This window comes from Neoarius graeffei, chromosome 25 (assembly GCF_027579695.1).
Source record: "Neoarius graeffei isolate fNeoGra1 chromosome 25, fNeoGra1.pri, whole genome shotgun sequence".
NCBI classification, from domain to species: Eukaryota; Metazoa; Chordata; class Actinopteri; order Siluriformes; family Ariidae; genus Neoarius; species Neoarius graeffei.
Window position 1 is genome coordinate 40,235,072 of NC_083593.1, and position 470,290 is coordinate 40,705,361.

The window sequence follows — 470,290 nt, forward strand, 5'->3', positions numbered from 1 at the left end:
GAAATCTCTGTATGCAAGAGACAAGGCTGAAAACTGACTTTGGATGCTTGTGATCTTCAGGCCCTCAGGTGACACTGCATTAAAAGCAGACACGTGTCTGTAGGGGAAATCACTGTATGGGCTCAGGAGCACTTCAGAAAACCATCATCTGTGAAAACAGTTCATTACTGCATCCGTAAATGCAAGTTAAAACCGTATATAAACAACATCCAGAAACACTGCCACCTTCTCTGGGCCCGAGCTCTTTTACGATGGACTGAGGTGAAGTGGAAAATTGTTCCAAGGTCTGATGAATCAAGAGTAGAAATTATTTTTGGAAATCATGGACATCACGTCCTCCAGGCTAAAGAGGAGAGGGACCATCCGGCTTATCATCAGTGCACAGTTCAAAAGCCAGCATCTGTGATGGTATGAGGGTGCATTAGTGCACATGACATGGGTAGCTTGTACATCTGGGAAGGCGTCATTAATGCTGAATAATATGATGATGATCATCATCTTCCTGCTTGGTCGAAGATGACCATGACTTCAGTTGGGTGGGTGGCGGTTGTGGGTCTGGAGGATATTCAGAGCAATATGCTGCCATCCAGATGATGTCTTTTACAGGGAGGATCTTCTTTCTTTCAGCAAGACAGTGCCAAACTGCTTTGTGCACATATTAAAACTGCATGGCTCCATATAAGAGTCTGAGTGCTAAACTGGCCTGCCTGCAGTCCAGACCTGTCTCCCATTTAAAACATTTGGCACATTGTGAAGCGCAAACTATGACGAAGGAGACCCCGAACTGTTGAGCAACTGAAATTGTACAACCCCGATTCCAAAAAAGTTGGGACAAAGTACAAATTGTAAATAAAAATGGAATGCAATGATGTGGAAGTTTCAAAATTCCATATTTTATTCAGAATAGAACATAGATGACATATCAAATGTTTAAACTGAGAAAATGTATCATTTAAAGAGAAAAATTAGGTGATTTTAAATTTCATGACAACAACACATCTCAAAAAAGTTGGGACAAGGCCATGTTTACCACTATGAGACATCCCCTTTTCTCTTTACAACAGTCTGTAAACGTCTGGGGACTGAGGAGACAAGTTGCTCAAGTTTAGGGATAGGAATGTTAACCCATTCTTGTCTAATGTAGGATTCTAGTTGCTCTACTGTCTTAGGTCTTTTTTGTCGTATCTTCTGTTTTATGATGCGCCAAATGTTTTCTATGGGTGGAAGATCTGGACTGCAGGCTGGCCAGTTCAGTACCCGGACCCTTCTTCTACGCAGCCATGATGCTGTAATTGATGCAGTATGTGGTTTGGCATTGTCATGTTGGAAAATGCAAGGTCTTCCCTGAAAGAGACGTCGTCTGGATGGGAGCATATGTTGCTCTAGAACCTGGATATACCTTTCAGCATTGATGGTGTCTTTCCAGATGTGTAAGCTACCCATGCCACACGCACTAATGCACCCCCATACCATCAGAGATGCAGGCTTCTGAACTGAGTGCTGATAACAACTTGGGTCGTCCTTCTCCTCTTTAGTCCAAATGACACAGCATCCCTGATTTCCATAAAGAACTTCAAATTTTGATTCGTCTGACCACAGAACAGTTTTCCACTTTGCCACAGTCCATTTTAAATGAGCCTTGGCCCAGAGAAGACGTCTGCGCTTCTGGATCATGTTTAGATACGGCTTCTTCTTTGAACTACAGAGTTTTAGCTGGCAACGGCGGATGGCACGGTGAATTGTGTTCACAAATAATGTTCTCTGGAAATATTCCTGAGCCCATTTTGTGATTTCCAATACAGAAGCATGCCTGTATGTGACGCAGTGCCGTCTAAGAGCCCGACGATCACGGGCACCCAGTATGGTTTTCCGGCCTTGACCCTTACGCACAGAGATTCTTCCAGATTCTCTGAATCTTTTGATGATATTATGCACTGTATATGATGATATGTTCAAACTCTTTGCAATTTTACACTGTCGAACTCCTTTCTGATATTGCTCCACTATTTGTCGGCGCAGAATTAGGGGGATTGGTGATCCTCTTCCCATCTTTACTTCTGAGAGCCGCTGCCACTCCAAGATGCTCTTTTTATACCCAGTCATGTTAATGACTTATTGCCAATTGACCTAATGAGTTGCAATTTGGTCCTCCAGCTGTTCCTTTTTTGTACCTTTAACTTTTCCAGCCTCTTATTGCCCCTGTCCCAACTTTTTTGAGATGTGTTGCTGTCATGAAATTTCAAATGAGCCAATATTTGGCATGAAATTTCAAAATGTCTCACTTTCGACATTTAATATGTTGTCTATGTTCTATTGTGAATACAATATCAGTTTTTGAGATTTGTAAATTATTACATTCCGTTTTTATTTACAATTTGTACTTTGTCCCAACTTTTTGGAATCGGGGTTGTATATCAGGTAAGAATGGGACAACATTTCTCTTTCAAAACTACAGCAATTGGTTGTCTCAGTTCCCAAATGTTTAGAGTATTGTTAAAAGTAGAGGTGATGAAACACAGTGGTAAACATGTCCCTGTTCCAGCTTTTTTGAAATGTGTTGCTGATATCAAATTCAAAATGAGCATATATTTTTCAAAAAACAATAACATTTCTGTTTCAGCATTTGATATGTTGTCTTTGTACTATTTCCAATGAAATATAGGGTTTCCATGATTTTCTTATTATCACATTCTGTTTTTATTTACAATTAACACAGTGTCCCAACTTTTTCGGAATTGGGGTTATAATAATAATATACTTGTTTTCAGCGCTCACATAGACATTGATCCTGTTCTGTCTCACTTATTATTAGCTCACCGGCTGTAGGATTTAGATTTCAATGGATTTTGATTCTGATTGTTTTGTTTGGAAGAATCAGTCTGCACAAAAGTTACTCCCTGGTTTTGTGACTTCTCATTAACAAGTTGCTAATTAGGCCGGTTAACGAACTTTCAGGAAAATCGCTACTCCTCCCTCAGTTTTGACTGGATTTTTATTCTGATTGTTTTGTTTTGAAGATCTAATTGTTCTCATGAAGAACAACTTAGCTAATTATAAACGAATCTGGTTTCTCATGGTACGGTCGTGTGAGCTACTGCGTTACTGATACTCTGGTTACCTCACCCAATCAAAAAAACATAAATTCAGACACGCGGTGCTTTGTTTAACACTGATTTGTCTGAATGTGTGTGAATCAATCAGTGGCTGTTGCTATGACACTTGTGGCTCAGTGTGATTTAATTGGTCAATCATGGTTTATTATCATACTGAAGAGAAAGTCAGTGTTTTCTAACGACCTCCAGAAGACTAACCCGTTTCTTCGTGAAGTAGCCGCTATGAAAGTGCTGCATTCTGCACACACACACACTACAAGTGCGGTCACATTTTCGGTCTCACATGGTGGAAAAGCCAACATAAAAGATCACATTAAGATGGACAAACATCAGTGGTGACCACAAGCGGGAAGTTGAGCACCGTTCCTGCGACTTCAGCAAGTAAACACCAGGGACAGTGAAGTGAAACAGGAAAGGACCTGAGCCTATACCATCTGGTCTTCTTCTTCAAGATATCTTTCTTTAAGGTTATTTAGTGGTTTGTTGTTAGCAAGGAGCAATAGTAGTTTAATATTTTGATGTTTTAGAGCCATTCCACCGAATCGGTGCCATTTCTGTCCCTAGAAAATTATATGTATAAATGCACATTAAAAATGTACTTTAAAATACATTTCCTTGTTACGCAGAATGTCCTGCACATTGATCTGATTTCAAATTTAAGATATATAATTGTAAGGATTAATAAAAACTACCTAAAACACTGAAAAATAGCATGTGTTACCTGTCCCCGCACTCTAACTTTATACTTAACTATGAAATATTATGATTAAAATCCTTCAGAAACAGTATTTCTTTTGCACTGTTGTGTGACTCCATATCCTATCCATGGTTTAAATATATTTTTTTCATAAGAAATCCACAATATCTTAGTTAAAATACACATTTTAGTCGTGTCCCTGGGTTTTCACTCAGTCCTGTTACCCAAACATTTCCATAAATCACATGCTCAACAGGAAGTTACATCAGTTGTGTCTTGTGAAGGCCATGGGAAGACCAAAAGTTAGTTCTCTCATTTACTTTTCTGTATATTTGATGATTTTTTAACTTTGACTGATAAGGTCAATGTCAACATACTGTCCTGTTACTTAAATTATTTCTTAGATGATATTTGTTTAGGGGCGGCACGGTGGTGTAGTGGTTAGCGCTGTCGCCTCACAGCAAGAAGGTCCTGGGTTCGAACCCCGGGTCCGGCGAGGGCCTTTCTGTGTGGAGTTTGCATGTTCTCCCCGTGTCCGCGTGGGTTTCCTCCGGGTGCTCCGGTTTCCCCCACAGTCCAAAGACATGCAGGTTAGGTTAACTGGTGACTCTAAATTGACCGTAGGTGTGAATGTGAGTGTGAATGGTTGTCTGTGTCTATGTGTCAGCCCTGTGATGACCTGGCGACTTGTCCAGGGTGTACCCCGCCTTTCGCCCGTAGTTAGCTGGGATAGGCTCCAGCTTGCCTGCGACCCTGTAGAAGGATAAAGCGGCTAGAGATAATGTGATGTGAATGTGATGTGATATTTGTTTATTTTAAAAATGCAGATTTTTGGTAAATCACTAGAATGTGCTAAGTGTGGTCATGCTATTAGCGATGACGCCATGTGGCTTAATTCCATGTATTAGCTAATCCTAGGCTAAAAACTCAGTCCTGTTATTTTCAGTCCTGTTACTCATATAAAGAGTATGCAGCCATCTTTGACTTCCAAACCTTGTAAAAAAAATAAAATAACGTAGCCTGAGGTTGACCAATACACATTTTGAATAGTTAAACATGTGTGTTATTATAATCAGTGTTGAAAAGATATAACAAATTAAGTTTAATTTGGGAGTGGTACAACAAGCAAATGGCACCCATTCAGTGAAATGTCCCTTTAATCTTTACAAACTTGATATTTTTAAGTTAATTCTATGATTAAGTTAATTCTGTGAAACTGAGAGTAGCAGTAAAACTCGCTGTGACCAGCTGGTGACACTGCATTGTGAGAATGTAAGTTAAAGTTATTTTTGTGGTATAAAAATTGTGAAAAAACTGTTTTATTTATTTATAGCCTATTCTATGAATAAGAGTAATATCAATTATCATCAATAAATGTTATATTAGAGTAGACCAGTGCAATCCTTGTGTTTTGTGTTTAGTGTTATTACATAGTTTTCAAATAAGTTATGTTTTTGTGGATGATGAAGGGTGCTGTCACTAGGTGTGCTCAGCACTGAAATGATGGTCCCCCATCTTTCTGGAAATGCCAATAGTGCATGCATACATGCGTCCATGTGCACGTGCATGAACGCATGGTACACTGAAGGATCTCGGTTTTGGGGTTTGAAAATGAAATGTGCTCACCTGAGTATTAGATGCTATTTAACTGCATGATGCTGTGTAAAATGCAACGACTCCCTACCTGGAACAGCCATACTCCCAGAATAGTGCTAGGAGTAGACGCCTTGGTAAACTCCTTCAAGTGTTGCCAGGCAAAACAAACCTTGCCCGGTAGCACTTATGATCAGTATGAAGGAAGATATCTAAAAAAAAGAAATAGGTACCCTAGGGGGACATGTGGCTACTGTTTATAAATTGTTTTCTGATACCATGTCCATACAGTAAATATAGCATATACGTATATTTACTCTATGAGGCAGTAGCCACAAAAATGAAGCGCAATCCAAAAATGAACAATTTAAAAATCACAGAAGTAAAATATACTAAGTGTCTGTAATTTATATTATTCTACTCTTACCTCTTACAGTTTTCGAAACTGAAACCTCCGAACCGAGGCTGACGTACACAAGCTGTTGCCATGACCCAAATTCTTATTTCTTGAAAATGGTTCAGTGCTAGAGCTCAGTGGAATGCACTTTCCCTCTGTAATAAGCATAAACATGTCTGAAAGTGATTTCTTTAGTCTAGTCTGTTATTTTGAATGGTGAACCGAATTGTATACACTCACCGGCCATTTTAATCGGAACACGTGTACGTGCATGCGCAGTGTGCGATCGTTACACGTTTACATTCTTACAGCACGATGACATCGTGGTTAGCGCCTCTATATGAAGCAGTAGCCACAACAAAAACGATTTTGACCTTTTTTGGTGACCTTGACCGGATGACCCTCAAAATGTTGGAGGTTCTATTTGAGACCAATGGCCACCTATCCTGAAAGTTTCATGAAGATTGATCCAGCCGTTTTCCCGAAATATCGTTAACAAAATCTGTGATTGGTTGAAGAAAGCAACTGGACTTGCTTGACGATTCTTGAAAACGTTTCACTCCTCCGAAAGGCATCCTCAGTTCTGTCTGACTACTAGGGAGTATCCAATACAGATTACTATGTACCTGAACGACTGAGTTTCTTCACAGATATGTTTCTACGCACTTTGGGATGAGATCCCTTCGACTGGTGCGGGAGTATTGGATACTCCCTAGTAGTCAGACAGAACTGAGGATGCCTTTCGGAGGAGAGGCGAAACGTTTTCAAGAATTGTCAAGCAGGTCCAGTTGCTTTCTTCAACCAATCACAGATTACTATGTACCTGGACGACTGAGTTTCTTCACAGATATCGTTAACAAAAAAAACAAAGAAACCCGACCGAAAACAATACCTCGCCCCGCTTACTCCGTAGCAGATGAGACAACTAGCTTATCTGAAGTGCTAACTTCACTAAACCAAGCAAAGCAGATTATAAAGCATTTAATCTCACAATAAAAATTTTAGAAAAAAAGAACACTCGCTCCTGGCGCAGCATCCAATCACAGTTCCACACTCACTCACAACCCTCTGGTCCCGCACACTCAGCACATGTACAGAGAGAGAGAATGAGAATGAGAACACTGTGACATCATAATAGGGACAAACGTTGTGTGTGGGGGGGCTGTGATGTCACAATGGAACTTGTAGGCTAGAAAAGGAGACAGCAGGTTCCACTGTGTCCCTCGTGTAGCGTTTGTGCAAATAAAACGTGGAGGAAAGAGAGAGGGCCAAACTGGACTTGCAGGAGAGAAACGAAACCCACAAGAGAAAACTCCCTCAGCTCCAGGCCTTTCTGAAGCTCTGTGAGGAATGGGAGAATACTGCAGATCTGGAGAGAGTGAGGTTGATGGGAGACCAAGAACAACTGGAGAAATGTGTTGAACAGTTGGAGGCCAGTGTAGCATTTGAGCGAAAAAAGCTTGCGGAGGAAAAAAAGAGGGCCAAGCTGGATTTGCAGGTGAGAAACAAAACCCATTGGAGAAAACTCACTGAGCTCCAGGCTTTTCTCAAGCTCTGTGAGGAACGGGAGAATACTGCAGAGCTGGAGAGAGTGAGATTGATGAGAGACCAAGAGCAACTGGAGAAATATGTTGAACAGTTGGAGACCAGTGTAGCGTTTGAGCGAAAAAAGCTGGTGAAGGAAAGAAAGAGGGTCAAGAGACTGATGAGAGACCGAGAGCAACTGGAGAAATGTGTTGAACAGCTGGAGGCCAGTGTAGCGTTTGAGCGAAAAAAGCTTGTGGAGGAAAGAAAGAGGGCCAAGCTGGACTTGCAGGAGAGAAATGAAACCCAGTGGAGAAGACTCATTGAGCTCCAAGCTTTTCTGAAGCTCTGTGAGGAATGGGAGAATACTGCAGAGCTGGAGAGAGTGAGATTGATGAGAAACCAAGAGCAACTGGAGAAACGTGTTGTACAGCTGGAGGCCACTTTGACTTCAGAGCGAAAGCGCCATGATCTGGAAAAAAAAAAGATCAAGCTGCAGACCATTTTGGATCAAAAGTAAGAGCACCAAGAGCAGGAAAAATAGAAGATCGAGCTAGACAATGAGGCCATGACCACCACTTAGCCACATGGAGCGATGAATGCATGATGGTATAACATCCATTTTTCTGAAGCCAATTTACAGGGTGTTTGGAGTGGTGTTATTGTGTGTGACCCACACCATGTTCCAACTGTGCCACTTTGCCAGGATGACATTCCTTTTAGCTTCAGTGAAATTGTACAGCATTGGGCGGCATGGTGGTGTAGTGGTTAGCACTGTTGCCTTACAGCAAGAAGTTCCAGGTTCAAACCCCATGGCCAATAGGGGCCTTTCTGTGTGGAATTTGCATGTTCTCTCCGTGTCTGCATGGGTTTCTTTCAGGTATTGTTTTCCCCCACAGTTCAAAGACATGCAGATTAGGTAAAATACCCAGCCACTGGGGTTGTATGAGGCAGTGCATGCTGGTCCCATGCCTGGATAGATAGAAGGCCCAGTGTAAGATTAACATGAGCTAAACTGGTTATTAACCTTCTGAAATTAAAGTCTCCCATTCTGATGACTCATAAATGATAAGTATACAGTGGAGTGCTGTTATAACACGAAAACCATTCTAACACGGTCAGCTCATGGCTTCCAAAATTTAAATTTAACTTTATACAGCTGCATTCGAGAACTCAACAGACTCAGACTCAGAAGAAGAGTTCCCTGAAAACGTGTTAAGATGATTTGAATGCAGCGGTACTTCTGTGGTGAATGTCATGCATCTACAAAACATGCTTCATTTCGTCCGGCTCCAGGCCCACACGAGATTTCAACAAACGAAAGTTACAGACTCAGTAAAACCAAGGACTAAAATGTGCTGTGTTATATGTTATACCTGAACTGTGCTCGTTGCACGATAATCATTGTTCTATTCTTTGAACACTTATTGTTTACTTATTACAGTACATGCAGTTAATTATTACACGATTGTCCATATTCTCACTGCTATTATAATTTTATACTGTTTTGGAATAAACTCAGTGGTGCTACTATGCTGTATAGAATCATGCTTACAATTGTTCAGAACAAGCCAAAACTTATTTTTAATACCTTGTAATGCAAACATAGGGTGTTGTTATAGGGAAAAAAAACACGAGTTTTGTAAAGAATAAATGTATTTGATATATGCGTATACATGTAAATAAAATGTATTTAAATAACATACATAAGCGGGCAGCACGGTGGTGTAGTGGTTAGCGCTGTTGCCTCACAGCAAGAAGGTCCGGGTTCAAGCCCCGTGACCAGCAAGGGCCTTTCTGTGCGGAGTTTGCATGTTCTCCCCGTGTCCGTGTGGGTTTCCTCCGGGTGCTCCGGTTTCCCCCACAGTCCAAAAACATGCAGGTTAGGTTAACTGGTGACTCTAAATTGACCGTAGGTGTGAATGTGAATGGTTGTCTGTGTCTATGTGTCAGCCCTGTGATGACCTGGCGACCTGTCCAGGGTGTACCCCGCCTTTCGCCCGTAGTCAGCTGGGATAGGCTCCAGCTTGCCTGCGACCCTGTAGAACAGGATAAAGCGGCTAGAGATAATGAGATGAGATGAGAACATACATAATCATCCATTGCTCTGATTTGGGAAGGATGCATGTAATCAGTTTTCGAGATGTATGCTGCTCAGAGTGGAAATGCACGAGAGAGTTCAAAGCATGCAGGGGTGAACATGCACAGATGTGCGCAGATGTGACCGGCAGCAAAATATTTTTTATTACATATTATTTGTTACATTCACAGTCAACAATTAAAGAGTTATCAGCATGGTAAAAACAATCATAGTTATTGCAAATTTCTTCCTCACATATCTGACTGGTTTATCTAATAAATAAAGCTCATAGAATGTTTTTTACTCGAGCCGTGCCAGAATTTCCATTATATCCGTTATAACACGGATTCACTCAGGACAAGGTTAGGTTCTTTGGATCTCAGCTACCATGTTATAACAGCTGTTATACTGTAACTATCTTTGGCAGAATGGCTTAATTCAGGGAGCTTGTCATTATGTAAGTATGAATATAGAACAGCAACATTACTCCCTAAACAACCATCCATCAAAGGTGATGAAACACCATGCGAATAAGCAGAGTAAGAGTTTTCATTGGGTTGATGCAAGCGACTCACCATTCAGTAGAAGAGGTACAGTGGGGCAAAAAAGTATTTAGTCAGCCACCAATTGTGCAAGTTCTCCCACTTAAAAAGATGAGAGAGGCCTGTAATTTTCATCATAGGTACACTTCAACTATGAGAGACAGAATGGGGGGAAAGAATCCAGGAAATCACATTGTAGGATTTTTAATGAATTAATTGGTAAATTCCTCGGTAAAATAAGTATTTGGTCACCTACAAACAAGCAAGATTTCTGGCTCTCACAGACCTGTAACTTCTTCTTTAAGAGGCTCCTCTGTCCCCCACTCGTTACCTGTATTAATGGTACCTGTTTGAACTTATCAGTATAAAAGACACCTGCCCACAACCTCAAACAGTCACACTCCAAACTCCACTATGGCCAAGACCAAAGAGCTGTCAAAGGACACCAGAAACAAAATTGTAGACCTGCACCAGGCTGGGAAGACTGAATCTGCAATAGGTAAGCAGCTTGGTGTGAAGAAATCAACTGTGGGAGCAATTATTAGAAAATGGAAGACATACAAGACCACTGATAATCTCCCTCGATCTGGGGCTCCACGCAAGATCTCACCCCGTGGGGTCAAAATGATCACAAGAACGGTGAGCAAAAATCCCAGAACTACACGGGGGGACCTAGTGAATGACCTGCAGAGAGCTGGGACCAAAGTAACAAAGGCTACCATCAGTAACACACTACGCCGCCAGGGACTCAGATCCTTCAGTGCCAGACGTGTCCCCCTGCTTAAGCCAATACATGTCCAGGCCTGTCTGAAGTTTGCTAGAGAGCATTTGGATGATCCAGAAGAGGATTGGGAGAATGTCATATGGTCAGATGAAACCAAAATAGGACTTTTTGGTAAAAACTCAACTTGTCGTGTTTGGAGGAGAAAGAATGCTGAGTTGCATTCAAAGAACACTATACCTACTGTGAAGCATGGGGGTGGAACCATCATGCTTTGGGGCTGTTTTTCTGCAAAGGGACCAGGACGACTGATCCGTGCAAAGGAAAGAATGAATGGGGCCATATATCGTGAGATTTTGAGTGAAAACCTCCTTCCAACAGCAAGGGCATTGAAGATGAAACGTGGCTGGGTCTTTCAGCATGACAATGATCCCAAACACACCGCCCGGGCAACGAAGGAGTGGCTTCGTAAGAAGCATTTCAAGGTCCTGGAGTGGCCTAGCCAGTCTCCAGATCTCAACCCCATAGAAAATCTTTGGAGGGAGTTGAAAGTCCGTGTTGCTCAGCGACAGCCCCAAAACATCACTGCTCTAGAGGAGATCTGCATGGAGGAATGGGCCAAAATACCAGCAACAGTGTGTGAAAACCTTGTGAAGACTTACAGAAAATGTTTGACCTCTGTCATTGCCAACAAAGGGTATATAACAAAGTATTGAGATGAACTTTTGTTATTGACCAAATACTTATTTTCCACCATAATTTGCAAATAAATTATTTAAAAATCAATGTGATTTTCTCGATTTTTTTTTCTCATTCTGTCTCTCATAGTTGAAGTGTACCTATGATGAAAATTACAGGCCTCTCTCATCTTTTTAAGTGGGAGAACTTGCACAATTGGTGACTGACTAAATACTTTTTTGCCCCACTGTATGTGATTAGAGATGTCTGCCCTTAGATAACCAGGAGGGGATTTTCCCCTTTTTGAGCAAGTGGAAGTACATAGGTCCCTGTGGAAGGTACACAGAGAACAATGGAAGGCCCCTAGGAAAATACACAAAGAGGCGATGCCCCTCAAAGGAGGGGAAGGTGAATAGAGGCGTTGCATCTAGAAAGACCAGCCCCTCGAATGAAGAGACAGTGAATAGAAGTGCTGCTATTGTGTAGACCAGTTAAGAGGCACTGCCTCTAGATAAACCAGCAGAGGTGCGCTGCACCTGTACTGGAGAGTGTGAGAGTGGGATCGCTGCCTTTAAGCTAGTGAAAAGGTGGTACCCCTTGGATAGAGAGAGTGGGTAGAAGTGCTGCTTTAAACAGAGAGGCTCTGTCCTTGAAAGACAAGAGAGGAGAAATAGAACACTTTGAGGAGAACAGAAACATGCCGCTTGAAACAAAGGAAGATTGTGCTTTATATTAATTAATAGTATCCCCACAAAAAAAAATTGTTTATTTGATTTGTCACATAGATCACGTAGCTTGTGACAAGGGAAAAATAAAGGGCAAAGCCCCAATTGATTTTCAACCCCTTTTCCCCTTTTGGGGTAAGTGTGATATCCGTGTCAGGGGTCTATTGACTATGCAGACCTGGCAGCCATGTACAACAAACCTCATATATAAATGTACACAAAACCAGTTTAATGACTAATAAACCCATCAAACATAACACCATCAGAGCTCATGCAGTGTATGGCCATCCTAAAGACACATAGTAATGGTCATAAACATAAAATGTCACATGATGATATCATATTTTTGACCATGCATGATAATCATGAATAGAAAGCCTATATTGGTGGCTCTAAATTGACCGTAGGTGTGAATGTGAGTGTGAATGGTTGTCTGTGTCTATGTGTCAGCCCTGTGATGACCTGGCGACTTGTCCAGGGTGTACCCCGCCTTTCGCCCGTAGTCAGCTGGGATAGGCTCCAGCTTGCCTGCGACCCTGTAGAACAGGATAAAGTGGCTAGAGATAATGAGATGAGATGAGATCTCAATGAACACAAACAATTTCCAAAAGGCTGACAAGACAAAGTTTAATATAACATCTGTTTAACTTATAACATGAAAGTAAGGTTAATAATATAACTGAGATTACACATTTTTCAGTTTTACTCAAATTAGGGTGGTGCAAAAATGAGTACACCCCACAACAAAAACTACTACATCTAGTACTTTGTATGGCCTCGATTTTTAATGACAGCACCAAGTCTTCTAGGCGTGGAATGAACAAGTTGGTGACATTTTGCAACATCAATCTTTTTCCATTCTTCAACAATGACCTCTTTTAGTGACTGGATGCTGGATGGAGAGTGATGCTCCACTTGTCTCTTCAGAATTCCGCATAGGTGTTCGATTGGGTTCAGATCAGGAGACATACTTGGCCACTGAATCACTTTCACCCTGTTCTTCAGAAAACCAACAGTGGCCTTAGATGTGTGTTTAGGATCATGGTTATGTTGGAAAAGTGCACGACGACCAAGGGCACGGAGTGATGGTAGTATCTTCTCTTTCAGTATAGAGCAATACATCTGTGAATTCATGATGCCATCAATGAAATGCAGCTCCCTGACACCAGCAGCACTCATGCAACCCCACATAAGGACACTGCCACCACCATGTTTCACTGTAGGCACCATGCAGTTTTCTTTGTATTCCTCACCTTTGCGACGCCATACAGTTTTGAAGCCATCGGTTCCAAAATCATTTATCTTGGTCTCATCACTCCAGAGTATAGCGTCCCAGTAGTCTTCATCTTTGTCAGCATGAGCCCTGGCAAACTCTAGGTGGGCTTTTTTGTGCCTGGGCTTTAGGAGAGGCTTCTTTTGTGGACGGCATCCATGCATGCCATTCCTCTGCAGCGTACGCCGTATTGTGTCACGGGAAATAGTCACCCCAGTTTGGCTTTCTATTTCTTTAGATAACTGCAGTGAACCTGCATGCCGATTTTCTTCAGCCCTTTTCATCAGAAGATGCTCCTGTCGAGGTGTTAACTTCCGTGGACGACCTGGACGTCTCTGTGAGATGGTTGCAGTTCTATCTTTCTTAAATGTTTGTACCACTTTTGCTACAGTATTCTGACTGATAAGTAAAGCTTTGCTGATCTTCTTGTAGCCGTCACCTTTGTGGTGTAAAGAAATTATTTTCTTTCTCAGGTCTTGTGTCATTTCTCTTCCATGTGGTGCCATTGCTGACAGCATGAAATGGGGAGGGGCTTTCTTGAAGTAACACCCTTTTATAGTCAACTATCTGCTGGACACCTGTGTAATGACTAATTAGACTCACCTGTGATTGTATTCTTGTTAAATTAGACATTTGTAGTCTACAATTTAGCTTCGCTCCAGAGACTTTCAGTGGGGTGTACTCATTTTTGCACCACCCTAATTTGAGTAAAACTGAAAAATGTGTAATCTAAGTTATATTATTAACCTTACTTACACGTTATAAGTTAAACAGATGTTAAATTAAACTTGTCAACATTTTGGAAATTGTGTTCATTGAGATATTGTTTAAAATGTTACTTTTCAAAGGGGGTGTACTCATTTACGCTGAGTACTGTGTAATATATATATATTGCCAAAAGTATTTGCTCACCCATCCAAATTATCGGAATCAGGTGTTCCAATCACTTCCATGGCCACAGGTGTATAAAATCAAGCAGCTAGGCATGCAGACTGTTTTTACAGTTTGGGGCTGCCCCCTTCCTCTTCCAACATGACTGTGCACCAGTACACAAAGCAAGGTCCATAAAGACATGGATGACAGAGTCTGGTGTGGATGAACTTGACTGGCCTGCACAGAGTCCTGACCTCAACCCGACAGAACACGTTTGGGATGAATTAGAGCGGAGACTGAGAGCCAGGCCTTCTCGTCCAACATCAGTGTGTGACCTCACAAATGCGCTTCTGGAAGAATGGTCAAAAATTCCCATAAACACACTCCTAAACCTTGTGGACAGCCTTCCCAGAAGAGTTGAAGCTGTTCTAGCTGCAAAGGGTGGACCGACGTCATATTGAACCCTATGGATTAGGAATGGGATGTCACTTAAGCTCATATGTGAGTCAAGGCAGGTGAGCGAATACTTTTGGCAATATAGTGTGTGTGTGTATATATATATATATATATATATATATGCCCTGCGATGACCTGGTGACTTGTCCAGGGTGTACCCTGCCTCTTGCCCGTAGTCAGCTGGGATAGGCTCCAGCTTGCCTGTGACCCTGTAGAACAGGATAAAGCGGCTAGAGATAATGAGATTATATATATATATATATATATATATATATATATATATATATATATATATGGCAGCACAGTGGTGTAGTGGTTAGCGCTGTTGCCTCACAGCAAGAAGGTCCGGGTTCGAGCCCCGTGGCCGGCGAGGGCCTTTCTGTGCGGAGTTTGCATGTTCTCCCCGTGTCCGCGTGGGTTTCCTCCGGGTGCTCCGGTTTCCCCCACAGTCCAAAGACATGCAGGTTAGGTTAACTGGTGACTCTAAATTGACCGTAGGTGTGAATGTGAGCGTGAATGGTTGTGTATATGTGTCAGCCCTGTGATGACCTGGCAACTTGTCCAGGGTGTACCCCGCCTTTCGCCTGTAGTCAGCTGGGATAGGCTCCAGCTTGCCTGCGACCCTGTAGAACAGGATAAAGCGGCTACAGATAATGAGATGATATATGGCGGCACGGTGGTGTAGTGGTTAGCGCTGTCGCCTCACAGCAAGAAGGTCCGGGTTCGAGCCCCGGGGCCGGCGAGGGCCTTTCTGTGCAGAGTTTGCATGTTGTCCACGTGGGTTTCCTCCGGGTGCTCCGGTTTCCCCCACAGTCCAAAGACATGCAGGTTAGGTTAACTGGTGACTCTAAATTGAGCGTAGGTGTGAATGTGAGTGTGAATGGTTGTCTGTGTCTATGTGTCAGCCCTGTGATGACCTGGCGACTTGTCCAGGGTGTACCCCGCCTTTCGCCCGTAGTCAGCTGGGATAGGCTCCAGCTTGCCTGCGACCCTGTAGAACAGGATAAAGCGGCTAGAGATAATGAGATGAGATGAGATTATTATTATTATTAGTAGTAGTGGTAGTAGTAGAAGAGACCCCAAACCATAGGCGTTAAATCTCGTGTTTCTCGAACACAAAGTTCACTCACGTTAAAGTGGAGTAATGCTAATAAAGAGCAGAGTGAAGTGCACACTCTCGGGCGAGTGAGCGGTTAGTGTGATTGGAACGAGGCCCAGTGCTGCTGGCGTGGATGGAGAACCCGGAAGTACAAAGCAAACAATCTGCCAAACAAAAGCCTCAGGAAGTCGCATGCTTTGCTACGAGGGGAAAAAAAGGGGGAATTCAAGGGTGGGAAGATGGCACACAAGAAAAAGCGGATATGAAATTGGATTCAAGGGATATTAATGAAATCAGAGTGAAATACTGTCGATGATTAATCGCAGGTTTCTTCCTCGGTCCGTGAGTAACACTGTGGCTGTCGCCTTGGTGGGGTTCCTTCTTAGCAGCCGGTGAAATGACATTTTTTCTTGCATGTCTGCTTTCTTTGTTGTGTTTAAGAGAAGTTTAGCTGTCATCAGTTATCGAGGCGTTTACGTGGAGTTGAAAAACTTCAACCCGAGACTGGTTACGTGTTTAAACCCCCTCACATCTGCACTCGTATTGCTAACTCGCTAGCTGGAAGTTTGTTTACTACAATGACTGTGGCGGTGTTTTTCGGCTGTGCTTTTATAGCATTCGGCCCTGCTTTCGCCCTTTTTATTTTCACCATCGCCAGAGATCCACTGCGAGTCATCATCCTGATCGCGGGGTGAGTAGAGTCATGGTGGCGCTAACACCAGCACCAACACTACAGCCGTCCTGGCTCACTGGTCAATCCTCAGGTGGCCCTCATGTGCTGTGGAGGGCATTGTGATGGGAGTTGAACAAACGATCAGAGACCTGCAGGAACAAATCACTAATGGAGCTCTGATATCAGCCTGTTGTGTGATTTTACAGCAGTAAACCCAAAGCTTAACACGGTGTCAGGGTTCAGCATTGCTTTTCCTTCTCAGATAACAGCAGCCTTATTGAGTTTGGGTTTATGGCTTTGCTATTCTCCACTCCAGCCGGTTTTTGTTCACTGATTGATTGTCGTTTTTACTCTTCAGGTGTTGACTAGACATTACAAAAGTCACTGATCAGTGCCTGACCATAAGACCGAACATGAGTCTCAATCAGGACTGTAAAAGCCATTCCTACGTCTATAGTTATTAATGAAACAATCTTTAAATCATTTAAGTCATGGCCTAATACAGTAGTTAGAGAAGCAGCTTTGGGACCAAAAGGTTACTGGTTCGATTCCCTGGACCAGTAAGAATGGCTGAAGAGTCCCCAGGCTGCTCTCTGTCTGGATAAGAGCGTCTGCTAAATGCCTGTCGTCTTCTTTTGGCTGCTCCTGATTAGGGGTCGCCACAGCGGGTCTTTCGTCTCAATTGCTCCCTGTCTTCCGCATCCTTCTCTACCACACCTGCCACTTTCATGTCCTCTCTCACCACATCCATGTATCTCCTCTTTGGCCTTCCTCGTTTTCGTGTGCCTGGCAGCTCCATCCTCAACATTCTCCTTCCAACATGCTCTGCATCTCTTCTCAGGATGCGCCCGTACCTTCTCAGTCTCATCTCTCTTAGCTTCATTCCCAAGCTCTCCACATGTGCTGTCCCTCTGATGTGCTCGTTCCTTATCCTGTCCGACCTCCCATCGCAAACCTTAACATCCTCAACTCTGCCACCTCCGACTTTGCTTCCTGTCTCTTCGTTAAGGGTACGGTCTCCAATCCATACATCACAGCTGGTCTCACTACTGTCTTGTGCATCTTACCTTTCACTTTTGCTGGGAGTTTCCGATCACAAATGACTCCCGAAATCCTTCTCCGACTGCTCCACCCTGCCTGCACTCTCTTTCTCACCTCACTATCGCAGCCCCCATTTTCCTGCACAGTTGACCCCAGGTACTTGAATTCACCAACTTTCTTTGCGTCTACTCCTTGTATCTTCACTACGCTCTCATCCCCGTTCTCACTGATGCACATGTATTCTGTCTGCTAAATGCCTGTAACATAACATCTTGAGGCGTACACTATAATGGCCAAATGTATGTAGACACCAGCCTGTTACACTTATGTGCTTGTTGAACATCCCATTCCAGGTGTCCACAAACTTTTGATCGTACTGTGTATATTTAACAAGATGAAAGATGGATTTTTTTGTTTATGTTTGTGATCTGATACCCGTATGAGGTGGCACCTCACAGTGACTAGATTCTGGGTTTGAACCTGCCGGTCCACCAGAGCCTTTCTGTGTAGAGTTTGCATGTTACTCCTCGTGCCTGCTTCAGTTTCCTCTGGTTTCCCCTCACAGTCCAAAGACGCATGGATTAGGTCAACTGGCTAGTTGTTCATGAGCCTGAATGGCTGTCTGTCTCTCTGTGTCAGCCCGACAATAGACTAGCGACCTGTCCAGTCTGAACCCTGTCTCTTGCCCAATCTCAGCTGGGATTGGCTCCAGCTCACCCTTGATTCTTAGTAGGATGAGCGGTATAGCTAATGGATGGATGGGTACCCATATGAAAGCTTCAGCTCCGCTATCAGATGCTATTGAGATCTTATTATAGATGCTATTATAATCTTATTGTCACTCACCCTGTTTTCTGTAACCTTCTCTTGCCAAACCAATGCTAAGTATTGAATCCGTACATTTGCTTATAGAAAACCCAAAAACTATGAATTGGCCAAGTTAAATAAGTTCTATCTGGATGTAAAACCATCTATGTGTTCCTAATGTTCAAGCCGTTATAAGAAATGGATGCATCAGTAACTCCGTGTGTGGAAGTGTACTTAGTTAGTAACTTGATTCTTCTGCCTAAAAGAGGTTTAATGAATCTTCTCACAAACAAAAACCACACTGTTCCCTCTGATTTTTTGCTCATGTTAATATTAGGGCCATAGATGATCTCTGATTTCTGTCTAAACTACCAAGTAGCTCACTGTAACTTGAGCAATCCACTGTGTCATTCCGTCATTCATAAAGATTGTGTGTGTGTGTTTCAGTGCTTTCTTCTGGCTCCTGTCCCTCCTGTTATCCTCTCTGGTTTGGTTCATTGCTGTGAAAGCGAGCAATGCAGACGATGCCAAGTTACAGAAGGGTCTGCTGGTATTCGGGGTCGTGTTCTCAGTCCTACTTCAGGAAGTTTTCCGATTTGCCTACTACAGGCTACTCAGGTAAGAGCTCTTTCTCCTCAGTGTGCAGCGTGCTTATTCAGTAGTGTGTGAGCACATTACTAAAATCTCTTTCACATGTACTGATATGGGAATACAGTATAAGCACAAGCTGGAGTGTGTAGACACACAGCAATAGTGGAACAAGTGACTGGATTAGGTTAATATGCAAACAGAAGTGGATGTAGAACGGGAAGAAAAGCCTAATCAGTAAAGATGAAAATGTCTGTGGCATTTCCGTGGCAAATATGAATGAGTACATCCCAGTAAAATTGCGCATAGAGGCTACAAGTAACGAGACCGTCAATGACGGCGTAGCTCACTCCGGTTCCGTCTAGTCCAGAAGGAACGATCTAAAGTGGGCCACCTTGCGCAAAAAAACGTTGCAAGCTATATACACCCTAAGAATACCTACCTGTTTGCCAGAAAGAATCCAAAATGGCGAGGAATTGACTGAGAAGAAGCAATTTTTGTTGAACTGCACATTAAGGCTTAATTGGTCCATAACTTCATTAGTAATTGTAATTAAGCAAATCTGAGTAGAAGTTTTATGCACCCTAGGTACCCCTACCTTCATACCAGAAAGAATCAAAATCGGTGGAGAATTGAGGGAGAAGAAGCGATTTGTGTGGAAACTGCTCATTAGGGCTTAATTACTCCATATCTTCATTATTAATTCTGTTATGCAAATTTGGGTAGAAGCTATATACACCCCAGGCAGACCTGCCTTCCTGCCAAAAAGAATAAAATTCGGTGAAGAATTGAGAGAGAAGAAGCGATTTTTGTGAAACATGGCTGACGTCGGACAGACGATGGGCAACACAGGGGCTTCAAAGTTTGGGAGAATAGCAGGATACAAATAATTTACAGCAGGGTGCAAAATGGTAAAATGTCTGCCAGCGGCAGACATAATGCACGCAAAGCGTGCAGGGATAGATAGATAGATAGATAGATAGATAGATAGATAGATAGATAGATAGATAGATATGCATGCAAGTACGAATTTTTCATGGGGCGGGATGGTTTGGAACAGGCCATCTAAAATTGGGATAACATTTACCCGGGATGGGTATTTGAGGCGGGTCGTCTAGCTTAAGCTTGATTAGCGTTGTTACGCACGCCAGTGTTTCCCACAGAAATTTTGGAGACTATGCGGGAGGCGTGGGGGTTGTTTTAAAATTGAGTGATATGTTAAATATTAAGTTATTACTGAAAAACTATTGATTAAAAAAACAGACACTGAGAAATGGTCCTATAAACAACTTTACCAATATAAAAGATTACCAGGACTACAAAAATGCAGAAAAATAGGCTTTACTTATCCAAATGCACCTGTTGGTTCAAAAGTTAAAGTGCACAGAACCTCACAGCACAACATGAAGTTACCTTAAAATATAATATAAATGCCTCAGCTTTCATGTAAGAAAAAAAAATTATTAATACTAGTGCTGTGTGCAGGCAGTCTCTCCTGAAGACTAAATTAAACAATAATTATAAACTAATAAAATAAATGGCTCAGGCTTCATAGAAGAAAAAAACAATTTGAACAGAATCTCACAGTATGATGCTGAAGCTGCCTAAACAATGGAATATAAAATACCATTTTGGCAAAAACGTTGGCATCCATTAATTTCTTGTATTAAGTAAAAAAAAAAAATATGTTGCCAGATACTGCTGACGTTTTACAGCCCAAAATATGTTCAAAACCCGCCAAAATGCACTTAAAACTGCCCAAATTGGGCGGGAAACCGCGCAATCTGGCAACACAGGCGGCAGTAATGGCTGCACTCGTGTCGAGGATGTAAACACAGTTGACGCGGCAACGGACATACATGACATGGTGGATGTAATTTATGTTCACAACTTTTTTTTTTTTTTTTTGCTGTCTGAAATATTTAATATTAAATTTTGTGACTCGACTGACAATAGCCGGCGGCATAACAAGCCATAGCCGGTGATACTTTTGAGACCGCTGGCAACACATGATGGCGTTAGCTCATCGCCTGTTGGCCGGATGAGCTAATAATGAAAAGTTAGTAAGTAAGTAGGTTTTATTTGTAAAGCACATTTACAATAACAATAGTTGCTCAAAGTGCTGTAAATATATATAAGAATAAAATGATAAAAATAAGAAAAGACTAAAAACAGGTATTCGGATAAAGTCCCAGGATTTGAGCATACTCGTGTTTCTTCCCTGCTCTTATTGATCCTGAGCTGTGTAGTCCTGTGGCAAACAAGCCAAGAATGAACATCACTCACGTACATTGTTCTCATGCTGTCAACATTCCAGCTGAGGAAGCAGAGAGTCGACAGGGAGCTTTCATTAATGAACAACTGGGGAATGAGATGATGAGTTGGCCAGTCATCTGCATTTTATGGCTGTCAAAAGTTCATGTAGAGCTGGCATTCTGGGTAAAGCGTCAGAGGTGCATTGGCTTAACATCATTGAGTTTAGTTCAGCGAGTAGCAGCGCAGTTAACTGAACTCCAGTAACATGTCCTTACATGTAGCTTTCAGGCTTTTTCCCATCAGCGTGAATCAGTGTAATGTTGCATGTGATTTGCTTTCAGCATTTCTTCCACTTCCTGTTTTATGCTCGTTAGGTATGCCTAATGTTATAAAGTGGAGTATGTCTCATAATGTTTTCTACAGAAGTAGCAGTAGATATAGCTGTAACTCAGCCTTACAGTTAGTTTGCTACCTGCTACGTCTCTGAATGCCTGATAATATAAGTTCAAAATTGCGTCTTAAGATCATCTAGTAATAGCCTAAGCCGCCATGCATGTATGGGCATGGTGCACTGTAATGAACTAGTGTCCCATCCAGGGTGTATTCCCATCTCATGTCCAGTGCTCCGGATCCTACATGATAAAGTACTTACTGAAGATGAATTAATTATTTCCCTTCATTTTATTCTACACTTTTTTTTTTTTTTAGAGAAATATCTTTTTAGATTTTGTTATTTTCTAATTATGGTCAGTGATATTACTTATTGAATTATCATTTGCCTATTATCCATCCACCCATCCATTATCTGTAACCGCTTATCCTGTGCAGGGTCGCAGGCAAGCTGGAGCCTATCCCAGCTGACTATGGGCGAGAGGCGGGGTACACCCTGGACAAGTCGCTAGGTCATTGCAGGGCTGGCACATAGAGGCCCTGTTTAGGGCAATTCCATGTAAATGTCAACCTCACCATGCAAAAATAAAGCAACATGTAATACATCAAAACCACTCCCAGAGATCTCACCTAGGCCTGTATTTTACAGATGTGAATAAGTTGAACCAATTTGTAACCAACCTAATATGTCACTGTCAGTCTTTCTTTCTTATAATGTAAAACCCAAGCTAAAATCAACTTTGATCATGTAAAATTCTATATTATTGCCACAAGCCACAGAAATGTATGCTAAAATCCACGAAACAGCAAAACAATAGCCATCCTAAATATTATTTAAGAACTTTGATAGTTTTAGCTGATATTTAGAGAGTTTTTCAAAGGGTTATGGTGGTTAAATTGCTGATTTTCTAAACATATGCCATGTCTATTTCAGACGCGTCACATCCATAACGGAATTTCGTCACATCCATAACACTGACTTTTCCTTCCGAAACTCTGCATGAAATACAAAATATTTTAAACAAAGATTTTTTTAATATTCACCTTGGACCCCTCTATCAAATGGATATCTCCATTTCGACATTAGGTTTACGATTTCACAGAGTTTGATAAAAATGTACAGTCACCCAAGAAAAGTGATACTTTTTCTGTCACATCCATAACGCATCTTTTATTGGCATTTTCTGGCATGCCCTAGATGTACTATGGGAATTGTTCTTGTTCTATCACTTCTCCAGTATGGTACAGCCTTAAAATATGCAACACCTGTTTAAATACTGGGAGACAATAAAACATGCACTGGGTCATTTGTTGCCATTTTGAGTTCAAGTGTCACGTCCATAACGCTGGAATTGCTCCTTACATTATTTCGAATCAGCGGATCATCAGATTAACGTTTTTAAAATGATTCACGTACACACAGCAACGCCAATACACGATTCGCATGCACACAGCAACGCCAATACACGATTCGCATGCACACAGCAACGCCAATACACGGATACGCTAATCACATGACTAATTAGACGGCACGTCACATGATCCCAGTGCATATCGGGCATGCGCAAGTCACTCACCACTTGCAAGTGGAAGGATGGCAAGCGAACACCTTCTCCAGCAGATAAACACACCTGGCTGTGATGTTCATGTTCTCACTGAGTTTAAGCACCTGAAGGAGGTTGAAATGTGTAAATAAACGTCAGTGCAGCTCAGCGCTTCCTCCTGCGCTCCAAATTACTCCGCCCTGAACAGCGAGTGCCCTCTGGAGGGTGCGCACTCCGGCCCTGCGCAGCTCACAGAGCGCGCGAGTGAAGCGCACGAGCAGTGATTCGGGACTGAGCCGCTGTGTGTGTGATCCCAACGCCAGCGAATCAGGAAGGTGGATGTCACAGTGACGTTGTCCAATGACGACGCCAGCTAGAGCTCAGCACAGCGTATCCGCGTATTCTCAATGTTTACACAGCACCGGACCAGACACGATCTGGATTGAATACGTGGACCCTGGTGGATTCCCGTTTCCCGGCGTTTCCAGGCGTTTTAATGTAAACGGACAGTGCATCCGCGAAGAAAACTAGACAGATACGGTCTAATGTAAACTTGGCCAGAGACACACAATCATTCTCACACACACATTCACACCTACAGTCAATTTAGAACCACCAATTAGCCTAACCTGCATGTCTTTGGACTGTGGGGGGAGGAAACCCACACAGACACGGGGAGAACATGCAAACTCCATACAGAAAGGCCCCTGTCAGCCACTGGGCTCGAGCGCAGAACCTTCTTGCTGTGAGGCAACAGTGCCAGCCACTATACCACCGTGCCACCCGTTTGGCAATTTCACTATTTTATTTTGGACCGCTTTTTTTTTTTTTTTAACTTCACACTGGAAAACACTTATAGATGCATATGAAATGTATGAAGGATATTATTAGTTCATCCGGCCAACAGGCGATGAGCTTATGCCATCATGTGTTGTCTGTCTGGTGCTGTCCACATTTCACAAAAATCGCTTCTTCTCTCTGTTCTTAACTGATTTTTATTCTTTTTGGCAGGAAGGCAGGTCTGCCTGGGGTGTATGTAGCTTCTACCCATAATTGCAATTAATAATGAAGATATGGAGTAATTAAGCCCTAACGAGCACTTTCCACACACATTGCTTCTTCTCCCTCAATTCTTCACTGATTTTGATTCTTTCTGGTCTGAAGGTAGGGGTGCTCAGGGTGCATATAACTTCTACCCAGATTTGTTTAATTACAATTATGAATGAAGTTCTGGGCTAATTAAGCCTTATTGAGCAGTTCAACAAAAATCGCTTCTTCTCGGTCAATTCCTCACTGTTTTGGATTCTTTCTGGCAACTAGGTCGGTATTCCGTGGGGTGTATGTGTGTGTATATGTTTTTATATAAATATTAAAAAAAAAACTGAGAGAGCGCAAGCTTGGATATAGCTTGTAACATTTATTTCACAAGGTGGTCCACTTTAGATCGTTTCTTCTGGACTAGACAGGGCTGGAGTGAGCTACGCGGTCATTGACTGTCGTTGTTGTTGTTATTATTATTAGATAGTATTTGACTTGAGAGCAGACATATTTGCAATATTTAACAGCAAGGTTAAAAGCATTACACCTCAGTCGCAAAATATCATAAACATGGGTAAGCAGGAGAAAGTTGGACTTTTTGGATACAGACCGTTGAAGCTGGAACAAAAGGAGGAGGGAAAATGGTGAGTTTGACTTCCAACAAAAACAAACCTGAGATTTGCAGCATGTATGACTGACTGTGGGCTTGCAGGGAGTTTCCCTGAGAGGGAGTCAGAAATGAAATAGGGAGTAAATGATCAGGTGTGTGTGTTGCACCCTTAGGAAGGCTAATGAAGGCCTGGTGGCTATTAGCGATGAAGAAACGTCACCCATTTCTGTCCAGCAAATGGCTTATGGTAAGATATGGTGTTTCAACACTCTTATACTAGTGTTTATATGAAGATGAATGAAATGCATTTCACTCATGTTTGTTTTATGAAGTTCAGTTATTGATGATAGAGATGTTCTAACGATATAATATTTTGCTGTATTTCTTCACTCAGATAAACAATTCAAGTCACCAGTTAGATCATGTGCTTAAAGGAGATACGCAGAATCTTTATTTTTAAATGCATTTCTGAGTGGATAGTATCTCCATCCTTGACTCTTGTATGCTGCATAAATGGGAATTAAAAAAATATATATTTGAGAGTTAAAATCGACTGCAAAGTTGGCATTCGAGCTGCCCCGCTGAGCCAGCCAGTGCTGAGTGCGTGACGTCACAGCGGGAACCGGTTGTAAGGCCGAGGCCTTTGACAGCTATAGACCAAAGTCATATAAATAATAATTTATGGTAAAAGTAAGAAATACCGTTACTGACTTGCTCAACTAAAGGCCCGGTCCCACTGCACTTACGGATGCAAAGAGGATGTAAAACGTAAAAAAATCTTTGCCATCCGTTGGAAAACGCTATGCATCCGTTGTGTACTCATTGCATATGTGCTTCATACGCTCTATCCATCGAGCATCCGTCCACTGTGATTTCATCCGCGCAAAAAGTTTTTGAGCTGCACAAAACTTTTAGAACGGATGAACTTTCTGCCGTGTACAATGTAAATCCGCGACATATACGAGCAACAAACGTTCTATGTCCGTTATCATCCGTTAAACGTCTGCTGTATCCTCTCTGCATCCTCTGGGCATCCTCGCAACTCACATCCGCTGCAGCTGAAAACGGAAAGAGGGAGGAAAGATAAGGTACATGAAACGTCTATTCATCGTTAGTAGCACGGAAATAGAAAGGATGTAAGCGTATGCATCTCGTATATAAAGTATTTAAAACGGACAAAGCGTTTATATCTGGGATGTATCTCGTATATTTAGGATGTCTGGAGTATGTCTAGAGTATGTAGAAGGACACCTAGCGGACAATCGATATTTTGTATAAAAAGGGGGAGAAAATCATCTAGTAGTAGAGATGTATCGATGTAGCCGCCAGCACGTCTTTCCGCTTTATGCTGACGGCGTGCGTGCTGCATCCCTTTATATCCACGGAGCAGACGCAATTCATACCCCCCGCATGCGCAGTGAACGGTCTGCATCCGATATACATCCGCGCAACATCCCCTTTGTTTCCGTTAGGCGTACGTGATGCATCCCCTTCATCCGCTATGCATCCGCTCTTTCTGCTATGCGTCCGCTTCTCAGTTATCACCGGTAACCCCTTCGGAGCTGTCATCCACTTCCATCCGCTTTCATCCGCTAGGCTTCCTATGAACATGCGTTTAACATCCCCGCTATATACTACCCACGTCTGTTCTTTTCCGTTCTGTTTTCGCAAATTTTCGCCAATTTTGTCCATTTCTGGAGCGGATGAAAACGGATAGAGCCACCCCCGAAATTTTGCTCGTCCGCTGTGTCCTTTTTGCATACGTTTTGTGTCCATCGGCCAGTGGGACCGGGCCTTAAGACTGATTTGACTTCATTGATTGTTTTAATGAGAGTCAACCCACAGGATAGATGTTATAACTTATGCAACATGCATGTACAGGTACATGCATGCATTTTCACTGATTAAAATGTAAAAGGCTAATTAAATAATCAGATGAACTGAGACAATCACATTCTGAAGCAAATTAAATAATCTTATACCGGTAACTTAAATACACAATACAATTTACATGTATTAATCTAAATGCAGGTAAACAAATGAGAATCGCAGCTTACCCATCTGTGTTCTCGCTTCTTGAAGACCAATCTTGTGGCTGATTGTTTTGAAACAATCTGTCTTTCAGTTGTTTGTTCAGTTCTCTGTTCATTTGCTTCTTCCACATAAGGGCGAGATATTGCTGCTGAGGCAAGCGTATCCAGCGGAGAAATCAGACGGCTGGTCCACTCATTCTCCGTTTTCTCCATACTGAGTACTCTGCCATTACTGCTCGGCTCAGGCAATTACTAAAACCCGGGATGGGATGTCACTGGTTTTAGCAACAACCATGGGGAGGTTACTGCCCGAGCAATAATATGTCCCGTTCCATCCCGGGTTTTAGCAACAACCCTCGGCTCACGCTCCGGGAGAACTGGTGCAACTGAACTTGCTTTCCTTTTCTTATAGTTTTATTTTCCTTTAATTGTTGGTCCTGCACCCTCTTTCAATACGAGCTTATAGCCAACGCTCCTCAACAGATCAGAGGTCTAATACGAGTCTTCAGTAAAATGTGCAGAGCAGAGGAGAAACCACTTTGTAGGCGCCCAACATGCCTGTGAACTTCTCACAAAATGCGTCCAAATCTTTGCAGTTTGAACATTCTTGGGCCATGAATGCAACGTAAATCCACCTTCTGTCGTGTTGCTGAACCCACCAGCAACACATCTACGTGGCATGGCGATAAATTAGCTCAAAATGGAGGATCGGAGTTGCAGTCAGCTCTGTGTTTTAGTATAGCGGAAATGGCGATGAGACCGATAGACTTCCTGCTATGACGTCAAGGTCATTCACTCAGACCGCTACCTATAGGAATCACTTTAATCATAAAAATTACTATATTAGATTTATTGTTAACACTTAAAACTATTCCTGTGCCATTCTTGAGGTCTCAAGGCATTTATAAACAAAAAGTGAGGCCATGGTTCTGCGTATATGCTTTAAGGATGATTTCATCTGCATTGTAAATGTGTGTGTGTGTGTTTGTGTGCGCACGCACAGTGGCAGGGCTCGGCTTCGGGATAATTAGCGGTGCTTTCTCCATGATCAACATCCTGTCTGACTCTTTGGGCCCAGGTACTGTGGGCATCTTTGGAGACTCTCAGTACTATTTTATCACCTCAGGTTAGGCTACACTTCTTTGTTTCTTCTTTTTCTTTTCTTTTTATCATACATCACCTGAATGTCGGCTTCACTCAGTGATGGGCCACCTCAAATAAAACCGAAAACATTGACTGCTTTCTCCTGAATGTGGTGAAATTGATTTATTTTCCAAAAGTAGTGTAATTGTAAACGATGTTAAAAGCCTTTTTTTGGTCCTCTTTCTCACTGAGTCATTATGAAAACAAAGATCTCATGGGCTTGTTCTGTGATTTATTAAAGTGTATGTAATGCCTTATTGTAATGCTTTTAAAATGAATATACATCATTAGTAACGACCAAAATGAATTAATAAAGCAGGGGGGATAATACAAATTATTTATTTTATTATCAAGCGCAAAACTATCGATAAATCGTGGCGTCTGGGTCCCGGAAAAAGGCAGCCTTGCCCCAGGGCTAATCTCGCATGACGTCACACATGGAACCCCGATTATCTGGATCGTTTCCGTTCATCTGACTCCGTGCTTGTTTACGCACTGAAATTGGATATTGTTGTTGGAATCTTAGAAAAATAACAATGGGAAAGCGCTACGTTCTGTTTGGATCTTTTGAATTCATATACAGCAAGACATTCAGTTCACAAATTTCCGAGAAATGACACTAATCTAAAGCGACAGTGGGTGAAGTTTGTGCAAACAAAGTGGGCAGATTTCGTATCGTCTACTAATAATAAATCTGATCCATCAAGTGTTCACCACCACCACCAGAACGACCACATGGGAATTATTGGAGCAAAAAAAGAAACCCATTTATTTAATAAATGACATTTGATCTGACATTTGGACAGTTCGTCGATTCCCCTATTATCGCCCACTTCATATTTTCTTTCAGTAATTACACTGAATAAGTATATGTTTTAAAGATTATATTTCTGCATTTATTGAGGTACATGTAAATATTGTCCCTATATTTTGCAGTGACCAGCTTAGAATAAAAATCCACAAACCAATCTGTGTTTCCAGTTCTCTCTGGCTGGTGTCGCGCTATCGGCGGTGAGTGGGACTGTCGTGAACTGACATCTGTTTCTCGTCATGGGGGCTCAAAAAGATGACCATTTACTCTGGAATATCCTAGATAATCATCTGCCCCTTCATCTGACATATAAGAATCCCAATCACTATCAGAATTCTCTCCAAAACGTGATTCCATATCGAGACTGGTCTAACCACTGTTGCACACACGAACGAAATTGATACCTGGATTATTACACGTGTGACGTCATCCACCCCTTCGGGATCTTCCGCTTCAGTCTTGTCAGGTTCCGTGAAAATCGGCTGGTCTTATTGATTTTCCATCAATTTATGGCCTTTTGGATCAGCTATGGTTCAAAAACACATGGTCAATCAACATAACGATTGTTGCTTTGTATAAGGAAAAAACTGTGGTTTAGGGACATTTACGTTCACTTTAACACAAGTACCAAGAGCCTCGAAGAATCTTTTCAGTCTTTTGGAAATGTAAACTTTGCATGAGCTAATTTGAATGTCAGTTATTTTAAAAGCATAAACATGCAGTATTTTGATAATGTGGGCTTTTAATAATCTATTCTTAAACTATTTGATAACATGCACTTTACGTAAACTACACTATATGGCCGAAAATATGTGGACATGTATACGGAATGAGTCACACCCATATGCTTGTTCCAGGATGTCCCATGTCCTGTTCCACATTTAGTCCCCCTTTGCTGTTATAATAACTTCCACTGTTCTGAGAAGACTTTCCGCTAGATTGTGGAGCGTGGCTGTGGGGATTTTTCCATTCAGCATTGAATCCACAAAAGCATTAATGAGGTTGGGTCCTGATGTTGAGTGCAGTTAGTGTTCCTGTTCATCCCAATAGTGTTCAGAGGGGTTGAGGTCCGGGTGCTCCTAACTTCATGGTTTGGGGAAGAACCACATATGGGTGTGATGGTCAGGTGTCCACATACTTTTGCTCATATGACAGTAACAATGACCAGTTTAATTTGACCAACCCAAGTACGCTTTACAAAGCACTACAGAAAGAGAAGCAAATTGACCGAAAGAAAACATGACAGATCGGAGGTGCAAAAAAGCAAAAACAATTTACATGAGCATACAGATAACACACTAGCTCAAAGCACTGAAAAATCTAGAATCAGGAGGAGGGATAGCAGAGAGAGAGGAAATAAGATTTGAGATGGTTTTTGAATTTGGGAAGAGAGAGATGTACAATCGTGAAGACACCGAGGGAGAGAATTCCATAGCGTAGGGGCTGGAACCCATAGTGGATAATTTAAATTTGGGGGTGGACAACTGACCAGAAGATGAAGATTGGAGACTGTGAATGGGAGAATAGGGTTGAAGCAAGTTCATTAGATCTTGAGGAGGATAGCCATGGAGTGCTTTAAATGTGAACAGAATCCTTTTTATCCTGAATGTGATCTAGAACAGGGAACCAGTGGAGGTTCTGGAGGATAGGGGTGATGTGTGGGTGAGGACTCTGGCTGCAGAGTTTTGAATATATTGAAGCTGAACAATGGACTTGGCTGGAAGACCAACGAATAAAGCATTACAATAATCTAATCGTGATGTAATAAAAGCATGGATGAGTGTTTCAGTATCCTTGGTGCTAAGAGCAGGATAATATTTAAAGTTATTCCACAAAATCGAGTCGTACATGAGCTGATAGCCGACGAGACGTGTAGCACCGAGTTGGCTATAAGCAATGTATGATGAGATTGAATGGAATGATTGTTTTATTCTATCCACATTCACTGGATTTTGAGAAATGGAGCATTTTTATTTTTTGCAAATTCGATAAATAAAAACTTTTTTTATATAAAACATCCAACAAAATCATTTACACTTGGGATGTAGACAAACCGGCGAAATGACAGGAGCAATTTGTGGAAAATGCGATAATTCTTGAAAAATAAAAAGATACATTCTTACCATCAAATACTTTCATTCCATATTTTTTTGCTTTTTTTCTTTTTCCTTTTTTTGTGTGTATTAGTTGGTTTTGGGTTTTTTTTCTTCATCTTTAGGGGTTTTTGGCGGTTGGCAAACCCATTACCGCCGCTGACTGGGCTGGATAGTGGAACAGGAGATTTTTTTTGGGGGGGGACCCATATACTCTTTTACCCCACTTTTTTTTTTTTTTTTTAAATTGGCTGGGGGTTGTTTTCAAGTGGAGTTTATTTTGTCCTTGGTTGGTTCAGCAAAACGCGCCACCATTTTGTTTTTTTCTACTCCTGTTATATGAGCTGATATCCTAGTAGTAGAGTAGATTTTTGACATACTGTACACTATTGAAAAAATGTAAACTTTACATAATGCTATGTTAAATTCATGAATTTTAGATAAACTATTTTGAAAAGCTAAAATGTCGAAGCCAGTTTGAAAACAAACTGACGACATTGTGTATTTCTATCAAGTAAGATAAAACAAGTAAATAACAAAAGCTTGCATTCTGCAAAATGTAGACAGTGTTAACTCTTTATACTTTCAGACTATTACAGTGGATAACACTCGTATAGGACTTTTTATATCAAACTTTATTAAAATGCTGTAGTCAGTTGTATTATTATTATTATTATTATTATTATTATTAGAGTAAGGAAGTGGAGGTTTCAAGTAATGATATAGAGGTTTCTGAATTATGTATGCCTTATGTCACCATGTCCTGGGCAGCTCAGTAGAACCTGTATCTCAGCTTCATATTTTGTGCCTAATTAATTTGTGATTTTTATAATAAAGATGTGAGTTGTTGGTATTAAAGATCACGTGTGGACTTTTTACAGCTCTGATGACTCTGGCTATGACATTGCTGCACACGTTCTGGGGCGTGGTGTTCTTTGAGGGCTGCGAGAAGAGCCGCTGGTGGGTCATTGCTGTGGTAGTGTGTCTCCATCTGCTGGTCTCCAGTCTGGTAAGCAACCAAGCTGTCACATGACGCTCAGCCTCGGGTCCTGTGCTGCTTTGAGCGTACCGCACAGGAAATAAACATAGTGTAGTTTAGGATTTGTTTTAAGAGAGAAAAAGTTTTAATTGAATCATTTGGTTGTTTCTTTTTTTAAAGCTCTCATCATGTGGTGCAGTTTATTTGACCCACACTGTCTGTTGCTGTTTTCTTACACCATGCATATACAGTATGTGTTCAGTTACTGAAAGTTATTTCAACAGGGAGGGTGTAATAGGAATATGAAGTGTGCTTTAGACTTGAGTAGCATCTGTAGCCACTGGGTGGAGATACTGCTCAACTTTCACACAGCCAGCTCAAGTTACTGCTCTTCCTTCATCTAACATTGTCTAAATGCTTTATAACTGCCACCTGAAGTGTAGTGTCGGTTTTATTTTTCTTTCCCACTCAGACCTAAATTATGTAATTAAAGCTAGACGGCATTTCGATTTCATAAAATCGGTGAAATTTAGCTCCCTCTGAAATTTGGTCATTGTGATATATGTTTGTAAAAAAACCGGGGCATTCTGTGGCTGGGAAGTTATTTAATTTGAGGGGATTAGCAAATAATGTGCATGAAATCGCTCGCTTTGCGCAGTCAAGCAGCCAGAGGAAGTCCATGTGCGCATGCACAGGTTTACCTCTTCTTTTGGGTTTTATGGCAGCTGGCGTTCAGTGTTGCATTACTGCCATCTACAGTACAGATTTATCTTGACCGTGCACTGACGGTTACATCATTCTGTCGCTAAACGAACAGCTGATCATACTGAGGTGCTCAGACCGCCAATATTTGTTAGTTTGGGCCTGCGTTTCCTTTCCCTCACAACATAACGTCTTTTCTTCTCGCTTCCCGTTACTGTAGTCGGTCTTTCACGTTTCATTCACACACTCGCGTCTTCCATTTTTCTCTCCTGTTTCAAATTTGTATCTCGCAATGCCTTGCGCAAACGGGGAAAGCCCATCACGTGATGCATGACGTAGTATCTTGAATTGGGTCATGGTGAAGCAGGAAAAAAATAGAGGCGAGTTTGCGGCCCTAAATTCACCTCTATTTTTTCCTGCTTCACCATGACCCGATTCAAGATACTACATCATGCATCACGTGATAGGCTTTCCCACGTGGCCCTAAATTCATTAATTGTTCTGTTAAAAAAAAACAAACAAACAAAAAAAACTAATAAAATTGGAAGTCTGTGATTTGAATTCAGTAGCTTTCGGTCCACTAAACAAAAATAACTGGGTGTCAGGGAAAATTCTTTTTATGACCTAAACTTGAAAAATCTGAATAGCAGTGTCTACCTTTAATGTAACTGATTCAGGATGTGGAGGAAGTGATTAATTCTTTGCAAATCTGTCTTGCACAAAATGTCATCATTTGACTTATTAATTTTAAGTGTACATTTTTAATATTAAAGTCAAATATCTCCGATGTTAAATATACACTGCCTGGCCAAAGCAAATCACCATTTGGATTTAAATAAATAAATACTTAAGAGTCTTTGATTGGATAATTACTGCAGTGATTTAATGTTTCAGCTGGCAACAATTATTTATTTATTGATTTTTAAACCCTAATTGATGCACTGAGTAGCTTCTCATTTCTTAACCATGTTGGAGGATGTATCCTGTGGTCATGGAAAAGATGTTACTGTTTCATCAGGGCCAAATTATTTGCCCTGCGTCAAGGAAAGAAGAAAACTGAAGAGTGCTGAAATTACTGGAATTGGGTTAAAAACTGTCCAACGCATTATTATAACCTGGAAGGATAGTGGTGAACCATCAACTTCGTGGAAAACATGTGGTTGGACAAAGATCCTGACTGACCATGAGCAGAGATCACTGAAATGCTTGAAGTCAAATTGTAAAAAAAAAAAATCGACAGTAGAACTCATGTTTAATAGTGAATTTAAGAGTATTTCCACACTCATGATGTGACAAGAACTCTCAGGATTGGGACTAAACAGCTGTGTGGCCATGAGAAAACCACTTGTTAGTGAGCCTAATCAGGAGAAAAAAGCTTCAGTTTGCTCTGGAGCATAAAGATTGGACTCTGGAGCAATGGATAAAAGTCCTTAATGTCATGGTCATGTCCGGGTATGAAGGGAAGTTCATGAAATGATGCAGCCGTCATGCATAGTAGCCACTGTATAAGCCTCTGGAGGCAGTGTTATGATCTGGGGTTGCTTCAGTTGGTCAGATTTGAAGCTCAGCAATGTTCTGGGGCAATAAAATGAAGTCAGCTGACGACCTGAATGACCAGATTATCACATCAAAGGATTTTATTATCCCCCCCCCCCCCCCCCCCCCCCCCGATGGCATGGGCATATTCCAGGACAACGATGTCAGGATTCATTTGGCTCAAATTGTGAAAGAGTGGTTCAGGAAGCATGAGGAATCATTTTCATGCATGAATTGGCCACCACAGAGTCCTGACCTTAACCCCATTGAAAGTCTTTGGGATGTGCTGGAGAAGACTTTATGTAGTGGTGTGACTCTCACATTGTACATACAAGATCTTGGAGAAAAAAAATAATCCAACTCTTAGTGGAAATAAATGTTGTCTTTGCATAATTATGTCAAAACAATGCCATGGCGAATGTGTGAAGGCAGTCCAAGAAATTTTGTGTGACCTTTAAAGCAGATACGCAGAACCTTTTTTATTTTTAAATACATTTCTGAGTGGATAGTATCTCCATCCTTGACTCTTGTATGCTGCATAAATGGGAATAAAAATTTATATTATTTTTTTGAGAGTTAAAATCGACTGCAAAGTTGGCATTCGAGCTGCCCCGCTGAGCCAACCAGCCCTGAGTGCGTGACGTCACAGCGGGAACCGGTTTTAAGGCTGAGGCCTTTGACAGCTATAGACCAAAGTCATTATAAATAAAAATTTCTGGTGAAAGTAAGAAATACCGTTACCGACTCGCTCAACTAAGACTGATTTGACTTCATTGATTGTGGGTTGACGCTCATTAAAACAAGATAGGTGTTATAACTTATGCAACACACATGTACAGTTGGGTCCATAAATATTTGGACAGAGTCAACATTTTTCTAATTTTGGTTCTGTACATTACCACAATGAATTTTGAACAAAACAGTTCAGATGCAGTTGAAGTTCAGACTTTCAGCTTTAATTCAGTGGGTTGAACAAAATGATTGCATACAAATCTGAGGAACTAAAGCATTTTTTTAAAACACAATCCCTTCATTTCAGGGGCTCAAAAGTAATTGGACAAATTAAATAATTGTAAATAAAATGTTCATTTCTAATACTTGGTTGAAAACCCTTTGTTGGCAATGACTGCCTTAAGTCTTGAACTCATGGACATCACCAGACGCTGTGTTTCCTCCTTTTTAATGCTCTGCCAGGCCTTTACTGCAGCGGTTTTCAGTTGCTGTTTGTTTGTGGGCCTTTCTGTCTGAAGTTTAGTCTTTAACAAGTGAAATGCATGCTCAATTGGGTTGAGATCAGGTGACTGACTTGGCCATTCAAGAATATTCCACTTCTTTGCTTTAATAAACTCCTGGGTTGCTTTGGCTTTCAAATCAAATCAAGTTTATTTGTATAGCGCTTTTAACAATAAACATTGTCGCAAAGCAGCTTTACAGAATTTGAACGACTTAAAACATGAGCTAATTTTATCCCTAATCTATCCCCAATGAGCAAGCCTGTGGCGACGGTGGCAAGGAAAAACTCCCTCAGACGACATGCGGAAGAAACCTCGAGAGGAACGAGACTCAAAAGGGAATCCATCCTCATTTGGGCAACAACAGACAGCCTGACTATAATATTAACAGTTTTAACAGGTATAACCCTCAACTGTCCTCATGGGGCCGTCCTTCACAGGAGCGGTGCGATAAAACTCCGACCAGACACAGGGCACCAGGATGGATCAAGCAGGTCCGAGGGGCAGAAGAGGCCAGCATCTCAATCCCAGGATCAACATGTAACTCGGAGGGACAGATTGGGGGGGGGAGAGAGAGAAAGAAAACACAGGTTGTTAGGTATGCCCTAAAAATGACAAGTATTAAATCTGTGTGGTAGGCTCGCAGAGACGAGAGTCTTTACATCAGGCATAACACACAACAATGGCATGTTAATATGGTAAAAAATATCATGACCTGCTCTGGCTGGATGCTTGATTGGGTGATGGGAGCACACTCCTCAGCAATGATGGGATGCAGATGGGACCCTTAGGGCTGGCCAAGACAATTCAGTTACATTTCACCGGGTCTGGGACATGCGACAGAATGTCTGACAGCCGATTCCCTGCAGGCTACGATAGCCAGTCGAGGTCTCCACCCTCTCCACCAAAAGATTTCCTGTTGACTCCATGTAACTCAGAGGGACAGATTTGGGGTGGGGGGGGGGGGAAAGAAAACACAGGTTGTTAGGTATGCCCAATGTCACTTGAATAAGTAGGAGCAGTATACATATTGCACCGAGTACAAGCAGGGACTCCGGCAACTAACTATGACAGCATAACTAAAAGGGGAGAGCCAGAAGGTAACATGGGCATGAGGGAGCCCCGGGACATAAAGCAGCCAGCCACTACACCGTCAACAAACTCGAGTGAGCAAGCGAGTGGGGACTGACAGCATCCATACATCCCAGTTTACCAAAACACTATGTCTGAGGACCCTCCAGATCTACTCCTTTACCTCATAAACACCATTAACAAAAGGCTTGACTAAACAGATATGTTTTCAGCCTAGACTTAAATGCTGAGACTGTGTCTGATTCCCGAACATTACTTGGAAGGCTGTTCCATAACTGTGGGGCTTTGTAAGAAAAGGCTCTGCCCCCTGATGTAGCCTTCACTATACGAGGTACCAGCAGGTAGCCTGCACCTTTTGATCTAAGTAGGCGTGGCGGGTCATAGAGGAGCAGAAGTTCACTCAGGTACTGTGGTGCGAGACCATTTAGTGCTTTAAAGGTCAATAGTAGTATTTTATAATGAATACGAAATTTGATTGGGAGCCAATGCAGTGTGGATAAGACAGGCGTGATGTGGTCATATTTTCTAGTTCTAGTAAGGACTCTTGCTGCTGCATTTTGAACTAACTGGAGCTTGTTTATGCACTTATTGGAACGTCCAGACAGTAAGGCATTACAATAATCCAACCTGGAGGTAACGAAAGCATGGACTAGTTTTTCTGCATCATGCAATGACATTAAATTTCTTATCTTTGCAATATTTCTGAGATGAAAGAAAGCTATCCGGGTGATGTTATCAATGTGAGTTTCGAATGAAAGACTGGGGTCAATAATCACTCCGAGGTCTTTTACTGCTGCACGTGAAGAAACAGAAAGGCCATCCAGAGTCACTGTGTAATCACAGGCTTTATGTTTTGGGTCATTGTCCATCTGTATTATGAAACGCCGACCAATCAGTTTGGCTGGATTTGAGCACACAGTATGTCTCTGAATACCTCAGAATTCATCCGGCTGCTTCTGTCCTGTGTCACATCATCAATAAAAACTAGTGACCCAGTGCCACTGGCAGCCATGCATGCCCAAGCCATCACACTGCCTCCGCCGTGTTTTACAGATGATGTGGTATGCTTTGGATCATGAGCTGTACCACGCCTTCGCCATGCTTTTTTTCTTTCCATCATTCTGGTAGAGGTTGATCTTGGTTTCATCTGTCCAAAGAATGTTCTTCCAGAACTGTGCTGGCTTTTTTAGATGTTTTTTAGCAAAGTCCAATCTAGCCTTTTTATTCTTGAGGCTTATGAGTGGCTTGCACCGTGCAGTGAACCCTCTGTATTTACTTTCATGCAGTCTTCTCTTTATGGTAGATTTGGATATTGATATGCCTACCTCCTGGAGAGTGTTGTTCACTTGGTTGGCTGTTGTGAAGGGGTTTCTCTTCACCATGGAAATTATTCTGCGATCATCCACTACTGTTGTCTTCTGTGAGTGTCCAGGTCTTTTTGCATTGATGAGTTCACCAGTGCTTTCTTTCTTTCTCAGGATGTACCAAACTGTAGATTTTGCCACTCCTAATATTGTAGCAATTTCTCGGATGGGTTTTTTCTGTTTTCACAGCTTAAGGATGGCTCGTTTCACCTGCATGGAGAGCTCCTTTGACTGCATGTTTTCTTCACAGCAAACTCTTCCAAATGCAAGCACCACACCTCAAATCAACTCCAGGCCTTTTATCTGCTTAATTGAGAATGACATAACGAAGGAATTTCCCACACCTGCTCATGAAATAGCCTTTGAGTCAATTGTCCAATTACTTTTGGTCCCTTTAAAAACAGGGTGGCACATGTTAAAGAGCTGAAACTCCTAAACCCTTCATCCAATTTTAATGTGGATACCCTCAAATGAAAGCTGAAAGTCTGGACTTTGTCCATGTCCATTATATAACAATAACTTGAATATGTTTCAGTAAACAGGTTAAAAAAAACAAAATTTGTGTCGGTGTCCAAATATATATGGACCTAACTGTACATGCATGCATTTTCGCTGATTAAAATGTAAAAGGCTAATTAAATAATCAGATGAACTGAGACAATCACATTCTGAAGCAAATTAAATAATCTTATACCGGTAACTTAAACACAATACAAGTTACATGTATTAATCTAAATGCAGGTAAACAAATGAGAATCGCAGCTTACCCATCTGTGTTCTCGCTTCTTGAAAGCCGATCTTGTGGCTGATTGTTTTGAAACAATCTGACTTTCAGTTGTTTGTTCAGTTCTCTGTTCGTTCGCGTCTTCCACGTAAGGGCGAGATATTACTGCTGAGGCAAGCATATTCAGCGGAGAAATCAGACGGCTGGTCCACTCATTCTCCATTTTCTCCATACTGAGTACTCCACCTTTACTGCTCAGCTCAGGCAATTACTAAAACCCGGGACGGGACATCACCGGTTTTAGCAACAATCACGGGGAGGTAACTGCCCGAGCAATAATATGTCCCGTTCCATCCCGGGTTTTAGCAACAACCCTCAGCTCACACTCCGGGAGAACTGGTGCAACTGAACTTACTTTCTTCCTTTGCTTATAGTTTTCTTTTCCTTTAATTGTTGGTACTGCACCCTCTTTCAATACGGGCTTAGAGCCAACGCTCCTCAACAGATCAGAGGTCTAATACGAGTCTTCAGTAAAATGAGCAGAGGAGAGACCACTTCATAGGCGCCCAGCGTGCCTGTGAATTTCTCACAAAACTCGTCCAAATCTTTGCAGTTTGAACATTCTTGGGCCATGCATGCAACATAAAGCCACCTTCTGTCGTGTTGCTGCACCCGCCAGCAACACATCTACGTGGCATGGCGATAAATTAGCTCAAAATGGAGGATCGGCGTTTTAGTATAGCGGAAATGGCTATGAGACCGATAGACAAGGTTGTTCACTCAGGCCACTACCTATATGAATCACTTTAATCGTAAAAATTATATTAGATTTATTGTTAACACTTAAAACTATTCCTGTGCCATTCTTGAGGTTTCAGGCATTTATAAATTAAAAAGTGAGGCCATGGTTTTGCGTATATGCTTTAACCTTGGTGTTTTCATGATTGTTGAAATGATGAGTGCAGGAAGTTGTCATACAGGGGGAAATAAAGAAGGCAAATCAAAAATTGATTAATAAATGCGTCATGTTTGCCTGAATTGTACTGAATCAGATCACGGAGATTCCCTTTCCTATTTCTGCCTTCAATTAGTTTGACTGATGTTATCATGGTTATCAAAAAAAGCCAACAGCTATAGAACTGAAGATCAGCTGCATCATGAACTTTGCTAATTACTTGGACATTTCAGCCCAGAACCTGGTTGCCTCTTCCAGGAGGTTCAGTAGTGTTAAAGTGCATATCACGGGTAAATTCAGGAGCAAGATCAATGTAATTCTCCTATTTTATATTAAACTTTGGTCAAATATCTGTCACATTTTGCATTTTGTGCAATTTTTTTACCTTGCGCAATACCAGAACAATTCAGTTGAAATCAAGCCATTTGAGGCAAATTGGTCCGGCTCTGAAAAAACTTGGCATTTGGATTTCCCGGCAAACATTGATTTTCGTGACGTCGCGTGCGGGACGCCTCCCTCTGAATCCTACGTCAGCGCTGGTTTGTTTATGAGAAAACAACCTGGTGATTTTCTGCAAATTTCTTCAACGTTATCGCGTAATTATTAAAATGGTTAACAGATGTATCGTAGGAGGGTGTAGCAACACCAATCTTGATGGGATTAGTACTCATCGTTTTCCAAAAGACCGGACAATGAGAGAGAAATGGGAGCGCTTGGTCTACACAGGCTGTGCACTGAAACCGTGTAAGCTCGCGCAGCCTGCTGGCGCTTCCGCAGGTAACGTCACGAATCTGGCTCCAGACTCCCTTGGGATTTTTCCAGACACGTTTTATTTTATTTTTTTCTGCTGTAGACAGATGGCCTTGTGCAAGATTACCCTTCTGGATGAGTGTGTAAAGGGACATACTTTCATATTTAAAAATGAAATTGGTCCGGGATATGCACTTTAAGGGTGCTGATTAATTTTTAAACCATTATTTTGTATTAAGAAGTTTAAAATGGGGCGGCACGGTGGTGTAGTGGTTAGCACTGTCTCCTCACAGCAAGAAGGTCCGGGTTCGAGCCCCGTGGCCGGCGAGGGCCTTTCTGTGCGGAGTTTGCATGTTCTCCCCGTGTCCGCGTGGGTTTCCTCCGGGTGCTCCGGTTTCCCCCACAGTCCAAAGACATGCAGGTTAGGTTAACTGGTGACTCTAAATTGACCGTAGGTGTGAATGTGAGTGTGAATGGTTGTCTGTGTCTGTCAGCCCTGTGATGACCTGGCGACTTGTCCAGGGTGTACCCTGCCTTTCGCCCGTAGTCAGCTGGGATAGGCTCCAGCTTGCCTGCGACCAAGTAGAACAGGATAAAGTGGCTAGAGATAATGAGATGAGAAGTTTAAAATGTTTGGGAGGGGAAAAAGTTTAACTAGTACTTAAAAAAAAATACAGGGACGTTTTATTATTACTTTTTGCTCACCATCATGGAGGATGCCAACAATTCTGGAATGCATGGTTAAAAAAAAAAAAAGTGCAAAAAAACCAACTGATCGACAGATGTTTGAAAAATGGGCTGTGACTGTCAACTGATTCTTACACATAGATTTCTATCTGTTTACTTCCTCGTAAACCCTTGTTAACATCATGACTTTTTCCTTCTTGCTCCCAAAGCACTTAAATGTCTCCTACAACCGTATGATGCTCCACTGGCTGTGCCTATGACTGCGGTGGCTTTGAATATATTTAGCCACATGAATAGAGATGATTAGGAGTTTGTACGATGTGTTGATAAGAAAGGCGCCACAGAGTAGTCTAACCAGATTGAAGATGCATAAACAATTAAGAATTACAGAAAAACATGAGCGGCTCTTCAGTCATCCCATGTAATTGAAGAGGGTCTCGAGTTTCTCCTGGATTGCTAATTGCTGCTTGTTTTTCTCTCATAGTGGTCAGTGAAATGCTTTCGTAATGGCTTTGCTGCTTTATTTTCAGTTTGGGGTTTTATAAAACGTTTGCGAAAGCTACTGTGGCTATTATTCCACATCACTGGTAATTAACGGGTATTGAAAATGAATCTTAAATGGACACAGAGGATGTGTAGCTAATACCAATACACTTGCTGCTTTGCTTTATTTAATTTCTTAATTTAAAACTGCTGCTACTTTAGGCACATTTGATAGTGATTTGACTAAAAATGAATTAAAGAATAAAACGTAGTTTTACCGCCTTGAAGTTAATTAATTTCCAATAACAGTACATCCTGAAGTGTTTTATTCCTCTTAAAGCCTGGTCCCACAATACCGATAACTATAAATAAATCAGTCCCCTGCAGTTTGTGGTTGGTGCTCACACCAGATCAATAACTGTCCCTATAGCCTAGGCCTGGGTTTATCCGTATCAGTGTGATTGCTTCTGGAGTGGTGGTGCGGGACTATGGAGGGACTATGTCTCTCGGCTGGCCTGGGAACGCCTCGGTGTTCTTCCCGAGGAGCTGGCCGAGGTGTCTGGGGAGAGGGAAGTTTGGGCTTTCGTGCTCAGACTGCTGCCTCTGCGACCCGGCCCCGGATAAGCGGAAGGAGGTGAGATGAGAAAAAAATAATAATACAAAGCACAGATCTTTTATTCATGGATGTTTATTTTTAAATTTTATTCTGTGAAATATCAGTAGAAAATTAAAAGTAAACTTATAAATGCAGGTAAGATGTTTTAATTATGAACTTCAGCAGTCCAAACATTTGTTTGTTTTAGACTTAATTTTTTATTATTTTTTTTATCCGTGATGATGCATCATCCGTATGAAATCGGTAACCAATCTGTAATATACTGAAACGTCCGTGACCAATCCATAAATTATTAGCTACTACTGGGGGGGAAACTTCCATGATTATCCCCAAGTTGCATGCATTTATTTCCCTGAGTGTCAGGACCCAAGCGATATTCTCGTCGGGATTATAGCTGTGGTGTGACCGCTCCAGACTGGAACTAAATTCAGGCAGAGGGATAGTCAGAGTTGTAGTTTTTATCCTCCGCTGGCCGAAAGGCCCAAAGGGGGATTACTGTATATCGTGGCGATTTCCATCCATCCCGGGAAGAGTGCTCACCTTCTGAAATCAATTCCTCCTCAAAATTTTTGGAGGAATTTCACGAAACTTTGCAGGATTCTTTGTTATATGTCGGTAGTATGCATATTGTAATTTCGTTAAATTCAGTCACATTTTACCAGAGTGACAGCCCTTGATTAACAAAATTCTAATTTGACAATTTCATGAAGGCGTGTTTTCCTTCTGACATCAACTCCTCTCATAATTTTTGGAGGAATTTCACGAAACTTGGCAAAAGGCATTGTTGTATGTCGGTAGTACACATTATTTTGTTCAATTCGGTCGCGTTTTACCAGAGTTGTGGCCCTTGATTAACAACCTTGTACTTTCACAATTTCATGAAGGTGTGCTTGCCTTCTGACATCAACTCCTCTCACAATTTTTGGAGGAATTTCTCGAAGCTTGGCAAAAGCCCTTGTTATATGATGGTAATACACATATTGTGATTTAATTTCGTTTGTGAAAATTTGACCAGAGTTTTGACCCTTGATTAAATAACTTGTACTTTGACAATTTCATGAGGGTGTACGTTCTTCTGAATCAACTCCTCTCACAATTAGTGGAGGAATTTCACCAAACTTGGCAAAAGGCTTTGTTATATGACAGTTATACACATATTGAAATTTCGTTTAATTTGGACAAATTTTTACCAGAGTTATGCCCTTGATTATTAACAAACTTGTACTTTGGCAGTTTCATCAAGGTGTGCTTGCTTTCTGAAATTAACTTCCACTAATAACTAATTTTTTGTAGGAATTTCATGAAACTTGACAGGATTCTTTGTCGGTAATATGCATATTGCAATTTTGTTCAATTCAGTCGCATTTTACTAGCCTAGTAAACTAGACCCACCCGCCTAGCGGCCAAAAATATTTTTGCCTAGCGAGTGGGTCTAGCCTCGCACCATATAAACAAAAACACCCTGTGCATCAAATCGTGCCCGCCAATCACAACGCAAGGTTTTTGTTTGGATTCTTTGGGCGGGCTTTTGCAGGAGTGACGACAAAGCTGCGCGACGCTGGAGAAAGCACAACAGGAAAGATGGCTACGGGCTAGTGAACAGCGCGCGTTTGACTCCGCTTTGGAATCAGTTTTAGAAGAATTAGACTTGGAGTTTTCGTTGAAACATGAGCAGGGAGAGGCTCTCCGCTCATTCCTTTTCAAGAAGGACGTTTTCGCTGTTTTGCCGACCGGCTATGGCAAAAGTCTGATCTACCAGCTGCTCCGCTCATAGCCAAAAGGATGGGCTAGTTTGTGCAGTACGAAGAATTAATAAACAGCTTTGAAACATTACTTTTTGATTGTTTCTTATTTTCCCGTTATTTTACATTTAAGGGAAATTATTTCACCAAACACCACTAAATAAAAATAAAAACTCTCAAACAGTTTAAGCAAACCCTTGAAAAACACTTGAAAAAAATAAGTGTATGTTAAGTATGTGGTACAGACTCCAAACTTGTGGTCATTATCTCCAAACTTCTTAATATCTAGAACCTGTTAATTAATTAATACACATTTTGAAAAATTATTTATTTCAAGGCCTCCCCCACTGCTTTCTGTCGCTCTGACTACGTCACAGTCACTGTTGCGCTGATTGGTCAGAGCATTGGCCTGTACGCACAGAGACAGTTTGAAAGACAGCGGTTTGTTCCACCCACACCCTTCAGAAATGTCTACGGATCAAGGCCAGACTAAATATCCACATTTAGTCTGGCTTGCCAGGCTAGCATTTTACCAGAGTTATGGCAGAGTTGCCAGTGGGGGGGGGGGTATTGTGCTCTGAGCTCTCTTGTTCAACAATTTACTTTTTTTTTCCCATTTTGTTAATGAATGACATGTTTTTAACCATTTATAGTTACGTTTAATGTTAAAGAATTTCCGTGAGATGAGTTAATTTCTGTTGCTTTTATCACATTACAATGGCTAATGATAAGCTAACAAGAGTGACAACTGCAGCTTGTCATGTAACTAAGAAACCAGAAAGCACAAAGTCCTCTCTGTTCTGAAGACTCTCCCATGACACAAAACTTCCAGGTTGTTAACACTGTTAAAGTGCTGACACTGCAGACTCCTTTCATAAATGCTGAACAAATGTCCGCGGACAGAAAACTTCCCCATGCTCATCGATGATTGATTGATTTTTTTTTTTTTTCTTGAATGACAACGTGTGTTTATTCACTTAATTTGTAAACTGTAGACTGTATGGTGCATTTGTCATACAAGTCCCTGTGTGTGAGTCATATGTGTGCAATTTGCATCAATTTTAAAAAATACTCTATCTTGTAAATAGGATAAAACTGAGGTGAAATAAAAAGAGTAGCTTATAACGGTCATTTAAACCAAAGACCTGTAATTGACTCCCACTAGATTTGTGCCTTGGCCTCAGCAGAGTGCGTTTATTTCCTCATGCAGCCGGGTGAACGTGACCACCTCTTCTGGTCCGCCTCCTACCAGATGTTTATATGTCTGTACTTATCACATAATAGTGATGAGAGGAAATATCCCAAAACATTTTGGATTCTCTCTACTTGTATGGTTTCTTTGCTTTTGCATCTATAAATAAATCGTGATTACCAGGAATGGACATGATGATGTGCTGATAAGAAAGGTGCCATAGGATAGCGACTAGTTGGACCAGAAATATGTTGGTAACTTGGATTTATAGAACAAGTTCACAAGTTTGGGTGTCAAATCTCATCTCATCTCATTATCTCTAGCCGCTTTATCCTTCTACAGGGTCGCAGGCAAGCTGGAGCCTATCCCAGCTGACTACGGGCGAAAGGCGGGGTACACCCTGGACAAGTCGCCAGGTCATCACAGGGCGGGTGTCAAATGATGGCAAAAAATTGTACTTATAAAAAAGATGACTGAAAGTGCATTTATTATTATCATCATCATCATTGAGTATTGCAAATGGATTTTCAATGATGCAGACGGATTGTAGTCATGACCATTACAACATGACTGCGTTTTCTTCATGTTAAGCTCTTAAAGTAACATTGTTAGCCGTGACTGTAAACGGACATGCTATTTTACTGTCTCAGACTTTTTCTTACTCTGCATTTCCCCCTTTGTCTCACTTCCAGTCTCTGATGAACCCGCTGTATGAAGGCAGTCTGCCTCCTGTGTACCTTCTAACGGTGGCCATGGCTGTGTGGGCGTTCTTCTCTTCAGGAGGGTCTCTGAACAGCCTCTCCCAGTTCTGCACGCGTAAGATCTGTACTAATTTTTCAGACCTTCAATCATAATTTAGTTTGATTTCATTTAAGTCATATAGCACGACTGTTTAGGTTATTGATAAAAATCCCCAGACAAGATGTCTGCCATACACGCTGAACAAGACGCGTTTTTTTTTTTTTTTTTAAGATATTTTTTTGGGCTTTTTGCACCTTTATTGGATAGGACAGTGTAGAGACAGGAAATGAGCGGGAGAGAGAGATGGGAAGGGATCGGGAAATGACCTCGGGCCGGAATCGAACCCGGGTCGCCCGCATTCATGGTATGGCGCCTTAACCACCTGAGCCACGACGCCCCCGAACAAGACGCGTTTTGTTGACAAAATATTGCAGTACCATAAGATGGTGGCGAGACGCTAATTTTAACCAAAATGAAATAACATGATAAACATTTATTGCTCTGACTGTCTCAGTTGAGCTGTGCTGTTCCTCTTCTGTATGTTGTGGTCAGAAATATGATGAGCGTCAGGTGTGCATACTTAGTCTGGCTAACGCGACTTCAAAGCTCTACGAGCATTTGGTCTGGCAAAGACATTAAGCCCAACCGTTTCCCAAAGGCGTGGTTGACCCGCCTCCCTGAAATGCCTCACTTTGCTACTGGTCAAAGCCAGAAAAGGCTGTGACGAAGCTTAAACCAATCACATCACTCTTTCCTCTGACGTATGTGACGCGACGGAAACTGCTTGAGTAACAGGAAGAAGATAAATACCTCCAGGGCTGCTCTTTGCTCCGTTTTCAATGAGAACTTCCCGTTGAATGCTTTCAATACAGCATCTACCGCTGTGTCAAAGGCTTGCCGCTGCTCCATGTTCGTAATGTTTCTAGTGAATGAAGCGCTTCCAGCATAGATTCTGTAAACAATCTATGGCTTCCAGTCGCAGTTCTACTACGTCACTGCCTTGAACACGCCTCTACCCAGGGCCGTTGGAGATGCTCAAAGTTGATTGGCTCCCGATTTTTCGGGAGCTTGGAAGAGCTGTAGATAGCTTGCCTTGCCAGACTAAGCTCGCAACAGGCCCTCGTGTTGCGTCACGCTTAGGATGGGCGGGCCCAGGCTAGTGCATACTGCCCCGTGGGTATTTTTTTCTGCTGCAATTTCTGTGTAAAATACTTAAATATTGGCTGGCATTGAGTGAGTGGTATGTTAGATATATTCCATTCAGCTAGCATGATATTGAACAAGACAAAGAGGAGTTCAATATCATGCTAGCTGAATGGAATATATCTGATAGACCATGAAAAAAAGTATTTATTATTCTTCATACACATTCCTTTCAGGTGTTCAACGCGTCTCTTTTTCAAAATTGTCTCAATCTTCCGTATTTAACAAAGCAAACCTGGCAGCCATGTTTGTTTACAAATTGTCACAGTCGCTCGCTAGTGTGGAAGTTTTACATCTCCAGCATTGTTGTCTTGACAACCATGCAATATCGTAAACCGTATTCAGCGCTCATTCTCCATTGGGTAGAGTGACGTAATACATGTAGGATAAGCGATATGCTAACAATATTGCATGCTATCAAACCAAATTAATGAAACCCGCTAGAAAGGAATAGAACACGTTTTTTATTCCATCGAAAAGTGGCCTGTATGTATAATAATGTTTAATATTGCTAGAACATATTGAAATGATTAAATGAGCATTTTTTTTTTTTTTTTTTTAATTAGCTCATGTTTGAATGACTGCAATCGTGTGACTCCGTGCTTGTATCACTGAATGGTGAGCTACTGTGAAAGCACAGAACACGAATGAGCTCTGGAAACTCGGGGACTCCCTTGTACATCCTCACCCCCTTGATCACTCATACAGCATCTTTTAAAACCGTCTCTTTTCATCTCATCTCATTATCTCTAGCCGCTTTATCCTGTTCTACAGGGTCGCAGGCAAGCTGGAGCCTATCCCAGCTGACTACGGGCGAAAGGCGGGGTACACCCTGGACAAGTCGCCAGGTCATCACAGGGCTGACAGACACGTACACGAACAACCATTCACACTCACATTCACACCTACGGTCAATTTAGAGTCACCAGTTAACCTAACCTGCATGTCTTTGGACTGTGGGGGAAACCGGAGCACCCGGAGGAAACCCACGCAGACACGGGGAGAACATGCAAACTCCACACAGAAAGGCCCTCGCCGGCCACGGGGCTCGAACCCGGACCTTCTTGCTGTGAGGCGACAGCGCTAACCACTACACCACCGTGCCGCCCCCGTCTCTTTTCATATTGCTATTAATCAAAGTAGCCAGTGAAAGAGATTAGTAGCTGTCCTTGTCCTGGTCATCACGACATTGAGGCTTTCTTCCAGCACCACCGTCTTGTGCCAGTGTTGCGTTCATCATCCAATATAACCTGCAATATAATACACCTAACCTAAACATACCCTCCTGTCTTTCTAACATTTGATTTTCTTCATAGTGAGGGTTTAGTAATAATGCTCCAGTGTTCCAGCTAGCTTTCCGACAGGGCATGCCACCAATGATTATCACGGGCAATATTCCGCGCATCACTCAAAAAAAGTCAAAGCCCTTCCTGCACCATTCATGGCGCGTTTGGCGGTGCTGATTTCCGTTTCGTAGCCCTCGGCCTCTCGCCTATGTTACATAGCTAGGGTTACAGTGTGGGGCGGTCCTCTGGTAACCGCGAGAGTTTGACTCCCCGCTCGCATCTGTATTGCAGCATGCCTTGCCAGATGGCGGTAGGCACCATTTTTATGATGGTCTTTGGTATGACCCGACCGTGAGTAGAACTCTCATTCTCCCGATCGAGAGGCGGACACGCTAACCACTAGGCCACTTTTTGCGCGCATCACTATAGACAAAGAATCTATCATGCAAAATTAGCCATACTGGGCAATTATGCACGGTAGATTACATTTGTAAAATAAAGTAAGCAAATCTGAAACTTCTTAGTTAACCAGTTTAATGCAATGCTTCATAATGTCATATCCGTGTGCCTTCGAGTTTGGCGCATCTCAAGCACTCACGTCCACGCGCATTTTTGCTCTGAGCAAGCAGCGCGTGCTGCAAGGACTAATTACTGTACACCTGTTCCTGATCGCAGCGCACGCATATAAGGACTCTCACAATGCACAGACTTTGAGAAGTATACACTCTGTACCTTGTGTCTGTTACCAAGCCTTGACTGCTGGTTTGCTTTTCTAGTTTTTGACTTTGTTTTCCTGACCATGCATTGCCTAATCTATGATGATATCCTGTCTGTAGTGTGACCATTGCCTGTTTTTCGACTCTGCCTTTGTGTCACATTTTAGAACTGTTTGCCAGCGTGCTTTTCAGTAAACTCTTTCAGCACTTGCATTCCTCTATCGCCTATTATTCTAGCCACATTCACTGGATATGAGCAATCGCACGCTCTGATTGGCTACTCTACTACTAGGAAATCAGCTCATATACCATGAGTAGAGAAAAACAAAATGGCGGAGCGTGTTGCTGAACCAACCGAGGACGAAATAAAAACTCTACTCGAAAACAAAACCCCCAAAAATACAAAAAAAAGCAACAAAATATGGAATAAAAGTATTTGATGGTAAGAACGTGTTTTGTTTTTTTTTCAAGAATTATTATAGCATTTTTTTTTTACAAATTGCTACTGTCATTTCGCTGGTTTGTTTACAATCTAAGCAGAAATGATTTTCTCTGACGTTTTGTATAAAGTTTTTATTTTATCGAATTTGCAAAAAATAAAAATGCTCAGTTTCTCAAAATCCAGTGAATGTGGAGAGAATAAAACGCTTATTCCACTCAATCTCGTCGTCCATGGCTTATAGCCAACTCGGTGCTACACGCCTCGTCAGCTGTCCGCTCATGTATGACTCGATTTAGTGGAATAACTGTTAATTAACATGACGGTCTAACATTAGTTAATACTACTATTAATAGTGTTAATTGATAATATTAGTCCGAGATATTAATGCTAGATTAGATCTACTCTGTCACATAAAGCCTTGGTCACAACCGGCCGTACGTGCTCCTACGGCCGGTCTACGTGCAAGAAACGCACGGAGGGCGCGCATGTGACGTGCTGATTTTCAAGCAGTAGACTGGCCGCAGACCGGCCGCAGACCGGCCGCAGAGGTTCTTTGTCATGTCAAACAAACTCCACAGGCACTTAGGTTTTTTTCAGGTTGCAAGACAAACTTACGGCCAACGTGCGTCTTTCTCCACGAACAAAAAAAACGCAACGATTTGGGAAACGCCAAAAATCGCACGGCCAAAATATCGTACGTCCGGTTGTGACCGAGGCTTAAATGCTAATGTTAGTGACTAGATTTTCTACTGATCTACAGTTCTGTGCAAAAGTCTTAGGCACATGTAAAGAAATACTGTAGACCAAAAATGGCTTAAAAAAATTATGAAATTAAATGTTTCAACATATTTAAAAAATATATAAACAGCATAATAAATGAAACCGAGTCAATATTTGGTGTGAAATGACCCTTTGCTTTAAAAAAAAAACAAAAAAAACAGTAGTCTCAGGTACAATGAGTGCAGTTTTACAAGGAAATGAGTACCTTGCTTCACTGACTCGTTATTGTAATAAGACAAAATGGTCGACAACATGTCTGTGACCCTGCGCTAATAGTGTGCTGTGATTGGTCAACATGTTACTTTCGTTGCAAGTTGGCAACACTCATTAGGGCACATTTTCTTTCTCTGGCGGAACGTGTGTGCCAGACACTTGGGAAGTTCTGGAAAATTATGAGTAGGGTGCATATAAGTTTGGGTGTGGCGCTGGTATTTGAGGGCAGGGCACAGCGCCATGATAAAATAAACTAGTTGGATCACTATAATCTAGCATGTCTCTCTGTCTGTGAACACGCATCCATTTTAAACAAACCATGCGCATGGCTCTGTCTCCAGGTAAGAAGACCGAAGCAGCGTCTTCGTAAGGCAGCCGAGTCCTGACCTCGCAGCGAGATACGGGCAGTTTGTTGGAAGGCTGCATTCACTGCTTTGATCGAAGTAACCGAAGCAGCTGGAGCAAGAACAGTAGCAGCAGCCGTCTGTTCTGATGATGGCCCTGGGGTTGAACTCGAACCCCCACCAACAGGGCTGCCTTACAGGTTATAGGACTCTCAGATCATGCTCAGTGTAAATAGCTTGACATCTTTACACACATCAGAATCCATGCTTTTAATGAATTCCTTTGATCGCGAAGCAAGCATTTCAGTGTAGTATTTCACATATAGCGCAGTGTTTTTTGTTAAATCGCATCGTTTTTGTGTTACTTTTTCTTATTTTCTCTGGTGAAAGTGTAATGTAAATATTAAAAGTAAGCTTCAGGAGGATTTTTTTTGCTTTTTTTTCTTAAATCAAAGGTAGGAGAAAGGGCCTGGGGCTAGACTGTGTCTTCCTTACAGTCTTGATTTGTCCCATTTAAACTAGACTGGAAATAGTTCACTTCTCTAGAAAAGGTAAACGTGAACATTGAACCTGAAATAAATGACTCTAATGTTATGTCGAGCCAAATATGATGGAGAGAGATAAGATGCAACACTTTTTTCCCCCCCTCCTCTCCAATGTGTATTTTACAAAGTTATTCTTCTCCCTAAAAACACGACCTTTTCACAGTCATACCACTATTAATGCGTTTTGCGTTTGAACTGCAGTACAGCAAACACATTAGGCCATGATCGACTGCATGGTGTTAATGCATCATCAAAAACCTGGCCATGAAAGCTGCCACCTGGTTGTTTGTTGTTGAATGATAATGAATCCAGACTTTAAAGCCAAATCAAAGCCGTTGGTCTGATGCAAGCCGGTCCCAGGCAAATGTCGAGACGTTTCAGCTGCTAATGCGCCCCCTTAATAACACTGCACACACCACAGTGGATCAGCAGTTCAACAATTTCCTTTTCACACATTTTAGCGTTCATTAATTCAGTGAATCCTTTGAGCAGAGAGCCTGATGCTTTTGCTCTGATCAAACGCCACATGGATGGACATTCCTCCGTTTGATGAGTTCTACATTGGGGCAAACGTATGCAATGGGAATGTTCAAAGTATGTCCTCAGAGGCAGTCCACTGGCAAATATGTTGAATCGTCTACTGTGTATATATACTAATTATACAGAATTAGCGTTGTAATTTGTGTCTCTTGCATTAATTCATCAAAATCTGTCTCTACGTGTTCCTCAGCTTTGAGAGTTCGATTAACAAGTCCGTCTGAACCACTGGTCAGCAGGAGTCAGGAACACGCGTCCTACTTAATGTAGCAGAGAATCCACCTGCGTCCTCTTAGGGCCCCCTCCCTCGCATTTTCTCTACTAACAGACTGTTGAGGGCTTCATTTTTAAGATCTCTCAAACTTTTTTCTCTTGTGTAACTGGGTGCAAACATGTTCCTGTAGACAACAAGCAATAACAGCTCTTTCTAGCGTTTGGTTCTACCGCTTCAAACACTGGTGCTGGCTTGTGTTATTTCAGGAAACATTCTGTGATTTTGTGTTTTTCATTTCAATGTAATGTTCACTCTCTGTCATGGATGAACAAGAGCTTTTTTTTTTTTTTAAATGCCCATATGGTTATTTAACCAACATAATGCTGCTTTGCTCTTTGTGAGATTATTTGTTTGAAACTGTTTGACTTTCCACTGGATTTGTTTCGCCGCTCAAAGAACAGGTTCCAGACCAGCACGCTGATAACATGTGTCCATAATCACATCTGTCATGGTTGTAATATAAATCTGTGCCATTTAAAGAAGAGGGTTTTTTTGTTTTGTTTTTTTGTTAGTAGAACTATTCATTAAGGTACGTCGTGAGCCTGAACGGATTTTAGTGATTTTGATTTCTCCAATTTTATTTTGGCACAGCCATTTTGTACCTGGCTAACTGGTACCACATCATACAACAGTACAGCCTTTGTCTCAGGACTCACTGTGTAATTAAGAACAAGCAACCTGATGTTCTGGACTAGTCCAAGGCAGCTTCATCTTTCTGAGGCACAGCTGGATTTTAATAGCTACCTAGAACATATCATCTCTCTGGGCATTTCTCAGTCCTAAATAAAAAGCCACCTTCAGTATGCACCAAGTTCAGCAGAAGAATGTGTTTCTGTTGTGGTTTATTTCACTCTGTTATCCTAAGACTAACATGATAGTTAAGCTTGTTTGAACCTTGTAAATCAACTTTGTCAACTGATTCACTTTGTCATTTCCCTGAGTATTTACATACACAGAAAGAAACAAAAGTGTTTTTTCATCAGCTTTTTTTTTAAAAAATAAAACAGCAGATAGAAACTTCATATAGAATTGCAGCGATACTATTTGTGCCTGGACCATACTAAAAAATTTGTACAATCTGTACCTTTCTTATCAGTGGGGTGGTACCCTTACCTTATCTTTTGTACAATGAATGTCTATCTTTCACCTGGAAACATGAATATAGTGAAAAAGTACTGTGCAAAAGTCGTTGGCATGTGTAAAGAAATGCTGGAGACCAAAAATGGCTTAAAAGTAATGAAATTAAATGTTTCAACATTAAAAAAACTACTATAAACAGTAGTAAGTCATAATAAATGAAACAAAGTCAATGCTTGGTGTGAGATGACCTTTTGCTTTAAAAAAAATTAGTCTTGGGTACAATGAGTGCAGTTTTATAAGGAAATGAGCTGTAGGTTTTACTGAGCATCTTACAGAACCAGCCACAGTTCTTCTGGACACTTTGTCACACTTGCTTTGTAATTTTGCACCAAAACCCAGTAGCCTTCATTACCTCCGCCAAGGAGGTTATGTTTTCGGTAGCGTTGGTTTGTTTGTTGGTTTGTCTGTTGGCAACATTATAGAAAAAGTTATGAACGGATTGCTCTGAAATTTTTTTCCAGAGGTGTGACTGGGCACAAGTAACGATCCATTAAATTTTGGTGGTGATCTGGATCCCGGAATTTTTTAAAGGATTCTTGGCGGAGGTCTGTGCTCTGAGTGCTTTTCTAGTTTTCTTTTTTTTTAATCTGAAAAGTAATCTCTTATGTAATATGCTGCTCAGATACGAACATTTTTTTTTCTGTAACATTTTAATTTTGTGCTGGAAAATGAATGTTTGGAAAATGTGTTTGTACTGACTTGATAATGTAGAAGTCATAAAATAGAAATCTGTAGCAAAGTTTGTATGAAAAAAAATAGGGGGCTTAAAATTTTTGCACAGTACTATACATTCTACAGGTACAAGGGTAAGGTTAAAGGTAACACTCCGGTGACAAGAAAAGGTACAGTTTAGTACCACGTCTTTTCTAGTCGTAAGGGACAGTAAAACTGTCAAAGTCCCCAGCTGTAACGAGAGATCATCAGGATAACCTTTCAGTTATCAGTCTTCCTACACTACAATATTTACCCTGAATAAAACCGCATAAACTTTTTCAGATGCTGTTCTGCTCAACAATCAGAGGTCCACTGATGAACCCGGCTCTCAGAATCCAGGGGTTGGTTACACAAAACACCATAAGTTAAGATTTTCCTTAAAGTCTGAGTTAGGGCTTCTTTAAAATAAAATCAATTACACCAAACACCCTTAAGTTTTCTCCTTGAAGTTACCTTCAAATATTCACTTCTGTATTTAAGATTTTCTCCTTGACTCGACTCATCCGATGCCTTGAGGCGACGGTGAAACCATGACGAAGTTGGAATGCCAAAAATTCTGATCAGTCATTGTGTTTTTCACTTCTTCACAATCAAGATTTGTTTCCATTTCTATGATTTTCTTCAAAGTCACATAAGGATGACCAATTCTCCTTCATGTACCTGGTTCCCAGAGAAGTTGTTTGCCAGCAGGTTCATTACCACAGATGACATGTCCAGCTAATGCCAGTTGTCGCTTTTGTTCGAGATATGATCTCTCCAAGAGATGCCATAAATGAAACGTAGCATATTTGTGTATGTGTCGTCTAACTTCTTTCTACGAGCAGCATTGACTGTCCAGGACTCAGAACCATACAAGAGTATAGTTTCAACACATGCTTGAAATACTTTGGTCTTTGTGGTGTTTTTGATGGGAGCTTTTCAGATTTTTTTTTTTTTTGTAGCAAGTGGAGTGTGCTCCATGCCTGGCCAATTCGGACGTCCATGTCGTTGAATATTGGTGTAGCCACCTAGATACTTGGTCATCAACGCATTCGATTGTGGAGCCATCTGAAGAAGGCAACAGATCGTGTGAAAACGGGTTCAGGTGCATATATTTCGTTTTTGGGGCATCGAAGTACAGACCAATATCTTGACGAGCTTTCTCTACCCTGGTAAGTAGGTCCTGTGCGGCTTTGATTGAGTTCTTAAGAAGTGCTATGTCCTCTGCATAGTCGAGGTCAGACAGAACTTCTGCAGGATGACAACAGCTACGACGACGGTGAAGAGCAAGTCCATCTAGATCGCTGATTGAAGATAGTCAAGACATATGGTAAACAAAAATGGTGCAAGTGGATCACCTTGTAGGACGTCTGTATCTATATTGAAGGTGTCAGTCATTCCATCTGGGGTGATGACTTTAGCAGATGTGTCTTGGTACGTAATTTTGATGGCACTCACAACTTCAGGAGGTATTCCATATGCCTCCAGTATTAGAAACATCTTAAACAAAAAAAACCACCATGATGTTTTCTCCTTATCTTGGTTTTATATTTAAGGACTCCCTTAAAGTTCGTTAAACCATTCCACAAAAGACCTTAACAACCAAATTAAGGAAAACCGCTTAAGGCACCTCTGACTCTATCTTAACCGCAGCATGAGTGATTTATGGCAATAAAGGAAAAGAATTCTAAATAAATTTTGAATCCTATTAGTTAATCCTCACTGCAATTTCCTCCCACATTCCTTGTATTCTGTTTGCTGTTATTTCTGGATAAAATTTTTCCTTTTTTTTTTTTTTAAATGTTCTCTCTCTAAACCCCCCCCCCCCCCCCCCCCCCCCCCCCCCCCCCCAATTCGTCCAGAAATATGACCTTTTCCTGATCTGACCAATTTGGTTTTCTTGTCGTCGTCTTTTTTTTTTCCCTTTAGTAAACTATAGGCCAACTTTTTGAGATGATACCGGTTATCACCTCACCTGTTCTCACAAGCAGGCATGAGTGCAAGCAAACAAACCGTTTCCATGGAAACTGAATTTTACTGCTTTTTAATAAAATCTTTCGATGCAGTCAATCCCTTAATGTTTTCCTTCGCTCAGGAAACCTTTTAAGGGATTCTGTGCATCACCTTTAAGTAAATCCCTCAGCTAAGGAGAAATTAAGCCTTAGATGTCATATTTAAGATGATTTGCAACCAGCCCCTGGGATTTTGCAAACTTTCTTGTGAACAGACGTGACTTCTGATCAAGACAGACAGCAGAGAACAACTGTGCTTGGTTGCCACTGTTAAGTTGTAAATGTGGAACATGTTTCTTAGTTAAAATTTGGATTGAACACATCCTATACCACAGGGTAAAATCAGAATGCCTTGTGATCATCGGAAGGGGCAACTCAACCGCAAAATTGGCCTGATTATCCCAGGCATAACGGACAGTCTCCTTCCCTACACTCCCTTCTCAATTCTCTGTCACCCTGCACTGAACTAACGCTGCATTCAAATGGGCTCAGAAATGGGGAGTCTGAACTCTGAATTAAATCATTTTCCACCTCTATGAGTTTGAGCTGCACGCACGCTTCCATGTTTGTCTTTTGTTCCAGTAATCTAGCCAGCTAACTGTGATGAGGAGAAATTTAACAAGCTAATATGTCTGTACGATGATTTGATTTAAAACAAATGCTAGTAGATACTGTATAACTCGTTTAAAAGTAAATAAGTAATGCAGTCCTTTGTTTACTGTTGATGCTGTGAGCAGCCATGTTGATTTAATGTCACTTGCTGAACTCGGGATTGAGGAGACTGTTTCAACTTCCTGAGTAGGAATTTTGAGTTGAGAAGGCTTTTTCTTTCTCGCTCAAGTCAAAGGTCAGAAACTCCCAGTTATAACTCTTAGTCGAATGCAGCAATAATCACAACCGATGCTCATGAGGATTTTGGACGGACTATGACAAATGATGCTGACATTTTTATGCTGCTTTATCATGTTTAGAATGTAACAAACAGGGGAACGCTTTCATTTTGGATTAATAAACATGCAGTGTAGTGGTCTCATCTCATCATCTCTAGTCGCTTTATCCTTCTACAGGGTTGCAGGCAAGCTGGAGCCTATCCCAGCTGACTTCGGGCGAAAGGCTGGGTACACCCTGGACAAGTCGCCAGGTCATCACAGGGCTGACACATAGACAGAGACAACCATTCTCACACACATTCACACCTACGGTCAATTTAGAGTCACCAGTTAACCTAACCTGCATGTCTTTGGACTGTAGGGAAACCGGAGCACCCGGAGGAAACCCACGCGGACACGGGGAGAACATGCAAACTCCGCACAGAAAGGCCCTCGCCGGCCACGGGGCTCGAACCCGGACCTTCTTGCTGTGAGGTGACAGCGCTAACCACTACACCACGGTGCTGCCCGGTGTAGTGGTGTAAATGAAAAATGTTTGACTCTGGGATTTATTTCAGGGTGAGGCTGATCTATGATGCAAGTACAACCCCGATTCCAAAAAAGTTGGGACAAAGTACAAATTGTAAATAAAAACAGAATGCAATGATGTGGAAGTTTCAAAATTCCATATTTTATTCAGAATAGAACATAGATGACATATCAAATGTTTAAACTGAGAAAATGTGTCATTTAAAGAGAAAAATTAGGTGATTTTAAATTTCATGACAACACCACATCTCAAAAAAGTTGGGACAAGGCCATGTTTACCACTGTGAGACATCCCCTTTTCTCTTTACAACAGTCTGTAAACGTCTGGGGACTGAGGAGACAAGTTGCTCAAGTTTAGGGATAGGAATGTTAACCCGTTCTTGTCTAATGTAGGATTCTAGCTGCTCAACTGTCTTAGGTCTTTTTTGTCGTATCTTCCATTTTATGATGCGCCAAATGTTTTCTATGGGTGAAAGATCTGGACTGCAGGCTGGCCAGTTCAGTACCCGGACCCTTCTTCTACGCAGCCATGATGCTGTAATTGATGCAGTATGTGGTTTGGCATTGTCATGTTGGAAAATGCAAGGTCTTCCCTGAAAGAGACGTCGTCTGGATGGGAGCATATGTTGCTCTCGAACCTGGATATACCTTTCAGCATTGATGGTGTCTTTCCAGATGTGTAAGCTGCCCATGCCACACGCACTAATGCAACCCCATACCATCAGAGATGCAGGCTTCTGAACTGAGCGCTGATAACAACTTGGGTCGTCCTTCTCCTCTTTAGTCCGAATGACACGGCCTCCCTGATTTCCATAAAGAACTTCAAATTTTGATTCGTCTGACCACAGAACAGTTTTCCACTTTGCCACAGTCCATTTTAAATGAGCCTTGGCCCAGAGAAGACGTCTGCGCTTCTGGATCGTGTTTAGATACGGCTTCTTCTTTGAACTATAGAGTTTTAGCTAGCAACGGCGGATTGCACGGTGAATTGTGTTCACAGATAATGTTCTCTGGAAATATTCCTGAGCCCATTTTGTGATTTCCAATACAGAAGCATGCCTGTATGTGATGCAGTGCCGTCTAAGGGCCCGAAAATCACGGGCACCCAGTATGGTTTTCCGGCCTTGACCCTTACGCACAGAGATTCTTCCAGATTCTCTGAATCTTTTGATGATATTATGCACTGTAGATGATGATATGTTCAAACTCTCTGCAATTTTACACTGTCGAACTCCTTTCTGATATTGCTCCACTATTTGTCGGTGCAGAATTAGGGGGATTGGTGATCCTCTTCCCATCTTTACTTCTGAGAGCCGCTGCCACTCCAAGATGCTCTTTTTATACCCAGTCATGTTAACCCTTTGGTGACTGACCCCTTGAAAATGGTTCCTCCAGGAACGATGACGTTTCAGTTGTCAAGACAACGGAAAAACTAAAATACAAAAACAGAAGGATACGTCACAATGCTCTTGTGCACAAAACAAAATGCTCTTGTATTTGTATTTTAGTTTTTCCGTTGTATTGACAACTGAAACGTCATGGTTCCTGGAGGAACCATTTTCAAGGGGTCAGTCACCAAAGGGTTAATGACCTATTGCCAGTTGACCTAATGAGTTGCAATTTGGTCCTCCAGCTGTTCCTTTTTTGTACCTTTAACTTTTCCAGCCTCTTATTGCCCCTGTCCCAACTTTTTTGAGATGTGTTGCGGTCATGAAATTTCAAATGAGCCAATATTTGGCATGAAATTTCAAAATGTCTCACTTTCGACATTTGATATGTTGTCTATGTTCTATTGTGAATACAATATCAATTTTTGAGATTTGTAAATTATTGCATTCTGTTTTTATTTACAATTTGTACTTTTGTCCCAACTTTTTTGGAATCGGGGTTGTAGTTTCCATTAACCTGAATTGAACCTAGCAGTAACACAAAAGTAAATGGTGATTCCTTCTTATGGTCCATAAACAGGGCATAATAAAAACTAAAACATGACCGGCAGTTACTTTCTTCTGTCGTACTAAAGACACTGCTCTTAAATGTCCACCTTTGCCATAGTGTTTTATGAGTTTTTCTATTTATTCAAAATGTGTGGCTTCATCATACATTATCACATGGAATTTTAATTATCATATTGCCATAGTTTTTGAGAGAATATGCAGATATTAATTTCGTACCTGATGACTGGGAGTCACTAGATGGTGTTAATTTGCTTTGCTGCATACCTGAAAGGCAGATTAACCCTAACAAAAGGGGTCAGCGTTCTGCTTGAGCTGTAAATATTTGCAGCTAAAGGTGTGTTTCTTTGACGCATGTGACTGCCCTGGGTCATTCAGGTGTGAATTCCAGCCAAGTCAGACAGTTTGGGGCTTGTTCCAGTTGCCTTCAAATACAATGAGTTAATATTGATGTTAACTTATACAAATGGATTTCAGAAAATTAATGTGTGACCTTTATGTAAACAACCACTGAACATGCTGTGTGTTTTAGCGTGAATATTTAGCCAGTTGAGGGCAAAATAAGGTTTCAGATCAAGCGAACAAGGCAGATTGTCAACATTTTCTGTAAGAAGCACTCGGTTTTAACTTGCAAATCATAAAACGGTCATTGTTCTTTGTTAATGTTAAATTTTGGTCAGATTTATGTTTGCTTGCTGGAATTTCTGTAGAGATCTGATTAGATTTAAATAAACATACCCATATACCTAACATCCATCCATCCATCCATCCATACATTTATAATCTTCCCCAATCTTTTCTGCTCACCCTGTTCGGATTTCTGGTATGTAAAAGGTGGAAACGCAAGAGTGCAATTATGGTATAAATAAATGGATATCATCCTGACTGCTCTGTAGTAATTTGAACACCTTGAGGCCTTGTTAGAAATGATGGAAACATTGCACTGTTTTTACTTCTTTTTTTTTTTTTAAATCTAAGATGTAAATAATTTCCCCTTGACTGAACATGGTAGTGGGCGGCACGGTGGTGTAGTGGTTAGCGCTGTTGCCTCACAGCAAGAAGGTCCTGGGTTCGAGCCCCGGGGCCGGCGAGGGCCTTTCTGTGCGGAGTTTGCATGTTCTCCCCGTGTCCGCGTGGGTTTCCTCCGGGTGCTCCGGTTTCCCCCACAGTCCAAAGACATGCAGGTTAGGTTAACTGGTAACTCTAAATTGACCGTAGGTGTGAATGGTTGTCTGTGTCTATGTGTCAGCCCTGTGATGACCTGGCGACTTGTCCAGGGTGTACCCCGCCTTTCGCCCGTAGTCAGCTGGGATAGGCTCCAGCTTGCCTGCGACCCTGTAGAAGGATAAAGCGGCTAGAGATAATGAGATGAGATGAGATGAACATGGTAGTGGGGTGGGATAGTGCTGTAGTGGTTAGCGCTGTCGCCTCACAGCAAGAAGGTCTGGGTTCGAGCCCAGTGGCTGATGGGGGGGGCCTTTCTGTGTGGAGTTTGCATGTTCTCCCTGTGTCCGCGTGGGTTTCCTCCGGGTGCTCCAGTTTCCCCCACAGTCCAAAGACATGCGGTTATAATTAGTGGCTCTAAATTGACTGTAGGTGTGAATGGTTGGTTGTCTCTGTGTGTCAACCCTGCGATGATCTGGCAACTTGTCCAGGGTGTACCCCGCCTCTCACCTATAGTCAGCTGGGATAGGCTCCAGCTTTCCCACGACCCTGCACAGGTTAAGCGGTTATGAATAATGGATGGATGGATGGATGAACATGTTAGTTCTGGAAACAGAAAGATGATTCATTTGTATCTTTTTATTACTAATTTTTTATGGTATTTTTTTCAGGCATCAAATAAATGCTTTTGGGCAAAGATACACAACCGGTAGTCTATAGAAGACGGTCCTCATAAACATTGCTGTCATGTGTTTAGTGTATTTGCCATGTATAAGAGTCTTTGATTGATTGCAGTGACAAATCGGCAGTTTTGTTCCTGCTTGAGGCTTTATTTTACTTTTTGATGGTAAAGTTGCCAGATCAGTTCACTCAGAAGCATGAACTGTGTGTGAACTGTGTGTGTGTGTGTTATCAGATTGCAGTTGAATAGACATTGTGCATCATTTGCTCCGTGTACAGGGACAAACATCCATCACATCACAGTGATTTACATAGGGACTACTTTGCTCAGTCATCATGTTTAGTTAAACAGATGTGTCCCAGTTTGTCCATTCTCTGCCATGCGGTTGATTCCTCATTGGTTTGGTTTGGTTTGTTTCATGTTTTTGTTCCCCCTCCCAGTGCTTTTATGTCTTGTTTCTCATCAGTGTACGATCTGTCTTGAATTAGATGATAATTTCATCACTTGCATTAGGAACATGAAGTTTTATTTTTATTTGTCTGGATAGATTGACACAAAACATTTGTCATTGATTCATTGAGGAGTTGTGCACATCATAGAGAATGAATTGTATGAACAATCAGATACCAGATAATTGGGTACTTCATTTAAACATGTCACAAACAATGTAGAAAATGGTCATAAATAGGTAATTGATAAGATGGCATGTCAAATTCCAACATGCAGCAATAAAATACTATTTATATACAGGAAAAATGGGAGACATCAGAAAAGTGATCTGTTTTCTCAGTAAGACAACAAGACTATATCTTCTCTCTTTGAATAAAAAAACTCAATCAAGATGCGTCTTTTTTTTTTTTAAAACCCCTTAATGCTACAACTTTTGTTATTCATTTTAATTCCTGTTATTTAGTAGCAACAATAAAAGTATCTGTTACAGGAACATGGAGTGTAAGTCTGCACCCATCCACAGCTCCTTGGAGTTGAAGGGAGGGGTTAAAATACTGTTTTTCTCTTCAACATTCACCATTGTCTTTACTGCAATTCCAGAAATGTTTTTTCAGTGTAAATATGACCGTTTTGTTTGATATCGAAGCACATGTGCAGGTCTACACATCTTCTTTTGTTGCCGGTTTATAGATAACGTTTTGTCTGGAGTTGGCGTTAAATCTGTAGGGAAAAGAAAGGGTTATTTTTTAACAAGGTTGAGTTGTGATCTGTTTTTTTTCTTTCCAGTGTCAAATCTGTGTATTGGAGCATTAGATCATTTCTATCATGAAATTACTAAAGTAAGTCGAGTTCAAATGGTGAGAGAAAATGAGAAATGAAGGTCAGCCAGGTTTCTCAGCACTTAAATATGTGTTACTCACTTGGAGTGCTTTTGCCGCTGTTGATAAGCGTACATGATGAAAAAGAGCAAAGTCATAGCAAACAACGCTCCAAAGGCAATGGCCAAGATATCACCTGCAGGCCAGAAAGCATTTGTTTAGAAACAGGGTCTTGATGATTATACAGAAATACAAAAAAGGATTTGATTATGATTTTAAGACGTTGATTATTGGAGTCATGACCTACCTCTCGACAGTCCGTCTATAAAGAAAAAAACACAAAACGTTACAATTTTATAAACTATAAAATATCATGTGTCAGCTCATTTTTGGAAAATTCAGGCAGCTCTCAGAAAATGTCATACACGTTACGGTCCAACATGACAGCCTGAGAAGTGGTTTTGTCTCAAGCAGAGGTGGACAGTAACGAAGTGCATTTACTTGAGTATTATTTTATTTAATCTTTTTTGGAAACTTTTTTTATGACTTTAACTTCACTGCATTTGAAAGACAAATATTGTACTTTTCACTCCACTACATTTCTATCAAGGTCCTCATTACTTGTTACTACTGTATGAAGCAGCTTTAAAAATGGATGTTTTTTCTTTTATAAAACGTGATTTTCCTCACAGGTGACACTGAGACAGCTGATCAGTAATCACTAGGGTCCCGTCACGTCCATAGACTGTATAAAATCAAGTTCACTGACTTCTCAGCAGCATTATTTGAACACGATCAGTTGATGGCTGAATGGAAGAAGGCGATTCTTCTGTGGAACGCACGCACTCATGGCCCGTGAACCCATGTTTCAGTTCTCTGAAAGGGTTAAAGATTAGTTTTGTTTTAAACGTTTGCTTTGTTTGCCTAAAACTGAGCACGTTACGGCCTACAGAAACTCGCCGTCCAACCTGCGGAAGCATATTGAGGTATATAAACGTTTTATTCCAAGAGAAAGCTTGCAGTGAAGTTGTCTGTGCTTTTAGAGCTAGTGATAACGTTGCAAACGTAGCTATGCAGTCTGGTTAGTCAAATGACTTTCCATGGATTTTCCCACCAAGTTGCTGTAGCCTTGTCCACAGCTAACGTTAACACAGCTAACTTGGACACTGTTAGCATGTAAAAACGGAGTTACGCTAACATGAATAACGTTAACTTATCTGAAGTCCTTTCAGGTATATGTTTTAGCATAAGTTGCCAAATAAACAAAATGTAGAAATCTATGTTAAAAGATGTTTATTCTACACGTTCTACAAGCTAGTCAGTAAATCCAGTTGGTTGCTTCAGAGGCATTAGGTATCGTAAGCGTTTTGGCAATAATACAACACGTTGACAGGAAATGTACTTTTTTAATTTTAGTATTTTTAAAATCAAGCACTTCAGTACTTCTGAGTAAAAATTTGACTGTACAGCTTTCACTTGTATCGGAGTAACATTTGACCAGTGGGATCTGTACTTTGACTTAAGTAATGAAGTTGGGTACTTTGTCCACCTCCTGGTCTCGAGTGTCCGTCCACAGGAATGAAAACAAATGTTCACTGACAGTGTTATGAATTACGCGTCTTAACTCTGCTCAACACGTAATCCGTTTCAATCCCCTCAGCTGAACATTCGCAATGGAGTACATCTACTGGTGTAAGCGACATACTTTCAGTTCAGCACGTACTCACAGAACTTGGCATCAACTCCGCAATGGATAAGCAGTATAGAAAATGAATGGATGAATATCATGGCACATTATGAAACAAATAACAATCATTGCAAAAAAAAAAATTCAGAGAATGAGAGGGCAAAGAAACTGATGCAGCGAGAAGCTTTCTGACAGAAGGAACTTTTTATCAGAGCTAAAAAGTGAGATACTTCCAACCACTAAACCTGGAAAACCTTCCAAGAATTCTTAAAAGAATCCTTCAATAAAGTGGTCAGTGTCATTTAGCCTGAAAATAAGAACAGGTTTATGAATATCATATTGTGTGTCGTGCCTTCTGCTGTCACATGATATACCTGCTAAAGTCTCATCTCATTATCTCTAGCCGCTTTATCCTGTTCTACAGGGTCGCAGGCAAGCTGGAGCCTATCCCAGCTGACTACGGGCGAAAGGCGGGGTACACCCTGGACAAGTCGCCAGGTCATCACAGGGATGACATATAGACACAGACAACCATTCACACTCACATTCACACCTACGGTCAATTTAGAGTCACCAGTTAAACTAACCTGCATGTCTTTGGACTGTGGGGGAAACTGGAGCACCCAGAGGAAACCCACGCGGACACGGGGAGAACATGCAAACTCCGCACAGAAAGGCCGTCGCCGGCCACGGGGCTCGAACCCGGACCTTCTTGCTGTGAGGCGACAGCGCTAACCACTACACCACCATGCCGCCCCCTGCTAAAGTCACGCCGCTAAAATTAAATCCATTATAGTGAAGATTTAAAATGATATTTTCCTGACTGGCCTTCAGCTATTTTGAAGTAGTGGCTCACCTTGAAAAAAGTTTTGACACCCTTGCGCTAGATGAAGAGGTAGCACCATTGCATCAGGTTTGTCGTGCATCACTGGGTAGTACCCAGTGCTAATGGGGAGTGTGTTCAGAAGTTATTACACCCAATTCCTTTTCTTCACTGTGTGTATATATACTGTATTTTGTGATGACACAGAGGTCAGGGTTTCCCAGTTCCAGTCCTGAACTCCTGAAGTACTCTGAACCATGCCCATTGAGGACACTAAGGTCATATCCTCTGGTATTTTGTTTTTTCTTCAGGTTTTGTTTCATCTCATCTCATCTCATTATCTCTAGCCGCTTTATCCTGTTCTACAGGGTCGCAGGCGAGCTGGAGCCTATCCCAGCTGACTACGGGCGAGAGGCGGGGTACACCCTGGACAAGTCACCAGGTCATCACAGGGCTGACACATAGACACAGACAACCATTCACACTCACGGTCAATTTAGAGTCACCAGTTAACCTAACCTGCATGTCTTTGGACTGTGGGGGAAACCGGAGCACCCGGAGGAAACCCACGCGGACACGGGGAGAACATGCAAACTCCACACAGAAAGGCCCTCGCCGGCCACAGGGCTCGAACCCGGACCTTCTTGCTGTGAGGCGACAGCACTAACCACTACACCACCGTGCCGCCCGGTTTCGTTTCATATTAAATGAAAGTAGAGCTGACGAGACAGTTATTCCTGCATTAATCCAGTGTCACATGACATGTAGTTGCTGATGCATCTGACTTCTCAAAACAAGAGCATAGTCATGTTAGTTGGAAATCGCAGAGGTGGAGTGTGTTCCGTTTACAGAACGGACGCCTAAACTAATGCGCGAACGCAACATTGAGTCTCACACAGCTCACACAAACTTCAATACCCACAAATCTGTTGTCCAGAATAGGCTAATAAAATGTAAATAGTATAGGTACCAATAATTTAGTTATAGCCATGGGAAGTCATGGCCTAATGGTTAGAGAAGGAGCTTTGGGACCAAAAGGTTGCAAGTTCAATTCCCTGGACCAGTAGGAATGGCTGACATGCCCTTGAGCAGGACACCTAACCCCCAAATGCTCCCCAGGCTGTTCTGGGGATGTTGTACGTTGCTTTATATAAGAGCGTCTGCTAAATGCCATTAATGTAATGTATAGCCAAGTAATATAGGTTACAGTTCACATCCTCCCCAGTTATGTACTTCTTTGTCATATAGCAACAAGCAACACACACACGGCTCACGTTTTATTAATTTTATTGAAAATAAATGCACTGTTAAACAAACTTATTTGTCAAGTGAGTTATCTTAATGGTGTATGCTGTGTTCACTGGCGCATGCTGTGTTCAGTACTGAGAGTTCACTGATGCAATGGGGTTTTTCTGTTTAAACCTGTAGGGTTGGTTTGCTGGCAGGAACCTTGCTGTCTAACAGGTCACCACTAAGTACTTTCTGTAGGTGGATGATGGATGATGATGTTTTCTTCACAGCTCAAACAAAGATTGAGAAATTTGTGGAAATTATGAAGTCTATTCCTGAGCTAGATGTGTGTGTTGGGTCGGCCATTTTTGACCTCGTGATTTGAAAAATCCTCGCTACGGCTTTGCTTTGAACATTAGTGTGTTTCTTCACCTTTATCAAATCTGTGACATTGAGATAGTGTGCTTAGATTAGAGAAAATGTATGTGCAGTGTGCGTAATTGAATATTGCGTAAATTCTCATGGACCAACATTGGCCAATGTTGGATTGTTTTCAGTTGCATATTGTACATTACATTACAGGCATTTAGCAGATGCTCTTACCCAGAGTGACATACAAGAAGTACAAAAGTCAGGTACAAGAAATGCTGATCTTCTAGACAAGAAAGTTCTAGTGCCAAATGAACAAGTGACAGAATAACACCGAGTGTAATATTCTGCTGAAGTACCAACAATCAGTCAAGAAAAACAAGCCAACCACAGAAACGTATACAGAACAATCCAAAGAGAAAAGACCACACTGTCTACTAAGAGCATTACAGTATAATAACAATACAACTAAGAAACTTACCCTGTGAGCTCGTTTTTGAGGAAGTTGTCCCAGACGACACAGCTACTTTGGGACATATAAAAAGACATTGTTGATGTTTGCATGAATGCATATGCTTCAAATGTCATCCCCCCCCCCAAAAAAAAAGTCATTAAACAGCTTGAGAAGGTGTGTGTATGGTTACAGATAATAGAATGATTTGCCCCTACATAATATGTTATTTCCTATTTTCAAACCAGCCAGTGATTATAATGACGCACTCACCATGTGCAGTATGCAAAATAGGGAAAGAGGCCAAGATTCGTCTTCCATTAATGTTTTGTGGAGCTCTGAAGTTTTCATTTAAGCTCTGGTTCTGTCCTGCTTTCAGTGTCCTCTCCAGAGCAGCAAGCTGTTTAAAAAAAAAAAAAAAAAAAAGAGCATACAGTTGTGGTCAGAAGTTGACATACAGGGACATGAATGTCATCATGGATATAAATGTCATGGCAATATTGGGCTTTCTGTGATTTTTTTTTTTTAGACCTGTTCTGTTTCTGCGGCAAAATGATTGTATAACATGCATCTTTAATAGAAAAAAAATTGGTGCACAAGTTTTAATTTCAAAATCAATACTCGGTCAAAATTATCCATACAGCACAACTAATATTTAGTTAAATGTCCCTTAGCAAGTTTCACCTTGACCAGACGCTTTTGGTAGCCGTCCACAAACTTCTGGCAGAATGCTGGTTGGATATTTGACCACTCTTCTCAGCAGAATTGGTAGAGTTCAATTAAATTTGGATTTCCTGGCATGCACCTGACATTTAATCATAGATCCACATATTTTTGATAGGGTTGAGATCAGGACTTGGTTTAAGCTTAATGTTTAATGTGTAATGTGTAATGCTTGCTTTATCCTTTCCACAACCGCCCTTGATGTCTGATTGGGGCCATTGTCCTGTTGGAACACCCAATTGTGTCCAAGTTTAAGTTGGAGGTTATGCTGAAGAATTCTGAGGTAGTCCTCCTCCTTCATTATTTCATCCACTTTGTGCAATGCGCCAGTTTCACTGGCAGGAAAACAACCCCAGAGCCTGTTGCTACCACCACCATGCTTAACAATGGGTATGGTGTTCCTCGTTGTGGCCAAACAACTCAATCTTTGTCTCATCTGACCATAAAACTTTTCTCCAGAAGGCCTTTTCTTTGTCCATTCTTTGTCCAAGCCGCAAACTTCAGTCGAGTTTGAAGGTATCAATTTTGGAGCAGGGGCTTCTTTCTTGGACAGCAGCCTCTCAGTCCATAGCAATGTAAAATTCACTTGACAATAGGCAGTGTTCTGGCAGCTTTCATTTTATGGCAGGCCTGTTTCTTGGTGGTTCTTGGATTGTTCCTTACCAATTTCCTCTCAGCTGAGGGTGACAGTTTGGGTCTTCTTCCAGCAAAGTGGCTTGGCAAAGTGGTTACATCTCCCAGTAACTTGTACTTGTGTACAGTTGTTTGAACTGATGACCTTGGAATTTGCAGATGTTTAGAAATGGCTCCAAGAGACATTCCTGAGTTGTGTAAATCTATAAACCACTTTCTTAGATCTGCACTGAGCTCTTTGGACTTTCCCATTGTATGGTGTGTTGGTCAATCCAATGAGTGCTGTCAAACAAACCATTTTTTTGTTGGCACAGTGAAACTACCAGCTGTAGTCGGTCATGATCACCAACAAGAAGTTATGAGTCCTTGGCCTTGGCAAGTTGAAAGAACTTTTGGAACTTTCAACACCATGGAAGTAATAATTTAAATGATATTTTGACCCGATGTCAATTTCAGAAGATCCAAAATAAATTAAAAATTGTGTGCCAAATTCTTGGATTTTTTTTTATTAAAAGACGTATGTTGTGCAATCATTCTTCCCCTAGAAAAAGAACAGTTCAAAGAAACCATTGACAGCCCAATGTTACCATGATATTCTTGTACATGAGTGTATGTAAATTTCTGACCACAAACGCATATCGCACTTTCATGATCAGACTAGTTATTACAACACCATCCAAGAAACAATGTTTAAATGCATGTGAGATAAAACTGTAAGGTCATATAGTGTTTATTTTAGATCATTAATAATTAGTGTTAATAGGAAGCGCACAGACCAACTCTCATTATTTTTTGATGCCTGTTTCCTGATCTCTTTCCTGGCATCTTCCCTTATGCCAGAGTTTCTGACCCCTGGTCCTGGAGTACCCAATAGTGTTGTTCAGAAAAAACTAAAAAGTGCAGGACAGGGGGTACTCCAAGACATTCATGACCCTGAATGTACAGTGGATATAAAAAGTATACACGCCCTGTTAAAATGATATATATTTTTTTTTACATCAGAAAAACCTGAGTCCACGATAAATAATTTCAAACCTTTTCCCACCTTTAATGTGACCTATAACCTGTACAATTTAATTGAAAACCAAACAAATCTCTTGGGGGGACATAAAAATTAAAAAACGTACAATAAGCTGGTTGCATAGGTGTGCACACCCTTAAACTAATACTTTGTTGAAGCACCTTTTGATTTAATTACAGCATTCAGTCTTTCTGGGTTCACACCGGCCATCAACTAAAATGACTCTGATTAACCCCAAATAAAGTTCAGACGTTTACTCAGTTGCATCCTCCAGCAAAAGCCAGGGTTCGCAGAGAGCTTACAAAGCATCAAAAGGATCTCATTGTTGAAAGGTATCAGCCAGGAGAAGGGTACAAAAAAATTTCCACGGCATTAAGCCCCGTCTACACGAGCATACATTTGTCCAAAACATTATCATACAAATGTATAATGATGTTCAAGTTTGTATGATCATGTTGTGGATTTCTCTCCACACGATCATACATTTTGTATGTCACATGACAGGCAGTGTAGATCACATGACCCGAATTAACAATCTGATTGGTGGATGACCCAAAATGTTGTAAGATGTTGTGAACATTTGTTGGAAAGTAGAAACACGATTCTAAAAATTTGAACAACATCATACAACGTCATACAAGTATGACGTTGTTCAAGTTTGTTGGAAAAACCGTCCACACGATTATACATTTGTCCATGAACATCATCATACATTTGTATGACGATGTCCATGGACAAATGTATGATCGTGTAGACGGGGCTTTAGATATACCATGGAGCACAGTGAAGACAGTCATCAAGAAGTATGGGACAACAGTGACATTACTGAGAACTGGACATCTCTCCAAAATTGATGAAAAGACAAGACGAAAACTGGTCAGGGAGGCTGCTAAGAGGCCTACAGCAACACTGAAGGAGCTGCAGGAATTTCTGGCAAGTACTGGTTGTGTACTACATGTGACAACAATCTCCCTTATTCTCCATATGTCTGGACTATGAGGTAGGGTCAAAGCAAAACATCCAGGCCCGGCTAAATTTTGCAAAAAAAAACCCATCAACTCTTCCAAAAGCATGTGGGAAAATATGTTATGGTCTGATGAAACCAAGGTTGAACTTTTTGGCCACAATTTGAAAAGGTAAGTTTAGCACAAAAACAACACTGCGCATCACCAAAAGAACATCATACCCACGGTGAAGCATGGTGGTGGCAGCATCATGTTTTGGGGTTGTTTTTCTTCAGCTGGAACAGGGGCTTTAGTCAAGGTGGAGAGAATTATGAACAGTTCTAAATACCAGTCAATTTTGGCCCAAAACCTTCAGGTGTCCGTTAGAAAGCTGAAGATGAAGAGGAATTTCATCTTTCAGCACGACAATGACTCCAAAAAAGTTTTGGAATGGCCCAGCCAGAGCCCAGACCTAAATCCACTTGAAAATCTGTAGGGTGACCTGAAGAGGGCTGTGCACAAGAGATGCCCTCGCAATCTGACAGATTTGGAGCGTTTTTGCAAGGAAGAGTGGGCAAATATTGCAAAGATTAGATGTGGCAGGCTGATCGACTCCAACTCAAAAAGACTGAATGCTGTAATTAAATCAAAAGGTGCTTCAACAAAGTATTAGTTTAAGGGTGTGCACACTTATACAACCAGCTTATTGTACGTTTTTTTATTCCCCCCAACAGATTTGTTTGTTTTTTAATTGAATTGTACAAGTTATAGGTCACATTTAAGGTGGGAAAAGTTTTGAAATTATTTATCATGGTCTCTCTTTTTTTTAACATCAGAAAAACCTATAATTTTAACAGGGTGTGTACACTTTTTATATCCACTGTAAACTCCTGACCACAACTGTATGTAACCCTATACTATTTTTAGCAATTATAACAAAAACTATTTATGTGGTGTTCATCAGGCACCACATAACTCTTGACACACTGTACTATAAACAAAAACAGAGCCTGATACTGTAATTGTGTACAGTGTATACCAGTTGTTACACATGACACACACACTTGAGATCCTCAGGGGGAAAAGGTGACAGAACTGACCTGTTTCCTTGAGACTGTGATTGTGTCATTGAACACAGTCCAGTTCACGGACTGGTAACATGGCGGAGTTGTTAGAGACCCAGTGTATCTGTAAAACTTCTCCAGACTGTTTGGCAGAAGGTAACGGATGTTAAAACTGGGGATCTTGGTGTCCGACTCTGTAAAAACCGCAAGACGTTACGTCAGATGTACCCTGATATTCAAACCAATATAAATATCAGAATGATGGATTTTAAAATCTTTTAATATTGGAACATATGCAGGTGGGAATTTAAAAATATTTACCTTCAGAGCTAACATCTTTAATTACAGACAGGATTTTGTCATAGTTTTCATTCTCATGAAGACCAATCTGTAATGGAAATAATTCACAATAATTTAATTTGGTATTAATGCACCTGATTTTAAACCAATAAAATCATTCCACTGATGCCATTTGTTCTGTCTATAGAATGCCCTCATCTTTGTCTCTTATGTTGCTCACCAACCGAAGGTTACTATTAACAGATTACATTCCATGGCTGTAGATTTTTTTTTTTTTAATCGCATATACTCAAGGGTATGCATTACAATGATTTTTATCACAAGTAAAGGGGTTTTAAACATTCTGCTTCATGTCATGACTAACACCCTTACCTGTGATACAATCACCATAACATGCACCCTCTCATGACTGATTGCATTTATATTAGTGCTATCAAGCGATCAAAATATTTAATCGCGATTAATGTCGCGACAGTCATAGTTAACTTGCGATTAATCGCAATTTAATCGCACATTTTTGTTACATGGAAAACCATCGTAATTCTCTTATCAGCATAAAAAAGTGAATGGGCTTGCTTTGTACCAATGTTTTTTTTATTGCAAAGCATAACACGTCTTGACACAGCCACTGCAAAGTAAAACCTAAGCCGAGCACTGGGACTAGCAAAAGAACCATGAGTGAAGTGATCTACTGCTTGAGTTAGTCTACAACACTAATCAGAGAGACAGGTTACACAGTGACGGTAGGCTTGACATGCTTGATTATAATATAAAGTACACTATTATATTAACTTTAAGTTGTTCGTTGATAAATATTGCATTGAATCTGATCTTTACTGTTTCAGCTCACTTAACACATTTTGTACTTTTACACTTTCTGCCTGTTGATGCGTCGCGCTGTCCAATCAGAGGCGGCCAAATTTGCATATTACAGGAAGGATTTCTGGGATATCATTGAGTTTACAGTTCAGAGGGATCTGGCTTCTTTAGACACTGTCTTCTTAAAACTGAATAAATATTTAAAAAGAGCCAAATGAGCCAGTCTTTTGAAGGGCTCTTTTCAAAGAACGGATCACAAAGATGCGGATCCCATCAAAGAGCCATAAATCCCATCTCTACTAGCGCGCCCTGCCCGCGCTGGTTCTTTGGGGGGAGGGCAGAGGACTCTGGCTGTGTGGGGGCGTGGCATTACAGTCTAGCTGCTATCGTTTTTCTAAGCAAAGTCTCTGTTCCAAGTTCCTGGCAGTTTCAAAAGCTTATGAAAAACCTACATCATGTCACAGAGCGTTAATCTCGCGATAAAAAAATTATCGCCGTTAAAATTGAGTCAAGTTAACGCGTTAATAACGCGACATTTTTGACAGCACTAATTTATATAAATATTTTTTCGAATTAGTCTACAATATTAAGTAAGTTACCACAGGAGGCTTCATTTTCAGAAGGGATTCCAAGATGAGCCCATTTAGGAGGCCAATAATAATTGAGGAGCTCATCATATTAGCAAGAGCGTATTTTGAAATAGACTCTACAAAGGAAAAGGTCAAATCTAGCAGCTTTACAGTTTTTTGTTTGTTGTTTTGTTTTTTAAACTTGTTCTTCCATTATGTGGTAGTGCAGTGGCATTTGGCTACTGATTGGAATGTCAGAAGGTCATGAGTTCAATTCCTAGGACCACCAAACTGCAACTTTTGGGTCCTTGAGCAAAACCCTTAACCCCTAACTGCTCACTTGTATCTTGTCTCTATTATAAGTTGGTTTGAATAGAAGCGTTGGTTAAATTGGGTAAATGCTAAAGGTTCTGTGTACTGACTCTTTAGCATTTTTTTCTAACACAGTGTTCCAAGTAGCACCTTTTGAGGAAGCATATCCAAAGAACCCTTTTTTTTTTTCCTCAGAGTGTATGAATGAAGAACGATTTCTTTTTAGACATTTTAGTCTTACCCCAATGAAGGCTCCTAACACAGCGAGTCCATCTGGTTTGTTTTCAGCCTCTTTCAAGCTGCCATATTTTGAATTATAATGAACCACGTGGAGCTTGAAAGGAGAGAAAAATAAGAAAATCATGATAGTTATGTTGCTGTGCTGTATTGCACTGTATTGTATGTGTAACTCAGTGCGTCCTCAATGTCAATACACTGACTGTAAATGCTGCTTAATTGAGTATAAACAGCCATTGTGCTGCTTTTTTTCCTTAAAGGTCATAGGCAATGGTCGGAGGTGAAACGTAGAATATCAACTTTATTGTCTAGAAGAACGACCCAAAAAGTGAATTCAATCTTCTTAGTGTCTAATTTGCACCCTAAAATTGAATAAAACAGTTAAAATATACCGGTTTGCCCAATTTCCAAAGGTTTGTTTACATCTCATTTATGCGCACTTTCACCGCCAGGGGACCGTCGTCGTGACGTCATTTAAGCCAAACAGACTGGGAGCAGCTCTGTGTTTACTTGCGAACTGAGCACACGTGTACGGACTCTGGTCGTGAGAGGTTGTGTAAAATGTCTGAAAGCGATAGCGATTTTGAAGTAGGAAGTCTCCAAATTGAATATCGAGAGGTGAAACCATATATGTATGAACCTATGAATCGGTGAATGTGGCTCACTGGTTTGACCGTGCAGCCTCGGAATCGGACAGCGACTCGGCCGACTCTGATCGCGGTGACCCCGGACCTCAACAAGACTCGCGCCCAAACGATTTATCCTGGTAGTTATGATAAATTCCTACTTTCGTCGTAATACTAAATAAGAGCCCTTTTGAAGAATAATTAAACTGCCCTCCCTAGTGGATATAGGGAATGGTTACTGGACAGTGTGCCGGTAGGCCACATTAGCCTGCCATCTGCGGCATTATACTATTTATAGCCGACTCTAAGCAAGGAAATATCCCTTTGTCTCATTTCCACAATGATTGTACAGGATCCCTCAGGATTCTTGACTTGTCAATTGCAAACAAAAGTAAAAAATGTTTACCTCCAATCTTCTTTTTGCTTGAGTGTTGCTGGTCCGTTTCTTTGACTGCTTGATTTTGTTTCACGCGCACAATCCACTCTCTCCGCCTCGTCTCCTCTTCCGGAAAAAAAAACAACCCTCTGGCTTCACGTGCACAATCCACTCGCTCCACCTCTTCTCCTTTTTTGGAAAAAGCCAACCCTCTTGCTCCACCTCTTCTCCTTTTTCGGAAAAAGCCAACCCACTCGCTCTGCCTCTTCTCCTTTTTCAGAAAAAGCCAATCCTCTTGTTCTGCCTCTTCTCCTCTTCTGGAAAAAGCCAATCCACTCTCTCCACCTCTTCTCCTCTCTCGGAAAAAGGTAAAAACTTCTTCCTGAACCGGTCCCATTGTTGCAGTTCACTGCACAACAATAAGGCATGTTTTTTTTTTTTTGAAATTCCCGAACGCACGTCTGCAATCAAGCCGAACGGCAATGAAAATACACGGAAGTGGACTCAACTCAAGCGGTTTGTTTGTCTTAAATGACGTCATGCGCCGAGTGGTCATGAAAATAGCCAAACAGAAATTTGCCACGATCCGCGCTAACTTATTTTAATTATTACTTATTAACAATACTTCTTGGGACCAGAAGAAAATTACAGAGGCTTTTTTTACATATAAAGTTTCAAATGTGCGTAAAATTAAAACCATTGCCTATGACCTCTAAAGAACCCTTAGTGTCTTGCAAAAGTATTCCTCCCCCTTGGTGTTTGTGCTGTTTTGTCGCATTACAAACTGGAATTAAAATGGATTGGGGGGGGGGGGGGGGGTTAGCACCATTTGATTTGCACAGCATGCCTACCACTTTAATGGTGAAAATTGTTTTATTGTGACACAAACAATAATTAAGATGAAAAAACAGAAATCTGGAGTGTGCATAGGTATTCACACACCCCAAAGTCAATACTTTGTAGAGCCCCCTTTTGCTGCAATTACAGCTGCGAGTCTCTTGGGGTATGTCTCTATTAGCTTAGCACATCTAGCCACTGGGATTTTTGCCCATTCCTCAAGGGAAAACTGCTCCAACTCCTTCAAGTTAGATGGGTTGCGTTGGTGTACAGCAATCTTCAAGTTATGCCACAGATTCTCAATTGGATTGATGTCTGGGCTTTGATTAGGTCATTCCAAGTCATTTAAATGTTTCCCTTTAAACCACTCCAGTGTAGCTTCAGCAGTATGTTTAGGGTCATTATCCTGCTGGAACATGAACCTTCGTCCCAGTCTCAAACCTCTGACTGACTCAAACAGGTTTTGCTCCAGAATTGCCCTGTATTTAGTGCCATCCATCTTTCCTTCAGTCCTGACCAGCTTTCCTGTCCCTGCAGATGAAAAATATCCACACAGCATGATGCTGCCACCACCATGCTTCACTGTAGGAATAGTGTTCTCAGGGTGTTGGGTTTGCGCCACACATGGCATTTCCCATGATGGCCAAAAAGATAAATTTTGGTCTCGTTTGACCAAAGAATCTTCTTCCATGTGTTTGGGGAGTCTGCTACATGCTGTTGAGCAAACTCAAAACGCGTTTTCTTAGCAATTACTTTTTTTTTTTTTGCCACTCATAAAGCCCCACTCTGTGGAGTGTACGGCTTAAAATGGTCCTATGGAGAGATACTCCCATCTCCGCTGTGGATTTTTTTGCAACTCCTTCAGTGTTATCTTTAGTGTCTTTGTTGCATCTCTGATTAATGCCCTCCTTGCCCGGTCTGAGAGTTTTGGTGGGCGGCCTTATCTTGTCAGGCTTGTAGTGGTGATACATTCTTTCCATTTTGCTATAATGGATTTAATGGTGCTTTACAAAGTTTGGGATATTTTTTTATAACCCAACCCTGAGCCATACTTCTCCACAACTTTGTCTCTGACCAGTTTGGAGTGCTCCCTGGTTTTCATGTTGCTTGCTTAGTAGTGTTGCAGAGTCGGGGTCCTTCCAGAACAGGTTGATTTAGACAGACATCATGTGACAGATCATGTGACACTTTGATCGCACACAGGTGGATCTTAATCAACTAATTATGAGACTTATGAAGTGAATTGGTTGGACCAACTCTTATTTAGGGGTTTCATACAAAAAGGGGTGAATACCTATGCACACTCCAGATTTCTGTTTTTTCATCTTAATTATTGTGTGATAATTAACAATTAATTAACAATTTGCCCCCTTAAAGTGGTAGGCATGTAGTGTAAATTAAATGGTGCTAGCCCTCCAAAAATCCATTTTAATTCCATCTTGTAATGCAACAAAACAGGACAAACACCAAGGAGGATGAATACTTTTGCAAGACACTGTAATTCGTAGAAATATGTTCTACGAGTGGTTATTATAAATAGTGCTGTTCAAACCTCAGCAGGGAAGTGAACATTATCAATGGTGTGCTCTGAACCAGGAACCTCCATGGTCCCCCAATGGAAATGCAGTTGGGCTGCCAAGTAGACCTGTTCAAATCCTTTTACTATGCGCATGGTGTTGGGCAACTGGAGCTGCACTAATGAACAAGACAAAAGCCACACACATTTCTCATTGATATGTACCACAGTAACACACAATTCTTTCAAGTTTGTAAGCTATGAGATAAGCAAACTTACAAGTGTGGCCATTGTTTGTTAGTGTCAGTTCAGGGTCACCACTTAAATCATAACCATCTAGTTTTATAGCAGGCAGCCTGGCATCATAGCTGGCGTCTCTAGTCACAATATCAATAGGAGACTGAGATTTTCCACTGCAGTCTGTGAAATCACTGTGCCATGATCTCTGATCTGTGTGAAAAAAATGGTGATCATTGCCCTTGTGGTGTCACTGAGTTAATTATAAAACTTTTTGGCATGAAAAGCTGAGTGCATTTGTGTCAGAAAGGTCATGGGATGTCTCAAAAATAACAGTGTTGAAGTTAAGTATTAAATTATTAATGCAAAACAAATTGCAAGTGTTAATACTTAATGCATAACTTAAGATGTGTTTAAGCTTCATAAGTTAAAGTTCAAAATCCGTCAGTCTTTATTAAACGGTCAAGATATAAACATTGCTCAAAATGTTGAACTTCCACATGCCTTCATTATACCCAATGCCAATATGTGGCATTGTGAAGCTGTATGCTTTTACACTCGCATCGTGTATAAAATCCTATATGGTCCTACAGTAAAAGTAAATTGCTTGCATGTGATCAATAGTCATAAACTGCTATCGCTACTATTCAATGGAAACTTGCTTTCAAGCCAGTCCTAACTCTGAACATTAACATTAGTTTGAATCACTAGTTATGAATATAAACATGGTTCCAGCAATCTCAGATATCCACCAGTGATGGTGAGAATCAACTTGATCCCTTTTTGTGCACATAACAAATAGACACTTCATGACCTTCCAAGAAAGTCATGAAGTGATGCATGATGCCATACTTGCCCTTTGCACTAGAAAGAGTAATGTTAACCTGGTAAAACCTGGAGGAAGTGTACCATGATGTACACAGCAAGTAGCAACAGTGCAGACTTGCTGGAGCTGTAATACACAATACACATGAGACACTCCTCATAGAGTGGTGCGTTACGATAAGGCCCTTCTGTAGGCCTGTGTTCTGTGTTCAGCCCTTCTGTAGGCCATAGTGATGTCCAGCACCCAGTGGGCCAGTCTCTGCTTAGATAAGAGAATCACTTGTATCTTTTCTAGGGTGACCAGACGTCCCGGTTTTACCGGGACAGTCCCGATTTGGGGTTATGTGTCCCGAGTCCCGACAAAAGTCTGTCGGGACACAGATATGTCCCGGTTTTCGCCACTCGTGACGTTTGCAACTGAGCAGCGTGGGAATCATTAGCGGAGAAATGTCTGCATTTACTATTTTGATGAATTGACAGGAATCGCAAACTTTCCTGGTTACTGCCCCCTGACCCTGTGGCATGGGTGTTTATTTAGCCACATTATTCCAGACAACAGAACGTGTTGCCATGCAACAATAAAATAAACATTAACTGGCGCGAATGTTCTTTGTCTAGCAGCTAGCAGCAGTAATGCCGCAGCAATTATGCCGAAAAGAAAATGTACCTTTTCCAAAGATTTACAGGGCACCTACCCCTTCCTCGGAGAGGTGCAGAACAATGCTTACGAAGCCTACTACACACACTGTAAGTGCTTTGTTCTTGTACTGAGTTGGGTAGCCTATGCTGCAAATGCTGTGCGCTCCTGTGGGGGCTTTCCTTGGGCTGTCGCCCCTCTCCTCCTTTACTGCTGAGAGAGGCCCTTCATACAGGGGCGCAGATACGTTTTTTGAACTGGGGGGGACAAAGCTGCAAACCAACCCCAACCCCGATATGCCTGTCAAACTTGTTGTGGGTAACCATAGCAACCAAGCTCGAGCTCGCAACCTGTGCAGTCTGCGCAGCTCAACCAACCGAATATCAGTCTTTGTTTTGTTTTATGTGAGTTGTTGCAACTATGTATGTACTGCTGTGCACCTCAATAAACCGAATGGTAATTAGTCTTTCGATTTTTCCGTGAGGTTTGCCTTATGCAAAGAAAGACAGCATAGACGTTTTTTCCTCCCTATAAGTGGGGGGGACCGAACGAGGTGAATTTAAATCTGGGTGGGACGAATCCCACCAGTCCCACCCTCTATCTGCGCCCGTGCCTTCATATAATCTTTTTTTATTTACCTTGTTATCCCGAGATGACATAATTAATTCAGGATCTCGAGAAAACAACACAACTAATTCAAGATCTCGAGAAAATAAAACCGTTATCCCGAGATAACGACATAATTAATTCAGGATCTCGAGAAAACAACACAACTAATTCGAGATCTCGAGAAAATAAAACCGTTATTTCATGATCTCAGCTGGATCACTGTATCTCCGTCGGTAGAGACGAAGCCGGGCCAGTCTTCTGCGGAGGTGCCGGACTAATTTTGAAATTATCCCTTATTAAAAGACTTAATGCAATCTCTCCCTGTGTCAACCCCTGATCAAAATATTGCCTTATAAGGTGATCGATTATTCCAGACATTCTAATGACCAAAGTTGCGTCTATACAGAATGAGAAATAGCCCCAAAGTCAGCATATCACAAGTCTCTTGGCGCACCTGAATGAACCATTTCTCAGTTGTTTACTCGAGATCATGAAATAATTGTTTTGTTTTCTCGAGATCATGAAATAATTGTTTTGTTTTGTCGAGATCTCGGAATAACGGTTTTGTTTTCTCGAGATCTTGAATTAGTTGTGTTGTTTTCTCGAGATCCTGAATTAATTATGTTGCTCGGGATAACAAGGTGAATTAAAAAAAGGATTATATCCTCTCTCGGCTTCCGTAGTATATATTCTCAAATCACTTGTCTCTTTTTTGTTTCTGTTTAACATACCATTCTGACAGTTTGGCCATATTGAACAGCTTGTTGCTTTATTCATTCAGTTGTGGGGAATGGTTAGTAAAGTTCTGACCTAGGCTATGTTGAGGTCACATATCTACTTTTTAAGTTCATGCTATAGTGCATACAATTTTAGAGATATAGCCTACATGTGCATATGCATTCTTCTTGGTGTTCTCACAAACAGGTGAAATAAATCAGTTTAAATTTGGCCTATGGACATAGCCTGGCCTATTCTCAGCCATTACAAAATCTGTTGTCTGACCATAATTTAACTGATCTGTATACCACTATGCTACTAGATAACAAAATGCCTGTTTGTTTTATTTCATGTGAGATGCTGATAAATGTGAGCTTCAACAAAATAAGAGCACCTCTCTGAGTATCATGTTTACGTAAAAAAAGGTGTGCGAGCACGCACAAAAGTGTCCCGGTTTCAGACTAGGGAAATCTGGTCACCCTAATCTTTTCTCAATGACAGATGAGCAGTTGGTCTGGGAATCAGACAGCAGGTGTTGGATCTATATAGTACTGTCGAGGATATACAGGGCACATGCTTTGCACACTTGCCTTGATGGAGTGCTGCAAGCTCAATCAACTGATTAATAAAATTGGGCAATATACCTTGGCTTCAGCTATAAGGCCACCACAGTCTTGGCAAGGTGAGTTTATTGGCAGTAATCATTGACAAAATTATGGTTTGCAGAGACACATTTTCCAGATCAGCATCTTGCAATAAGGAGCTGTTTCAAGGGACTCCAGCAAACAGGGGATATGCCACACCAGGTTCTTGGGGAATTAGAGTAGCACCTCTCAGTCCTTGCAGAAATCTATGCCGTGCAATAGAGATAACAGCTAGCAAACAGTGCTGTACGTAATGGCTAATAATGATAACAATGTTATCTAGGGAAACCAACTCAAAGCTAGCAGGTGCCAACAAGTTCTACAGGATTTCACTTAGAAAAAAATGCTTGTGATGTATAAAAAGTACAAGGACTACAGCAGAAGCAAGGAGGCTATTGTCAACTTTGGAGGACAAGCTGCTATGGCCCTGGTCATGCTATTGGTCCCAGTTACTGTATGTTGCATAAGAGGTAAAATTGAAACATCCTTGTATGTACACAGTATTATACTTTTTGATTTTCTAATACCCTGAAGTTAACAAATCACAGGGAGTGAGAGCTTAATGGGACTTAGTGCACATTATCAAGGCATCTGAATGAAGCAATAAGCAGGCTGTTCTGCTTCAGATAAGAAAGTGGTGTAAACTCAGTGTTTCTAAAATTCACTTTACCTAGGCTTGTCAATGCACCAAGCAAGGTAAACACACTTACTTTCTTTATGGCAAAACTTGAACATTTCAGCAGGATCGGAACACCGGTTACAGAGGCAATTGAAATTCCGTATGTGCCGTAAATGTTTACGGAAAATAGTCGAATAAACTTTGGCCAAATGGCACATCTTAAAATTCTCAGTGTTTTCAGAAGTCTGTCTATTACACCTATATACAGTTAGGTCCATATATATTTGGACACTGACACAAATTTTGTTTTTTTTACCTGTTTACTGAAACATATTCAGGTTATAGTTATATAATGGACATGGACATAAAGTCCAGACTTTCAGCTTTCATTTGAGGGTATCCACATTAAAATTGGATGAAGGGTTCAGGAGTTTCAGCTCCTTAACATGTGCCACCCTGTTTTTAAAGGGACCAAAAGTAATTGGACAATTGACTCAAAGGCTATTTCATGGGCAGGTGTGGGCAATTCCTTCGTTATATCATTCTCAATTAAGCAGATAAAAGGCCTGGAGTTGATTTGAGGTGTGGTGCTTGCATTTGGAAGATTTTGCTGTGAAGAAAACATGCGGTCAAAGGAGCTCTCCATGCAGGTGAAACGAGCCATCCTTAAGCTGCGAAAACAGAAAAAACCCATCCGAGAAATTGCTACAATATTGGGAGTGGCAAAATCTACAGTTTGGTACATCCTGAGAAAGAAAGAAAGCACTGGTGAACTCATCAATGCAAAAAGACCTGGACGCCCACAGAAGAAAACAGTGGTGGATGATCGCAGAATAATTTCCATGGTGAAGAGAAACCCCTTCACAACAGCCAACCAAGTGAACAACACTCTCCAGGAGGTAGGCGTATCAATATATCAATATCCAAATCTACCATAAAGAGAAGACTGCATGAAAGTAAATACAGAGGGTTCACTGCACAGTGCAAGCCACTCATAAGCCTCAAGAATAAAAAGGCTAGATTGGACTCTGCTAAAAAAAACCATCTAAAAAAGCCAGCACAGTTCTGGAAGAACATTCTTTGGACAGATGAAACCAAGATCAACCTCTACCAGAATGATGACAAGAAAAAAGTATGGCGAAGGTGTGGTACAGCTCATGATCCAATGCATACCACATCATCTGTAAAACACGGCGGAGGCAGTGTGATGGCTTGGGCATGCATGGCTGCCAGTGGCACTGGGTCACTAGTGTTTATTGATGATGTGACACAGGACAGAAGCAGCCGGATGAATTCTGAAGTATTCAGATATATACTGTGTGCTCAAATCCAGCCAAACTGATTGGTCGGCGTTTCATAATACAGATGGACAATGACCCAAAACATAAAGCCAAAGCAACCCAGGAGTTTATTAAAGCAAAGAAGTGGAATATTCTTGAATGGCCAAGTCAGTCACCTGATCTCAACCCAATTGAGCATGCATTTCACTTGTTAAAGACTAAACTTCAGACAGAAAGGCCCACAAACAAACAGCAACTGAAAACCGCTGCAGTAAAGGCCTGGCAGAGCATTAAAAAGGAGGAAACACAGTGTCTGGTGATGTCCATGAGTTCAAGACTTCAAGCAGTCATTGCCAGCAAAGGGCTTTCAACCAAGTATTAGAAATGAACATTTTATTTACAATTATTTAATTTGTCCAATTACTTTTGAGCCCCTGAAATGAAGGGATTGTGTTTAAAAAATGCTTTAGTTCCTCACATTTTTATGCAATCATTTTGTTCAACCCACTGAATTAAAGCTGAAAGTCTGAACTTCAACTGCATCTGAATTGTTTTGTTCAAAATTCATTGTGGTAATGTACAGAACCAAAATTAGAAAAATGTTGTCTCTGTCCAAATATTTATGGACCTAACTGTATATTAGACCCAGCTTTCTCAGAGAGCATTTTGAATGACTCCAGTTGTTACCTGTTGGGGCACAGCAGCCTACTAAAAGTAACTTGTTTACGGAAAATATCACATACGGAGCCACGGATTTGCATTGCGTCTGGTGAGACTGACATTCAACATGCAGCTTGAATCTTACTACACATTTTAAACTATCAACTGTTAGTAGTCCAACCAACAAGAAATTTAGAGGCTTATGCCAAACAGGCAAAAACTATGAACAGTTCCTATCTGGTCTTATATCTGCATGCAACATGGCATACGGCCAAATGGGAGGCTTTGGGTGGCTGTGGTCACCTGAAAATAGATCAGAAAAAAATCATTATGCTACCCAAGCTAGTCCTATATGAACACTATTAGGACATGTTGTGCTTTTGGTGATAAATATCTAGCATGATCTAATAGGAGCTTAGACATGACATTTTTTGGAGTGGGACCAATAGTGTGATCAGGACCCTATAGCTCCAGATGATGTACTGTACATGTCTTCTGATGTGTACAAGTTGAGAAAAAGAAAGGCAATGATACATGATTTCGTAACTTTCTTGGTTGCATATACACAAGAAGGTATCCAGATGATTCTCACCACCACTGGTGGTTAAGAGACATGAAATAGAACATCGAGTTTGAACAAAGAGCTCCATGAATAAACAACGCCCTCAAGTCTTATCAGAATGAAATATAATCGAGGATCATGGCCAGCCTAGAAGTATTCACTGATAAGTGAAACGCTGCATGAAGCTATTTCCTGATATATTCAAGGAGCTAATGGTTTGGTCTTTTTCAGCTGCCATCACACATGAGTCAGATAATTAATACTCATTAGTCATGGTGACTTGGCTAAAGGTCTTAGGGATTGAAATAAGGATCTTTGTGATACAACCTGCAAGCATATTACACCACTTTGACATATAATACATTACTTATTTACCATGATAGCCCCAGTGATCGGCGTGGGATGAACCTGTAAAGAAATAAGAAAGTCGGTCAAAAATAGGGTAACGTAATTGTTACATAATTATTGACAAATTGGTGATGTAGGTCAGGTTAGTAAAGGTAATGGCTCAAGTACCAGAAGCTCATTGCAGAAAGCAGCTGGTCACCTGCTATTTGGTTACACATTGTCCTTTTGGTTGATTCGCAACACTACTGCTCATGCACTCTAATAACACTCTAATAACAACATACTATAATAAATCTTAAAAAAAAAAAAGATATGAAAGATATTTTAACAGATAAAGTCCTGAGAAACGAAGGCTATTAGACCCATGGGGAAGCCATGGCCTAAAGGTTAAAGAAGCACCTTTGGGCCCAAAAGGTCACTGGTTCAATTCCAAGGACCAGCAGGAATGGCTGAAGCGCCCTTGAGCAAGGCACCTAACCCTCAACTGCTCCCTGGGTGCTACAGCACAGCTGCCCACTGCTCTGGGTGTGTGTGTTCACATCTCCAGATGGGTTAATTGCAGAGAAAGAATTTCACTGTGCTCTAATATACATGTGATGAATAAAGGTCTAAAATTCCTAATTCCAAGCGGGTGGTCGTGAAAGCTTCACATGCTCCGAGTATGAGGTACAGGTGCATTGAAGGAAACATTTTCTCTGTTCTCTCATGTCAGCTCACTTGCATAATCTTTCCTTCGTCCAGCTGGCTGAATGCAGGCATTATGCTCCTGAGCCTGAGCCTTATATGGAGCCCATTTAAAAGAGCTTTGGCAGCTTACTGATGGCCATCATGACTCCAGGCACTATTGTTCGATTACATGGTGGGTCGTGATAAAGTTACAGAGATCAGCTCTTTAGTGTGCAACTTAAGAATCACAGAGGAATAGGAAAAGAATGGGTCACATGGCTAAAAGTTTTCTTTGCTGTTTAGCCTGCAATGGTTTTCTACCAAGGACTGAAAGCTTGAAAGTAGAAAAGATGCCTAATATCGTCAGTTGCTATCAGATAACCTCAGGTGTTATTATTATTATTATTATCTATTATCTATTATTAGTGTGAATGGTTGTCTATGTGTCAGCCCTGTGATGACTTGACACATACCGTAGACACAGACAACCATTCACACTCACATTCACAACTACGGTCAATTTAGAGTCACCAGTTAACCTAACCTGCATGTCTTTGGACTGTGGGGGAAACCGGAGCACCCGGAGGAAACCCACGTGGACACGGGGAGAACATGCAAACTCCACACAGAAAGGCCCTCACCAGCCACGGGGCTCGAACCTGGACCTTCTTGCTGTGAGGCGACAGCGCTAACCACTACACCACTGTGCCGCCCTATTATTATTATTAATTTTTCATTAATAGTGATGGAATAGTGGCCACACAACTACTGTTATGTATTTACCCCTAAATTCCTGGGCTATTTTTCAGTTATTTATCTTAGACTTTCACTCTTATAATTAAAGGTTCTATGTATCCATCTAGGGGTGGAACGGTGGTGTAGTGGTTAGCACTGTCGCCTCGCAGCAAGAAGGTCCTGAGTTCAAGCCCAGTGGCCAGTGGGGGCCTTTCTGTGTGGAGTTTAGATGTTCTCTCCGTATCTGCATGGGTTTCCTCCGGGTGCTCCGGTTTCCCCCACAGTCCAAAGACATGCAGGTTAGGCTAATTGGTGGCTCTGAATTGACCGTAGGTGTGAATGTGAGTGTGAATGGTTGTCTGTGTCTATGTGTCAGCCCTGTGATGACCTGGCGACTTGTCCAGGGTGTACCCCGCCTTTCGCCCATAGTCAGCTGGGATAGGCTTCAGCTTGCCTGCGACCCTGTAGAACAGGATAAAGCGGCTAGAGATAATGAGATGTATCCATCTAGGGGTGGCACGGTGGTGTAGTGGTTAGCACTGTCGCCTCACAGCAAGAAGGTCCTGGGTTCAAGCTCAGTGGCCAGCGAGGGCCTTTCTGTGTGGAGTTTGGATGTTCTCTCCATGTCTACATGGGTTTCCTCCGGGTGCTCCGGTTTCCCCCAAAGACATGCAGGTTAGGCTAATTGGTGGCTCTAAATTGACCGTAGGTGTGAATGTGAGTGTGAATGGTTGTTTGTTTCCATGTGTCAGCGACTTGTCCAGGGTGTACCCCGCCTCTCGCCCATAGTCAGCTGGGATAGTCTCCAGCTTGCCTGCGACCCTGTAGAACAGGTTAAGCAGCCACAGATAATGAATGAATAAATAATCTAATAATTTTAGGTGTGCAGAACATTTTGTGAACTTTTGTTCAACCTGACAGGTTTTATGGCTGCTCTGAACATGTTTCACTGCATCATCTTTAGATGTAGGAATATTCACACTAATATTTCTCTTTCTGTTTTGGTCTTGTCTGGGTGATGATAACACTGAACTGTTAATTCAGAACATTAGAGGTATTTTTTGAAAGGTTACAGCATAAATCTGTTGATCAATTTCTGAATATTTTAATAACACTCACTGTTAGCACTCTGAGGAGTTCTTTAGTGAATCCCTTTGCGAAACCTTTACAGGCTCTAACAGAAGGATTCAGAGAAGGCTCTATTTAGACATTTTGAAGAAGTTTAGAACCTTTACCGATTAGTTATGCACAGAGGTCACAGCACCAGGATCCCCAGTTCCATCCTGAGCTCAGGTTACTGTCTGTGTGGAGTGTTACAGGTTCTTCCTTATCTGTTCTGGTTTCCTTCAGGTTCTCAGGTTTCCTTCCTTTCAAAACATGGCAGGAAGTGGACTGGCTAATCTAAATTGCTCCTATGTGTGAATGAGTGTGTGAATGAACGCGTGTGCTTGGTGCCCTGGGATGGACTGTTATCTCATTCAGGGTGTGTTCCTGACGCACGCCCAGTGTTCTCGGGATAGGCTCCAGATCTACTATGACCTTCACCTAGAAGATGAATGAATGAATTAAACCTTTTTTTGGAAGTGTGATATTCAGTAACTTCTATGAATTATTTATTAACTGCAGTGAAACTGATGTAGGGATATAGATATGAGGATGACTGAGGATCTGTGCACTGGCAGGATCCTGGGAGTTTAAGGGGTTAACCAGCTTATTCTATACTCCGATTACACGTAATGTTTGCTATGTTGAATGATAACTGAAAAATTTGGACCCCTAATCAATAGAAACAAAACAAATAAAGGTTAAATGGACTGAGTACTCCAATGTTGACTGATTTCAGACCACAGTAAATTTCCCTATCAAGCTAAACAGTTGTTTGGGGTTATACCTTTAAACCCGACTTGTATTTTTAGGGATAAAACATCATCATGTTCCCACCAGTGTTTACCAAGCTAAACAATTCAGGAAAGTCAACACCAAATTAATCATCCATCCCTTATCTGTAGCCACTTATCCTGTCCTACAGGGTTGCAGACAAGCTGGAGCCTATCCCAGCTGACTATGGGAGAGAGGCAGGGTACACCCCGGACAAGTCGCCAGGTCATTGCAGGGCTGACACATAGACACAGACAACCATTCACACCTACAGTCAATTTGGAGCCACCAATTAGCCTAACCTGCATGTCTTTGGACTGTGAGGGAAGATTATTTATTCATTCATTATCTGTAGCCGCTTAACCTGTTCTACAGGGTCGCAGGCAAGCTGGAGACTATCCCAGCTGACAATGGGCAAGAGGCGGGGTACACCCTGGACAAGTCGCTGACACATGGAAACAAATAACCATTCACACTCACATTCACACCTACGGTCAATTTAGAGTCACCAGTTAACCTATCCTGCATGTCTCTGGGCTGTGGGGGAAACCGGAGCACCCGGAGGAAACCCACGTGGACACAGGGAGAACATGCAAACTCCACACAGAAAGGCCCTCGCTGGCCGCTGGGTTCGAACCCAGGACCTTCTTGCTGTGAGGAGACAGTGCTAACCACTACACTACTGTGCTGCCCCCAAATTAATCAATGAATTGATTTCACTATTTTTTTTAATTAAAGCCAGCAGAGAGACGTTGTGTGAGTAAACAAGATAACGTAGAGATTTTCACAGAGTAACATTCTCGCTTAGGGGTGACACGGTGGTGTAGTGGTTAGCACTGTCGCCTCACAGCAAGAAGGTTCTGGGTTCGAGCCCAGCAGCCAATGGGGGCCATTCTGTATGGAGTTAGCATGTTCTCCCTGTGTCTGTGTGGGTTTCTTCCAGGTGCTCTGGTTTCCCCTACAGTCCAAAGACATGCAGGTTAGGTTAATTGGTGGCTCTAAATTGACTACGAGTGTGAATGGTTGTTTCTTTCTATGTGCCAGCCCTGCGATGATCTGGCAACTTGTCCAGGGTGTACCCCGCCTCTCATCCATAGTCAGCTGGGACCTGCCTGCGACCCTGTAGAACAGGATAAGCGGTTACAGATAATGGATGGATGGAACATTCTCGCTTAGGTTTGGAATGTGTGTGTGGTATAGTATTTTAATACTGTGTATCAGGTAAGGTACAGGTATAAATAACTGCATTAGTATTTAATCATGCTTTGCACAGACTGTGCTCTTAGCACAGTCTCAGCTGAAAAATAACCATGTGGACAGATGTTTTCCATCAAGCTGCCATGACTGTCCATTTCAGGGTTAAAGAAAAATTAACAGTGAAATCCAGCTCCGTCGTCACACTGCTTCTTAGTTATGACTCAGGGAAAAATCTGTGTGTATTACTCTTCAGGCAAAACTTTTCCTTATAACAACACACACACAGTGAGACTGAATCATCACTTTGTAAAATCCCAGCCACAGAACAATACTAGACTACAAGATGTAAATTGCTCTTCTAAGTCTATCCTTTTATATGGATTATGTGAGCTAACAGCAGATTAATTTTATAGGAGTAGTTAAGAAATCCACTCTGGTGCTAAGATTTCAGCTCAGCTCAGATCATGGATGCAAAAAAGCCTGGTGTGTATGATTTTGAATGACTATTTTTGATTGTGGGCGGCACGGTGGTGTAGTGGTTAGCGCTGTCGCCTCACAGCAAGAAGGTCCGGGTTCGAGCCCCGGGGCTGGCGAGGGCCTTTCTGTGTGGAGTTTGCATGTTCTCCCTGTGTCCGCGTGGGTTTCCTCCGGGTGCTCCGGTTTCCCCCACAGTCCAAAGACATGCAGGTTAGGTTAACTGGTGACTCTAAATTGACCGTAGGTGTGAATGTGAGTGTGAATGGTTGTCTGTGTCTATGTGTCAGCCCTGTGATGACCTGGCGACTTGTCCAGGGTGTACCCTGCCTTTCGCCCGTAGTCAGCTGGGATAGGCTCCATCTCGCCTGCGACCCTGTAGGACAGGATAAAGCGGCTAGAGATAATGAGATGAGATGAGATGAGATTTTTGATTGTGTAGTTCAAATTGTTTGCTCAAATCGCAAATTCAAGTCTTCATGGTTTATTCAAATGAACAAATCCAAACAGTGGGCTGTGGTTTTAAGTGTTTAACGGATTAATTCAGAGGATACTTGGCAGGTACAAAAGAAATGTTTGTTGGTCATTCAGCAAATTCTGGTTCCTGTGAAAACCTCTTAGTTTAGAACCTGCAAGTAAAAGAAAACATTGCGCTCTATTTTTGTACACTGTAAAAAATGTCCGTAGAATCTCATCTCATCTCATTATCTCTAGCCGCTTTATCCTGTTCTACAGGGTCGCAGGCAAGCTGGAGCCTATCCCAGCTGACTACGGGCGAAAGGCGGGGTACACCCTGGACAAGTCGCCAGGTCATCACAGGGCTGACACATAGACACAGACAACCATTCACACTCACATTCACACCTACGGTCAATTTAGAGTCACCAGTTAACCTAACCTGCATGTCTTTGGACTGTGGGGGAAACCGGAGCACCCGGAGGAAACCCACGCGGACACGGGGAGAACATGCAAACTCCACACAGAAAGGCCCTCGCCGGCCCCGGGGCTCGAACCCAGGACCTTCTTGTTGTGAGGCGACAGCGCTAACCACTGCACCACCGTGCCGCCGTCCGTAGAATTAACAGTGAATTTATGTAAAATCATGACATAAAAAAACTGTAAATACAAAAACAATGAAGCAGTGTGTAATTTACATCAATATACTGTAAAACTCCTAACCAAATACCACTGTTAATTTAATAGTAAGAATATGTTGAATTGATCATATTTTTTTGTAGAATTTACAAATCGTTGTAGTTTAAACACAGACAAACTGTAATACTAAAACAGAAATGTGATAGTTAAAATTACATCATTGCCCTGTTAAAAAAATTAAAAAATGTCAGTAGAGGCTCTCCGGCACATTTCGTAAAACTCTAAATCAAATAAAATATCTGTCTAGTAGATCATTGCTTGTAACCATCATTTTGGAGCCACAAAAAACAATCATCGAGAACACTCGCAATTCATTCCTAGATGCTTTTTTATTGTACAATGAATATCCGTAAAATTAACAGTTATGTATTGATTATTGTACATTGAATACCTGTAAAATTTACATTTAGTTATCATTAATTGTACATGGAATCCCAGTGAAATGTACAAGTTATTCTGTAATGTTGTTTACATTTCACTGTATTTTTAACAGGATTATTCTGGCAACCACAGCTGCCAGTATTTTTCCGTAAAAACAACGGATTTTTTTTTTTACAGTGTATGCTCACCGATGCAATGAAGTCTTTTCAAGTGTGCCACATGGATCTTCCAGTCAAATGATCTGTACAATTTCTGTCTAACAACACTAAACTACACTCATTTTCAGAAGAAATGTATTTATAATGACATATTGCACAATTACAATATGACTGTGGCTGCTTCACAGTAATATAATGCATAGTCAGGGTTTTTGATATAGTGTCGAAGGTCATCCGGAAGGACATTCGGATAAAATATGAGAGGATGATTAATGGAAGGAAGATTTATGCTGAACCAGCTCAGTACCAGAGAAACAGCAAGTCGAGTCTCCGTTCACTGTAAAAGCACTAAAAGAGGGCATGATGCCTTTAGCAACAACTTTTTTTTTTTTCCACTTCTTACTCAGCCTTATGAGGGCAGGGAACATCAACATCGGCACGTAGGCCCTGGAGTTTCACCATAACAAAACCACAAGCTGTAACTCACGTCACCAGGAATGTCCTGGATGAGCTGGTAAGACTGATCTCATTCTGAATAAAGACTTCAGAAAAACTCACACTAACGGTAAAAAGCCTACATGGCACAATGTTGAGGAGCAGCAGGATGTAAACCCAACTCCTGTATCATTCATTTAAAGATTTGATTTAAAAAAAAATATATACTTGCTCATAAGTGGAAAAACATATATATACATACATACATACATACATACATATATAAGTACCAGCCAAAAATTTGGACACACCTTCCAAATCAATGGTGTTTCTTTATTTTTATTCATTAAAAGTCACTTCATGTCTTAAAGTAATGATGGACTGTCATTTCTTGACATAATATGGATTACTACAGTTGTTGAATACGGTTATTTACTGTATTTTTTTATTATTTGATCTCAAATGCATTAAAAATGCATTGTTTTAACACTTTTTTTGTTTACCACATAATTTCATTCATGTACCATATATTATTTCATAGTTTTGATGTCTTCAGTATGGTTCTACAGTGTAGAAAACAGTCAAAATACAGAACCCCCCCCCCACAAAACTATGAATGAATGAGTAGGTGTGTCCAAACTTTTGACTGGTACTATATATAACTTTTGACTGGTACACACACTTCCACAATATTTCAGCCACATCATGATACTGAGGAAAGAAACGATCTGAAATATTCATAGGAATAAACCTATATATAAAACAATGGGGTTTTTTTTCATTTAAAACTTCTAGCAATCTAGTAAATCAATTTTAAAAAAATATGTCTTGCACCTCTGAAATGAAACACCATAAAACAGATTCAATGCCATACAATGCTGAGGAGCAGAACGAGATAAGCGCAAATAAAAAATAATGTTACGTTTGATTATTAATATTTCCCTATAAGTGTAATGTATTTGATAGGCTAAATATTCAGCTGCATATAAACGGCTACATGATGGTACTGAAAGCAGGCGAGAAACAAAAGGAAATCTGAACATTACATTTTTAAAAATGCAGTATTTCTTAGTAAATAATACATTTGCATTTTTTTTTCTGGAGATGCAGATTTGACCACACACATGGAGAAAAAAACAAAAAACATTGACTGAAAGAATTGCGTTCACTCAAACAGAAGCCAACTTCTTTCCACTGCTCACTCTGCACTGGCAGTACAAGTCATTCGCAAATAAAATACCCTATAACATTTTTATTACACAGATTGCATAGTGTACTTTGCAGAAAACTTCACGAGCCTTAATATTCCAATAAATGTTTATATATTAACCTATGCTCGGTTTCTTTTGACTGTTTGCTGCACATTTTCATGCACAAGTGTTAACTACAATTTCAAGCAAAAATAACTCATTTGATAACTCAATAATAACTCAATTTACTCACTTTTTTTATGCTCATCCTCATGTTCACTGCTCACATTTTCTTCTTCTTCTTCAGAGGAACTCGTGTCCCCTGACACCTGACTGTGGATGAGGAGGAGGGTGATGAAGAGCTCTAACAGCATCCTGATCTTTGCTTTTCTCTGATTATTAGTAAGTCAGTCTTCATACCCACACACTTTATATACACATCCACAAAGCCTCAGCTTTACTCACTCACAGGTCTGTCACCTGGGGCGGAGCTTTAAAGGCTGCCCTCAGGAAAGCCACCAATCAGGAGCCATCAGCTGGTGCCTGGGACATCGCTCAATCTCTCTCACACGAGCTCATTCTGCTTTAAAGACTGAATACCAACTAATTTAATCTCTGAACCTCCTAAGCTTTTGGCAAAGTTGGCATCCTCCCCGTGCCACCTCACTCTCTCTCTCACCCCCCCACATACACACACGCGCCTTGAGCAAAGTCCAGTCTAATATTATGAACTGAGAAAAAACAGCTTTAGACTCCTGTTTGTTCAAAGTGTTCACAGAATACCATGTGTTTTCTAGCTCTCTGGACAATCTGTCCTTCCCCCTTTCTGCTTGACGCCCTTAAACTTGACCATATTTCTTAAAACTTGTTAAAACAAGACCTAGTACTGTGCAGTCTGTGAGCTTGTTGGGTTCTGCTTGCAGTGGAATCCTTGTAAAAATGACAAAATTAGAGTATTTGTTTCCTTTTACACATAATCGCATAATTTTTAGTTATTAGTATTTGTAACATCTAATAAAGCAGTAATTTTATGAAGGAGTATGGTCAATTTTAAGGGCATCAAGCAGAAAGAGGGAAGGATGTGGGGTTTTAGGGAGGACAGACCCATTCAGAGAGCCAGAAAATACATGGTACTCTGTGAACACTTTGAACAACAGCCATGTTCCTCGGGCACTGCAGCATAGCTGCCCACTGCTCTGGGTACGTGTATGCTTATTGCTCATACAGTTGTGTTCAAAATAATAGCAGTGTGTTTAAAAACGTGAGTAAAGCTCAAAATCCTTATAATAGTTTTTATTTCCATGCATTGGGAACACTGCACATTATATTCTACATCAAAACATGAAGAAAAATGTATGAATATTTTAATTACTTTACAGAAAAAGAAGAAAAATGAACATTGGGCTGTTCAAAAAAATAGCAGTGTCTGCATTTTTCATTACAAAATCCAAATATTTACTGTATAAACTGAAAAAATCTTAAGGATTTAGTATTCCTGTGAATCACTAAACTAATATTTAGTTGTATAACCACGGTTTCTGAGAACTTCTGGCACCTGTGAACAGGTATTCCAGCCCAGGATGATTTGACAACATTCCACATTTCCTCTGCATTTCTTGGTTTTGCCTCAGAAACAGCATTTTTTATGTCACCCCACGAGTTTTCTATCGGATTAAGGTCCGGGGATTGGGCTGGCCACTCCATAACTTTCATTTTGTTGGTCTTGAACCCTGATGCTGCTCGCTTACTGGTGTGTTTGGGGTCGTTGTCTTGTTGAAACACCCATTTCAAGGGCATTTCCTCTTCAGCATAAGGCAACATGACCTCTTCAAGTATTTTGATATATGCAAACTGATCCATGATCCCTGGTATGCGATAAATGGGCCCAACACCACAGTAAGAGAAACATTCCCATATCATGATGCTTGCACCACCATGCTTCACTGTCTTCAGAGTGTACTGTGGCTTGAATTCAGTGTTTGGGGGTCGTCTGAAAAACTGTCTGCGGCTCTTGGACCCAAAAAGAACAATTTTACTTTCATCAGTCCACAAAATGTTTCTCCATTTCTCTTTAGGCCAGTCGATGTGTTCTTTGGCAAATTGTATCCTCTTCAGCACGTCTTTTTTTTAACAGTGGAACTTTGCGGGGGCTTCTTGCCGATAGATTAGCTTCACACAGGCATCTTCTAATTGTCACAGTACTCACAGGTAACTTCAGACCGTCTTTGATCACCCTGGAGCTGATCATTGGCTGAGTCTTTGCCATTCTGGCTATTCTTCGATCCATTCAAATGGTAGTCTTCTGTTTTCTTCCACGTCTCTCTGGTTTTGCTGTCCATTTTAAAGCACTGGAGATCATTTTAGCCGAGCAGCCCATCATTTTCTGCACTTCTTTACAGTATACGTTTTACCTCTCCAATCAACGTTTTAATCAAAGCACGCTGTTCTTCTGAACAATGTCTGGAACGACCCATGTTTCTCAGGTTTTCAGAGAGAAATGGATGTACAACATGTGCTGGCTTCATCCTTAAATTAGGGCCACCTGATTGACATCTGTTTTTTCACAGAATGAATGATCTCACTAATTAAACTCCACACTGCTATTATTTTGAACACGTCCCTTTCACTTAATTATTCGATTACACAGACTCAGGAGCATGCATATCATGAATGTTGGGTCTGTTGGTTTTCTATGACTCTACTACACCTACTGGTAAATTATTTGCCATGTAGTAATATAATTTCCACCAAAAACAGTGACTGATCTGGTTAGTTGTGTTGGACTGCTATTATTTTGAACACAAGTGTATGTGTGTTCATTGATTCAGAGGAGTTAAATGCAGAGGAGGAATTTCGCTGTGCTTGAGTGTACGTGTGACAAAAAAATACAGGCTTCATCATTCGGCATGGTGGTGTAGTGGTTAGCACGGTCGCCTCACAGCAAGAAGGTTCCGGGTTTGAACCCAGCAGCCGATGAGGGCCTTTCTGTGCAGAGCTTGCATGTTCTCCCCGTGTCTGCGTGGGTTTCCCCCACAGTCCAAAGACATGCAGTTAGGTTAACGTGGGGCGGCCTTGGGCTGAAGTGCCCTTGAGCAAGGTACCTAACCCCTCTGACTGCTCCCCGGGCGCTCTAGTGTGGCTGCCTACTGCTTCAGATGGGTTAAATGCAGAGGATGAATTTCACTGTGCTTGAAGTGTGCATGTGACAAATAAAGGTTTCTTCTTCTTCTATAAATAATACATCGTCCCTTCCTTTATTAAGCAAAACATTTTTCACCCGATCCTCTCCATTCTGAATCAAGGAAGAAAATAGCAACCCCAGACATTTTAGACGGCAGGTAAGAGAATACTTTGTCATGTTTTATCATGACAATTTCAGCAACACCACTTCTACAGAATTCATCTTTAGATCCTTGAGCTGCCTGTCTTCTTTGACTCATAGATATTGCTTATTCTGCCCTTAAACTCAGTATGAACATGTCTCCAGGATTATAAAGCCAGCGTGCTTGCAAAAGATGTGTCCCCTCTCATATTAGACTTGCATATATTTGACTTTTTAAACCTATGACTGGTCATTATATCCTTTTTGGATATGCTGAATTATGTACGTTCAAGCTCAGCAAAAATTCCTCCTCTACATTTAACCCATTTGAAGCAGTGAACACATACATACCCAAAGCAGTGGGCAGCTATACAACACCACCCAGGGAGCAGTTAGGGGTTAGGTCCCTTGCTCAAGTGCTGTTCATTCACTCAACTCCCCTCACATTTTTCCTGCTGGTCCCAGGAATCAAACTGGTGACCCTTTGGACCCAAGGCTGCTTCTCCATCCTTCAGGCCATGGGTTCCATGTATAACATGATAAATTTCTGATGTACGTCCTTTAATTTATCCAGCACAATATTTTCAGTGGTACCTGATCCCAAATCCTCTTAGTAGTGAGTGAAGGGAGAAAATGTCACACTAGGTATTTCAGAGGTCATACATGAGCAGTTCAGCCTGTGGGCAGTTTTAGCAGGAACAGTCCTTCCAAAAGAAAAAAAGAAAAGAGAGAAAGAAAAAACACCCTGCGTGCATCCCCTCCCAAATCCGCTGTAGTTCCTTAGAATTGCCCATGAATCCCCCCCATGTTCCTCTTGTGAACACATACTTTACAGCAGGATGCATGACGAAATGTACCCATTAGGTTCTATTGGTAGTGGAAAGACAAAAAAAAAAAAGATTTGGGTACGTTTTTGGTAATGCACAAGTCATCTGCCTCCTTTCGCAGAAACAGTGGGCTGGTTGAGAAACACTGATATGTTACATAATATCATTAAAAGATTGAGAATCTGGAGAAATTTCAGTATGCAAGAGACAAGGCTGAAAACTGACATTGGATGCCTGTGATCTTCAGGCCCTCAGGTGACACTCACTGCATTAAAAAGCAGACACGCGTCTGTAGTGGAAATCACTTATGGGCTCAGGAACACTTCAGAAAACCATCATCTGTGAAAACAGTTCATTATTCCATCCACAAATGCAAGTCAAAACCAGATAAACATCCAGAAACACCATCACCTTCTCTCGGCCTGAGCTCTTTTACAATGGACTGCGAAGTGGAAAACTGTCCTGAAGTCTGATGAACCAAAAGTAGAAATTATTTTTAGAAATCATGGACACCACATCCTCCATGCTAAAGAGTTCAAAAGCCAGCATCTGTGATGGTATGAGGGTGCATTAGTGCACATGACATGGGTAGCTTACACATCTGCTGGGGACTGCAGTTGACTTGTGCCCCTTTTCCACCAAAGCAGTTCCAGGGCTGGTTCGGGGCCAGTGCTTAGTTTGGAACCGGGCTTTCTGTTTCCACTGACAAAGAACTGGCTCGGGGGTGTGTGTTGTTAAGACCAACAATAAGACCGCGACGAGAAGCAGCAGCTGTACAAACGCGAAGTCATCCATTATTATTATTGCTGCTGTTGTTTTTGCTTTGATATTCGCACCAAGGTTTATGCAAACGTAGCGACGTAACTGACGTATACAGTGACATAATGACGTGGCTTCCCTTAGCACCGCGAGCTATGGAAAAGCAAACTGGTTCTCAGCTGGTTTGCAAGTTGAACGAGTTGTGAACCAGCCCTGGAACAGATTTGGTGGAAAAGGGGTATTGCTGACTTTGGGACTACGGTTGTCGTGAACGGTTTTGCGCTCGGGTTTCCGTCGGTGGGGGGTTTTATGGCATCAACGAAGCTGACTTTATGTTAGGACTGTTAATGTTATAGTCATGTTGTCTATTGTTACCCGGATGGGGATGGGTTCCCTTTTGAGTCTGGTTCCTCTCGAGGTTTCTTCATGTCGTCTGAGGGGGGTTTTCCTTGCCACCATCGCCACAGGCGTGCTCATTGGGGATAGATAAGGGATAAAATTAGCTCATATTTTAAGTCATTCAAATTCTGTAAAGGGGCAGCACAGTGGTGTAGTGGTTAGCGCTGTCGCCTCACAGCAAGTAGGTCCGGGTTCGAGCCCCGTGGCCAGTGAGGGCCTTTCTGCGCGGAGTTTGCATGTTCTCCCCGTGTCGGTTTCCTCCGGGTGCTCCGGTTTCCCCCACAGTCCAAAGACATGCAGGTTAGGTTAACTGGTGACTCTAAATTGACCGTAGGTGTGAATGGTTGTCTGTGTGTGTCAGCCCTGTGATGACCTGGCAACTTGTCCAGGGTGTACCCCGCCTTTCGCCCGTAGCCAGCTGGGATAGGCTCCAGCTTGCCTGCGACCCTGTAGAACAGGATAAAGCGGCTAGAGACGAGATGAGAATGAGAAATTCTGTAAAGCTGCTTTGCAACAATGTTTGTTAAAAGCTCTATACAAATAAACTTGACATCGGGGAAGGCATCATAAATGCTGAATGATTTTTAATTTATAAAAACCGCACACACCCACTAGGGTTGGGCGGTATTACGGTAAGAAGGTATCCCGAGGTATCCAAAAGTACCAACGGTATCGGTCTCATTACCGTCATTTTAAAAAAATATATAATATCTAAATAAATATGGAGTACATGAGGTCATAATATAAAATAATAAATTGAAGATCATCCCGAATAACTGTGTGATCGTATTTTCACTAATTCTACCAATTTCCTAAAGAAGTTCTCATCGCGTGCAGGGTTGTTTATGTCGTTACCATGGCAACCCTGCGTGACATTTGGAGTCTGACAGAAAGCTTCGCAAGAGACTGAGACCGGGGGTGTCATGGTTCAGATGGCTAAGGCACCGTACCATAAATCCGCGGACCTGGGTTCGATTCCGACCCGAGGTTATTTCCCGATCCCGTCTCTCTCTCTCCCCCGCTCATTTCCTGTCTCTCTATACTGTCCTATCTAAAAAAAAAAAAAGAGACTGAGACCGCGGTTGAAAGATGGCAAGTCAAGATAACGAGTTACTGGCAAAAAAAAAAAATGCAGTGTGGCAGTATTTTGGTTTCAAACCAAACGAAAAATCTAATATGTCCCCTAAGGCACACCATAGCCTGGGGTACTCCACTTCCACGAGATCTCTCCAATGAGTTGTGTTTTGAGTAGGTTACATGAGTAACAACAAGGTAAAATAATATAACGTATGACATTTGGGATGTGGGTAATAAACGTTTGAAGTGTCATCTACTGAAGAAACGGAAGAAAACATCGTAGCGTAAACTGTTCGGTTTCTGGTGGGAATTAGCAATGCGCTTGCTATCTTTGTTGGGTGTGTTAAACCGTATGGATTTAAGTGGAATAATTGTAAGGAGTTATGTGATCGAGACAACGTTTTAAGCAAGGTAAGGCCATTTGATTATTAATTTCCCCGCCATGGCATGACGTGGGCCCATATGATTTTGCCTTGTGCAGCTATCACGCATTTGAATTAGGTTCGCCTCATTTGCGCTGAAGAATATGGTTTATCGCGCAGTCTAAACGGACTTGGGTGTTGGTTGATTCTTTTTCTTTTTTTTATTTCCCATGCTTGAAAGGGTATGATCCTGCTCATCGTGTACTTTTTTTTGATGGAGTAGGTGAAATAGTGCTGCAAATGGCGTTTCAATGCAGACATGTGTAAACGACAGTTGAATGCTATTTTCAAGATGAAGGAAGAGTTGCGTGATGCTTTGAAATATCTCTTAATCCATTCATCAATGCACAAAATTCGCTTTTCTGCTTAATCCATACCACAATGCACACAATGCGCTATGCTGCTTTTAAATAGTACACTTGAGGCATAGGCGCACGTTACACAGTAGGCCGAAACAAAATATTTTTTTCTCGGTAATACCGTATACCCCGGGAAAACACAGAGATAGTTTAAAGGTATCAAAATTTGGATACCGCCCAACCCTAACACCCACACACATTCAGAGCAATATGCTGCCATCCAGACAAAATCTTTTTCAGGGAAGGCCTTCCTTCTTTCAGCAAGACAACGCCAAACCATTTTCTGTACATATTAAAACTGCATGGCTGAGAGAGAGAGAGAGGCCGGGCGCTAAACTGGCCTGCTTGCAGTCCAGACCAGTCTCCTATTTCAAGTATTTGGCACTTTATGAAGCACAAAATGACAATGGAGACCCCAAACTGTTGGCCAACTGAAATTGTACATCAGGCAAAAATAGGACAACAACATTTCAGTTTCAAAACTACAGGAATTGGTCTCCTTAGTTCCCAAACATTTACAGTGTGTTTATGCAACACAGTAGTAAACATGCCCCGTCCCAACTTCTTTGAAACATTCAAAATTCAAAACATCAAATTCAAAATGAGCATATTTTTCAAAAAACAAAATTTGTTTCAACACAAGATGTTGTCTTTGTACCATTTTCAATGAATTATAGTGCTCTCATGATTTGTAAAATCACCACATTGTTTTTATTTACAATTTACACAGCATCCCAACTTTTTTGGAATTGGGATTATATAAAATTTTCAAACCAAACTGTGTAATTAATTGCCTGTAGCACAAGATGGGCAAGATTATTTAAATTATTTAACTAGATGTAGTGATTTAAATATCCCTAACTGCTCTTAGGCTAAAGAAAAGCAGACATTAAGTAAACAAATTACAATTTTGAAGAACATTGCAATGTCAAAATTAGGCATGATGGATAGCATCTTTCTACGTATTCTCCACAGGGAAAAGTTTCCTCTGTAGAAATTTATCAGCTGATCAAGGACAAACAAGAAGCATGTGTATACATAATATTTCCTTCAGAAACTTGAAAATCAGCAGTAGACTTCCTGTCTACAACAGCGTCTTTATTAAAAAAAGGAAGGAGAAAAACAAATCCCTAAACATACATGGCGGCGGGGGGGGGGGGGGGGGGGGGGGGGGGGGGGGGGGGATAGATAACAGTGTAAATACATTTGCATATGCGTGAGATTTCCATATGTACTGCATTTACTTTCAGAAGAATCAGTGCCACTTTACAGAGGACAAAAATGCCAGAAAATGTGCAGGTGACATGTAAAACTCTAGCAGCATTCAAGCCTGATGGAAAGGAGAGAAACAAACAACAAAACTCCCACAATAACCAGAGTTTCTTCTTTAAAAACAATGCAATTGTCACTTAGAAGATTCACATTCAAAAGGCAAAAAAAGGTGGGTTTTTTTGCAGACGTCACAACAGCGATAATTTAGCGTGATCATGTAAAACTAGATCACAAAGCTCTTCTATGAACAGGGGTTAATACAACTCCAGCTTTAGCAGGTTTCAAATCAAGTTTTGTGGCTCAGCATAGAGAAAAGCAAAATGGAACTTTCCCCCCATGATAAATGATGCCCAATATTTTATAACTTACTTTAAATTCGCTATCATCATTACTACTACTTTAAGTGTACGCTAGAGAATGCAGTAAAGATACGGTTCTGAAATAAGCAGTGTTCCAATAAGGATCCAGCAGTGCATCATGGTTTTTAAAATAAAAATAAAAGGGGGGGGGGGGGGGGGGGAGAGATGAACACATACAACACTGGGTTTAAAGAACTAATCAGAACCGAAAATCTGGTAAACTAGGAAGAAGCATTGTATTCATAAGTTTTTACTATTTCAGTGCTAAAAAGTTCAACAGCTCATCAGTTGCAATCTTAAGTCTTTACCAAAACTCCAAAATTAGGGAAATAAAAGTGATTGCACACATCTGAATATCACTTCAAATTTAAAATGACCCAAGATTCTCAGCATTTATGAGTCACGCATACATAAACTTGTATTGCTGATGAAAAAAAGATACACACCCAATTTCTAGTCATATTGGTCCAGCAACCTTTATATGACTGCCCTTTTTTTCAAAGAACAAAACATTAATATGCGAGTTTACTAGAACGGCTCAAACTGCAACAAAGTGTGCCTTTAAAATTGAACTGAGATAAACGTAGTCAGGAGTCAAAGCACGACTTCATGATTGCCTCACGATCAAACTTGAAGTTAAGGAAGGACTTCGAGGAATGAATGTGCTCGTATTCTGACTGTCCATTCAAGCCACGCATATCACTCGCTGCATCTGGAGTAAGGAAAAGAAAATCATTTTATAAAAAACTCATTTCTCAATAGTGCTAATGAGCTAATAAACACTAATTCTAAATCAGAGGTACTGTACACTCGAAATTAGGCCACATATCTGTAATATAGGACTTCATCCTTTGCTGTGAAATGCGCACATCACTACCACAGTGTCAGAATTCATTCACTCTGGTGCTTTTTGGAGACTTTGACCATGGCAGAGTCGGGCTGCTTTGATTATTCCATAAACTGGTGACATTCCAGGATTTTCATGCCCTGCAATGGGACTGGTCTGAACTGAATGGAAGGCTGTGGTAACTCAACCACTTTACAACTGTGCTGAGCAGAAAAGCATCGTAGAACACATATCCTTGAAGTGAATGAGGTACAGCAGCAGACCACAGCAGCTTCGACTCTTGTCAGTTAAGAACAGAAATCACAGACACTGGACGGCTGAAGATTAGAAAGGGGGGGGGGGGGGGGGGGGGGCTCTTTCATCAGTCAGTGCGTTTACATGCACATAGAGAAAATCAAATTTCTGCCGTTGCTCGACTGAAATCGAAGTTCTAAATGCCATGGAAACACCTTAGCTCGGCTGAAATCGAACCGAACTGGATTTCTCGTAATCAAGCTACGCGACCTAGATTATGCGATTGTAGCCGAGCTACTTAGTGCATGTAAATCCTATCGAGCTACGTAGTCGAGCTACTTACTTCAGCACTGCCCCTTCCGGAAGTGACGAGTGACGATTTCGCGTATAGTTCAAGCACAACGCGATGGTGTACAGAATGTTCAGCAAGTGCTGAGCTGCTTCGTTGTTGTCCATCTTCTCTCTCTCGATGTTGCTGTCCTCGTCGTCGTTCTTCTTGGGAACACAGAACTGATAACTTTGTTTATACTCTTGAATAGCTCTTCTTCATGACGACAACCGGAAGTGTACCAACACGATGGGGCGTGTAGCGCCACCTGTGGCTCGGGTGCACAATATACCTCACACAATAGCTCGATTTCCTTGTGTGCATGTAGGATTGGATTTCTCTGGCACACCTGCTGGGACCCTTAGCTCGATTACCGACAGTAGCTCGATTTGGATGTGCATGTAAACGCACTGACTAAAGCATTTCCATCTACAGAACTGCCGCTCAGAAATTTTTTTGCTCTTCACACCCTTTTGTGTAAACTCTAGACCGTTTTGTGTGAAAATCTCAGGAGAGTTATGAAATACTCAGTCTAGCACCAACAACCTGACCATGATGTACAGGAGTTCCTAAAAAAGTGGCCAGTCAGGGCATACACAACCTGACTGAAGTACACAAGTCTGGACTAAATATTCCCAATTTAGGTGATCAAAGCTTATCCTTATACAGTATAACCGACATCTTGCATTAGATACAGATTTATGGTGCAAAGAAAAAAAATTTCATTAGTACTTTACGCTAGATAACGAATGCACAATTCTCTTGCTGCTTGAATTAAAGGAGAACTGAAGGCAAAATCATCATCAAAATTCTATTTCTCTCATTTTATTAAATATAGGAATGTATTTTTGACAGCTATTTTGTCCCTGCTATAGCGAGTTATGAGTGTTTCAAACATGCTATGTAATATATCAGTCCACATGTCAAAGCAATGGCCGTAAACGAGATTCGTTGAGACCTGTGCGAGACATCATAGGACGGAAGTAAAACGTACAGCGGAAGTCAAAGCGATAAACATCTGCCAACGTTGTCAAAAGACGCGCGCGCCCTCTTTCGAATGCTGATGTAAATCAAGCCAGAAGTTGTGTTTGTTTTGATAGCAATCAGGAAAGTTTGAAAAAAAAGTAGGCAGTAATCGTCATTTAAACGTTTTGGTGCAATATTTCGTTTGGAAAACAGTTTTCAAAATGGTGGCACTGACACTTCACGTTTCGAAGTCTCGCACAAGTCTCGAAAAGGCCGATAAGTATAATGTTTAATTGCAATTAGTTGCCAATACGAGTCACAATATAACGTTACTAAAGCCGAAAACGTAATTGAATAACATGTTAATTAAGAAATAAAGCAAGTTTAAAAAGGACTTCAGTTCTCCTTTAAGGTGAAGCACTCAACTCACCCACTCCTTTCAGAAGAGAATTCTCATATGTTCAGAAATGCTAACATTTACAGTATTTGAAGGAACCAAATGAGCCTTATATTTGCTTTACTGGAGTTAAATACATAAAATATCAGAGCCATTCTGAGTCCCAAGTCTTTAAAAAAAAAAAAAAAAAAGGTGGGTGTGTCCCAATCTTACTAAACAACAAGATTAACGGAGCTGCAGCTTCTTAAGATCAACTGATTAAACTAGTGAGATTAGGTGTGGCCCCTGAGGAGTTAGAAAGAAAAGCTCCAGCCACACATGCATCCTTTGTGGATAAGATCAGCGTCCCCCCCTCGTGCCATAATTGTGGCTTATCTGTTCGGGACTGTTTCCTGTGATTAGTCTACAACCACATTACCCACTTGCTGAAGATTACACAGACTTGTGAAGTATAGATTTTTATCATATGAAAGTTATGGAATGCTGCTACAACTGGTCACGATTATTCACGAGACTAACATAACTCTTCCCAATTAGATAAACTCACTGATTTAGTCAGTCAGGTCAATGTAATGTAAAGTTTCAGGCGCTGTAACACTAGTGAATGTACCTGCATCGAAGTTGTCTTGCAGTCTTCTGGGCTGAAGCTTCTTTTCATCTCTCTGCAGGAAAGTTGTCATACAGTCATCACTGTTTTACATCAATAAAATTATCCCACATGATCAAAAGTTTAGTCATGAATGGATGAGATAAAATGGACCTGCTGCCTACTGACCTCATTCATTCTTTTCTTTACATTGGGGGAATCCTGGTGCTTCTTCCCATTGCATTTCACATTATGGTTCTGCAAAAAACATGACAAGCTTTATTGCAGTTTCTCCTGCTGACATTTTGTTGTAATTCAAAAAAATAAAAAATAAATAATGCTGCTACTTATCTGACTAACTTTGTACAAATGCATAATCATTCAAAATATTGAACTAATTTACATACATAGACAAGAGAAAAGAAATGGGTGTATGGGCCCAAATTTATCACTACAACACCACCGCCATCTTCTGGTTATCTGCTGAAGAACACTCGCACTGAAATTTACATGATCACAAATCAAGGATGTGGATATTCACATTACTATTAACTCACACTAATCAAGTTTTGCAGGGGCGTAGCTGGGGGGGGGGGGGGGGGGGGGGTCCTGGGGTGCCCGTGACCCCCCCCCCTTTGTCAGACCATACTTTTTTTTTTTCCAATAGCTGCATAAGAATATTAGAAAAGTGCCCACTGTAATTTTTCTAACATTTTTTTTAAAACTAGATTGTCACTTCAGCCTCATTAGGGTTTCTATAACCTTGTACGGACTTCCTGTGGTTTGGGCGCAAAAACCCAGTTCTGTGCAAGTGCAACACGATCGCACTAGAAAGCATGGTCAAGCTGCCAGTGTAGCTGCAGTCTTTTTAGTTGCGAATTACAAGTATTTCCTCGTGTTAATAATTCGCCATGTCAAAACAAGCAAAAAACTTTCCTCCTTCTTTCAACGTGAAGAGAGGTAAGCAATTTATTATATAATTTTTTCCATCAAAGTTGCATTTTGTGGCTTCGAAGCCAAGTTTTAGTGTGCCGTTTCTAGAACACATCATCAAGAAAACGTGGAAGAAACCGCAATAACGGAAGAGCCGGTTTCTAAGCTACCTAAAACTAGCAATGGTAATTAGTTTTTGTTACATAATGCACTCAGGCTGCCAGTCAGTGTGTGATCCCCCACCCTTTGAAAAATCCTAGCTACGCCTGCTTTTTGTATTTTTTATTTTTAAAGTGGCTAACAAGTGACTACTAACTCTTCATACCAGTCTCTGTGTGTGTGTGTGTGTGTGTGTGTGTGTGTGTGTGTATAAAAACGCCACAGTTTATACGTCAGTTCATTTCAAAACCCGGGGGGGGGGGGGGGGGGGACCACCTTTTAATAAAACATCAGGACCGTTTCTCTTCTAACACGAACACTGGTAATATGACCACAATCACGCCAAAACACGTACAACTGCTGTCATTAGGGTAGGTACACCATATGATCTTGATCTCCAATCTGTTTTCATTTGGAAATGTTGATTTCCTATTAATTCTGTTGACCTTAAATCTCACACGAAAGGCAGTACTACTAACCAAGACGACCTTTGATGAAAATTTTAAATAAATAGGGAATGTTTAAACTTGTGTGCACCAGTCTGTGCATTTCAGAATACAACATTTTGCCAGGCTGTCGCTCTGCATAAATATGCTGCACTGACATCATGATGACTTGCAACAGGAGCTAGCCTGTCACATTTATTTCATACTGAATACATTTACAATACACTGCAACCCCACTATAACGAACTCCTTGGGGGACGGCCATAGAGTTCATTATACCAAAATGAGCCCACTTGTCACACCACTCACTCACTCTTACGTAAAAACAAGACAAACTGTTTATATTTACGCTTAATTCACTTAACATATTTATGAAGTAAAGGAAATAAGTCACACTCGCTGTTCGCTTGCCGCATCTTTCTTTTCAGACCAACTTGCTGATTGCAGTTATGGACAGATACTCAAAGCTCTTTCTTTAAAAGTTGAAATTTAAACTTTTTTCAGGATACCATATTCTTTAGACAAATTTGCTCCTTTCTCACCACACTTTAGAGCAGGGGTCGGGAACCTATGGCTCGCGAGCCAGATGTGGCTCTTTTGGTGACTGCATCTGGCTCGCGGACAAATCTGACATTTGTTAACAGTTGGTCAAAAATAATTTTGTTAGGCATATATTATCAAAGTTTAAAAAATGACTTCCTGAAATCTAAATGTTAAATTAGCTTTCAAAATATAAAATATGATCACGTATTTGCAATCCATTCCATCTGGGGTTTTTTTCACCGCTGAAGTTCACGGGTGCGTCAGATCAGCCAATCCCAGCAGGCGACACGTCAGACATTAAAAAAAAACGCGATTTTTATTGGACAATAAGGTGCCTACGGGGTCGTGTGAGGTAAAATTACATCCGCTTTATTTAAAATTCCAGCTAGCTACCTGTTGCATGCACAACTAACAAAGACGATGGCGAAGAGAAAAAAGGATGACGAACTGATTGTGAAAACATGGAACGCGCTTCCAGTCACATACCACACACTGCAGCGAGTGAGCGTTGCTGTGTTGACCATGTTCGGATCTACGTATACATGTGAGCAGTCCTTCTCTCATCTAAAACACATCAAGACCAACCTAAGATCGCGTCTAACTGATGAAAGCCTCAACGCCTGCATGAAGCTCAACCTCACCGCATATCAGCCAGATTACAAAGCCATCAGTAAAACGATGCAGTCCCAGAAGTCTCATTAATGGTGAGAAGTGTTTTTTTTCCCCTTCTTGGCTTCAATATAAAAACGTAATTAAAAATAATACATTCGTACACTCTAAAATTGTTTGGTCTTTTTAAAAATACATAGGCCTACATTTAATTGTATTCATTTTTTTAATGGTATGGCTCTCACGGAAATTTTATTTTTTAAAAATGGGCATTTATGGCTCAGTCAGCCAAAAAGGTTCCCGACCCCTGCTTTAGAGGGTCTCAGATATGAAGTTTGTCTTCAACTGAGAGTATCTTATGTTTACAAGTGTCACGTAATGGAGGCAGATGACTGATATAATTTCAAAGAGCGTTTATTTAAAACCTGGCAAGCAAACAGTTCAGCAAAGCAAGACAAAAGCAGGGTCATGGAACTTGAGCGAGGCACAAACAAAAACATCAGAGGTAAATCACAAAGACAAAGCCCAAAATACAAAAGCAAGTCAAAACCAGTCAAGCAATACACAGAACAAAAGGCTTGGTAACATGAGACATTAAGTATAATACGTATACTTCGCAAAGTCTGTGTGTTTAGGGAGTCCGTATGAGTGCGCACTGTGATTGTGCTCTAATCCAGAACAGCTGCATAGTAATTAGTCCGAATGGTACTGCACGCGTCAGCGAGCAGCCATGAAAACAATGCTTACAGAGTCCAGACTTGATCAAAAGTGCTTTTAGCTCGTAAAATAAAAAGCCCTTTTAAAGGGATTTTAAGTCAGCGATTGCCATTTGATAACTGTTAGTGACTGACACCCAAGTGAGGTTCGTTAAGCCTGTTTTATTTCATTAACACATACTGTTAACTTGACTGCAGACTTGACAGATACAGTGGGGTAAAAAAAGTATTTAGTCAGCCACCAATTGTGCAAGTTCTCCCACTTAAAAAGATGAGCAAGGCCTATAATTTTCATCATAGGTACACTTCAACTATGAGAGACAGAATGGGGGGAAAGAATGCAGGAAATCACATTGTAGGATTTTTAATGAATTAATTGGTAAATTCCTCGGTAAAATAAGTATTTGGTCACCTACAAACAAGCAAGATTTCTGGCTCTCACAGACCTGTAACAATTTCTTTAAGAGGCTCCTCTGTCCTCCACTCGTTACCTGTATTAATGGCACCTGTTTGAACTCGTTATCAGAATAAAAAAGACACCGGTCCACAACCTCAAACAGTCACACTCCAAACTCCACTATGGGCAAGACCAAAGAGCTGTCAAAGGATACCAGAAACAAAATTGTAGACCTGCACCAGGCTGGGAAAACTGAATCTGCAATAGGTAAGCAGCTTGGTGTGAAGAAATCAACTGTGGGAGCAATTATTAGAAAATGGAAGACATACAAGACCACTGATAATCTCCCTCGATCTGGGGCTCCACGCAAGATCTCACCCCGTGGGGTCAAAATGATCACAAGAACAGTGAGCAAAAATCCCAAAACCACACGGGGGGACCTAGTGAATGACCTGCAGAGAGCTGGGACCAAAATAACAAAGGCTACCATCAGTAACACACTACGCCGGCAGGGACTCAAACCCTGCAGTGCCAGACGTGTCCCCCTGCTTAAGCCGGTACATGTCCAGGCCCGTCTGAAATTTGCTAGAGAGCATTTGGATGATCCAGAAGAGGATTGGGAGAATGTCATATGGTCAGATGAAACCAAAATAGAACTTTTTGGTAAAAACTCAACTTGTCGTGTTTGGAGGAGAAAGAATGCTGAGTTGCATCCAAAGAACACCATACCTACTGTGAAGCATGGGGGTGGAAACATGCTTTGGGGCTGTTTTTCTGCAAAGGACGACTGATCCATGTAAAGGAAAGGATGAATGGGGCCATGTATCGTGAGATTTTGAGTGAAAACCTCCTTCCATCAGCAAGGGCATTGAAGATGAAACGTGGCTGGGTCTTTCAGCAGGACAGGGATCCCAAAGACACCGCCTGGGCAACGAAGGAGTGGCTTCGTAAGAAGCATTTCAAGGTCCTGGAGTGGCCTAGCCAGTCTCCAGATCTCAACCCCATAGAAAATCTTTGGAGGGAGTTGAAAGTCCGTGTTGCCCAGCGACAGCCCCAAAACATCACTGCTCTAGAGGAGATCTGCATGGAGGAATGGGCCAAAATACCAGCAACAGTGTGTGAAAACCTTGTGAAGACTCACAGAAAACATTTGACCTCTGTCATTGCCAACAAAGGGTATATAACAAAGTATTGAGATGAACTTTTGTTATTGACCAAATACTTATTTTCCACCATAATTTGCAAATAAATTCTTTAAAAATCAGACAAATGTGATTTTCTGGATTTTCTCATTTTGTCTCTCATAGTTGAAGTATACCTATGATGAAAATTACAGGCCTCTCTCATCTTTAAGTGGGAGAACTTGCACAATTGGTGACTGATAGAGATGCACGATAGATATCGGGCCGATAAAATATCGGCCGATTTGAGGGTAAATGACGTCATTTTTTATCGGCCCGATGGTCATATTTTTCCGATAAAACATCCGATAAATTAAATTAATTAGTGAAACATGTTCAGACCGAGTAGCCACTTTTTTTTATTCAGGCTGAGTAGCCAAACAGGCGCAGTGGGGGCGCAGTGATCATTTCACAGGAGGCCCAAGTCTGCCGTCAGTCGCTGCCTGAGTAGGCTAATGAATAAACATGTCTTCACCGGCATGGTCGTTTTTCGCTGTGGCTGAAGATGACAACATCGTCGCTATCTGCAAAACGTGTTCAGCGAGGATTGCGAGAGGAGGAAGAAAGCCATCAAGTTTTAACACGACGAATCTTATAGCTCACCTTAAAAGTCGCCATCGCGGCGAAAAGGTACTGAACGAATATGAGGCAGCAGCTGCAGCCGCTAACAGTGTTAAAATAAAAACAAGAACGACACAGAAGTTTGATGTCCCCATTCAGCAGTCGTTCGAAAAATGTAAGAGCTTTTCAAGAGATAGCGAGAAGTCTAAAGCCATTAACGACAAAGTAATGGAGTTTATAGCACTCGGCGACCAGCCTTTCTCTGTTGTCGAAGACCCATCTTTTCGTAAGCTAATAGCACATTTGGAGCCACGTTACACTCTCCCAAGCCGCCGCTTCTTCTCGGACGTGTCCCTCCCTGCACTTTATGATATTGTTGCAACACATATCCACAGCCTGATCGACAAGGGCGGACTACACGTAAGTTTTACCACAGACATATGGACGTCAGATGTTAGTCCGGTCAGCATGCTAAGCCTGACGGCTCAGTGGCTGGATCAAGACTTTAACTTGCAAAAAGCAACTCTGCATGCCCAGGAGTGCCCTGGGTCACATACAGCAATAATGATATGCCAAGCTTTTGACACAATGCTCATGCACTGGAGTATAACAAAAGACCAAGTGCATGTTGTGCTCAGGGACAATGCACGTTACATGATCAAAGCTATGGAGGAGTGTGGGCTTGCAAGCTTGGGTTGTATGGCACACACTTTACAGCTTGCTGTAAATGAGGCTGTACTGAGCCAAAGAAGCATCACAGATTGTGTCTCGATTGGCAGGAAGATAATAGGACATTTTAAACACTCCCAGCTCGCCACCTCCCGTCTTCAAAACTTGCAGAAACAACTAGGTATGAAAGAGGCAAGGCTTCAACAAGACGTGCCCACTCGTTGGAATTCCACGTTCTATATGATGACAAGTTTGTTGCAGCAGAAGCGAGTACTTGCAGCATATGCTGTAGATTTTGACTTGCCTGCATTTCTGACCCCAAATCAATGGACTTTAATTGAAAACATGCTCACTATTCTTGACCCCTGTGAACAGCTGACAAAAAACATAAGCTCAGCTACAGCCACTGCAGCTGATGTCATCCCCTCCATTGAAGCCTTAAGGCGTCTGTTAAATAGGACTGTTGCAACAGATCATGGAATTAAAACGTCAAAGAGCACACTACTGGAAGCTATAGAGCAGCGTTTCAGTCACATCTACACAGAGTCCCTGTTTTTTCTCGCCACAGTCTTGGACTCAAGGTATAAGGACTGCTATTTTGACCAAGCAACAAAAAGGGAAGCAATAGAAGCATTGAATGATAAAATGAGATGTGCAGCACCAGCAAAAGATGTAGAAGAGCCAAAGGAGAAGAAAACCAAGACAACAACAGATGACAACAACAATGTTTCCCTGCTGACAATGTATGAAGAAATCCTTCAAGAAAACAACACAAAAGAGCTGAACCAAAGCAAAACAGATCAGCAGGTAATTTATTTGTTGTTTAAATAAAGCTTTGGCCATCTCTGATAAAATAGACCATAACATGGTAATGTTAAATATATTTTTTATTCTTTGTTAATCTTCTACTACTTTAGATAAAAGCCTCTCTCTCAGAGCCCACAATTCCTCGATCGGAGAGCCCCATGGACTACTGGAGAAGCAACAAAGCCCGGTTCCCAGAACTTGCCTCACTCGCACGGAAGTACCTGTCAGCGCCTTGCACAAGCATAGACAGTGAACGTTTATTTTCTGCCGCTGCAAATGTTATCGATGAAAAACGAAACCGACTTGGATGTGACAAAGCAGAGATGCTTGTTTGTCAAGAAAAATCTCCCACTGATGCCCTCACCTAGAAAATAGAAAAGACAATGTAGACAATGACAAGTCCAGATTAAGAAATGTTGAGAAGAGACAGGAAATAATTAAAGTTTTATTATTATTATTATTATTATTATTATTTTGAACAAAAGGTTTTTTTTTATGATGCAGTCAAAGCATTAATCATTTTGAGTTTGCACTTTATTTGATTACATTTTAAAAAAAAAAAAAAGAAAAAAGGAAACTTGACTTGAATATTCCTACCGCAAGGGATGCACTTTTTTTTGTTAAAATGGAGTGGTGTCTTGCTACGTTATTGTTATATATAGCAAATGACCACATTTTGTAAGGAAATGAAAATAAACATTTGAAGAGCCAGAAAGTTGTTGTTTGCTGTTGTAGATAGGCCAGAGCAGCTAAAATGTCAGTTTTCCATCCTACACAAACTGTAGATTATATGATTATATTCAATATGAACTTATCGGGTATCGGCCCTGAGAAGCAGGAAATCATCGGTTATCGGTCAATTTTTTTCATATCGTGCATCACTAGTGACTGACTAAATACTTTTTTGCCCCACTGTACCCTGTCCACACTAGGGATTTTGTACCGATATGATACTACTTTCGTACCCCAACACCTGTCCACACTAGCAACTATACCGGTACTGTAGCGGTATAACTGTATCAGTACAAAACCCACAAATGTATGGGTTTCGTACCAGTACAGTATCAGTACTGTAGCGCTTCGCTGTAGTGTGGACAAATGAAGTGGTTCTGTATCGATACAAATATAATGCGCTCACACACCTCAATCGATGTCTTTGCTGAATAAAATAGTGAAGAACGGAGATTCGTTTTCTTTTTCTTTCTCAACTGCCTCGCGCGTTTTATACGATTCGACTGAATAAATGACCACCAGAAATACAGACTGTACATTGACAAAAAGCACACACGTCGTTTCATCTGCCATATTCTCGGAAGGAAGTTACTCGGTAACCACGGAAACATTTCGCGCACGCGCATTTCAACTACCATGAAAGAAAACCGCAAACATTTCTCGCTAGTGTGGACAGATGCACTAAACTGTACCGGTATACTTTGTATTGATACAGTTATACCACTATCGTAGCGGTATATATGTGAACACAGCTTTATTGTTCATCTCTGGTGGGAAGACGACGCATTGTTCAGTGATTTTTTTTTTTTTTTTTGACAACTCCAACTCGCTGCACTAAAGGTGGAGGACATGAACTTGGTTCATTATACGCAAACGTTTGTAGTTAAAAAAAAAAGTTTTTTATAGCAGGGTTGTAGTGTATACACTATATGGTGTAGACATCTGTTTAACATCCCATTCCAGATTTAGTACCCCTTGCCTGTTATAAATCTCCACTTTTCTGGGAAGACTAGATTTCTGCTAGATTCTGGAGTACGGCTGTGGGGATTTCTGTCACAAGAGCATAACTGAAGTCAGGTACTGATGTTTGGCGAGGAGGCCTGGGGTTCAGACGGCGTTCCAGTTCATCCCAAAGGTGTTCAGCAGGGGTTAAGGTCAGGGCCCTAGGTCAGGGCCCTGTGCAGGACACTTGAGCCACACAAACTCCACTTTGTGCAAAGGGCCATGGCCATGCTGGAACATGTTTGAGCCTCTTAGTTCCAGTGAAGTGAAACTAACACTACAGCATACAAAGACAATGGTGTTTTAAAGGAGAACTGAAGGCAAATTTATCATCAAAATTCTATTTCTCATTTTATTAAATATAGGAATGCATTTTTGACAGCTATTTTGTCACTGCTATAGCAAGTTATGAGTGTTTGAAATATGCTATGCAATATATCAGTCCACATGTCAAAGCAATGGCCGTAAACGAGATTTGTCAAAAGACGCGTGCGCCCTCTTTCGAATGCTGATGTAATCAAGCAGGGATGAGAATGGGACATTTAAAAAAAACAAAAAAAAACAAACAAACTCTGAAATGTCTGCCAAGGGCAAAAAATTGAGCATAACGTCCCCTTACGCCGGCCTAACCTGGCCGGTCTAGGGGGCATTTGCCCAATTCACAATCCCCCTTTCCCACATACATACATAAAATATATGAATGTTTTCAAATTCAGTGATGGTTTAAAATGTTTATAAACTAAGATAACAAATCCCTATTTTATTTATATGCGATAATGGAAGTAACCGTCATGATGTACTAGATTCCTCCTGACTCTTTGACAATTTAAGTAAAACGTACCCTTGTGCTTTTTTGTTTTGATGTGCTCCTGGACGTTTCTAGCTCCTCTGTTTCCATAATTGATCATATCTGAGCACAGAATACACAGAACCTTTCCCGGCACGTCCACTTTTCAGACATGTTCCGTCAGGCACGTCGTCACAGTTTGTGTCCCTATCTGCACGGTAACACTACTATCGAGCCATGCCCATCGGAAACAGTTCTTTATCCCGTTCGATTTATCGATTTCCCTGGCATGATCCTCATTTTTGCGGTCCAAAACTTTCGCCATCTTGGCGAAGTAACTTTGAAAACTAACCAAAATAACTAGAACTTAAGAAGTGATCAAAACTGTGTAGCTTGTTTCTCCATGAATTGTAGAAGTGAGATCAGGCTTTCGTCTAAACAGGGGCGCTGCGCCCCCTTACCGAAATGCCGATTGAACCCCAAGTCACACTTAGGCCATGCACTTATATGCTACTGCACAACATGCAATCTTTCTCAAAACGATCTTTTCTCTGTGAAAACATCCCAGCAACACCACGTGACAATGTGTCTGGTCATCAAATACGTTATAATTACTCCAAAAATATTCCAATCATAGTAGATACACCGCCAGACGGTGCAAAAACAATCCGAATTGGCGTTTTCCAGACTGAGGCGCCATGTTGTTGTTTAGCTGTTTACTTGTCACGGCTGCTCTCACGAGATTTGACATGGGTTACATACAAGGTCAGCTGACTTGTAGAGCAAGATTTCTCGAGACTGAATGACCTTTCACCCACCGGCGCGGGAGCTTTTGACAGAAGTAGTTCGCGAGTTGTTTTTCTTGACACTTGGGCATTTAAAGATGTCATCCCGCAGCACGAAACGGAAGAAAGCCAAAGACTGTCCGGGACAGAAGAAGATTACTTCTTTTTCAATGTTGGCAGACAATTTGTTACAATTTCCCTCTCAGATAGCCTCAGAATGTCCCATTGTAGCCTCAATTTTTCAAAGGCTTCGCACGGCGGGCGGGGAGACAACCGGCACCATCCCCCCCCCTTCGCTCCCTCGCCATGGTGAGCGCCATCATACTAAATTTTTCTAGAAAAAACCCTGGAGATGAAACTAGCGCCAAAACGTTGCTGGAAATCGTCGTGAGTTGTCGTTAGCATAAACATTGAAGAAAGCAATGACGATTTCTGTTATCACAGCTGCAACTAATTTGCGTTAATGAGCATTGCCGAAAGATGCTGGCGGTCGGTCGGTCCTGCCTGCTTGGACAAGCCTCGCGCCGACCCCCCGAAATTTTCTCAACGGATTTACACGTTTCACAAATATGACATTTTCAGCGGGAAAAACTCGGAATTCCGCAGATCTGCAGAAAATTCTCATCCCTGAATCAAGCCGGAAGTTGTGTTTGTTTTGATATCCATCAGGAAAGTTTGGGGGAAAAAAAAAAGTAGGCAGTAAGAGTCATTTAAACTCGTTTTTGTGCAATATTTCATTTGGAAAAAACAGCTTTCAAAATGGCAGCACTGATACGCCACGTTTCGAAGTCTCACACAAGTCTTGAAGATCGCGCGGATAAGTGACGCCTGCCGTGGACCAAACAAACTAAATTCAACACGGCTAAAAACCGAATAGGCTGATAAGTATAATATTTCATTGCAATTAGTTGCCTATGAGTCACGATATAAGGTTACTAAAACCAAAAACGGAACTGAATAACATTTTAAGAAATAAAGCAAGCTTAAAAATGACTTCAGTTCTCCTTTAAATCCTATACGAAAGTGTGCTTCTAATTTTGCCATAACAGTTTGGGAAAGAGCCACATATACACCGTCTGGCCAAAAAAAAAAAAGTCACCATTTGGATTTAAATAAGCAAATACATAAGAACCTTAGACTGGATAATTACTGCAGTGGTTAATGTGTTTTAACCAAGGCTTTGAACCAGAATTTTTTTCCTATTGGTTCGTTCCGAACAGAAACTGAATTTTAACGTTTCCGGTTTTGGGTTCCACCATTAAATAGACGTTCCCGAACCGGTTAGAACAAAAAAAAATTTCGTTCCCGGAACAGTTAATTACGTTCCCTGTCAGCGGTTTAACAAACGGCTATAAAATTATGTCTCTGTCTCATCCAGCTTAAGCCAAATGTAGGCTAATTCTATTACAACCTTCATTAAATAAGACAAGAAATAATTCAAAACAATTATTATTTCAAATGTTGGCGATTTGGATTCTCAGTATGTCTTCCCATCTACACAAACAGAAAAAGTGCCAAAAATGAAAGATAATTCGTTTAGTGTGTTACCAAAGGCGAGTCAGGCCCTATAGAGGGCTACCGCATGACGTCACCGCGCCGCGAGATTTTGTTAGGCGCCATATTGGAAGACCAAGTACACATCTATGCAAGTACATACATACATAAAACAAACTACACCTGATTCAATGACAACTGAAAGCCTGCAGCCACGGCGGGCTGCCTTAAAAAGTAACCATTTGTCCTACCTTAAAACTTGTTTTGCATTTTCTGCCTCCTTTTTTGTATTTTCAACCCTCCATTTATTTTCTTTCCTTTTCTGAAAACCCGATTTGTGTCCAGACATTTTGTTTTGCTACCAACGAACTAACTCGTCAGGTCTCGTCTCTCGAGCCCGCGATGATTCCCGTGGGAAGGGCAACAACTGATACATTTTTACAAACAGCCAATAGGGAGGTTGCATCATTCAGGCTCTTCTTTGCTCAGACACTCAGTAATGGAGACGTGATAGTAGTCCACCCTCCCGCTCTCTCCATTCAGTCAGCGAACGTCACACAGGAAGTGAACCCCAGCGGGTCATAGAAACTTGTGCAGGAGAAGAATGGCTTTTTTATTTGTAGGCTACGGAAACTTTGAGGAACGAAATAAAAACCGGTATTAACCGGTTACCATTATTTTTAATAAGCGTTTCTGTTCCGGAACATAAAAAATAATAAAGTTTCTGGTTTCGTTTCTGTTCCATGTGAAATAGAAAAAGTTCCCGGTTTTCGTTTTCGTTCCTTGAACCGGTTCAAAGCCCTGGTTTTAACTGTCAACAATTCTTTTTTTAACCCTAACTGATGCAGTGAGTAGCTTCTCATTTCTTAAATAACCATGTCAGAAGATGTATCCCATGGTCACGGGAAAGATGTTAGTGTTTAGGAGTCAAATTATTGGCCTGCATCAAGGAAAGAAAAATACTAAGGAGATTGCTGAAATTTCTGGAATTGGATTATGAACTGGGCGGCACGGTGGTGTAGTGGTTAGCGCTGTCGCCTCACAGCAAGAAGGTCCAGGTTCGAGCCCCGTGGCCAGCAAGGGCCTTTCTGTGCGGAGTTTGCATGTTCTCCCCGTGTCCGCGTGGGTTTCCTCCGGGTGCTCCGGTTTCCCCCACAGTCCAAAGACATGCAGGTTAGGTTAACTGGTGACTCTAAATTGACCGTAGGTGTGAATGAGAGTCTGAATGGTTGTCTGTGTCTATATGTCAGCCCTGTGATGACCTGGCGACTTGTCCAGGGTGTACCCCGCCTTTCGCCCGTAGTCAGCTGGGATAGGCTCCAGCTTGCCTGCGACCCTGTAGAACAGGATAAAGCGGCTAGAGATAATGAGATGAGCTGGGTTATGAACTGTCCAACACATTTTTAAAACCTGGAAGCATAGTGGTGAACCATCACACAACAAGTATGGTCGCAAACAAAGCTCGACTGTGATCGGAGATTGATTAAACACTTGAAGTTGAATCGTAAACAAATCGTCAGTAGAACTCACAGCTATGTTTAATAGTGAAAGTAAGAGAGTATTTCCACAAGCACACCATAACAAGAACTCACAGGATTGGTACTAAAACAGTTGTGTGGCCATAAGAAAGCCACTTATTAGTGAGGCAAATCAGAAGAAAAAGCTTGAATTTGTTAGGAAGAATAAAAAGACTGGACTCTGGAGCAATGGATAAAGGTCATGTGGTCTGAGGAGTTCAGATTTACTCTACACCAGAGCAATGAGCATGTCAGGGTAAGGCGGGAAGCTCATGAAGCGATGCATCCATCGCAGAAGTACAAGCTTCTGGAGGCAGTGTTATGATCTGGGGTTGCTTCAGTTGGTCAGGTCAAGACTCCAACATTATGCGGCAATAAAATCAAGTCAGCTGACAAACTGAATGTACTGAATGGCCAGATCATCACATCAATGGATTTTTTTTCTTCCCTGATGGAACAGGCATAAAAATCAGGCTTAAATTGTGAAAGAGTGGTTCAGGGAGGGGACGCACAGTGGTGTAGGGGTTAGCACTGTTGCCTCACAGCAAGAAGGTTCTGGGATCGAGCCCAGTGACCAACAAGGGCCTTTCTGTGTGGCGTTTGCATGTTCTCATGGCAGCGTGGGTTCCCCCCCCACAGTCCAAAGACATGCAAGTTAGGTTCATTGGTGGCTCCAAGTTGACTGTAGGTGCGAATGTGAATGGTTGTTTGTTGCTATGCGTCAGCCCTGCAATAACCTGGCGACTTGTCCAGGGTGTACCCCACCTCTCGCCCATAGTCCGCTGGGATAGGCTCTGTACAGGATAAGTGGTTATGAATAATGGATGGATGGTTCAGGGAGCATGAGGAATCATTTTCACACATGAACTGACCATCACAGAGTCCAGACCTTAATCCCAGGAAAAGTCTTCAGGATGTGCTGGAGAAGACTTTACAGAGTGGTTTGACTCCGCAGTGATCAAGACATCTTGGCAAAAAATTTATGCAACTCTGGATGGAAATAAATGTGACATTGCATAAGGTTCCTGAAACAATGCCACAGTGAATGTGTGCTGTAAGGCAGTCCAACAAAATAGTGCGCGATTTTTTTTTTGGGGGGGGGGGGGGGGGGGGGGGGGGGGTCAAGCAGTATAGATGTGATGGTCAAAAGGACCAGAAAGACTTCATATATTGTGCATTCAATTTTATATTTGATATATACACCATAACTGTTTGTTATTGTTCATGGACATAAATGTAGTTCATGAATATAAAATGTGTGCAAACACAAACCTTGACTCTGAGAAAGTCTGCAAGCTCACATTGGCCAGGCTGCCCAAAAGCTTTCTGCTGCTTATGCCTCGTCCAGCCGTCGCCTGGAGACGCCTCCATTGCAATCTGTGAGCGCCTGGGCTTCGATCTGGGGAAAGAAACAGGTTTAAAAAAAAAAAAAAAAAACCCACACACAAAAATTAGACCTACATATTTGTGTTGTCAAGCGATTAAAATATTTAATCGCGATTAATGTTGCAACTGTCATAGTTAACTCGCGATTAATTGCAATTTAATCGCATATTTCTGTCACATGAAAAACCATTGTAATTCTCTTATCAGCATAAAAAAGTGAAATGGGCTTGTTTTGTACTAATTTTTTTTTTTTTATTGCAAAGCATAACACGTCTTGCCACAGCCACTGCAAAGTGAAACCTAAGCCGAGCACCGTGGCTCTTCGTCCCGAGGCTAGCAAGAAAACCATGAGTGAAGTGATCTACTGCTTGAGTTAGTCTACAACTCTAATCAGAGAGACAGATTATACAGTGACGGTAGGCTTGACATGCTTGATTATAATATAAAGTACACTATTATATTAACTTTAAGTTGTTCGTTGATAAATATTGCATTGAATCTGATCTTTACTGTTTCAGCTCACTGAACACATTTTGTACTTTTACACTTTCTGCCCGTTGATGCGTCGCGCTGTCCAATCAGAGGCGGCCAAATTTGCATATTACAGGAAGGATTTCTGGGATAGCATTGAGTTTACAGTTCAGAGGGATCTGGCTTCTTTAGACGCTGTCTTCTTAAAACTGAATAAATATTTAAAAAGAGCCAAATGAGCCAGTCTTTTGAATGGCTCTTTTCAAAGAACGGATCACAAAGATGCGGATCCCATCAAAGAGCCATAAATCCCATCTCTACTAGCGCGCCCTGCCCGCGCTGGTTCTTTGGGGGGGAGGGCAGAGGACTCTGGCTGTGCGGGGCGGGGCATTACAGTCTAGCTGCTATCGTTTTTCTAAGCAAAGTCTCTGTTCCAAGATCCTGGCAGTTTCAAAAGCTTATGAAAAACTTACGTCATGTCACAGAGCGTTAATCTCGCGATAAAAAAAATTATCGCCGTTAAAATTGAGTCAAGTTAACGCGTTAATAACGCGACATTTTTGACAGCACTAATATTTATAATTCAGATAAAAGCTGATAAAAGTAGAGACAGTCTACTTTTCTGAAAATCATACACACATCCAACTACAAAGTGTTCGAGTCCACGGAACATATTCACATCATGAGGGAGTTAGCTTCATGAAGCCTGACTGCAGAATCATGTGGCACTCAGGAAAGCCAGACAGTGTTTGCACACCACTAGTCAGTGTGCGTCTTTGATTTGTTTGTAGAAAGTTATTTGTACAAAAAGTTCTCATTCAAGAAAAGCAAGGCCAGATTTCATTAGGATCCTGTGATCTGAAGAGCAAAACCATACTAAACTACTCACCGAAAAGGTTTGCATGGAGTGTTGCCGTTGGATAAAAAGTCCTCATCGCTGCTTGTTGATTCCAGTTTGTGTTTGGCTATCCATTCTCTGAGCTGCCTGTGAGGAGAGCAGCGTACCAAAATGAATATTCAACATGAAGAAAAAAAAAAAAAAAAATCACTGTACCGTGAACAAAAAATAAAACAGAAGCTACCTCATGAAAGGTATAGCCATAAAAAACTTGTTGGGAGCCAGTCCAAGCTTGGATTTGGGGGTCATGTCGTTTCTATGACATGGCAGTTTGTCAACAGGAAACCATTCAATGTTCTGTTAAAAGTAATTTAAAAAAAAAAAATGCTTATTAAAAATCACCACTCTGTTCTGAACCAATAAGTCATCAATAAGTTACAGAGACTGAAAAGATACTGCACCCTTATTTCTTTTCTGGTTTTGGGGTTAAATTTTGTTTCCTTTGGTACACCAGGGATTATGTATAGTCGAGCGAGCTGATCTGTGATTTTCTGCTCAATGAAAGTGTCTTTGCAGATGCGGTCTCTGATGTCAAAACCAGTCTCCTCTAAAACCTACAGCAAATATACAACCATTAAAGAAATGGTTCGATATAAAATAAAAATTTACATCATTTTCTAATACAGTTATAGAGCCAAAACATGATCTAAATTTGAATGCTTTTTGAAGTAAACTTCCAGTCTTGGCAAAGCGATAGCCTAATGGTTAAAGAAGCAGCTTTGGGATCAAAAGGTTGCCAGTTCGATTCCCTGGAGCAGCGGGAACGGCTGAAGTGCACTTGAGCAAGGCACCTAACCCCCAACTGTTCCCCAGGCTGCTCTGGGTTCGTTGTACATTGCTCTGGATAAGAGCATCTGCTAAATGCCAGTAATGTCTTGAACTGAAGCTGAAAGGCTACTGTTACTAATAAGTAATTAGAGGTGCTTAAATATGTATATTTTAATAGAAAAAAAGATTTAGGTAAGATAGATAAATATTTGTTAGTTACATCACTGATGCGCTTATACAAAATTAACTAGCTGATCGATTTGCATTTAAAATAAGTGAAAAGCTGGAAGTTTAATCATTTTGCTGCACTTTTAGTCAAAGCATCAACTGAGCATTACTAAACTATGTTATACTTTTCTTCCAGGACCAAAGCATTGTGAAGCGCTTCAGTGGTTCATTTACCTCTCGTACAGCACAGTCATGAGGCGCTTCGTCCTCATTGACTTTCCCTTTAGGAAAGCCCCATCCTGATTTGGCCAGGTATCCTTGCACCAGTAATACCTACACAAGTCGCATGCAAAAGTTGACAGAGGAAGCGTTCACACAGACCATTTTCTGATTGCTGAAAAAAGGGATCATTAGTTCTGGCTTTAACCTACTCACATTGTCAAGGGTTTCATCCAGAATAATTGCACCATATGTAGGAACACCCATCTTGTACTCTTTCCATTGATCTAAAACCTTCTGAACATCCTCGCCTTGGGGAAGCAGGAATGGACAGTGATTAAAAAGTAAAAAGAAAAGTTAAAGAAAATGAATCAGGCATTAAGTAGAGATTTGGGATGCAGCCTACATATGGCTTACAGAATCACACTATTCTGTATAATTAGTCTTTGCGCTGAATGACCAGGTGAGCATACCATGAGGTTATAATAAACGACATGGCTTTGGACGAGGTCAATGGGATGACAATCAGTCAAACAATGGCTGTGTATCGAACTTTCCTCTCCAATGTATTAATGGATTTTATGCTGGGAACATGCAAGATATTCACTGACGAATAAAAACAGCCTCAAAAGTACGTCACTATTGTACTACTGATGTTTCTGTAAGGACCGGAGTTGTGTTTGTTCTCAAAGGCATGTCAGTACCAGAGTAGAATATCCAGAGAACACTATCTGTATTGCATGAAAATAAATGCAGTTAGAAAACCAACTCATATCAGTCCTATTTGGGGGTCTTGTAAACAATTCAACTTTTAATTGACTTTAGTTTTCTTCGTAAAACAGAATTTCTTTTCATTTTTAAGTGGCGTTCAGCGCAGTAGGATATCAGCTTTGGCGAAGTCCCTTATCCCACACTGAGGTAGTCCTGGTGTATTCTGTACGTAGAAGTCCAAGTAAAACCAATGGGCAAGTTCAATCTGGAAGCAAACTCGGATGGCATTGTCCCTCTCTTCACTGGGGATGTGGAGGATGAAGCGACTACAGGACAAAAGACATCAACAACGAACAATCAGACCTGGCATAGTTGTGAAACAGTTCTCACATAATACCAGTCAAAAGTTTGGACACCCCTACTCATTCATAGGTTTTTCTGTATTGTAACCAGTTTGTACACTGTAGAACGATACTGAAGACATCAAAACTATGAAACATATGAACCATATCTGGAATTATGTGGTAAATGATGTGTCAAAATACGTTTCATATTTTAGATTCTTCCAAGTAACCACCGTTTACCTTGACACTTTGCACACTATCGGCATTATCTTAACCTGCTTCATGAGGTAGTCACCTGGAATGCTTTTCAATTAACAGGTGCCTCATCAAAAGTTAATTAGTGCAATTTCTTGCCTTCTTAATGTATTTGCGATAAACAGTAAAAACACAGTAAATAGCCCTAGTCCACAACTTTAGTAAGCCATATGTCAAGAATCGCTCAACTAAGTAAACAGAAACGACATCTATCATTACTTCAAGACTTGAAGTGTCTCTTAATGAATAAAAAGAAAAAAAAAAAAAAAAAAACACCAAACTTTTGGCTGGTACTGTATTTCACCAAAACAAACATTTGCTTCAAAACTTTCGTTTTGTCTTGGCATATATCATACACATACCTAATCAATTCAGTTTGTAATCAGATATTGTCTTTCAAAAAGGTCTATAAATATGTCATTAGCACTGGGCTAAACTGGACCTGAAATTCAATTTCGAGGCTCCTCTAGACACATGTCAAAACCAACCAACCACTCTATAGATGTGGTAGAAAAAAAAAAAAAAAAAAGTGTACAAGCAATAGGGATAACCGCACCCTGGAGAGGATTGTGAAACAAAACCCATTCAAAAACGTGGGGGGAGATTCACAAAGAGTGGACTGCAGCTGGAGTCAGTGCTTCAAGAACCACCACGCACAGACGTATGCAAGACACGGGTTTCAGCTGTCGCATTCCTTGTGTCAAGCCACTCTTGAACAAGAGACAGCGTCAGAAGCGTCTCGCCTGGGCTAAAGACAAAAAGGACTGGACTGCTGCTGAGTGGTCCAAAGTTATGTTCTCTGATGAAAGAGAACATAACTTCCATCCAAGATGGCGCCGCAGACGGCTGCCACGGGACTTAGCTCTCTCGTACTTTTTCTTTCTGTCTGTACTATGAAAGCTAAGTCAAACCGGAGTCAAATTCCTCGTGTGCGTAACATACCTGGCAATAAAGGGCTTCTGATTCTGAAAGTAAATTTTGCATTTCCTTTGGAAATCAAGGTCCCAGAGTCTGGAGGAAGAGAGGAGAGGCACAGAATCCATGTTGCTTGAGGTCCAGTGTAAAATTTCCAGTCAGTGATGGTTTGGGGTGCCATGTCATCTGCTGGTGTTGGTCCACTGTGTTTTCTGAGGTCCAAGGTCAACGCAGCCGTCTGCCAGGAAGTTTTAGAGCACTTCATGCTTCCTGCTGCTCACCAACCTTATGGAGATGCAGATTTCATTTTCCAACAGGACTTGGCACCTGCACACAGTGCCAAAGCTACCAGTACCTGGTTTAAGGACCATGGTATCCCTGTTCTTAATTGGCCAGCAAACTCGCCTGACCTTAACCCTATAGAAAATCTACGGGGTATTGTGAAGAGGAAGATGCGATACGCCAGACCCAACAATGCAGAAGAGCTGAAGGCCACTATCAGAGCAACCTGGGCTCTCATAACACCTGAGCAGCGCCACAGACTGATCGACTCCATGCCACGCCACATTGCTGCAGTAATTCGGGCAAAAGGAGCCCCAACTAAGTATTGAGTGCTGTACATGTTCATACTTTTCAGTTGGCCAACACTTCTAAAAATCCTTTTTTTGTATTGGTCTTAAGTAATATTCTAAATTTTCTGAGATACTGAATTTGGGATTTTCATTAGTTGTCAGTTATAATCATCAAAATTAAAAGAAACATTTGAAATATATATCAGTCTGTGTGTAATGAATGAATATAATCTACAAGTTTCACTTTTTGAATGGAATTACTGAAATAAATCAACTTTTCATGATATTCTAATTATATGACCAGCACCTGTACATGATGGAGATCAGTTAAGTGAAGAGACGACAATGAAGCTCGTGTTTAAATAGCACGAGTGACACATGATTTAATTTAAAAAATTTATTTAATTAGCTTTGCCATAGCAAGATAGAATAGAATAACAAGAGTTGCATAGAATATCAAAATGTGATAAAATACATATGGCTCTCAAAATAAACAATCAAAAATATAAGTAAACAAATTGGTGAAACTAAAAATGAAAAACTAAACTTAAATTATCAATTTCTAATAATAAAAACTAACCTAATAAACCTAACTTTATTGTAAGCTCTTAATCAAATCGCAAAATACAAAATATGACTTGATTTCTTTTATTTCTCTAGGTAGAGAATTCCAGATTTTAGCTCCACTAAATAAAAATGTCTTTTGTCCGAAACTTCGGTTCACACAAGGTAACAAAAGGTGATAAGCAGCAGACCTCGTGTTATCATCATGGACACTACTGAAATTAACCAATTTTTCAGTGAGATACTTTGGCGCCAGGCCGTTCTGAACTTTAAATATATAGATATATATATGTACATACATTATGGCTGGGAAACCACTACCAATTGCGCCAATTACAGTGGTCCCATTATACCAAATCTGCATGTCTTTAAAGATTTTTGGCAGGGGGGGGGGCTTTTTTCACCTTTATTGGATAGGACAGTGCAGAGACAGGAAATGAGCAGGAGAGAGAGACGGGGAGGGATCGGGAAATGACCCTGGGCCGGAATCGAACCCAGGTCCCCGGACCCACAGTACGGCGCCCCATCCACCTGAGCCACGACGCCCCCAAATCTGCAGGTCTTTGAAATGTGGGGGAATCCGGAGCATCTGGAGGAAACCCATGCAGACACGGGGAGAACATACAAACCCCACAAAGAAAGGCCCCTGTCGGCCCCGAGATTTGAACCCAGAACGTTCTTGCTGTGAGGCAACAGTGACAACCACTACACCATATAGAAGATGAGCAGCATGAAGTTCAGGACTGTGAAATAGAAATGACAAAATCCGAGGAAACAATTTTAGCAGGGGGTCTGGAGGCGCAGCCCCCCAGGAGCTGTGGGCCTGGGGGCCGCAGGGCCCCAGAAGCTGAACAGATTTTGTATATATTGATAGATTTGAGGCGGCACGGTGGTGTAGTGGTTAGCGCTGTCGCCTCACAGCAAGAAGGTCCTGGGTTCGAGCCCCGGGGCCGGCGAGGGCCTTTCTGTGCGGAGTTTGCATGTTCTCCCCGTGTCCGCGTGGGTTTCCTCCGGGTGCTCCGGTTTCCCCCACAGTCCAAAGACATGCAGGTTAGGTTAACTGGTGACTCTAAATTGACCGTAGGTGTGAATGTGAGTGTGAATGGTTGTCTGTGTCTATGTGTCAGCCCTGTGATGACCTGGCGACTTGTCCAGGGTGTACCCCGCCTTTCGCCCGTAGTCAGCTGGGATAGGCTCCAGCTTGCCTGCGACCCTGTAGAAGGATAAAGCGGCTAGAGATAATGAATGAATGAATGATAGATTTGAAGCATCTCCTGAAAGCAAATATTTTCTCAACCATGCCATTTAATTTGAACTGTTATTATTATGTTGAAATAATACAATATGAACTGATTTACCTTTTAATTGATAAGGGTTCACTTGAAGAATGAAAATATCAATAACATACCTCATTTTGTAAATGCACTTCTATTCTTGTGTCGATTTGTATCAATTAATTGGGTACCATGATGTCTTTTCCAGGGGGGAAATTCTAGACTGACTATTAAATAATAGTCACTAATGTTCTTGTTTTTGAACTGATTCAATACCAAAATGTCTTTCTTGTTCATGTTAGACAAATTCTAGTCAAAAACTATATACAACTATTTACAAGTCAATATTTATATTTATTTCCTTTTCTTTGTTAGCAGTTTCTTCAGCTTAGAAAGCCTACTCTTCTCTTTCTGACTTTCTATATGGCTTTTCCTTGCTCTTTTGGTCTCTCTTTCATTACATATTCATGATAACAATGAACATTATGAACAATAACAAGTTAAAACTACATAAATAATAAATGTGAACAAGATGGTCTACCTGGTAATCTATAGTTCAACAGCTTCAATTTCACCAATTCCACATGTTTTTTTTTCCTTTAACATGGTCAACCAAACGTGTTCTTCCACCAGAACCGTACTTCACATCCTGATGGCACAAGATGCGGTAAGCTTTCCCTGGTTCTTTTATCTTCCGTATGTGCTCATGGAGATATTCACTACCGGCTTTAAACTCCAGCCATCGCCAATTCCATGGATTTTTGATGCCATTTTCCTTGTCAATGTTTTTGACATCGTCGGTCTCACCGCCCTCCCTCTGAATGATGTCCCTCCGTGACGCGGACATACCGTGAAATTCTCCTTTTCAAAACCGTTGATATCGAAAGCGTGTTTAAAGAGCACAATGGTAAAACGAAAAGAACACAAGATTCGCACCATGGTTTGTAAACATGGCACAAATGCCGTAAACTGGTCTGTCATTGTCGCAAAAAGAAAAAAAAAAAAAAGATACCAAAAAAATTACGATGTCGTTACAGAAAGAACAATTTGCAGTAGGCTCTTTCTCAGACTTGCCGGCTCGGTGACACTCGCTGTACGAGACTACTAGCGGTCGGTAGACAACAACCCCTACCCAATTTGTTATTGCAAAATTAGATGATTTACTAAAATTATAATCAGGGATGTGATTTGGGGCTGGTGAAATTATCTGAAAATTTTAACCGGGGGTCTGGGGGCCAAAGGCCCCCAGCTGATCCAGGGCAGCGCCCTGGTGGGGGGACAAGGGGGGCGAAGCCCCCCCAAAGCTCCTGGGTTCTGGGGTTTTCTGACTTAAAAATTGTACTAAAATGGCAAGCAAACACACAAGAAAAAACTTGTCATGATTAACAAATTCAAGCCAATTTAATGGTCAACATGCAACTCTGAGCCCCTACAGTAAATTCAATGATTCTTAACTGACAAAAAGCCAAAACATGAAACCTAAAAATGTCATTCTAAATTAAATCATCTGCATTAAAATTGTATAAGGAAAAACAAAATTTATACTTTCAATTACTGTAGAAGTTGAACATACCTAAATGTGCCTTTTCAAACAAACATGACGCAACATAAGAATTCACCCACAAGTCTTCAGGAACTCTCAAAGAAAAAAGATGCTAGCATCCATGTCCAGTTCCAGCATATCAGTCACTTTTTTTCTGCACTTTCTACTCTAGCAATGTCAACTTCATATACATAACTCTATAGTGTTCACTCACTTAAGGATATTCAGAACTACTGTGTTCACTCACTTAGGTTTCGTTTCTATCCCGGGCTCCAGCCCGACTTTGCACGCTCGTAGCTCGGGCAGGGGAGGTCCCAGCCTCCCCAAACTTGACAGCCAGAGTCCTCTGCCCTCCCCCCAAAGAAACAGCGCTGGCAGGGCGAGCTAGGCCCGCGCCTCGGGACGTAATTCGCCCCGAGGCGAGCCGCGGCGCTCCGCTTAGGTTTCATTTCTATCCCGGGCTCCAGCCCGACTTTGCACGCTCGTAGCTCGGGCAGGGGAGGTCCCAGCTGCCCCAAACTTGACAGCCAGAGACCTCTGCCCTCCCCCCAAAGAACGAAATCGCTGAACAAAATGTCTCACCGTCTTATGTCCAACGTCTGTAGCAACCTCTTTCTCCAACCATTCCCAGCAGAACTTGTTTTTCACCATTCTGTCGATTTCTTTAACTCGATTTGCATCTTTACGCTCGATCACAGAGGCTGCCATCTTCCAACTCTTTGTTTGAAGCGAGCTTTCGTATAGCTATCTAACAAGCGCGTTCATTGGTTGTTACAGAGTGATGGGCCAATCACGTACCTCGTTTGAAACGAGGTACGTGATTGGCCCATCGCTCTGTAACAGATTGGGCGGTTGCCAGATTGGGCGGTTTTAAGTGCATTTCGGCAGGTTTTGAACATATTTTGGGCTGGAAAACGTCAGCAGTATCTGGCAACACTGCTCGTTTCATCTCAATGACGGAAAAAAATGTTTTTTCAAGTTTTGAGATGAAAAAAGCGGAATTCCGCGAATTCGCAGAAAAATCACATTCCTGTTATATTTTTGGCGGCCAAATTCGCGGAATTCCGCGGATTTTTCACAGCCCTGGAAGTTAGCACCCCAAATGATGAGTTTGTGATGAGACAGAGACCGATAGTCAAAGTGAGAACCTTTTTTTCCACAATTTAAACTTCTAAAACTATTTAAAATTTGGTAATGTTTGCTTGCTAGAATAGGCAGGTTAGATTTTAAATATGGAGAAGCATCTTTTGGTGAACTGGAAAGGAGATGAAGTCTTTAAATACAATTTTGTCCCTTTGGAGAGAACTTTACATGTGATATAAAAGTGAAACATTTGAGCACATGAACCTCATTTTGAGAATTATAGCCTAGATAGAAAAAGTGAACATCTGAGCATGTGAAAAGATTTCCCCCAGACACACACAAACAAGTGGCGTATGAAAACTCATTTTTAGGATAGTAGAAATCACTTATCAGTCACTGAACCCCATAAAGAATCACAATATTACAGTATATAAAACGATTCACTAGTTTCTATCCATCACAGTAAACAATATTTCAGCACACAATAGCCAGAACGACTTCCGGTTCACATCAAGGATCATTTTGCAAAGCTCATCCTCTCATCAGGGTCAGATATCAACCTTATCTTGGTGAAGTTTATTTTGTCAGATTGCCAACTGTGATACTTTCATAACAAAAGCACTCACATTACCAAAAGAAGACGTTAAACAGGCGGCTGGCTAGCATGAGCCACTGTGGCCTGTATTGTAGTCATATACAGTCTGGGTTAACTGGATTAATAGCCACTGGAGTAGTGTTTACTGCAGTGTGCATTTTTTTTTTTTAAATTAAGTTTATTATTACTGGTTGCATGTTTTAAAAAAAAAAAAGTTACTTAAACTACGCAGCTACCTGCAGAGGTCGTCCAATACACCGTTGGGAATCTCCCCTCGTTTTGTCTCCATGTTATTGAGGGTAAAATCATACCGAACTAGCAAAACTGCTTAGATGAAAATAAACCGTGCAAAGCAACCGCACCCGCTTAGTTTACACCGCCGCGATAAAGAGACGCTTCTACCATTTCAATTACAAACTAAGTATTTAACAAAATACAGAAAAACCACTTAGTTTACTCGTCTGCATTCATTACGACGTCGCTAGCTAACTAGCATCGGCTAAAAATATTACCTCACTCAATCCTCGGCGGGACTTCAGGAAAACATTTCAGCGAGGGAGGGAAAAGAAGCTATAAGGACCAATAACATGCTGCACTAGACTTAACAGTGAATTATCAGCCAATCGTATCGCTTCTGTGTAATTGACAAGCGGGAACAGCCAATCGAGATGGAGCGATAGGAAGCTGCAAGCACTTTCGGCTGACCGAACACGGAAGTATGTACAAAAAAAAAAAAAAAAGCTGATGTTTCAAATCGCATAGAGAATGCACAGCTGTACATTGTGGTCACAAATATATTACTAGTAAAAGCATAAAAATGTTTTTATTTGATCATAATTGCACAGCAAATGATGCATGGACTATAAATGCATATACATATAAATATAGATGTATATGAATAGAGGAAATACTAGGTTTCTTTTATCTACAAGATTATGTTATTGCCACATAATAGTGTTGATTGTAATTTGGTTTGTTACAGCTCAAAAATAAACAATTTGGTGCCATGGCGGTGTAGTGGTTAGCAGTGTCGCCTCACCGCGAGAAGGTTCTGGGTTTGAGCCCAGTGGCTGACGGGGGCCGTTTTGTGTGGAATTTGCATGTTCTCCTCATGTCTGTGTGGGTTTGCTCCGGGTACTCTGGTTTCCCCAACAGTTCAAAAACATGCAGTTAGGTTAACATGGGGTGGCCTTGGGGTGCGCCACGGTGGTGTAGTGGTTAGCACTGTCGCCTCACAGCAAGAAGATCCTGGGTTCGATCCCAGCGGCTGGTGAGGGCCTTTCCGTGTGGAGTTTGCATGCTCTCCCCGTGTCCGCGTGGGTTTCCTCCGGGTGCTCCGGTTTCTCCCACAGTCCAAAGGTTAGGCTAATTGGTGGCTCTAAATTGACCGTAGGTGTGAATGGTTGTCTATGTGTTAGCCCTGCAATGACCTGGCGACTTGTCCAGGGTGTACCCTGCCTCTCGCCCATAGTCAGCTGGGATAGGCTCCAGCTTGCCTGCGACCCTGTAGGACAGGATAAGCGGCTACAGATGAAGTGCCCTTGAGCAAGGTACCTGACCCCTAACTGCTCCCTGGGTGCTGTAGTATGGCTGCCCACTGCTCTGGGTGTGTGTTCACTGCTTCAGATGGGTTAAATGCAGAGGATGACTCTCACTGTGCTTGAGTGTGCATGTGATAAATAAAGGTTTCTTCTTCTTCTAACAGTACATCAGACAGAGTGCAATACAGGATAATAAGCACTGGACAACGTAAACCTGGCATAAGAGAAGAGGATGGAGAACAGGAAAGACATAAAAACAACATAATGATAGAATTGGTCTGTGGGCTTCCTCTTAACACTGTAATTATTTAATATATAAAATAAACACAATATCACCATCATTTGCATTCTAAACATTATTTTTAGATCATATTGTAATAACTAGTCTAATCATGAAAGTATAGTCTATGTGCCAATCTCCTTGATTAGGAGAGAGTGAGCACTTTTAAATATTACATCATGGTGTGTGATATGAGACGCAATTAAAGATGGGTTTATTTGAGAACTTGCTATATAAAGTATACACAGATCTGTCCTTGTCCAGGGAACTTTCAGCTGTCTGTTTAAACACTCTAATGTCCAATCTGTAAAACTCTGTTTTAAAGAAAAAGCATTAATATTTTAAAACTGATTTTGAATAACAATGTACATCGGAGGCCAAAAGTTTACATACGTCATAAGAGGTCATTTTAACACAATAGCTAAAAGCTGGTAAACTCAGTCAGGATTTTGGCCTCCTTGCTTAGGCACACTTTTTCAGTTCAGGTCACAAAGTTTCCTTGGGATTCAGGTCAGGGCTTTGGGTTGGCCTTGCCACCACTACTTTCATTTTGTTTTCTCTTTAAGCTGTTTTGTTTAGAGGTATATTAAGGATCATTTCCTACTGGAAGAACCAGTTACAACCAAATTTTAACTTTCTGGCTGGTTCTTGTTTGTTTCACTTTAGTAGTTCTAGATAATCTTCCTTTCTTATGATGCCATCTATTTTCTGAAGCACACTGGTTCTTTTTTTTCCCCAGCAAAACTCCCCCACACCGTGACCTTTCACCACATGCTTCACAGTTAGGATGGCATTCTTCAGCTTAAACACCCCCTCACACACACTAGTGGCCAGTTACATTTTTTTTGTTGTTGTTTCACCTGACTAGAGAATTCCTCCAAAAGACCACATACAAACTTCAGTCTGGCTTTTTTAATGCCGGTGATGAAGTAGGGGCTTCTTCTTTGCACGACAGTTTTTCGGTCCATGTCAATACAGGACTTCCAATTAACTCTTAATTATGATAATTGGCCAATCAGAACTTTGTGAAACATGAAATTAAATATCTTTAGCCTATATGTACTCATCATGTTTTCTATGATCATGCTTTCTAGTTGAAGTTGCAACACAATCCATTGGACTCTTCTTGAATGCTGGTAAAACAAAAATACATGCATCTTAATCCAACAACAGATGATCAAATACTTACTCTAGATGGTGCCAAGCTTGAACGTGTTGATGACCTCCGGTACTTAGGCAGCTATATAAGTACAGTTGATACCAGGATAGGAAAGGCATGAGGAGCTCTCAACCCTCTTGCAAAAGTCTGGGTCTCTCCAATCAAAAAAGCAATGAAGATGAGGCTATTCAAGGCATTAGTTGAGATCATTCTCCTCTACGGTTCTGAGTCATGGACACTAACAAAAACTCTCATGAAGAGAATCAATGGCACATACATTCACAAACTGAGAAAAGTCCAAAATGTTTCTTGAAAGGTGCATATCACAATCAAAGCGCTTTATAGGTCAAATCCTTGCCTTTCTGACACCATAAGGTGCCAGCGGCTCGCCTTAGCTGGGCACATGTCAAGACACAATGAACCTGCTAGTAGAGTTCTGCTATGAACCCCAGATGTGCGTAAATGAGTTGGGCGACCAAACATCACTTTGAAGAAAGTCCTTGAGAATGACACTGGGCTGGAGAGAAAAGAACTTCATATGGCTATGTTAGACAGGGTGAGCTGGAGGAAGAACTTCATGTCACCAGCTTCCATCAGTAGATGTATGTATACTGTTGGACTAAACTGTATATCAGAATGACATAGACTGAATCCCAAATAACTCTGTGTGAAATATTGGCTTACACTTTATACAGACACATATTCACATCTAAGACAATTTAGAGTAGCAAATCCACATACTGGTATTTTTGGGAGTAGGGAGGAAACCAGAGAACCTGGAGGAAACACACACAGAAAAGTGAAGAGTGTGTGAAACTCCACACAAACTGACCAGTAAGGGTCAAACCAGGAATTCTGTGATTATGTCAGTGACAATACTTTGTTGCATGCTCCTATGCACCTCATCCAAGCTTATCTTTTTATATAAGAAGCAAATAATGTTAATATGCATTTTTTTTTGCACCAACAGAAACAAACCACATTATTCTGCAAATGCATCCTTGTGCTGTACAGTTCACTTGATACCCTGTGTTTACAAACCTATAGTCTCTGGTGTACCAGTGGGGGCAGTGAATGATTAAGGGTGTGGTCTGGAGTAATTTATATATTTATAATTTAATAACGCGTTCAAGTAGCTAGGACTTATATAACATTTCAGAACGTATAATAATAATAATATTAATAATAATAATCAGTGACTTTATATTACCCAGCTTTAGGAAGGTTTAAAACGTTTCACGCACTTCCCCGAAGTGACGTCACCGTTATTTAGGGTTGCCAGGGTGGTAAAAATGCATTCTTTTTTTTTGAAGAAATTTGCGTTTGGATGTTTTTGTCTTAAAGCAAATAATCAGAATGAAATCTTATCAGTTTCTTATCACATTCCTTATGTTTGTCATAACATAGATTATGACAAACAAAAGGAATGTGTATCTGTGGGGTATAGAACCATTTGTTTTAAGATATATTGCAAATATATTGCAAAAATCGGGGCGGCACGGTGGTGTAGTGGTTAGCGCTGTCGCCTCACAGGAAGAAGGTCCTGGGTTCGAGCCCCGGGGCCGGCGAGGGCCTTTCTGTGTGGAGTTTGCATGTTCTCCCCGTGTCCGCGTGGGTTTCCTCCGGGTGCTCCGGTTTCCCCCACAGTCCAAAGACATGCAGGTTAGGTTAACTAGTGACTCTAAATTGACCGTAGGTGTGAATGTGAGTGTGAATGGTTGTCTGTGTCTATGTGTCAGCCCTGTGATGACCTGGCGACTTGTCCAGGGTGTACCCCGCCTTTCGCCCATAGTCAGCTGGGATAGGCTCCAGCTTGCCTGCGACCCTGTAGAAGGATAAAGCGGCTAGAGATAATGAGATGAGATGAGATGAGATGTATACTTGTAAAACCTTATGTGTGTACATCTTTCATGTTTGTAAAGCTTGAATCTTTCATGTAAGTATCTGAGGACCGTTTTGTAAGGCAGTGCACTGGATTTTGTTGTGTGTCTTACACAATGACAATAAAGCAATCTTGAATCAAGGATTGAGAGGAGAAAATGGGGTAATAGCTGTATACATAGTTTGCACATGACGTCACAGAGTCGGGGATTCCTTAGTGGCGGCCATCTTGTGGGTCAAGCTTACCGTACGGGTCACTGAGCACACATTGTAACGCGCGAGTACAAGTCTTCAAAAGAACCCAAGCAGGCAATTTAAAGCTAGCAATGGTGCACACCTGTTGTATTCACGGCTGTCGTAATAGGTCAGATGATGACGTCAAGCAGAGCTTTTATGGAATTCCCACTGTACGGGAGCACGAAGGCGAGCAAACAAAGAAACTCAGCATACAAAGGAGAAATCTATGGCTTGCAAGAATCAACCGCAAGGATTATCAGCCTTCCAAACACAGCAAAGTCTGCTCCGATCATTTTATAAGTGGTAAGTTGTTTAAATAAACAATCAATTGTGTTTAAGTTTGTTTTTGGAAACCAAAACATCATGTAAACAATCTCTGGAGAATGCCTAACTGGAACCGCTGAGTGTATGTTTACATTGTAATGTACACTTAATATCGCTCGTTTGTCATGTTTCTATTTGACACTTGTTGAGAGCTCTAAAATTCCAATGTTTACATACCTTGGCTGTAATTAGGACACGACTGTCACTTGTTTTTATATGGTGGACTTCACGGACCCAGCCACAGACAAAATAATTGTATGACTCCAGCGACTTGTATGCTTTGAGGTCGTCAAGTGTGTAGGCACTTTTACTATTCACGAAATAGTTCACAATATCAGGGTACGATATGGATGGCAGCCCTGCATAGTCACTTGAAAATGCATCTTTGTCCACTTCGTAGGGGTCAATTCCCCCAATCAAGGCCAGTTTGGCTGCATACCATTGTCGTGAGATGTCGTCTAATGTATCTATATACTTCTGTTTGCTTGATTTTGCCGACATTGATCTTTATTTTAGAAAACTGACTATATAACTTCATAAATTCGTCCGAGATAACGTAGCCGGTAATGGTGATGGTCCCTTTTGTTTGACCCACAAGATGGCGGCTGGAGGGCTCTCCCCGGAATGCCGTGACATCAGTGAAACTATGTATTAACTACAGATACACTACAGCTAGTGCAAATCAGAAATGCATGCACACCACGGTGACACTGAACCCATTTACCATGCAAGGACTGAAAAAGACAAACAAAATATGTTTGCTTTTCCAATGTCTGATTTTTTTTTTTTTTTGAGCTAGTTTCAGGTCTTGATGAGATGTACACTATATAATCCAATGGTTTGTGGACACCTGACCATTACATCTATATGTGGTTCTTCCTCAAACTACTGACACAAAATTGGAAGCACACAATTGTACAGGATGATTTTTTGTATGCTGTGGCATTAAGATATCTTTAATTTCCCACAAGCCAAAGTTTATGAAGACATGATTAGCCAAGTTTGATGGAGAAGAACTCGAATGGCCTGCACAAAGCCCTGACCTCAACCCCACTGAATACCTTTGGGATGAACTGGAACACCGACTGCACCCCAGTCAGGTGCCTGACCTCACTAATGCCTAGATCAGACTACACAATATTTTTGTCTTTCACAATGGTTACCATAAATTCTTCCCATGTGTTGGTCGGGTGACTGGCAACACAACAAGTTTGACGCAGACCAATCATCATTTATGTCCTTGCATGTTGTTGGGGAGGAGGGTCAAGAAATTGTCAATCATTGCTTTCAGAAAGAACGTTAAGGAACACGTTGAAGGGGTTTCCAAACTAGTTGAGAAAATACAAAAATTCTGACATGCTAGACTTTTCATTGGGGTGTCATGGGGTGTCCCAGACTCCACATCAATGTTCTTCAATTATGTCACACTACAAAGCCTGTTTATCATTCCTGATGTTCATATTTATTGTCCAATGCTGAAAATTTGTTGGCCATGACAAAATTATATCAAAATTGGGCTGAATTTGTGTTATGCTCTTGTGGTAAAACCATTAGAAATCCCCACAGCTACACTTCATAATCTGATGGAAAGTCTTCCCAGTAGAGTGGAAGGTATTACATATTAGGCTACATACAGGGTTAGTCAAAATTATGTTAACACTTAAATGGTAAAAACCATTTATTCACAAAACATACATAATATGTGCAAGATGATTTACAGGACGGTCTCAGCCTGTTTGCCATCATGCTCAACACACAAAAACCAGCGAGCAACAGTATTCTTTAAAGCCTGGACACACATTTTGGGGGAAATGTCACCCATGGCGTACGTCTATCTGCAAGAGAAAAATAATCCATTATTGTTAACATCATTTTGACTAACCCTGTATATATCACATATGGGTGTGATGGTCAAGTGTGTACAATCTTTTGCCCATATCATGAGTGTATTTGGGCTGGAAAGTTTGTTCACAGTGGTTAGCACTGTCGCCTCACAGCAAGAAGGTTCTGGGGTCGAGCCCAACACCTGACACGGGCCTTTCTGTGTAGAGTTTGCATGTTCTCCCCGTGTCTGTGTGGGTTTCCTCTGGGCGCTCCAGTTTCTCCCACAGTCCAAAGACATGCAGGTTAGGTTAATTGGTGGCTCTAAATTGAGCGTAGGTGTGAATGTGAGTGTGAATGGTTGTTTGTCTCTATGTCAACCCTGCGATAACCTGGCGACTTGTCCAGGGTGTACCCTGCCTCTCACCCATAGTTGGCTGGGATAGGCTCCAGCCTGCCTGTGACCCTGTAGAACAGGATAAGTGGCTACAGATAATGGATGGATGGATGGATGGAGTGTGATGGTCAAGTGTGTACAAACTTTTGGCCATATGGTGAGTGTATTTGGGCTGGAAAGTTTGTTCACAGTGGTGCAGTTGTTAGTACTGTTGCCTCACAGCAAGAAGGCTCTGGTGTTGAGCCCAACAGCTGACAGGGGCCTGCCTTTCTGTGTGGAGTTTGCATGTTGTCGTTGTGCCTATGTGTGTTTCCTCCCACAGTCCAAAAACATGAAGTTCATTTGCCTACTCTAAATTTCCCATAGGTGTGTGTGTGTGAGAGAGAGAGTGTCTGTCTGTCTTTCTGTGTTATCCCTGCGATGGCTGGCTGGCTGGATGGATGGATGGACTGATTGCCAATGGATACCCGCAATGGATAAGCGGTGTGGAGTTTGCATGTTGTCATTGTGCCTATGTGGGTCAAATGAACCCACAAGTTCCAAAGACATGAAGATCATTTGCCTACTCTAAATTTCCCATAGGTGGGTGTGTGTGTGAGAGAGAGAGAGAGAGAGAGTGTGTGTCTGTCTGTCTTTTTGTGTTATCCCTGCGATGGCTGGCTGCCTGGCTAGCTAGCTGGATGGATGGATGGACTGAGCTGGGATTGATTCCTAATGGATACCTGCAATGGATAAGCGGTGTGGAGTTTGCATGTTGTCATTGTGCCTATGTGGGTCAAATGAATCCACAAGTTCCAAAGACATGAAGATCATTTGACTACTCTAAATTTCCCATAGGTGTGTGTGTGTGTGTGTGAGAGAGAGAGAGAGAGAGAGAGAGAGCGTGTCTGTCTGTCTTTCTGTGTTATCCCTGTGATGGCTGGCTGGCTGGATGGACTGAGCTGGAATTGATTCCCAATGGATACCTGCAATGGATAAGCGGTGTGGAGTTTGCATGTTGTCATTGTGCCTATGTGGGTCAAATGAACCCACAAGTTCCAAAGACATGAAGATCATTTGGCTACTCTAAATTTCCCATAGGTGTGTATGTGAGAGAGAGAGAGAGAGAGAGAGAGTGTGTGTCTGTCTGTCTTTCTGTGTTATCCCTGCGATGGCTGGACTGAGCCGGGACTGATTCCCAATGAATGAGACACCAGCAATGGATAAGCGGTATAGAAAATACGGACTTTCCTCACACTTGGCAACCCGTGCTCTCGCCTTTCTTTGACGCAGCATCTGTGCTGAAGGAGAGAGGAGGAGGAGGAGGAGGTTGAGCTGTTCACTGTGGGCGTCGTATGTAACGAACTTTATTTCACAGTCGAGTAATTGATATATAAAGAGTAAAGAAACATGGCTCAAGCATTAAAAGAAAGATTTGACAAGTTCTTGCACGAGAAAAACGTCATGACGGACGCACTGGCGAAGATCGAGGCCCGGACCGGAGTGAACCGATCTTACATCGCCCTCGGTGAGTTGATGTATTTCCGCAATTTGCAAGGAAAATGACAGAGCGGTGGATGGTTTTTAAGCTGTTGTTGTTAATAGATACACAGATGTAGGGTTGAATAGAGTGCTTTGTTTTTGTTCCAGAGTCATGTGATGTGATGTGATGTAAGTGGAGACATTAGGCAGATGTGTAGCTTTGGCATGATGATGATGATGATGATGATGATTTCTTTGTTCATCTCCTTTATTCCTGTAGCTGTCATTGGGGTTATTTCTGTTTACCTTGTCATCGGTTATGGCGCTTCTCTGCTCTGTAATCTCATCGGATTTGTCTATCCTGCCTATATATCGTAAGTCTGCTTTAAAATTATATAAATATAAATATATATACATATAAACTAACACACTACACACACCCTGAGCTACAGTTTATATTAAAATGAGGCTTTGTTGCTACACTTCCGTGTCTGTACCAGCTCTGATCAACGGAATAACACACACACACACACACACACACACACACACACAATGTGTCCGGGGGCTGCACACTTCCGTACTGCATAGTGTGCTAACGAGTTAAAATGTGCACTATTTTTTATATATACTACCTAGTACAGTAGGGTGCGGTTTTGGAACAAGGCCTTGTTGCCACTTTAGGCCTGGCATTGCATTGCTCAGGCTCTCTGATGCAGCTCAGATATCACACTGAGTGGCACAGTATATACAATACTCTTCAAAAGTCTTAGTCTTATTATAGATTTTTAGATATTTTACCTTATCATATCAGGGCGGCACGGTGGTGTAGTGGTTAGCGCTGTTGCCTCACAGCAAGAAGGTCCGGGTTCGAGCCCCGGGGCCGGCGAGGGCCTTTCTGTGCGGAGTTTGCATGTTCTCCCCGTGTCCGCGTGGGTTTCCTCCGGGTGCTCCGGTTTCCCCCACAGTCCAAAGACATGCAGGTTAGGTTAACTGGTGACTCTAAATTGACCGTAGGTGTGAATGTGAGTGTGAATGGTTGTCTGTGTCTATGTGTCAGCCCTGTGATGACCTGGCGACTTGTCCAGGGTGTACCCCGCCTTTCGTCCGTAGTCAGCTGGGATAGGCTCCAGCTTGCCTGCGACCCTGTAGAACAGGATAAAGCAGCTAGAGATAATGAGATGAGATAAGGGCGGCACGGTGGTGTAGTGGTTAGCACTGTCGCCTCACAGCAAGAAAGTCCTGGGTTCGAGGCTGGCGAGGGCCTTTCTGTGTGGAGTTTGCATGTTCTTCCCGTGTCCGCGTGGGTTTCCTGCACACTCCAAAGACATGCAGGTTAGGCTAATTGGTGGCTCTAAATTGACCGTAGGTGTGAATGTGAGTGTGAATGGTTGTCTGTGTCTATGTGTCAGCCCTGTGATGACCTGGCGACTTGTCCAGGGTGTACTCCACCTCTTGCCCATAGTCAGCTGGGATAGGCTCCAGCTTGCCTGCGACTCTGTAGGACAGGATAAGCGGCTAGAGATAATGGATGGATGGATCACTTCTACATTATAGGGACGTATCTGGGATTTTTCAAAAGGCAGGGGGGGGGGTCACACATTGACTGACAGCCTGAGTACATTATGTAACACAAAATAATTACCATTGCTAGTTTTAGGTAGCTTAGAAACCGGCTCTTCCATTATTGCGGTTTCTTCGACGTTTTCTTGACGTTGTGTTCTAGAAGCGACACAAAGCCACAAAATGCAACTTTGATGGAAAAAAATATAATAAATTGTTTACCTTTCTTCACGTCGAAAGAAGGAGGAAAGTTTTGCTTGTTTTGACATGGCGAATTATTAACACGAGGAATTATTCGTAATTCGCAACTAAAAAGACTGCAGCTACACTTGCAGCTTGACCATGCTTTCTAGTGCGATCGTGTTGCACTTGCACAGAACTGGGTTTTTGCGTCCAAACCACAGGAAGTCCGTACAAGGTTATAGAAACCCTAATGAGGCTGAGGTGACAATCTAGTTTTAAAAAATGTTAGAAAAATTACAGTGGGCACTTTTCTAATTTTCTTATGCAGCTATTGAAAAAATGTATGGTCCAACAAAGGGGGGAGGGGGGTCACGGACACCCCAGGACCCCCCCCCCCCCCCCCCCCCCCCCCAGCTACGCCCTTGCATTATCGAGTCAGTACAAAAACATTTTTCATTTTCTAAACACAAACATTAGTTTTCCATAGAGGTGGACATTTACAGTGGTGCTTGAAAGTTTGTGAACCCTTTAGAATTTTCTATATTTCTGCATAAATATGACCTAAAACATCATCAGATTTTCACACAAGTCCTAAAAGTAGATAAAGAGAACCCAGTTAAACAAATGAGACAAAAATATTATACTTGGTCATTTATTTATTGAGGAAAATGATCCAATATTACATATCTGTGAGTGGCAAAAGTATGTGAACCTCTAGGATTAGCAGTTAATTTGAAGGTGAAATTAGAGTCAGGTGTTTTCAATCAGTGGGATGACAATCAGGTGCGAGTGGGCACCCTGTTTTATTTAAAGAACAGGGATCTATCAAAGTCTGATCTTCACAACACATGTTTGTGGAAGTGTATCATGGCACAAACAAAGGAGATTTCTGAGGACCTCAGAAAAAGCATTGTTGATGCTCATCAGGCTGGAAAAGGTTACAAAACCATCTCTAAAGAGTTTGGACTCCACCAATCCACAGTCAGACAGATTGTATACAAATGGAGGAAATTCAAGACCATTATTACCCTCCCCAGGGGTGGTCGACCAACAAAGATCACTCCAAGAGCAAGGCGTGTACTAGTCGGCGAGGTCACAAAGGACCCCAGGGTAACTTCTAAGCAACTGAAGGCCTCTCTCACATTGGCTAATGTTAATGTTCATGAGTCCACCATCAGGAGAACACTGAACAACAATGGTGTGCATGGCAGGGTTGCAAGGAGAAAGCCACTGCTCTCCAAAAAGAACATTGCTGCTCATCTGCAGTTTGCTAAAGATCACATGGACAAGCCAGAAGGCTATTGGAAAAATGTTTTGTGAACGGATGAGACCAAAATAGAATTTTTTGGTTTAAATGAGAAGCGTTATGTTTGGAGAAAGGAAAACACTGCATTCCAGCATAAGAACCTTATCCCATCTGTGAAACATGGTGGTGGTAGTATCATGGTTTGGGCCTGTTTTGCTGCATCTGGGTCAGGACAACTTGCCATCATTGATGGAACAATGAATTCTGAATTATACCAGCAAATTCTAAAGGAAAATGTCAGGACATCTGTCCATGAACTGAACCTCAAGAGAAGGTGGGTCATGCAGCAAGACAACGACCCTAAGCACACAAGTCTTTCTACCAAAGAATGGTTAAAGAAGAATAAAGTTAATGTTTTGGAATGGCCAAGTCAAAGTCCTGACCTTAATCCAATCGAAATGTTGTGGAAGGACCTGAAGCGAGCAGTTCATGTGAGGAAACCCACCAACATCCCAGAGTTGAAGCAGTTCTATACGGAGGAATGGGCTAAAATTCCTCCAAGCCAGTGTGCAGGACTGATCAACAGTTACCGGAAACGTTTAGTTGCAGTTATTGCTGCACAAGGGGGTCACACCAGATACTGAAAGCAAAGGTTCACATACTTTTGCCACTCACAGATATGTAATATTGGATCATTTTCCTCAATAAATAAATGACCAAGTATAATATTTTTGTCTTGTTTGTTTAACTGGGTTCTCTTTATCTACTTTTAGGACTTGTGTGAAAATCTGATGTTGTTTTAGGTCATATTTATGCAGAAATATAGAAAATTCTAAAGGGTTCACAAACTTTCAAGCACCACTGTACTTGAGTACTGTACTTAATAAAGCATATACGCAGAGCCACGGCCTCACTTTCGTTTATAAATGCCTTGAGACCTCAAGAATGGCACAGGAATAGTTTTAAGTGTTAACAATAAATCTAATATAGTAATTTTTACGATTAAAGTGATTCCTATAGGTAGCGGTCTGAGTGAATGACCTTGACGTCCGTAACGTCACAGCAGGAAGTCTTTTGGTCTCATCGCCATTTCCGCTATACTAAAACACAGAGCTGACTGCAACTCCGATCCTCCATTTTGAGCTAATTTATCGCCATGCCACGTAGATGTGTTGCTGCACCCGCCAGCAACACGACAGAAGGTGGATTTACGTTGCATTCATGGTCCAAGAATGTTCAAACTGCAAAGATTTGGATGCGTTTTTTGAGAAGTTCATGAGCACGTTGGGCGCCTACGAAGTGGTCTCTCCTCTGCTCTGCACATTTTACTGAAGACTTGTACGAAACCTCTGATCTGTTGAGTAGTGTTGGCTGTAAGCCCGTATTGAAAGAGGGTGCAGTACCAACAATTAAAAAAAAAAAGGAAAACTATAAGAAAAGTTATGTATTTTATTTTTAATTTTTTTTAAAAAGCAAAGTTCGGTTGCACCAGTCCTCCCGGAGCGTGAGCCAAAGGTTGTTGCTAAAACCCAGGATGGAACGGGACGTGACCTATCGCTCGGGCAGTGGCCTCCCCACGGTTGTTGCTAAAACCGGTGACCTCCCGTTCCGTCCCGGGTTTTAGTAATTGCCTGAGCCGAGCAGTAATGGCGAAGTACTCCGTATGGACAAAATAGAGAATGAGTGGAGCAGCCATCTTATTTCTAAACTGGATATTGCTGCCATCTTGCCCTTACATGGAAGAAGCGAATGAACAGAGAATTGAACGAAGAACTGAAAGTCAAATTGTTTCAAAACAATCGGCCACAAGATCAGCCTTCAAGAAGCACAGACGGGTAAGCTCCGACTCTCATTTGGATAAAAAAAAAACAAGAAAAACAACACGTTGTTTACCTGCATTTAGATTAATACATGTAAGTTGTGTGTTTAAGTTACCGGTATAAGATTATTTAATTTGCTTCAGAATGTGATTGTTTCAGTTCATCTGATTATTTAATTAGCCTTTTACGTTTTATCAGTGAAAATGCATGCATGTACATGTATGTTGCATAAGTTATAACACCTATCCTGTTTTAATGAGAGTCAACCCACAACCAATGAAGTCAAATCAGTCTTAGTTGAGCAAGTCGGTAATGGTATTTCTTACTTTCACCAGAAATTTTTATCTATATGACTTTGGTCTATAGCTGTAAAAGGCCTCGGCCTTAAAACCGGTTCCCGCAGTGACGTCACGCACTCAGGGCTGGCTGGCTCAGCGGGGCAGCTCGAATGCCAACTTTGCGGTCGATTTTATAAAATGTTATAACGCTCTCAAAAAATATATATATTTTTTTTATTCCCATTTATGCAGCATACAAGAGTCAAGGATGGAGATACTATCTACTCAGAAATTTATTTAAAAATAAAGGTTTTGCGTATCTGCTTTAAGTACACTTTTTGAGTATCTGTACTTTACTTGAATATTTATTTTTCGGAAACTTATGACTTTAACTTCACTACATTTGAAAGGCAAATATCGTACTTTTCACTCCACTACATTTCTATCAAGGTCCTCGTTACTCATTACTATGAAACAGATTAGAAAGTCGATTTTTTTTTTTCTTCTCTTTCTTTTCCATTCTCGTGATTGTTTTTTCGCAGGTGACACTGAGATAGCTTATCAGTAATCACTAGGGTCACATCACGTTCACAGATTGTATAAGATCAATTATTTCTCTGCAGCATTATTTAAACACGATCAGTTGATGGCAGAATGGAAGGAGGCGGTTCTTCTGGAGAATGCACGTACTCGTGGCCATACCTAGAACCCATGTTTCAGTTTTCTGTATGGATTAAAGATTCGTTTCATTTTAAACGTTTGCTTTCTTTGCCTAAAATGAACCACAAAAACTCGCCATCCAACCTGCGGAAGCATATCGAGGTATGTAAATGTTTTATTCCAAGAGAAAGCTTGCAATGAAGTTGTGCTTTTAGAGCTAGCGGTAATGTTGCAATAGCTATGCAGTCTGGTTAGTCACATGGCTTTCTATGGATTTGCCCGCCAAGTTGCCATCGCCTTGTCTATGGCTAACGATAACACACAGCTAGTTAACTTGGACACTGTTAGTTAGCATGTGAAATGGAGTTACACTAACATGAATAATGTTAACTTATCTGAAGTCCTTTCAGAAATATGTTTTAGCATAATCTTGCCGAATAACTAGAATGTAGAAATCTTTCTTTTCTAGTAGCGTTAGCTACCCAATATGATTTCGAGTTTGAAAAGAGTTTGGTAGCATGTCAGGTGGCGCTTCACTGACTAGCCAGCTTAACGTTAAACCACCATGATGGCACAGCATGCGTTCATTTTGTAAATCCAGTCGGTTGCTTCAGAGGCGTTAGGTTTTGTAAGCGTTGTGGCAATAATACAACAATGCATTGACAGAAAATGTACTTTTAATACTTAAGTATTTTTAAAAGCAAGTACTTCAGTACATTAAATTTGACTGTACAACTTTCACTTGTATCAGAGTAACATGTGACCAGTGGGATCTGTACTTTGACTGAAGTAATGAAGTTGGGTAGTTTGTTCACCTCTGGTTTTCCAGCACAGATTTAAATGCTCCAAAAGAAAAATATTGGTATGTCATCTGTATATGAAAGCAGGATATTACATATGAGACACTTTTCAGACGAGAACATAATGAAGTCTGCTGATTTATGTTGCGAAAATAAGAAGGAAGTGTGACGGTGTCCAGAAGAACTGAAGCAACATGCTCAGTAAAACTTCACTCATTTTCTTATAAACCTGCACTAATTGTACCTGAGACTACTATTGTTAATTAAATTCAATGTTCCTACATTTAAAAAGAATACTAGAAAGAGCAGTGAACAGTAATAAATGCAACAAAGTCACTATGTGCTATGATGAGCCTTTGCTTTAGTGCAGTTTTATGCGGAAATGAGCTGTAGGTTTTACTGAGCATTTTGCAGAACCAGCCACAGTTCTTCTGGACATTTTGACTGTCACACTCGCTTCTTAATTTTGCACCAAAACCCAGCAGCCTTCCTTATGATTTTGTCTGAAAAGTGTTTCTTACATAATATGCTGCTTCCTTTACTGACATACAAACTTTTTTTTTTTTTTTTTCCTGTGACGTTTAATTTTGTCCTGGAAAACTAATGTTTGGAATCTAAAATGTTTTATACTGACTCGATAATGCAGAAGTGATAAAATAAAAATCTATAACAAAGTTTATACTAAAAAAAAAATAGGCTGCCTAAGACTTTTGCACAGTACTGGAAATATAGATATATTATATATCATACGTGTGTGTATATATGTATATATTACATGCATGCTTTCATGGATTAAAGTTTTCCGTCGCTACGACGGATTTCCGTCAACTGGGAGCGCTAAAGGTCAATAATGAGAGTGATGCAGATCCGAGGGAAAAAAAAGGGGGGGGGGGGTAGGCCCATAGGTCTGACACCGATGTGATTTAGAACTTCACCAAGCTGCTGTGATTGCCTGTTGTTGAACCCTTTCTTGTGCTATGTTTGAGTTTATGTAAAGGAATAAGTTGTTGCGCTAGATAGGCCTAAATAAATAAATACAGCCTCCGCTACTGTCTAGTCCCGGGGAGGCTCGGCGTAGGCCACTGATGAAACAATTTGGCTGTCCGACTACTGGGGAACTAGGTTACTTGTCTACTACTAATAGTAGTAGTAATAATGATATTTGCCTATTGAAAGGTGATCAGGTGAAAAGTTGAAGCCGCAGCAAGACCTTTGCTATTAAGCCTTTTGTAGGCTTCAGCAGACAGCGTTCTGGAAAGGCTGTGTTTTTCTTTGGTTTGATTAGCCTACGATTTAATCTTTAAGCATTATGGTTTCAGCAGTTCACTTAAACATTGGAGGCTGCAGAGTCGGGCTGCAAGATTTCCCGACACTTGTTTAAAATGACAAACTTCACAGTAAGGAGAAAATAATTCCACAGTATTTAGTGCCTCGTCAGTCTCAAAAATTAATAGTGAAGGACCAACGCGAATTAAGTCCCAAAAAAACATCTCGCAGGCCTATATTTTACATTTTCAAAAAAGTCCGGAATTGGAAGTCGGTCAGTGGAGTGTAATGAAGTGTCTCATTCACTAAGCACAAAAGGTCGGAAAACAGTGGAGAAAACAGCGATTGCTTAAATAGGCTACTAATGGTTTACATTAGTAATTTAATGTATGTGACAAATAAATTAATTGATTAAATAGATAAAGAAGCCAATACTCCGAAGCTCAAAATTCAGGCAAGTGGCTCCGGTGTCGCAAGTGCACAAGAACAGTTATTTGAAAGTTAACCTAATGAATTTGTGCGTGCGCATGTGATTTCATGAAGAACCGGGACAATTGGCATTCGGTGAAAGATTCACACCTCTGACTCATTATATTCGCGCGTGCCCTCTCGCCCACTGCTGCTTCGTTTTCCCGATTTACACGCGTCTGAAGATGGAGTTTTCAGAAATCTCCACTCTGCCCAGAGTTTGCGAAAGTAGCTGTTTTCAGTGACTGAAACCTCCGTATAGGTGTGAATGAGCGGTGCAACCGAATAAATAAATATGCGTCTTTTTTATCCGGCTACATGTAGGCTATCACTGCGCAAAGCCTCTAATGCTGAAATGGCAGTAATATTTGTTAAAATAATAGTAGACTAATTTGCACATTAATTGGTAAAATGGCCCAAGGGATGTGATGGGGGGATGGACGTTTAATAAGGGGGATGATTTGAGATTTTTATTTCAGAAGGGGGATGCCTCCCCCTACATCCCCCCCCCCAACTCGAGTACTGCGTATAAGGCCATATTTCACCGGATATAGGCCCTTTGATTTCCATCACTAGAGCACGTCAAATTACTTTCGGTTTTGCCAGCATGGACGCACTTCTTTTAAATGAAGGCACAGATGTGTCAGACATCGACAAAACGGTAAAGAATAAGTGGAGATGGGCTTGGCTAAATGAAATGGGCGATAATGGCAAGCCATTTAGTTCATGGTGCAAAAAGATGAAAATGGCAGGTGTGTGCTTTTGTGTAGTTTGCCATAAAAAAAGTCTATGGAAGCAATGGCAAAAAACTAGATGCCTTTGGCTTCACTGTGAAGAAGCAGAAAAAGTGAACTTTCACTTTACTTTTCTTGCAAGTTCTTTCTGTTCCACTCTTTTGAAAGCATGGTTCAAGTTCGACTGCACTTGCACTTTTCTCTTAACCACTGTTGTGCATTACTAAAGTATTGTTGAAATAAATTTGCACTTTGCGCTGAAAACTTGATGTTTCATCATTTATAGCCAGTAATGACAATGGTAAAGTCTTGCCTTAGCTTTAGTCATTGTTAAAATTATGTAAATGTACTATAAGTAGGGACCTAGGGGATAATGGACAACACGGCGTTTAAAATTTGACGCATCGCTGATGTGGTAGGGGCCAACGACATGGAGCTTTTTTTTTTTCCAGTCAGATGATTTTTTTTTTTTTTGCTTTAATCCATGTGCTTTATACAATAAGTTCAGCTGTGCAATGAATCATTTTCAATTTGTCTAAAGCAGGGTGAGCAATCTAAAAATCCTGGATGAAAGGTGGTGCAGTGCCGCAGTGGGTAGAATTGCTGTCTGACTGTACTAAGGTCCTTGGTTCGATCATGAACTTGGGTTACTGTCTACGTGGAATGTCATATGTTCTACCTCATGCCCATGTGGGTTTCCTCCTGGTTCTCCTGTTTGCTCCTAGCGCCCAAATATATGGAGTTACAGTAAATGGATTGGCGACTCTAAACTCCTAGGCCTTAAGTGTGTGTGTGTGTGTGTGTGTGTGTGTGTGTGTGTGTGTGTGTGTGTGTGTGTGCATGGTGCGCTCATAGTGTTCCTGGGATATGCTCCACATCCACCACATGCCCAAACAGGATAAGGTTGTTTACTGAAGATGACAAAACAAAATAAATCCTAAATCATCTTAAATGACTTAATTTCCCTGATGTTATTAATTGGGTCTAGAACATGGTAAGAAACTGGTTATAAAAGTTAATCCTCATGATATGAAGTGTAAACCATTGTGAATGAGAACTATAAATACTGTTGTTATATCCTGTTGTATAGCTGTATGACACGACCGGTCCACTTAATCTAGATAAACCAGGCCATTTTTGAAACCTTATTAAAGCTACAGCATGCAATGTAATCAGCAGTTATTGCTTAAATATCTGTTCCCCAATTCAAATTTATTCATCTTCAGTAAGAACTTCCAAGTCAGGGTCTTGGTGGATCTAGAGCCCGTCCCAGAAACACTGTGTGTTTACATGCACATCCAAATCGAGCTACTGTCGGTAATCAAGCTAAGGGTCCCAGCAGGGGTGCCAGAAAAATCCAATCCTACATGCACACAAGGAAATCAAGCTATTGTGTGAGGTACGTTGTGCACCCGAGCCACAGGTGGCGCTACACGCCCCATCGTGTTGGTACACTTCCGGTTGTCGTCATGAAGAAGAGCTATTCAAGAGTGTAAACAAAGTTATCAGTTCCGTGTTCTCCATTGCGCGTTTTTCTCCCGTCCATGAATTTTAATATATTCAACTCCTTAAGCTGAATGAGCATGAACTCTGTCTCCTCATTGCTCCAGAAGTGCACGTTTCTGCTCGCCATTTTCTCTTCTTAGTTTGTTCCTCCTGACCTCTTCTGCTGCTCGCTACTACTGTTGTTATGCCGATCGAGGCTGTCGTGTTTCCCGCTTGTGGTCTCGTCACTCCCGGAAGGGGCAGTGCTGAAGTAAGTAGCTCGACTACGTAGCTCAATAGGGTATACATGCACTAAGTAGCTCGGCAAAAATCGCATAATCTAGGTCGTGTAGCTCGATTACGAGAAATCAAGTTCGGTTCAATTTCAGCCTAGCTAAGGTGTATCCGTGGCATTTAGAACTTCGATTTCAGTCGAGCAACGGCAGAAATTCGATTTTCTCTATGTGCATGTAAACGCACTCACTGAGAACAAGGACATACCCCCTGGATGATCGAATAGCATTTACAGTGTTTTTAAATACTGTATATTAACACTGAAATGTCACCATGCTTTCATTTATTTTATGATGAGGTCCAAGATGTGTAACATATTGTGTCAGATATGATAGAAATGTTTTATTGTTTAACATGGCCTTACAGGGTCACGGCAATCAGGGAGAGAGCAGTGAAAGGGGAGAAAGGCAGAAAGAAAGCAGACCGAGAAAAGAAGAAAGGAAAAAAAAACAATCTGTGTAGTGAGGAACAACCAAAGTTGGGAAAATACCCAGTGGTTTTAAACACCCGTTTGTTTCTGAAAATATTGTTTACAAAAAAGTGCCACGTTGCCTGAATTAACCCTACTCATACTATATATAATATTTATATAGCAATTCATTAGTATTTTCTTGTGAAAAATGGGCCAAGTCAGTATTTTGTCCCCACTATCTACAGTACTGTGCAAAAGTCTTAGGCACATGTAAAGAAATGCTGTAGACCAAAAATGGCTTAAAAATTATGAAATATTTCAGCATTAAAAAATACTATAAACCATAATACTATAAAACGATAAACTATAAAAACAGCTATAAACTATAAAAATACTATAAACCACTATAAACCATACTGTAAGCCATAATAAATGAAACTTAAGTCAATATTTGGTGTGAGACGACTCATTGTTTTTTTTTTTTGTTTGTTTTTTAAATATTAGTCTCAGGTCCAGTTAGTGCAGTTTTATGCGGAAATGAGCTGTAGGTTTTACTGAGCATCTTACAGAACCAGCCACAGTTCTTCTGGACACTTTGCCTGTCACACTCACTTCATTTTGCACCAAAACCCAGCAGCCTTCATTATGTTTTCTTTTTTAATCTGAAAAGTCATCTCTTATGTAATATGCTGCTCAGATACAAACTTTTTTTTCCCCTGTAACATTTAACTTTGTGCTGGAAAACAAGTGTTCGGACTCTAAAATGTTTTTGTCCTGACTCGATAATGTACAAGTCGTAAAACAGAACTCTATAATAAAGTTTGTATGAAAAAAATCGGGTGCCTAGGACTTTTGCAAAGTACTGTAAATACCTTTAATTTCCAAATTAAATTTTCTATGATTAGCTTAATTATTTGGAAATCGCTAGTTGATGATTGCATTGTATGAATGCCAGGTAGTTATTTATGTGCAGACAGTGTAATTATGTGTGATCATATGAAAATGCCTCAGTATATGTGTGTTCATCATGGTACAAAGGAAAAGCTAACCAAAACGATGACATTAATAATTTACATGTGCATATCATCCTGCTATTTCGTAAGAACAGCATAACAGTACAGATGATCTTTAGCGCTCGGTATTGCGGGCTTTACTTCCTCCCTATGCACAGGAAGACTGATCATGTGTTTTTAAAAGTGTGTCAGTTGTTACGCAGACTGAGCAATACCACAGTGCTTAGACACTTGAAGCAACGTTGAGCTTTGCATTTTCTGCGACATTTCTGTGCTAAACCACTGAAGCCTGTTGTGAGTCAATAATTACCCACACGGCGTGCTCCTGGTTACTCCACGTGTACTTCTGACTCATTGCCATCCACCATACTGGAGTTCTGTGTGAAAAGTTCCTGCCTTTGCCTGGTTATCATTTCACACACAATCTGCAATTAACGGATCGAGTCACAGTCATGTAAACAGGCACAGAGATAAATATCTGCTACTAAACTTCAAATTTGTTACACAGAATAGCGCTGGTGCTTTACAGAGAAAGTGTGACAAACTAGCTGAATAAGGCAAAGGCAGTATCTGTCAATTTTGTCAGAAGAGAATATCTGTCACTTTGTTTAATGCAGTAAAAATAGCTTTGCTTTTAGACATCAAACCCCATATCTTTATCTAGCTGCCTGACACACTTGAAGTCATTTCTTTGTTTCACTCTGTAAACATTTGCTTTGGCCTTCGAAGGATATTGTGCATGCTTGTGTACAGTAGTGAGAATGTGTGAAACGTGGTGGTGGTGGTATACACTACCGTTCAAAAGTTTGGGGTCACCCAGACAATTTTGTGTTTTCCATGAAAAGTCACACTTTTATTTCCCACCATAAGTTGTAAAATGAATAGAAAATATAGTCAAGACATTTTTCTGGCCATTTTGAGCATTTAATCGACCCCACAAATGTGATGCTCCAGAAACTCAATCTGCTCAAAGGAAGGTCAGTTTTATAGCTTCTCTAAAGAGCTCAACTGTTTTCAGCTGTGCTAACATGATTGTACAAGGGTTTTCTAATCATCCATTAGCCTTCTGAGGCAATGAGCAAACACATTGTACCATTAGAACACTGGAGTGAGAGTTGCTGGAAATGGGCCTCTATACACCTATGGAGATATTGCACCAAAAACCAGACATTTGCAGCTAGAATAGTCATTTACCACATTAGCAATGTATAGAGTGGATTTCTGATTAGTTTCAAGTGATCTTCATTGAAAAGAACAGTGCTTTTCTTTCAAAAATAAGGACATTTCAAAGTGACCCCAAACTTTTGAACGGTAGTGTATGTGTGTGTAATAACATAGCCCTAATACACAAACTGTTCTATCTGTTTGCAGAATCAAAGCCATTGAAAGCACCGACAAAGACGATGACACAAAATGGCTCACCTACTGGGTCGTGTATGGTGTATTTAGCGTGGCCGAGTTCTTTGCTGACATCTTCCTGTCCTGGTTTCCTTTCTATTACATGGGAAAAGTGAGTGTGTGTGTTTTGATGATAATGTCTTGACCCTATCTCGTAGCGAGGATATTCGCTACGCTCACTCGTGAAATATACTCGCCACTCGAAGATAAATTTTGTATCTTCAAGCCACCGTGTAGTGTTCTTTATATTATACGGACACATCCACAGAAAAAAAAAATGCAACTTAAATCAAAAGGATTTTAATTTTGAACCGGTTTGCCATTTTGACAACCTGCATCAAGTGGAAAACACTGGGAGTGACGTCATCAGAGTGAAATATCAGGAATTATACATGCAGGACACTTTTTCATGGAATAAAAACATTTATTTTTTTCGCGGTCCAAATCCTGCGCTTTGATTGGCTGGCAAGCGGGTCCGTATCCTACAGTACGGACCCCGGTTACAGACCTCTGGCGACTCGCTCGTTCACAACAACAACAAACATGGTAGAATTTTTTTGTCAACATTTTTTTTTTTTTTTATAAGATTTATTTAAGATTATCAAAAATCGTATAAATTTTTGCCAGCATTTCTCAGGAGAGTAGCATTAATTTTACAGCATGGATAGCGATAACGACAGTGTTCACAGCGATAGCGAGTTTTACTACCCTGAGGAAGAAATAAAATAAAACATTTCAGGAGAAAGCTAAAACCTCTAATTTGCTAACACCGAGCAAAAACATGGCTGAATCCTGAATGACTCCTATTTGTATAAATAGGGGACTACATAGGTGGCAAAATGTAGTTTTTTTTCCTGCCATGGAAGTGCACTTGTATACCGAAGAGGAAGCAATTTGCATTACAGCCGTGAATGAGGATTCAAAATAGCATTAATTTTACATCATGGATAGTGATAACGACAGTGTTCACAGCGAAAGCGAGTTTTGCTACCCTGAGGAAGAAGAAATAAAAGAAAACATTTCAGGAGAAAGCTAAAAACCTGTAACTGTTGCTAACGCCGAGCAAAAACATGGCTGAATCCTGAATGACTCAATTTTGTATAAATAGGGGACTACATAGGCAACAAAATGTAGTTTTTTTTCCTGCCATGGAAGTGCACTTGTATACTGAGGAGGAAGCCATTTGCATTACAGCCGTGAATGAGGATTCAAAATGGTGGCTCGGCTCGGTTTTTCCTTTTGAGCGCTCTTGTTTTCTGTTAGAATTTGGTGAAGAAAAAAATAAATATATTATTTACCAGTTTAAGGTCGGTTCATATGGTGAAATACCGTGACCTCGGCCTTGAATACTGACCCCGGCCCAGAGAGCCTCGGTCAGTACTTTCAAGACCTCGGTCACGGTATTTCACGATACGGACCTCCCAGCTGGTAAATAACATGTATGTATTCTATTCCTTTCTAGCAGGTTTCATTCATTTGGTTTGATAGCATGCAATATTATTATCAGATCGCTTATCCTACGTGTATTACGTCACTCTACCCAATGGAGAATGAGCATTGACTATATGGTTTGTCATTGCAAGACAACATGAGCTCACATGTTGGAGCTGATGCGAATATTCAGTGAGAGTTTTCTGCTGCGCATACGCACAAGCATTTCTTTGTTCGCCGGGAAAGAGAAAGATGTGTTGAACGACCGAAAGGCTACCAAAACTTCATTAGATATTCTTCACACACATTTACAAGCAGTGACAAACCGTTACTATTAGAGCTGGGACTTCAGCTCAGCCAGAACTTAGCCAGACACCAAAAAGCAACAGGGCAAAGGATTTTGCAAGGGATTAGTGGCAGGGTGCCAGATAGCGCCATTGTGTGTAGTTGTCAATGCTTATTTTAAAAGTAACTAAGTAAACTACATGGGGAAATGAATACTTAAAGGAGAACTGAAGGCAATTTTTTTTAAATCAAAATTCTATTTATTTAATTTTATTAAATATAGGAATGCATTTTTGATAGCTATTTTGTCACTGCTATAGCAAGTTATGAGTGTTTGAAATATGCTATGTAATATCAGTCCATATGTCAAAGCAATGGCCGTAAACGAGATTTGTTGAGACCTGTGTGAGACATCGTAGGACGGAAGTAAAATGTACAGCGGAACTCAGTGACCGACATCTGCCAACATTGTCAAAAGACGCGCAAGCCCTCTTTTGAATGCTGACGTAATCAAGCCGGAAGTTTTATTTGTTTTGATAGCACATCAGGAAAGTTTGAAAAAAGTAGGCAGTAATCGTCATTTAAACTCGTTTTTTTGTGCAATCTTTCGTTTGGAAAGCAGTTTTCAAAATGGTGGCACTGACACCTGGCTGACACTTCACGTTTTGAAGTCTCGCACAAGTCTCGTGAAGATCGCGCGGATAAGCGACGCCTGCCATGGACCAAACGAACTAAATTCAACATGGCTAAAAACCGAATAGTCCGATGAGTATAATATTTAATTGCAATTAGTTGCCAATACGAGTCACGATATAAGGTTACTAAAACCGAAAACGTAACTGAATAACACGTTAATTAAGAAATAAAGCAAGTTTTAAAAATGACTTCAGTTCTTTTGAAGTATGAGTGAAAAATACTGGGGCGTGCAGCGTGGAAGAAGAGTCTGGAGACAGAAATCTTAGTTTCTCGGTCATTAGTCTGTGCTATGTGCTCTCGATAGCACTGACTTGACTGGTTTATTAGCATTTGCTAACACTACTGATGAACGCTACACCGGCTGGAAGGTGACTTCACTGCAGCGCCGACAGCGTTGATTCATGGGTAAGCTTGCGTTGGCCTTCAAGAATGCTGATATGAAGAGTGTCTATGTATAATAATAATAATCTCATCTCATTATCTCTAGCTGCTTTATCCTTCTACAGGGTCGCAGGCAAGCTGGAGCCTATCCCAGCTGACTACGGGCGAAAGGCGGGGTACACCCTGGACAAGTCGCCAGGTCATCACAGGGAATAATAATAATAATAATTAAAGCCGCTAGCGGCCTTGACAGGCCCTCGCACGTGTGGTTCCGCAACCCAGGACTTTCCACCACCCAACAAAAAGTCATGTCATATATTCATCAAATGTTCAAAGGTGATGTGCATGTTGCAAATGCCATGACTGCTTGACGGATGAGAGATAGACAGACAAAGACTGTAAGTGTGTGTGTGTGTGTGTTTCTGTGGTGTGAAAATGGACATTTTATATATGTACAAAACTATACATGTGTCTCCTTATCTCTATCTCGCGCTGTAATCTTAAGTCATCTTAGCTTTCCTGTGTCTGTTTCCTGTGTGTGTGTGTGTGTGTGTGTGTGTGTGTGTGTGTGTGTGTGTGTGTGTGTGTGTTTCTGTGGTGTGAAAATGGACATTTATATATGTACAAAACTATACGTGTCTCCTTATCTCTATCTTACGCTGTAATCTTAAGTCATCTTAGTTTTCCTGTGTGTGTGTGTGAAAGAGTGTGTGCTCATAGATGTTGCGTGTGCATGTGAGTGCATACTTGAGTGTATGCGTGTATGCATAAATATGCATATGACTGAGTGTGCACAGAATTGTATATGTTGTCAAGTTTATTTGTACAGCGCTTTTAACAATAAACATTGTCGCAAAGCAGCTTTACAGAATTTGAACGACTTAAAACATGAGCTAATTTTATCCCTAATCTATCCCCAATGAGCAAGCCTGTGGCAAGGAAAAACTCCCTCAGACGACATGAGGAAGAAACCTCGAGGGGAACCAAACTCAAAAGGGAACCCAACCTCATTTGGGCAACAACAGACAGCCTGACTATAACATTAACAGTTTTAATATGAAGACAGTTTCGTTGATGTTATAAACTCTTCATTGATGGAAACTTGAGTGCAAAACTGTTCAACTGCAATCCTAAAGTTAGCAAGTCAACTGTAGTCCTCAGCCATAAAACCATTACTGTAAGAGTCCAGAGCATCCTCCAGGTGTGACTTTCAACTGTCCTCATGGGGCCGTCCTCCACAGGAGCGATGCGATAAAACTCCGACCAGACACAGGGCACCAGGATGGATCAAGCAGGTCCGAGGGGCAGAAGAGGTCAGCATCTCGATCCCAGGACCGACATGTAACTCAGAGGGACAGATTGGGGGGGGGGGGGGGGGAACACAGGTTGTTAGGTATGCCCTAAAAATGACACAAGTATTCAGTCTGTGTGGTAGGCTCGCAGAGACGAGAGTCTTGACATTGGGCATAATACACAACAATGGCATGTTAATATGGTTAAAAAATATCATCACCTGCTCTGGCTGAATGCTTGATTGGGTGATGGGAGCACACTCCTCAGCAATGATGGGATGCAGATGGGACCCTTAGGGCTGGCCAAGACAATTCAGTTACATTTCACCGGGTCTGGGACATGCGACAGAATGTCTGACGGCCGATTCCCTGCAGGCTACGATAGCCAGTTGAGGTCTCCACCAAAAGATTTCCTGTTGACTCCATGTAACTCAGAGGGACAGATTTGGGGGAAGGGGGGAGAGAGAGAGAGAAAACACAGGTTGTTAGGTATGCCCAATGTCACCTGAATAAGTAGGAACAGTATACATATTGCACTGAATACAAGCAGGGACTCCAGCAACTAACTATGACAGCATAACTAAAAGGGGAGAGCCAGAAGGTAACACAGGCATGAGGGAACCCCGGGACATAAAGCAGCAGCCGCTACACCGTCAACAAACTCGAGTGAGCAAGCGAGTGGGGACTGACAGCATCCATACATCCCAGTTTACCAAAACACTCTGTCTGAGGACCCTCCAGTATTTTATAATCAATACGAAATTTGATTGGGAGCCAATGCAGTGTGGATAAGACAGGCGTGATGTGGTCATATTTTCTAGTTCTAGTAAGGACTCTTGCTGCTGCATTTTGAACTAACTGGAGCTTGTTTATGCACTTATTGGAACATCCAGACAGTAAGGCATTACAATAATCCAACCTGGAGGTAACGAAAGCATGAACTAGTTTTTCCGCGTCATGTAGTGACATTAAATTTCTTATCTTAGCAATATTTCTGATGTTATATGTGTTATCATCAGACTCACGATATCTAATATTTTGTAAAGTTACAATATGTGATATGTGATTGTAATGCAGTTTAATGAGGTGTAGTGTTTTGTTTTCACCACAGTGGGTTAAAGTCACAAGCCTGAAACTCATGTTGTGACACCACATTTTGTTTAGGACATGCCCAGGTGTGTTATGTTTGTAAAGAGATGAAAAGAGTTCGGAGTTCTCCCCACCGCGACTAGAGAAAGTGTAAGATTGTGATTGTTAATAAAGATGCCATAACGGCTAAAGAGTATCAGAATCATATTACAAGATATCAAAAATCCCTTCGCAATTTAATATCAGTGACATCTTGGCATCACGTATAATGAATTTCACATGAATCTCATGAACCGTCTAGGAGGAGCATGTTAAAATTCACCATGTGTCAAAACACACACATTCAAAACCCTATTCTTTCCTTGGCCAGCTGGTGGCCCTATACCAGACAGGCATATTGGGCGTCTAGATGTCATAATAATCACATTCTCTAATAACTTGAAAGGTTTGAGCCAAATCATTAAATGTATTATGACTTCATGACACATTTCCTGTTTATGTGGCGAGTATTAAAATTCATAATATTGCTATTTCAACATATTACAACATATCAAAAATCCCTTCGCAATTCAACACCAGCAATATCTTTGTATCATGTTTGCCAAGTTTGACATGAATCTGATGAACCGTCTAGGAGGAGTACATTAAAAATGACCATGTGTCCAAACGCATATAAGCCCAATTACCTCACTTCCTGTTGGGCGTGACATCATCACGCCAAAGTTCTACCCTTTCATTTCAATGGGAAATGGAAAAAGGGGTGCTATGAAGTCTCTGGGCCATACGTCTGTGGCTTAGAAGCGGTTACAATGACTGATGTGTGTATCAAATTTCATGAGTTTTCGTGCATGGGAAATGCCTAAAAAAAAGCCAAGCGCGACTGAAAAATAATAATAATAATAATAATAATCCTTCGAAAAACAATAGGGCCTTCGCACCGAACGGTGCTCGGGCCCTAATAATAATAATATCGGCTGGCTTTTTTGTAGATTCAGATTGTGGCAGTGGGGGCGTGGTCAAGCGTCGGTCTGTGACCGGAGGGCGGAGTCAGGGAAGGTAAGTGGCAGAATCACTGCACCTGATGTTAATTAATGTGTTTGTGTGTCTTCCCCAGTGACCGCGCCCTATTTAAGGAGACAGAGCGAGAGCAGAGGGAGCTCTCTCCCCAACCAGACGACTGATGTGTGCGCGTGTGTCTGGGAGAGTGTAATGCTGAAAAGTGTAACAATAAAAAGAGTTTTGTGAACTCAGTGCTGGCCTGCCGTCCTTCTGTGCTCCACCCACCCATACGAACTGTCACAGTGGTGCTGAAACCCGGGAGGAGCACAGAAGGACGGCAGGCCAGCACTGAGTTCACAAAACTCTTTTTATTGTTACACTTTTCAGCATTACACTCTCCCAGACACTCAGACACACGCGCGCACATCAGTCGTCTGGTTGGGGAGAGAGAGCTCCCTCTGCTCTCGCTCTCTCTCCTTAAATAGGGCGCGGTCACTGGGGAAGACACACAAACACATTAATTAACATCAGGTGCAGTGATTCTGCCACTTACCTTCCCTGACTCCGCCCTCCGGTCACAGACCGACGCTTGACCACGCCCCCACTGCCACACAGAGATATTCCATTCAGCTAGCATGATATTGAACTCGTCTTCCACTTGTTCAGTATCATGCTAGCTAAATGGAATACATCTGATATACCACTCAACGCCAGCCAATATTATTTAAATGTCACTCAGATCCGCAGTGTATTTCGTATGAAAAATGCGAGTTTTTCAACACGAAAAGATAAACTTCATATCTTCAAGCCAACATGTGATTTTCTTTTGATTATATAGACACATTCACAAACTAGACAGGGACACTCTAACGAGTGCAAACCCCGCCTTTTCCCTATTAAAATACATTGGGCGAAAATTTTGAAGTTCTGTCATGACCTTGACCTTTGACCTTTGACCTCCAAAATTTAATGGTTTCCTTCCTGGGTGATTGGCAACACATGTACAAAATTTGGTCCAAATCGATCCATTGGTTCTTGAGATATCTTGCAGACACACAGACAGACAGACAGACAGATACACACACACACACACACACACGCACACACACAGACTGACGCAGGTGAAAATAATAACCCCTCCGACTACTGTCGGCGGGGTTAACAAAGTCCCCAAATTTATCAAAACAATTCATAGATATCTTCAAGAGTGAGGATATTGCAAACTAGACAGGGACACTCTAACGAGTGCAAACCCCGCCTTTTCCCTATTAAAATACATTGGGCGAAAATTTCGAAGTTCTGCCATGACCTTGACCTTTGACCTCCAAAATTTAATGGTTTCCTTCCTGGGTGATTGGCAACACGTACAAAATTTGGTCCAAATCGATCCATTGGTTCTTGAGATATCTTGCAGACACACAGACAGACAGACAGACAGATACACACACACACAGACTGACGCAGGTGAAAATAATAACCCCTCCGACTACTGTCGGCGGGGTTAAATATGTTACTCACTGTTCCAGATATAGTTCGTATGGAAAATACAAGTGGCGTGTTTCTCAGTAAAACACTTATCCATATTATATACACGCACCTACCTGGCCTGCCACTGTGCAGTATTTTAGATGCTTTATCAATGGTCACACAGTTGTATTTGTTAAGATAGGAGTAAGGGTTGGGACAACAGGAATGTTTGCTTAATGCTTTGCCTTTAAGATGACTGATTGTCCTCCACTTTTAAAATGCATTAATCAGTCAGTGGTGGAGTGTTGAAATGAGAACATATGGAATGGAAAATCTGGGGGAAGAAAACCAGACTGTTTAACCTGTATTAGTTATAAAACCCCTTGATGTACAATAGGGCTTCTGTCGACAGTGTTTTAAAATATCCCCAGGCAGTATGTGAGCATCTCAGATATTTTCAAGCTCAGGTCCTAATTCGCAAAACGTTTTGTGGGATACTGAAACCATTTCAGTTAATTTTCCTAGTGAGACTTCTGTCTCAGCAAAACATGCCTTGTGCAGTGTAATTAAACCCTGCCCTTAAAGTGTTGTCTCTGAGATCATGTGCTACAGATTAAGTAGTGATGTGGTTTTTTTTTTTTTTTAATCTTGCTGTCTCAGTGTGCTTTCCTAGTGTGGTGCATGGCTCCAACTCCCTCTAACGGCTCCATACAGATCTACACGCGCATCATTCGACCTTTCTTCCTAAAGAACGAGGCCAGGATCGACACTGTGGTGAAGGACATCAAGGACAAAGCATCCGAGGCTGCAGATAAATTTAAAGATGAGGGTAATGACATCACAAGATATGATTTCTAGCAGTGCTGCGTTCTATGTTTTGTTTCCTTTTTAAGAAATTGAATGAGCCATGGTTCCTCATGATTAGGTTCCTCATGAGGGATTATACTTACTTGCCGGCTTCGTTGTTGTGTTGGACGACCTCATGGGGTAATGTTACCTTCCACTTGCGTCACCTGTTTATTAAATGGAAAATTGTTAACCGGTCAGCACGCCATGTCTGAACAAATATGTCACAGCAGTGATTTTATCACTGCACTTCCACTTCCTGATACCAGTCCCTTTTTCTGAATAACTCTCTTCCAAATATGACAAATCAAATCTAGTTGGTGGTCTTAGTAAAACGTCAGGCATATATAAAAACATGATTGTAGGGATATTTAGGAGTGTTCAGCACGAAATCCATATCAGATGCCATTACAAGGTCTGATTTTTGCAGGTCCTGATGGAAATCCTATGTCTGAAATTTGGATGAAAAAACGGCGAGAAAACAGAATCAAAATCTCAAACAATGGCTGTATCCCAAAAACTAGTGTCGGATAAAAGAGCTATTATTATAATTTATTCTAACAGGTAAATGTTATTGGGAAGAAGCATGGAGACGGACTACATAGTCACCAGACAGCTTAATTGTAGATAATTGTGGGGTTTTTAGAATAATGACTACTAATACAAGACCTAAAATAAGAATCCTATTCACCAACAGGCTAATAGTCTGCACTGTAATAGATACACTTTTATATACCGAACACCTCGAAACCTGTACTTTTCATGCCAGTTATCCAATCAGCCAAACTTGTGGCAGGTCAGAAGCTTCAGGCAAAGTTCAAACAAGTAAAAAAAATGTGATCCCAGTGACCAACAGTTTTGCAATCAGAAATGCCTTGTTGATGAGAGAGGTCAGAAAAGAATGGCTGCTGGATGTTTTTATTATTTTTGCACCATTCTCTGCCAGCAGCTTCTGAAATACTTGAATGAGCCCATCTGGTATCAACACTGATGCGACAGTGAAAGTGTCCGAGATCACATTTTTAACCATTTTCTTGTTTGATGTGAACGTTAACTGAAGCTCTTGACTTGAATGTATATTTGTTTATTGTTCTATCCACGTTCACTGAGTGCAATTGTGTGCTCTGATTGGCTACTCTACTACTAGGCTATCGGCTCATATACCGTGAGTAGAGAAAAACAAAATGGCGGAGCGTGTTGCTGAACTAACCGAGGACGAAATAAAAACGACTCGAAAACAAAACCCCAAAAAGTACAAAAAAAGCAACAAAATATGGAATAAAAGTATTTGATGGTAAGAACATATCTTTTTCTTTTTTTCCAAGAATCACATTTTTTCACAAATTGATACTGTCATTTCGCCGGTTTGTTTACATTCTAAGCAGAAATTTTGTCAGACGTTTTGTATAACGTTTTTGTTTATCAAATTTGCAAAAAATAAAAATGCTCTGTTTCTCAAAATCCAGTGAATGTGGGTATAACAAAACAGTTATTCCACTCAATCTCGTCATACATGGCTTATAGCCGACTCGGCGCTACAAACCTCGTCGGCTATCGGCTCATGTACGACTCAGTTTTGTGGAATAACTGTTAATTATTTTTTTCGCAGTCCGGTTTCCATCAAATCCTGCGCTCTGATTGGCTGGCGAGCGGGTCCGTATCCTACGGTACAAACCCCAGTTACAGACCCCGGTTATGGACCTCTGGTGACTCGCTTATTCACAACAACAACAAACATACAGTTAGGTCCATAAATATTTGGACAGAGACAACATTTTTCTAATTTTGGTTCTGTACATTACCACAATGAATTTTGAACAAAACAATTCAGATGCAGTTGAAGTTCAGACTTTCAGCTTTAATTCAGTGGGTTGAACAAAATGACTGCATACAAATGTGAGGAACTAAAGCATTTTTTAAACACAATCCCTTCATTTCAGGGGCTCAAAAGTAATTGGACAAATTAAATAATTGTAAATAAAATGTTCATTTCTAATACTTGGTTGAAAACCCTTTGTTGGCAATGACTGCCTGAAGTCTTGAACTCATGGACATCACCAGACGCTGTGTTTCCTCCTTTTTAATGCTCTGCCAGGCCTTTACTGCAGCGGTTTTCAGTTGCTGTTTGTTTGTGGGCCTTTCTGTCTGAAGTTTAGTCTTTAACAAGTGAAATGCATGCTCAATTGGGTTGCGATCAGGTGACTGACTTGGCCATTCAAGAATATTCCACTTCTTTGCTTTAATAAACTCCTGGGTTGCTTTGACTTTATGTTCTGGGTCATTGTCCATCTGTATTATGAAACGCCGACCAATCAGTTTGGCTGGATTTGAGCACACAGTATGTCTCTGAATACCTCAGAATTCATCCGGCTGCTTCTGTCCTGTGTCACATCAGTAAACACTAGTGACCCAGTGCCACTGGCAGCCATGCATGCCCAAGCCATCACACTGCCTCCGCCGTGTTTTACAGATGATGTGGTATGCTTTGGATCATGAGCTGTACCACGCCTTCGCCATACTTTTTTCTTTCCATCATTCTGGTAGAGGTTGATCTTGGTTTCATCTGTCCAAAGAATGTTCTTCCAGAACTGTGCTGGCTTTTTTAGATGTTTTTTTTTAGCAGAGTCCAATCTAGCCTTTTTATTCTTGAGGCTTATGAGTGGCTTGCACTGTGCAGTGAACCCTCTGTATTTACTTTCATGCAGTCTTCTCTTTATGGTAGATTTGGATATTGATACGCCTACTTCCTGGAGAGTGTTGTTCACTTGGTTGGCTGTTGTGAAGGGGTTTCTCTTCACCATGGAAATTATTCTGCGATCATCCACCACTGTTTTCTTCTGTGGGCGTCCAGGTCTTTTTGCATTGATGAGTTCACCAGTTCGTTCTTTCTTTCTTTCTTTCTTTCTTTCTTTCTTTCTTTCTTTCTCTCTCTCTCTCTCTCTCTCAGGATGTACCAAACTGTAGATTTTGCCACTCACTTATTGTAGCAATTTCTCGGATGGGTTTTTTCTGTTTTCGCAGCTTAAGGATGGCTTGTTTCACCTGCATGGAGAGCTCCTTTGACCGCATGTTTTCTTCACAGCAAAATCTTCCAAATGCAAGCACCACACCTCAAATCAACTCCAGGCCTTTTATCTGCTTAATTGATAATGACATAACGAAGGAATTGCCCACACCTACCCATGAAATAGCCTTTGATTCAATTGTCCAATTACTTTTGGTCCCTTTAAAAACAGGGTGGCACATGTTAAGGAGCTGAAACTCCTAAACCCTTCATCCAATTTTAATGTGGATACCCTCAAATGAAAGCTGAAAGTCTGGACTTTATGTCCATTATATAACTATAACCTGAATGTTTCAGTAAACAGGTAAAAAAAAAAAATTTGTGTCAGTGTCCAAATATATATGGACCTAACTGTAGTAGCATTTTTTTTTGTCAACATTTATCTTTTTTTAATTTTTTTACAAGATTTATTTATAAGATTATCAAAAATCTTATACATTTTTGCCAGCATTTCTCAGGAGAATAGCATTAATTTTACATCATGGATAGTGATAATGACAGTCTTCACAGCGAAAGCGAGTTTTACTACCCTGAGGAAGAAGAAATAAAAGAAAACATTTCAGGAGAAAGCTAAAAACCTGTAACTGTTGCTAACGCCAGGCAAAAACATGGCTGAATCCTGAATGACTCCTATTTGTATAAATAGGGGACTACATAGGCAGCAAAATGTAGTTTTTTTTCCTGCCATGGAAGTGCACTTGTATACCGAGGAGGAAGCAATTTGCATTACAGCCGTGAATGAGGATTCAAAATGGTGGCTCAGATCGGTTTTCCCTTTCGGGCGCTCTCGTTTTCTGTTCGAATTTGGTAAAGAAAAAAATAAATATATTATTTACCAGCTTAAGGTTGGTCCGTATGGTGAAATACCGTGACCTCGGCCTTGAATACTGACCTCGGCCCAGAGGGCCTCGCTCAGTACTTTCAAGACCTCGGTCACGATATTTCATGATACAGACCTCCCAGCTGGTAAATAACATGTATGTATCCCTGTATCCTTATGTTATTTAGTAACTGTTAATTACCCAAGAACAGACTAGTAACTAACTTTTTTTTTTTCCCCAGAGACTCTTAATGATACATTATCTATGTACACCATCCCAAGCACTACACTGTTTTAAGTTTCCTCAAATACTGTTACTGTTTTTTTTTTTTTTTTTTCTTCAGTTTTGAGGTACAAGTTTCATATTGTCATGGAATTTCAGCTGGGTTTAGTTCTGACAAGTCTATTCTAAATTAACCTTAATTATCCCTACAATTAGCATAAATTTACTTCCAAGGATAATTACTTTTCTACCTTTGGTTGATGATGGAATATTAAATTACTTTTCATATTACTGAAGTAAAAGAAGCACAGACTTCATCCCCCCCCCCCAAAAAAACGCACTTATATAGACCATTATAACCCATTGTCCTTATGTGTGCATGAAATATGAATTAATGTGTTTTCAGTTTTACTCTGTCAGTATTTAATAGTAATTGCTTATTATTCTTTTCTTGCAGCCAAGAAAGCAACTGCTAACCTCATCTTTGAGGAGAAAAAGAGCTCCTAAGCAGCTGTAGGGGAGACACCATGCCCATATGCACTATTGGTACACATCCCCAAAGATGATGACAGGCCTGAATAAACGTTGCCTTTATTTTTTTGTGTGCGTCTTTGTAAACAACTGGAATACTCGTACTGGTTTTGCTCACTTGTTCTCTCTGTACGAATAGCGGTGCCTGCAAGAGAGTTCAGTTTAAATGTTTCACGTAATACTGAATGCCAATGATGCTTGGCTGTTGTGCTTCTGTCCCAGTAAATGAAAATCTTATCTCAACATTGTGGTTTTTCCCTGTAGAAATTTAAGAGTGCACTTTGTTTTGTGGCTCGCTGTAGTAATAATTTGGCTGTGTCTCAAACTACATACAAGCTATACGCAAGCATTTTCTGCATGAAAAATGCTAAAAGATTATGCCTTATGCAGCCAGTTATTTACTCATAGAAAATGATTAACCATTCTATGTTACGCCATGGATGGGACACTAGGTCATCAGAAGGCATCTCACACACACCCTCATTCACAACAAACATGCAAAACTCTGTACAGCTGTGAATAACCGGATGCAGCACTGAGTGCATACATTAAAACAAATTAGATAGATAGATAGATAGATAGATAGATAGATAGATAGATAGATAGATAGATAGATAGATAGATATTACATAGTTTGACCACTTGCCTTTTTAAAGAGCATGTGTACATATAACAGAAGCATTTGATTTATTTGTCTATAAGTGTCCACACTTTCTCATTAATAATTGAAAATTATTATTTTTAATAATAATAATAATAATACATTTGCCTTGTGAAACATTTCCTTCCAAAACATTTCTGACATTAGATTACGGTCTAATGTTTTAATACTAACAATGTTATAATATACAGCGGTCCCATAAGTATCAGAGTATCTGAGACTACTGTTTAATTTTTCAGCAAAGGGTCAATACACCAAATATTGACTTTGTTTCAGTTGCAGTATTACTGTTCACTGCTCTTTAGTAGTTTTTTTTTTTTAATGTAGAAACGTTTAAATTCATTATTTTTGAAGGCATCTTTGCTGTACAGCATTACTTTTGCACAATGCTATATATCACAAAAAATCATTATTGGGAACTGTTATAAGAAGTTATGTCACTGAAGCCATGTGATTGCCAGTCTTTGGAGCACAATATGACTAGTATTAAAAAACGATGACAGGAAAGTAGGAGCTGAAGCTTGTTCCTCTGTCTAAATTACAGTCAGTGGGTTGAGTCACTGTGCATATGGTGAGTTGGCATGGTACTTCTTGGGCCCTGAGCATGTGGAGCCTGTTTATTTTTGCTTTTCTGCCCTAAATTATTACAAATACCATGTTGCGACTGGAGAGTGCATTAATTATTATCTCAGCTCATCTCATTATCTCTAGCCACTTTATCCTGTTCTACAGGGTCGCAGGCAAGCTGGAGCCTATCCCAGCTGACTACAGACGAGAGGCAGGGTACACCCTGGACAAGTCGCCAGGTCATCACAGGGCTTAATTATTATTATTATTATTATTATTATTATGAAAATGATAGCTGTTGACATAAGCCAACAGCCAATCAAAAGGGTTACCAAAGTTTGTTAACCCACTTGAAAACGTGCAACACCTTACTTGTGAACCGTACTTTCGATTAGACCTGATAGAACCTTCTGGATAGTTGTTTCTCCATTCATCAGAATTGTTTCCTGCATTGTTCCAACCACAGAGTGAGCTTTCTCCTCTTCACTGAAGATTTTCCTTAATTCCTTGGTGACACCAGGGATACCACCATCTAAACAGCCAATCACATTATTATTATTATTATTATTATTATTATTATTATTATTATTATTATTAGTGTATAATATTGTAAAACAACCTTGAACTACCCAGTTACACCACTTGCAAAAAATATGTTTACCAGCTTGTTTTTGTTGTTGTTGATGTTGTTAAGACATAAAGGGATGGTCTTATTTCCTGTTTTTTTTCACCTTTTAAATCATTATGTGATATAAAATTATCCATGTTGAAAGGATCATGCATACGAATAGTGTTGTGGTTAAAACATCCTGGGCCACCAAAATCCACCACACACTGGAAGACTTCCTTCACTTGTCTCGTGAACCAAAGTCTATATATAATAATAATGTGGTTTTGATTTTAGGATATAGAACTGTAATCCATCTGAAAAATCACCATGCGTGTGTAAGACGTTAGGAATGTGTTATATAGACACAATGTCCATGTTTAGCTGACACTGGAATGGTTTTCGTGCTCGTTTTGAACAGCCATCATGTCCCACCAACGTGCTAGTCTATTCTACAAACGTTAAGACTGCCCATAGCTCAATGACGTCATCACTGTGCGCGGAGTGTTTGCACCACTGAAATCTGGAGAGCTAAAATCTGGAGAGCTCGTAGGCTCGTCAGAGTGAAGCCGGCTGGCCGCCATCTTACCACTCCCATCGCGGAACGGAACTGTCATTTAGATTACTGGGAGCAACACAAGATTGGACAAGTTATTTATGTAGTTGGTGAGAAAAATTAGAAGAAAAATGCCTACATATGCAGCAGTGAACTGTACAAATCGTCAGGTCAAAGGGTGTAGACAGATATTTCACTTGTGTGTGTATATATATATATATATATATATATATATATATATATATATATATGAAAGAGAAAGGTACACTGTATAAGAGAAAAACTGAAATAGTCTCCATAAAAATAATTATAGTAGTAAAAAAAGAGCCATTAAAAAAAAGATCAGCGACTCAGCTGGAAAAGAAAAATTAGGTAACCTTTGGGTACATGTGGCTACTGCTTATAAATAAAATTGTTTTCTGATCCCATGTCCATACAGTAAATATAACCTACAGATACACTACCGTTCAAAAGTTTGGGGTCACCCAGACAATTTTGTGTTTTCCATGAAAAGTCACACTTTTATTTCCCACCATAAGTTGTAAAATGAATAGAAAATATAGTCAAGACATTTTTCTGGCCATTTTGAGCATTTAATCGACCCCACAAATGTGATGCTCCAGAAACTCAATCTGCTCAAAGGAAGGTCAGTTTTATAGCTTCTCTAAAGAGCTCAACTGTTTTCAGCTGTGCTAACATGATTGTACAAGGGTTTTCTAATCATCCATTAGCCTTCTGAGGCAATGAGCAAACACATTGTACCATTAGAACACTGGAGTGAGAGTTGCTGGAAATGGGCCTCTATACACCTATGGAGATATTGCACCAAAAACCAGACATTTGCAGCTAGAATAGTCATTTACCACATTAGCAATGTATAGAGTGGATTTCTGATTAGTTTAAAGTGATCTTCATTGAAAAGAACAGTGCTTTTCTTTCAAAAATAAGGACATTTCAAAGTGACCCCAAACTTTTGAACGGTAGTGTATGCGGAACAGATCCGCTGTGGCAACCCCGAACGAACGGGAGCAGCCGAAAGAAAAAGAAGATTCATACAGATTCTTGTGTAGCTTCAATAATGTAAGATCAACTGTTCAAATCGCGAGATCACGATTCGCCGTTCTGATGATTGTAATACTTATGCGCATGTGCAGTGCGCTATTGTTTTTTTTTTTATTAGATCAAATCAAGTATACAAACAGTATACAAGGAGTATAGAGTAGAGTGGGGGGAAAAGCCCCCCTTAAGGAAAATTCAGTTTTTCTCCAAGTTGAAATGAACCATGTGTTTAGTTTTAATCATAGTTTTTGACAACAGTGACATGAACAATAATGCCACCTAAAGTTTGCCTAAAGTTAATACTTAATTTTTTTTTTACAAAAACAAACATTGTGCTAAGGGGGCCTTTTACTACCCCCCCCCCCCCCCCCCCCCCCCCCCATGGTTTAAGGAAAATAGATAGGGGGAGATTTGGCATATCGACACTTGTGTATGTAATATTTTGTAAAAATAATGAGATTATTCACCAAAAACTCAGTTTTCTTATCTTTAAGGATTACTCCCATTTGAATATTTTAAAAGGACCAGGAGTCAATATTTCTGGAGCTGGACGATATTAAATCATGGAGAGATTTCCACAAACTTTGGACAATTTCACATTTGTAAAACAGGTGCTCTGTCGTTTCCATATCTGTTTTACAAATATAACAGTTTTCTACATCAGATTTAAATTTTATGAATTCATTTAAGGGATAAATGTTATTTATAGTTTTAAAATTAACTTCTTTACATTTTGAGGAAATTGGGAATTTTAAGTATCTTGTTCGAATAGATAATATATCAGAATTGTTATAATCTTTCAGAATGAGTGAGCTTTTTGTTATACTTGGATATAAAGTGTTTACTAAGTACTGCCTTAAAAATTTATTGTTACATTTTTCGTTTACTAAATCCAGATCAAATCTATCTTTACTTTGTGTAAATTTGGAGTTGGTATGTTCCAAATATTATTCTTAATCAAATGGATAAAGGCTCTTGGGATATTCTGTGTGACTTTCTCACTGGAGCAACTCATACTATATTTAGCATTAAAATCATTTAGCTCAAGCATGTTTCCATTTCCATCCAAAATATGCATTACAGACCAAATTTGTTTTGCCATCCAGTCTTCCATAAACATATAGACCTCCTCTGACTCAATATCACCCTATTATATATCACAATGGCACATTATGGGGGCTGAAATCATGTTTGAACATCATTTTCCAATATAACAGAGCCTGTTGGTGAATTTGATAAAGTTTTATGGGCAGTTTGGATATTTCAAAATTGTGATCCGCACTGCGCTATTGTTACAATTCATTCTTGCAACACGATGATAACGCGAGATCAACTGTTCATATCGCGAGATCACGATTCGCCGTTCTGGCGAGTTTAATACTTATGCGCATGCGCTATTGTATTCCTTATGCATATGCGCATGCGCAGTGCGCGATGCTATCGTGGCTACCGCGTCACAAAAACAATAACAGTGAAGGGAAGCGGTATAAAGATATGTAAGGAATGGGGGTAAAGTTGAACAAATAAGAGGAGGTAATGAAAGGGGAAAAAAGTCAGGAGATACTTTTCTTGGGGGCAAATTTGATTGGATACCATGGTTTAACACATAAGCCAAATACACGCGATGGGAGTGGTAAGATGGCGGCCAGCTGGCTTCACTCGTCTTTACAGCTATGAGCGCTCCAGATTTTTACAGTCCACTCGGATACACATACAGAGTCTGAAATGGAAAAAGTGGTTGGTTTAACTCTGTTCCTCGGTCTAATCGGCCGTTTGATTAATCAGCTTATATCAACCGAGATCAGATTCATCAGAAAAAGGAGATTAATGATTAGGGATTTGATTTTAAATGCACACAGCAGGTTACGGCGCCCAAGACGAAGACAAAAACAGGTGAGTTTCTGATGCACCTACACACGTGAGCTCTCAAGCTGCAGGTTTAATATTCATGGGTCATTCTATGAAAACGTGCCATTTTGTGTCCCTCACACAAAATCTACCCATACAAGCTGTATTAACAACAAAAATATTTAAAAATGTAGTCGGTATGACATGGTAAACAAATCTTCATTAAATATTCATACATTGATATATTTTTTTTTAATTTGAAATATTTTGTATTGTACATCTGTTAAATATGGTAAAAATGGCTGTCCCTCGGTAACATTTCTTATATTGCAACAGGCTTTTAGAGAGGATAAAATCAAATTATCTGAAAAAAAAAACTTCATGTATGAAAAGCCTCAGTTGTTAGTTAACGTATGACGCTTTTTTTTATTCTTGACCTTTTTGGAATATTGAAAAAAACACAACATTTTAGTACTGTCCCTATGTGTTACGTCAAATGCGTTACTTTGGATAAACACGCCCCCAGGGACAATGCACTATCCCAGAAGTGACATAAGTTTCAGGATGTGACATCATCTGCCTTTTATCAGGAAGCTGCCAAACAGAGAAGTAATTAAGTGTTCCTCTCTTTTAATGAATTTTTATTGAGTTGTGTTTCGTTTGACTGAAGGGGACGGTCATAGTGTGTCAAAATGCGTTACCATAATATCATGTTTTAAAAAGTTAAACATTTTAAATTAAAATGTACATGTAAACAATCATTTTAGCATGTCTAGGATGCACACCATGTGGCGTCATGGTGTGAACCACATAGCTAGTAATGGCTGCCAAAAGCATATTTCGTCAAACCTGTTACTATTAACCCTTTCCCTGCCATGTCCCTATGTTTGTGTCCCCAAACCAGAATTATTTATACAATACATAATTATTAATCTTTATTTATATTAAGAATAGCATGTTTTGTCCCTAAATATGTTTGTAAGCTTATTATATGTATATAGCAAATTAATACCGATGTGCATAGACCTGATATAGTACCGTCTTCTTCAAATCATTCAAATATATGTCAAAATATGAAATAACCTAATGTAAGCAAGAAAGGTGATTTAATATGCATTTGTATTTTACATGCTTTTGTTAGGATGCCTCTTTCTGCAGCAGAGAAACAGCGCCGATACAGGCAGCGTAGGGATGCTGATCCTGAGAAAAGAAAAAAGCATTTAGAAAAAGAGAGGGAAAGATCGAGGAAGGACAAGGATGCCGGCAAAAGGTTATCTATTAGTGAGCTGAATGAAAGGGAGAAAGTGGCCAAGCGGAAATACTGGAGAGAAGCACAGGCAAAATCGAGAAGAGCCAAAGCACAACTTACAGCTACCTTAGAGCAGTGCATGACCCCTCCCCTAAGTCCAGAGCCAGCTCCAGAGCCCTCAAGGTTAGAGTTCAAGGACAGAGGTTATGGCTTATTACATGAAGTGACTTTAGGTTTGACAGAAAGAGAGAGAAAGTGTGTGTGTGAGAGAGTGAGACCGAGTTGAGCATGTGTGTGAGAATGAGACAGAGAGAGTAAGCGAGAGAAAGATAGATTGTATACATAAATGACAATCAGTATATTATTTTTAATCAGCATTTCATTGTGTTGCAGGCAACGTCGTGTGGGCAGATTAAGGTCAAAGAAGGAGAGAAAAACGCTCCGACTTGAACTTGAGGAAGTAAAGCAAAAGCTGAAAGAAGAAAAACAAAATAAAAACCAAAACACTCGCAATGTAAACAGGGATGATATATCTTTCATAATATACCAGATTTATTCTGAAGTGTCACTTCAAATACTTATTTAATACAAGTTGGTGTTGGTAACGCGATTGACAAAACACGTGCATGTTGATTATTTTAGGGAAATAAATTAATAAATAAGATTTTTCTGACAGGTAAGGGTCTATTTAAACCAAATAAGTCCTTAAACACAATAAAAATAATACTTTGAAAATCTGATATTCAGAATGGAAAATGGCACGTTTTCATAGAATTTATATATTAATATAATCATTATTAAGTCTAACAAATGCAACCTAAATGCGTGACGTTTACAGCGAACAGCCCGTCACGTGAGCTGATCATCTCTCAAGAAGTCTTACAACATTAAAGAAACGTACAGTGGTGCTTGAAAGTTTGTGAACCCTTTAGAGTTTTCTATACTTCTGCATAAATATGACCTAAAACATCATCAGATTTTCACACAAGTCCTAAAAGTAGAATAAAGAGAACCCAGTTAAACAAATGAGACAAAAATATTATACTTGCTCATTTATGTATTGAGGAAAATGATCCAATATTACATATGTGAGTGGCAAAAGTATGTGAACCTCTAGGATTAGCAGTTAATTTGAAGGTGAAATTAGAGTCAGGTGTTTTCGATCAATGGGATGACAATCAGGTGTGAGTGGGCACCCTGTTTTATTTAAAGAACAGGGATCTATCAAAGTCTGATCTTCACAACACATGTTGGTGGAAGTATATCATGTCACGAACAAAGATTTCTGAGGACCTCAGAAAAAGCGTTGTTGATGCTCGTCAGGCTGGAAAAGGTTACAAAACCATCTCTAAAGAGTTTGGACTCCACCAATCCACAGTCAGACAGATTGTGTACAAATGGAGGAAATTCAAGACCATTGTTACCCTCCGCAGGAGTGGTCGACCAACAAAGATCACTCCAAGAGCAAGGTGTGTAATAGTTGGCGAGGTCACAAAGGACCACAGGGTAACTTCTAAGCATCTGAAGGCCTCTCTCACATTGGCTAATGTTCATGAGTCCACCATCAGGAGAACACTGAACAACAATGGTGTGCATGGCAGGGTTGCAAGGAGAAAGCCACTGCTCTCCAAAAAGAATGTTGCTGCTCGTCTGCAGTTTGCTAAAGATAATGTGGACAAGCCAGAAGGCTATTGGAAAAATGTTTTGTGGACCGTTGAGACCAAAATAGAACTTTTTGGTTTAAATGAGAAGCGTTATGTTTGGAGAAAGGAAAACACTGCGTTCCAGCATAAGAACCTTATCCCATCTGTGAAACATGGTGGTAGTAATATCATAGTTTGGGCCTGTTTTGCTGCATCTGGGCCAGGACGGCTTGCTATCATTGATGGAACAATGAATTCTGAATTATACCAGTGAATTCTAAACGAAAATGTCAGGACATCTGTCCATGAACTGAATCTCAAGAGAAGGTGGGTCATGCAGCAAGACAACGACCCTAAGCACACAAGCTGTTCTACCAAAAATGGTTAAAGAATAATAAAGTTAATGTTTTGGAATGGCCAAGTCAAAGTCCTGACCTTTAGTCCAATCGAAATTAGGGCTGTGCCGATAGACGATGCCATCGTCCATCGACGATGGTGGTCATCCATCGCGATGGAGAGCCACCATCGTGATACCACGCCCCCTCCTGTCATAAACATGCATATACGGTATCATCTGGGCCTATTTAACCTAAAAAGTTAGTTTTTTGTTAGTTTAGTTAGTTAGTTTTGTTTAATATATAAATATATTATATAACATGTATATATATAAATACATAATTATATAAATCATTATAAAGTAATATCCTATTACCGCTTGTTCACGTAGGCTATGGTGCAGGGACGTGCTAGTGAACATAACGTGGTTACACAAATACAGTATGCTACTAATAATAAATTTCGACTTCATTTTTTAGCCTACACTATACTTTTAATGTAAAATTTGTCATGTTGTTCAAACAAATGGCCACTATTAACGACTTCAGTCGGGAAATATTGCACCTTATCAAACGGCAGTGAAGCGCAGACTTCGGCAGAAGTCAAATAACTTTAATCTGGTAAACAGGCCCACTTTCAGACTCAAAATGGTCCACTCTAAGCCATAATGTCAAACCAAATGGAAGAATGAAGGTGATTCTGATAAATGTAAAGACAGTAAAAAAAAAATATTAAATCATGATTTTAAAAGCGGCTGCAGTAATTCAAACACTAATAAATTGGAAAAATTAGCGCGTTCAAGTGCGCACTAAAGGCCGAAACGCATCTTCAATTGATATGGTGTAAATAAACAATGAGTAATAGCTTAAGTGTAGTTTCTTCTCATAGTTTGAATACTAGTCTTTCATTGTTAGAGCTGATTAATATCTTGCCGTGATCAGTGAGTGCTCGGGGAGGTTCATTTCCACCTGCGCTTTGCGCAGCTCATTTCTCCGAAGCCAGCTGTGCGCAAACGCAGCGTTGACTGCTCGGCAAACTCCAAACGCTCTGTCTGTACTGGCCCTCTGTTGCGCAAGCGAGTTGGTTATGGCCAGGTTCAAATTGTGCCCAAAACAACTTAACCACAGCCATTTCAATTGCCTGATGGCTGTGACAATAATCGCCCCGTTGTTATGCAGGCGATCTTTTTCTCCTCTATTTTCCATTCGGCAAGTGTCTCGCGCAATGCGTCTTCTAAATTGTCCGCTGAATGTGTCTCTGGCATGAAACTCGTCTGCAGGCATTTGGACTGCATTGCCCACTCTCGGTCCACATAATGTACGGTAGCTGACATATAGGGCATCATGTTGCAGCTGGACCACATATCCGTTATCAAGGCCAAATATTCCACATCACCTAGCGCTTTTTTTTTCCTTTACGTGCCAAAGCCTCGGATGAGTATCTAATACTTTTAATAATAATAATAATAATAATAATATATTTAATAACGTGGTATTAAAATCCCCCCCCCCCCCACGATATCATCGTCCATCACGATGTTTGCACTGTAAACATCGTCGATGCCAATTAAGGGGACATCGCACATCCCTAATCGAAATGTTGTGGAAGGACCTGAAGCGAACAGTTCATGTGAGGAAACCCACCAACATCCCAGAGTTGAAGCTGTTCTGTGCGGAGGAACGGGCTAAAATTCCTCCAAGCCGGTGTGCAGGACTGATCAACAGTTACCGCAAACGTTTAGTTGCAGTTATTGCTGCACAAGGGGGGTCACACCAGATACTGAAAGCAAAGGTTCACATACTTTTGCCACTCACAGACATGTAATATTGGATCATTTCCCTCAGTAAATAAATGACCAAATATAATATTTTTGTCTCATTTGTTTGAGTTCTCTTTATTTACTTTTAGGACTTGTGTGAAATGCTGATGTTTTAGGTCATATTTATGCAGAAATATAGAAAATTCTAAAGGGTTCACAAACTTTCAAGTACCACTGTAACATCTATGATATTAAATATTTTACCTAAGATATCTTAAAGATGTTGGTGCTAATTTGTTGGTTGGTGTAGTATTATTGTTATTCCTGTGAGAAGTTAAGAGTTATCTCCCTCGCTGATGTCATGTGGGGAGTTTAAGGGGGAAGTTTCAATGGTGTTTTTAATATGAGTAAAAAATTGAAATGATCTCAGCTACAGCTGATAACAGTAAGATTTTGCTGTAAGCTCTTAAAAATAAAAGACAAAGAGCTTGTTTTCTCACACATTCTTTTCCAGCTACGTTGAATGTCATATTTATGAGACTCCAGTATAATAGTGGAGACAGCGAGTGCTAGAGTCAAAGATCCAGAATGCAATGCAGTCTCACTGAGTTACGGCAGAGACTTGACTTGCATCGTTAGCAATCTAAGAGATAACGAGCATGAACAGGGTGGCACGGTGGTGTAGTGGTTAGCGCTGTCGCCTCACAGCAAGAAGGTCCTGGGTTCGAGCCCTGGGGCGGGCGAGGGCCTTTCTGTGTGGAGTTTGCATGTTCTCCCCGTGTCCGCGTGGGTTTCCTCCGGGTGCTCCGGTTTCCCCCACAGTCCAAAGACATGCAGGTTAGGTTAACTGGTGACTCTAAATTGACCGTAGGTGTGAGTGTGAGTGTGAATGGTTGTCTGTGTCTATGTGTCAGCCCTGTGATGACCTGGCGACTTGTCCAGGGTGTACCCCGCCTTTCGCCCGTAGTCAGCTGGGATGGGCTCCAGCTTGCCTGTGACCCTGTAGAACAGGATAGAGCGGCTAGAGATAATGAGATGAGAAAACAACAACAAAAAAAAACAACCCTGAATTTTATTATAAAATAAAGTTTGGATGCCATTGAAGAAAAGGTAATCAAAATGATTCGTATGCAAGTCATTCAGGGTGAAATTTTCCTTTAAGGGTGTTTTATTGGGGGCAGCCATTGCCTGAAGGTTAGAAAAGCAGCCTTGGACCCAAAGGGTCGCTGGTTTGATTCCTGAGATCGGCAGGAAAAATGTGAGGGGAATTGAGTGAATGAACAGCACTTTCCCCTCCGTCTGTACCATGGCTGAAGTGCCCTTGAGCAAGGCACCTAACCCCCAACTGCTCCTGGGTGCTGTAGCATAACTGCCCACTACTCTGGGTGTGTTCACTGCTTCAGATGGGTTAAATGCAGAGGAGAAATTTCACTGCGCATGTGTTTGTACATGTGACAAATAAAGGCTTCTTCTTCTTAATTTTTTATTTCAGTGTTGGGCTTATGAGTTAATAGCATGCCTTGGATGATTTGTGTTTCAGATCCAGATGTATTACCAGTTACGTCGCAAGCCGCCATCTGTGTGGGTTCATCAAAGAGCAAACAATTGGTGGACTGTTGTAGTTCCCAACTTTACAGATGAGCAGTGGAGCCAGAATTTCAGAATGTCTGAGGACACATTCATGTACATTTGCCATAGGTTACGAACAGCGATGGAGAAGCGGGACACCAACTTTCGTCTGTGTGTGCCCATAAAAAAACGGGTAGCCATAGCACTTTGGAAGCTGACAACCAACAGTGAGTTAAGACTCGTTTCACATTTGTTTGGCGTTGGTGTTACGACGGTGTGGCGATGTGTTCGGGAATTCTGCACAGCAGTTAATGAAGTACTGCTGCCAGAACTGATACCGTTCCCAAATGATGATAAGCTTATGGAAATGGCCATGAACTTTGAACAGAGATATGGACTTCCACAGTGTGTTGGGGTTGTCGCTGGATCACATATCCCAAATGTCCCCACAGAGTATCATGCAGAGTATTTTAACCACATGGGCTGGCATTCTATCATACTCCAAGGAGTTGTGGATGGAAATGGGCTCTTCTGGCATGTATTTGCAGGAAGTCCTGGCAGTATGCATGATGCGACAGTTCTGCATGTATCAGGGTTATGGGATCTCATAGGACAAGGACTATTTCCAAACCATACTAAAAATATCGCTGGTCGTGATGTTGGCTACTACCTCCTCGGTAATGCTGCGTTTCCATTGCAGAGCTGGCTCATGAAACCTTTCTCAGAAACGGGGCAGTTGACACCAGAACAGAGGACATACAACCAGAAAATCTGCTGTGCAAGTTCCGTGGCTGAAAAGGCATTCACTCGGTTGAAGGGGCGATGGAGATGTCTTCTTAAACGCAATGACAGCCAGATAGACCTCGTGAAAACAATGGTGCTTACCTGTTGTGTCCTCCATAACTTATGTGAAACACACGATGAGCAGTACAGTGAAGAGTGGGACCCTCCTGCTACAGGAGACCAGATTTTAGTAGCACTGCCACCGGAGGAAGATGCTGAAGGTGCAGCTGTAGATGTGCGTGATGCCCTGGTGCATTATCTAAACACAGACAATTGTGCATCACTATTGCTTGAGTAAAGCATATAAACGACAGCTGTCTCTGGCTTTATAATTTGCATAGATATTTGAATAACAAAAAAAAGTAAAGAACTGAAATTCTTAGGGGTGTAATGATACACTCCGGTCATGAGTTTAATCATGGTACTGTGTTCACAATTTAATTCTCAGAAAATTTTGACAAAATTTGAATGAAGAAAAATGATGACTGAAGAGACTTATTTCTGTGTAAAACAATACAAACCAAGGTGCGTTTTTGTATGTATGAAACTAAATAAATTCAAACTTGCTACAAAGGTTTAATATTGTAAATGAAACATACTATAGGTTCACCATACAGTGGTGCTTGAAAGTTTGTGAACCCTTCAGAATTTTCTACATTTCTGCATACATATGGCCTAAAACATCAGATTTTCACACAAGTCCTAAAAGTAGATAAAGAGAACCCAGTTAAACAAATGAGACAAAAATATTATACTTAGTCATTTATTTATTGAGGAAAATGACCCAATATTACATCTGTGAGTGGCAAAAGTATGTGAACCTTTGCTTTCAGTATCTGGTGTGACCCCCTTGTGCAGCAATAACTGCAGCTAAACGTTTCTGGTAACTGTTGATCAGTCCTGCACACCGGCTTGGAGGAATTTTAGCCCATTCCTCCGTACAGAACAGCTTCAGCTCTGGGATGTTGGTGGGTTTCCTCACATGAACTGCTCGCCTCAGGTCCTTCCACAACATTTCGACTGGATTAAGGTCAGGGCTTTGACTTGGCCATTCCAAAACATTCACTTTATTCTTCTTTAACCATTCTTTGGTAGAATGACTTGTGTGCTTAGGGTCGTTGTCTTACTGCATGACCCACCTTCTCTTGAGATTCAGTTCATGGACAGGCGTCCTGACATTTTCCTTTAGAATTTGCTGGTATAATTCAGAATTCATTGTTCCATCAATGATGGCAAGCCGTCCTGGCCCAGATGCAGCCAAACAGGCCCAAGCCATGGTACTACCACCACCATGTTTCACAGATGGGAAAAGGTTCTTATGCTGGAATGCAGTGTTTTCCTTTCTCCAAACATAACGCTTCTCATTTAAACCAAGAAGTTATATTTTGGTCTCATCCGTCCACAAAATATTTTTCAATAACCTTCTGGCTTGATCTTTAGCAAACTGCAGACGAGCAGCAATGTTCTTTTTGGAGAGCAGTGGCTTTCTCCTTGCAACCCTGCCATGCACACCATTGTTGTTCAATGTTCTCCTGATGGTGGACTCATGAACACTAACATTAGGCAATGTGAGAGAGGCCTTCAGTTGCTTAGAAGTTACCCTGGGGTCCTTTGTGACCTCGCCGACTATTACACACCTTGCTTTTGGAGTGATCTTTGTTGGTCGACCACTCCTGGGGAGGGTAACAATGGTCTTGAATTTCTTCCATTTGCACAAAATCTGTCTGACTGTGGATCGGTGGAGTCCAAACTCTTTAGAGATGGTTTTGTAACCTTTTCCAGCCTGACGAGCATCAACAACACTTTTTGAGGTCCTCAGAAATCTCCTTTGTTCGTGCCATGATACACTTCCACAAGCATGTGTTGTGAAGATCAGACTTTGATAGATCCTTGTTCTTTAAATAAAACAGGGTGCCCACTCACACCTGATTGTCATCCCATTGATTGAAAACACCTGACTAATTTCACCTTCAAATTAACCGCTAATCCTAGAGGTTCACATCCTTTTGCCACTCACAGATATGTAATATTGGATCATTTTCCTCAATAAATAAACGACCATGTATAATATTTTCTCTCATTTGTTTAACTGGGTTCTCTTTATCTACTTTTAGGACTTGTGTAAAAATCTGATGGTTTAGGTCATATTTATGCAGAAATATAGAAAATTCTAAAGGGTTCACAAACTTTCAAGCACCACTGTATCTTAAAAATAAATATGTACAGATTCTCCCTCAAAAATTTGATTAAACAGTGTCTTTCCTGAGGACTTGACCGAAACATTATGAGCAGAAATAGAGCTCCAAAGTTGGCTAAAATGGCTGGTTTCTATGGCCTCTTTCTTCGGTACAGAGGGAGAGGCTGTAGAAAGATCATGGAGTCTGGTGTGTTGTTTGAAAGCTACTGAATAGCTCTTTTTGTTCACTATAACATGGCTGCGTGACCATATAATCATATAATTCTTGTTGATCGTTGTAATCTGGAGCTACCAGGCTAATGGTCACTTCACAAGTGCAGATAATGACCAACGTTCTTTGTGGGATAGGTGTATTAGGACCTCTGGTGTTCAAACAGTGCAATTGCATTACATAATTAATAGAATACCACTATTGCACAATTGTCACTCAGAATGCATCATTACACCCAAGAAATTCTATTACGCTAGCCCACGTCTGTGAAGATTCTCGATCATCCAGGTCATCGTAAACCATGGGTGCTAAAGAAGGCAGCTGGACTTGCTTAAAATCCTTGAAGACGTTTCACCTCTCATACGAAAGGCTTCTTCAGTTCTGTCTGACTAGTGGGGGTTTCAGGTATTTATCCTCTAGTGGACCAAAAGCAACCATAAGGAGTGTCGTTGAGGTTGTATGGGTCGTCGACCCTCTCAACCAGAGGGTTAGCTCACGGGTTGCCAACCCTGGTCGATCCTAGAGTACTCATCCTGCACATTAGCATTTTCCTGCTCTAACAGGCATGTGGTGTTGGAGTGTCAGTAGTCTAAAACTGACACTGATTAAAAGTAGTGGATGATGAATACAGAGAGTACATGGAAAAATATAAGCTGGAGTCTTCTAGCCAGGTTACTATTAATCTGCAATATGAAATTGCAAGCTAAAAAAAGTAATGGAAACACATGAATTTCATAACTGAAATATCGCCAAAAAAAGTATGCTCGCATGAGGTGGTTTTTCCTCAGATGATTCAATAAAGCAATATTTTGCCAAGTTAAAATGGAAACACTTTTTTTTTCCACATTTAAGTCACATAATATGGCATGAGTAAATGGAAACGCTACTTTTCTAGGGGAAATTAAAAAAGAGTGCTCTGTAATAGCTATTGTAAGAGGAGAAAACCCAGCTTTAATCACACATCACTAAATGGAAACGGATCATTCGCAATTGTTCTGTCAAAATTGTTAAAACATTGTTTCCATTTTATGCTAAATTAGGATGGAAACCCAGTTTCTGACTGCACACCTATACATCCAAAGCAGCTGAGCCTAAGCGCCCAATACCCTCAATACTAACACCACACCCACTACCCTGAGTCACTCATGGACTGAAAATAATCATTATCATCTCAATCATGTCTGATCAGTGAGTAAACATGTGTTAAAGTAATCTTCATGGTAGCTGTACCTGATAAAGGGCCAATAAATGTATGGTAGCCATAATGAAAAGATACAAATACTTACAGGTGGAACAAAAACACACACTGGAACGCGTGTACTGAAAGATTATTATTATTATAAACATGTAACTGCATTCAACAATTGTCCTGCATAACAACGCAAAGAAAAACCATTTTGGAAATTAAAAAAAAAGTTTTAAGGTGGCGGTTGAGGGCTGTGATTGCTGGCCATGACCGATACAAGCTGCCCTACAACACTGAGCAGTCCTTGGTTAAACTGTGTCAGGGTGTTGATCAACTCTGCCTCGCGAATCCCAGCTGCGTGTTCCAACTCCTGCAGGACCTGAAGTCGTCTTTCTTCAAACTCTTGCTGAACTCGTTGCCTTCTATCTTCACGATCCTCAGCCATAAGGACGATCTCTCTCATAGCGTCGATGTGGTTCGTGTACCCTCGTCTCCTTTTTCCTGGCGAAATACAGAGTATGTAATAAATAAATAGGTTCGAGCCATCACAATGGTGTACGTAGCCAGTACTGTAGCTACGCAAACAGGTAGAGCAAGTCATCAAGGTAGAAGTCATCTGAGGAACACTGACCACTTAAATCCACAGAAGTCAAAAATCATGACCTTAATATTAAGGTATGGGTGAAGACCTCTGATGAGAAATGATGACGACGACTGTAGCGAACCGTTACTATTAGAGCTGGGACTTCAGCTCACCCAAAATTTAGCCAGACACCCCAAAAAAAAAAAACAGGGTAAAGGATTTTGCAAGGGATTAGCAGCAGGCTGCCAGGTAGCGCCGATGTTGATTTTAAAAGTAACGAAGTAAATTACATAGAGAAATGGATACTTAAGTATGAGTGAAAAATACTGTGGCGAGCATGTGAGGAAGAGGAGTCTGAAGACTGAAATCTTAGGCCCTGTCCACACGGCAACGGATTCAGGTGAATCCGATAAAATTTTTTCTCGTTTCGGCGCCATTGCGAAGTCGTCTGGACGAGTAGAACGGATTTGTTTACGATGACGTCACAACCACATGACTAGAACAAGCAGCACTCTCGCGCGCATCATTCGTAACAACAACAGAAGAAGGGGTTTATGCGCATGCGTCCTACTTCTTCTATTGTTCTGGCGTCTCCGATGGGACCGTCTTACAGCGCACGTAGAGGTGTGGCATGTGTATTGCATCATTTTCAGCAAGCGCTGCGTTGCCATATGTACCTGATATTTTACTGATCCATTGCCCATGTGGACGCGATTTTTTTTTACCCGCCAAAAAAAAAAAAATCTCGTTGCCGTTGTCGTGTGGATGTAGCCTTAGTTTCTTGGTCGTTAGCCTGTGCTACTTACTGTCGATAGCACTGACTTGACTGCTTTATTAGCATTCGTGAACACTACTGATGAACACTACACCGGCTGGAAGGTGACTTCACTGCTGCGCTAATGCAGCCGACTCACGATTAAGCTCGTGTTGGTCTTTGAGAAGGCCTAGAGCGATACATTTTTTGTCCCTCCCACTATAAATCAAAATCTGATTGGTTAATTCATCTGTCACTTCCTACATAAACATACACTGCCATGGCCTTCTGTCTCGGCAATGAAGTCCTCACCAATGAGTGAGCCGGCTCTAAACTCTTCTCAGCCTAGAGACAACAACAAAAAAATAATAATAAAAAAACTCATTGGATAACTCTATTTTAATGTTTTCAGGACAGTAACCCTTTCATTTCTGAAGCAAATTTGATAGAAAATGAGGCCAAATTAGATTTAAGAGAATAATTCTAATGAAATTAGGAAAGAATGAAAGCAATTTAAAGAATGAAAGCAATTTAAAGAATGAAAGAAATTAAATACAATATTTGAAATGCTGATCTGTTTGGGCCTTCACTGAAGGCCTCAAAGGCCCCGACTGTTCCCTTCTGGATGATGATGATGATGATGATGATTAGCGGACAGATCGTCACAACTTTACAGAAATAACACCACATGAATATAAGGCTACATCCACACGACAACGGCAACGAGATGTTATTTAAAAATATATCACGTCCACATGGGCAACGGATCAGTAAAATATCAGGTCCATATGGCAACGCAACGCTTGCTGAAAATGATGCAATACACATGCCACACCTCTAGGGGCGCTGTAAGACAGTCCCTTCGGAGACACCAGAACAATAGAAGAAGTAAGGATGCATGCGCATAAACTATTATGCGCGAGACTTCATATTAGCCACAAAGTCGGAAAAATCTGTTCGTAAAATTACATTATAATGACCAAATACAATGAAAAGTCTTTTTCCAGTCTCACCTGTGAAAGGTAATCCCATGTGATCTCGTTTGGACGGCAAACCTGTTGGTACAGTTAAACGCAGCACATGAATGAGGCATCTTTATTCTCCGCTTTGACCTATCCAATATGGCGGCGAGGATGACGCATGATTCTACGCGGAAGGCGGCGTCTTTAATGGTCTGGAATAAATTGAATGCTACATGTTGATGGATTAATTTGTTCTTCTATGCCCTTTTTGAGGAATGTATTGTAGGACTTAAACCAACATCTGAAGAGGTGAGATCGCTCCTTTTTTTCCCTATTTTTGCTGGCGGGATTGACTCTGCCCTAACTCTCTCTCTCTCTTTCTCTCTCTCACTTTGCACCATTACATAATAAATATTCACAGTGAAAATATTTTGTAAGCGCGTTTCATGAACCAAGTTATAGGATTTGTTGACAACTCGCATCGAGTTCGTTACACTTCTACCTGGCGTGAAGCACATGTGGTTGTGACGTCATCGTAAACAGATCCGTTCTACTCATCCAGACGACTTCGCAACGGCGCCGTTGTCAGATCTTTCCACTCTGGAACCCGTTCTCAAAAGATTTCGTTTTGGGGCACCCAAAACGCCGGTGCCGTGTGGACGCCAGGCCGAAACGATAAACAATTTTATCAGATTCACCTGAATCCGTTGCCGTGTGGACAGGGCCTAAATCTCATCAGCGCATCCTTTACCTGTACATGTTGATTTAAATGTAGTATCGAAATAAAGAGGAACAAGAGGAGGGGGGAAAAAAGGAAGCAAGATGGTGGGGTATTGCAGAGAGTGAACGACAAATTTGGAAAAACAACTGTAAGCCATGAAGTGATGTGTTCACGTCATTTCTTGGGAGGAAAACACACGCAGAACTTAGAATTCAGAACTTGCAGTATAACTTTTTAGTAAAAGGTGGGTAATTTCCACAACTGACGTGCTACTTAGCCATGGAACGTCTCATCTCATCATCTCTAGCCGCTTTATCCTTCTACAGGGTCGCAGGCAAGCTGGAGCCTATCCCAGCTGACTACGGGCGAAAGGCGGGGTACACCCTGGACAAGTCGCCAGGTCATCACAGGGCTGACACATAGACACACACAACCATTCACACTCACATTCACACCTACGGTCAATTTAGAGTCACCAGTTAACCTAACCTGCATGTCTTTGGACTGTGGGGGAAACCAGAGCACCCGGAGGAAACCCACGCAGACACGGGGAGAACATGCAAACTCCGCACAGAAAGGCCCTCGCCAGCCCCGGGGCTCGAACCCAGGACCTTCTTGCTGTGAGCTAACCACTACACCACCGTGCGCCATGGAACGTAAAAGAGAGAATTTTATTCAATGCAAAAAAAGTCAACGTTAAAATTGGTTTCATGATCCATCCGTCCAGCTTTATTTATAAAGCATTTTACAACCACAGTGGACCAAAGTGCTGTACAGTAACATAAATAAAAGACATAATACATTTTTATTCATTTCTTTAAAGTCATTAAAGAAGAATAAAAATAACAGCCCTATAATAAAAACAAATCGGATAAAGTAAAGTCGACGTCTCACGTGGTGTTAAAAGCCAAGGAGAAGAGATGGGTTTTAAGAAGAGATTTAAAAACAGTCAGAGAAGAGGCCCGTCTAATGTGCAAAGGCAGATTGTTCCACAGTTTAGGAGCTGCAACAGCGAAAGCACAATCCCCTCGAAGTTTCCACTAATGCCCTTTTTCCACCAAAGCAGTTCCAGGGCTGGTTCAGGGCCAGTGCTTAGTTTGGAACCGGGTTTTGTTTCCACTGACAAAGAACTGGCTCTGGGGCCAGAAAAACCGGTTCCAGGCAAGCACCAACTCTCTGCTGGGCCAGCGGGGTGTGTGTGTGTGTTGTTTTAAGCGACGAGAAGCAGCAGCTGTACAAACACGAAGTCATCCATTATTATTATTGTTGTTGCTGCTTCTTCAGTGTTGTTTTTGCTTCGATATTTGCGCCGAGGTTTACGCAAACGTAGCAACGTAACTGATGTATACAATGACATAACTGACGTATACAGCGACGTAATGACGTGGCTTCCCTTAGCACCACGAGCTATGGAAAAGCAAACTGGTTCTCAGCTGGCTCGCAAGTTGAACGAGTTGTGAACCAGCACCGGCCCTGAACCAGCCCTGGAACTGATTTGGTGGAAAAGGGGTATTAGTTTTAGGCCCTGTTTACATTATTTCGAATCAGCGGATCATCAGATTAACGTTTTTAAAACGATTCGCGTACACACAGCAACGCCAATACACGATTCGCGTGCACACAGCAACGCCAATACATGGATACGCTAATCACATGACTAATTAGACGGCACGTCACATGATCCCAGTGCATATCGGGCATGCACAAGTCACTCACCACTTGCAAGTGGAAGGATGGCAAGCGAACACCTTCTCCAGCAAATAAACACACCTGGCTGTGATGTTCATGTTCTCACTGAGTTTAAGCGCCTGAAGGAGGTTGAAATGTGTAAATAAACCTCAGTGCGGCTCAGCGCTTCCTCCTGCGCTCCAAATCACTCCGCCCTGAACAGCGAGTGCCCTCTGGAGGGTGCGCACTCCGGCCCTGCGCAGCTCACAGAGCGCGCGCGAGTGAAGCGCACGAGCAGTGATTCGGGACTGAGCCGCTGTGTGTGAGATCCCAACGCCAGCGAATCAGGAAGGTGGATGTCACAGTGACGTTGTCCAGTGACGACGTCAGCTAAAGCTCAGCACAGCATATCTGCGTATTCTCAATGTTTACACAGCACCGGACCAGACACGAACTGGATTGAATACGTGGGCTCTGGCGGATTCCCGTTTCCCGGGGTTTCAATGTGAACGGACAGTGCATCCGCGAAGAAAACGAGACAGATATGGTCTAATGTAAACTTGGCCTTAGGCACACTCAGGAGCAGCTGGTCCGTTGACCTGAGAGAGCAGGTGGGAGTATAGTGGTGTAGCAACTCGGAGAGGTAGGGCGGGGCAAGACTATTAAGGGATTTAAAAGCAAATAAAATAATTTTAAAATAAATCAATCAAACTGTATGGGTAACCAGTGAAGTGAGGCTAAAATGGAGGAAATATGTTCAATATTTACGTGTGCCAATTAAAAGACGCGCGGGAGCATTTTGTACCATCTGGAGACGGGCGATGGAAGATCCACTAACCCCCATATAAAGTGCATTACAGTAATCCCTCCGAGTGGTGACAAAGGCATGGATTATGGTCTCAAAGTGCCGCCTGGAAAGAATTAGCTTTATTTTGGCCAGCTGCCTCAACTGGAAAAAGCCCGATTTGACGACTGCCCTGATCTGACTGTCGAGCTTAAGATCAACGTCCACTTTAACCCCTAGGTTAGTGATGGTTGGCTTAATATAATTGGCCAAGGACTCCCAGATCTACGGGGGGGGGGGGGGGGGGGGGGGGGGGGTCCCCAGTGGTGCCACCAAATACCATCACCTCCGTCTTATTTTCATTAAAATTTAAAAAGTTAAGAGCCATCCAGGCCTTTACGTCATCAAGACACTTGAGCAACGGCTTGACGGGGTATGCATCAGTCCTTTTAAGAGGGACATACGGTAGATCTGACCGTCGTCTGCATAACAGTGGAATGAAATGTCGTGCCTCCTAAGAATAGAACTGAACAGGAGCAGATAAAGAGGGTGATAACACTGGCTACAGTTTGCTATTAAAGGAGAACTGAAGGCAAATTTATAATCAAAATTCTATTTCTCTCATTTTATTAAATATAGGAATGTATTTTTATTCGCCATTTTGTCACTGCGATAGCAAATTATGAGTGTTTGAAATATGCTATGTAATCTATCAGCCCATATGTCAAAGCAATGGCCGTAAACGAGATTCGTCGAGACCTGTGCGAGACATCGTAGGACGGAAGTAAAACATACAGCGGAAATCAAAGCGACCAACATCTGCCAACGTTGTCAAAAGATGCGCGCCCTCTTTCGAATGCTGACGTAATCAAGCCAAAAGTTTTGTTTGTTTTGATAGCAATCAGGAAAGTTTGAAAAAAGTAGGCAGTAATCATCATTTAAACTCGTTTTTGTGCAATATTTCGTTTGGAAAACGGTTTTCAAAATGGCAGCGCTGACACTTGACGTTTCAAAGTCTCGCGCAAGTCTCGTGAAGATCGTGCGGATAAGCGACGTCCGCCGTGGACCAAACGAACTAAATTCAACATGGCTAAAAACCGAATAGGCCGATAAGTACAATATTTAATGGCAACTAGTTGCCAATACGAGTCACAATATAAGGTTACTAAAACCGAAAACGTAATTGAATAAACACGTTAATTAAGAAATAAAGCAAGTTTAAAAATGACTTCAGTTCTCCTTTAAATGAATAAGAAGGTTGAGGTGTTTTTTTTCCTATTTCTATGCAAAAAAGGAAAAAAAAGACAAAAATGTGGTTAACGAGCAACCTTGCCAATGACATGAGAACATCAAGGACGTTCTAAGGATTTATTTAATTACTTCATTTCTCTTCTTTCAATCTGTAATCGGGTAACAGGCTGGTACTTTCAAAGAACTCTATCAGTCAGCATCACAGGATTTGAAAGACAGAAAAATGTACGAGGGAAATTATTTTTCTTTATCCTGTGATTTTTAGGAAATTCAGATGATACAACTTCCTGTTGAGCATGTGGAATATTCCATGTACACTATATTGCCAAAAGTATTCGCTCACCTGCCTTGACTCACATATGAGCTTAAGTGACATCCCATTCCTAATCCATAGGGTTCAATATGACGTCGGTCCACCCTTTGCAGCTAGAACAGCTTCAACTGTTTTGGGGTTGGCTGTCCACAAGGTTTAGGAGTGTGTTTATGGGAATTTTTGACCATTCTTCCAGAAGCGCATTTGTGAGGTCACACACTGATGTTGGACGAGAAGGCCTGGCTCTCAGGCCTGGCTCTCAGGCCCACTTTACACGGGGACGGTCTGAAACAAAAACGCAAAAGTCCGTTTTCGTTCTCACCTTTTTCCGCGTCTACACGACCGTTTTCAAGGAGGAAATCTGCGTCTATACGGTGACGCATAAATGTGTGGAATTCAATTGGATGTGCATGCCAGGCGGCTAGGTGGTGCTGTGAAAGACCTCCGCTATGTCTGCACGCATGCGCAACGTCTTCCGTCTTGTCTGATCTGCACATCTGCGCCGCGAAAACTTTGACTACTCTGGCTATGGTAAGAAAGAAAGTAAGTAAAAAAGTAAGAGCATACTATACCCACCTCTGTTCATTAACGGTATATGTGCAGATTCGGTATAGATGTTCGAAGGACTCCTGGACGTTTATTAAAGCTGCCAGAGCAGCTTGAAGGTCCGTTGGATCGATGTAATCAGACATGCTCTTACTTTTTTACTTACTTTCTTACTTCCCGGGCTGGCATGTACAGTATATGACATATGTATGACGTAAACGCGTACCCGACGTGAGCAGATCCGAGCAGAGTTTCGCGTATTGGGTAGTTTAGACGGATATGCAACGGGGGCTGTTTTTAACTTATCCACTCTGGAAGGCGTTTTCAATTTTTTCCGTTTTTCAGCCTCGGAAACGCCGTCCCCGTGTAGACGAAAGGCACTTCCGATAAAATATTTAGTCGTTTTTACCCGACAGCGTCCTCGTGTAAACGGGCCCTCAGTCTCCGCTCTAATTCATCCCAAAGGTGTTCTATCGGGTTGAGGTCAGGACTCTGTGCAGGCCAGTCAAGTTCATCCACACCAGACTCCGTCATCCATGTCTTTATGGACCTTGCTTTGTGCACTGGTGCACAGTCATGTTGGAAGAGGAAGGGGCCCGCTCCAAACTGTAAAAACAGTCTGCATGCCTAGCTGCTTGATTTTATACACCTGTGGCCATGGAAGTGATTGGAACACCTGATTCCGATAATTTGGATGGGTGAGCAAATACTTTTGGCAATATAGTGTACATCACAGGTGTGAATGTGTTCGGGTAACAGGGTTGAATGAATGTTGTCAGATCCTAAAACATACATTATTTTTCACACCCTATAATGGATGACCATATAAAGGACGCTTTAAGCAGGAGATAAATGGGTTCACACACGAATGCAAGAATAATAAGATCGAATTATGTGACTGAGCTACGATTATATTTTAAAGTAAAACGTAGATGTGGGTTGGGGCTGGTAAAAATGCCATAGGGTTTTTAAGTTATTTATCCGAGACATGCACACAAGTTGTTGTGTAGGACACTTTACTTCCGTTTAAAATGTATTTTGCCTTTACGTACACATTTGTGGGACTCCAGAGTGATGCAACAGGAAAGCGTTTGTCCCAGCTTCCAGAGTTTGCTAGTTCAAATCGTGCAGGTTCAGCAATGCCACAACCAACCGAGTTGTTTCCTGTCATTGAGCCAAGAAAGCAAATTTGGCTGGGTGGGAAGGATCACAATCTCTCCCCTGTCGATCACAGTGACACTAGCCAATCATGGATGTCTGTAAGCTCATGTATGCAGAAGGCGGTAGATAGCACTTTCTTCCCCCGGAGCACATCATGCTGCCCTGTTCATGATTCATTGCGCAGCAGTTCAAATAAATAAATAAATAAAATGCACGTGGTTGGCTTTGTGTATCTGATACCCCTTTTCCACCAAATCAGTTCCAGGGCTGGTTCAGGGCCAGTGCTGGTTCACAACTCGTTCAACTTGCGAGCCAGCTGAGAACCAGTTTGCTTTTCCATAGCTCACAGTGCTAAGGGAAGCCACGTCATTACGTCGCTGTATACGTCAGTTACATCGCTATGTTTGCATAAACCTTGGCGCGAATATCGAAGCAAAAACAACGCGGAAGAAGCAGCAGCAACAATAATAATAATGGATGACTTTGCGTTTGTACAGCTGCTGCTTCTCGTCGCTTAAAAATGGTGATCTTTCGCGGTCTTGTTATTGTTGTTGGTCTTAACAACTCTGCCCGCCCGCTGACGTAAGCGGTTCTTTCCTCTGGCCCAGCAGAGTGTTGATGCTAGCCTGGAACCGGTTTTTCTGGCCCCAGAGCCAGTTCTTTGTCAGTGGAAACAGAAAACCCGGTTCCAAACTAAGCACTGGCCCCGAACCAGCCCTGGAACTGCTTTGGTGGAAAAGGGGCATCAGAGGAAGCATGTGTTAGCCTTCACCCTCCCTGGTTGCCATCTGTTGTATGATCAGAGGAGACCTGGCCGGTGGATGGCAACTGACCAGTGAAGATTTCTTCTCCAATGTGGTTGTCTAGATTTCTCTTGACAAGTACAGTATTAAAGTGTTGTTGCTGCTACTTGCAGTATACGTATTTATTCTTTCATCTTCATTAACCGTTTTATCCCGGTCAGGCTTGTGGTGATGCGTTTTTATACAATTACATTATAGAAGTTACATTAATATTGTTAAATTTGGGCTGGGAAACATGACAATATAACAATGTTACCATTATACATTACACAATATACTTGAATATAGCAGAAACTGATTTTTATTATTATTATTCAGATAATTATAAGCTCAGACTGGATGAAGCGGATTCATTACTGTATAAGGCATCTTTAAAGGAACAGTCCACCGTGCTTCCATAATGAAATATGCTCTTATCTGAATTGAGACGAGCTGCTCCGTACCTCTCCGAGCTTTGCGCGACCTCCCAGTCAGTCAGACGCGCTGTCACTCCTGTTAGCAATGTAGCTAGGCTCAGCATGGCCAATGGTATTTTTTGGGGCTGTAGTTAGATGCGACCAAACTCTTCCGCGTTTTTCCTGTTTACATAGGTTTATATGACCAGTGACATGAAACAAGTTCAGTTACACAAATTGAAACGTAGCGATTTTCTATGCTATGGAAAGTCTGCACTATAATGACAGGCGTACTAACACCTTCTGCGTGCTTCGGCAGCGCATTGATATCTGAGCTCCGTATCAATGCGCTGCCGAAGCGCGCAGAAGGTGTTAGTACGCCTGTCATTATAGTGCGGACTTTCCATAGCATAGAAAATCGCTACGTTTCAATTTGTGTAACTGAACTTGTTTCATATCACTGGTCATATAAACCTATGTAAACAGGAAAAACGTGGAAGAGTTTGGTCGCATCTAACTACAGCCCCAAAAAATACCATTGGCCATGCTGAGCCTAGCTACATTGCTAACAGGAGTGACAGCGCGTCTGACTGCGTCTGACTGACTGGGAGGTCGCGCAAAGCTCGGAGAGGTACGGAGCAGCTCGTCTCGATTCAGATAAGAGCATATTTCATTATGGAAGTACGGTGGACTGTTCCTTTAAAACTGTAAAAATTCCATCCATCCATCCGTAGCCGCTTATCCTGTGCAGGGTTGTGGGCAAACTGGAGCCTATCCCAACTGACTATGGGCGAGAGGCGGCGTACACCCTGGATAAGTTGCCAGGTCATCACACAACCATTCACACTCGCATTCACACCTACGGTCAATTTAGAGCCACCAATTAACCTAACCTGCATGTCTTTGGACTGTGCGGGAAACCGGAGGAAACCCACGCAGACACGAGAACATGCAAACTCCACACAAAGTCCCCTGTCGGCCACTGGGCTTGAACCCAGAACCTTCTTGCTGTGAGGCGACAGTGCTAACCACTACACCACTGTGCTACCCAATTGTAAAAATGCTCATTTTTATTTTTCATCAGTAAATACAGTTCTTTCTTCCATTTTAAATGCAACACTACCTCTTTTTGCTTAGAAATTGTTAACAAACCCAAATACTGTGCGTGATACATAGAAATGTCCTCAAATATGGTGGTATATGATATTTTGGTCATAACACCCAACTTTTTTTTTCCTTTTTTTTTTTTTAACTGATTGGTTTAAAAAAAAAAAAGAAAAACCTATAACCTAATTAGTCAGATAGGCATGTGTTTTGCCAACTCTAAAATCCATAAAACTCTGTTCTTAATCAAGTCAAGTTTTTGTACAGCATTTTAACAGTGTCGCAAAGCAGTTGAACAGAAAATTAAAGACTTTAAACATGCACTAATTTTATCCCTAATAAATATATTTATCCCTAATGAGCAAGTCTGTAACGATGCTGACAAGGAAAAACTCCCTCAGACGACATGAGGAAGAAACCTGGAAAGGAACCAGACTCAAAAGGGAACCCATCCTCATTTGGGTGATAACAGATAGCGTGATTATAAACAACTGTGTCTTATGTAGTCACGAAGTACAACTGTGTAACCAGGAAATTCATTATAATTTCAGCATGAAGTCAATTTTGTTGAAGTAACAGAGCTTCTTCTTCTTTCATGTTCTGCCTGATGGCAGGTCCGCTCTGACGGCTTTGGCCGTCAAAGTTTATAGGGAAAAATTACAGTACTGGTTTCCCGTTGCCTTCGACTGGATTATTGTAGACGTTCTCTTTTCAACCACACACACGTTCACACCTATGGACAATTTCGAGTGGCTAAACTCCACACAGAACAGCCCTCGGCAGCCGCTAGGCTCGAACCCAGAACCTTCTTGCTGTGAGGCGACAGTACTACAACCAAACATATACAAATACAAAGTTGATCTCACCTCTGACCTGGGGGACGTGAGGTCGGGGTTCTTCGGCTGTGATGTTACTGGACGCAGGTGAGGACAGTCCTGGAGACAGGGGTAATGTTGCTGGAAGCCCAGGAGAACTGATCCTGGTTCTGCTCCTGTCATCTGTGTTATCAATACGGACTGGAGAATAAAAAGACAGGATGAGTTACAGCTATGAGGTTAAAAGTACAAGTGACACAGTACCATACTTGCCAACCCTCCTGATTTTGGTGGGAGGCTCCCGATTTTAGCTTCCGTCTCCCGATCGTATTTGTTAACAACTGGATAACCTCCCGGTTTGGGGAAATCCCTACCGCCAAGTTAAAAATACTCCCGATTATGTCCAATTAGAATCGTATGAGAAACACTGCTGACGTCAACTGATTTTTAACCAATCAACGAACAGAACAACAGTCGCTTCCGTAATGTAGGATTCACCCAGGCTGTCCGACATTTTTTACAAGCAGTCATTCATCATGGCCACTAAACCAAATAGCAAAAATATGAATGCAAATACCAGGTTGCATGGGAGAATGAATTTCCATGGATAAGCAAATGTTCGACCAGCCAGTTACACATTTATAGGTAAAGATACACTACCGTTCAAAAGTTTGGGGTCACTTTGAAATGTCCTTATTTTTGAAAGAAAAGCACTGTTCTTTTCAATGAAGATCACTTTAAACTAATCAGAAATACACTCTATACATTGCTAATGTGGTAAATTACTATTCTAGCTGCAAATGTCTGGTTTTTGGTGCAATATCTACATACAGTGGTGCTTGAAAGTTTGTGAACCCTTTAGAATTTTCTATATTTCTGCATAAATAGAACCTAAAACATCATCAGGTTTTCACACAAGTCCTAAAAGTAGATAAAGAGAACCCAGTTAAACAAATGAGACAAAAATATTGTACTTGGTCATTTATTTATTGAGGAAAATGATCCAATATTACATATCTGTGAGTGGCAAAAGTATGTGAACCTTTGTTTTCAGTATCTGGTGTGACCTCCTTGTGCAGCAATAACTGCAACTAAATGTTTCCGGTAACTGTTGATCAGTCCTGCACACCAGCTTGGAGGAATTTTAGCCCATTCTTCCGTACAGAACAGCTTCCACTCTGGGATGTTGGTGGGTTTCCTCACATGAACTGCTCGCTTCAGGTCCTTCCACAACATTTCCATTGGATTAAGATCAGGACTTTGACTTGGCCATTCTAAAACATTAACTTTATTATTCTTTAACCATTCTTTGGTAGAATGACTTGTGTGCTTAGGGTCGTTGTCTTGCTGCATGACCCACCTTCTCTTGAGATTCAGTTCATGGACAGATGTCCTGACATTTTCCTTTAGAATTCACTGGTATAATTCAGAATTCATTGTTCCATCAATGATGGCAAGCCATCCTGGCCCAGATGCAGCAAAACAGGCCCAAACCATGATACTACCACCACTATGTTTCACAGATGGGATAAGGTTCTTATGCTGGAACGCAGTGTTTTCTTTTCTCCAAACATAACGCTTCTCATTTAAACCAAAAACTTCTATTTTGGTCTCATCCATCCACAAAACATTTTTCCAATAGCCTTCTGGCTTGTCCACATGATCTTTAGCAAACTGCAGACGAGCAGCAATGTTCTTTTTGGAGAGCAGTGGCTTTCTCCTTGCAACCCTGCCATGCACACCATTGTTGTTCAGTGTTCTCCTGATGGTGGACTCATGAACATTAGCCAATGTGAGAGAGGCCTTCAGTTGCTTAGAAGTTACCCCGGAAATTGTGACCTCGCCGACTATTACACGCCTTGCTCTTGGAGTGATCTTTGTTGGTCGACCACTCCTGGGGAGGGTAACAATGGTCTTGAATTTCCTCCATTTGTCCACAATCTGTCTGACTGTGGATTGGTGGAGTCCAAACTCTTTAGAGATGGTTTTGTAACCTTTTCCAGCCTGATGAGCATCAACAATGCTTTTTCTGAGCTCCTCAGAAATCTCCTTTGTTCGTGCCATGATACACTTCCACAAACATGTGTTGTGAAGATCAGACTTTGATAGATCCCTGTTCTTTAAATAAAACAGGGGGCCCACTCACACCTGATTGTCATCCCATAGATTGAAAAGACCTGACTCTAATTTCACCTTCAAATTAACTGCTAATCCTAGAGGTTCACATACTTTTGCCACTCACAGATATGTAATATTGGATCATTTTCCTCAATAAATAAATGAGCAAGTATAACATTTTTGTCTCATCTGTTTAACTGGGTTCTCTTTATCTACTTTTAGGACTTGTGTGAAAATCTGATGATGTTTCAGGTCATATTTATGCAGAAATACAGAAAATTCTAATGGGTTCACAAACTTTCAAGCACCACTGTAGGTGTATAGAGGCCCATTTCCAGCAACCATCACTCCAGTGTTCTAATGGTACAATGTGTTTGCTCATTGCCTCAGAAGGCTAATGGATGATTAGAAAACCCTTGTACAATCATGTTAGCACAGCTGAAAACAGTTGAGCTCTTTAGAGAAGCTATAAAACTGACCTTCCTTTGAGCAGATTGAGTTTCTGGAGCATCACATTTGTGGGGTCGATTAAATGCTCAAAATGGCCAGAAAAATGTCTTGACTATATTTTCTATTCATTTTACAACTTCTCATCTCATTATCTCTAGTCGCTTTATCCTTCTACAGGGTCGCAGGCAAGCTGGAGCCCATCCCAGCTGACCATGGGCGAAAGGTGGGGTACACCCTGGACAAGTCGCCAGGTCATCACAGGGCTGACACATAGACACAGACAGCCATTCACACTCACATTCACACCTACGGTCAATTTTAGAGTCACCAGTTAACCTAACCTGCATGTCTTTGGACTGTGGGGGAAACCGGAGCACCCGGAGGAAACCCACGCAGACATGGGGAGAACATGCAAACTCCACACAGAAAGGCCCTCGCCAGCCCCGGGGCTCAAACCCAGGACCTTCTTGCTGTGAGGCGACAGCACTAACCGCTACACCACCGTGCCGCCCCATTTTACAACTTATGGTGGTAAATAAAAGTGTGACTTTTCATGGAAAACACAAAATTATCTGGGTGACCCCAAACTTTTGAACGGTAGTGTGGCTTAAATCAGAATATAATTTGAGTGTGAAATTAAACTAGTCTTCCGTACCATTTCAGAAACAAACTGTACAACTTCTAAAGTATTTAGTGAAATTTTGCATGACCGGGAATTTGTTTGGCGAGTGTATTTGAATAGTGTGGTCGTGTCTTAGTGTTATTTTGAATTTAGGTTTGAAAGTTTTAAATGAAAGTTTACAAGTGAATTATCTGGAAAGTGATCGATTTTGAGTTTTGAGGTTTTAAGTGAAAGATTACTAGTGAGTGTATTTTGGTCGTACTAAAATTTTGTATTCGAGTGAATTTCTTTGTGGAGTATATTTTGATAGTATGGTAGTATTTATAGTGCCATTTTTAAATTTTGTTTGAAAACTTTCAAAGTTTGCAAATGAGCAAATTCCTTTGATGCACTGCGATAGGATTTTGATAGGATTTCTAGTGCTTTTTAAAAATTCTGTTGGAAAGTGTTTAGTGAGAGAGATGCATTTTAGTAGGACTATGAAAGTGCAGTATTTATTTAATTGAGTTGTTACTATTTTGGTCAAATCTTATTAAAATTTTATTTATATATGACAGTGTTTCCCAACCTTTCTTGAGCCACGGCACATATTTTACATTCGAAAAATCCCACGGCATACCACCAAACAAAAATGTCACAAAAAAAAGTATATATAATGAAATATAATGATCATCTAGTCTCAATTTACTCACAATTTACTTACTCAGTGTGAAACCTGGGCCTGTTTAGTTGAACACAAAGCTGACATACTCGCAGGAATTGAAGAAAAACACACACGAAGATGTTCCTCAACAGCTCTGATGCCCCTTTTCCACCAAAGCAGTTCCAGGGCTGGTTCAGAGCCAGTGCTTAGTTTGGAACAGGGTTTTCTGTTTCCACTAACAAAGAACTGGCTCTGGGGCCAGAAAAACCGGTTCCAGGCTAGCATCAACTCTCTGCTGGGCCAGAGGAAAGAACCGCTTACATCAGCAGGGGGGCAGAGTTGTTAAGACCAACAACAATAAGACCGCGAAAGATCGCCATTTTTAAGCGACGAGAAGCAGCAGCTGTACAAACGCGAAGTCATCCATTATTTTTTGTTTTGTTTATTTGGCCATAAACGTACAATAAAAACGGTACAAGTGTGGCAGGGATGACACAAAAAAGCATAAAAACTTGTTTCCATTGTGGTCCCTTATCACAGACAAAAAATAACTACACACAATTAAAAAATAAACAAAATATTATTGTTGTTGCTGCTTCTTCTGTGTTGTTTTTGCTTTGATATTCGCGCCAAGGTTTATGCAAACATAGCGACGTAACTGACGTATACAGCGACGTAATGACGTGGCTTCCCTTAGCACCGCGAGCTATGGAAAAGCAAACTGGTTCTCAGCTGGCTCGCAAGTTGAACGAGTTGTGAACCAGCACCGGCCCCGAACCAGCCCTGGAACTTATTTGGTGGAAAAGTGGTCTCAGTCACTCTCCTTTTTTAGTTTTTATAGCAGTCATGCTTGATAAGCCCAGCTTGCATAGACAGGTTGTGGAAAATCACTTTTTTTGCTTTCTTCTGACCTCTACTCATACTAGGGCCTTCATCTGGGTCAGAATTTTCTCCAGGACCCAGTTTGGATTGTGTACTTTTTCTTTTCAAATATTTATTCATCGCTATCACACCCGAAGCGTTACTAATGCCACTGTTTGAATGGCAACAGGTAGATACACAGGTTAATTAGCTACCTGCTGCCATCTAATAGAAGAGTATTTAATTGTTCTGCCCATCACTATACGTCGCTGGCACAGACGAATGAAGACAAATTCTCATCTCATCTCATTATCTCTAGCCGCTTTATCCTGTTCTACAGGGTCGCAGGCAAGCTGGAGCCTATCCCAGCTGACTACGGGCGAAAGGCGGGGTACACCCTGGACAAGTCGCCAGGTTATCACAGGGCTGACACAGACAACCATTCACACTCACATTCACACCTACGGTCAATTTAGAGTCACCAGTTAACCTAACCTGCATGTCTTTGGACTGTGGGGGAAACCGGAGCACCCGGAGGAAACCCACGCAGACACGGGGAGAACATGCAAACTCCGCACAGAAAGGCCCTCGCCGGCCACGGGGCTCGAACCTGGACCTTCTTGCTGTGAGGCGACAGCACCGTGCCGCCCTGAAGACAAATTATTTGCAGTAAGTAAATAATTTTCGGAACAATTGGTGAAATTGGATAATTTCCCACGGGAATCACTGATATATGATATAGTTCTCTGTATGTTTACATGAGCTTACAGAAGGAAAACACATTTGATGCAATCCAATAATACTTTCATTCACTGTGACTATTTTAAGAAATGATAAACATTCTTCTAAGGCATGGACGGCACGGTGGTGTAAATGGTTAGCACGGTCACCTCACAGCAGAGGTGGAAAAACCTGGGTGCAGAAAGTAAAAACCCTGCCACATTTTTGCTCCAGCCAATTCAATGAACCAGCAGATCCTAATTACCACATCCCCTAAGCCAGGTTGATGTGCTAATTGGTGAAATCACCTGTGTTGAGAGCACAGGCAGAAGGAAAACCTAAGCAGGACTTTTACTTTGTCAATCCAGTTTTTCCACCTCTGCCTCACAGCAAGAAGGTTCCGGGTTTGAACCCAGCAGCCAGCGAGGGCCTTTCTGTGTGGAGTTTGCATGTTCTCCCCGTGTCTGCGTGGGTTTCCCCCACAGTCCAAAGACATGCGGTTAGGTTAATATGGGATGGCCTTGGGCTGAGGTGCCCTTAAGCAAGGCACCAAACTCCCAACTGCTCCCCGGGCACTGTTAGCATAGCTGCCCACTGCTCTGGGTATGTGTGCGCGTGCATGTGTGCTTCAGATGGGTTAATTTCAGAAGTGTGTGATGAATAAAGTTCTTTCTTAATGCATCACTTGTGCTATTTTTTTGTGGGTCTCTGAATGTATACAATATTCAGGCATGAGATTTTTCAGCTCAAAATCTGATTTAAGACTTCCCTTTCATTGTTGTTATATTAAAATTCAAGACGAGTATTATTTCAGGGCAGCACGGTGGTGTAGTGGTTAGCACTGTCACCTCACAGTAAGAAGGTCCGGGTTCGAGCTCCGTGGCCGACGAGGGCTTTTCTGTGCGGAGTTTGCATGTTCTCCCCGTGTCCGCATGGGTTTCCTCCACAGTCCAAAGACATGCAGGTTAGGTTAACTGGTGACTCTAAATTGACCGTAGGTGTGAATGTGAGTGTGAATGGTTGTCTGTGTCTATGTGTCAGCCCTGTGATGACTTGGCGGCTTATCCAGGTTGTACCCCGCCTTTCGCCCGTAGTCAGCTGGGATAGGCTCCAGCTTGCCTGCGACCCTGTAGAACAGGATAAAGCGGCTAGAGATAATGAGACGAGATGATTATTATTTCAGGGCAGCACGGTGGTGTAGTGGTTAGCGCTGTCGCCTCACAGCAAGAAGGTCCGGGTTCGAGCCCCGTGGCCGACGAAGGCTTTTCTGTGCGGAGTTTGCATGTTCTCCCCGTGTCCGCATGGGTTTCCTCCACAGTCCAAAGACATGCAGGTTAGGTTAACTGGTGACTCTAAATTGACCGTAGGTGTGAATGTGAGTGTGAATGGTTGTCTGTGTCTATGTGTCAGCCCTGTGATGACCTGGCGACTTGTCCAGGGTGTACCCCGCCTTTCGCCCGTAGTCAGCTGGGATAGGCTCCAGCTTGCCTGCGACCCTGTAGAACAGGATAAAGCGGCTAGAGATGATGAGAGGAGATGAATATCAACAATTCAAAAACTCTTTTTAAAATGGTTTGCAATTCATTGGGATCCACTGTTTTTATCATTTCACCCATGCATCATAAAGTTGGCAAGTATGTGATAGAAATACAGCTATGGAGGGGAAAAAATATAAAGAAAGCACTTTTAATGGTTGCTACTGTTAAAATGGTTTCTTTCTTCTTCTTTTTTCCCCCCCAGAACTGTATTTTCAGATCTAGTGAAGTAATGTTCACAAATACAGACGCACTAAATCACAAACTCGCATTAGGTAAGACCAGTTAAGTCTTATTTTCACCTGATAAGACGTCATCGTCGGTGTCTGCCCTGTCCTCCACACCGTTACAACTCATCACCGACTCCAGCAGCGAGGTGGCCGACTCGGCGGTACCGGTGACGCTCCTGCCGACATTTTCCGCCCTGCGTCCCAGAACCGCGTCCAGCGCGTCGTACCACTGATTTGTTTTCCGGTTCGACCCATTCCTCTTGTTGTACTCCTTCAGTCTTCTGTAATCTTGTTTAAGCTTTTTGATTTTCACTCGACATCGGTCCGGGCTGCGGTTGTAGCCCAGTTCCCACATGCGCTGGGAGATTTTCTGAAACACTTTCTGATTCCTCACAGCCCCCTCCAGCTCCCGCTGCACCTCATCCTCTGACCAGATACCGATCAGCGTCTTCGTCTCCTTGTTGTGCCACGGCTCAGTTTTCTCCATTTTCAATAAAAAACATATTCCGAAATGTTTTCTCTAAAAAAAAAAAAAAATTTAAAAAAAAAATGGCGTCTGTTTTTGTGTTTATGATGTCGCGCTTTATATGATGCGGTCTGGCTGACCAATCAGGAACGAGCAACGCTGTTAACCCCGCCTCCCTCTTTGGAGCCTTCTTGTGGCTCGTGCTAGTTCCGGTACTTCAGGAAATGGAAAAATGTTACACGTGACACGCAAGGGAAGCCCGTTTTCACTTTCTGGAAAATAAATAAATAAATAAATAAATAATTTAAAGAATTGTTAAATGTCGTAACGAGAACGTCATTCATGAGATACTATGTCATAATTGACTAATAATAAATAAATAGTATGTCATCATTAAATTAGATTAGATAGAACTTTATTGATCCCTTTGGGAGGGTTCCCTCAGGGAAATTAAAAATTCTAGACTAACTTCTAGATGGTGGCACGGTGGTGTAGTGGTTAGCAAGAAGGTTCTGGGTTCGAACCCAGCAGCCGGCGAGGGCTTTTCTGTGTGGAGTTTGCATGTTCTCCCCGTGTCCGCGCGGGTTTTCTCCGGGTGCTCCGGTTTCCCCCACAGTCCAAAGACATGCGGTTAGGGTTAATATGGGACGGCCTTGGGCTGAGGTGCCCTTGAGCGAGGCACCTAACTCCTAACTGCTCCCCGGGCGCTGCTAGCATAGCTGCCCACTGCTCTGGGTGTGTGTGTTCACTGCTTCAGATGGGTTAAATGCAGAGAGGAATTTCACAAGTGTCTCATCTCATCTCATTATCTCTAGTCGCTTTATCCTGTTCTACAGGGTCACACCTACGGTCAATTTAGAGTCACCAGTTAACCTAACCTGCATGTCTTTGGACTGTGGGGGAAACCGGAGCACCCGGAGGAAACCTGGGCAGACACGGGGATAACATGCAAACTCCACACAGAAAGGCCCTCGCCGGCCACGGGGCTCGAACCCAAGGCAAGGCAAGGCAAGTTTATTTATATAGCACATTTCTTACACAGTGGCAATTCAATGTGCTTTACAGAAGTAAAAGCAAAACAGTAAACAATAGAAAATAAAAATGAACGATCCACTCTGGCTAAGATGTCTGCCAGTTTTCTGGAAATCCTGTCATACTCCCGCACCAGTCGAAGGGATCTCAGCCCAAAGTGCGTAGAAACATATCTGTGAAGAAACTCAGTTGTCCAGGTACATAGTAATCTGTGGTTGGTTGAAGAGAGCAACTGAACTTGCTTGACGATTCTTGAAAACGTTTCGCCTCTCCTCCGAAAGGTATCCTCAGTTCTGTCTGACTACTAGGGAGTATCCAGTATTTATCCTCTCATGGATCATCATAGAATCCAAATCAGAATGCTGATGGCTGCATTGTGGGCGGCTGATGTCATAGACACCCACCTCTGTTCAATGATGGCAGACATCTTAGCCAGAGTGGATTGTTCATTTTTGTCAACCTGGAACGACCATCATTGAACAGAGGTGGGTGTCTAGGACATCTTATCAGCCACCCACAATGCAGCATTCTGATTCGGATTCTATGATGATCCATGAGAGGATAAATACTGGATACTCCCTAGTAGTCAGACAGAACTGAGGATGCCTTTCGGAGGAGAGGCGAAACGTTTTCAAGAATCGTCAAGCAAGTCCAGTTGCTCTCTTCAACCAACCACAGAATAGAAAATAAAATTACATAAAATAAATGGGGAAGAAAAATAATAAGAATTAAACAATAGTAGAAATAAAATAATAAAATGAAGTAAAAGTTCAGTAAAAAAAAACAGCAGAATAAAATAGAATAAAATTTAAGTAAAGTTTAAAATATGCAGAGACTATAAAAGTTAAGAAAGTTTAAAACATGTAAAGATGACACTATTAATCAGTTAGCAGAAAGCATCTGAAAACAGCTTTGTCTTTAGTCTAGATTTGAAGCTGCCAACAGCAGGAGCATTTCTGATGTCCTCTGGGAGTTGGTTACATAGCTGTACTGCATAGTAGCTAAAAGCTGCTTCACCACACTTTGTTTTAACAACAGGTTTTACCAGTAAATTTTGCTGCTGCGATCTGGTAGATCTGATTGGGTTAGGCCGCTGCAACATATCAGAGAGGTAAATGGGCCCTGGCCTGTACCATTTAGAGATTTGTACACCAGCAGCAATACTTTAAAGTCAATTCTGTAGCTTACTGGAAGCCAGTGAAGGGACCTTAGAATTGGAGTAATGTGCTCTGTTCTTTTTGTTCGTGTGAGAACCCTAGCCGCTGCATTTTGAACCAGCTGAAGTCGTTTGATGGTCTTTTTTGGCAGGCCTGTGAAAAGGCCATTGCAGTAGTCAACCCTACTAGAGATGAAGGCATGTATGTTTTTCCAGATCATTTTTTGACATAAGTCCTCTTAGTTTGGAAATGTTTTTTAGGTGACAAAATGATGTTTTAGTAATTGCTTTCATGTGACTGTCAAAGTTTAGCTTGCTGTCCATGAAAACATCAAGATTTTTAACCATATCTTTTGTTTTAATCCCCTTTGTGTCAAGAATAGTGGTAATCTTGAGTCTTTCATCTTTTTTCCCAAATAGAATTACTTCTGTTTTATCTGTGTTCAGCTGAAGAAAAATTTTTGACATCCAGTTGTTGATTTGGTCGATACACTGGTAGAGACATTCAAGGGGGGCATAATTATTAGGTGATAGAGCAAAATAAATTTGGGCGTCATCTGCATAGCAGTGATACAAAATTGAGTTGTTCTTGATAATTTGTCCAAGTGGGAGCATATAAAGGTTGAATAGTAATGGTCCAAGAATCGACCCCTGGGGGACACCACAGGTCAAGGACATTGATGTTGAGGTACAATTTCCCATGGTAACAAAGAAGCTTCTATCTTTTAAGTATGATTTTAACCAATCGATAACTTTACCAGTCAACCCAACCCAGTGTTCAAGTCGATATAACAGTATGTTGTGATCAACAGTATCAAAAACTGCACTGAGGTCCAGTAACACCAGGACCGATGTTTTGCCTGCATCAGTATTAAGACGTATGTCATTTATAACTTTAATCAGCGCTGTTTCAGTGCTATGATTGGCACAAAATCCTGACTGAAAGTTATCAAAACAGCTGTTTGATATTAAGAAGGCAGTTAATTGATTAAAGACAATTTTTTCAAGGATTTTCCCAATGAATGGTAGATTTGATATTGGCCTGTAGTTGTTTAATACTGAAGCATCCAGATTATTCTTTTTAAGTAGGGGCTTTACAACGGCTTTTTTCAGGGACACAGGAACAATGCCAGTCTCAAGGGATGTATTTATGATCTGAAGCACATCTGTAATTATGAGGTGAAGAACAGACTTAAAAAAGTTGGTGGGCAGAATGTCCAATTCAGATGTTGAGGAACTGAGATTTTGTACAGTTTTTTCAAGAGTCTCGTAATCAATTAAACAAAATTCTGACATTGTGTTGAAGTTGTCTGTCTGTGTCACTGGTTATTGCAGCTTTTCAATTATTTGCAACTGAGATATATTATGAGCAATATTCTGCCATATTTTATCAATTTTACCTTTGAAGAAGGATGCAAACTCATTGCATTTATTAACTGAGAGAAATTCAGGTGCTAATTGTGGTGGGGGATTAGTTAGCTTCTCTACTGTTGAAAATAGCACACAGGCATTGTTCATATTCCTGTTGATGATGCTGGAGAAGAAAGACTGTCTTGCTTTACAAATTTCATAATTATATTTACAAAGCATCTCTTTATAGATTTGATAATGGATGTGAAGTTTAAATTTATGCCATTTTCTTTCAGTCTTTCTACATTCTCTCAAGCATATTAACAGCCAGGTACTGCTTCCATGGTGCTTTCTGCTTGTCATTAATTCTTTTGATTTTGAATGGAGCAATATCATCCATAATTTGGGTCATATTTAAATTAAAAATTTCCAGTAAATCATCTACAGAGTCTGACATTTTGGTTGAGATCCAAGAGAGAGCTTGCTCAAAGAGAACACGTGTTGTCGTTTGTGACTCTCCTACCCATAGTCGTTGAGCTGTTCTGAATGTGAGGAGATATAGAAACATCAGAGAAAACACAGAAATGATCAGATAAGGCCAGGTCAACAACAGTAGTAGAAACAGTAAGACCCTTTGTGATGACGAGGTCAAGAGTATGACCACGAGAGTGGGTCGGCCCCTGTACATGTTGTTCTAGGTTGAAGTTGTCAATAAGTGCAAGTAGTTCTCTGGCATAAGTGTTTTCAGGATTATCTACATGCAAGTTAAAATCCCCAGATATAATAAGACAGTCAAACTCTAAGCAAATGACTGACAACAGTTCACCAAACTCTTCCAGAAAAACTTTGGCTGAATGTCTCGGAGGCCTGTAAATAGTTAATAACAATATGTTAGGAGAGCATGTAACAAGTGCACATAAGTGTTCAAAGGATTTAAAATCAAGTGAGGACTGTTTACATTGAAAAGAGGCTTTGAATATATTTGCAATCCCTTCACCTTTCCCCTGTCGGGTAGCATTCATGAAATTAAAATTTGGGGGAGCTGCTTCAATAAGGGTGGTAGCACTATTTGCTTGATCCAGCCAGGTTTCAGTTAAAAGCAAAAAATCAAGATTGTGTTTGCAGATAAGATCATTAATTAAAAATGACTTGTTTGAAAGTGATCTAACGTTCAGAAGAGCTAGCTTTACAGAAAGTCTAGAAGTAATATCCGCTTGGGCACTCTGATGTTGTTTTGAAACAGGAAGGAGACTAGACTGGTTTACCCCCTGGGTTAAATATGCTCTATGTTCTCTATTTCTTATCAACACAGGAATAGAGAATGGCAGGACCTTCTTGCTGTGAGGCGACAGTGCTAACCACTACACCCGTTGTGCTTTCTCTCTTAGATAAATTAACTATTTACATATACAAATATTTAAAAAAAAGATATGAAAAAAGTCCAGCAGGAGAGGTATTGCACATTGTCCGGTATTGCTTATTGTCAGGCTAGGCTACTGCTCCTTCCCTTCCCATCCTCTGTCCTCCTGTTACCCCTCCTCCCCCCCAGAGAGGAGTCGTACAGTCTGATGGCGTGAGGGACAAAGGAGTTAAGATGGTTCGTCCTGCACTTGGGAAGGAGCATTCTGTCACTGAACAAGCTCCTCTGGTTGCTGATGACGGTGTGCAGAGGGTGACTGGCGGCGTCCATGATGTTGATGTCCAAATCTGTAACTATTAAAGCACGTTCACCTGTATAAAAGCAAGTATATATATATATATATATATATATATATATATATACACACACACATAAAAATAAAAATCGTTGCATTTTTAATCTGCATATTATATAGTAGTCTTGTTCTTAGGATTTTTTAATTTATTTTTAATTCTATGTTGTACAGTGTCTTTTTCTTTTCGCCTGTCTGATAACTTGCTGCTAACAATTTCCCAGTTTGGGATCAATAAAGTAAATCTATCTACCAAAGTGAACGTCTTCCCAAAATTATTACTTTTTTTCATAACAAGTCAGTTATTATAATAAAAAGGTACAAAGCCATAACTATGAGAAACTTTCACATAAGTCAGAATTTTGAGATACTGTCATTATGACATCTCAAAATTAGTATTTTTAATCTGCATATTATATAGTCGTCTTGTGTTTTTATTTAAATTCTATATTATGTTGTACAGAGTCTCTCTTTCCGCATGTCTGATAACTTGCTGCTGTAAACAATTTCCCAGTTTGGGATCAATAAAGTAAATCTATTTATCAAAGTGAACATCTTCCCAAAATGACACTTATGAAAAAGTCAGTAATTATTATAAAAAGGTACAGTCATAACTATGAGAAACTTTCACATAAGTCAGAATTGAGAGATACTATGTCATTATTATGAGAAACCTGCTCATCATGGTGGAGACAGGTTCCATGATTTATTCCTTTTTTTTTTTACCTTATTTTTCAATTTTCTGAACATGAGCAAATTAAAATAGCAAACCGTGACCGTTCAAAACTACAGCTTTCAGAAACGGAGGGGGCTGAGAAGGGGGGGACCTTTCAATGTTGTCAACTGATACCAACAGCCGTGTTACAGGTGAAAACAGTGATTTGAGTTTAATGACTTTATAAACAATTATATAAAACAATTATTTTAAAAAAATCCATGCATTTTCAGTGTAAATTTGATTTGAAATATAGAGCAGATCTATATACAGTGTGTACTGTAACAGCATTTTGACTCGATTGGGCCGTTCACCAGAAATACACTTGGGCTGCATAGAAGATTTTACATTATTGCCTACATTTATGTAGAAAAACAAAGATGGAATTTCATTTAAAAAAAAAAAAAACCATTTCAAGTTCACATAAGTGCCTCTAACTAATCTCCTCACAGATTTTCTTGACATGATGTTGCCATTTCAGTGAGGCTGTTTTTTGTTTGCTTTTTAAAAACAAAACAAAAAAAACCCCTTAGATATTAAAACTTGAATTTGAAAAATGGAAAAGAAAACTGGGATTGAAGGAAGTCTTTTCACAGGAGTACACAAATAGATTAGTTTCCCCTTTCCCCAAATTACATTGTAAATAACATCATTTACATAAATTGTCCTATGGACATTATAAACGTTAAATCAATACAATTGACAAAAAAGCCTGAGTTGGTGGGGAAAGGGAATGGACTAGTTTAAAGAAAAAAAAAAGCCTGAGAAGAAAAATTCCATTCAATTTACTTTTATACAATAATTTACAGTAGTACAATTTTACGAACATGACATTTTCAGATGTTTGCAAAACAGAATCCAGATTATGTTACAGCTGAGAATTAAATAATTCAATCATAACGCAAAAAAACAAATAGACGGCATGGTGGTCACATGGGAAAAAAAAAAAAAAATGTAAACGAGGTACTTTGGAAGGTGAACCCCAAGTCCTTCAGGCTGCTCAGAAGAGAGACCTTTTTACTTTAAGCCCAGTAACAAGACTGTACATTATGCTAGTTTCCTCTGTTCAAACACTTCTGTTTTAAGTCAAGAGCTGCATTACAAATGTGGTAAGTCAATGCCAGGATCCAGTGTCGCAGGTAGCGGTGGAACACAAGCGCTTAGGATTCTTTTATGTCCCCAAAAAAAAGTAGTCACTTTATAAAAATAATTAAAAATGAAACCTTACACTACTGCATCTAAGAAAGGGTGCAGCAGGACTATTAAATACAAAAATATGTCATTTGTGTTCATTCTCCAGTTATTTAAGGTGAGCCCGGAGAACAGGAGTGCACCAAGCCTCAAAGAGAAGCTCAGGTGCGCAGTACAGCGGCCGAAAGTCCCATAAGGCATTTCCTGCGTTCGTGTGGATCTAGGGATGATTAAGCGCTATGTCTTACGACTGCTCCAGACCTGTTCAGGTGTGGTCTTGTGCTCGGAAGAGTACTCAAAAGGCGACCGGTGGCCCATAGGCGACCGGGAGTCGTAGGGCGATCTCTGGTCTCGAGGAGAACGTGGTCCGCTACCTGACGCACGCTGCTCCAATTGCCAGTCTGAGTGATAGCGGTAGTCACGAGAGGCCTTGTGGTGGCTGTAGTCTGAGCTGGAGCGATGCTCCGAGTGAGAACGCTGCTCTGAGTGTACACGCTCCTTATTGTTGCTGTCTGACCAGCTGTCTCGACTAGAACGGTGATCATCTAGCTTCCTATGCTTGCTGTCGCTGTAGTATCTGTGGGAAGACGAGGAAATCAATTTGAAAGGTTCTGAAAACTTTGCAATTAAAAAAGATTCATATGTAATTGATACGCAATGAGATCAAGGGCTATGAGAACAAATTTTCCTGTTTAAATTAGCACAATACTTCACACCCATATTTGAATGTTTAAAATTCCATACTCTAAAATAAATCACGCTTCCCAAAGATCTTGTCTTACACACTGAATCTCAAACAAAATTTTACAGAGCGTATAATGTGTTCTTATATGGTCAACAGAAAGAGTTTTAATTATGAATGTAATGTTAAAAGAAATCTGAAAGCGTCAATTTGCTATAGCAAGATCTACAGGGCTGAGACTCTGTCAGGGTGCGTTGCGTGACTGACCGGCTGTCCTGACGCTCTCTGTAGTGGTCTCGCTCTCGGTGGTCTTTGCCATTGCTGAAGGAGGAATATGGTCTCTTCCTGGAGTCCGAGCTTTTCCTATACGAATCGCTGGAATGGCGCTCTTTGCTCTGCTCGTGGCTACGCGAGCTCGAGTGGTGTCTGTCTGAACTGTAGCTGTCTCTACTGCTTTCGTCCTGCTGAGATTCCTTTAACCGCTCAATGTCTGAGAACACAGGAAAGGAACTGAATGACAATTCAACGCTAAAACTGTTTATTAAGGTATATTTTTAGGGCTTTCAACAGCGATTACTAGCTTAGTTTCTTATATCTTTACGAATTAGAAGTCTTGCCACTCTTATTGCAAGACTTTTTTTTTTTATACTAGCATGCCACTTAAGAGAAAAATAAAAACGATGCCTCAATTAAAAATAAAAGAAATTTGATGAAGTGCTGCCACAATAAAAGACATACCTGTGTGTCTAAAGGCTTGTGTATTTACAGTGCTAGTGTTTTGGTCCGCCGTCTGAAATGAATAATAATATGGAAAATTACTACATTTTATTGTTCTTTACACATGCACAGAACTCATTAAATTACAGTTCACTCATTAGTTGACTACGCCTTCTCATAAAATACTGCTGAAAGTACAAACAAACAAACAAACCTGAGCGTTTTCCTGTCTTTTCTTGATTGCATGCTTATACAGTTTATGCAGTTTTCTTGCATCAAACTCCGTAAATTTGGAAACAAATATCCAAAGATTTCTGTAATGATATGAGAAAGGATTATAAACTCATTCCAACTGAAAACCTCAATTCATGATAAAGTTTGTGTTTTTTTTTTTTAAATAGAAATTATTAAAACAGACTTCATTGTTTAAGTTTTGAGAAAAGCAAACTATACACACCTCCTCCACTGCTTGATGTGTTCGAGGTTGGTGTATTCTTTTAGACAGTCTGTGATGTGGTCTCCAATTTTGATTAGGCACTGCCTTGTATGCTCTAGCTGCTCTCGTTCAGAAAGACCTTTCTCAGGACGATCCAGCTGTTTTAAGGCTGCCTTCACTGGCCGCATGCGTTCCTTACACTGTTAAACACAGGGTTAAAACACTTTACTGACAATGATTAATTAAGAGACGAGCTGGCAAGAACTATACAGTTACCAAAACATGGGTAAAATGTTACTCATTCAAATCACCAGAAATAAAAAAAAAAATCCTGAAAATAAGCGATTGACTCAAGTACAGTGTGAATGATGAATACAGCTCTAATTCAGAACAATCCATTAAATCAATATCACATGCTGACGATTAAAATGTCTGAACTAGGGATGGCGAAAACTTTAAAAAAAAAAAAAAAATCTTGACCGACCACCGAGCCTCATTAGCTGGTTAAAGTCGGTTAACCTACGAGTTTAAAATTCTAGAATTGGAATTATTAGAATCTACTGAGGTTTTTCACCCACGTGACCAAGTCATGTGATGCATCGTTAGGCTGCCATTTTGGACGTCATGGCTCGAATCAGTTTGAATGTGAAGAAGGCGACAAACGGAGAACATACAAGAAAAAGGAGCGAGATGCAGAAAACCCCTTCACTATCCAGCGACGTAGGGCATTTACAGGGCCAGCAGAGGGAGAGGTATTTGCAAAAATTGAGGTCAGCAGGCTTATGCCGCTTTTCCACTACAAACGCGGCTGAGCCGTGCCGTGCCGAGTCGAGCTGAGCGGGGCTGTTGGAGTTGCATTTCGACTACAACCGCGCTGAACCGTGCTGGCTGGAAGTGGGTGGACACATTGGGTGGAGTTAGCGAAAGTGGGTGGACGTCATGTGATGCCGTTAAGCAGCGCAAACAGTGACATCAGTGACAGTGGCGGAACAAGTCAGAGCCGGGCCGGGGGCGGGGCAAATGACCGGGCCCTTTATTAAAGCTTATCATAACATCATTTTAGGCTACAAAATGTCCGCAACTGCGGTGTTTACCAATTTCAACACTACCGGGTGCAACTATGTTATTTAGTACATCAAGCCCTTCAAACGAACATGTAACTCAGAAACAAAAAACATTAGGATACTGTACATGGCTCATAATAAAACATCAATAGCCTATACTGCGCACATTATTTGAAGGGCATACGAATGAGCGCTCAGAGGTTGCAACGGTGACAGGAAGAGTCAGAAATAAAAGGAGGGCGGTGCAAACCTCACTGAATGCACTGTGTTTACCAATTTCAACACTCCGGGGTGCAACTATGTTAGTTTGTACATTAAGTCCTTCAAACGAACATGTAACTCAGAAACAAAAAAACATTAGGCGACATACTGTACATGGCTCATAATAAAACATCAATAGCCTACTGCGCGCATTATTTGAAGGGCATACGACGAGCCTTGCGCTCCGCGAACTTGTCCACGATGCTCTGTGTCACTGATTCAGTGATCTTTTAAGCGGTAGTCTCACGACCCGAATAGTAAACAATAAACATGGAGGACATGGAGTCGTTAGTGTTGCTGGTCTTGGTGCTGTGGCTTGTTGTCACCGACAACGCGGACAGATACTGGCAAGAGCGTATAGATGAGGCGAGGCGCATAAGGCTTCAGAAATTCTCCTAATTCATAATTATTCTTCTTCCGGGTTTGCGGTGTTTACAGATCCCAGCGCGCTCGCGGGGCGTGTGTGGGCATGTGAGGACACGCCTCCTCACCAATCAGTGCACAGGGGAGTGTCTGCTCACGCCCCCAACCTCAGTCGGCACGGTTTGGCTCGCTTCAGCCCCACTCCAAAACGGTGCGAGTTTTAGGGGCTAAGCAGGGCTGAAACGAGCTGAGTCGTGCTGGTTTTTGGTAGTCGAAACGCGAGCCGTGTCAGGCTGAAGTGAGCTGAAGCGAGCTGAAAAAGGGTAGTGGAAAAGGGCCATTAGAGAACGACGTTTACCTGCTTCCACCAGGATTGTTCACTGACGTACGGAAGTACGCGAAGCCCTCGTCTTTACCTGACTTCGGCCCACATGATCTGTATACCTATGTTGTTAAAAACCCATCGCCATACACAGGTATTGATCTGAAAGCGTATAAGAGTTTGGATACCTACAAATATTTTGTGTCAGGCTGGGTAACATGCCTACATCAGCGGGTCGTCCCTGGAGCCGGTGGTCGCCATCTTATTACAGCTAAGGTTTGTTCACATTTTCATTTACTTTCAGTCCTCAGGATAAACAAAATGTTATTAAATGTCATTGAAAACTTCTTAGTCTGTTGAGACATGGCCCGTTATAAATTTGCTGTTACCAGGCAATGACCAAGAACTGTATTATTAGGGTCGGTGTCTGTGTTGTAGCAGTGTACTAGCAACTAGCTGTTAGCACTAGCTAATGTCAACATCATCATAGCTGGTATGTTACTGTAGCAATGTTTACGTTCAGTCATTTGGATGACTGTTAAAACCTTTCAGTCTCAAGTTTTTCCTTTACTGTATTTACTAGTTTACTGTAATTATGATCTGGCAGCTATTTACACCGGATCCAGTGTAAATAGCTGCCGGAGCGCACTCTGGAACCTCAGCCGGAGCACTCCGGGAGCAAGCCGGAGTGCGCTCCGGCAGCTATTTACACTGGATCTGGTGTAAATAGCTGCCGGATCATAATTACAGTAAACTAGTAAATACAGTAAAGGAAAAACTTGAGACTGAAAGGTTTTAACAGTCATCCAAATGACTGAACGTAAACATTGCTACAGTAACATACCAGCTATGATGTTGTTGACATTAGCTAGCTTGACCTTCAAAATGGCGGACACCGGGGCGTCACGTGACCCTGTGACGTCAGGTGAAAAACCTCAATTCTAAATCTAACTGCGAGCATCCGCACATTCAGTCCCAGTCGCTGCCCTCCACTCACATTACCTTTTCTACAGCGCGAAACATTTAGTCAAACGCGGCACTGATGTCGAGGGGTTTGTATTGGAGCGGAGGACAAATGGCTCCAGCTTAGAGACATCGTGAGAAGCGTGAAATCCCCCCTCGACCCCTCCTCTTTGTCCTCCTCCACCCGGGTCTGTGTCTGCGGCCATGTCAGCAAGGGGCACGCACTTTTGTTAAGTTGCAACTTGGCATTAAAAATATCAGTGTGAACATGTTCTCAATAAATTGCTGTCATTTTCTAAGCGGCAAGCTTTAGCTCAGTCACTACCGGTGCTTGCATTGAGTAGCCTATTGAAAACAATCCTATCATACACTTGTCCCATCTTAACTTTTCATTGAAGATAGGCCGTTTTAGAGATACGGCCCCTGGTGTTTACAGTTAACTGCAGTAGGCTGTGTTGATATTGCATACTGCTACGGACTAGGCACTTTTCTTCGAAGTGAGCCACAGAGACCTCATACTGCAATTGTTTTCCAGCTACTGATATTACGGTTACATGGCTGCTAATTGTGCACAGCCATTGGGAATGGGATAGCTGGAGCTGAGCTGATTAGCTGCTAAGCTAATATAGCAACTGTCTGATGCTAATGGCCCTTTTCCACTACCCTTTTTCAGCTCACTTCAGCCCGACACGGCTCGCGTTTCGACTACCTCAGAGCAGCACAACTCAGCTCGCTTCAGCCCTGCTTAGCACCCAAAACTCGCACGGTTTTGGAGTGGGGCTGAAGCGAGCCAAACCGAGCCGAGTGGGGCTAGGGGCGTGAGGAGACACTCCCCTGTGCACTGATTGGTGAGGAGGAGTGTCCTCACATGCCCACACACGCCCCGCGAGCACGCTGGGATCTGTAAACACCGTAAACCCGGAAGAAGAAGAATTACGAATTACGAGAATTTCTGAAGCCTTATGCGCCTCGCCTCATCTATACGCTCTTGCCAGTATCTGTTGGCGTTGTCAGTGACAACAAGCCACAGCACCAAGACCAGCAACACTAACGACTCCATGTCCTCCATGTTTATTGTTTACTATCCGGGTCGTGAGACTACCGCTTAAAAGGTCACTGATGTCACTGTTTGCACCGCCTAACGACATCACGTGACGTCCACCCACTTTCGCTAACTCCACCCAATGTGTCCACCCACTTCCAGCCAGCATGGTTCAGCGCGGTTGTAGTCGAAATGCAACTCCAACAGCCCCGCTCAGCTCGACTCAGCACGGCACGGCTCAGCCCAACTCAGCCGCGTTGGTAGTGGAAAAGCGGCATAAGTAACATCAGTGAGTAACCAGGTTTTAGTTCAGATCTTGTGTATTATTATTATTATTACTACTACTATGCTGACATTAATATTCACCAGCCTAATCAACCATCGACTTCATTCATGCGCTGTGTTCTTGTTTCTTTGATAGTCAAGAATTTCCTTGATGTTATGTAGTAAAATGTAATCCAACACTGAGACTTCTTTCGCCGAGTGGCAGCTGTCTTCAACTGGGGCGGGACATGACTGAATGGGTGTTTCTGATTTGTCAGCTGTCGTCCTTACACCGCATGGCATGCCCCAAGCGTTTACAACACAGAATTCCAGGTTCTCCGCTCCAAAATCGGCAGCTTCAAAATGACTGATTTTTTTTTAACCGACAACCAAAAAAAAATTAACTGGTTGACGTTGATTCGGTCAACCATCGGTCAAACGGTCATCGGTTAACATCCCTAGTCTGAACCAGAGGATGCAGCTCACATTACCAAATCAGCAGGTACAGGTTAAGACCATGGAAAGGGGGAACAAAGAATGAATGAGCTGTGACTTACCACGCTGAAGGTCTTCTGGTCAAGCTCTTCAGATTCCTCAGAGACTGGAACATTCTCTCCAGCAGTGATATGGACATCTGCCTTTTTGCTTTTGTCACGAATTTCAGCTTTTATCTCTGGAGTCTGTTTTTGTACATTTTTATATTAAAAAAACAAAACAAAAAACCACCCTGATTAAAAGTAGCTGACGTAAATAAGCTTTTCATGCTCAAACCACTCTCATTTAACCTTCAACAATTCATTACACCTTTTCACAGAGTTAAAAGAAGATCCCCCCCCTTTATTTACCTTCTCTGTGAAAGACTCCTCCATTTTATGCTCCACAGGCTTGCTTTCCTTTTTCTCTTTGGGTTCCTTTTTGTCTTTGTTGTCCCGACCTTCCTCTTTCTTCTCCCGTTTGACATCTTTCTTTATCTCCCTGTCTTTTATCTCCTTCTCCTCTGGCTCTTTGACGTGGTGTTCTGGCTCTGGTTCCTCCTCCTCGTCCTCCTCTTCTTCTTCCTCTTCCTCCTCTTCATCATCGTCGTCGTCGTCTTCTTCTTCTTCCTTTACCACACGGTCCAAAGCTCGCCCCCTCCTGTTGGGTGGTGGCTTGGTAGGTGGAGAGTCCTGTGAGGGAAGAGGGAAAATGTGACACTTCAGCAACGCTATTAACATTCTATCCTGAAGCAATGTTTGTATCTCACACTGATGATCAATATTAAGCTTTATTTCTGAGCAAACAATGCTTGTTTCCTCGTTGATAAATGCTGCTTATGGTCATTTAGGGCGTATTCACACCTACGTTGTTTGGTCCGGACCAAACTAACCAAATTTCCCTTGGTCTGGACCTTTTGGGTTGGTCTGAATACAAACCACCGAACTCTGGTCCGGACCAAACAAGCGGACCGAGACCGAGCTGCAAGGTCGGACTCGGTCCGGACCAAAGGAACCCTGGTGCGGATCTTTTGGAGGTGTGAAAGCAGACCGAACCTAATCTGACAGTTTTGCTTTTTTGTACCTCGGGAGCTTCCGTCGTTTGTCGAGCATTATGGGAAACAGAGTCTTGACACTCCACCGCAAAGTGCAAACACTGTTTCGGTTGTCAAGGGTCGTTCAGTCACCAGTGGTAGACGAGTACAAAAAATGAGCAGGGGGCAAACGTGGGCCGAGGAAGAAACGCGTACCCTTGTGGATATATGGGTAGATGTCCACATATCTGGGCTTTTGGAGAGAACACACAAAAATGCCGACGTGTTTGCTGTATTCAGTGAGAAAATGAAGGAGAAGGGGTTCACGCGCTCCCCAGAACAATGTCGGCTAAAAGTGAAGAAACTCCATCAGACCTACATTAAAATCAGGGACATTCTTTCAAAAACTGGCGGTACTAGCGACGCAAAAAAGAAATTCATCTATTGCGTGAAGAGCCAGAACTGTCACAACATGTGCGCTCATCAGCGCTATCCTCCGTAGCCACCTTGCCCTTTGTCGTCGTCGATAAATTACTTGTACAACAGCATAGTAATCGCACAATTGTGAAAACAGTAAAAACTGGAAAAAACATATAGCTTTGATGACATTAAAAAGAATAACAGCACGGAAAGCCTCCATGACTACTTTTGAACTTAACGCTTTGTGCGCGTGTCGTCTCTGACCAATAGCTGAACGACCTCAGGGCGCGTGGCTTTGTTGACAGATTTTGGTCCACTTACTAAAATGTACAGTGTGAAAGCGAACCGCACCAAAATGGAAAAAAAAAAAAATAATAATAATTACATTCGGTTCGGACCAAAGCAAGTGAACTATCGAACTATCCTGGTCTGAATACACCCTTAATTAGAAAATCAAACTCTTCCACAAATGAAACAAGATTAAGGTAAACTCAAGCGTTCATCACTGGTAAAATGACCAAGCAGCCTCACAGTGCTTGCCTTCTAGTTCCCAGGTTAACTTCCCTTCAAGCGTAAATAAGCACTTGGCAATAAAAACTTGGTAGACAGACGATAGCAGAAACTCGTTAGGACAAATTGCTAGTCACTTGAGTAGATATATTACAGAAAAAAGGCTATTAAGGTCAATTGGGGGGGGGGGGGGGGGGGAGTAAAGCCTGTTATTAGAAAACTATCAAAGGCAAAACTGCTGCCACAGTATCCATCAGCAATACAGACCTTTTCATCTTCCTTGTCTTCCTCATCTTCTGAGCTTTTCTCGGAAGGAGGAGCAGAGGACAGACTGTTGACCACTTCATCCACTTTTGGTTTCACAGTTTTATTCTTCTTTCCCCGTGGCTTCCTCTTTCGGAAATTAGCCTGTGGCACAAAAAGGTTCCAACAGCAAATCTATTAAATGTAAATCACAAACCATTACAGTCTGAAAGATAGGTGAGAGAAAAGGTCACTGGAACCCTAAGGAGGAAGTGGCTTCCTGCATCCTCAATTAGAAGCCACTTGTAGCATGTAGCCCTCTCAATATAGGAAGTACAATGACGCATATATTCAGTTAAATCTGTACTATACTGCCATGCAAACTCTATGCAAGAAGCTGCTACAAGACTCTCAGGAGCCATGGTGCCGGTGTCCCATTGGCTCCAAAATTGTTGCCTATATCTGAATACAAAAAAACCTATGTTTTTTTCACGACAACCAACAGTGGGGCAGCAACAATCAGTTATGGTAGATGGAGAGAGACTTGATGTGGTTGATCATTTTAAATATCTTGGGGTAACCTTTGACTCTTCTCTTAAATTTTAAGCAACATGTTAAAAAAGTAACACAAAGTTAAAGCTAGTTCATCTAATTTTAAACACATAAGACCTTTCCTACCCATGGAGGCTGCAAAGACCTATATGCATGCAATGATATTTACTCACATTTCCTACTGTTACACTACATGGTCACACACATCAGAGAACATTTTAAAACCAATTAAGTCTCTCTTCAAGAGAACACTTAAAGTTCTTGATAAAAAGCCCATATAGCACCACTACTGTAACATTGTTAAAGGAGTACGCCACCCCCAGGTGAAATTGAGTCAGTCCCTAGAGTTGGATGAGTGAGCCAAAGCGTTTTGTAGCCGACCCAGCCATTGTCCTGATCTAGAAACGCCCCGGTTAGCTTTAGCTTAGCGTAGTCGCTGTAATCCGGCGTGTCCAGTTAGCATTGTCGTTGCAAAAGTGAATCAAATAACTCAAGATTTTTTATAATTACTTCTCATGACCTATACATTCACATCGAGTACACATATCAATGCAAATTAACATGAAGGGATTACTAGACCAATTTATATCTGGAACTATTTTCGGCCACAGCACAGGCAAAGCACCGCTGCAGGTGCAAAGACACCATGCAGCACCTGAAAACCCTGGTTTCCCTGGTAACACTGGTGTATTGACGGAAGTTGTGGTGCTGCGTGGTGTCTTTGCGCCTGCAGCGGTGCTTTGCCTGTGCTGTGGCCGAAAATAGTTCCAGATATAAATTGGTCTAGTAATCCCTTCGTGTTAATTTGCATTGATATGTGTACTCGATGTGAATGTACAGGTCATGAGAAATAATTATAAAAACTCGAGTTATTTGATTCACTTTTGCAACGACAATGCTAGCTGGACACGCCGGATTACAGCGACTACGCTAAGCTAAAGCTAACCGGAGCGTTTCTAGATCAGGACAATGGCTGGGTCGGCTACAAAACGCTTTGGCTCACTCATCCAACTCTAGGGACTGCAGGGACTGACTCAATTTCACCTGGGGGTGGCGTACTCCTTTAAGAAATACCAAATATTGGACTTTGATAGTTACCAGTTGTTTTTAGATGTCTGTCTCATTTTTAAGGTTTTGAATGGACTAGCCCCTCCACCATTACAGGATTTCATAAAGAAAAAATCTTCACGAGTAAACACAAGAGCACTGACAAAAGGGGACTGTGAAGTGAAATGGCGTAGAACTAAATTCAGCCAAATGGTGGTGTCCATTAGAGGAACGCAGTCCTGGAATACACTGCCAGCTCATATCAGACTGTGTGACAACATCAACACCTTCAAAATGACCCTTAAACAGTGGCTGAAGATAAGTCAGACCTGCTCCCATTAATGATCTTAATTTCCAGGTGTATATTGTGAACTTGGTTTTACTTTCTGTACTTTTATATGTATTTTGTGTTTGTCATGTATGAGTATAATGTCTGCATGTTCTGTGATGTTGTATTGTTTGTTTTATTGTTTGGTTTATGATACCTGCCTTAGGACAACGGATGAAATTTAGCAATTATGCTAACTCCGGCATATTTATATTGATGTTTTTTACTGATGTATTGATTAATGTGCAATGTCCTAATCAAATAAATGGAATGAAATCAAAAGAGCAATGTGAAAGGATTTCCTGTATCGACTAACAGAGCAACGCAGCCAACCTTGGTCAGTGATTAATGATAGGAACCAGAATTTCACCTCAATTAACTGAAACCATTTTCTTCAGTAGTTTTCTTTCTGTCCATCTTGGTGCAAGGAGCTACTGGGGCCACTTGCAACACAGAAGAACCAGAATCAATTTAGTCTGTGATGGCAACAAGACAGAATATTGGCTGCACAATGTCAAACAATGATCTCTCTCTCTCTCTCTCTCACACACACACACACAGTAAAACGTCCAATATGATTAAACACCTCCTGACTACATACAGTGTAAAGCTAAGGCACTACCCAAAACACAGGTACCTCCAGATACACAAAAGCATTACAATACGTGCAAGTACTCTACCTTATTAGCCTAGTAAACTAGACCCACCCGCCTAGCGGCCAAAAATATTTTTGCCTAGCGAGTGGGTCTAGCCTCGTACCATATAAACAAAAACACCCCGGGCATCAAATCGTGCCCGCCAATCACAACGCAAGGTTTTTGTTTGGATTCTTTGGGGGGGCTTTTGCAGGAGTGACGACAAAGCTGCGCGACGCTGGAGAAAGCACAACAGGAAAGATGGCTACGGCTAGTGAACAGCGCGCGTTTGACTCCGCTTTGGAATCAGTTTTAGAAGAATTAGACTTGGAGTTTTCGTTGAAACATGAGCAGGAAGAGGCTCTCCGCTCATTCCTTTTCAAGAAGGACGTTTTCGCTGTTTTGCTGACCGGCTATGGCAAAAGTCTGATCTACCAGCTGGCTCCGCTCGTAGCCAAAAGGATGGGGCTAGTTCGTGCAGTACGAAGAATTAATAAACAGCTTTGAAACATTACTTTTTGTTTCTTATTTTCCCGTTATTTTACATTTAAGGGAAATTATTTCACCAAACACCACTAAATAAAAACTCTCAAAAACAGTTTAAGCAAACCCTTGAAAAACACTTGGAAAAAAAAAAAAATGAGTGTATGTGGTACAGACTCCAAACTTGTGGTCATTATCTCCAAACTTCTTAATATCTAGAACCTGTTTATTAATTAATACGCATTTTGAAAAATTATTTATTTCAAGGCCTCCCCCTCTGCTTTCTGTCGCTCTGACTACGTCACAGTCACTGTTGCGCTGATTGGTCAGAGCGTTGGCCTATACGCACAGAGACAGTTTGAAAGACAGCGGGTTGTTCCTCCTACCCCCTTCGGAAATGTCTACGGATCGAGGCCAGACTAAATATTCACATTTAGTCTGGCTTGCCAGGCTACTACCTTATATAAACCTACTCACCCCTCCAGTATGTCAGCTACTTGACAAGGGCAATGCTAGATATTTCCATCTAATGTTAGCTAAAGCATACCCAGTAGCGCTGTGCTTTTAGTGGCAAATTCCCCACAGGTTGGATTTGTGGTGCAGCTCAACTAGACTTGCCTGTTCTTGTTACTAAAGCTGAAAGGGACTAAAGGACTTGTCACCTGTGACAATAATTAAAGCTCCAGATGCAATCTGAATGTCAGGACACACTTTGATCTTATGACTGACTGTTTGAAATGGTACATAATATGTAGGGATTTTAGAAAGAGCATCTATAACGTTTGTATGTAAACATACACCAATCTGTGGCTTTAAAAGTTACATACAGCACTGGTCACAAAAGGGGAAAGAAAGGCAAGTAAAAGGGCATGGCCAAACAACAAAAGACTCATGACGGTACATATTGTTGAATCTCATTGAAGATAAAATAGAGTTCTCACCATGCCCATTTGCCTCTGGGCCTCCTTTTTGGCGAGGTCCTTGCTGAGTAATTTGATGAGGTAGTCGGCTCGTGTCTGGAGCTGTTTAGCCTGTGGTTTCTTATCAGGGTCGTCTGGTAAAAGCTGTTTAGTCCGGTAACAAATTAATGGATTACAGTTAAAGTAAAAAGACAAAAAGTTCCTAAAGCCATGCAACAAGAAACTACCAAGTTAAAAAACATTTACCTTGTGGGTAAGGTTAAGGTCTGGGTCCATCTTAATCATTTCCCAGCTCCCATAGCCATACTCATAAATCCCAATAAGAAGGCTGGAGTCGTCTTCTTTGCCCCACTCGATGTCAAAATGAGCTGCCTTTGCATGGCAGGGAAGCATATACCTGTGTAAATGAAACTCCGCTTAACCACAGATTGCATATAAAATCCAAAATATTGATTCAAATACTACAATCATGAACAGGAAAACAAATCTTTAAAAGAGATATATATTAGAACTATATTTTTAAAGGAGAAAAAAAAAAAAAAAGGTACCTCTTCCTCTCCTCCGGGTCAGCAGGAATGGCTTTGTGCAAAGGGGCCAGTTCCTCCTCATGTGAGATTACTAGCTTAGCATTGACCTGAACACCTGAGATCCTGAAGGTAGGTCCCTTCACCTTCCCTCTCCTGCCTCCTTAAAAAAACATCCACAAGTTGATATACATAATCAAGATCTCTACAGGACACAGAAATTCACCACTCATTAATGGTGATTCGACGAAATGGCCATTAAACTGCACACAGTCTATATACCTGAGGCTTTTTCTGGTCCACATGGATTTTCCCTCAGGGTTCTCACACAACCGTTATGTACCGTCTCTGCTAGCCGCCTCAGATCATGCTCAGATTTATCCACCAGCTCAGCATCCCGGGCAATAGCATCCAGCCTGTTACATAAAGTCAGTGAGGGCAAAGCAAAGGATATGGTAGCAACTGTGCTAGGAATTACTTTTTTTTTTTTAAAGTACCTTTCCAAAGGGCCACCAAATTTCTTGTAACTCTTGATAAACCTGTGTAGGGAAGGAAAAAAAAATGGCAGTGAACTGAACCTTTTGAAGATGTTTTAAGTTCAAGAAAGGAGTTTCAAACAGCATGTTTAACAATCCTATAGTGGTTAAGATTTGGAGCTTGGAGCCATCAAGAGAGTGATTCACCTTCGTATTTCAGCATCACTGAAGCCCTTGATGTTCTCTCGAGGAATAGTTCGTGGTCTGCCTCGCTTCTTGGGCCTCTTTCGGTCTGAGGCAGAGTCACTGTCAGACCCAGAATACCTTCTGTTCCGGCTCCGCCTGCCCTCGTTACCATTAAAGCTTATCTAAAATCAAGTGAATCATTATAATGGTCAGCATTACTGCAAACATTACATTTTCATACTTTTGCATAACAGTTTTAACACTGTGTATACCTCATGTAATATTCAAAAGTGTCATGGAATTTTAGACCTTGGAAATAATTTTCAGTAATATTTTATTTTTCTATTGAGTTTGTTTTCTCTGGATGCCTTCAGCCAAACAGAGCAAGCCAGGGGCATTAAACATTTGTAACTGGCTATATGCAATATGTCTCATTTATAGTTCGACCTTTTCTACAAATTAACCCATCTCCATATTTAACATTTACTCACTAACCATGACAAATTTCTAAATAAACCTGGAAGTGTCTGATTCAGACTTGCAATAAAGCTCCCATATTCAGGGTTCCCACTGGTGCTCGTCATTGACAAATATAATCCATTAGTGACAAAGAGAAAATTACTAGCAGTCATCACAGTGAATGATAGTCATCTTTATCATAAGTCATCTTTTCTAGAAATCCCTCCACAAATCCCCATGTTTGCCGAAATCCAACTGCAGTGAAGAGACGGCGGGAAGCCAGAGTGTAAACAATAAGCATGTGCTTGTGATCAATAAAAATCAACTACACATAATGACCAAATGAGCACCAAGGTTTTGAAGAATCGCAGTGAGAGTCTTAATCGGCCTGGTGTGGTGTTGTAATTACCTACGCGTGAACCAAACAATGGTGCAGTCTAAGCTGAAGAAGTTTTTTTGGGCGGGCTTCTTCAAGCACTGACGATTTAAGGGCCAAAACAGCCATGGGGGAGGCACACTCAGAGCCCCTACCGTCCCCAAGCACGTCATACAGTGTCGGTAATACAGGGGTCAAATAAATAAATAAATCAAAGTAATAGTGCCATCAGCCACGGCAAGCAAATGAAGGGAGCTACATTTCGGGCAGCGTGGCATGTTGAGTTCCTGTGGCTAACGTGGTGGCATCGTTAGGCCCCATCACTACCCAGGGCTATAGCCCTGATTTTTGCCCTCAAGAGACTAATAGTAAACAACTGACTTGGATGTCATCTGGGATTTTAAATGCTGTAATGTAGCTTAGAATTTGCGGTCCTACAGAAGAGATGAGTGAGAAATTATATATTATATATAAATAAAAGATAGATAGATATATAAATTTACCAGCTGGGAGGTCCGTATCATGAAATACCGTGACCAAGGTCTTGAAAATACTGACCGAGGCCCTCTGGGCCGAGGTCAGTATTCAAGGCCGAGGTCACGGTATTTCACCATACGGACCGACCTTAAGCTGGTAAATAACTTTTTTTCTTTACCAAATTCGAACAGAAAACGAGAGCGCCCGAAAGGGAAAACCGAGCCGAGCAGCCATTCTGAACCCTCGTTCACAGCTGTAATGCAAATTGTTTCCTCCTAGGTATACAAGTGCACTTTCATGGCAGGAAAAATAAAAATACCTACATTTTGCCGCCTATGTAGTCCCCTATTTATACAAAATTGAGTCATTCAGGATTCAGCCATGTTTTTGCTCGATGTTGGCAACAGTTACAGGTTTTAGCTTTCTCCTGCAATGTTTTATTTCTTCTTCCTCAGGGTAGTAAAACTCGCTTTCGCTGTGAAGACTGTCGTCATCACTATCCATGCTGGAAAATTTATGCTATTCTCCTGAGAAATACTGGCAAAAATTTATAAGATTTTTGATAATCTTATAAATCTTATTAAAAAAAAAACCATGTGGACAAAAAAAATGCTATGTTTGTTGTTGTGAACGAGCAAGTCGCTAGAGGTCCGTATTGTAGGATACGGACCCGTTCGCCAGCCAAACAGAGCACAGGATTTGATGGAAACCGGACCACGAAAATAATAAATACTTTCATTGAACTGATAAATTTTACTGGTGGTATTTAAATTAATTTACATGCCTCAGTTTCCTGAGATATTATGGGTGTTGATTACTTAATAAGGAGACAGAAACTGAATTACATACATTTAATAATAGGTACCCTATGGGTACATGTGGCTACGGCTTATAAATAAAATTGTTTTCTGATACCATGGCCATACAGTAAATATATTTACTCCATGAGGCAGTAGACACAAAAATGAAGTGTAATCCAAAAACGAACAATTAAAAATGAATAAAAATGAATAATTAAAAAAAAAAAAATCACAGAAGTAAAATGTACCAAGTGTCTGTACATACTAATGCATCTCAAAAAATTAGAATATTGTGAAAAAGTTCAATATTTTCCATCAGTTATTTAAGAAAGTGAAAGTGTTATATATTATAGACTCATTACACAAACTAAAATGTTTCAAACATTTTTCTATTTTAATTTTAATCAGTATGGCATACAGTACAAAAACAAAAAACCCATCTCAAAATATTAGAATTTTTCATTTCGAGTTTGAGTAAAACAGTATGAACACAGTGAGTGTGTTTACATGCACATAGAGAAAATTGAATTTCTGCCGTTGCTCGAGTGAAATCGCAGTTCTAAATGCCATGGATACACCTTAGCTCGGCTGAAATTGAACCGAACTTGATTTCTCGTAATCGAGCTACACGACCTAGATTACGCGATTTTTGCCGAGCTACTTAGTGCATGTATACTCTATCGAGCTACGTAGTCGAGCTACTTACTTCAGCACTGCCCCTTCCGGAAGTGACGAGACCACAAGCAGGAAACACGACAGCCTCGGTCGGCATGACAACAGTAGTAGCGAGCAGCAGAAGAGGTCAGGAGGAACAAATGAAGAAGAGAAAATGGCGAGCAGAAACGTGCACTTCTGGAGCAGAGTTCATGCTCATTCAGCTTAAGGAGTTGAATATATTAAAATTCATGGACGGGAGAAAAACACGCAATGGAGAACACGGAACTGATAACTTTGTTTACACTCTTGAATAGCTCTTCTTCATGACGACAACCGGAAGTGTACCAACACGATGGGGCGTGTAGCGCCACCTGTGGCTCGGGTGCACAATGTACCTCACACAATAGCTCGATTTCCTTGTGTGCATGTAGGATTGGATTTTTCTGGCACCCCTGCTGGGACCCTTTGCTCAATTACCGACAGCAGCTCGATTTGGATGTGCATGTAAACGTACTGAGTGTATCTCTCGGTCTAGTTCAGTACACACAACCACAATCATGGGGAAGACTGCTGACTTGACTGTTGTCCAGAAGATGATCACTGATGCCCTCCACAAGGAGGGTAAGCCACAAAAGGTCATTGCTGAAAAGGGTGGCTGGAAAAGGTGCACAAGCAACAGGGATGGCCGCAGTCTTGAGAGGATTGTCAAGAAAAGCTGATTCAAGAACTTGGGAGAGCTTCACAAGGAGTGGACTGAAGCTGGTGTCAGTGTATCAAGACCCATGACAAACAGACATCTTCAAGAAAGGGGATACAACTTTTGCATTCCTAATATCAAGCTACTCCTGAGCCAGAGAATGTCAGAAGCGTCTTATCTGGGCTAAGGAGAGAAAGAAATGGACTGTTGCTCAGTGGTCCAAAGTCCTCTTTTCAGATGAAAGTACATTTTGCATTTAATTTGGAAATCACGGTTCTAGAGTCTGGAGGAAGAGTGGAGAGGCACAGAATCCAAGGTGTTTGAAGCCCAGTGTGAAGTTTCCACAGTCTGTGATGATTTGGGATGCCATGTCATCTGCTGGTGTTGGTCCACTGTATTTTATTAAGTCCAAAGTCAACACAGCCATCTACCAGGAGATTTTAGAGCACTTCATGCTTCCATCTGCTGACGAGCTTTTTGGAGATGCTGATTTCCTTTTCCAGCAGGACTTAGCACCTACCCACAGTGCCAAAACTACTACCAAATGGTTTGCTGACCATGATATTACTGTTTGATTGGCCTGCCAACTTGCCTGACCTGAACCCCATAGATTCTCTATGGGGTATTGTCAAGAGGAAGATGAGAAACACCCGACCCAAAAATACAGATACGCTGAAGGCCACTATCAAAGCAACCTGGGCTTCAATAACACCTCAGCAGTGCCACAGACTGATCCCCTCCATGCCACACCGCATTGATACAGTAATTCATGGTAAAGGAGCCCCAACCAAGTATTGAATGTATAAATGAATATATTTTTCAGAAGTTGGACATTTCTGTATTGTAAATCCTTTTTTTGATTGATCTTAGGGAATATTCTAATAATTTGAGATACTGAATTTCTGATTTTCATGAGCTATAAGCCATAATCATCAAAATTAAAACAAAAAAGAAGGCTTTAAATATTTCACTTTACATGTAATGAATATAGAATATATGAAAGTTTACCTTTAATTAAATTATGAAAAAAAAAGGAACTTTTTCATGGTATTCTAATTTTTTGAGATGCACTAGTAAATATATTATTTAACAGCTGGGAGGGCCGTATTGTGAAATACCGTGACTGAGGTCTTGAAAATTTAAGACTGAGGTCACGGTATTTCACGATATGGACCGAACTTAAGCTGGTAAATTATATATATATATTTTTTTTCTTTACCAAATTCTAACAGAAAATGAGAGCGCCCGAAAGGGAAAAAGCCAAGGTGAGCCGGCATTCTGAATCCTAATTCACAGCTGTAATACAAACGGCTTCCTCCTCGGTATACAAGCACACTTCCATAAACAAACAAACAAACAAACAAACAAAAAACCTACATTTTGCCGCCTATGGAGTCCTCTTGAGTCATTCAGGATTCAGCCATGTTTTTGCTTGGCATTAGCAACAGTTACAGGTTTTTGGTTTTCTCCTGAAATGTTTTTTTATTTTGTCTTCATCAGGGTAGTAAAACTCGCCTTCGCTGTGAACGATGTCGTTATTGCTATCCATGATATAAAATTAATGCTATTATACTGAGAAATACGAAAATAAATGTTGACAAAAATTGCTACTATGTTCACTGTTGTTGTGAACGAGCGAGTTGCTAAAAAGGTCTGTATCGTAGAATTCCAGACCACTCGCGAGCCAATCAGAGCGTACAATTTGATGGAAACCGGGATGCAAAAAAAAAAAAAAATTAATATTATTCTACTCTTACAATTTTCGAAACTGAAACCTCTGAACCGAGGCCGACATACACGCTGTCGCCATGACCCAAACTCTTATTTCCCGGAAAAGGCCAAGCGCTAGAGCTCAGTGGTCTCAATACTTTTTTCAACAACTTCCTGTAACAACTCAAAAGAGCATCACATCTACATCACACATAGGACCACTGGCCAAAAGCGGCAAGGAAAGGGGGACGACCTGGAGTATATTTTAAAACAGGAACGCACTTTCCCTTGGTAATAAGCATAAACATGTCTGAAAGCGATTTCTTTAGTCTAGTCCATTTATTTTGAATGGTGAACCGAATTGTATACACTCACCGGTCATTTTAATAGGAACACCTGTATGCACCATTTGTTACACTCATTCTTACAACAAAAGAGCAGTGTGGGTGATATTTCTTTAAAAAAAAAAAAAAAAGATATAAACCTCCCCAACCTATCCATGCCAATCTCCCTTAAATAATACAAGCCTCAGGAAAACTTGCCTTAGCCCCTGTGCTTTTCAATAGCTGGAAACGCCCTTGAGCTAACGTATGATGAAAAACGCGGTGTCATTCTGTGTTCGGTTTGTAAATTGATGGGGAATTCGAATTCCTTCACTGTTGGTTGTTCAAAGATTCTTCTCAACTCTGTTCAATTGTAAATCAAGTTGTGTGTTAACCCATTGACGCCTGCAAAAAAAACGTCTGCAAATGCCTAAGCCAGTTTTTAGAAAAGGTCCCCATCTGCCTAAGGGTTTTCTGAAATAAAAATAATTAATTGAAAACGCCTATGAAAAATTCAATATCTCAGCCTCTGAAGCACATAAAGACATGAAATAAGTTGCATTTAAAAGATAAAATTCTCTGCTTTTATTGGATCATGCTCATTCAGCATTAACACTAACATTTTTATTAAAAAAAAAAACAAATCTGGCATGCGTCTTGAAAATAATGACAAATCAACAATGCTGCGTTATGCAGCAACCAGCATTTGGGGCAATGTTGCATTATGCAACAACCTGCGCTAGGGGCAATGTTGCGTGACGCAGCATCCGGCGTCAATGGGAGTAAAGGGTAAAGTGAGCCCTAATACCTCTTTTGAATAATTCCATGCTAAAATAATCTTAAACCTCTAGTTTGAGTTCACTTATGTTAAGCCTAGGTCACAACCGGACGTACGATTTTTTGGCCGTGCGATTTTTGGCGTTTCCCAAATCGCTGTGGGTTTTTTTGTTCATGGAGAAAGACGCGCGTTGGCCGTAAGTTTGTCTTGCAACCTGGAAAAAAACATAAGCGCCTGTAGAGTTTGTTTGACATGACAAAGAACCTCTGCGGCCAGTCTACGGCTCTAAAATCAGCACGTCACACGTGCGCCCTCTGTGCGTTTCTTGCGTTTTTTGCACGTAGACCGGCCGTAGGAGCACGCACAGCCGGTTGTGACCGAGGCTTTAGCTTGAAGGTGCACATGGTGCCCAAAACCAAGTCTCTTACTAGAGGCTGAAGTAGAGCCCAAATTTTATATGTAATGGAGAGGCCTCTATCTGTACAAACATTTTAATTGTGCCAGTTTGGTTAATAGAAACCTGTATTAAGTCCACTCTGACAAGTCAGTAACTAAGGGAAGAAAAAAAAAAAAAAAAGACTAAGAAAAAGTGAAGAATACTCATTTCATTTTATTGTTCAAGGACAAAAGTGGAGAATATTTTTCAGAACCCAGGGGGAACTCTGCATATTCCTCAGATTTATATAAATACTGACCAAAAATGCAGAAAATGCTCTCTGGTTGTAAGTGCATTCACTAAGGCAGAGGTAATATGATTTTCCTCTAACCTGCTTGGCACAGTTCCTCATGCGAGGCAGCATGTAGATCTCTGCTAGCTCCTTTTGTCTCTCCTCTTCCTCCAGTCTTCTCCGCTGCTCTTCAGGGATGATTGTATCCCAGGTCTTCTGGTTGCCGCTTGTGTCCATGTCCATATCTTCTTCCTCCATCATGGAGAAATTCGCCACCTGGAAGAAGGCAGAAGAACTGGTTAAATCAAGGCAGTGATGCCGCCTCTAAACTAAGACCATTCTGTGGACCAGGAGTGCGCCCTGGCACAACAGATCATTCATTTTACAGACCTTGAACTGCGAGAGGAGCTCTTCTCCTACAGTAGATGGACCGGGATCATTTTCCCTGGTCTCTGCTCTCTTCAGAATCTCATCAATATCCATCTCCTACAGACAAAATTTAATATACATCACCTTCATTTCTCTTTCATCTAAACACCGTTTTGTGGTTTATATGCCACTGCAAATCAACACACCTGGGGCTCTTGTTCTTCTCCCTCTGGCTCCTTAAAAAGTTCTTCAGCACCAAACTTCAAAATAGCAGACAGTTCCTCTTTGTTGAAAGGGGTGGAACTGCTTTTAAAAAACAAACAAACAAACAAACAAACAAACAAACAAACAAACAAAAACATTAAAACCATTATCATCTATGGTTCTAAAAGTCAGGTTTGTGACCTCTTACTGATGTATAGTGTAGAAATGAAAGTGGAGCAAAGAAAAAAAAAAAAATCCTGAACTTTTGAAAGTCAAACTAAGATTTGGGGGGGGCGCCAACGTTCCCCGAAAAAAATTAATAACAAACACACAAAACCCTGCATTCTAGTACTTATTTTCACTAAAACAAATTATAACTTTTAAAGCCTTTTTCTTTCATGTACATTAATGATTTGCATGTCAAAAATATCAAATTTAATTCCCCTAGTTAATGAGTAATTTTCAGGAGTGCATTTAGAAAACACGGTGATTTTCCTGCCTACACAGTTCATTACTTTGAAAAAAAATCAGACAGTTGAAGGTAAAGTCAGCAAAATCCCAAAACAGTACTGTTAAAAAGTAAAGGTCTGTTAGAGTTTCTAAAGCTTTCAGGTTTCAATGTTGGGGACATTGAGCCTCGTTTATCAATCTTTTAGTAGAGTTGTGCGTTTGCAGAAGCTAAAGTGAACTAAAAATTTCCAATTCATATTTACGCGAGTTGAAGCCAATTGTTTACATTAGTTCGTATTGTCTGTAAATTTAAACACCAATGAAGACCAAATTTCTCATGTAAATCAGGGGCGTAGCTAGGATTTTTCAGGGTGTGTGTCACACACTGACTGGCAGCCTGAGTACATTAGGTAACAAAAAATAAATAACCATTGCTAGTTTTAGGTAGCTTAGAAACCGGCTCTTCCATTATTGCTGTTTCTTCCACGTTTTCTTGATGTGTTCTAGAAGCAGCACTAAAACTTCGCTTCGAAACCACAAAATGCAACTTTGATGGAAAAAAATATATAATAAATTGTTTACCTCTCTTCACGTCGAAAGGAGGAGGAAATTATTTTGCTTGTTTTGACATGGCGAATTAACAACAAGAGGAAATACTTGTAATTCGCAACTAAAAAGACTGCAGCTACACTGGCAGCTTGAACATGCTTTCCAGTGCGATTGTGTTGCACTTGCGCAGAACGGCGTCAGTCCTGCGTGCCTTAGCTCGTGCACCTGAAGGCGCGCCTTGGGCGTGTGCGCGCCTAACGAGCTCCGGCACGTGCGCCATTAACAAAGAACACCTGTCTTTAATTAATGAACTGTGTTTGGGCTATTTGAGGACTGCGCCCATGCAAGGACGATGCGAAGTATTACGCTGCGTCTAGGAACGCGAAAAATCCGAAAAATAAAACTTCTCCATTCGGAAAACCGGAGATTTTCAAGAGTTTTGTCAAATATCCGGATTTCCGGGTAAATCCGGAAGACTCATCTATAATAGTGAGTACAGAAAGTACAGAAAGATTTTTTTTTTTGACATTACAGTGATGACCGCAGTTAGTGGTGAGAATCCTTGTCAACCTAGAATATTAAGCCTCGGAGTTCCATTCTAACCTGGGAAATCCCATGGTGCTTTGCACAATCGTTCCGATCTGAAAAGACAGCATGGAAACTATGGTCTAAAGGCTCGCCTGAGTTAGGGAGCCAATCAGAGAGTGGGGAGGGGTGGAAAGACGGTGACGCGTACTACTCGACAAACGGAAGCTTGTAGTTTATTTGGGACTGTTTACGGATCACATTTAACATGGCGGCGAGCGATACGAACCAAACTTTCGATCAAGCTTTGTCTTGCACAAACGGCAGTAATCGTTCGGTGCCATTGTTTTCCTATTTTTGTTCTGCCTTCTCTTTCTCTTTCCTTCTCTTCTTTGCCTCTTCGTCGCTCTAACTATGTCACCGGGTACAACTGCCATGATTGGCCATGGGCTACGTATACGCCAAATGATAGACATTCGCAACGTCCAATAAACGGCCGTTGACAATCGTAAACCACACCTCCCCTACGAGAAATTCAATAGGCGGATTCCAGACCATATTTCACTTGTGATATGGTCTGGTGTTAACCAGACTAGTTCCATTCAGTCATAAATATGAGAATACTAACAACCCATTAATGCCGAGCTGTAAAGTTACCTGGAAGGAGCAGCACCAGTATGAAGGACTGTTTTCCCTGTAGTGTCCATCCTCTGAATAACAAGGTGGTCCAGCACCATCTTCTTTTTGGCTCGCTCAATAATGTCTTCTTCCACAGACCCCTTAGTCACCAAACGATAAATATTTACCTGAAAAAATTTAAATATATCAAGATTATGTTTTAATAACATTGCAAAACTGGTGAATCATTATAAAAAGAGATCCGGTGAATCATTATCAAGATAAAGATCTCTTTATAAAGTTTTATGACGAACAAGAGCACCATCACTTACAATAAGAGAACTTTTACACACATCTCAGATCATCTGTTTTGAGAAGAGTCATTTCGAAAAGGAGTATGCCTTTGAAAAAGCATGTGGTTTACCTGTCTCTTCTGCCCGATCCTGTGAGCTCTGGCCTGTGCCTGCAGGTCATTTTGGGGGTTCCAGTCTGAGTCAAAGATGACGACCGTATCTGCAGAAGCCAAGTTAATGCCCAGGCCACCTGCTCGTGTGGACAACAGGAAACAGAAGTCCTGGGGTGGGGACAAAATAAATAAATAAATAAGCACATTCCACACACGTTCATTTCCAGTCTGAAAAACAAAACAGTAACATCACTATGCAAACCAGAATAGAATGTATGCAAGTACCTCAGAACCTTCTGCATTAAAATGATCTAATGCCTGCTTCCTCATCTCGCCCTTGATGGAACCATCCAACCTCTGTAAGACAACGCTCATCAGTCTAATGTACCAAGCATTTCCAGTGGCTGAATTCCACTGCTGGAACACAAAAGTCAGACAGAACAAAAAGTACTCTGGTCACCTGGAATAAGAACTGCCGACTCCTCAGATAATCTGCAAGGATGTCCAGCATCCTGACCATCTGTGAGAAAATGAGCACACGGTGGCCACGCTCCTTCAGTCGCACCAGGAGCTTGTCCAGAAGTACCAGCTTCCCGCTACTGCGGATTAGGTGCTACACAAAACATAGGAAATAAAATAATTGAAATCCTATGAATTATTAATTGTTATTTATACATACTTTAAAAGACTACAGATCATGATACAACACACCACAAAAAAAAAAAAAAAAAAATCATATATGAGAGAGAGAGAATGACGTGTTTTATTAGGAAATACACCACTCGTGTAAACCCCCCTTCCAAAAAAAGCACGCTATTTGGTTGGACCGCCTTTAGTTTTGATTACAGCATGCATTCGCCGTGGCATTGTGTCAAATTTATGCAAATGTCAACATCTATTTCAGTTCAGAGTTGTATTCATTTTTCACTGAGATCTTGTGTTGAGGATGGGAGAGTCAAACCGCTCTGTAAAGTCTTCTCCAGCACATCCTAAAGATTCTCAGTGGGGTTAAGGTCAGGACTCTCATGTGTGAAAATGATGACTCACGCTCCCTGAACCACTCTTTCACAATCGTAGCCCTAATTTTATGCCCGTGCCATCAGGAAAGAAGGGGGAAAAATATCTCTCTCCAGTGATGTGATAATGGTCATTCAGTTCATCAGCTGACTTCATTTTAACATTGCTGAGCCTCAATCTGACCAACTGAAGCAACCCCAGATAACAACACTGCCTTCAGAGGCTTGTACAGTGGCCACTATGCATGACGGATGCATCGCTTCATGCGTTTTCCTTCATCATACCTGCAAACTCGTCAGAGAAAAAAAGGTGACAGTGTCCGGGGTGGGGGGGTGGGGGTGGGGGGGGGGGGGGGTGGTGGTGTGTGCGCGGATAATGGTGACGCCGACACTGAACTCAAGTAAGTGTTAAGAAATAAGAAAACAATAAAAGAACCAAAACACAAATTATATTATACTGAAAAACATTTATTTTTTCCTTCTCTAGCCTGGACAAGGGCTTCACAAACACTCTTACGCACGTAAACACCATGGAGGGAAACTGAAAAACACTATTTTTCAGTACGTTTTGCATGAATAATGAAAATGAATGAATACTGATGCACGAGTTTTAAAGATCATAGGATGAATCGCAGCTCCCTGTGTGTCTGTTTTGCAACAATGAGACTGTTGCGCAACATTTTATGTAATCTTGCAATGTTTTACTATCAGTGCGCGATTTATCAGCTCAATTTGCCACGCTTTGTCACTAGTATATAAACTCTGTATAGTCAGCTGCTTCAGACCACCACTGACCATGGATGCTGCTGCACCAATACCTCCTCGCCGTCTATTGGGATTGCTGAATGTCCGAGTACAACTCCAAGAACTCCAGCGAAGACGTTTGGGCGTGCTGGCATTACTTATCCGTCGTCGACTCTAACCTGACTCGTACGTGCACTCGTACCATGGATTCGTTAACTGCACGAGCGCCGCGCGTTCAATCGTCCAATTACCAGATGAGTCGCGCCACCCTATCGCACTATCTTACAACACCTGCTTTCATTGTACAACAGTCGCAAGATATATCGCAAGATTTCATGCTTTTGCATTGCACAACGGTCGCTTTAGACGTGCAGGTTTTGCACGACTACTTTTTCATATGCGATTATTTCGGCAACAGTTAACAATCAACATAAAAATGTATCGGTCGCACGAATGTTTGGTCGCTTCTGATCGTGATCCAATTGTGAAACATGCTTTAGCAAACAAATATCTGTTGTTTTAGCTCCAAAAAGGCTGACTTGCCTTCAATTACCATCAGAGTTTCCACATTAGGTTCAGGGGTCTCTTAACAAGCGCGAACATAGATGACAGTGTGTTTCAAGATCCTGAGGCAAAGGCTGAGATTCCGATTGGTCCAGAAAAAATGTCAATTATAAGAATTGTCCAATAATGGCCTATAACATGGCAGCAAGCCCACCCCCCCTCTCTTGACAGGCGCGAGCTCAGTTGAGATTACGATCGGCCCAGATGCCGCCCCCCCCCCAAAAAAAACCTCTCCGGCTCTACACGATTCACGTGAATGACCCAATTGACAATGAAAAAGGTGACTGTCGCCAAAAAGCGACAAGTTTGCAGGTATGCTTCATACCCCGACACATCCATCACTCTAGAATAGGGCAAATCTGGACTTGTCAAACCACATGACCTTTATCTAATGCTCCAGAGCAAATTGAAGCTTTTTCTCCTGATCAGTCTCACTAATAAGTGGTTTTCTTATGGGCACACAGTGGTTTAGTACCAATCCTGAGAGTTATCACATTGTGAGTGTGGAAATGTTCTTAATTTCACTATTAAACATAATCGTGAGTTCTACTGTCGATTTTCTTTTTTTCACTTTACAATTTGACTTCAAGCATTGAAGGGATTTCTGATCTTTGTCAGTCAGGATCTTTTTCCAAACACATTTTTTCCACGAAGTTGATGGTTCATTACCACTCTTTCAGGTTTTAATAATGCATTGGACAGTTCTTAACCCAATTCCAGTCATTTCAGTAATCTCCTTAGTTGTTTTCTTTTCTTGCTACAGGCCAATAATTTGACCTTTCTGAAACACAGTAACATCTTGTCCATGACGACATGGTTATTTAAGAAAAGCTACTCACTGCATCAGTTAGGGTTAAAAGAATTGTTGCCAGTTGAAACAATCACTGCAGTAATTATCCAATCAAAGGTTTTTAAGTATTTGCTTATTCGTCATTGCATTAGTCCAACATATCAGCTTCACTCCTTTGTTAGCCATACCTGCAAGGCCTCGGTTCTGTTGTGGAAGTCATTGTCCTCTGGAGGTTTGATGAGGTAGCAGTGGTTACAGCACTTCTTCAGCTCCATCATAATGTTGAGGAAACCAGACGTGCTTCCTTTTGTGCCTTTGCTAAGTGCCTTGTAGTTTCTCGTCAAGATCCACCTATGAAAACCAGTTATATAATTATTCACAACCGCCTGCTAATCATTGATGATTCTACACCACTGAGAAAACGCAGCACTCGCCAAAGCAATTTGAATGCTAATAAATGTTTAAATCGCTTTATTTAATAAGCGAGCAAGAATGTGGACAGTCAAAAATGCTCTGTCATACTTGTAGTATTGTTTCTGGATGGCACTCATCTCCACCCTAAGGATCTGTTCCACCTTGGCAGGTAGTGACTTCTCCACATCCTTCTTGACCCTTCGTAGGAGAAAAGGCTCCAGCTCCTTATGCAAGCTAGTGTAGCCCGAGTCCCTGCCTTTACCATGTTCTTCCTCAAACCGTTCCCATGAGTGAAACCTGAGAACCAAATCCCCCAAGTAAATTTAAGTGCAACCATAAAACAAGCCCAACAAGACAAAAATGAAATACAAAACAGGGTATCTGCACATTTTCAAGTACAAATTTAAAGACTTAAGACCTTTTCAAGACCTCTAAATGGAAAAATTAAGACTGTACCATGGCAAAGAAAATGATAAATATGACAACTTAAAACTGTTTTCTGCAATAGTTTTTTTTTTTACTAACTTTAAGAAGAATGCACACAATTGGCGAACAACAGGGTGCATCAAAGGCAACTGTTAGACATGCAAACAGCTCAAGCAAAGTCGTGTGTTTTGGGCCTGCAGAACTACTGTAGCAGCAAGGAGAAGACTGGTGTTTACTGGAGAAAACACCATGAATCATTTCAAAAACGAAAACAATAAAAACGGCAAGTAGAACCAGCTGAACAACCTTAGCCGGCATTATTTCAATCCCCAAAGATTATCTTTGATGTGTGATTTTGTGTCCGATGGCAAAATCAGTCTGAGTGTCGTACAGTATACAGCTGGCTGAGGAAGTTCTCGAGTATCTTCTGCATTATAGCAGGTAACAGCATAAACCTGTTTATGCAGTCATACAATCATCAGAGCGTTACATTAAACACAGAAAAACAACTGTCACCTTTCATAACCATTATCAATATTAATCAATGTGTTGTAATGACTGTAAACTAATTATCATCAGTGCAATTGTTATATCAATGCTCATTATTCAAAAATAATCTATAATCCATGAATTGTTTGTACTACTACTACTAACTACTTTTTTAATAATAATTTTAAAAATTAACTCAATTTTATAACATTTTAATCACTACTTATTAGCTATATTAATTGAGTAGCAATTATAATTCAGTATTATTAATTACTACTTAATTAATAAGCAGTGATTATCAAAATGTAATTTAATAATTAGTAATTATTATCATCAACTACTAAATTATACTAATAAATAATAAGTTGATTATTAAAATGCTATAAAATTGAGTTACAAGATTAGTTAAAATTATTAAAAAAGTAGTAAATTAGTAGTAGTAGTGATACAATTATTCATGGATTATAGATAATTTGTTTTTAATAGTGAACATTGATATAACAATTGAACTGATAACATTAACAAGTATTACTCGTAGTATTATTGTTTATTATTAGTAGTAGTACATTTATTTTATATCAATGTTCACTATTTAAAAAAAAATCTATACTCCATGAGTATTTGTTTGCATTCTACCAATTACTACTTAATTATTTGCAATAATTTTTAACAATTTTATAACATTTAATAATCCCTAGTACTTATTAAATCACTAATTCATAAGTAGTAATGATTAATAATCAATAATAACTTACTACTAATTATTAGTGGTTATTATTCTTATTATATTAAAAACACTGTTGTAGACGATAAGTAATAAAACAAACTTTGTACAAATTATTTATATTGTACTATATTTAGAATTATTGTATTTTCTGGAGTTCTTTTTAATTGAGTTTTGAAATAAAGGTTATTTATATATTTATATTAAACTTAGTACAATAAACAATGTTAATTATGTAAAAAATGATGCTAATCATCATCATCATTATTAGTAGTAGTAGTATGTCCTATAAGTCCCATTTTCCATCTGACTCGTGCGCATGCGCGAACCCCCCTGCGTTTCACTCCGGAGTGCTTGACCTCTAACACACGCGCGCGCCTCGTGTCCGTGAAAAAACAGTTTCCCAGTCCACTGTGTCCCCAGCGCTGCGTTACTGTCTTTAAACACATTTGTGCGATCCAGCGCTTTTTATTGCAAACGAGTCTTCTCCTTATTTGGGGGGTATCTGTCATCCCCCAACCACTTGTCGTTAAACAGACATCTTCCCATAATTATCAATGCTTTCTAGCGCCCACGTAAGCTACCTGCGGATCTCTCACTCTTCACAACCACCACACCACACTTCCTCCAGTAGCCTCCTAACGTTAGTTCTTGATCTACAGAATGCATAGAAGACGCACAGAACCAATGCTGCCCCCAAAAGGTACGCTGGTCACTTTTAAAATTACGGTTAAAAAAAAAAAAATACCCAAACCGGATGGAGACATTTCACTCATTCGGTCCAATATTAAATTTAATACCTCCCTTTCGAAAATTCCAGTCATTCCAAACAATTTAAGACATTTTTAGGCCTTGAAAACAGAAAGTTGTATTTAAGGCTTTTTAAGGACCCGCGGGAACCCTGCAAAATGGGGAAAACATTTCTAACACGTTACAACTAAAAAGCAAACGTCCATGTTGTATGGTGAGCGGCAATGATATTGTAGTGGGCTCATACTTCTCTGGCATGATGAAGTGGAGGAGCGACCACAGCTCTTTGAGGGAATTCTGCAAAGGTGTTCCTGTGATAAGGAGCCGGTGGTTGGACTTGAAATCAATCATGGTCTTATACAAAAGGGAATCATCATTCTTCAACCTGTGGGCCTCGTCCACACCAATGAACGCCCAGCTCACGTTCCCCAGAAACGACTACACAAACACAGAGACTTAAATGTTATTTCTATTAAATTGCTGTCCGAGTGCCAAAACTAAGGACAGTTAAAGTCATAACTGAAAGTCAGAAACCCACAAGTGACAGACAAATGAAACTTAACAGGAGTACATGAACCAGAATTGTAAGCCATTTTTAAGTCATACCTTATCTTTCAAGAGGATTTCGTACGTTGTGAGGAGGATGTTCAGCTTTAGCCGCTTGTTGTGGGCATGCATCCACTCATGTGTTCTGATCTAAAGAACAGTACAACAATTATTAATACACCGTTTCAAACATAATGCACCGTAAAAACAAAAAAGCTTGCTTTTCCAAGTAACAAGGACAGCTCAAGCAGTGTGTGAGAATGGAATGCATCTTTGCTAAAACGTGATATCTACGTTATTGTAATTGTTTGATAATGTGGTCAGTTATGAGACTTTAAAAGAAAAATATAATTATTCCATTACTAATAATAAAATTCTCACTAATCTCACAGTGAATAAAACTTGCATTTAGTTTGCTCCATCTTACCATGTTCCTACTGCTGATGTCACCCAGGTAGACGACCACATTCATCTGCGGGGCCCAGAGATGGATTTCCCTCTGCCAGGAAGTGAGTGTAGACAAGGGTACCACCAACAGGAATGGTCCATAGAGCTGATGCTCATGGAACAGATAGTTCAGAAAGGAGATGGTCTGAATGGTCTTTCCAAGGCCCATCTCATCTGCCAGAATACAACTGTTCCCTCTGGTAGCAGAACAAGATAATTAACTCTACAAATTCAGCTGATCCAAAAAAATTAAAAAAAAGTTTGTCACCAATATCAATTTAATATTTATATTCACAAAACAGTATGTTACACGAGTCTCTCATTCTATGGAACCAAAAACCTGAATTTAAAGGAACAGTCCACCGTACTTCCATAACGAAATATGCTCTTATCTGAATTGAGACGAGCTGCTCCGTACCTCTCCGAGCTTTGTGCGACCTCCCAGTCAGTCAGACGCAGTCAGACGTGCTGTCACTCCTGTTAGCAATGTAGCTAGGCTCAGCATGGCCAACGGTATTTTTTGGGGCTGTAGTTAGATGCGACCAAACTCTTCCGCGTTTTTCCTGTTTACATAGGTTTATATGACCAGTGATATGAAACAAGTTCAGTTACACAAATTGAAACGTAGCGATTTTCTATGCTATGGAAAGTCCGCACTATAATGACAGGCGTACTAACACCTTCTGCGCGCTTCGGCAGCGCATTGATACGGAGCTCAGATATCAATGCGCTGCCGAAGGTGTTAGTACGCCTGTCATTATAGTGCGGACTTTCCATAGCATAGAAAATCGCTACGTTTCAATTTGTGTAACTGAACTTGTTTCATATCACTGGTCATATAAACCTATGTAAACAGGAAAACCGCGGAAGAGTTTGGTCGCATCTAACTACAGCCCCAAAAAATACCGTTGGCCATACTGAGCCTAGCTACATTGCTAACAGGAGTGACAGCGCGTCTGACTGCGTCTGACTGACTGGGAGGTCGCGCAAAGCTCGGAGAGGTACGGAGCAGCTCGTCTCAATTCAGATAAGAGCATATTTCATTATGGAAGTACGGTGGACTGTTCCTTTAAGTCTTTCTTCTTAAGCAAACCGCTTAACCATGTGGCAAATCAATACTATTTACCATTACAGCATCATCTTGAGCAATACGGGATACTCAATGAGGACATACCTGATCAGAGAGCACTGTCTCCCATTTACTCAAACGGGGACTGATAAATACACTCATTGTATCCGATTCATCCATGTTAAGAAAATTATTGGGTGCCAAGCACCTTTCATAGAAAATACAACAATTAATGTACAGCTGAACATACTTGCACCACGAATGGGCCATCCAGTTTAAGCCGTGCAGCTGGTAGTCTCGAAGCTCAAGCCCTTCCCCGCCGATATAATGAGGCTGTTTCTTCATAGGCACAAACCGCGGCCTCAGCTTTAAAAACTGAACAAAAAAAAGTGCACATTCCTTCACTGCATGGAGCCATTAAATAAGACTGCAGTGCACAGATTTATTAATTTTTTATTGGGCTTGTTTTAGAGCACTCTAATCTTTAGTCTGTTACCTTGCAGTCCTTGGAGGGGATCGTTTTGGACTGGTTCCGGCTCATGTAGGCATCTATGTACTTCTGGAACTTTCGAGCAATAAGTGCCCCATCTTCCCAGCTGCATTCTGAATATGGAAGCCCTTGCCATTTGCATAAGTAGTCTGGGTAGCCTGCTGCCGACTTCTGATTTGAATGGCCTTGCAAAATTAATGGTGATGTGTGTATTAATATAACAGTTGAGGCTGGACCCCAAAATTATGCAAATACATCAATAAACAAAATGAGGAGTTATGCATCTTCTTACCAATAATCCTCTCCACAAGCTGATATTGTGAATGCAGGTCATCCATGAGCTCCTGCTGGCAGTTGAAGTATTCCACATCTTCAGGTGAAGCTGCTTTGAGCCTGCATTAAGAAAATGCAACCACTGTCTCAGGCTTCACCTATACAAGCAGAAAGCTCCGACCTACCACACTACCAACAAAAACCTTACCACTTTTTCTTTTCCTGATCCTTTTTTTTGAAATTATCCAGTTTCTTCATGCCCTTCACGTTCTGCTGCTTCAGTGTCTCCTCCGTCTCCCAAGTGTTGTGAATATGTGACCAGCCTTTCCATTTGATCAAGTACTGCACGTCTCCTGGCTGCTTGTTTGGGTTGAAGTTCGCATTAGGGTCTCCGTCAGCCTCAACAGCATAGACTGTGGTGGTCGCCCCAGTAGCTGTAAACAAACACAACGCATTTTTGTGCACATAAGCAGTCATGTTGGAGACCAGAATGGGAAAACAGACTGGCCTTGTGTAATAGCATGAAGCTAAAACTCAAATTACAAGTCATTTGTCAACAAACAGGAAAACGTCAAACATCAGAATATTTACCTCCTTTTAATCCTATTCTTACGCACATGACTCTTTCCAGAGTCTCAAACTCATCTTCCTCAGGCGGTGGGACGTCCTCCCCACACACCTCCACCAAATCGTCAGAGTCCGTTTTCAGTTCTTCAGCCTCCTTATAGCTGATGTTCACTGTAGCCTGCCTCCGAGGACCAGCCAGAGCCTTTTTATAGTCATCATCCTCGTCTGACGAAGAAGTTGAGGGCTTCTTTTTTGAAGCCTTGCTCTTTTTTCCATTTCTGGCATTAGCCCTGAAGAATCAGAGAAGCGATTAGAGTAACCACTACTAGACTACGTTCAGACTGCACCCTGAAATGACCCATATCCGATTTTTTTTTGCCCATATGCGACCTGTATCCGATTTGTTATTGACAATCTGAACGACACAGATCCGATTTTTTCACATGCGACCCAGGCCACTTGGATATGTGGTCCTAAATCCGATGCATATCCGATATTTTCACATGCGACTGCAGTCTGACCGGACAGGTCGCATTCATGCGACCTACACGTCATCAACAAGACACAAACGTCACTATTCTGCGTTGGCTAATCCCGCCTCTTTGGTGGAAAACAACAACATTTGTACAGTTTTCAGAATTTAAATAGACTTTTATAGAATTGATCAAGCTAATGGTGGATTTGGTAGGGACCTGGATGTTTATCTGTTAGCCTGATTAAATAAAACAGTTTCTATAACTGATTTATAACTTAAACCATCCTGTATTACAAGATTATAAGATTGTTCTGGAAATTTCCAGTAATTTGACACCTTCGGTCTCATTACTCTACTGCCCACATTAATCAGATTATTGTGCGAGTTCCGCCACCGCCACAAAAACCACATCGCCAGGTCTCGCCTCATCTCCATAGCAAACTGCACTGGTGTTTATGCACCCTGAGCCAGCGCTGAGAGAAGTTGCAGAATTCAGCTGGCTATAAACAATCTAAATAAATATTTATAAAAATGTAGAAAAAGTTTATTAATATGACGAAATAAATGTGTGCAAATTATCTCATTATCTCTAGCCGCTTTATCCTTCTACAGGGTCGCAGGCAAGCTGGAGCCTAGCCCAGCTGACTACGGGCGAAAGGCGGGGTACACCCTGGACAAGTCGCCAGGTCATCACAGGGCTGACACATAGACACAGACAACCATTCACACTCACATTCACACCTACGGTCAATTTAGAGTCACCAGTTAACCTAACCTGCATGTCTTTGGACTGTAGGGAAACCGGAGCACCCGGAGGAAACCCACGCGGACACGGGGAGAACATGCAAACTCCGCACAGAAAGGCCCTCGCCGGCCCCGGGGCTCGAACCCGGACCTTCTTGCTGTGAGGCGACAGCGCTAACCACTACACCACCGTGCCGCCCTGTGCAAATTATTAAGCCTGAATTAAGAGTTTGGTAATACAGTGGCCGTATCCCAAATGACTCCCTACTGAAGCTCGAGTGCACTATATGAGCAATTCCAGCGTTATGGACGTGACACTTGAACTCAAAATGGCAACAAATGACCCAGTGCATGTTTTATTGTCTCCCAGTATTTAAACAGGTGTTGCATATTTTAAGGCTGTACCATACTGGAGAAGTGATAGAACAAGAACACTTCCTATAGTACATCTCGGGCATGCCAGAAAATGCCAATAAAAGATGCGTTATGGATGTGACAGAAAAAGTATAACTTTTCTTGGGTGACTGTACATTTTTATCAAACTCTGTGAAATCGTAAACCTAATGTCAAAATAGAGATATCCGTTTGATAGAGGGGTCCAAGGTGAATATTAAAAAAAAAATCTTTGTTTAAAATAATTTGTATTTCATGCAGAGTTTCGGAAGGAAAAGTTAGCGTTATGGATGTGACGAAATTCCGTTATGGATGTGACGCGTCTGAAATAGACATGGCATATGTTTAGAAAATCAGCAATTTAACCACCATAACCCTTTGAAAAACTCTCTAAATATCAGCTAAAACTATCAAAGTTCTTAAATAATATTTAGGATGGCTATTGTTTTGCGGATTTTAGCATACATTTCTGTGGCTTGTGGCAATAGTATAGAATTGTACATGATCAAAGTTGATTTTAGCTTGGGTTTTACATTATAAGAAAGAAAGACTGACTGTGACATATTAGGTTGGTTACAAATTGGTTCAACTTATTCACATCCGTAAAATACAGGCCTTGGTGATATCTCTGGGAGTGGTTTTGATGTATTACATGTTGCTTTATTTTTGCATGGTGAGGTTGACATTTACATGGAATTGCCCATATAGAGTTTACTTCCTAGTAACATGTAGTGCACTTATATAGAAATTAGATAGACATTTAGGAGTCAACCCTCGTTACCAGGCTACACGTTTTCATTTCAGTTCAGAAACCACACACACACGAGACCTCACACTTTAAACACTAACCAGATAATTAAACAAAAACAAAAAAAAGAAATCATTAAACTTGAAGAGTGCGCTTTTTTTTTTGTTTACGTATTATGTAGATGTGCTTACTACGTGTCAATTTGCGCATGTGGGACACTTTTGGGTCGTTTTCCATTCATATTGGAGATCGCATACAAGTCTCACATAATTGGTAATGTGAACGGCCTAACAAAAAAAATCAGATTTCGCAACAAATCGGATATGGGTCGTTTCAGGTTGCAGTCTGAACGTAGTGCTTGAGAACATAAAACAGCATTTCTCTCATAAGCATTAATATCCTGGGGCCCAAATCTTTACTATTTCCCTTTGGCAAAAAGTTTGGGTTTTACATGTTCTGTATAAACAGTTCTTTATTTTTTCAGCATTAGCCTATCCTCCTCTCTTTAGCAGTTTAAACAAGAAAGATTCAACTTGTCTGTTTCAGATTTTAACGTTATGCTAGTGTGTACATCTTTATTTTGGCCAGTGGCTCTTAAAAGCAAAGGTTTGGTAAATTAATATGCAAATGTTGCTCTCAAAGCCAAATGATTAAATAAAAATAAAATTAAAGAAAGATCAGACTTGATGCTGTTGAGGCTTTGAAGAATTTGGAAAAGAGAAACCATCTTAACCCAGTGCTTTTGAGACCAACTTTCTATGAAACATTATGACTTTTGTAACAGATGTGTTACTGTGCGTTCCAGAGGATGAAGCATAAACCTGAGTATATTCAGAAACCACAAAAGCTTTTCTGTACAAAAAAAGCAGCTGGAACCCTCAATATATGCTGACTTCAGAAGTGACATATCACCATACTTGTTAGGTGGCTTCCTGCTTTTAACTTTGTGGCTAGGTTCATAGTCTGAAACGGACTCTTCACTGTTCTCCACCTCTTCTTCGCCTGAAGAATTAGACGAGTCACTCCCTGAACCAGAGTCCGAGTCAGATCCAGACGCAGAGTCCGAGTCAGATCCAGACCTGCCACACACAATCATTTAACAGTTTTTCAATGACTGCAAAATATCCTGACCCCAACAACCTGTAGATTTAGTGATGCTTAACGGTTGGACTCACCCTTTACTCTTTCGCTTCCTCGAAGAGTCATCATCTGAGTCATCACTACTAGAGGATTCCTTAACAATAAACACACACACACCAATTACTAAAGGGCAGGGTCCTGGAATGTCATTATGCCAAGCCTCTTGTACAATTCTTTAAGTCTATAAAATGCCTTCATGTAGATGTCAACACAATGAGAATACCATTAGCCCAGCAAGAATCTAGTGCTGCATCAACGAAACAAAATGATCCAAGAGCAGAATAAGAAAAGCAAAACTGATTCAAAACAGTCATTTCAAATGTCCTGCAAGGTCCTACCTCATCCGAGTCACTGTTTGAGGAGCTCTGTTGCTGTTGTTGCTGCTGTTTCCTGAGCAGAGCTGACCTCTGCACTGCCAGGATACTGGGATTAGACTTCCAGAACTGCAACAAAAGGATATAAAGTAGGAAAATTTTAGAGTATACATACATACATACACACACAAATAAGTGAAACTGATTTATTTATTATATACATAAAAGTACACATACACGTGTGATATATAATAAAAAATATATATATGGTGGCACGGTGGTGTAGTGGTTAGCACTGTCGCCTCACAGCAAGAAGGTTCTGGGTTTGAGCCCAGTGGCCGACAGGGGGCCTTTCTGTGTGGAGTTTAAATGTTCTCCCTGTGTCTACGTGGGTTTCCTCCGGGTGCTCCAGTTCCCCCCCACTTCCTTTAAGACATACAGTTAGGTTAAGATGGGGTGGCCTTGGGCTGAGGTGCCCTTGAGCAAGGTACCTAACCCCTAACTGCTCCCTGGGCACTGTAGTGTGGCTGCATGTTCACTGCTTCAGATGGGTTAAATGCAAAGGATGACTCTCACTGTGCCTGAAGTGTGCATTTGACAAGTTTTTATTTTATATTATATATATATGGTGTGTGTATATTATACACACACGTGCACACGTGTGTCTCATCTCATTATCTCTAGCCGCTTTATCCTTCTACAGGGTCGCAGGCAAGCTGGAGCCTATCCCAGCTGACTACGGGCGAAAGGCGGGGTACACCCTGGACAAGTCGCCAGGTCATCACAGGGCTGACAGACACAGACAACCATTCACACTCACATTCACACCTACGGTCAATTTAGAGTCACCGGTTAACCTAACCTGCATGTCTTTGGACCGTGGGGGAAACCGGAGCACCCGGAGGAAACCCACGCGGACACGGGGAGAACATGCAAACTCCGCACAGAAAGGCCCTCGCCGGCCACGGGGCTCGAACCCGGACCTTCTTGCACACGTGTGTATAATATATAATTTACTTATCTATACATCACTGTAGACTGGTTTAGTGTGGATTCTCTCTTAGCACAAGTTTTAAAGGAATAGCCTGACTGAAAATGTTCAGCATGGTTAACAATAAAAGGAAGCCAGTCGCTACCAATGAGCATGCTGTAATTTACATAATGCTAACTGTTAGGTATTCATCTTTCCTCTCCCAATAGCCTTGTAAGGATAATCTGGTCGACTGCATGTTCTCACTAACAATTACCAATGACCATCTTCATGTGGTGTGATGCTTTTGGGAAACACAGAACTCAATATTTTAACACTAATCTATGACCACAAAATGAGACCTTGGTTTAATCTCTCAAATCATAAAGCCTTACTTCTGTGGAATCAATCTTGGCAGAGTTATTCTGACCATTCTTCCCCTTGGACTTTTCAGAGTCAGAATCGGACTGGCTGCCCGAGTCTGAGCCACTTCCTGAGTCGCTACTCCCTGACTGGCTGCTACTGGAGCTGCTACTGCTGGAGCTAGAACCGGAACCGGAACCAGATCCAGATCCAGACCCATCATCCGAGTTACTGAAACACACAAAGCAGTTTTATGTTAAGATACAAACACATTTGCCCAACTGTCACATTAATTTCTCTTTCATTTCTAAGAAGTCAACGGAACAAGGTGATTCAGTTTTTCTGATATCAGTGCTGTCAAACAAAATGAAGACAAAAATACAAATCTGCAAACAAGTGGACAACTGCAGATTATAAAACAATTTACCATAATAATTGTTAACCATAATACCAAAACATGTACAGAATAACCAAACTATACTTGCAAGCTAACAAAACACACGGTGAGCACACAAAACAACTGAGCTATATGGCTGAATAATTTCCCTTAGAATAAACCACCATGGCTATGGCACAACTAGGAGCCATTATGAAAATACATACCTATCAACCTCCAAGAGGAATATCAATACAGTCATTCTAGGAAACATTGTTTTACAGCTGTCAGAGAAACAGGTGAAATCAGAAGGGGAACCAGTTAATGGTGAAGCTTTCAAAACATTAACTGTCGTTTGTCAATCATTCTATGCCGCTTTTCCACTACCAACGCGGCTGAGTCGGGCTGAGCCGTGCCGAGTCGAGCTGAGTGGGGCTGTTGGAGTTGCATTTTGACTACAACTGCGCTGAACCATGCTGGCTGGAAGTGGGTGGACACATTGGGTGGAGTTAGCGAAAGTGGGTGGACGTCACGTGATGTCGTTAGGCAGCGCAAACAGTGACATCAGTGACCTTTTAAGCGGTAGTCTCACGACCCGGATAGTAAACAATAAACATGGAGGACATGGAGTCGTTAGTGTTTCTGGTCTTGGTGCTGTGGCTTGTTGTCACCGACAACACCAACAGATACTGGCAAGAGCGTATAGATGAGGCGAGGCGCATAAGGCTTCAGAAATTCTCGTAATTCTTCTTCTTCCGGGTTTACAGATCCCAGTGTGCTCGCGGGGCGTGTGTGGGCATGTGAGGACACTCCTCCTCACCAATCAGTGCACAGGGGAGTGTCTTCTCACGCCCCTAGCCCCACTCGGCTCAGTTTGGCTCGCTTCAGCCCCACTCCAAAACCGTGTGAGTTTTGGGTGCTGAGGAGGGCTGAAGCGAGCTGAGTCGTGCTGCTCTGGGGTAGTCGAAACGCGAGCCGTGTCGGGCTGAAGTGAGCTGAAAAAGGGTAGTGGAAAAGGGCCACTAGAGTCACACTTCAGCTATGTTTACTGGGGGCACTCTCCAGGCTCTGACTTAAGGAACGGACTAAACCAAACGTACAGCGTGCAAAACATTGCGATTAAAAGTCTCACCACATGCAAAGTAACAGCACTGCATTGCCAACTTTAATGTAAACTTTACCAAACAGATATCCCAGGGTGTCTCAAAAGTCTCCATACATAGGGAAAATTAACACTTTTTCGCAAAATGTCTTCCAAAATTTTTCATGCTTAGTTTAGCTCTTTTTTTTCCTTCAGATAGGCTTTATCAAAAGAAGAACATACTGAAAAAAATCACTCATGCTTACAGCACAAAATCATTTAAAGGGATGCATATTACATGCACAACACCACGTGTTAACATGAGTTCATCGTGACTGTAAGAGAAGATTCTGTGCGTGTTGATAAAGAAATGCCAATCATGTAGAGGATGTTTTGTAAGTCATCTTTCGGTTGCTCCTGTACGTTCAGGGTCACCACAGCAGATCTGTTCCACATATCTGTTGTGCATGACGCAACCCTCCACAATCTATCCGGGCTTGGGACCAGCACCAAGAAGTATGATCTATCTATCTATCTTGTACAAAACCCCAGTGGTTGGGTATTTTACCTAACCTGCATGTCTTTGAACTGTGCGGGGAATCCGGAGCACCCGGAAGAATCCCACGCAGACACAGAGAGAACGCGCAAACTCCACACAGAAAGGCCCCCGTCGGCCGCAGAGTTCAGACCCGGAACCTTGCCGCGAGGTGACGGTGCTAACCACTACACCACTGTGCCACCCTTGAGGATGTTTTGTAAATAAAGCTACATTTTGCTTTAAAAAAAAAAAAAAAAATTACTTTCCTCCATGCAGGGGTGACTTTTGGGACACCCTGTAGTTTTCTTTACCTGGATTCTCCGCTACTGTTGCTCACACTTTCATCTTCACTGCGGCCATCCATGGCTGTGGTTTAAATATTTGGGTCTCCAAAGCAAGCAATGTTTGCTATTTGGCCTGACCAGGTTTTTGAATATCCCAAACCTCCAGCTTTGTACAGTGACGCTCACCTGTAGAAACAGAACAGGACAGTTACTGTATTTAATCAAGATGAGAAATGTCAATTTAGCACTAGAGTGAGCTTGTGTAGCAAATTTGTTTTAACATGATTACACATGTTCCTGTTCCAAGTAGTTAAAGTTTGTAGTCATCACAGTTTTGCAATTAAAGCAAATTACAACTGGGTATGAAGCAGAAACGAGTACAGATGTAGTCATACATCCAGATCACTCAAGTCATGAACATGCTTCTTGTAAGAAGCTTTCTGAAATGAATGAACAATGACAAGTCAAAATGAAACGTCTACGAATTAAACACGACAACTTTATTCACTTTTGCACTGTACACAATCAAAATATAATGAACAAACTACTGTGACCAACATGAGATTGATAAACATGTGTCCTGCGCCCAGGCCTGCCGTTAGGCCTCAGTAGCGGGACTCTCCTGGACAATGAAGCCCGAGCAGAACGCTCTAACCGGCGGCCAAAGTCACAACACACACCCTGGGGACGTCCATGTCGAGCAATACCGACAAACGAGGTCATGCAAGTTCTAAAACAAACAAACAAAAAAATCAACCCGGTGTAGTTTAAATCTTGGAAGTTAGTTTACTTTCCCCATACAAGAGCTTTACAATTCGCGGTCCATTTTAAATCCAGCCTATCAACCGCTACCTAGCCGACTGAGCTAACACGCTAAAGCTTAAAACCGTGTTTTCTTGACGAAAAGTTGCATGCTAGCACGTTAGCTAAACAGCCGCACAGCAACCAAGCAAGCTAACTAGCTAGCTAGCTAGCTAGGCTCTACCAGTAAGAGCGGCGTGTTAGCTATTTTGCTAAACACAATGTTGTGGCAGAATGTCTAAAATATCAAGAGGTTTTAAAAATGAATAAGCGAGTGAATAAATAATATTAACACAGGCTTTTTAGTTTTTGCTCTTTTAAAATTAGCACATGCTGCTGAAAATACAGGCTTATGGTTACATCTTCGTTTACCCACTTTAGCAAGACATGCTAAGCTAAGTGCTAACTAAATCTACGGAGGAGTTTGGCTCAGAGAAGTAACTTAGCTAACTTTACTGACTCCGGTGAGTGTTATCGACTACAAGCGACAGAGAGAAAAGGCTTCGAATTGCACTGTGGCTCGGATAAAACACACAGCGTTTGAGTTTTGACTGGATGCTGGCTTCCCGCACTGCATCATCAGGCTTCGCTCAATGTCTTCACCGCTCCGGTCGTCAGAGTGAAGGGAACGAAAGTAACTTCCCAAAATAAAGCACCGCGACACCAGTTTATTCATCACTGCCTGATCGTACACCTCGAAAACAGCAGCACAGTGCTTGGGAATGAAAACCTGGAGGACTTCAAGTTAGATTAACGCAGAGTTGAGAGCGTCTTCGGGCTTTGTCTGGGTACCTGGCTCCAGCGGGCGCCAGTCGGCTCCGGAGCCGAAACTCCGACCTCCTTTTTCTTGTTTTCCTCCCAGTGATTAGCGTTAGCAGCTAACAGCGGCTAAGCTAGCTCAGAGAGAGAGAGAGCCCAAAACACTCCAACTTTTCATACAGTCAAGTTTCGTTTTTCTTAAGGTCCCGCTTTCCGAGCTTCCAAGAACAAGAAAGTGTCCGCCTTTGAAATTTCTTTGTATTCCGTAAGAAGAACCCCTGAAGAAGCTAGCAGGCATTTCTGCCGTGAGTGCTACAACAGCCGGCCTCCGCCATGACGCCGTCACGAGCTCACACACTCAAACCGGAGCCAGTGGAGATGGAAACCCCGGGCAGTGACGTCACCACCACCACCATGCTGTGCTCTCCAGGACCAAAGCAATGCTCGTGCTTCGATTACTACACTGTGTGTGTGTGTGTGTGTGTACATAAGCTAGACATGACATGGTATTTTACATGACATAACATGTGTGTATAATAAAAGGTATTTTATCTGACAGTTCCCATGTGCTTTATTCTGAATATATACTTTTACACTCAGGGAGGAGATATAGTGTCCCTTTATGTAAACACAACAGGTATAAACATTCATTCATCCCTCTTTCAATTGAGTTTCTGAATGATCAGAGGTGGGCTAATAAATGGATGGTGTATGTATGCATAGATGGAAGACTAGAATGTCTCATCTCATCTCATTATCTCTAGCCGCTTTGTCCTGTTCTACAGGGTCGCAGGCAAGCTGGAGCCTATCCCAGCTGAGTACGGGTGAAAGGCGGGGTACACCCTGGATAAGTCGCCAGGTCATCACAGGGCTGACACATAGACACAGACAACCATTCACACTCACATTCACACCTACGGTCAATTTAGAGTCACCAGTTAACCTAACCTGGCTGCATGTCTTTGGACTATGGGGGAAACCGGAGCACCCGGAGGAAACCCACGCGGACACGGGGAGAACATGCAAACTCTGCACAGAAAGGCCCTCGCCGGCCACGGGGCTCGAACCCGGACCTTCTTGCTGTGAGGCGACAGCGCTAGCCACTACACCACCGTGCCGCCCCATGACATAACATGTGTATAATAATATACACATGACATAAAGATATTTTATCTGACAGTTCCCATGTGGGGCAGCACGGTGGTGTAGTGGTTAGCGCTGTCGCCTCACAGCAAGAAGGTCCTGGGTTCGAGCCCCGGGGCCGGCGAGGGCCTTTCTGTGTGGAGTTTGCATGTTCTCCCCGTGTCCGCGTGGGTTTCCTCCGGGTGCTCCGGTTTCCCCCACAGTCCAAAGACATGCAGGTTAGGTTAACTGGTGACTCTAAATTGACCGTAGGTGTGAATGTGAGTGTGAATGGTTGTCTGTGTCTATGTGTCAGCCCTGTGATGACCTGGCGACTTGTCCAGGGTGTACCCCGCCTTTCGCCCGTAGTCAGCTGGGATAGGCTCCAGCTTGCCTGCGACCCTGTAGAAGGATAAAGCGGCTAGAGATAATGAGATGAGATGAGATGAGTTCCCATGTGCTTTATTCTGAATATATACTTTTACACTCAGGGAGGAGATATAGTGTCCCTTTATGTAAACACAACAGGTATAAACATTCATTCATTCATTCATTCATTCATTCATTCATCCCTCTTTCAATTAAGTTTCTGAATGATCATCTCATCCCATTCTCATTATCTCTAGCCGCTTTATCCTGTTCTACAGGGTCGCAGGCAAGCTGGAGCCTATCCCAGCTGACTACGGGCGAAAGGCGGGGTACACCCTGGACAAGTCGCCAGGTCATCACAGGGCTGACACATAGACACAGACAACCATTCACACTCACATTCACACCTACGGTCAATTTAGAGTCACCAGTTAACCTAACCTGCATGTCTTTGGACTGTGGGGGAAACCGGAGCACCCAGAGGAAACCCACGCGGACACGGGGAGAACATGCAAACTCCACACAGAAAGGCCCTCGCCGGCCACGGGGCTCGAACCCGGACCTTCTTGCTGTGAGGCGACAGCGCTAGCCACTACACCACTCTGCCGCCCACTGTATGGAAATGTATGAATGTAATTTATATATATGACTGTAGGAATGGTATTAATTTTTGTGAGATATCTAGGAATGTATAGATGTTATTAGATTGGATGTATGGATAGGTATTTATGTATGGATATTACTTGAGTGGATGTTAGGTAGGTACACTACCGTTCAAAAGTTTGGGGTCACCCAGACAATTTTGTGTTTTCCATGAAAAGTCACACTTTTATTTACCACCATAAGTTGTAAAATGAATAGAAAATATAGTCAAGACATTTTTCTGCCCATTTTGAGCATTTAATCGACCCCACAAATGTGATGCTCCAGAAACTCAATCTGCTCAAAGGAAGGTCAGTTTTATAGCTTCTCTAAAGAGCTCAACTGTTTTCAGCTGTGCTAACATGATTGTACAAGGGTTTTCTAATCATCCATTAGCCTTCTGAGGCAATGAGCAAACACATTGTACCATTAGAACACTGGAGTGAGAGTTGCTGGAAATGGGCCTCTATACACCTATGGAGATATTGCACCAAAAACCAGACATTTGCAGCTAGAATAGTCATTTACCACATTAGCAATGTATAGAGTGGATTTCTGATTAGTTTAAAGTGATCTTCATTGAAAAGAACAGTGCTTTTCTTTCAAAAATAAGGACATTTCAAAGTGACCCCAAACTTTGAACGGTAGTGTATGTATGTATGTATGAATGTATTAATGGTACTTGTTTGAATGTTTGTATGTATCAATGTTAGGATTTTTAATTTGCACAGTTCACCTGGAGCAAAAATGCCGGATTGCACATATGTTCTTTTAGTTAATTAGATGTGTGTTTGTGTCCCTTCTTGATGCAGCAATGTTCCCTGACTCTAGGCTAAATTTCTCCCTAGGGAGACCAATAAAGTTACTTTACTTTACTTTTTTACATGACGTATACTGTGTGTGTATGTAGTGTAGTGCTGTGCAAAAGTCTCAGGCCCACTTTTTTTCATACAAACTTTAGAAGAAGAATGTCTGTGAAGATTCTCAGTCATCCAGGTACATAGTAATCTGTGGTTGGTAGAAGAGAGCAACTGGACTTCAAGCAATCCAGTTACTCTCTTCTACCAACCACAGATTACTATGTACCTGGATGACTGAGAATCTTCACAGACATGTTTCTACGCACTTTGGGGTGAGATCCCTTCGACTGGTGCGGGAGTATGAGAGGACTTCCAGAAAACTGGCAGACATCTTAGCCAGAGAGGATCGTTCATTTTTGTCAACCTGGAATGACCATCACTGAACAGAGGTGGGCATCTTTTATCAGCCACCTACAATGCAGCCATCAGAATTCTAATTCGGATTCTATGATGATCCATGAGAGGATAAATACTTGATACTCCCTGACAGAACTGAGGAAGCCTTTCGGATGAGAGGTGAAACGTTTTCAAGGATCTTCAAGCAAGTCCAGCTGCTCTCTTTTACCAACCACAGATTTTAGAAGAAGAAACCTTTATTTTCTCACATGCACACTTCAAGCACAGTGAAATTCATCCTCTGCATTTAACCTATCTGAAGCAGTGGGCAGACACACCCACTGTGTATAGCAGGTACACTATATTGCCAAAAGTATTTGCTCACCTGCCTTGACTCACATATGAGCTTAAGTGACATCCCATTCCTAATCCATAGGGTTCAATATGACGTCGGTCCACCCTTTGCAGCTAGAACAGCTTCAACTCTTCTGGGAAGGCTGTCCACAAGGTTTAGGAGTGTGTTTATGGGAATTTTTGACCATTCTTCCAGAAGCGCATTTGTGAGGTCACACACTGATGTTGGACGAGAAGGCCTGGCTCTCAGTCTCTGCTCTAATTCATCCCAAAGGTGTTCTATCGGGTTGAGGTCAGGACTCTGTGCAGGCCAGTCAAGTTCATCCACACCAGACTCTGTCATCCATGTCTTTATGGACCTTGCTTTGTGCACTGGTGCACAGTCATGTTGGAAGAGGAAGGGGCCAGCTCCAAACTGTAAAAACAGTCTGCATGCCTAGGTGCTTGATTTTATACACCTGTGGCCATGGAAGTGATTGGAACACCTGATTCCGATAATTTGGATGGGTGAGTAAATACTTTTGGCAATATAGTGTACCTTGCTCAAGGGTACTTCAGCCCAAGACCACCCCATGTCAACCTAACTGCATGTCTTTGGATTGTAGGGGAAACCGGAGCACCCGGAGGAAACGCACGCAGACAACATGCAAACTCTACACAGAAAGGCCCTGGGTTCGAACCCGGAACCTTCTTGCTGTGAGGCGACCGTGCTAACCACTACACCACCCAACTTTTGTTATAGATTTCTATTTTATGACTTCTGCATTATCAAACAGGTGGCACGGTGGTGTAGTGGTTATCACTATCACCTCACAGCAAGAAAGTTCTGGGTTTGAACCCAGCAGCCGACGAGGGCCTTTCTGTGTGGAGTTTCCATGCTCTCCACTGTGTCTGGATGGGTTTCCTCCGGGTGCTCCAGTTTCCCCCACAGTCCAAAGACATGCAGGTTAGGTTAACTGGCTACTCCAAATTGCTCATAGGTGTGAGTGGGCAGAAAGGAACTGGCCACCCTACTGTTCCAATTCTGGCGAAGTCAACCTAGATCAGGTTCGGCGATGACAACATTATCGAGTCAGTACAAAAACATTTTAGAGTTCCAAATGTTCGTTTTCCAGCATGTTACAGGAAAAAAAAAGTTTGTATCTGAGCAGTATATTACATAAGAGACGACTTTTCAGATTAAAAAAGAAAACATAATGAAGGTTGCCGGGTTTTGGTGCAAAATTAAGAAGTGAGCGTGACAACCAAAGTGTCCAGAAGAACTGTGGCTGGTTCTGTAAGATGTTCAGTAAAACCTACATCTCATTTCCTTAAAAAACTGCACTCGTTGTACATGAGACTACTTTTTTTTAAGTAAAGGATCGTCCATCCATCCATCCATTATTCGTAATCGCATATCCTGTACAGGGTCGTGGGCAAGCTGGAGCCTATCCCAGCTGACTATGGGCAAGAGGCAGGGTACATGCTAGACAAGTCACCAGATCATCGCAGGGCTGGCAAAGGATCATCTCACACCAAATATTGACTTTGTTTCATTTATTATAGCTTACTTCTGTTTATAGTTTTTTTTTTAAATGTTGAAACATTTCATTTCATTATTTTTAAGCCATTTTGGTCTACAGCATTTCTTTACATGTGCCTAAGACTTTTGCACAGTTCTTAATATAAGCTACACACGTGTATTACGTCACTGTGCGGTTAGTTTCCTCTAATATGAAGCACTTGAGCATGACCACTTAATTTGCTTAATTTCAGGAGTAACAAACTCAGGTCCCAGAGGGCCATTACCCGACAGAGATTTGCGTTTTCCCATTTTAACACATCATATTAAGTCACTTAAAGCTGTTTGTGGTGTGTTAAATGAGATGGAATGCTAAATTCTTTGACTCTATATATGCCTTATTAGTTGCACATTTCCATAACCAAACTAGGATGGATTTCCCAAAAGCCTCTTAACGCTAAGAGCTTCTTAACTAGGAGAGTGTTCATTGTGATGCTCACTCTACCATTTAATGATGATCTTTGTGCTACGATGCATTTGGGAAACCCACCCCTGGATTGCTGGTTTTGCACACAGATATCCCCATTCACAATTTTGTTTAAAAAAGGTAAAACTAGAAGAAGAAGGAGGAGGAGGAAGAGAAGAATAAGCCTTTGTTTGTCACACATACATTACAGTCTAGTGAAATTCTTTTCTTCACATATCCCAGCTTGTAAGGAAGTTGGGTTTAGCGCACAGGGTCAGCCATGATAAAACACCACTGGAGCAGACAGGGTTAAGGGCCTTGCTCAAGCACCCAACAATGGTAGCTTGGCAGTGCTGGGGCTTGAGTAACTACTCGGTGTCATTTTGCTTTGTGGATATTGCTATCCATCAGATGTGGTAGTGTTTCCTTTTGATGGTAAGTCCTGATAAATAACACAAGTAGAGTCATCATCATCATGATGTCAGGGTAGCTGTGAATCCAGGGACAATCCTGGGAATACTAAGCATGAAGCAGATATACATCCTGGATGGGATGCCACATTCACACACCTTGGGCAATTTACCAGAGCTAATCCAGCTACAGGAATGTTTTTCAGAGGTGGGAGGAAACCAGAGAACCTGAAGGAAACCCACACAGACTTGTGAAAAAACATGCATTGTCTTACATTTTGAGAAGAAAAAAAAAGTTTATATTATTCTGTGTTTATTTTGTTTTGGGAAATTATCATTGATGCAGAAATCTCCAACAACTGTGGTATTATTTCCAAGCCCTGATAAAGAACACATGTTGTGTTATAACATCCATCCATTCATGATCTGTAACCATGGGCAGCATGGTGGTGTAGTGGTTAGCACTGTTGCCTCACAGCAAGAAGGTTCTGGGTTCAAGCCCAGTGGCCAGCGGGGGCCTTTCTGTGTGGAGTTTGCATGTTCTGCGTGGGTTTCCTCTGGGTGTGCTGGTTTCCCCCACAGTTCAAAGACATGCAGTTAGGTTAACATGGGGTGGCCTTGGGCTGAAGTGCCCTTGAGCAAGGTACCTAACCCCTGACTGCTCCCTGGGTGCTGTAGTATGGCTGCCCACTGCTCTGGGTGTGTGTTCACTGCATCAGATGGGTTAAATGCAGAGGATGACTTTCACTGTGCTTGAAGTGTGCATGTGAGAAATAAAGGGTTTCTTCTTCTTATCCTGTGCAGGGTCATGGGCAAGCTGGAGCCTATCCCAGCTGACTATGGGTGAGAAGTGGGGTACACCCTGGACAAGTCACCAGGCCATCACAGGGCTGACACACAGATACACATAACCATTCACACCTACGGTCAATTTAGAGCCACCAATTAGCCTAACCTGCATGTCTTTGGACTGTGGGAGAAACCGGAGCACCCGGAGGAAACCCACGCAGGCATGGAGAGAACATGCAAACTCCACACAGAAAGGCCCTCGTCAGCCACTGGGTTAGAACCCAGAACCTTCTTGCTGTGAGGCAACAGTGCTAACCACTACACCACTGCGCCACTGTGTTATAACATATTGGATAATATTTTCCTGCTCTGAACATTTGAGAAAGGGACTGCTTACACAGGCGTGGAGTACATGGACTCTTTTCACTTTGCTGAAGATAAAAAGAGCACTTCACAGTTTTTTAAAGATTCATTCATCTTTCGTAACCACTTATTCTTGGTCAGGGTCATGGTGGATCCCATACCGTGAATAAATAAGATCTATATGTCAGGTACCTGATAGTCACTGAGCGTATTTGTAATTAGTAAGTTGTGTTCATCATGGTTATCATATTTGATATCTATCAATATGTGACCCACAAGCATGATGTAGAAGAAAGAATGGCATTCCACTTTGCTTAGGTGAACACGTGAATAAATAATAATAGCATGTCAGTACTTAACGTAAGCAAAATGATATACATTTAAAGAAAAAATTGTGCTTTTTGTGCTTATACACTACACAATAGGGTGCATCAGTTGCCCCCTAAAAATGAAAAGTTCCTCCGATCATGATGCATTTTTGTTTTTATGTTCCTTTTGGTAAGAAAACACACTGGGTGAAATATTTTGACAAAATTCAAAAGTTTAATGGTGGCACCAGGAGCTCAAAGTTATGGAAAAAGCTGCTATTTTATGACTTTTATGACAAAATTTCGATCACTTTTCATGAAACACAATGGCACCTTATAGAGTATACCAAATATCTTAGATACACATTTTTAGTACATATTCTAAATATATTATCAAGCACAGTTTGAGTTTTAGCTGTTCATTGAATCATTGTTCAACTACTTTTAAACAATACAAATGTATTATGAATCACATTAATGCTTCTCAATCCCTTGCAAAGGTTCTTAACATGATCTCTGGGTCACAAGAAATCAATAAATGGAGTCCAACATTGTGATTCAAACCTTACGCGAAAACAAAATAAGCATTTTTTTGGCAAAAAATGAACCTCATGGTGCCACCATTAGACTTTTGAATATGGTCAAAAAATTTTACAGGATGTCTTTATTGGTGAAAAGGAACACCCAAAGAAAAATGCATCAGATTTTATGAAAGTGAGGGCAGCTGATGCACCCTAATACACAAGTGCTTTTATGTAAACTAAAAAAAAAAAAAGGGGAAATGATTAAGATTTAAGTTTTCGTTCATCCGAACATGTCTGATTTAGCATCTTAAGCACATTGTTAATTATGAGAGTTGTGAGCAGGGAAGTGTGCAAGGCCATGAATTCCCCAGATAAGAGCGGAGCATTAAAATATCACTAATGCAGTGATGCAATCTTCTTTAACAGTTGTGGTATTATTTTCATCTTGTGGTAATTCCTGACAAACAACTCAATACATGTTGGTTTACATCATGTTCACATCATTGCTCTATTTGTTGGAATTGTACAGTCCTGCTGATCTTCAAATTATAATCGATTATCTCTGTTACTATCCTGGAAGTTCAAGTTATATAAACTGTACACTCATGGATACTTGACAACCCTCAACGTCTCAAGTAAACAACAAATTAATACTAAAGTATTTCGTAAATGTCTTGATAATTAACAGAAAATCCCCAAATCATTTAGACCCCATGATCTTAACTGCCTTTAAAAATGATGAAAATACAAAAATATTTAAAATTACAGTCCTGTGCAAAAGTCATAAGCCCTATTCGCACGGGATAAGTATTACCTGTGGACCTCTGGTAATTCGGAATAATTACAGAGAATGTCTGAGTTCTTAGTCCCGTGCGAATGCGCCATGTCCGTAATTTGCCAAGTAATAATTCCGCCGCGAATTACCTACTGTGTTTCGGCAAAACACAGACGTCCAGTGGTAATACAAGTCCCGTGTGAATGCGCATGTCTGTGTTTGTAATTATTAAACGCGCGTCTCTTGTACTTTTCTGGAGTGAATAATGGAGGATACGGGCGAAATTTTGATAAACAGCATTTCAGGGGCAAGTGGTAGTAGGCCTATCCCGTATTTGAACCAGATAAGCATTTTGAACTCCTGTCTACTAGTGTTGTGACGTTCGCGAACGAACCGATTCTTTTGAACGGCTCCTAGGCATGAACGATGAGAACCGAGTCTCGAGCTGGGGGAGCCGTTCTTTCTGTCGTTCTTTTTCTGTACTGTGTTAGATGAAAAAGCTTTTGCCCAAGGACAAGAAGTAGGCTAAACAACATTTGCCTTTTATTTATTCAAGTTTTATCTGTTTGCCTAATAGTTCAAATTGTTTTGTATATAGTTTATAATGTTGTTGTGTGATATTAATAATAATATTGTGGGAAAACTACTTTGCATGGACATTCATTTAATTTATTCTATCGTCATTTTGTTTGTTCTATTTTTGTGTATTTTATTTATTTATCTGTTTGTCTAGTTGTATCTATTTTTCTAATAATATATTTTTTGCAGGCAGCACGGTGGTGTAGTGGTTAGCGCTGTCGCCTCACAGCAAGAAGGTCCTGGGTTCGAGCCCCGTGGCCGGCGAGGGCCTTTCTGTGCGGAGTTTGCATGTTCTCCCCGTGTCCGCGTGGGTTTCCTCCGGGTGCTCCGGTTTCCCCCACAGTCCAAAGACATGCAGGTTAGGTTAACTGGTGACTCTAAATTGACCGTAGGTGTGAATGTGAGTGTGAATGGTTGTCTGTGTCTATGTGTCAGCCCTGTGATGACCTGGCGACTTGTCCAGGGTGTACCCCGCCTTTCGCCCGTAGTCAGCTGGGATAGGCTCCAGCTTGCCTGCGGCCCTGTAGAACAGGATAAAGCGGCTAGAGATAATGAGATGAGATGAGATGAGATTTTTCTTGAATTATTTATGATATTGTCATTTCACCCCTCCTCCCTTTTTAGTAATGGTACAGTCTGATTGTGGGCGGGGACAGTGAACTGTGTAGCTCCGTGTGTGCACAGCGCCGCTATTTAGAGATGGGATTTATGGCTCTTTGATGGGATCCGCATCTTTGTGATCCGTTCTTTGAAAAGAGCCGTTCAAAAGACTGGCTCATTTGGCTCTTTTTAAATATTTATTCAGTTTTAAGAAGACAGCGTCTAAAGAAGCCAGATCCCTCTGCTTAGACAGTGACATCAATATTTCTGGACATACCTTTTATATAAAGCAACCTAGACTTACATTATTGTAACCCCTAAACGCTCATAAATAACCATTAAAAAACAATGAGGGCTTCAATGAATGTCCATGCAGAACGGCTTTTCTGTAAAAAAAAAAAAAAGAACCCACTCAAGAACATAGTTATCAACAGGGGTTAAACTGGGATTGGTTATGTGGGGGGGCTCTGCCTCGTACCCACCCCTGCCCCCGCGGCCCTGCCCCAATATACTTTTTGGAAAATAACCCTCTAATTTGATAACCATATCATATTGCACAGAGATATACACCTTATCTGTGTGTTGTAGGCCTATGTGTGTCTTGTAGTGCCCCCCTACACATTATGGCAGTTTGAATGTAGATTGGTTGGCCAATGTAACAGATTGTACAGGTTGTTGTACATTGGTTTGAAGGAAATGATTAGTGGGGGGTCTGGGGGTCCTCCCCCAGAAGTTTTTTATTATCATACATGTTATTTGCTGAATTCTGGTGCATTTTAATAAGTTGTTAGCTGACTTTACAGAGGAAGGTTGAGCAATATCATGTTAAATCTTGTCACATGCCTACAGGTGAAAAATGTGAAGGAGAAATGTTCAGTGAGAAAATTTGAAGGCTTGCACAATCTTAAACCAAAACAGTTGATTTATTTTGGAGGATAAATGTTAAATATGCCAAAACACTGTCAGTCAAATTGTCAATCAAATATGTTCATGCAGTGAATGCAACCAAATACAAACAACACTATAACATTGGAAGCATTTATTATTATTGTTATTATTATGTATTCAATTATTTATTTGGCATGTGGTGCTTTTTGTATTGTCTAGAACATACATAAGATGAGCATATTATAGCAGCAAAATAGAAGCACAATCATTTGAATGCAGCAAAAGTTTTGCTGCATTCAAATGATTGTGCTTCTATTTTGCTGCTATAATATGCTCATCTTATGTATGTTCTAGACAATACAAAAAGCACCACATGCCAAATAAATAATTGAATACATAATAACAGACAGTTCGTTCAAGAACCTCTGATGGATTAGGATCGTATGCAGGTAAAATGGGAGACGGTGTACGGAGAAAATTATAAACAAGTCACAACGCTGAAACACAAGCCCAAAAACCCGCAAACCACGACTTCTGATTTTTTTTTAAAGCGAGCTCACAAAAAAAGAAACCCCAAAGTCACTTATAAAAAGCGGAATTGGCAACCCACGCAGTGTTCCAGAAACCAGAATCTCTGATCGCAAGTTCTGTTCTAAATAGCTTTGACAGGTCGTCTTGTTATCAGGAAAACTATGATCTATCTCATAAAAGTCATGGGTTTATTGATTAATAAAACGATATTTAATTATTCAGAACTGAAAATCGTGAAAAGGGTTTGTTGCTTTTGATGTGTGCGTGATCATATGCCATCCGCTCCGAGCTTATGTGCCGGGGCTCAGCCCCGGACAGCCCCGGCCCAATTTAACCCCTGGTTATCAAGAACGCAAGAATATTTTATAGAAAAACACTTGTTTTACAAAAATATTTAAGTCTGAGATACAAAATAGATACAACTACAATAAATATAACACAAGAACTAGTTATCACACAAGAACATTTTAATAGAAAAAAACAAACTTTCTATATTAAAAATATTGAAATTGTAACAAAAATAGATACAACTAAACAGTCAGATAAATAGATAAAGTTATAACAAGAACACAAGATTATTTTAATAGGAAAAAACAAACTCATTCTCATCTCATTATCTCAAGCCGCTTTATCCTTCTACAGGGTCGCAGGCAAGCTGGAGCCTATCCCAGCTGACTATGGGCGAAAGGCGGGGTACACCCTGGACAAGTCGCCAGGTCATCACAGGGCTGACACATAGACACAGACAACCATTCACACTCACATTCACACCTACGCTCAATTTAAAGTCACCAGTTAACCTAACCTGCATGTCTTTGGACTGTGGGGGAAACCGGAGCACCCGGAGGAAACCCACGCGGACACGGGGAGAACATGCAAACTCCACACAGGGGGGCCCTCGCCGACCCCGGGGCTTGAACCCAGGACCTTCTTGCTGTGAGGCGACAGCGCTAACCACTACACCACCGTGCCGCCCCGAAAAAACAAACTATTAATGCAAAAAATATTATTATTAGAAAAATAGATACAACTAGACAAACAGATAAATAAATAAAATACACAAAAATAGAACAAACAAAATGACGATAGAATAAATTAAATGAACGTCCATGCAAAGTAGTTTTCCCACAATATTATTATTAATATCACACAACAACATTATAAACTATATACAAAACAATTTGAACTATTAGGCAAACAGATAAAACTTGAATAAATAAAAGGCAAATGCTGTTTAGCCAACTTCTTGTCCTTGGGCAAAAGCTTTTTCATCTGAAACACAGTACAGAAAAAGAACGACAGAAAGAACGGCTCCCCCAGCTCGAGACTCGGTTCTCATCGTTCATGCCTAGGAGCCGTTCAAAAGAATCGGTTTGTTCGCGAACATCACAACACTACCGCTATTAGCGCAGCTCACAGCAGCTGGCAGTTTCTCTCCGCGCGCAACAGAGGTGAACATTCTAGAAGTTGCTAAGCAGGAGCAGGTGTGATGGTGGTGAGATAAATTACGAAGTCCGGATTTCAAAAACGGAAGGAGAAGCAGCAGAAAGCTGAAAGGGAGAAAAACGGTCGACAATTGGTGACTCAGTTTTTCCCAGAGAAAGCTAGCCTATTATTCGCGGACACTCGATGCCATTACAGCATGTTAGCTAATGATAGACTAGCAGATTTCATTTTAACCGAGTTGGAATATCAAGACAACACTTTTCAATAAGCAGTGCAGTGTCATTTTATTTAAATACTTCACGTTTATTGCCATGGAAGATCAGATGAATGTAATGTAGAAGTTCTGCACAGAACTAGCTAAACTTGTGCAGTAAACTAGCCTACTGGGCTAATACGTGAGGTAAAATATTAGGCTAGCCTACATGATACTGGTGCTAATAACTGGTTTCAAAACTAATGAGGTGCCCTCAACATCCACAGATTCAGCCTCAGGAATAGGACCCCAGCCCTCAACCCAAATCCTAGGAGAAGGAGGTGAGCAATACAATCCATTATTGGTGGGACATGGCGATTCATTTCCGCCAGTTCGTTCATGTCGGTCAGTTCAGCAAAGAAATTCATTCGTTCAGTTCGTTCACTCGTTCATTTTGATGACGTCACACCAAAGCGGCACAACAATGGCTGTCGTCCGAAGTTTAGTTCATCTTGAGTGAACGAGAGGCGGCAGAGGTGCCATCCACAATAGATTTTCATACATTACAATGTGCTTGAGAAAAAGATGGAAGAAAAACATTATCCTAGCATTATCTGAAAAAGACTACATAAACAAAGCTCTGAAAGTTAATTAAATGTAGATGAGAATAAAGCTGTTTTTATATTTATTATATTTATTTTAGTAGAGCCATGGTCTGCCGGCTATGCAGTTGTTCTCTCAAACCCATTAAGCAAAAAAAAAAATTGCTTATTTAACAGCAACACTCATTTCAGAGAATAAACAACTTTACAAGTCATCGTATTCAGCGAACAGCAGGCAGGCTGGCTGCTGGCTGTTCGTTCGTTCGCGAACTGCTGAGCTCGTTCGCTGTGAACTGAAATGTATTGCTGAGTGAGAGCTCTAAATTGTAAACTAAAGACCTGGCATGTGTCAACGCTCTGATAATAGGGCTCAGATAGCCCTTAAAGAAGTAAAGTGGCGCTGCTCTGCACAGATCAAAATGCAAGTTGGACGCCCTTCTGCTACTGAACAGATCCTGCTGATTCGCCAACGACCGAGATTCAGCGACCGCCCTGCTGCCAGCGAGCAGAGACTGCTGATTCGCGAACGACCGAGAACGAGAGGCAGCGCAAACTAGTTCTAGTCGTTCACTTCGAAGACTCGTTCAAAAAGAACGGTTCGTTCGTGAACGACACACCACTACAATCCATGAATAAAGGATTTAGGGTTAAAACTATTTTAATTGCTAGGCTACAGTAAGCAGCATTAGGCTATTAAGACTTACATTCAAATGAAAAGACATTTTCTTTTTTTATGAGCAACTATTCTTAGGTAACTTAGTATGGAGTTCATTCAGTCAAAATGTTCATGTGTTAAATCTCGCTGGGGTACACGCTGCAGGATCAAGTGAGGAAGTGTCAGCTTTTTTTGGCTTCATCAATTGTCTTTACAAATTTGTAAGTGCCAGTCCAGAACGATGGGCCATATACAAAGAAACTACCGGCTGCTCTCTCCACAGCTTGTCTGACAGTCGCTGGAGTGCAAGAATTGATGCTGTTAAACCGGCAACAGTCTATTCAGTCTAAGGCCAAGTTTACATTAGACCGTATCTGTCTCGTTTTCTTCGCGGATGCACTGTCCGTTTACATTAAAACGCCTGGAAACGGGAATCTGCCAGGGTCCACGTATTCAATCCAGATCGTGTCTGATCCGGTGCTGTGTAAACATTGAGAATACGCGGATACGCTGTGCTGAGCTCTAGCTGGCGTCGTCATTGGACAACGTCACTGTGACATCCACCTTCCTGATTTACTGGCGTTGGTCATGTGACGCGGCTGCTGAAAAACGGCGCGGACTTCCGCCTTGTATCACCTTTCATTAAAGAGTATAAAAGTATGAAAATACTGCAAATACTGATGCAAATACTGCCCATTGTGTAGTTATGATGGTCTTTAGGCTTGCCATCCTTCCACTTGCAAGTGGTAAGTGACTTGCGCACAGCGGCTCAGTCCCGAATCACTGCTCGTGCACTACACTCGCGCGCTCTGTGAGCTGCGCAGGGCCGGAGTGCGCACCCTCCAGAGGGCACTCGCTGTTCAGGGCGGAGTGATTTGGAGCGCAGCTGCTGAGGAGGAAGCGATGAGCCGCACTGACATTTCTCAACTTACGTGCCAAATTAGTCATGTGATTAGCGTATCCGTGTATTGGCATTGCTGTGTGCACGCGAATCGTGTATTGGCGTTGCTGTGTGCACGCTAATCGTTTTTAAAACGTTAGTCTGATGATCCGCTGATACGGTCTAATGTAAACCCCACCTAATTCTGACAGTTCTGCATTTAAAATGTTCATATACCAAATAATTGTATCACCTAAACTTGCTCGGCAGCTGATCACATGGATAGTAAAGTAGAAGTGCCAGCCAAAAACAGACTTCAAATTCAGTTGCTTGTGCTTGAAAATTTTACGGGGGGGCCCTAAATTGTAATCTTCCATAGGGCCCAAGATTTCTAGCGGCGCCCCTGTGTACAGTGAGTGCAGTTTTATGTGGAAATGAGCTGTAGGTTTTACTGAGCATCTTACAGAACCAGCCACAGTTCTTCTGGACACTTTGACTGTCACATTCACGTCTTCATTTTGCACTAAAACCCAGCAGCCTTCATTATGTTTTCTTTTTTAATCTGAAAAGTCGTCTCTTATGTAAAATGCTGCTGAGATACAAACTTTTTTCCCCCCGTAACATTTAATTTTGTGCTGGAAAATGAACATTTGGACTCTAAAATGTTTTTGTACTGACTCGGTAATGTAGAAGTCATAAAATAGAAATCTATAGCAAAGTTTGTATGAAAAAAAAATAGGGGGCCTAAGACTTTTGCACAGTACTGTATATGTAAACCAAGCAGAAGATTTTTGAACGTTGGCTCTAGGAATTTAGAGCAATAAAATTAGTTAAAGGTTTAATTCTTTTGAACATAACTTGTATAAAGAATAATCTAAAAGAAAGAGGGCAAATTCATGCCGGCCTACATAATAGAGCTGAATAAATGAATTTTCTGAATGTTCGCACTAACTGATTTGAAGTCTGAAATCTAAAAGTGGCTTTACGGTAAAATGAAAGGTATATTGGTAAAATGAATTTAATTCAGTAAAGCTGGGGCACAGCTTCCAAAAACTAAACGCTGATACTGCTGTGGTGTGACTGCCGAGTCACGCCTGTCAAACTTCATTTCTGTAAAGGAAAACAAAGAAGCAGACAAAGATGATTTTCTGCCAAGTGCATTGTCTTGGGTCCTCCTGGAACTATTATCATTCAGATTCAGACCTACATTTTAAAAAGCTCTTTAAGCGCTGAGATGAGATTTATGCAGTATTGTAGACAAATGACCAAAGAATACTTAATCCTTTATTACATTACTGTTCATTCTGGAGCTCGTTTAAACTCACATTATATCTGTTTACTGGTAGAGTTATAGCAGGTTTGTAGTACAGCTTCAAATATTTCACTTTCAAGTAGATAAGTATACACTTTTAAATTTATTTAAAGTATGAAAATAAAAGTACAAGAAAGATTTGCCAAGGAAAAGACGTCTACTTCAAATCACACATCGAGGAGCCAACTGGCAAGTTAGCTAAAGATAAAAACAGCTATCTTTGTAATCTCTCAAATGTTAGCTGGCATGATAATAACTCTGGCAATATAAATAAACTAGCTGAATGCTAACAGATAGCTGTCTCAGTACGAACTGCCTTGATAAATACAATCAATGACAGGTGGATATTATCAGTCTTGCTGCCACATCTGTTTTGGTTTATTTGGATTTGTATGTTTTGATTTGTTAGGAATTTAGATCAAGTACCATAATGCATATTACTATTATTATTATTATGCATGTTGAATATTAATAGGCTCCAGCTTGCCTGCAACCCTGTAGGACAGGATAAGCAGCTACAGATAATGGATGGATGGATGTTGAATATTATTATTGTTTTAACTATTATTAAACAACTATTTATTACTACTTATTAAATTTATTTTTTGTGAATATTGTCATTACTATACATCATTGCTATTATTTATTATATATCACAAGTATAACACTCCATTTAATATTTGTGATGTGTGTTGCTGAGTGTCAGTACCATGTTGCATATTATTATTATTATTATTATTATTATTATTGTTGTTGTTGTTATTGTTATCATCGTCATCATCATCATTGTTGTTGTTATTTTGCATGTTGAATATTATTATTCTTTTAAATATTATTTAAAAACTCCTATTTATTTCTACTTATTGTGTTTTTTGTTAATATAGTCACTAGTATACATCATTGCTATTATTTATTATACAACCTCGATTCCAAAAAAGTTGGGACAAAGTACAAATTGTAAATAAAAACAGAATGCAATAATTTACAAATCTCAAAAACTGATATTGTATTCATAATAGAACATAGACAACATATCAAATGTCGAAAGTGAGACATTTTGAAATTTCATGCCAAATATTGGCTCATTTGAAATTTCATGACAGCAACACATCTCAAAAAAGTTGGGACGGGGCAATAAGAGGCTGGAAAAGTTAAAGGTACAAAAAAGGAACAGCTGGAGGACCAAATTGCAACTCATTAGGTCAATTGGCAATAGGTCATTAACATGACTGGGTATAAAAAGAGCATCTTGGAGTGGCAGTGGCTCTCAGAAGTAAAGATGGGAAGAGGATCACCAATCCCCCTAATTCTGCGCCAACAAATAGTGGAGCAATATCAGAAAGGAGTTCGACAGTGTAAAATTGCAAAGAGTTTGAACATATCATCATCTACAGTGCATAATATCATCAAAAGATTCAGAGAATCTGGAAGAATCTCTGTGCGTAAGGGTCAAGGCCGGAAAACCATACTATATATCATTGCTATTATTTATTATATATCACAAATGTAACACTCTGTTTAATATCTGTGATGTGTGTGTGTGTGTGTGTGTGTGTGTGTGTGTTGTAAACTGTATTGAATGCATCATTTTGTGACTGAACACCAAGAAAAATTCCTAAGACCTGTAAAGGTATACAAAAAATAAAATGATTCCGATTATGACTTTACAAATATGGTATATGGTTATACAGAAATGTAGTGATGTAGTGTTTGATAATTTCGCAATTAAAAAGTAAAGATTTGTCTTTCTAAATGTAGGAAGTAGCCTAAAAGCCAAACGTATTAGGTGTGGAAAAATTCACTGGAGTATAGATCGGGGAAAATTCAGGTATATTCAGACATCAAGTGAACTGGGACTCTTAAACTTAGCAGCATTTATTTTCTGGCCTGTTCAGTGAAAGTCAAAACTTTTGTTACTGAGTTTTTCTTTTTTTTTTCCCCCATAAGGACATAAAATTATTAAGACTAGTTTATTGCATATATGCATGATGTTGTACTACTGTAATAACGTTAGCACAAATTATGTGCACATGTTTATGATTGAATCATTTGTAAGATATCATAAATGACCAAACTCTGAAATATAAATTATTTAGATTTACAACTGAGTATGCAGAGATTTTTATCTTTAGGGTTTAGTGTCTTTTTCATGTATTTTTAAAGACTGCTGATGTTTATTTTTTTTCTAAATCCTGTATCATGCATCTACTGCAAGAAACAAATGATAAATTATTGCCTATCTTTTGGTGCTGGTGTTCTCCTGTGTTTATTTCCAAATCTGTTCATGCTGAATTTTAGAAAACACTAGTTATGAATTTGGAATATATTGATGATTTTCTAAACTCTGTTATTGCTGTTATTGCATTAGGAAATGAACTGTAGGATGCTACTCAGGCCAATAACTTAAATATGTCATAAATTTTACTTAATCTACGTTCATAAAATAGAATAGGTTGATGATTATTTTTAAATATCTCACTATTGAAACATATGTTATAGATGCAAATAATAAGTATGCTACAAATAAATAATGTTTTAAGCATAGAATTGTGCATGAAAGTAAAAGGCTAGAGCAATGAAAGCATGATGTCCTAAATTATCAAACATGTCATTAAAATGGCTTCCAGTCACTCTTGGCAAAAGGGAAAGCCACGCTTTCTCAGACTATGATATAAACATTTTCCTTCATGTCAAAGATATCAAATCCCTAAAAAACCACTTCTTTAAATACTGAAAAAAAAGCTGAAAAAATTCATGTCAGCAAAATGTAAACAGATAATGTATATACCACCTTTATCAAAACTTGAAGAAATAACACTTGTAAATTTAGAAGGGAAGGGTCATATATCTAAATATGACAACCCGGATTCCAAAAAAGTTGTGACAAAGTACAAATTGTAAATAAAAACAGAATGCAATAATTTACAAATCTCAAAAACTGATATTGTATTCACAATAGAACATAGACAACATATCAAATGTCGAAAGTGAGACATTTTGAAATTTCATGCCAAATATCGGCTCATTTGAAATTTCATGACAGCAACACATCTCAAAAAAGTTGGGACAGGGGCAATAAGAGGCTGGAAAAGTTAAAGGTACAAAAAAGGAACAGCTGGAGGACCATAATTGCAACTCATTAGGTCAATTGGCAATAGGTCATTAACATGACTGGGTATAAAAAGAGCATCCTGGAGTGGCAGCGGCTCTCAGAAGTAAAGATGGGAAGAGGATCACCAATCCCCCTAATTCTGCGCCGACAAATAGTGGAGCAATATCAGAAAGGAGTTCGACAGTGTAAAATTGCAAAGAACATATCATCTACAGTGCATAATATCATCAAAAGATTCAGAGAATCTGGAAGAATCTCTGTGCGTAAGGGTCAAGGCCGGAAAACCATACTGGGTGCCCGTGATCTTCGGGCCCTTAGACGGTACTGCATCACATACAGGCATGCGTCTGTATTGGAAATCACAAAATGGGCTCAGGAATATTTCCAGAGAACATTATCTGTGAACACAGTTCACCGTGCCATCCGCCGTTGCCAGCTAAAACTCTGTAGTTCAAAGAAGAAGCCGTATCTAAACATGATCCAGAAGCGCAGACGTCTTCTCTGCGCCAAGGCTCATTTAAAATGGACTGTGGCAAAGTGAAAAACTGTTCTGTGGTCAGACGAATCAAAAATTGAAGTTCTTTATGGAAATCAGGGACGCCGTGTCATTTGGACTAAAGAGGAGAAGGACAACCCAAGTTGTTATCAGCGCTCAGTTCAGAAGCCTGCATCTCTGATGGTATGGGGTTGCATTAGTGCGTGTGGCATGGGCAGCTTACACATTTGGAAAGACACCAATGCTGAAAGGTATATCCAGGTTCTAGAGCAACATATGCTCCCATCCAGACGACGTCTCTTTCAGGGAAGACCTTGCATTTTCCAACATGACAATGCCAAACCACATACTGCATCAATTACAGCATCATGGCTGCGTAGAAGAAGGGTCCAGGTACTGAACTGGCCAGCCTGCAGTCCAGATCTTTCACCCATAGAAAACATTTGGCGCATCATAAAACGGAAGATACGACAAAAAAGACCTAAGACAGTTGAACAACTAGAATCCTACATTAGACAAGAATGGGTTAACGTTCCTATCCCTAAACTTGAGCAACTTGTCTCCTCAGTCCCCAGACATTTACAGACTGTTGTAAAGAGAAAAGGGGATGTCTCACAGTGGTAAACATGGCCTTGTCCCAACTTTTTTGAAATGTGTTGTCATGAAATTTAAAATCACCTAATTTTTCTCTTTAAATGATACATTTTCGCAGTTTAAACTTTTGATATGTCATCTAGGTTCTATTCTGAATAAAAGATGGAATTTTGAAACTTCCACATCATTGCATTCCATTTTTATTTACAATTTGTACTTTGTCCCAACTTTTTTGGAATCGGGGTTGTATAACTTATTGGTTGCATATAGGGCGGCACGGTGGTGTAGTGGTTAGCACTGTCGCCTCACAGCAAGAAGGTCCTGGGTTTGAGCCCGGCGGCTGACGAGGGTCTTTCTGTGCGGAGTTTGCATGTTCTCCCCGTGTCCGCGTGGGTTTCCTCCGGGTGCTCCGGTTTCCCCCACAGTCCAAAGACATGCAGGTTAGGTTAACTGGTGACTCTAAATTGACCGTAGGTGTGAATGTGAGTGTGAATGGTTGTCTGTGTCTGTGTGTCAGCCCTGCAATGACCTGGCGACTTGTCCAGGGTGTACCCCGCCTCTCGCCCGTAGTCAGCTGGGATAGGCTCCAGCTTGCCTGCGACCCTGTAGGACAGGATAATGGATGGATGGTTGCATATAGCACTGAAACAACACTTAATAAATTGAACGCCTGGAAAATGGATATAAAAGAAAACATTGATGAGTTGGATTGGAATGATGCTTGTTTGAAAGCACATAAACAGACAAAAAGATTCAAATTACTCCAATATAAGTGGTTAATGAGAATGTACATAACTCCTGTCAAGTTACATCATATGTCTGTTAATACTCCAGATGTTTGCACTAAATGTTTGGATGAGAAAACTACTCTATTTCACTGTCTGTGGGATTGTCCAAAAATCCACAACTTCTGGAAGGATGTTATAAAATGTTTGTTAGAGATGTTTAACACCAAAGTCCCTTTAAATGCCAAACTCTGTGTGCTTGGAATATATCCAAAAGACTTTGTACAAACCTGGAAACAAACTAAACTTCTGGACTTTGGACTTCTTCAAGCTAGGAGAGTTACTGCACTATGCTAGAAGAGTATGGATGCTCCATCAATGGATAAAGGAGTTATCTACTTGTAGCGGGCTGGAGAGACTAACTTATATTGCGAAGGGCAAGCAGAAGGACTTTATTTAGCTTTGGGAACCATTGTAAAGGGATATGGTCAGAAGTTTACATACAGTGACATGAATGTCATCTTTGATATGAATGTCATGGCAATATTTGTTCTTTCAGTAATTTCTTTGAACAGTTCTTTTTCTGTGGCAGAATGATTGTACAGCATACATCTTTAATAAAAAAACCACTAGAATTTGGTGCACAAGTTTTAATTTTCTTCGGGTTTTCTGAAATCAACACAGGGTCAAAATTATACATACAGGGTCAAAAATTTACATACACTCACTTAGATTATTAATTCAGAGGTGCTGAAACTTCCAAAATGTCTCTTATCTTGCCAAGGCCGAGGTCTCTTAACTTCCTGTTAGTGATCATGATTGACTACAGCTGGTAGCTTCTCTGTGTCTTCATAAAAAGGGTTTGTTTACAGCACTAATTGGATTGACCAGCACACAGTAAAATGGGAAAGTCCAAGGAGCTCAGTGCAGATCTGAAAAAGAGGATCGCAGATATACACAACTCAGGAATGTGTCTTGTAGCCATTTCTAAACAACTGCAAATTCCAAGATCAGTTCAAACAATTATATCCAAGTTATTGTGAGGTGTAGTCACTTTGCTTCAAGAAAACCCAAACTGTCACCCTCAACTGAAAGGAAATTGGTTTGGATGATCAGGAACAACCTGGGAACCACCATGGCACAGCCCTGCCTTGAACCGGAAGCTGATAGATCACTGTCTACAGCTCAGATCACCATGGACTAAGAGGCTGCTATCCAAGAAATAAACCCCCTGCTCCAAAATTGACACCTTCAAGCTTCAAGTTTGAAGCTGACCACACGGACAAAGAAAAAAGCCTTCTGGAGGAAAGCTGTATGGTCAGATGAGACAAACATTGAGTTGTTTGGCTACAATGACCACCATGTACAGAGGGACACTGTACCAACTGGTGGTGGTGGTAGGATCATCATGCTCTGGGGCTGTTTTGCTGCCAGTGGAACTGGTTCATTGCACAAAGTGGATGGAATAATGAAGGAGGAGGACTACCTCAGAATTCTTCAGCATATACCATCAGAAACTTGAACACGACTTGGGCGTTACAACAAGACAATGAACCCAAACACACATCAGAGCTGGTTGTGGAGGATAAAGCAGGCTAACATTCAGCTTAAAACAAGTCCTGACTTCAACTCTACTGGAAATATATAGACCGTGCTTATAAATCGAGTCCATGCCAAGAAACAAAACAAAAACAAATTGAACTCTACCAATTCTACCATGAAGGGTCGTAAAATATCCAATCAGAATTCTGCCAGAAGCTTGTTCATGGTAAACAAAAATGTTTGGTCAAGGTGAATCTTTTACCCAAATATTAGGTGTGCTGTATGTATATTTTTGACCCTGTATGTATAATTTTGACCCTGTATTGATTTCAGAAAACCCAAAGAAAATTAAAACTTGTGAACCCAATTCTAATGTTTTTTTTAATTAAAGATGTATGCTGTACAATCATTCTGCCACAGAAAAAGAACAGTTCAAAGAAATTACTGAAAGCCCAAATATTGCCATGACATTCATATCCAAGATGACATTCACATCACTGTATGTAAACTTCTGACCACAACTGTGTGTGTGTATGTATATTATCATTATCTCTAGCCGCTTTATCCTGTTCTACAGGGTCGCAGGCAAGCTGGAGCCTATCTCAGCTGACTACGGGCAAAAGGCGGGGTACACCCTGGACAAGTCGCCAGGTCATCACAGGGCTGACACATAGACACAGACCACCATTCACACTCACATTCACACCTACGGTCAATTTAGAGTCACCAGTTAACCTAACCTGCATGTCTTTGGACTGTGGGGGAAACCGGAGCACCCGGAGGAAACCCACGCGGACACGGGGAGAACATGCAAACGCCACACAGAAAGGCCCTCGCCAGCCACGGGGCTCGAACCCGGACCTTCTTGCTGTGAGGCGACAGCGCTAGCCACTACACCACCCTATATATAATTTTATTTTGTTTTATTTAAAGATGATGCAAGTTGTTTTTGTGTGTGCGTGCATACATATGTGTACTAGATATAATGTATGTATCTTTGGTCAAAATGTTGTATTTTTATTGTGTTACTGTATGTGTCTTGTGGGGAGAAAATAAGAAAAATGACAAACATATTGTGGAAGAAAAAAAAATTTTCTTCATGTGTAGATAGTCAATACATAGAGGATTTCAGAAATGTGTATTGTATATGTTGGGGTAGTTTGTTTTATAAATTGCAAGAAAGCTTAGACAAATGTAGATGTGTCCCAATGTATCCAAATGTGTCCCAATACATCTGAACTCACCCTCAGTAATAAAGTAATTGTGCTTTGTTATGCCTCATCTCTGCTTGATCCCAAAAAGCAAATTTATTTCAAGTAAAGTGGACGTTCAAGTAAAGTTGACCAAAAGTTATACACTCACACAAAAGAAAACATGTTGTTATAGAACGCAAGCCTCTAATTAGACTCCCATCTTAAATGCATTCCTTAAAATATACTGCATGGCCATCCTGTTTTTATGGTCTTCATATTTCTGTTTTTTCCCCCCTCCTACTGAGCTTGCATGCTGTTAGTGATGACAAAAACAGCCACAAGATGTCTCCAAGTTGTCAGCCTAGGATCCCTTACCAGCAGAAAGTTGAGTGAAAGCCCTCCTAGATGTACTGCATATATTCTCATACAGCAGTGAAATGAGAATCAGCAGAGAGAGAGAGAGAGAGAGAGAGAGAGAGAGAAAATTTGGCAAACTCTAAGATGTATGATGAAACCACACAAGAGTCAGATAGATAGATAGATAGATAGATAGATAGATAGATAGATAGATAGATAGATAGATAGATAGATAGATAGATAGATTTTACTGATCCCAAGATGGGAAATTGTTACAGCAGCAAGTTATCAGACATACGAAAAGAAAAAGACACACTGTACAACATAAAATAGAATTTTGAAAAAAAATCCCAAGAACAAGCCAAATATACAGTGTACAGATAAAAATAGAATGATAAAAATTTTATATCTATGTATGTGCTTTGTACATGTGAATGTGCACCAATAGTGCTAAAAACAAGAATCGTGATAAATGAAGATAAAAACTGTGCAAAAGTGGTTGCACTGAAGGGAGGATAAATAAATAAATAAATAAACCCAAACTCTAATGGTGCAAAGCACGGGCGATTGCTCTAAGACAACGAGGGAGGCTCAGCCTCCTCTAAAAATGACGAACATCGTGTAGGATGAATTGAGCTAGGCTTATGTTATAGCCGACCTTATAACATTGCTATTTCAGATCCAGAATCATAGAAATATATGTGCTCAACCCACTACAGTGCGAAATCATTCCGTTATAACTTTCCCCAGTTCGCCTAATGTGTGCGTGAGTCTTTCCCCCTCGTGACAGCGCGATGCAGCCCAGCCTCAGTGGACTTCAATGGCATTTGGGAGCTATGCGCTTTTCAATCTCAAAATGCAAGACGATTATTGGACAAATTCTGCGAAAACGCCCACCCATGGAGTCTCACGGACTCCCAGCCTCAGTGGACTTCAATGGCATTTGGGAGCTATGCGCTTTTCAATCTCAAAATGCAAGACGATTATTGGACAAATACTGCGAAAACGCCCGCCTACGGACTCCCAGCCTCACAGTGGGAGGGACATGGCAAAGCTTTCCGCGAGGAGACTGGTGATTGGTGAAAGCGGCCGGATATCTTCTTTGATTGATAGCTCGTTTCAAATATAGACAGGCAGCGGTGAATTTCAGTTTAGTCCCATGCGGATTCGCAAGTGCTATGGTGTATTGTAAGAGATCAGCTTACATTTCGATTTCATTCATTACATACGGTTTCTACCAGCTTTTTTAGTTTGTATATATTTTCATTGTAAATAAAGTGTAAATATAGTGTTGTCAAGTTTGCTATCTTAGTTCCAGAAATGTCGTTTATTTGAGTGACTGAACTTGAACTTGAGGGGGCTAGTCAGCTAGCAAGAAAGCTGCACACGGATGCCAAGCATTGCTGATTTAATTTTGGCGAAGCCATTTGCCAGTCTTCCTTTCGAGGAAAAAATTAAAATTAAAGAGCAGGGTAGACCAACGCCTCAAATTGACTTGGTGAAAAAGGTAGGGAATAATACTCGTTCCTTTCAGCTCTCCTGGTACGAGAAAGTGAATTGGCTAACAGCAAGTGACCCACATCAACAGCAGTAAATACTGTAGGCTACATTAGTAATATGTCATGGATGGACCAAAAATATAGAATCTATTTAAAATGTTTATGCTGAGTATATTATATTGGAATATATATTTCTCTGGATATGAATTAAACACAGCTGCAATTTGGAAAACATTTTTAAACAAAAACACAGCCGAGAACATTTCACACTACAGACCTGGATTAAAAGTGAAGCGTTATCAAAATTGTCAATAAAACATTTCTCAGTCAAAATAAGTAAAATATAGGGAAAGTGTCATTGAATGAAATGTGTGGCACCCAGCTCTGTTTGGCTCCCCAAGGTCAGTGCTTGTGCCTATTCCAGAACACTCTGCTGTTACTGCTGAGGTTCCTGACAAAGAGCTGCTTTCAATAATGATCCATTTTTAAACAACATGCCACAATTTTAAAATATAAAATGTTAAAATATACCCCCCCCCAACACCACCATCATGTATATTGGACAGTAGGCTAATGGGCCAAAAGAACCTGTTATTTCACAGTTTGTGACGCTGCCAACAATCAGCCAGATCAGAGGCAAGAGTATGGGCAAAATTGATGTGTTTTTTCTTTTTTCTTTTAAAATCTGGAAATATCGTAACCGACCAGCCTCCCCTGTTTGAAAGACTACCAGCCGCCACTGGTGCAAAGTGACTAATGGCAGTAAACAAATAAGCTCTGATGGTGCAAGAGTGACAGGATCTCATCTCATTATCTCTAGCTCCTTTATCCTGTTCTACAGGGTCGCAGGCAAGCTGGAGCCTATCCCAGCTGACTACGGGTGAAAGGCAGGGTACACCCTGGACAAGTCACCAGGGCTGACACATAGACACAGACAACCATTCACACTCAATTTAGAGTCACCAGTTAACCTAACCTGCATGTCTTTGGGGGAAACCAGAGCACCCGGAGGAAACCCACACGGACAACATGCAAACTCCGCACAGAAAGGCCCTTGTCGGCCACGGGGCTCGAACCCGGCCCTTCTTGCTGTGAGGCGACAGCGCTAACCACTACACCACCATGTCGCCCAAAGTGACAAGATGACCAGGGTTATAAACAGGACTATACATCAGGGAGGTCCGAGTTCTCTCTGTCAGACAGAGGTGAGTTATTGTACAGGATGATGGCTTGGGGCAGGAAAGATTTCCTGTATCGGCCCCTATGACAGCGAAGCTGTAACAGTGTGTTGGAGAAGGTCCTCTGCTATCTGTCCAGTGTGTCGTGGAGAGGGTGGTCAGGATTATCCATGATAGATAACAGTTTGTTCAGAGTCCTCCTCTCCACCACAGCCTCAAAAGTGTTCTGTTTGCAGGACACAATGAGCAGAATAGGAATGATGCTCTGAAGAGTTAGCAAGGAGTTAGAGAATAAGTATGAGAAGATACGTGATCTGGATTTCACCGGTGACTCTTTGCCGCCGTAGACGGAGATGTTTGAATTTGCGCTGGTCTCGGAAAGAAGAAGGTCAATGTCAAAAACGTCCCACCATTCCGGCTGTCCCTTTTATACAGATGTCAGTTCTGTCTCTGTTACGACCAATCGTTCCAGTTCAGAGACCAAACAACACAGACTTCCCATTCCACATTTGGATGTTTTATACAGAACACAAGGTGGAATAAAAGCTTAAGATTTCTGCCTTGAACAGGTTGTGCAAAAGGGTTTATTGATTTCAAAAACCCATTGTATGATGCTCACCATCTGTCACCTACTACAGAGCTTTGAAATGGAGCCATTTAGAAGTAATAGCCTCAAGTTAGAGAAGGCGAGAATGTCAAAACAGCTGTGATTCAGAAAAAAAAGGTAAAACGAAACAAAAAAGTTTAAAAAAAATCATTTGAAAAGTGATATGAGAAACTGTGGTGAATTTATGCTACAGGATGAGACTTAGTGAAGATAATACTGACAAAAGAGGAAAAGAAACACCAATCTGAAAGGTCACGTCATGCATACTGTCTGGGTCGACAAAATAAGAGAGAGACATTTTGTGAATCATTAAGGCAGTAATGTACATCATGTATTAAACCAAATGTCAGACTTCACAAAACGTTGCAATTTCACTAAAACTTTGCATCTGGGGCGCGCTATTCTTTTTCTTTTCTTTTTTTGCACTTACTGTATAAGCATGCATAGCTCTTGTAAAATAAAGTGTACTTCTTTCTCCTGATTCTTTGGCTGAGCATTTGATCACACCCACTCAGATTTACGACAGTTTGCAAACTGTTGAAAATGTACTTTGTCAGACTATTCCTAGGATTTCTGTATCATAAAAATGTGTATTTATAGAATTATCATCCTGAAAGTACCAAAAGGAAGGGAAAGGAGAAGTGTTTTAGGTCTGGACACATTTGAGGCATGTCTGGGACAAAAAGGATATTACATTACAGGCATTCTTATCCAGAGCAACATACAACATACCCAGAGCAGCCTGGGGTTAAGTTTACGGGCACTTCAGCAATTTCTGCTGGTCCAGGGAATCAAGAAGAAGAAGAAACTGTTATTTGTCACATGCACACTTCAAGCACAGTGAGATTCATTCTCTGCATTTAACCCATCTGAAGCAGTGAACACACGCACCCAGAGCAGTGGGCAGCCATACTACAGCACCCAGGAAACAGTTAGGGTTTAGATGCCTTGCTCAAGGGCACTTCAGGCCAAGGCCACCCCATGTTAACCTAACCTGCATGTCTTTGGGGTGAAACCGGAGGAAACCCACACAGACACAGGGAGAACATACAAACTCTACACAGAAAGGCCCCCACCAGCCGCTGGGCTCGAACCCAGAACCTTCTTGCTATGAGGCGACAGTGCTAACCATGACACCACCGTGCTGCCCAAACTGATGACTTTAGTCCCAAAGCTGCTTCTCTAACCACTAGGCCACTATTTCCCCCATGTGAACAGCATAACGCAACTCCTCCATTTCAGGAAAGGATGCAGCAACGCCAATTTCACAAAGATTTAAAATGCAGCAATTTTACAGTTTTTGTTTCACTTTGAAATGAATACAATGTAATTCAATTATTCTATAATTCATTTACATTTTTCTGTCTCCACAGAGTATGTACAATGTGGCCGTGGGACTGTTGTATGAAATCCAGTTGGCACTATTTGCATTCACAAGTGAACACACCAGCCTCAGTGGCTTAATGAATACAGCACTAGTCTCTTAAGTCAGGGAGTGTGGGTTTGAGTTCCATCCAGGGCGAGGGCGGTTAGCAGAGTGGTGCAGTAGATATGCGCTGGGGCTCATAACTCAGGGACCAGTAGACTGAATGAATTCCATGTCCTCCGCTAAGATCCATGCTTTTGTTTTTAATGCCCCTGAAAAAAAAGAAGGCCAGTAATGCTTTTTGATTAATTCATGGTCAAGATGTGTCCTGTGTGAACAGAGAGGTACTTCCACAACTTGATTCATCACATTGTCTAATTCCTTTAACTGTAAACAGGGCTAAATATTACAAGCCAGTATATTGGAGGACATGTTCATAGAATTCCCTTCTTGAAAAAAAAAAAAAAAACATTTTGGATTCCTAAAAGTAAAATAAAAGGACAGTGAAAAATGGAAATAAAATATAAATTAAAAATTGCAAAGTGGAGAAATAAAATACTCAACAAATTTGTCTAAGTCCCAGTTGAGATGGCATGGCATTATACTGGAGTACATATTCGTAGAATTATCATCCTAGAAAAAATGTATTTTAGATCGGTAAAAAGTTAAGTAAAATAGCAGAGGGAGGAAATAAACAAAATAAAATAGACATAAATAATTAAAAATAATGGCAAAGCGTAGGCATAAAGTGAACGTTATGTATTGCACATTAAGAAGGCAAGAAATTGCACTAATTCACTTTTGACGAGGCACCTGCTAATTGAAAAGCATTCCAGGTGACTACGTCATGAAGATAATGCCAATAGTGTGTAAAACATCATCAAGATAAACGCTGGCAACTTTTAAGAATCTAAAATATCAAACATATTTTGTTGTTTTTAAACACTTTTTTTTTTTAATTTACCATGCAATTCCATATGTGTTCCATAAATTATGTCATAGTTTTGATGTCTTCAGTATTGTTCTACAATGTCGAAAATAGTCAAAATACAGAAAACCCTATGAATGAGTTGGGGTGTCCAAACCTTTGATAGATAAATATCGTGTGACAAATTGCTATAGACATTTATGATGAGGTGGTACGGTGGTGTATTGGTTAGCGCTGTCGCCTCACAGCAAGAAGGTCCGGGTTCAAGCCCCGTGGCCGGCGAGGGCCTTTCTGTGCGGAGTTTGCATGTTCTCCCAGTGTCCGCGTGGGTTTCCTCCGGGTGCTCCGGTTTCCCCCACAGTCCAAAGACATGCAGGTTAGGCTAACTGGTGACTCTAAATTGACCGTAGGTGTGAATGGGAGTGTGAATGGTTGTCTGTGTCTATGCGTCAGCCCTGCGATGACCTGGCGACTTGTCCAGGGTGTACCCCGCCTTTCGCCCGTAGTCAGCTGGGATAGGCTCCAGCTTGCCTGCGACCCTGTAGAACAGGATAAAGCGGCTAGAGATAATGAGATGAGACATTTATGATGATTCAAATTGAGGAAATAAATAACAGGCTGTGTAATCTCTTAGTGTTTCCTGTCTGTGCTTGTGTTGTGTAGACTGCAAAGGGCGCAATAACATACAATAGAGGAAATGCATGTGTAACAGCTCTAATGCTGCAAAAGCACAAAAAACAGATCTAAAATGGGAAATGGCTGTTGCGAGACTGACTGTACAAACAGATTCAACAAGAACTCAGTGTTTTCTTGCAGACTGTCGAAAGCTTAAGAAAGTAAATGGAGGCAGTCATTTCATGTTTAAGCCTAAATACAGCCTTTACAAATGGTTCGAAAGAAAAGGTCTGTGTTATTCATGTTTTCATTTTAAATAAAAGGAATATATTATTTAATAGGGTATTACATTTACTCCAACCTTTACAAATATTTGTAAAGTTATTGTTGAAACAAAAGTATTTATTTAATTTGACAAAATGAATAAAGTTGATACAGTATAACATACAGCATACTCACACAATTCAAGCATAATTTCAATCAAATATCTCACATTGTTGGTGAAATCCATTAAAAAAGTAGACCTCTCCAAGTCGCAAATTTTAGTTTAGCTCCATATACATATTCTGAGTTATTGTGAATTTTGTGGCCATGAGCTTGAGGTGTGTGGTGGGGAGGCACAGTGGTGTAGTAGTAAGAAGGTTCCAGGTTCAAACCCCACGGCCGACGGGGGCTTTTCTGTGTGGAGTTTGAATGTTTTCCCCGTGTGGGCGTGCTCTGGGTTTCCCCCACAGTTTAAAGACATGCAGATTAGGTAAAATACCAATTGGGGTATTAATACAAAATAAGCACCGTCATTGTGCATACTTAGCCCAAGCCCGGCTAGATTGGGGAGGGTTGCGTCAGGAAGGGCATCTGGTGTAAAAACCTATGCCAATTCAAATATGTGGGACAGATCTGCTGCGGGGCGGCACGGTGGTGTAGTGGTTAGCGCTGTCGCCTCACAGCAAGAAGGTCCTGGGTTCGAGCCCCGGGGCCGGCGAGGGCCTTTCTGTGTGGAGTTTGCATGTTCTCCCCGTGTCCGCGTGGGTTTCCTCCGGGTGCTCCGGTTTCCCCCACAGTCCAAAGACATGCAGGTTAGGTTAACTGGTGACTCTAAATTGACCGTAGGTGTGAATGTGAGTGTGAATGGTTGTCTGTGTCTATGTGTCAGCCCTGTGATGACCTGGCGACTTGTCCAGGGTGTACCCCGCCTTTCGCCCGTAGTCAGCTGGGATAGGCTCCAGCTTGCCTGCGACCCTGTAGAAGGATAAAGCGGCTAGAGATAATGAGATGAGATGAGATGAGATCTGCTGCGCCTAACGGGAGTAGAAGAAGCTTGAGGTGTATAGTCTGGCAGGTGTCATTTACAAAGAATTGAAAATCCCCTTCCTGCAAAAGGTCAAAAGTGCTGTTCTGTTCATTTACACTGAAGATGTTTCCTGTGAACAGTGAAGTACTTCCATGACATTCATCGGGAGACATTTTCCAATTCTTTCTACTCCAAGTAAGGCTAAACATTACAATCCATTATACTGGAGGATGTATTCATCAAACTACCATCTTAAAGAATCATCTTATAGTTATAGCTTGACTCGTCTCATCTCATTATCTGTAGCCGCTTTATCCTGTTCTACAGGGTCGCAGGCAAGCTGACTACGGGCGAAAGGCGGGGTACACCCTGGACAAGTCGCCAGGTCATCACAGGGCTGACACATAGACGCAGACAACCATTCACATTCACACCTACGGTCAATTTAGAGTCACCAGTTAACCTAACCTGCATGTCTTTGGACTGTGGGGGAAACCGGAGCACCCGGAGGAAACCCACGCGGACAACATGCAAACTCCGCACAGAAAGGCCCTCGCCGGCCACGGGGCTCGAACCCGGACCTTCTTGCTGTGAGGCGACAGCGCTAACCAATACACCACCGTGCCGCCCCTATAGCTTGAATATGATCAAAATATAAAGCTATAGCACTAGCCTCCTAAGTAAGTGATCGTGGGTTCAAATCTGGGTTGTGTGTGGTGCATCTGTGAGATTTTTCACCCGAATATATTCATTATCAAAAAGACTGTGCATGAAGTCACTTATGAGATTCCTAATTACTCCCTAGGAAGTGGCTCAGTTTGTCCCTCCTTACCGCTACACTTTACATAGCAGACTATCACAACAGAAAACTCACCAAGTAGGCCATATACAACAGGCTGCGGAGTGAAGCGTGGGATTAGTCTTGTCTAATTTGCAGCAGGGAAGAAAGAGGCAGGAAATATGCCACCATCTGATATCATCTTGTCAACCAACACAGAACAGGTCTGCCCTTTAGCATCGACATGGCCTGAAAATGGCATATAATTACAGAAAGCATAAAAACAACACTGAAAATATTTCAAATCAAACAGAGATGGGATCAACGTCTTTTATTTTTCTTTGTCTAAAATTTCTACAAACATAGAAATTTGGTTTTGAAAAAAGTGAACTCAGATTAAAGCTGCAATTTTAGCAAAAACAAGTATCAAACTGTCTAAAAATGATCTATCACATTCAACATCTTTACAAAAAATGACAATATAAATTACCGATAAAATGAAAATCCTGAAAAGGGAAAAAAAACAGCAGTTTCCTCAAGCAATAAATAGTATGATACATGTCCTATAGCTTGAAAAACCAGGCAGTACAGTATCGTTAGGACATACCATAGAACCATACACAGTATATCCACATAATACACATGGCTCTTCTCGTCAGCCCTCATTCTCGAGGGACGTCAGTTTTTAATTTAACCAACCACAGCTACCTTTGAGCAAATATGAATCGATTTGAACAAGGATCCATGTGCATTTGCGAAATAAATCCCGATTGCACCATTGGCCTTAACACAGCTGGTCTTCACATAGTGCTTGACAAGCTTGTGCCATAATCTCTAAACACATAAAGAGCACCTTGTGGGCGCTAATCTCTTTTGTTGAGTTAATCAATTGAATCCGACATCTCAGGACAGACTGAGAAATACCGTTTAATATTCCTGGTTATTGGTTTTTGAATATACCTTTTTTGCATTATTGCGAATGCTGAGTGTTTAGCAATTGGCTAACGTTGCTTGCTACAGGTACATACTAAGAGACAGAAAACCAGACAGACTAACATTTAAAGGCATTTTTAAAGATCTCTGCTTCCAGGGACAACCAGATCCCAAAGCACTGCAAACCACATTTAAATGGTAGCTGAAAACAGTTTGTTTAAAAAAAAAAAAACACCCGAGACATTAACAATATTCTAGGAAGTAAACCCATAACTGTGACAAACCCCAGCAATACAGTGCATGAAAAACATTACAATATTCAGTCAGTGTGACGTAGTACATTTCTCTTGAAAACCAATGAAAATGTCTTTACATTCTTACATATGTACAGTGCTACAAGTAGCGAAAACTTATTAAAATGTCAGAGAGAGAAACTGGTGAAGCACCAAAGGCCTGGACCCACTGAGCATACACATGTTGTGTAACAGCAACAATCACTATAAAGAGCTAATGTGCAAATGATATGAACAATAACAGGAGACAAAATATGTAAAATGTATCGACGTTGGGGAAAGGATCAAATGTCCTAATTTTTCTGCAGGATAAGATTTCCGTACATATAAAGTAGTGTGCAAAAGTCTTAGGCGCATGTAAAGAAATGCTGGAGACCAAAAATGGCTTTAAAAAAAAAAAAAAGTTAAACATCTCATCTCATTATCTCTAGCCGCTTTATCCTGTTCTACAGGGTCGCAGGCAAGCTGGAGCCTATCCCAGCTGACTACGGGCGAAAGGCGGGGTACACCCTGGACAAGTCGCCAGGTCATCACAGGGCTGACACATAGACACAGACAACCATTCACACTCACACTCACACCTATGGTCAATTTAGAGTCACCAGTTAACCTAACCTGCATGTCTTTGGACTGTGGGGGAAACCGGAGCACCCGGAGGAAACCCACGGGGAGAACATGCAAACTCCACACAGAAAGGCCCTCGCCGGCCATGGGGCTCGAACCCGGACCTTCTTGCTGTGAGGCGACAGTGCTAACCACTACACCACCGTGCCGCCCAAAGTTAAACATAAAAAAAAAAAAAAAGCCGGCACGGTGGTGTAGTGGTTAGCGCTGTTGCCTCACAGCAAGAAGGTCCTGGGTTCGAGCCCCGTGGCCGGCGAGGGCCTTTCTGCGTGGAGTTTGCATGTTCTCCCTGTGGGTTTCCTCCGGGTGCTCCGGTTTCCCCCACAGTCCAAAGACATGCAGGTTAGGTTAACTGGTGACTCTAAATTGAGCGTAGGTGTGAATGTGAGTGTGAATGGTTGTCTGTGTCTATGTGTCAGCCCTGTGATGACCTGACGACTTGTCCAGGGTGTACCCCGCCTTTCGCCCGTAGTCAGCTGGGATAGGCTCCAGCTTGCCTGCGACCCTGTAGAACAGGATAAAGCGGCTAGAGATAATGAGATGAGATAAACAGCAGTAAACCATAATAAATGAAACAAAGTCAATATTTGGTGTGAGACAACCAGTTACTTTATATATTTAAACAAACAAACAAACAAACAAAAAACCCTAGCAGTCTCCTTGTACAATGAGTGCAGTTTGATGCGGAAATGAGCTGTAGGTTTTACTGAGCATCTTCCAGAACCAGACACAGTTCTTCTGGACACTGTCACACTCGCTTCTTCATTTTGCACCAAAACCCAGTAGCCTTCATTATGTTTTCTTTTTTCATCTGAAAAGTCGTCTCTTATGTAATATACTGCTCATACACAAAGTTTTTTTTTTTTCCCCCTGTAACATTTAATTTTGTGCTGGAAAACGAACGTTTGGACTCAAAAATGTTTTCGTACTGACTCGATAATGTAGAAGTCATAAAATAGAAATCTATAACAAAGTTTGTATGAAAAAGAAAAAAGGGTGCCGAAGACTTTTGCACAGTGCCGTATCTGCGGAAATAACTTTGCCAGAGGACATCTGTATTAATCATGATCACGTCGCATAGGATAAGTAATCGCTGTATAAATCACAGAGAGGGGACTGTCTTCATTTCCATTATGCATGCATAGCCATCACATTAAACATTCCATATGTGCTACATTTTATTTCAATATTTGATCTTTATTATGAGTGCTTGGTGTAGGGTTTGTGGCTGTAGAAGTTAAACTTAAATCATCAGCAGGCCACATGACGAGGACAGGATTGTAGTCTTTACCTGTGCTAGGAATATTTCAGTGAAATCTTACACCGTATATTATTCTATCCACGTTCACTGGATATGAGCAATCGCGCGCTCTGATTGGCTACTCTACTACGAGGCTATCGGCTCATATACCACGAGTAGAGAAAAACAAAATGGCAGAGCTTGTTGCTGAACCAACTGAGGATGAAATAAAAACCCTACTTGAAAACAACCCACCCAAAAAAAAAACAAAAAAAACAAAAACAAACAAACCTCAAAACAAAATATGGAATAAAAGTATTTGATGGTAAGAACGTATTAAAAAAAAATTTTTTTTTCAAGAATTATGATAGTATTTTTCACAAATTGCTCCTGTCGTTTCATTGGTTTGTTTACGTTCTAAGCGGAAATGATTTTGTCGGAAGTTTTTATTTATCCAATTTGCAAAAAATAAAAATGCTCCGTTTCTCAAAATCCAGTGAATGTGGCTAGAATAAAAGTTATTCCATTCAATCTCGTCGTACACGGCTTATAGCAGACTCGGCATTACGTGCCTCGTTGGCTATCAGCTCATGTACGACTCGATTTTGTGGAATCACTGTTAAATATTCATGCCTGTCATTTTAAGCTGAAAAAAAAAATGGCTGTGTGGAAAATCCGTATTTTGAAAGTCAACGGAAAGGTAACTGTCCAATCAAAAAGCAGCTAACTGTGAAACGCTGACACTGTGGCAACGAAATACTGAATGATACACAAATCACAGTTCAATAACAAACAAAAACTATACTACCTGATGAATAGTTCAGTATATCCAGGCCTTTTAAACATCATTGGGAAAAAAAAAAAAAAAAGTGAAATCAGTTGAGAGATGTTCTCTCTCAATATTCAGGCTCAATAAATATGGTACATTCCAGGAACACAATCACCCTTCTAACAAACTGTGTATCATTTACGCAAGTGGTATTACCATTCAGACGTACAGTATATTACATCTTCGAGGCTTGAAATGGCTTAAAAAATTACTGACATCTTGAACACAGCAAATCGAACATGTAAGTACTGTATGATCTACATTCATATAAAAATAAATTTGCACTAATTTGCACAAAGGCCTCTAGCTCCTAAAAATTACAGCACTGAAAGAAAGAAAAAAAATTTATAATCTCTCAAGGAACATTAAGATCTTTGGGACTGATAAGATGTTACAGTAACTTTCCTGTTGGAACAATGCTACTCTTTTCAGATGAAATCACTGAGAACGACCAGACAGTATTCACGTATAAAACAACCGATGAGGCTTAACTCACCAGTCAAACTATTGCAAGGTATCTGTAGCTCAGGAGCTCTTTTACAGTTCGCCAGTGAATTGGGATATTGAATTACTGAAACATGATAGAGCACGTTGAAGCATTTTTGATTCTGCAGATAGTGCCTGTGAAATATCCAATTGAAGGCATGTTCAGTTCAGCTTCAAAGGATTCGAGTGGGCTTTCCTGTCACTCAGCTGCATCGTCTGTCTTTTTTTAAGATGGGAGACCATTCAAGTTGGTTTACATTTAGACGTCGTCAGCTTTAGTGCCCCTTTGCTGTGTAACGTTTTTAACGTCTTGAACTCGAGTGGCATCCGGTGAGGACTTGCGTTGGAGAAGTATCTGTATTTGAGCATGTCGTAGTAATGATACTTCACTGGGTTTCCACTGGCGTCTTTTGGGAACGGCCAGAATCCGTACAAGTGGATTTCATCGCAGAAACGTGTGGCCATAGTGTACATCAGCAATCCAGTGCTGGGACGCTTGATGTTTACTTTGTTTGTGAGCCAGTACCTGAGAAACAAATATAGATCACTATTAATAAACATGGAAAAGGAACATTTTCACAGGAAAGGCACAACTGCAAGCTGCAGAATTGCAATTTAATCGAAAACATATACATGGTGTCCGTAAATGATCTTTATCTAAATTTTCATCTCATCTCATTATCTCTAGACGCTTTATCCTGTTCTACAGGGTTGCAGGCAAGCTGGAGCCTACCCCAGCTGACTACGGGCGAAAGGCGGGGTACACCCTGGACAAGTCGCCAGGTCATCACAGGGCTGACACATAGACACACAACCATTCACACTCACATTCATACCTACGGTCAATTTAGAGTCACTGGTTAACCTAACCTGCATGTCTTTGGACTGTGGGGGAAACCGGAGCACCCGGAGGAAACCCACGCGGACACGGGGAGAACATGCAAACTCCGCACAGAAAGGCCGTCACCGGCCACGGGGCTCAAACCCGGACCTTCTTGCTGTGAGGCGACAGCGCTAACCACTACACCACCGTGCCGCCATTATCTAAATTTTACCCAATATAAAAAGTCTAACAGACGGTGTAGATTGTCCCATTTTACAGAGAAACACATTAAGTTTTTCTTAGTACCACATTTTGACAAGTTTCCTCCTCATCTTCGTTTTTTTCACATCCGCTATTGAAAGCATTAAAGCTACACGGCCTTTCGAGCTCATAAAAATCTGTGAAATTTAGTTCCCTCTGAAATTTGGTCGTTGTGATATATGTTTATTTCTGTAATAATTCACAAAATATCAGGCCATTCTGTGGCTGGGAAGTTATTTAATTTGAGGGGACTCCTGAGCTAATAATGTGCATGAAATCACTCGCTTCGCGCAGTCAAACAGACAGAGGAAGTCCGTGTGCGCATGTTTATCATCTTCTTCTTTTGGGTTTTACAGCAGCTGGAATCCACAGTGTTGCATTACTGCCACCTACAGGTTTACCTTGACTGTGCACTGACAGTTACATCATTCTGTCGCTAAACGAACAGCTGATCACACCGAGGTGCTCGCTGACCGCCGATATTTATTAGGTTGGTCCTGCGTTTCCTTTTCTTTGCATCATAATGTCTTTTCTTCTCATGTTCTGTTACTGTAGTCGGCCTTTCACGTTTCATTCACACACATCCTCCGTTGTTCTCTCCTGTTTCAAATTTGTATCCCACAATGCCTTGCGTGAATGGGGAAAGCCCACCATGATGTAGTATCTTGAATTGGGTCATGCTGAAGCAGGCAAAAACAGCGGAGAATTTAGGGCCACGTGGCCCTAAATTCATTAATTGTTCTATTTAAAAAAAAAACTAATAAAATTGGAAGTCTGTGATTCGAATTCAGTAGCTTTCGCTCCACTAAACAAAAATAATTGGGTGTCAGGGTAAATTCTTTTTATGACCTACACTTGAAAAATCTGAAAGGGAGTCTAGCTTTAATGTGGATATGTTGACGTGTACATGGCAGTGTTTGGATTATCACCTGGATGATTTGCTCATCACTAAAGATGATCATAGTGAATATTTGTAACTTTTTAACTTTAAGAAGAAAACTTGGATTTTGTGTGTTTGAATTTCCTCGATTGGTAATTCTAGTTATGTTAGTAATTTTTTTATTTGGTATCAATGTTGTAAAGATAATTCATACACCCTGTAAGTAGTGCTGTAGTGCTCAAGACCACTTTTTAAAGGTCTCGGAATCGACTACACTTTTACTCAGTCTTGTTTTGGTCTTGAACATCGAGGACTCTGGATTTTATTTCAAGACCTATGTAATAGGCGAGAGGCTGAGGGCTGCGGAAACGGAGATCGGCGCTGCCCGATGCGCCACATGGCGCAGGAAGGACTTTAACTTTTAACTAACAAGACCACAACTGTGGGGATTTCACTAAATTGCCTATGCATCGTCTGACAGATTTGTGAACATCATTACTGTGATTGGATGTGAAACTTCCTGCTTCAAACGTAACCAATAACGTGACTCATTGCCAATTTGAAATTTTCGTTACTGTTCACGGCAATCACCCCTCCCCCTTCACACACACTGGACTGGTCTTGACTCAGTCTTGCCCTGCTTTGGTCATGGTCTTGACTTGGTCTCAACCCCTCAAAGTCTTGAGCTTGTCTTGGTCATGACTTGGATGCAGTTTAGGTGGTCTTAACTACAACACTACCTGTAAGTACACAGTTATTACCCCACCAAGCCCTTGCCCATAATCAACCCACCCATACGTTCTCCAATTAGAGAAAACAGGCCACATTGCCAAGCTAGGCATCATAAAATGGAGGTGTAGCATCTTTCCACATGGATTGCAAGACAGAGGATTAAACATCCCTAAAAAGGTAAACCAAATAAGAACTAAAGGGCAGGGATTTTGTTAAAAGTCCTAATGAAACACAGACTTCCAAGTTGTGCTCTCTAGGTGGGCGGGATGGCATACCCTCTCTCCTGTCAATCACACTGACACTAGCCAATCATGGGTGTCTAAGAGCTCATGTATGTAGAAGAGGGCAGATAGCATGAGCAACATTTTGTAAAGATATGGAGGAACACAGAGGAAGCATGTATTAAACTTCACCCTCCCCAGCTGGTAGCTTTCATATGATGAGGAGAGCTGGCTGGTAGAAGGGAACTGGTACGTAAAAAAAATGAGGAGAGAACAGGGGAAAATTTCTGGGAAATAAATACTGACGGGCGGCACGGTGGTGTAGTGGTTAGCGCTGTCGCCTCACAGCAAGAAGGTCCTGGGTTCGAGCCCCGGGGCCGGCGAGGGCCTTTCTGTGTGGAGTTTGCATGTTCTCCCCGTGTCCGCGTGGGTTTCCTCCGGGTGCTCCGGTTTCCCCCACAGTCCAAAGACATGCAGGTTAGGTTGACTGGTGACTCTAAATTGACCGTAGGTGTGAATGTGAGTGTGAATGGTTGTCTGTGTCTATGTGTCAGCCCTGTGATGACCTGGCGACTTGTCCAGGGTGTACCCCGCCTTTCGCCCGTAGTCAGCTGGGATGGGCTCCAGCTTGCCTGCGACCCTGTAGAAGGATAAAGCGGCTAGAGATAATGAGATGAGATGAGATAAATACTGACTGGCTAGTCGAGTTCCATAACTGGCACTGTGGCATGCAAAATACATGACCTCTACGCTGGTGCAAAGAACAGCAGGTTGTTCCAATGCCTGAGCGTATACTGTATATTTCTGTGCAATCATTCAAATGTAAGTAGCCCATCCAAAAGCTATGCTAAAGTAGCTGCCATTCTTTAGTAAACTCATAAGAGTCTAATATTGCAAGATGTAGTTTTGGTTGGGTTGTAATTGAATGGAAAATTAGGCTATAATTTGCCTGTCTTAATGACGTAATGCTCTACCGGGTCTGTGCTGGGGGCATTACCATGCAAAAACCTGGCTGTCTGCAGTCATGCATGCAAATCTGAAATTGCCAGTATGCACTTTGCATGTTAATAGGTGATGACTTCAGAAGGTTTTAATCAGCACTAATTTAAAAAAAAAAAAAAGAAGAAGCCTGGTCATAGACAATATAGCACTGTGATCATTCAGTATTCTGGGGAAAAAAGGGATTACAATATATTATGAAGATGGTAGGGATATAATTGAAATTATAGATTCGATTCAACTTTGTCATTGTGCAGAGTACAGGTACAAAGTCAATGAAATGCAGTTTGGATCTAACCAGAAAGGCAAAATACAGTATTATTTACAGATAAGTGCCAGAAGTAAGTACTGCAGCATAGTGATGCTATATGTTACAATATATACAGCGACGGACAGTGGAGAGATACAATATTATATATGTCGGAAGCCATGGCCTAATGGTTAGAGAAGCAGCTTTGGGACCAAAAGGTTGCCGGTTCGATTCCCTAGACCAGCAGGAATGGCTGAAGTGCCCTTCAGCAAGGCACCTAAACCCCAACTGCTCCCCAGGCTGCTCTGGGTATGTTGTACGTCGCTCTGGATAAGAGCGTCTGCTAAATGTCTGTAGTGTAATGTAAATATTGAAATGCAGATTTACAGAGGGGAAGTGGACAGGATTAGAGAGTATGTATGTAAGGTTGTATGTACAGTTAGAAATCTTGCCAAAAATTGGTTTACAGGGCAGCAGGGCTGGCATTCCATGGGAGACAAACAGGAGGCTTTTACTTATGAGGGCATAAGATACGAAGCTGGCAGGACAAACAAACAAAGGCCACATTCCTTAACATAATTGTACAGAATTCATTTATTCATCCTTAGTAATTGTCTGGTCAGGGTTGCAACATTTTGATAGTTTGGTTAAATTTTGGAAAACAGAACCAGCTAAATTTGTTTGATAATATCGCAGATATAAACAAGGAATGGGAGGTTGAGGAACTGTATTGAGCCAGAATTCGCAGACCAAACTAATTGTTTTCAGTATTTAAAAAAAAAACAAAAACACACCCCACACACACACCATAACAACTCATGTTTAGGCCACACCCACTCAAAGCTGGACAAAGTACCCAACTTCATTGCTTAAGTCAAAGTACAGATACTGCTCGTCAAATGTTACTCCAATACAAGTGAAAGTTGTACAGTCAAAGTACTGAAGTATTTGCATTTAAAAATACTTAAGTATTAAAAGTACATTTTCTGTCAACGCATCGTTGTATTATTGCCACAACGCTTACAAAACCTAACGCCTCTGAAGCAACCTGACTGGATCTACTGACTAGCTTGTAGAACCTGTAGAATAAACACCTTTAAACACAACTAAACACAGATTTCTACATTCTGTTTATTTGCCAAGATTATGTTGAAACATATTTCTGAAAGGACTGCAGATAAGGGGCGGCACGGTGGTGTAGTGGTTAGCGCTGTTGCCTCACAGCAAGAAGGCCCGGGTTCGAGCCCCGTGGCCGGTGAGGGCCTTTCTGTGTGGAGTTTGCATGTTCTACCCGTGTCTGCGTGGGTTTCCTCCGGGTGCTCCGGTTTCCCCCACAGTCCAAAGACATGCAGGTTAGGTTAACTGGCGACTCTAATGGCCCTTTTCCACTACCCTTTTTCAGCTCACTTCAGCTCGCTTCAGCCCACTTCAGCCCGACATGGCTCGTGTTTCGACTACCAAAAACCAGCACGACTCAGCTTGCTTCAGCCCTGCTTAGCCCCTAAAACTCGCACCGTTTTGGAGTAGGGCTGAAGCGAGCCAAACCGAGCCGAGTGAGGCTGGGGGCGTGAGCAGACACTCCCCTGTGCACTGATTGGTGAGGAGGAGTGTCCTCACATGCCCACACACGCCCCGCGAGCACGCTGGGATCTGTAAACACCGCAAACCCGGAAGGAGAAGAATTACGAGAATTTCTGAAGCCTTATGCGCCTCGCCTCATCTATACGCTCTTGCCAGTATCTGTCAGTGTTGTCGGTGACAACAAGCCACAGCACCAAGACCAGCAACACTAACGACTCCATGTCCTCCATGTTTATTGTTTACTATTCGGGTCGTGAGACTACCGCTTAAAAGCTCACTGATGTCACTGTTTGCGCTGCTTAACGACATCACCTGACGTCCACCCACTTTCGCTAACTCCACCCAATGTGTCCACCCACTTCCAGCCAGCACGGTTCAGCGCGGTTGTAGTCGAAATGCAACTCCAACAGCCCCGCTCAGCCCGACTCAGCACGGCACGGCTCAGCCCGACTCAGCCGCGTTTGTAGTGGAAAAGCGGCATAAATTGACTGGAGGTGTGAATGTGAGTGTGAATGGTTGTCTGTGTCTATGTGTCAGCCCTGTGCAGTGCCGGATTAACTATATGGGCATGCAGCACAGTGCCCAGGGGCACTAACCACTCACAGCCAGTGGAGGGGCACCACATGACAGAAACTTTAAAAATATTTTTCGTGAATGTTTGTACACTTAACCTCCTAAGGCTCAAGCTGTTTTTTTACATGCATTTTTTATTTCTCTTTGCTATTTGGGCTTATTAGAACCTGATTAGAATAAAAACTAAGCATCATCTTTTGATAAGATGCACTTTTAGAGAAAAAGTATGTCCACATATGTGGATTCTTGTTCCGAATTTCCATAAAGTGCTGTCCACGCATGTGACCGCTATGCCCTAGGAGGTTAAAATGGTTATACACTTAACATTGTTAAATAGTCATATATAATTCATTATGAACACTAATTTCATAAGAACAACAACAATAATCATAATTCTGAGCAAGAGTGGCCTATGTGACCATTAACCCCCCTTTCCTCAACCTGTCAGTTGAGCCAGTCCACCTACGGTGAAATGTATCAATTTTTTAAAAACCGTGGTAGAAATGAAAAATGGACAGACATCAATTGAGTGGTGGTGCGAAGAGAAAATTAAAAAAAGAGAAAGACTCCAGGCGTGTAGCTGCAATTAAAAATGTTCCAGTGTTAGATTGTTTTTATAAAAAAACATCGACAACTGCTGTCACTACCAGCGCTGAAGCCGAAGCTAGTGAAATCAGCGATGCTAGTGAGGGAGATGGCCCTGCTAGCACTAGCCGGGGAGATGCTACAACCACAGCCAGTGTTAGCCGAGGGGTCGGCGACGACAAGGATTCCCTTGAGGAAGATATGTGTGAAGCCACTTTAAACCAGGTAGAGATCAGTTCACACCATGGTGACGAGAAGGAAGACGAGGGTGTTATAAACTTTATGTGTACTATTGTTTATGTATATGCTACTATTTTTGACAGCAAAGGGCAAGGTTTGTGAGTGTGTGCAGGAGGTTACTGAACACGTGCGCACGCGGGGGGGGCACTTGAGGTATAGTGCCCGGGGCACCGCATTGGCTTAATACGGCACTGGCCCTATGATGACCTGGCGACTTGTCCAGGGTGTACCCCGCCTTTCGCCCGTAGTCAGCTGGGATAGGCTCCAGCTTGCCTGCGACCCTGTAGAACAGGATAAAGCGGCTACAGATAATGAGATGAGATGAGACTAACAGTGTCCAAGTTAACTAGCTATGCATTAACGTTAGCTGTGGACAAGGCGATGGCAACTTGGTGAGCAAATCCATAGAAAGTCATTTGACTAACCAGACTGCATGGCTATTGCAACATTATTGCCAGCTCAAAAAGCACAGACAACTTAATTGCAAGGTTTCTCTTGGAATAAAACGTTTACAGACCTCAATATGCTCCTGCAGGCTGCATGGAGAGTTTTTGTAGGCCGTGATATGGTTCGTTTTCGGCAAACAAAGCAAACAATTAAAATGAAACAAATCTTTAATCCTTTCAGAAAACTGAAACATGGGTTCTAGGTATGGCCATGGGTGCGTGCGTTCCTCAGAAGAACCGCCTCCTTCCATTCTGCCATCAACTGATCGTGTTCAAATAACGCTGCTGAGAAAAATCCCTGAACTTGATTTTATACAGTCTATGGACGTGACATGACCCTAGTGATTACTGATTGTTTTTTCCCAGGTGTCACTGAGAAAGCCTATCATGCTTTAGAAAAGAAAAGAAAAAACATCCACTTTCAAAGCTGCTTCATAGTAACGAGTACCTTGACAGAAAAGTACGATATTTGTCTTTCAAATGTAGTGAAGTCATAAGGTTCCAAAACAAATAAAAGTACAGATACTCAAAAAAAAGTGTATTTAAGTACAGTACTCAAGTAAACGTACTTCGTTACTGTCCACCTCTGCACCCACTTTGGGTTTAAATCCAAATATGGATATTTGAGGCACTAAACAGACGTGTTACACCTCTTTGATATACGTAAAAGCATCATGTCTATTAGGCTACGTTCACACTGCAGGCTGAAGTGACTCAAATCCGATCTTTTCGCCCATATGTGACCTGTATCCGATCTTTTATCGACAATATGAACGACACAGATCCGATTTTTTCAAATCCGACCCAGGCCGTTTGGATATGTGGTCCTAATTCCGATTCCTATCCGCTCTTTTCATATGCGACTTCAGTCTGAACCACCAGGTCGCATTCATCCGACTTACACGTCATCAACAAGCCACAAACGTCACTATTCTGCGCTGAAGTAGGCGGCGGGTCTCTCAAAAAAAGTTACAACAACATGGCGCATAATCACGGGCGCAGATAGAGGGTGGGACTCGTCCCACCCAGATTTAAATTCACCTCGTTCGGTCCCCCCCACTTATAGGGAGGAAAAAACGTCTATGCTGTCTTTCTTTGCATAAGGCAAACCTCACGGAAAAATCAAAAGACTAATTACCATTCGGTTTATTGAGGTGCACAGCAGTGTATACATAGTTGCAACAACTCACATAAAACAAAACAAAGACTGATATTCGGTTGGTTGAGCTGCGCAGACTGCACAGGTTGCGAGCTCGAGCTTGGTTGCTATGGTTACTAACAACAAGTTTGACAGGCATATCGGGGTTGGGGTTGGTTTGCTGGCAGCTTTGTCCCCCCCAGTTCAAAAAACGTATCTGCGCCCCTGCGCATGACATCAATGCGAGGGACGCTTCGGGCTGTGAAGGTTCTGAATCTTCTCAATGGAAGGACGCAGAGGTTAGGGAGCTGATTTCCATTTGGGGGGATGCAGCTATTCAAGCTAGATTGGATGGGTCATACCGCAACCGGGCGGTTTTACTTCCGTAAACACTGGCCATGCTCACTGCGTGTGACGTCATCGTATCCTGCAATGCGCATGCGGAACACTTTTAGGTCGCTTTTCGTTCATACTGAGGATCACATACAAGTCGCATATATTTGTTAATGTGAACGACCTCACAAAAAAATCGGATTTCACAAAAAAATCGGAATTGAGCATTAAGCCTTGCAGTGTGAACGTAGCGTTAGTTAGTTTTAGCTTTAAACCGACAGAGGGTTATATTCCTGTTTGTGGTTCTGTACTCCCTCCTGGAACCTTCAAATACTGTTTGTCTTCATTGTTTAGCACAATTGATGGGAATTTTACGTACCCTTGAAGTAGTCGATTCAATCTGACCTCCAGGTTCAGGTTGCCCTGACTGAAAGCCATTTCCCCCTCTCAGAAGCCTATATTTAGCGCTGATGTAGGCCAGTCTGAAGGTGTCATTAAAAAGAAAAAAGGTGTCTGGCTGCCATGGTAACTCACAAGAACATCTGATGGCTTCTTCAGAAACACAAGGCCAAAACAAGCCTTCAAGTGGTTGAAGTAACCACGGACTAAAAGCAGAAAAGGATTTTAATAGACCACCTAAGACAATCCGAGAGTTCTTCAGGAGAGTGGACGTGCCGAACGGCTCACGAAAGAGTAGCCTCGGTTTCATGCAAACCAATCTAAGCAAATTATACTCTGAATTACACTCTGTTCATCAATCTTTCAAGAGGCGGGCATGATGAAAGACCGAAAGTATGAGCATACAATTTCATCAGAATTAGTCCTCCCTTCTTTTCGCCGAATTCTAAATGACAATATTATTTAAAACTACAAAGCACAGGCTGAAATCTGAAGATTAAGAGCGCTTAGTGGCAGGCCCTTGTGTAATCACAGGGTTGTCTTTGCATACCCGCTGAGTGCTGCCTTTGCAAACACACACTACAGGTGGCAGCCTGCGGGCTATTTTTCATTTCAGGAAATGACAACTGGGATTCAGGAGCTCTGGGCTTCCTTCGAGCTAATACGTACTGCCACACCTGGGCTTCATGCCAATTTCTCTTTCTTGACGGATGAATCTTTCTAGCGTCTTCAAACAATATCCATACTTTTGATTCTGCTGATTTGAGCAAAAACTCCAGCAACTGAATCATGAAGTGTATCATCATATCGAAATATTTGATGTGTATCCCAAAGCTGAAAATCCTTCTGAGATACATTTACACAACAGCTAAAGATTTTTTTGCCACTGGGTGATTTTTCCCCCTCCCCACAGAAGTCAGAACAATCATGTGTCTATTCCACTGGCATCTTTGCATGCAGACCAATTTCAGATGTCAAATCTCAATCTCTCTCTCTCTCTCTCAAGTGTGGCTGGCTGCTTGACAGGTTTGCGCAGATATTTCCAGGACTTCTGAGACGCATTTGAAAGTGTTATGGTGAACACACTTACAAGGTTTTGAAACGAATTATAAAAAGTGTTATCACACCAAACAAAACTGTTTCATGCAAAGCTTCAAAGTGATGTTTGAATAAATCTTCTGTAAATTGCTCCTATTAAATTATCCTGCTGGCAAAACAGATATGAACACAGTACTTGTACGGTGCTTTCACATACACAGCATTTAATCCATTTGAATCAAACTATGGTCTGTTTTCCCCCTCCACGTAGTTCATTTAAGCAGGTGAGAACACAGAAATAACACTCGGGTGTGGACTAAAACAACCGATCTCAGATCGTCAGGTTCCAAGCTAAATCTAGAGCCATCTGATTGCAGTGAGAAGGTAATTCGGCCCTAAACTGACCAGAATGTAGGAAAGTAGCCAAACATGCTCTGTATTATGGGAATTTACTATAGGTATTGTTTTTGTTTTGTTGGTTGGTAATAATGGACCAATTTACAAAAGAAGCCAACGTACCTCTGGAGTCTGAGCTGCCCCTATACGCCAGCCAGATCCCTATGCGCCGCTACTACTGGTCGCCTGGCCCCTCCTCCTCTCCGCTCCTGCCCAGCCCAATCAAGACTGCTGTCTCTCCTGGCTCCCCGTTGGTGGAACGACCTTCCAACTGAGGTCAGAACTGCCGACTCCCTGACCACCTTCAAGTGCAGACTAAAGACTCACCTCTTCAGGCTGCACCTCTTCCCTGCCCACTGTGTAACTGTTTCCGTCTCGACCAACCCAGGTTGTGTACTGTCTAGCCTAGGGTTAGCCGTTTGAGTTCTCTATTTAGTTGTACTTTATATGGTTGGTTTGTTTGCTTGGCTGTTTGAGTATTGATACTTCAACAGAATATTACACTAGGTATTGCTGTCACTTGTTCAGTTGGCCCTAGAACTTTCTTGTCTAGAAGTTCAGCACTTAGTATACTTGACTTTTGCACTCGTTGTACATCACTCTGGATAAGAGCGTCTGCTAAATGCCATGTAATGTTAAAAAAAAAAAATACATCAAAGGAGTTAGTTACATAATTATTGTGTTCTCCTTGCTCCAGTGGATACAATTGCGAGTTCGAATCCCAGTGATGCAAAAGCCATCTGTGACTGGGAACCAAGGGAGCAATTTTAGCCGTGCTCTCTGGGGGGATGCAGGACATTCTCTCCTGTCAATCACAGTGACACTAGCCAATCGTAGGTATCATGAAGGCAGATTGTGCTTTACTTTCCTTGGGTGTTTTATGCTGCCTTGCGATGCTGCATTTCAAAAAGGTATAGTTGGTTGGAATGTTACCGGCGAGTGGCCTAGTGGTTAGCATGTCCGCCTCTCGATCGGGAGATCGCGAGTTCTACTCAAGGTCAGGTCATACCAAAGGCCGTCATAAAAATGGTGCCTACTGCCATCTGGCAAGGCACACTGCAATACAGATGCGAGTGGGGAGTCAAACTCTCGTGGTTACCAGAGGACTAGCCCCCCACTGTAACCCTAACTATGTAATATAGACGAAAGGCCGAGGGCTACGAAATGGAGATCGGCGCCACCAAACGAGCCATGAATGGTGCGAGAAGGACTTTGACTGATAGTTGGCTGGGTTCATGTGTCTCAAAGGAAGCACATTAGCTGTTGTGCGATAGGCGAGGGAGGGTTGGTTGGTTGGGGGGGAAGTCCCCAAGATCTGGTCTTCCCAGGCAGTCTCCTGTTCCAGTACTAACCAGCTCTTTGAGGCGCATGGGTACGGCGCCGATCTCCGTTTCCACAGCCCGTAGCCTCTCGCCTATACAGCTAGGGTTACAGTAGGGGACTAGGGTGGGTGGGAAAATTGGGGAGGAAATGCGGGAAAATGGCGGCACAGTGGTGTAGTGGTTAGTGCTGTCGCCTCACAGCAAGAAGGTCCGGGTTCGAGCCCTGTGGCCGGCGAGGGCCTTTCTGTGTGGAGTTTGCATGTTCTCCCCGTGTCCGTGTGGGTTTCCTCCGGGTGCTCCGGTTTCCCCCACAGTCCAAAGACATGCAGGTTAGGTTAACTGGTGACTCTAAATTGACCGTAGGTATGAATGTGAGTGTGAATGGTTGTCTGTGTCTATGTGTCAGCCCTGTGATGACCTGGCGACTTGTCCAGGGTGTACCTTGCCTTTCGCCCGTAGTCAGCTGGGATAGGCTCCAGCTTGCCTGCGACCCTGTAGAACAGGATAAAGCGGCTAGAGATAATGAGATGAGATGTGGGAAAATCCCACTCACACAATACTGCCACGTAACTGTACTGACCTTATATAGAGAAATGTGAGGTTATGACATTATGTATAACGTACTTATAGTTCATATAACTCTGTATAGCCACATTTCTTCATTGTATTTTTCATATTTTTATACTATTAGTACCATATGAAAAGCATGGAAAGTAAAAGGTTCCTTGCACAGTGCAACCTGCTTCCCTGTCCACGACAGTAAAGAACTCAATGTGAGCGGTCAGCTAGTATAACAAAGCATAACAAAGACGAAACCTCAGAAATGTTGAAGATAATACATACAGACATATGGTAATAGTGGATATGCTAACAGCCTCATCTACAAACATCCCCATTCGCTATACAAGTCAAGGATATTAACAGTACTGATACCCATTATCTCTACAATGACTGGGATTAAATTAAAGGAGCATCTTGTTCACTCTCTTAACATATGTGACTCACCCTCTGACAGCATGGACCAGGCGGAGGGAGGGGTAGGCCATGCGCACTGGGAGCTTTCTCTTGAGGATGAGCTCATTGACGCCCTCCACGTGCTTCTCTCCTCCCTTCACCATAAAGGCTGGAATCCACAGGACGCTGTCATTCAACAGACTCAAACGCTGCACAAAGCGCTCACGCGCCGTCTCATTCAAAAGACCGCTGTATGCACGCTGAATCACAGATGGGTTCATGGTGGTGAAGTCTGACCTTAAGCCCACATCCTCAGCGAACTCAGCCAGGGGAGCGAGGTTACATCTGTGCCACAGCCACAGGGAAAGACAAATGTTAGAGCTGAAATTTAAGGCCTTTAGGCTGCCTACAGGGCTTTAGTCATAAAGAAGTCTATTTCTGCACTGAGGAAAAAAAAAAAAGTGGTGTGAGACTGGTGAAAATATAGGCTTCAGTGGCTTTTGAAGAGACGACCAATAATACATGCAAAAGCTTAAAAGCAGACGATGTCTGAACATCACAACGATACTCTTTTACGTTTCTAAACATGAATGTGTCCAGCAAGTTTGAAATCACATTAAGTCATTGTTTTACTAACTAAAATCTTGATATAAATGTACATAGATCTAATCAATATAAGGCATTTTAGATGTTCTACGTATTTAAATGATATCTACTCGTATTTCAAGAATTTTAAGAACTGAATTTGTCATGGCTGAAAATTTAAAGATACAGCTTTACCTCTGCCTGTTACAAAAGCGCCGACACTGGAGACTCCTTCCATATACAGTACGTCTTAACAACAGCATCACCATATCAACATTTTATGTGTTAAAGATGACATACGGTATTATAGCCTTTCATCGTTCTCCCCAGAGCGCTTTTGCGCTTTAATTTCATGCCAACACGCTTTAAATTTGCAGACATGCTATTTTTTTTTTTTTTGCTCCGACACTTGCTGAAAAAATGTCAGATTCCTACCTTGCGATGTTTGGGGCATATTTTGAAGGAAAATCAGTGTTTTGGGCCGGTTTGCTGCCATGATGCATTCAGGCAAACTGGAAATACCCCTGGGAAATCCCCAATCACAGCAAACGCCCTCAAATCACTTTGCTGCTGTGCCAGTACCATGATACTTCAGTGCGCGGGCGAGATCGCAGTTTATGGTTGGGGTTTTTTTGGTGGGTATACATCTCCACATTTCAATCATGCCAAAAAGAGGTGCGACTGGTGCTCAGTGCCCCATATGGTCATATTTTTGACAGCTAAATGAAAGCAGGACAGAAGAGCCAGAAAGAGAAGAGAAAAGGAAAGAAGTGAAACCGAATATGTTGTTGACACAGTAGATTGTTAAGGCGTTTAAAGTATTACACTACCGTTCAAAAGTTTGGGGTCACCCAGACAATTTTGTGTCTTCCATGAAAAGTCACACTTCTATTTACCACCATAAGTTGTAAAATGAATAGAAAATATATAGTCAAGACATTTTTCTGGGGACCAGGAACGGTTAACCAACAACTGGAAGATGTTCTCAGCCTGTTTAATGATGAGTTCTGCAACAGGATGTGGATTCTGTGTTGGCCTCAACTTTATCGCTTTAATTTCCAAGAAAGGCAACAGCTATGAAATGAGAATATATTAAACAAGACAGTCATCTATATCCCCCACCATATACACTACCGTTCAAAAGTTTGGGGTCACCCAGACAATTTTGTGTTTTCCATGAAAAGTCACACTTTTATTTACCACCATAAGTTGTAAAATGAATAGAAAATATAGTCAAGACATTTTTCTGGCCATTTTGAGCATTTAATCGACCCCACAAATGTGATGCTCCAGAAACTCAATCTGCTCAAAGGAAGGTCAGTTTTATAGCTTCTCTAAAGAGCTCAACTGTTTTCAGCTGTGCTAACATGATTGTACAAGGGTTTTCTAATCATCCATTAGCCTTCTGAGGCAATGAGCAAACACATTGTACCATTAGAACACTGGAGTGAGAGTTGCTGGAAATGGGCCTCTATACACCTATGGAGATATTGCACCAAAAACCAGACATTTGCAGCTAGAATAGTCATTTACCACATTAGCAATGTATAGAGTGGATTTCTGATTAGTTTAAAGTGATCTTCATTGAAAAGAACAGTGCTTTTCTTTCAAAAATAAGGACATTTCAAAGTGACCCCAAACTTTTGAACGGTAGTGTATATAGGCCCAAGTATAGAATACAATGCCTTTATCGTCACTGCACGAATGTACAATGAAATTTTAATTCATCATAGGAGAGTAAACCACTGTGTACGTGCGTGCCGCCACTCTTGGGCACTTCAGCCCAAGGTCGTCCCACATTAACCTAACTGCATGTCTTTGGACTGTAGGGGAAACCGGAGCACCCGGAGGAAACCCATGCAGACACGGGGAGAACATGCAAACTCCACGCAGAAAGGCCCCCCATTGGCCGCTGGGCTCGAACCCAGAACCTTGCTTTGAGGTGACAGTGCTAACCACTACACCACCCAATATAAAGGTGCTACTCAAGACATTTGTGCAGTAAATGCAGTCTGCAAGGAGTATTATTAATTTTTTTCTAACTGCAACAGAACTCATTTAAAAACTTTTAGCTAGTGGTGTTCTGGCAGTGGTTCAGGTAATAAAACAGCATCATTATATAATACACTGAGGTCAGATGATGACTTTATTTATTGCTCATGTGAAGCCCATGCTGCAAACCACAGCATCACAGACCTCCACTTGTTGTAGCAACCTTTTCAACCATGTTAACAGTAAAAAGTGACAATAGCACCATGAAATGCTCCGAAAAAAGTCACCAGATGCCACCAAATGGACCCCCCCGAGAGGGGGAAAACCGCATTCTCGTACACTTACCCTCCCCCACGCGCCTTTGGCGCACTGCACGGCCCTGCATGCCACCCAAAAGTTAGGGCTTTATTTTAATCCTGGGGAGAACACTGCCCTTTTACACAAAGTTGACAATTATCTGAGGTCTTAATGAAATGTCCGATATGCTTTGGTCAAAATACCACAAGCATAAAATCACCACAGCTGCCTTCTCCCCCTGTCTAAACAGCTCTGTTCAAAATGGCTGATTTGAGGGCCTGTTCCTTTAAGCCTAGGTCACAACCGGACGTATGATTTTTTGGCCGTGCGATTTTTGGCATTTCCCAAATCGCTGAGTTTTTTTTGTTCATGGAGAAAGACGCACGTTGGCCGTAAGTTTGTCTTGCAACCTGAAAAAAACGTAAACGCCCGTAGAGTTTGTTTGACATGACAAAGAACCTCTGCGGCCGGTCTGCGGCCAGTCTACGGCTCGAAAATCAGCACATCACACGCGCGCCCTCCGTGCGTTTCACGCGCGCCCTCCGTGCGTTTCTTGCGTTTTTTGCACGTAGACCGGCCGCAGGAGCACGTACGGCCGGTTGTGACCGAGGCTTTAAATGATAATGAGCCACTGCTCACCCCGCCCCCTCTTCTGCCAGCCAAACAGGTTGCACTTTTCTCATGAACATTCGTTCATAAAGGCAGTTCTCAAGCAATGAGTGGAGATACTCAGAAGAGGGGGTGGGATAATTCTAATGGAGCAGGATAATTCTAAACGAGCTCCCCTTGTGAAGTAGAAAGGGGAGACAAATTTGAACGGCTTATTGATGCATACGTTTTCTGAAACAGGTCGAACAAAAGAACCTGACTGGGTTGTTTTATCTCAGAGTTTGTGGGTTGGTAGGCTCCAGATACCCAAACAAAAAGTAAAGTGACAAAAAGTGAGTTTTTCATAATATTTCCCCTTGAATAAAAAGCATTAAAAAAAAAATGTTCATTTTGAGAATTAGATTATATCGAGCGTCTGCTCTACAAGTCTGCACAAGTTACCATAGAAACAATATTGGATTAGAGCGAGCACATTAATTCAAACCTGACTTGAACTGTAGCCAACACAACTGTCAGAGCTGCTATTATAGAAAATTAAACCCCACCTTCTGACCACGCCATGGTAGAAACTATTTTAATTTGAGTGTCACTTGGATTTGACAGAGAGAAATAGCTTTTTAGGCCCTGTCCACACGGCAACGGATTCAGGTGAATCTGATAAAATTGTTTATCGTTTCGGCCTGGCGTCCACACGGCACCGGCGTTTTGGGTGCCCCAAAACGAAATCTTTTGAGAACGGGTTCCAGAGTGAAAAAATCTGGCAACGGTGCCATTGCGAAGTCGTCTGGATGAGTAGAACGGATTTGTTTACGATGATGTCACAACCACATGACTGTGAGTGCTTCACGCCGGGTAGAAGTGTAACGAACTCGATGCGAGTTGTCAACAAATCCTATAACTTGGTTCATGAAACGCGCTTACAAAATATTTTCACTGTGAATATTTATTGTGTAATGGTGCAAAGTGAGAGAGAGAGAGAGAGAGAGAGAGTGAGAGAATAGCTCTTAGGGCAGAGTCTTTAGTCCCAACACTGCGGAAGCAGTACCAAACTGCGCACCGCCCGTGTGCTTTCCAAAAACAAAAACAATACCGCCAGCAAACATAGGAAAAAAAAAAAAGGAGCGATCTCACCTCTTCAGATGTTGGTTTAAGTCCAACAATACATTCCTCAAAAAGGGCGTAGAAGAACAAAGTAATCCATCAACGTGTAGCATTCAATTTATTCCGGACCATTAAAGAATTCTGGAGGATATCAGAATGTTGGCGTACCGGCTTCCATCTACCCCCATTCATTCCTCTTTCCGCGTCTTTCGTTTTACGCTACTGATTAATAATCAAAGCTTTATGTGGCTGATGCTACAGAAGAAGGGGTTTATGCGCATGCGTCTACTTCTTCTATTGTTCTGGTGTCTCCGATGGGACCGTCTTACAGCGCACGTAGTGGTGTGGCATGTGTATTGCATCGGTTTCAGCAAGCGTTGCGTTGCCATATGGACCTGATATTTTACTGATCCGTTGCCCATGTGGACGCGATATTTAAAAAAAAAAAAAAATCTCGTTGCCGTTGTCGTGTGGATGTAGCCTTAGACCATCTTTATTGGTCATTGCACAAGTACAACAAAGCAGGGGACAATGAAACTGGATTTTTGGCCAATTTAAGACTGCCTGGAAAATATAGCCTTTTAAAAAGCAGTGTTGCTGGGGGCGTCGTGGCTCAGGTGGTTAAGGCGCCATACCATGAATGCGGGCGACCCGGGTTCGATTCCGGCCCGAGGTCATTTCCCGATCCCTTCCCGTCTCTCTCTCTCCCGCTCATTTCCTGTCTCTACACTGTCCTATCCAATAAAGGTGCAAAAAGCCCAAAAAAATATCTTTAAAAAAAAAAAAGCAGTGTTGCTGCTTCACAGCTCCAGGGTTCCCTGGACAGCCTTTAATTTAATCCCATATTTATACATTCATTTTCAGTAAACGCTCTATCCTGGTTAGGGTCAGAATGAATCTGGAGCCTATCCCAGGAACATGGAGCTGTAGAGCAGCAATGTTTTTTTTTTTTTATAGCTATATTTTCCTGGCAATCTTAAATGAGTCAAAAATAGCATCTCTTTATGTACTGCTTTATATTATAGCATCATAACGGAGATGCTGCGCTTAGATTTTAATGAGCCACTCGGGAGAACAGCAAAACATTGTGCTACATGGATTCCATCCAGATTTAAGCAAACAACCCCAAATAAGAGCCATTTTAAGAAAGGAAGTACAATTTGGGATTTTATTATATAAGCCTTGTATTATTACTGTGAGAAGGAAAAGAACTGCAAGGTTGAAATTAAAAAAAAAGTGTCATGGAAATTGAATATAAGAGTTTGGAGTACTCTGACAACTCTCTGGATTCAAGCCATTTTTCTTGAAGACTGGATGAAAGCAGATTCATTTGATTATGCCAGCTACAGTCATACTAAATTAACAGCTCAGCAGAGGTATGTTACAACGATGCTTAAGTGGTCTCTAAGAGCAGCTTGGCAGAGACGTTTTCAAACGTGCTTTTACCATTCCGCAGTCTGACGTCTTGGTCATTAGGGACAGAGCTCAATACCTGACTAACTGAATAAAAGCCAAAGGAAATTACCTTATAACAAAATCATGGCTGTCTATCTCCTTCCCACATCCGCTCTTGAGGAGCACGCCCGAGTTACCCACCACAGCGCAGGTCTTGAACCTTTTGTTCTTGAGAGGTGAGACCTCAGGAAGTAGGCTGTGCAGAGTGTGCGAGACGTTCAGTGTCCTGCGTCGATCGAGAACGTAGTGGATGGTGTCACCAGGTTTAAAGCTGCTCTTGATCACGGACACGTCCCTTTCTGCGTCCAAGAAGCGGAGGATGTCCTTCCTTTGAAATAAACAAAAAGCATATCAGGATTGAATGAGTTCCAAGATTAAGAGAGAAAACAAACAAAAAAAAACCAGACGACAAGTTCATTCTTGGTTACATGGAATAGACTTCCTTGCATAAGTATTTTCCAGAACTTTGTCCTCGACTTGTTTTGATAGCTGCTTGGTCTTCATGATGCTGTTTATTTAAAAAGAAAGAAAGCACAACTTTATTTATCACACACTTGTGAAATTTCCTCTCTGCATTTAACCCATCTGAAGCAGTGAACACACACACACACGTGAACAATGAGCACACACACATACCCAGAGCAGTGGGCAGCCATGCTAACAGCACCCAGGGAGCAGTTGGGAGTTAGGTGCCTCGCTCAAGGCCGTCCCATATTAACCTAACCGCATGTCTTTAGACTGTGGGGGAAACCGGAGCACCCGGAGGAAACCCATGCAGACACGGGGAGAACATGCAAACTCCACACAGAAAGGCCCTCGCCGACCGCTGGGTTCAAACCCAGAACCTTCTTGCTATGAGGTGACTGTGCTAACCACTACACCACCGTGCCGCCCAAGGTTGAACGAACAGAGAATAGTGCATCGACCATTTCAAACAATTAGTTATGTTCTCTAACAAAAACTCTAAAACCAGGGGCTTCCAGGAACATCGCTATTTATATTTACGATCATGGGACACTTTAACTGCATGTAGCTGAACTTAAGTCATCTAAGTATGTAACGTTTGATTACATTAGAACTAATTTATGGGTTTCACAGCAATGGAGGTGAATACTTGTGCAATCACAACTTAAGTTTTTTATTTGTAAATAATTTTGCCAACTGTATTGACCCCCCCCAACCTTGCAGTATTATGGGCTACTTTGTGTAGATTCATGAAATATAATCCCAACTAAATCCATTTAGCTTCCAGTATGTAACACTACGAAATACAGGAAACCCCCACGGGGTGCAAATTTATCCATGTCACTGTATTGCTCAGCTCTAAATAACAAACATTAGAATGCTGTGCTTATCTAATAAAACATACTGAATGCTCCAGGACATTTTCAATGTACATTTTAAATGTAAAACCCAAGCATGAGTCCTCGTCAGAACAACTATAAGCTTTCCACTGATGTGATACAGATCTCAGGAACGATCTGTAGGAGATGGTACAAGGCAACTAATTAGGAAGTGTGTGTGACACCTGCCTGTGAGTGTCAACAAGACTTGACATTTTCCAAATAACACACTGTAGATAACAGTGCTTAGCAATTACAGTATGCTTGTTTCTGCCACCACATGTAGGAACTGATAATGAGATTCTACAGTTTATAGATGTAACCTTTTCTTGTGGACAAAAGGTCAGTATCTTGCTGCAACTTCCTACTAATTACAGACCTGCTGTCACACGAGTGCACGTCTTCATTACTGGTTAAAAAGTGAATGTGGACACCTGACCAGTGAACTTCCAACTCCAAGTAAACCATGGGCATTAATATATAAACCCCATTTCCAGAAAAGTTGGGATATTTTCCAAAATTCAATTAAAAAAAAAATCCGGGGGCGCCGTGGCTCAGTCGACTAGGGCGCCGTGCCGTGGGTCCGGGGACCTGGGTTCGGTTCCGGCCCGGGGTCGTTTCCCGGTCCCTCCCTGTCTCCCTCTCCGGCTCGTTTCCTGTCTCTGCACGGTCCTGTCCAATGGGGGTGAAAGGGGCCCCAAAAAAAATAAATCTAAAAAAAAAAAATCTGTCATTTGTTAATTCACACGAACCTTTACTTAACTGACAAAAGATTTTCAATAGTTTTACTGAGCAACTTAATTGTAGTTTATTAGAAACAAAAAAGTTAGAATTTAATGCCTGCAACACTCAGAAAAAAGTTGGTACAGAAGCATTATGACCGTTTTTTTTTGTGTCCATTCTTGCTTGATAAGACTTCAGCTGCTCAACAGTCAGTCCGTGGTCGCTGTTGTCTGATTCTCCTCTTCATGACGTGCCATACATTCTCAACAGGATGCAGATGTGAACTGGCAGCAGGCCAGTCAAGCACATGCACTCTGTCTATGAAGCTATGCTGTTGTAGCCCGTGCAGAATGAGGCCTGGCATTGTCCTGCTCTCTCTAAAATCCCAATATACACCTGTGTCAGTGGTACCCACACACACACACACCATGGGCACTGATGCCCCCTATACCATCACAGATGCTGGCTTTTGCACCTTTCTCTGATAACAAACTGGATGGTTGTGTTGTGTTGTGTTCACCTTTACCACTGAGAACTTGACGTCTGGTTTTCCTGAAAACATGCTGAAATGTGGACTCCACTGACCACAGCACACATTTCCACTGTCTTTTGGTCCATCCAAGAAGAGTTCGGACCCAGAGAAAATGGCGGCGTTTCTGCACAGAATTGATAAATGGCTTCCTCCTTGTGTAATACAGTTTCAGGGTGCATTTCTGGATGCAGGAGCGGACTATGTTAAGTGACAACAGTTTTCTGAAGTACTCCTGAGCCCATGTCGCTATATTTGTCACATTAGCATGATGGTTTCTCAGGCAGTGATGCCTGAGGGCTCGAAGGTCGCGCACATTCAACAGTGGTTTCCGACCTTGCTCTTTACGCGCCGAGATATCTTTGAATTCCCTGAATCTTCACAATATTATGCACTAAAGACTTTGAAAGACATAGATTCTCTGCAATCTTGCATTGAGAAATGTTCTTTTTGAACTGACCAACAATTTTCTCACAAATTTTGGCACAAAGGAGTGAACCACGACCCATCCTTGCTTGCAAAGCCTGAGCCTTTGGTGCATGCTCCTTTTCTACCCAATCATGTTACCAACTAACCTGCTTATTGCGGAATTGTCCAAAATGGTGTTACTTGAATATCCTATAAACTTTTTAGTCTTATTTTGCCTCTGTCCCAACTTTGAGTGAGTTGCAGGCATTAAATTCTAACTTAATTGCATTTTGTAAAAAAAAAATAAAAGTTGGTCAGTAAAACTATCGAAAATCTTTTCTCTGTACTTTTGTCAGTTAAATAAAGGTTCACGTAAATTAACAAATCAAATTTTTTTGGTTTTATTGCATTTTGGAAAATATCCCAACTTTTCTAGAAATGGGATTTGTAGATTTGTTCCCCCTTTGCTGCTATGACAGCCTTGAGTCTTCTGGCAAGGCTTTTCATAAGAATTTGGAGTGTGGCTGTGGGGATTCATTAATTAGCGATGAGCATTATTGAGGTCGGGCACTGATGTTGGTTCGAGGAAGCCTGGTGCACAGTCAGCATTCCAGTTCATCCTTAAAAGTAACCAGTGGGAATGAGGTCGGGGCTCTGTGCAGGCGATTCAAGGTCTTCTAATCCCAACTTGGCAAACTATGTCTTCATGGAGCTCGCTTTGTGCACAGGGGCATTGTCGTCATGCTGGAACAAGTTTGTGTCCCTTAGTTCCAGTGAAGGGAAAGTGTAATGTTACAACATGCAAAGAGATTCTATACAATTATGTGCTTCTAACTTTGTGCCAACAGTTTGGGGAAGAACCACATATGGGTGTGATGGCCAGGAGTCCATAAACCTTTAGACATACAGGTTAAATGGTAATAAATAATATCGCAATAATATTATAGGAGTATAATATTAAATAATATTTAAGGAGTCCTATGCTTGACTTGTCATTAAGTCAAGATAAGTGCATGCAAAGCATAGTTAGCATTAGCAAGGTCAGACAGCTCTTGGCACTAATATGTTTCAATCGCCATCTGAAATTCTTCTAGGTAAGCCATTCGTTTAATTCTCTTTATGATGGCAGCCTTGGCTTTCATGATTATTACACAAATTGTTGAAGGATTTTTTTGGGGTCTGTCTGCATTATTCAGTAAGAGTAGTCTATTTCAAATGATGTTTTAATGACATGCACAGTGCAGTGTGTGTGTGTGTGTGTGTGTGTGTGTGTGAGAGAGAGAGAGAAAGTGAGAGACTTTGCAGCATGTTCTGAAATTGGAACTGGCTTGGTGTGTTGGGTGTTGATGGCAAACTCATATTATCAAGCATTTTCGTCATAGATCGAGTTCTCAAGCTGCAATTTGTATCCCCCCCACGGTTATCCTAATGCTTCCCGATTAGATTTGCTCTGACACCAAGTCTGTCTCAATCCTTTTGTAATCTCTCGAAAGCCACAGTAAAAAAAATGCACATGCCTTTAGGGCTAGAATGCCAGAGTGTTAAACACAGACGCCTCCTTCTGCTGATTGGTTGGATGTTGGAGGTCCAGAACAACATTTTTTTCCCTCCTGTTTACAAACCTGGTGTGCCACAGAGGCCAGATATGCCCCTCTGAGCAGATGTTTTATTGCACCAGCTGCAATGTGAAAGGAACTTATTGCAAATTATTTTTTTCGCGGTGCGGTTTCCATCAAATCCTGCACTCTGATTGGCTGGCGAGCAGGTCCGTATCCTATGATACGGACCCCAGTTACGGACCTCTGGCGACTTGCTCATTCACAACAACAAACTTAGTAGAAATTTTTGTTAACATTTCTCTTATTTTTTTATAAGATTTATTTATAAGATTATCAAAAATCTTATACATTTTTGCCAGCATTTCTCAGGAGAATAGCATTAATTTTACATCATGGATAGTGATAACGACAGTGTTCACAGCGAAAGCGAGTTTTACTACCCTGAGGAAGAAGAAATAAAAGAAAACATTTCAGGAGAAAGATTAAAAACCTGTAACTGTTGCTAACGCCGAGCAAAAACATGGCTGAACCCTGAATGACTCAATTTTGTATAAATAGGGGACTACATAGGCGGCAAAATGTAGTTTTTTCCCTGCCATGGAAGTGCACTTGTATACCGAGGAGGAAGCAATTTGCATTACAGCCGTGAATGAGGGTTCAAAATGGCGGCTCGGTTCGGTTTTCCCTTTCGGGCGCTCTCGTTTTCTGTTAGAATTTGGTAAAGAAAAAAATATTATTTACCAGCTTAAGGTTGGTCCGTATGGTGAAATACCGTGACCTCGGCCTTGAATACTGACCTCGGCCCAGAGGGCCTCGCTCAGTACTTTCAAGACCTTGGTCACGGTATTTCACCATACGGACCTCCCAGCTGGTAAACAACATGCCGTATATATATTACAAAGCAGGGTCGGTTAGCACTCTTGGCGAAGACCAACTGTCCCAACAAGGACAGAAATATCTGACATGTTTTGACCATGAGCAAAAACTGTAGCTTTTACAGTATTAAAAAAACAACAAAACTAAGAGCTATCTGCTTTTATTCTATCCACATTCACTGGATATGAGCAGTCGTGCGCTCTGATTGGCTACTCTACTACGAGGATATCAGCTGATATAATGTGAGTAGAGAAAAACAAAATGGCGGTGCGTGTTGCTGAACTAACTGGGATGAAATAAAAACTCTACATGAAAACACCCCCCCCCCAAAAAAAAAGCAAACTATGGAATGAAAGTATTTGATGCTAAGAACATATCTTTATTTTTCAATAATTATTATTATTATAGCATTTTTCACAACTTGCTCCTGTCATTTCACCAGTTTGTTTACATTCTAAGCGGAAATGATTTTGTCAAACGTTTTGTATAGGAGTTTTTAATTTATCGAATTTGCAAAAATTAAAAATAAAAATGCTCTGCTTTTCAAAATCCAGTGAACGTGGATAGAATAAAATAATTATTCCACTCAATCTCGTCGGACATGGCTTACAGTCGACTCTGCGCTACGCGTCTCGTTGCCTATCAGCTCATGTACGACTTGATTTCGTGGAATAACTGTTCATTAGCTACTGAGATTAAGATTAGGGTAGATCTGGGTGTAGGCATTGCATCAAATGGAAGGTACTAACAAGGATCACAAGACAAAACGTACTTTTGTGTGCGCGCGCATGCGTGAGTGTGTGTCTTTTGATGTGATAAAGTGAGGGGTTCGCACCAAACCGATAATGCCCTCTTCTTTCACACCCACCTAAAAGCACTGCATGCAATTAAAAGACAGATCTGTCATTAATTTATATTCAGCTCACATGCTCCAGAAAATGCTAATTACCGGCCTTTTTTTTGTCATTCACAGGTCAGTGTTACACAAAACTGAATCATTAGCAACCAGTACACCCATGCCAAGAATGCTCAAATCCAAGCAACATGAAACACATCTCTGTATGAGCTCTGCAAAAATATATGTGCTAAGAAAATGAAAAGATGCAGCATTTATCAGACTTTTCACTTCTTTGGCCAATAAAATATTTATAATTTTTAAACTCCTTACACGCTGCTTGATTTGAAATGTAGCAACAGTACCATATCACTAATCCAAAGTATTCCATCCACGTTCACTGGATATGAGCAATCGTGCACTCTGATTGGCTACTCTACTACTAGGATATCGGCTCATACACCATGAGTAGAGAAAAACAAAAATGGCGGAATGCGTTGCTGAACCAACCAAGGACGAAATAAAAACTATACTCGAAAACAAAACCCCAAAAAATACGGAATGAATGTCTTTTTTTCCTTTTTCAAGAATTATTATTATTATTATAGCATTTTTCACAAATTGCTACCGTCTTTTCGCCAGTTTGTTTACATTCTTCATCTTTAAGCCTTAATTTGTTGAATTTTTTTTTTAGGACTGGTTCAAAAGCTCAAAGTTGTTTGAAAATTACAGAACTAAAACGTACAAGGAAGAATTAAATAAATGTCTAAAGCTATGCTATACGGGCGGCACGGTGGTGTAGTGGTTAGCGCTGTCGCCTCACAGCAAGAAGGTCCGGGTTCGAGCCCCGTGGCCGGCGAGGTCCTTTCTGTGCGGAATTTGCATGTTGTCCGCATGGGTTTCCTCCGGGTGCTCCGGTTTCCCCCACAGTCCAAAGACATGCAGGTTAGGTTAACTGGTGACTCTAAATTGACCGTAGGTGTGAATGTGAGTGTGAATGGTTGTCTGTGTCTATGTGTCAGCCCTGTGATGACCTGGCGACTTGTCCAGGGTGTACCCCGCCTTTCGCCCGTAGTCAGCTGGGATAGGCTCCAGCTTGCCTGCGACCCTGTAGAACAGGATAAAGCGGCTACAGATAATGAGATGAGATGAGCTATGCTATACCTCGGCACGACAGCACTTTATACAAAAAAAAAAAAAAAAAAAACACACACACACAACAACAACACTAAAGTTAATTCGTTTGTATAAAGCTTTTATTTATCGAATTTGCAAAAAATAAAAATGCTCCGTTTCTCAAAATCCAGTGAAGGTGGAGAAATAAAACAGTTATTCTACTCAATCTCGTCGTACACGGCTTATAGCCGACGAGGTGCGTATCAGCTCATGTACGACTCAATTTCGTAGCATAACTTAAATATCTCTATCATTATACCATTCCATACCCTGTAATTTCTGTACATTTACTGCTATGCACTTCTGGTTCGATGCAATCTGCATTTAGTTGCCTTGCACTTGTGACATGTGCAATGACAATAAAGTTGAATCTAATCTAAACTAAATGTACTGTAGGTGAACTAACATTCATTACTTGATGCACAGCACTAATCACATGTGTGTAGGTTACATTCGCAGGCCACTTTAATAGGAACACCTGTACCCCTGAACATTCATGCAATTATCCTATTGGTCAATCATGTGGCAGCAGAGCAAAAAAAAAGGTTCATGCAGATACATGTAGAAAACTTCTGTTAATGATCACATCAAATATCAGAATAGGGGGAAAAGTGAGCTCAGTGTCTCTGGCCGTGGCATGGCTCTTGGTGTCAGACAGTCTAGTTTGAGAGTTTCAGAATTTGCTGATGTCCTCACATTTTATGCAGAACAGTCTGTACAGTTTACACAGGAAAAAGAAGTGAGCACCAAAACTGGACAGTTGAAGGAATATCCCTAAGCAGCTTGTACGCACTGTAGCTGCATATTCCTATTCTTGGCTTACAGGAACAGACTCTAATCTGGGTTCTGCTGTTGTGCATTTAGAGATGCTTTTCTGATCACCATGGTTGTAAAGTGTGGCTAGGTGAGTGCGGCAGCGGGGGCGTGGTCAAGCGTCGGTCTGTGAATGGAGGGCGGAGTCAGGGACGGTAAGTGGCAGAATCACTGCACCTGACGGGAATTAACCTGTGTTTGTGTGTCTTCCCCAGTGACCGCGCCCTATAAGAGGAGAGGGAGAGCAGAGGAAGGGAGCTCTCTCGACCAGAACACGTGTGTGTTGTGTGTGACTGTGTGAGGTTAAAGGAACAGTCCACCATACTTCCATAATGAAATATGCTCTTATCTGAATTGAGACGAGCTGCTCCGTACCTCTCCGAGCTTTGCGCGACCTCCCAGTCAGTCAGACGCAGTCAGACGCGCTGTCACTCCTGTTAGCAATGTAGCTAGGCTCAGCATGGTCAATGGTATTTTTTGGGGCTGTAGTTAGATGCGACCAAACTCTTCCGCGTTTTTCCTGTTTACATAGGTTTATGTGACCAGTGATATGAAACAAGTTCAGTTACACAAATTGAAACGTAGCGATTTTCTATGCTATGGAAAGTCCGCACTATAATGACAGGCGTACTAACACCTTCTGCGCGCTTCGGCAGCGCATTGATACGGAGCTCAGATATCAATGCGCTGCCGAAGCGCACAGAAGGTGTTAGTACGCCTGTCATTATAGTGCGGACTTTCCATAGCATAGAAAATCGCTACGTTTCAATTTGTGTAACTGAACTTGTTTCATATCACTGGTCACATAAACCTATGTAAACAGGAAAAACGCGGAAGAGTTTGGTCGCATCTAACTACAGCCCCAAAAAATACCATTGACCATGCTGAGCCTAGCTACATTGCTAACAGGAGTGACAGCGCGTCTGACTGCGTCTGACTGACTGGGAGGTCGCGCAAAGCTCGGAGAGGTACGGAGCAGCTCGCCTCAATTCAGATAAGAGCATATTTCATTATGGAAGTACGGTGGACTGTTCCTTTAAAGCTGAAAAGCTAAAATAAAAGGGTATTGGCGAACTCAGTTCTGGCCTGCCGTGCTTCTGTGCTCCACCCACCTTAACTATTTCTACAGTGAGTTACTGTAGCTTTCCTGTCAGCTCAAAATTTCCCCATTTTCCTCTGGGCTCTCTCATCAACAAGGCATTTCTGCCTGCAAAACTGACACGCCCTGGATGTTTGTTTTTCACACATTTACACATCTTTCAGTGCCAATGGCAATGGAAGGAAGCCATGGACTAAAGGTTAGAGAAGCAGCTTTGGGACCAAAAAGTCGCCGTTTTGATTCCCTGGATCCGCAGGAAATTGTGCGGGTGGGGGGAGTGAATAACGAGCACGTCCCCTCCCTCCACATCCATAGCTGAAGTGCCCTTGAGCAAGGCACCTAATCATAAAGTGCTCCCTGGGTGCTGCAACACAGCTGTCCACTGCTCTGGGTATGTGTGTGTTCAGTGCTTCAGATGGGTTCAATGCAGAGGATGAATTTCACTGTGCTCTAATGTAATAAATAAAGGGGAAAAAAATTACACAAATAGGGCATCACCAGAAAATAAGTTCAGTGTAGTGAAAGTTCATTATGAGACGTAGCTTTCCTGCGTCTCTAATATAATCCGTCACCAAAATATTATACTGCAAAACAACCTATAAATAGGACTAAAGGTGGCAAGTATCTGGTTGTTATGCATCAATTTCAATTTACACATTAAAGTTTACAGCTGATTTTCCCCAAACTTGATTTTCTGTCGAGATGATGATGCCTTAAAACATTTTTCACTAAATTCTCTGGATTGGCTGCACCAAATTGAAGAAAATCCCTTTAAAAAAAAAGATTAACTGTAAATTTAGAATATCCAATAAAACAACTTTATTTTTTGACCAACTGGCTGGACACCCCAAATTTCTAAAATGTAAAATTGGTAGTATCCACCGGGATTACCAGCACAGTGGTGTAGTGGTTAGCACGGTCGCCGTACAGCAAGAAGGTTCTGGGTTCGAACCCAGCGGCCGGCGAGGGCCTTTCTGTGTGGAGTTTGCATGTTGTCTGCGTGGGTTTCCTCCGGGTGCTCCGGTTTCCCCCACAGTCCAAAGACATGCAGGTTAGGTTAATATGGGACGGCCATGGGCTGGGGTGCCCTTGAGCGAGGCACCTAACTCCCAACTGCTCCCCAGGTGCTGTTAGCATGGCTGCCCACTGCTCTGGGTGTGTGTGTGTGTGTGTTCACTGCTTCAGATGGGTTAAGTGTGTGAATAAAGTTGTGTTTTCTTTTTCTTTCTTCTTTATTTATGGGCAATTCTTCAGCAGAGAGGCCAAAATTATGAAATTATTAAGGTTGCCGTAACTTGTCAGATCGGTGATATTGCTAAAGTATGGACTCTAAGGCAAAATGCACTAAAAGCCATATTTAAAAATCACCCCCCATTAAAATTAAAATGCAAACTCTTGGTTTTCATTTTAAGAAATGAAAGTGCAGTTGATTTTTTTTTTTCTGACGTAATTCCGTTACTGACTTTTCTTTCCTCATAAAAGATTTTGCGTTCGGAGTTATACATAGGCAATTTTTCTAGGCTTTTTTTTTTTAAGGCCAAAGGATACCCCATGCAGTGTGAAATTTTTATTTAATACCATTATCTTGAGTACTGCCACTTTAAAAAAAAAAAAAAATTACCACATTTTGCTGTGAATGTCATTCCGTTACTGAAGAACTGCCCTTATTCATATACACTACCGTTCAAAAGTTTGGGGTCACCCAGACAATTTTGTGTTTTCCATGAAAAGTCACACTTTTATTTCCCACCGTAAGTTGTAAAATGAATAGAAAATATAGTCAAGACATTTTTCTGGCCATTTTGAGCATTTAATCGACCCCACAAATGTGATGCTCCAGAAACTCAATCTGCTCAAAGGAAGGTCAGTTTTATAGCTTCTCTAAAGAGCTCAACTGTTTTCAGCTGTGCTAACATGATTGTACAAGGGTTTTCTAATCATCCATTAGCCTTCTGAGGCAATGAGCAAACACATTGTACCATTAGAACACTGGAGTGAGAGTTGCTGGAAATGGGCCTCTATACACCTATGGAGATATTGCACCAAAAACCAGACATTTGCAGCTAGAATAGTCATTTAGCACATTAGCAATGTATAGAGTGGATTTCTGATTAGTTTCAAGTGATCTTCATTGAAAAGAACAGTGCTTTTCTTTCAAAAATAAGGACATTTCAAAGTGACCCCAAACTTTTGAACGGTAGTGTAACACTTTGGTTTTGCAGACAAACCACTGAAATAAAAGAACGTAGTCTGTTAAACCTACTAGTAGGAACTATTTTATGTACAGTACTTGATTATAAAGGTCATGAAATAGCATAGAAAAAGAAGAAAAAAAACCAACAACTCAAACCAGTGTTATCATCATTCTACTGAACATTGTGCTCTACTGAAATAAAATGTGTAATCTACTAATTAGGTACATAAGCACAGGATCTGTTTTTAGGTTTGTTTACACTATTGATGATTAATGATCAGTGATGACTGTTGATTAAAGCTGTTCTGGTTAAGGACAGTTAATAGACAGGCCATTAATGTTAATTAATAATACCAAAACAGGAAATGAATTGCAATTTAGAAATTGCATTGAAAAAAATTTAAAGTGCCACTTTCTTCAATGTCTAACTCTGAAACTCTCTGTAATATCTGTGGAGTTGTAGATGTCTCGAGACTCCTGCTGCCTGATCCTGATACTTTACTCCTGCTGTGGCTCCTCTCACCCTCCAGACATGTGTCTGATTCATCCTGATGCTCTACTTCAGCTCTGTTCTTCCCACTTCTTCATCCGGAACTTTGTGCACTTGTGACTCACCGTCTGCTGCTATGGATGGTCCTACATGGATACCCAAAAGATTTGCATTTCCCAAAAATAGTCTGTCCCATGCTTCAGTAGAGAATCTCACAGGAATACTGTAGACTTGTACCTTCTACGAGCTGCTGCTGTAATCATAAGGACTGTCTTGTGTCGATCCATCCATCCATCCATCCATCCATTATCCGTAACCGCTCATCCTGTACAGGGTCGTGGGCAAGCTGGAGCCTATCCCAGCCGACTACGGGTGAGAGGCGGGGTACACCCTGGACAAGTCGCCAGGTCATCACAGGGCTGATACATAGAGACACCACCATTCACACTCACATTTCACACCTACGATCAACTCAGAGCCAACAATTAACCTAACCTGCAGGTCTTTGGACTGTGGGGGAAACCGGAGCACCCGGAGGAAACCCATGCAGACACGAGGAGAACATGCAAACTCCACACAGAAAGGCCCCCCCATCAGCCACTGGGCTCAAACCCAGGACCTTCTTGCTGTGAGGCGACAGCGCTAACCACTACACCACCGTCTTTGCATTATCCCAGGACTCTTATTCACAACATGCTCATACTGAACATCCTTTCATACTTTACATCTTCTATACCTGTATACTGTACTGATTCCACTATCTGGTCACCCAGAAGAGGATGCGTTCTGTCTGGTTTCTCTCAGAAGTTTCTTCCTCATTTTGTCTCATTTATATCCAAATTTCTGTACAGCTGCTTTGTGACAATATGAATAATATTTGATTGAACTTAACGAAAATATTTTTTTTCCATCACTAGTGAAGACCTACAGGAATATCTTTCCAGTTCAGACGTGCAGGACTTCAGTTTCAAGTTGATCTGCTTATATTAGAACATTTTCTGTCTCTTCCTTTTTAGAAATCTGCAGCACAAACCAGGAAGCAGATTCCCAGGGAACCTTTTTTTTTTTTAAATAATCATTATCATAAATTATTAAAACACAACTAAATGGACACAAAGAAGTGATGTGTTTGTAGGCTGAAAGCAAAATGAGCATTTATGCTTAGCCTGCACTGCTCATTTACATTTATCTCTTGAAATCTACAGTCAGGAAATCTGCACACATGCCCAAGCAAAGCTGCACGTATTCAAGAATACGTGCCCTACACAACTTTAAGCAAAGCGTGTGGTTTGGATTTCAACAGTTTAACATTTCCTCCTTTGGGTAAACATGGCCCTACATGGCACACTATTCTTAGCATGAAAGACAGGTCCTGTTCCACAGACACCTAGAACATGTCAGTCTCTTGGTTTGGTTGGCATGTCTGTAACAGATGTTTACAACAAATACACTGGGAAATATATGCAAATTCAAACCAACAATATTCCTAATTTACAAACTTTACACACTTCATATCTCTCTTTGTCACCACGTACAAACATTACATGTAGGCCCTACTCGCGGTCCCTATCCAAAAACAGCATCTTCATACTCCTACAACCTTAATATTTCATAAAAAACTAACGGCTCTTACACCTACCATCATAGAAAGGTAGAAAACTAACATGGCTACATCATTCACACAGGCATAAATAATGGCACTAGAACACCGTGAGCTTCGTTTGCATCTAAACAAAGCTACTAACAAATAATTTTGCGGAAACTAACCCATCCTAATGAGCACACTATTACTAAACTATTTATCTCATCTCATCTCATTATCTCTAGCCGCTTTATCCTTCTACAGGGTCGCAGGCAAGCTGGAGCCTATCCCAGCTGACTACGGGCGAGAGGCGGGGTACACCCTGGACAAGTCGCCAGGTCATCACAGGGCTGACACATAGACACAGACAACCATTCACACTCACATTCACACCTACGCTCAATTTAGAGTCACCAGTTAACCTAACCTGCATGTCTTTGGACTGTGGGGGAAACCGGAGCACCCGGAGGAAACCCACGCGGACACGGGGAGAACATGCAAACTCCGCACAGAAAGGCCCTCGCCGGCCACGGGGCTCGAACCCGGACCTTCTTGCTGTGAGGCGACAGTGCTAACCACTACACCACCGTGCCGCCTAAACTATTTATACCTAGTTTAATTAGTATACAAATAAAAAAAGCAGCTTTAACATGAATCCTGAACATGCGATGAGAATCAATGACTTTGCTAAGCAGATAGTGTCATTTAAACATGCTACAAGAAGATAGATTGTGAGGTCAGAAACTACTTTTTGGTGAATTAAAAAAAGTACTAACCCTTTAGCATCGGCTAACCTTGTTACAAGGGTGTATGCAGGAATTCATTTCAGAGTGGGATGATGAAATGTACTCAATAAACTGTATTCATAATTTATTGATAACTGATGCGCTTATGCTTTTTGGTGGATGCTAAACAGCAGCAGAAGTCTTGATGGCATGAAGGTGTTATTTAATCATTTTACATTACAGTGTTGTAGTCGAGTCACTAAACCTCGAGTCCAAGTCCAGTCTCGAGTCCCCAGTGTTCAAGTCCGAGTCAAGTCCAAGTCATTAAAGAAAATTTCGAGTCGAGTCCAGGAACAAGACTCCAACCGCGCCATTCGACGGTGGCTGTTTCAGCGCCATTAACATTAGTTTGTTCCTGAACATGACGTATGAACAGGTGAATGTGCTTCTCTTTATCAGGGAGTGTGAAGTATTCTGTCAGAGATGGTTGGGAGACGGATGCAAGTGCAGAAGGTGTGTTTATTAATATAAGTGAAGACAAACAATCCAGAATGGCAGGCAAAATCAGAAAACAGTGAAACAGACAATAGGTCGAGTGAGGCACAAATGGGCTGTTGTAGACTCGGCAGAATTAAAGACGAGAAACAGGAAATAAGGCTCAGTAACGTGTCAGCAACGCAACTCAATACTTCGCAAAGTAAGTGTGTTTTCACAGCTTTTATATAGGTGTGCTGATTGCACCTTAATCCTGTGCAGGTGTGAGTTGTGTACGGCACGCGCGAGAGTCCGCTTGGCGCGTGCGCTGTCCGGAGCACACCCGAGAGTCTATCTGGTGCATGCGCCAAGGCGCGCAGGTGTGACACTCTTGCACGAAATTAGTACAAAAATTGATGTAGATACAGTATAAATATCATGTCAAATTATTATGGCATGTTACAAAAAATAAAGAAAAAAAATCAGAGCCCTCATCTCCAATTTACGAGTCCGAATACACTTAATGCACGAGTCCACTCAAGTCCAAGTCGAGTCACGAGTCCTTAAAATTAAGGCACGAGTCAGACTTGAGTCCCAGTCCTGGACTTGAGTACTACAAGCCTGACATTACATTAGAGCATTTAGTAGACGCTCTTATCCAGAACCACATACAACATACTCAGAGCAGCCTGGGGAGCAGTTGGGGGTTAGGTACCTTGCTCAAGGGCACTTCAGCCATTCCTGCTGGTCCAGGGAATTGAACCGGTAACCTTTTGGTCCCAAAGCTACTGCTCTAACCATCAGGCCATGGCTTCCCCATTTAAAAGCATAATCTACCATTAACCAGTCTTTCAATATTAATCAGGTTAATGACATATTGGTAAAATACCTTTCTGACAATTAATTCCAAATGGTTAATTCTGTTCCTTACTACAGCAGATTGTCACCAATAAAATGTCACAAAACTAACTTAGAGATGCATTCATTTGACATCGGGGTGGTTAAATATAGAATACAGTATTAAGATCGACTCCACTGACCTTTTATGAATTTCATTATAGTGCAATTACTGTGCAAAACAATGCCATTTGATACAAAATAGAACCAGATGCTCTGTACGTCTACGTTAACCACCCATGAATAAGCATTAGGAAATGTCATAAAATGTTTCAGGGGGGTTCCAAACCAACCCCCACCCCTTAGCTACACTTCTTCTTGTGATGGTTTACCACTTACCAACAAGACTTCATTGGCGAGGATGGAAACAAGAGATAAGAAGGACCAATTTATCTAAGTATCAGAGATTTGCCCTGTTTAATCTTTTCTCTTATCTCTCAGGCTCCATGCTTATGGATATAATCAAAGGGTTTTTACATATTTATGCTGTCGGCTGCAGCACCGTTAGAACAAAAGCAAAAAGCTTGTAACTGGACTGACCATTACGTTACATGACCGGCATTTAGCAGACACTCTTATCCAGAGCGACATACAACATACCCAGAGCAGCCTGGGGAGTAATTGGAGGTTAGGTGCCTTGGTCCAGGGCATTTCAGCCATTCCTACTGGTCCAGGGACTCAAACCTGCGACCTTTTGGTCCCACAGCTGCCTCTCTAACCATTAGGCCATGGCCATCTAGCCATTAACGGCTTCTAATTCATTTGATGAAATTAGCCATATATTACTGATTTGATTTCCCAGCCAGGTATCTACAACCCCGATTCCAAAAAAGTTGGGACAAAGTACAAATTGTAAATAAAAACGGAATGCAATATTTTACAAATCTCACCGTGCCATCTGCCGTTGCCAGCTAAAACTCTATAGTTCAAAGAAGAAGCCGTATCTAAACATGATCCAGAAGCGCAGACGTCTTCTCTGCGCCAAGGCTCATTTAAAATGGACTGTGGCAAAGTGGAAAACTGTTCTGTGGTCAGACGAATCAAAATTTGAAGTTCTTTATGGAAATTAGGGACGCCATGTCATTCGGACTAAAGAGGAGAAGGACGACCCAAGTTGTTATCAGCGCTCAGTTCAGAAGCCTGCATCTCTGATGGTATGGGGTTGCATTAGTGCGTGTGGCATGGGCAGCTTACACATCTGGAAAGACACCATCAATGCTGAAAAGTATATCCAGGTTCTAGAGCAACATATGCTCCCATCCAGATGACGTCTCTTTCAGGGAAGACCTTGCATTTTCCAACCTGACAATACCAAACCACATACTGCATCAATTACAGGATCATGGCTGCGTAGAAGAAGGGTCCGGGTACTGAACTGGCTAGCCTGCAGTCCAGATCTTTCACCCATAGAAAACATTTGGTGCATCATAAAACGGAAGATACGACAAAAAAGACCTAAGACAGTTGAGCAACTAGAATCCTACATTAAACAAGAATGGGTTAACATTCCTATCCCTAAACTTGAGCAACTTGTCTCCTCAGTCCCCAGACGTTTACAGACTGTTGTATAGAGAAAAGGGGATGTCTCACAGTGGTAAACATGACCTTGTCCCAACTTTGAGATGTGTTGTTGTCATGAAATTTAAAAATCACCTAATTTTTCTCTTTAAATGATACATTTTCTCAGTTTAAACATTTGATATGTCATCTATATTCTATTCTGAATAAAATATGGAATTTTGAAACTTCCACATCATTGCATTCCATTTTTATTTACAATTTGTACGTTGTCCCAACTTTTTTGGAATCAGGGTTGTACAAATTCATTGCTTTTTATATTCCATGCCACTCATTGATACAAAACAATGCAGTATTTCATGAGGGATAAGTCTCAGCTGACTGTCAAGCTGTAATGCACTCGTGTAATAGAAAAGTTAACTCGAACCATGAAGTAGATGGCGAAAATGCAGAAGTAACAAGCTCGGGTGGTTAAATGAAGTAACAGAACCGCTAGGCATTGGTGATAAACACTTCCACTCTTCCATCCCTGCTCACAAACAACTCAATGATGAAATGCAGCAGCGGTGTGTGTACAAGCAAAGTCAACGCTCGGCTCTAAAATGCCAGCAAATACACGAAATAAGGCCGGTAACATCAATAATGCTTAAAGTAGTTCTAGAATGTGAAAATCGCCTTTGCATGTAATGATGAATACTAATATTTGTAGTATATTACAAAAAAAAAAAAATCACTAAAAAATGTTTATCCGTAATGATTTTATAGAGGATTTTCTGCGATAGCCCACGAGCAAAACATCGCGCCGCGATCATGTGACCAATGACGTAGTAAATTGACAAGCTAGACAGCTCACTGCCTGTACATACTGTGACTGTGAGTGACAATTCGCGGATCTACGGATTATTTCCACTGTATACGATGGTAAAAAAGTGTGTAGTGAAAGTTCATTATGTCTACCTATTGAAACTATTCTTTAAATTCGTTTCTTAAGACAAGGATTTTTTAAGATGTTACCTTGACAGTTTCGGCGATTAAACTTCCGCCTTCTTCAAAACAGTCACCAGATGTCGAGTGGTGACGTGCCTTATCAGCTGATGTTACTCTAAGGAGGCGTGAACGTCCCGCCCAATTTGACAGGTAGTTCACGCCTCCTACAGCAGGAGGCGTGAACTACCTGTCAAATTGGGCGGGATGTTCATGCCTCCTTAGAGTAACATCAGCTGATAAGGCACGTCACCACTCGACATCTGGTGACTGTTTTGAAGAAGGCGGAAGTTTAATCGCCGAAACTGTCACACGGACTGACCATCGGGAGTAGCGGGAGTTTTCCCGGTGGGCCGGTGGTTCAGTGTGGGCCAGCGGAGAAAAAAACAAACAAACAAACAAAAAAAAACAGTTGCGCGCTGGCCTTTAATATGATAAGCAATGTTAACAGTTTCTTTAAGAAACTGTTAACATTGCTTATCATATTAAAGGCCAGCGCGCAACTGTTTTTTTTCTCCGCCGGCCCACACTGAACCACCGGCCCACCGGGAAAACTCCCGCTGGCCAGTCCGTGTGGTAACATCTTAAAAAATCCTTGTCTTAAGAAACGAATTTAAAGAATGGTAAAAAAGTGTTCTACAGCTGTACAGTTGTACAGCTGTTCTAAAAACAACAAAGACGGAGTATCTCTGCATCAGTTCCCTGATCCTGATAAGAATAATGGATACGATCTCGCTGAGTGGAACCGGCAAGTAAAGCGGACGAGGGCAGACTGGTGCTAGTTGAAGGCTAGTGCGCATATTTATGCTGGTGAGTGTAAAGGGAAAAGTGGTTTTTATAGTCCATGGGAGAATCTTGAGGCGCGCTTTGAACGAGCTTCCCGAACCTTTAGGACAATTAAAGGGTTCTATAACTAAACAAGAACTAGACGATCCCTGGACGAGTTCCTGCTTTGCACTTCTACGATACAGCCGTGACTGTCCCCATTCAGGCCCGCGTTTTTCTTCTCCCCAAGCTCCGAACGCACACAAAGCAGACTTTGACAGCTGCAGTCATTTCCGTGTTGTTGGAAAGGCCGCTTGAACGCCATCGGTTCGCCCCAAATATACTGCCGATCACGACGCACATTTCGGCCCAGACCTCTGATTTAGTAGAAAAAACGTTGTGCATCGACTCACCTCGACTGGAACACGATTCACTTTCGTCTTCAGACGCAATTTCGTCTGAATAATCGCTGTCTGATTCACTCATTTCGCTTGTGTTTATACTGGATGCTGCCATCCTGGTCAATTTACTACGTCATCGGTCACGTGACTCCCGACTGGGATTTCTAGGAAATGCTTCCCAGAAGCTCGGTTTTGTCGCTCAAATACACCCCTTTGATGGGGAAATTTTTTATTTTTAATTTGCATACATTGAATATATACCCTTATACTACATTTTCATCAATAGCGGGTTCTAAAATTCTAGAACTACTTTAATATCAGCACCCAAAGACTTGACTCACCTTATTAGCCCAACTAGAGTAGCATTGACCTTCCATCCTTCTTGGCTGGCCTGCAAATATGCCGGAAGGTTCTTGCGAAAGACTTTCTCACTGCCATTGACCATTAGTCTCGAAGTACTCAGCTCATTCTCACTGCAAAAAAAACAAACAAACAAAAAAAAACAAAAAAGGAAGAGTGTAATTTCGGTCAAATAATTTCCCTTGGGGAAGGAAATCAGGTGTGAAATTCACATGAATAGGTTACGCTTTATTGCTGTTTCATCTTTTTGGTAAAAGGAAGGAATATTCCTGAATACAGAAGCTTTTCACTATTATGAGAGAATACAAAGCATGTTTTTCAGATAGCACTGTTTACAGCAGTGATGTTACCCATTTGCTTTTCAATTATTGCTTTTCAGTTTTCTTTATACAGACAGGTCGAAATGAGTCACTTTTAGGTTTGAGATCATGTTTCATATTTTATTATCCCCCGCCCAAACGAAGTTTGACGGGGGATATAGAAACAGGTTCTGTCTGTCTGGTCACGATTTTGTTTCAGGGCCATATCTTTAAAACTACTGAAGATATCTTCACAAACCTTTGTATACACATCAAGCAACATGTGAACTGGTGCCTTTTGCGATTTTGGATTTTTTGGGGAAAAAAAAAAAAAAAGATTGACTTAGTTTCTAAGAGCAATGTTTGTTTCCGGAACATATATCCAAAACTATTCATGATACAGATTTGAAACTTGGTACACATGTTAACCAGGTGATGTAGATGTGCCTTTTCATACTAAAAAATTTGAGAAATTTTAATTTTTCATGTTTCCATGGAAACCATTTCAGACTTAGTCTCTCAGGTTAGTCTTGGGGTAGGTTTTGTTTCCGGAGCAGAACTTGAAAACTATGAGTGGTACGCAGGCCCGGCGCCGGGACCAGTTTACTAAGGGGGCAATTAGAAATCGCAAGGGGGCAAATATTTTTCATATAGTGTGTAGTAGTGATGGCGGTCTGACAACGTGTTTCAAACAATTAACTGCGCCAACCACAAAACCACGGCCCCGAAGGTTGCTTTCGTACAGGAAAATCATGTGACATATTACCAGGGCAGTTGCGCTTTATCAACACCCGTGCCCACCTGTTAACCCTCCCCTCCGATTTTCTCACAGACATGCGTTACAACCGGAAAGATGCCAAACATAAAACAACACACACCTTTCACCGGCCTGCCTGTGTCATCTTGGTCAGTTGAGGTGGCCGATGTGCTGGACTCTGCATACTCCACAGTGTGTTTTGACACAATCCATTTTCTAATATCCATTTTGATGCCATCTAACACACGGTCAGCAGCAAACTACGAGCTAACCGCCAACACTCTCAAAACCCTTTGCCTGCGTGTACAGCGTCAGCAATGAAAGAGTAACAATGTGCAACGTAAGAATCATAACAACCAATCAGATTTGTTCTACCGTGCCAGTTTTAGTAGTGATTTATGTGAAATGTATTTTTGTCCAATGCGCAACCACTTAATATTTCGTATTTGAAAATGCAAATTATTAATACGTCTATAATACATTATATTTTCATAAGAAAACAATTAAGTGATCTGAGTCTCCGTTGAGGGGGCGACGCCCCTTTTCGCCCCCCCACGGCGCCGGGCCTGGTGGTACGGTCTTGAAAGTTGGCATACGTGTTGAGTAAGTAATGTATATGTGCCTTTTGATACTAAGAAATGTGAGAATTTTTAATTTTTAGCTCACCTGGACCAAAGGTCTGGTGGGCTTATGCCATGGGCTGCTGAGGTCAGTGTAAAGAGGTAGGGTTGGTTTCCTGCAGCAGAACTTGAAGAATGTGACAAATGATGTCTTTAAACTTGGTATACACTACCGTTCAAAAGTTTGGGGTCACTTTGAAATGTCCTTATTTTTGAAAGAAAAGCACTGTTCTTTTCAATGAAGATCACTTGAAACTAATCAGAAATACACTCTATACATTGCTAATGTGGTAAATGACTATTCTAGCTGCAAATGTCTGGTTTTTGGTGCAATATCTCCATAGGTGTATAGAGGCCCATTTCCAGCAACTCTCACTCCAGTGTTCTAATGGTCCAATGTGTTTGCTCATTGCCTCAGAAGGCTAATGGATGATTAGAAAACCCTTGTACAATCATGTTAGCACAGCTGAAAACAGTTGAGCTCTTTAGAGAAGCTATAAAACTGACCTTCCTTTGAGCAGATTGAGTTTCTGGAGCATCACATTTGTGGGGTCGATTAAATGCTCAAAATGGCCAGAAAAATGTCTTGACTATATTTTCTATTCATTTTACAACTTATGGTGGGAAATAAAAGTGTGACTTTTCATGGAAAACACAAAATTGTCTGGGTGACCCCAAACTTTTGAACGGTAGTGTATATGGTGGGGGATATAGATGACTGTCTTGTTTAATATATTCTCATTTCATAGCTGTTGCCTTTCTTGGAAATTAAAGCGATAAAGTTGAGGCCAACACAGAATCCACATCCTGTTGCAGAACTCATCATTAAACAGGCTGAGAACATCTTCCAGTTGTTGGTTAACCGTTCCTGGTCCCTTTTAATATAAAAAAAAAAATGTCTAACTATACTAATAGAAAGGAGAATCGTGACATGAACAGAGTACAAAGGAAGTTGAACGTGGGGGTTTAGAAAGTGACAAAGCATACCTTATTCCAGCATAGAAGCTCGTAGTTATATGCACACAACAGGAAACTGCATTTTGCTTGTAACTAAGCTACCACCCACAGCAAAACTTTGGTAATCTGTTTTTTTTTTTTAAATCAAACCAGCTTTTGTATTTGCATGCAACTTTTATAGTGCACCGGATATTCCTTTACGACACAAAGTGCCTTTTTATAAATCAAGTTAATCTACGTGACTAGGTTTATAATGGACGCCTGAGATTACTAAAGCACATGACTTAAAAATGTGAAAACCGCTGCCTAGTTTACAGAAGAGGACACATGTAAGCAGGTATTGACTTGTCGACTGTAGACCTTCTGTTATTCCTCCAGCTTTCACACACACCTTTACGGCAACACAGCCTCCTGGGTGTTCACACCTAAAATCACTTCATGCAGGTGGAGGCCAATTGATAGATGATAATTTGGGACATTCAGGACAAACGGTAAGCGCCAACAAGCCTGGTTTTAATCAAATCACATACCTTTCTGTCATGATAAAAGTTTGTATCGATGACAAACTTTAAAATTTGTTAATGTAACATACACTCACTGGCCACTTTATTAGGAACACCCATCCACCTGCTGTTTTATGTCGTTCTCTAATCAGCTGATCCCTTGACAGCAGCATCTCATCTCATTATCTCTAGCCGCTTTATCCTTCTACAGGGTCGCAGGCAAGCTGGAGCCTATCCCAGCTGACTACGGGCGAAAGGCGGGGTACACCCTGGACAAGTCGCGAGGTCATCACAGGGCTGACACATAGACACAGACAACCATTCACACTCACATTCACACCTACGCTCAATTTAGAGTCACCAGTTAACCTAACCTGCATGTCTTTGGACTGTGGGGGAAACCGGAGCACCCGGAGGAAACCCACGCGGACACGGGGAGAACATGCAAACTCCACACAGAAAGGCCCTCGCCGGCCCCAGGGCTCGAACCCAGGACCTTCTTGCTGTGAGGCGACAGCGCTAACCACTACACCACTGTGCCGCCCTGACAGCAGCATAATGCATCAAATCGTACAGATACAAATCAAGAGCTTCGGTTAATGTTCACTTCAAAACAGAATGAGAAATTTCTTGTGGCTTAGTGTGACTTTCACTGTGGCATGGGTGTTGGTGTCAGGTTTGAGTATTTCAGAAACTGCTGATCTCCCGGGGTTTTCACACACAGTCTCAAGTTTACACGGAATGGTGAAAAAAACAAACAAAAACACTGAGTGAGCGACAGTTCTGCGTGGAAATGTCTTGTTGATAAGAGAGGTCAGAGGAAAATGGCCAGATTTGTTCAAGGTGCCAAGAAGGATATAGGAACTCATACCAACTTTTACCACTGTGGTGAGTAGAAAATGATCTCAGCATGCAACAGCGGAAGACCACATTGGGTTCTGCTCCTACCAGCCAAGAACAGGAATCTTAGAATCAAGAACAAATTCCTAATGAGAAGTGTTATGTTTGGAGAAAGGAAAACACTGCATTCCAGCATAAGAACCTTATCCCATCTGTGAAACATGGTGGTGGTAGTATCATGGTTTGGGCCTGTTTTGTTGCATCTGGGCCAGGACGGCTCGCGATCATTGATGGAACAATGAATTCTGAATTATACCAGCGAATTCTAAAGGAAAATGTCAGGACATCTGTCCATGAACTGACTCTCAAGAGAAGGTGGGTCATGCAGCAAGACAACGACCCTAAGCACACAAGTCGTTCTACCAAAGAATGGTTAAAGAAGAATAAAGTTAATGTTTTGGAATGGCCAAGTCAAAGTCCTGACCTTAATCCAATCGAAATGTTGTGGAAGGATCTGAAGCGAGCAGTTCATGTGAGGAAATCCACCAACATCCCAGAGTTGAAGCTGTTCTGTACGGAGGAATGGGCTAAAATTCCTCCAAGCCGGTGTGCAGGACTGATCAACAGTTACCGGAAACGTTTAGTTGCAGTTATTGCTGCACAAGGGGGTCACACCAGATACTGAAAGCAAAGGTTCACATCCTTTTGCCACCCACAGATATGTAATATTGGATCATTTTCCTCAATAAATAAATTACCAAGTATAATATTTTTGTCTCATTTGTTTAACTGGCTTCTCTTTATCTACTTTTAGGACTTGTGTGGAAATCTGATGTTGTTTTAGGTCATATTTATGCAGAAATATAGAACATTCTAAAGGGTTCACAAACTTTCAAGCACCACTGTACATTGGTTACCCGTCAGAGCGAGAATTGATGTCAAGATCCTTCTCTTAGCATATAAATGTCTCAGACAATCAAGCACCAGAATACATTAAAGAACTTTTGACAAGCTACAAGCCTCAACGTAACTTAAGATCATCTAACCAAAGTTTGCTCACAGTACCATCATCAAACTCAAAGAGCTACGGAGATGGAGCATTTATGGTTTGTGCCCCAAGACTTTGGAATTCAATTCCAATTAACATCACGAAGGAATGCTCCCGCAGGTCTTTCATGCCAACTGCTGCCAGACTTTTCAATGACAGCCTGGCATAATACAGCACTGTTTCTCAATGTCACCATCACCTTTTTGTCACTTTATTCGCATCTCATCACCATTATCTACTCATGCTGTGCAGCAATATTACTATTTGGCACAATATCCATTTCTTCTGCAAGTATTTTCTTATTCGTGTCTAACTCTCATAATTGTGTATAATCATGTCCATGGCCTGCGTTTGTTCTTTTTTTGGTTACTTTAGACACATATTCCATCCTTGTTAGTTATGTCATGCTGGGCAATAACATTCACTACCTAGTTGCCAGTATTTTAGTAGTGCAATATTTCTACTTCAGGTGAAGTACAACCCCGATTCCAAAAAAGTTGGGACAAAGCACAAATTGCAAATAAAAACGGAATGCAATGATGTGGAAGTTTCAAAATTCCATATTTTATTCAGAATAGAACATAGATGACATATCAAATGTTTAAACTGAGAAAATGTATCATTTAAAGAGAAAAATTAGGTGATTTTAAATTTCATGACAACAACACATCTCAAAAAAGTTGGGACAAGGCCATGTTTACCACTGTGAGACATCCCCTTTTCTCTTTACAACAGTCTGTAAATGTCTGGGGACTGAGGAGACAACTTGCTCAAGTTTAGGGATAGGAACGTTAACCCATTCTTGTCTAATGTAGAATTCTAGTTGCTCAACTGTCTTAGGTCTTTTTTGTCGCATCTTCCGTTTTATGATGCGCCAAATGTTTTCTATGGGTGAAAGATCTGGACTGCAGGCTAGCCAGTTCAGTACCCGGACCCTTCTTCTACGCAGCCATGATGCTGTAATTGATGCAGTATGTGGTTTGGCATTGTCATGTTGGAAAATGCAAGGTCTTCCCTGAAAGAGACGTCGTCTGGATGGGAGCATATGTTGTTCTGGAACCTGGATATACCTTTCAGCATTGATGGTGTCTTTCCAGATGTGTAAGCTGCCCATGCCACACGCACTAATGCAACCCCATACCATCAGAGATGCAGGCTTCTGAACTGAGCCCCTGATAACAACTTGGGTCGTCCTTCTCCTCTTTAGTCCGAATGACATGGCGTCCCTGATTTCCATAAAGAACTTCAAATTTTGATTCGTCTGACCACAGAACAGTTTTCCACTTTGCCACAGTCCATTTTAAATGAGCCTTGGCCCAGAGAAGACGTCTGCGCTTCTGGATCATGTTTAGATACGGCTTCTTCTTTGAACTATAGAGTTTTAGCTGGCAACGGCGGATGGCACGGTGAATTGTGTTCACAGATAATGTTCTCTGGAAATATTCCTGAGCCCATTTTGTGATTTCCAATACAGAAGCATGCCTGTATGTGATGCAGTGCTGTCTAAGGGCCTGAAGATCACGGGCACCCAGTATGGTTTTCCGGCCTTGACCCTTACGCACAGAGATTCTTCCAGATTCTCTGAATCTTTTGATGATATTATGCACTGTAGATGATGATATGTTCAAACTCTTTGCAATTTTACACTGTCGAACTCCTTTCTGATATTGCTCCACTATTTGTCGGCGCAGAATTAGGGGGATTGGTGATCCTCTTCCCATCTTTACTTCTGAGAGCCGCTGCCACTCCAAGATGCTCTTTTTATACCCAGTCATGTTAATGACCTATTGCCAATTGACCTAATGAGTTGCAATTTGGTCCTCCAGCTGTTCCTTTTTTGTACCTTTAACTTTTCCAGCCTCTTATTGCCCCTGTCCCAACTTTTTTGAGGTGTGTTGCTGTCATGAAATTTCAAATGAGCCAATATTTGGCATGAAATTTCAAAATGTCTCACTTTCTACATTTGATATGTTGTCTATGTTCTATTGTGAATACAATATCAGTTTTTGAGATTTGTAAATTATTGCATTCCGTTTTTATTTACAATTTGTACTTTGTCCCAACTTTTTTGGAATCGGGGTTGTACTACTCTTAAGTTCCAGTCTTATTTTGTTGCGTACATTACATACACAGCCCGTGTTTTTCCTTTTTTACTGATACGTTTTTTTAAATACTTTTTTTTTGGTACCGTCTATTCCTGACTCTGTGAGCACAAACCGGAACATGCAAATTTCCCCATCGAGGGCTTAATAAAGTTTCTTATATTATCCGCACTGCGGAGAGTTTAAATAAGTTTAAATCTCTGCTCAAAACATTTCTGTTTGTAAAATACTGTTGATTCGAGTTTCTTTGATTTTCTAAGTTTGTAAGAGCGCTGAGACTTACCCCGTGTCCAAAATCGCTCTCGTTCACTACTCCCTACTCCTCATATAGAGAATTACTATATAGAGGACTATATAGTGAGCTCATTGGTAAAATGAAAAAAAAAAAAAAGAACGCTTTCGGACACTACTCCGTCGCGCTGGTATATACGTCATTACTGTCGCACAATTAAAACATGCCAGATCAGTCGGCTGGTGGGTTTTCAAAATAATAAATACATGCATGTATTTTTGTGATTATTATATACATATTATACTGAGCGTATTTCCCACATTAATCAATCAATACAAAGTACCTGCATCTTTCACTTTTTTTTTTAAATCAAGGCTGAATACTTTCTTCTTTGCCGCTGCCTTTTATTAAATCAAATCTGAGACTTTTAATTTGATTTCTTTCAGCGCGACCGCAATGCATGATGGGATATATTGCTTTGGTTAGTGACCATCGTTGTACACTACTTTTTGTGATGCATTGTGGGATACTTTGAGCGCACTATATAGGGTGTAAATAATCCTTGCTAAGGTTTCGGACAGCACTACAAAATGGTGTCCTCATCATATAGTGAGTAGGGAGTGATTTTGGACACAGGATTAGTGTGGTGCAACTAAACTCGTTCGTCTCGTTATCTCTAGCCACTTTATCCTGTTCTACAGGGTCACAGGCAAGCTGGAGCCTATCCCAGCTGACTACGGGCGAAAGGCGGGGTACACCCTGGACAAGTCGCCAGGTCATCGCAGGGCTGACACATATAGACAGACAACCATTCACACTCACATTCACACCTACGGTCAATTTAGAGTCGCCAGTTAACCTAACCTGCATGTCTTTGGACTGTGGGGGAAACCGGAGCACCCGGAGGAAACCCACGCGGACACGGGGAGAACATGCAAACTCCACACAGAAAGGCCCTCGCTGGCCACGGGGCTCGAACCCGGACCTTCTTGCTGTGAGGCGACAGCGCTAACCACTACACCACCGTGCTGCCCCGCGCCTAAACTCATCTCATCTCATCATCTCTAGCCGCTTTATCCTTCTACAGGGTCGCAGGCAAGCTGGAGCCTATCCCAGCTGACTACGGGCGAAAGGCGGGGTACACCCTGGACAAGTCGCCAGGTCATCACAAGGCTGACACATAGACACAGACAACCATTCACACTCACATTCACACCTACGGTCAATTTAGAGTCCTGCATGTCTTTGGACTGTGGGGGAAACCGGAGCACCCGGAGGAAACCCACGCGGACACGGGGAGAACATGCAAACTCCACACAGAAAGGCCCTCGCTGGCCACGGGGCTTGAACCCGGACCTTCTTGCTGTGAGGCGACAGTGCTAACCACTACACCACCATGCCGCCCTGCGCCTAAACTCTTTTTTTTTTTTTTAATTTTATTTTACACACAATATCATGGAGAGAAACCATGTCACCATTTTAGAAACTGCTTCCAACGGCTTGTGATGTATAAATAATACCGCAGTCAGATTTATTTTGACAATAAATACTTATAATGGCTTTCCTTCACTCCCTCGTTGTAGTGATAATATAAATGTATTTATTGTTGCCTCCTTACTAGAGGCATTTGCAATGGCACATAAATCCAATGATGATAATATTTGTAGGTTGGTGAAATCCATTTAAGCCCATAATTTCAGGTACGCAGTGATGGCCACGAACAGTCAAGCTGGGAAAAATTATCTTTCTGCCCCTTCTGTGAAAACACATAATAAAGACAAGGCCAAATTACCTTAGACTATCTTATCAAGTGTGTTATTTGAATAACGCTGGAAAAATGTATCCATAAGTATAATTCTATCTAGGAGGTGTTCGAAAGATCAATTATTAAATCTGTCTGCTCTGCCACTTGATCATAAGTCTCGGTCAAGAGGTTTGTAATACAACCCAGTAATTCTTGGTTCCACATGGAGATCATTTTAAACATATTTGCTGTATAATAGCAGCAGGTAAGAAGTAACAATCAGAATCTGCTCGTGCTCTTCATTTTAATGTAAACTTGCTGGGGTTTGAATTTCAAAATGTCTCGATGGTCTTGTGTCCACCACTTACAGTAAAGTGTAGCTACATTTCTGGTAAAGAACCAAGCAGGCCCACCTTGAACAGATATTTTTGCTCACAGATTTACTGTTGAAATGTGGGAGTGCAATGAAGCACGTCTGTACAGATGTGTATGCACATGTTGCAGTCACTTAACTGGCTCGCACGTTCTCAAACCACAAAGACATAGAAAACAACACAGTGTATGATTCAATCAGACATTTTACATCATAACCATAAGGAGCGTTTTAGGTCCCTTATCACTGACATGAAAATTCAGCGCACACAATCTGATAAAATGGGGTTGTTTTCTCTGGTTTCCTCTTTTCTTTACATGCGAATAAAAGTGAAAGGCGGCCTTGCTGCTCATCAGGGATGAAACACAAACAGCTGTGTGATTAGCGACCTTGGCGTGAGACGGGTGGACTGATTATTTCATAGGCAATAGATTTCAAGAATTTATTTCAAATTATGCTGAATATTTGTTTTGGTTCACTGGACAACGTGCATTTTTGTCATGTTCCATCGAATTTGTTCACGTCATGAATAAGAGGTGTGGAATTTTCCACTGCTTTAATTACAACCTTCATTTTTGACCTTTTTTTTTTTTTTTTTTTTACTGTTTAACCTTAATTTTATGATCAGAGTTTCAAAGAGGCAAACTCAGACTTCAAACACTCCATAACATTAAACATATACAGTGCCTTGCAAAAGTATTCATCCCCCTTGGTGTTTGCCCTGTTTTGTTGCATTACAAGCTGGAACTAAAATGGATTTTTGGACGGTTAGCACCATTTGATTTACACAACATGCCTACAACTTTAAAGGTGCGCATTTTTTTTTTTTTTAATGGTGACACAAACAATAATTAAGATGAAAAAACAGAAATCTGGAGTGTGCATAAGTATTCACCCCCTTTCATATGAAACCCCTAAATAAGAGCTGGTCCAACCGATTCACTTCATAAGTCACATAATTAGTTGATGAAGATCCACCTGTGTGCAATCAAAGTGTCACATGATCCGTCACATGATGTCTGTATAAATCAACCTGTTCTGGAAGGACCCTGACTCTGCAACACTACTAAGCAAACAACATGAAAACCAAGGAGCACTCCAAACAGGTCAGAGACAAAGTTGTGGAAAATTATAGATCAGGGTTGGGTTATAAAAAAAAAAAAAACCAAACTTTGAATATCTCATTGAGCACCATTAAATCCATTATGGCAAAATGGAGAGAATATATGCCACCACTACAAACCTGACAAGAGAAGGCCACCCACCAAAACTCACAGACCAGGCAAGGAGGGCATTAATCAGAGATGCAACAAATACACCAAAGATAACGCTGAGGGAGCCGCAGAGATCCACAGCGGAGATGGGAGTATCCGCCCATAGGACCACTTTAAGCTGTACACGCCACAGAGTGGGACTTTATGGAAGAGTGGCCAGAAAAAGAAAAAAAAAATCACGTTTGGAGTTGGGCGGCACGGTGGTGTAGTGGTTAGTGCTGTCGCCTCACAGCAAGAAGGCCCGGGTTCGAGCCCCGGGGCCGGCGAGGGCCTTTCTGTGCGGAGTTTGCATGTTCTCCCCGTGTCCGCGTGGGTTTCCTCCGGGTGCTCCGGTTTCCCCCACAGTCCAAAGACATGCAGGTTAGGTTAACTGGTGACTCTAAATTGACCGTAGGTGTGAATGTGAGTGTGAATGGTTGTCTGTGTCTATGTGTCAGCCCTGTGATGACCTGGCGACTTGTCCAGGGTGTACCCCGCCTTTCGCCCGTAGTAAGCTGGGATAGGCTCCAGCTTGCCTGCGACCCTGTAGAAGGATAAAGCGGCTAGAGATAATGAGATGAGATGAGACGTTTGGAGTTTGCCCAACAGCATGTGGCAGACTCCTCAAACACATGGAAGAAGATTCTCTGGTCAAATGAGACAAAAATTGAACTTTTTGGCCATCATAGGAAATACCATGTGTGGTGCAAACCCACCACCTTGAGAACACCATCCCTATAATGAAGCATGGTGGTGGCAGCAACATGCTGTAGGGATGTTTTTCATCTGCAGGGACAGGAAAGCTGGTCAGGACTGAAGGAAAGATGGATGGCACTAAATACAGGGCAATTCTGGAGGAAAACCTGTTTGAGTCAGCCAGAGGTTTGAGACTGCGACAAAGGTTCACATTCCTGCAGGACAATGACCCTAAACATACTGCTGAAGCTACACTGGAGTGGTTTAAACGGAAACGTTTAAATGTCTTGGAATAGCCTAATCAAAGCCCAGACCTCAATCCAGTTGAGAATCTGTGGCATAACCTGAAGATTGCTTTACACCAACGCAACCCATCTAACTTGATGGAGTTGGAGCAGTTTTGTCTTGAGGAATGGGCAAAAATCCCAGTGGCTAGATGTGCTAAGCTAACAGAGACATACCCCAAGAGACTTGCAGCTGTAATTTTGGCAAAAGGTGGAGCCACCTTTTAGCCCTCTATAAAATAAAATAATGACTTTTTTTTTCTTTTTTTTTTTTTTTTGGGGGGGGGGGGGGGGGGGGACTTATGCACACTCCAGATTTCTGTTTTTTCATCTTAATTATTGTTTGTGTCACCATTAAAAATAAATAAATAAATAAAACCAATGTGCACCTGTACACCTTTAAAGTGGTAGGCATATTGTGTAAATCAAAATCAAAATGGTGCTAACCCCCCCCCCCAAAAAAAATCCATTTTAATTCCAGCTTGTAATGCGACAAAACAGGACAAACACCAAGGGGGATGAATACTTTTGCAAGGCACTGTTGTCACGGCCCCTCTATCATGGGTGCCTGTGCCATTGCCCTATTAGACTGCAGGGCTCCACCGGGGCACTAGAGGTCCCTGTCCTTTGTCTTGTGTGTTACAGGCATTTAGAAGGATTGTTACACCTGGGCCTGGTGTACCTTTATAGTCCAGTTTGCTGGAGTGTCATGGTCTCTTCTTTCCCCGCTCACTCCGCCTGTGAGAGCTGTCTGGGTGGCTTGTGCTGCAGCAGGCCAGAGCGATGGCTGAGGCATTTTTGTTTTTCTTTATTGTTATTTTACTTTGTAGATCTACCTCATTCATCTCATCATCTCTAGCCGCTTTATCCTGTTCTACAGGGTCGCAGGCAAGCTGGAGCCTATCCCAGCTGACTACGGGCGAAAGGCGGGGTACACCCTGGACAAGTCGCCAGGTCATCACAGGGCTGACACATAGACACAGACAACCATTCACACTCACATTCACACCTACGGTCAATTTAGAGTCACCAGTTAACCTAACCTGCATGTCTTTGGACTGTGGGGGAAACCGGAGCACCCGGAGGAAACCCACGCGGACACAGGGAGAACATGCAAACTCCGCACAGAAAGGCCCTCGCCGACCACGGGGCTCGAACCCGGACCTTCTTGCTGTGAGGCGACAGTGCTAACCACTACACCACCGTGCCGCCCCGTAGATCTACCTTTTGTAAATAAATTATTTATTATTATTGTTACCCCTCATGTTGTCTCCATTTTTGTCATGGTTCAGAGCCAAACCGTGACACTGTATATACGTAATGTACAAAGGATATATATTTTTTTTTTTTTAAAGATTTTTTTCTGGGCTTTTTTCACCTTTATTGGATAGGACAGTGTAGAGACAGGAAATGAGCTGGAGAGAGAGACAGGGAGGGATCGGGAAATGACCTCGGGTCGGAATCGTACCCGGGTCCCCGGATTTATGGTATGGCCATGGGCGCCGCCAGGGGGGGAAAGGTTAGAACAATTCTAGGGGCTCAGCACTGCCATGGGGCCCTTTAAGGGGCTGATAATATGCTTTTAATGATTTTAATAAGACTTTTGAAATAACAACAATGCAATATTCCATCTGGTAAAATGAGCTAATTGAACAAGGTTGTCTATTTCTTGAGTTCTTCAACATATTGTCATTTAACCCTCCCCCTTTTGCGAAATGGTACGGTCCAGTTCTGGTAGAAGCGCGATGCGTTAAATCTGTGTGCTGATCAGTGCAACGCTACTTGCTGCTGTGTCGCGGTGCAGCAGCCAGCCAGCCAGCCAGCAGTGGAGTGCGTACAGTCCATGATCGCTAAATATGAAGAGTGGCTGTCAAAAACGTAAAGAAAGGCAGCTGAAAGCTGAGCGGGACCGGAGAGGCAGGCAACTGGTCACTCAGTTTTTCCCAAAGAAAGGTAGCTATCGCTCACATGTGTGTTCAAAATATTAGCGAATGGTAAATGAACAGTATGAACGTGGTTGGATTAGCCTATCAAGAGAACACTTTTACAGTTTGTACAGTGACATTTTTTCCATTTTAATAACTGAACTGACTTGTATGATAAACAAGATGAAATATTACGTTATGCTGGTGATAATAACTAGTGCTAATAACCAGTTTCATAACTAATGGGGTGCCCTAAATATGCACAGATTCAGCCTCAGGGGGACCTCCGCCCTACCAAACCACTGAACCCCCCTTTGGAGAAGGAGGTAAGCAGCAATACAACCCATAAATGCTTTAGGATTGAAGTTTTTAATGAGCGAGCGCCATATACAGTTTACTAGATTAAAGTGTTGCTAATAGTCTGCTAGATTAAAGTGTTGCTTAGCAGTCACATCACACATTTCACTACCAATTATCCTAGCACAAGAAGGCATGTGGCAAAATCTTGAATTTTCATTTGTGATTGTAAATGCACCAGAATTAGTCACTGACCAGTTTTCATCTAGTCCCTGGTAGGTTAATACATAAAATGTAATAACAAAGTCACAAACTCAAGGTCCATGGGCTATCAAAAGTCAAATAATGACAATAGTGCAATTGTGACGAGGGTGGGCAAAGTTGGGGGGCCCAAAATTTCTGGCGGCGCCCCTGGGTATGGCGCCTTAGTCGACTGAGCCACAGCGCCCTCAGGATATATATTTTTTAATAATAAAAAAAGATATTTTGAAATTTAGACTCCAATATTCAACTATGCAAGAACTGCTGTGAAAATCTGGACATAATCTGTTAAATGTTTTTCATTTCTTCAGTAACCGCTTTATCCTCATCAGAGTCACGGTGCACCTGGAGCCTTCTGAGGGAAACACTGTGCACAAGGATTGTTTTGAAGTCCTTCACATGTTAACTGTTTTAATTTGTAAATAGAAAAGGTTCTGGCAAGGCTGATAGAGCTTACTAGCTGTGTAAGATGTTCGCAGTTTCTGTTTTCTGATCACGGGGATGAAACAGTTTTCTATAAAAGGCAGAAACCACATGTTTTGAACTGTCTGTTGTCCCCTAATGGCCCTATTCATAATTACTTACGCACACAAACATCACACCACAACGTCACATCACTGTCTAGCAGCCAAGTGCAAGTCAAGCTTCCTCTTTTTGATTCTCCTCAGGAACAAAATCAATATAAAATCAATCGTGTGACTTTAGGAAAACAGTTCAAACTATTCTGAGCGATGGTGTGATCTTAAGTGAATAATATTGCCTCTGTCTGTCAGAGGAACGGAAAAAAAATTGTTTTAAGGACAAGCAGGAACTTGATTCTGCTTTCAGTTGTGGGACTTTCTAACTTTCAAAAGGTCATGAGTTGCAAGCACTGTGGGTAACATGTTTACGTTTGTGTGTGTGTGTGTGTGTGTGTGTGTGTGTGTGTGTGTGTGTGTGAACGAACATCAGCATTAAAGGAACAGTCCACCGTACGTCCATAATGAAATATGCTCTTATCTGAACTGAGACGAGCTGCTCCGTACCTCTCCGAGCTTTGCGCGACCTCCCAGTCAGTCAGACGCAGTCAGACGCGCTGTCACTCCTGTTAGCAATGTAGCTAGGCTCAGCATGGCCAATGGTATTTTTTGGGGCTGTAGTTAGATGCGACCAAACTCTTCCGCGTTTTTCCTGTTTACATAGGTTTATATGACCAGTGATATGAAACAAGTTCAGTTACACAAATTGAAACGTGGCGATTTTCTATGCTATGGAAAGTCCGCGCTATAATGACAGGCGTACTAACACCTTCTGCGCGCTTCGGCAGCGCATTGATATCTGAGCTCCGTATCAATGCGCTGCCGAAGCGCGCAGAAGGTGTTAGTACGCCTGTCATTATAGCGCGGACTTTCCATAGCATAGAAAATCGCCACGTTTCAATTTGTGTAACTGAACTTGTTTCATATCACTGGTCATATAAACCTATGTAAACAGGAAAAACGCGGAAGAGTTTGGTTGCATCTAACTACAGCCCCAAAAAATACCATTGGCCATGCTGAGCCTAGCTACATTGCTAACAGGAGTGACAGCGCGTTTGACTGCGTCTGACTGACTGGGAGGTCGCGCAAAGCTCGGAGAGGTACGGAGCAGCTCGTCTCAATTCAGATAAGAGCATATTTCATTATGGAAGTACGGTGGACTGTTCCTTTAATACACCATACATAATGCTACTAAATATACCCAATCCATGAGTAAAAATACATTCAAATAAATTTGCATAAAATAAATCAGTGTGTTACTAATTGTTGATAATCAGCTTAATGAAGATATCTTGGTGTAAATACTGGAATTGTCATAATTCTCGTTCACTCCAATTTTACTCTTTAAAAATTGTTTCATTAGTTCATACGGGACACTGTGGATTTTTTTTTTATTTTATTTATGAATTACATAAACAGGGTAAAAACTGTTTAATGCATGCGTTTAATATTTGGCTATTTTTTTTTTTATTAAATATGAATACAACTCCCAATTCCTTTTACATTTCTTCTGGTGTATTCATGCTGAACTTAATAGTTTGTTAAGGAACCTTAATATCAAACGCTGCCTTATTAAAGGCCTCCAGTTTTATAACCGCACTGAGACACACTGACTATATAATAGCCAATGAAAGACAAGTGATTTCTAAATTTAATCAGGAGGTTATACATATCCTGGAGGAGGTGCAGAGGGAAGTGGCCCAGTTTAGCCAGCCTGATGCATTGTCGGGACAGGGTATTGTAAAGTGTTTATCCTTTTTCTATTTCTATTTCAGTTGTAGGGAAATAAATGAAGCAAAACGTGTTTGGATTGGAATGCAAAGACGTTGGAAGCAAAATATATACATAAAACTTTGTTATAGATTTTTATTTATGACTTGTACATTATCGAGTCAGTACAAAGACGTTTTAAATGAACACACACACACTCTTCCAGCACAAAATTAATGGTAACAGAAAAATGCTTGGATGTCAAGAAAAGAAAGTAGCATATTACATAAAAGACAAAACACACACACACGGTTTTGAACGCAACAAGGCTAAGAACCAAGTGTGACAGTCAAAATCTCCAGAAGAACTGTGGCTGGTTCTGCTCAGTAAAACCTGACAGCTCATTTTCCTATAAAGCTGCACTCACTCAATGGACTATTTTTTAATGCGAAGTATTGCCACATTTATTACTGTTTATAGTATTGGTTTTATACATTACAGGCATTTAACAGACGCTCTTATCTAGACATACAATGTCCCCAGAGTAGCCTGGGGACCAGTCGGGGTTAGGTACCTTGCTCAAGGGCACTTCAGGCATTCCTGCTGGTCCAGGGAATCAAATTAGTGACCTTTTGGTCCCAAAGCTGCTTCTCTAACCATTAGGACATGCCCTGATCACTGAGAGTTTGTGTAGTATTACTGCTTTTTATTTAAAAAAAAAATTTAATTTCATTATTCTTGAAGGCATCTTTGTTCTAGAGGATCTATAGAAGCGCCTTGGTAGAAATAATATAAAAGGTGAAAGGGGATGGGATTAATTCCATTTCAGGCAGAACAAAGGGAAATAAAACCTCATCCCATCCCATCCCATCCCTTCCCTTCCCTTCCCATCCCACTAGGCAGTGGGACAAACTGGAGGATCAAATGGAAGAAGAGTGTTTATTATGAACTGTATGAACTTCAGAGCTGTATATGAATGGAAAGCATGCTTTATGACTAGGAAAAATGATCTCTCTGACTTTTCAGAGAGCCCAAGAGAGAGAAGAATAACAAAGCGAGTCCTGCATGTGTGCATTACCGGCCATATCAATAGCAGGAGGACGGACGGAACGTGTCGCGCCTACCTTGTGAGTTGGGCTTCCTGATGCTCAGTACTTCTTGCTCTTTCTTTCGTCTTATAGACGATCAAAAGGAGGCCGATGGTGCAAATGGTCCAGCGTTTCCGCGTAAGGCGCATTTCACACCCAGAGCGCATCTGCATGCTTTACACCCAACAGCTGCCTTGCTCTTAATCCTCGCGAGCTTTTTCCTCACTCACTCACTCACTCACACTCTCTCTCTCTCACTCTCTCACTCTCACACACATTACCCATTTACTTACTCAGCAGCTGCGGACAGACTCCACGAGCGCTCACTGATAGTCAAACCAGCCAATCCGGCCCTGAATATGCAAATTAGTTCCCACGCCGAGCCAATGATAATCAGCGTAGGCGTGTCTCTTTGTCCCTGAAGTTTGAGCTCAGGAGCAGACAGACCGAGCAGCGCGTGGTTGACGGAAATAAGGACGAGTGCTCTGACTGTAGCGGAGACAACATTTGCATATAACTGCCATTTTGCATTTTGTTCTTACACTACATTTAAAAAACCTTTATTTGCCACATGCACACTTCAAGCACAGTGAGATTCATCCTCTGCACACGCACACACGCAGAGCAGTGGGCAGCCACACTACAGGTACCTTGCTCAAGGGTACTTCAGCCCATGTTAACCTATTGCCGCTTTTCCACTACCAACGCGGCTGAGTCGGGCTGAGCCGTGCCGTGCTGAGTCGAGCTGAGTGGGGCTGTTGGAGTTGCGTTTCGACTACAACCGCGCTGAACCGTGCTGGCTGGAAGTGGGTGGACACATCGGGTGGAGTTAGAGAAAGTGGGTGGACGTCACGTGATGTCGTTAGGCGGCGTAAACAGTGACATCAGTGATCTTTTAAGCGGTAGTCTCACGACCCGGATAGTAAACAATAAACATGGAGGACATGGAGTCGTTAGTGTTGCTGGTCTTGGTGCTGTGGCTTGTTGTCACCGACAACGCCAACAGATACTGGCAAGAGCGTATAGATGAGGCGGGGCGCATAAGGCTTCATAATTCTCGTAATTCGTAATTCTCCTTCTTCCGGGTTTACAGATCCCAGCGTGCTCGCGGGGCGTGTGTGGGCATGTGAGGACACTCCTCCTCACCAATCAGTGCACATGGGAGTGTCTCCTCACGCCCCTAGCCTCACTCAGCTCGGTTTGGCTCGCTCCAGCCCCACTCCAAAACCGTGCGAGTTTTGGGGGCTGAGCAGGGCTGAAGCGAGCTGAGTCGTGCTGTTCTTAGATAGTCGAAACGCGAGCCGTGTCGGGCTGAAGTGAGCTGAAAAAGGGTAGTGGAAAAGGGCCATAACTGGACTCCACACATGCCCCTTTTCCACCAAAGCAGTTCCAGGGCTGGTTCGGGGCCAGTGCTTAGTTTGGAACCGGGTTTTCTGTTTCCACTGATAGAAAAAACGGTTCCGGGGGCGTCGTGGCTAAGGTGCCATACCATAAATCCGGGGACCCGGGTTCGATTCCGACCCGAGGTCATTTCCCGATCCGTCTCCCTCTCTCTCCCACTCATTTCCTGTCCTGTCTCTACACTGTCCTATCCAATAAAGGTGAAAAAAGCCCCAAAAAAATCTTTAAAAAGAAAAACTGGTTCCAGGCTAGCACCAACTCTCTGCTGGGCCAGAGGAAAGAACCGCTTACGTCAGCGGGGGGGCGGAGTTGTTAAGACCAGCAACAATAACAAGACCGCGAAAGATCGGCATTTTTAAGCGACAAGAGGCAGCAGCTGTACAAACGCGAAGTCATCGGTTATTATTATTGTTGTTGCTGCTGCTGCTTCTTCCGTGTTGTTTTTGCTTCGATACTCGCGCCGAGGTTTATGCAAACGTACCGATGTATACAGCGACGCAATGACGTGGCTTCCCTTAACACCGCGAGCTATGGAAAAGCAAACTGGGTCTCAGCTGGCTCGCAAGTTGAACAAGTTATGAACCAGCACTGGCCCCGAACCAGCCCTGGTGGAAAAGGGGTAACAGAAAGGCCGGGTTCGAACCTGGAACCTTCTTGCTGTGAGGCGACCGTGCTAACCACTACACCACCGTGCCGCCCTTTACTTTTATATGTATTACTCATCTCATCTCATTAGCCGCTTTATCCTGTTCTATAGGGTCGCAGGCAAGCTGGAGCCTATCCCAGCTGACTACGGGCGAAAGGCGGGGTACACCCTGGACAAGTCGCCAGGTCATCACAGGGCTGACACAGAGACAACCAACCATTCACACTCACATTCACACCTACGGTCAATTTAGAGTCGCCAGTTAACCTAACCTGCATGTCTTTGGACTGTGGAGGAAACTGGAGCACCTGGAGGAAACCCATGCGGACACGGGGAGAACATGCAAACTCCGCACAGAAAGGCCCTCGCCGGCCACGGGGCTCGAACCCGGACCTTCTTGCTGTGAGGTGACAGCGCTAATGACACCACCACCGTGCCGCACTCATGGTGGACCTCAAACTAAGAATTTCATTGCGTAAGAGGACATGCCCTTACTGTGCATATGATAATAAACACTTTGAACTTGTCTCATTTATCGACAAGTGGACATCCATCCATGGGGCGGCACGGTGGTGTAGTGGTTAGCACTGTTGCCTCACAGCAAGAAGGTTCCGGGTTCGAGCCCAGCAGCCGGCAGGGGCCTTTCTGTGTGGAGTTTGCATGTTCTCCATGTGTCCAAAGACATGCAGTTAAGGTTAACATGGGGCAGCCTTGGGCTGAAGTGTCCTCGAGCAAGGTACCTAACCCCTGAATGCTCCCCGGGCGCTGTAGTGTGGCTGCCCACTGCTCTGGGTGTGTGCGTGTGTGTTCACTGCTTCAGATGGGTTAAATGCAGATGATGAATCTCACTGTACTTGAAGTGTGCATGTGACAAATAAAGGTTCTTCTTCTTCATCTGTAGCTGCTTATTCTGTTCTACAGGGTCGCGGGGAAACTGGATCCTATCCCAGCTGACTATGGGCGAGAGGCGGGGTACAACCTGGACAAGTCGCCAGGTCATCTGACACAGAGACAAACCACCATTCACACTCACGGTCAATTTAGAATCAACAATTAACCTAATCTGCATGTCTTTGGACTGTCGAGGAAACTGGAGCACCCGGAGGAAACCCACGCAGACACGGGGAGAGCATGCAAACTCCACACAGAAAGGCCTTCGCCAGCCGCTGGGCTCGAACCCAGGACCTTTTTGCTGTGAGGCGACAGCGCTAACCACTACACCACCGTGCCACCCCTCCTTCTAGCTTGTGTTGTTCATAATCTTGGCTTCAGAGAATGTTTCTAAGCAAAGCATCAATATGGCTGATGTTACTATATCTATAGCTTCTACTTCTGCTTCTACTTCTACTTCTACTCCTACTTCTGGTTCCACTTCTGCTTCTACTTCTACCTTTTTCTGGAAAAACCCTACTATATACAATTCTACTACAACGTCAACTCCACTGAAAATCAATAAAACACAAGACGAGTGGAATCCTGTGTCCGAGTCCTTCCCTTTCAAGTGTGGGAAACCCATGATGCTTATATACACTTGACATATAGAAATGGATTATATCACGTTATTTGTGGTCTTGTGTATGTTAACTGCCATATATACACCATACAGTGGGGCAAAAAAGTATTTAGTCAGTCACCAATTGTGCAAGTTCTCACACTTAAAAAGATGAGAGAGGCCTGTAATTTTCATCATAGGTATACCTCAACTATGAGAGACAGAATGAGAAAAAAAAATCCAGAAAATCACATTGTCTGATTTTTAAAGAATTTATTTGCAAATTATGGTGGAAAATAAGTATTTGGTCAATAACAAAAGTTCATCTCAATACTTTGTTATATACCCTTTGTTGGCAATGACAGAGGTCAAACGTTTTCTGTAAGACTTCACAAGGTTTTCACACACTGTTGCTGGTATTTTGGCCCATTCCTCCATGCAGATCTCCTCTAGAGCAGTGATGTTTTGGGGCTGTCACTGGGCAACACGGACTTTCAACTCCCTCCAAAGATTTTCTATGGGGTTGAGATCTGGAGACTGGCTAGGCCACTCCAGGACCTTGAAATGCTTCTTACGAAGCCACTCCTTCGTTGCCCGGGCGGTGTGTTTGGGATCATTGTCATGCTGAAAGACCCAGCCAAGTTTCATCTTCAATGCCCTTGCTGATGGAAGGAGGTTTTCACTCAAAATCTCACGATACATGGCCCCATTCATTCTTTCCTTTACACGGATCAGTCGTCCTGGTCCCTTTGCAGAAAAACAGCCCCAAAGCATGATGTTTCCACCCCCATGCTTCACAGTAGGTATGGTGTTCTTTGGATGCAACTCAGCATTCTTTCTCCTCCAAACACGACAAGTTGAGTTTTTACCAAAAAGTTCTATTTTGGTTTCATCTGACCATATGACATTCTCCCAGTCCTCTTCTGGATCATCCAAATGCTCTCTAGCAAACTTCAGACGGGCCTGGACATGTACTGGCTTAAGCAGGGGGACACGTCTGGCACTGCAGGATTTGAGTCCCTGGCGGCGTAGTGTGTTACTGATGGTAGCCTTTGTTACTTTGGTCCCAGCTCTCTGCAGGTCATTCACTAGGTCCCCCCGTGTGGTTCTGGGATTTTTGCTCACCGTTCTTGTGATCATTTTGACCCCACGGGGTGAGATCTTGCGTGGAGCCCCGTATGTCTTGTATGTCTTCCATGTCTTCCATTTTCTAATAATTGCTCCCACAGTTGATTTCTTCACACCAAGCTGCTTACCTATTGCAGATTCAGTCTTCCCAGCCTGGTGCAGGTCTACAATTTTGTTTCTGGTGTCCTTTGACAGCTCTTTGGTCTTGGCCATAGTGGAGTTTGGAGTGTGACTGTTTGAGGTTGAGGACAGGTGTCTTTTACACTGATAATGAGTTCAAACAGGTGCCATTAATACAGGTAACGAGTGGAGGACAGAGGAGCCTCTTAAAGAAGAAGTTACAGGTCTGTGAGAGCCAGAAATCTTGCTTGTTTGTAGGTGACCAAATACTTATTTTACCGAGGAATTTACCAATTAATTCATTAAAAATCCTACAATGTGATTTCCTGGATTCTTTCCCCCCATTCTGTCTCTCATAGTTGAAGTTTACCTATGATGAAAATTACAGGCCTCTCTCATCTTTTTAAGTGGGAGAACTTGCACAATTGGTGACTGACTAAATACTTTTTTGCCCCACTGTATATACACTATATAGTAGTGAGACCAGCTATGATGTATGGATTGGAGACCGTACCCTTAACGAAGAGACAGGAGGCAAAGTTGGAGGTGGCAGAGTTGAGGATGTTAAGGTTTGCGATGAGAGTGACAAGGTTGGACAGGACAAGGAACGAGCACATCAGAGGGACAGTACATGTGGAGAGCTTGGGAATTAAGCTAAGAGAGATGAGACTGAGAAGGTACGGGCACATCCTGAGAAGAGATGCAGAGCATGTTGGAAGGACAATGTTGAGGATGGAGCTGCCAGGCACACGAAAACGAGGAAGGCCAAAGAGGAGATACATGGATGTGGTGAGAGAGGACATGAAAGTGGCAGGTGTGGTAGAGAAGGATGCAGACGACAGGGAGCAATGGAGACGAGAGATCTGCTGTAGCGACCCCTAATCAGGAGCAGCCAAAAGAAGAAGAAGAAGAAGAGATATACACTATATAGCCAAAAGTTTATGGACTCCTGTCCTGACCATCACCTGTGTGTATCTTCTCCAAACTGTTTCTACAAACTTGGAAACACACAACTATATAAGAAGAAGCCTTTATTTGTCACATGCACACTCAAGCACAGTGAAATTCATCCTCTGCATTTAACCTATCTGAAGCAGTGAACACATGCACACACCCAGAGCAGTGGGCAGCCATACTACAGCACCCGGGGAGCAGTTAGGAGTTATGTACCTTGCTCAAGGGCACTTCAGCCCAAGGCCGCCCCATGTTAACCTAAGTGCATGTCATTGTATAGAATGTCTTTGTATGCTGTAGCTTTACAATTTTCCTATTAAGGGACTCAAATGTGTTCCAGCACGGCAATGCCCCTGTGCACAAAGTGAGCTCCATGAAGATATGGTCTGCCAAAGTTGGAGTGGAAGAACTCAAGTAGCTTGCATGGAGCCCTGACTTCAACCCCATTGATCACCTTTGGGATGAACAGAAATACCAACTGCACCCCAAGCCTCCTCGTCCAACATCAGTGCCCGACCTCACGAAAGCTCTTGTGTCAGAATGAGCACAAGTTCCCACAGCCACACTCCAAAATCTAGCAGAAAGTCTTCCCAGAAGAGTGCAGGTTATTATAACAGCAAAAGGGAACTAAATCTGGAATGAGATGTTCAACAAACACATATGGGTATGATGGTCAGGTGTCCACAAACTTTTGACCGTATAGTGTACATTTTACTGTTTTGATTACACTACTCATGGTTTACTTACTTATATTGTGTTTTGTATATCATTCATTCATTCATTCATTCATTCACCTTCAGGAACCGCTTTACTCTGGTCAGGATCATGATGATTCTGAAGTGTATCCCATGAACACTGGACGTGAATACATCCTGGGCAGGAATATACCATGAATGGGAGTGCACTCTGTATGGGATGCCAGTCCATTATAGTATACCATATACACACATATTTGCACACTTGTTCAAACATAGGAGTAATTTAGTGTAGCCAATCAACCACCAGTATCTTTTTTGGACAGCAGTAGGAAACCGGAGAACCTGGAGGAAACCCACTTGGACATGGGGAAAACAAATGAGGCGGCATGATGGTGTAGTGGTTAGTACTGTCGCCTCACAGCAAGAAGGTTCTGAGTTTGAGCCCAGTGGCCGACAGGGGCCTTTCTGTGTGGAGTTTGCATGTTCTCCCCGTATCTGTGTGGATTTCCTGTGGGTGTTCCAGTTTCTCCCACAGTCCAAAGACATGCAAGTTAGGATAATTGGTGGCTCTAAATTGACTGTAGGTGTGGATGGTTGTTTGTCTCTATGTGTCAGCCCTGCGATGATCTGGCAACTTGTCCAGGGTGTACCCCGCCTCTCGCCCATAGTCAGCTGGGATAGGCTCCAGCTTGCCTGCAACCCTGCACAGGATAAGCTTATGGATAACGGATGGGTGGAAAACAAATGAAACTCCACATCAACGCACAAACTGTATATTTTTATATAGTATGTTGAATGTTTTGGTAATGAAATCGAGATCCCTAAATGGTATCAATTAAAAAATATATATTGTGATAAATGTCTCTGTGTTTTTCTGTTTTGAACGCTAGTGTTAATGTAAAATTAGGCTATAGACAAAAGTGCACCATTTTTGCTTAATACAGGAGGCACAGATGAAGTCCATACAAGACTCAAATCATCACTCATATTTTGGCTTCAAGCTAGTCTTAGCCTATTTAAAACATATGTTAAAAATATTGCTCATTACACTATTGAATTGTAAAGTTTAAAATATTGAAGAATATTAAATAATACTATAATACTTAATGCAACATAACTTCTAACACAGGAGATAATGCCCTGGTAATTAGCCAGTGTGTTGATTTAGGTGTGTTAAATGAGGTATAAGATAAAAATGTAAAAAATAAAAATAAAAATTAATTATATTTTAGTGACTATAGTAAAATAGGCCATGATATATTAATGATAATGACCATGTTTTGATTTGAGGCAAAAGAAAAGCATGGTTTGCAAATCAGGTTTATACCATGAGTACAATGGTATACAATGGTATTTCATAGTTCCTCTATTACAAACTAAGTTCCATAGTAATAATCATTACAATGTCATGGCCAAGAGAATAACAACTGTAGTTACCACCGTTACCACAAGATCATAATTATATAGTTGTTGTAATTAGCAAAGTGACCCAAAAGCAGTATAGTTACTATTAAAGTCAAATGTGTAATAAACATATTTATGTATAAAACACAATAATTTGGGAAACAGAATATTGTATTTACTCTTATTAAAGATGAAACATAATGCTCGCCTCTATACGGCTAATGGCTTTTTAAGCCACTTTATTTCACAGCAGCATGGCTTAAGACCTAAACACCATTTGGTTGACCATATAATCCAATAAAACCTACCTCCACAAGTCCAGCCCCATTACTCCCAACAATGGAAGGCATTTGGATAATGACTCAAATGAGATTTCATCCTAGCCATTCAGGACATGAATTTGCTTTTATAAAATGTTCTGTTCTGCAATACAGTACCAGTCAAAAGTTTGGACACATTTACTCATTCAAAGTAATGAATAGGTGTGTCCAAACTGATGACCAGGTGTTGTATATTGTGGGCCCATTAGATCTCAATCTAGAGTTATTGCTCAGCCAAGATTTATCTCTCAGAAAATGAATAATAGCTGCAATCAGATAATTTAACCAACTTAATACAGCATGTAATTTATACACAATAGGGGGTGCAGTGAGTTGGGAATAGCTATGATCCTTGTAGAAAGTGACACATAAATTGAATGGCCGTTCATGTAAAGAGTTCAGTATAGACAAGATCTAAGAGCTGAAACCCCACTGATCACAAAGTTCTATGAGAAATAGCAGGGAAAGCAGAGAGAGAGAGAGAGAGAGATATTCGATATGCCTGGTAGATAGAGGAAATATCTCACATAGAGGAATGGATTACTCCAAAGCACTCTTTCCTGTGATAATAGTAATATAATTGTCTGAAAGGGGAAGAGAGGTAAATAAGGGAAGTTAAAAAGCGTGGCTATATGAGACAGGCAGGAGGGATGGGATGAAGAAATTCAGGACTGAAAAGACAATGTCTTCCTTGAATCAGGAATGAAAGGAACTGTATTAAATATACACAATACAATACAATACAATACAATACAATACAATACAATACAATACAATACAATACAATACACTGCCTGGCCAAAAAAAAGTCATACACTCTAATATTTTTGTTGGACCACCTTGAGCATTGATTACGGGATGCATTTGCAATTACGTTGTTTTGACAACCGTATGTAATGTCACAACATTTATTTCTATCCAGAGTTGAATTAATTTTTCGCAAAGATCTTGTATTGATGATGGGAGTTGAACCACTCCATAAAGTCTTCTCCAGCACATCTCAAAGACTTTCAATGGGGTTAAGGTCCGGATTCTGTGCTGACCCTGAACCACTCTTTCACAATTTGAGCCTGATGAATCCTGCCATTGTCGTACTGGATGGACGACCACTTTGTGATCAGTGGGGTTTCAGCCTGTGCAATCAAGGAAGAAAAAAATCCATTGATGGGATAATCTGGTCATTCAGTACATTCAGGTCGTCAGCTGACTTCATTTTATTGCCACATAACATTACTGAACCTCGACCTGACCACCTGAAGCAACCCCAGATCATAACACTGCCTCCAGAGGCTTGTACAGTATCACCATCTATGCATGATGGGTGCATTGCTTCATGCCCTTCCCTTCTTACCTCGACACACCCTGCTCTGGAATAGGGTAAATCTGGACTCATCAGACCACATCTTTTTCCATTGCTCCAGAGTCCAATTTTTATGTTCCCTAGAAAATTGAAGCCTTTCTTCTGATAAGTCTCACTAACAGATGGTTATCTTGTGGCCATACAGCTGTTTAGTCCCAGTCCTGTGAGCTCTTCTCGCATTGTGCATGTGAAAATGCTCTTAATTTCAATATTAAGTACAGCAGTGAGTTCTACTGTCAATTTTGTTTTTTTACAATTCAACTTCATCAAGCATTTAAGTGATCTCTGATCATGGTCAGTCACGATTTTTTTCTGACCACAATTTTTCCACAAAGTTGTCAGTTCACCCCTAGATCCTTTCAGGTTTTAATAATATATTGGACAGTTCTTAACCCAATTCCAGTCATTTCAGCAATGTCCTTAGTTGTTTTCTTTCCTTGATGCAGGCCAATAATTTGACTCTTCTGAAACACAGTAACATCTTTTTCCACAACCACAGGATATGCCTTCCAACATGGTTGTTAAAGAAATGAGAAGCTACTCACTGCATCAGTTAAGGTTAAGAGAACTGTTGCCAGCTGAAACACAGTGCAGTAATTATCCAATCTAAGTATCCATAAGTATTTGCTTATTTAAATCCAAATGGATTTTTGTGCCAGACAGTGTATAATATAATATAATATAATATAATATAATATAATATAATATAATATAATATAATATAATATAATATAATATAATATAATATAATATAATATAATATACACTACCAATACCATTCAAAAGTTTGGGGTCACTTTGAAATTTCCTTATTTTTGAAAGAAAAGCACTGTTCTTTCCAATGAAGATCACTTTAAACTAATCAGAAATACACTCTATACATTGCTAATGTGGTAAATGACTATTCTAGCTGCAAATGTCTGGTTTTTGGTGCAATATCTCCATAGGTGTATAGAGGCCCATTTCCAGCAACTCTCACTCCAGTGTTCTAATGGTACAATGTGTTTGCTCATTGCCTCAGAAGGCTAATGGATGATTAGAAAACCCTTGTACAATCATGTTAGCACAGCTGAAAACAGTTGAGCTCTTTAGAGAAGCTAGAAAACTGACCTTCCTTTGAGCAGATTGAGTTTCTGGAGCATCACATTTGTGGGGTCGATTAAATGCTCAAAATGGCCAGAAAAATGTCTTGACTATATTTTCTATTCATTTTACAACTTATAGTGGTAAATAAAAGTGTGACTTTTCATGGAAAACACAAAATTGTCTGAGTGACCCCAAACTTTTGAACGGTAGTGTAATATAATATAATATAATATAATATAATATAATATAATATAATATAATATAATATAATATAATATAATATAATATAATATAATACATACAGGACATTTTTTCAATGGAATAAAAACATGCATTCTCTTCCCTTCTAGTGGGTTTCATTCATTTGGTTTGATAGCATGCAATATTGTTAACATATTGCTTATCCTACGTGTATTACGTCACTCTACCCAATGGAGAATGAGCACTGAATATGGTTTATGATATTGCATGGTTGTCAAGACAGCATGACATCACACATCGGAGCTGATGCAAATATTCAGTGAGAAAGTTTTCTGCTGTGCATGCACAGAAGCACTTCTTTGTTCGCCAGCAACGCCCGCAGTAAACTGTCGCAGTGAATTGAAAATGCCATAAGATTCGTATTACATATAAAACTTCTGCACTAGCGAGTGACTGTGACAATTTGTAAACAAACATGGCCACCAAGTTTGTTCCATTGATTGTGTATGAATAATAATAATAATAATAATAATAATAATAATAATAATAATATTGGCTGGCTTTTTTTCATGGTATTTCAGATATATTCCATTCAGCTAGCATGAAGACTCGTTCAATATCATGCTAGCTGAATAGAATATATGATATACCACGAAAAAAGCCAGCCAATATTGTTTAAATATCTCATGTCTTGTACAACCCCGATTCCAAAAAAGTTGGGACAAAGTACAAACTGTAAATAAAAACGGAATGCAATGATGTGGAAGTTTCAAAATTCCATATTTTATTCAGAACAGAACATAGATGACATATCAAATGTTTAAACTGAGAAAATGTATAATTTAAAGAGAAAAATTAGGTGATTTTAAATTTCATGACAACAACACATCTCAAAAAAGTTGGGACAAGGCCATGTTTACCACTGTGAGACATCCCCTTTTCTCTTTACAACAGTCTGTAAACGTCTGGGGACTGAGGAGACAAGTTGCTCAAGTTTAGGGATAGGAATGTTAACCCATTCTTGTCTAATGTAGGATTCTAGTTGCTCAACTGTCTTAGGTCTTTTTTGTCGTATCTTCCGTTTTATGATGCGCCAAATGTTTTCTATGGGTGAAAGATCTGGACTGCAGGCTGGCCAGTTCAGTACCTGGACCCTTCTTCTACGCAGCCATGATGCTGTAATTGATGCAGTATGTGGTTTGGCATTGTCATGTTGGAAAATGCAAGGTCTTCCCTGAAAGAGACGTTGTCTGGATGGGAGCATATGTTGCTCTAGAACCTGGATATACTTTTCAGCATTGATGGTGTCTTTCCAGATGTGTAAGCTGCCCATGCCACACGCACTAATGCAACCCCATACCATCAGAGATGCAGGCTTCTGAACTGAGCGCTGATAACAACTTGGGTCGTCCTTCTCCTCTTTAGTCCGAATGACACGGCGTCCCTGATTTCCATAAAGAACTTCAAATTTTGATTCGTCTGACCACAGAACAGTTTTCCACTTTGCCACAGTCCATTTTAAATGAGCCTTGGCGCAGAGAAGACGTCTGCGCTTCTGGATCATGTTTAGATATGGCTTCTTCTTTGAACTATAGAGTTTTGGCTGGCAACAGCGGATGGCATGGTGAATTGTGTTCACAGATAATGTTCTCTGGAAATATTCCTAGCCCCTTTTTGTGATTACCAATACAGAAGCATGCCTGTATGTGATGCAGTGCCGTTTAAGGGCCCGAAGATCACGGGCACCCAGTATGGTTTTCCAGCCTTGACCCTTACGCACAGAGATTCTTCCAGATTCTCTGAATCTTTTGATGATGATATGCACTGTAGATGATGATATGTTCAAACTCTTTGCAATTTTACACTGTCGAACTCCTTTCTGATATTGCTCCACTATTTGTCGGCGCAGAATTAGGGGGATTGGTGATCCTCTTCCTATCTTTACTTCTGAGAGCCACTGCCACTCCAAGATGCTCTTTTTATACCCAGTCATGTTAATGACCTATTGCCAATTGACCTAATGAGTTGCAATTTGGTCCTCCAGCTGTTCCTTTTTTGTACCTTTAACTTTTCCAGCCTCTTATTGCCTCTGTCCCAACTTTTTTGAGATGTGTTGCTGTCATGAAATTTCAAATGAGCCAATATTTGGCATGAAATTTCAAAATGTCTCACTTTCGACATTTGATATGTTGTCTATGTTCTATTGTGAATACAATATCAGTTTTTGAGATTTGTAAATTATTGCATTCCGTTTTTATTTACAATTTGTACTTTGTCCCAACTTTTTTGGAATCGGGGTTGTACCTCGTAATCAAATGAAGGGAAAAAAGAAACTGATGAAAGGTGATTATGATGATGATGATGATGATGATGATGATGATGATGATGAGGAAGGAGCCCTCATATGGGGTTGGGTGGATGGTAATATGTTATCATAGTCATAGCATTCAGTAGCTACAACAATATAAATTTGGTCCTATATTTATTGTAATAGGCCAATTTCTAATTACTAATTTCTAATTCAATTTCAATTACTAATGATTATTTTCATTTTCATTAGGATGTTTTGAATGTTTTGTATTGACAACAAAAATTTTGACGTAATATAAAATATACTGTATTGTTTTATTTGAACAAATATACCCATCAAGACGTTGTGACTTTTAGCAATCAGTTTAATGTTGTTTGCATTTTTTTTTTTAACAGGAGGAAATCTCCTGAGTAATTTGCAGAAATAATTGTATTTGCACCAACATTGCAAGAATCCTAGTATTTTTGGAAAGTGGACAAAGGATAAATGATTGTCTGGCAAGGGCTCCACAGGATTGATGACTCATCACGTAGCGAGAAATGTGAGAGTACCTCTGTTTTCGAGTGGGCGCCAAATTCTACCAACGGAATCGATTTAAGAGGACAGACAGAAAGGTGTCTCCAGGGCACAGATCAAAGATAAGAGAGCGGAGCAAAAGTGTTTTTTTTTACGAACACAAGAATCTTTCACAGAGTGAGAGAAAAGGAATGTGATAAGATGAGTAGTGACACAGGCAATAAGTCAGTCAGGTCAGGCATTCGGAGGAAGAGAAACAATGGGAACTTTTATAAACACTGGACACCAGCGTGAGAAAAATGTTACACAGAGTTAATGGGCTTATACAACAATGCACTAGGGGTAATTAGCTGTGAAAATGCCACTGATGGGGTGAGATCTAAAGATCTGCCACTTCTAATTTTAAGACAAAGAGGTCACTTGCCAAATCTAAACATGATTACACATGGATGAGAGGATTTTGTTGTCCTTTGACATTACTCTTTCTTTTCCATAATGACTCAGTGACCCATTACTAATGTCACTGAGCACACAACATTGAGTTAGCTGAATGAGTTCATCTTATAGTTTCTCCAAATTTCTCTTTAATATGTTGATATTTTCCATTATCACAGGTTCAATAACAGTACACTCATGTTTCATTTATAGGTTTAAAACCTTCTTCATACATGTTCTATGCCTTGATATGCACTCTGAAACTAAGCAGTTGAAGATTGGAAAAAGGCAACATTTTTGAAGGTAATCTTCAACTGTCAGGTTTTGGCGAGTCTGTTCCCACATGAAGAAGAAGGCTTTATTTTTGTCACTCAAACACAGCAAAACTCCTCCTCTGCATTTAACCCATCTGAAGCAGTGAACTCATGGACACACAAGTGAGCAATGGGCAGCTATGCTACAGCGCCCAGCTATGCTACAGCGCCCAGGGAGCAGTTAGAGGGTTAGGTGCCTTGCTCAAGGGCACTTCAGCCACAATACAGAGGGGGGAATTGAACCAGCAACCCTCTGGGCCCAAAGCTGCTTCTCTAACCTTCAAGCCATGGCTGCCCCTTCAGATTCCTGTTTTCTGAAACCAGCCCATCTGGCACCAACAAGTATGCTACAGTGAAAATCACTGAGATCACATTTTCATTCCCCATCCTGATCTGTATCTACATGATTTTATGGATTGTGCAGCTGCAACATCGTTGGCTGATTAAATAATTGTATAATTGCAGGTGTTTTGTAATAAAATGGCCAGTGAGTGTACAACTCTGAAATGAACCTAATCAGCTCAAAAAATCCCTCATGTTTGGTATTTTGCCACTCAGTTGCTGCCATTTAAAAAAATATAAGGAATAATTAAATGGCCATATTTATACATTTAGAGGATTAATTAAGCAATTGAGCTACTCATGCCTTACAGCGAGAAGGTTCTGGGTTTGAACCTGCTGATCAATTTGTGCCTTTCTGTGCAGAGTTTGTATGTTCTCCTCGTGTCTGCATGAGTTTCCTCCGGGTGCTCCGGTTTCCTCCCACAGTCCAAAGACATGTGGATGAGGTCAACCGGTTACTTTAAATTGCCTATAGATGTGAATATGAGTGTGAATGGCTGTCTGTCTCTCTGTGTTAGCCCCACAATAGACTGGCGACCTGTCCAGGGTGTACCCCATTTCTTGCCCCTAGTCAGCTGAGATTGGCTCCAGCTCACCCACAAGCCCTAATAGATAAGTGGCATAGAAAATGAATGAAAGAATGAATCGTTCAGTCTGTAACCTCCTGGGAACCAAGAAAAAAATGTGTCTCTCAATTTCTCTTTTGCTGTGATTTCCTTACTAGGAATTTCCCAGCAACCCTCCTAGTCATACAATATATCGTTGGAAAGCCCAGGATGTACTCTTTACAAGACACCAGGATTAATAATAATAATAATAATAATAATAATAATAATAATACATTTAATTTGTTTCATGGCGCCTTTCAAAGCACCCAAGGTCACCTTACAGGTAAAAAGTCAACGTTAAAAAGAAAAATCAATGATAAAAACATCAAAATCATAACAGCAAGTGGGTGGCTTAGAGCCCATATGCTAATTTAAAAAGGTGAGTTTTAAGTGCACTTTTGAATTGTGAAACAGAGTCCAGGGTACGGATATGTGAGGGAAGGGAATTCCATAGTTTAGGAGCGGCATATGAGAAAGCCCTTTCTCCCATTGTAGTGAGTCTGACGTTTGGTTCAACCAATGGACCGTTCAACCGTGTTAGATGACCGTAGTGAACGGGAGGGTGTGTAGGTCTGTAGGAGTTCTTTAATATATGGATAGGCAAGATTATGGAAGGCTTTGAAAGTGATTAGCAGGATTTTAAAGTCAATACATTGGGATATTGGAAGCCAGTGTAGTTGGATCAGCAAGGGTGAAACATGGTGGAAGGACTTTGAACAGGTAACAATGCGTGCCGCAGAGTTTTGGATGAACTGTAGACAATAGGTGAGTTTGTTTGGGATGCCTGTCAAAATTGCGTTGCAGTAGTCTATGCGGGACATTACCAGGGTGTTAACAAGCACTTCAGCAGAGTGCTGGGTAAGTACAGGACGCAGTCTGGAGATGTTCCTGAGAGGGAAGAACGCAGTTCGACAGACATTATTGATATGGTTGGAGAATGAGAGGGTGCTGTCCAGGATAACTCCAAGGCTCTTTACCTGTTTAGAGACTGGTATTATGTCCTCACCTATAGAGAGTGATTTGATATTGCTTTTTTGAAGTGTTGTTGTGGTTCCAATGAGTAGAAGCTCAGTTTTACTGCTATTGAGTTTTAGGCAATTTCTTGTCATCCATGCCTGTATGTCATGGAGACAGGCAGTGAGGGCACTGGGTGGGACGCTGGAAGTGGGCCTAGTAGACACATAAAGCTGGGTGTCATCAGCGTATGAGTGAAACTGTATTCCATAGTGCCTCAAAATGTTACCAAGGGGAAGGAGGTAGACAATGAACAGTAGTGGCCCCAGTACTGATCCCTGTGGAACTCCATGATGGAGGGTGGAGCTTTCAGATCGCTGGTCCTGGATCTGGACAAAGTAGGTTCTGTCAGATAAGTAGCTCTTAAACCACTTATAGGCAGTGCCACAGACTCCTATGCTCATTAGCCGCTCTAACAGAAGTTGATGGGATATTGTGTCGAAAGCGGCACTGAGGTCCAGAAGGATGAGGATGGACAACAGACCAGCATCAGCTATACGAAGAAGATCATTTGTGATCTTAACAAGCGCTGTTTCAGTACTGTGTTGAGGGTGAAAACCAGATTGGAATTGTTCAAAAAGGTAATGATATGATTATAGGATTCAAGTGAATAGCTTGAAAGAGTAAGAGAGTGTGCATGTAAAACAAATGTCAACTACAGAGGACACAAGTCTATGGGTTGGTTCTCAGGAGGTTAAGGTATTAGCATATGACAAGCTGGGGTTCTCAGAACAGGTATAATGCACAGTGCATGACAACTATGTAATATGGCAGAATAAGAAATGCTCTCACTTTAATTGCCTTATTAATGAAACATCATCAACCTTTTCCAAGATATGGCTTTCATACATGCATTTGTATTGCTCTTTTTTCAGTCTCTATCTCTTGTCTTCTTCTTTCTGTTTGTTTTCTCCTCACATATTTCATAGTTCCTGTCCCTTTCCCTCTCTTCACCAACCTGATCTATATCCACCATCTGTTGTTGGCTTCATCACACTACCTGCACATGGCTGCGAATCTCTCTCTCTCTCTCTCTCTCTCTCTCTCACAACAGTATCCTATTCATTCTCAGTCCATGTACTGTCCTTCGCTTTGTGCTTGCTGATCTCTCTGTATCTGCTGCTGTTTACTCAGCCTTTCACCTCTAGCATATCCAGCACTCATGCCTTTCACTCTTTCCTTTCACTCAGTTTTTCAATGGGAACCGTGACTATGGTATCCAGTATTTGCTGAGTGTTTGCAGAGCCATAATGTCAAAGCAAGATACAAAACCAGATGACCAATCACAAAAACAAAGACTTGACAAGTCATATTAAGGCACATTGAGTCGCACATTATGTCGCAAAGAGTCTTGTCTGGAGTCTGCTTATAAAGGGTGTGAGCATAGTTGGAAACAGGTGTGTGTGATTAATAGTCAGGTGACTGTGAGTATATGTGTGTGTGTGTGTGTGTTGGGAGTCGTAGTCCATGGCGCCATGTTTGAAGGCTGTGGTGCATTCTGGGGAGTGGAGTTCGAGGTGGATTCTGGTGAATGCATGACAGTTACTTATGTTTTTAATATAGTGGTATCTGGTTGGTTGTAATGTCTTCAGTAAAGTCATTCCCCAGGTTTCCTGGATTCTCCTCAAATAGGCACCTGGAGCTAGCATGGAAAATAGAAACTAGCTATCTAGCTTTTTACTGGGTAGTTTTACAGTACCATCATAACATTTTTGCCTAAATACATTTTAACACTGATGACAGATTGATTTGGCTCCCCCCTTTAAAAAAAATTCTCTCAGAGGAATATGATCACTGCATTCAAAGAGGTTTGTTTAGTTATTCAGTGAGAACCAAAGCACTGATTATGTATCTTGAACGAGTGAAGCAAACCAGACACCTATAGTTCCACAGAAATGTCATGTTTCAGAAAGAATATTATTTTTATAATTAATAAAGTGAGATCTGGTTAGGTTTATTGGCCCCCAAATCTCTCAATTGTTCCTAAAATAGGCTCCAGTAGCTAGATAAATGTTAGATAATTGCTAACTAATGGTTAACTACCTTTGCTGTTACTTTAAAATAAAGTTTGAACTCTTAGGAATGATGACATTAATTTAAGTCTGTCCAGTGATGTAACAACGATGATGTTAATTTAAGTCTGTCCAGTGATGTAACAACGATGACGTTAATTTAAGTCTGTCCAATGACATAACAGCGATGACGTTAATTTAAGTCTGTCCAATGACGTAACAACAATGACGTTAATTTAATCTGTCCAGTGATGTAACAATGATGACGTTAATTTAAGTCTGTCCAATGACGTAACAACGATGACATTAATTTAAGTCTGTCCAATGACGTAACAATGATGATGTTAATTTAAGTTTATCCAATGACGTAACAGCGATGATGTTAATTTAAGTCTGTCCAATGACGTAACAGCGATGATGTTAATTTAAGTCTGTCCAATGACGTAACAACGATTATGTTAATTTGAGTCTGTCCAATGACGTAACAACGATGATGTTAATTTAAGCCTGTCCAATAATGTAACAACGATGACATTAATTTAAGTCTGTCCAATAATGTAACAACGATGATGTTAATTTAAGTCTGTCCAACGATGTAACAACAATGACATTAATTTAAGTCTGTCCAATGACGTAACAACGATGACATTAATTTAAGTCTGTCCAATAATGTAACAACAATGATGTTAATTTAAATCTGTCCAATGACGTAACAACGATGACGTTAATTTAAGTCTGTCCAATGACGTAACAACGATGACGTTAATTTAAGTCTGTCCAATGATGTAACAACGATGATGTTAATTTAAGTCTGTCCAATGATGTAACAATGATGATGTTAATTTAAGTCTGTCCAATGACGTAACAGCGATGGCGTTAATTTAAGTCTGTCCAATGACGTAACAACGATGACGTTAATTTAAGTCTGTTCAATGACGTAACAACGATGACGTTAATTTAAGTCTGTCCAATAACGTAACAACGATGATGTTAATTTAAGTCTGTCCAATAATGTAACAACGATGACATTAATTTAAGTCTGTCCAATAATGTAACAACGATGATGTTAATTTAAGTCTGTCCAATGACGTAACAACGATGACGTTAATTTAAGTCTGTCCAATGACGTAACAACGATGACGTTAATTTAAGTCTGTCCAATAATGTAACAACGATGATGTTAATTTAAGTCTGTCCAATAATGTAACAACGATGACGTTAATTTAAGTCTGTCCAATGATGTAACAGTGTTGAGATTAAGTCTGCCAAATGTTGTAACAACAATGTCATTAATTTAAGTTTACCACTCAACGAAACAATGACGGCATTAATTTAAGCCTGTCCTTTCTGAGGTCATCTCAGATGTATTTCAGTAATTAAAGTGATTCTTTTGCTTGATAACATGCTTTGGATATATGTTGTGCAAGCATATGTTAATCCCTGTTTTTGTGCCGCTTTAAAAAAAAAAAGTAAATATATCTATGTGGTTGTGATTCGTTGACGTTAACTTAAGTCTGTCCAATGATGTAACAATGATGATGTTAATTTAAAACAGACACATTCCTCAGGAGGATGGGAGTATCTGTGTACCCATTTTGATCCATATGATTATTAATAACATGGAGCTTAAATTTGGAGGTTAAAAATGATCCTTTTTGTTATACTTTGTACACACACAGGATGTTGTGCTTAAAATGTGCAGTGAAATCAGAGATCAACTGTTTCTCTTCCTGCCACCTGTTTTATACAAGACTGGAGGTGTTTTTGTCAAATCTTTGTGGTTCTGCAAAAAAAAAACAAAAAAACAAAAAAACAAAAAAAAACCCTTAGCTGCAAAGATGACAGTTATCCTTTGAAGTCTTGTTGACTTTGATTTAAAACTATCTGCTATTCTTTGAGCAATTAGTAATACTTTATTGGGTGTAGATTCTTTGAAATAAAATTTAATAAAATGCATTTATCATACTTTATTGTGCATTGTCTAGCAAAGGCTTTACTGTGGTTACACTGTGAAGTGAACAGTCACTAAATTTTTAATCAGGCTTCATCCATAATGTGGCATCTCTGTGACAGGGAACAGACCGGCAGGAAGCAGTAAAATTCAGAGAGCGAACTCACTTTTATGGGCTCCGTGGAGACACGACCCAATTCTCAGTCCTTTCACAAATGTTTCCTGTCACAAGCTGTATTTACCTGTTAAGAGAATTTTATGGTGTTTTGCATGCTCCTACCTCCTTCGTATACTGTAAGACTCAGACGGGAATCTAAAATGCAAATATGGAATGGTGTGCCAGAAAATCTCTCAATTCAATATGTTTTACTTCTATGGAATCTGTTTGTCATGTTGCTAGTGGCACAGTTTAATATATTTGCAAATGTAGCCTCATTCCAGCACAGCTCCATTTCCATAATGCTTGACTGATTGGTGGTGACAGAGTAATTTTTCCAATCAGACAGTTTGAGATCTGATGGCCATTACCAGATGAGCAGGATGTTGATCAAGCTGCCAAGACGCACGTCCACTTACAGTGGTTTTGAGACATGTCTCCATCAGAGCAGTTCATGTTTGTCTCTTGTGTGGGGATAAACTAACATATTCACAGGTCCTGGCTACCTAAATTCTTCAACTTATTGCAGAAAGGTGGGGTTTTTTTTTTCATATTCATCCATGCTGCGTGCTTCACAAGAAACTGATTTTCATATTTCGTCCTCCGATACTTCATTATATCAAACAGCAGATGATGAGATCCCATTAGTCTCTCAAAATCTGCTGGAGAGAAATGTGTCATGTTAATTTCCCATACAAATATTGGAGTGTCAATTTGAGCAATGTGTCTTACTGGTGTTCCTATGAGACCTAGCGCAGCTGTGCTTTCCAATAAGCTTGGTTAACATAGAGAAATTGTGTTTGTGTGTGTGCGTGTGTGCGTGCGTGTGTAACAAAATAGAGCTCTGTGATCGATTGGCACTGCAGAGTAAATTCCCCAGTCTGGCTTGCCGGATCACAAAAATGACAGTCAGTAATGAAAACAGAGGGCCTGTTACTTGTGGACACAGCAGCCCACTGAGAAACTGAGCAGAGAAGGCTTTCCAGACACACTGAACTGTGGGAGAAAGATAATACGAGCAAAAAATATGTTTCACCTGTTTCTTTCTGTGAAACAGCCTGATTCGTCTTTTTTTTTTGCCCTTAAAACACTGTGCAGTAAGAGCTCTGTGTATGTCAGTGTATGAAGAACTGACCATGGAGTGAAGTTTTACAGTGTGTTTTGGAAGGACTTCAACAAACTCCAGCTGAGCTGTGTTTGTGTGTGCAGCACTGGTATGAGTGATCAGGCACAGCATCGTTGTTGGAATTTTTTAACGCTATGTGCACTTACAGGCTATTTTATTAGACATATCGAGTCTTGTAAAAGTATTCATCCCCCTTGGTGTTTGTCCTGTTTTGTTGCATTGCAAGCAGGAATTAAAATGGATTTTTGGAGGGTTAGCACCATTTGATTTACACAACATGCCTACCACTTTAAAGGTGCAAATTGTTGTGGGGTTTTTTTTGGTGACACCAACAATAATTAAGATGAAAAAACAGAAATTTGGAGTGTGCATAGGTATTCACCCCCTTTCATATGAAACCCCTAAATAAGAGCTGGTCCAACCAATTCACTTCATAAGTCACATACAGTGGGGCAAAAAAGTATTTAGTCAGTCACCAAGTGTGCAAGTTCTCCCACTTAAAAAGATGAGGGAGGCCTGTAATTTTCATCATAGGTATACCTCAACTATGAGAGACAAAATGAGAAAAAAAAATCCAGAAAATCACATTGTCTGATTTTTAAAGAATTTATTTGCAAATTATGGTGGAAAATAAGTATTTGGTCAATAACAAAAGTTCATCTCAATACTTTGTTATATACCCTTTGTTGGCAATGACAGAGGTCAAACGTTTTCTGTAAGTCTTCACAAGGTTTTCACACACTGTTGCTGGTATTTTGGCCCATTCCTCCATGCAGATCTCCTCTAGAGCAGTGATGTTTTGGGGCTGTCACTGGGCAACACGGACTTTCAACTCCCTCCAAAGATTTTCTATGGGGTTGAGATCTGGAGACTGGCTAGGCCACTCCAGGACCTTGAAATGCTTCTTACGAAGCCACTCCTTCGTTGCCCGGGCGGTGTGTTTGGGATCACTGTCATGCTGAAAGACCCAGCCATGTTTCATCTTCAATGCCCTTGCTGATGGAAGGAGGTTTTCACTCAAAATCTCACGATACATGGCCCCATTCATTCTTTCCTTTACACGGATCAGTCGTCCTGGTCCCTTTTCAGAAAAACAGCCCCAAAGCATGATGTTTCCACCCCCATGCTTCACAGTAGGTATGGTGTTCTTTGGATGCAACTCAGCATTCTTTCTCCTCCAAACATGACAAGTTGAGTTTTTACCAAAAAGTTCTATTTTGGTTTCATCTGACCATATGACATTCTCCCAATCCTCTTCTGGATCATCCAAATGCTCTCTAGCAAACTTCAGACGGGCCTGGACATGTACTGGCTTAAGCAGGGGGACACGTCTGGCACTGCAGGATTTGAGTCCCTGGTGGCGTAGTGTGTTACTGATGGTAGCCTTTGTTACTTTGGTCCCAGCTCTCTGCAGGTCATTCACTAGGTCCCCCCGTGTGGTTCTGGGATTTTTGCTCACCGTTCTTGTGATCATTTTGACCCCATAGGGTGAGATCTTGCGTGGAGCCCCAGATCGAGGGAGATTATCAGTGGTCTTGTATGTCTTCCATTTTCTAATAATTGCTCCCACAGTTGATTTCTTCACACCAAGCTGCTTACCTATTGCAGATTCAGTCTTCCCAGCCTGGTGCAGGTCTACAATTTTGTTTCTGGTGTCCTTTGACAACTCTTTGGTCTTGGCCATAGTGGAGTTTGGAGTGTGACTGTTTGAGGTTGTGGACAGGTGTCTTTTACACTGATAACAAGTTCAAACAGGTGCCATTAATACAGGTAACGAGTGGAGGACAGAGGAGCCTCTTAAAGAAGAAGTTACAGGTCTGTGAGAGACAGAAATCTTGCTTGTTTGTAGGTGACTAAATACTTATTTTACCAAGGAATTTACCAATTAATTCATTAAAAATCCTACAATGTGATTTCCTGGATTCTTTCCCCCCCATTCTGTCTCACATAGTTGAAGTGTACCTATGATGAAAATTACAGGCCTCTCTCATCTTTTTAAATGGGAGAACTTGCACAATTGGTGGCTGACTAAATACTTTTTTGCCCCACTGTAATTAGCTGATTAAAATCCACCTGTTCTGGAAGGACACTGACTCTTCAACATTACTAAGCAAGCAACACGAAAACCAAGGAGCCTCCAAACATGTCAGAGACAAAGTTGTGGAGAAGTATGGATCGGGGTTGGGTGATAAAATAATATCCCAAACTTTGAATATCCCATTGAGCACCATTAAATCCATTATAGCAAAATTAAAAGAATATGTCACCACTACAAACCTGACAAGAGAAGGCCACCCACCAAAACTCACAGATCAGGCAAGGAGGGCATTAATCAGAGATGCAACGAAGACACCAAAAATAACACTGAAGGAGCTGCAAAGATCCACAGCGGAGATGGGAGTCTCTGTCCATAGGATCAGTTTAAGCTGTACACTCCACAGAGCAGGGCTTTATGGAAGAGTGGCCAGAAAAAAGCCATTGCTTAAGAAAACGCATTTGGAGTTTGCCCAACAGCATGTGGCAGACTCCCCAAACACATGGAAGAGGATTCTTTGGTCAAATGAGACAAAAATTGAACTTTTTGGCCATGATGGGAAATGCCATGTGTAGCACAAATCCAACACCCTGAGAACACCATTCCTACAATGAAGCATGGTGGTGGCAGCATCATGCTGTGGGGATATTTTTCCTCTGCAGGGACAAGAAAGCTGGTCAGGATTGAAGGAAAGATAGCTGGCACTAAATACAGGGCAATTCTGGAGGACAACCTGTCTGAGTCAGCCACATGTTTGAGACTGGGATGAAGGTTCACATTCCAGCAGGATAATGACCCTAAACATACTGCTAAAGCTACACTGGAGTGGTTTAAAGGGAAACATTTAAATGTCTTGGAATGACCTAATCAAAGCCCATACCTCAATCCAGTTGAGAATCTGTGGCATAATCTGAAGATTGCTGTACACCAACACAACCCATCTAACTTGAAGGAGTTGGAGCAGTTTTGCCTTGAGGAATGGGCAAAAATCCCAGTGGCTAAATGTGCTAAGCTAATAGAGGCAGACCCCAAGAGACTTGCAGCTGTAATTGTGGCAAAAGGTAGCTGTACAAATTATTGACGTGGGGGGGGGATACTTATGCACACTCCAGATTTCTGTTTTTTTCATCTTAATTATTGCTTGTGTCACAATAAAACAACAATTTTCACCATTAAAGTGGTAGGCATGTTGTGTAAATCAAGTGGTGCTAACCCTCCAAACATCCATTTTAATTCTAGCTTGTAATGCGACAAAACAGGACAAACACAAGGGGGGGATGAAAACTTTTGCAAGACACTTTAAATACTGTAGCTCATTTTCCCGTGAATAATTTATGTTAATTGTCCATGGTGGACTGTTTTTAGCCCAGCAAAGACACTGAGGTGATCTTAGTAAGACTGCTTCACCTGATCCATAGTGGTTCTCTGATGGTCCCTCTCCATCGATGGATGGGATGGAAGAATCTGACCTATATGGTAGGTTTATTTGATACAATAGAAAAGATCAAGGCAGGTGTACCTAATAAACTTGGTATTGAGTGTATAAGGAGTCCCAGTATATGTATATTTCAAGAAATCATTTGTAATTATCTCTTGGTTAAATAACCAACACCTTCCTTCTCAGGCCCTGCACAGCAAAACTGAACCAGGTGGATTTATTCTTTAATAATCGACAGGGAGTTATTCTAGGACCTTGTTTGCTTGTTCTTTATATAATCTGTACCATTTTATCATGTTACTTTGTCCTTTTGTACCACGAGCTGGCCTAGTGGTTAGTGTGTCTACCACTTGATTGGGATATTGCGAGTTCTACTCACAGTTGGGTCATATCAAAGACCATCATAAAAATGGTACCTGCTGCCATCTAGCAAGGCATGCTGCAATACAGATGTCAGTGGGGAGTCAAACTCTTGCGGTTACCAAAGGACTAGCCCCCCACTGTAACCCTAGCTGTATAACAGGTGAAAGGCCAAGGGCTATAGAAGCAGAGCTTGGCACTGCCCAATCCCAGATGGTCCACCATCGGCTGTGCTGACAGTCCATTAGAAGTATGACTGTCAGGCCGATAAAGGGAAAAAAAAAGATGCAGATATTCACTTTAACTGTTCTCGTATCAATTATAACAACAGCAGGGTAGTACTGTAACTTTTTATTTTCAGAATCTGCAGAATATTTTCAGAATTCGGCAGCCCGCTAGTGACAATGAGCGGCAAATACATCTGGTGGTCTGTTATCAGACCACCAGCGGCTCGCGGGTGGCAGGACACATGAGAGTAACGAGATCTTGTTTTTTTTTTTCCCCTTTATCGACTTGCCGACATCGGCCCAATGAAGGCCCGCTGGTCATACCTCTGACAGACCGTCAGCACAGCCGACGGTGGGCCAACGTTGGGCCAATGTAGGTGTGCTATCTGGGATGCACCTTAGGGCCTGGTTAGTACTGGGATGGGATACTGCCTGGGAAGACCAGGTCCTGGCATGGGAAGGACTTGACTTTGTCCTTTTGTAAACCCCATTCAGCATTTTCTGGAAGGTGTTCAACATTTTTCAAGCTTGGAAAAAAAAAACGACAGCATACTGCCTGAAGAGGAACCATTTCCAAATATACAGTGAGGCAGTGGGTGCAACAGGCAATGAATATCCAAGTGATTCATACAGCCTTGGAGAACATTTACTTCGAAAGCACATATATAGAGTATAAAAATATTATCATTATCACAGTTATTTCTTGGTTGTAGGAAAAATGAATTGTTAATAATAATGGGTGCATTGTGCAGGATGTACATCATGTCTTTCTCTCTTTCTGTCCCATGAAACTGGGATAAGTAGAACACATGGGAGTAAATTTGTGGGAGGGACAGGTCTCTTAGGACTCGACAACATAAGTGCTCAGCCCTTAGGGTAGAAACACTTCACTCTTACATGACCAATCAAAAACCATGGGCCTACATATCATAGCCAGTTGTTAGAAACAAGGGAGCTTGTTAAGCTGCATTCAAGGAATCTATTGCACACCAACCCGACTGCATGAATCAGGTTTGCCTTTAGAACGGCTGATCTTGAAAAAATTATACTCATATAAAATTATAGGGCGGCACGGTGGTGTAGTGGTTAGCGCTGTTGCCTCACAGCAAGAAGGTCCTGGGTTTGAGCCCCGGGGCCGGCGAGGGCCTTTCTGTGTGGAGTTTGCATGTTCTCCCCGTGTCCGCGTGGGTTTCCTCCGGGTGCTCCGGTTTCCCCCACAGTCCAAAGACATGCAGGTTAGGTTAACTGGTGACTCTAAATTGACCGTAGGTGTGAATGTGAGTGTGAATGGTTGTCTGTGTCTATGTGTCAGCCCTGTGATGACCTGGCGACTTGTCCAGGGTGTACCCCGCCTTTCGCCCATAGTCAGCTGGGATAGGCTCCAGCTTGCCTGCGACCCTGTAGAAGGATAAAGCGGCTAGAGATAATGAGATGAGATGAGATAAAATTATAGCTTGTGTCTTATTAACAGGGTAATGCTGATTAGGTCACTGAACCATAGCTGTGTCACTGTGTGTGTGTGTGTAGTAACAGCACTTTTCTTTTTTTTTTTTTGCAAAATCGATGTACAGTATAGCATGAAATTAAGAATAGCAGGCTGAAATGTGACATTGTTTGAAATAGCCACTGCAGCATGCTGTGTTTTCCCATCCTAATTCTTTTTTGCTGCAATGCAACTAAACATGACTGACGTGTTGTTTGCCCAACTGTAGAAAAATCAACACGGATTATTTAGCATTCACCACCTTCATAGTACATATGCCAATATGTCTGCATACAATTAATGGATTCTTGATGAAAATGTGGAGTTATAAGATATACCTTTTTGGTAACTACTGGTCACAGTATTTAATGGCAGGGCAAAAAAAAAAGCATCAAGTGGTAATCACTTGACACAGCTCAAAGATAGGTTGTGTGAGTCTACAGTCTGGGCTAGAAAGAAATCAGCCCCAGCATCTACTTCATATTATTCTGTGTATTTACTTACGATTGTTGGTGGTGCTGTTGCTCTTGATTCCAGAGAAGTAAACATTTTCTACTTTCTGTCATGTCTTATCAGCAAATGAGATGATGTGGATTTCTCATCTCATCTCATTATCTCTAGCCGCTTTATCCTTCTACAGGGTCGCAGGCAAGCTGGAGCTCATCCCAGCTGACCACGGGTGAAAGGCGGGGTACACCCTGGACAAGTCGCCAGGTCATCACAGGGCTGACACATAGACACAGACAACCATTCACACTCACACCTACGGTCAATTTAGAGTCACCAGTTAACCTAACCTGTATGTCTTTGGACTGTGGGGGAAACCGGAGCACCCGGAGGAAACCCACGCGGACACGGGAAGAACATGCAAACTCCGCACAGAAAGGCCCTCGCCGGCCACGGGGCTCGAACCCGTACCTTCTTGCTGTGAGGCGACAGCACTAACCACTACACCACCGTGCCACCCTGATGTGGATTTGCGAATGAAATTATTAACCTTTTAAAACTATCATTTTATGTATGTATACATGTATTTATTTATTTATTTATTGCCTTCAAAGAGAAGGAGAGTTTAGTCCTGGTCGACTCTTTATACCATTACTCTTGCAGCTTTTAAAATGTAAAATATTTTAGCTCCGTCTTTTTCTTTTCAGTCATAATAACAATATTAATATTGTGCCAGTATTGTAAGGAATGCTGTTTTTGTAAAAGAGTTGTGAAAAGTGCAATGAAACCACCAGCTGCATGCAATATATATGTAGCTTCATGCATCCTATAGCCTTATATACGGCCTTGAAAATGGTATCTGTGGAAGTCTGTGAAATTGTGTCTGGGGTCCTGTGTCACAGTGGCAGAAAAAAAACAAACAACAACCAACAGTTATGAAAGTTATTATATGAATGATTGAGTTCTTATCATTAGTAGCCTGTTTGCATTGAGTGGGTTTAATCCAAACCTCAGTAACTCCAAAAACAACAAATCCCAGTGACGGTTTTAATTAAATGTGTTCCATGAGCTCTGTGGAGCATATAAAAATCTCTTTGGCTCTATAAAATCTCTACTATGGGGATTAAATAAATCTGTGAATTGATTGATTTCATTTAAGAGGTTCCTGGCTGTTAAAAAATTTAAGAACCCCAGCTCTATAAAACCACTCCATGCTGGGTCTTGACAAAGTTTTCTTTCTTTTTCATTTTTTAAATATAAGATTTATATAATTATTATTGTATAGCTTTTTTTGTTAAGGTACATAAAGAAGATACAACACACACACACACACACACGTTTATGACATGCTGAAAGGATTCGGATTGTTGAGTCCAATCTGACCTCGAAGTGCATAAGTCTGTGAAATAAACAAGTCCAACGCATATTGGAAATAAAAATTGGTGCCAAAGATCCAGCCCAATACCCTCATTCATATTTGGACTGGTGACCTAGAGCAAGTCTACCCAACTGACTCGCTCTGTTGGGAAGCCATTTATCAAATGCTTGCACATGTCATGTTGGATATGAAAAAGGAAGCATGTGAATAAACAGGATAAACCCTGTCAGGCACTGGAGATTGAACAGAAGTGTAGTGAATTAACAGGGCAGTTTAGATTTGCTTTATTATCGCACCCATGCACAGTTAGATATCAGTATGATGACATGCATCCAGTGTCCCAAAGCTAAGCAAAGAACAATGTTATCATTTTGCTCTGGACAAAATCATAGTGATGGGGTGAAGTACAGAAAAATGCCAGACGATGGCGCACTACTCAAACACTTGCTACAAAGCTTTGATGTGCTTTAGGTGTATGTGAAATAGGTACTGCTGGTTTAATACTTCTAATGACTTCATCCTTCGTATCAGACAAGATAATCGAAGAGGAACATCCGGTTTTATATGCTAGTGTTCTGCTAATTTCATGTGAATGTTTACTTATTTAGCAGTTTTTAACTATTAATTCATAGCTACTAATTATCTGTTAATTACTTGTAATCAGATTGGAGCTGTAAGTTGTGATCAAATCTTTGTACTAACTGGAAATGTTCATAAAATGCCTTGAACTTGTGTATTAACTTGGCATGACATGAAGGAAAGTGATGGGTGTAGCCTATATGATGTTATAACCTATTACATGGACATAAATGAGGATATTGATAAATTGGAGAAAACTTAAGATAGAGTGTTTGGGGCACATTTTATCTTCTGTAACCATTCAGTTGTTTAGTTTAGTGCAGTGGTTCTCAAACTTTTTGGACCCACACTGTCAGAAATAGGGGTACAGTAGGAATCCATTTCTGTCCCCCAAGGTACAATCTGCACTAATGTACACCCTAGGACTCATTACTGGACCTCAAAGTAACTACGTGTACATTTTAGGGCCAAAACGGTACATATAAATGTTTCCCCAAGCAGTATAAAAAGGTACTAATAAGTACCTTAGAGGGTACTGCCCCAGTGACAAGCTGTTGTAATCCTAAAGGTACAATAATTAACAATTATTCCATGAAACGAGTCGTACATGAGCTCATAGCACCGAGTCGGCTATTGAGGTATTTCACTCACGTGACCAAGTCACGTGATGCCGCCATTTTGGACGGCACGCTTAAGTCCTTCAGTGCAAGGTGGTATGAGATGGTGGAGACCTTTGCGCGTTTTAACAAGAAAGAAAGCAGTGATTCGTGTTAAATTGGATCTGGCTTTTATCATAAACACTACCCAGCCTTGGTATGGAGCCAAGGTTGTCGACAGAAGTCAACAGTTTGATGAAGGATGACCCCAGCAGTTTGAAACGGTACAAGGTAGGCTATGTTCACAACACTGTCTTGTTACTCGGGGGATCCGAGATCCCCTGAAACAGACATGAGATCCCTTGAAAACATGATTTGGGAAATGTTGGGGGGTCTCTAAAATATTGGCAAAATGATGTTTATTGACATAGCAATCGTGCGTAACGGGAAGCATTTGCATATCCGAAGTGTTGTGTTTACTTGACAGCGACTGCTGCTGCCAGGTTGGTTGTTGAGTAGCCTGACTGTTTTTTTTTCTTTGTGTGTGGTATCGTTGTTGACGCGAGGTTGTTTTTTTAACATGCCAATGCGGACACGATTTCCCCTGATGAGTTATGGTGTAGAGTCCGCGTGATATGTGCGTAAGATAGGCTTCTCATGTGTTTGGAGATCCGCGTTCTTTTTATTTTCTTTCTTTCTTTCTTTCTTTCTTTCTTTCTTTCTTTTTACGTAATTTCCCTGTTTATTTCTGTCCCGTTTCTTTCTAGCCTCTGTTATTGCGTTTTATGTCTGATGTCACTTTATCTACTTGTTTTGTAATGACTTGATACTTTCAAGATAAAAAAAAAAGATCCGCGCTCTGAGACAAGTGCAAGCACCCCCACCCCACCCCCAAGGGAAAAAAAGGGACCCCCCGAAAATATCAGCATAGTTCGAACAGGGTAAACAGAGAAAACAGGAAAAATTAAATGATTTATTTTAGGGGGCTCATTCATCATAAAAAAGAGACAATATTTTGTTTTTCAATTTACTGGTGATTTCTGGTGCATTACTGAATTCATCTGCAGTATATTATTTACATTCTTAACAAGAAATTGTACTTGTACATTTTTTTTTCAAGCTGGTTCTCCCTCTCTGTCTGCAGCGTTAGTATGTAGCTTGCCGTCCAAAATGGCAGACACTGGGGCATCACGTGACCCTGTGACGTCAGGTGAAATACCTCAATAAGCCGCATACAATGAGTTTTCATGGAATAATTGTTTTATTATATCCACATTCACTGGATTTTGAGAAACAGAGCATTTTTTTTTGCAAATTTGATAAATAAAAACTTTATACAAAACGTCAGACAAAATCATTTCCACTTAGCAGACACATAAACAAATCGTAGAAACGACTTGTGAAAAATGCTATAATAATAATAATAATAATAATAATAATTTTTGAAAAATAAAAATGTTACGTTCTTACCATCAAATACTTTTATTCCATATTTTGTTGCTTTTTTTTGTATTTTTGGGGCTTTGTTTTCAAGTAGAGTTTTTATTTAGTCCTCGGTTGGTTCAGCACCATGTGTCGCCATTTTGTTTTTCTCTACTCATGGTATATCAAAGCATAGTAGTAGAGTAGCCAATCAAAGTGTGCGATTGGTCATATCCAGTGAATGTGGATATAACAATGTATTTTATTTTCAGAGTGCAGGGGTTCCATAAACTGTAAAATAAATTCCACAGACCCGTAAAGTATAGATTTATTTAATAAAAATTATTACATTTTTTTTAATGTGATATGTTTTGGAGCAGGGCAAATCAATTTTTTGGAGCAGTGGTGTAGTGGTTAGCACTGGCCAAAAGTATGGACATCTGACCATCACACCCATATGAGGGTCTTCTCCAAACGGTTGCCACAAAATTGGAAGCATACAATTGTGTAGTATGCCATAGATTTCCCTTCATTGGAAATAAAGGGGGGTGGCATGGTGGTGTAGTGGTTAGCATTGTTGCCTCACAGCAAGAAGGTCCTGGGTTTGAGCCCAGTGGCCGACGAGGGCTTTTCTCTGTGGAGTTTGCATGTTCTCCCTGTGAGTTTCCTCCGGGTGCTCCGGTTTCCCCCACAGTCCAAAGACATGCAGGTTAGGTTAACTGGTGACTCTAAATTGACCGTAGGTGTGAATGTGAGTGTGAATGGTTGTTTGTCTCTCTGTGTCAGCCCTGCGATGACCTGGTGACTTGTCCAGGGTGTACCCCGCCTCTCACCCATAGTCAGCTGGGATAGGCTCTAGCTTACCTGCGACCCTGCACAGGATAAGCGGCTACAGATAATGGATGGATGGATGGATGGATGGATGGATGGAGATAACACAGGAGATTTAATCATGTTCTCCTTGGATCTTCCTCTGCACCCACTTGTTCCTGATACTCATCTGTATCTCTCATTATTCTGTTCCTCTGTTACTGGTGTTACATATAGCGATTATTGTTTTTTATTCTTATGCTGTCATTTTTTGAGCATGTCTTATTTATTTATAATGACATTATGTTTTTTTGTATACCATCCATAGGGGTGTATTTCTGACTCTTCATTTCCATTATGTCTGAAATACAAAGATGTACATTTCAGGCGAGTAAACTTCATTCAAAACAAACAACATGAACATGAATTTTCTGCTTTATAATGACTTGAAAGATGACATACAGTAATACTGTTATGGGAATAGAGTCCAGCCATCACAATGAAATAAAAGTCATGAATTGCAAGCACAGTTAGGATTCATATGTGTTGATGGATATTTGCAACCACTTGCAGTATAAATTACCTCAAACAATTTATTGTAGCTATTTATTTTGTTTGTATAGCTCTATAACATTGTATTCATACAGCATTGCTTATACCATGAGGACCTATCCTCAAACCTTGTTAAAATTAGAGTGCAGGCAAAAGTGTGCGTCACAGACAATACCTTGCTGGGTGCTGGGTCACTGTCCTATTTGGCCATCCTCTTCTGTTTTTCACTGGATATTAAGTGATTGGATTTCTCTACTGCAGCCGAGGCACAATGATTTTGATAGTGATATATGAGGAAATAAACGTATCACAGCTGAGCAAAGCCGCTGTGCCAAATGGCTGGAATTCTCAATATTATTATTGCCTATATTGCTACCATGGAAACTGTGTGGCGGGATACATGGTAGTGATCAGAGTACGTGTGTGTGTGTGTGTGTGTGTGTGTGTGTGTGAGAAAGAAAGACAGAGAGAGAATGAGCAAGAGAGAAATAGAAAGCAGAGATTCGGGACTATATATATTTATTCTATCCACATTCACTGGATATGAGCAATCGCATGCTCTGATTGGCTACTACTAGGATATCAGCTGATATACCGTGAGTAAAGAAAAACAAAATGACAGAGTGTGTTGCTGAACCAACCGAGGATGAAATAAAAATTCTACTCAAAAACAAAACCCCAAAAAATACAAAAAAAAGCAACAAACTATGGAATAAAATTATTTGATGGCAAGAACGTATCTTTTTTATTTTTCAAGAATTATTATTATTTTAGCATTTTTCACAAATTGCTACTGCCATTTTGCCAGTGTCAGAATGCAGGCACTCACGGATGTAAGTGCAGGGGAGAGTGGGGATGCAAAGAGGAAACGTAGTCAAATCAGTAAGCAAATTCATAGTCAGAAAGCATGAAGGGGTCGGTCGATCGATCGGCAAACAGAATAGTAGAGAGCAGACTAAAGAGTTAAACAGGTAAACGTAGCAAAGGTTCAGGAAACCAGAGGCAAGCAGACAAGAAAGGCTTGGTATGACTGGGTAAACACAGAACAATACTTCGCACTGAAGGTGTGTGAGGGAGAGGTTTAAGTAGCACTGCTGATTAACAGTTAACGACAGTCAGTTGAACTTAATAAGAGGGAGACAGGGGGCTCTGTGAACTTTGGGCGTTGTAGTCTTGGGAAGCTGTGTTTGTAGTTCGGTTAGAGTTTCGACTCTCAACGCCTTTACTGACAGCCGGTTTGTTTACATTCTAAGCGGAAATGATTCTGTTGGACATTTTGTATAAAGTTTTTATTTATCAAATTTACCAAAAATATAAATAAAAATGCTCTGTTTCTCAAAATCCAGCAAATGTGGATAGAATAAAACAGTTATTCCACTCAATCTCGTTGTACATGGCTTATAGCCTACTTGGCGCTATGCGCCTCATTGGCTATCAGCTCATGTACGACTTGATTTCATGGAATAACTTAATTTTACATGTATGTATCTATGTGTGTGTGTGTGTGTGTGTGTGTGTGTGTGTGTGAGACTCATGAGGAAATTGATGAATTGTTTTTATAAATTTGGGCACTTTTTGTTTGTGAATGTGTCTCTATAATAAAAAGAAAATCACACGTTGGCTTGAAGATATGAAATTTATCTTCTCATGTTGAAAAACTCGTATTTTTCATATCAATGCTCTAAGTGACAATATTTTAAAGTAGAATTTGGGGGAAAGGTTGTCAGTAGTTTATGGAATAAAACAAAAATGTTCATGTTTCTCAAACACATACCTCATCTCATTATCTCTAGCAGCTTTATCCTGTTCTACAGGGTCACAGGCAAGCTGGAGCCTATCCCAGCTGACTACGGGCGAAAGGCGGGGTACACCCTGGACAAGTCACCAGGTCATCACAGGGCCGACACATAGACACAGACAACCATTCACACTCACACCTACGGTCAATTTAGAGTCACCAGTTAACCTAACCTGCATGTCTTTGGACTGTGGGGGAAACCGGAGCACCCGGAGGAAACCCACGCAGACACGGGGAGAACATGCAAACTCCACACAGAAAGGCCCTCGCCAGCCACGGGGCTCGAACCCAGACCTTCTTGCTGTGAGGCGACAGCGCTAACCACTACACCACCGTGCCGCCCCAAACACATACCTATAAATAGTAAAACCAGAGAAACTGATAATTTTGCAATGGTCCCTTGGCACCCCTTGTAAAGATCAGTAAAAAGGGTTAGAAAAATGCCACCTTTTCATTAAGTTGTTCTATCTTACACTGAAAAAAACGAGAAAAATCCAACCTTTAATTGAAATAAATTTATTCAGAGAAAAACAAATCCCTGAAGAAATATTTTCAACAAAAAAAGCCACGTCACAATTATTGGCACTCCTGCATTTAATACTTTGTACAACCTTCATATATATATATATATATATATATATATATATATATATATATATATATATATATATATATATATATATAGAGAGAGAGAGAGAGAGAGAGAGAGAGAGAGAGAGAGAGAGTATACTTGTGAACATATCTAGATTCTCCCAGAAAGGCATTACTATGCAGGGCTTTTGGAGATTATTGCCAATTGAGTTTAATTAACATCTGATAGCTCAGTGTTCCCTGTTATGAAATGCTAATTCCTGCCTGTCCGTTGAGACTGTAGACTGGCTGCTGTGTCCTGGCAGTGTTGGCAAAACTAAACCGAACCATACGCCTTCATAAAGGTCTACACTATCAGCCGCAGAATATCATCTAATCAGGGTGGCACCGGCACCAACAATTTTTAGTTTTGAAGTCGCTTCATCTCACACTGAAAAAAATGAGAAAAACAACTTTTAACTGAAACAGATTTATTCAAAGAAAAACAAATCTCTCATCAGGAAGTAAATATTTTCAACAAAAACATGTGCCACTATTATTGGCACCCCTGCGTTTAATACTTTGTACAACCTCCCTTTACCAGTAAAACAGCAATCTTTACAAGGGTAACACCAACCACTTCTGATATTAACAATTACTGTCCAGTAAGATATTAATTTAGTCAAGTCGCATACTCTAAAGTACTTGTCAGACTACACATGAAGTAAAATACTGTAATACACTCTTAGTATACTGCCATGTGAAGTATAAATTATTTTCAAATGAATTGTATCATTCATTCATTCATTTTCTTTTTGCGTGTCCTAGTGCTTGTTGCAGTGTATTATAAATTATTACATTAGTTTAATATATTTACACTGAATTTTCTGCCTATCTCTGCAATGTAAAGATGAATTACCTCATCTCATCTCATTATCTCTAGCCGCTTTATCCTTCTACAGGGTCGCAGGCAAGCTGGAGCCTATCCCAGCTGACTACGGGCGAAAGGCGGCGTACACCCTGGACAAGTCGCCAGGTCATCACAGGGCTGACACATAGACACAGACAACCATTCACACTCACATTCACACCTACGGTCAATTTAGAGTCACCAGTTAACCTAACCTGCATGTCTTTGGACTGTGGGGGAAACCGGAGCACCAGGAGGAAACCCACGCGGACACGGGGAAAACATGCAAACTCCGCACAGAAAGGCCCTCGCCGGTCCCAGGGCTCGAACCCAGGACCTTCTTGCTGTGAGGCGACAGCGCTAACCACTACACCACCATGCCGCCCAGTGTGGTGGTTCAATTTCATACAAATAAAGTCATAGGAAAATCTATGAACACTACCCATAGCTTAAACTTGTCTTTAATCTTTTGTGCCATTGGTGCGAACTTGAAATGTTAACTGTACTGTGTTACTTAGGTTTACTTGGAAGTAAAAAACATTCAATATTGTACATAAATAAAATCAAGTAACTTTATCCTTAATAAATCAAATGATGGACTATAATCTCACTCATTAGGTGAGTGAAAAAAAAAGGCTCCATCACACCACCCTGTTGATTATTTTCATAAAAAAAAGCATACTCCATTGTGTTTTGTTCCTCACTTGTTACCTGTTAGGTTTTGATCTGTCTGTACCGAAGGAGTTTGAATTGACAAAGTATGATCTAGGCCTCTACCGCCTAAGAGATTCTGCCTCAGATGTTTCTCAGTTTATTGTAGGACAAACATGAGTATATATTCACATTCAAGAATGACAAGGACTGGACAGTAGAGGACTGGAGTAAGGTCAAGAGTGTGTTGTAGCTATGTGATTAGATGATGATGATGATGATGATGATGATGATGGGATTGATGAAGCTAAGTTATCTATGCAGGACAGAGAGATAAAGAAAGAAGAGAGACATTCCCTGTGTCCGAAATCGCTCCCTACTCACTATATAGGGCACTATATAGCGAGGACGCCATTTTGTAGTGCTGTCCGAAACCTTAGCGAGGATTATTTACACCCTATATAGTGCACTCAAAGTATCCCACAATGCATCACGAAAAGTAGTGTACAACCGATGGTCACTAGCCAAAGCAATATATCCCATCATGCATCGTGGTCAAGCTGAAAGAAATCAAATTAAAAGTCTCAAATTTGATTTAATAAAAGGCAGCGGCAAAAAAGAAAGTATTCAGCCTTGATTTAAAAGAACTGAAAGATGCAGGTACTTTGTATTGATTAATGTGGGAAATACGCTCAGTATAATATGTATTTATCACAAAAATACATGCATGTATTATATTTGCTATTTTGAAAACCCACCAGCCGACTGATCTGGCACGTTTTAATTGTGCAACAGTAATGACGTAAATACCAGCGTGACGGACTAGTGTCCGAAAGTGTTTTTGCATTTTACCAATGAGCTCACTATATAGTCCTCTATATAGCAATTCCCTATATAGGGAGTAGGAAGTAGTGAACGAGTGAGTGATTTCGGACACAGGGATTATGTACCATTACAGCACCCGTCAGGATCATAGTCTTATGAAAAGAAGAAAGAGATTACTGGTCAACATAACTTTCATTAAACAGAGAGCAGAATGTGCAAGTGAAGATAAATCTCAAGGTTTTAATGAACCAAAAGAAGTAGCAATCAGATCAGCCTGTACCAATTTCAAGCATGCCAAACATATATTTCTGTCATTACCCCTCTTATTATCCATGTCGGATAATCAAGTAAACCAAGTCATCCTTTTTTGTTGGATGTGTTACTGAGTGGTATTTGGGAAGCATGCAGGCCTTTAGTACACACACACACACACACACACACACACACTGAATATATAACACAGTTGAGGGCATAAGTTGTAATGCATATCACTCGTCTGCAATTTCCTCCTTTTGCTGGAAACATTTTTGTATCTGCTTTTTTGGAAACATTTAGCCTTTATTGTTCCTGCTAAACAATATCAGTGCAAATTCTTTTCCTGTGAGCAAAGGGGAGGACGAAGGCCCTGGAGAGTGGGCTAATAATAATGAGCGTGGCTGGAAGCTTGCCTAGAGAAGAGAAACACATTTCACTGACTGCCAGTGTGGCCGTACTGGAATGTTTTCCTGAACAAAATATTTTAAGCATCATAGTTTAGAGAAATGACTGTGTGCTGGGGGCGGCACGGTGGTGTAGTGGTTAGCGCTGTCGCCTCACAGCAAGAAGGTCTGGGTTCGAGCCCCGTGGCCGGCGAGGGCCTTTCTGTGCGGAGTTTGCATGTTCTCCCCGTGTCCGCGTGGGTTTCCTCCGGGTGCTCCGGTTTCCCCCACAGTCCAAAGACATGCAGGTTAGGTTAACTGGTGACTCTAAATTGACCGTAGGTGTGAATGTGAGTGTGAATGGTTGTCTGTGTCTATGTGTCAGCCCTGTGATGACCTGGCGACTTGTCCAGGGTGTACCCCGCCTTTCGCCCGTAGTCAGCTGGGATAGGCTCCAGCTTGCCTGCGACCCTGTAGAAGGATAAAGCGGCTAGAGATAATGAGATGAGATGAGAAGTCTCAAATGCACAAATATTTATACAGTCTCAAATGGTCATAACAATTTGCAAATGAAAACAAGGTATTGTATTCTATTGTTTTGTATCTAAGACATAACATTGAAAATGCATGAATTCGAACATAAATTAAAGGCAACATATTTTAGCAACATAGACTAGCGCAGAAATAAATTCTTTAATACACTATATGGCTAAAAGTATGGACATCTGACCATCACACCCATATGAGGGTCTTCTCCAAACGGTTGCCACAAAATTGGAAGGGTACACCCTGGACAAGTCGCCAGGTTACTGCAGGGCTGACACATAGACGAACAACCATTCACACTCACATTCACACCTACGGTCAATTTAGAGCCACCAGTTAACCTAACCTGCATGTCTTTAGACTGTGTGAGGAAACCAGAACCCCTGGAGGAAACCCATGCAGGTATGAAGAGAACATGCAAACTCTGCACAGAAAGGCTTCGGTTGACCTGCGGTTTTGAGCTCAGAACCTGCTTGCTGTGAGGCAACAGTGTTAATATCTGCACCACAGTGCTGCCCATGCATTATCATGATAAATGCAAATAAAAACAGACACAGCAGGCACAATAACACCGTGATGGTTATTGTAATTGTCAGTGTCACATTTGTAGTGCTGTTTTCTTTACAATCCATCCATTATCTGTAGCCGCTTATCCTGTTCTACAGGGTCGCAGGCAAGCTGGAGCCTATCCCAGCTGACTATGGCTGAGAGGCGGGGTACACCCTGGACAAGTTATCACAGGGCTGACACATAGACAAACAACCATTCACATCTACAGTCAATTTAGAGCCACCAATTAGCCTAACCTGCATGCCTTTGGACTGTGGAGGAAACCCACACAGACACCATGCAAACTCCACACAGTAAAGCCCTTACAGGCCACTAGGCTCAAACCCAGGACCTTCTTGCTGTGAGGCGACAGTGCTAACCACTACACCACTGTGCCGCCCCTTCTTTACAATCCATTTCAATATATTTTTAAAATGTAATGTTATTTTGTGAATTAAAAGGTTGAGTAAGATTCAATGAAACGTTTTTGAATTTGGCTAGACAAAGAAGGATGGCTGCTGGTCAATCCATCCATTATCTGTAGTTGCTTATCCTGTCCTACAGGGTCACAGGCAAGCTGGAGCCTATCCCAGCTGACTATGGGTGAGAAGCAGGGTACACACTGGACAAGTCATCACAGGGCTGACACATGCCCCGTTTCCACCAAATCAGTTCCAGGGCTGGTTCGGGGCCAGTGCTTAGCTTGGAACCGGGTTTTCTGTTTCCACTGACAAAGAACTGGCTCTGGGGCCAGAAAAAACGATTCCAGGCTAGCACCAACTCTCTGCTGGGCCAGAGGAAAGAAGCGCTTACGTCAGCGGGGGGGGGGGGGGGGGGGGGGGGGGAGTTGTTAAGACCAACAACAATAGCAAGACAGCGAAAGGTCGCCATTTTTAAGCGACAAGAAGCAGCAGCTGTACAAATGCGAAGTCATCCATTATTGTTGTTGTTGCTGCTGCTTCTTCTCCGTGTTGTTGTTGCTTCGATATTCACGCCAAGGTTTATGCAAACGCAGCGACGTAACTGACGTATACAGCGACGTAACTGATGTAATGACGTGGCTCCCCTTAGCACCCCGAGCTATGGAAAAGCAAACTGGTTCTCAGCTGGCTCACAAGTTGAACGAGTTGTGAACCAGCACCAGCCCCGAAACTGATTTGGTGGAAAAGGGGTAACAGAGACAAACAACCATTCACACCTATGGTCAATTTAGAGCCACCAGTTAGCCTAACCTGTATGCCTTTGGAGGAAACCATGCAAACTCTACACAGAAAGGCCCCTGCTGGCCTCGAACCCAGGACCTTCTTGTTGTGAGGCGACAGTGCTAACCACTACACCAGTGATTCCCAACCACTGTGCCGCGGCACATTGGTGTGCCATGAGAGATCATCAGGTGTACCGTGGGAAATTATCCAATTTCATTTAATTGTTCCGAAAATTATTATTTATTTACTGCAAATAATTTGCCTTTGTTCATCTATGCCAGCAACGTATAGTGATGGGCAGAACAATTAAATACTCTTCCACTAGATGGCAGCAGGTAGGTAATTAACCTGTGTATCTACCTGTTGCCATTCAAACAATAGAATTAGTAATGCTTCAGATGTGAAGGTGGTGATAGCGATGGATAAATATTTGAAAAGAAAATGTACACAATCCAAACTGGGTCCTGGAGAAAATTCTGACCCAGATGAAGGCCCTAGTATGAGTAGAGGTCAGAAGAAAGTAAAAAAGGTGATTTTCCACAACCTATCTATGCGAGCTGGGCTTTTCAAGCATGACTGCTATAAAAACTAAAAAAGGAGAGTGACTCAGAGCTGTTGAGGAAGATTCGTGTGTGTCTTTCTTCAATTCCTGCGAGTATATTAGCTTTGTGTTCAACTAAACAGGCCCAGGTTTCACACTCATCTCATCTCATTATCTCTAGCCACTTTATGGGTTCTACAGGGTTGCAGGCAAGCTGGAGCCTATCCCAGGTGACTACGGGCGAAAGGCGGGGTACACCCTGGACAAGTCGCCAGGTCATCACAGGGCTGACACATAGACACAAACAACCATTCACACTCACATTCACACCTATGGTCAATTTAGAGTCCTGCATGTCTTTGGACTGTGGGGGAAACCGGAGCACCCGGAGGAAACCCATGCGGACACAGGGAGAACATGCAAACTCAGCACAGAAAGGCCCTCGCCGGCTACGGGGCTCGAACCCGGACCTTCTTGCTGTGAGGCGACAGCGCTAACCACTACACCACCGTGCTGCCCAGGTTTCACACTCAGTAAGTAAATTGAGACTAGATGATCGTTATATTTCATTATATATACTTTTTATGACATTTTTGTTTGGTGGTGTGCTGTGGGATTTTGCGAATGTAAAATATGTGCCGTGGCTCAAGAAAGGTTGGGAAACTACACCACCGTGCCACCCTTCTTTACAAACCATTTCAATATATTTTTAAAATGTAACGTTGTTTTGTGACTTAAAAGGTTGAGTAAGATTCAGGGACGTCACTAGGTTTGAGAGACAGGGGTAGCTTAGCACCCAGAGGATTAAAGGTATTGTGCGCGCGCAGCGCGCGCCGAACATTTTTCAGAGCACCTACTAAGGCTGTCAATCAATTCATTATTTCAAGAGCATCACACCTTGGGGACACACTTCCCACCATTTCTATTCTATTTTAAAATTGCTTTCATCATTTAATTGCTTGCTGAAGCAACTTCACCAGTTAAACTACAAAAATGTGAAAAAAACAATGGTAGGTGTCATGCATTCCTGCGCAAACTGAAGAGGGCAAGTGCTTCACAAATCATCATGTAAACATTCTACAGAAGACTCAATATAGCCTAGGTAAAGTTAAGCAAATGCAAACCACTGACATCAAATTACAATCTCACCGTGTGTATCTGCAAATGAAAGCATAGAATTCTGACTCTCTGCAAACCCAACTCAATGGAAGCCCGCACCGCGCCTGCTGCAGAATGCCCGCGTAGTTTTTTAAGTCCTACTAGCCTACCACTCGACGTGACGCTTGACACAGAGCCAATGAGGAGGAATCATAACGATATTAATAATATTGCATTAAACAATAAATAAGCAAGCAGAAACTGTTGTTCGGATTAACTTGCGTTCTTGATGGCTCATGTTCAGTGCTTTACTGCCTTTGTTTTTTTTTGGGAAAAAAAATATAAATAATTTAAAAAAGGGCAAAAAATATAGGGTGGCTTTGCCATAAGATAGGGTGGCTGGAGCTACCCTAAAATGGGTCTGGCGACGTCTATGGTAAGATTTAATGAAACGGTTTTTCATCCAGAGTTAGACAAAGAAGGACGGCTGCTGGTCAAATATTTGAAAAATGGCAATGAACCGTATGAGAGCCGAAAGAGTCCGTTCCTCCTATGGATGAACTGAGTCAAATGATTCGACTCACTCAAAAGATCCGGAATCCTTTTGAAAGCTCGCGCTTGTTATGGTATTAATCACGAGCGCCCCCTAAAGGCGGAAACACACGGGTCATCTGTGTACGTGCGCCCGCTCGCGCGTGCGTCTCTCTATCGAGTTCTCCTGAGCGCTTATTTTGGCCTGAAGGGACGCGGCGGTTCTCCTGAGGAGTTCCGAGTGGAATGGAAGCGTTTCAGGAGGTTTACAGGAAAAATAAACAGTAAACAACGACTGTGTGCTTCAAGAACTCGTTTTAAAATCCAGCGGGAGAAACCCTCGGGCTTATTTTAAAGAGAGAAACAAGAACTTCCAGATTGTTCCAGGCGGTTTTCCATCTTCACTCAACTTTCCCAGACCTCTGAAATTCCCAGGGTGAGATTTGTATTTTGGAAAAATGTCCTTTATTTTATTTTATTTTATTGTGAACTGTCTCATGTTTAGCTGTAAACCAGAGAAAACACGGTCTGTGTGTCCTGTGTGTTGTTCTCTGGATTGTGTTATTTATCTCTGAAAGGGTTGGTTATTATTGTGTGGATTTTGTGATCAGATCAGCTTTCACTGCGCGGCCTCGTGTCCCTCTGTGGTGAACTGTCTCTCACTAAACACTAGTGAATCTCTGGTGAACTGTCTCTCACTAAACACTAGTGAATCTCTGGTGAACTGTCTCTCACTAAACACTAGTGAATCTCTGGTGAACTGTCTCTCACTAAACACTAGTGAATCTCTGGTGAACTGTCTCTCACTAAACACTAGTGAATCTCTGTGGTGAACTGTCTCTCACTAAACACTAGTGAATCTCTGGTGAACTGTCTCTCACTAAACACTAGTGAATCTCTGGTGAACTGTCTCTCACTAAACACTAGTGAATCTCTGTGGTGAACTGTCTCTCACTAAACACTAGTGAATCTCTGTGGTGAACTGTCTCTCACTAAACACTAGTGAATCTCTGGTGAACTGTCTCTCACTAAACACTAGTGAATCTCTGGTGAACTGTCTCTCACTAAACACTAGTGAATCTCTGTGGTGAACTGTCTCTCACTAAACACTAGTGAATCTCTGGTGAACTGTCTCTCACTAAACACTAGTGAATCTCTGGTGAACTGTCTCTCACTAAACACTAGTGAATCTCTGGTGAACTGTCTCTCACTAAACACTAGTGAATCTCTGTGGTGAACTGTCTCTCACTAAACACTAGTGAATCTCTGGTGAACTGTCTCTCACTAAACACTAGTGAATCTCTGGTGAACTGTCTCTCACTAAACACTAGTGAATCTCTGTGGTGAACTGTCTCTCACTAAACACTAGTGAATCTCTGGTGAACTGTCTCTCACTAAACACTAATGAATCTCTGGTGAACTGTCTCTCACTAAACACTAGTGAATCTCTGGTGAACTGTCTCTCACTAAACACTAGTGAATCTCTGGTGAACTGTCTCTCACTAAACACTAGTGAATCTCTGGTGAACTGTCTCTCACTAAACACTAGTGAATCTCTGTGGTGAACTGTCTCTCACTAAACACTAGTGAATCTCTGTGGTGAACTGTCTCTCACTAAACACTAGTGAATCTCTGGTGAACTGTCTCTCACTAAACACTAGTGAATCTCTGGTGAACTGTCTCTCACTAAACACTAGTGAATCTCTGTGGTGAACTGTCTCTCACTAAACACTAGTGAATCTCTGGTGAACTGTCTCTCACTAAACACTAGTGAATCTCTGGTGAACTGTCTCTCACTAAACACTAGTGAATCTCTGGTGAACTGTCTCTCACTAAACACTAGTGAATCTCTGTGATCCGGAAGGTGTGATTTATGAAGCTCTTGGTGTTCTTCACAGCAGTTAGTTTAGTGAAACACTGCTTTCCTTTGAGAAAAGTTTGAGTTAAAATCTCTGAAAGTGGGTCCTTATTGTGAAATTTTCCTGCTCGTGATCAACTTCATCATCACAATAAATCCGATCAGCTGACAAGAACAGCAAAAAAAAAAATCCCCCTACTTTAGCCTGGTTAAACTAGCAGCTCAGTGACACGAAGTCAGCAGGCTAAACTATTTTAGTGACTATTTTGGCCCGGCCCCTTTTTGCTTGCTCACCCGACCATTCGTTTGTTTCTTGATGTGGCCCCCTTTTGCTTGCTTGCCTGACTGTTCATTTTTCTTGACGGGGCCCCTTTTGCTTGCTTGCCCAACCATTTGGTTGTTTCTTGATGGGGCCCCTCTTTCTTACTCGCCCGACTGTTCGTTTTTCTTGACGGGGCCCCTTTTGCTTGCTCAGCCGACTGTTCGTTTTTCTTGACGGGGCCCCTTTTGCTTGCTCAGCCGACTGTTTGTTTTTCTTGATGTGGCCCCTTTTGCTTACTCGCCTGACTGTTCGGTTGTTTCTTGACCTGGCCCCTTTTGCTTCCTTGCCTGACCGTTTGGTTGTTTCTTGACGTGGCCCCTTTTGGTTGCTCGCCTGACTGTTTGTTTTTTTTCTTGACGTGGCCCCTTTTGCTTGCTCGCCCGACTGTTCGTTTTTCTTGACGTGGCCCCTTTTGCTTGCTCGCCCGACTGTTCGTTTTTCTTGACGTGGCCCCTTTTGCTTGCTCGCCCGACTGTTCGTTTTTCTTGACGGGGCCCCTTTTGCTTGCTCGCCCGACTGTTCGATTTTCTTGACGGGGCCCCTTTTGCTTGCTCGCCCGACTGTTCGATTTTCTTGACGGGGCCCCTTTTGCTTGCTCGCCCGACTGTTCGATTTTCTTGACGGGGCCCCTTTTGCTTGCTCGCCCGACTGTTCGTTTTTCTTGACGGGGCCCCTTTTGCTTGCTCGCCCGACTGTTCGTTTTTCTTGACGGGGCCCCTTTTGCTTGCTCGCCCGACTGTTTGTCTGTTTCTTGATGTGGCCCTTTATTTACTGACCCTTTGTTTACTGATGTAATTCTCATCTCATCTCATTATCTGTAGCCGCTTTATCCTGTTCTACAGGGTCGCAGGCAAGCTGGAGCCTATCCCAGCTGACTACGGGTGAAAGGCGGGGTACACCCTGGACAAGTCGCCAGGTCATCACAGGGCTGACACATAGACACAGACAACCATTCACACTCACATTCACACCTACGGTCAATTTAGAGTCACCAGTTAACCTAACCTGCATGTCTTTGGACTGTGGGGGAAACCGGAGCACCCGGAGGAAACCCACGCGGACACGGGGAGAACATGCAAACTCCGCACAGAAAGGCCCTCGCCGCCCCGGGGCTCGAACCCGGACCTTCTTGGTGTGAGGCGACAGCGCTAACCACTACACCACCGTGCCGCCCCGATGTAATTATTTGTTTACTTAATGACTGTTTGTTTAATTGCTTGCAAATCCTAACTGTAAACACTGAAATTTGCATAGGAGCAGTATGTGATCAAAACATAATAAAATAAACACTGTCGTAACTCTGTGTAGTTGTAGTGTCTGAACAGTACTCTATAGACATATCAAAAGTACCTGAAGCAGCAGTATGAAGCAGCATTTAAACATTTACAATTAAATTAGATGTTGAAGTATGTGTCGCGTGTAATAAAAATGATCTGTTTATTACACGGAGAAAAGTCTTAGTCCTTTGTGGTAGTAAAGTGGGAGACATATTGCAACGTGCCCAAAATAGTTTGGCGAGAGGTTTCACCAGTGACAAAGTGATCATGTGGCATGATGCAAAATGGAGTTAGCGCCTCCGTCCTGAAGCTGATGATAATTTTCCTGTAACAGGGTGCCTGAAACACTTTATTCCTCTTATCACAGTAATTTTCCAATGATTTATAATTTTTACTTGAGACAAGTAAATCCGGGAACCTGGAAAGCGTAAACTGCAAAGACTTTCCCGTAGCAGAAATGTACTGACCGTTACAAACCACTGGCAGTGGAGACTCCTTCCATAAATGTTACATAAACATCTCGTTAAAGAAAATTTCACCATATCAACAATTTTATACGTGTCCCCCCCCCGAGTTTAATTCTCAGATCTGTTTGGTTTACATTTATGGAAGGAGTCTCTGTTGTAACTTTTGTAAAAGTTTAAAGTTTCCAAGCTCAGGAAGGTCTTCGGGACAGTTTCTGTTTTTTTGGTGAGGGGAGAGAGGGACAGGGACAGAAAGAAAGAGAGAGAGAGAGAGAGGGACAGGGAGAGAGAGGGACAGACAGACATGCAGAGACAGACGGATATAGAGAGACAGAGACAGAAAGAGACTTAGAGAGAGACAGACAGATGGGGGGAGAGAGAGATGGGGAGACAGAGAGACAGACAGAGACACTTAGACAGGTGGGGGAAGAGAGACGGACAGAGGGAGAGAGAGACAGATAGACAGAGATGCAGAGAGACAGATGGGCAGAGAGGGAGGGAGAGAGAGAGATGCAGATGGACAGACAGACGGGCAGAGAGGGAGAGAGAGATGCAGACGCAGAGTGAGACAGACAGAGAGAGAGAGACGCATGCAGAGAGATGCAGACAGACAGAGAGAGAGACACAGAGATGCAGAGGGAGAGAGACACACACAGACAGGCACACGAGAGAGAGAGAGAGAGAGAGATGCAGAGAGAGAGAGACATACAGAAAGCGAGGGTGGGGATATGTACATACACGTACATAAAATTACGGCGCACTTTATTAGGAACACCTGTACGTTTACCCATTCATGCATTTATTTAATTCAGTGAATCATGTGGCAGCAGTGCAAGGCATAAAATGATGTCAATATGGGCCAGTAGCTTTGGGTAATGTTCACATCAACCATTGGAATGAGGAGGGAAACGTGATCTCCGTTATTTTGACAGTGGCATGATTGTTGATGCCTGACAGGCTGGTTGGAGTAACTGCTGATCTGGGATTTTCACATATAAGTCTCTGGAGTTTACTCAGAACGGTTCACTTTAAAACAACAAACAAACAAACAACAAAAAAATCCAGTGAGTGGCAGTTCTGCAGACGGAAACGCCTTGTTGTTGAGAGAGGTCAGCTGAGAATGGTCAAACTGGTTTGAGCTGACAGAAAGGCGACAGTAACTTGGATAACCACTCTGTACAATTGTGGTGTGCAGAAAAGCATCTCTGAACACCAGGGCCGTGTTAACCCTTGCCGAGGCCGTGGGCAGGACCCCCCCCCCCCCCCCCCCCCCCCCGAGACCCCACACCCGCCTGCTGTCAACTGCGCTCAGCAAATTCACCCCCTCAGACGTGCCTGTCTAACTAGACACAGAAACTTAAATAATGACAGTGGCACAATTAGAAATACTGTTGAACGATAAAACTTTATATCCATCAGCAATGGTGAAATAGGCAATTGCATGAATCCATCAGACATCACGGTTAACAAGTCTGGTTAACTAAAGTTTAGCCTCAAGAAGCCTTTGAATGAGTGAGTCAATGAACAACATGTCAAGAACATAACCTAGGCCTACAACAGTTTCTTTAGTATTCAGAACAAGCACATTCATTTGGTATATAACCATTCGTTTTCATTTTGGAATCCAGGCGACTTTTAACTTGTGAAAACAAAGAGCGATAACAAAGAAAGAAAAATATCTTGCTTCTCAGAAATAAATCTCAAAATGTTAGGCTATGTGAAACATTTCATCCTTTCACACACGTAATGTCCCAAACAGCAGTGGCACACAGCTTTGCGCATTCAGTTTGACAGCCATGGGTCAACTTACAAGGGCACTTTTCTGGAAAGCGAAGTCATTAATTAAATCATTGAACTCAAGCTGGCGTAGCGTGTGAAGACATGGTGGACAGCGATCATATCGACAATGACGGGTGATTTATGCGACAGGACAATGTGGGCTTCCTTACGGGTGGCGAAATGCATCAAAAATGTTATCAATATGATCAAAACTTCTGAAAATATCGTTTCATATTTTCCGATCTCGCTACCTCCGAGGCCCCGGGCAGCTGCCCATGAAGCCCATTAGGATAACGCGTCCTTGCTGAACACACATGTTGAACACACATGTTGAACTCGCGCACCCTTCTCACCTTTTTCACCCCCGACCCATTTTCATGCCTGTGTAATGTTGTGGGGAATGTTTTCTTGGCACACTTTTGGCCTGTTAATACAATCAATAATGGTTTGAATGCCACGCACTATTTGAGTATTGTTGCTGATCAGGTTCATTCCTTCATGACTACAATTTACCATCTTCTAATGCAGGGGTCACCAAACTTTTTGCTCTGGGGGCCACACTGTCGTTCCTGACTGTGATGGGAGGCCGGGGTCGGGTCAGCTATATAACATAGAATTGTATGACCCAGACAAATATGACCACCAGCAGGCCTCATTGTGTAGTAGAGATTACTAGCCTCGCACAGCCATCCCCACTACTATATCCACACTACTAGATCAACACTTAATTCCTGGCACATATTTGTTTATCTTTACTAGTGGTTTGCAAAAGTAGTAATCGAGTCTTCATACTTGGTTTTAATTTGAAATACCACAGATATTCCATTTATTTATTTTCTAATAAAAATAACATCAAAGCTGTCAAGGTAAGAAACATCTGCCGAGTTGAGGTGACTGACACTGGCAAAGGTGAGTGGAAAATTATAAATTGTAGGTAGGCCTGTTGATATTATTAATAATAATTGTGTGCAGCACTTAATAAAGGTCAAATAAATAGGCCTATAAAATAAATACATTAAAAAAAAAAAAGTGAAATTATAATATGAGCAATAGATCAATAGATCACAGCAGTTGTGCTGTGTCCTGCACGTCATTGCTCTCATCCATGGCCAAAGCAAAAAACTCAAATTCTGACGCTCTCTCATTCAGCTGGTCATATACGTTGTCCCCCAAATCTTCGGTTCGCCTGGTCATAGTAGGTGCGGAGAGACTCACCGCGTTGAGCGCATCCTTCTTGTCGGGACACACCTCCTCGGCCACAGCAAGCATGCATACTTTAACAAAGTCCCCATCAGTAAACGGCTTTCCATGGGTAGCTAGTAGGTGAGCTACCTTATAGCTAGCTCAGACAGCAGCCTGGTTGATCTGGGTTTGGCGAAGGAATACATTCTGTTGTGCAGCCAGTCCGCATTTCATCCTCCGAATCCTGTCTTCTCTTGTTTTCCCTCACAAACTAGCATACTCTTTGTGGCGGGTTTCGTAGTGACGACGCAGATTATATTCTTTGAAAACTGACACACTTTCTTTACATACAAGACAAACTGCACGGTCCTTACACTGAACGAAAAAATAATCAGTGCTCCACTGTTGTTTAAAAACTCTGCACTCTCTGTCAGCTTTTCGCTGACCGCTAGCCATTTTACTGTCCTGAACACTGACAGTTCTCTGCGCGTGCGCTGCCTGTCACTGCTTGATCGCGAGCATATGACGAAAATGCGGAAAATATGAATAGTTCATTTTATAACTAAATATCAATTTTAATTGATAAAATCAACAAAATACAAGATGCAGACGTTATTATTTGTCAAAAAGCAATTTAAAAAAAAAATAGGCCATGACCACTTTTGGGGATTGCCTCATAGGGCTGGTTCAAGTGGTGGGGGGCAGAGGGGCTGGGGGGCCGGTCAAAGGGGGGTGGCGGGCCATAGTTTGGTGACCCCTGTTCTAATGGCTACTTCCATTCACAAAGTAAAATGTCAGATGTTCCATAACATTAAATTGAACTATAAACTGTTAAAATGTGCGATGTTCATTAATAAATTAAGCATCGAAACTGTTGGCAAGTTGCTGTGGTATAAGTGGAATAACACACCTCAGCCCATGCTGTTATATGAAAATACTGCACTTTACACCCCAGCGTGCATTATTTTTGCAGCTGTGTGGTTTTTTTTTTTCTTTCTTCTTTGTTAATTAACATTTTTTTTTTTTGTTCATCCATTTATGATTAACCTTAATTTCATATGTTGTCCACTATAGAGGATTATGTGCATTAGCTATTACTATAGAAACAATAACAAACACGTTAATCTGAACCTATGGTTTGAATTACATCCGGCACGACTGTCAGAGCTGCAGAAACTTAACACCTTCTGACCAATCAGATTTGAGAATTAAACAGTGCTGTGGTATAAAGTGTCGAGAGTGAGTGAGTGTGCGGTGCTGTGAGTTTTATATCCTGTTAGGTGCAGAAAATAATAATAAAATACTAATAATCCACTAATAAGAGACCGCAGAAGCTAACAAAAGTGCAAATTCTTTTAAATTGTGTCTACCTTTAGAAAAATACATTTTGATATTTGCTCAAGATGCTCCAAAAAAAAAAAAAAGGGAAACTGTTTTCTTTCTGGAGACTATCAGTCTATAGAGGTTTTCGACCTGATGTCATAGGGTCACATGATCCTGTTTACGCCGCCATTTTGGAGGTCAAACAACGCTTGTAATATCCATCTTCATCGCTTACTTTTATCGTAGAATGCCTGATACGTGTTGTGCAGTTAGCTGCCACAACAGAAGAGGGGATAAACCTGGATTAACGTTCCGTAGGTTCCCGGCCGATCGACAGCGTTGCGAAAAGTGGATCGCGGCGATCAGGCGAGAGAATTGGCAGCCCACCGAACACACGCGTTTGTGTGGCGAACATTTTGTCTCAGGTAACTTTTCCAAAAGTTTAAAGATATTGTATGTGAGATAAATGACAAATTATACATGTAGCTTAGCACCTAGCCTACACGTAAGCCCTGTTAGGCGGTGTTCAGGCTACCTGGCACCGAGCCCCACTAGTCAGGCTACGATGGTTTTATCTTTATACATCCATGGTTTTATATACGTGAGACGGGGACCGCTCGGCCTCATCAGTGGGGCTACCTGGCACCGGGCTTCTTACTAGTGTTTGGGCGGCTTGCGTGTAGTCTAGGTTTAACATACACGGTGCCCTCAAGCGAGGCAGAGCCATGTTGTTGGGTGGGTTGTACGTTTTAGATGTGAATATGCAATGGACAAAACTAGAATTTGATACTAGACATATTAATTATGTGTTTTTCTATATGATTAATGTAACTCTCTCTCAACCTGGACACTATTTTTCTAACTGCAATGAATTTACTTTTATTTGGTATCACGTTGAAGTAGACAGTTATGGAATTTTTTTTGCCACAAAATGTTGTTGGAAATCTTTGCATATGTTGTCATGGCAACCATTCAAACAATGCATGCTGTGAAAAGGGAAAATACATTTTTTGACAAATCTTTAAAGTAGGTTTTTCTATTCTCTTCTCATCTCATTATCTGTAGCCGCTTTATCCTGTTCTACAGGGTCGCAGGCAAGCTGGAGCCTATCCCAGCTGACTACGGGCGAAAGGCGGGGTACACCCTGGACAAGTCGCCAGGTCATCACAGGGCTGACACATAGACACAGACAACCATTCACACTCACATTCACACCTACGGTCAATTTAGAGTCACCAGTTAACCTAACCTGCATGTCTTTGGACTGTGGGGGAAACCGGAGCACCCGGAGGAAACCCACGCGGACACGGGGAGAACATGCAAACTCCTCACAGAAAGGCCCTTGCCAGCCACGGGGCTCGAACCCGGACCTTCTTGCTGTGAGGCGACAGCGCTAACCACTACACCACCGTGCCGCCGGTTTTTCTATTTAAATATTAAAAGTAGTAAAATATTAAAAGTAGTTGACAGTGTAATGTCGCTCGATAACCCACATGTTGGGTTAGCGGGAGTCGCCATTGTTGTGACCGCCAAAATGGCTCCATCTACTTGTCGACATGGCAACGGTCACGTGGGTCGAAAACCTCTACGGTATAAATAAATTAGTTTCCGAGGTACTAAACTGGGGGCGGCACAGTGGTGCAATGGTTAGCACTGTTGCCTCACGGCAAGAAGGTCCTGGGTTCAAGCCCAGCGGCCAGCAGGGCCTTTCTGTGTGGGGTTTGCATGTTCTCCCCGTGTCCGCGTGGGTTTCCTCCGGGTGCTCCGGTTTCCCCTCACAGTCCAAAGACATGCAGGTTAGGTTAACTGGTGGCTCTAAATTGACCGTAGGTGTGAATGTGAGTGTGAATGGTTGTTTCTATGTGTCAGCCCTGTGATGACCTGGCGACTTGTCCAGGGTGTACCCCGCCTTTCGCCCGTAGTCAGCTGGGATAGGCTCCAGCTTGCCTGCGACCTTGCACAGGATAAGCAGCTACAGATAATGGATGGATGGTACTAAACTGTATTTTTCAGGGAATAGGTACTTATCATCATCACCAGGATTTGGCTTTTGTAGCTTCAGGAAGAGGAACAAGAGGACTTTTGAAGCACGCTTAAAGCTCATAGGCAACGGTTTTAATTTTATGCACATTTGAAACTTTATATATTAAAAAAACCCTCTGTAATTTTCTTCTGGTCCCAAGAAGTATTGTTAATAAGTAATAATTAAAATAAGTTGGCGCGGATCATGGCGAATTTCTGTCGGCTATTTTTGTGACCACTGGGCGTGTGACGTCATTTAAGCCAAACAAACCGCTCGAGTTGAGTCCACTTCCGTTTACTTACATTGCCGTTTGGCTTGAGTGCAGACGTGCGTTCAGGAATTTCCAAAGAAAACCATGCCTTATTGTTGTGCAGTGAACTGTAACAACAGGACCGGTTCAGGAAGAAGTTTTTACCTTTTTCTGAGAGAGGAGAAGAGGCAGAGAGAGTGGATTGGCTTTTTCCGAAAGAGGAGAAGAGGCGGAGCGAGTGGATGGGGTTTTTCCGAAAGAGGAGAAGAGACGGAGAGAGTGGATTGTGTGCATGAAGCCAGAGGGTTGGCTTTTTCCGAAAGAGGAGAAGAGGTGGAGAAAGTGGATTGTGCGTGTGAAACAAAATCAAGTAGTCAAAGAAGAAACGGACCAGCAACGCTCAAGCAAAAAGGAGAAGATTGGAGGTAAACATTTTTACCTTTGCTTGCAATTGACAAGTCAAGAATCCTGAGGGATCCTGTACAATCATTGTAGAAATGAGACAAAGGGATATTTCCTCGCTTAGAGTCGGCTATAAATAGTATAATGCCGCGGATGGCAGGCTAATGTGGCCTCAGGGCTCGAAATTAACTTTTTTTCTTTGTGTCCCCCAGTGGTCCCGAATTCTGTGTTGTATTGTCCCGAATGGAAGCAATAGTGTCCCCATTTTTTTCCTCTCTGAAATAAGCAGTGGTTAATATTATCATATGAAGTTACTATTATATTTGTAACTATGCGATTTTGAACCCTTTATATCATTTTTACAATAAGCCACAAGACACAAGCGACACATGTCCTATACATCATCTACTTCAAAATTACAGTTATTGCATTTTCAGTTTATTAAACTTTGGCGATCTCACTGTATGAATAGATACCCGTTTATTTAAAGGGGCCAACTAGCTCATTCAGAAAATGTTTCAACTCCCTACATCTGCAGTACACTTTAGTTGAAAATAAGACCCCTTTTATGTTCATTTCATCTACTTATACCTTGAATATCTGTTGGCACTTATAAGGCCAACTTATAATTTTCACCATTACCGTTATCCATTTTTATGAACTTTCCGTTATCCATTTTTATGAACTTTCCGTTATCCATTTTATGAACTTTCCGTTATCCATTTTATGAACTTTCCGTTATCCATTTTATGAACTTTCGCTGCCGAAACGTGGGCGCAAATGTTAGCACCATCAGCATAGTGCCAGGTCCGAGCCTAGTTGTGCTGCTGACTGACTAAACTTTCTGAACTAGAAAGACACCAAGAAAACTCACTTATTCTGTTGAACGGTATCTTCCGTCAATATCATCCACATCATTCCTGTAGTATTTTATAACGTGTCTAACAGTGTTCATTCAGTTGCTAGCGTTGCCTGCAGAGCAGGCGATGACACTTTGGATCCTGAAGGTCCCGGAGACGTTATGTCTGGGCTTTCAGTTTCTTCCCCGCGGTCGGTCCGCTTCAACCACTTAAGCATTTTTGTTCTGGCAAGAGTCGGCGCAGCGTGTGCGGTAGCAATTCCATTCCAAGTCCATATAACGCGGACTCCGGCCGAAGATTCTAGAACAGAATGCGCTGCTCTGTAGCCTACGGATGCAGGTGCATCGAAAGTGTAGCTACTATGTATTTTTCGCTGTTAACGTTTTAAAATTAAAATTGACAAATTAGGTGAATGTCTACGTATGTGTTACGGCTTTGTAAATAATATTAATGTAGAACTTTTTTTCTAGATCTATTTTTTTCCATTGTCCCGGGATTGTCCCAGATATGATAATTTTGTGTCCCGATGACATTTTTTATGGTCCCCGGGACATCGGGACACCGTTAGTTTCGAGCGCTGTGTGGCCTACCGGCGCACTGTCCGGTAATTGTTCCCTATATCCACTAGGGAGAGCGGTTTAATTATTCTTCAAAAGGACTCTTATTTAGTATTACGACGAAAGTAGGAATTTATCATAACTACCAGGATAAATCGTTTGGGCGCGAGTCTTGTTGAGGTCCGGGGTCACCGCGATCAGAGTCGGCCGAGTCGCTGTCCGATTCCGAGGCTGCACGGTCAAACCAGTGAGCCACGTTCACCGATTGCTTTCGCAACGGCCATAGGTTCATACATGTATGGTTTCACCTCTCTATATTCGATTTGTAGAGTTCCTACTTCAAAATCGCTATCGCTTTCAGACATTTTACACAACCTCTCACGACCAAAGTCCGTACACGTGTGCTTGGTTCGCAAGTAAACAGAGCTGCTCCCAGTCTGTTTGCCTTAAATGACGTCACGACGACGGTCCCCTGGCAGTGAAAGTGTGCATTAGTGAGATGTAAACAAACCTTCGGAAATTGAGCAAAACTGTATATTTTAACCGTTTTATTCAATTTTAGTGTGCAAATTAGACACTAAGAAGATTGAATTCACTTTCTGGGTCGTTCTTCTCGACAATAAAGTTGATATTCTACGTTTCACCTCCAACCCTTAAGCTACTCTGTTGGACTTTTTTTTTTTTTTTTTTTTGCCGTTGTCACATGTACACTCGAACAGCGAAATTCCTCCTCTGCATTTAACCCGTCTAAAGCAGTGAACACATGCATGCACACACAAGTGAGCAGTGAGCGCGCACACGCATACCCAGAGTAGTGGGCGGCTATACTACAGCATCTGGGGAGCAGTTGGGGGTTAGGCGCCTTGCTCAAAGGCACTTCAGCTATGATGTAGAGGGAGGGGAGAGCGCTGATCATTCACTCAATTCCCTTCACATTTTCTCTGCTGGTCACGGGAATTGAACTGGTGACCCTTTGAGCCCAAGGCTACTTCTCTAAGCTTCAGGCCGTGGCTGAAACATTTGTTTCATTTGTGCCACTGGGAACAGAAATGTACTTGTACAATACTTTTTTTTTGGAGGGGGGGGCACTGGTACACAGTCAAATCATTAGTTTTCTTTTGTTTCAGACACATCACATCACATCATCTCTAGCCGCTTTATCCTTCTACAGGGTCGCAGGCAAGCTGGAGCCTATCCCAGCTGACTACGGGCGAAAGGCGGGGTACACCCTGGACAAGTCGCCAGGTCATCACAGGGCTGACACATAGACACAGACAACCATTCACACTCACATTCACACCTACGGTCAATTTAGAGTCACCAGTTAACCTAACCTGCATGTCTTTGGACTGTGGGGGAAACCGGAGCACCCGGAGGAAACCCACGCGGACACGGGGAGAACATGCAAACTCCGCACAGAAAGGCCCTCGCCGGCCCCGGGGCTCGAACCCGGACCTTCTTGCTGTGAGGCGACAGCGCTAACCACTACACCACCGTGCCGCCCTGTTTCAGACATGTAAACGTTTTTTTCCTTTACCTGACATGTTTCGACGGCGTAACTTCCGTCTTCATCAGAGGGTCACCCGGATGTTGGTGTGTGACATGCCTTTATAATCAGCTGATGTTATGGAGGTGTGACCTCCCTGTCAATATTGACAGGTCGGTCACACCTCCCGCTGTCAGTGTTGCCCCCTCAGGACGGCGCTCCAGGTGTGGGAGAGCATGTATGCCCCCTCACCCCTGTTTATTGTTCTTGAGCTATGCTTTCTGAAAGCAACACTGACAGCGGGACCTGTCAACATTGATGGCGGTCACACCTCCGTAACATCAGCTGATTATAAAGGCACGCCACACACCAACATCCGGGTGACCCTCTGATGAAGACGGAAGTTACACCGTCGAAACATGTCAGGTAAAGGAAAAAAACGTTTACATGTCTGAAACAAAAGAAAACTAATGATTTGATTTAATAAGAAGACATAATGAGCGTAACATATCTACTGGTACACAGTGCTTACACATCACACATGACAAATACACATACATCTCGGCTATATGCAAGGAATAAATCACGGAGTTATAGGAAAATAATCAGTGACGGGGATGTGTGATTCCGTGCTGCCCCCCCACCCACCCACCCAAAAAAAAAAAGATTACTACTAAATAGTGCTGTCAAAGTTAACGCGATAATGATGCGTTAACGCGATCTCAATTTAACACAATTTTAAAAAAATAGTGCTGTTAACGCAAATTCTAATTTGGCCCTGCAAGTCACCCGTAGTTCCTGTTGAGGCTTGTCGCGCGCTGCTTCAATAAGAGTACATGTGAGTGATGGAGAAAGGCATAGACATATAAACATCCTCGCCGCCATATTGGATGGGGCAAAGTGGAGATTCTTCAGCCGTCTCTGGTATAGCGTCTAGACAGTAGCCGAGAATAAAGATGCCTCATTCATGTGCCGCGTTTAACTGTACCAACAGGTTTACCGTCCAAACGAGATCACATGGGATTACCTTTCACAGGTGAGACTGGAAAAATACTTTTCAATACTGTTCCTTCAGTCTTCAGTTTCCCAGCTCATCTCCACCGGGTAGGTGTAGAGTTATAAGCAGTGAGAATTAGATAATACAGTGCCACACTATGATGAACGTTTTTGAACGTATGATGAATGTTTTTATTTTTATCTGTTTTTTTTCTTCTTTTATGGCAAATATTTCTCTTCAAAAGAAACTAATGAAGAGTAAAATAAAACATTTTTTTATTTTCACAGTGATATGCACTTTATTTTTCATCCCTTGGTTTTCTCATCTAATATGGAAGTTATGGATGTCAGTGGCTGTGACAAGACGTGTTATGCTCTGCAGTAAAAAAAACATTATTGGTACAAAGCAAGCCCATTCACTTTTTTATGCTGATAAGAGAATTACAACGTTTTTTCATGTGACAAAAATGTGCGATTAAATTGCGATTAATCGCGAGTTAACTATGACAGTCGCGACATTAATCGTGATTAAATATTTTAATCGCTTGACAGCACTACTACTAAAGTGTTTTATTCTTTGTATACCGTCAATAATTTTTTTTTTTTTTAAAGAGTGAAACTATTTTTTTTCTATCTATTCAGTTACATATTGAGTCTTCAATGAAGAATGTTTGTGAAACATGTTGGTTCCTGCCATCACTTATTCACCAGCCCCCCCCCCCCCCCTCTCTCTCTCTCAGTTCAGAAGACAAAATGGCAGTTTCTGTGCACAGCTGGCTTGTCTTATATTTCAAACCCAATGGTAAATCCTAGAGATGATCTGGTTTGATAAATTACTTCTTGTCTGCTATAACATTTTTGACTAGACACTAATCTGGTGCGGGCGGCACGGTGGTGTAGTGGTTAGCGCTGTCGTCTCACAGCAAGAAGGTCCTGGGTTTGAGCCCTGGGGCCTTTCTGTGTGGAGTTTGCATGTTCTCCCCGTGTCCGCGTGGGTTTCCTCCGGGTGCTCCGGTTTCCCCCACAGTCCAAATACATGCAGGTTAGGTTAACTGGTGACTCTAAATTGACCGTAGGTGTGAATGTGAGTGTGAATGGTTGTCTGTGTCTATGTGTCAGCCCTGTGATGACCTGGCGACTTGTCCAGGGTGTACCCCGCCTTTCGCCCGTAGTCAGCTGGGATAGGCTCCAGCTTGCCTGCGACCCTGTAGAAGGATAAAGCGGCTAGAGATGATGAGATGAGATGAGACTAATCTGGTGCTGATAAGCTTTACTTACCTGTTAGCTACATTTAACCCTGTATCTCGAATGCACCACTAAATACGTACATATTGCATGTTTCACAAAAAATAAACCTATCTAGTGGAATAACATTGCATTATTTTTTTCGCGGTCCAGTTCCCATCAAATCCTGCGCTCTGATTGGCTGGCGAGCGGGTCCGTATCCTACGGTACGGACCCCGGTTACGGACCTCTGGCGACTCGCTCGTTCACAACAACAGCAAACATAGTAGCAATTTTTGTCAACGTTTATCTTTTTTTTTTTTTAAATAAGATTTATTTATAAGATTTTAATCAAAAATCTTACATTTTTGCCAGCATTTCTCAGCATAATAGCATTAATTTTACAGCATGGATAGTGATAATGACAGTCTTCACAGCGAAAGCGAGTTTTACTACCCTGAGAAAGAAGAAATCAAAGAAGACATTTCAGGAGAAAGCTAAAAACCTCTAACTGTTGCTAACGCCGAGCAAAAACATGGCTGAACCCTGAATGACTCAACTTTGTATAAATAGGGGACTACATAGGTGGCAAAATGTAGTTTTTTTCCTGTCATGGAAGTGCACTTGTATACCGAGGAGGAAGCAATTTGCATTACAGCCGTGAATGACGATTCAAAATGGCGGCTCGGCTCGGTTTTCCCTTTCGAGCGCTCTCGTTTTCTGTTCGAATTTGGTCAAGAAAAAAAAATATTATTTACCAGCTTAAGGTCGGTCCGTATGGTGAAATACCGTGACCTCGGCCTTAAATACTGACCTCAACCCAGAGGGCCTCAGTCAGTACTTTCAAGACCTCGGTCGCGGTATTTCACGATACGGACCTCCCAGCTGGTAAATAACATGTATATGTATTAATATTAACTGTCATGAAGTGTGGCAGTTGTGAGAGTAAAATGGAAATATTGGCTCATGTCTGTTTTGATTTTTTTTTTTTAAAACACTCATAGTATTTTGTAGCTAAATGACTTTGTTTGAAAAGTTATTTGTATTTTAAATGATGCAGTTATTAAATATTTAAAAATTCGTCTATCCATCCATATTTTAAGTAACATTTTAAAATAATTCCAGTGTTCATAATTCTGCCCTCAAGCACAAAACATCAGTATTTTCCTAAAGTCATGAAGAAGAGAACCTGTGCTTACAAAGGCACCATCAGAAAGGTCGCACCCGTTATTTTTTTTACGCCTGTCTGGTGGCAGTGCTTCATGCCCCACGGCTGCTTGCTTACGTTTCAGAGATGCCTGGCTGAAGGCGCACGCAGCTGTTACCATAGTTTCCTCCTCCAAGTGTGTGTGTGTGTGTGTGTGTGTGTGTGTGTGTGAGAGAGAGATGATGATGATGTCAGTGTGCACGCTGAGCCATCCCCCCCGCCTCCCCCTCTCTCTCTCTCTCTCTTCCTCATCTCTCTCCATCTTGCTCACCCTCCTGACTCAGTGGCAGCGGAGAAGCAGCTGTCCTCTCGTCTCTCTCCGGATCTCATTCTGTGGTACGTTACGAGCAGGTAGGCAGCCTGACAAGGAGCTTGCTGTTTTCAGGGATGCTCTAGGACTCTTCTCTGTTTGGTTTTACACTGTTTTTAAGACTGTGTTTGGGTTTGCTTAAAAATATCTGCTGTTTTTTTTTTTTTTAAAATTAAATGAAAAATTGTGTGTAGAGCACTGAGGGTGTTAGAGGTTGGTGAAGAGAGGAACAGCTCCTAATTCAGTCTCGGGGACATCTTTGGGAAACTCTGTTTGCTGGATGTTCTGAGAGAGAGAGAGAGAGAGAGAGAGGGCACTGCAGGGATCAATAGAAATGGCTGTTTTTTTTTTTTTTTAATTTTTAAATTGCTCCGAAATGCATTTCTTGGCCGCCGTCTGCAAAGCTGATCGCATACCTTTGCCGTTATGTGCACAGTCATTAAAATTCAACTCCTCAGTTTCATTTTGAACGAAAGTGCTCTTCCTGGCAGCGATAGAAACAGACCGTGAAAACAGTTGCTATAATGTCACACGAATGAGCCATAACTCTATATTTAGTAATATGATATGGCTAATTTTTAGACAGATCCCAGTTTGTATTCTTCACACTACTCGGTACGAAAGTTCTGTTTGCTTTTAACTAGAAGTCATATAATCACGAAATGTTAAACGAGAACCAGCGCAGTGCGAGTTCAGATTTTTATGGACCTACAGGATACACGCTCTTTACTTGCGTTGCGTCTTAATTAAATAAGCGTTTTGATGTTTGGTAGTTTAAACGATGTCGTTTTTGCCTTCCGACTTTTAATCACGCATCTGAACCTGCCTTCAGGAATTCGGAGATTAGAAAATGGAAATTCTTCCGTTCTACAGTGTTTAATTCAGAGGGTTATATATTTTAATGGAGAGGGAGAGAAGAAAAATTCTGGTTTCTACATGTATATTTTATCTTTAGAGACCGTTTGTAACTGTCTGTTCCTAAAAATAGACTGCAAAATAGTGATGAGGTGGCCAAATTGAGACATGTCGACCAGTTAAAGCTGAATAATTTCAGTTTGCACGGTCAGTTTTGTTGAATGATTTATTGATTTATTCATTTGGCAAATAAAACTGAATCACGCCTCTGTTATGACTAAGCTTCATTTCAGGAATGGGTTCTCTGGGACGCATTGCTGAACATCAGCATCAGTTCCATTACATTACAAGTTGTTTTTATATATTTTTTCCCTTTGGTGAATGTTATTTCACAGGCTTTTTCTTTTTTTTTCTCAGGGATCTGTTCTGCTGTTTTCTCTCATTCACTAGTTAAACAGTGCTCTGATAGTAATGGTTTGGCCTCGCCTTATCTCATAAAGTACACAGTGATTCCCCTCCCAGTTGGCTCCAATGTTTCCTGCTTGTGTCACAGCGAGGCTGGTGTCATGTTGGCATATGGACAGTTCCTGTTGTTGGAATGGTATATCCGCCCCCAGAGCTGCTCTGCAAACACAGAGTCTCTCTCTCTCTCTCTCACGCCTCCTCCCTGCCCAGCCTTTGGTGCATGGCTTGCCTTCACCTCCGGGCTTTCTGTGTTTCATCCTCTTGGCTTGTTGGAGCTGCATTGTTGCAGTGGGAAAGAATGATTTCCAGCATCCATTTATTTTAACGATCAGATGTGGCGGACAAGCGTGCGGAGAAATTTCCACGTTCCACAGCAAATTCCATGAATTAAAACCAAAACACATGTTTCTGTAAAGTTGTAACAGACCAACGGGAACGTTTGTTTTTCTGCAATTACCGCATGAGCATTCCTCATACGGCTGGGCTCGTTAGTCTTGGAGATTAGAAGGAGACAACGCAATAATTGTTCGACATCTAAAAACACCGGTCTCCCAGTGCCAGTGTGAACGAGCAGGGGGACCAGGGTGGGCTGTCGTGCTGCTTTGTGATGAATGGATGTTGTAGGGAAAGGGCCTTATTTACAAAGCTGAGGCCAGGAGGTCCAGCACGCTATCAGTCTCATGAAGCGACAGGGGGAAAAAAAAAGTCAGCGGAAATAGCTCCAATGAATCCATGTCCGTGCCTACAGCACTCAGTTGAGCACTAAATGCAGAAAATGCTCAAGTCACTGTGCTTGTCAGCTGAGTGATTTTATAAAGCTGTGATTATTTTGGGAAAGATGCACTGGAGAGCGAAAAGTTATACACACACACACGCTCGTGTGTCCAAAGTGCCGTTGTGCTTAAATAATAGTGCAATTTGAAATGATGTATGCTCAGGTTGTTTAGCTACCTGATTTCTTGGGATTATATTTTATAGAAGCGTGAAGGCTGAAGCTTTCACCTCATCATATTATTAAACATGTGGAACTCAACACCAGCTTCATCAAAGGGCCTCCGCTGACAAGTCTACTCCTTCTTGTTCCTGATTGTTATACCTGAAATAAACTTAAAGTGCCATTCCACCATTGGATGTATTCTTTGTCATAAAATACAATATATTTTATGACAACATGACTAGACAGAGAAATCTTTTAGCTTCAAAATGAGATATCAAACATAATTTTTTGACAAGTATATTAATTTTGCGACCAAAGTCACCTACCCTTTTAATTTCCGCGCGGTAGTGAAACGTGATGTCATCGGCAGGTTCCCCTTCTTGTGTACCACGTGTCGGTCTATTTTTAGACCAGGAAACCCCCCAAAGTGAGAGAGTCATTTCTCATCGTATATGGGGGCCAAAAAAAATGCGAAAAATTGAGTTAATCTTTCAGTTAGCTAGATTTATTGGTATTAGCTAGATTTAATGGTATTATTTTTATCGCGTTCTATCCGCCATTGCTGATAATATGTGCCACGTCACACGTCACGTGGTACACAAGAAGGGGAACCTGCCGATGACATCACGCGCGGAAATTAAAAGGGTAGGTGACTTTGGTCGCAAAATTAATATACTTGTCGTTGTCAAAAAATTATGTTTGATATATCATTTTGAAGCTAAAAGATTTCTCTGTCTAGTGATACCATTTATATATGTTGTCAAAATATATTGTATTTTATGCCAAAGAATACATCCAATGGTGGAATGGCACTTTAAAGTGCATATCACGGGTAAATTCAGGAGCAAGATCAATGTAATTCTCCTATTTTTTTTTTTTTTTTTTTAAGATATTTTTTGGGCTTTTTTTCACCTTTATTTGGATAGGACAGTGTAGAGACAGGAAATGAGCAGGAGAGAGAGACGGGGAGGGATCGGGAAATTACCTCGGGTCGGAATCGAACCTGGGTCCCTAGATTTATGGTATAGCACCTTATCCACCTGAGCCACGACGCCCCCTAATTCTCTTATTTTATATTAAACTTTGGTCAAATATCTGTCACATTCTGCATTCTCTGCAATTTTTTTTTTACCTTGCGCAATACCAGAAAAATTCAGTTGAAATCAAGCCGTTTGAGGCGAATTGGTCCGCCTCTGAAAAAACTTGGCGTTTGGATTTCCCGGGAAACATTGATTTGATTTTCGTGACGTCGCGTGCGGGACGCCTCCCTCTGAATCCTATGTCAGCGCTGGTTTGTTTATGAGAAAACGACCTGGTGGTTTTCTGCAAATTTCTTCAACGTTATCACGTAATTATTAAAATGGTTAACAGATGTATCGTAGGAGGGTGTAGCAACACCAATCTTGATGGGATTAGTACTCATCGTTTTCCAAAAGACCGGACAATGAGAGAGAAATGGGAGCGCTTGGTCTACACAGGCTGTGCACTGAAACCGCGCAAAGCTCGCGCAGCCTGCTGGCGCTTCCGCAGGTGACGTCACGAATCTGGCTCCAGGCTCCCTTGGGATTTTTCCAGACGCGTTTTATTTAATTTTTTTTCTGCTGTAGACAGACGGCCTTGTGCAAAATTACCCTTCTGGATGAGTGTGTAAAGGGACAGACTTTCATATAAAAAAAAAAAAAACGAAATTGATCCAGGATATGCTTCAAACAGAAAGGAAGCTATTAAACAACCATTTCGGATATTTGACCTTGCTGTGACCTTGACCCTGTTTGGAACAGTTCTTAAAACAGTTAATCCGCTGGTTACAGTGACGAGTAAGGAATAACACCTTATTCTATCCACATTCACTGGATATCAGCAATCGCGTGCACTGATGTGCGCTGATAGCCTAGTAGTACTTTACTACTAGGCTATCAGCGCATATACCGTTAGTAGAGAAAAACAAAATGGCGGCACGTATTGCTGAACCAACCGAGGACAAAATTAAAAACTCAAAAACAAACCCTCCTCCAAAAAAGCAACAAAATATGGAATAAAAGTATTTGATGTTAAGAATGTATTTATTTTTTTATTTTTCAAAAATTATTATAACACTTTTTCACAAACTGCTCCTGTCATTTCGCCAGTTTGCTTACATTCTAAGCAGAAATGATTTTATTGGACGTTTTGTATAAAGTTTTTAGCGACTGAATTTACAAAAAAAAAGAAGCTCCGTTTCTCTAAATCCAGTGAATGTGGATAGAATAAAACAGTTATTCCACTCAATCTCGTCGTACATGGCTTATACAGGGGTGATGGCGTTCTGGCGCCGCGCCGGATTTCCGGCGTACCGTGGCTGGGGAAAAAAAAAAATCTAGTTCGCCCATTGTACTGTGTCATTCTGAGATGCGCAGATAGACAGTAAAGGGAATTCGCATGATATGGAACTAGTGGGGAAAAAGTGCCGTCACGGCACGAATTAGACCCTCGGAGGGTCTCCCACTAGTTCCATATCATACGAATTACGCTATCACCCCTGCTTATAGCCAACTCGGTGCTACGCGTCTCGTCAGCAATCAGCTCACGTACGACTTGATTTTGTGGAATAACTGTTAAATACGTGGCTGTTATACAAAGATGATGCATGCTGGTGCGGTGTGATGCATTGTGCCTGTATAGAAACATTTAACGCATTCGAAACGATAGCCTGTTAGAATGAACACGTTAATATAAATCTATCGTTCATGTAACAGCTGGGAATATCGTCCAAGCCGTGCTGTTATGTAGAAATAATGCACACCTTCTGACCAATCAGCTTTGATCATTCAGCCATGCTGTGGTTTTAGTTCCGTACTAAAAACTCGGAAACGTCATGCCTCCACCACCTCGTGACCGAGACATAAAAATGAAACAACCGCAAAGTATTTTGTTCAGTACAAATCGGCACAAACAAGTTGGTTGAATTTTTGCTCCGTTTTTGGGTAATTATGGTTCAGTTTACTGTGACGTCACTCTCGGACATGTGACTAGACACGTAACGATTAGATGATTTCAACTGATGTGTCGGAAATTTTAAAATTTTAATTATTAAAAAAAAAAAACGAATCGACAATCGTAAATTGTTTGTTATTCATTATGAACCTGTTATTAATGATAATTTTCTTTATACCTAGTGTGTTAACAGTAATTCATGTTTTTATGCCGTGTATAATTTGGTTAGTGATGTGATTTGACCATAACTTTTTTTTTTTTAAATACTTAAAATAATTCTTCTCTACGTCGTCGTTCACAAATGAAGTCTTCTCCGATTCTGAGCAAAGTTGGTCTCGCATCAAGGCCAATTTATGCTGACAACGCAGTCCTCGCAGACGGTGTTGCAGATAGCGTCTGCGTAGCCCCCCCACCTTCGCAGATGCTCTGCGCGCACCTCCCAAAAATTGTGACCACCGCAGAAGCCTCGCAGACAGCGTCGCAGACAAGAGGGCTCTGATTGGTCCACTCTACATCCACTGTACACGCACTTCCGCTTCCCTACTTTCCCGGTTTGTTTTGTTTTCACGACCGCCATTTTTAAAACCACGAGCGAAGATGGAGCAGCACGAAGAGCGGTTGATCGAGGAAGTGAGGAAGTACGTACATCTATACGACTCCGGTTCTAGTCATTATAAGTAACCGGAGGATAAACACTCCACTAACCACACCCACCAACTACTCCTAGCGATTTCGCGACTTCGCGCCCCCTTGCGTTGTAGCGGTGAATAACATCGCGCACGCCTATTACTCCCCGCTCAACGATAAATTACAACTGTCTGCGAAAAGCTGTCTGCGAAAGCCTTGTCGCAAGAGCATGCAGAGGCCTTCACTCCAAGGCTACGATCGTATCACGGCACGTTCAGTGGCATCATCAAATAACAACTCATTTCTTTAAGAATCAAAATCGTATTGTACTCCATGGAAGCATTTATTACTGACACACACCCATGTTATTGAAGCTCATCTCATCTCATTATCTCTAGCCGCTTTATCCTGTTCTACAGGGTCGCAGGCAAGCTGGAGCCTATCCCAGCTGACTACGGGCGAAAGGCGGGGTACACCCTGGACAAGTCGCCAGGTCATCACAGGGCTGACACATAGACACAGACAACCATTCACACTCACATTCACACCTACGGTCAATTTAGAGTCACCAGTTAACCTAACCTGCATGTCTTTGGACTGTGGGGGAAACCGGAGCACCCGGAGGAAACCCACGCGGACACGGGGAGAACATGCAAACTCCGCACAGAAAGGCCCCCGCCGGCCCCGGGGCTCGAACCCGGACCTTCTTGCTGTGAGGCGACAGCGCTAACCACTACACTACCGTACCGCCCGTTGTTGAAGCTGAAAATCTGAATTCAAACAGCATTATTTTTAGATGAATTTTAGATGTGGGGACTGAGAGTCGTCGAATCCTCCCAGCTTACGCGTTGGAAATGAAATATGAGTGTCCTTTTAAATTTACATTTTATTTTTACATGTTTTTTGCAATTGAATTTAAATGATCTCGCAGCTTGTCAGCACTCCTTGCAATGGTAAACGAATTAGCATATTATAATTGCCATTAGGATTTGAATGAAACTAAACATGGTCTAAAATTCATTGTGTGAGGAACGCGCGTTTAATGAACAGCTAACACACCTTTAAGCTGACTGAGCGTTTTATAGCCGTGTTTTGTTAAACTGGCCACTTATTGACCTCGTATGGTTTTAACAGGAAGCCTAGATGACAAAAAAGGCAGGGCCCAGCATATGATAGTCACACAAAAAACAAACCAGAAGAACGAACATGTTTACAGAAAAAAAAAAAACCCTTCCGTTTTATTTAATATATCTTTATACAAGTGCCAGGGTCACAAAGATGTCAACGAATACTCGAGTAACTGGAACAATACAGTAAAAAGCCAGTCACGTTGCTCTTCCTAAGGTTGTGTGAGTGAGGAGATGGAAAAACAAAGTCACTTCCATGTTTACTTTAAAGTGCATATCCTGGACCAATTTCGTTTTTTTTTTTTAAATATGAAAGTATGTCCCTTTACACACTCATCCAGAAGGGTAATTTTGCACAAGGCCGTCTGTCTCCAGCAGAAAAAAATAAAATAACAAAACGCGTCTGGAAAAATCCCAAGGGAGTCTGGAGCCAGATTCGTGACGTTACCTGCGGAAGCGCCAGCAGGCTGCGAGAGATTGCACGGTTTCAGTGCACAGCCTGTGTAGACCAAGCGCTCCCATTTCTCTCTCATTGTCCGGTCTTTTGGAAAATGATGAGTACTAAAGGCCAATTTATGCTGACAACGCAGTCCTCGCAGATGGCGTCTGCGTAGCCCCCCCCACCTTCGCAGACGCTCTGCGCGCACCTCCCAAAAATTGTGACCACCGCAGAAGCCTCGCAGACAGCGTCGCAGACAAGAGGGCTCTGATTGGTCCACTCTACATCCGCTGTACACGCACTTCCGCTTCCCTACTTTCCCGGTTTGGTTTGTTTTCACGACCGCCATTTTTAAAAATACGAGCGAAGATGGAGCAGCACGAAGAGCGGTTGATCGAGGAAGTGAGGAAGTACGTGCATCTATACGACTCCAGTTCTAGTCATTATAAGTAACCGGAGGATAAACACTCCACTAACCACACCCACCAACTACTCCTAGCGACTTCACGCCCCCTTGCGTTGTGGCGGTGAATAACATTGCGCATGCCTATTACTCCCCGCTCAACGATAAATTACAACTGTCTGCGAAAAGCTATCTGCGAAAGCCTTGTCGCAAGAGCATGCAGAGGCCCTAATCCTATCAAGATTGGTGTTGCTACACCCTCCTACGATACATCTGTTAACCATTTTAATAATTACGCGATAACGTTGAAAAAATTTGCAGAAAACCACCAGGTCGTTTTCTCATAAACATGGGCGGATCTACCGGGGTGGCATAGGGTGGCAAATGCCGCCATAAAAGAAAGCCTTGCCACCCCTGCTGCCACCCCAGTTGGCAGCGACGAATTCAAAGAAAAATTACGGCCAATTTGACATTTACGTGCATGAATTTCCAATGTCCGACTGCGGCGAATGCAGCACGAGATAACGCCAGAGATTGGTTGTTTTGGAAAATTGAGAGGCGCGAAGCGAGGGAGCCAGGAGTCGCGAGGAAAGGAGACACGGGAGGAAAGAGGTAAAAGCTGATTAACTGTCTACCAAGAAATGAAATTATAATGAATGAACAGTGCTAGCATAGTTGCGATGCCGATTTTGAGAGGATAAAAATCAGGTTGGAGAACGTTATTTAGCTAACTATACATGTAATGTTAGCTAGGTCTGACATTAGTTTTGTGTAAGGTCGGCCACAAAAGTTAATATTGATTCAACGTCTGTCAAGGAAAACATTGTAAAGTTACTTTGAATCATGACAAGTTCATGTTATGCTCACTGGTGAGCCTTTACAAAGTGTGAGAAAAAAAATACTATAAAATGTGACACTGGTGTAAATGGTTTAAATCATGCTGAACTTGAAGCAGTGTTGTTATTGTTGTTTTTTAGTGTCTGTTCTTTTGCATATACAGTATAAGGGCCTGTTTACACGAGAACGCTGTCGGGTAAAAACGACTAAATATTTTATCGGATGTGCCTTTCGTCTACACGGGGACGGCGTTTCCGAGGCTGAAAAACGGAAAAAATTGAAAACGCCTTCCAGAGTGGATAAGTTAAAAACAGCCCCCGTTGCATATCCGTCTAAACTACCCAATACGCGAAACTCTGCTCACGTCGGGTACGCGTTTACGTCATACATATGTCATATACTGTACATGCCAGCCCGGGAAGTAAGAAAGTAAGTAAAAAAGTAAGAGCATGTCTGATTACATCGATCCAACGGACCTTCAAGCTGCTCTGGCAGCTTTAATAAACGTCCAGGAGTCCTTCGAACATCTATACCGAATCTGCACATATACCGTTAATGAACAGAGGCGGGTATAGTATGCTCTTACTTTTTTACTTACTTTCTTACTTACCATAGCCAGAGTAGTCAAAGTTTTCGCGGTGCAGATCAGACAAGACTGCAGACGTTGCGCATGCGTGCAGACATAGCGGAGGTCTTTCACAGCACCACCTAGCCGCCTGGCATGCACATCCAATTGAATTCCACACATTTATGCGTCACCGTATAGACGCAGATTTCCTCCTTGAAAACGGTCGTGTAGACGTGGAAAAAAGTGAGAACGAAAACGGACTTTTGCGTTTTTGTTTCAGACCGTCCCCGTGTAAAGTGGGCCTAAAACTGTCCAGAAACGGTATAGACCTCATCTGAGAATGTGTGTTCTTTGTGAACAATAAAAGCATGAGATTAAGTTTGTCTGTATGAGTTTGTAAATGGCAGCCCGTGCCCTTTTGTAGTGTGTACATACTATTTGTCATCAAACTGTGATAACTGTGATTAAATTCAGTATATATATGTCTGTAATACGTTGCCACTAGGGCTGGGCGATTTTATGATTACGATGTTATTCACGATATAAAATCTCTACGATTAGAAATTAGACACGTACGATATGCCTACGCCTTCAATAAAATTACTTCATCTGAAGTTTTGACAGACACGCGAATAGCCAATCATAACTAAACAGTACCGCACGTAACCAATCAGTTGGAAGAGAGCCACGTCAAGTTAGGTTGCGTGCACACACAAACACACGTGTAGCAGCAACGCACAGCATGGCTGTGGTGAAGTTTGCAGGAGCGCGGCATTTCTCCAACAAAGCGTGAAACAAAGCGATTATAAAAATGAGCGAGAAGCCGACTGACCGGAGTTCTGAACAGGAAAGTCAGAGCACTGCCCTGGAGGACATCGTTGAAAAGAAGGGCCAGAGATCTTCGGTTGTGTGGAGGTATTTTGGATATTTAAAATCGGACATACAACAAAGTGTTACACAAAACCTTAAACACACTGACGTACAGGATTGCACTTTTTTTCTCCTTGTAGCATAAGGTTTACACGTCAATATGTTTTTTATGTTTATTTGAAAGCTGCTAGAATTTGCACAAATGATTAACAATGGTATATAGTTTTTATTTTTCAGTTTCAGTTTATTCATTTGAACAAAAAGAACAAAAGAATGTGCATCCAGTTTGTTTTGGTTCTGTGAAACTTGAAGGCTTGTTAAGCTATTTTTGTTAATTAGGAAGGAACTACTAATTTGTAATGTTCATATTTTGAGCAGAAAATTAAAGAAAATACAAAAATGGTGATTTGATTTATATCGTGATATATATCGTTATCGAAAATTTTGAAAAAATATATCATGATATAATTTTTTCTCATATCGCCCAGCCCTAGTTGCCACCCCTCAAAAATTCCTGCCCCCCTCTTGCCACCCCATAAATATTTTTCTAGATCTGCGCCTGCTCATAAACAAACCAGCGCTGACGTAGGATTCAGAAGGAGGCGTCCCGCACGCGACGTCACGAAAATCAATGTTTCCCGGGAAATCCAAACGCCAGGTTTTTTCAGAGGCGGACCAATTCGCCTCAAATGGCTTGATTTCAACTGAATTTTTCTGGTATTGCGCAAGGTAAAAAAAATTGCGCAAAATGTGACAGATATTTGACCAAAGTTTAATATAAAATAGGAGAATTCCATTGATCTTGCTCCTGAATTTACCCGTGATATGCACTTTAAGCAACACTGACAATATGGGTTACACATGAAAACAAATTCCTCCCTATAAAAGTAGTGCCAGCTTTGAAAGGGAAAAAAAAAAATCGAGGTTCATTTACAAATCTTCTTGACTTAAGAATTCACAAAAGCATTCCAAAAAATTGTTTTGCATGAACGTTTGACAAGTGCCTTTAGACTTCTATTATCAGTGAGAAAACAGACTGTCAGTTCTTTTCACAGTACAGGGGAGTTCTTGTGCATGCTGCTTGCACGTACAGGATAGATAAAAGTGCGTGCAGATTATGCTGAAAAACACCAGAACGTTCCTTTACTTTCCGACAGCGCAGCCGAGGATTATGTCAATCATCAGACGTTTTCCGAAGGAGGCTAATTTGCCAGTCCCTTTCTCCTGAACACTCCCCTGATGCGCAGATCTGATTTTTTTTTTTTCTTTCCCCGTCCCTGACGTTTATTTATCTGTCTGAGTTGCCCCTCATTTATATGAGGTTGATGAACAGAACAAGGATGTGTCGTAATGATGCTGGTGGACTGAACGTGATCTCCACCAGGCAATCCCGTCAGCCCCTGCTGCTCGCTCCCTCTCAGCAGAAGCTGGGTTACTGACATCCACCTAGAAATCAAAATTAACAGCTGGTGTTTGGGAGGAGATCGACATGGTTCATGCTATAGAAAGAATCTCTAACGTTAGCTCTCTCTCTCTGTGCTCGGCACATTTATTATTTATTTATTTATTTTTCTTCTTTGCAATGTGATGCACCACATGGTGGGCCACATGGCGTCATTAGAGTGGAGTGTCTTTCCTTCTTTCTCCTCATGCTTCTCTCGGTAGATGCAACCAATGACTGTTCCCATAACAAAGTGATAATCATGGCATGATACTTGGTTTTTTTTAAAAAATGTAATTTAATTTTAATAACATAGCTCAGGGTTTATTATAGTCGTGGACAATGACCGAAAAAAAAGAAGCATCATGATTCCTGAAAGCATTCGTATCATGAAATATAGGTTTGTTCACTAACTGGCAACAACAGTCATGTAAAAAAAAAAAAGTATAAATAATAATACAAATATTTTTATTACCGAATATAACAAACTTGTATAAAAAATTCCATGTAATTTGTTTTGAAATATTACATTATTTATTAAAACAAGCACTGAAAATGAGCAATAAAATTGTAAAATGTTACGGATTTAAAATGAAAGAGCTGCTTCCAGTCCATGATAATGATTAATATTATTATCTGATCTGGCCATAAGGCCGATGAGCTGGGTGGCGTGGCGTCCACCCGCCCGTCCGTCCGTCATCCACAGTTCAGTTAAATTGTATCTCCTCTGTCAGTTCTCCACGGATTTTTGTTCCGATTGTTTTGTTTGAAAGAACTCATCACTCCACACAAAACTTGGTCGTTGTTTTGTCGTATTTTTTTGCTTAACAACTTACTAATTACTTACTAATGTGGGTGGCACGGTGGTGTAGTGGTTAGCACTGTCGCCTCACAGCAAGAAGGTCCTGGGTTCGAGCCCAGTGGCCGGCGAGGGCCTTTCTGTGTGGAGTTTGCATGTTCTCCCCGTGTCTGCGTGGGTTTCCTCCGGGTGCTCCGGTTTCCCCCACAGTCCAAAGACATGTAGTTAGGGTTAATATGGGACGGCCTTGGGCTGAGGTGCCCTTGAGCGAAGCACCTAACTCCCAACTGCTCCCCGGGCGCTGTTAGCATGGCTGCCCACTGCTCTGGGTGTGTGTGTGTGTGTGTGTGTGTGTGTGTGCGTTCACTGCTTCAGATGGGTTAAATGCAGAAAGGAATGTCACAAGTGTGTGATTGAGTAAACTTCTTTCTTTCTTTCTTTCTTTCTTTCTTTCTTTCTTTCTTTCTTTTCTTTATTTCCCTTCCTTTCCTTTTTTTTCTTTTCTTTTTTTATTTCCCTTCCTTTCCTTTCCTTTCTTTCCCTTCCTTTCCTTTTCTTCCTTTCCCTTCTTTTCCTGTCCCTTTCTTTCTTTCCCTTTTCTTTTCTTTCTTTCTTTTCTTTATTTCCCTTCCTTTCCTTTTTTTCTTTCCCTTCCTTTCCTTCCTTTTCTTTTCTTTATTTCCCTTCCTTTCCTTTCTTTCCCTTTCCTTTCCTTCCTTTCCCTTCTTTTCCTGTCCTTTTCTTTCTTCTTTCTTTCCCTTTCTTTCCTTCCTTTTCTTTTCTTTATTTCCCTTCCTTTCCTTTCTTTCTTTTCCTTTCCTTCCTTTCCCTTCTTTTCCTGTCCTTTTCTTTCTTCTTTCTTTCCCTTCCTTTTCTTTCTTTCTTTCTTTCTTTCTTTCTTTCTTTCTTTCTTTCTTTCTTTCTTTCTTTCTTTCTTTCTTTCTTTCTTTCTTTCTTTCTTTCTTTCTTTCTTTCTTTCTTTTTTCTTTCCCTTCCTTTTTTCTTTACCTTCCTTTCCTTTTCTTTCTTTTCTTTTTCTTTATTTCCCTTCCTTTCCTTTTTTTCTTTCCCTTCCTTTCCTTCCTTTTCTTTTCTTTTTTTATTTCCCCTCCTTTCCTTTCTTTTTTCCTTTCCTTTCCTTCCTTTTCTTTTCTTCCTTTCCCTTCTTTTCCTGTCCTTTTCTTTCTTTCTTTCTTTCTTTCTTTCTTTCTTTCTTTCTTTCTTTCTTTCTTTAATTGTATCTCCTCTGTCATTTATTATTATTCTCTGTTCAGTTGTGATGGATGTTTTGTGTAGCTCTTCCCTCGAGGAGCAAATTTTAGTCCTTTGTTGATTTTCCTGTTGTGAACACTTTGTCGTGGAGGTTGGTCCTCTCTCACATCGTCACATTTCAGTTCTGTTTGTTGTTTTGGCCGTCATGGTTGTTTTGATGGCAGGCCAGATGAGCGACTCCGTCCCTGACGTTCTGGTAGTTCTATTGCACAGCCATGGTTTATAATAACGTGTTAGTTCTAATACGTTACCATTTCTATAGCAGCAGTAAATCCACCCTGACTTGTCTGGAGGACACGCCACATAAATGGATTAAAGCATGTATAATTGTTAATATGATGACCTTTTCTAAAAGGAGAGGTTTATTTTGCTTTTTGGGAAGGCGTCTCCAGCATCAATGCTTCATAATTGTCAGAGGTAAAGTGATTTCACTTATATTTTCCAACACGGTACAGGTCAGGGTTTGGCACTTTTGTGATTTCTTATAACATGACAAGCTGCATCTTTTGTCTTATCAAGTACAAGAGGGGAAAAACAAAAAGCGAGGCTGGTGAAGGAATGACTGTGTATAGCTGCTATAATGTAAACGCTAACATGTGCTCAATTGTTCTACAGGTTTCCAATGACCTTTAATAAATAAACGTATAAAAATTGTCATTCATTAGTGAATAAGAAGCACCTCAAAGCAAGAAGGTTCTTGGTTTGAACCTCTTTGCTGTCTAGGGCCTTTCAGTGTGGAGTTTACATGTTCTCCTCATACCGTACCTGTGCGGGTTTCCTCTAGGTGCTCCGGTTTCTTCCGACAGTCCAAAGACGTGCTGATTTGGTCAACTGGCTAAATTGCCCATAGGTGCGAGTGTGAATGGTTTGTGTCTCTGCATTAACCCTGCGATAGGGTGCCCAGGGTGTATCCCACCCAAACCTAGCTGGGATTGGTTCTAGCTTCCCCTGTGACCCTGACCAGATGAGCCGTCTAGATAATGGATGGACAAGATGGTGTAAGCTGCGATGACCTCGCGACTTGTCCAGGGTGTACCCCGCCTTTCAACAATAGTCAGCTGGGATAGGCTCCAGCTTGCACAGAATAATGCGGATAATGGAATGGGGGGGAAGATGGTGTAAGAGGAATAAAGCACTCCAGGATGTGCTGTTATGGGAAAATAATCAACTTGGGGGTTATTATAATTTTTTTTTTTTTATTTCCCTATAAGAGTCTTATTTTTTTTATACCTCAGCACTTAACACTTTTTACCAGAGGCCAAAAAACTGGAATTTGCACTTGTTTCTGAGGTGCCCGTGTTCAGCTTTTGAATTTATTTGTAATGTTGCGCTCTACAGTAGTGGTTAGTAGTTCATATGAAAGTAGACAGTCAGGGCTTTAAAAATTAAGTAGTGCTCCGTAAATATTTAAGCCTACTAGGTTTAAATGTTATCATAGCAGTTGTATACGTGTTTTCCTTTAAAATAAAGCTTTAGTTGTGCTGTCCCTTTTATCTCTATCCCAATGTTGTTATGGAGAGGTGGGAATTGTTTGCCCAGCAGGGGGCTCACACCCTTCCTTCCCCTTTCTCATCACCCTGCTCATCAGCAGCTAAACCCAGTGTCACGATACTCCTACTAGGGATGGCGAAAACTAAAAAAAAATCTTGACCGACCACCGAGCCTCATTAGCCGGTTAAAGTCGGTTAACCTATGAGTTTAAAATTCTAGAATTGGAATTATTAGAATCCATTCTAAATCTAACCGCGAGCATCCGCACATTCAGTCCCAGTCGCTGCCCTCCACTCACATTACCTTTTCTACAGCGCGAAACATTTAGTCAAACGCGGCACTGATGTCGAGGGGTTTGTATTGGAGCGGAGGACAAATGGCTCCAGCTTAGAGACGGTTTCAGTTGGCCATGATGGCGTTGAAAATAAAGTCAAGTGCTAGAAGAAGTACATAACATTCAGTGATGGGAATAACGGCGTTAAAATAAAGGCTGTTATAACGCCGGGTAATCTAATTAATTAGCTACAATCGTTATAACGCCGTTACCAATATCAACATGCCCTTACTGCATGGTATTGAAGTTGCTCTGAAGCCGTCACCGACTTGGCTCACAGACATAAAAGCTGCGTTCGTCACTCCCCCTTCAGACACCGCTGTCATTTCATTCTCTCCCCTTCCCTCCAAAAGTCGGCATCTGCGCCTTTAGTTTGTGTGGAGAGATATGATCTGCAATAACATGCATTGTTGGCTACAGACCGAAACATACGGTACTTTCAGAATGCACTGGCCAAGGCAGGACTAAACTCCATGTGCCTTCTAATAATAATTAAAAAAAACAGAATAGTAATTTGTAAGCGAAAAAGCCTGTCTACACTTTTTTTTTTTTCTTTCGCCGAGTGGCAGCTGTGTTCAACTGGGGCGGGATATGACTGAATGGGTGTTTCTGATTTGTCAGCTGTCTTTAACTGGGGCGGGAGGGCGGGACATGACTGAATGGGTGTTTCTGATTTGTCAGCTGTCTTTAATTGGGGCGAGACATGACTGAATGGTTGTTTCTGATTTGTCAGCTGTCTTTAACTGGGGCGGGAGGGCGGGACACGACTGAATGGGTGTTTCTGATTTGTCAGCTGTCGTCCTTACATCGCATGGCATGGCCCAAGCGTTTACAACACAGAATTCCAGGTTCTCCGCTCCAAAATCGGCAGCTTCAAAACGATTGATTTTTTTTTTTTTTCACCGACAACCAAAAAAAAAAATTAACCGGTTGACGTTGATTCGGTCAACCACCGGTCAAATGGTCATCAGTTAACATCCCTAATTTGTGGGGTCGATTAAATGCTCAAAATGGCCAGAAAAATGTCTTGACTATATTTTCTATTCATTTTACAACTTATGGTGGTAAATAAAAGTGTGACTTTTCATGGAAAACACAAAATTGTCTGGGTGACCCCAAACTTTTGAACGGAAGTGTATAGAAGACCATATAGTGAGCTCATTGATTAAAATTTAAAAACGCTTTCGGACACTAGTCCGTCGCGCTGGTATTTACATCATTACTGTCGCACAATTAAAACGTGCCCGATCAGGCAGCTGGTGGGATTTCAAAATAATAAATACATGCATGTGATTTTGTGATAAATCCGTATTATACTGAGCGCATTTCCCACATTAATCAATCCAAAGTACCTGCGTCTTTCAGTTCTTTTTTTTTTTTTTAAATCAAGGCTGAATACTTTCTTCTTTGCCGCTGCCTTTTATTAAATCAAATTTGAGACTTTTAATTTGATTTCTTTCAGCGCGACCGCAATGCATAATGCTTTGGTTAGTGACCATCGGTTGTACGCTACTTTTCGTGATGCATTGTGGGATACTTTGAGTGCACTATATAGGGTATAAATAATCCTCACTAAGGTTTCGGACAGCACTACAAAATGGCGTCCTCATTATATAGTGAGTAGGGAGCGATTTCGGACACAGGGATAGTTAATGACTGTCCTGTGGAAAAAGTCTGAAGTTTCACAGTGCCAGCAAAAAAAACTTTGTAGTATAGTTTAACAATATTTTTGTGATTTAAAAAAAAAAAAAAATTATTAACCAAGGGAGGAAAAAGTTGTGCAGAAATGTGCTTGCATGTTTATCAGCTGCTTGTTATTGTGAGCACAGAAATATTATTGATTTTTCTCAGAAAAGTGAATTGTCACGTTGTTTATCGTACCGTTCTATTTCACATTCCATTATACTCACCATTTCAGTGATAAGCAGCAGACCAGGGATTTTATAGGACTCCATTTGCTGGGAGGCTCTGCGATTAGATTAGTGTACTGTGATGGAGGCTGTCTGTGTCTTTTCTGTTTCCTCTCTCTCTCCTCTTTCGTCAGCCCCTCTCAATGTATTTTTCATAAAGCCCAAACAACAGAACAACATTCACGCTTTAGAAACCGCGCACAGGATGTTCGGTGTTGGATTGGGTTAAATATTCAAACTTGTCTGTCACTGTGTGTCTGCAGGTTGTGAAAAGCCTGATGCTGTATCTGTGATGTGCCGTCTAGCCTGAAGACGAGTGAGAATCTGCACGTTCTGTTTTTCTCTCTCTCTCTCTCTCTCTCTCTCTCTCTCCTCTTCCACATCCTCATCCTCCTTTTTTCTTTTTCTCTCTCTCTCTCTCCCTTCCCTCACATGATTGTGCCAGAGGCTGTACCCCAGCATGACTTCAGAGTGAACAGAGCTTCCAAATCAACACTTTTTTTTTTTTTCAAGCTGATTGAGTGAGAGGAGGAGGAGAAGAGCGTGAACCTGAGGGCAGCCCCGCCTTTGCTCACCTTTTCGAGGTGCGATAACTGAAGGAGAGAAGAAGGTGAAGCAAAAGAAGGAGCCTAGCAGGCTCTAACGCTCGGTGTGCGGACCCAGAGTAGGTTCGATGCTGTGAGACGAGCACAGATCAGCTCAACATCCATTCCATTCACCGAAACATATCAAAGAGTGAGGGAAGGAGAGAGACCGAGTGAGTGGGAGAGGAGTGAATATGGGAGTCCTGCTGTATAGCGTGCTTGCGCTGGCTCTGATCTGTCAGAATCATAGCTACAGTGTCAGAAGCCCTCTGGACAGGTACAAACGGTAAGAGGCTTTCTGTCAATCAATCAATCTAGTCATGTAGTTATTCATATTAATATTTCATGTTCATATACAGTATGTGATACTTTTTTCTGTGGCTGTTTTGGTTGTGAAAAAAAAGAACATTTGAATGGTTGTGTGTGTCGTGGTGGTGTGGTGTTTTTTTTTTTTTTTTGTACTAACTGTAGCTTTTGCGGTTTCTAATTATAACTCGGCGCACACACACATTTTGCCACAGTGCAGTATATAAAACAGCAGTTGAGTCACTGCCTTATCTGCAGTGTAACAGAAATGCACAAAAATATATTTAAAACTTAATAGAATTTATTACAGTTTTGATATTGTCACTTTTGAGATTATTATTATTTTTTTTAAATAAAAATGCAAACTCTGATTTGAAGCAGACTATTAGCATAGACGTTAATTCTGTGCCGAGTCTTTCGAATTAGTTTTGTAAAGAATTTTTAGCCCTGTTTTAAACTGCAGCGTGGGCGAATCTTCGATTCTGATTGGTCAGTAGTTGTGCATTATTTTGGTGTAACATCACGGCTGTAACAGAAACTATCGGTTAATATGAACGCACTCATTCTAATCTATCGTTTCTGTAGTAACAGCTGATACACTGGGGATGGACATAGTATGGTGGACTCCCCACATAATCGAAGACTAATAATAAATGGATTTTAAAACATGTTTAACAAAAGCCTAGGTCACAACCGAACGTACGATTTTTTTGGCCGTGTGATTTTTGCCGTTTCCCAAATCGGTGCGGTTTTTTTGTTCATGGAGAAAGACGCACGTTGGCTGTAAGTTTGTCTTGCAACCTGAAAAAAACGTAAGCGCTCGCAGAGTTTGTTTGACATGACAAAGAACGTCTGCGGCCGGTCTACGGCTCGAAAATCAGCACTAGAGCCCTGCACTCCCGCGGGAGTCCCGCGGGACCCGCCGCAAAGCAGTGCGGTGCGGGACAAATTTTGAAAGCTCATTGCGAGCGCGGGCGGGACCGGAAGTGCACATATGCGCGCGCGGGCGGGAGCGGGAGTGCACATATGCGGCGCGGACAGGAGCGGTGATAAGCTGCAGTCCCGCTAACTAAAAATGTGTTTGAAATAAAATTTATAAATTATTAATTTATGTCTATCATATATAATTTGTGCTGGATATTTTATTTGGCATTAATAAAAACATTTTAAGATGCCTAAATTTTCAGAGAGAGTCTGCCAGATTGAGTGAGGAATAGCATCTTAAATTTGCCGGGAAATCCTTTGATAACTCTAATGACTCGCCGTTCACACCCAGCTAGCAAGAGAACCATGAGTGAAGTGATTTACTGCTTGCGTTAGTCTACAACTTTAATCAGAGAGACAGGTTACACAGTGACAGTAGGCTTGACTCAATGCTATCCCAGAAATCCTTCCTGTAATATGCAAATTTGGCTGTCCAATCAGAGGTGGCCAAATTTGCATATTACAGGAAGGATTTCTGGGATAGCATTGAGTCAAGCCTACCGTCACTGTGTAACTTGTCTCTCTGATTAAAGTTGTAGACTAACTCAAGCAGTAAATCAATTCACTTCTCTTACTAGCTCTGCTTTGCAATAAAAAAGAAAAAAAACCACCATTGGTACAAAGCAAGCCCATTCACTTTTTTATGCTGATCAGAGAATTACAATGGTTTCTCATGTGATAAAAATGTGCGATTCGCGATTAAATATTTTAATTGCTTGACAGCACTAATTATTATTATTATTATTATTATTAGAGACACTACATGCTGAATTCAGAAACAAGGTAAATAATAACAAACGTGGACGTGAGCTGTAGATATTTATGCTCAAATCCACTCAAAGTAGGGAGCGGGGCACCATCACACTGTGTCAAGACAAGAACTTTCCTGAGAAATAACGCGAACGTCTGCATCATGCGGGATTTGCGGGCGGGAGCGGGACAAAATATGGCAGGCGCGGGCGGGAGCGGGACTAAAAATCATAATTTTTTTTGTGGGCGCGGGCGGGAGCGGGACTGAAAATCATAATTCTTTGCGGGAGTGGGACTGCACAATGCGGGCGCGGGCGGGAGCGGGACTGAAAATCATAATTCTTTGCGGGAGTGGGACTGCACAATGCGGGCGTGGGCGGGAGCGGGGCTGAAAAATCCGACCCGCGCAGACCTCTAATCAGCACGTCACACGCGCGCCCTCCGTGCGTTTCTTGCGTTTTTTGCACGTAGACCGGTCGTAGGAGCACGTACGGCCGGTTGTGACCGAGGCTAAAGTCATCTCCTACTCGTTGATGTGGTGAAGGTTTTAGTTAGATGTTTAATGTTTATGGAAGGAGTCTCGATTGTAAGCCCTCTCCATCTCTGTTAGACTTTGCATTTTCTCAGTAAAATGGTGTGTGTGTACCGGTAAGTAGCATAGGTGAGAACAGGAACTAACTTGTTTCTAGAAAGTTCCACAAATCTAAACATTTAAAATCTGTAATGTTCATTGAGTTCATGAACAGGGTATGTATTTTTTTTTTTTTAACCACAGCACTGCCGTTTTGTTAGTTGGCAAGCAAACCTATATACCATATCGCCTATCTGTGTTTTTAACAGACTAATCTGTCTGTATAATAGAATTAGATTTATATAATGTATAACTTTGGATTAAAGTTCAGTTTTGAATTATAGTTTCTGATGGCTGATGAATAGATGCCTCTGTGCCATGTGTCTGAAACGACCTTGGTGTCTCCCATGCTGTTCAGATTTGAAGAGGCCGTGTGGTCTGAACCGAACGACTGCTCTCAAGCCAGGCAGCCTTTCGCCCTGTCCAACCCATACAACTTCTCCTTGGACCTCCGCATGCCAGGAGTCGTCCCAACAGCGGTAAGAGAGCTCAAATTATTTAAAAAAAAAAAAAGTCGTTTCAAAGAGGACTGATTGAAAGGTTACAGTTCTGCAGTAGCAATATGATGTTATATTTCTGTGAGGATATTTTGAGAAATCTAAAATGGTTCATAGATTCTTTGCACTATTATAATTGTAATACTTTTGTAGTGTTGTCAATTAAAGGTGCGGTTTGTAATTTTTTTTTTTTTTTTAATATATATACACTACCGTTCAAAAGTTTGGGGTCACTTTGAAATGTCCTTATTTTTGAAAGAAAAGCACTGTTCTTTTCAATGCAGATCGCTTTAAACTAATCAGAAATCCACTCTATACATTGCTAATGTGGTAAATGACTATTCTAGCTGCAAATGTCTGGTTTTTGGTGCAATATCTCCATAGGTGTATAGAGGCCCATTTCCAGCAACTCTCACTCCAGTGTTCTAATGGTACAATGTGTTTGCTCATTGCCTCAGAAGGCTAATGGATGATTAGAAAACCCTTGTACAATCATGTTAGCACAGCTGAAAACAGTTGAGCTCTTTAGAGAAGCTATAAAACTGACCTTCCTTTGAGCAGATTGAGTTTCTGGAGCATCACATTTGTGGGGTCGATTAAATGCTCAAAATGGCCAGAAAAATGTCTTGACTATATTTTCTATTCGTTTTACAACTTATGGTGGGAAATAAAAGTGTGACTTTTCATGGAAAACACAAAATTGTCTGGGTGACCCCAAACTTTTGAACGGTAGTGTATAGAAGACCATATAGTGAGCTCATTGATAAAATTTAAAAACGCTTTCGGACACTAGTCCGTCGCGCTGGTATTTACATCATTACTGTCACACAATTAAAACGTGCCCGATCAGGCAGCTGGTGGGTTTTCAAAATAATAAATACATGCATGTGATTTTGTGATAAATCCATATTATACTGAGCGCATTTCCCACATTAATCAATCCAAAGTACCTGCGTCTTTCAGTTCCTTTTTTTTTTTTTTTTTTAAATCAAGGCTGAATACTTTCTTCTTTGCCGCTGCCTTTTATTAAATCAAATTTGAGACTTTTAATTTGATTTCTTTCAGCGCGACCGCAATGCATAATGCTTTGGTTAGTGACCATCGGTTGTACACTACTTTTCGTGATGCATTGTGGGATACTTTGAGTGCACTATATAGGGTATAAATAATCCTCACTAAGGTTTCGGACAGCACTACAAAATGGCGTCCTCATTATATAGTGAGTAGGGAGCGATTTCGGACACAGGGATAGTTAATGACTGTCCTGTGGAAAAAGTCTGAAGTTTCACAGTGCCAGCAAAAAAACGTTGTAGTATAGTTTAACAATATTTTTTTTGTGATTTTAAAAAAAAATAATAATTTACTTGACAATATTTTCTATTCATTTTACAACTTATTGTGGTAAATAAAAGTGTGACTTTTCATGGAAAACACAAAATTGTCTGGGTGACCCCAAACTTTTGAACGGTAGTGTATATATGAGATGCTACCTACAAAGCAAATTGCTGTTACAAAAAAAAAAACCCTCATTACTTTCTGATCCCCTGCAATTATTATTATTTTTTTTTAATTGAAAGAAAAAGTGACCGAGCAGAGTCAGCGATGTTATGAGGGAGGTGATATCCCACTTTAAGAATCCTGAATAGAAAGCTATGGAAAAAGTCTGTGATGCCAAAGATGGTAGTTGTACACACATATCCTGCCCTTCTGTCCAAAAAGCCAAGCATCTGCTGAACCGGGAAGCATTTTAAGGCACTTGTGTTGTTGCACTGATGCAAGTGCATGGTTGCGCATTCGTAGTAGACGTATAGAGAACTTGTAGCAACCTTGCGCATGTGTATTAGAAGCATAACCTGTGAAAGGGAAAAGCTTTTTAAACCTTATTTTGGAGCAAAGTCACCAAACTTTAGGTGGTTTTTGTCAGATTTGGCTGGTGATTCTCTATACATGTAGTTTTTATGTCCCGGTGGCCATTGAAAGTGCAGTTATGGCTCTCGTCGTTCGTTTAGATAGGGACCTGATCTTGTTAGTCCAAAATAACTGCCCAGGTGCGTTACCAAGATGGCTGCTGAGTGGCAAGAATTACCTATGGAGCACTTGCATGTGACGTCACATCCGATCCAGATTGTAAACAGACGCTACCTTGTCGGTCAAACGCCATATTTCCGCCTTCTACTTCTACCTTTTCTTCTGGAAAACCCTACTACATACAATTCTACTACAACGTCAGCTCCACTGAAAATCAATAAAACATAAGACGAGTGGAATCCTGTGTCCGAGTCCTTCCCTTTCAAGTGTGGGAAACCCATGATGCTCACATACACTTGACAGTAGGCTGCCACGGGACCCTGACAGGCGTGCAAAATGGATTGCTGCTATCTAGACTACAAGCTCTCCCTACCTGTGCACGTTTTTTATGTTTTTTGTGTGTATTTTTGCGTGTTGTTCGTCTGTACCGGACTTCAATTGAGGTTTTTCACCTGACGTCACAGGGTCACGTGACGCCCCGGTGTCCGCCATTTTGAAGGTCAAGCTAGCTAATGTCAACAACATAGTAGCTAGTATGTTACTGTAGCAATGTTTACGTTCAGTCATTTGGATGACTGTTAAAACCTTTCAGTCTCAAGTTTTTCCTTTACTGGATTTACTAGTTTACTGTAATTATGATCCGGCAGCTATTTACACCGGATCCAGTGTAAATAGCTGCCGGAGCACGCTCCGGCTTGCTCCCCCTCAAATTAAGCAGCGCGCTCCGGCTTGCTCCCCCTCAAATTAAGCAGCGCGCTCCGGCTTGCTCCCCCTCAAATTAAGCAGCGCGCTCCGGCTTGCTCCCGGAGTGCTCCGGCCGAGGTTCCGGAGCGCGCTCCGGCTTGCTCCCCCTCAAATTAAGCAGCGCGCTCTGGCTTGCTCCCGGAGTGCTCCGGGAGCAAGCCAGAGCGCGCTGCTTAATTTGAGGGGGAGCAAGCCGGAGCGCGCTCCGGCAGCCATTTACACTGTATCCGGTGTAAATAGCTGCCGGATCATAATTACAGTAAACTAGTAAATACAGTAAAGGAAAAACTTGAGACTGAAAGGTTTTAACAGTCATCCAAATGACTGAACGTAAACATTGCTACAGTAACATACCAGCTACTATGTTGTTGACATTAGCTAGTGCTAACAGCTAGTTGCTAGTACACTGCTACAACACAGACACCGACCCTAATAATACAGTTCTTGGTCATTGCCTGGTAACAGCAAATTTATAACGGGCCATGTCTCAACAGACTAAGAAGTTATTTCAATGACGTTTAATAACATTTTGTTTATCCTGAGGACCGAAAGTAAATGAAAATGTGAACAAACCTTAGCTGTAATAAGATGGCGACCACCGGCTCCAGGGACGACCCACTGATGTAGGCATGTTACCCAGCCTGACACAAAATATTTGTAGGCATCCAAACTCTTATACGCTTTCAGATCAATACCTGTGTATGGCGATGGGTTTTTAACGACATAGGTATAAAGATCATGTGGGCCGAAGTCAGGTAAAGACGAGGGCTTCGTGTACTTCCGTACGTCAGTGAACAATCCTGGTGGAAGCAGGTAAACGTCGTTCTCTAAGCCTGCTAACCTCAATTTTTGCAAATACCTCTCCCTCTGCTCGCCCTGTAAATGCCCTACGTCACTGGATAGCGAAGGTGTTTTCTGCATCTCGCTCCTTTTTCTTTTATGTTTTTCGTTTGTCGCCTTCCTCGCATTCAAACTGATTCGAGCCGTGACGTCCAAAATGGCAGCCTAACGATGCATCACATGACTTGGTCACGTGGGTGAAAAACCTCAATATCCACTACAACCGTATGGGCTTACTGGACATTGGTTTCCAGCAGAAAATGACGGTTTGTAGCGATTTCCATCGCATGCACAACATTCCGGACGAGATAGCAAGACCAGCGGGGTCTCAATACTTAAGTGACTTACCCGTCCAATGAGGATTGTTATTTTCTTGTTTACAAGATGCCACATGTGAGGGCGGCTGACAAATCCTGAATTTCTGTAAAGATAACTGTCCAGAGATTTATAAGCACGCAGTGCTTCACCACTGAACAGCGCGAGAAAGTTAATGAGGTAATTATACACATCTGGGTATTCCGCTGGCAGTTCAATGTCCACTGACACGGTCGTGAAAACTACGTCCGGTAATCGATAAGGGTCACTAATCTGTAGGTCGTTTATTTTAAACATATATCTAGTTATCTGTTCATTAGAAAAATGAGCCGTGTAGTCCGTCGGTTGAAATTGATCCATTTTATACACGAGTGCAGCAGTATTCAGCTGTGTTTTTTACCGACAAGATGGTGGCTGTTTACATTCCGGTCACGTGACTGCAAGAGGTCTATAAGGACTTTGGCTGAGTAGCTCTGTTTTGGCAGGGAGTGCAGCTACTGTCTGAGCCATAAAATGCAAACTAGTCAGATCCATTGCACAGCATTACTGAGAGTTGTATAATCATGATGTTATGATGCATTTGGAAACAGATGGATCAAGGATCTGCTTTGAGTCCTTCCTTCCTGCTTTGAGGAATGAAGGTGAGCAGGAGCAAAACAGAATACATGTGTATCAGTGAGAACGGGGATGAGAGTGTAGTGAAGATGCAAGGAGTAGACGTAAAGAAAGTTGGTGAATTCAAGTACCCGGGGTCAACTGTGCAGGAAAATGGGGGCTGCGATAGTGAGGTGAGAAAGAGAGTGCAGGCAGGGTGGAGCAGTCGGAGAAGGATTTCGGGAGTCATTTGTGATCGGAAACTCCCAGCAAAAGTGAAAGGTAAGATGTATAAGACAGTAGTGAGACCAGCTGTGATGTATGGATTGGAGACCTTAAAGTGGCATTCCACCATTGGATGTATTCTTTGGCATAAAATACAATATATTTTATGACAACATGACTAGACCGAGAAATCTTTTAGCTTCAAAATGAGATATCAAACATAATTTTTTGACAACGACAAGTATATTAATTTTGCGACCAAAGTCACCTACCCTTTTAATTTCCGCGCGGTAGTGAAACGTGATGTCATCGGCAGGTTCCCCTTCTTGTGTACCACGTGTCGGTCTATTTTTAGACCAGGAAACCCCCAAAGTGAGAGAGTCATTTCTCGTCATATATGGGGGCCAAAAAAATTGCGAAAAATTGAGTTAATCTTTCAGTTAGCTAGATTTATTGGTATTAGCTAGATTTATTGGTATTATTTTTATCGCGTTCTATCCGCCATTGCTGATAATATGTGCCACGTCACACGTCACGTGGTACACAAGAAGGGGAACCTGCCGATGACATCACGCGCGGAAATTAAAAGGGTAGGTGACTTTGGTCGCAAAATTAATATACTTGTCGTTGTCAAAAAATTCTGTTTGATATATCATTTTGAAGCTAAAAGATTTCTCTATCTAGTGATACCATTTATATATGTTGTCAAAATATATTGTATTTTATGCCAAAGAATACATCCAATGGTGGAATGGCACTTTAACGAAGAAGCAGGAGGCAAAGTTGGAGGTGGCGGAGTTGAGGATGTTAAGGTTTGCGATGGGAGGTCGGACAGGATAAGGAACGAGCACATCAGAGGGACAGCACATGTGGAGAGCTTGGGAATGAAGCTAAGAGAGATGAGACTGAGATGGTATGGGCACATCCTGAGAAGAGATGCAGAGCATGTTGGAAGGAGAATGTTGAGGACGGAGCTGCCAGGCACACGAAAACGAGGAAGGCCAAAGAGGAGATGCATGGATGTGGTGAGAGAGGACATGAAAGTGGTAGAGAAGGACATGGAAGACAGGGAGCAATGGAGACGAAAGACCCGCTGTGGCGACCCCTAATCGGGATCTTCAGCCAAAAGATGATGATGATGATGATTTGGAAACAGATGTGACGTTCACTTTTTCGGTAATTCCTAGTAGTCATGCCTGTACTCACCCCTTGCTAGTTCAAGTCGTGAAGGTTAGAAAAGAGTGCTAAACTCATTCATATATCTGAGTTCACAGAGGAGTCCAATTGGCTAGTGTCGTCCTGATTAATAGGGGAAAAGAGTAATTCCATCCTTTTCACCCAGAGAGCGTTCACTTCTGATGCTCGGAGAACCCTTTACCTTTGCAACCCGTGTTGGAAATTTTTCTGCCGTTCCCCTTCTCTTCCAAAACTTACTAAAAGCATTTTATCACGACCCTGCTTTGGCATGCACTGCTCCGGGTTGCTGTTTACAGTGATCCCGAAGCTGTCTCTACTCAGGAAGTGTGCACTGTGTCCTGGCCTGGATCTCCTGCAGCGTTTGTGTGTGCACTGTATCGATCTCACGCTAATGTAGTCATTAAAGCTGAACTCCTTGCTGCAGGCCATAGCTAATTGGCCCTTGCAGCTGCCTCCGAAGCTGCTGCACTTTGTCCCATAGAACAGGGAAACCTTAACATGAGAAAAAAGCAGGATTTATCAGTAACAAAGTCGAATGAACATTAGAGAGCTTCTATTCTTCTCCAGATTGTGAAAGTCTCAGGAACTGTGGAGGGGCTGATGGGCTGCCGCTATTCTTATTCTCTTTACAGCTCGATGACTCATCGGCAAGTGATTCATCGAAGGCGCTCGTTGATAACTCTGTTGGGGTGGGGGGTGGGGTATGTGAATGTAATATCACAGAAGAAACGAGTTGAGTTTGTCAGCTTCGACTGTATTGATGACCTTTCCCTGGCGCAGGGGGGTGTCTTAAAGTGCATATCCTGGACCAATTTCATTTTTTTTTTTTTTTAAATATGAAAGTATGTCCCTTTACACACTCATCCAGAAGGGTAATTTTGCACAAGTCCATCTGTCTACAGCAGAAAAAAATAAAATAAAGGCCAATTTATGCTGACAACCCAGTCCTCGCAGATAGCGTCGCAGACAGTGTCTGCGTAGCCCCTCCCACCTTCGCAGACGCTCTGCGCACACCTCCCAAAAATTGTGACCACCGCAGAAGCCTCGCAGACAGCGCCGCAGACAAGAGGGCTCTGATTGGTCCACTCTACATCCGCTGTACACGCACTTCCGCTTCCCTACTTTCCCGGTTTGTTTTCACGACCGGCATTTTTAAAAACACGAGCGAAGATGGAGCAGCATGAAGAGCGGTTGATTGAGGAAGTACGTACATCTATACGACTCCAGTTCTAGTCATAATAAAAAAAAAAGTTCTAGTCATTATAAGTAACCGGAGGATAAACACTCCACTAACCACACCCACCAACTACTCCTAGCGACTTCGCACCCCCTGGCGTTGTGCCGGTGAATAACATCGCGCATGCCTATTATTCCCCGCTCAACAATAAATTACAACTGTCTGCGAAAGCCTTGTCGCAAGAGCATGCAGAGGCCTTAACAAAACGCATCTGGAAAAATCCCAAGGGAGTCTGGAGCCGGATTCGTGACGTTACCTGCGGAAGCGCCAGCAGGCTGCGCGAGCTTTGCACGGTTTCAGTGCACAGCCTGTGTACACCAAGCGCTCCCATTTCTCTCTCATTGTCCGGTCTTTTGGAAAACGATGAGTACTAATCCCATCAAGCTTAGTGTTGCTACACCCTCCTACGATACATCTGTTAACCATTTTAATAATTACGCGATAACGTTGAAGAAATTTGCAGAAAACCACCAGGTCGTTTTCTCATAAACAAACCAGCGCTGACGTAGGATTCAGAAGGAGGCGTCCCGCACGCGACGTCACGAAAATCAATGTTTCCCGGGAAACCCAAATGCCAAGTTTTTTCAGAGGCGGACCGATTCGCCTCAAACGGCTTGATTTCAACTGAATTTTTCTGGTATTGCGCAAGGTAAAAAAAATTGCGCAAAATATGACAGATATTTGACCAAAGTTTAATATAAAATAGGAGAATTACATTGATCTTGCTCCTGAATTTACCCGTCCCGTGATATGCACTTTAAGTTGTTTTGCTTGCTGTTGCTCCTCCCACGTGCGTGTTTTACGATTATTAGCTTTGTTTTAGACAGAATCCGTATCTTGGGTCAGGCCTTAATGAACTTGAGTTGAATGTCTCTCTTTCAGGTTTAAGCTAACTCCTGATAGTGGCTAAAATAAATAAAGCTGTGTTAATGACAGAAATTCACTTCGTAAATTGCCCTGTATTGGTGCATAAGTTTTCTATTGCCACAGCCGAATGAAAAATTGATTCAGTCTTGTTGCCCTAAAGCAGGAAGTCAGAGGGCTAGATGACAGCCAAAAGCTCTCAGCCGTAGCCAAGCAATTACAGCATTGTGCCGCAAATGACTTGATGTCATTTTTGTTAGTAATGTCACTGAATGGCTGTTGGAACTCCATTTTGCAGTGAACTCCATTTTCTCCCTTATACCCACAAACGCACCTTTGCTTTGTGTCAATTGAAAAATATTTTGAGTAAAACAAAATATTTTGACAGCTGTGCTTTGACTTGTTTGAGCTGATCGTTAGCATTAAATGGATGAGAGAGAGAGAGAGAGAGAGAGGGCGCAGAATAAAACCCTGTTGCCTCTGGGTGGGGCCCGTCATCCCATCATGTTTGTTATTGGATTAAGTGCGTTGTGTTGGCCTCTTGCCGAAGTCCGGCCTGATTGTGGCACGTTATGCAAGGTCGAGGAGGAATTTGAATAAAACAAGAGCAGGGCTGTCTGAATCACATCATGCTTGCTTGTCAGAGGCTTCTTGCTGAAGTTGTGATGTGTTCAGGAGTGTAGAGGCAGCAGCTGGCTGAGAGATATAATTGCACGTTTCATTCACAAAGCCCCAACGAATGGGGGGTGCGGGAGGGGAGGGGGCGAACTAACCTTAAACGTTGCAGTATTTGGATGTCACAACTCTATCACAATATTTTGACAGTAAGAAAGGATTGACTTCAGCCAACATGCATTGTGTTTTGCTTTTCAATTGATGCATCACGCTGTCAATACCACTGCAGTCCAGACACCCCAGGCGTGACTCATACGCCGGATTTACTGATGCAAGTTCTATTTCAGTTGTGTTTGTGATGTACTTAGTAAATGCTTAAGCAGGGCTGCACAATGAATCAGATTCACAGGTTTCTGATTCTTGTCAAATTGGTGAGAATACTTGAAGTTGGCTAATGCCTATTTACTATTATGTTAAATTTTCCTTTCACATTTCTTTTGTTTTTGCCTTTCGTTTTATTTTCCTTTCTCCTTTGTTGTCTTCTCTTCTTTCTCCGATCCTGATCGGTCCTGTCCTTTTGATTTTCTTTTGCCTTTCCTTTCCTTTTTCTCTTCCTTTCTCGTTCCCCTCCATTCCCTTCCCAATTTTACTCAATGCTCTAGATTTTATTCCATAAATATTCCATGTTATGTTGTGATAACTTGCTCACCGTTAAGCAAAATGATGATGATCGGCATAGTAGCCTCAGTGTAATTTGCTTGTTTGCATTTAGTGATGTAGGTTTCTTGTTGTTTTGCAGTCCGATTCCTATTACTGTATGGCTTTTCGAGTGCCCACACCAAGGGACGCCTATATAGGTGAGTAACAATGGCACAATAATTGGTAAAGAAATCCAGTTGACCTGTGTGTGTGTGTGTGTGTGGGGAATTCAAAATGTATAGTATAGTTATAAAATGGGAGTGGAAGTGATTTTGTATATTGAGTTCACCTTTTTTAAATCCTTAATTATGCCTTTCTCTTAAATTCATGACCCACATTTAGAAACAAATATAGCATGGAATTAATTCACGGCATTTAATCTCATATAAAGGCAGTTCAGTCCAATCTTGTTTCCACATATACCACTTTTCCACCAAATCAGTTCCAGGGCTGGTTCGGGGCCGGTGCTGGTTCACAACTCGTTCAACTTGCGAGCCAGCTGAGAACCAGTTTGCTTTTCCATAGCTCGCGGTGCTAAGGGAAGCCACGTCATTACGTCGCTGTGTACGTGAGTTAGGTCGCTACGTTTGCATAAACCTTGGCGCGAATATCGAAGCAAAAACAACGCGGAAGAAGCAGCAGCAGCAACAACAATAATAATGGATGACTTCGCATTTGTACAGCTGCTGCTTCTCGTCACTTAAAAATGGCGATCTTTCGCGGTCTGGTTATTGTTGTTGGTCTTAACAACTCCGCCCCCCCGCTGACATAAGCGGTTCTTTCCTCTGGCCCAGCAGAGAGTTGGTGCTAGCCTGGAACCGTTTTTTCTGGCCCCAGAGCCAGTTCTTTGTCAGTGGAAACAGAAAACCCAGTTCCAAACTAAACACTGGCCCCGAACCAGCCCTGGAACTGCTTTGGTGGAAAAGGGGCAATATTGGGTTTTCATCCCCTGCTGGCCGAAAGGCCTGAAGGGGATTATGTCATGGTGATGTTTGACGTCCGTCCATCCGTTCCGGGAAGGGTGCTCACCTTCTGAAATCAACTCCTCTCATAGTTTGTGGAGGAATTTCACCAAACTTGGCAAAAGGCATTGTTATATGTCGGTAGTACGCATATTGTTATTTTGTTCAATTCGGTTGCGTTTTACCAGAGTTGTGGCCCTTGATTAACAACTTTGTATGTTCACAGTTTCATGAAGGTGTGCTCACCTTCTGACATCAACTCCTCTCACAATTTTTGGACGAATTTCTCGAAGCTTGGCAAAAGCCCTTGTTATATGATGGTAATACGCATATTGCGATTTAATTTCGTTTGCGAAAATTTGACCAGAGTTTTGACCCTTGATTAAATAACTTGTACTTTGACAATTTCATGAGGGTGTACGTTCTTCTGAATCAACTCCTCTCACAATTAGTGGAGGAATTTCACCAAACTTGGCAAAAGGCTTTGTTATATGACAGTTATACGCACATTGAAATTTCGTTTAATTTGGACAAATTTTACCAGAGTTATGCCCTTGATTATTAACAAACTTGTACTTTGGCAATTTTATCAAAGTGTGCTTGCTTTCTGAAATCAACCTCCCTCACAATTTTTATCCCCCGCTGGCTGAAAGGCCCGAAGGGGGATTATGTCGTGGCGATGCCTGTCCGTCCTGGGAAGAGTACTCACTTTCTGAAATCAACTCCCCTCACAATTATCATCTCATCTCGTTATCTGTACCGGCTTTATCCTGTTCTACAGGGTCGCAGGCAAGCTGGAGCCTATCCCAGCTGACTACGGGTGAAAGGCGGGGTACACCCTGGACAAGTCGCCAGGTCATCACAGGGCTGACACATAGACACAGACAACCATTCACACTCACATTCACACCTACGGTCAATTTAGAGTCACCAGTTAACCTAACCTGCATGTCTTTGGACTGTGGGGGAAACCGGAGCACCCGGAGGAAACCCACACGGACACGGGGAGAACATGCAAACTCCACACAGAAAGGTCCTCGTCAGCCACGGGGCTCGAACCCGGACCCTCTTGCTGTGAGGCGACAGCGCTAAGCACTACACCACCGTGCCACCCCCCTCACAATTTTTGGAGGAATTTCACAAAACTTGACAGGATTCTTTGTTATATGTCGGTAATACACACATCGCAATTTTGCTCAATTCAGTCGCGTTTTTACCAGAGTTATGGCCGAGTTGCCAGCGGGGGATATTGTGCTCTCAGAGCACTCTTGTTATACGAGATTCTATTTGCTGTTGGTAATGTCTGTCTCAATATATCAGCTGATATGTTCTCTAGTGAAGATCTTTGCACAGTCCAGCAACCCTACAAGTGGCTGCTGTTCCTTCTGCTCCTTATGATCTGATAGTCTGTGTTTGCCCGGTCCCGGCAGAATAAGATTACCCCCATTCAGCCGCATTTCCCCTGCACCATCACTAGCAGAACAATAAAGAGAGCAAGTCTCCAGTCTTGTTAAATCTTATAGGACAGGCTCTCACGGAGAACTGAATGGAATCACATCATGCATTTCACAGCTGTAGCCAGAGCTTTAACAAACCTTGTTTTTCGCCTCAGTGCTGGTTACAGCTTCAGTTCTGCTCAGTGCTCTGTTTTACTTTAAAAGGACTGGCCAAGATGACTTTTTTTTTTTCTTATTGTAGCTACACCTTTTCACATCTTTGTTAGTGCTGTGGTGAAATCATAGCTTATCATCAAGGTACGTGCATGGTATATCTCATCTCATTATCTCTAGCCGCTTTATCCTTCTACAGGGTCGCAGGCAAGCTGGAGCCTATCCCAGCTGACTACGGGCGAAAGGCGGGGTACACCCTGGACAAGTCGCCAGGTCATCACAGGGCTGACACATAGACACAGACAACCATTCACACTCACATTCACACCTACGCTCAATTTAGAGTCACCAGTTAACCTAACCTGCATGTCTTTGGACTGTGGGGGAAACCGGAGCACCCGGAGGAAACCCACGCGGACACGGGGAGAACATGCAAACTCCGCACAGAAAGGCCCTCGCCGGCCCCGGGGCTCGAACCCGGACCTTCTTGCTGTGAGGCGACAGCGCTAACCACTACACCACCACGCCGCCCTGCATGGTATATAACACAAGAAATGACGAGGACATTTTTTGTATGTTCTACTTAGTTACTTTAATTATTGCAAATTCAGGATGTGAGAAAATGCAACTACCGTATTGGCCCGAATATAAGACGACCCTGAATGTAAGACGACCCCCCCTTTTCCAAGTTCATCTTTGGGGAAAAAGTTTTTTGAAGACCAAATGTTCATTCATATAAAGTGTATTTATTTCAAAATTCTGTTTAAAATTAGAGGCTTTTGTTTTTCACATTTAAATAGAGGTCATTTCAGTCTCATTTCCGTGAACACTTTTCATAGAAGTAAAAAAAGAGGCTAAACTGCAGGCTACTAGACAAGCCAAATTAAAACATTTAAATTGCATTAATTCAACAGATTTGTCAGGTTTAGATTGAAAGTTCATAAACTTCAGAATGTCAATGCATTAACTTCCCATAGCCTACGGGTATATGGAATAAATTTGCAGAACAGTGCAAATGCTTTAAACAATGCATTAAACAATACATTAAGGTTTACAATAATAAACAACTGAAACAATGGAAAGGGTAGTTTGCTAAATTACAGCTACTCAGCACAGAGATCCTCAGCCTCACTTTGCTCACTCTCACTGTCCTCACTTTCACTTTCGTTTTTGGCGGCATTTTGTCTAGTCCGCGAATTTAAGACGACCCCCCTTTTTAAGAGCTATTTTTTGCAACAAAAACACCGTCTTATATTCGAGCCAATACGGTATATTGTTTGCTTTTCATACCGTGTGCTATGTTCACAATGTGATCTGTAATGCTGTTTTGGATTCAAAATAAATCAAACGATGAGACTGAAGTCCAGAATATTAGAATTTGCTGTAATTGGCGTCTCTGTTGCACGAAACGTCTAATAGTCTCAATTGTTTTTATACGTGCCTTTCTCTATTTCAGGCGATGGGACAAATGCACGTGATCTTAATTAATATCGACATTTCGTAATAAATCCTTTGTAATCAATAAACATTACCAGATGCTGGGCATCAGCGATGTTCTGCCAAGGCTCCGATATGGCTACTTCCCATTGCTGTTTTTTTTTCTTTGACTGACTTAGCCAATGCAAACAATTCAGATTTGGCTGTTAAAATTTTGATAGCTCCCTAGTATGGCACATTGTGCTCTGGCAAGTTTTGAGTGTCTGGTTAGATCTGATGCTTGTGGAGACTTTAGACGTCACCTGCGGCTGTTGCTGACAGTCCAATCATCAATAAAGACAAGTGAGCCAGGTCTACTGGCAGCCATACATGTCCACGCTATCATATTTCCCAGATGAAGTGGTGTGCATTGGACCCTGAGTGATGTATTTTATTTTCCACATATTCCTCTTCCTGTCACTCTGGAATAAGTTAGTTTTCAGCTCATCCATCAAGGCTGAGGTCATGCTTGTGTATTTCTCTTTATGGTACACTTTGATGTATCGAAACCAAGTGATCCTGAGCTGTTCAGCAGTTTTTCTGCACAATTTCTTTTCACTTCTTCACCGACGTTTTCCTTTGTGGTCTATCTAGCTAGACTATGGCCAAAATTATGTGGACAACTGACCATCACACCCATATGTGGTCCTTCCCCAAACCATTGTCCCAAAGTTAGAAACAAATGTCTTTGTATACTCTTGAATTAAGATTTCCTTTCACTGGAACTAAGGGGCCAAAACTTGTAGCAGCATGACAGTGCCCCTGTGCACAAAGCAAGCTCCATGAAAAATGATTTGCCAGTGATGAAGAGGAAGAACTTGAGAGTCCTGAAGAAATTCCTGACCTCAACCCCACTTTGGGATGAACTGGAATGCCAACTGTGTGCCAGGCCTCCTTGCCCGACATCAGTGCCTGCCCCTATTAATGCTGTTGTTGCTGAATGGACAAAATCCCCACAGCCACAATCCAAAATCTAGTGGAAAAACTTGCCAGGAGAGTGAAGAGTATCTCATCTCATTATCTCTAGCCACTCCATCCTGTTCCACAGGGTCGCAGGCAAGCTGGAGCCTATCCCAGCTGACTACGGGCGAAAGGCGGGGTACACCCTGGACAAGTCGCCAGGTCATCACAGGGCTGACACATAGACACAGACAACCATTCACACTCACATTCACACCTACGGTCAATTTAGAGTCACCAGTTAACCTAACCTGCATGTCTTTGGACTGTGGGGGAAACCGGAGCACCCGGAGGAAACCCACGCGGACACGGGGAGAACATGCAAACTCCACACAGAAAGGCCCTCGCCGGCCACGGGGCTCAAACCCGGACCTTCTTGCTGTGAGGCGACAGCGCTAACCACTACACCACCGTGCCGCCCTAGTGAAGATTATTATAAAAGTAAATGGGGACTGAATCTGAAATGGGCTGTTCAATAAACACACGCAGTGTAATGAAACTGATCTACCCCTTAAATGAGAGACCTTAAAACTGAACTGAATTCTGACCTGCCAGCCAAGAGCCCCCTTCCTGGACGTGTCCCCAAGGTCCAAAATCAACTTTTTGGTCTATCTGCCAATGGCTGGTAAACTGGGAAAAATTCCAGTCAAAATATTTTTCAACTGTCAATAGAATGAAACAACCTTGTGGTATTTTTTTTTTTAAGATTTTTTTTTTTTGGCTTTTTTCACCTTTATTGGATAGGACAGTGTAGAGACAGGACAGGAAATGAGCGGGAGAGAGAGACGGGGAGGGATCGGGAAATGACCTCGGGTTGGAATCGAACCCAGGTCCCCGGATTTATGGTATGGCGCCTTAGCCACCTGAGCCACGACGCCCCAACCTTGTGGTATTGTGATGAAAGTAGGCAGAGTTCACCTACCGTACCTGTCAGTGGAGACTGACCTCATTTATTTTATTCACCAAAGTAGATTTTTAGTTGGATTTGGTGAGTGGCAGGTGATAAATTTGGACCCTGTCCATCACCATTGACACCGCTGCAGCACAGCCTGAGAAACTTGGTGTGATTTTTTTTTTTTTCCCTTTAAGACGATCCAATCCTGCAGATTTCTTCTTCCTAACATCGGAGGAATATGACTTTTTTTCCGATTCTAGATTCTGCTCACCTTCCTATGCACGCTCTAGTTATTTGGTTATTCTTTAAGTTCGTTTCTTAAGACACGTATTTTTTAGTATGTTGCCTCGTTTGTTGACAGTTTCGGCGAACACTTCCGCCTTCTTCAAAACAGTCACCAGATGTCGAGTGGTGACGTGCCTTATCAGCTGATGTTACTCTATGGAGGCGTGAACGTCCCGCCCAATTTGACAGGTAGTCCACGCCTCCTGCTGTCAGGTCGCTGCCCCAGGACTGCGCTCCAGGTGTGTGACAGCGCGTACGCTCCCTCATCCCGGTTCATCGTCCTCTGCGCCCGCTTTCGTATCTCCACTGCCTCCAAAATCCAACGCTGATATCTATTCTCTTCAGCGCGAATGACTCTGGGCTCTTCCCAATTCATAATATGATTTTGTCGTTTGCAGTGGTCTGAAATAGCTGATTTTAAGTTTTCTTGGTTTGGTGACTGTTTTGAAGAAGGCGGAAGTGTTCGCTGAAACTGTCAACAAACGAGGTAACATACTAAAAAATGCGTGTCTTAAGAAACAAACTTAAAGAATAGTTATAATAATCAGACATAATGAATTTTCACTACATAGTTATTTGGTTAGGGCGGCACGGTGGTGTAGTGGTTAGCGCTGTCGCCTCACAGCAAGAAGGTCCTGGGTTCGAGCCCCGTGGCCAGCGAGGGCCTTTCTGTGCGGAGTTTGCATGTTCTCCCCGTGTCCGCGTGGGTTTCCTCCGGGTGCTCCGGTTTCCCCCACAGTCCAAAGACATGCAGGTTAGGTTAACTGGTGACTCTAAATTGACCGTAGGTGTGAATGTGAGTGTGAATGGTTGTCTGTGCCTATGTGTGTCAGCCCTGTGATGACCTGGCGACTTGTCCAGGGTGTACTCCGCCTTTCGCCCGTAGTCAGCTGGGATAGGCTCCAGCTTGCCTGCGACCCTGTAGAAGGATAAAGCGGCTAGAGATAATGAGATGAGATGAGTTATTTGGTTATTTCTAGACTTCTATAACCCCACCCTCTTTTTGCCTTTTCATCTTTGTCCTGAGCTGCACACCAGCCAGCTCATATCTTCAACTTTAGGCCATATGGCATGTCTTTCTCTGAGGTCTAAACATGTTTGTAATGCAAGATCTCACATTTTCCTGTGTGCTGGAGCGAGCTTCCGCATTCACTTTTAAATAAATCTCTTCCTTCCTCAAAAGCAAAACCCCCAAATTCAGACCAGACAAAGGTCATGTGAAGTGTGTGTTTTTTTTTTTTTTTTTTTACTACTACGATCAGTCGTGCACTTGTAGAAACTAGCATTTTGTCTCTTGTCCCTCAGGTTATGAATTTTTACAGATTTGCTAGATGCTTCATTCGTCAGGACTTTTGGAGTCACTCTGCATCAACAGCATCTGTGAGATGAAAATGTACATTTGGGACGTTTTTACGTCATGGTGCAAAATGTAGGGCAGAGTTTATGTAAATCGATTCATTTTGAACCTGCATTGTGATTTAATAAGCCTGAAAGTCACTTCAGGAACAGAGGCTGTATGCTCAAATTAGTATGAGCAAAATTATTATTTTTTTATATTGTCATCATCAAGAGTAAGAAAAGGGTTAAATGGGTTTTGATGTCGCTAATTTTGTTGTGGCCAGTAAAAGGTGGTCAACCATTCGACCAATCAGATAAAGGCCCTCTGCGTATTCAGGCACATCTTGTGCACTGGCATTGTCGCATGTCCTAATATGAAGCTATTGCTTTAACTGTCATCGCTGTTGACCGGTTCAGTCCGGTCTTCTCTCAAGTTGGTGGTGAATGAACAAGAGATCACTCAAGTTCTCTTCACATCTGTTCTAGTTTTTGAATGTGCACTGAAAAGATTTAGAATTAACTCTTGTCTACAATCGTGTGCATGAGCTCGGGATCCAGTGGCACAGTTGGCGAGGAAACCTTTGAGCAATAATGACGTTTGACCTCCTAAATTAGAAGAGTGTTAAAAAAAAAAAAAGGGTGTAATTTCTACACAGCTCAGTTGCCGTGAATGTAAAGATCAATGAATAAGCCTGACGGTCTGGTCTGCTAATTAACATCATCGTGATTGTGTCATACAAGTAATACAAATAAGTGACAGCTATAATAAATCTAGCTTTACTTATGTATATTTAAAACATTTCTGCTCAATAGATGACGTGTTAAGCTAATTTACTTTCTTTATGACTTCATTCATCATCTAGCGGTCTTAGAGGATTTGTCATTTCTGATATTTACATACAAACATTTATGTGACAAGTTATATGAAGTAATATTAACCATGTACAGCCTCTGGGGTGTAGTTTATGTGACGTGTACACTTGCGCTCGTATTCGTGACTTCCCTTTTCCTTTTAGGCCATTGTGACATGAAGCAGACCTCATCTATCACTATCAGTTGTTTGACGCGCGCGCGCACACACACACACACACACACACACACAAAACGAGCAGCAACAGCATTTAGTAATGGTTTCTATTCCCCCCAGAAGTGCTTCATCAGCCTGCCTGCTTTTTCTCTGTCATGTCAGCTATCCCCAGCTCTTATAATGGAACCAAACACCGTTATGGGTGTACTGAAGACGATGAAGCTGTTCTATACGGACAAATCGCAGTGAAATTCAGTATAATGCAGTATTTGGGCCACACGCTTTGCTTGGCTCTGAATAAACTTTTAATAACTCCGAGACATACATGTTTCTGCTTTGAAAGCAAACCCTTGCCTTGCTCCATTCACAGGGAAATTAACACCAGCGAAGCGAGAGCGAGCACTAAGTAGGTTTTTGGGGGCATACTGTGATTTAACTTAAGCAAATTGCTTTAACAAGAGATTTATTTTGGGTCTCTCAGTGAGTGCATTTTACGTATGCTCGGTGCAGCTTGAATAATTTAGATCCTGTGTACTTGTCTTGAATGTGAAATATAAAACAATATTTGGTATACCAAGCATGAATATATTGTATAACATATAGCTTTTACATGTTTGTTTTTGTTTGTTTTTTTTAATATACGTATCACTGTTGTCCCCAGGATTAAAATGAAGCTCTAACTTTTGGGTGACCACAGGCCACCCTGCGCAGCCCGTACGGTGGAGAGTAGGTAGGTTTGCGGGGGAGAGTACGAGAGGGGGTTTCCCAAAATTTTGAGAAAAGGGAGCCCGTTTTGTGGCATCTGGTGACTTTTCGGAGCATTTTATGGTGGTACTGTCACTTTTTACTGTTAACATGGTTGAAAAGGTTGCTACAACAAGTGGAGGTCTGTGATGCTGTGGTTTGCAGCATGGGCTTCACATGAGCAATAAATAAAGTCATCATCTGACAACAGTGTATTATATAATGATGCTGTTTTATTACCTGAACCACTGCCAGAACACCACTAGCTAAAAGTTTTTAAATGAGTTCTGTTGCAGTTAGAAAAACAAAACAAAACCCTGCAGACTGCATTTACTGCACAAATGCCCTTTATACTTGGGCCTGCTTAATACTTCAAACACCAAAAGCACCTTAGAATAAACATCTCATCTCATCTCATTATCTCTAGCCGCTTTATCCTTCTACAGGGTCGCAAGCAAGCTGGAGCCTATCCCAGCTGACTACGGGCGAAAGGTGGGGTACACCCTGGACAAGTCGCCAGGTCATCACAGGGCTGACACATAGACACAGACAACCATTCACACTCACATTCACACCTACGCTCAATTTAGAGTCACCAGTTAACCTAACCTGCATGTCTTTGGACTGTGGGGGAAACCGGAGCACCCGGAGGAAACCCACGCGGACACGGGGAGAACATGCAAACTCCACACAGAAAGGCCCTCGCCGGCCATGGGCTCGAACCCAGGACCTTCTTGCTGTGAGGTGACAGCGCTAACCACTACACCACCGTGCCGCCCTAGAATAAACATGTTTGAGCAATAATACTGCTATTACTACATGTAATTCTTGTATTAATTAATGATGTAATTATTGTATCATCCACTATCAGATAAAATTAAAATAAAAACTTACAATATTGTTTGAAAGTCTAGAGCAAGATATGTATGTTGTTTACCAGCTGGGAGGTCCGTATCGTGAAATACCGTGACCGAGGTCTTGAAAGTACTGACTGAGGCCCTCTGGGTCGAGGTCAGTATTCAAGGCCGAGGTCACGGTATTTCACCATACGGACCAACCTTAAGCTGGTAAATAATACGTATATTTTTTTCTTTACCAAATTCTAACAGAAAACGAGAGCGCCCGAAAGGGAAAACCGAGGCGAGCCGCCATTTGAATCGTCATTCACGGCTGTAATGCAAATTGCTTTCTCCTCGGTATACAAGTGCACTTCCATGGCAGGGAAAAAACTACATTTTGCCGCCTATGTCGTCCCCTATTTATACAAATCGGAGTCATTCAGGATTCATCCATGTTTTTGCTCGGTGTTAGCAAATTACAGGTTTTTAGCTTTCTCCTGAAATGTTTTATTTTATTTCTTCTTCCTCAGGGTAGTAAAACTCGCTTTCACTATGAACACTGTCGTTATCACTACATACGATGTAAAATTAATGCTACTCTCCTGAGAAATGCTGGCAAAAATGTATAAGATTTTTGATAATCTTGTAAATAAATCTTATAAAAAAAAAAAGATAAAAATGCTACTATGTTTGTTGTTGTGAACAAGCGAGTCGCCAGAGGTCCGTAACTGGGGTCCGTATCGTAGGATACGGACCCGCTCGCCAGCCAATCAGAGCGCAGGATTTGGACCGTGAAAAATTAATTTTATTATTTTACAAAAAACACTTCAGATATTGTTTTCTCAATGATAAGCATCACTGTATAAATGATAGTGCAAATAGCTGTGTACCTAGATGTCCTTGGGGTTGTTGAGACATGGAGGGCTGGGAATGCCATCTAACCCACAGTTCAGGTAGGAGTCCTTTGAGAGTAAATGCTTTGGCTTTTGCAACATTCTGTTCCCAAAAACTGATGTTGGAAAAAGAAAAGTCTTTCCAGAAAGATTTTCTTGCTTTTGTAGGTCCTTTTTAGGGCCCGAGCACCGTTCGGTGCGAAGACCCTATTGTTTTTCGAAGGATTATTATTATTATTATTATTATCATTATTATTATTATTTTTCTGTCACGTTTGGCTTTGTTTGAGGCATTTCCCATGCACGAAAACTCATGAAATTTGATACACACAAGTCATTGTAACCGCTTCTCAGCCACAGACGTTTGGCCCCGGGCATGGCCCAGGGACTTCATAGCGCCCCCTAATTGAAACAAAACTCTTCAGAATTTATGGCCAGAACCTTACTCAGAACCCTTAGATCAATACAAAAATGACATGAATCATGATAGTTGTCCTAGCAACACACACACACACACACACAGTAATAGTGACCTGCCATCATTGTGCATTTTGTTGCAGACATATGAAAACTCTGCATACACACACACACACACACACACACACACACACACACACTGCAGATACAGGAAAGCTAAGATGACTTAAGATTACAGCATGAGATAGAGATAAGGAGGAGACACGTATAGTTTTGTATATAAATGTACATCTTTACACCACGGAAACACACACACACACACACACACACACACACACACGGTCTTTGTCTATCTCTCATCCGTCAAGCAGTCATGGCATTTGCAACATGCACATCACCTTTGAACATTTGATGAATATATGACATGTGACTGTTTTGTTGGATGGCGGGATGTCCTGGGTTGCAGAACCACACGTGCGAGGGCCCGTCAAGGCCGCTAGCGGCTTTAATTTTTACTGTTCTTCCGTGTTGGGACTCTTCAGGGGGAAAAGAAGGTATATTCCGACATGTAGCTAACGCTAGGTCACAAATCTGCACCGTCACTCCAGTCGTTTCGAGGAATTTTGTATGGATCATAACTGCTAATAAACTCTGATTTCCACATATCTATCCTTTGCTTCTTTCTGACCAAGATTATCCAAGTAGTTCGGTAGTAGAGCTTTTTTTAGCTGTAGTTTTCTTCAGGCAACAGACGCTGGACGTCTTCGCTTGTCTTCTGTATATGAACAGTATGTAAACGAAGTTCGCTTGTCCCCCAGGCATAGAGTAGCGACGGTTGCTAAGGTAAATCTGACGTCACTGCAAGGATGCTCGCCCACGCACTGAAGCATCGTGGTACCAGTGCAGCAGCAAAATGATTGAGGGCGTTTGTTGTGATTGGGGTTTCTCAGGGGTATTTCTGGTCCGTCTGAGTGCGTCATAGCAGCAAGTCAACCCAAAACGCTGATTTTCCTTCAAAATATGCCCCAAACATCGCTAGGTAGAAATCTGGCATGATTTTTCAGTTGAGTGTCAAAGCAAAAAAAATAGCGTGTCGGGAAATTTAAAGCATGTCGGCATGAAATTAAAGTGTGTTGGCCCCGACACGCAAAAGCACTCTGGGGAGAACACTGATTTATATATAAAACTAGCACGTGCACACAGGGTTCCCTGGATTCTGAAAAATATTCTTCAGTTTTTTCCTTGAAAAATAAAGTCAAATGGTATTCTTCACTTTTTTAGTTACCGACTTGTCAAAGTGGACCTAATACAGGTTTATACCAACCAAACTGGCACAATTCAAATATTTGTACAGACGCAGGTCTCTCCATTTCATATAAAATTTGGACTCCACTCCAGCCTCTAATAAGACAGACTTGATTTTGGGCGCCCTGTGCACCATCAAGCTAAAATAAACCTCTTTAGTTTGAGCTTACTGAAGGTTATTTTAACATGGAATTATTGAAAGGGGTATTAGGACTCCCTTTACCTTTTTAGTTCAACAAAAAAACTTGATTTACAACTGAAGAGTTAAGGGCATTGCTCAAGGGCCCTTCAGTGGCAGTTTGATGGTGCTGGGATTTGAATTCGTGACCTTCTGATCAGAATGAGCTGTTTTATAGGAACAATAACATATTAGAATGAGCACCTATATAAACTATCATTGGAATAAGTGGATTAAAGTGCTGTAAGATGTGTAGTTGGGTCAGTAATCAACAGCGGAGCATCACGTTTTATTCCTTGCATACATATTGGACAGATTCTGTGTCTGGTCTATGGTTTGTCCACCCACCAATAATCCTCAGTGGGTTGATGTTTCAGAAAATGCAGCGATCAAAGACCTTAAAGGAACAGTCCACCGTACTTCCATAATGAAATATGCTCTTATCTGAATTGAGACGAACTGCTCCGCACCTGTCCGAGCTTTGCGCGACCTCCCAGTCAGTCAGACGCAGTCAGACGCGCTGTCACTCCTGTTAGCAATGTAGCTAGGCTCAGCATGGCCAATGGTATTTTTTGGGGCTGTAGTTAGATGCAACCAAACTCTTCCGCGTTTTTCCTGTTTACCGTATTTTCCGGACTATACGTCGCTCCGGAGTTTAAGTCGCATCAGCCAAAAAATGCATTATGAAGACGAAAAAAACATATATACATCGCACCGGACTATAAGTCGCACTTTTTTGAAGGATTATTCTATCCATAGAATCTGTGATTCTATCTGATAAGCGGCGCGTGGTTACTGCGCGACTGCATTGTTTATTTAATAAACGAACAGCTGAGCAGTGATAACGTGCCCTTTGCCCTGTAAGTAGCCTAGTGGATAAAGCGGCTAGAGATAATGAGATGAGATGAGATCTACTACTATCTTTAATACTATCACTAGCGTTATTACTAATGGCCTATATTATTATTATAACTAATATTAGTAGCCTATTACTGATGCATTAATCAGTTTGCTTTTAGAATATTTTTACCGGTAGGGCTTATTATCGCCCCATGGCTCTTTCATCTGTGTTATTAAAGCTGTAGTCATCATCGAGGAGTGTCATTCTTCATTTTTGTCGAATTTTATTTCATCAAATCAGAAGTCAAGTAGGCTATAGGTATATCATCTCCAAAGACAGGTACGGTAGTAAAAACAACCGTCTAGTGAAAAAAACAACAACCGCTTTTAAATCCCCTACTTAAATCCTTAAAATGAGTCATTTAACTCATGTCTTGTGTGATCTGATCTCCAATGGTGAAATAAACCGGTTGTGATGAGTACAGTCTGTTATTTTAGAAGATAAATGTAATATATAATTTAATATATAGACTAATAAAAATTAATATTTTATAATATAATATCACGACATATTACTGTCTGTAACTGTTTGTCACTAAAGTGTTTTCTAAGTTCATAATGTCTGATATTATTATTATTATTATTATTATTATTTTACACACACAATAAGCGCATGTGCGTAAAGTTATAGTAAACCATCCCCCGCCTTTTTTTTTTTTTTTTTGAGTCGCCGGACCCACCCACCTCCTGCGTTCTGGGACCTCCCACTTCACAAATTAAGCACTGCCTAAAATCACTACATAACTTATTTAAATAACTATAGGCCTATCATTAATAATAAAACACAGGTCAATCAAGTTTATCAAGCTGATGATTTCACTCCAAATCAGCAAATCCATTGAATTCCTCATCCTCAGTGTCGTTTCTGAACAACTCTGCCTCCAGCGGCAGATGAAGCGCCGTTTCCTCTTCTTCTGCGTGGCTGTCGTCAGACTCAGCATCAGCTCCAGTTATTCCGCGGTGAAAAAAAACAAACAAAAAAAACATATATACGTCGCACTGGAGTATAAGTCACATGGCCAGCCGAACCATGAAAAAAAGTGCGACTTATAGTCCGAAAAATACGGTACGTAGGTTTATATGACCAGTGATATGAAACAAGTTCAGTTACACAAATTGAAACGTAGCGATTTTCTATGCTATGGAAAGTCCGCACTATAATGACAGGCGTACTAACACCTTCTGCGCGCTTCGGCAGCGCATTGATATCTGAGCTCCGTATCAATGCGCTGCCGAAGCGCGCAGAAGGTGTTAGTACGCCTGTCATTATAGTGCGGACTTTCCATAGCATAGAAAATCGCTACGTTTCAATTTGTGTAACTGAACTTGTTTCATGTCACTGGTCATATAAACCGATGTAAACAGGAAAAACGCGGAAGAGTTTGGTCGCATCTAACTACAGCCCCAAAAAATACCATTGGCCATACTGAGCCTAGCTACATTGCTAACAGGAGTGACAGCGCGTCTGACTGACTGGGAGGTCGCGCAAAGCTCGGAGAGGTACGGAGCAGCTCGTCTCAATTCAGATAAGAGCATATTTCATTATGGAAGTACGGTGGACTGTTCCTTTAAAGTGCATATTCTGGACCAATTTCGTGGTTTTTTTTATATGAAAGTATGTCCCTTTACACACTCATCCAGAAGGGTAATTTTGCACAAGGCCATCTGTCTCCAGCAGAAAAAAATAAAATAACAAAATGCGTCTGGAAAAATCCCAAGGGAGCCTGGAGCCAGATTCGTGACGTTACCTGCGGAAGCGCCAGCAGGCTGCGCGAGCTTTGCACGGTTTCAGTGCACAGCCTGTGTAGACCAAGCGCTCCCATTTCTCTCTCATTGTCCGGTCTTTTGGAAAACAATGAGTACTAATCCTATCAAGATTGGTGTTGCTCCACCCTCCTACGATACATCTGTTAGCCATTTTAAAAATTACGTGATAACGTTGAAGAAATTTGCAGAAAACCACCAAATCGTTTTCTCATAAACAAACCAGCGCTGACGTAGGATTCAGAGGGAAGCGCCCCGCACGTGACGTCACGAAAATCAGTGTTTGCCAGGAAATCCAAATGCCAAGTTTTTTCAGAGGCGGACCAATTCGCTTCAAATGGCTTGATTTCAACTGAATTTTTCTGGTATTGCGCAAGGTAAAAAAAAATTGTGCAAAATGTGACAGATATTTGACCAAAGTTTAATAAAAAATAGGAGAATTGCATTGATCTTGCTCCTGATATGCACTTTAATGGCTCTTGTGCAGAAGCTCTGTCGTGTGCTGCACCTGTTGTCATGTTCTGGCTCTTATCATCCTCATCAAAATGGACATGTTTGGTTGTTGCATTAGTCTGACTCCAGAGTAGATTACAGAATGGTGAAAGCGATCCTGTCATGCGGAAAACCAATCAGCGGCTCGTCATCCAGTCCACATAAGCCTTCTTCAGTGCTGCTCAGTGAGGTGACTAACGAGAGCATTGATATTAGCCAGCGGTGGCAGTCAACCACACAGATTGTGTGTTGTGTGTGTTTAGCTGGGGGTGTGTGGTGAAGGACCGTTTGACAAGCGATGACTTTATCCTGTCTCCTTGCTGTCCGGGCAGGGACTGAGAATTTGCTCCTGAGCCCTGATTAATGTCAAAGCATCGTGCTGCTTCATTATAGACTGCTCTCAGTGAGGACTGAGTGTTAATGTGTGTACGTGAGAGGGAGAGAATAGAATAGAATGCCTTTATTGTCAATATACCCATGTACAATGAGATTAAAAGCAACTCCAATAACAGTGCAAACAGCGTGTAGAAAAGAAAAAGAGTGTGTGTGACTTTTTAATGATATATATGAGGTGCCTCATTGCTTGCGGAGCAGCTCTGGGGCGGCTGTGCCATTCCAACAGCAGGAATGGTCCATTATGCCAACATAACATCAGCCTTGCTGTGACACAAGCAGGAAGCATGGAAGCCAATGAGGGGAAAAATACTCGTATACTTTGAGATAAGGCGAGGCTAAACCATTACTATCGGAGCACTGTTTAACCAGTAAACAAGCGAAAACGGCAGAACAGAGCTGATCACGTCTCATCATTAAAATAAATGAACGCTGGAAATAATTCTGTCCCACTGCACCAATGCAGCTCCACCAAGCCAAGAAGATGAAATGCAGCGATCACGGAGGCAAAGGCAAGTCCTGCGCCAAAGGCTAGGGAGAGGGCGAGGAGGGGGAGACTGTGAGCAAGAATTACTACCCACTGTGCGCACAGATCCCCTTCTAGTCAGAGAGGATTTGACCTCCGTCAAGTCTCAAGTCTTCGTGTAATCTTCTTTTATGTGGATTCTATTGATGTGGATCCTGACACACGCTATAAAGGAGAAATTATTTTGTCAAACATTAATAATATTAGATCATAGAGCACTTGGATAATTTCCCCCTCATTTTTCTCCTTTCTCATTTTGCCAGTTTGACCATCTGCCCGTTCCACCCCGCTCACCGTCTCTCTCCCATCACACAATAGGCAACAACCGGAGCGGGTGAAGGCCATCACATGCTTCCTTTGACACACGAGAAGCCAATTACAACACGTTTTCAAACTGCTCTTTAATCACAGGGCAGTTTAATACACTTGGAGGAAAGAGCTATCTGCCCTTTTCTGCATATATGAGCTCACAAACCACGACTATAGAGATCTTGCAGTCACGTGACCGGAAAGTTAACAGCCGCCATCTTGTCGGTAAAAAACACAGCTGAATACTGCTGCACTCGTGTATAAAATGGATCACTTTCAACCGACGGACTACACGGCTCATTTTTCTAATGAACAGATAACTAGATACATGTCTAAAATAAACGATCTACAGATTAGTGACCCTTATGGCTTTCCGGACGTAGTTTTCACGACCATGTCAGTGGATTTTGAACTGCCAGAGGTGGAATACCCAGACGTGTATAATTACCTCATCAACTTTCCCTCGCTGTTCAGTGGTGAAGCACTGTGTGCTTATAAATCTCTGGACAGTTATCTTTACAGAAATTCAGGATTTGTCAGCGACTCAGATGTGGCATCTTGTAAACAAGAAAATAACAATCCTCATTGGACGGGTAAGTCACTTAAGTATTGAGTATAGCACTGACCAGCCGATTATAGAATAGAATAAGGTAATTCCAGCTGTAATTCCAAATTGTCCGTCTTGTTTACCATGGATCTGGCGTTGGAGAGGTAGAGGCTTAGCAGTGGAGATTTGAGTGGCTGTTTTCTGAGCTTAGTCAACAGGCCGGCTCTGCCTGCAGCCTCGCTTTTGCTTCCGCTCCCGATGCCGCCTCCTTCGCTTTGCTTCCGATAACAATCCACGGAGACCCCGCTGGTCTCGCTATCTCATCCGGAATGTTGTGCATGCGATGGAAATCGCTACAAACCGTCATTTTCTGCTGGAAACCAATGTCCAGTAAGTCCATACGGTTGTAGTGGATATTGAAGTCCGGTACAGACGAACAACACGCAAAAATATACACAAAAAAACATAAAAAACGTGCACAGGTAGGGAGAGCTTGCAGCCGTTGTAGTAGAATTGTATATAGTAGGGTTTTCCAGAAGAAAAGGTAGAACCAGAAGTAGAAGTAGAAGGCGGAAATATGGCGGTTGACCGACAAAATGGCGTCTGTCACAATCTGGATCGGCTGTGACGTCACATGCAAGTGCTCCATTGGTTGGTGCCTCTCTGGTCGACTGGGCATAATTATCGTCATATCCACATTTCATATCCATTGTAGCGACATAAACTTTCTCCAGTGCTGTTCAGTGATGCTTCTGTAACATCTCACTGTAATGCAACACGTTAAAAGTTAATTTCCACCATGTTTTATTGAGAGACAAGTGCACCATGTGTAATAATGGAAAGAGCTGAACGATGCCTGAAATCTATTTTGTAGTTTTGCGTTCAGCTGGGTCAGGAATGGCTGTCAATCAGACAAGCCCATTCGTTATTTATAACTCCATTAAGCTTGCCTGAAGAGAACGTCCAGAACGGGGTGTCAGTCAAATTCTATGTATTGATTTGCCGCCCCTGGTGATGCTCTTTTGGAGCGCATGTTGCTGAGTTTGCAGTAGCACAGATTAGGTTTGATTAAGTTTGAGTGGACAAACAAGAAGCGGCGTAAACTTGAACAGTTCATTTAGTGCGGGACAAAGGCACTGAAATTGGTTTTATTGAGTGATGGTCATATGTGACGACATGCCTTTCTGACACTATCATTATTATTTTTTTTCTCTGACTAACTCCATCCTTACTCACAGGAACAAGTATTTAACTGGAGGTTGAAATCTGGTTTTCCTTCATTTCCTTTTGTAGATGTTAATACCGTGAATGCTCTCAGTGTTTGTTGTTTTGAAACGTTGCTGCAGCTACTTTGAGAGGTTTTCAGTATTTTTAAGCACTTCACTTAAGATGGACATTTTAAAATGCCTGGACTCAAACTGTTCAAACACTCCACTATCCTACAGCATGAAATACAGAGCCATGGATGTGACCTAGACAGAACTCACAGCTGGGGTACTGTCTTTGTAGTGTTTTGCATAATCTGCTTGTGTTAGCATGGGTTTCCTCTGGGTTCTCTGGTTTCCTCACGCTTCCCCAAAACATGCTTGTAGGTGGGTTGGCTTTGCTAAATTGCTTCTAGGTGTGAATGAGCATTTGAATGTGTGTGTGTGTGGTGTCCTGTGATGGACTGCCTTTCAGGATGTGTTCCTGCCACACAGCCGGGTCCACTGCAACCCTGATGAATGGAAATGAATAACTGAATTCTAATACTTCTAAAAACTGGCCACTTGCTTTTGTTATCAGAATTATCAGTATGTAATACTTATGTTACAGTTTGTTATAATGCACAGTTCTGTGATATTTCAGCCTTGAGCTGTTCTTTATTTGCCCTCTTTTATCTGATCCAGCAGTCTTTTCTTTAGATGTCGGCTTGATATCAATCCTGGATATCAGCGTCATCTGGGTGTTTTTTTTTTTTTTCCTTCGTTTTTTTCCCCACCCCCCACCCCCAATCTCAGGCTTTGTGTCATATCATCCCCCCCCCCCCCCCCCAAAAAAAAAAAAAAAAAATTTGTGGTTCTACTTAAATAGACTTTTTGGATAAAAATTAATTGGATTGTCTGTTTAAAAAAAAAAAGTGGTTCTATTTAAATAGACTTTTTGGATGAAAATTAATTGGACTTTTTTTTTAATAAAGTCCAATAAATTTTCATCCAAAAAGTCTAATTATTATTATTGTTATTATTATTATTATTATTATTATTATTAATTTATTTAGTTTTTAAATCTCAGGGTTTGTGTTGTCATCCCCCCCCCAAAAAATAAAAAATAAAAAATAAAAATTGTGGTTCTATTTAAATAGACTTTTTGGATGAAAATTAATTAGACTTTTTTTTAATAAGGTCCAATAAATTTCCATCCAAAAAGTCTTATTATTATTATTATTATTATTATTATTATTATTATTATTATCATCTTTTGTTTATTTATTTATTTTTTTTAAATCTCAGGGTTTGTGTTGTCATTCCCCCCCCCCCCCCCCCCCCCCCCAAAAAAAAAAAAGTGGTTCTATTTAAATAGACTTTTTGGATGAAAATTAATTGGACTTTTTTTTTTAATAAAGTCCAATAAATTTTCATCCAAAAAGTCTATTTAAATAGAACCACGAATTTATTTATTTATTTATTTATTTATTTTTTATATTGTGACTGTGTAAACCTTCACTGAACTAAAGTACAGGATATTTTCAAAACATTTGAGTTCATTTCACGATCTAATAACTTTGCCAATTCTTGTTCGATTGACCTCAAATTTTACCAGCATGTGTGAAAACAGATCAAAATTTTGTTTTTAATGTTTTTTGTTTTTATCTTTTTAGTTATAGAAATGCCATTCACTGGAAAAGAAAAGGTGTTTTGTGTGTTAGTGCGCTCGAACACAGTCGAACAAGACTGTGCGGCGTGTATGTATGAGAGAATTCTCTAAAAATGCACCGACTGCAATGCAGATTTGGACATGGCACAAAAAGTTCAAAGAGGAAGGCTGTCTGTGTGTCTCAGGCGGCGCGCACATTGAAAATTTGTGAAGTCGTTCATGGAATCCACATACCTTTTTGAATTTCTCATTCAAATTTTGAGGAATAAATCTTATATTGCTCAACATTAAGCCTGTTCAGTCTCATTTGCCTACACTATGTAATTTCTGGGATATTTACATCTCAATATCTTTTTTTTTTTTAAAACACCCTGTATATTGATACATGGTGTGTGTGCGCACGTGCGTGTGTCTATACAGTAGATGGGTTGTTTTTGTCCATACTGCCCAGCCTTATTTAATGTCCTTTTTTTTTTTTTTTTTGAGGAGTTGAATACTGTCTGGGATTCTTATGTATGTCAGTCTGAAGTGCTAACACATGGTGGTTTGTCTCCTTAGTGGATTTTGTGCCCCATGCTTCCATGGAGACAGCCCACCACATGCTCTTATACGGCTGCAGAACCCCCTACTCCACCAAAGGTTACTGGTAAGTGCTTTATTCTTCCACTTTCAACTGTGATGGATGTCCCTAATACCGATCAATTTACAAAAGTATTACATGGCTTTATGCAGTGCAAAATGAAGGAGTAGATTTCCAAACAAACAGATTAGCTATTTTGTCATTACCGAAGCTTATAAACAGCCTTGTTGACCGTAATTTATAAATTTATGAAAACAAATGGAGTGAACGGATCATTACAAGCTGCCGGAGACCCCTAATTGATTTTATTTAGCCTTATGCACTAAGTCTTAGTGACGTACCATTAAGAAACTCAAGCAGCTCATTCTGGTCTGAATGCTCTAAATAACAAACAGCAAATGATGCTTTGTCCTCGACAAAGGCAGAGAGAGAGAGGGGGAATGGGGAAGACGCTAATAAACCCGCCTGTTACCAGGGCAACCACATCCAGCTTGACACCAGGGGTTGTTGAAGCTGCACTGTGGGGTTGTGGGTTAGAGGAGGGGATGAGGGAATTTCTCATATCCGCCTCATAGTTCTACCCTTCCATCGTTCTGTCTTTTCTCTTGGGTCTATGCGATAAGCAAAACGAAGAGAACATTACGGTTGATTCCAAACCATTTCAGGTCAGAACATCAGACTATTCCACGCCTCTGCAAGGAAAACACCGCCTCGGTTCCAGACCACACCTCTGTTGTCTGTCGCTGTTATTTTTGTCCATGAAATGCAGAGGTGAACACACAAACACGTTTTTTTGTTTTTTTCCTCTAAACTGTAAAATTTAAATTTATACTTTTGAATAAAATATGCATTAAGTTGCTATTGACTTGCATGTGAATGGATACTGTAGCAGACATTTTCACGAGCTGTCCCTGCTCTTGTTAGTAGAACCAGCTTTTCATCAAAAATAAATCTACCTTCAATCCTCGGGACTCCGGGCATCAAACGTTCAGTGTGAAATGCCTGCAGGGCTTCAAAAATCAAGAATGTTGCAGAGGATCATTGAGGGAAGGAGCCATAAATAATTGACCAGGTCATGTGACCTGACCATATCTGAATGCAGTAAATCCAGTGAGCTGGGAAAGACATCAAGAGACTCTTATAGGCCTCAACCAGGATAGGCCTGTACTGGTGAACAGGAGATTAAACATGTGAAAACATGTTGAAACACCTGAAAGAAACTTCTTCAACGATTGACACTACTGTGGCTATGTTTTGTAAAAGAAAAATCTTGACGTCTGAAATGATGTGGTTTTAGACGTTGAAAGCAAAATTGTTACATTGTGTGTGAAACGGAGGCGACTGCTCTCGGACTATAAGGTGTAGGGTGCTATTGGTCTTAAGTGATCAATCTCATTAAATAAGTCTCATTAAATCATTAAATCAGTCTCATTAAATAATACCATTAATTTTGGTGCTTAATAATAAATTACCAAACAGCTAAATTATGGTATATTCCAAGTTGTTATGATCACTACCAATGCAGCAATAATGTATAACTTACCGTATCACATAAATGCTACAGCCAATAGCACACTGAAGGTAATTTGGAGGTCTTTTAGATTGTGACTTCAAGTATATTAGGAGCAACAAATAAACACACAGTTTCAATAATAATTGAATTTATTATAACAAAGATAAAAATGAGTAATAGCAGTTGAAATACATTCAAATGGTCGTCAGTGATATCTGTGGATGTGTGTATGTGAGTGTGTGGGGGGGGGGGGGCCTCGTGGCCTAAAACAAAAGGGGTTAGCCTTGGTTGCTAGCTAAGGTGTGTGTGTGTGTGTGTGTGTGTGTGTGTGTGTGTGTGTGTGTGTGTGTGTGGCCTAAAACAAAAGGGTTAGCCGTGGTTGCTAGCTAAGGTGTGTTTGTGTGTGGGGGAGGTGACCATGTGGTGGAGACAAAAGGATTAGCCCTGTTGCTAATGAGACAAAAGCATTAGCCATGGTAGCTAACTCCACTAGCTTATAACACTACTAAATCCACTGAAATCTTGATGAGGTCAAAATATGTGTAATAATGAAATTAAAGTGTTAGAAAGGAATAGAGAAAGCATGCAAAAGCCTATCTATTAACACAGAGAACAAAATAGAACAATAATTAATTCAACACCCTGAGTGTCTACAGTGTACACAATTAAACCATTCCTGAGTTTAAATTCACACTACTTCATAAAGCTAATTCCTAAGACTACTCTTTTGCCCAAAAATGCCAGTCTTACTTCCAGTATCTTGCTTATGCAAGATTATAGAGATGTTCCGGAACTTCTGAGTCCACCGGAGCACGTGGGTCGTTTCCGTGGAAAAGCAGAGGAGGATCCTTGGCCCGAACTTCAGCGTTCGTGAGGACAAGTCTCTGATCAAACAATGTGCACAGCGCTTTAGTCAGAAGGAATCCGGTCGCTTCTAACTTGAAATTAACTGCTTTGGGCTGCAGTCGTAACGTTACTTATAATGAACAAATGAAAAACCGGTTGTAACTCAATCTGAGTTAAATCGCACGATTCTGGAGTTTTACCGTGGCCAGTGGTAAACAAAAGAAAATGCGCTAAATCTCTTCTACTCGCAAGAAAGACATCTTTTCTTGGGTTTTCTGGTGCAGGGTATCTCTTTGTGTCTGGATGGCTTGGAATCCACGACGAGAGAGACTGAGCGGAAGCGTGGTTCAGTTACTTATGGCTTCAGGGAGGATGTGAAGTTGGTGATCCCGCCCAGGCGTGACGTAGGTCACAGCGGAAGTTGGTTGATGGGATTTGTAGTCCTAAAAGACGAGACAGGCGGTACCTACAAAGGGAAGCCGAGCTTCCTGTAAAATGTCTTGAAAAAGTTTATGGGTTAAATACAACCCTGATTCCAAAAAAGTTGGGACAAAGTACAAATTGTAAATAAAAACGGAATGCAATAATTTACAAATCTCAAAAACTGATATTGTATTCACAATAGAACATAGACAACATATCAAATGTCAAAAGTGAGGCATTTTGAAATTTCATGCCAAATATTGGCTCATTTGAAATTTCATGACAGCAACACATATCTCAAAAAAGTTGGGACTGGGGCAATAAGAGGCTGGAAAAGTTAAAGGTACAAAAAAGGAACAGCTGGAAGACCAAATTGCAACTCATTAGGTCAACTGGCGATAGGTCATTAACATGACTGGGTATAAAAAGAGCATCTTGGAGTGGCAGCGGTTCTCAGAAGTAAAGATGGGAAGAGGATCACCAATCCCCCTAATTCTGCGCCGACAAATAGTGGAGCAATATCAAAAAGGAGTTCGACAGTGTAAAATTGCAGAGAGTTTGAACATATCATCATCTACAGTGCATAATATCATCAAAAGATTCAGAGAATCTGGAAGAATCTCTGTGCGTAAGGGTCAAGGCCGGAAAACCATACTGGGCGCCCGTGATCTTCGGGCCCTTAGACGGCACTGCATCACATACAGGCATGCTTCTGTATTGGAAATCACAAAATGGGCTCAGGAATATTTCCAGAGAACATTATCTGTGAACATAATTCGCCATGCCATCCGCTGTTGCCAGCTAAAACTCTATAGTTCAAAGAAGAAGCCGTATCTAAACATGATCCAGAAGTGCAGACATCTTCTCTGGGCCAAGGCTCATTTAAAATGGACTGTGGCAAAGTGGAAAACTGTTCTGTGGTCAGACGAATCAAAATTTGAAGTTCTTTATGGAAATCAGGGACGCCGTGTCATTTGGACTAAAGAGGAGAAGGACAACCCAAGTTATCATCAGTGCTCAGTTCAGAAGCCTGCATCTCTGATGGTATGGGGTTGCATTAGTGCGTGTGGCATGGGCAGCTTACACATCTGGAAAGACACCATCAATGCTGAAAGGTATATCCAGGTTCTAGAGCAACATATGCTCCCATCCAGACGACGTCTCTTTCAGGGAAGACCTTGCATTTTCCAACATGACAATGCCAAACCACATACTGCATCAATTACAGCATCATGGCTGCGTAGAAGAAGGGTCCGGGTACTGAACTGGCCAGCCTGCAGTCCAGATCTTTCACCCATAGAAAACATTTGGTGCATCATAAAACGGAAGATACGACAAAAAAGACCTAAGACAGTTGAGCAACTAGAATCCTACATTAGACAAGAATGGGTTAACATTCCTATCTCTAAGCTTGAGCAACTTGTCTCCTCAGTCCCCAGACGTTTACAGACTGTTGTAAAGAGAAAAGGGGATGTCTCACAGTGGTAAACATGGCCTTGTCCCAACTTTTTTGAGATGTGTTGTCATGAAATTTAAAATCACCTAATTTTTCTCTTTAAATGATACATTTTCTCAGTTTAAACATTTTGATGTCATCTAGGTTCTATTCTGAATAAAATATGGAATTTTGAAACTTCCACATCATTGCATTCCATTTTAATTTACAATTTGTACTTTGTCCCAACTTTTTTGGAATCGGGGTTGTATGTATTTACGCTACTTTTATTCCAAATCGACATTTTATGCTGGAAAGTACTCAGCTTTATGGCTAGTTCATTCAGCAGTTATTTCTCGCTGGTTGTCATAATCTGATGATAATGTGACCCCCCCCCCCCCCCCCCCCCCCCATAGAAGCATGGCTCATTGAAAACCCATTGACGCTCAGTGTCTCTGTAGTTTAATGCCACTACGGGATATGTTTTAATCTTAGTGGAGCAAAGCTAGACATTTATTGGACAATATGCTTTTAAAACGTAATTTCCAGACGCCTGGCTTCACTGAGGGTCTATGGAAAGTCGGTGACAGTAAGGTAGGACTGGACACTGGGCTTCTGTATGATGATTGGAAGAACCCCTAAATCTCTTTTGAATGTCATGTGACTGAGAGCGTTTTAAAATTATACATGGCGTCGGAGGGATTCAAGCTCAGTCCATGCGGTATGTTGGCAAGTGAAGTCGTGAGACTAGCTGCTGCTCATTCTTGTTATTTTCCTACCAGTATACAGTTCCTATTTCCATTTGTATACAGGTAGTCATCGACTTACGACTGCGTTTGGTTACGACTGACCGGTCGTAAACCGATCTGGTCGTAAGTTGGCCTATGTTAAACGAACGTAAGTATATTGTGATGTGTAATGATGTTGTAATCATCTTAAAGTCTTATTTTATCAACATTTTCTTATTTCATTACCTTGGCTCATTATTTGGTTTGTCAAACACTGCATACTCAGGGGTGAAAGTAACTTTTATTTCATGCGGTATATTATTTTGAGCCATAGTGCGCAGTGCGCGCCGAAAAATACACCTAATTATTTATTATTGTCTACTTATCAAGCATTCACTAGGACTTCTTATCACTCAGTAGTACTAGTATAGTACTTTATCACTCTTTCATCCACCTGTATCAGTTTTTGATTATAAATAAATTGCAAACACATCATTTCAACAACACAATCGTTTTAATTACATTTTTTTTAGCTGAACAGTTGAAAACTAACTTTTCATTTTGGACATTGGACACAACAGTGTAGCAGAACAGAAAAGTGAAAGTTACTTTGATTACCAGCTGCGCACGTTCTAGCACAAGATCTGGTTAAGCCGTACGCGCGCTGTAGCTCGCTCGTTGTTTGTCCAGCAAAACACTGCACACATAATAGAAGAGGCTGGATGCAGTGTTGCCAGATTGGGCAGTTTTAAGTGCATTTTGGCGGGTTTTGAACATATTTTGGGCTGGAAACCGTCAGCAGTATCTGGCAACACTGGCTGGATGCTGGGCGCTGCCAGGAGCTGGGGCGGAAACTCTCGTACGCTCAGCTGGGAAACACTTGCCAGTCATAACCAGACGGTCGTAAAGTCGATCGGTCGTAAGTCGCATAGGTCGTAAGTCGACGACTACCTGTATACTGTAAATAAAATTGTAAATATAGAGTTTGTGAGTTTTTGTTACTTGCTTTCATTTCAGTTCAGTAAAGGCTGTTTATTTTAAGCCAGGCGATGGAGGGGAAAATCTAGCCAGTCAGCTAGCTAGCTGTTAGCTGTGTGAAATGGCAAACGTTGCTAATATTGTTGACCTGATTTTGGAGAAGGCATTTGATGCTCTTCCTTACGAGGAGAGGCTCAAAATTAAACAGGTGAGATCAGTGCCCAAAATCGATTTAATTCAAAAGTCAAGGAGACACAGTTGCTCATTTCAGCTGTCTTGGTATGACAAACTGGTTAACTGGGAGTGCTTTGACCAAGAGAATGCACTGTTAGACTTGTCTCTGAATGAAACCATCCCAGGGATGGATTATTTGGTCAAAACTAGGTTTTGGAGTTTGGCCAACTTTGACAGAGCATACAAAAGGCATGAGAAAAGCAAGAAACACTTAAGTTCATGCGCACGCTTAAGTTTATTTGGCGGGGTCCGTGTAGAACATGGCAGAATTCACATATAAGCCTCGGTCACAACCGGCCGTATGTGCTTCTACGGCCGGTCTACGTGCAAGAAACGCGCGGAGGGCACGCGTGTGATGTGCTGATTTTCGAGCTGTAGACTGGCCGCAGACCGGCCGCAGAGGTTCTTTGTCATGTCAAACAAACTCTACGGGCGCTTACGGTTTTTTCAGGTTGCAAGACAAACTTACGGCCAACGTGCGTCTTTCTCCATGACCAAAAAAACCGCAGCGATTTGGGAAACGCCAAAAATCGCACGGCCAAAAAATCGTACGTCCAGTTGTGACCTAGGCTTAAAAATAACAAGTTGACAAAAAATTGACTGACAAATAATTGAAAATTTTTATTACATAGACCTAAAACTGAGCTTCCTCTATATATAAACAATTTTTTTTCATTGTTTTGGTGGTTTATAGATTACATGAGGTAGCAATAACAGATAAAATGTAATTTGTTTCTTTCTGTTCAGGAAAAATCCATTTTTTTTTTTGTTGTTGTTCATCTCTAAAAGTGATTTGGATGAAAAGACTACAAAACCTACAAAGTGCCCAACTGTGGGTTGTGGGTTTTTTTTTTTGTAAATAATTTATTTATTTTTGCACAGTGTACGAAAAAAATGGCACTAAACAATTAATGGATAGATTTGATAGCTGATGTTTGTTTATTCATTCATCTGTCTTTAACTGCTTTTTCCTGATCACTGTTGAGTTGATGTTTGGATTTTTCATTAATAAAATCAAGTAGAACCTTTTTTCTTTTCTTTTTCTGTCCAAACAACGCATGAGTGTTTAAAGAAGAAGAACCACAACAACTTACACCTTGTGAAATTCCTCTCTGCATTTAACCCATCTGAAGCAGTGAACACACACACACACAGAGCAGTGGGCAGCCATGCTACAGCACCCGGGGAGCAGTTGGGAGTTAGATGCCTCGCTCAAGGGCACCTCAGCCCAAGGCCGTCCCATGTTAACCTAACCGCATGTCTTTGGACTGTGGGGGAAACCGGAGCACCCGGAGGAAACCCACGCAGACACGGGGAGAACATGCAAACTCCACACAAAAAGGCCCTCGCCGACCGCTGGGCTCGAACCCGGACCTTCTTGTTGTGAGGCGACAGTGCTAACCACTACACCACCATGCCTTTTTTTTTTGGTGACAAAATTTAAATTGAGCTGTATAGTATTGAAACATGTGATTTTAGCCTGGGGGCGGCACGGTGGTGTAGTGGTTAGCGCTGTCGCCTCACAGCAAGAAGGTCCTGGGTTCGAGCCCCGGGGTCGGCGAGGGCCTTTCTGTGTGGAGTTTGCATGTTCTCCCCGTGTCTGCGTGGGTTTCCTCCGGGTGCTCCGGTTTCCCCCACAGTCCAAAGACATGCAGGTTAGGTTAACTGGTGACTCTAAATTGACCGTAGGTGTGAATGTGAGTGTGAATGGTTGTCTGTGTCTATGTGTCAGCCCTGTGATGACCTGGCGACTTGTCCAGGGTGTACGCCGCCTTTCGCCCGTAGTCAGCTGGGATAGGCTCCAGCTTGCCTGCGACCCTGTAGAAGGATAAAGCGGCTAGAGATAATGAGATGAGATGAGATTTTAGCCTGTTTACATAATTTATTTTAAAATGCTTCCATCCCTCTTTATTGCAGCTCATCTTGTGAAAGAAAATGACTGTCAGAATCGGTGTAGTTCTCTGAGGAAAGGATGTAACACAATTGCACAAAAATGTCATGGGCGAAAAACACAAGAAAGGCGTGAACATTCTAATGAAAGTTGTGTGTAAATACCTTTGTGTGTGCTGTTTGTTGTTGTTTAGCACAGCAGGAAACGTTCCTAACTCCTCCTCTAATCTCCTTAAACCTGAAATGCTACTTTTCCTGCTGAAGAGCAGTTAAGCCAAGAATAGCCCGTTTTACTGTGCATCAGACAGTTGAGAGAATTTATTTCGTTCCTGTTGTGGTTGCGTAGCTTATAAAACTGTACAAAGGCATTTGTTTTATAGATTCATAGTGTATTATTTAAATATTTTTGAAAAAAATGTTTTGACAATATGCCATTATTTACTTTTTATTATTTTTTACTTTTACATAATAACTGTTCAAGATTGAGTTGATTTGTAATTATATATTGTTTACCAGCTGGGAGGTCCATATCATGAAATACCGTGACCGAGGTCTTGAAAATACTGACCGAGGCCTCTGGGCCGAGGTCAGTATTTTCAAGGCCCAGGTCATGGTATTTCACGATACAGACTGACCTTAAAGTGCATATCCTGGACCAATTTCGTTTTTTTTTAATTTTTTTATTTTATATGAAAGTATGTCCCTTTACACACTCATCCAGAAGGGTAATTTTGCACAAGGCCATCTGTCTACAGCATGAAAAAATAAAATAACAAAGCACGTCTGGAAAAATCCCAAGGGAGTCTGGAGCCAGATTTGTGACGTTACCTGCGGAAGCGCCAGCAGGCTGCGCGAGCTTTGCACGGTTTCAGTGCACGGCCTGTGTAGACCAAGCGCTCCCATTTCTCTCTCATTGTCCGGTCTTTTGGAAAACGATGAGCACTAATCCCATCAAGATTGGTGTTGCTACACCCTCCTACGATACATCTGTTAACCATTTTAATAATTACGTGATAATGTTGAAGAAATTTGCAGAAAACCACCAGGTCGTTTTCTCATAAACAAACCAGCGCTGACGTAGGATTCAGAAGGAGGCGTCCCGCACGCGACGTCACGAAAACGCTGGTTACGAATGTAACCGTGGTTCTATGACCAAGTGGAAGACCGCCAGGGCAGTGCTGAAAGCACTAGTGGAAGGATCTTTGCATCTGCGCGTTTCGAGAATCGCATACAAAAGTTGTCATCTCATGACGTACGACATGCCTGCCTATATAAGGCAACATCCCACGTCATTTGGCCTCAAGATCATTCTCTCGCAATCCGAGTGACCAAAGACCCTGGCGGTCTTCCACTTAGTCATACAACCACGGTTACATTCGTAACCAGCGTTCTATTTCCTTCACTCCAGACCGCCAGGGCGGTGCTGAAAGCACTAGTGGAAGACGAATACCAACCCAGTCACGAGGAATTCAGAAGAGCATCAGCACCTTCTGGAAGAACAGCTGCACACAGCATTGGCATGGACGCAACATTTAGCCTGTAGTACCGGGCAAATGTACATGTATTGGACCAAGTTGCAGCAGCACAAATGTCAGAGAGTGGTACACCCCGGAGAGCTGCCCATGATGTTGCCTGAGCACGCGTCGAATGGCAGTGGACAGGAGAGGGCACAGTACGTCCCATAGATTCATAGGCATGGGTGATCGCCTCCACAACCCAACGGGAGAGCCGCTGCTTGGACAGAGGCCTTCCTCTCGGAGCACCACCAAAACAAACAAACAATTGGTCTGTAGTACGAAAGGCTGCCGTCCTATCAAAATAAAACCTCAGAGCCCTGACGGGGCACAACTCAGCACGCAAGTCCGTCCTGTCCGCCGGTATAGCAGTCAGCAAAATCGGCTGGTTGCTAAACTGGGGAGATAAGACTTTCGGGAGGAAAGCTGGGTTAGGCCACAATGAAACACTGTCAAACATAGGGCCCCAATGAAGACAAACAGTACTCACTGAGAGGGCATGTAGCTCACTCACACGCCGGGCTGTTGTGATGGCAAGGAGAAAAGCTGTTTTAACAGATAGCCACTTAATGTCAGCTGCTGACAGGGGCTCATAAGGAGGCAAGCAAAGGGATTCGAGCACAGTGTTCAGATCCCATGACGGACTCCGCACAAAATGAGGAGGATTAAGACGAACTGCCCCTCTCAAAAAGGCTACCACCAGCCGGTGGGACCCAAGTGAAACACCTCCAACCTCTGAATGGTGGGCTGTTAGTGCTGCAACATACACCTTAAGTGTAGATGCAGCCCTGCCAAGCTCTAAAAGGTGCTGCAGGAAATCTAAAATCTGTGGAACAGAGCAGCTTAGGGGGTCAATGTTGCGTTCTGCACACCAATCACAGAACACCTTCCACTTGCCTGCATACAAGCGTCAGGTAGATTCTGCACGTGCATTCACCACAGTGTTCCTGGTCCCTTCTGAACACTCCAGTAGTAGCCCCGGGGCCCCAAGGGCCACACCCAGAGCTTCAGGCATTCGGGACATGGGTGTTGAATCCTGCCCTCCATCTGCATCAGCAAGTTGGGCCTGCTGGGCAGCTGACAAGGGGGTCCCACTAGTAGTGACAGCAGGAGCTGGAACCATGGCCTGGATGGCCAATGAGGAGCTATCAATAGCACATGGTGACCGTGATCGTGCACACGGCAGAGAGTCCTCCACAACAGTGGTAGAGGGGGAAAGGCATAAAGGATAGCCCTCGGCCAGTCGTGGGCCAGAGCATCCTGGCCCAATGCTGCCGTTTCTTCTCCCAGGGAAAACCATGTCAGACAATGAGTTGTCTGACTGCTCGCAAACAGGTCCACAGTTGCTCTCCCATAGGTTTTCCAGATCTGTTCCACCGTGTCTGGATGCAGTTTCCAATCCCCTTGAGACACCTTGCTGCGTGACAGAGCATCTGCCACACTGTTTAGGCGTCCAGGTAGATAAGATGCTCTTATGGAAAGGAGGTTGTCCTGAGCCCATACTAGGAGACTGTGAGCCACCTGAAGCGCAGCTACAGACCTTGTGCCCCCCTGATGATTGATATAGAAAACAGTTGCCACATTGTCTGTATGTACCAATACATATTTGCCCCGCAGCACTTCCTGAAAGTGGCGCAATGTCAGAAACACCGCCATCAACTCCAGTGTGTTAATGTGGGACGTGCGCCACGGAGCAGGCCAGGTGCCGTTCACACCTTGCTGACGCCAGACTCCACCCCAACCCATGAGGGAAGCATCTCTCTGGATAACCTCCCACCGTCCCGGTGGGGGACCAAGTGGAACTCCACGAGTGAGAAAGTGTGCCTGGGACCAAGGTCTTAGCGTGAGCATGCAACGGCGTTTTATTCTCACCCTCATGTGCCTGTCTCACACTGGACACAGACGCGGTTGAAGAAGCCATCTCTGAAAAGCCCTTAGCCACAGAAGACCCAGAGGAATGACTACTGAGGCCGCTGTGAGTTTCCCCAACAGCTGAAGGAGAGAAACGTAACGCTGAATTCCCCCGACACGAAGGTGGTTCACTCCAGTAAGAATTGAGCTTATTCTGTCTGGCGTGGGACTGGCCAGCATAGTGTTCGAATCCAGGGCAAGGCCGATGAAACGTGTTGCCTGGACTGGGACCAGTTTGCACTTCCTCTGGTTCACCCTGAACCCCAGAGCCGTAATGTGTAGTAGCAACCGGTGAGCATGTTCCCTGGCCTGTTCGGGCAATGCCGCACAAAGAAGCCAGTCGTCCAGGTAAGGGAGCACTCTTATGCCCTCCTTCTGAAGGGGTTCTAGTGCTACTTGGACACATTTCGAGAACACCCTTGGCGCCAGAGAAAGTCCAAAGGGGACAACTCTGAACTGAAACATCTTTCCCATGAATGAAAAACGAAGGAAGCGCCTGTGGTCTGCGGCAATGGGTATGTGAAAATAGGCGTCCTCGAGATCTACGACCGCTTGCAGTACATCTGTTGTTTGTAGCATTCGAAAAGGAAGCACCTTCAAGAAATGGTTTAACCTTCTTAAATCTAAAATCGGCCGAGGGAGATGAGGGAGGTGGGGGATTGGGGGCCTGCTGCTGGGGTCGATGGGGAGACCTTTGTGCAGCTCTAGGGGCCACATGCCTAAAGCATGAGGCAGAAGGGTTTGGCGGAGCTCTGAAGGTGGGTGCTACGCCCACATGACGGGAACGAGACTCTGTAACAGACACACATCTGTCAAGGGCCTCTTGTGCTGCTGGCCCAAAGACCTGTCCAGGTGCCAGTGGGAGGTGCCTCAGGTTGTTCCTGCATACTTCTGGCAGAGGTGATTGAGCCAGCCACACTTGTGCTTCCATAATGAAATATGCTCTTATCTGAATTGAGACGAGCTGCTCCGTACCTCTCCGAGCTTTGCGCGACCTCCCAGTCAGTCAGACGCAGTCAGACGTGCTGTCACTCCTGTTAGCAATGTAGCTAGGCTCAGCATGGCCAATGGTATTTTTTGGGGCTGTAGTTAGATGCGACCAAACTCTTCCGCGTTTTTCCTGTTTACATAGGTTTATATGACCAGTGACATGAAACAAGTTCAGCTACACAAATTGAAACGTGGCGATTTTCTATGCTATGGAAAGTCCGCACTATAATGACAGGCGTACTAACACCTTCTGCGCGCTTTGGCAGCGCATTGATACAGAGCTCAGATATCAATGCGCTGCCGAAGCGTGCAGAAGGTGTTAGTACGCCTGTCATTATAGTGCGGACTTTCCATAGCATAGAAAATCGCCACGTTTCAATTTGTGTAACTGAACTTGTTTCATATCACTGGTCATATAAACCTATGTAAACAGGAAAAACGCGGAAGAGTTTGGTCGCATCTAACTACAGCCCCAAAAAATACCATTGGCCATGCTGAGCCTAGCTACATTGCTAACAGGAGTGACAGCGCGTCTGACTGCGTCTGACTGACTGGGAGGTCGCGCAAAGCTCGGAGAGGTACGGAGCAGCTCGTCTCAATTCAGATAAGAGCATATTTCATTATGGAAGTACGGTGGACTGTTCCTTTAAGCTGTTGTATGTAAATGGTTAAATAATTACAGCAACTCTTGACTGGGAGGAGAAAGTAATATCTGATTACTATGAAAAGCATTCTTTAAATTTTTTCCATGGTTGTGTATGGAAATGATTCTGACAGCTGTGTCAGCTGAAGCTTGTGTTTAGTTCTGCGTGAGTGCTGAATCAGGCTGGGAGTTTTGGAAAACGCCAATCAGACTTGGTCATTAGAAGCCTTCAGCTCAGTCTAATTAGCAAGTTTGATCATTATATATAAAAAATATTTTTTTTTTCTATTCGACATTTGCAGGATATTTAATATAACTCAGGTTTGATCCCACACAAGCATTTTTAATATTTTCCACAAAGTTTCTTGGGACTTGAATAAAGATATATTTACAGAGATCTAATGCAGGCTGATTAAATTTGAGGGTTGATGCTCGGTCACAATAATGTTTAGTGGCAGTACATTCTCTCTGGCAAATAAATAACGTTTTTGTATTAACTCAAGCCCACACAGGACCCTTTTCTAATTTTCACATTTTCTGACTGTTGAAATGCTAAGTGATGGTTTAACAGTAATGGTGTAGTGATAACCGGGCATTATATCTCTCTGAGTTTTGTATTCTAATCCTCTCCATGATGTAAACATGTTTGACGGTGTGATCATTTGTAAAGCCTCTAGGGCTCTGAGCAATGTTGATGGATGGGTGAATAATGAAACCGCGGCAGGTGGTTTATATTGAGCAGTTTGCGTGTGTGTGTGTGTGTTTGTGTAGGGATTGTGGGACAGAACAGGGCACCTGTGAGGACGAAGCTAAGATTATGTACGCCTGGGCCCGAAATGCTCCGCCCACCAAGCTCCCTAAAGGTAATCGCTGTCTTTAGATCATGGTCCGTGTCTGTCTGTCTTTTTTTTTTTTTTTTTTTAGTCTTGCTTTCCAATTACCAGCCCTTTTTCTTCTCTC

General features: G+C 41.6%; 10 protein-coding genes across 23 annotated transcripts in view; 5 read left to right on the top strand and 5 right to left on the bottom strand.

Annotated features, from left to right (window-relative positions):
- Positions 1-15,910: 15,910 nt before the first annotated feature.
- Positions 15,911-52,758, top strand: zgc:114200 (Gamma-secretase subunit Aph-1b-like). 2 transcript variants are annotated; one of them, XM_060908307.1, is made up of 7 exons: positions 15,911-16,462; positions 18,740-18,910; positions 24,892-24,965; positions 27,755-27,877; positions 31,680-31,807; positions 45,545-45,668; positions 50,575-52,758. In XM_060908307.1, exons 1-7 carry the CDS (start codon positions 16,350-16,352, stop codon positions 50,601-50,603), a joined length of 762 nt encoding a protein of 253 aa, XP_060764290.1. In that variant the 5' UTR covers positions 15,911-16,349; the 3' UTR covers positions 50,604-52,758. The 2 variants fall into 2 exon arrangements, with proteins under 2 accessions (XP_060764290.1, XP_060764292.1); XM_060908309.1 differs by having other exon boundaries at positions 27,755-27,829.
- An 8,757-nt stretch (positions 52,759-61,515) lies between these two features.
- Positions 61,516-92,793, bottom strand: ca9 (carbonic anhydrase IX). 2 transcript variants are annotated; one of them, XM_060908921.1, is made up of 12 exons: positions 92,463-92,793; positions 83,968-84,000; positions 77,082-77,252; positions 76,839-76,981; positions 73,452-73,544; positions 71,532-71,598; positions 71,247-71,404; positions 67,099-67,225; positions 66,856-66,900; positions 62,573-62,587; positions 62,368-62,461; positions 61,516-62,167 (listed from the first exon to the last, which is right to left on the bottom strand). In XM_060908921.1, exons 1-12 carry the CDS (start codon positions 92,581-92,583, stop codon positions 62,107-62,109), a joined length of 1,128 nt encoding a protein of 375 aa, XP_060764904.1. In that variant the 5' UTR covers positions 92,584-92,793; the 3' UTR covers positions 61,516-62,106. The 2 variants fall into 2 exon arrangements, with proteins under 2 accessions (XP_060764904.1, XP_060764905.1); XM_060908922.1 differs by having other exon boundaries at positions 66,856-66,897; positions 92,463-92,792.
- Positions 92,794-100,451: 7,658 nt separating this feature from the next.
- Positions 100,452-130,005, bottom strand: dcp2 (decapping mRNA 2). The gene is made up of 11 exons (XM_060908920.1): positions 129,704-130,005; positions 122,497-122,648; positions 121,828-121,955; positions 121,627-121,725; positions 120,858-121,010; positions 120,641-120,753; positions 120,448-120,543; positions 118,974-119,100; positions 104,553-104,621; positions 104,388-104,439; positions 100,452-101,717 (listed from the first exon to the last, which is right to left on the bottom strand). The coding sequence occupies exons 1-11, from the start codon at positions 129,754-129,756 to the stop codon at positions 101,593-101,595; spliced, it is 1,167 nt and encodes a 388-aa protein (XP_060764903.1). The 5' UTR covers positions 129,757-130,005; the 3' UTR covers positions 100,452-101,592.
- Positions 110,026-111,882, top strand: LOC132873154 (zinc finger BED domain-containing protein 4-like). Its single transcript, XM_060908450.1, has 2 exons — positions 110,026-111,384; positions 111,495-111,882. Exons 1-2 carry the CDS (start codon positions 110,137-110,139, stop codon positions 111,750-111,752), a joined length of 1,506 nt encoding a protein of 501 aa, XP_060764433.1. The 5' UTR covers positions 110,026-110,136; the 3' UTR covers positions 111,753-111,882.
- An 8,358-nt stretch (positions 130,006-138,363) lies between the features above and the next one.
- On the top strand, positions 138,364-165,552 carry reep5 (receptor accessory protein 5). The gene is made up of 5 exons (XM_060908937.1): positions 138,364-138,614; positions 138,849-138,942; positions 152,159-152,297; positions 160,486-160,654; positions 165,236-165,552. The coding sequence occupies exons 1-5, from the start codon at positions 138,497-138,499 to the stop codon at positions 165,283-165,285; spliced, it is 570 nt and encodes a 189-aa protein (XP_060764920.1). The 5' UTR covers positions 138,364-138,496; the 3' UTR covers positions 165,286-165,552.
- A 4,654-nt stretch (positions 165,553-170,206) lies between these two features.
- LOC132873584 (uncharacterized) lies at positions 170,207-178,259 on the top strand. Of its 3 annotated transcripts, XM_060909289.1 has the most exons (4): positions 170,207-170,652; positions 171,749-172,039; positions 172,250-172,370; positions 177,135-178,259. In XM_060909289.1, the coding sequence occupies exons 1-4, from the start codon at positions 170,609-170,611 to the stop codon at positions 178,242-178,244; spliced, it is 1,566 nt and encodes a 521-aa protein (XP_060765272.1). In that variant the 5' UTR covers positions 170,207-170,608; the 3' UTR covers positions 178,245-178,259. The 3 variants fall into 3 exon arrangements, with proteins under 3 accessions (XP_060765272.1, XP_060765274.1, XP_060765273.1); XM_060909291.1 differs by lacking the exon at positions 171,749-172,039; XM_060909290.1 differs by lacking the exons at positions 171,749-172,039; positions 172,250-172,370.
- Positions 178,260-181,672: 3,413 nt separating this feature from the next.
- LOC132873863 (zinc finger protein with KRAB and SCAN domains 2-like) lies at positions 181,673-201,147 on the bottom strand. 2 transcript variants are annotated; one of them, XM_060909674.1, is made up of 3 exons: positions 200,652-201,147; positions 193,452-193,601; positions 181,673-182,041 (listed from the first exon to the last, which is right to left on the bottom strand). In XM_060909674.1, the coding sequence occupies exons 1-3, from the start codon at positions 201,064-201,066 to the stop codon at positions 181,773-181,775; spliced, it is 834 nt and encodes a 277-aa protein (XP_060765657.1). In that variant the 5' UTR covers positions 201,067-201,147; the 3' UTR covers positions 181,673-181,772. The 2 variants fall into 2 exon arrangements, with proteins under 2 accessions (XP_060765657.1, XP_060765658.1); XM_060909675.1 differs by having other exon boundaries at positions 181,915-182,041; positions 193,459-193,601.
- A 6,019-nt stretch (positions 201,148-207,166) lies between these two features.
- On the bottom strand, positions 207,167-250,898 carry chd1 (chromodomain helicase DNA binding protein 1). Of its 2 annotated transcripts, none has more exons than XM_060909167.1 (37): positions 250,541-250,898; positions 248,975-249,133; positions 246,701-246,899; positions 245,360-245,464; positions 245,057-245,115; positions 244,799-244,960; positions 241,546-241,811; positions 241,163-241,388; positions 240,974-241,074; positions 240,688-240,866; positions 240,442-240,566; positions 239,103-239,319; positions 238,736-238,825; positions 238,377-238,567; positions 235,849-236,037; positions 235,515-235,677; positions 232,673-232,825; positions 232,498-232,569; positions 232,231-232,380; positions 231,846-231,994; positions 229,667-229,763; positions 229,482-229,577; positions 229,191-229,367; positions 222,168-222,328; positions 221,982-222,023; positions 221,767-221,900; positions 221,509-221,647; positions 221,207-221,357; positions 220,982-221,104; positions 217,020-217,160; positions 215,161-215,481; positions 214,873-214,995; positions 210,058-210,236; positions 209,815-209,914; positions 209,622-209,673; positions 209,151-209,373; positions 207,167-208,778 (listed from the first exon to the last, which is right to left on the bottom strand). In XM_060909167.1, the coding sequence occupies exons 2-37, from the start codon at positions 249,025-249,027 to the stop codon at positions 208,439-208,441; spliced, it is 5,448 nt and encodes a 1,815-aa protein (XP_060765150.1). In that variant the 5' UTR covers positions 249,028-249,133; positions 250,541-250,898; the 3' UTR covers positions 207,167-208,438. The 2 variants fall into 2 exon arrangements, with proteins under 2 accessions (XP_060765150.1, XP_060765149.1); XM_060909166.1 differs by having other exon boundaries at positions 229,667-229,766.
- Positions 250,899-285,673: 34,775 nt separating this feature from the next.
- st8sia4 (ST8 alpha-N-acetyl-neuraminide alpha-2,8-sialyltransferase 4) lies at positions 285,674-344,418 on the bottom strand. Its single transcript, XM_060908166.1, has 5 exons — positions 344,203-344,418; positions 326,641-326,772; positions 306,979-307,236; positions 300,921-301,214; positions 285,674-288,224 (listed from the first exon to the last, which is right to left on the bottom strand). The coding sequence occupies exons 1-5, from the start codon at positions 344,337-344,339 to the stop codon at positions 287,942-287,944; spliced, it is 1,104 nt and encodes a 367-aa protein (XP_060764149.1). The 5' UTR covers positions 344,340-344,418; the 3' UTR covers positions 285,674-287,941.
- Positions 344,419-387,100: 42,682 nt separating this feature from the next.
- Positions 387,101-470,290, top strand: part of pam (peptidylglycine alpha-amidating monooxygenase) — a 198,009-nt gene continuing 114,819 nt past the window's right edge. Inside the window, exons 1-8 of one of the 8 annotated variants that reach the window (XM_060908738.1) lie at positions 387,101-387,387; positions 395,403-395,581; positions 422,083-422,135; positions 422,333-422,689; positions 425,433-425,553; positions 435,030-435,087; positions 456,204-456,291; positions 470,102-470,193. In XM_060908738.1, the coding sequence (XP_060764721.1) occupies positions 422,598-422,689; positions 425,433-425,553; positions 435,030-435,087; positions 456,204-456,291; positions 470,102-470,193 (451 nt within the window). In that variant the 5' untranslated portion in view covers positions 387,101-387,387; positions 395,403-395,581; positions 422,083-422,135; positions 422,333-422,597. Of the gene's footprint in view, positions 387,388-395,402; positions 395,582-404,433; positions 404,513-422,082; positions 422,690-425,432; positions 425,554-435,029; positions 435,088-456,203; positions 456,292-470,101; positions 470,194-470,290 lie in introns of those variants that run through there. The other 7 variants (XM_060908735.1, XM_060908734.1, XM_060908737.1 and 4 more) reach the window with 7 other exon arrangements.

What these genes read in the sequence shown, in the direction of transcription:
- zgc:114200 (XM_060908307.1), top strand. Translation starts at nt 16,350, where the DNA reads ATGACTGTGGCGGTGTTTTTCGGCTGTGCTTTTATAGCATTCGGCCCT. An exon ending in GTCATCATCCTGATCGCGGG is followed by an intron (nt 16,463 to 18,739) that starts GTGAGTAGAGTC and finishes TGTGTGTTTCAG; the next exon opens with TGCTTTCTTCTGGCTCCTGT. An exon ending in CCTCTCCCAGTTCTGCACGC is followed by an intron (nt 45,669 to 50,574) that starts GTAAGATCTGTA and finishes CTCTGTCTCCAG; the next exon opens with GTAAGAAGACCGAAGCAGCG.
- ca9 (XM_060908921.1), bottom strand. Translation starts at nt 92,583, where the DNA reads ATGCTGTTAGAGCTCTTCATCACCCTCCTCCTCATCCACAGTCAGGTG. An exon ending in CGATCACTGGGGCTATCATG is followed by an intron (nt 77,253 to 83,967) that starts GTAAATAAGTAA and finishes TTTTTCACACAG; the next exon opens with ATCAGAGATCATGGCACAGT. An exon ending in ATGTTCACTTCCCTGCTGAG is followed by an intron (nt 73,545 to 76,838) that starts GTTTGAACAGCA and finishes TCTCCTTTCAAG; the next exon opens with CTCCACGTGGTTCATTATAA.
- LOC132873154 (XM_060908450.1), top strand. Translation starts at nt 110,137, where the DNA reads ATGGAGTTTATAGCACTCGGCGACCAGCCTTTCTCTGTTGTCGAAGAC. An exon ending in AAAGCAAAACAGATCAGCAG is followed by an intron (nt 111,385 to 111,494) that starts GTAATTTATTTG and finishes CTACTACTTTAG; the next exon opens with ATAAAAGCCTCTCTCTCAGA.
- dcp2 (XM_060908920.1), bottom strand. Translation starts at nt 129,756, where the DNA reads ATGGAGACAAAACGAGGGGAGATTCCCAACGGTGTATTGGACGACCTC. An exon ending in ATGACTGTGCTGTACGAGAG is followed by an intron (nt 121,011 to 121,626) that starts GTAAATGAACCA and finishes TATTTGCTGTAG; the next exon opens with GTTTTAGAGGAGACTGGTTT. An exon ending in TAAAGAAAAGAATGAATGAG is followed by an intron (nt 104,440 to 104,552) that starts GTCAGTAGGCAG and finishes ACTTTCCTGCAG; the next exon opens with AGAGATGAAAAGAAGCTTCA.
- reep5 (XM_060908937.1), top strand. Translation starts at nt 138,497, where the DNA reads ATGGCTCAAGCATTAAAAGAAAGATTTGACAAGTTCTTGCACGAGAAA. An exon ending in CCGATCTTACATCGCCCTCG is followed by an intron (nt 138,615 to 138,848) that starts GTGAGTTGATGT and finishes TTATTCCTGTAG; the next exon opens with CTGTCATTGGGGTTATTTCT. An exon ending in GTCTATCCTGCCTATATATC is followed by an intron (nt 138,943 to 152,158) that starts GTAAGTCTGCTT and finishes ATCTGTTTGCAG; the next exon opens with AATCAAAGCCATTGAAAGCA.
- LOC132873584 (XM_060909289.1), top strand. Translation starts at nt 170,609, where the DNA reads ATGCACACAGCAGGTTACGGCGCCCAAGACGAAGACAAAAACAG. An exon ending in CAAGACGAAGACAAAAACAG is followed by an intron (nt 170,653 to 171,748) that starts GTGAGTTTCTGA and finishes TGCTTTTGTTAG; the next exon opens with GATGCCTCTTTCTGCAGCAG. An exon ending in CCAGCTCCAGAGCCCTCAAG is followed by an intron (nt 172,040 to 172,249) that starts GTTAGAGTTCAA and finishes ATTGTGTTGCAG; the next exon opens with GCAACGTCGTGTGGGCAGAT.
- LOC132873863 (XM_060909674.1), bottom strand. Translation starts at nt 201,066, where the DNA reads ATGGAGAAAACTGAGCCGTGGCACAACAAGGAGACGAAGACGCTGATC. An exon ending in CGACGATGACGTCTTATCAG is followed by an intron (nt 193,602 to 200,651) that starts GTGAAAATAAGA and finishes TTTATTCTCCAG; the next exon opens with TCCGTATTGATAACACAGAT. An exon ending in TCACGTCCCCCAGGTCAGAG is followed by an intron (nt 182,042 to 193,451) that starts GTGAGATCAACT and finishes GTATTTCGCCAG; the next exon opens with GAAAAAGGAGACGAGGGTAC.
- chd1 (XM_060909166.1), bottom strand. Translation starts at nt 249,027, where the DNA reads ATGGATGGCCGCAGTGAAGATGAAAGTGTGAGCAACAGTAGCGGAGAA. An exon ending in CCAAGATTGATTCCACAGAA is followed by an intron (nt 245,465 to 246,700) that starts GTAAGGCTTTAT and finishes CTTTTGTTGCAG; the next exon opens with TTCTGGAAGTCTAATCCCAG. An exon ending in AAGAATAGGATTAAAAGGAG is followed by an intron (nt 241,389 to 241,545) that starts GTAAATATTCTG and finishes GTTTGTTTACAG; the next exon opens with CTACTGGGGCGACCACCACA.
- st8sia4 (XM_060908166.1), bottom strand. Translation starts at nt 344,339, where the DNA reads ATGCAGATGCGCTCTGGGTGTGAAATGCGCCTTACGCGGAAACGCTGG. An exon ending in ACTCTAGTTGGGCTAATAAG is followed by an intron (nt 307,237 to 326,640) that starts GTGAGTCAAGTC and finishes TTTATTTCAAAG; the next exon opens with GAAGGACATCCTCCGCTTCT. An exon ending in CTGGTCCATGCTGTCAGAGG is followed by an intron (nt 288,225 to 300,920) that starts GTGAGTCACATA and finishes TTTGTTTCTCAG; the next exon opens with GTACTGGCTCACAAACAAAG.